The sequence below is a fragment of the Hyperolius riggenbachi genome, chromosome 6, assembly GCF_040937935.1.
Source record: "Hyperolius riggenbachi isolate aHypRig1 chromosome 6, aHypRig1.pri, whole genome shotgun sequence".
NCBI lineage: Eukaryota > Metazoa > Chordata > Amphibia > Anura > Hyperoliidae > Hyperolius > Hyperolius riggenbachi.
Genome location: NC_090651.1, coordinates 244,173,898 through 244,750,613, shown reverse-complemented (window position 1 = coordinate 244,750,613; position 576,716 = coordinate 244,173,898). Strand labels below are relative to the sequence as shown.

Below are 576,716 nucleotides of genomic sequence, written 5' to 3'. Positions count from 1 at the left end.
TTGGCATGGCATCTTTAGCTCTTCGATTTGGTGGATTTCCTGAAATGGACAGGGCTTTTTAGGTCTTTCAACAACATTTCAAATGGATTAAGGCAGAACTTTGACTTGGCCATTCCAGAACATTCATTTTATTGTTCTTTACCCATTATTTGGTAGAATTACTTGTGCGTTAAGGGATGGTGTCTTGCTTCATGACCCACTGTTTTTTTAGATTTTAGTTCTTTGACAGATGTTTTGCCATTTTGCTTTAACATTATCTGGTATAGTTCAGATGCAAGGCAAGCCGTCCAGGCCTAGATGCAACAAGACAGGCCCAAACCAGAACATTTCCACCACCATGTTTCACAGATGGAATAAGGTTTTTCTACTGGAATGCAATTTTTTTTCTTATCCCAGATTTAATGCTCCTCATGTAAGCCAAAAAGTTATTGTCACATGCCCCCTCAATGCCTTTCAATCTATTTCAACACACAGACCATCTTACCTTGTGGATACAATCGATGCGCTGAAACCGCTGGAATTGGGCAGCAGACGGACTAGGAGGGAGCGTGCAAGCAACACAAACACTTTACTACACGATATTTCGGGGACAGGGCTGCCACCACCTCTGTGAAGGACAGAGGACCTACTCTAACTATTATAAAATTGCGAATAAAAATTGTTAAACACTCTGCTCTGGCTAAACAATACAATCCCTCAGGTAGCGAATCATCAGAAAGGCCAGGATTCTTTCTGTAGGCATGCAGCTGAGAAAATGACTTTAAGTTGTTTATTATAAATGCAATATCAATAATAAATATATACAGTAACAATTATGAATACAGTAGCCCAGGCCCCAGACAAAATAAGGGAATAAGGGAAAAACAAAAGACATGGAATACTTAAAGGTTTTGAGGGAAGATATCCTTTTGTGTGGAAGTCCAAGAAAGTTCCTTTATTTCAGAATAAAAGTCAGTCAAAAAAGCAGCTAGCCTGGGTTCACCTGCTAGCTCCTTACAATCCTTATAATATGGTAATTGGAGAACATTCTGCTGAAATTGCTGTGGTTCTTTTATCCAAACCTGCTATGAGGGCGGAGCTCAGAGCCAGCTCCTGGGCTGGGGTTTAGGTGTTCTTTTCTTTTTGGCGGAAATCATAAGTCCAAAATATGTAACATTTCCATATCTCAGACCACGATCATGGCACATAAATAATAATCACAAATCCACAATCCCCAAAGAATATACAGTGATGTGAAAAACTATTTGCCTCCTTCCTCATTTCTTATTCTTGTGCATGTTTGTCACATTTAAATGTTTCTGCTCATCAAAAACCGTTAACTATTAGTCAAAGATAACATAATTGAACACAAAATGCAGTTTTAAATGATGGTTTTTATTATTTAGTGAGAAAAAAAACTCCAAATCTACATGGCCCTGTCATGGGCATCCGCAGAAAATTTTCCAGGGGGGGGGCAAAAAGTGGGGAGCAAAAAGCGAAATTTGCAAATTTGGGCTGCTGTACGCGTGCCAAAAAATGGAGCTACGTCATGCGGCGCGCGTAGTGTGCCGCGCCGAAAAATGGGTGTGGTCATGAACCAGAATGTGGGTGTGGTCGTGGGTGGAGACAAGTTTACATGAACTAAGCAATGGTGGGACATTAGATTAGGACAGTGGTGGCGAACCTTTTGGAGGTCGAGTGTCCAAACTGCAAAGTCACTTTACTATCACAAAGTGCCAACAGCAATTTAAACTAAATACAAACGTTTTAACTCATACATGAACATTATGGAAAATTAAGTTGAAAATAAACTGTGAAGATAAACAATTTCATCCATCGTACTCCTGAAAAAAATTATTCATTTTTTTTAGAACCTTCCAGTTTCATTTACTGTTTTAAAAAGCGGAAAAAGTAGGTTTAATGCTATTGTCTCATATGATGATGATTCAGCTTTTTCCATAGTCTCGCAGTTAGCAATCATGTGACCCCCAACAAGACAAATTCAGCAATCATGAGCCCCCCCCCCTCCCCCCATCAAGACAAATTCAGCAATCATGAGGCCCCCAACATGACCAACTCAGCAATCTTGAGGCCCCCAACAAGACAAATTCAGCAATCTTGAGGCCCCCAACAAATCATGAGGCCCCCAACAAGACAAAGTCAGTAACCATGAGGCCCGCAACAAGACAAATTCAGCAGTCATGAGGCACATAAATAGACAGCTTTTCACATAAATAGGCAGAATGCCCCCTTAATATGTAGACACCTCTCACCTGGCAGCAGTTCCCCAAAATACACTCAATCTGACAGCAGTGGTTCCCCAAAAATAGGTAGCCCCAGGTCTATAGGTGTCCCCAGAATAGGTGGCCAGCGGTATAGATGTCCCGAGAACTGGTAGCCAGGGGTAGAGATGTCCCCAGAACAGGTAGCCAGGGGTATATGTGCCCAGTATATGTAGGCAGGGGGTATATGTCCCAGTATATGTAGGCACGGGGTATATGTCCCAGTATATGTAGGCAGGGGGTATATGTCCCAGTATATGTAGGCAGGGGGTATATGTCCCAGTATATGTAGGCAGGGGTATATGTCCCAGTATATGTAGGCAGGGGTATATGTCCCAGTATATGTAGGCAGGGGGATATGTCCCAGTATATGTAGCCAGGGGGATATGTCCCAGTATATGTAGGCAGGGGTATATGTCCCAGTATATGTAGGCAGGGGGTATATGTCCCAGTATATGTAGCCAGGGGTATATGTCCCAGTATATGTAGGCAGGGGTATATGTCCCAGTATATGTAGGCAGGGGTATATGTCCCAGTATATGTAGGCAGGGGTATATGTCCCAGTATATGTAGGCAGGGGGTATATGTCCCAGTATATGTAGCCAAGGGGATATGTCCCAGTATATGTAGCCAGGGGGATATGTCCCAGTATATGTAGGCAGGTGTATATGTTCCAGTATATGTAGGCAGGGGGTATATGTCTCAGTATATGTAGGCAGGGGTATATGTCCCAGTATATGTAGCCAGGGGTATATGTCCCAGTATATGTAGGCAGGGGGTATATGTCCCAGTATATGTAGGCAGGTGTATATGTCCCAGTATATGTAGGCAAGGGTATATGTCCCAGTATATGTAGGCAGGGGTATATGTCCCAGTATATGTAGGCAGGGGTATATGTCCCAGTATATGTTGGCAGGGGTATATGTCCCAGTATATGTAGGCAGGTGTATATGTCCCAGTATATGTAGCCAGGGGTATATGTCCCAGTATATGTAGGCAGGGGTATATGTCCCAGTATATGTAGGCAGGGGTATATGTCCCAGTATATGTAGGCAGGGGTATATGTCCCAGTATATGTAGGCAGGGGTATATGTCCCAGTATATGTAGGCAGGGGGTATATGTCCCAGTATATGTAGGCAGGTGTATATGTCCCAGTATATGTAGGCAGGGGTATATGTCCCAGTATATGTAGGCAGGGGTATATGTCCCAGTATATGTAGGCAGGGGGATATGTCCCAGTATATGTAGGCAGGGGGGATATGTCCCAGTATATGTAGGCAGGGGTATATGTCCCAGTATATGTAGGCAGGGGTATATGTCCCAGTATATGTAGGCAGGTGTATATGTTCCAGTATATGTAGGCAGGGGGTATATGTCCCAGTATATGTAGGCAGGGGTATATGTCCCAGTATATGTAGGCAGGGGTATATGTCCCAGTATATGTAGCCAGGGGGATATGTCCCCAGAAAAAGTGGCCATGTGTGCAGGAGGAGGGGAGCAGCGGAGAGAAGAGGGAGAGCTATGGGGACTCACCTTAGGGGGCTCTCCCTCCCTCTCTCACTCTCCCCTCCGGAGTCCGGAATGAAGTGTGCAGCGGCTGGCAGCGGGCGGAACTTACCTCCTCTCGTCGCACGCGCCGGATGGATTAGCCGCTACTCTGGCCTGATCCAGACCAGAGTGCGGCACCAGAACTTCCGGCGCAGGAGTGAGAGGAGGTAAGTTCCGCCCGCTGCCAGCCGCTGCACACTTCATTCCGGAGGGGACAGCGAGGGAGAGAGAGCCCCCTTAGGTGAGGGAAGGGGGGGGGGGGAGACGTCCGCCCTTCCCCACTGTGCCAATAGTTCTCTCTCTTCTCTGCGCTGTTCCCCTCCTGCTGGCTGCACGGGCACGCGGGCAGGGGGGGCAGCGGGCGGCCAGGCTCGGGCAGATGCCCGGTTTTGCCATATGTGCGGACGCCCATGGGCCCTGTGTGAAAAAGTGATTGCCCCCCTTGTTAAAAAATAACTTAACTGTGGTTTATCACACCTGACTTCAGTTTCTGTAGTCACCCCCAGGCCTGATTACTGTCACACCTGTTTCAATCAAGAAATCACTTAAATAGGAGCTATCTGACACAGAGAAGTAGACCAAAAGCACCTCAAAAGCTAGACATCATGCCAAGATCCAAAGAAATTCAGGAACAAATGAAAACAAAAGTAATTGAGATCTATCAGTCTGGTAAAGGTTATAAAGCCATTTCTAAAGCTTTGGGACTCCAGCGAACCACAGTGAGAGCCATTATCCACAAATGGCAAAAACACGGAACAGTGATGAACCTTCCCAGGAGTGGCCGGCCGACCAAAATTACCCCAAGAGCGTAGAGAAAACTCATCCGAGAGGCCACAAAAGACCCCAGGACAACATCTAAAGAACTGCAGGCCTTACTTGCCTCAATTAAGATCAGTGTTCATGACTCCACCATAAGAAAGAGACTGGGCAAAAACGGCCTGCATGGCAGATATCCAAGGCGCAAACCACTTTTAAGCAAAAAGAACATTAAGGCTTGTCTCAATTTTGCTTAAAAACATCTCAATGATTGCCAAGACTTTTGGGAAAATACCTTTTGGACCGACAAGACAAAAGTTGAACTGTTTGGAAGGTGCGTGTCCCGTTACATCTGGCGTAGAAGTAACACAGCATTTCAGCAAAAGAACATCATACCAACAGTAAAATATGGTGGTGGTAGTGTGATGGTCTGGGGTAGTTTTGCTGCTTCAGGACCTGGAAGGCTTGCTGTGATAGATGGAACCATGAATTCTTCATCTGTTCGTCAACTCAAGCTGAAGCGATCTTGGGTGCTGCAGCAGGACAATGACCCAAAACACACCAGCAAATCCACCTCTGAATGGCTGAAGAAAAACAAAATGAAGACTTTGGAGCGGCCTAGCCAAAGTCCTGACCTGAATCCTATTGAGATGTTGTGGCATGATCTTAAAAAGGTGGTTCATGCTAGAAAACCCTCAAATAAAGCTGAATTACAACAATTCTGCAAAGATGAGTGGGCCAAAATTCCTCCAGAGCGCTGTAAAAGACTCGTTGCAAGTTATCGCAAACGCTTGATTGCAGTTATTGCTGCTAAGGGTGGCCCAACCAGTTATTAGGTTCAGGTGGCAATTTCTTTTTCACACAGGGCCATGTAGGTTTTGAGGTTTTTTTTCTCACTAAATAATAAAAACCATCATTTAAAACTGCATTTTGTGTTCAATTATGTTATCTTTGACTAATAGTTAACGGTTTTTGATGAGCAGAAACATTTAAGTGTGACAAACATGCAAAAGAATAAGAAATCAGGAAGGAGGCAAATAGTTTTTCACATCACTGTAGATCACATTGATAGCAGACATTGAAATTGTAGGATATTCTGTTACTGAAAAGTGGAATAACGGGGTGCTGGCTTATCACAGCCCCGTACAAGAGGGATGAAAATGACGTCACATTACTAGTGATCAGACGATATAATTTTCATACCTATCATACGTACGGTATCTTTTAAAAAGGCAAAAATTATACCGTGAAGTTATTCTAGATATGCCTACAGTGGTGCCTCTCTGTCCAGACTCTTGATAGGTTGGCTGTGCTCGGGCTTCCTCTGCTATGAAAGGGGACCATTTGGTCCTGTTTGCTGGCAGAGTTCACACTTGACTGCTAGTGGTCTGCTAAAGGGAAGATTCCTTTGTTCCCAGTAAATAAAGAAAAAATGAAGAAATTAATTGAAGAAAAACATTATCCTCCCAGAATGACAGCTGGTTTCCTGAGTAGAAATCTGTTATCTGCTGGACTAACCAGACCCCAGGGCCATTGGCCAGTACACATGCAATCTGAATTACTGTTCTGAATCTGTTTTACTGATGGTGGACTTGTGAACATCAACATTTGTCTCTGTGAGACAGGTCTTCAGTTGCTTAGACATTACCCTGGGTTTCTTTGCAATTTCTCAAACCAGTGATCTGCAAACTTGGCTCTCCAGGTGTTAAGGAACTACAAGTCCCACAATGCATTTGCCTTTATGAATCATGAATGTGGCTGTCAGACTCCCGCAATGCATTGTGAGACTTAAGGTCCGTACACACGCCGGACTTTAGGCAACGACGGGTCCGTCGTTGCCTCCCGCTGGGTGGGCGTGCCAGCGACAGTCCGGCGTGTGTACGCTCTGTCGTCAGACTGATACGGCTGTTTCTGAGCGATCCGCCGGGCGGATCGCTCAGAAACAGCCGTATCAGTCTGACGACAGAGCGTACACACGCCGGACTGTCGCTGGCACGCCCACCCAGCGGGAGGCAACGACGGACTCGTCGTTGCCTAAAGTCCGGCGTGTGTACGCTGCTTTACAGTTCCTTAACAGCTGGAGAGCCAAGTTTGCTCTGTGTAGCTCTGGAGCCCGAAGAGGAGAAGCAGACCAGGGGACTCGCGCCGGCTGGAGCAGGTAATGTATTACCGCTGTATTGCGTCGGTCGTCAGGCATTCGAACGCCGCTAACGACGCACTCCCGACCCGCCGGCGACCGAGAAAAATCTTCCGCACGGATGGGTTGACGGGAACAATTGATTTCGGGCGGAAATCGATTGTTCTTTCAGCGGTGTGCGCGCGGCGATTTCACAGCCGCTTCGATCACTGTGATCGAAACGGCTGTATATCGGCGGGAAAATCGTTAGTTGTATGGGCCCTTAAGACTATTACATACCTTGCAGTTGGAATTATCTGATGGTTGGCCAACTCTGGGTAGGGTGTTTTCCAACGATTCCAGCTTTATGGACATCAATATCTCTTTTGCCACATGAACATTTGTTATTGCCTAATTTTTTCAAAAAATATAATGGACAAATATAATATTTTTTGTGTCTTATTTGCTTAAACATGGTTTCCTAATCTACTTCTTTATCTACTTTCATGATTTGTTTAAAAATTATATGATGTTTCAGGTAATAGTAATATTAAAATATAGAACATTTTAAAGGGCTCACGAACTGCACCGCAACGGACAGCAAAATTTTTTTTTAAAAAAATCAGCCTTCATATGACCCACAGTGAGGCGACAGGGTCATATGCATAGTTCTGCCCTATCGGCTTGTGATGCACTCCCTGTTATGCAGGGAGTAAATCACTGGGATTCCCGTTGGTCTGCACATGTGGCAACATTGAGGCCCATAGGCAATTAACTTTTTCTCTTAGGTGATATTTTTACAACTTGTCATAAAATAGCTTTTAAAGAGAGTCTGAAGTGTTTTTTCTCTTTTTATTAATTGGTCATCTTCAGCACTAAGATACAAGCTGATTCACCACATCCCCATGGCAAAACGAGGTATTTATCCCCCTGTAAGGAGTAGCCTGGTGCTCCTGATGACAGGAAATTTAGAGACCACAACAAAATTTTCAAACAGAATTTAACTCTTACCCACTTTACAAAAAGTTTTATTCTTAGAGTGTTCCCCTTTGCCATACTATACAACATGTTAATAAAGCCTCAAAAAAAACTTTAACTGTAAAAAATGCCAGTTACTTACCTGGGGCTTCTCCAAGCCCCCTTAAAGAGGAACTGTAACGCCAAAACGGCCCCTGGGGGGTACTCACCTCGGGTGGGGGAAGCCTCAGGATCCTAATGAGGCTTCCCACGCCGTCCTGCGTCCCTCGGGGGTCTCGCTGTAGCCCTCCGTGCAGTCCGGGCAGCGGTGACGTCATTATTTACCTTCCTGGCTCCTGCGCAGTCGCTCTGATGCCTCTCGGCGCCGAAGTAGGCGGAAATACCCGATCGCCGTCGGGTCTGCTCTACTGCGCAGGCGCAAGTTTCCGGCGCCTGCGCAGTAGAGCGGACCCGACGGAGATCGGGTATTTCCGTCTATTTCCGTGCAAAAAGTCGCCACAGCGCCCCCGCTGGAGCCAGCAAAGGTAAATATTGAAATGACAGTCGGCACAGTCGCCGGCTGTTCGGAGGGCTGCGGCGAGACCCCCGTGGGACAGAGGACGGCGTGGGAAGCCTCATTAGGATCCGGAGGCTTCCCCCACCCGAGGTGAGTACCCCCCAGGGGAGGTTTTTGTTGTTACAGAGTCTCTTTAAGTCTCGGTCCCTCACCGTCATCGGTTCCCACAGTGTCCTCCTCCAATCACTGGATGTGCGACCCCATGCCGCACGCCCCCTCCAACATGGTCCCATGGCTGGGAGCGCTCTGCACTTGTGTAGTAAGCAAAAATTGCTGCCGTGCATACGCAGAATGCTCCCAGCCATGGGAGTGCGACAGAGAAGGCGCACAGCCAGACATGTGATAGAGGAGGTAGGCAGTTATGGAGTGGGTCAGCGGAGGAACGAGTCTAGTGACACATCTGTACAGAGGCTAGTGACACATCTGTACAGCATCGGCCCTGGACTGTCACCTGTGGGATCAAGTCCCAATCCCTGCCATGGACAAGCCTCATATGTTTGTACAAAGCAAGGGCCGGATTTTCCATTAATTACACTAGGAATGTGCCTACAGGCGCCTGGCATCTGATAGGCAGGGTACAGGCCACCCAAAGTGGCCTTTCTCTCCCGCACATTTAATTGACGCTGCATGAGGAGCGCAGACATGTGTTTGGGGTCAGAGTTTGTAAAGACAAGCGTGTCACAGACCTCCGCCTCTTGTGACAATGTTCTATGGTGTCAGCTCAGCACTGGGAAGAGGTGGACCACTTATAGCGGCAGTGCGGGCTCATCTGCAGTGGCTCCCTCCTTCCAGCCTTGTGTATGTGAGGCTGCAGCCAGTAATCTCGGAAACACGGGGTAGCAGGTAGCAGCAGCCTCACATACACCAGCCTGGAAGCAGGGAGCTGCTGCAGGTGAGCCCGCACTGCAGGTAAACAGGATAAGGCCCGGTTCACATTAGCGTTCGCTGTCCGGATTCGCCAGGTCGGATCCGGACCGTATACTGTACAAACGGAACGGACGTTCGGCATAGCAATGCAAAGTCTATGCGGCCATTCACACGCGTCCGTTCTGTACGGAACGGAGCCGGATCGGATCCGGACTCCGGACACTTTTCCAACATGCTCTATTTTTTGGGTCCGGATCATCCGGCCGACCCACCCGGACCGGAGCCTGACTGCACCATCCGGCAATAGAAACCAATGGGAAATGGAAAGCACAGAACACACTGGCTATAAAAACCGGATGTTCTACCCCACTGCCTATGTGTTTTCTAGCGGCCATTTTGGATGGGGACACATGGGCCCAGCATTTCTGGAGTGGAGCAGTGACTTTTGTGCTGGAGCTGTTTGGCAGTATGTGGGACGTGGAGGTGAGGCCCTACACAGCGGAGGACCTGATTCTACAGGTGCAGCTTCTGCTGACCTCCCAGACCCCAGGAATTTATACAGTGTGTTATCTCTTAAAAAAAACGGATCCGGATCGCAGCCGTATTCATACCTGATGATACGTATGCAAACGGACCGGATCCGGATCGGAACTGTACGGTTCCGATCCGGATCCGGGCATCCGGTCCGTTTTTTTCAAAAACGCAAGTGTAAACGGGGCCTTAAGGAAAAAAAAACACGGCAAGGCCAGCGGCGTCTTCCTCTCCATCTCCTTCACAGGCAACAGTAATTCAGCTCTTGTGTATCCTGACCGGGAGCATTCGTGTCAGTGGACATCAGCTTATACACTTCCTGGAGCAAAGGGAGTGTGAGAGATGAATGGGGGGGGGGGGGGGCTCACCTTCCTCTCTCCTAGCCGCTGCTCTGCTTTGGATGGGTATGTTCAGCTCAGCACTGCAGGTAACATGCTTGCTACTTTACAGAACTTTTTTCAATATTCAGCTGTTGGTTTGAGCTGCATTTTAGCTCCTCTCTGAGACAGTTCCTCCTCACTTCCCCCAAGCATACTTCTAAGGTATGGAACCTGTAGCTGCAGGGCATAAGCATGACTACTTTTTCCCTGCCTATATGCCTTAACTTACTTGGCTGAGAAAGGTCAGGCTTCCTGTTTATAAATTACTTGTGGTCATTCATAATGGATATGCTTTATGATTTTGTTAAAGAGATTTTTGAAACTAAGATGTTGTAGAGTGATCACATGATGGGAGCCCTTTCTGGTGACACTTGAAATGGCTTTAGAGAGGGAGTCCTGGACCTAAGGTCAGTGGGGAGAACTTTTGGTTCCATTGCTGACAGGTGAACTGCGGAGAACCTTCTTCAAGGGGGACACAGCCGATGCTAAGGGCTAATTCACACTTAGCGACTTTTCAGCGCTTTTCTGATCGCTGGCGATCAGCAAAGTGCTGCTGCTAATGTATCCCTATGGATACATTCACACTGCAGCCTTAGCAAACGTGCTGCATGCAGTGTTTCAAGGGCGATTGCGCTGTGATTCTCGTTCTATTGAATAGGAATCACAAGTGCGAATCACGCTGAAATCGCAAGATTTCACTCGCCGAATTGGGATGGCGGACAAGAGCACAAGCGCTGGGAAGTGGCGGACAAGCGCCCAATGTGAACTGGCCCTAAGGATTACGACTGCTTGACAGGGGTATTGATCTAAAAGAGCACACTGTTGCCACAGCTAGCAGCTAATTCAGTGTTTTAGCTATGTAACAATATAATTATCTTTGCAGACCATTTATATTGGAGAACTGGACCTCTAATGATGTCTGGTTTTGAAGAGTTTATTGAAGAATCTTTGGACATTTCTTTGGATAGTAAACCTTGTATTAGCAATTAAGGGCACAACCATTAGCACATTTGGCTATTCCATGTTTTGCAGTCTAAATCTCATTGATCTCTTTTATATTTTTATTTTTTGGCCCAAATAAAAACAAAAAAAAGTAAAACATGATCCCAGGCACTAGTCACTTGTGTGGTTTTATTTAATACGGAAAAGGTTGGTGTGATCTTAGGGGTGTGGCCTATGTTAAGGGGCGGAGTTTAGGGCGCCAGAGCTTATGTCCCTATAGGCTCTTGAGCTGTAAATCCGGCCCTGTACAAAGCTTTAGGCGTTTTTGAGTCACACACCTGCAACACGTGGAGTCAGACCAGAGGCAAGGTATCTGATCTGCGTTTAATCAGGCAGGTCATCAGCACAGAAGTCAGGCAACTGGCATTGTTTATTAGAGAATGAAGATGGCCCTCTCTGTATTACTCTCACGTCAGGTTCCCTTTAGATAAAACAGTTGGTTGAGTACTTTAGTTCTGAGAATGTTGCAAAACATGATCAAACACCATAATAAGAATGAGTCCAGATGACTGATCTCTTCAGAAGATGGGTATTTGTCATTGAATCCAGGAGGCAGAATGATTTATAAATTGGAGGAATCTTACAACAGAGATTGTGCAACAAATAGGACATTTAGTCATTTAGAAACCCACCCCTCAGTTTGTCAGTGATTTCTTGTGTTTGAGATATATAGCAGACTGTATGAGGAAAGCTCTTTCTTCAAGTCTCCTTCCATCGCATTTCTTCACCCTCCTGTGAAGACAGAAAGTGGAAAATAGCAGGGCTGGGTCTCAGCTGCACATTAATGCCAACAAGAGACTCAGTGCGGTCAGAATATTCCCCGAGCTGTTCTCCAAACCACAAAAATGTGCAGCACTGACAATAAGATGCTGGATGGAAGCACAGCGAGAAAAAAACTGTTGATGACTTGAAGCCAACTTATTAACCTTTTCTATCACCGCGGCCACTGTGTTCAGCTGACCTCTGCTGCCGCTGCAAACCGTTCATCTGTAAAAACTAGGTCACCACATCTCTGCTCATTTATTCTGGATATTGTTCCGTATTGAGGAAGTGACCTTACACTAACCACAATAATTGTCAGGGCATGAATCAAAAATACAGTTTTCCCTATTTATATTCCAAATTGCACTGGAACAACCATAATGTGTCCTTTCAGGGCAGAGAGTGGAATAAGCAAAGCATTTCTTTACGTCTTTCAAAGCAACTTACATAGGTGCATAGTTATTTGGGTTGAAAAAAGACGTATGTCCATCCATCGAGTTCATAGAGTGTTACAACTGAAGCCGCTAGTTGAAACCACTTCTGTAGTTTACAGAGGAATGATTTGCATATTACAGTCACAGTCCTGAAGAGGTGCATTATGGGTGTTAATTCTTCTGCATGCCGGAATTAATTTTGCAAATACATTCTGTATGAAATAAGCAGAATTGTTATTTGCAACGCTTTAGAACTAAAGGGCATTGTGGTTCCTTTAGTTCCACAGCATGGAAGCTTGTTGGCTGTGCTTTTCTATAATGTAAATCACCAGTACAAAAATATATTTTATCCATGTATTATGTGTGATTATTTCATAACTTGTAATGCATTTTTCTTATTTAAAATTAGAAGGGTTTTTTTTCAGTAAAAAAAAAAAAAAAGTATCTGGCACAGCAGTTCAGTAGGCATCCGTGTATTATGAGCATTGGAATGCTTGACCTTGCCAGTACAGTGAAATTACTTTTAGAACAAAGCTGTCAGTCTAGCTGCCTGTAGCTGAAATGTTAGCAAAATCTAACAAATACTGTTCCATCATCAAACTTATGATAATTCTCTCCTGAAGCAAAATACTATTTCCAGTCCAAACAGAACTTCACCTCTCCCTCCGCCAAAGGAAAATATCCCCGCCTCCGAATGGGGATCAAGAAAGATTTTTGTTTTGTCAGATCATCAGGAGTGGGGGAGCAGTACACGATTGGCCTTCTCACAGGCGTTGTACTCAGGGCCGGATTTGTACTTTTTTTTACCAAGGCCACTACCACCAGCAGGGCCAGATTACCGACCAGGCAACAAAAGCAGTCGCTTGGGGCCCCATTCAGAGTCAAAGGGGCCCCATTAGCACATAAACCAGCCCTTGCCATCCTGTCAGCGGTGGTTGGATGGTATAATGGTTAAAGGGACTCTGAGCAGTGCAGTAACTATGGAAAGATGCATATCATTTTAAAGCTCTCTTTCTCCTCTTTCCAATGATATCTAAACGGCTGCTCTATGCCTTTTAGTTTTCGATATTTTCGCGATTGAAATCGCGGCCACAGGATGACTTTTCTCCAAAGTCAGCGGTGGCTGGATGGTATAATGTTTAAAGGGACTCTGAGCAGTGCAGTAGCTATGGAAGGATTCATATCATTTTAAAGCTCTCTTTCTCCTCTTTCCAATGATATATAAACAGCTGCTCTATGCCTTTTAGTTTTCGATATTTTCGCGATTGAAATCGCGGCCACAGGACGACTTTTCTCCAAAGTCAGCGGTGGCTGGATGGTATAATGGTTAAAGGGACTCTGAGCAGTGCAGTAACTATGGAAAGATTCATATCATTTTAAAGCTCTCTTTCTCCTCTTTCCAATGATATATAAACAGCTGCTCTATGCCTTTTAGTTTTCGATATTTTCGTGATCGAAATCGATCGCGGCCACAGGACGACTTTTCTCCAAAGTCAGCGGTGGCTGGATGGTATAATGGTTAAAGGGACTCTGAGCAGTGCAGTAACTATGGAAAGATGCATATCATTTTAAAGCTCTTTTTCTCCTCTTTCCAATGATATATAAACGGCTGCTCTATGCCTTTTAGTTTTTGATATTTTCACGATCGAAATCACGGCCACAGGACGACTTTTCTCCAAAGTTGGCAGCTCGATTCAGCACAATGCAATGAAATATAAGGAACCCAGGGGGATAAAATTTACAAACATCATGCTGGTAGGTGTGAGGATGTAATGAATTAGTTGTGGGTATGCTTAAAGGCATATCCACAGGCACTGCTTGGAGTCCCTTTAAGGGCTCTGCCGCTGACACAGGAGACCAGGGTTCGAATCTCAGCTCTGCCTGTTCAGTAAGCCAGCACCTATTCAGTAGGAGACCGTAGGCAAGTCTCTCTAACACTGCTACTGCCTATAGGCCGCGTCCTAGTGGCTGCAGCTCTGGCGCTTTGAGTCCACCAGGAGAAAAGCGCGATATAACTGTTATTTGTCTTGTCTTGTCAAATGATGCCGTGCGCTGCTGATTGTCTTCAGAGCCAGGCTCTCCTCCTAGGTCCCCCTCCTGCTACTGTGCGCTCTGCCGCTGCCCACTCCACCCTCCCTTCCCACAGAGAACCACAGCTGCAGCAAGAATGATAGCAGCAGATGGCAAACACTCACTCACCTATCCATGATCCAAGCAATAGAGATCCCGTCATCTGAAACCCATCTGTCTCTTCTACAGTGCAGCCGCTCGTTCTGAACTTCCTGATTCTCAGATCAGACATGAAGTAGGAAGTAGTAATAGTAGTAGTAACAGAGCGGCAGCACTCTAGAGGAGACAGATGGGCTCCGGATGACGGGACCTCTATTGCTTGGATCGCAATAGGTGAATGTGATTCATCTGGTGCTGTCATTCTCCCCCACTGCGGCTGCCTTCTCTGCTGGACTATCGTATTCACTGGGATGGAGGCTGCATGGTGGCTGTCTAGTTTGGGAGGAAATTGGTTGTTCGGTGGTGGGAGTGGTTATGTAATTCTGTCTGGGGAACGGCTTCCGGTTTGGCGGTGTCCAGAGCTTTCTGCTATTGCCAGGCTGGAGATGCAGGGGGAAAGTGCTGCTGCTGTGATATCTGGCGCCCTCTTCACAGGGGTGCCCCAGCCCCTGAGTGCAAATGTCCCAGCCATTCATCTCTCACTCTGCATTTTGCCGCTGCTTTTCCCTGCATTGTGCACCCACAGAGGAAAGCGTGCTGTTGCCCATAGCAACCAGTAGCTCGGCTTCCCGGTGTGTGCGACATATTGCTGTGCAGCTGCATCTTCTGATTCTATTACGACATGATGGGGGGGCCCAAATCAGTTACTTTGCTTAGGGCCCCATTTAGCCTTAATCCGGCTCTGACCACCAGCCACCTCTTGACAAACAGAAAACCCCCTACACACATATACAGTTTTATTGGTCCCAATAATTAATGTATTTAATGATGCTTATTAATTAATGCCATTTTACTGAACGATCAATCTTTCAATTGATTGGATTGGACAGTGTTGATAGTGCCAATTGAGTGCAAATGATCAATTTGTCAGTCGCTTTATCAAGCTACAGTATTTCAAGGATCGATTACATCTGAAATCATCATTTTTATTCCATTTATGGGCAAAATCAATGCTTTCCGATTGTTTCCTCCCAATCACAATTCATGGATTAAAAGGTTGATCGTTCGGTAAAATTGCATCGTTAATAAGCGATTTTTTAATTACATAGCACACACAATATGTATATCTTCTTGTCTTTCTCCTGCCCTCCTGCAGGTCCAATCCAAGTTTTATTCATCTTCAGGGAGGTCGCTCTCTCTGCGCCTGTGCCTTGGGGTTCCTCTGGCTCCCCAGCCATCACGGAGCCACTTATGATGTGATGTAATGAACTCCCCCCTCCTCCACAGCTCTGATAGGTTGAAGCTCGGTGGAGGGCGAAGTCAGACTCGAAGAGTGAGTGGCAGCTGAGGTCACAGACAATAAACTGCCCATTTGCTGCCCCTTCATCCTCTGAGTTCTAGACACGTGCCCAACTGCTGCATTTTACATGTCTGGCAGCTTTTCTGCATAAATGTGCCGGCTCGCTGCCCGCCCCTTGCTTCCTGGTGCCCTGGACCGTGGCCCATGTGGCCTTGCCTGAAATCCGGCCATGGTTGTACTGCAGCAAGGCTAGAGGTTGCAGCAACCTGATCGATAAATGAAGAAACCATTCCTTCCAGGACAACTATACACATTGCAACTATTTTACTAACCATGACTGAAGCAGCTAACCTCTGTTGCCCAGAAACTGTCCGATTTTTAGTGAACAGTTGTATTTTTGATCAGATTATTCGGATCCTGAAAGATTGCTTCATGAAAGCAAACCTGAACTGGAAATGAAAAGTCAAAATAACCATACATAGGTCATACTAACCTTCTGTGTAGTCTACTCATCAATCTCTTTCTCCTCTCCTGCATCCTGTTTGTTCACTGTGATCAATGGAATTTTCCGTCCTCCATTTTGAAAATGACCATTACCATATAACAGCTTCCTGGTCAGCACATTGTTTAACTGTAATATCACCCACGTGAGCCATAGGGAAACATGGGCATTACCGTACTTATCAGTTGTCCTTTCAGTTATACCTGACAGCAACTGATATATAACTGACAGCAACTGTTGTATTTCAAAAATCTTATCAGAACTGGAAGGAATGGTTGTAAGAAGAAAATGGTGAGCTTCTGAGAGGAACCAACTGCGAGGTAAGTATGTAATATTCATTTCCAGGTACATCATTTGTTTATTTTAAATAATTTTACTCGGTTCATGTTCACTTTAAACAATTGTTCTGCTTAGCAGATTTTTCATAGACATGATCATAACTGGTGGAGATATGTTTGCAAGTTGGATTCTTTAGCGGTGAAAATAGATTGAATACAATATTTTCTTTCAATCTCAATGATCTTATGGAAAATGTGGTCATTCGCTAAAAATTGTACCATTAATGGGCACGTTAAGGACTGGTTCACATGGACGGCTTCCAGTGGCTCATTCCATGGGCCGCACAGAAAAGCGTTTGACATTGTTCATTTTAGAGCTCTGGGGGATACAATGTAGCCAACTCCAGAAACTGCATACAGCATCTGGGAAGACTCAATTGACCATGGCGTTTGAGCAATCAACGATAAACGACATGAGATGAATGCTCCTACTCATCGCAATTACAAACGTGGTGGATCTCTAGCGGTAAACGACGGTAACAATCAATGGCAGTCAACTATCTCAATCAGCCTTAAAGAGGAACTCCAGTGAAAATAATGTCATAAAAAAGTGCTTAATTTTTACAATAATTATGTATAAATGATTTAGTCAGTGTTTGCCTGTTGTAAAATCTTTCCTCTCCCTGATTTACATTCTGACATTTATCACATGGTGACATTTTTACTGCTAGCAGGTGATGTCAGTGGAAGGAGATGCTGCTTACTTTTTTGGCAGTTGGAAACAGCTGTAAACAGCTATTTCCCACAATGCAATGAGGTTCACAGACAGGAAACTGTCAGGACCATGGTCCTAACATAACACTGTGGGAGGGGTTTCACCACAATATTAGCCATACAGACCCCCCCCCCCCCCCCCCTGATGATCCGTTTGAGAAAAGAAAAATATTTCTCATGGGGAAGGGGGTATCAGCTACTGATTGGGATGAAGTTACAATTCTTGGTTACGGTTTCTCTTTAAGTGTGTTAGCAGGGGTGTGTGATCGAAAGAGGGTAACACATATTCTGGCACCAGGATGAAGCAGGTAAGGGACTAGGACCGGCAAAGGAAACAGGGAGCGCACTCTCACAACATTTTGTTGCCAACAAAGTATTTCAGCTGGTTAGGGCTACCATTCCCTCCTTCCGTAACAAATTTGAACTTCCTTTCCTTAGAAAATGCTGCCCCATGCTCCCTTACTACTAACAATAACACCTCCACTAAACAATAACACCCCTCTACCTCAGAATATTTGTTGGCATCAGAGGTGTTCCTAGGCTTTTTGTCTCTCCAGGCAAGAAGTCCTGCCCCCCCAACCCCCTTTCTCCCCTAAAAAACAAACAAACAAAAAAAACACCACAAACTGCAGAATATAAACTATGTACCGTATAGGGTGGAGGCATAAACAGGAAGTCCCTGAAACAAACTGCACATGCTGTCGCATTTCATTGCACCCCCTTAATAAACAGGAAGTCCCTGAAACAAACTGCACATGCTGTCGCATTTCATTGCACCCCCTTAGAGTCCAGTGCTGTGCTTCCACCTGTCCGCTCACCACTCAGCCTAGTGCCTAGCGTCTCCTACCGCATGTAGCGTAAATACATGCTACATGAGGAGAGCCAGCACTAGAGGGACCCAAAAACAGCCAGGATGGTAGCACAGGCATAGCACTGGACTCCAAAGGGAAGGTTAGAGCACAGCTTTTGCTGCGCTATACTCTGCCTTTACACACTGGACTGAGGGAGAGCAGGAGGGGGTGGGAACAGATAAGGGGACAGAGGGAGGCACAAAGGGGGACAGGAGAAGGCACAGTGGGACAGAGGGAAGCACAAAGGGACGCACACACGCAACTTAAGCTGGTACCTAGGGCATAGAGAGAGTCTAGGGGCCTGGTTTATGCTAACCCCAAAAAAGCTAGGTTGCCATAGAGCGTGGGCCTAAAGTTGTTGTTTACCTAGGGCACCATTTCACTTTAATCTATCTCTGGACACACAGGGGGACAGAGGTGGCACAGGGGGATTGAAGGTGGCACAAGGAGACAGGAGTCACAGGGGGACAGAGGGACACACAGGGGGCAGATGTGGCACAGGGGAACTGAAGGTGGCAGAAGGGGACAGAAGGAGGTACAAACACCCATAGGGGCGTGGCTTCATTTGGGAGATGTTGCCTAATTCAGGGTGGGGTTAAGTTTAGGGGTGGGGCTTAATCAGGGGCATGGCACTCCAGGCAGTGGCCTGTAATGCCTATGCCTAAAAACTCTCCTGGTTGGCATAAAACCCCCTTCTCAGCCAGGGCACTATCTGCATGGAGTTTGTATGTTCTCCCCATGTCTGCGTGGGTTTCTCCTGGGAACTCCAGTTTTATCCCACATCCCAAAAACATACAGAAAAATGAATTGGCTTGCCCATAAATTGGCCCTAGACTATGATGGGAATATGACTATGGAAGGGATTAGACTGTGCACAGCACGGTGGTGTAGTGCGATACACTCTCGCCTTGCAGCAGTACTGGGTCCCTGGTTTGAATTCCAGCCAGGGCACTATCTGAACATAGTTTGTATGTTCAACCATTGTCTGCGTGGGTTTGCTCCGAGCACTCCAGTTTCCTCTCATACCCCAATAATATACAGATAAGTTAATTGGCTGGCTTACCCTTAAAATTGGTTCTATACTACAGGTCCTAGATGCACATATAAATATGGAAGGAATTAGATTGTGAGCCTCTCTAAGGCAGTTAATGAAAACACTATATATACACCCTGTACAGTGCTGCGGAAGATGTTGGTGCTATCTAAATACAAAATAATAATTATTCCCTGCATTGCCCCATCCTTCCACTTCATAGTAAGTATGCCCACCATTCCACCCTCCTTATAACAAGTCCAACCACCATTAACATACGATACCCCCATACCAAGTGGAGGCAACATGTCTCTCCCGTGACCCACTCTCTCCCATTCCAATGCTTTTAGCAATATAGTGTACATTTAGCTATGCATAGTCCCTAACTATATAAAAGAGACAATTCAAAAATCTAGTATTTCCCCTGTCACTCAGGCAAAGAAATGAGAAGATAAGAATTGTATGCACACCAAATTGTGTATTGTTCCCATTGCTGCAGTGATATGAATTATCTGTTGTGTTAGGAAAATTAGAGTCTGTCAGCTTGGAATAAAAAGGTTATAATCTTGTTGCTCCTGTGTGCTCTTCAGAGGACAGGAAGTGAGAGAAATCTCTTCAACAAAGATGCAGCACCCACACAAATCCATTTTAGTTGCATAGTGTGTGTGTGTGTGTGTAGCACAGAGAGAATGTAAACAAAGATACTGTTATCTTCCGTTTGGATGCAGATTTTGAAGCTGAATAGCAGGACAAAGGGCTTTGTTTAACCATTTCAGTGATGTTCTGCTAAAAAAAAATTCTGGGATAGTATCTTTCAAGCTGCGAGGAATCTTTTAGAGTAAAGTAGAAATGCTGGCTTTCAGACCACTTTAAGCAGTGATTTTAATGGCATAAACAAATCAAGGAGCTTATTATACACAGTTAAAAAGATTTTCCATTGTCTGTCTATATAGGTCTAGAAAAACATTTACACATCGTTGTGACGCCGGGCGACGCCCAGTCGTCCGAGGATTCGCGGCCGATTGTCCGATCGCAACCGTGATCGGAAAACTGACATTCTTTATTTTTAAAATAGAAGTTTTTCCTTCCTGCCTTCCCCCCCCTTTTGCCATGAGGGCTGAATGGGCCTGCGTTAGCATATGGCTAAAGCAACCTGGTTTAGCAAGAAATCCTGTTAAGGCTCCCGGAAAAGCTCTGGTGACACTAATGTGCTAATTGGGCAGAGCTGAAATACCAACAGAGTCTATTCAACAGGGGAAGCTAGCACAGCATGAGGTCTATTGACACCTACATTCCTCCCAGTCTTGACGGCACCGACTAAACTGAGTATGGAATGCATGGTGTTGATAACTTTGTCGCATTTTGCAAATACCATCCATGGGAGGAATATGAAAATTACATAATTTTGTTTCCCTAATTCTGTAGAATATGGTGATACTAGACATAGCCAGGTAACCCGAGCAGGGGCTGAGATATGAATAATGGGGTCCCCGTGCGCCCCAAATATTGCAAGTTTGATGTCCTATGAACGTGTATTCTCAGCCCAATCTGAATATGAAATCGGTTTGCATGTGCGACAAAACCCCGGCGGGGTATGAAATTGGACATATTTTGTGGATGGCTGGAAGTTCCTCCCCTGAGAACTCACTGCCTGACACGCCCCTGGGCTGAGCTTGAGACTCCGCCCAGAAATGTCAGTGCTCAAAACTGATTGCATGAGGACCCCCAGCCAATTCCCCCCACTTTCCATCATACCGAAAAGACTGCCACTGCTTGGGGAAATAGCAGTGGCCATCTTGCAGGCGGAGCAACGGCCATGTGGTTCGGCCATATTGCGAACTAACTGCAACAAAGGAACTTTGTCTTTTCCCGAACGGACTTTCCACAGAATCATAAGTATTCGTTCTTTTTATCCCTTTTTCTTTTATGTACTGTGTTATCACTGTCTCTCATCGTTTAATTGTTCACGATTGTCTGTATATATTAATTATTTATATTGTAACAAATAAAGGCTTTTTAAAAGGTCTTTACCTCTCAGTAAAACCTTCTATTCAGTATACACAGACGAGACCTAAACTTCCGAAGGGACGCTACTGTTTTGATAGATAGATAGGAATTGCACAGTTTTAACCGGTTGTTTGTTTCACAGGTCTATAGCCAGTTAGCAGTTTTCTCTGGGCTGATAGAAAACAGAGATGGTGGCAAATCTACCCCTGGGTTGGAGTAAAAGTGTATTTTCGTAACCTCACAGGCTCCCTACTGCGTCGTGACGCTCAAACTCCGCCAATTCTACGCAGATTGCGTCCATAGCTCTCAATCTGTGTGCTAGAATCGGATCGGACGGTTTTGCGTGTTCACGGCCAGTGGGGCTCGTGTGACAGTGGTCGGCAGCGTTTGGGATCTGTGTGTGCTGATAGTATCTCAGGTAGGGCTATCGAATTAGCCCTATCGAGAAACGAACTAATTCGTTGGTAGTGACTGAGTGCAATATATTTTTCATATATACATAGAGACTGTGTAACCAGTACCCCTCCCCTAAGTTTTCTTTTATTTGGCATGGAAATGTCCGGGAATTACAAGGTCATGGTCCTATCCGACCTGCAGAGTCTGTGCGAGGCGAGAGGCATGGACATCCGCGGCAAGAAACAGCAGGACCTGATAACGGACTTGTACCGATGGGATAGCCAGAATCTGCGGACGCTGGAGGTGTCCACTGTGGAGGACACCGGCTCATCTAACGCAAGTCGAGGGGAACCAGAGACTGAAGATCCTGTGCGTACCGAGGTTGAGCAACCCGCGGGCAATGCGGCAACAGATACGCAGGAGGCTGTCAGTGTGATCCCCGACCCCAGAACCCCTGAAAGTACTCGCCTGGAACCGGCCAGTACTGGACTGTCCAGTTATGTTGATCCAGTAATGCAGCAGGCATTGCAAAAGCTGATGGAAACTGATGTGGACAAGTACCTGCAGTACATGGCGGAGCAAAAGCGAGAGGAACGCCAATCTGCAGAGGCGCGGGAGAGACGACAGCATGAGCTGAACATGGCGAAAGTGCAGCAAGCCAGCCGGAGTTCAACGCCCAGCCTCCCTGCTGAAGGGACTGCCGCTCCAGTAAGTGCAAAATTTAAATTTGCTATTATCGAAAAAGACACTGACATTGACTTGTTTTTGAGGTCTTTTGAAAAGGCCTGCCGTCAGTATCGTCTGTCCCAAGACCAGTGGGCCAGACATCTGACACCCTTGCTGCGCTACAAAGCGCTTGATGCTTTCTCAGAGCTGCCTGTGGAAAAGGACAATGATTATACCGCTATAAAGGAGGCTATAATCACTAAGTACCAGCTGACGCCAGAAGCCTACCGGAAAAGGTTCAGGTCCTGGCAGAAAAAATCTACTGATTCTTATCAAGATGTGGTCAGCAGTCTGCTCACCACACTCCGCCAGTGGACGCTAGGCCTCACTAAAGGGTCTTACGGTGTCCTGGAGGACTTAATCGTCCTGGAGCAGTTTCTGAACATTTGCCCGGCTGATGTACGCCAGTTTGTGCTGGAGCGCCGACCGGCGTCAGCGACGGTCGCTGCAGACCTCGCTGAGACCTTTGCAACGACCAGGGTGCCGGAGACCCGCAGGACTGCCCCATCTAGCTGGAGAGGAGGTCAGTCCCACAATTTTGCAGACTCTCCTACCTCTGTGAGCCGTGCGCCCCAGAGGCCCTCCAGCGCAGCTGCTGCGTCCAGGCCTGCAGTAACAGAGGGCATCACCTGTCACTTTTGCCGCAAGCCCGGACACATGAAGTTTAACTGCCCGGAGCGGAGGCAGACCGCGCCAGCTCCTGCACCACCTACACCTCGCCCACGGCAACTGCCGCCAGCCAGCGCACCCCAGCCGGGAGCACCCAACAACGTCATGTTCGCAGGTGGGAGAGGGATCCACTCCGCTACGAGCAACCACCAGCTGGTTACAGTGAACGACCAGCTTGTTACCGGTTTCCGCGACACTGGAGCGGATGTCACCCTGGTGCGTGCGCACCTGGTCCCGACGGAAAATATCCTCCCTGACAAATACCTTACCCTCACTGGAGTGGGGGGCACTCTTTCTCGCATTCCCCAGGCTCGGGTGTCCATCGATTGGGGGGTGGGGGTTCAAGAGAAGGTTGTTGGGGTCCTGGACCAACTGCCGGTCCCAGTTTTGTTGGGGACCGACCTGGGCAAGCTTGTGTCCTATTATGAACCTGCCCCAAGCCCCTCAGACTGCCAGGAGGGAGACGGACTCTCTGCCCACACTAAGGTACTTTGCACCAAGGGGCAAGAACAGGGGGGAGGTGGGTTGAATGTGCCCAGTCCAGGGGTACCGAGTCCAATAGTACCTGTGTCACAGGTACCTGTGTTTGATATACCGATTGTTTGTGATGAAAATGTTGTTGTACCTGTCACTGTAATTCATGCATGCAGCCAGGATGTGAGTAATGCCAGTATGTGCCAGTCTGAAGGTGTACCTGTACTGGCAGTAACACGCAGCCGCGCTGCTCAGAACCTGGGCTCAGAGCAGGTGGAAGAGGTTCCGGCCTCCTCCCCCTCCTCTGACCACAGGGATGGTAGCCTTCAGCCACTAACTGCATATGCCACGGGCCAGCTGGCTGAGAGCGAGAGTGCTGCATTTGTGCAAGCACTCCAGACTGACCCTAGCCTCGAGGCACTCAGAAGGCAGGCTTCGGAGCCCCTCACGAATGAAGATACCTTCAAGGTATATTGGGAAGGTGGTAAGCTGTACAGCGAGCCTGTACAGCCCACCGAAGGTGAAACAAGTGTGGGTACCAAGTTGCTTGTGGTACCCAGTGCCTTCCAGGGGCATGTGCTGAAGTCCGCACATGACATTCCCCTGGCAGGGCACTTGGGAATCCACAAGACACTTGACCGTATCCAGGGTCATTTCTACTGGCCCAGGATGCGGATCGATGTGACCAACTATTGCCGCTCATGTACTGTTTGCCAAAAGGTAAAACGGGCTGGGAACCCCCGCAAGGCTCCCTTGTGTCCACTGCCAATCATAGGTGAGCCCTTTCACAGAGTGGCAGTCGACATAATTGGACCATTGCCCACTCCCAGCAGCAGTGGCAAAAGGTACATCCTGACGGTGGTGGATTACGCCACCCGCTATCCTGAGGCCATGGCGCTTTCCTCCCTGAGGGCGGACAAGGTAGCAGACGCGCTACTTAACATTTTCTCCCGAGTCGGGTTCCCTGCGGAGATGCTCTCCGATCAGGGATCCCAGTTTATGTCCGAACTCATGGAGGCCCTGTGCAAAAAGATACACATGACGCACATTGTCTCCAGTCCCTACCACCCGCAGACCAATGGACTGTGTGAACGGTTCAACGGGACGCTGAAGCAAATGCTGACCACGTTTGTTGAGTCGCAAGGTGGGGACTGGGAACGATACCTGCCTCATCTGTTGTTTGCGTACAGGGAGGTGCCGCAGGAGTCAACCGGGTTTTCCCCGTTTGAACTCCTGTATGGGAGGAATGTCCGAGGACCCTTACAATTGATGCGGGAGACATGGGAGGGCAAGGGCGACCCCACTGATGTCTCCGTGGTCGATTACGTCCTCAAGTTCAGGGACAAAATGGAGTCCCTGTCCGCAGTAGTGACCAACAACCTGGCCCAGGCTCAGGCCAAACAAAAAGCATGGTACGACCGCACTGCTGGAGAGCGGTCATTTGATGTGGGTGACAAGGTATATGCCCTTCTTCCCGTGAGGCAGAACAAGCTGCAAGCAGCCTGGGAGGGGCCTTTTACTGTAGTGCAGCGGTTAAACCCTCTGACGTATCTAGTGAACATGGGGGGCAGGAAGCAGAAGAGCTTTCATGTAAACATGCTGAAGGCCCACCATGACAGGACCCAGTATGCGCTGCCAGTGTGCAGCCGGTTAGAGCAGGGAGAGGCAGACCCCCTGTTAGACCTGCTGGCTGACGTACGAGATGTGGACGGCGACCTAAACGTCAATCCACAGCTCGCCTCAGCCCAGCAAGAGCAGTTACAGAAGGTGCTGGGCCAGTACCAGCACACCTTCTCCGGTATCCCGGGGCGGACCAGTATGGCGGTGCATGGGGTAGATACAGGTACCCATCCCCCCATCAGGCAATCCGCTTACCGTGTCTCTCCCGAGGTACAGGCGGACATGCAGAAGGAGGTGAGGGAGATGCTGGAGTTAGGGGTGGTTCAAAAGTCCAGTAGTGCCTGGGCAGCCCCTGTTGTCCTGGTCCCCAAGAAGGACCAGACAACTCGGTTCTGCGTAGACTACAGGAAACTGAACGCCATCACCACTACAGACGCCTACCCCATGCCTCGCATTGATGAGCTGCTAGATACACTGGCATCAGCCAGGTACCTATCAATCATGGATCTGAGCCGGGGGTATTGGCAGATACCACTTGCACCTGACGCGAGGCAAAAGTCGGCCTTCATCACCCCTTTCGGCCTCTTCGAGTTCACGATGATGCCCTTTGGGATGAAGAACGCCCCCGCCACGTTTCAGCGGGCCGTGAACGACCTGCTAGAGGGAATGCAAGGGTTCGCTGTAGCGTATCTGGATGACATTGCGGTGTTCAGCCCCACCTGGGAAGAACACCTCAAACACCTGTCCCAGGAACTAGAGAGGCTGGCCATGGCCAATCTGACGGTTAAACCGAGTAAGTGTCAGATTGGCATGACCGAGGTGCAGTACTTAGGTCACCGGGTGGGGGGTAACACCCTGAAACCTGACACGGGAAAGGTGGACGCCATCCTGGCATGGCCTCGACCTATCACGAAAAAGCAGGTCCAGGCGTTCCTGGGGACCGCCGGCTACTATAGGAAATTTGTTCCCGCCTATAGTACACTGGCGAAGCCCCTGACCGATGCCACTAGCAAGAAGCACCCCAAGGTTGTTAGCTGGACCCCCGCTTGCGAGAATGCCTTCCAGGCCTTGAAGCAGGCCCTCGCAAGCGCCCCTGTGCTTCAGGCCCCAGACTTCAGTCGTCGGTTTGTGGTGCAAACCGATGCCTCTGACTACGGTCTCGGCGCAGTCCTCAGCCAGGTGGATGGAAAGGGGGATGAACACCCTATCCTCTACCTGAGCCGGAAGCTCCTGCCCCGAGAGGTAGCCTACTCCACAACTGAAAAGGAGTGCCTGGCGATCGTGTGGGCCCTACAGAAACTGCAGTCGTATCTGTACGGCCGCTCCTTCACGATCGTCACTGATCACAATCCCCTGAGTTGGCTAAACCGTACTGCTGGAACCAACGGCAAGCTCCTACGGTGGAGCCTGTCATTGCAGCAGTACGACTTTACGATCCAACACAAAGCAGGCAGCCGACACCAAAACGCTGATGGGCTGTCGCGGTGTCAGGGGGAACCCGACCCAACAGCGCCAATAGCTGCTACGGAAGGCGTCCTGTTGACACCTCCCTGAGCAGAGCTCGGGAAGGGGGAGGTGTGACGCCGGGCGACGCCCAGTCGTCCGAGGATTCGCGGCCGATTGTCCGATCGCAACCGTGATCGGAAAACTGACATTCTTTATTTTTAAAATAGAAGTTTTTCCTTCCTGCCTTCCCCCCCCTTTTGCCATGAGGGCTGAATGGGCCTGCGTTAGCATATGGCTAAAGCAACCTGGTTTAGCAAGAAATCCTGTTAAGGCTCCCGGAAAAGCTCTGGTGACACTAATGTGCTAATTGGGCAGAGCTGAAATACCAACAGAGTCTATTCAACAGGGGAAGCTAGCACAGCATGAGGTCTATTGACACCTACATTCCTCCCAGTCTTGACGGCACCGACTAAACTGAGTATGGAATGCATGGTGTTGATAACTTTGTCGCATTTTGCAAATACCATCCATGGGAGGAATATGAAAATTACATAATTTTGTTTCCCTAATTCTGTAGAATATGGTGATACTAGACATAGCCAGGTAACCCGAGCAGGGGCTGAGATATGAATAATGGGGTCCCCGTGCGCCCCAAATATTGCAAGTTTGATGTCCTATGAACGTGTATTCTCAGCCCAATCTGAATATGAAATCGGTTTGCATGTGCGACAAAACCCCGGCGGGGTATGAAATTGGACATATTTTGTGGATGGCTGGAAGTTCCTCCCCTGAGAACTCACTGCCTGACACGCCCCTGGGCTGAGCTTGAGACTCCGCCCAGAAATGTCAGTGCTCAAAACTGATTGCATGAGGACCCCCAGCCAATTCCCCCCACTTTCCATCATACCGAAAAGACTGCCACTGCTTGGGGAAATAGCAGTGGCCATCTTGCAGGCGGAGCAACGGCCATGTGGTTCGGCCATATTGCGAACTAACTGCAACAAAGGAACTTTGTCTTTTCCCGAACGGACTTTCCACAGAATCATAAGTATTCGTTCTTTTTATCCCTTTTTCTTTTATGTACTGTGTTATCACTGTCTCTCATCGTTTAATTGTTCACGATTGTCTGTATATATTAATTATTTATATTGTAACAAATAAAGGCTTTTTAAAAGGTCTTTACCTCTCAGTAAAACCTTCTATTCAGTATACACAGACGAGACCTAAACTTCCGAAGGGACGCTACTGTTTTGATAGATAGATAGGAATTGCACAGTTTTAACCGGTTGTTTGTTTCACAGGTCTATAGCCAGTTAGCAGTTTTCTCTGGGCTGATAGAAAACAGAGATGGTGGCAAATCTACCCCTGGGTTGGAGTAAAAGTGTATTTTCGTAACCTCACAGGCTCCCTACTGCGTCGTGACGCTCAAACTCCGCCAATTCTACGCAGATTGCGTCCATAGCTCTCAATCTGTGTGCTAGAATCGGATCGGACGGTTTTGCGTGTTCACGGCCAGTGGGGCTCGTGTGACAATCGTTTCCAGCTGTTTGAGCGTGGATGATGTAATGATTTTACTGCTGGTGTGTTGTTATTGCTCCTCTGCTTCTCAGTTATTCTTACGCTTCTTTGTAAACTACTTTATAAAGCAGCAGCTTGAGTAGAGATTTTATTCTTATAATGAGTGATCGGTAATGCACATGAGCCCAGATGCTAACCCTCATCTGTCACTTGTTAAAAGTGATCCCAGCCATAATGGAATCCACTTTTGGAAGGGTGTGCATGGTTCACGCTACACCAATTCCTCCATTTTAATGGCTAGCTGCTGGGGCCTCTTTTGACAGCATAACCTCATCATGGTGGAAGGGTCTAGTACGAAATCCTTTGCATGCAAGTTATTTTGGAAGCAAACATTCTCCATTAGGTGTTTAGCACCTGTCACAGCTGTAGCAAGCAGTTTTATCTTGGTACCTTGAGAGATGGGCAAAGATCACAATGGCAAGATGTGGCAAGCTCACAGAGACTTATCCAAAGCAACTAGCAGCAGTAATTGCTACAAAAGGTGGCCTCCACAAAGTACAGGCTTTAAGGGGGTTAATAGTTAAACACGCTGAAGTTTACAGTTATTTTGTCCTATTTTTGGTTTGCTTTACCGCAAACAAAATAATACATCTTTAAAGTTGTAGGCGTGTTCTGACAATGAAATGGTGAAAACTCTCGAACAATCAATTTTTAACAGATGAAGAACAATCCATTTTAATTCCAGGTTGTGGGGCAAGAAAACATGAAAAATGCCGAGGAGGGAAAAAACTTTTGCAAGGCTCTGTATTTACAGAAAAACTAAAAGTGATAAGTTAAACTAACATCTGCTCATTTTTATCTTAGTAAAATCCATATTTAACTTTTGCTAAGAAAATAAAAATCCCTACACATTACGAGGATTAATGGAAAGCAGATCAGCTCATACATATGTTTTTATGCGCATAAAAAACCTAGTTATTTAAAAGGGCCCCTAGCTGTAACTCTGTAACTGCTAAATGATCGTGTCACAGCTTGGAGCCAGTCACCTGATCAGTCCAGGTGTGCAGAGAGTGACAAACGCTCCTGCTCTGCACAGATAATGCAGGACGGTGGGATCTGTTTCTTCAAAACATGCCTTGGTTGTAAAGAAGTGAAATAGAAGCTTATTGTTACTCTTGGAAACTTGTACAGTAGCTAATTACATCTTGCTGAAATTATTTTTAATAACATCAGATTACAAATATAATGGTCCAGCATGGTTCTATGCATATATCAATATTGTACTAAACTGCAATCTCTCTTGAAGCCCGAGAAGAAGAGCACAGCTCTCAAATGTCTCTAAAAATGCTGTATTTGGACTCAATTCCTGCATTCCTCGACAATCTGTGTAGGTCATCATGCCTCTTCATCGCTGTTTCATTTGCCATTATTTAAAATACATGAATGTTGATCCTCTGAGCTACACTGACTATGGCCGTGTATTTAAGCCATTCTTTCTTCCTCCAAGGTACTGCGCTCTCATGCATTTGATCCTCCTGTTGCAGTGATATTGCTCAAAAACAAACAAACAAAAACAAATCCATCGTGTGATACTGTATAAATATCTTTCCCCAGCACACCCAGTGCTGAAAAACAAACTTCCGTGTGTACTTCCACCCAATGAATAGGTATCACAGGTCCTCACCATACATCAAGGCTGCCAGGTCACAGACAGCAATAAAAGCACCTTACACCTCCAAGATTTCCACACTCCTTTCTTGTGCACAATGCCTCCCACATAGACACACTTGGCCTCTCACCTTATGCTCTGCCGTCCAGATTATAAGACAGCAAAACTTGCTTAAATCATTACCAGCAGGTTCCAGCAGCACACCCTCAGCATATGGATCAACAAACGGAGCAATGTCATTCCTTGCTTTGCATGACCTAACAACTGAAGGAACTCCTCATAGTGTAAAACCATTTATTTATTAAAAAGTAGTGCACTCACATGATCCAAAGTAGAAACGAGCATATCATAATACAATCTCTTCCAAGCCGACTCCCCACACCTGTGGCTCCGCCCTATGCGTTTTGTACATGCGTACTCATCAGGTGCGTTCGTACATTCTTTACCTAGACTGTATCAGGGCCCTTTCACACTCAGGCGGTGCGGTACATTTACCACACCACACCCCCAGGCAATCAAAGACTATGAGGGAGTTCACACCCCCCACATTGCGATACGCTGCGCCGTAAGTGCCCTATCTAACGCGAGCGCATACCTACATTACCGTGCGGCTCCTTCAGCGATCTGCAGCGGACCGGGAGTCATGTAAATCTATGGCAACGCAGTGTTTTAAAAAAAAAAAGTTGGCTGCAGCGCGCATGCGCAGAAGAGTATTTTTTAACATATGCATCTGTGAGCTTCCGTATTCCCGAAACAGGAAGTGACCGCAAACGAGCGTCACTTCCTCTTTGGATCTCGGCTAGATGGGAATTATCGCATACTAACTCAATAATACCTGAAGACCTGTTTTTGGCGGTGCACGGGTTGTACCGCTGCCACCAATCTACAGTGTGAAGCTGGCCGCAAGAAAGATTTACAAATAGTCCTGGGGTTACAGCCTACAAGCAGCCTAGTATTTACACATACTAAGGGTTCATTAAAACTACACAATGCATGCACAAACCTAATTTCCTGCATGTGTTTCCGACCCACAGCATGCACAACACAGAGTGTTTACAGTGTTTCAATAGAACCTGACAGGAAAATGGATGCGTCATCCGATTAAAGGTTCCAGGCTGCGTTACATCCCAACGCACAGCTATACTGTGAGCGGTAACATGAAAGTCTACCTTGTGTTGCATAGTATGTTCAATTGTGCCATGACTGACAGCAGTGTACAAAGTGTGAATGGGCCCTACACACAAGAGGCTAAAGATGGTGAATTATCTGCCCCATGTGGCTGGGTGATAGTACTTGGCATGGAGGGTGGCAGGGGCCAACCAAGGATTTTCAAGGGGGGATTCCTAAAAGGTCTCCCTCAGCCACGCACAATACAGTATAATAATACGGTAGGACTTCATGCTGGGTACACATAATGCTATTTCCCATCTGACCGACAAAGGGATCGATCAGGAGCAGTTTGGATACAGATAATATTGAGGACAGCTGATATTGGTAATGAAGGGGAAAGTGAAGCATTCACACAGCAGGGCACAGGGCTGTGCTCATACCTGACTCTGTTAAGTTCCTCAGAGCTGTTCCTCAGAGCTGCTCCACGCTCACATCTGAGCATGGCCATAGCTCTATATAATAAAATGCAGATATATTAGTTGCAAATATCCAGAAAAAAGAAGTTCTGACTTTGCTGACAGCATTCTTGCCCTCTAGTTGGTGAATTAGGAGGTTGATTCATTAATCTCCTGTAATGGTGGAGCTGCCAGATACTGACATATGTACTATTAGAAACCAGAAACTACCTGTCTGTGTACATGGCACACCACCCATGATTACTGTACAAGAAAACATCAACTGAATCCTGGACATTGGCAATGGTGTAGTGCTTGTCTGCTCTGCCAATATATTTGCAGTATGTGTAGATGTATTTTAAACATTTTCCATATTGTGGGCTCCACTCCCCACCACCACCCTTCAGCTTCATTAAAGGGAACCAGAGAGGAACGGGGGGTGAAAAAAGGAAAAGATTTCATACATACCTGGGGCTTCTTCCAGCCCCATAACATAAGCCTGAATCGCTCCCACGCCGCCGTCCTCAGCTTCCTGGATCTGCCGGTACCGGGCCCGTCACTTCCGGCGGACGCGGCCAATTGTCCGCATCACAGGGGCTCCCTCCATACACGTACGCATGCGGCTGCGCAGGAGGCAACCACATGCGTATCTGTATGGAGAGAGCACCCTGTGATGTGGAGAATTGGCCGCGTCTGCCGGCCGACTCGCCGACTCGCGGCAATGACGGGACCCGGTGGTGGCGGATCCAGGCAGCGTGGGACGGCGGCGTGGGAGCGATCCGTGCGTATGGGGCCTGAGGAAGCCCCAGGTATGTATGTGTCATCCTCTCTGGTTCCCTTTAAGAGCTCCACTCCCCATCACCATTATTTAGCTTCATGGTGGTCTCTACTCCCCATTGCCATCCTTCAGCTTCATTGTGGGCTCCACTCCCCACCATCATTCTTCAGCTTCATTGTGGGCTCCACTCCCCACTGTCATCCTTCAGCTTCATTGTGGGTTCCACTCCCCACTGTCATCCTTCAGCTTCATTGTGGGTTCCACTCCCCACCTCCATTCTTCAGCTTCATTGTGGGATCCACTCCCCACCACCATCCTTCAGCTTCATTGTGGGCTCCACTCCCCCACCACCATCCTTCAGCTTCATTGTGGGCTCCACTCCCCCACCACCATCCTTCAGCTTCATTGTGGGCTCCACTTCCCACTGTCATGCTCCTGCTTTATTGTGCACTGCACTGCTCAGTGCCATCATTTAGCTTCATTGTGGGAATTATTGTCCCAAGCGATGATGTCCTTGCTGGACCCTTGATTTATAATGTGGGTTGTCAGTCTTTTTCAAATTTGTGGCGTCATTGTGCACCTTTGTCTTATGAACACCTGGGTGCTTATAGCCTTTTTACCCTGGATTTTGTGATTCTATCATATTTTATGAACATGCAAGGTGAAAGAGAAGCCCACAGGCAAAACAGTCTATTGGGTTCTTTTGTAAAGTTTTTATTAAGTTTCAAGGATTAACATACAAGCATTCATAGCACAGAAATGTCAGTCTGCAAGAGTATAGAAATATGATCAGGTACTGTATACTGTGTACATCTGGCTTACAAGAAACATTCTATACCAGATTCACGCTGCATAACGAATGCGAACAGCTAAGCTTAAGAATCTTGGGGTAAATAGCTAGTTAGATGTATTACCTACTATTATGAATTTGGTGTATGTAGTTTTACACCAACCGCATAATCTAACTATATTATAGTCTGAAGAAATCCACCTAAAAAAAGAAAAGAAATCAAAAGTTTGGAGAATAGAAGCAGTAAATAGAAAAAAGAAACATGGCAAGGGTCTAAGCTCTTACTACTTACTCGGCTCTAGCACAGGCAGGAATGCAAGCCCTTTCCCACCAGGTCTACACAACCAGTGCTATGAGAAAAAATTACCTACACTGTTGTGTATGACTTGAGTCAGAAAGACCCTTTTTGAAGAGTTTTTGCAAGCAGCAAAATTAAAGAGATAAAAAAGCAATAAGTATGTGGAGGCTGCCATATTTATTTCCTTTTAAACAATACCAATGTCTGGCAGCCCTGCTGATCTACTTGGCTGCAGTAGTGAGTGAATCGCACCAGAAACAAACATGCAACTAATCTTGTGAGATCTGACCATAGTGTCAGAAACAATTGATCTGCTGCATGCTTGTTCAGGGTGTATGGCTAAAAGTATTAGAGGCAGATGATCAGCAGGATAGCCAGGCAACAGGTATTTTTTAAAAGAAAATATATATGGCATCCTATATATCCCTCTCACCTCATGTGTCCAATGGAACAGCATGTGGCAGAAGTGCATATTATTATATAGGACAGGTCAGAGCTGGGACAAGGTCCTCCAGCACCCAAGGCTGAGACACCAAAGTGCGCCCCTCCATCCCTCCCACCCAGCCGTCACACACTGATTGCTATTAGACTAAGAGGGCCACAGGGCCCACAACCTCCCCAACACCTTAATATCTAGTTATCTGGCTTGCAGTCACTGCTATGTATCTCCTTTTCTTATTTCTTTCTGCTTCAAACACAATTAGGAATGACAGCTGAATGAATTGTGCGCCCCCTCCTACACTGCGCCCTGAGGCTGGAGCCTCTCCAGCCTATGCCTCGGCCCGGCCCTGGGACAGGTAAACAGGATGGGCAAAAATTCCACTTTAGAGAAGGAGGGGGAAGGGGAAATGGGTGGCTATGGTTGAAACACATAATCAGTTGGGTTCAAGCTAAGGCCAACACAATATCAGTAAAGTGTGCTTCTCTTCGATTATAAACCTGTCCTCACACCTAACCTCCCTCCCAACATAACCTTTTATCTAAAACCTAATCTTAACTGTAATCCTCTTTCCAGTACCTAACCCTAACCTCCAGCCCCCCCCCCTCCCCCCTTTTACAACCTTCTGAACCTGATTCTTAAATATTACCGACCCCTACCATTTTCTCTAACACTAACCCTGATCTTTGTTAGCATCTGTAACGTATGGACAGCAGCCCTCCTTTACTGTGTGGCTAAACCTTTGATATTGGTTTAAATGCATATCTGATATCAGGTAGTTAGTTGTACAATAACGGAGCACAGGTTGCCAAATATTATAGCTGGTGCTAGATAGTGGCTTCTTATCAATCTTTATCACGGAGCCTCTGGTAGTGCCCAACTGAAGTCCAGTTCCAAGGCCTTGCTTTGGAAGGTGAAGCTGGGCAGAATACGTTGGCCATATGTAGAAATTAGAGGAAGAGGTGAGATATTACACTGCAGGGGTGTGAAGGATTAGAGCATTGGGTGTAACAGGCGACGCAGTAGACATTATTATTATTATTTAATACTTATATAGCGCTGACATCTTCCGCATCTCTGTACAGAGTATATAGTCTTGTCACTTAACTGTCCCTCAAAAGAGATGATCAATGAATTCAAAATGTTTCTATGCAGCTCCACTATTCATGCATCAGGGTGACAGTTTAGTTGATTTTCATGTCCCAGTTTGGCATCAAAGTTTTCCTTTATGGTACCCCCCTGTTGGGTACCTAGAAGTACATTCATGCCAATATTTATCACCACTCGGCCTAGGTGAGCACCAGTCCTGGCTTTCATGTAGAGACTTATGAAGTCTTTTGACAGTCTCTACTTGAACATAAGTTAGGACTGTTCTCACTATTCAATAAAGGGACACTTGGTTAATGGATATTTTCTAATACCACTTTATTAACATTAATGACATTTTCATAATTTGTAGTATACTTGGTATACTTCTAAAGTGCGCTGCCCTTGTTATGCTAGGTATATGTTGAGAATCATTAAATTTGGTTTATATGTAGGTTACGATTCCTGTAAGATACAAGTGCTTCCTATCCCTTACATGGAAAATATACAGTATATTGTAATTGAAATTTACTTTCAAAGGCTTTGTCACGGACGGTTGCGGGGCCGCAGGCGCGTCCTGTAACCGCCCGTGAAGAAAAAGCGATCGCACTCGATTCCCTGCATCGATTGCGCTTCAAATCGATACAATCTGGGTTGAGTGTGTAGGGGGAGCTGAAGTCCTTTTCTTAGCAGAGAGAGCACCATCCTAAAGGCTGGATGGCTCTTTTGACTTGCTAATGAAGCCAGAGGGGTAACACTCAGATGTTAATTAACAAACCAGGAGTCTTTTCAGAGCCAAGGAAGCTAATCCCAGCAGGGGGCAGACTTAGCGGAACCATTCAGCCAGGATAGGGAAACATAGAGTTATGATCTTTATGCATGTTTTAGAAGTACCATACATCGGAGAGCTGTGGAAGTTATATCATTCTGCTGGTCCGGATCTTGTGAGTATTTTGATATTAAATTGGGGCCACTGGCAGAATCAGAACTCTGGGAATTCCACCGTTTTTTAACCGGGCATGCAAACATGCCCAAGTTTGATATCATATTAATCGGTAGGTTCTGGGGATCGAGAATATGTAATTATTATTTGTGTGCCGGCCGCGCCGGTCTGCCTAGGGAACATGTCATGATTATGAGGTTGCTAAAGCCCCTGCCCAGATGTGATTACCATAGTCCGGCCTGGGGGCCGACTCTGGAAGCCCGCCTCTGATCTCAGCTCCATTAAAAGTGAATAAGCTGCCTGGGAAAGGAGTCCTCCCATTCCATCCATATGAGAACATCCTGCTGCCAGCTCAGAGGACATAGGGCTGGTGGCCATTTTGCTGAACTTTGAATGAAGCCCTGAGACAAAGGACACATGTGCGGGCGGCCATCTTGATTGGCCATCTCTTCTGTAATCTGGAACCAAGAATTCTGCTGAACTCTGATTGAAACCAAGAACTTTATGATTTTCCCACAAGGACATATTTCCACAAACCATAAGTATTTTCTCCCTTTTTATTTCATACTGGCTATTACTGTCTTAATAATTGTGATTTTAATAATTGTCTGTATATATTAATTATTTATATTGCGTGAATAAACGACTTTCTCCAAGTCATTCACTGTCCGCCAGCCTCGGACAGGCCCACCGAACCACCGATGGTCCCATCGGTGGGCCCCGGCCGTCCCGCCTCCTGGGGGCCCCAGTGCTAAAAAGGAGGGGGGCTAAGCGTAGGAAGGGGGGACATTGTGCACAGATCGGCGGGGAGGGGCGGAAGCCTCCCCCCCTCCCTCACCTAGGGGGCCCCCCTTTCGCGCTCCCCCCCCCCCCCAGAATTGCAGCCAGCGGCAGCAGCGGGGAAGAATCACTTAACGGCATGACGGAGATCCGTAGCTCTGCGTGCCGCTGGCTGGTCTGTCTCCTGAACTGACTGTCCAATCACGTTCTCGCAGGAAGTACTGCGAGAGCGTGATTGGACAGTCAGTTCAGGAAACAGAGACCAGCCAGCGGCACGCAGAGCTACGGATCTTCTCCGTCATGCCGGTAAGAGATTCATCCCCGCTGCTGCCGCTGGCTGCAATTCTGGAGGGGGGGCCCTAGGTGAGGGAGGGGGGTGGCTTCCGCCCCACCCCGACGATCTTTGCCCGCTGCCAACCTGATTGCGTTTTGGGGGGGGGGGGGGGTATTGCTGCCCACATTACGATTTTCAGGTGTCTGCTGCCTACATTGTGATTTTCAGGTGTCTGCTGCCCACATTGCGATTTTCTGGTGTCTGCTGCCCACATTACGATTTTCTGGTGTCTGCTGGCCACATTACGATTTTCTGGTGACTGCTGCCCACATTGCGATTTTCTGGTGTCTGCTGCACACATTGCGATTTTCTGGTGCCTGCTGCCCACATTGGGATTTTCTGGTGACTGCTGCCCACATTGCGATTTTCTGGTGCCTGCTGCCCACATTGCGATTTTCTGGTGTCTGCTGCCCACATTACGATTTTCTGGTCACTGCTGCCCACGTTGCGATTTTCTGGTGTCTGCTGCCCACATTACGATTTTCAGGTGTCTGCTGCCCACATTACGATTTTCTGGTGTCTGCTGCCCACATTACGATTTTCAGGTGTCTGCTGCCCACATTACGATTTTCTGGTGTCTGCTGCCCACATTACGATTTTCAGGTGTCTGCTGCCCACATTACGATTTTCAGGTGTCTGCTGCCCACATTACGATTTTCTGGTGTCTGCTGCCCACATTACGATTTTCTGGTGTCTGCTGCCCACATTACGATTTTCTGGTGTCTGCTGCCCACATTACGATTTTCAGGTGTCTGCTGCCCACATTACGATTTTCAGGTGTCTGCTGCCCACATTACGATTTTCAGGTGTCTGCTGCCCACATTACGATTTTCTGGTGTCTGCTGCCCACATTACGATTTTCTGGTGTCTGCTGCCCACATTACGATTTTCTGGTGTCTGCTGCCCACATTACGATTTTCAGGTGTCTGCTGCCCACATTACGATTTTCTGGTGTCTGCTGCCCACATTACGATTTTCTGGTCACTGCTGCCCACATTGCGATTTTCAGGTGTCTGCTGCCCACATTACGATTTTCTGGTCACTGCTGCCCACTTTTGGGGGGGTATCTGCCACCAACCTGATTGCATTTTGGGGGGTATCTGCCACCAATCTGATTGCATTTTGGGGGGTATCTGCCGCCAACCTGATTGCATTTTGTGGGGGTATCTGCCGCCAACCTGATTGCATGTTGTGGGGGTATCTGCCGCCAACCTGATTGCATTTTGTGGGGGTATCTGCCGCCAACCTGATTGCATGTTGTGGGGGTATCTGCCGCCAACCTGATTGCATTTTGTCGGAAAATCTGCTGCGATTTGACTACTTGATGAATTATCATGAGGCATGTAACTACTTGAATATTTTATCTAAAATGTATCTGGTCGGACCTAATCTCTGTGAATAACACCGCTACTTATGTTGTGTTTTTTTTTTTTTTTTTAAGTCTGCCCATGACGCATCGTGACCACGCCGATGTTCCAGTGCGTGGTGACACCCATTTACTTTCGCTGCGCGCGCCGCATGTGGACATATCCCTATTGGAGACTGTCCTCAGAAGTGCTCACAATCTTTTCCCTACCATAAACTTATGCAAAATTTCTAGAGTACATGTTTATGTGAGCCCAAAATGGGGGGGGGGGGGGGGGGGGGGGCCAGGCTGAAACTTCCTTGGTGGGCCCTTAGTGTCCCAGTCCGACCCTGCTGTCCGCTACCCTGCTTATCAGCACACGCAGAACTGATCCCGGGTCTCTGAAGATACGCTACTGTTTGTTTGTTGTTGGCTAGACAGAATACCGTGTGTTTAACCGTTTTATTCGCAGGACTAGTCAGTCAGTTAGTGGGCTCCACGGTCCCATGGTAACCGCGGTGGTGGCAGTTTACTCTGAACCAGTAGGTGACGTTGTAATTACCCGTGTCTCACAGGCTCCCTTCTGAGTTGTCTGCGGCTAATTCTTAACGGTTCCTGCGCATTGACTGCGACCAGAGTTCGCACGATCTGTGCGCTGGCACCGTTTAGAAGGCTAAGTGCGGTCAGCCACTAGGGCTCCTGTGACAGTGTTAGGCAGCCGTTGGGATCTGTGTTGTGCTGAAAGTATCTAAGATAGCGCTAGCGCTATCAAGAAACGAACTAATTCGTTGGTGTAGCTGGAAGGCAATATATTTTTTATATATACAGAGAGACTGTGTAGCCAGTACCCCTCCCCAAAAGTTTTATTTTATTTGGCATGGAAATGTCCGGGAATTACCAGAACATGTGCCTGTCGGACCTGCAAAATCTTTGCCAAGCGAGAGGCATTGACGTCGGCCGCAGGAAACAACAGGACCTGATAGCAGACTTGTCCAGATGGGATACCCAGCAACTGCAGGAGCCGGGAGTGTCCGCTGAGGTGGATACCAGCCCATCTGACAATCGAGGGGAACCAGAGGCTGAAGATCCTAGGCGTACAGAGGTTGAGCATCCTGCGGGCCCTGTTGCAACAGTTACGCCAGAGACTGTCAATATGGACCCCAATCCCAGAGTTTCTGAAAGTACTCGCCTGGAACCGGCCAGTACTGGACTGTCCGTTTGTACTGATCCGCTAATGCAGCAGGCATTACAAAAGCTGATGGACACTGACCTGGACAAGTACCTGCAGTACATGCATGAGGAGCGCCAATCTGCAGAAGCGCGGACAGAGCGCCAAATGCGGGAGGAACGGGAGCGGCAAGCTGCTGCTGCTGCTGCTGCTGAACGCCACGCGGAGAGGGATGCCGCTGAGCGAGAACGGGAGCGCCAACGACAGCATGAGCTAAACATGGCAAAAGTGCAACAGGCCAGCCGGAGTTCACCGCCCAGTCTCCCTGCTGAAGGAGCTGCCGCACCCGTAAGTGCAAAATTTAAATTTGCTAATATTGAGAAAGACACAGACATTGACTTGTTTTTGCGGTCTTTTGAAAAAGCATGCCGTCAGTATCGTTTGTCCCAAGACCAGTGGGCCAGACATCTGACACCTTTGCTGCGCTACAAAGCGCTTGATGCCTTCGCAGAATTGCCTGCGGAGAAGGATAATGATTATGCTGCTATAAAAGACGCTATCATTACTAAGTACCAGCTGACGCCAGAAGCCTATCGGAAGAAGTTCAGGGCCTGGCAGAAAAAGTCTTCTGATTCGTACCGAGATGTGGTCAGCAGCTTGCTTACCACACTCAGCCAGTGGACTCTGGGCCTCACCAAGGGGTCTTATGGCGTCCTGGAGGACTTGATAGTCCTCGAACAATTTCTGAACATTTGCCCTGCTGATGTACGACAGTTTGTGTTAGAACGCAGGCCGGCTTCAGCCACTGTCGCTGCAGACCTTGCTGAGACTTTTGCAACTACCCGGGTGGCTGATACCCGCAGAACTGTCCCATCCAGCTGGAGAGGAGGTCAGCCCAATACTCTGGCAGACTCTCCTGCCCCTGTGAGCCGTCCGCCACAGAGGCCACCCAGCGCAGCTGCTGCACCCAGACCTGCAGCGCCTGGAGAGGTCACCTGTCACTACTGCCGCCAGCCCGGACACATGAAATTCGACTGTCCGGAGTGGAGACAGACACCACCAGCACCTGGATCATCTGCATCACCTGTACCTCACCCACAGCAGAGGCAACCCGCCAGCGAACCACAGCCTGGATCATCAGATTTGGTCCTGTTTGCACGCGGAAAGGAAATCCGCGACCGAACCGACCAGCAGCAACTTGTTAGAGTGAACGGCAAAGTTGTCACCGGATTTCGAGACACCGGAGCTGACATCACGTTAGTTCACTCACACCTTGTGCCAAAGGAGAGCATCAGCTCCAGCCGATCCCTTGCCCTTACTGGAGTAGAGGGCACCCTTTTTCACATAGCCCACGCGACAGTGAAGCTGGATTGGGGATTAGGGATCCATGAAAGGGTTGTTGGGGTTATGAAGGATCTCCCAGTCCCTGTGTTGCTGGGGACTGATTTGGGCAAGCTTGTGTCCTACTATGAACCTGCCACGACCGCCTTGTCGCTCACGGAAGGAGACGGACTCTCCACCCACCACCAGGTACTTTATACACTTGGGGGAGCACCAGGGGGAGGCGGGTTGAATGTGCCCAGTTCAAGGGTACCAGGTTCAATAGTGCCTGCTTCAAAGGCACCTGAGTTTGATGTACAGACTGTCTGTTGTGATGATGCTGTAACTGTACCTGAGTTTACTGTACAACCTGTCTGTAATGAAAAAATGTCTATACCTGTCAATGTCATTACTGCATGCAATGATGACTTGAGTAATGTCCGTCTGTGCCATTCTGACAGTGTACCTGTGCTAGCAGTACCGCGCCGCTGCACTGCTCAGAACCCGAGCTCAGAACAGGTGGAGGGGGTTCCGGCCTCCTCCCCCTCCTCTGACCGCAGGGATGAGACCTTTCAGCCGCTGGCCTCGTGTGACATGAGCCAATTGGCTGAAACTGACAGCGCCGTATTCTCAGCCGCACTACAAAGTGACCCAAGCCTGGAGGTGCTCAGGCAGCAAGCCGCTGAGCCCCTCGCAGACGGGGCCGCTTTCAAGGTGTACTGGGAAGGTGGGAGACTGTACAGTGAGTCTGTACAGCCCCCTACAGGTAGATCCCACGCGAATACCAAATGGCTTGTGGTCCCGAGTGCGTTCAGGGGACATGTGCTGAAATCCGCACATGGTAATCCTCTGACAGGGCACTCGGGTGTCCGCAAGACACTTGCCGGTATTCGGAACCAGTTTTATTGGCCCCGAATGAACAGGGATGTAGCAAACTACTGCAGGGCATGTGCCGTCTGTCAGGAGCTGGGAAGGTCCAGGGATTCCCGCGGGGTTCCCTTAGGTCCACAGCCACTTAGCAGGGGAACCCCGCGTGGGCTGGCTGTTGACCTAACCAACCCACTGCCCGTTGTCAGCAGTCCCGGCAGACACCACGTCCGACTGCAGTGGCGCAAACGCCCTGTCCAGAACGGTCCATGTCGGGTCAACCCTAAGGGTAGCAGACCGCGACCGGTCCAGGAGAACCGAGCCACAGGCTCCAATAGGTTTTCCCGCCGCACCGGCAACCCGAGACCCGTCAGCCAGGTTGGCCGACACGCAGCGGGCAGCCGACCCCAGAACGCCAACGGGGAACTAGATCAGATCTCGCAGGTTAGCGGCAACGACACACATCTTGCTGATGAATGTCTATCTGCCTTCTCCCCAGGGGGGGCTGTCACGGACGGTTGCGGGGCCGCAGGCGCGTCCTGTAACCGCCCGTGAAGAAAAAGCGATCGCACTCGATTCCCTGCATCGATTGCGCTTCAAATCGATACAATCTGGGTTGAGTGTGTAGGGGGAGCTGAAGTCCTTTTCTTAGCAGAGAGAGCACCATCCTAAAGGCTGGATGGCTCTTTTGACTTGCTAATGAAGCCAGAGGGGTAACACTCAGATGTTAATTAACAAACCAGGAGTCTTTTCCGAGCCAAGGAAGCTAATCCCAGCAGGGGGCAGACTTAGCGGAACCATTCAGCCAGGATAGGGAAACATAGAGTTATGATCTTTATGCATGTTTTAGAAGTACCATACATCGGAGAGCTGTGGAAGTTATATCATTCTGCTGGTCCGGATCTTGTGAGTATTTTGATATTAAATTGGGGCCACTGGCAGAATCAGAACTCTGGGAATTCCACCGTTTTTTAACCGGGCATGCAAACATGCCCAAGTTTGATATCATATTAATCGGTAGGTTCTGGGGATCGAGAATATGTAATTATTATTTGTGTGCCGGCCGCGCCGGTCTGCCTAGGGAACATGTCATGATTATGAGGTTGCTAAAGCCCCTGCCCAGATGTGATTACCATAGTCCGGCCTGGGGGCCGACTCTGGAAGCCCGCCTCTGATCTCAGCTCCATTAAAAGTGAATAAGCTGCCTGGGAAAGGAGTCCTCCCATTCCATCCATATGAGAACATCCTGCTGCCAGCTCAGAGGACATAGGGCTGGTGGCCATTTTGCTGAACTTTGAATGAAGCCCTGAGACAAAGGACACATGTGCGGGCGGCCATCTTGATTGGCCATCTCTTCTGTAATCTGGAACCAAGAATTCTGCTGAACTCTGATTGAAACCAAGAACTTTATGATTTTCCCACAAGGACATATTTCCACAAACCATAAGTATTTTCTCCCTTTTTATTTCATACTGGCTATTACTGTCTTAATAATTGTGATTTTAATAATTGTCTGTATATATTAATTATTTATATTGCGTGAATAAACGACTTTCTCCAAGTCATTCACTGTCCGCTACCCTGCTTATCAGCACACGCAGAACTGATCCCGGGTCTCTGAAGATACGCTACTGTTTGTTTGTTGTTGGCTAGACAGAATACCGTGTGTTTAACCGTTTTATTCGCAGGACTAGTCAGTCAGTTAGTGGGCTCCACGGTCCCATGGTAACCGCGGTGGTGGCAGTTTACTCTGAACCAGTAGGTGACGTTGTAATTACCCGTGTCTCACAGGCTCCCTTCTGAGTTGTCTGCGGCTAATTCTTAACGGTTCCTGCGCATTGACTGCGACCAGAGTTCGCACGATCTGTGCGCTGGCACCGTTTAGAAGGCTAAGTGCGGTCAGCCACTAGGGCTCCTGTGACAGGCTTTCATAAGAATGTTCTATGTTTTACGATAACCCAATAAAAATTATTGAAAACAAAATATTTCCAACTTGATGCAAATTTTGATGCGAAGGGAAATTTTGCGCTTCTGGGCACCGGAGATGAGTGGGCAAACAGTAAATGGTTACACACAGTTGGCAGCTCCTTCATGCCCTGCTGGAAGGCATTCTTGTGAAAAAACAGAAAAAATGGAAAGCGGAGGAGCACTCCATAGTGTGAAACCAATTTTATTTGATTAAAATGTGCATAAAACAATTGCACTTACCAGTGCAGTTTCTAGGTTAAAATGCACCCAGGGCGAGGGTGTAAAAATTGCGCCCCCCCCCCCTCCGAGCAAGGTATGGGTGCCCGCAGTATAGGTTAGCCAGGTCTAGTTGCACTTAGTATAGGTCCCCCCAGTATAGGTAGCCAAGAATAGGTACCCCAGTATAGGTAGCCAGGCATAGGTGAGCCAGTATAGTTGCCCCCGCTATAGGTTAGCCAGGTAGGTGCCTCCAGTATAGGTAGCCAGTATAGTTGCCCCCAGTATAGGTTAAATAGGCAGGCGCCCCCAGTATAAGTTAGATAGGTACCTAGTACAGGCCCCAGTACAGGTTAGCTAGGTGGGTGCCTCTAATATAGGTAGCCAGAATAGTTGCCCCCAGCATAGGTTAGATAGGTAGGTGCTCCCAGTATAGGTTATTTAGGTAGGTGCCTGCAATATAGGTAGCCAGTATAGTTGCCACCTGTATAGGCTAGCTAGGTAGGTGCCCCCAATACAGGTTAGATAAGTGCCCCCAGTATAGGTTAGATAGGTAGCTGCCCCCCAGTGTAGGTTAGATTAGGTAGCTGTCCCCCAGTGTTGGTTAGATAGGTAGCTGCCCCCCAGTGTAGGTTAGTTGGTAGCTGCCCCCCAGTGTAGGTTAGTTGGTAGCTGCCCCCCAATGTAGGTTAGATTAGGTAGGTGCCCCCAGTGTAGGTTAGATAGGTAGCTGCCCCACAGCAAAGGTTAGATTAGGTAGCTGCCCCCCAGTATAGGTTAGATAGGTAGCTGCCCCCCAGTATAGGTTAGATAGGTAGCTGCCCCCCAGTGTAGGTTAGATTAGGTAGGTGCCCCCCAGTATAGGTTAGATAGGGAGTTTCCCCCCAGCGTAAGTTAGATTAGGTAGCTGCCCCCCAGTATAGATTAGATAGGTAGCTGCCCCCCAGTGTAGGTTAGACAGGTAGCTGCCCCCCAGTGTAGGTTAGATAGGTAGCTGCCCCACAGTGTATGTTAGATTAGGTAGGTGCCCCCCAGTATAGGATAGATTAGGTAGCTGCCCCCCAGTGTAGGTTAGATTGGGTAGGTGCCCCCCAGTATAGGTTAGATTAGGTAGGTTGGGCCCCCCCCCAGTATAGGTTAGATAGGTAGCTGCCCCCCAGTGTAGGTTAGATAGGTAGCTGCCCCCCAGTGTAAGTTAGATAGGCAGCTGCCCCCCCCAGTGTAGGTTAGATAGGTTTCTGCCCCCCAGTGTAGGTTAGATAGGTAGCTGCCCCCCAGTGTAGGTTAGATAGGTAGCTGCCCCCCAGTGTAGGTTAGATAGGTAGCTGCCCCCCCAGTGTAGGTTAGATAGGTAGCTGCCCCCCCCCAGTGTAGGTTAGAGTAGGTAGCTGCCCCCCCCAGTGTAGGTTAGAGTAGGTAGCTGCCCCCCAGTGTAGGTTAGATAGGTAGCTGCCCCCCAGTGTAGGTTAGATAGGTAGCTGCCCCCCAGTGTAGGTTAGATTAGGTAGGTGCCCCCCAGTGTAGGTAAGATTAGGTAGGTGCCCCTCAGTATAGGTTAGATAGGTAGCTGCCCCCCTATAATGAAGGGGGGAGCCGGAGCCGCGTGGAGGGCAGCCCGACCTCTCCCTCTCTCTCCTCTCCCGGGCCGCCCTTCCCTGCGTTCCAAGCGCTGCTCTCTCGCCACCGGTCTCTTCCTCTCTGCCGCCTATACGATGATACACACGCTGCTTCCGGCTAACAGGAAGCAGCCTGTGTATGGCAGCGTCACAACACTTTTCAGTGAATCCTCGCCTTCATCAGACCTGATGAAGGCGAAGATTCGCCGAAACGTGTTGTGACACTACCAGCATGCTTACATCCCCAGGGTCAGCCACCCACGTCCCTTCCATCTGGACCACGACCACCGCAGGCCACAGAGGTCGTAGAAGGCGGCTCCCCAGGGTCCCAGGACAGGGCTTCGCCCCTATCGGATATGCTTGTATGCATCTACTATCTAGTAAGTGCAATTGTTTTATGCGCATTTTAATCAAATAAAATTGGTTTCACACTATGAAGCGCTCCTCCGCTTTCCATTTTTGATACAAATTTTGTTGCAATTCATGAAAGAGAATCCCTATCCCTACATCTGCTAACCCTGTGTGTATTTATTATCTTTTGCATATGACAGGTCTCACTAGCTTAAATTGCAGGTGCTTGTCTCTCTGAATAAGCTGCCTGAGGAGAATAATGCACTGAGAGCAGAGGAAATGTATCCGTTATGTGCAGCATAAAATAATCATTTGTTATTGTGTGTGAAACTTGATACCAAGGCAGGATTTTCATACTACAGGTTTTTTTTATTTCAAAGAAAAATACTCTGTAGTCTTTTGAGATATGCAGAGACCAGCACTGGCTGTGTCACATTTCTCACAAGCACAGATTCCCCTTTGCTAACAATTTGTTCCAATGCAACTACAAGCTACACACAACGAATTACAGGTTTTTGCCGCTGATATTTAACATGAAAAGTAGGAAAATGCTTACACAGCTACTTACACATTATTTGTATATTGTAATTTTAGAACACTTGGTTATTGATAGTGTTCCTTTAATTTTGATTGGCCGATTTCAAGCTGCATACAAATTGCACAAAAATGTGCATACTTATAGAAACATTTTAATCGCCTTGATTACCTCTACAACACAGCAGTAATGGTATTACAGGTGAGGGGGTGCTGACAGAGTATGTACATACTGTAATAGCACTCATTTACATTACATTACACTGATCCACTTTAAAGGGATTCTTAAGCCTAGAAAAAAGAATCATTTTTACTCACCTGGGGCTTCTACCAGCCCCCTGCAACCGTCCTGTGCCCTCGCAGTCACTCTCGGTTCCTCCTGACCCCCGCCACCAGCTATTTTAGATTTCGACCGACAGGCTCACTGCTCCTGCGCAGGCCTTGCCACCAATCTCCTTCTTCACTTTTCCATCTGCAATAGCACTATTGTAGACGGGAACGCGAAGAAGACTACTGTTGCCAGGCCTGTCGGACCTGTTGGTGAATCGAAAGTAGAAGGTGACGGGGGACAGGAGGATCCGAGAGTGACTGCGAGGGCACAGGATGGCTGCAGGGGGCTGGTAGAAGCCCCAGGTGAGTAAAACTGATGTTTTTTTCCTAGGCTTAAGTGTCCCTTTAAACTAGGAACCTTAAAAATGGTGCCCTGCTGTATGAATTAAGCATATAATAGAAGTTATTGCTTCCTTATGGCAAAAAGCATGTACGCTGTAAGTTGTTAAATCATCAGGAAGGGAATAGCTTTCACTTTTGCCATATAAAACACTGTATGTACAAAACATACACATCTATAAGCTGTGTAGTCAGAAACGTATAAAGCATTGGTTGGAGTCAGAAGCAGTGTTTGTGGGCCTCAGCCCTTTACTGCTGATGGACTAACCATCTGCTACTTCATGTTCTCCGAGGAGACTGGGAAACAAGTGCTGTAATGCACATTACACTCAGGTAACTGTATGGAGTGATTGAGTTGGAGAACAGATTTCACTGTTTATGTCTGTTATTTTTTCTTAGCTGCCAGGCTAGAGTGGTCCATCAGATCCAATATGCTGCATAGCAGTGAATTGGAAACAGCTGTTTAATCACTACATTCTCATCTGCTTCTTCGTTGCTTTGTGCTGACCTAATAGTACATAGACAGAAAGGACTATTGCTGTTACCTGTCTTGATTGACATTCTTTATGAATGGGGTATTATTATGTCTGAGGGAAGAGGAGGGGGGGTTTCTTATGTTGTTCGAACTAAACACTTAATCATTGTTTATTAGATGGCAGAAAACCTACAATGTAAACTGTGTTTTCTAATAAGAAATCCCTGCATACCGGGAGGTACCTGTGTATGGCAGGGAAGATGAGTCAGCCTGCCTCCTCTACTTGGGGCCAGGAATAGGAATCTGTCGCTGATGTGTAAATCAGACTACAGTGTATGTAATATGATCTCCCCTGCTGTGCATTAAACTGTGGCTTTATGATCCCAAATAAATTCCTGCTCTTGTTTAGAACCTCTTTCTACTGACCGTAAGAGTTAAAGGGAACCTAAGGCGAAAACAATAAAATATACATACCTGGGGCTTCCTCCAGCCCGCTCCGGCCTGATCAATGCCATGCCATCCTCTGGTCCGAGGACAACTGCGTTCCTGCCGCGTTCACTACTACTACTACTACACACTGTGCAGATGCAAAACGCTCCTGGCAACAGGAGCAAGATGGGGGAGCGTGCCGACTGGTCTCGACTAGCGAAATTTCCAGGGCCAGTTGCGGACAAGCGGGGAGTCGTAGAAGGATGGCGTGGAAGTGATCAGCCTGTAGAATGCTCCAGGTATGTATCATTTTTTTAAGTGGCCCCATCTCAGGTACACTTTAACCATTCCTGCCGCCTGGACATGATTGACACATCCAGGTGGCTGCTGCTGTGCTGTTGCATGTGTATGCGCGCTCCTGCGCACGATCATACGTGCCCCGTGTGCACCTGTGTTGCCCCCATTAGCCCGGAGATCAATGAATGGGAACATAGTTTGTGCTGCTCATCCCCTGGTGTGTGTGTGTGTGTGTATATATATATATATATATATATATATATATATATATAAATATATATATATATATATATATATACAGTGGGATGCGGCAACCTTGAGAAGTGAAATGAAGTTTATTGGATTTACAGAAAGCGTGCAATAATTGTTTAAACAAAATTAGGCAGGTGCATAAGCAGGTGTAAAAAAAATGAAATCAATATTTAGTAGATCCTCCTTTAGCAGAAATTACAGCCTCTAAACGCTTCCTGCAGGTTCCAATGAGAGTCTGGATTCTGGTTGAAGGTATCTTGGACCATTCCTCTTTACGAAACATCTCTAGTTTATTCAGGTTTGATGGCTTCCGAGCATGGGCAGCTCTCTTTAACTCAAACCACGGATTTTCAATTATATTGAGGTCTGGGGACAGAGATGGCCATTCCAGAACATTGTACTGGTTCCTCTGCATGAATGCCTTAGTGGATTTTGAGCAGTGTTTAGGGTCGTTGTCTTGTTGAAAGATCCAGCCCTGGCGCAGCTACAGCTTTGTCAGTGATTCCTGGACATTGGTCTCCAGAATCTGCTGATACTGAGTGGAATCCATGTGTCTTTCAACTTTGACAAGATTCCCAGTCCCTGCACCACTGGCCACACAGCCCCACAGCATGATGGAACCACCCCCATATTTTACTGTAGGTAGCAGGTGTTTTTCTTGGAATGCTGTGTTGTTTTTCCTCCATGCATAACGCCCCTTGTTATGCCCAAATAAATACATTTTAGTTTAATCAGTGCACAGCACCTTATTCCAAAATGAAGCTGGCTTGTCCAAATGTGCTTTAGCAGCTTTGTTTGTGCTGTGGGCAGACAAAAAAAAGGCCTCCTCTGCATGACTCTAGCATACAGCATCTTCTTGTGTAAAGTGCGCAGAATAGTTGAACGATGCACAGTGACTCCATCTGCAGCAAGATGATGTTGTAGGTCTTTGGTGCTAGTCTGTGGGTTGACTCTGACTGTTCTCACCATTCATCCCTTCTGTTTGCCACATCGAGCCTTAACTTGAACTAAGCCTGTGGTCTTCCATTTCCTCAATATGTTCCTAACTGTGGAAACAGACAGCTGTAATCTCTGAGACAGCTTTCTGTATCCTTCCCCTAAACCATGATGGTGAACAGTCTTTTTTTGTCTTCAGGTCATTTGAGAGTTCTTTTGAGACCCCCATGTTGCTACACTTCAGAAAAAATTAAAAGAGGAGGGAAACTTACAATTGACCCCCTTAAATACTCTTTATCATTATTGGATTCATCTGTGTATGTAGGTCAGGGGTCACTGAGCTTACCAAGCCAATTTGAGTTCCAATAATTAGTTCTAAAGGTTTTGGAATCAATAAAATGACAACAGTGCCCAAATTTATGCACCGCACTAATTCTATTTAAACAATTATTGCACATTTTCTGTAAATCCAATAAACGTCATTTCACTTCTCAAATATCACTGTATGTGTCTCCTATATGATATGTTGAAATGAAATTTTTTATCGTAACAACTAATGATTCATACAGGAAAATCATGAGGATTAACAAGGTTGCCCAAACTTTTGCATCCCACTGTATATATATATATATATATATATATATATATATATATATATATATATATATATATATATTATATCCTATGTATTAACCACTTGAGGACCATAGGCTTACACCCCTCTAGTGGCCAGGCTACTTTTTACACTTTAGTGCTCTGCAGCTTCAAAAGCTCGCTACAGAGCCATGACATTTGGCACACAAATGATTTCCACCCCTTTTCTGTCCACCAACAGAGCTTTCTGTTGGTGGGCTCTGATCGCTGCTGCAGGGCGTTGGTTTTTTTAATTAATGAATTTCTTTCTTTTTTTTTTAAATAAATTTAATTTTTAAAAAAAAAACATTTCTTAATCCCTCCCTCCCCCCCACAGCCAGTGACAGTGATCGGCTCTCATAGGCATCAGCCTATGAGAGCTGATCGCTCTGTGAGCCTCTCCAGGGGACAACCGAGTGACACAGCTGTTCCCAGTACAGCGCTGCCGTAGATTACAGCGCTGTACAATGTAAATACGTTATAATAAGACATCTAACAGTCTCCTAACGGCGATCACCACTAGTAGACTGATGATGGAGCTCCGTCAATGAAGTGGGGATGCGCGCGCATTGGCGCTCACAATCCCACGCAAAACCCCGCCCCAGGACTTCACAACTTTTGGCGTAAGGCGGTCCTGGGGCTGCCACCTTCCCGACGCCTATTGGCATTAGGCAGTCGGGAAGGGGTTAAACTACAACAAACTTAAAACCTACGGAGGTTTTTTGTATATACGGTATTATCATGTAAATTGTACACTGAACTTGTGAACTAAGTCAACTTCCTTGAGGGGTATCAAAATAAAATCTAAGGTGGCTTCAGCTAAACTCCTTTTTGCTTTCTACAACTTTTTTTTATCTTCTGGAGAAATTTCTCCAATACTAATGCGCTAAAGAGATAGCCAAGCGGTTATAAGCCACTTATTGCAGCTAACAGTCTAGCAAACGCAATACGGCAGTATCACGATTTGCAAGAATGTCCTCAAACTTCAGGTGGGTCCATGAACTTTTGCCAAAACAGGTTTGTGAATTCCATTGAAGTGGAAAAATTTTTTTGCCTGCTCATCCTTAAATAGGTCTTCTGTTGGCTGAAACAATTGGTTTAACTGTACTTACAGCTGCCTGCCTGCCTGCCTATCTTACTGACTCGGAACTGAAGAAAGTGCTCTATGACAGTAATGAAACATCTTGTAGAACGCAAAATGGTGTCCACTTGAAGCTAACTTGTGTTTTTTTTTCTTTAGATGTACAGTGACCTGGATAAATGAGAATTCTTTGAAGAGTTTTGTTGTGTGTTGGTTTCTCAGGCTTGTAACTGTTTTCATTCGCTTCTCTGTAGCTCATTCCTCTGTGAACTCTTTCTGTAATCAGTTTGCTTTTATTGGCAATTCCTCTGAGGATAACTTCTATCTCTTCTCCATCCGGTGTAAATAGAGATTTTCACCACAAAAAGTGGCCGAAGTCCAGGTCAGCAAAAAAAGCATGACTCCTCTTGCAATGTCTTATGGGAAGAGTAGTCTATTTATGCTATGAAGGGAAACAAGTTAGATCTGGCTTGCTGGCTTTTGTCAATGTCTGATACCAATCATGCTGGATACACTTTTTTTCCTTGAGATTGTAAATAGTCACCCTGTTAGAGCCACAGCTGCAGAATTTACAGGCAGTTTTGACACAGATGAAGACTGAGGCATAAATGACTTAAGGTGTTGTTTGCGGATTGCTGAATCAAGTAAAGTCAGGACCTATTAAAGTGGGCTGAGGGCTCCACTTCATTTCAGCACCTGGTACTTCAGTTATGTATGGCTCGGAAGCCATTAAGTATTTAAACATTTGGGGTTGTTGGTGTGAGGGCTTTGGGCTCTGTGAGAGTTAGGTGAGATTTAGGTGAAGGCATCAGGATAGAGTTTTTTTCTAGATCAAGAGAAACATGGATAATTTAAGGTTGAAGTTCAGGGTTAAGCTTAGAAAAACAGAAGTCTGCCTTCTTAAAACAGAAGGTTATTCAGGTTGAAGAGTGCATATGATGTCTCCCACAATGCATCACTGCTGAATATGCAGATTGCCCATTTGTTGTCCCTGTAAGCCAAACACACCTCCAGAACCGCTGAAATACATTGATGTGTTAATTATACAAAGCCACAGTAATCCAACATACATACAGACTGCCTTTCTGGGAACTATGAAGGGTGATTTCCTGCATGCCTTTACAATATAATATACTTATAGCCAGGACAGGGGACAGAGAGTGGGCAACTGCACTGAAGAGAACACCTTACACAGGAGAAAGTGGTTTGGAGGCCCCCCGTTAAAGGACGGTACCCTTGTTAATGGGGAAGTGGGCGGGAAAGGGTGACAACACATATTGGGGAAGGGGGCGCTTTTTATCTAGGATTGATAGCTACATTACCATATAGCAACTTGAGTTTTGCTAATTGCACAGCACGCGCTACTTCCATAGCATTAGTAATGGTAAAAGTGCTGTGCGCATGGCATGGCGACTTTACTGGAAGTTAGTGCATCAGACACTTAGGGCCATATGCAATTCACTTCTTCACCTGAGTTTTCTCCTAGGTGATGTTTTTAAACTTGTCAATAAAATGCCTTTTAAGCCCCCAGAAGGCAAGAACATGCTGAAAATAATTTTGATAGTACTTTTTAAGCAACTTTTTGGTACATTTTTAGTTAAAAAGTACTGGACAGTTATTTAAAATCAAAGATGAAAAATTATCTCCTAGGAGAAAACTCAGGTGAAAAAGAGAATTGCATATGGCCCTGAGTCTCACATAAAGCCATCAGATATACTCAACAGCTTCGAAAAGCAGAGATTTGTTGGTTCCACATATCCACAGACATGCCATAAAACCATAGTAACATAGTTAGTTTGGTTGAAAAAAGACATTTGGCCATCAAGCCCAACCAGAAAAAAGATATAAAATAATAATAAATAAAAAAAATAAATAAAACACCAAACACCATCCTGAACCTGCACATATCCCAGTTGATCCAGGGAGTGGCGAAAAACTTTACAAGGCCTGGGCCAATTAGCCTTAAAAGGGAAAAAATCCTTTCCAACTCCAGATGGCAGTCAGATAAATCCCTGGATCAACTCTTCCGGGAATTACCTGATAATTGTAGCCGTGGATGCCGTTCAATGCAAGGAAAGCATCCAACCATCTTTAACTGCAGGTATAGAGTTTGCCATAACTACTTCCTGAGGTAAGATGTTCCAGATTTTAACCACTCTCACTGTGAAGGACCCCTTTCTAAATAGATGGCAAAAACTATTTTCCTTCACACGCAAATCATGTCCCCTTGCCCTAGGAAAAAAAAAGCTCCTCTGCCAAGCTTTTATATTGCCCTCTGATGTATTTATACATGTTAATCAGGTCACCTCTCAGTCACCTTTTTTCCAAGCTAAATAAGCCCAGTTTGTCCAACCTGTTCCAGAACGTTAATGTCCTTTCTATAGTGTGGTGCCCAAAAGTGTATTCCATACTCCAGATGTGGCCTCACAAGTGATTTATACAGAGGGAATAGTATACTAGCATCTCAAGATATTATTTCCCTTTTTATGCATCCCAGAATTGTATTTGCTTTAGCTACCGATGCTTGCCAACTTGTTATCAACCAATATTCCTAAGTCCTTCTCCAAGTCTGATGTTCCCAGCTGTACGCCATTTATTTTATATGTAGAGATGGCCCGAACGGTTCCCGGCGAACTTCCGGGGTTCGCGATCGCAGAGAACCGCAAAGTTTACCGGAAATTCAATTCGCCCTCTGGTGCATCATGAGGGTCAACTTTGACCCTCTACATCACAGTCAGCAGGCACATTGTAGCCAATCAGGCTAAACTCCCTCCTGGAGGCCCTCCCCCCCCCCCCTTATAAAAGGCAGGCAGCGTCAGGCATTGGACTCTCTCGTGTGCCTGCAGTAATTAGAGAAGGAAAAGCTGCTGCAGACTTTTATAGGGAAAGATTAGTTAGGCTCTTGTAGGCTTCTTAGCTTGCTCCTTGCTGATTCTTATTGCTAAAAAAGCACCCCTCAACAGCTCTTTTGAGAGCTAATCTTGTTCTTGTAATCTATTTTTTTTGTTTTGTGTGTCCCACTGACACTTGTGTTGCATAGACAGCCTTGGTAATTCCTACTGTGTGTGCTACTGCCAGGTCCAGCACATTCAGTGACTGCTACCTGTGTGTGTGACAGGTGCACATTGTAACACCCATCACTGCATATACCTACCTACCTGTTGTTCACTGTGCAGCCACCTACCTACGTGAGCGCACGCAGTGTCACTGTGCCTGCCCGGTACCTGTCTGTGTGTGACAGGTGCACATTGTAATACCCACTGCATATACCTACCTGTTGTTCACTGTGCACCCACCCACCTACAGTTGTGTTCAAAATTATTCAACTGCCACTGACATTTAGTGTTTTGGACAGTTTGACATTGATTTTGATCATTTCAGTCATCTTGTTTACAATTAAATCAAATAGACACTTGTAAGTCAGACAAATATAACATAACATTTATAATAAAAAATAACCACAAATGTCTTTTCTATGCTCACATCATTATCAGTTTTATTCAACCCCCAAGTGACATTCATTATTAGTACTTAGTACAACATCCTTTTCCAGTTATAACAGCTTTTAAACAGGAAGCATAGCTTGACACAAGTGTCTTACAGCCATCTACAGGTATCTTAGCCCATTCTTCATGGGCAAAAGCCTCCAGTTCAGTCACATTCTTAGGCTTGTGCGCTGCAACTGATTTCTTTAAGTCCCACCAAAGGTTCTCAATTGGATTTAAGTCTGGTGACTGCAATGGCCACTCCAAAATGTTCCAGCCTTTAATCTGCAGCCATGCTCTAGTGGACTTGGAGGTATGCTTGGGATCATTGTCCTGTTGAAAGGTCCAACATCTCCCAAACCTCAGGTTTGTGACGGACTGCATCACAGTTTCATCCAATATCGCCTGGTACTGAAGAGAATTCATGGTACCTTGTGCACGCTGAAGCTTCCTTTTACCTGCAGAAGCAAAACAGCCCCAAAGCATGGTTGACCCCCCACCATGCTTCACAGTAGGCAAGGTGTTCTTTTCTTCATAGCCTTGTTCTACCTCCTCCAAACATAGCATTGATCCATGGGCCCAAACAGTTCTAATTTTGTTTCATCAGTCCACAGAACACTACCACAAAAGTTTTGGGATACATGAGCGCACGCAGTGTCACTGTGCCTATCCGGTACCTGTCTGTGTGTGACAGGTGCACATTGTAACACCCACTGCATATACCTATCTGTTGTTCACTGTGCACCCACCTGCTGTCGTACCTGAAGTACCTGCTGTTTGTGCAGTTTTGGAGGTGTCTGAGGCAAGCGAAGCTGGGCAGGATGATTATGATGATGACGATGATACGGTTACCACGTGGGATTCTAAGAGACAAGATGACCAAGGGGACAGTTCAGAGGGGGAGCCAGAGAAGAGTAGGAGACGACGAGTTGCTGAAAGAAGCAGGGGGAGCTCGTCGCCAAAAACAGCTGGTGGCAGTGTCCGGCGCCAGCCAACATGCCCTTCAATGTCAGCTGCTGATGCCACCATAGTGCCATCACCCCAGGAGGGCTCAGCGGTTTGGAAATTTTTTAGTGTGTCGTCCGTAGATGAGAGCAATGCCATTTGTTCTCTCTGCCTCCAAAAATTGAGCCGTGGAAAGGCCAACACCCACGTAGGGACAACTGCCTTACGAAGGCACCTGCAGAAAAGGCACAAACTGAAATGGGAAGAGCACCTGAGCAAATCAGCACACAAAAGCAAAGCCACCCTCCTTCTCCTCTTCCTCCTTCAGGTGCAGCATCTTCAGCCGCTTTCTCCCTTGCACCTTCACAGCCACCTGCCCTTGAGCGGTTCTTGCTTCTCTGCCCACAGCAGCCAGGTGTCTGTGTAGGAAATCTTTGAGCGGAAAAAGCCAATTTCTGCCAGTCTCCCCCTTGCCCGGCGTCTGACAGCTGGCTTGGCGGAGCTGTTAGCTCGCCAGCTGTTAACATACCAGCTGTTACCATACCAGGCCTTCCGTAAATTTGTGGCCATTGGGACACCACAGTGGAAGATACCAGGCCGCAATTATTTTTCTAAAAAGGCGATACCCAAACTGTACCGTGAAGTTGAGAGGCAAGTGGTGTAATCTCTGGCACACAGCGTTGGGTCAAGGGTCCACCTGACCATGGATGCCTGGTCTGCCAAGCACGGTCAGGGCAGGTACATTACTTACACAGCCCATTGGGTCAACCTGTCAACCGATGGCAAGCAGGGAGTACGTGGCTGTGCAGAGGACCAACTTGTGACACCTCCACGGCTTGCAGCCACCTCCTTTCCTTCTCCTCCTACTCCTCCTGCTACATCCTCTTCGCTATCGTCCTCCTCCTCCTCCTTGGCTGAATGGCAGTTCAACTCTACTGGTGCTGCGATCTCCTCTCCAGCTACACAGCCCCATCTCCCCAGGGCCTATGCTGCATGCCAGGTACGACGGTGTCACGCCATCTTAGACATGTCTTCTCTCAAAGTGGAGAGTCACACTGGACCTGCTCTTCTGGCTGCTCTTAAAAAACAGGTGGATCAGTGGCTGACCCCGCACCAGCTGGAGATCGGCAACGTGGTGTGTGATAACAGCAGCAATCTCCTTTCCGCTTTGAATTTGGGAAAGCTGACAGATGTACCCTGCATGGCACATTGTAACGATCGGTGTCGGCACATAGAGAGAATATGATTATTGGTGATCTACAATATCACCAAGAATACAGATATATACCTGATTATTTATGATCTGCAGAATCACCAATAATACAAGTATAACTAACCTCTGGACACCTATTTAATGTGAGTGTTTGGTGCAACAGTAATGACTTTGAGTGGGACCACCCGAGGAACAGATGGTCCTTGGCCGTATGGGAGTTACCTTCCTCTGATAAGTGCAAAGACTTTTCAGCAGCCTGAGACATCCAAAGGGGTGGAGCCCCAGGCTGAATAGCAGGAAGGCCCTGAGGCTTAGTGACACCTAGAAGGTGGGCATCACTAGCAGGTCTGGAGACTAATCTCTCAATGGAGAGGGATAGCTCTCAAGGTCTGGCAGGCCAGGTCGGCAATACACGGGCAGATAAGGTACAGAGACAGAAGGCTGATTCGGTAACCAGGGGCAGGCAGGATTGGCAACAGGATATCAGAAATGCGTAGGTACCGAATCAGAAAGCAGAGGGATAGTCAGAAATGCAATAGGTCATAACAGATATCAAACAATGCCTAGTCTTGGGTGTGAGGTCCGTGGTCTCAACACCCAGGAACTAGTCTGAAGTATAATATGATGGTAACACAGTATCGCTAGTCTTGGGTGTGAGGTCCGTGGTCTCAACACCCTGTAACTAGTCTGAAGTATAACACAATGATAACACAGAATCCCTAGTCTTGGGTGTGAGGTCCGTGGTCTCAACACCCTGGAACTAGTCTGAAGTATAACACAATGATAACACAGAATCCCTAGTCTTGGGTGTGAGGTCCGTGGCCTCAACACCCTGGAACTAGTCTGAAGTATAACACAATAGTAATACAGAAGTAATCTGGCTCAGTGTGAATTCCCAGGTCCTCCTGGTTCAAACACACTGTGGGATCTGACTATGGTCTGAGTGCTTTCACGTAAGTGTTCGCAACGGCAGACAACTTGAGACTGACCAGCAATAGGTATATATAGAGCGGCGCTCTCCGGCGCCACCCACCACTGATCAACCAATGGCCACTAGTTCTGAGATCAGCTGACCAATCTGGTCAGCTGATCCCTCCTCGTTTGACATAAAGGTTCTGCCTCTCAGCGCGCATGCGCGTATTCCTCAGTCTGTGTGCACTAACAGGCCCAGCCACCTCAGACGCACGCTACTGCGTCCAAACCGCCGCGCTGGACGCAGAGTCAGCCGCCTCGCCGCCAGTCTGTGCGGCGGCTTCTCCGCAGTCTATTACAATACCCCCCCCCCCCCCCACCCTGAGGAGTGGACTCCAGACACTTCCCACCAGGCTTTCCAGGATGCGAGTCATGGAATTCCTTTTTCAATTCATCTGCGTGCATGCGACAATCTGGCACCCAAGTTCTCTCCTCTACTCCATATCCCTTCCAGTGAACCAGGTACTGCACGAGTTCTGCACAAGCCTGGAGTCCAGAATCTTTTTTATCTCATACTCAGGTTGGTCATCAATCAACACGGGGGGGCGGGGGGGCTGCGGAATCCACGTGCACCGCCGGCTTGAGCAAGGACACATGGAATGATCTCACACCTCGCATGCTGGTAGGGAGATCAATAGCATAAGTGACATTATTAATCTTTCTGGTCACTTGAAAAGGACCTATGAATCTAGGGCCTAGTTTGGGTGACCATTGTTTCAGAGCCAGATGTCGCGTGGACACCCAGACCAAGTCCCCTGGAGAGAATTTCCATTCTATGGAACGTCTTTTGTCCGCCTGTTTCTTTTGGTTCTGAAAAGCCTTCCCCAAGTTTCTTTTAACCATTCCCCAAATTTCCTTCAAGGCCCTCTGCCAATCCTCCAGGGCTGGAAATGGAGTGGAAGCCACTGGCAATGGGGCAAACCTGGGTGACCTTCCCGACACCACCTGAAATGGGGAAAATCCTGAAGAGGAACTTTTCAGATTGTTGTGTGCAAATTCTGCAAACGGCAAAAACTTTACCCAGTCGGTTTGTGCATCTGCAACATAACATCTCAGAAACTGTTCCAGTGACTGGTTGACTCTTTCGGTCTGGCCATTGGTCTGTGGGTGGTAGCCTGATGAAAAGGATAGATCCATGTCTAACTGATGGCAGAATGCCCTCCAAAACTTAGATACGAATTGGACTCCCCGATCTGACACTACATTTTCCGTAATGCCATGCAGCCGGAAAATGTGCTGGATGAAGAGATCAGCCAATTCCTGGGCCGAGGGGAGTCCTTTCAGGGGGAAAAAATGAGCCATCTTACTGAATCGATCAACTACCACCCAAATGACCGACATGCCCTCAGACCTGGGGAGCTCTCCCACAAAATCCATGGACAAATGGGTCCAAGGTTCACTCGGAACTGGTAGCGGTTGCAACGTTCCAACAGGTGCCTGACGAGAGGGTTTGCTCCTAGCACACACTGCACACTCTCTTACAAACTCCTTACAGTCTGTTGCCAATGACGGCCACCAAGCACATCTAGCAAGCAGATCCTGAGTTCTGGTGGCCCCAGGATGCCCAGCATTCTTGTGGGAATGGAACAGCTGTAACAGTTGTAGACGAAAAGGCAATGGTACAAACAGGACCCCCTCAGGCTTCCCCTCTGGAACGTCCTGTTGGAATGGACTTAGAGTGACCGTCCAGTCTTTCCAGGTCTCAGTGGCCGCCAGCACCACCTTCTGAGGTAGAAAGGTCTCAGGGGCTGAGGGATGTGTTGTCTCGGGCCCAAAACACCGGGATAAGGCATCGGCCTTGATGTTCTTACTCCCAGGGGTATACGTAATTACAAATCTGAATCTCGAAAAGAACAACGACCACCGAGCCTGTCGAGGGCTAAGTCTCTTAGCGCCCTCGATGTACTCTTTTTGTGGTCCGTGTAAACTGTAATGGTGTGTTCCGCCCCTTCTAGCCAATGTCGCCATTCCTCAAAGGCCAACTTGATGGCTAGAAGTTCTCGTAGTTTTTCTCTGCGGTTGAAAACCTACGGGAAAAATAGGCACATGGATGGAGTTTTCCCTGCAACCCAGAACGCTGAGACAACACAGCCCCCACCCCTACCTCTGAGGCATCAACCTCCACGATAAAGGGAAAGGTGACATCTACATGTCTCAACATGGGTGCAGAACAGAACAGTTTCTTCAGAGTGGAAAAAGCAGCATGGGCCTCTGTGGACCAGTGGTTAGTATCTGCCCCTTTTTTGGTGAGACTGGTGAGAGGCGAGATCACCGTAGAGTACCTCTTTATGAACCTCCTGTAGTAGTTGGCGAACCCCAGAAACCTCTGGAGTGCCTTCAAACCCACAGGTTAAGGCCACTCCAAGACAGCAGAAACTTTTCCAGGGTCCATAGAGAGGCCAGAGGTCGAGATAATGTACCCCAAAAAGGTGACAGAGGCCACTTCGAAAATGCATTTTTCCAATTTAGCATACAGCAAATTCTGTCTCAACTTCCGTAGCACAAACCTAACATGTTTCCTATGCTCTGAGAGGTTGGATGAAAAAATCTGAATATCGTCTAGATACACCAAGACGAACCTGCCCAACACCTCCCTGAACACCTCGTTAATCAGCTCCTGGAAGACGGCCGGGGCGTTTCACAACCTGAAGGGCATCACCAGGTACTCGTAATGCCCGTCGGGTGTGTTAAAGGCCGTCTTCCATTCATCACCGTCCCTGATATGTACAAGGTTGTATGCACCCATCAAATCCAGCTTCGAGAAAATTCTTGCGTTAGTGACCTGAGTAAACAAATCGTCAATCAAAGGCAAAGGATAGCGATTTTTTACTGTAATCTTATTTAAGCCCCGATAATCAATGCAGGGACGGAGGCCTCCATCCTTCTTTTTCACGAAAAAGAATCCTGCCCCTGTTGGTGACCGAGAGGGACGAATAAAACCTTTAGCCAAATTTTCTCGGATGTATTCCTGCATAGCCAATTTCTCTGGGCCAGACAAATTAAAGAGATGACCTCTAGGGGGCATACAACCAGACCTGAGATCGATGGGACAGTCAAAGGGACGGTGGGGAGGAAGTTTATCCGCTGATTTGGGACAAAACACGTCAGCAAATTCTGAGTACTGGCTTGGCAAACCTTCCACCTCAATCTTGGTGTTACCCAAGGTTATCTTCGCTAAACAATGATGATGGCAATGGGTAGACCAGCTCGTTAGCTGACCTGAAGCCCATTTGATCTGAGGGGAGTGAAGTTGCAACCATGGCATGCCAAGAATGATCGTGGAAGTTGTCATCCGCAAAACCAGAAATTGTAGACTCTCACTATGTAACACCCCCACTGTGACTCTTAACTTGGGAGTCTGAGACAGAGGGTGTTTACTCTGCAGAGGAGAGTCATCCATTGCGGTGACCAGAATCTGTTGCTTCAAAGGTAAAATAGGAATCCCCAATTTCTTCGCAAATTCGTAATCCATAAAGTTAGCTGCTGAGCCAGAGTCCAGAAAGGCCTCAGTAGCAACTGTTTGATCCTCCAATGATATAGAACAAGGAAGGAGCAAACGTTTATCGTTTAGAGGTAAAGACTGCGTGCCTAGGGTATTACCTCTGACTACACCTAGGCAGCAGCGTTTCCCGACTTCTTAGGACAATTCTGCACTCTGTGACCCTCCTCTGCACAGTATAAACAGAGCTGTTCTGTTTTTCTGCGATTCTGCTCCACCCGAGACAATTCTGACTGACCAATCTGCATTGGTTCCGGCGGAGGTAAAGCGGGTGGAGGAGAGGCATAGGAAACATATCTCACATTGTTCCTACTCCGAGTCTGTCTCTGGTAACGTAGACGACGATCAACCCTGACTGCTAATGAAATGGCCTCATCAATAGACTTTGGCTCAGGATGTCCCAGCATTAGATCAGAGACTGCGTCTGACAACCCTGACAAAAAACAATCCAGAAGTGCAAATGACCCCCATCTAGCAGATACTGCCCATTTCCTGAACTCAGCTGCGTAATTTTCAACCGGGTCCTTGCCCTGCCGCAACGTCCTGAGCTTCCGCTCAGCGGTAGAGGCAATGTTCGGATCATCATAAATTATAGCCATTGCTTTAAAAAATTCCTCAACTGAGGCTAGGGCCTCATGCCCTGTCTGGAGACTATATGCCCAGGTCTGGGAATCCCCTGACAACAGAGTCTTAATAAACGTAATTTTCTGTGACCGTGGTTCCTGATGAATTAGGCCTCAACTCAAAGTATGATAACACTCGATTTCTAAAATTCTAAAAGTCAGATCTATGACCAGAAAACCTTTCGGGCACAGGCATACGTAAGTCTGCACCTGGAGGAGATCGCACTGTATTCACAGCTGTCTGAAGGACTTGTGTAGACCCAGACAAAGCATTGATCTGGGTCTGATGACTGTCCAGCACTCGGATGTAATTTTCCACCGAGGTGGTGAGTGCATCAAGACGGCTGCTAAGTGCGTCCATTTGGTTTTGGTCTGCCGTTCTGTAACGATCGGTGTCAGCACACAGAGAGAATCTGATTATTGGTGATCTGCAATATCACCAAGAATACAGATATATACCTGATTATTGATGATCTGCAGAATCACCAATAATACAAGTATAACTAACCTCTGGACACCTATGTAATGTGAGTGTTTGGTGCAACAGTAATAACTTTGAGTGGGACCACCTAAGGAACAGGGGGTCCTTGGCCGTATGGGAGTTACCTCCCTCTGATAAGTGCAAAGACTTTTCAGCAGCCTGAGACGTCCAAAGTTGTGGAGCCCCAGGCTGAATAGCAGGAAGGCCCTGAGGCTGAGTGACACCTAGAAGGTGGGCGTCACTAGCAGGTCTGGAGACTAATCTCTCAATGGAGAGGGATAGCTCTCAAGGTCGGGCAGGCCAGGTCGGCAACACATGGGCAGATAAGGTACAGAGACAGAAGGCTGATTCGGTAACCAGGGGCAGGCAGGATTGGCAACAGGATTTCAGATATGCGTAGGTACCGAATCAGAAAGCAGAGGGATAGTCAGAAATGCAATAGGTCATAACAGATATCAAACAATGCCTAGTCTTGGGTGTGAGGTTCGTGGTCTCAACACCCTGGAACTAGTCTGAAGTATAATATGATGGTAATACAGTATCGCTAGTCTTGGGTGTGAGGTCCGTGGTCTCAAAACCCTGGAACTAGTCTAAAGTATAACACAATGATAACACAGAATCCCTAGTCTTGGGTGTGAGGTCCGTGGTCTCAACACCCTGGAACTAGTCTGAAGTATAACACAATGATAACACAGAATCCCTAGTCTTGGGTGTGAGGTCCGTGGTCTCAACACCCTGGAACTAGTCTGAAGTATAACACAATGATAACACAGAATCCCTAGTCTTGGGTGTGAGGTCTGTGGTCTCAACACCCTGGAACTAGTCTGAAGTATAACACAATAGTAATACAGAAGTAATCTGGCTCAGTGTGAATTCCCAGGTCCTCCTGGTTGAAACACACTGTGGGATCTGACTATGGTCTGAGTGCTTTCACGTAAGTGTTCGCAACGGCAGACAACTTGAGACTGACCAGCAATAGGTATATATAGAACGGCGCTCTCCGGCGCCACCCACCGCTGATCAACCAATGGCCACTAGTTCTGAGATCAGCTGACCAACCTGGTCAGCTGATCCCTCCTCGTTTGACATAAAGGTTCTGCCTCTCAGCGCGCGCACGCTTATTCCTCAGTCTGTGTGCACTAACAGGCCCAGCCACCTCAGACGCACGCTGCTGTGTGCAAACCGCCACGCTGGACGCGGAGTCAGTCGCCTCGCCGCCAGTCTGCGCGGCGTCTTCTCCGCAATCTATTACACACATGTGCTGAATCTAGTCATTCAAAGATTTGTGTCAAAAATCAGGCTTAGAGGACGTCCTGAAGCAGGCCAGGAAGCAGGCCAGGAAGTTGTGTGGGCATTTCAGGCGGTCTTACACGGCCATGACACGCTTTGCGGACATTCAGCTGAGAAACAACTTGCCGGTGAGACGCTTGATATGTGATAGCCCGACTCACTGGAATTCAACCCTGGTCATGTTCTCTCGCCTGCTAGAACAGGAGAAAGCCGTCTCCCAGTACCTGTACAATTACAGTAAAAAGAGACAATCTGGGGAGATGGGGATGTTCTGGCCCAACAACTGGACACTGATACAAAATGCATGCAGGCTTATGTGGCCGTTTGAGGAGGCCACATTGAGGAGGTAACCAACCTGGTGAGACGCAGTGAAGGCACCATCAGTGACTTGATCCCGTACGCTTAGTTCCTGGAGCGTGCCGTGTGTAGAGTGGTGGATCAAGCTGTGGAGGAGCGTGAACAGGAACAGTTATGGGAGGAACAGTTGTGGGAGCAATTTTCATCAGAACCAGATGTTTCCTCAACACCTGCGGCAGCACAGAGGGGGAGGAGGAGTCAGACTCGGATGATGAGGCGGCGGCAGAACAACAACCGCAGCAGGCGTCGAAGGAGGCTTGTGCTGCTCGACGTTCCCGTGGTATTGTTCGTGGCTGGGGGGAGGAGGAGGAGGACTTACCTGACATCACTGAGTGAGAGCAAGAGGAGATGGATAGTACGTCTGGATCCAACTTTGAGCAGATGGCGTCTTTCATGCTGTCCAGCCTGTTAAGGGACCTCCGTATAAAAAAACCTCAAGGGGAATGAGCTGTACTGGGTGGCCACGCTACTAGACCCTCGGTATAGGCACAAAGTGGCGGACATGTTACCAACTCACCTGAAGGCAGAAAGGATGCAGCACATGCAGAACACACGGGCAACTATGCTTTACAATGCGTTAAAAGGTGATGTCACAGCACAATACAATAAAGGTACCACTGCCAGTAATCCTCCTCCCATGTCCACGCAGGCAAGGACAGGACGCTCCAGCGATCTCATGGTGATGTCGGACATTCTTTAGTCTGCCTCGCCTTAGCCCTTCCGGATCCACCCTCCACCAACGCCTGGACCGGCAGGTAGCCGACTACCTGGCCTTAAGTGTGGATGTAGACTCTGTGAGCAGCGATGAACCCTTGGACTACTGGGTGCGCAGGCTTGACCTGTGGCCAGAGCTGTCCCAATTTGCCATCCAACTTCTGTCTTGCCCTGCCTCAAGCGTCCTGTCAGAAAGGACCTTCAGCTGGAGGCATTGTCACTGAGAAGAGAAGTCGCCTAAGTCACAAAAGTGTTCAGTACCTCACCTTTATCAAAATGAAAGGCATGGATCCTGGAGGGCTACTGCCCACCCGAAGACTTAGTCAGGCCCCACACACAGCATCTCTGCCTGCACGCCGTGTGACTGCCTACCCCAAGACTAAGTCGCTCCCCACACAGCACCTCTGCCCACAGGCTGCTTGACTGCCTTCTCCGCCACCACCAACAGGGTCCAGGACTCCATGCGGATTCCTGAATTTTTAAGGCCGCTATAATAATTTTTGTGGTGCGTGTACATGCCTGCCTAATTTTTCTGGCTGCACTGCAGCTGCAACAACAAAACAAAAGGCATGTACATGTACCCATTCCTCTTCGTGATCATTACCTTGCCGCGGTGAAGGGGCTTGCATATCACAATGAAGCAATGACCGCCGGCTATATGAGTGTCTCGGGGGGTGGCACACCAAAGATAAGATCGTTGCTTCATTGTGGACTGACCAAATTTGATCAGCTGGACAGTTACTGTTCTGTCATTCAGCTACCTCAGCCCGGCGACCATATGGGCTCGAAAGCCGCCATCACCTTCACTCTCGTCATGGTGCGCACCAGGCCGTCACTACACTTAACAGCTGTTTGCAGTCACTGCATACCTTTCACTGCATCTTTGACTGCACATTGTATTATACCTGGCAGTCAGTGCATACCTTTCACTTGAATGGATGGCAGAGTTGCCCTCCATAACAGATTCTCGTTAAAGGTAGTACAGTCTATCAGTGTCATTACAGCAGGGCCTCGAAAGTCCTACTGTATTGTTATTTTTGGTCACTACCTCGGGACGTGCATGCCATGCCTGCTGCCTTCCTTGGATGTGTGGTAGCCATTCCTGTTCCTTTGCCCACAGCATGCCTGCTGCCTTCCTTGGATGTGTGGTGGTGGTAGCCGTTTCTTAGGTTCCCACTCCGGCCCGAAATCGAACCAGGATTCCCGGCCATTACCTGTGGTCACCATGCTACTGAGAAAGTACCATAGAAAGTTTCACACAGTTGAATGAATGGCAGACTTGCCCTACATAACACATTCTTGGCAAATGCCATTACCCGTGGTCACCATGCTACTGAGAAAGTACCATAGAAAGTCTCACACAGTTGAATGAATGGCAGACTTGCCCTCCATAACACATTCTTGGCAAATGCTTTCGATTTGGTTTATCTTGCGCTGGGTCAAGGGTCCATCTGACCACAGATGCCTGGTCTGCAAAGCACTGTCAGGGCAGGTACATTACTTATACAGCAAACGGGTCTTTACGTGGATGTGCGGTGGTGGTAGCCAGTTCTTAGGCTCCCACTCCGGACCAGAATCGAACCCTGATTCCCCGGCCATTACCCGTGGTCACTCACAATGGCAGACTTGCCCTCCATAAAAGATTCTCATTGCAGGTACTGAACAGCGAGCAGAACAAGTATTTAAAAAAATAGATGTAAGCTTTAACAATGGTAGAGAAAGAACCATCGAAAGTTGATAAGGCTGTCAGACATTACCTGACATCACTGAGTGAAGAAGAGAAATCTCGCCATGGTGCGCACCTGTCCAGCACGGCCGTCACTACGCAAACAGCTTTTTGCGGTGCGTTACACCGTGAGTTTGGTGTGTCAGTGTGAAGCAGTACTCTAATTACACTCCCTGATCGATGTATACACATGCAAGATGTTTCAAAGCACTTTAAGCCTGCAATTTAGCATTCAATGTGATTTGTGCCCTTAAAACGCTGCTTTGCGTCAAATCCAGATTTTTCCCCGGGACTTTTGGCATCTATCCCACTTCGCCATGCCTCCCTCCAGGTGTTGGACCCCTTGAAACATCTTTTCCATCACTTTTGTGGCCAACATAAATGTTTCTAGTTTTCAAAGTTCGCCTCTCCATTGAAGTCTACTGCGGTTCGCGAAAGTTTGCGTGAATCGAACGTTTGGCGAAGGTTCACGAACCCGATTTGCTAACCTAAAATCAGAGGTTCGGGCCATCTCTATTTATATGATGATCTACCATTGGTATGTCCAAGGAGCATGACTTTACATTTATCAGCTTTAACTGCTTGCCGACTGCGTCAAGCCCATGGGCGTGTCCGTGGCAGCAGCCCGCATACAAATGGGCGTGAGTTGACTGGCAGCGCTGCTGATCTATGTCTCTTCAGAAGTGTCTGAATCACACCAGAAACAAGCATGCAGCTAATCTTGTAAAATCTGACGTTAATGTCAGAAACACCTGATCTGCATATGCTTGTTCAGGGACTATGGCTAAAAGTATTAGAGGCAGAGGATCAGCACGTTAGCCAGGTAACTGGCATTGCTTAAAAGGAAATAAATATGGCAGCCTCCATATCCCTCTCACTTCAATTATCCTTTAACTGCTATTTTTGCTCACTGTACAGTTGAAATTTGACAGTTGGAAAATGACAGGTTAAAAAAGACATTTAGAAAATGGCAGTTGAAAACAGTATAAAAATGGCAGTTTAAATTTGGCAGTTGAAAAATGACAGTAGAAAAATGGCAGTTGAAAAACCACAGTTGAAATTTGGCAGTTGAAAAAAAGTTGAACTGTCATTTTCCAACTGCCATTTTCCTTCTGCCATTTTCCAACTGTCGTTTTTCAACTGTCATTTTCCAACTGTCATTTTCCAACTGCCATTTTCCAACTGCCATTTTCCAACTGTCATTTTTCAACTACCATTTTCCAACTGCCATTTTGCAACTGCCATTTTTCAACTGTCATTTTTCAACTGCCATTTTCAACTGCCATTTTCCAACTGTCGTTTTTCAACTGCCATTTTCCAACTGTCATTTACCAACTGCCATTTTTCATCCGTCATTTTTCAACTGCCATTTTCCAACTGTCAAATTTCAACTGTTGTTTTTCAATTGCCATTTTCCAACTGTCAAATTTCAACCGTCATTTTCCAACTGCAATTTTCCCACTGTAATTTTCCAACGGCCAATTTTCCAACTGCCATTTTCCAACTGCCATTTTTCAATTGCCAAATTTCAACTGTTGTTGTTAACTGTCATTCTCCAACTGCCAAATGTTAACTGTCATTTTTCAACTGCCATCTTCAAACTGCCACTTTCCAACTGCCACTTCCCAACTGCCATTTTCCAACTGTAATTTTCCAACAGCCAAATTTCAACGGTTGTTTTTAACTGTCATTCTCCAACTGTCATTTTTCAGCTGACATTTTTTAATCTGTCATTTTCCAACTGTCAAATTTCATCTTTTGTTTTTCAAATGCCATTTTCCAACTGTAATTTTTCAGCTATCCTTTTCCAACTGTTTCCTTCTTCCTTTCCTATTTTATTTAATTTGCAAATACAAGCCTTGAGGTCCTCAATGTTAAATTTTGATTTGCCACCACATTTTATGTTTTGGGGGCTAGATTTGCACCACAATTTTCACAATTTAGAGCTGTCAATGTCTAAAATGTCCATAGCCAGATGAAACAGTCAGATATGCAACTGTGAAGTGGGAGTGGAAGAAAAAGCCTATGTTGGCTTTTTATCTTCCTATCTTGCTCCCAGTCTAATGATCCATTTATTGGCTTCTACTTTCATAGTGGTTCTCTTTCCAGGCTAGCACTTGTAGCCACCTTTGAAACCTGTCCACACATTCTCTACCTTAGTGTTTGGTTCCTCCACAATGGTGACCCTCTCTTTCTTGGGCTACTTCAAATGTATTAATGTATTGTGCATTATGGTGGTTTATTGTTGTTGAGTTGTTTTGCAGATGGACTTGCACTGTTTTTTCTTGATAAAAAGGTACTTTGTTGCTTTGAAACGTTGGATTATATTAATTTCAGCATTACTTACAGATCTTTCTGTGCCAATTTTTTAGAGTGCCAACCATTTACTTCTCTTTACAAAAAAGTATGGCACGTGTGTTGCTCTGCTTTGCAGTATTAATTGAAATGTGACAGCACTATGTTGGCACAGAAATGCATGCAGCAGTTCATTGTAGTGTTGTCCGGATCATGAACGATTCGGATCTTTGATCCGGATCTATTTTGTGAGTCGAATCATCCGAATCATCAAAATGAGTGATTCGGATCGCAAAAGCGGCGGGGCCCGGAGCGACACGCCCCCTCTCAGCGGGCAGCGGGGTCCTGTAAGCAGAGCAGAGATGGATCGCTCTGTTGGAGGGCAGCCAGCCTTGCAGCCAGGGACAGGTAGAGAGAGGGGACATGGGTGCCACTGCCAGATATGTGTAGAGCACACATACTGGCTGAAATGTGCTGCACATTATAGGCTGTCTGTTCCGCAGTTGTGCACAGTGATCACATTGGAAGCTTTTGGCTCAGCTCAGGCACTGTAATTGCAGGGATGCTTTGGGAATGCTTTGGGGAAAACTGCGATGTTTGCATTCAGAGTACACAGATGAGCATATAGGTGAAATATATGTAAAGCATATGATTGCAGCATGTGGGTATTGTGTGCAAACAAAACATTTCTGCTCTCTACTCGTCCCTTCTCTGTCCACTCCCTGCCCGTCTGTCCATCTTCTCCCCCTCTCTGTGTGTCCACCCCCCTCCCCTTCTCCTGTCCTGCTAGTCATTTCACCCCCAAATGCTTCAGTAGTAAAATGATTCGAGATTCGGATCAAAGATCCGGATCTCTTCAATGATCCGATTTGAATCATCCGGATCATTGAAAAGATCCGAACTTTCCATCTCTAGTTGATTGTCAGAACCCACTGCTGCACAGCACATGAGAGTCTGAGACACATTACTGAAATAAGCTCAGCAATGCAGCAGTGCATCCTGACCTCCAAGATTGTTATCAAACTACCATTTTTAAAGGACCAGTATAGTGAAAAAGTAAGCAGTTTATATCTTTCAGAACCAACATGTTTTGGACTAGTCTACCTCCTCATTGGGAATTCTCAGGGTTTTCTTTGTTTTTAAAATAATTTCCTAAATGGCAGTTGCTAAGAGGAGCAGTGCTTTTAAGCACTGCTAGATTTGGGCGCAGCCAGCACCGCCATAGACTATAATGGGAATCAGTCTATAGCGGCGCTCAGTGAGTAACGTCAGCTCCGTCAGAAGACGGAGCTGAAGTTGCTTAAAAAACACAATAATTCGGTCTTCAGCAATCGCTGGAAGCCAAATTATATCATTCCCCCACTATCTATGGCGGCCTGAATGAGGAATAGTAATTAACACGGCCCGGGCTTGTGCAGAAGTAGGATCAGCCATATAACAGCTGTATCCTGCACCCAAGTCTACCAGTGTCATTTTCATATGTATGCGTTAAGTCTAACTGTCAAAATAGCAAGATACCAGCCAGCCTCCCTATTTACTTGCACACTATTTTGGCAGTTAGACTTAACCAGTTCGCATTCAGTCGTTTTTCACTTTATGCATCTGAGCAATGTTCACCTCCCATTCAATAGCCTATAACTTTATTGCTACTTATCACAATGAACTCATCTATATCTTGTTTTTTCCGCCACCAATTAGGCTTTCTTTGGGGGGTACATTTTACTAAGAGCCACTTTACTGTAAATGCATTTTAAAAGGAAGAATAAGAAAAAAACGGCAAAAAATCATTATTTCTCACTTTTCGGCAATTATAGTTTTAAAATAAAACATGCCTCCATATTTAAAACTCATGTATTGTATATGCCCATTTGTCCCGGTTATTACACCGTTTAAATTATGTCCCTATCATAATGTATGGCGACAATATTTTATTTGGAAATAACAGTGCATTTTTTCCGTTTTGCATTCATCACTATTTGCAAGCTTATAATAAAAAAAATTGAAATATTTCATCTTTACATAGATATTTAAAAAGTTTAGACCCTTAGGTAAATATTTGTGTTTTTTTTTTTTTTTTAATTGTAATGTTTTTTTGTTTTTTTTAATTAAACATTTTATGTGGGTATTTTTGGGAGGGTGGGATTTAAATTGTATTTTTTTTAGTAAATATGTGTATTTTTATTTTTATTTAACATTTAGCTGTAGTTTACTTTCTGGCCACAAGATGGCAGCCATGAGTTAGTTTACAGTGACGTCACTCTAAGCGTAACACGTACGCTTAGAGTGACGTAGGGGAAATAGGAAGCAGAAAAAGCTAGGCTTCTGAGAGAAGCAGTCGCTTTTTCTGCGGGGGAGAGGAATCAGTGATCGGGCACCGTTGCCCGATTCACTGATTCGCTGGCTAACAAACCGTGGGCCGGGAGCGCGCGTGCACGCGCGCGATCGGCCGCGGGAACGCGCAGAAGCGCACATGGCTTCCTGGACGTGAGTTTCACGTCCAGGAATGTCAAATAGTTAAAGAGACTCTGAAGTCTAATTTTTCACCTCTTTTCTTCATATAATCCTGTTCTGCATGAATGCCCCAATAGATTCGCCGCATCCCCGTGGCAGATGGGTGATTTATTACTGTATTTACAGCCCTGCAAACCTCTGGAGCTTCTCTTCCTGGAGAGGCAGAGCTTTAAGCTGTAGCTCTGCCTCTCTGCAGTCAATCTCTGCTGATCGCCGCCTCTCCCCACCCCTCTCAGTCTTCTTTCACTGAGAGGGGCGGGGCCGGGGAGGAGGCGGAGATCCCCGGAGACTGATTGCGGAGAGGCTGAGCTACAGCTCAAAGCACAGCCTCTCCAGGAAGAGAAGCCCTGCATGTCAGGGCAGCATAATCTACGACCTGCAAAGTCGTAGAACTTTGCAGGTCAATTACACAGCAATAAATCACCCATCTGCCACGGGAATGTGGCGATTCAAGTGGGGCATTCATGCTTAACAGGAATTTATGAAGAAAAGAGGTAAAAAACAAGAGCCTCTTTAACTACAGTGACCAGACATTCCGCTTTAGCCAGGATGTGTCCCGGATTCGGAGTCCCCTGTCCATGCTGCGCTATGTCCCGGGAAACGTCCCGCTTTTAGCCGCGGGACGTCCCGGCCTCGGGACTCTGGCCACCGTCCATTGCATTAACTGGCCGCTGCGTCTATTAGACGCTGCGCCAGTTCATAGCCCGCAGCCCAGCCTGCATAGTTTTCCGGCAGGCAGAGCAGGGCTACGGGAAGATGGTGTCCGAAGCCCTGTGCTGGAGACTATTTGTGTCTCCAGTACAGGGCTTCGGGCGCCATCTTCCCATAGCCCTGCTATTCCATTCAGCGTGGGAGATTAAAGGAGCAAGATCTCCGGGGGAGCTGCGCACCAGAGGTCGGCCAGGAGAGGAGACTTCTGTCAAGTGAGTAAATTATTTTTTTTGCAGGTGAAATTTTCTGCTGAAATATTGCCCAAATTGCGTGTATTTTCTGCTGAAATATTGCCCAAGTTGCATTTGTTTTCTGCTGAAATGTTGTCCAAATTGCGTTTTTTTTCTGCTGAAATGTTGCCCAAATTGCATTTGTTTTCTGCTGAAATGTTGCCCAAATTGCATTTGTTTTCTGCTGAAATGTTGCCCAAATTGCGTTTGTTTTTTGCTGAAATGTTGCCCAAATTTAATTAGTTTTCTGCTGAAATGTTGCCCAAATTGCATTTGTTTTTTGCTGAAATGTTGCCCAAATTGCATTTATTTTCTGCTGAAATGTTGCCCAAATTGCGTTTGTTTTTTGCTGAAATATTGCCCAAATTGCATTTGCTTTCTGCTGAAATGTTGCCCAAATTGCGTTTGTTTTCTGCTGAAATGTTGCCCAAATTGCGTTTGTTTTCTGCTGAAATGTTGCCGAAATTGTGTTTTTTTTCTGCTGAAATGTTGCCCAAATTGCATTTGTTTTCTGCTGAAATGTTACCCAAACTGCGTTTGTTTTTTTGTTGAAATGTTACCCAAACTGCGTTTGTTTTTTTGTTGAAATGTTGCCCAAATTGCATTTGTTTTTTGCTGAAATGTTGCCCAAATTGCATTTGTTTTCTGCTGAAATGTTGCCCAAATTGCGTTTATTTTCTGGTGTCTGGGGTAACTGTTATTTAATGGTCATAGTTGGCTATATTTGCTGCTTTGGGGTTACAGTTACGCTCCGCCCATACAATGTCATGGCCACGCCCATTTTCCATCACGGCACGATATGTGCGCCGCCAACACCCCCCACGGCCATTTTTTCGTCGCGACCCCCCTCCCAGTGCCTCCCCTATCCCCCGTCCCAGGTTGGACCCAGAGAAATCTGGTCACTGTACTTTAACAATGGCCGTTCAGCAAATGCTTTTGAAAACAATCGAAACCCTGAAACTCCATTGTGAGGAGATGGACTAGTCCAAAACTCGTTCTGTCAGATTTTAAAGTGAACGTAAACTCAGAGCGTCCTCTCTGCTCTAAGGAAATAAGTAACAGCATAATAACTTTAAAGAAAAACATTTCTTTGTTACAACTTACAGAAATCTTACAAAAACCTTGCAGTGTTTACTTTCTGGTGTCCTAGGAGCACAAAAGGGTTAACCGCCTGTGTTCACACATCAGCCCAAACTATGCACAGAGTGGCACACCTGACAGCCCTAATTTACACTTGCTGTTTACTTGCTGATAAAGCATTATTAGACAGGCTAATCTCTCTAGACCTGGACTTTGCACTTGTGGTACACGAATCACCGGTGGTACTTTGCTGTTGGCCATGTGGTACACACCAGGTTTGCCTGCCACTTGTCCTGGTCCTGTCCTGCCTCCACAAAGTTTGGCTCCCCCTCCCTCGCTCCTCGCTGTGCTGCTCTGCTGCATATTTCACACCTCAGATCAGTGGAGAAGAGACAGCCAGGCAAACAGTGCACAGTAATGGCGCAGATACAGAAAGTGACATCACTGCTCACTTCCTGTATTTAAAGTATACACGCTGTCATCGTGCACCGTTTGCCTCGCTGTCTCTTCACTGCGGCTGGCTTACAGATGATCTGAGGAGTGAATCATTTTGCAGGGCAGCACAGCATGGAGTAAGCAAGGGGGGAGCCGAACTTTGTGGTGAGTCACTGCCTAGCTCTCAGCTCTCTGGTGGTGGGACCAGGCTACCTATAATTAAGTGGGGGTGGGGGAGGGGGAGGAACTTGCAAGGCTACCTATATTGGCAATCTACCTCCAGATTGTCAATACTGACAATCTGTAGGCTAGCAATCTAATTTTACTCTTTTTTCCTCACCAATGCCTCCTACTTTTCCCATCCCATATGCTCTTTTTTCTTAAAGTGTACCTGTAAGAAAAAAGTGCTCCTGGGGGACACTTACCTCAGGGAGGGGAAGGCCTTTGTATCTTAAAGAGGTTTCCCCTTTCCTTTTCAGTAGATAGGATCCAGCGCTGGGAGCCCAAAGTTCTCTTCATCGGTGTGTGCCCATGTGCAGTAGCTGCTCTCCGTTCAGTCTCCAGCAGAAATAGTTAATCCTGAACGCGTCTAAACTACTACGCAGGACACTAGTGGTTGAAAAACCCTTCACTCTGCAATAGTCATTAAAAATCTGCTTGAAAGTTTGCCATTTACTTTCAGTTTCCTTGCCCTGTAATTTACTCTCCCACTCTACCAGTCCTTAGCAAGTCCCTGAGCTTGATAAAGTTAGCCTTTTTAAAATTCATAGTTTTAGTTGTCCCCTTGTTTACAACCCTGTTGAGTAGTAGGTCAAAAGTTACCATATTATGGTCACTATTTCCCAAATGTTCTCAAACTTGCACATTAGATATATCTTATTTGAAAGGCTGCTAGCATTGGTTAGCATGCATTTTATATTATTACCACAACACTTTTTTGTTACAGAACACACTGAAGCAGTAGAAGGTTTAACCACCTTATGACCACAAAACGCCGATGGGCGGTCGCAAGGTGGCAGCCCCAGGACTGCTTAACGCTGATAGGCATCAGGTCCTGGAGACATGAGACATGCGTGCGATCGTTTCCTGCCGAGACACGGAACGCAGGCTGTTAGTAAACGAAAGGGGGAAAAAAACCTTTGTCTACATTTGAGGACACTCAGCTGTCCCTCAGAGCAGCTTGTATTGAAAGCCCTCTAATAGGCTGATGCCTATGTGCCGCAAGCTGTCAAAGCTGTACAGCTCTAATTTGTGAAAAAATGGCCTGGTCACTAGGGGGGTGTAAGTCTGTAGTCCTGAAGTGGTTAATCACCTCCTTATGGTTCATCCCCTCCTTACTCTTTGAGCTCCCCATATCCCCCTCTCCAGCCTCTATAGTGCCAGAATCCCATTGACTATCTACTATGTTTAACCTCCATGCAGTCTCTGCTCCCACCCCCCTCCCCCAAGTCCTAGTTTATAAATTCCTCCAACCTTCTAACCATCTCCCCAGCACAGCAGCACCCTCCCCGTTTAGTTTCAGGCTGTCCCTACAGTAAAGCCTGTAGACGACTGAAAAGTCTGCCCAGTTCTCCAAGAACCCAAACCCTTCCTTCCTGCACCAACTTCTCAGCCACTTGTTTAAGTCCCTAAGCTCCTGCTTCCTTTCTTATGAAGCACGTGGCACTGGCAGTATTTCAGAAAACACCACTTTGGAGGTCCTTGCCTTAAGTTTGTCTCCTAGTTCCCTGAAATTGTTTTTTAGGACCTTCCATCTTCCACTAACTTTGTTGTTAGTACCAATGTGCACCAAGACAGCTGGGTCCTCCCCAGCTCCACCCATCAATTTGTCTATGTGATCCGCCACATGCCGAACCCGAGCACCCCGGAAACAGCCATGACAAGGACAATCTCATTTCTGGGTCCCCATGCAGTTCATGGATGCAAACACATTTGTGTCATATGCATAGTGTTATTTTCAAAGCAGTACAATAAAGTGAAAAATGGAAATGGGAAAAAACTATCAGGGGAACCAGTAGTCATTCTAATATACAGTGAGGAAGACAAAAGCAGGGGACAGACTTCCTGCACTCCTTTCCCTCAGGAGAGAATGAAGACTTGAATTAGAATGTCTACACTACAGGCTAAAGCCTAATGCTACACTAAATACTCCTACTCAAACTCCCAAATAGTAACAGAAATCCAGTAGAACAGATGGGTTAATCCACAATAGGGTTAAAGGGAACCTAAACTGAGAAGCCTCCTCAGTAACAGTTAAGGCATCTAATTACATTTATGTTTGCTAAAGAATGTTTCTCCTCTGTATGTCAGTGTATATAAGCTGTGTTTTTCAGTTTTGGTCAGGAACCAGTCCGACGAAGGCTTTTTATAAGTCGAAAGTTCACTGTTTATCCATCTCTAAGTTAGCCAATAAATGGTATCATCGTGATTCAAAACTTCTTGCTTTTACTCATGGCTAACACGGTACAACACTTTACTGCTTCTACTAAACTGAGAAGGATATGGATTTTTCATTTTAAAATAATACCAGTTGCCTGACTCTCCTACCGATCTTGTGTCTCTGTAATGGTGGCCACTAATGATCCAACCTTTTTTATCTAATATTACCATTTGTATGTAATATAAGGTAACTGCCTGAAGTATCCATTCACAATATTCACTCAATTTACCCTTATACTACATAGATTTGGTAAGATTGGATGAAAAAGATTGGATCATTAGTGGCCACCATAAGGGTATGGAGCCATGTTCTACAATGTATCTGTATTAATGCACCTGCACTAATCACTTCAGTTAATATATGAAGCAAAGGATAAAGAATAGTTACAATGCAGCGTATAGTAATGAAAATGTATATTCTTTCACCTTTCAAAATGTGATTAAAGCGGAATATAACCCTGCATTTCAACTTTGCTCTAAAACATTATTTACAGCATATTATATGCAAAAAGCATTTTTTTTTTACTAGACCAGCATTGGAAGGGTTAAACACAGAGGTTTTAAGTTCCGTGCAGACATTCAGATGGTTACATTCTATTTAGTTAGTGTGTAACTGTTTATCAATAGATACATCTCTTTGGCTGTCCTCCAAGCTCCTTCTCAGTGAGAGAGATGAGTCATAATAAACACATATTTGTAAACAAAAAGTATCTAACTCAAGTTCGGATTCGGTTGCAGAAATCTCTAGGGACTTTAAAGCCCTGTGTAACCCTTCCAATGCTGGTCTAGTAAAAAAAAATAATGCTGGTTGCCAGTGGCGGCTCCAGGAAATTTTTTTAGGGGGTGCTATGCAGGTGCTGGACCAATTTCCGGGGGAGCTGACGACCTGCGGCGCGCGAAGCGCGCCGCGCCAAAAATGGGTGTGGCCACAACCTGCGGCGCGCGAAGCGCGCCGCGGCGAAAAAATGGGCGTGGTCATGACCGGATGAGGGCGGGGCTAACTGTAATTTAGAGTGAACCCAGGGTGAGAGTGATATGGTGGCTGCCATATTTATTTCCTTTTAAACAATACTAGTTGCCTGGCAGCCCTGCTGATCTATTTGGCTGTAGTAGTGAACTGAATTACACCAGAAACAAGCCATGCAGCTAATCTTGTCAGTTCTGACAATATTGTCAGAAACCCCTGACCTGCTGCATGCTTGTTCAGGGTCTATGGTTGAAAGAATAAGAGGCAGAGGACCAGCACGGCAGCCAGGCAACTGGTATTGCTTAAAGGGAGATAAATATGGCAGCCTCAATATTATTCTCACCTCGGGTTCCCTTTAAAAGTGCAACGCAAAGACAGAGGGCCCAAGTTTTGGTGACCCTTTTCCCAGAAAATTCACATAATTGTGCAGGTTTTCTCAAGAAAATACACGTAATGTGAGCAGATTTTAACAAAAAACACGTCCAATGACCCCAATATGCACAATCGTTATCAGATATGGCCCCAATATGCACAATCGTTATCAGATATGGCCCCAATATGCACAATCGTTATCAGATATGGCCCCAATATGCACAATCGTTATCAGATATAGCCCCAATATGCACAATCGGTAGCAGATATGACCCCAATATGCACAATCGTTAGCAGATATGACCCCAATATGCACAATCGTTATCAGATATGGCCCCAATATGCACAATCGTTATCAGATATGGCCCCAATATGCACAATCGGTAGCAGATATGGTCCCAATATGCACAATCGGTAGCAGATATGGTCCCAATATGCACAATCGGTAGCAGATATGGTCCCAATATGCACAATCGGTGGCAGATATGGTCCCAATATGCACAATCGGTGGCAGATATGGTCCCAATATGCACAATCGGTAGCAGATATGGCCCCAATATGCACAATCGGTAGCAGATATGACCCCAATATGCACAATCGGTAGCAGATATGACCCCAATATGCACAATCGGTAGCAGATATGACCCCAATATGCACAATCGGTAGCAGATATGACCCCAATATGCACAATCGGTAGCAGATATGACCCCAATATGCACAATCGGTAGCAGATATGACCCCAATATGCACAATCGGTAGCAGATATGACCCCAATATGCACAATCGGTAGCAGATATGACCCCAATATGCACAATCGGTAGCAGAAATGACCCCAATATGCACAATCGGTAGCAGAAATGACCCCAATATGCACAATCGGTAGCAGAAATGACCCCAATATGCACAATCGGTAGCAGAAATGACCCCAACATGCACAATCGGTAGCAGATATCGCCCCAATATGCACAATCCGTAGCAGATATGACCCCAATATGCACAATCCGTAGCAGATATGACCCCAATATGCACAATCCGTGGCAGATATGACCCCAATATGCACAATCCGTGGCAGATATGACCCCAATATGCACAATCCGTGGCAGATATGACCCCAATATGCACAATCCGTGGCAGATATGACCCCAATATGCACAATCCGTAGCAGATATGACCCCAATATGCACAATCCGCATCACCTGAAAAAGAAAAGAAAAACCCATTTACTCACCTACAGCCAGAAGACCTTCTTTCCCGACCTCCCGTCCCGAGTCCCGACCTCATTGTGGCGCGCAGCGCCCGCGCGCCCACGATCCTCTTCCTTCCCGACGTCACGACGAGACTTCCTGCCTGCATGCAGAGAGCAGGGCTACGGGAAAATGGCCGCCCGAAGTCTGCAGAACAGGGCTCCGGGCGGCCATCTTACCGTAGCCCTGCCTGCTGCTCCGTGCTGCCGGTGTGTGAACTGACTTGGCGTCTTTTAGACGCCTGAAGTCAGTTCACTCCAGGGGGTGCTTTGGGGGTGCTTGGACAATTCTAGGGGGTGCTCGAGCACCCCCAAGCACCCCCCTGGCGCCGCCACTGCTGGTTGCATATAATATACTGTAAATAATGTTTTAGAGCAAAGTTGAAATGCAGGGTTATATTCCGCTTTAAGGCTAATTTAGGGGAGTAATCTGAACCCCACAGGTGTGCTAGTGAACTGTAATTACAGGTTTGTGGCTGCATGAACAAATTAGATTAGTGCATCACAGATTATTTAAATAGGAGGGGTTGCCACTTGACAGGGGCAACAGGAAGTGAGAGCTGTGTTTTTTGCCAGTGGCTGCTGTGAAGAGCTGGAGAATCTGGTTGCCTGGTGATTGCATAGGATTGCAGAATACATCTCTGAGGAGCCTGATAGGAACTTGTGGTACACGGTGGGGACATTACTACAGCACCTAAGAACATTATTTGCAGTGAATTATCCGGGGGTTTCCTGTCTGTGCGGTTTGGCTGTTGAAAGACCTGTGGATCCAGAAGGAAGCACTGAAAGCCTGCTCAAAGTACTCAAGGAACTGTAAGTGCAGCTTTGCTGCATCATAGTGCATACCTGTGGATTACAAGACGGACATATTACCTGTGGATTACAAATAGTATTGCACAAAACTTAAGGGTGCACCCCGAAGATAAAGACCATGCAGGAACATTCAGGTGCAGCCAGGGGAGGAGATTTAGTAAGAGCTAGTTGTTTTAGGTTAGATAGTATTACTGTCACTGTATGATTTTTTTCTTTTGTTATCTGACAGTTTATAAATGCCCAGCTATTAATTCTTTATTACTATTCAGTAAATTTTACTGCTGAGCAAGAACCGTTGTCTGTGTCTGTGTGGCATCGTGTACCCTCTGTATCTGTGGGCCCACCCCTCGGGTTATCTTACATTTCTAACACTTTTAGCCACAGCCCCTGAACAAGCCTGCAGGTCAGGTTCTCTGACTGAAGTCAGACTGGATTAGCTGCATGCTTGTTTCAGGTGTGTGATTCAATTACTACTGCAGCCAAAGAGATCAGCAGGACTGCCAGGCAACTGGTATTGTTTAAAAGGAAACATCCATATCCATCTCAGTTTAGGTTTCCTTTAACTGTCCCAGATTAAAGAATAGCAGCTAAAGTTTAATCTCTTTTCTGGTGCTCAGTTTGTGTTTTATGCTTTTACTATGTTTCTATTAAAGTTGGACATATGGCCCTTCATACTTACCTAAAATCTTACCATATGTTAGAATATACCATGAAGCAGTTAGAGACAATTAAATATCTTTGCATATTATATGGTACTAGAAATCCTAAGCTACCAATGCTAATGATCCATCTGTATTACCATGTAGTATTGATTTCTTACCAGCACTAATGCTATGTATGTACCTTACCAGCTCTAAATGTTCTTATGCATTCAGTCATATTCTTTACATGGCGAGGAAAGGAACAGCGCTACTTAAAAACAGGTTGCATCCTTATGACTACCTGCTTCAGAGTGCAAGCCCCACTAGTGGGATAAAATACACATCCAGCATTCACATAAAATGCACCTCTCTACCATTGGAGCAGGGGCGCAACTAGGAGCCACCGGGCCCCCCTGCAGAGATTCTGACAGCCCCCCTGCAGAAATTCTGACGGCCCCACCCCCCCGGGGCCCACTAAGGCCCATTTTGGGGGGCTGGAGGGGATGCTGCATGAGGGGAAAGCCATGGCCACACTCGGCGGGGAGGGAGGACGGTCCCCCCCTCCCTCACCTCTGGCTCTCCCCTCTGCGCTCCCCTCCAGCTTAAATTAGTGTCTGGGCAGCGGCGGGCAGCAGGCAGATACATACCTTCCTTGCGTTCCACCGCGGATACTCCATGCTCTAGTATCTGACGCTACTTCCTGTTCATACAGGAAGTGACTTCAGATGCTGGAAAGAGGAACATTCCCAGTGGAACACAAGGAAGGTATGTATCTGCCTGCTGCCCGCCGCTGCCCAGACACTAATTGAAGCTGGAGGGGAGCGCAGAGCCCGAGGTGAGGGGGGGGGGGGCGTCCCCTGTCCCCGACGAGTGTGGCCATGGCTTTCCCCTCATGCAGTGTCCCCTCCAGTCCCCCAAAACAGCCCTGAGCGGGTCCCGGGGGGGGGGGGGGGCAGGCTCCCCCCCCCGGCGGGAGCAGGGGCTGCAGGCCCTATTGTTACACCCATGCACTGGAGGATGTTGGTTTCTGCAATCGCTTTCATGCAACTTATTAAGTACTCGTCCCTCCCACTGCGAAGGAGTCACCCCCCATGGGAGGGGCCCTAACACTAACTAATCCTAAATTATGCATATGCATAGCCTGGGTGTGCTACCAAATCAAAATTCTAAATTGCGCAAAGGTGGATCAGCGAATCACCAGGCCGTCTCCGAATGGCCACCAATCAGAGGTGCGCTGAGCCCCCCCAAGGTTTCAAGGTGTGTTTGTAGTTTCTTGGGGGGGCTCAGCGCACCTCTGATTGGGGGCTATTTGGAGGCGGTCTGGTGATGCGCTGATCCACCTTTGCGCAGTCATATTCTTTAGTTGAATAATTCAATGTCTCTATCTGTAAATCATTCTGTATACAATAAAAACTTAATGTTTAAAAAAAAGAATGTCTACAGGCTGCATATAAGAAAATGGATAGCAGGCAAGTCCTTATTATCACCCATACTCTGTACATGTATTCAACTTATGAAACAGATTTTCGATACACGTTTGCTTTAAATAATTAGCCTCTCCAGCCTATGCCTCGGCCCGGCCCTGTGTGGCGCCATGTTATTCTGTGTAAAATGTGCAATTTTGTTTCTCTGAGCATAAACTCTCTCTCTCCATATGTTCTACTCTATGTAAAAGGAAATGTGTAATATTAATAAATGAGGAACATATTCTCTTCACATTCCTCTCCTTACTCAATAATGCTCATTGTGACAACTTTCCATGGGGTCTGCAAGTTAATGGCATGTTATTAAAATACCATTCTCATTTGTTAATTAAAACCAGCCAACTAAATGTGTGTTTTTTCCACAAACACAGGCAGTTTTTGCCTGTGCAGTATCCCAGGTAAGGCTAATGGCACAACTCTACCCAGAATCCTTTACACTTCTTTTCTTTAGAACCCGGAAGATCGAGTGTAAGCTGTGTCAGGTTTCATGTGACATGTGGAGATGATATGGCTTTGTGTTTCAAGCCACATTACCCAGAACATATCTCCAGCTCTGCTGCAGTAAGCATATCAGTAACAATTCTGTGACCCTACAGGTGAAATCAGGATTTAGTCCATTGAACTCACATGCCTATTATTGGCTGCACTGAATGCTTTCAAAGCTTAGCAGATGTATTTGACTCACTCGGGCTGGCAGTGGAACATCTGTGACACATACTGACTGTACAGTGCTGATTGTAGTTAGAGAGTAGTGAGCCTTATTTTCTATTTAAGACTCTGTGTCATCAATATATATATTAGATCCATATTTTATCTTATAGAGCCTTGGCTGACTCATGAATATATTTTATTATTTCCTGCTTCGCTATTCTTTATAAGTCAATCTGTACCCCAAGAATCGCAAGTGTTTCCCAACAAACTACTACTGGGAATGGATACACCTTCTTTTAGTATAAAATATTTTATTTACAACATAAGCCCTCTTTGACTGTTTAAAAGTTGTGGCTGAAGGTGGGCTTATGCTTGTGCTTGTTGTCTTTGTGAAGCAGAGTTGAATTGGAAAAGGTTCCTTTAAACCCTAGTTCACAAACTCAAATTTGTAATACTTAGTAAAGGGAATAGGTGACAATGCCAGTACTTACAAAATAATGTGTGGTTTAGGTTTAGGTTACGTAGTAAGAGAAGTACAACTTCACCAGAAGTCAAAGGGGGAATGCCTTAAGTTAGAGCATATGCTTGCCAGAAAAAGCGAGTTTTGAGGGACCATTTAAAGATTTCAAAGGTTGGAGAGTAGCGAATGTGTTGTGGAAGGAGATTTTCAGTGGAGGGGTGAAGAATGTGAGAAATCTTGTATACATGAATTCTAGAGGACAAAAGAAGGTTGTGTGCAGATCTGAGATTGCAGCTGAGTTGGTATCCACCTTTTGTGGCAATTACAGCCTCAATTCTCCGAGGTATTGATTCATACAAATTGTGAATTGTTTCCAAAGGAATTTTAGCCCATTTTTCAGTTAAAACACCCTCTAGTTCTTTTCACATTTTTCCAATGCTCGAGGGACCAATTCTGGTGGTTCTACACCACTCTAAACGCTTTGAGTTCAGAGGTTTTCTAATTGCAGTTCTTTCCTGGAATCCAGATTTGAGCAGCTCCCAGTTTTTGTGGAAACTGGGTTCTGTAAGTGTTCACTCAGCTCTGCAGGGATTTTAGGAGCTGTGGTCCTGCGAGCTTTTCTAACAATTCGATTTAGAGTCCCACAGTCTCTCTCAGACAACTTCGACTTTCGGCCACAACTGTGCTTTGCTGAGGACGTTTTTCCTTCTCTTTCAAAGGCAGTCATTACTTTTGAGACAGTACCTCTTGAAATGACAAGCATTCGGGCAGTTTCTGTTACAGTAGTGCCTGCCATACAAGCACCAACAATTTGGCCTCTTTGAAAGTCTGAGAGATCTGCCATTTTTGTAAATTATAACCAACTTTTGTTTAAATATCTGTAAAAAGCTATTATTTTAATTAAACATGAAATAACAAAAATAATAAACAAAAATGTTTTAACAGATGTCAAGTTTTGATTGCTTAAAACATGTTCAAAGATTATGATGCCAAAATGTTAGGTGTTTCCATTATTTTGTCCAACCCCTGTAATATATAATTGTATTTATAAAGCGCCAACATATTACGCTGCGCTGGACAACAAATATATACAATGATACAAGGAGGACAGACATACAGGGAGTGCAGAATTATTAGGCAAGTGGTATTTTTGAGGAATAATTTTATTATTGAACAACAACCATGTTCTCAATGAACCCAAAAAACTCATTAATATCAAAGCTGAATATTTTTTAAAGTAGTTTTTCGTTTGTTTTTAGTTTTAGCTATTTTAGGGGGATATCTGTGTGTGCAGGTGACTATTACTGTGCATAATTATTAGGCAACTTAACAAAAAACAAATATATACCCATTTCAATTATTTATTTTTACCAGTGAAACCAATATAACATCTCAACATTCACAAATATACATTTCTGACATTCAAAAACAAAACAAAAACAAATCAGTGACCAATATAGCCACCTTTCTTTGCAAGGACACTCAAAAGCCTGCCATCCATGGATTCTGTCAGTGTTTTGATCTGTTCACCATCAACATTGCGTGCAGCAGCAACCACAGCCTCCCAGACACTGTTAAGAGAGGTGTACTGTTTTCCCTCCTTGTAAATCTCACATTTTATGATGGACCACAGGTTCTCAATGGGGTTCAGATCAGGTTAACAAGGAGGCCATGTCATTCGTTTTTCTTCTTTTATACCCTTTCTTTCCAGCCACGCTGTGGAGTACTTGGACGCGTGTGATGGAGTATTGTCCTGCATGAAAATCATGTTTTTCTTGAAGGATGCAGACTTCTTCCTGTACCACGCCTTGAAGAAGGTGTCTTCCAGAAACTGGCAGTAGGACTGGGAGTTGAGCTTGACTCCATCCTCAATCCGAAAAGGCCCCACAAGCTCATCTTTGATGATACCAGCCCAAACCAGTACTCCACCTCCACCTTGCTGGCGTCTGAGTCGGACTGGAGCTCTCTGCCCTTTACCAATCCAGCCACGGGCCCATCCATCTGGCCCATCAAGACTCACTCTCATTTCATCAGTCCATGAAACCTTAGAAAAATCAGTCTTGAGATATTTCTTGACCCAGTCTTGACGTTTCAGCTTGTGTGTCTTGTTCAGTGGTGGTCGTCTTTCAGCTTTTCTTACCTTGGCCATGTCTCTGAGTATTGCACACCTTGTGCTTTTGGGCACTCCAGTGATGTTGCAGCTCCGAAATATGGCCAAACCGGTGGCAAGTGGCATCTTGACAGCTGCATGCTTGACTTTTCTCAGTTCATGGGCAGTTATTTTGCGCCTTGGTTTTTCCACATGCTTCTTGCGACCCTGTTGACTATTTTGAATGAAACGTTTGATTGTTCGATGATCACGCTTCAGAAGCTTTGCAATTTTAAGAGTGCTGCATCCTTTTGCAAGATATCTCACTATTTTTGACTTTTCTGAGCCCGTCAAGTCTTTCTTTTGACTCATTTTGCCAAAGGAAAGGAAGCTGCCTAATAATTATGCACACCTGATATAGGGTGTTGAGGTCATTAGACCACACCCCTTCTCATTACAGAGATGCACATCACCTAATATGCTTAATTGGTAGTAGGCTTTCGAGCCTATACAGCTTGGAGTAAGACAACATGCATAAAGAGGATGATGTGGTCAAAATACTCATTTGCCTAATAATTCTGCACTCCCTGTAATGAGGTTATACAACATAGAACAAAGTTATGCAAGGCAAACGGTACAAAATACATGATCATGCGATAATGCACAGCAATACAAGTACAGGCTGTCATAGGAAAGGAGCATACAATCATGTAGACTATACTAGGAAAGGGAGGACCCTGCCAGAGGCTTACAATCTAATATATATATCTGCTAAACATGTACATGTATATGTGACTTTAAAGCTTTTTCTCAACCTCTAAATTGATATAGTGCGTATATGCAAATACTAATATATTGGATTAAGTGTGAAGATAGAAAGATCCAGTGTAGGTTAAACAAAAGTATCTCCTTTGGTCATAGTTTCTTTGTGTCGGGGTAAGCCGGGGTGTAACTGACTGAGAAGCAGGGGCAGGTTGAGGGGTATGTTATAGTATTAGAGTACCCTTCTCCCAGACATACACACATACACCTTATGATGCTTTCTGCTACAGTGTCCTCCCTGTTGATGTCCCCCTGCTACTGCAGAGGTGCCAGTGGATGGAACTAGGTTTATTTACAGGCTTCAGCAGTTCTCTACATCGAGCAGTGACTTTTCTCTGTATCTCCAGTCAGGCAAAAAACAGGAACCAGTGATCCCCAACAGTCTATATAATCGTCTGCCTAAAATAAATATAACAGTGCCACCTACAGGCCAGAAGTATGGCCACCACATACTGGTTTGGTTTTATATTAACCTTTCACCTGATTCTCCCATACCCCATGGCTGACATTCACTAAGTCTACTGGAGAAACATCTCAGTGATTTGCTCACTACCAAGAGGTAAATGAAGAAAGTAATGCCCATTATATCCCTTTGTAACATCTGTTCTTTTTTTTAACTGCTGTTTATCTTAACATCCCCTCCCCCGAAAATAAAATAAAAAATAGAAGTAAATAAAATCACAGGATACTATTTTTCACAGACAGCTAAAGCCAGCTATTGCTTCATACCTAATGAAGTGAGTTATTTCAATGATGGACTCCTGCAGACCAGCCGTATCTGGTTACAATTTTATTTGAAATAGTTTTCCTGAATGCTTTAATCTGCACCTGATCTTAAAAAAGAACAGATATTGTGCAATACCTCATAAACTTACTCATCCTCAGAACTTACAGCTCAACTGACACCACCCTGAGATAGTTTACTACATCTGCTACAGTAACAAGCCAGCCTGAATGAGAGACCTCAGTAATAATCCTTTCCAATCCGTTATCTGGGTCACCCAGGTCACCCTGAGCACTTACTTTGTTGTGGTGTGTGTGTGTGTGTGTGGGGGGGGGGGGATCCAGGAAGTGCTGCAGCAGCAAGGACCAAGAGAGTCCCAACCTCCTCATACTTGATTGAAAAGGGCACCCGGCTTCAGGGGGAGGGAGTGGGACCGAGACCAGCTTGTGTGCTGTTGCTTCGCCCCATAGCACGCATGCCAGCGTAATTCCATATTTATGTGGTGCAGTGTGGTGCCAGAGGGGATAAAAGTCTTGAACTTTGGTCCACATGGGTGATGGTGTCCATGATTTGATCTGGCAACCCCTAGTGACAAGCCCAAATACACCCACAGAATATCTAAATTACATGGTACAGTGGAGGATGGGGCCAGCAGCAATCACAGTGCCCGACACTTTGATTTTTAGGGGATGACGATGTGTGAGATTTTATCTACCAACAGTGCCCCAAGGGCAGCCATATTTTCCTATGTCCTATATTAGAGTATATCTGACCTCTGCTGGAAAAGGCCAAGTTCGGATGTAGTCTGATATAAGATTGGAAAGGGTTAAGTGTTTTTTATGAGAGTTTTTTGCAACATCTTTTTATATCTTACCACTGTTCTTTTGTGCACAGGTTAGCATTTCAGAATCAGAATCAGTTTATTCGCCAAGTGTGACAAACATCACACCCGGAATTTTTTGTGGTACACAACGGCATGGAAAGCTGTTTTTACAGATATGAGGCATTTGGCACAATCAGATGTAAAGAGTAGAAAGGGAGAAATGAGTGTTAGCGGCAGAATACAGGCAGCAGAAACATTGCACTTAACAAACATACTAAAAAGCATTCTTAACAATACATCCTGACAAGCATAAGAGCATACTAAACGCATTACAACATGGCACACAAAAGACATTGTAAAACATGATTTGGGCAGCACATTCTAGAAGCTGAAAGATTACAACATAACGAGTATGCTAAACGATTTCAAGCGTAAGTGGTGATTTGGGCAGCGGAGCAAGGCTAGGGGGTTTTGCAAGGGTGGTGGCTCGAGTTCAGCAGGAGCACAGCTTGGGGAAAGAAGGTGCTTAAATGCCTGGAGGTCTTGGTGGGGATGGATCTGTAGCGGCAGCCCGATGGCAGGCGGACGACCTTGCAGCTGCCGGGGTGAGTGGGGTCGTTCCGTATCCTGTTTGCTCTGGATGTTTGGGCATATAGTATTGAAGGCAGAACTGAAGTCAAGGAAAAGGATCCTGGCGTAGGTATCGGGGTTGTCGAGGTGTTCTGTGATGTGCGCCAGGGTGATGTTGATGGCGTCCTCGATAGACCTGTTTGCCCTGTATGAAAATTGAAGTGGATCCAGGAGAGAGTCGGTGGAGTGCTTCAGATGGGAGAGGACCAGTCTTTCCAGGATCTTCATGATGGTGGGAGTAAGGGCTACGGGCCTATAGTTTCAACAGCTGACTGCAGACCTCTAATCAACACTTCAAAATTTTGGGCAGAATTTTAACATTCTTTACTTAGGGGTCTACACACTTTTGTTGCCAGCGGTTTAGAAATAAATGACTGTGTGTTGAGTGGTTTTGACGGGACTGCAAATTTACACTGTACTTTACTTTATCAAAGTCCCATATTTTCAGAGTTGTCCCATGAAAAGATATAGTAAAATATTTACAGAAATGTGAGAGGTGTACTCATTTTTGTGAGATGCTGTATATACAGTAGTTTTCCTTCAGAATCTACATAGCAAGCAAAATGCAGTGCTTTAAAGTAAACCTAAAAAACATGTTTAACTTACCTGGGGTTTCTACCAGCCCCCTACAGCCACCTTGTGCCCGCGTTGTCACTTAAGTGGTCCTCCAGTCCCCTGCAGTGAACCTCTTCCAGCTGGCCGACTGACGAGTCGACAGCCACTGAGCATGTGCGCGCGTGTCTTCGATCATGCTCCCTTTGCCAGGGGAATGTGATCAGGAGGTGTGCGGACCAGGGCCGTGCATCCAAGTGACAGAAGGTTGTTGCGGGGGACCAGAGGATAAGATTGGCGCGGGCACAGGGTGGCTGCAGGGGGCTGGTAGAAGCCCCAGGCTAAACTTGTTTTTTTTCCGTTCACTTTAGGTTCACTTTGAAGGGAATCTGAAGTGAAAATAAACTTATGACATAATGAATTGTATGTGTAGTACAGCTAAGAAATAGAACATTACAGGGAGTGCAGAATTATTAGGCAAATTAGTATTTTGACCACATCATCCTCTTTATGCATGTTCTCTTACTCCAAGCTGTATACGCTCGAAAGCCTACTACCAATTAAGCATATTAGGTGATGTGCATCTCTGTAATGAGAAGGGGTGTGGTCTAATGACATCAACACCCTATATCAGATGTGCATAATTATTAGGCAACTTCCTTTCCTTTAGCAAAATGGGTCAAAAGAAGGACTTGACAGGCTCAGAAAAGTCAAAAATAGTCAGATATCTTGCAGAGGGATGCAGCACTCTTAAAATTGCAAAGCTTCTGAAGCGTGATCATCGAACAATCAAACGTTTCATTCAAAATAGTCAACAGGGTCGCAAGAAGCGTGTGGAAAAACCAAGGCGCAAAATAACTGCCCATGAACTAAGAAAAGTCAAGCGTGCAGCTGCCAAGATGCCACTTGCCACCAGTTTGGCCATATTTCAGAGCTGCAACATCACTGGAGTGCCCAAAAGCACAAGGTGTGCAATACTCAGAGACATGGCCAAGGTGAGAAAGGCTGAAAGACGACCACCACTGAACAAGACACACAAGCTGAAACGTCAAGATTGGGCCAAGAAATATCTCAAGACTGATTTTTCTAAGGTTTTATGGACTGATGAAATGAGAGTGAGTCTTGATGGGCCAGAGGGATGGGCCCGTGGCTGGATTGGTAAAGGGCAGAGAGCTCCAGTCCGACTCAGACGCCAGCAAGGTGGAGGTGGAGTACTGGTTTGGGCTGGTATCATCAAAGATGAGCTTGTAGGGCCTTTTCGGGTTGAGGATGGAGTCAAACTCAACTCCCAGTCCTACTGCCAGTTTCTGGAAGACACCTTCTTCAAGCAGTGGTACAGGAAGAAGTCTGCATCCTTCAAGAAAAACATGATTTTCATGCAGAACAGTGCTCTATTACACGCGTCCAAGTACTCCACAGCGTGGCTGGCAAGAAAGGGTATAAAAGAAGAAAAACTAATAACATGGCCTCCTTGTTCACCAGATCTGAACCCCATTGAGAACCTGTGGTCCATCATAAAATGTGAGATTTTCAAGGAGGGAAAACAGTACACCTCTCTGAACAGTGTCTGAGAGGCTGTGGTTGCTGTTGCACGCAATGTTAATGGTGAACAGATCAAAACACTGACGGAATCCATGGATGGCTGGCTTTTGAGTGTCCTTGCAAAGAAAGGTGGCTATATTGGTCACTGAATTGTTTTTGTTTTGTTTTTGAATGTAAGAAATTTATATTTGTGAATGTTGAGATGTTATATTGGTTTCACTGGTAAAAATAAATAATTGAAATGGGTATATATTTGTTTTTTGTTAAGTTGCCTAATAATTATGCACAGTAATAGTCACCTGCACACACAGATATACCCCTAAAATAGCTAAAACTAAAAACAAACTAAAAACTACTTTCAACAATATTCAGCTTTGATATTAATGAGTTTTTTGGGTTCATTGAGAACATGGTTGTTGTTCAATAATAAAATTATTCCTCAAAAATACAAGTTGCCTAATAATTCTGCACTCCCTGTAATAGCAAAGAAACAAGTCATATATTGTTTCCAGTACAGGAAGATTTAAGAAACTTCAGTTGTTATCTATGCAAAAGAGCTTCTCTGAGCTCCACGACCCAAATTGGGCGCTGATTTCTGGAGCATTTATACATCAAAGAAACAGTGACAGACAGCTTCAGATAAGGTTTTTACTTCAGAGAAGTTCAAAGGGTCATTAGCTCTGCAAACCACTGTATTTTAAAATATAAACCAGAGCAAACTGCAAAAATGACAATTTGATGCAATGCTATAAAAAACACTGTGTAACTGAAAATAAAAATATGAGACTAATTTCTTTGCTACTAATGTTCTATTCCTTATCTGTACTACACATACAATTCATAATATTATACATTTATTTTCGCTTCAGTGTCACTTTAACAAAGAGCACCAAAAAAGTTTAGCAAAGTGTGACATTTACATGTCCTACTTCCCATTTCTATTTTGGGGACCTCAAAGCAAGTTCATTTTAGTATGAAAAATATGTTTACACTTTTATTGACCCCTCGTTTAATCTGAAGAGGGCTGTAAATCCTCTGTGATCCCCTCTGAGCCCATGATGGCCACATCATTGCTCTGCACTTGGATGGAAATAGCTAAAATGCAAACAAACTACAGGAGACACATCAAAAACAAGCTGATGGAGCTGGAGCCTTGTCAGGAACTGCCTCCTACAGCTGGGTTTTGTACAGACTTCAAGAAAATGAATTCCATGCTAAAAGCAAGATGGGTGGGGGGAAAAGAAAGGAGGTTTCAGAGTTCACAGTTGTTCTTGGGTCTGTGTGTGCTATCCACAAAGGAAGGCTGGATCAGGCAGCGCAGCTGGGAGAGGATAGGTCAGAGCAAGCATAGGGAAAAAAAAAGTTGTGGGCTGAGAGTTATTGGTGAGAGCGAAAGACCAAAACTGTTTATATGCAGATGTTGAGCTGTGCATGAGGACTGATATCACCTCACCACTGAACTGCACAATAACAAGAGCACAGGTCAAACGGACTGAGGCACAGGTGATCAGGGGGCTGATACCAAGCTAAGAAGAAGACATGGGACTGATGCAGGAACTTCTTCTATGCCAGATGTTAATTCTGCACCGTAAGAATACCCTTTATTACTTTGATTCTAATGAGCTTTCTGAACAACATCTGTCCTGTACCATAGTGAAATGATCTGCATCAGGTCAGGTAGCCACATCAATACAAACAGCTGGAATAATGATTGGATTCCTGTCACCAACAGTTAAAGAAAGAATACTTCATTGCTGAAGTAATGTGACAAAAGTTCATTTTTAGAATTTACCTACTTATTGTTTGTCCTTAAAATTTGTAAAGCGTCACCAAATTACTCAGTTGAATCATTGGAGATCTGTGGTCCTCTGCAGTCCTCTCATGATGGGCTTCTTAAGTTGGATATACATATATCTGATCATTGAATTTGTTAAACAAAAAGTTGGATCCCATAATGCTCAGGTAATCAGTGATTTGGTAAAGACCGATGGTCAATACATCAGCAGAAACTGATCAGCAGTGACTCTAAGTGCCTCCAAACAATAATTTATCTGATTGATCATGTAAATAATTGGATTGCTACATGCATGGCTAACTTCATGGTTAGTAAACATTTTTAAAAAGTGTATTCTTAAAACCAGCAGAGTAAGCATAGATATCACGTGCCATGCACCATTTATTAAAAAGATGATCATTTTGTGAGAACCAAAGACTAAAATATCTGAAAACACATATCCAAAACCTGAGCATAAACCTGGAATAAAGCATTGGAGCTACATATAGGTCTACTTCAGGTGATTAGGAAACGGTTAACGTTTCCAGTCCCGAAATTGCTTTGTTGCTTGGACACCGCAATGTTCACCATAGAGCAAAAACATGAACTATTTCAGCTTCTTTCTATTGCACAGTTTATATTGTAGATAGAGATGGTCAGAGGGATGCCAATAGATCCAGCTTGCGTGCAAATTTAGTGCAAATGATATGCAGTTTTGGAATTGAGCCAATCAGATGCATTTAGTGTTGAATATATTATGGCCCAATTTCAGGTTCCATACAATATGCATACAAGCCAGAAGTAGCATCTCAGTGATCATCTACTAATAGTAGGTGTTACAGAGTTGTGGTGTGCGGTGACCCATGGCAACTGATAAGACATTGGCTCTGACCAAGCTGGAGCACCCCGAGGAATGAGGATTACTGACTGACTAACTGACTGACTGACTGACTGACTGACTACTGCACATTGCGCAAGTCTCTTTGTCTTTAAAGACCTGTCCTCATCAAGCAGGATCTTCTCATGATCACATGAAGTATTGCTTGCTGCATGGTAGTTTTATCTTATTTTCAAATAATAGTCTTATTTTCAATGAAAAATTTAAAAAGCAATGTAATTTAATGTTTACAATTTAGTGATGTTATGTGACAAACATTGAGAGTTTGTTAATAAGGAATGGGAAACAATGATTGTGCAACTGTGTAACCAAACCGATACATGGCTTGTTGCCATGGGTTACCACATTTGGCTCAGTGCTTTTAGAGTGTATACATTTTCGTAACATCCTTACTTACTGTGTGTCAGGCCTGATACGATGTACATAATGTATTACTTCTCTTATTTAAAAAATTTGGATAGGCTTTTGAAGTGACCTCATTCCTTGCTGCTAGTGTTTATAGTGTTTATTTTGTTTGTATATTATCCTAACTATAGAGTGTGGAAGTGGATAAAAATGGTCTTAATAATGTTTTACAAAAGTAATTTTATGTCCTCTTTCTTATAATAACGGCTCATAAGAAAGGTGGAAAAGTGGAGTTGAAGTTTATAAATACCGGTTACCCTTTAAATCCTTGATAGAAAGCTCTTGAAAGTGCCATGATTAGTTACTCCAACCTTTTAATCACTAAATATCCCCACCCCTTTCCCGCTTAACAGATTTTGAAGGGAAGTAGAGTGGATATTGTTTAAAAAATAACCCACTGGAATGGCTGATATTACACTGTGACATGAAACTGCACTGATCTGTTAGGAAAAAGCCCTAGTGTTTGGTACCAGCTGCTCTGTGCATTTTGTGTTGTGCTATCCATTGCTGCCATATCCATCCAACAACAGCCAGAACTGCCTGGGCTGAGTTCCATGAGCAACAGGGACATAGTACAGTCAGGTTTCTACTCTGTGAAGTATGGCAAGTACAGCTGTGTTCAGACTGGTGGCTGTTATAGGAGAAGCACATAACGCTTCACTGGATTGGGCATTCAAAATAACATTTATAATTTGTAGAAACATTTTGTGTCCATCACAATTCATCCCTCGCAAAAATTGTAAACACTCTCTCTAGTCCGCGAGTCAAAAGTTAACTAAAAAAACTGGTTCTGTAGCTTCAGTGTCAATAGAGTTATCTTTAAAGAGAATCTGTATTGTTAAAATCGCACAAAAGTAAACATACCAGTGCGTTAGGGGACATCTCCTATTACCCTCTGTCACAATTTCGCCGCTCCTCGCCGCATTAAAAGTGGTTAAAAACAGTTTTTAAAAGTTTGTTTATAAACAAACAAAATGGCCACCAAAACAGGAAGTAGGTTGATGTACAGTATGTCCACACATAGAAAATACATCCATACACAAGCAGGCTGTATACAGCCTTCCTTTTGTATCTCAAGAGATCATTATACACAGGCAGTGTGCATAGAGGGGCCAGGAGGGGGGAGATGCATCACAGAACCACAACACTGAAGAACTTGGCAGCCTTCCAGACACAGGCTGACAAGTCTGACAAGAGAGAGATAAGTTGATTTATTACAGAAATGGTGATAGTAGAACGTGCTGCAGTAAGCCAGAACACATTAGAATAGCTTTTGGAACTTGTAGGATGATAAAAAACAGGATGTAATTTTTGTTACGGAGTCTCTTTAAAGTGTACCTGAGACAAGATAGAAAATGGATACTTACCCGCATGTAAATGTAAAACAACCTATCTGCAATTGAAAACACTGTGTATTATTGAGTGCGTTTAAATGGCATTTCAGAATGGGTTTTTACAGCCTTTGCCATTTTAACAATAGGTAGGTTCTCCTGGGCAGAATCCAGATACAGCATTGTCTCCCTGGCAGGGGCGTAGCAATAGCCATAGCAACTGCCATGGGGCCTTAGAGCAAATGGGGCCCAGGTGGTACTTAATGTGCTCATTATTAACTCTCCTTTATTTCTCCGCCCTCTGACTTTGTCTCAGTGCCCATGGACTATACACAGTTTACATTGCATGGCAATGTAAACTGCCCAATCAACTCATATCCATAGGGTAGCATTGCCCAAGAGTGCCTAGATCTGACGGCCCTATGGAAATTTTGCTATGGGGCCCCATAATCTCTAGCTATGCCACTGCTTCCTGGCTGAACCCTTAATCCTCCACTAGCCGGTTTGGTAAATTCTTTGGTCGCCTTCAGTTGACGCATGCACAGTCTGGTAGTATTGCAATGGGAGTGTGTTGAGGGGCTGGACCGCACATGTGCTATACGCGGCAACTACAGGAATTACCAGGCTGGCTAGTGGAGGATCAAGGCAGCTCGGAAGGAAAGAGCCAACAGCCTGAAGGGGGCTGTAGGAAGCCCCAGGTATGCAGACTTTTTTTTTCTCTCGTCTCAGGTTTCCTTTAAAGACAATACTGTATCTGGGTTCTGCCTAGGAGAAGCTACATTTTGATAAAACATCAATGGATGTTAAAGAAATGTTAAATGCCATTTAACCACTTCACCACTGAGGGGTTTTACCCCCTGAGCACCAGAGCAATTTTCACCTTTCAGCGCTCCTTCCATTCATTCGTCTATAACTTTATCATTACTTATCACAATGAAATGAACTATATCTTGTTTTTTCCGCCACCAATTAGGCTTTCTTTAGGTGGGACATTATGCCAAGAATTATTTTTTTCTAAATGTGTTTTAATGGGAAAATAGGAAAAATGTGGGGAAAAAATAATTATTTTTCAGTTTTCGGCCATTATAGTTTTTAAATAATGCATGCTACTGTAATTAACCCATGAAACGTATTTGCCCTTTTGTCTCGGTTGTAAAACCATTTAAATTATGTCCCTATCACAATGTTTGGCGCCAATATTTTATTTGGAAATAAAGGTGCATTTTTTTCATTTTTGCATCCATCCCTAATTACAAGCCCATAGTTTATAAAGTAACAGTGTTATACCCTCTTGACATAAATATTTAAAAAGTTCAGTCCCTAAGGTAACTATTTATGTATTTTTTTTAATTGTAAATTTTTTAATTTTTTTTTTTTAATTACAAAAAATAAATAAATGGGGAGTGTGGGAGGTAATGAGTTAATTTTATATGTAAAAGTCATTTATTTGTATGTGAAAAATGTGTAGGGTGTAGTTTACTATTTGGCCACAAGATGACCACAGTAACTTTTGGTTTTAATGCGACCTCCAAGCTTCCTTCCGGAAGCTTGGAGGAAGTATAAGGAGGCTGGACACGTGAGTTTTTTCTCACAATGATCGCGCTGCCCATAGGAGAGCAGCTGATCATTGCGGGGCTTAGATCAACGAACGGGAATGGATTTTCCCGTTCATTGATCTCTGGGCGAGCGGGTGGCGGCGTGTTTACTAGCGGCGGGCGGCGTGTTTACGAGCGGGAGCGCGGGCAGTGTCGGGAACGCGGAAAGTACGTGTTTCTCCGTCCCTGGTTGTTAAAGGATGGAAAAAGGGGCGGAGAAATACGTACGCGCGGGGGTAAACTGGTTAAACACACGCAATGATACATGGCGTTTTCAATTGTAGTTAGGTTGTTTTCTGAAATCCTTCAATGCATGTTATTAGTGAGTGCAAGCAGCACTGAAAAATGAAGATGCATTACAGAAACTAATAGAACTAAGAGCTACCTTTATTTGACACTTTCTGCAGTTGTAATATAAAAGACCATGGACCATATGCAATTCCCTTTTTCACCTCCTAGGAGATACATTTTCATCTTTGATTTAAAAAAACTTTCCAGCACTTTTCAACTAAAAAAGTACCAAATAGTAAGTGAAAAAGTAATATCAAAATAAATCTGAGTATTTTCTTGCTTTCTGGTGGCTTAAAGGAGTTATCAGCCAAATTAGGTAAAATGAGCTTTACTCACCTGGGGCTCCCCCCAGTCCCTTGCAGCCGACTGTCCCACGGCGACCGCTCTGCTCCCCGCCGCTGTCCCGGTCTCCGTTCTCGTTCTTCAGGCCGACCGTGGGGCCACGTGGGCCGCAGCGAACTGCGCAGGCACAGAACTACTGCGCAGTTCGCTGCTGACCACATGGCCGTGATTGACAGCGGCGCTTCACGCAGCCGCAGTAAGGCCGACCCCTCAGCCTGCAGAACGAGAAAAGAGACCGGGACAGCGACGGGGAGCAGAGCGGTTGGAGTGGGACAGTCGGCTGCAAGGGGCTGGAGAGCCCTAGGTGAGTAAAGCTCATTTTACCTAATTTGACTGATAACTCCTTTAAAGGCATTTTATTTACAAGTGTAAAAACATCACCTAGGAGAAAACTCAGAAGAAAAAGTTAATTGCATATGGCCTATGGGTCCAAATGTTCAGCCCATTGTGTATTCTTTTCGCTGGGCACCAGCTGCACAGGACATAGGTTCAAAGCTGATAGCTAGCATTCTAGATGAGTATTAGTAAACAGTGTGCTTGCTGCGGAAGCAGGAAATTTGGGCGCATGAGGCAGGTGGACAAAAAGGGCGCCACCATTCACTCCCATTATAAATATCGTTTATGGGCGCCCAACAGGAAAAAAGGGTGCCGGAGAAAAATAACGTTTTAAAAGCGGCGCCCGGAGACTTTTAATGTTTTATAACTGCTTCTCATGATTACACATTATTTAATGATTTATAATTTTTTACACATTATTTTTAAACGAAAAACAGTACAATATTTTTTTAAACATTATTTTTAAACGAAAACTTGTAAAATATTTATTTTTCAAACATTATTTTTAAACGAAAAACCGCACAATATTTTTTAAAACGTTATTAATGCTTATCACAGGGGGTCTTAGGTTTAGGCACCACCAGGAGGGTCTTAGGTTTAGGCACCACCAGGGGGGTCTTAGGTTTAGGCACCACCGGGGGGGTCTTAGGTTTAGGCACCACCAGGGGGGTCTTAGGTTTAGGCACCAACAGGGGGGTCTTAGGTTTAGGCACCACCAGGGGGGTCTTAGGTTTAGGCACCAACAGGGGAGTTTTAGGTGTAGGCACCAACAGGGGGGTCTTAGGTTTAGGCACCAACAGGGGGGTCTTAGGTTTAGGCACCAACAGGGGGGTCTAGGGGTTAGGGGCAGGTACAGGGTGGGTTACTTAGTAATTTTTTTTTTAAACGCTATACGTTTCACTTTTTAAACGGAAGATTAACGTTTTTATAATTGCCGATTTTATACACATTATTTAATGATTTATAACTTTATAAAACATTATTTTTAAACGAAATATAGCACATTTTTTTTTTTTAAACGTTATTCATGCTTAGCGTTTAAAACCGTGCGCCCTTTTTTCCCGGCGCACTTTTTTAACGTACGCGCTTGATGCTGTCCTGTGAAATGTACCAATGAAGAAAGAAATAAACACAGCATATGCACATGAACATGCACATCAACCATCAGAGAGTACTTCTAATGCTGTGATCTATAGAAGGCTTTAAACAGAAAGAATTGTATGTATCAGTATTTTGCAGAGACTATTGATGTGTTTTAAATATCAGTGACAATGTATTTTTAAGCCAGCATGGAAAACCCATGAAAAAAAGACTTCCTTTCGCGATTTGTCATGTGAGTTTGTTGAGCTGAAATGCACTTTTCTCCTGCGGTACCCCTTGCTATTTATATAATTGCCGTCATTGGCTGTGTGATTTTTGTTGCTGTGCCTGTCGTCAAGGATCAAGTCATTTCTAGACTAGGTCATATCATTTTTCTCTTGGTTCTGTAGTGTGTTTGTATAGCCATCAGCATGTATTAGTCTGAGCTGACTTTCTGGAGTTGGAACAGTATGCGGAGCTATGGAACATGCCATGGCAAGCTTGTCATGAAACACAAGCTATTATTTCATGTACAAGACTATTTTCCACAGCATTCAAAAATGCTATTTGTTTATTAAAGAGCTTTTTAATATGAATCGCAAGTTAGTTTAAGTAAGGGGCTTAACAGGCATTCAATTTTAAAAAATGTGCAAGAATTATTGATAAATAGTTACCACTCTGAAATTGTTCTGACAATTAACTTTTACTCACATGTAACATACTTGCCTTTTATGTACATTGACTTTCCAAAGCTCTGTGCACTTCAAGTCTATGTGAGGATTGGAGACCACTTATGGCAGAAGGATTGAGATTTACTGTTTGATTTAACTGCTTTTGTTTCTACCTTTGCCGATATTTCACATGCTAAAAGGTTTTAGGTTTATTTTTAACATGTATTCCAGATAAGCAACTTTCACATAGGAAAGTTTTATGAGTGTCTTTTATTTAAATATTGAATAATAAATTAATGAAATTATTGTTGATCCTGGGAAGTTGATAAGATATATCTCAACCCCACACAATTAGTGCTTTCCCAGTGGAACAGTGGAAAGTAAATTGCTGTGCCTGAGAAAACATTACATAAAGGACACCTTAAGTGAGAGGGATATGGAGGCTGCCATATTTTTTTTCCTTCTAAACAATACCAGTTGCCTGGCAGTCCTGCTGATCTTAAAGTGTACCAGAGCTGAAGAAATAAGAAAAAATTAAAGAGAATCTGTACTGTGAAAATCTTACATAAATAAACGTACCAGCCAGTTTGTTGTCTTCTCCTAGTCCCCTCTGTGACATTTTCACCGCTCCCACTTCTTCCCTGGTGATAAAATCACTGGTTTTATTAATTGTTTTTGTAAACAATGAAGATGGCCACCAAACAGGAAATACATCATCAGAGCAAGTGCCCGTTTGCAGAAGCTCCTCTTAAATGTGACTTGATTGCTGGAATGTTACTCCCACGTGTTGCCTTAGCTGCTTTTCTGAGTGCATTCCTCTATGTCTTGACAAGGCTTGACAAGAAAAGAAGATTAGATCTATTACAGAGACAGTGCAACTAGAAAAGGCTGCAGTAATCCAGACCACATTAGAACAGGTATAGGAACTTATAGAATAGAATAAATAATGCAAAAAAATTTGTTACAGAGTCTCTTTAAAGAAAATCTGTAACGAAAAAACCTTCCCTAGGGGGTACTCACCTCGGGTGGGGGAAGCCTCCAGATCCTATTGAGGTCCCACGGAGGCGATGTAAATATTTACCTTTTGGTTCCAGCACATGCGCAGTATCCGCTCCTTCCCACGGAGATAGGCTGAAATAGCCGATCTCTGTCCGGCCGCTCTACTGCGCATAGAGTTGAGCTGAAATTTTCGTAATTTCGCATTACTAAAATTACGCATGCGAAATTTGCGATTACCATGCGAAATTACAGTAGCGTAATTGCCATTAAAATCGTATTTGAAAATACCGCAAGCGTAATTTCCAACGCGTAATTTCGCGTTTCGTTCATGCCGTAATCTCGCATTAAACGCTACCGTAATTTCGCGTTAAACCGTAACGCTCCGTATAATATAAAAAAGCCGCCGACTTTAAGGGTTAATAGCAAAGCCCCCTTAAATGCTAAGAGCCTCAAATTTGGAGAATATATTAAGGAGATCAGGAGGAATAAGAGGAAAAATTTTTTTTTCAAAAAGACCTTATAGTTTTTGAGAAAATCGATGTTAAAGTTTCAAAGGAAAAATGAAAACATTTAAAAACCCGCCGACTTTAACGGTTAATAGCAAAGCCTGCTTAAAGTTTAGGAACACCAAATTCCCCGGGTATATTAAGGAGATCAGTGGGAATAAGAGGGAAATTTTTTTTTTCAAAAAGACCTTATAGTTTTTGAGAAAATCGATTTTTAAGTTTCAAGGGCGAAAATGTCTTTTAAATGCAGGAAATGTCAGTTTTTTTTGCACAGGTAACAATAGTGTATTATTTTCATAGATTCCCCCAAGTGGGAAGAGTTTTACTTACTTCGTTCTGAGTGTGGGAAATATTAAAAAAAAACGACGTGGGGTCCCCCCTCCCAGACCTCTTTAACCCCTTGTCCCCCATGCAGGCTGGGATAGCCAGAATGCGGAGCACCGGCCGCGTGGGGCTCCGCACCCTGACTATACCAGCCCGCATGGTCCATGGATTGGGGGGTCTCGGATGGGGAGGGGCAGCCAAGCTTTCCCCTCCCCCTCCGAGCCCTTGTCCAATCCAAGGACAAGGGGCTCTTCTCCACCTCCGATGGGCGGTGGAGGTGGAGGCCGTGATTTCCTGGGGGGGAGGTTCATGGTGGAATCTGGGAGTCCCCTTTAAAAAGGGGTCCCCCAGATGCCCACCCCCCCTCCCAGGAGAAATGAGTATAGAGGTACTTGTACCCCTTACCCATTTCCTTTAAGAGTTAAAAGTAAATAAACACACAAACACTTAGAAAAAGTATTTTAATTGAACAAAAAACATAACCACGAAAAAAGTCCTTTAATATTCTTAATTAACCATTAATACTTACCTGTCCCTTTAAATAAATGATCCCTCGAAATAGCCTCGGAAATGTTCTATCAGTTACAATGTAACAAAGTTATTACAATGTAACAACTTTGTTACATTGTAACTACGCCGCACCCGACGTCACTCGCCGCCGCCGCATACGCGTCTGCGCTGCACAGATTCCCGACAGAGCTCTGAGCTATATAGCTCAGAGCTCTGAGAAGCATCTTTGTATTTTGACTCCAAGGAGCCCCATTGGTCCTTAGCAGACCAATGGGGTTCCTTCAAATCAAAAGGAACCCCATTGGTCTGCTAAGGACCAATGGGGCTCCTTGGAGCCCAAATACAAAGGTGCTTCTCAGAGCTCTGAGCTATATAGCTCAGAGCTCTGTCGGGTCCGTGCAGGACGCTAAGTCCCCGCCGGCTCCGCTGCCCTCCCCGCCTCTCCCACATGTCACCCACATGTCACTCACATGTGGGTGACATGTGGGTGACAGATGTGGGCGGGGTGGACAGCGGGAGCTGCGTGGACTTAGCGTCCTGCACGGACGCGTAATTGCTGCGGCGGCTGAGCGGCGAGTGACGTCGGGTGCGGCGTAGTTACAATGTAACAAAGTTGTTACATTGTAATAACTTTGTTACATTGTAACTGATAGAACATTTCCGAGGCTATTTCGAGGGATCATTTATTTAAAGGGACAGGTAAGTATTAATGGTTAATTAAGAATATTAAAGGACTTTTTTCGTGGTTATGTTTTTTGTTCAATTAAAATACTTTTTCTAAGTGTTTGTGTGTTTATTTACTTTTAACTCTTAAAGGAAATGGGTAAGGGGTACAAGTACCTCTATACTCATTTCTCCTGGGAGGGGGGGTGGGCATCTGGGGGACCCCTTTTTAAAGGGGACTCCCAGATTCCACCATGAACCTCCCCCCCAGGAAATCGCGGCCTCCACCTCCACCGCCCATCGGAGGTGGAGAAGAGCCCCTTGTCCTTGGATTGGACAAGGGCTCGGAGGGGGAGGGGAAAGCTTGGCTGCCCCTCCCCTTCCGAGACCCCCCAATCCATGGACCATGCGGGCTGGTATAGTCAGGGTGCGGAGCCCCACGCGGCCGGTGCTCCGCATTCTGGCTATCCCAGCCTGCATGGGGGACAAGGGGTTAAAGAGGTCTGGGAGGGGGGACCCCACGTGGTTTTTTTTTAATATTTCCCACACTCAGAACGAAGTAAGTAAAACTCTTCCCACTTGGGGGAATCTATGAAAATAATACACTATTGTTACCTGTGCAAAAAAAACTGACATTTTCTGCATTTAAAAGACCTTTTCGCCCTTGAAACTTAAAAATCGATTTTCTCAAAAACTATAAGGTCTTTTTGAAAAAAAAATTTTTCCTCTTATTCCCACTGATCCCCTTAATATACCCTGGGAATTTGGTGTTCCTAAACTTTAAGCAGGCTTTGCTATTAACCGTTAAAGTCGGCGGGTTTTTAAATGTTTACATTTTTCCTTTGAAACTTTAACATCGATTTTCTCAAAAACTATAAGGTCTTTTTGAAAAAAAAAAATTTCCTCTTATTCCTCCTGATCTCCTTAATATATTCTCCAAATTTGAGGCTCTTAGCATTTAAGGGGGCTTTGCTATTAACCCTTACAGTCGGCGGCTACCTAACATTGATACATGCGTCAACTTTTCCGCTTCGGGAGCATGACCATACGCATTAATTTCGTAATACCCGTTGCAATGCGAAAATTACGCGAAAATTACGCTTACGCAAAATTTTGCGAAATCCTTCTTCATTACGATTATGTACTTACGGCCATAAACGTAATTACACTAATTACGCGAAATTTCGCGAAATCGTAATTACTCCATTACGCTCATCTCTAACTGCGCAGGCACAAGTCTCCTGTGCCTGCGCAGTAGATCGGACCAGACGGAGATTGGCTATTTCCGCCTATCTCCGTCAGAAGAGCCGCAACAGCGCCCCGCTGGAGCCTGGAAAGGTAAATATTGAACAGGCTGTCGGATCTGTCGGGCCGGCTTTGAAGGGCTGCAGCGAGACCAGGGGACGTTTTTCTTATTACAGTGTCTCTTTAATACTTACATGCTGTTTCCTCCAGCAGCATAAACACGTGCCAGTCCCTTGCCTTCCCCCCGTGGTCTGCTGTTCAGCCATGATCGGCCCCAGCAACTGTCTCAGTCGCGTCCAGTCTGGGTTTTCTGCGCATACGCAGGAGGTCCATGCATGCACAGAAGACCAAGACAGTACACGCCTGAGACAGTTACTGGGTCTGATTGCGGCTGAATGGCAGACCACGGGACGATGGCGAGGGGCTCATGCGTGTTTATGCTGTGGCAGCGAGAGGTGAGCAGCGACGTGATACCAATGCGATCGACGCGCTGACCGGAACGTGCCCTACAGTCTAGATCAGATCCGTGTCAAACAGCTCAGTTTTGCAGAAAAACTGATCCGTTGGACACGGATCCGATCTGGAACCGGACAAGTGTGGACCGGCCCTTAGAGGCAGAGGATCATCAGGACAGTCAGGCAATTTGCATTGTTTAACAGGAAATAATTATGGCAGCCTCCATGTCTCTTTCACTCCAGGTGTCCTTTAAATACAACTTTAAAAAGGTAGCCATAGGTACCCAAAGACATCTGTACATTGTAGACAGGCAAGTACCAATGGCCAGCCTGCAATCTTCAACCTGCAGACTAGCCCATAAACACCGTAGATCAATGACTGCTGAAACAGGGGTTATAGGCCTTGTCCTGTAAGACAAACCTAAGTTGACTGTGTGTCAAAGCAGTAGTGATTGGAGTATCTCCATTCACAAGAAGCAAGGTGCCACAATGCTTGATGCTTTCTGAATGCTTTGCTGAAAGAATCCATCTCCTTGGTTCGGATTTGTAGGTAAAAACAGTTTAATCTGTCATATGTTGAGTCATACAAATGTTATGGTCAAGTTGTACTAGGGTTTTGAATTCTTTCATTTCTAAGCAGGCATGTCACTCATACCTGTTTTCCGTGGAATTCTTGCCTATCATGTATGATATGTATGAGTCTCCTTTTTTAGATCAATATCAATCTATCAATATCCAAGAACCACTTTCTCAGGATTTGGGATTGGGTGGCTCTCCAGTGCCCAGGGTTGAGAAGGCAAGTTGCATTCAATGCAAACGTTGTGAGTGTTTTTTACATTTTGTATGGGTAGTATTAGTTTTACAAAGAAAGACGTAGGGGTTATTACTTGGCTTCTCTCCAGTTACAGTAGTTTACCAATATAAGCTGTCATGGAGTGCTGAAAGTCCCTAAATTTCTCACATCCCCAAGAGATGTTAGAAAAGTTCCATTGCTCTTTTGGAACCTCCAAAAGAGCAATGGAACTTTCACATGAACTTTAGAGCATGTGAAAATGTTGCCAAGTTTAGCCAGTATGTGGTACCATCTAATAAGGATCTTGTGTCTCAGCTCCTGGAACCTGGATGCCAATGATTTATAAGTAAGCATCATTATTGTTTGCCACTATTTAGCAGTGAAAGGCCATGGAAGGTCAGACTCCCACTTTGCATGTAGGGCCTGTATGTAATTACAGGAGTTATTCAGTATGGAGCATACTTGTGTCTGCTGGTTCCGAGCTGAGGCACAGATCCTTGAATTGTGTTGAGGATCTGGAAAATTCCTGATCCATTCCCCAAGAATTAAAAAAATATTTAAAGCAGACAAGCCTCCACTCATAGTAGATTAATTCTACTTTTAATAGATTCCATCCATAATTGTCTATAATGTAGAAGACACATAGAATTGTTTTTTTAAGCCTCGTTCCACAAAGTTAAGGTTGACCTATATGAGGAGCAGGGGCGACTACACCTGTGTTTATTAAGAATGGTTAGGGTGTAGTAGTTTGATAGAACACCTGCTGGATGGGAAAGTGTTCTTTATTTTACTTCAATTTTCTTTTCTTTTTTTGTTTTGTTTTGTTTTGCCACTTGAATTTAAGAAATTGTGATTTAATGTGCTGAAAGAACTCCTGTGTTAAGATACGTAGGGCTTGGAACAGATACAGTAACCCAGGAAGAAGATTTATCTTTGTTATATTAATCCTCTCAAACCAATAAAAATGAGGAGGATTCTAGTTGTCAAGGTCTCTCTTAATCCTGTTGAGGAGAGGTATATAGTTTAAATGTATTATGTGCCTGGGAATGGATGGGATTTTCTCTCCAAGGTAACAGAAGACTGCAGAGGTCCATCTGAACATGAAGTTTGATTGTAAATATGCATTGGCTTTGTCTGTTAACCGAATCCCTATCACCTTACACTTCCCATAATTTATTTTAAAGTTGGACATTTGCCTCTGCTTTTTCAACTCTTACATAAGATTAGGTATAATCTGTATGTGGGTCAGATAGATTAAAGTGGAAATCACAAGCGGCTACTTTATGTTCTGATGTAGGTAATGTACACCTTTTAGGTTTGTGTTATTTTGGAGGATCTGGAGAAGGGACTCCAGGGCTAGAACAAAAATACGTGGTAGTCTTGGCAACCACCATTTTTTTGGTTTATATAGTCTGAAAGTGAGTATAATTTACTTTTACTCTTGCTGAAGTTTGAGGGGGTGAAGCCAGGATTTGTGATTTCAGCTTCACAACTTATTTGGGCTAAAACATTACCTTAAACTGCCTTATTTTGGTATTTTTGGATTTCATCCTCCCCTTCTAAATAAACTTACCCTGACACTTACCTCAAAGCTTGCCTAACACTAACTTCCACACCTGACCCATCTTTTCCACTAACCATCCCTCCTCATCTATGACTAATCCATCATTAACCACAACTTCTTAAGTATCCTAATAACAGCCTTTATCCTAATCTTAAATCTCATTTAACTTCTAGGCAAGAGAATGTATGGCTTTTGAGCATTGTGGCACATACTCACATTTATCCTTCTTCTACACTTGTGTTTCTCAACTTCTTTAAGATAATCTGTACTGTGAAAATCTTACATAAATAAACGTACCAGCCTGTTTGTTGTCTTCTCCTAGCCCCCTCTGTGACATTTTCCCTGCTCCCGCTGCTTTCCTGGTGATAAAATCACAGTTTTATTCATTGTTTTTGTAAACAATAACGATGGCTGCTAAACAGGAAATACATCATCAGAGAAGGTGCCCGTTTGCAGAAGCTCCTCTCAAATGTGACTTGATTGCTGGAATGTTACTCCCACGTGTTACCTTAGCTGCTTGTCTGAGCTCTGCACTGATCTCTCTGCACTCACAGCTGTTTGACATGTCTCAGCTCCACGAGCTTTGCAGAGACGCTGGCTGTGAGCCTGTGACTCATACACACACGGGAGAGCCTGCAGGGGGCGTGCATAACTTCTCCCTATCACAGAAAAGAGAGTGCATTCCTCTTTGTCTTGACAAGGCTTGACAAGAAAAGAAGATTAAATCTATTACAGAGACAGTGCAACTAGAAAAGGCTGCAGGAATCCAGCCCACATTAGAACAGGTATAGGAACTTATAGAATAGAAGAAATAAGGCTAAAAATTGTGTTACAGAGTCACTTTAACCACTTCACCCCTAACGGAGAAGAGCGATTTTCACCTTTCAGTGCTCTTCCCTTTCCTTTGCCAAAAGCTTAATCACTACTAATCACAATGAAATGATCTATATCTTGTTTTTTTTCACCACTTATTAGGCTTTTTGGGGTTGATATTTGTTTTCAGTAATTTCTTTATTTTCTATGCATGTTAGAGGAGAAAACAAGGAAAAAAATGAAAAAATACACTATTTCTACAATTTCATCCCCTATAGTTTTAATATAAACACTGCTACTGTACATAAAACCCACACATTTTATCTGCCTATTTGTCCTGGTTATTACAAGATTTGAATGATGTCTCTAGTACAAAGTATGGTGACAATATATTATTTGGAAATAAAGGTGTATTTTGTCTATGTTGTTTTTTTTTGTTTTACATTTCTTACGTGCACGTGCGTGGGAATGCACACGCGCACAGCAGCGCTGCTTAACTTATAACGTCCTTGAGCCGTTAAGAGTTTTAATACGCCTGCTTGTCTTTAACTGGTTAACGACAACTTTATATAAGTATAACTTCCTCTTCCTGGAGGCATATAAACTTTAGTGCCCCTTGAAAATATTTTATTACCAGTACACCCTAATGGTGTGTTAATGCTTACCAACTATTCAATTATGCTGTTAATTTAAAAAAAAAAACCACTGAGTTTGGTTTATGTGTGTCCTCTTTACCAAGAAAATGTAAATTATTTAACAGTGGCATCAATGAATAACGTAGGATGTGGTTTGTGGTGGAAGAAAGGAACATCATACTGTATATCAAACTCTGCGTTGAAAGCTAGTGTACCAGCTTTCCAGAGAGATGTATTAATTTTAAAATGTTCCACAATTCTAAAGTCAAAACCTAATACAATGGTAAAAAAATAGTAAAAAAATCACAGAAAGCGCTGCTGTTAGGAAATTGCTAATCAAATGATCTGCAAATATTTATTAAGAACAACCTACAAGTCGACAACCTGTGTCCAACTTGCTGATAAAAATGCTAATAGCATAAAAGAACAATTAAAATGGCAAGAAAAAGCAATAAATTTGCTGCAACAGGTGGTTGGACCTGTTTATGCAGTATATGTACATATACTGTGATGTGTGAAAAGCTGTTGCTCTCTAACCTAAGCAGAGGGAATCGTGCACCTGTAGCTGGAAATGATCCAGATGACAACCTAACCAGGAATGTTCCTCTATAGATCTAGTGTGCTTCCATTGATGGCAAGGACGGAAGAATCCAAGTGTAAATAGTATCACTTGCTAAGTGCAGATAGCTCCTTGTTGAGGAAAATTGGTTCGTATAGAGTCCTCAGGGTGAAAGCATACACTTCCTATATTCCGCAGTATTGTTGCTCAAACTTGCATGCATAGTTTAAGTAATTGAAAAGGTCTCACCCGTCTTGTATGGGTTTACAGAGATGCGCAGTCCTGGGATCTTCGTAGGAGCCGCTCAATCTTACTGGCCCCGGCCGGCGGCACAGTAAGAGAGACTAGACGGCTGGTTCACGTCGGGCAAGCGTGCCCGGCTCCCATAAGGATGATGCCGCTGTTGATAGGCATTAGCCGGCAGCCAGACGAACTTCCGTGTATACACTGGATGTGAAGAGCCTCGTAGCTCCAGCTGGCCTGACTTCCCCCTGGTGGTGACGTCACACTGACAGCCTACGCTGACGTTTCGAAGGGAACGCCCTCCTTTCTCAAAGCTTGGCTGTTAGGAGGATCTCAGGCTCGCTTTTTAAAGTCTGTGCATCCCTGTCAATTTTGCTCAAATGCAAATAATTCCAGATCTTTGTTGAGCCCATGTGGAATGAGAGAATTAAGATTAAAAATCCACATTGTTTCTTTGCGGGACATCTCCAGCAGATAATCTCCTCCTCTCCAAGGTTTTTTAACTTGCTCTACCGCACAGAATTTAGTTCCCCTGAATGAACATCCATGTGCCATCTTATAATGTTCAGATAATGGATGTTTTTTGCAGCCTTTTTTAATGTTCGTACAGTGTTCACTTAACCTTTCTTTCAATGTACGTTTAGTCCTTCCCACATAATGCTTAGAGCAGGGACAAATTAGCACATAAATAACCCCCTTAGAGTCACAGTTGGTGACATCCTTAATATTAAATACTTCTCCACTAGACATTGACTCAATTTCATATATCCTTTCAATTGGGGAGTTAGATTCTCTACAGGCTCTACAAAAGCCACACCTCTTGAAATACCCATCTTGTTTGCCCCCTGTTGTGCTTTTAACTGTTGGGGCTAATATGTTGCCCAAATTCTGAGATCTCCTAAAGATCATATTGGGATGTTCTGACAATATAGGCATCAGTAGAGGGTCTTCCCTCAGTATGTTCCAGTACCTGCCCACTATACTCTGTACTTTTGATGATTGTGATGAATACTTCATGATGAGGCTTGGTTGTCGTTCTTCCTGGTTTCCATGTGTCCCCCTCTCACTCAATAAGTTCTGTCTGGCCATAATCTTTGCTCGTTCTCTAGCTTCTGTCAGAGCTTCTATTGGGTACCCCTTTTGTTCAAATCTGTCCTGTAATACATCAGCCTCAACCTCAAAGTCACTAATCTTGGAGCAGTTCCTCCTCAGCCTGAGGAACTGGCCCCCTGGAATATTCATTAACCACTTTAAATGATGTCAACTATCAATGTTGATGAAGCTGTTAGTGTCCACTGGTTTTAGATAAGTTTTGGTCAATATCTCATCTTTTTCTCTATATATTGTAAGATCTAAAAAATTAACTTCCACCTGGCTAAAATCGCCAGTGAATCTCAGATTATAACTGTTGTCATTGATCCACCTTACAAAGGCATCCAGGCTAGCCCTGGTGCCCTGCCAGATAAAAAAGGCATCATCTATGAACCTCCTCCAGAGCACCAGGGCGGCTCCGGGGCCCTCCGGGCCAAAGAGACAAAATTGTTCCCAGTGCCTTTGTAAGGTGGATCAATGACAACAGTTATAATCTGAGATTCACTGGATTTACAGGACAGATTTGAACAAAAGGGGTACCCAATAGAAGCTCTGACAGAAGCTAGAGAACGAGCAAAGATTATGGCCAGACAGAACTTATTGAGTGAGAGGGGGACACATGGAAACCAGGAAGAACGACAACCAAGCCTCATCATGAAGTATTCATCACAATCATCAAAAGTACAGAGTATAGTGGGCAGGTACTGGAACATACTGAGGGAAGACCCTCTACTGATGCCTATATTGTCAGAACATCCCAATATGATCTTTAGGAGATCTCAGAATTTGGGCAACATATTAGCCCCAACAGTTAAAAGCACAACAGGGGGCAAACAAGATGGGTATTTCAAGAGGTGTGGCTTTTGTAGAGCCTGTAGAGAATCTAACTCCCCAATTAAAAGGATATATGAAATTGAGTCAATGTCTAGTGGAGAAGTATTTAATATTAAGGATGTCACCAACTGTGACTCTAAGGGGGTTATTTATGTGCTAATTTGTCCCTGCTCTAAGCATTATGTGGGAAGGACTAAACGTACATTGAAAGAAAGGTTAAGTGAACACTGTACGAACATTAAAAAAGGCTGCAAAAAACATCCATTATCTGAACATTATAAGATGGCACATGGATGTTCATTCAGGGGAACTAAATTCTGTGCGGTAGAGCAAGTTAAAAAACCTTGGAGAGGAGGAGATTATCTGCTGGAGATGTCCCGCAAAGAAACAATGTGGATTTTTAATCTTAATTCTCTCATTCCACATGGGCTCAACAAAGATCTGGAATTATTTGCATTTGAGCAAAATTGACAGGGATGCACAGACTTTAAAAAGCGAGCCTGAGATCCTCCTAACAGCCAAGCTTTGAGAAAGGAGGGCGTTCCCTTCGAAACGTCAGCGTAGGCTGTCAGTGTGACGTCACCACCAGGGGGAAGTCAGGCCAGCTGGAGCTACGAGGCTCTTCACATCCAGTGTATAGACGGAAGTTCGTCTGGCTGCCGGCTAATGCCTATCAACAGCGGCATCATCCTTATGGGAGCCGGGCACGCTTGCCCGACGTGAACCAGCCGTCTAGTCTCTCTTACTGTGCCGCCGGCCGGGGCCAGTAAGATTGAGCGGCTCCTACGAAGATCCCAGGACTGCGCATCTCTGTAAACCCATACAAGACGGGTGAGACCTTTTCAATTACTTAAACTATGCATGCAAGTTTGAGCAACAATACTGCGGAATATAGGAAGTGTATGCTTTCACCCTGAGGACTCTATACGAACCAATTTTCCTCAACAAGGAGCTATCTGCACTTAGCAAGTGATACTATTTACACTTGGATTCTTCCGTCCTTGCCATCAATGGAAGCACACTAGATCTATAGAGGAACATTCCTGGTTAGGTTGTCATCTGGATCATTTCCAGCTACAGGTGCACGATTCCCTCTGCTTAGGTTAGAGAGCAACAGCTTTTCACACATCACAGTATATGTACATATACTGCATAAACAGGTCCAACCACCTGTTGCAGCAAATTTATTGCTTTTTCTTGCCATTTTAATTGTTCTTTTATGCTATTAGCATTTTTATCAGCAAGTTGGACACAGGTTGTCGACTTGTAGGTTGTTCTTAATAAATATTTGCAGATCATTTGATTAGCAATTTCCTAACAGCAGCGCTTTCTGTGATTTTTTTACTATATTTTTTTGAACCAAGGTTTGGGACCCCTGTACAGAGTCTGCAGCTACTGGTGTGGGCGCAGCGCTATCCTTTCACCTAATACAATGGTAGTTTTAGAAAGAAAGATCGCTTAAGGCCTGGCCCAATTTTTTTTTAAATCTGCAAACTGAGCAGTTGAGTACATATACAGTGGGATGTGAAAGTTTGGGCAACCTTGTTAATCGTCGTTTATTTTCCTGTATAAATTGTTGGTTCTTATGATAGAAAATGTCAGTTAAATATATCATATAGGTATAGGAGACACACATAGTGATATATAAGAAGTGAAATGAAGTTTATTGGATTTACAGAAAGTGTTCAATAGTTGTTTAAACAAAATTAGGCAGGAACATACATTTAGGCACCACAAAAAATAAATAAAATCAATATTTAGTAGATCCTCTAAAAACTTTGTGTATGTTCCAATGAGAGTCTGGATTCTGGTTGAGGGTATTTTGGACCATTCCTCTTTAGAAAACATCTTTGTTTAATTCAGGTTTGATGGTGTAATGATCTGCTCAGCTGCCTGTGCAGGCAGGCAGCTTTTTGACCATTGTTTAGGTTTGCATGCTGCAGGACTCTGGAAAGGAGAGCTTCTGTCAGTTTTGCAGCTTGTGCTTGCTGAGGAATTTGCATACGTTGTCATGCAAATTGCCTGGCCACATTCATTGGAGGCGTGTACTTTAAGTACTATGTGTTTCCCACAATGCTTGGCTGGTAATAATAATTCCTTCCTGTGAAACACTCCTGGAGGAGTGTCAGCCTTACTCTTTGTTTGAAGATCAGCTTAGAGTAATTCCTGAAACTGCGCTAGGCAGGTTTCCCTAGTGCAGTTAGGATTGCTTATCTGTTTTGTTTGTTCTGTTGCGATTGTCCTGTCCCAGCGGTGGTCGACAGGAAATCGTTCTGATCTCTGTTCTTGGAGTATAGCTGGTGCAGCGGTTGCTACCAGCTATCTCTTCTGATCTGTCTCACTTGGATCGCACTAGCATCTTGCGCTAGCGCTGTGGATCCTTCTATTCTGCCTCCCTGGATCGCACTAGCATCCTGCGCTAGTGCTGTGGATCCTTCTATTCTGCCTCCCTGGATCGCACTAGCATCCTGCGCTAGTGCTGTGGATCCTTCTGTTCTGCTACTCTGTACCTGGATCGCACTAGCATCCTGCGCTAGTGCTGTGGATCCTTCTGTTCTGTCTCCCTGGATCGCACTGGCCTCTTTTCGCTAGTGCTGTGGATCCTATCTCCCGCCTGTTCCTGTTTTCGTGTGTCTGTCTTGTCTGCTACGAACGCTTGCTGGAGGCTCGGTGAGGTAACCGTTAAGCAAGCGCTCGCGTCCTCTCTTTCATGTTTGTCTGTCAGTGGTTAGTTAGGCGTGCTTGTCTCTATTGTGCTTATCACGTGGAGACCGCGCATGAACGCGTGCACTGTTGCGAATGAGTGCGGTGTTTGCGTTCAGTTAGCGTTTGTTGTTTTCTTTACCTTCTCGTTGTATTATTTTGCTGTGCCTTTGCTACTCTCGTGCTCTGCCTTGCTGTAGCCTTGTGTCACGTCTGGCGATCGCACCTCTCGCGATCGCGTTCCTGCTTCATATCTGCTGTGGTGTGTGCACCGTCGCGGGTTGGCGACTAGGTTGGCGCACACACATACAACCTGTCCCTTTGCTCGTTCTCATTCGCAATCGCTTCTCTTGCGATTGCGTTCTGCGCTTCGTACAATTCCTGTCTGGCATTTGTGAAGGTACAGAGGATTGGTTCCTCTGCACTCCCCAACGCCATCTGCCGACAGGAATTTCCCTCTACGGGTGCGTAGCACCTTTTGCTGGGTTCCTGCAATTATACGCTTGTGGAGGATTTCCGCCGTATCGGCGCACGCGTTGTGCGCTGATCACGGAGAAAGTTCCACAATCGTTACAGATGGCTTCCGAGCATGGACAGCTCTCTTTAACTCACACCACAGATTTTCAATTATATTCAGGTCTAGGGACTGAGATGGCCATTCCAGAACGTTGTACTTGTTCCTCTGCATGAATTCCTTAGTCGATTTTAAGCAGTGTTTAGGGTCGTTGTCTTGTTGATAGATCCAGCCCCGATGCAGCTTCAGCTTTGTCACTGATTCCTGGACATTGGTCTCCAGAATCTGCTGATACTGAGTGGAATCCATGCATCCCTCAACTTCCCAGCCCTTGCACTGGCCACACAGCTCCACAGCATGATGGAACCACCACCATATTTTACTGTAGGTAGCAGGTGTTTTTGTTGGAATGCCGTGTTCTTTTCTCCTCCATGCATAACGCCCCTTGTTATGCCCAAATAACTCCATTTTAGTTTCATCAGTCCACAGCACCTTACTCCAAAATTAAGCTGGCTTGTCCAAATGTGCTTTAGCATACCCCAAGTGGCTCTGTTTGTGCTGTGGGCTCTCGCATACAGCATCTCCTTGTGTAAAGTGTGCCAAATGGTTGAACGATGCATAGTGACTCCATCTGCAGCAAGATGATGTTGTAGGTCTTTGGTGCTGGTCTGTGGGTTGACTTTTACTGTTCTGGACATTAGTTGCTTCTGTCTATCCGAGATTTTTCTTGGTCTGCCACTTGGAGCCTTAACTTGAACTTAGCCTGTGGTATTCCCTTTCCTCAGTATGTTCCTAACTGTGGAAACAGACAGCTGAAATCTCTGAGACAGCTTTCTGTATCCTTCCCCTAAACCATGATGGTTTAGGGGAAGGATACAGGAGAAGGAGAAGGATATTTGTCTTCAGGTCATTTGAGAATTGTTTTCAGACCCTCATGTTGCTACTCTTCAGAGAAAATTAAAAGAGGAGGTAAACTTACAATTGACCCCCTTTAATACTCTTTCGCATAATTGGATTCACCTGTGTATGTAGCTCAGAGGTCACTGAACTTGCCAAGCCAATTTGAGGTCCAATAATTGATTCTAAAGGTTTTGGAATCAATAAAATGACAGCAGTGCCCAAATTTATGCACCTGCTTATTTTATTTAAACAATTATTGCTCACTTTCTGTAAATCCAATAAACTTCATTTCACTTCTCAAATATCACTGTGTGTGTCTCCTATTTGATATATTTAACTGAGATTTTTTATCGTAACAACCAATGATTTATACAGAAAAATCATGACGATTAACGAGATTGCCCAAACTTTTGCATTCCACTGTACTCCAGGTGTCTGTTGATTTGGGCATTTGTGGTGTAGATAAATAAAATATCAGCTTCCGTTATCCTGAACACCAACACCCCTTACCCCTTTACCTTACACTAACCACCCTAACTCCGACATAACATTAAATAAAAATGTGTTTACCTACTTTTTATTACTCATACAGTTATCATATTTGCTTTTGTGCATAAGTAATATTGCAAGTTTAGTTTCCAAAGTGTAAATCTTGCCCTAAAACCTGCCATTGCATTTTATTCAAACTGCTTTTTATTATATATTAACTTCTTTTAATTAGCTATTCTGAACTGTGTGTGTGCTTGAAGCACAGAGAGCTTCACAGAGAGCTCTTTTTCACTTGTTACCCTGTGTTTACACACATGTATCAGCATTGTAATGCAAATAAAGATACTGTTATCTCCAGTTTGGATGCAGATTTGAAGCTGAATAGCAGGACAAAGTGCTTTGTTTAACCATTTCAGCGATGTTCTGCTTAAAAAAAAATTCTGGAATAGTATCTTTTAAGCTGTGTGGAATCTTTTAGAGCAAAGTAGAAATAATGACTTTCAGACCACTTTAATATTAACACCTCTGCATATAAGATGCTTATGTAATGGTACCACACACCAGAAAGACTCCTTAGGTTGTTTCCGAATACTAGTCCCCTCTTTTGAAGATGTTCTTCACAGAGAGGCTCTTTATTGCACGTCTTCTGGAGTTGTCCTGTCCTTGGTACTTTTTGGGACTCATTGAAGACTATCACATCACAAATTAAGGGGGGTGGAAACTTCAGATGACTCTTCATACTAGGGTGGTTAGTGTAAGGTAAAGGGGTAAGGGGTGTTGGTGTTCAGGATAACGGAAGCTGATATTTCATACTATCCCTTAGGGCCCGTTTCCACTTGTGCCACACGCGTCAGTGAGGCGCTTGGCGGTACTTCCGGGTGTGCGGGAACGCAGGCAAATCCCACGGCTAAGGGATTCGCAGCGTCCCGCGCGAAAACTGTGGGCAGTTTCGGCTGAATCACTACGGTAAGCGATTCGGCCGGTGGCGCCATAGTTTACTATGGCAGAGTTTCCCCGCAGGCAAATGGCGTGGGAAAACTCTGCCATAGGAAACTATGCGGATTCAGAGCAGAAACCGCTCCAGTGGAAGCGGGCCCGTACACAATAGAGTTGGGCCGAACCTCCGATTTTAGGTTTGCGAACTTCCGCGGAAGGTTCGGTTCGCGTTAAAGTTCGCGAACCGCAATAGACTTCAATGGGGATGCGAACTTTGAAAAAAAAAAAAGTTATGCTGGCCACAAAAGTGATGGAAAAGATGTTTCAAGGGGTCTAACACCTGGAGGGGGGCATGGCGGAGTGGGATACACGCCAAAAGTCCCCGGGAAAAATCTGGATTTGACGCAAAGCAGCGTTTTAAGGGCAGAAATCAAATTGAATGCTAAATGACAGGCCTAAAGTGCTTTAAAACATCTTGCATGTGTATACATCAATCAGGTAGTGTAATTAAGGTACTGCTTCACACTGACACACCAAACTCACCGTGTAACGCACCGCAAACAGCTGTTTGTGTAGTGACGGCCGTGCTGGACTGGTGCGCACCATGGTGAGAGTGCAGGTTTTGGTGGCTTTACAGCCCATATGGTCGCCTGGCTGATGTAGCTGAATGACAGAACAGTGACTGTCCAGCTGATCAAATTTTGTCTGACCACAATGAAGCAACGACCTTATTATCTTTTGTGTGCCCCCCGAGACACTCATCTAGGCGCCGGTCATTGCTTCATTGTGATACGCAAGCCCCTTCACCACGGCAAGGTAATGATCACGAAGGGGAATGGGCGCATGTTCTTTTGTTGTTGCAGCTGCCCGCAGTGCAGCCAGAAAAATTAGGCAGTCATGTACACGCACCAGAAAAATTATTACAGCGGCCGCTGCTAGCAGCGGCCTAAAAAATTCAGCAATCCGCCTGGAGTCCCGGACCCTGTTGGTGGTGGCGGAGAAGGTAGTCAAGCGGCCTGCAGGCAGACATGCTGTGTGGAGGGACTGGGAGCGACTTAGTCTTCTTGGGGCAGGCCAGGTAGCCAGTCACACGGCGTGCAGGCAGAGATGCTGTGTGTGCGGGGACTGACTTAGTCTTGGGGCGGGCAGCAGCCCTCCGGGATCCATGCCTCATTCATTTTGATAAAGGTGAGGTACTTAACACTTTTGTGACTTAGGCGACTTCTCTTCTCAGTGACAATGCCTCCAGCTGCGCTGAAGGTCCTTTCTGACAGGACGCTTGCGGCAGGGCAGGAGAGAAGTTGGATGGCAAATTGGGACAGCTCTGGCCACAGGTCAAGCCTGCGCACCCAGTAGTTCAAGGGTTCCTCATCGCTGTTCACAGCAGTGTCTACATCCACACTTAAGGCCAGGTAGTCGGCTACTTGCCGTTCCAGGCGTTGGTGGAGGGTGGATCCAGAAGGGCTACGGCGAGGCGTTGGACTAAAGAACGTCCGCATGTCCGACATCACCATGAGATCGCTGGAGCGTCCTGTCTTTGACTGCGTGGACACGGGAGGAGGATTAGTGGCAGTGGTACCTTGCTGGCGTTGTGCTGTCACATCACCCTTAAAGGCATTGTAAAGCATAGTTGACAGCTGGTTCTGCATGTGCTGCATCCTTTCCACCTTCAGGTGAGTTGGTAACAGGTCCGCCACTTTGTGCCTGTACCGAGGGTCTAGTAGTGTGGCCACCCAGTACAGCTCATTCCCCTTGAGGTTTTTTATACGGGGGTCCCTCAACAGGCAGGACAGCATAAAAGACGACATCTGCACAAAGTCGGATCCAGTACCCTCCATCTCCTCTTGCTCTTCCTCGGTGACGTCACGTAAGTCAACCTCCTCCTCCCAGCCGCGAACAATACCACGGGAAGGTTGAGCAGCACAAGCCCCCTGCGACGCCTGCTGCGGTTGTTCTCCTGCTGCCGTCCCCTCCTCCTCCTCCTCCCCCAAAGAAACACCTTGCTCATCATCCTCTGAGTCTGACTCGTCTTCTGCACACGACTTCTTTTCTTCCTCCTCCTCCCCCCTCTGTGCTGCCGCAGGTGTTGAGGAAACAGCTGGGTCTGATGAAAATTGGTCCCATGCCTGTTCCTGCCGTAACGGTTCCTGGTCACGCTCATTCGCAGCTTCATCCGCCACTCTACGCACAGCACGCTCCAAGAAGTAAGCGTAGGGAATTAAGTCACTGATGGTGCCCTCACTGCGGCTCACCAGGTTGGTCACCTCCTCAAACGGCCGCATGAGCCTGCATTTTTCATCAGTGTCCAGTTGTCGGGCCAGAACATCCCCATCTTCCCAGACTGTTTCATTCTACTGTAGTTGTAGAGGTACTGGGTGACGGCTTTCTTCTGTTCTAGCAGGCGGGAGAACATGAGCAGGGTCGAATTCCAGCGAGTCGGGCTATCGCAAATCAGGCGTCTCACCGGCATGTTGTTTTTGCACTGAATTTCCGCAAAGCGTGCCATGGCTGTGTAAGCCCGCCTCAAATGCCCACAGAACTTCCTGGCCTGCTTCAGGACATCCGCTAAGCCAGGGTACTTTGCCACAAAATCTTTGAACAACTAGATTCATGACATGTGCCATGCAGGGTATGTGTGTCAGCTTCCCCATATGCAAAGCGGCAAGCAGATTGCTGCCATTGTCGCACACCACGTTGACTATCTCCAGGTGGTGCGGGGTCAGCCACTCATCCACCTGTTTCTTAAGAGCAGCCAGGAGAGCTGCTCCAGTGTGACTCTCCGCTTTGAGACAAGACATGTCTAAGATGGTGTGACACCGTCGTACCTGGCATGTAGCATAGGCCCTGCGGAGCTGGGGCTGTGTAGCTGGAGAGGAGAACTGCCACTCAGCCAAGGAGGAGGAGGACAGCAAAGAGCATGTAGCATTAAGAGAGGAGGTGGCAGGAGGCCTGCCTGCAAGCCGTGGAGCTGTCACAATTTGGTCCGCTGCGCCCTGCTTGCCATCGTTCACCACCAGGTTGACCCAATGGGCTGTGTACATAATGTAGCGGCCCTGCCCGTGCTTGGCAGACCAGGCATCCGTGGTCCGGTGGACCCTTGACCCAACGCTCTTCGCAAGAGATGACACCACTTGCCTCTCAACTTCACGGTGCAGTTGGGGTATGGCCTTTCTCGAAAAATAAGTGCGGCCTGGCATCTTCCACTGCAGTGTTCCGATGGCCACAAATTTATGGAAGGCCTTAGAGTCCACCAGCCGGTATGGTAACAGCTGGCGAGCTAACAGTTCCGCCACGCCAGCTGTCAGACGCCGGGCAAGGGGGTGACTGGCCGAAATTGGCTTCTTCCGCTCAAACATTTCCTTCACGGACACCTGACTGCTGCTGTGGGCAGAGGAGCAGGAAGCGCTCAAGGGCAGAGGCGGAGTGGAGGAGGGTGCCTGTGAAGGTGGAAGGTGGAAGGGAGAAAGCGGCAGAAGCAGATGATGCACCTGAAGGAGGAAGAGGAGGAGGAGGGTGACTTTTCTTTTGTGTGCTGCTGCTGCTTTTGCTCAGGTGGCCATCCCATTGCTGTTTGTGCCTTTTCTCCAGGTGCCTTCGTAAGGCACTTGTCCCTACGTGAGTGTTGGCCTTTCCACGGCGCAATTTTTGTTGGCAGAGCGAACAGATGGCTTTGGTCCGATCTGAGGCACACACATTAAAAAATGTCCACACCGCTGAGCCACCCTGGGATGTGGGCACTATGGAGACCTCAGCAGCTGATGCTGAAGGGCAAGTTGGCTGGCTGTACATAGGTGGCGATGCATGGTGCCGGACACTGCCACCAGCTGTTTCTGACGAAGAGCTGCCCCAGCTTCTTTCAGCAACTTCTCTCCTCCTACTACTCTCTGACTCCCCCTCTGAACTGTCCCCCTCTTCATCTCCTCTATTGGGAACATACAGAGGATCCCTATCATCGTCATCATCGTAATCATCCTGCCCAGCTTCGCTTGCCTCAGAAAAATCCAAACATGCACCATCAGTAGGTCCTTCATCCTCCTTACACGTTACATCCATAGTGTTGCCGCGTAACTCAGACATATGAGCTGGTGAAAATTCATCTGGCTGTAACAATGGCTGTGCATCAGTGATTTCAACACTAAATAATTCTTGCGAAGTGTCAAATGCAGCGGAAGTGGTGCTAGTAGTAGCGCTGGTGGCTGTGCAAGATGAGGTGTTCTGTGTCGCTAAATACTCAACCACGTCCTGACAATCTTGGGAGGTGATGGGACGTGCCTTCTTCCGAGCACTGTACTGTGGGCCAGGTCCACATGAAATTACATTTACACGACCTTGCGCAGACCTGCCGGGTGGCCTTCCTCTGGCTCTGGCACTACCTCTTCCTCTACCTGTTTTGTCCATATCGGGTATGCACGGAGTGGTATATCACACTGCGTGCACTCACGTAGGTAGGTGGGTTCACTTAACTGCACAGGTATGCGCACTGATGAGGTGGGTTGTAACGATCGGTGGGCGCAGAGAGTATCTGATTACCGGTGATCTGCAGTATCGCCGGAAATACAGATATATACCAGATTATAAGTGATCTGCAGTCTCACCGATAATCCGATATACAAACTAACCTCTGTTCGCCTGAGTAGAGTGTAGTGTTTTGGTGTAACAGTAACACTAGGAGGCCTAGGCCTCAGTGCAGCAAGGAGAACTGCACGTATTCCTTCCGCAGACCTGAGCTCTCCAAGACGGGAGGAGTCAGACTGACAGTAGGAAGGAAAGTCCGGTAGTGACACTCAGGAAGAAGTGTCACTAACAGGACTGGGAACCGCCTCCAATCGTGAGGTCGGTTCTCGAAGTCAGACAAGCCAGGTCGTACACACACGGACAGATAAAGTACAAATACAGTAGGCAAAGGCGGAGTCAAAGTACAGGCAGGGTTCGGCAACGGGGTATCAGATATATCGGGGTACAAAATCAGGAGGCAGAAACAGAGTCTTGGAACGAGCCGAGGTTCGGCAACAGAGTATCAGAAATATCGAGGTACAAGGTCAGAGTTCAGGAGGATAGTCGAGGCAGGCAAAAGTCATAACATATAATCACAATCAAACTAGTACTTTAGCTATCAAATATCTAGCTAAGTGTAGGATTACAGCTCCAGCTGGTCCCGGCACACTTCAGGATCTGACTACGGATCTGGGTGCTCCCACGTATGTGATCGCACGCCAGACAAAGAGCAAGTGAACAACCAGCAGTATATATACTCTAGGACCTTTCCAGGACCTCCCTAATTGCTGGTCCAATGAGAGCAGTGGAATTTGTCAGCTGACCCAGCTGGTCAGCCGACACCCTTCTAACTGCTATTTAAACTCTGCCTTTCTGCTCGCGCGCGTGTAAGTCTGAATCTTGGTGGACTATCAGTCCCAGCCACACCAGTACTGTCATGCAATGTATCTAGTGCGGGGGCCGCCTTTGATGCGGATTCCGCCGTTCCCAATGCGGATTTCGCCGCACTGCCTATGCGGCATGCAGCGTTTTTTCCGCGTTGTGACGCCATGCTGGACGCGGAAACAGCCGCCTCACCTTGAGAGACGGCGGCATTTCCGCGTTTCCTTACAGTACCCCCTCCCCGAGGAGTGGACTCCGGACAACTCCTACCAGGTTTCTCGGGATGTAAGGCATGAAACTCCCTCCTTAACTCGTCTGCATGCATGCGTGAACCCGGTACCCACTGTCTCTCCTCAATCCCGTACCCTTTCCAATGTACGAGGTACTGTACCGAATTCTGTACCATGCGTGAATCCAATATCTTTTCTACCTCGTACTCAGGTTGGTCGTCCACCACCACAGGAGGAGGAGGAGTGGGACCCACATGGACTGCTGGTTTAAGCAGGGATACGTGGAAGGACTTTACCCCACGCATGCTGGCGGGAAGATCAACGGAATACGTAACGTTGTTGATCTTCTTGGCCACTGAAAATGGACCCACAAACCTGGGGCCCAGTTTATCTGAGGGCTGTCTCAGGGTTAAGTGACGTGTGGACACCCAGACCAAGTCTCCTGGCTGGAACTTCCACTCCAATGAGCGTCTTTTGTCAGCCTGACCCTTTTGACTCTGGAATGCCCTTTCCAGATTACTCTTCACCTTCCCCCAGATGACTTTAAATGCCCTGTGCCAGGCTTCCAGGGTTGGAAACGGAGAGGAGGCAACTGGCAAGGGGGAAAACTTGGGCGATCTCCCCGTTACCACCTGAAAAGGCGAAAATCCGGAGGAGGAATTTCTCAAGTTATTTTGAGCAAATTCTGCGAAGGGCAAAAATCTGACCCAGTCGTCTTGTGCCTCCGCAACATAACATCTCAAAAATTGTTCTAGAGACTGATTTATCCTTTCAGTCTGGCCATTAGTCTGTGGGTGGTAGCCGGACGAGAAAGACAGCTTCATGCCCATTTGGTGGCAAAATGCCCTCCAGAATCTAGAAATGAATTGGACTCCCCTATCCGACACTATGTTTTCCGGAATGCCATGCAGCCGGAAAATGTGGATGATGAACAGGTCGGCCAATTCCTGAGCCGAGGGGAGTCCTTTCAAGGGCACGAAATGGGCCATCTTGCTGAAGCGGTCGACTACCACCCAAATGACCGACATGCCTTCAGACCTGGGGAGCTCACCCACGAAATCCATGGACAAGTGGGTCCATGGCTCACTCGGGGTGGGCAAAGGCTGTAAGGTACCGACAGGTGCCAGCCGGGAGGGTTTACTCTTAGCACATACTGCGCATTCCCTAACAAATTCCCTGCAATCAACAGACAGGGAAGGCCACCAGGCACACCTGGCTACAAGATCCTGTGTTCTGGCAACTCCAGGATGTCCAGCATTTTTATGTGCGTGGAACATTTCAAGGATCTGAAGACGAAAGGGCAAGGGAATAAACATGACCCCTTCAGGCTTCCCTTCCGGGATGTCCTGCTGGAAGGGGCTCAACGTCTCCTTCCAGTCTTCCCAAGTATCAATTGCAGCCAGCACCAATTTTCGCGGAACAATCGTCTCAGGGACGGAGGCCTGTGCTGTTTCTGGCTCAAAGCACCTGGATAGCGCATCTGCCTTAGTATTCTTACTGCCCGGGGTGTACGTAATCACGAATGTGAACCTTGAAAAAAACAGGGACCATCGAGCCTGACGAGGGCTTAACCTCTTAGCCCCCTCGATGTATTCCAGATTCTTGTGGTCGGTAAAAACCGTGATAGTATGCTCCGCTCCTTCTAACCAATGACGCCATTCTTCAAAGGCTAGTTTAATGGCTAAGAGTTCCCTGTTGCCTATATCGTAGTTTCTCTCTGCTGGAGAGAATCTCCGAGAAAAATAGGCACATGGGTGCAATCTACCCTGTAAGCCTGAACGTTGAGACAGCACAGCCCCCACCCCGACTTCTGAGGCGTCTACCTCAACAATAAAAGGGAAGGAAGTGTCTACGTGTCTTAGTATGGGTGCTGTGCAGAACAGCTCCTTCAAGGTCGAAAATGCCTGTAGGGCCTCAGGCGACCAGTGAGTAGTATCCGCCCCTTTCCTAGTGAGACTGGTGAGAGGTGCAATAACGGTGGAGTACCCCTTTATGAACCTCCTATAATAGTTTGCAAAACCCAGAAAACGTTGCAACGACTTTAACCCCACCGGCTGAGGCCACTCCAGAACAGCGGATACCTTGGCAGGGTCCATAGACAGGCCCGAGGTGGAGATTATGTACCCCAGAAAGGCGACAGATGTAACTTCAAAAATACATTTTTCCAACTTGGCGTACAGCAGATTTTGTCTCAACTTGTTTAGCACAAATCTGACATGGACCCTGTGCTCGGAGAGGTTGTTGGAGTAAATTAGTATATCGTCAAGGTATACAAGCACAAACCTACCCAACACCTCCCTGAATACCTCGTTAATCAATTCCTGGAAGACGGCTGGCGCATTGCACAACCCGAAGGGCATCACTAAGTACTCGTAATGCCCATCGGGTGTGTTGAAGGCCGTCTTCCATTCATCGCCCTCTCTAATGCGGATCAGGTTGTATGCACCCCTCAGATCCAATTTTGAAAAGATCTTAGCGTCTGTGACCTGCGTGAATAAATCGTCTATTAATGGCAACGGATAACGATTCTTCACCGTGATTTTATTTAGGCCCCGATAATCGATGCAAGGTCGAAGACCTCCGTCTTTTTTCTTAACAAAAAAGAAACCGGCCCCTGCAGGCGAGCGGGAGGGGCGAATGAACCCCTTGGCCAGATTGTCACGGATGTACTCCTGCATAGCCACCTTCTCTGGTCCAGACAAATTATACAGGTGACCCCTAGGGGGCATACAACCGGCACGGAGATCGATGGGGCAATCGAAAGGGCGATGAGGAGGTAACCTATCAGCAGCCCTGGGACAGAATACATCTGAGAACTCGGAGTATTGCTCGGGAACACCCTCCACATGTACCTTGGTCTGACCTAATACCACTTTTCCTAGGCACTGTTGGGAACAGAAGTCTGACCAACTGGTTAATTGTCCTGTCGCCCAATTGATCTGTGGCGAATGAAGCTGCAGCCAAGGCATACCTAGGACAATGGTGGAGGTGGTCATATGTAACACAAAAAAACGTAAACTCTCCCTATGCAGTACCCCAGTAATGACTTCCACCTCTGGTGTCTGGGACAGCGGACGGTCCCTTTGTAACGGGGAGTCGTCCACGGCAGTAACCTGGATAGGTGGTTTTACTGGGGTGAGAGGAATGTCCAACTTCTCTGCAAATTCGGAACTCATGAAGTTAGCCGCGGAGCCTGAATCAATAAAGGCCTCTGTGGCTTCAGATTTGTCCCCCCATGTAATCGTACAGGGGAGGAGCAATCGTCTTTCTTTCAGGGGTGCGAGCTGGGCGCCTAGGGTGTCACCCCTTATCACTCCTAGGCGGTAGCGTTTCCCGGCTTATCCTTATTAGGCTTAATGAGACAGTCTCGTACCCTATGCCCCCCTTCACCACAGTATAAACATAGTTGTTCCGACAATCTCCGTCTTCTCTCCACTTGGGTCAATTTAGACCGACCGATCTGCATCGGCTCAGGTGGAGGCAAGACCGGAGATGATGAGACAGAAGGAGACGGAGTTACTAGGGGTGCAGCGGGAGGCACTGTGTAAGAGGTCGGCCTAAGCCGATGACTGCCCCTAGTCTGTCTCTGATGGCGTAGCCTACGGTCGATTCGAATGGCCGATGAGATGGCCTCGTCGACTGTTTTGGGTTCGGGTTGGCTTAACATTAGGTCGGAGACCTCATCTGACAACCCAGACAGGAAGTAATCTAACAGGGCATAAGTGCCAAACCTGGCCGTAACTGACCACCTACGAAATTCGGCCGCATAATCCTCGACTGGACCCCTGCCTTGCCGTAAAAGTTTGAGCTTCCGCTCAGAGGATGCAGCAAGGTCAGGGTCGTCGTAGATTACGGCCATGGCCTTAAAAAATTCCTCTACCGAGGTCAGAGCAGTATCGGTAGAAGGCAGGTTGTATGCCCATGACTGGGAGTCACCAGACAGCAAAGTTTTAATAAAGGTGACCCGTTGGGTCTCAGTCCCCGAGGATCGGGGTCTCAACTCGAAATACGATAACACTCTACTCCTGAAATTCCGGAAGTCAGACTTGTGGCCGGAAAATTTATCAGGTACAGGCATACGTATGTCAGTACTAGGAGAGGATCGCACTGAATCAACTGACGTCTGGAGGGTTTGCACAGAGCCTGACAGGACATCAATCATAGTCTTGTGGCTACCCAGCACTTGGTTGATGTTTTCCACCGAAGTAGCAAGTGCGCCCAGACGGTCAGTATGTGCGTCCATTTGCATTTTTTTTGGGTCTGGCGTTCTGTAACGATCGGTGGGCGCAGAGAGTATCTGATTACCGGTGATCTGCAGTATCGCCGGAAATACAGATATATACCAGATTATAAGTGATCTGCAGTCTCACCGATAATCCGATATACAAACTAACCTCTGTTCGCCTGAGTAGAGTGTAGTGTTTTGGTGTAACAGTAACACTAGGAGGCCTAGGCCTCAGTGCAGCAAGGAGAACTGCACGTATTCCTTCCGCAGACCTGAGCTCTCCAAGACGGGAGGAGTCAGACTGACAGTAGGAAGGAAAGTCCGAGAGTGACACTCAGGAAGAAGTGTCACTAACAGGACTGGGAACCGCCTCCAATCGTGAGGTCGGTTCTCGAAGTCAGACAAGCCAGGTCGTACACACACGGACAGATAAAGTACAAATACAGTAGGCAAAGGCGGAGTCAAAGTACAGGCAGGGTTCGGCAACGGGGTATCAGATATATCGGGGTACAAAATCAGGAGGCAGAAACAGAGTCTTGGAACGAGCCGAGGTTCGGCAACAGAGTATCAGAAATATCGAGGTACAAGGTCAGAGTTCAGGAGGATAGTCGAGGCAGGCAAAAGTCATAACATATAATCACAATCAAACTAGTACTTTAGCTATCAAATATCTAGCTAAGTGTAGGATTACAGCTCCAGCTGGTCCCGGCACACTTCAGGATCTGACTACGGATCTGGGTGCTCCCACGTATGTGATCGCACGCCAGACAAAGAGCAAGTGAACAACCAGCAGTATATATACTCTAGGACCTTTCCAGGACCTCCCTAATTGCTGGTCCAATGAGAGCAGTGGAATTTGTCAGCTGACCCAGCTGGTCAGCCGACACCCTTCTAACTGCTATTTAAACTCTGCCTTTCTGCTCGCGCGCGTGTAAGTCTGAATCTTGGTGGACTATCAGTCCCAGCCACACCAGTACTGTCATGCAATGTATCTAGTGCGGGGGCCGCCGTTGATGCGGATTCCGCCGTTCCCAATGCGGATTCCGCCGCACTGCCTATGCGGCATGCAGCGTTTTTTCCGCGTTGTGACGCCATGCTGGACGCGGAAACAGCCGCCTCACCTTGAGAGACGGCGGCATTTCCGCGTTTCCTTACATGGGTCCACTGAACAGAACAGGTATACAGTGGCGGGTTCACTGAACAGTACAGGTATACAGTGGCGGGTTCACTGAACACAACAGGTATGCAGTGGCGGGTTCACTGAACAGAACAGGTATACAGTGGCGGGTTCACTGAACAGAACAGGTATGCAGTGGCGGGTTCACAGAACAGGTATGCAGTGGCAGGTTCACTGAACACAACAGGTATGCAGTGGCGGGTTCACTGAACAGAACAGGTATACAGTGGCGGGTTCACTGAACAGAACAGGTATGCAGTGGCGGGTTCACAGAACAGGTATGCAGTGGCAGGTTCACTGAACACAACAGGTATGCAGTGGCGGGTTCACTGAACAGGTATACAGTGGCGGGTCCACTGAACAGAACAGGTATGCAGTGGCAGGTTCACTGAACACAACAGGTATGCAGTGGCGGGTTCACTGAACAGAACAGGTATTCAGTGGCGGGTTCACTGAACAGTACAGGTATACAGTGGCGGGTTCACTGAATACAACAGGTATGCAGTGGCGGGTTCACTGAACAGAACAGGTATACAGTGGCGGGTTCACTGAACACAACAGGTATGCAGTGGCGGGTTCACTGAACAGGTATACAGTGGCGGGTTCACTGAACAGAACAGGTATACAGTGGCGGGTTCACTGAACACAACAGGTATGCAGTGGCGGGTTCACAGAACAGGTATGCAGTGGCAGGTTCACTGAACACAACCGGTATGCAGTGGCGGGTTCACTGAACAGGTATACAGTGGCGGGTCCACTGAACAGAACAGGTATGCAGTGGCAGGTTCACTGAACACAACAGGTATGCAGTGGCGGGTTCACTGAACAGGTATACAGTGGCGGGTCCACTGAACAGAACAGGTATGCAGTGGCGGGTTCACTGAACACAACAGGTATGCAGTGGCGGGTTCACTGAACAGGTATACAGTGGCGGGTCCACTGAACAGAACAGGTATGCAGTGGCAGGTTCACTGAACACAACAGGTATGCAGTGGCGGGTTCACTGAACAGGTATACAGTGGCGGGTCCACTGAACAGAACAGGTATGCAGTGGCGGGTTCACTGAACACAACAGGTATGCAGTGGTGGGTTCACTGAACAGGTATGCAGTGGTGGGTTCACAGAACAGGTATGCAGTGGCAGGTTCACTGAACAGGTATGCAGTGGTGGGTTCACTGAACAGGTATGCAGTGGTGGGTTCACTGAACAGGTATGCAGTGGTGGGTTCACAGTACAGGTATGCAGTGGTGGGTTCACAGAACAGGTATGCAGTGGCGGGTTCACAGAACAGGTATGCAGTGGCAGGTTCACTGAACACAACAGGTATGCAGTGGCGGGTTCACTGAACAGGTATACAGTGGCGGGTCCACTGAACAGAACAGGTATGCAGTGGCGGGTTCACTGAACACAACAGGTATGCAGTGGTGGGTTCACTGAACAGGTATGCAGTGGTGGGTTCACAGAACAGGTATGCAGTGGCGGGTTCACAGAACAGGTATGCAGTGGCAGGTTCACTGAACACAACAGGTATGCAGTGGCGGGTTCACTGAACAGGTATACAGTGGCGGGTCCACTGAACAGAACAGGTATGCAGTGGCGGGTTCACTGAACACAACAGGTATGCAGTGGTGGGTTCACTGAACAGGTATGCAGTGGTGGGTTCACAGAACAGGTATGCAGTGGCGGGTTCACAGAACAGGTATGCAGTGGCAGGTTCACTGAACACAACAGGTATGCAGTGGCGGGTTCACTGAACAGGTATACAGTGGCGGGTCCACTGAACAGAACAGGTATGCAGTGGCGGGTTCACTGAACACAACAGGTATGCAGTGGTGGGTTCACTGAACAGGTATGCAGTGGTGGGTTCACAGAACAGGTATGCAGTGGTGGGTTCACAGAACAGGTATGCAGTGGCAGCCTGGCAGGTTCACTGAACAGGTATGCAGTGGTGGGTTCACAGAACAGGTATGCAGTGGCAGCCTGGCAGGTTCACTGAACAGGTATGCAGTGGTGGGTTCACAGAACAGGTATGCAGTGGCGGGTTCAATGAACAGGTATGCAGTGGTGGGTTCAATGAACAGGTATGCAGTGGTGGGTTCACAGAACAGGTATGCAGCCAGGAACAAGCTAAGCCTAACTAATCTTTCCCTATGAGAGACAGTCTGCAGCAGCTCGCCCTACTCTCACTAATGCCTGCCTTATATAAGGGGGGTGGGGCTCCAGGGGCTAGTGTAGCCTAATTGGCTACACTGGGCCTGCTGACTGTGATGTAGAGGGTCAAAGTTGACCCTCCATGGTGCATTATGGGGCGAACCGAACTTCCGCAAACGTTCGCCTGCGGGACGCGAACCACGGAAGTTCGCATGGAACCGTTCGCAGGCGAACCGTTCGGCCCAACTCTAGTACACAACACTCCTCGAAGGATAGGCAAATATAAGAAGTGTCTCTATAAACATTTGCTTAATGCAGCTAGATTGATCATAATTCGCTATTGGAAATCGACTCAAGCCCCTCTGTTGTGGAATGGTTGTATGAGATTAAGTTTGTAGAGCAGATGATTGATCTGACACATTGGGCTCTATTCACAAAACTTCTCATATTTATCACCTTATTGATAAAAAATAACCTTTAAGTACATTTATAAGCAAAATAACCCCTCAAAGTAAGTTGTTCTTGATTAACTTCATTTCAATATTACTTTTCTTACCTTAATTATATTATATTTTTGCTGTTTGAGAGCTTAAAAATGTAACATAGATAAAGCGAAAACAGGTGAAAAAGCTTTGTGAATAATGCCCATTCTATCTATAACAGGAGCAAACTGTTTAGTCGAGCTTGGAGGCCCTGGTTCGAGTACACAGAGACGGACAATCACAAGCAACGGATGATGTTATAGGCAAAACCAGGAGTAATTTGTCTTGACTTGCACAATATTGTCTTGGGTAGTAGACGTGGAAGGGTGTCCTGCTTCTTCTTCGTGCTAAGTGCTTGTCCCACCTCAGTCTTTTCATAAGCACTCCACAATGTTAAAGATTTTCTTGATATTGTGCAGAAACCGTTAAAGCACACTTGAAGTGAGAGGAATATGGAGGATGCCATATTTATTTCCTTTTAAGCAATGCAAATTGCCCAGCGGTCCTGCTGATCATCTGCCTCTAATACTTTTAAGCATAGTCCCTGAACAAGCATGCAGCAGATCAGATGTTTCTGACTGAAGTCTGACTGGATTAGCCACATGCTTGTTTCAGGTGTGTGATCCAGACACTATTGCAGCCAGAAAGATCACCAGGACAGCCAGTAACTGGTACGGTTTCAAAGGAAATAAATATAGCTCACCCTTCAGGTTCCCTTTAAACCTCTGATAATCATTCAGCCCCTGTTAAGCAGGTTACTTCTTGGTACTCTTCTTTGGTGCAAACTGAGGACAGAGCAGTGATGAGCAACCTTGTCTTATCAAGGTTGAAACTTTACTTTTGTGACCAAAAACACACCATGTTTCTGCTTTACAGATTTTGATGTGTTGATCTACGAATTGTGTAAATGTAAATAGGAGTATTTCATCCTATTAGCCAGAGATCTCTGAAAATGTCTCACTGTTTTTGTCTCTAGATGTTGTTGATGGTTTTATACAAATATAGTTACTTGCAATACTGAGCCTTCCCACATATTCTAGTGTGACTTATTGCTCAGTGGTTCCCCTCAAACATCCCTCTAAGGCAGTGGTCCTCAAACTAAGGCCCGCGGGCCGAATGCGGCCCCTGAGGTTTTTTCCCTGGCCCCCAAAAACAAAATTTATAACTCATAGATGCAGCTCATGGCACCTTTAAATATTGGTGCCCCGCATCTAGAATAGCAGTGTTGGCACCACCCACCCACATACTGTAAAAGCCAGCGAGCAGTCCTTCACTGCCTTCCAATCCAATTCTGCATCAGGTGACACTGCTGTCCAAGTGGACAGCAGGTTATCACCTGGGTATGCTTCACTGTCTGGTGCACAAAGATGTTCTTCGGGTGCCGCATGACTGAATGGCTGCTGCTGGGAGTTCTCCTCCAGGCATGATTGGGAAGAATCAATACCTAGATTCAATGTAATGTTTTTCAACATCAGTTTATGTATGTTCCGGCCCCTCAGCAGTCTGAAGTATGTTGACCTGGCCCTTGAACGAAAAAGTTTGGGGACCCCTGCTCTAAGGGGTTGTATTATAGTTATTGAAATTTAGGGCTGTAGAGATCTAGAAACACACAGTCATATGTATAGACTGAGAATATTATATAATTGGTTGCAATTATATGGACAAGATTACCTTCTTTGAGTTCTTCTTTGAGTTGGATATGGTGATGATGAGATATGGTCAATAAGATGATAATAGTTCCAGCTTGCCTTCAAATTTAATGCAAATTTCTTGCAGCTTGGATTTCTAATGCATTTCCTGATGATTCAATTTTGTCCAATTTGGACTAAATTTGCATGCCAGATGTAATTATTTGCATTTCACTGTAATCTCTAGCGGAGGTTCAGGAAGGTCTGTACAAAGCTAAACGTTCACTCTATCCAAGCTTCAGCTTTAGATTTAGTTGGTGCTGTTTCTTGTATAGTGCAGAAAGATCTCTGCTCTTGGTTGCCCAACTCCACCTGTTGGCTGCAACACAAAATTTATGCGATTTACAGAATTGAAGACGTATGTGGTTTGAGGGCTCTGGAGAGCAGTCCTCACTGATAAAATCCACAAGAGATGAGACCTTCTGCAGGCTAAGCCTACCTGTAACTGAAGTTTGAGATGTAGGTATTACTATCCATAAAATAAGGAAAGAGCTCTGACCACAGTCCACATATTACATATTCCTTATTAGAAGTTCTCAGACCTCTCTGCTCATCCATGTTCCAGCCTAATGATGCCTGTAATAGCCATGCTACAAGTGAGCCAAGGCTTCTGTTCTTTCCTGATGTACATTTCCATCTGCTTCCTGGAGGTGACATTACACAGGACTGCCTTCCCCAGCCATTCCCTTGTTCACAAGTCCACATGGGAAAGCTTAATGGAAACATGGAATTTAGATTTAGGATGAGTGCCACCATCTAAGTGCCAAATGCTGCTATATGAGAAATCTGTTCTGAACAGAAAGATCTACAGCAGGAGCCATTTCATACAAGTTTGTTATCCAAGTTTGGATGACCTGACAATTCACATCCTATGTAAAGGAAGAAATTCAATATTTGGAGTTCCCATCTCCATACCTGCTTATAGGTTACCCAGCTTTGTTGCTTGGCATTGCACTGAGTTTACTCCGCCACCGATGGGCACTTTTTAAAATGTGAATCCACACTCATAAAGTGAGATTACAGTTTTGTAGGAAAATATATTATGGACGTATATTAGTGCTGCACATATCTTTTTTTGTAATTTAATGTTTTTATTTTTCCATTTCAGTTTGCAGCCAGCCCTGAATTAACAAACACTGACTGTAAGCTGTAATTGAACTTCTTTCCAGATATGGAATTTGTGCTCTGTCTGGAGTACAGACTTCCTAAATATTCCCCACTTCCTGCACTGGTATTTAGCTGCACACAGCAAGAAGCATTTCTACCCATTTTCAATACCTGCACTAATCCAATCATTGGTAGACACACCTTGACACTCCAGCCTATTGGGAACAATGTTGAATGGTTAAGAAAAGTTGGTAAAACAGAGGCGTCAGATGAGGATAAAATAGTTAAAAACTGTTTTAAAAAGGAGGTAGTGGTGGACTTACCTCCCGCAAACAGACTAAAAAGCCAATGTAAACTGAAAAACTACATGTCCAAAAGGATGAATTAGGTACGGTAATCAGTAAGGGAATATATTTGTTATGTTCCCCTAGATAACCCAGCGCAGGGAACCTGAGAATATAAATGTACAGGCTACCTTTGCTGAAGTGCAAGTTCCTGGGTTCTCACCCTGATAACACCTTAAAGAGACTCCGTAACAAAAATTGCATTCTGTTTTTTATCATCCTACAAGTTCAAAAAGCTATTCTAATGTGTTCTAGCTTACTGCAGCACGTTCTACTATCACCATCTCTGTAATAAATCAACTTATCTCTCTCTTGTCAGACTTGTCAGCCTGTGTCTGGAAGGCTGCCAAGTTCTTCAGTGTTGTGGTTCTGCTATGAACTCCCCCTTCCAGGCCCCTGTATGCACACTGCCTGTGTGTTATTTAGGATTAGAGCAGCTTCTCTCTTCTCTCTCATCTTTTACAAGCTGGATAAATCGTCCTCTGAGCTGGCTGGGCTTTCACATACTGAAGAATTACAGACAAGGGCAAAGCTGTTTGCAGTAAGAAACGAGCAGCCTGAAACTTCAGTGCATGAGAACAGGGGGAAAGAAACACACAAATAATCTCTTGAGATTCAAAAGGAAGGCTGTATACAGCCTGCTTGTGTATGGATGTATTTTCTATGTGTGGACATACTGTACATTAACCTACTTCCTGTTTTGGTGGCCATTTTGTTTGTTTATAAACAAACTTTTTAAAACTGTTTTTAACCACTTTTAATGCGGCGAGGAGCGGTGAAATTGTGTCAGAGGGTAATAGGAGATGTCCCCTAACGCACTGGTATGTTTACTTTTGTGCGATTTTAACAATACAGATTCTCTTTAATGGTTTTTTAGCCTGGATCAGGCATTTGGGGACTATTCAGGTCAGACTTTTCAGGTTACAATAGCTACAAGTTTGCTCCTGTTTTCACTAGATAGATTTCATATTTAAATAACATTCAGTAATAACAAGCTCCTGCGGTTATCTTCATACAGATTAACTTTAAACTGAGGTGACATTTTTAAATTAAAAAAAAACAAAAAACTAAAACTGGTTTTAGACCCAAAAGAATCTGCTTGTTTAAGAGACTGACTGGTGTCAACTCAGTATTGGTAGTGGACATCCACTTTTTACCCTGGAGACAGTCCACATGTGCAGGACCAGATTTTACACTAATCCAACTTTCTTAGTCGCACATTCTTTCATATGCTTCCCAACCTTCCATTTATACCAAGCACCTTTGCATGTTCAGCAGCCCCCATTTGTAGCAGTTGCCTGTCCAGGAGGGGACTGCTCTGCCATTTTCAGTCTGTATATACAGCAGCCCTTTCTTCCATGTACAGCAGCATCCTAATCAGTGGTGGTCCTCATTCCCAACCCCCTTAGGGCAGCAGTTTATCACTTTCATGTACGAGTAAATTCACAAATTCTGGAGTTTGTGGTTAACAATCTATGGCAAACTAAATAGTTCTAAAGCAGTTGATCAGCACACCAAATATGCTGACTAAGAGATTAAATAATCAAAGCATTACAGATAAGAGCAACAAGCTCTAATGCGTTTCACACTTTGCAGTGTAAGTAAGCACGGAATCGCGTTAGCTTTGCTGCTCTCATGTGTAATGCTTTGATTCTTAATAAATCTCTAAGTCAGCAAGCATTGGTGGAGTGTGGATCAATTGCTTTGGTCTATGGATTGAGCTGACAGCCCCTGATGTATACAACAGTGAGTGGTTGGGTCAGCCTGAGCTGCCTGGGTAATCTGTTACTTTATGTTTGTTAGTGATTTTTTTTGTTTGGAATCCAGCAATGAGAATTCCACACTAGTGTTTCCTGCTCTGTTATTAACTCCTGAAACATTGAAAATTAAACATATATTAGGGATCATTTTAGGGATCATTTTCCAGCTGGTATGTGCTGTCCAGATGATACAACTCAAAGTCTATGCTGAATGTATATATACACATCCAAAAGCAAAACATTCATTTTCATTAGACTAATCTTTGAAAGCAGAGCTGTTTAGTATTAAGACATGAATGGGAGAGGAGTGTTTTATGTCAAAAGGAATGGCAGAGCTCAGCATTGTATCTGTGCTAGCACAAGCATGTTATGCTGATGTGATGCTTTTGCAGTTATTTGTCAGCTGGGGTTTGCTTTGCTCACATATATGCGTTGGCTTTATTATTCTTTCACGCCTGGAGCTATAGTAATAACATATGCAATTCATTCTATTTTTAGCAAGTTCAGCAAAATTTCCAACTTATGTGAAGGGAACATAATAGTAGTTGTCTGCTAAGTCTGATAGAGAGTTAGTCTGATACAACATGTTGATGAAGCTGCTATTCAGCAAATCAGTAAAGAAAGCAGGTCAGCATGGCGTACAGGGCTGTATACTGAGCTGATATTTCCTTAGGCAGGGTGATATCTTACAGCTTGGAGTAACTGTTGTATTGCATGGCCATCCCTTTCTGCCTTGGTGTTTATGCATGGGTTTATTTAGGTGATTTGGAATGGAAAACACACCCTGTATAGGCCCCTTGTGAAAAAATAGATTGGGCTCCATACAGGTCACTTAAAGTGTATGGAAAGTTTCCCAGAATTCCTTTCCTTGCGTAAGGCAAACACAACATATATAAAGTGGTATGAAACTCAAAGGACCACTTCCCTGAAGCTAACTGAAAACATTGTCCTGTAATTGTTTCCTCTGTAAATACTTAATTACAAGACATTGTAATTGTTCCAGCAATAGCAATGTTATCAAACCCGTCCAGTAACTTTATAGCAGTTTTCTATTAGTTTTATTTAATGTTTTAGAGCAGAGATTAAAGGTGGCCATACATCAGCCAACTTCGCAGCCGATCGACCACCGGATTCAATTATTATAATCGGATGAAAATCAGTGCCACCAAGAGCATGACCGATTGAGGATGCGACCAATTCCGGGCTGAATTGGGTCGCTTGTATCGATTGGACATACTGCAAGATGTAGGTCCGTCATGCTTGATCAGGTGCGCAGCAGTAACAGCGTGCAATATCGGGACGAGTGACGAATGAGACAGAAACCCTGACACTGCCCCCCTCCCTAATGTAACATGTACCCACCCCCCTGCCCAGGGCAGTGTACTTCACCTGTCAGGCTCTTCCACACTTACACACGCCCTATGTGGTTTCCGATGTATAGGTGGGCGCGTGTGTGACATCACACATGCCCACATTACGCTGGCAACCACATGGGGGGACATGTACATGCGGAAGAGTCTGACAGGTGATGTACACTGCACGGGGCATGAGGGACACATTTTACATTGGGGGGACAGAGCGGGGGAATGCAAGGCGATGGATGCTGCCTCACCTAGCCAATTCCCGAGAGATTTCATGCTGAAATCGATTGTGAATCAATCTGCGGTGTATGGGCAGGCAACAGATCTCTCTCCAATAAGATTCGATCAGAGAGAGATCTATCTCTTGGTCGATCTGCCCATACATCGTCTGATGTATAGGCACCTTAAATTTTCAGTTTCCTGTTACTAAATACAAAAGATTTGCTGCCCAAAAACATCTGCCACATGTTTACAGCAAAAAGTTTGTCTGGAAGGGTCCTTGGTCACCTCTAGTGCCCCAGGACCTCCTATTCAAGTGCATAGCTCCCAAATGTCCCTCTTTTGGATGGACAGTCCCTCTTTGGGAACCAAATCACCCTGTCCCTCTTTTTTCTTTATTTGTCCCTCTTTCAAGACTGATGTACAGATCTGTGTTAATATATGTAGATTTGTACTGAAAAGGTTTTTAACCTTTTTTTCACCACTACAGTATATCTACATCCTCTGTGACTTCATTCAAGCCACAAGGACGTAGATATAAGTCATGTAGCTGAAGCACAGCTGTGCATGATTGGGCTTGTTCCTGTGCAAAACCTCCAGCACTATCTGCTGCAGCACTAATTGGTGAAAGGGAATGTATGTTCGCTGAGCCAATAACATTGATTTTTAACATTAAAAATACGTTTATTTTCTCAGTTAATAGTAAAAAAAAAAAAACACACTGTAGCATTATGTTAGAATCAAATATCGTCACCATAAATAGCTAAATAAAATTTGTGTTTTTTATCTACAATAGTGCTTTTTATTTTTAAACTAGAAGTGGTGAAATTGAGAAATAATGTGTTTTTTCCTCTTTTTCCTATTAAAATTTATAGAAAACAAAATTGTTTAAGGGCCATGCCATACAATGAATGCCATACAATGAAAGCCTAGTTAGTCTTGAAAAAACAATATACATTATATTTAGGTGTCCTAAGTAGGGATAACGTTATTGCTGATTAAATAGGGACCTAGCTAACATGTGAAAACTGCTCTGGTTCATAAGGGGAAAACGAGATCTGGATGAAAAGTGATTAAATGACTCTAAGCTTTATTCCTATAAATTAAATTAATATATTTCTTATTTTCAAATGTTAAAATGAAGAAAAACTAATGATGATAGAAAGGACCAGTGTGGTTTGAATGTGAAAACTACATAATTTGATTCTGAATTCTTTATGATATGCATGGTGAAGGGTGTGGTTAGAGGTGTGACAGGCAGGGCCAGATTTTTGGCAAGGCCACCTAGGCCACGGCCTAGAGTGCCAGATAAATGCCCCTTGCTTAGGGTGGCTAAGGGGCAGTAAGCCTATAGTGCAGTAGACCGTGAAAAGCCCCGACCGTGCTGCCGTTCATTGCTGCCCGTCTGCCAGCTGCACATTCTCCTATCTCCTCAGAGACAATCCCCCTCTCCCAACAGTAGAGAGGCAGACAGACATGGTACCATAGACAGTAGACGGCCGCCCTGCAAGTGTGCTCACAGCAGCAGGCGGCCGCGCGCAGCCTGAATGGATGGCCGGGTCTGGCACCTGAGTCAGGCGGCGGGTGATAATGAAAGATCCAGTCGGGGCAGAGCCAGAAACCAGCTGGTAACTTACACACATGTTGCCTGGCTGCAGTTTAGCTCACAGTCTCCCCACATGCTCTGCCCGCCTCCTCTACTTCCCTGTTGGGCTGTTTGAGTGACAATTGCACGTTTCCTCACTGCTAGGAGATTCAAACACTATTACTGGGGACAGATTATTTGATCAGGCTGTTAAGTGACCTGGGACGGACAAGTGCATGTTACAAGTAAGGAAACAGTAATGATTGCAGAGATAGTTGCAATTTAGATAAGCTGATTAGTCCCCTGCTCAGGAATGTTCTGTTTCAGCTTTTCTGCTAATTTCCTAATGACTATCTTTTCCTCTCCTCTCTCCCCCACTTAGGCCCCGTTCACACTTGCGGTTTTGCAAAAACCGCACCGGATGTCCGGACCGCACCGGAGCCGGATCGGACCTGAACCCTACGGTTCCTGTCCGGATCCGGTCCGGATCCGGTCCGGTTGCATACGGTTTCCGTGCGGTATGAACACGGTTGCGGTCCGGATCCGGATTCTTAAAGAGATAACAACCTGTATAAATACCTGGGGTTCTGGGAGGTCAGCAGAAGCTCTGGGGTCATTGTTGGAGACAGCTGGACGTGTGGAGACCATCCTTGGATACAGAGACAGCAGTTGGGACCATGGATCCAGTCATTTTTTACGCTTATTACCTGGGAATTCTCTCCTTCCTGTTGTTTACCTACTACTATGTGGGGAGAAGGCGTGCTCCTCGCAGGAGATGGTGGGTGCACCCTCTACTAGCCAGGAGGCAGAGGAAGGGAGAGTTCCAGGCCCTCTACCGGGACCTCAGACGACACCCACAGAAGTTCTACAGCTACACTCGGATGTCTATTCCCCTGTAAGTATATAGGCCTAAATACACCAACCCCCACCATTCCTAAACACCCCACCCTCACCCCCACAACACCTCATCCCTGTATACCTAGCTAAACACACCACCCTGACCCCCACACCCCTGTATACCTAGCTATACACTACACCCCCACCCTCCACAACACTCCCAAACCTCTGTAAACACACCTCCCCCATCCTCCACCCAACACCTTGTCCCACAACATACTTTACAGCTTCTTCCTTTACATCTCCTGACAGGTTTGATACCCTTTTGGAGATGGTGAAGGATGACCTTAGGAAGAAGGATACCACGTTCAGGAGAGCAGTCACACCACAAGAACAACTACTCATCACACTGAGGTATGTAAAAACAAATTTTTTTATTGCAAAAACAACCACTTTCCAACATGGAAACATTCTTCCAACATGGAAGACAAAAAAATAACATATCTATGGTATAGCCCGGTCAGTTTTAAGGAACACCAACCACCAACTTTGTGCTGGAAGAGTTGTAGGGCATAGCTGCCCAAGTGTCTTTCGGGGACACCAGGCCCTAAAATTGAAGTGCTTCAAAAACCTAACCACTGGCACATGACCCTCTGAGCCATGGATGAAGGACACAGGGCAGTGAAAAGGCTAGGCCTCTCACCGACCAGTCAAGGTGTCCTTCATCCATGGCTCCAAGGGTCTTGTGCAAGTGGTTAGGAACAAGAACAAAGTGAGGAGCAAGAGGAACCGATGGCAGAGGTGCATGACTACAGGTGCAGTGCAACAGGCACAAGGTTGTGACCCAGGTAGTGTCTTTCGGGGACACCAGGCCCTAAAATTGAAGTGCTTCAAAAACCTAACCACTGGCACATGACCCTCTGAGCCATGGATGAAGGACACAGGGCAGTGAAAAGGCTAGGCCTCTCACCGACCAGTCAAGGTGTCCTTCATCCATGGCTCCAAGGGTCTTGTGCAAGTGGTTAGGAACAAGAACAAAGTGAGGAGCAAGAGGAACCGATGGCAGAGGTGCATGACTACAGGTGCAGTGCAACAGGCACAAGGTTGTGACCCAGGTAGTGTCTTTCGGGGACACCAGGCCCTAAAGTTGAAGTGCTTCAAAAACCTAACCACTGGCACATGACCCTCTGAGCCATGGATGAAGGACACAGGGCAGTGAAAAGGCTAGGCCTCTCACCGACCAGTCAAGGTGTCCTTCATCCATGGCTCCAAGGGTCTTGTGCAAGTGGTTAGGAACAAGAACAAAGTGAGGAGCAAGAGGAACCGATGGCAGAGGTGCATGACTACAGGTGCAGTGCAACAGGCACAAGGTTGTGACCCAGGTAGTGTCTTTCGGGGACACCAGGCCCTAAAATTGAAGTGCTTCAAAAACCTAACCACTGGCACATGACCCTCTGAGCCATGGATGAAGGACACAGGGCAGTGAAAAGGCTAGGCCTCTCACCGACCAGTCAAGGTGTCCTTCATCCATGGCTCCAAGGGTCTTGTGCAAGTGGTTAGGAACAAGAACAAAGTGAGGAGCAAGAGGAACCGATGGCAGAGGTGCATGACTACAGGTGCAGTGCAACAGGCACAAGGTTGTGACCCAGGTAGTGTCTTTCGGGGACACCAGGCCCTAAAGTTGAAGTGCTTCAAAAACCTAACCACTGGCACATGACCCTCTGAGCCATGGATGAAGGACACAGGGCAGTGAAAAGGCTAGGCCTCTCACCGACCAGTCAAGGTGTCCTTCATCCATGGCTCCAAGGGTCTTGTGCAAGTGGTTAGGAACAAGAACAAAGTGAGGAGCAAGAGGAACCGATGGCAGAGGTGCATGACTACAGGTGCAGTGCAACAGGCACAAGGTTGTGACCCAGGTAGTGTCTTTCGGGGACACCAGGCCCTAAAATTGAAGTGCTTCAAAAACCTAACCACTGGCACATGACCCTCTGAGCCATGGATGAAGGACACAGGGCAGTGAAAAGGCTAGGCCTCTCACCGACCAGTCAAGGTGTCCTTCACCCATGGCTCCAAGGGTCTTGTGCAAGTGATTAGGATCAACAAAGTAAGGAACAAGAGGAATCAAAGGCACAGGTGCAGGACTACAGGTGCTGTGCAACAGGCACAAGGTTGTGACCCAGGTAGTGTCTTTCGGGGACACCAGGCCCTAAATTATTAGTGCTTCTAAAACCTAACGACTGGCACAGGACCCTCTGAGCCATGGATGAAGGACACAGGTCAGTGAAAAGGCTAGGCCTCTCACCGACCAGTGAAGGTGTCCTTCACCCATGGCTCCAAGGGTCTTGTGCAAGTGATTAGGATCAACAAAGTAAGGAACAAGAGGAATCAAAGGCACAGGTGCAGGACTACAGGTGCAGTGCAACAGGCACAAGGTTGTGACCCAGGTAGTGTCTTTCGGGGACACCAGGCCCTAAAGTTCAAGTCCAGCAAAACCAAAAGTTAAAAAGCCCTGTGATGGTATCCTTCCTCCGAGGATCGGAGGTATTCAGAGGAGCATGTCCAGGAACAATTTGACTTTTTTTTTCAAATTGTATCGGCACCACTACTAGAAAAGGTGGGAGTTGCTGCCTGGAAATCTGGACTCTCTTGGGTGCTGGTCGTGGATGAGCTGGACCCTGACAGCGGTGGCCCATATTGACTGCCTCTGTAGCCGGTGTACATCTGTGATGATTGCCAGGTGGGCACCGCTGTTGGTTGTGAGGGTCTAAAAATTGGTGGTTGCAATAATGGCGTGTCCATGTGCTGTTTAATCACCTCCAGCAAATTGGAATGGCACGCCATCAGGTTTTGTGAAGGCACCTTTTCAAGATATGGTATTAGAGACATCACAGTGTGAAAACACGGGTGTGCCTGCAATTTCAGTAGTTCCTTGCTTTGTTGATGCATTTGCTGCATCATGTTCTGCAGCTGGCCCACCGACTGATGATGCTGCGCACGCAGTTGGTCGATTTCTCCTCTGTGCATCTCATGCATCATTTTAAGCTCGTCCCTGTAGTGCCCATGTACAGCGTCGAGCTCACATTGCAGTGTAGTGATGTGGGACTTGTACTGCTCCATGATATGGCCCCTGTCCTCATCTTGCAACTGCCGGGTTATGAGAGTTTGGTGGCTCTGAAGAATCCCGAGAAGTCCGGAGACAGCCCCGGACATCTCGGACTCTGTCTCTCTCCTTGTTGGGGGGAGGGTACCTCGACGCCTCACTGGTGTGGTGGTCCTCACTGGTGGTGTGGCAGCATCTTCCCGTCCTCTGGCCTGTGTCGGGGTTGCCCTGCGCGCTGGTTGTGCTGCAGTCTCTCGGTGCTCCTCACTTTGTTCTTGTTCCCCTGGAGCTTCCATAGCGGTCGATTGTGGAGGTTCAGCTTCTTCCACACTCGGTCCTGCAACCTCAACATCCAAGCTCTCTTCTGCCAAGTCATCATCAAAGGACGGAGTTGTGATTAAGGACTCCCTCCTCCTACTCCTCGCCTCGGGGCAATAGGTTACATCGGCGACGTCATCATCCACCAAGCTCTCCTCACTGCTGAACCGTGCCTCCTGGGTCGGTTCCTCTTGCTCCAAATTGTCTTCAGTCCTGTAGATAAAAAAAATATTTATTGGTGTGCCAAACAGCATGTGGCGTCAATTCACAGAGCTAGCAAACACTAGCAATCACTTTATCACCCGTTTCTACCCAACATTTGATAAAGCTTGTGAGAAAAGTTCGCTAGCCATGGGAATTGAGGCCATAGCAATACATGGCCGAAGTCATGGTAAATGAGCTCTCAGTTCCTGCCCACAGTAGTGGTACTTACAGTCTAGGTTCCAGGCTTGCATTGATGAAAGACAATTGCTTGGCAAATTGGTAGTCTTTTTGTCGCCTTCCCCCGCCACTGCCACTTCGTTCGGCAAGTTTTTTCTTCCGTAGCCATTTCACATATGCATCCCGTATATTGCGCCACCTTGTCTTGTACCTTTCTCCTGTAACGACATGAAAAATTGATTTCGATTATTTCTCTTGTAGGTACATCGCAACTGGACAAACATATACATCGCTACATGTCACATTTCGTATTGGGAAGAGCACGGTGGCAGGCATCGTCGTGAGGACTTCGAGGATCCTTTGGACACGACTGAGGGCCAGATACATGCCTGTGCCGGACACCACGAAATGGGAGGAGATCGCCCAGGGCTTCTGGACCGAGTGCAAGTTTCCTAATTGTGTTGGCGCACTGGATGGGAAACACATCCGGATTCAGAAACCCGTGGGGAGTGGCAGCCATTATTTCAACTATAAAAAATACTTCAGCATTGTTCTAATGGCAGTGGCAGATGCGGACTACAAGTTTGTGTACGTGGATGTGGGGTCGTACGGTAGTTCCAATGACTCTGGAATTTTCCAGCGTACGACCCTTTGCCGGCTGATGGAGGAAGGCAGACTGCGTCTCCCCCGTGACAGACCCTGGCCTGGGACAAGGGCACCGGCCTACCCCTATGTGTTTGTGGGGGACGAGGCCTTCGCCCTGTCCGACCATGTAATGCGTCCGTACCCAGACAGGGGACTTGATGCCAGCCAGCTACACTTCAATGCTCGGTTGAGCCGTGCAAGGAGAATGGTGGAGTGCACATTTGGGATCCTGGTGTCAAAGTGGAGGGTGTTCCACACGCCCATGCTGCTGAAACCGGGCAACGCAGTTGTCGTGGTGAAGGCAGCATGCATCCTCCACAACTTTGTGCGGCAGGAGGAAAGAGAGACTCCGGAACCCCCGAATGTGCTTCCACTAATGCCCCTGCGGAGGTATGCAACCAGGCCAAGGGTAGTGTCACTGCGGAACAGGGACCAACTGAGACTTTATTTTACCACACCACCTGGACGAGGGTGAATGTTTGGTTTTTAATATGTTTTGTTGAAATGTGTTTATTTTGGAGTTTCAAGTTTGAGTGATTTTAAATGTATTAATTTTTTACAATAAATTGATGTATAATAATTGGTCATTGTGTATGTTTTATGTGCACAGGTGGGGTACATCGCAGGTGGGTGGGATACATCACAGGTGGGTGGGATACAGCACAGGTGGGTGGGATACAGCACAGGTGGGGTACAGGTGGGTGGGATACATCACAGGTGGGTGGGATACATCACAGGTGGGATACACCACAGGTGGGATACATCAAAGGTGGGATACATCACAGGTGGGGTACAGGTGGGTGGGATACATCACAGGTGGGTGGGATACATCACAGGTGGGATACACCACAGGTGGGATACATCAAAGGTGGGATACATCACAGGTGGGTGGGATACAGCACAGGTGGGGTACAGGTGGGTGGGATACATCACAGGTGGGATACATCACAGGTGGGGTACAGGTGGGTGGGATACATCACAGGTGGAGTACAGGTGGGTGGGGAACAGGTGGGTGGGCCACGGGATGGGTGGGCAACACGTGGGTGACACAAATCCATAGCAAAAGTTGAATACATCACAAGCTTAAACCACAAGCCCCCCCCCAAAAAAACTTCTAGTCAACATACCCTCTGTGCCTTGCTGTCTCTTGCTCAAGTTCTCAAAGTCCTCCACATACAGCTTGGCAATTTTTTTCCACAGGCCTCTGCATTTTTTGATGTTGCTGTGGTCCGCATCCCCCTTGTCCCACAGGGCTGGTACCTGCTGCACCTGTAGGATGAGGTCTTCTGATGTGTAGGGCCTCACCCCCTTGCTATCAGACAGATCCTGCTCCATATTGCTGCCAAAGAGCTCCAGCATGAAGTCACTGCTGCTCCACTCTGTGAACGCTGGTGCCATGTGGTCCCCATCCAAAATGGCCACCATACCATAGAGTCAGCATAGGAAGTGTGGTACAACATCCGGTTTTTATAGCCAGTGTGTTGTGCGCTCTCCGGTTCTCATTGGTTTCCATTGGCCGGATACGTCAGCCGGACCAGCCGGACCAAAAAATAGCGCATGTTGGAACGGACGCCGGAGTCCGGATCCGGTCCGGCTCCGGTCCGGACGAAACGGACGCATGTGAACGGTCGCATAGACTTTCATTGCTATGCCGTGCGTCCGTTTCGTCTGGTCCGCATGCGGTCCGGCTCCGGCACGGCTCCGGCACGGCGATTCCGGATAGCAGCCGCTAATGTGAACCGGGCCTTAATGTACTTTTTCCTATCCATTGTTCCCTATCTTGTTTTCTCTTCCCATCTCTCATTATGCCTCCCATCCTTTGTTCCCTGCCCCCCCCCAATCCTGTGTTCCCTGCATTCCCCCCCCCCCCATCCTGTGTTCCCTGCTCCCCCCCCCATCCTGTGCTCCCTGCATTTTCCTCCCCGTCTTGTGTTCCCTGCTCCCCCCCATCCTGTGCTTCCTGCTTCTACCCATCCTGTGTTCCCTGCATTTTCCTCCCCATCCTGTGTTACCTGCTCCCCCCCCATCCTGTGCTCCCTGCACTTTCCTCCCCATCCTGTGTTCCCTGCTCCCCCCACCCTGTGTTCCCTGCTCCCCCCCCCCCCCTCCGATCCTGTGCTCCCTGCTTCCCTCCATCCTGTGTTCCTGTATTCACTGCATTTTCCTCCCCATCCTGTGTTCCCTGCTCCCCCATCCTGTGTTCCCTGCATTTTCCTCCCCATCCTGTGTTCCCTGCTTACCCCCATCCTGTGTTCCTGTATTCACTGTGTTTTCCTCCCCATCCTGTGTTCCCTGCTCCAATCTCCCATCCTGTGTTCCCTGCTTCCCCCCATCCTGTGTTCCCTGCGTTTTCCTCCCCATCCCGTGTTCCCTGTCTTTTCCACTCCCATCTCTCCCATCTTGTGCTCTTTCTTTTCCACTCCCCTGTCTTGGTAGTATAGTATTTTGTGTTCGGGCATACACGAGTTGGGGAGAGGTGGCGCTGCCATATTTATTTTCTTTTAAACAATACCAGTTGCCTGGAAGCCCTCCAGATCCTGTGTATCTAATACTTTTAGCCATAGACCCTGAAAAAGCATGCAGCAGATAACGTACCAGAGTGTCTATGGCTTTACTGACTCAGGTTTTACTGGATTAGCCATATGCTTGTTCCAGGGTTGTGCCTCAGACACTACTTATTCCAGAAGATCACCAGGGCTGCCAAGCAACCGGCGTTGTTTACAAGTATATAAGTATATGGCAGCCTTCAGGTTCCCTTTAAATTACATAAGAACATTTAGAGGATAATCTAGATGGTATTCTAACAACTTGCTCCATTAAAAAAAAATCTTATCGGAATTTTTCGTATAGGAATTAGGGTTAGAGGATGGGAATGGTTTTTGTTGGAGCTAATGAAAATGCTTTCCGATTGTAGCTAGTGGCTGGCTTTCAGCCTGGCCAAACTGAAAGCATTTGGGCATGCCTCTCTCCTGTGCCGGAGCTCCCCCCTCCCCCCGCAGAGTCCTGGTCCCCTCAGCAGACCTCAGGTAGCCGCCTCTATCCCTCCGTCTGTCCGGCTCACTGGAGCTGATGTAGACAGACAGGAAGAGGAGGGAAGAGACAGACAGAGAGGAGGAGGGAGGATGAGACAGGCTGAGACCGATTGTCTGCCGCTGCTGCAACTCACCGGGGGCCCCAGCAAAGATCTGCTAGCCGGGCCCCCAGCCCCCATCTTCCGGCCCCCCATCTTTTCCTCAGGGGCCCTGGGCTAAGGTGGCCTGCTTCTGTCAGCAAATGCAGACCAGCGGCAGCTGAATGTTTTAAATTATCTGCTTCTTTGATGGGACAGGTCTTCTTTGCTCTTCTCTCCAAAGTAGCTCTGCACTGTGCAGCCAAACGCCATGCAGCCCCCTCATGTGGCAGGCAGTGTGAGCTGCATGGTGATTTACTGCCAGGTGTGCAGCTAGCTACACAGAAGTGGTATGTGGAGGACCTGTCCCACTGCCAGAAGCAGGTGATGTATAAAGCTCTGCTGCTGCCACTCTGCCGTCTAACGCTACATTTGCCGATAGGAGCAGGCCCTCCCAGCCCATGCTCCCTCCCCTGCTATGGTGATGATGGGGGGGGGGGGGAATTAAGCCCCTGTTCATCTCTCATTGTTAGTACTGTGATGGTTGTTTGTAGTAGCAGAAACAGCACAGCCAAGTCTCCAAGGAGCAGGGCTATGACTTGGGCACTTCTGCACTGACCCCACTTCAGTAAATGGAGTCACTTTAACATGTTGTGAATGCATCTGGAATTTCTATGCTTGCCCTTAGTTTCCTGTTCTCATCCATATCTCACTGCTAGGATAAACAATAACAGCTTAAGAATTCCACTAAGTGCCTTTAGAAGTAATATGATTTTAGAGGGCAGAGTGGATAGTGGACAAAGTGACAGTTCCTATTACACTGCCAGATATGTATTATTATTTATTTATAAAGCACCAACATATTCCACGGCACTGTACAAAGTAAGAAACAAACATGATTGTGTTTTTGTTTTGTTTTTTTCATTCAAATTGTACCTGGTCCCGTATTTTAAAATTTTAGAGAAACTGAGAGCCCAATATCCTGTAGTATGTATTGCAAAAATAAAGTAAGGATAATCAGTAAGAAGAGTATACTCACAAGCGTGGGTTACCACATAGGCAACCACTGTATAGGCAGGTGAGGAGATCAGAACTGTCCTCACTCAGGGATAAGAAGTCGCTCTCTGTAGATAAGAAAAAGGGGTAGATCACCCCTCCACCATGGGTGGACACGGTATAGCAGTAGGAGAACAGAGGCGCCAGCAGGATAAAAATGGATAAAACCTTTAAGGAAGTGGTGGGCTTACCTCCATAAAGCAGACACGAAAGACTGTATAAATAGTAGAAAAATCACATTTATTATATAGTACCCCAAAAAGTGCAGTGCAACGCATTTCGCAGCCCAAGCCCGCTTCATCAGGCAATAAATGTGGGGACACGAGGGGATACTGAGGCGCTACACCTGCTATTGCCGAAAATCTGTTTTGTCCCCACGTTTATTGCCTGATGAAGCGGGCTTGGCCTGCGAAACGTGTTGCACTGCACTGTTTGGGGTACTATATAATAAATGTGATTGCTACTATTCAGACAGTCTTTCATGTCTGCTTTATGGAGGTAAGTCCACCACTTCCTCCAAGCAAATGTTAAAGGTTTTATCCATTTTTATCCTGCTGGCGCCTCTGTTCTCCTACTGCTGGTTCCATATTTTGTTTTTGATATGACAACATGTATTGTTGTGCTTCGGAACCTCTCTAAATCGAAAACTTGAGATTCTTGACATGTTTGTTCTCATGTGTTTGATTTTCTTTCCTTCCCCCCTGCGTGGGGTGTTCTAGTTGTCATGTATAGAATTCTCTTAATAAAACTTTTGAAACTGAAATAAGAAACAAACCTGGGGTACAAAATAGTACAGACAATGGCATACACCAATATACAAAATACGGACTTGGTACAAAATACAGAATCGGCACAAAGTACAGAATTGGTAATAACAGTGACATACTTAATATGAATAAATGCGTAACAAAATCTAGGACACAAAAGGGTGAGAGAGCCCTGCCCTAACAAGCTCACAATCTACAGGAATAGGGGGAAACAAGAGGTGGGGTAGTATTTAATATTCATACCCAGAGGCAGTGGGTTTTAGGTTATCTGGTAGGAAGTACAACTTGGCCAGAGGTCAACAGGTGAACTGTCCTATTACATCAGGTCCTTGTAATAAGGGCCAGTGTTCCAACATTTTAGCATACATTGACAAAATAGCATACATTTAAAGTGATATTCTCCTTTTGAGTAGAATCAGTGTCCTCTTGCCCGCTCGCTTCGATCGCTGGGAAATGTTGGAACACCGGAAGTTAGTGATTTTAATGTTCATTTATGCTTATGAATCTGGCTCACAGGAAGCAAATACATGTTTGGTGTACAGTAAATAGTGTGCACTTAGATCATTTTATTTTGATTCCATATACCAATCTTTGGGAGTCTTGTATGATTGACCATAAGTGGGAGTGACTAGAGCCGTACATTGTCTTGTGATTGGGGCAAGAGAATACATCCAGACCTTATAACATGGTTCTCTGGAAAAAAAAAATAGTCAGCAATACTGACCAAGGTTAGAGGAATAAAGGTAGAATACCAGCACCTTCACGTAGTTGCAATAAAGCTCTTTTATTCCTTGGCTACATAAAGCTTAACAACCACATTTTGAGATGGTGGGCAGTTACATCAGCTGAGTGCACACTTCTGCCCTGCTGACACAAATGTGTGCATCCTCCCCCCCCACCCCCCACCCCACTTGCCCATATCATTAGTGGCAAGTGGTATGGGTGTGGCAGTCAGCCACAACCTGCCCTCCTTGCATTTGCATGCAAGTAATCCAGTTCGCCAACAGGCCATCCAATGCAGGGACCAATGGGGATGTAGCACTTTGATTCCGCTACTGTGATTGGTCCAGTTAACATTCCACTATCAAGATATATAGTAGCTTGTGTCAGTGTGATATTCGTACATGTAAGAATCATACTTGCAACTTGAGCAAGTGATGGTTATCTCAAAATTTCATTGATAAGCTTCAAGTAGCCAATGAATAAAAGAGCTTTATTGCAACTTCTACCTACTAAAGCTGTGATGCACATTCTGAGTGCTGCCAGATGAGACCAGACACCTCAGCCATTCTTATAAGGAGTGAATCTGCCTTACCTATACAAGGCTAAAGGAATGACAGCTGGTCACATTAACCTCCCTGGTGTTCTGATTCTGTGCAGCCGCACGGCCGCGCGTGGTTTTTTAAACCTAATTTTTTTTAAAAATCATGTAGCTAGCCTATCGCTAGCTACATGATACCCCCCTCCCTGCCGATTCCTGCCCACCCTTCCGATCGCCGCCGGCGATCATGCCCATCTTGAAATCTCGTTCTGAACAGGATTTCCTTCAGGGCTTCCCCCATCACTATGGCGACAAATGGAATGACGTCATCGATGTAGTGACGTCATAGGGAGTCCTGATCCACCCCTCAGCGCAAAGTGCTAGCTGCATGTTTCAAAAAAAAAATTCAAATCGGCCCACCAGGCATCACTGGATGAGCTCAGCTCGTCCAGAACGCTAGGGAGGTTAAAATAACCTAATCTAATTAAATCTGAATGTTCCAATACCTTTGATATATACTGTATATATATATATATATATATATATATATATATATATATATATATATATATATATATATATATATATATATTATCATTTTTTGACACCTTCTGCTTTAATTGAACATTGAGTGTAACAATGTGCATTTGCACATCCAGCGTAACCTCATTATACAACACAAACGAAAGCATGAAGACCCTAATTATAAGATGAAGTTGGAAGAGGAACATTATGCAACTTGAATAAAATTGCTTGCAACTGAATGATGGGAGAGAGAGAAAGGAACAATCGAGAGCCCCCAATAGTGTATTATTGTAAAACAGTTAGCGTCAGAATAATAATAATAGTGGAATTATACTCACAAGTGTGGGTTGCCACGTTCAGACAACCACTTTTAGCACAGACGGGGAGATTAGGCCTGTCCCCGCTCAGGCTAAAAAGTCGCTCTCTGTGTAGAAGAAAGAAGGTGTCCACACCTATCCACCAGGTGGATAATCAAGTAATGAAAAAAACAGAGGCGCCAACAGGATAAAAATGATGCCAATTAAAACCAATTAAAATGTGGGCGGCAATGGTGGATATGCCTCCCCTACAAAAAACAAACCACCACTATGTATCCAGGACACATTTACATTTTAATCAATTTTAAGCTCCCAAAAAACAATTGATCTGCAACGCGTTTCACGGGACACAAGCCCGCTTCCTCAGGCAAAACACATAAAAGCAGGAGCAACTAAGTAGTGGTCAATGCTACCGGAGGCGCCACGCTAGCATTGAACACTACTTGGTTGCTCCTGCTTTTATGTGTTTTGCCTGAGGAAGCGGGCTTGTGTCCCGTGAAACGCGTTGCAGATCAATTGTTTTTTTGGGAGCTTAAAATTGATTAAAATTTATATCCTTTACCATACATAGTGGTGGTCTGTTTTTTGTAGGGGAGGCATATCCACCATTGCCGCCCACATTTTAATTGGTTTTAATTGGCATCATTTTTATCCTGTTGGCGCCTCTGTTTTTTTCATTGCAACTGAATGATGTTGGAGAATGGAGACACTTTAGGACCCAGGAGGAGGAAACAGATGGGGAGGAGAAATGCATATAAACTGCCACAATGACGGCTCACTTCAAGTTTGGCTTTGAGAAAGGCAGCCGAGCCTGCTGAAACATGTCAGTCCAGTGATACCCTAAAGTCTTCTGTGCGAATCGGAGGGCCTGCTCCTGTACTAATTGCAGAGCAGCAGCAGGACATTATACATTACCGGCTTCTGGTGGCGGAAAGGTCCTCCTCACTCCTCTTCAGTGTGCAAGTGCCTTACAGCCAATCACCTAGCAGCTTTCGTAGCTTGTACATTGAAGTGGGGTGAGGAGGCCTTTCCCACCGCCAGAAGCAGGTAATGTATAATGATCCATGCTGCTCTGCAATAAGTACAGGAGCAAGCCCCCTCACAACAGCAGGGGTCGCAGGGGCTATAGTTATGCCCCTGATTCTAGTATCTGGTAAGGAAGAGTCAAGATAAGGTAAATTAACAGACCAGCTGTTACACAGTCTGGCTGCTAAGAATAATACCTTCCTAAATCTGCTGTAACAGACTCCTATGAAGCAGCCAGGTACAGCACCAGTTAAGGTGGGCTCCTCATTTCTGATGTTTGAACACCAAGGCAGATGTTGGGGTCTAAGAGGAGAAGCTTTGTCTGTCTGCCGATACATGATTGGGAAGCCCAGGAGCTGTAGCTGGGACCATTTCCTGGAGAACTGCTTTTGCTGCTAGAGTGCACCCTGACCCAATTCCAAGTCTCAAACAGTACAGATGGTGTTGAAGAACCGCATGTTGCAGATAGTATGCATTGGCTCCATAGTGGCACCCAACTGGCTGCTTCATAAGCGCCTGTTTGCCATTTTCAAGCATCTGTTGTATAGTGTCAGGATTAAGCAGTGATTTGGGTGGAGATACTAGAGACATATGGCCCTCCACAGAGCCTCGAATTTTGCCTCTGTAAGCCATAGCCTACTAAACATAATGGGAAATCAAAGCTGAACAATATACTCTTTCTTTAAAATAACATCTAAAATACATCCATTTCTCAAAAGACAGTGAATGTTTGCTACTGTCTTCTCAAGCGACTTTCCATTAAATAACCAGGCCTGTTAGTGTCAGCAACTCAGCATGATTACAAGCATCACTTTTCTCCTTGGACGCTTGAATGGCAGGTGTTTGTCTAATAATTGCTAGGCGGACCCGCTCATTCTTACCCCGTGTAGTCATCCTAAATACTGCCTTTTCTTCTACATGATGAATAAGGGCCTCAAGTGTCTTGTTTTCCCCGTGGGCAGAAATTTGGCAGATTATGAACTGTCTCAGTGCATGAATGGATGCATGAAATGGAAAAGCAGATAAACGTCAGAAACAATCCGCCATAATGGGATCCGACAGTGAAAGTATTTAACCGGATGTACGAGAGTCTGTGGGGTACAAAATAAATAAAGACTGGGGGAAATAATAAGTCAATCTCAGTAGAGTATTGTATGAGTCAATCAGATGCCACTGTAGAGACAGATATTGTCAGGAAAATAACAGGTAGTACGGCAAAGGGGAAAAAAGAGCCACAGGAGTGACAGTGCCATGAATGCCCAATAAGGAGATGTCAGTGTTGTGTATTGTTGCAGAAAACAGAATCCACAATTAAATTGCTGCAAGTCGGCGGAGAGGGGCTGATGTCTGCTGGGTCATATACAGATCTCAAACATAACAGATACTGGAGCTAAACAAAGAAGAACAGAGCTTGTTAGCTATCCTGTTTACATAAAATAATAATAATTATTATTATTATTTAGTATTTATATAGCGCTGACATCTTCTGCAGCGCTGTACATAGTATATTGTCATGTCACTTAACAATCCCTCAGAGAGGCTCACAATCTAATCCATGCAGACACAGGGAGAAAATACAAACTCTGTGCAAGTAGCACCCTTGGAACCGGGGACCCAGCGCTGCAAGGCGAAAGTGCTACCCACTACGCCAACGTGCTGCCCAAGCCTAATTGCAAAACACGCTGCAGAAGACTGATCTTCAGAACAATCTTCAGAACAATGGACACAGATGACTCACAAACACACAATACCTGTTACCATTAACAATTGTGCATTGATCAATAGAATGACAGTTCAAGGCATTAGTGTTATAGAGTAGAAGTGTGTACTGTTCAATGAACAGAGGAGGAGGGACGATAGGGTAGGTAGCTTCTGGCAGGTGGGGTAAATAAGAATACAGTGTGCTTGTTTATCAGTGCCTGGAAGACAGCATATAGTATATTGCTCCAAAACCTGTATATATTGTTTAGCAGGAATTGTGCCTTTACAGATGTGCAAGCTACCTATATCATGCACACTAATGCACCCCCCCCCCCCCCCCCTCCACCAACACCACCATCACAACTGCTGACTTTTGAACTGCTTATTGAAAAGTGAATGTTAAATTGGGATTTGTCATACTACAGGACCTTTAATTACCTCAGCCTATCTTAAATAAACTTGAGCCCAGAGAAGGCGGTGGTGTTTCAGGATCATGCTTATACAGTGTGTATGTTGTTTCTTCTGTGCATCGTAGTCAAGTTTCAGCTTGCCTTATGGATGCAGTGAACAACTTTGTGTATTAACCCTTTCCCAATACCATGGAGGGAAGGGTCCGGTGCAATTAGGTAGAGACCCCACCAGCACCCACTGCATCAGTAATCACAAATCATCCACGCCCCTCCACCCCCACCCCACCCGCACAGAAGCAGTGTGGCCATTGTGATTCCTTTGTCGGATGTCTGAGGCTAGTAGCTCCTTAGCTCTGCAGTTGATGGTCTGTGGATATTCAGCTTCTGTACATAGCAGACACATCTTATTTTTACGGTCAGTGTAAATAGTCTTACAGACCCTTGCATAACACCGATGTTCCCTATAACCTCTGTGGAACTATTAATGACTCATACACTTCGCTTTACATGAAGATAAACAGCTACTGTTGGTAACCAGAATTCATGCAGTCTGTAGGCTGAATTGTGTAATAAACAGTTTTAATTGAAAGCAGATGGCGGTAAAACTGCTGCTAATAAACTGTATTATTACAGCCTGCTTCTTGGTTTTGCAATAGACCTTAAGCACTTCTTGTAACCCCCCCTTTACCATCAACGTTTTTATTTAATAAATTGCAGAAATATGTGAGCTTTTTCAGCCCTTCCTGTTTTGTTCACATTTCTTCATTTTGTCCAGCTGGGTTAGCTTAAAACATGTGCTGTTTCTAATGTATATGCATAGACCAGCAGTACTCTTATGAAAAGTAAAGTAGTCCTGCACAGACAGGACTTACCAGATTGTGTGCGCCAACAATGTGCATGATTTAGCTGCGTGGACTTTCCAGTGGAGAGAGTTTGGGTGGGAGAAAGATAAGACTCCCTGGCCCACATGCAATTACTTTTTTTCTCCTAGTACATCATTTTTTTATCTTCTCTTTAAAACAATTTTTCAACACTTATGTAATTGAAATAGTACCAAAAACTAGGTGGAAAAGTGCTATCAAAATTATTTTGAGTATTTTCTTGCTTGCTGGTGGTTTAAGGCCCCTTCTACACTTGCCCTGTAAGTGTGCGTTGCGTTACCCTGTTTTGTCGCAGGGTAGCGCAACGACAATGCAAGGCATTGAGGACTAGCACACTTACAGCGTCGTGTTGTGCTGGAAGTTCTCGATCGGCTGCCCACCTGCAGAAAGTCAACAGTGCACCGCGGCGAAGCAATGGTGGAAAAATGCATGTAAGTCAATGGGCGATGCAGAAAATGTAAATATGTTGGTGGCAGCGGTGAGTCACGTTGTGCTGGTAGTTCTAGATCAGTCACCCACCTGCAGAAAGTCAACAGTGCATTACCGCGGCGAAGCAGTGGTGGAAAAATGATGTAAGTCAATAGGCGACGCAGAAAATGTAAATACGTTGGTCGCGGAGGTGCGGCACGCACCCACAGAATGACGTGATTACAACGGGAAAGCCAGGAATCCCACGGATGTACTTCCTGTCCAACAGGGAGTATGTCACGCAGCGAGAGGCATGCACTACGCGTATAACCCTGTCGGCGCACTCTGCTGCAGGGTCATATGAGTGATGTTTTCGGTAGTGCAATGCGATGGGGGCGGAGCATCGACCGCAACACTATGGGCAGGTGTAAGACCAGCCTCAAGCAAACCTACGAGAACCATAGCAAAAAAAGGTACATATTCATCTTGGTAGAGGGAAGCCTCTGGATCCTCCATAGGCTTCCCACATCCTACCTTATGACCACAGATCCAGCCCTGAGACCTTTTGGAAGTTCACAGCCGTGCTCCGGTCTGTGAACCAGTGCAGCCACACTTTGCAGATGCAGGACGTTTGCGAATGCGCGTAGCACTGAATCATTTGGTCTCAGCTAAAAAAGCCGAGCCCAAGAGGCTCCATGCTACTGTGCAGGTGCAAGACTTCCTGCATCTGCACATTGCCACCACGCTTGTTCATGGAAGGGAGAGCGGCTCCTTGCACCGCATGACAAAGCCCTTGTCGATGAGGTTACGGTGGTTCCAGTGCTGGATCAGTGGAGGTGAGGGGGACAGGTGAAGCCTCTGGATTATCCGGAGCTGACCTCTACTGAGGTAAGTACCCATTTGGGACACTGTTTTCACTTCAGTTTACTTTAAAAGCCCTTGTATTGACATGGTGTGAACATATCACCTAGGACAGTGTTTCTCAAACCTGTCCTCGTGACTTCCCAACGATGCATGTTTTGCAGGCAACCTCACTGTAATGAGCTTACCTTCCAGCGGCAGGTCCCGCGGCGTCTCCGGCGTGGTCCAGGCGAGCGGTGGGGCTTCTACGCTGGAGTCTTCTGGCGGCATCCCCGGCGTCCCTCTGGCAGTGTCTTCTGACTTGCGCGTGCGTGGTGCGACCTTTAGGTCGCGTGAGAGTTCGAGTGAGCCTTATAGGCTCAGGAGGAAGGTTAAGGATGACTGCAGGTGATGTCACTAGGTGACATCACCAAGTGGGAGTGGCTACTGGTTGAGCATTTGTGTATTGAAGGTCAGAGCATTCAGTGCTCGCTGACCTTGATACTAATCAGTTTGCTGGTTCTTGGTCAAGCTAGTTACTTTGAGCTACATTAATATATTGTGTAGACGCACAATATATATGTACTCCAGTTAGTCAGTCGTTTGTTATTTTCATATATATTCTTGTAATATTATTATTGAACATCTGATTGTATTATTCTGTGTACCGATCTTCTGCTTGTATTTTGACCTCGCTCTTGTCTAGCCCCTCTGTACCGCTGCCATCTGATATACGTTACCGACTCGGCCTGTCCCTGACTTTATTTCTGCCTGATCCTCTCAATACTGACATCTGATTACGTGTATGACGCTGCTCGATTATTGATTACGATTTAGCTTAGTGACTCTGTACCTTGATATCGTTAGCTTGTGCACAAGTTCTGACCGATCTAGACTACGTCTTGTACTATTGTGGTGTATTTATTGTATGTTACCTCGTCACGCACCAGGTGGGACAATTAGTGTTTCAGCTAAATGGAATTCACCTAGCTGAGACACTAATCACCCCAGCTGTTCATAGGTGAGGCTGCCTGCAAAACATGCAATGTTGGGGATTCATAAGGACCGGTTTAAGGCCTCTTTTCCACAGACTGTTGATAGCAGGGCCGGATTTACCCATAGGCACTAAAGGCACAGTCTTCTCATACTTCACTCTCCGCTCGCACTCTGCAGGGAGGGAGGCTGATGGTATACCTGTCGCCGCTGATCTGAGGTCTGCTATCATGGCACCCAGCTGCACCTTACCCACCCTGGTGACCACCCAGCCCCAGCCAGCCTGCACCTTACCCACCCTGCCCCAGCCAACCAGCCTGCACCTGACCCACCCTGCCGCAGCCAACCAGCCTGCACCTTACCTACCCTGCCCCAGTCACCCAGCCCCAGCCAGCCTGCACCTTACCCACCCTGCCCCACTCAGCCTGCACCTTACCCACCCTGCCCTAGCCACCCAGCCTGCACCTTACCCACTCTGCCCCACCCAGCCTGCACCTTACCCACCCTGCCCCAGCCACCCAGCCCCAGCCAGCCTGCACCTTACCCACCCTGCCCCAGCCACCCAGCCAGCCACACCTTACCCACCCTGCCCCAGCCAACCTGTACCTTACCCAGCATGCCTCGGCCAGCCTGTACCTTACTCACTCTGCCCTAGCTACCCAGCCTGCACTTTACCCACCCTACCCCAGCCACCCAAAACCAGCCCCAGCCAGCCTGCACTCAGAACCAGCCCCAGCCAAACTGCACCCATATCCAACCTGCACCGTGCCCCTGCCCCCCTGCCACCCCAGACTCAGCCTGCTCCCAGCCAGCCTGCACCCATACCAAGCCTGCACCCGGCCCCAGCCACCCTGCCACCCAGACCCAGCCTACACCTTGCCCTAGCCACCCTGCACCCAGACCCAGCTCCAGCTAGCCTGCACCCTGAATTAAGGGGTGCGGCCTCTGTTAATGGGCAGGGTTTAGGGCGCCAGAGATTATGTGCCTATAGGATCCTGAGCTGTAAATCAGGCCCTGGTTGATAGGCAGTGAAATGCCTCTCAAACTCTACCAACTGCTTGCTGCTGCCTGGTAACTGCTCATTGCAGCCTAGTAACTACTCACCGCTGCCTGGTAAATGCTTGCTGAGCACACGGTTCAACAATTCACACGGACTGTTGAACTGTGTGCTCAGCAAGCAGTTACCAGGCTTCAGTGAGCAATTATCAGGCAGCAACAAGCATTTAACAGGTAGCAGTGAGCTAGTCTTGATCGAACACCCAGTTATTCGGGCTTGGGTCGGCTTGGCCGGACATGGTCCAGATGTGCGGGATATTGGGCTGAACACCGTGCCTAATTGAAGTCAATGGGGACCCGAGCATGCCTGCTTGGTGTTTAGCCCAATATCACGCACATCTGGACCATGTCCGGCCGAGCCGACCCGAGCCCGAATAACTGGGTGTTCGATCAACACTACAGTGAGCAGTTATGAGAGTTTGTGAGGCATTTCACTGCCTATATCAACAGTCTGTGGAAAAGAGGCCTTAGAAACACTGACCTAGGAGAAAAAGTTAATTGCCAATGGGGCAGGTGTAGCTCTCAGGGACTACTCAGTCAGCTGAAACATATCGCCATGGCTGTTTTGCAAGGTTAGACAGAGAATGCCTATACAGACATCATTCTGATTGCTCAAATGATTACAAAGTATTGTTTTGCCCATTTAAAGTTTAATACTTGTACACAGTTTGACATACACACAGCCACCCCCCCTCCCCCCCCCCCCCCCCCCCCCAATGAAGTTGTTCAATGGCTGCCTTCAAATGCATATACAGATGATGTAAAAAGTGATAACCAACTCGAGTACTGTACTGTCTGCTCTTTTTCTTTGTTGCTTGTGTGGGTTATCCAGTTTTTAAATCTCTGACTGGTGTACATGGGACAAGCGGTCTGTCTATTTGCTTCATGTGAACCACAGAGAAATCTAAAACTGATAGATTAGGATTACTGTATACAGTAAAATAACGCCACACTATTTGCATTGCATTGTGATTGCTATCTAATACAGTGCTATGCAATACCATACAGTGGGGCATACAGTACAAGCAAGGTATGCCTCATTGCCACTGTAGATGTGCATGTTACCCTGTAAAAGCGCTGCATGCAGTGTGTTATCCTGACAGATCCCACCACATCGCACTGCAATCAATAGGAATATCGTTTGAAAAAATCATTTTATTGTATTTTTAAACAAGGTTAAATAGGAATATCATTGCATCTGTGTTATGAGGTGATTATATTTTCCATTGTGAAGCAACGCAACAGATATAGGCGTCCGGTAATATTGCTGTGCGGAGTCAGCAATATAACCACAAGTTATGCTATTATCACTACTTGCAATACATGATTATCACAAGCGTTGCTACAGTGCACATCATGCTAATTGTGTAATGCACGTTACGCTACTTGCATAACGTGCATTACACAATTAGCATGATTTCCATTTGCATTCCCATAGTAAAGCTCTCGTTAATCATGTACCGCAGGTCACACTAATAATGTAACTCATGGGAAACACTGCGGTATTATTGCCTGCGCTGCCTGCATACAGCAATATTACTGGAACTCAGTGCATCAACCAGTCAGTGTGAAAGTAGCCCAAAAGCATTGGTACTTTATCCAGTCAAAAATGACCAGATTGGGCCAATGTTTTCTTGTGTCCTCAGTTGCCTTCACATTGATGTACAACCAAGTACGTCCTCAAATTTAGCTCTCTGCTTTTCAGTTGAAACTTCTCATGGGAGTCCTAAAAATAGGAATTACTAAAGTCGTACTTACTGTGTTATGGAGTTGTAGGAATGACATCAGCAGGGTGGGACCAAGTTGGAATTTAATGTGAAGCCCTTTGGGGATATTGGGGTCCACACTCCAGTCTCTCTCAGTAGCTAATGAATTGACCACAACTGGTCTAAGTCAAAGTATGGAGGTACCCCTGTTAGGAGGAGGTGCATAGGCTAATATACAGCAGTGACACATATGAAGAGGTGACTCTGCTCATACAAGCTAGTTTAAAGGTCACATGACCTTAATCACATCAGGTATGGATAGGTTCTTCTTGCTACAACATAGAGCTATTTTGCATTTATTTTAATACTCTTAACTTTCCCACCTCCCAGTGTTCAGCACGGTGGCATAGTGGTTAGCGCTCTCGCCTTGCAGTTTTGGGTCCCCAGTTGAATCCCAGCCAGGGCATTATCTGCACGGGGGTTTATCACTTCCGGGCACTCTGGTTTCCTCCCACATCCCAAAAACGTACAGATAAGTTACTGTAATTGGATTCTCTCTAAAACTGGCCCCAGACTACTATACATACACTACACAATACAAACCTAGACATAGGACAAAGGTAGGGATTCGATTGGGGAGACCCTCTGAGGGGGACAGTTAAGTGACTCTCTCTCTCTCTCTCTCTCTCTCTCTCTCTCTCTCTCTCTCTCTCTCTATATATATATATATATATATGTCTATATGTATATATACTCTGTATACAGTATATGTATGCTCTGTACGCTGATGAAGATGTTGCCACTATATAAATACTAAAATACTAAAAAATTAATAAGATAATTTTGCACAGCATGGTGGCGTAGTGGTTAGCACACTTGCCTTGCAGCACTGGGTCCCAGGTTAGAATCCCAGCCGGACACTATCTGCCCAGAGTTTGTATGTTCTCCCCGTGTCTCTGTGGGGTTCCTCCGGGCACTCTAGTTTCCTCACACATGGCAAAAAACATACACATAAGTTAATTGGCTTAGCTCTAAAATTGTCCCTACACTACGAAACACACACTTCACGATGCATACATAGACATATGACTATGATAGGGATTAGACTGAAGGACAGTTAAGTAACAAGACAATATAGTCTGTACAGTGCTGCGAAAGATATCAGCGCTATATAAATAATAATTTTTACATTGTATGTTCTTGTAAGATTTTAGAATAGTGTGCATTGTTTCAGCGGAGCTGAGCCCAGGCTGCGTAGCTGTAATAAGCAGTTACTGCTGTGTTATTATACATTGGTGTTCTCAGGGCTTATAATACAGCAGTGTAAGCATTCCACAGGATAATGCCAATGAAATCATAATTATAGGCCAGCTGCTGTAGGAAAGGAGCATACTTTATATACATTCTTCTGCGTTTTTCCACAATATTGTGACCAAATCCAAACATTTCAGTGGAATCCAGCCAAAGCCCTAGGATGGAAACTGGACTTCAAACAGCAAAACTTTTCCATATGAAACACAAAAGTTAACATTATGCAAACCCCCCTGTAAGCCATTCTTCCCGCTGCAGACCAATTACTACTGCTCTATGTGTAATGCATGTTATATAGCTGCTTTTATTGAATGAGGCAGTGTAATGAGGCACTATGGGGAGGGATATTGGGCACAAGAAGCAGTTTACTAAATTAACCAATAAGCTTACATCTTATCGGACAGAATAGAACACTGAATGAGTCTTTGTTTTTTGTTTTTTAATGAAACTAATACTAAAAGAGACATCAAAACAACAATCGTTGATTCTGGCGGTAATACCATTAATGACTAACTATACATTGTTTATTGCAAGCTTTCAAAATCCTAAGTTTTTTCTTCAGGCATTATACAGAACTAGAGCAAAACCACACGGTTCTGATAGGGTACGGTTCTGCTTCCTGTTCTGTGTAAGGCCTGAAGAAGAAACTAAGCATTCCGAAAGCTTGCCATTAACCATGTACAGTTACTCATTAAAGGTATAACCTGAATCAACGTTCATTGGTTTGATGTCAGCATTTCTGCTGCACAACTAACATCAAACCATAGTTCACTTACTAAAAGAGACATATAGTAATACAGCGCATATTAATGTGTTAATTTAAGGCCCAATCACACTAGACATTGAAAAACACAAATGATTTTGCATTGCGATTTTCTACAATTTTGTCGTAATTACATTTTGGAACTTTAACTTCAGTGAATGAGAATCGCATCACAATTGCCTGAAAATGCTGGATGCAGAGTGTTTGCGATCAGTATATATCGCAATTGCGCTGTAAGCGCTGCAGTGTAAGTAATCCCGTAGGATTACATGAGTTACAGCGCTTTGCTGATCGCTGGCGATCAGCAAAACTTAAAACGCTGCTGGAAAGCAGGCCTTAATGTGGTCACACACCATACGATTTTTCCAATTTATTTTCAATTCAAGAGTTACAATCAATTTTTCTGACTAATTGTACCATTTTAAAAAACAGATCACATCACAAGTACCACACACATATGTTACATTTTTCCACAATTATGAAAATAAATGATTGAAAACTCAGAAAAACATTGCTTGGGTTTATACATCAGTTCAAAAGTTGCTGCTGCGCTCTCCAGGGTTTATACATCAATTACACCATTCAATTTTCATAAAAACTGATCAGAAAAATCCAACACTCCTGATCTTATTTTATCATATAAAAACGGAGAAAAAAGCTTTAGATTTTTCGGGACAACTGATCTTTTTATCGAATTGCCGTAAAATGAAATCATATTTTGTGTGGTGTGTGACCACCATGTTTAACCTTTTCCAGCCTGCCCATAGTAAATCCTACACCGCACTTGTGGCTGTCTAAGCCTGATGCGGCGCAGGATTTATGCCGCCTGCCATTTCCGCTCACAGCGCGATCGTGCACACCCGAGAGGGGAGATTAAGCTGTCATATGACTGCTGACATCTCCCCTCAGTGATCAGAAACCATCGTGATTGGCTCCCGATCACGTGATCACTACGATCGCCGGCAGATCGTAGTGATTACTATAGGCAGTGGCGATGGTCATCAAGCCGCGACCCGGAACTTAGTGGCAGTACGAGCAGGGATGCCAGCCAGAGCAGAAGGGGTCCACAGCTGCTCATCACTAGAGCCTGGGAGGTGAGTAAAGGCTGCTGGCTACAGGGGGGACACCTGGCCACAAGAGGGACACCATGCCCAGCTATCTAGAGAGGGGATCAGGCTGCCTGCCCCCCCCCCCCCCCCCCCCAAATGCTCCCCGCCCATGTAAAATAGCCTCGTCCTTAAAGAGGAACTCCAGTGAAAATAATGTAATAAAAAAAAGTGCTTCATTTTTACAATAATTATGTATAAATGATTTAGTCAATGTTTGCCCATTGTAAAATCTTTTAAATCCCGGATTTACATTCTAACATTTATTACATGGTGACATTTTTACTGATGGCAAGTGATGTAGCTGCTGCATGTTTTTTTGGCAGTTGGAAACAGCTGTAAACAGCTATTTCCCACAATGCAGCAAGGTTCACAGACAGGAAACTGCCAAGAGTACGTACTTTTTTGTTTCTTGTGGGAGGGGTTTCACAACAATATCAGCCATACAGCGCCCCCCGATGGTCTGTTTGTGAAAAGGAAAATATTTCTCATGTAAAAAGGGGTATCAGCTACTGATTGGGATAAAGTTCAATTCTTGGTCGGAGTTTTTCTTTAAGGGGGTTAGGCAGCCAGTCCCCAAAGGGTTAAAAGGTCTGTTAACAGAAGTGTGCCTTGGTTTACTGTTGTAGTTAAACTGTCTGTAAACACTCTTACTGAGTGTCATGAACTGGGCCTGGTGTACTAAAGGGCTCTTTCACACCACATCACATTGTGAAACGCAATTGCAAAAGGCAATCACAATCGCATTTTGCGCTTTGTGATTTTCACTATATTGGCATCAATCAAAATGCAGGTAAAATGCACCAGAACTACGAATGCCTTTTTACAAAATCGGAAATGCATTCCGTATGAATGCATTCCCACAATTCCAATTGTAACTTTGCTGTACTTGTGTTTTGAGAATCACAAGCCTTTTCAAAAACAAGACGGAACGCAGGGACCCAGTGTGAAAGCGAGCCTGACCTTTTTATCACTCTGCTTTGCGTAGCCAAAGCTCGGCACAGCCATAGCAGCAATGCTGTAGTCGCTCCCCACACATGGATAATGCAGGGATCCAGCAATTGCCAGACCTCACATTACTTCTCCCTCCAAGCTGCTACGACTCGGAGGCGGAATAGTATTTAGCGCTACGCCGAATTTGTGTGGCAGCAGGGTGAGCCATCATTCGGCTCACCCTGCACCCAAAAGTCATGTGCCAACAACAAATGTGCAGGTGTGAAAGGGTCCTATGTCAGGCTGTAGTGACCAGTGCATCATTTCCCATGCCGTACTGGAGCTTGCATTCTGGCTTTTATTCTCTATAGTAATCACAAAGCTGAAACAAGCATGCAGCCAATCTAGTCAGGTTTCAGTCACATCTGCATGTTTGTTCAGGGTCTATTGCTTCAGGTTTTAGAGGCAGAGGCTCAGCAGCACAGCTAGACAATTAGGATTGTTTAAAAGGAAATATATATGCCAGCCTCTATATTCCTCTGACTTCAGGTGTGTTTTAAAGTGAACCCAAGGGGAAATAAAAAAACAAAAAAAACAGATACTTACCTTATGATAGTCCCACCATTGCTGCACAGGGATCCTCAGAACATATTGACAAGAGCTTGTTGGATATGTTCTAATGGCTGCACTCACCACCATGTACGAGCGTGGCGTGAGTGTACAAGCCATGGACGCACAAGCACATCCGTGAATATGACCACAACTGCACAGTAAGCTGAGGCTGTTCATTTACATGCGACTTTGTGCTTCTGCACACATGCAGTAGCACTGGTGCAGTGCAGTAATACGTGCTTGTGCAAGAAGGGGAGCACGGCGGCAAGAATCTGTTTTTTATTTCACCTATGGCTTGCTTTAAGATCTCTCCATTTTCACTTGGATGGAATTACATATGAGCTTTCCTTTTATGTTTGAAAGGGACTAGCATATTTTTTTTACTCCTCTCTGTCTTTGAACATGTAGGCTATTTACATCTGGTTTACTGACTGGAGCACTGTACCTAACCCGGCAACTAAGAGGAAATCTTTATTTCTTTGCATACATTTGCCACGGTAATAACTACATGCTTCTATGGCTCATTGTCATCCAAAGAACTGTCCTTTTCCTGCTGTTGAAACAATATTTGTAGCTGTGGATACTGGATAGTATGGCGATGTATTTATTGGTGCCCACCGTGCCATTAAATACATACATGTAGTGGACCGCACTCTTACCTTGCAGAATTAGTGTCTCAGGTTCAAATCTAGCCAAGGGCACTCACTGTCTCCCTGGAGTTATGTTCTACCAGTTTTTGCAAGGGTTTCCTCCAGACACTCCGGTTTTCCACCAGATTGTGGTGAGGACAACTGAAGTGAGATGTATATGGAGGCTGCCATATTTATTTCCTTTTAACCCATTCAGGTTCCGTGGTTTTCACGTGAGAAATGTTCACCTCCCATTCATTAGCCTATAACTTTATCACTACTTATAACAATGAACTGATCTATATCTTGTTTTTTCCGCCACCAATTAGGCTTTCTTTGGGGGGTACATTTTGCTAAGAGCCACTTTACTGTAAACGCATTTTAACAGGAAGAATAAGAAAAAAATGGAAAAATTCATTATTTCTCAGTTTTCAGCCATTATAGTTTTAAAATAATACATGCCTCCATAATTAAAACTCACGTATTGTATTTGCCCATATGTCCCGGTTATTACACCATTAAAATTATGTCCCTATCACAATGTATGGCGACAATATTTTATTTGGAAATAAAGGTGCATTTTTTTCCATTTTGCATCTATCACTATTAACAAGTTTAAAATAAAAAAAATATAGAAATATTTCATCTTTACATTGATATTTAAAAAGTTTAGACCCTTAGGTAAATATTTACATGTTTTTTTTTTTTATTGTAATGGTTTTTTTTTTTTATAGTAAACATTTTATTTGGGTAGTTTTGGGAGGGTGGGAGGTAAACAATAGATTTATAATGTAAATGTGTGTTCATTTTAATTTATTTTTATTTTCAGTTGTAGTATTACTTTTTGGCCACAAGATAGCGGCCATGAGTTTGTTTACATGACGTCACTCTAAACGTAACACACGCTTAGAGTGACGCATCGGGGAGGGAACGGCCAGAAAAGGCGCAGCTTCTGAGAGAAGCTGTCGCTTTTTCAGCAGGGGAGAGGAATCAGTGATCGGGCACCATAGCCCGATACATTGATTCCCTGGCTACCGAATCCGCGGCCGGGAGTGCGCGTGCACGCGCGTGATCGGCCGCGGGAGCGCGCGGTAGCGCGCATGGTTCCTGGACGTAGTTTCTACGTCCAGGAACCAAAATAGGTTAAGCAATGCCAGTTGCCTGGCAGCCCTGCTGGTCTATTTGGCTGCAATAGTGTCTATATAACACCAGAAACAAGTATGCAGCTAATCTTGTCAGATCTGACAATAATGTCCGAAACCCCTGATCTGCTGCATGCTTGTTCAGGGTCTATGGCTAAAAGTACTAGAGGAAAAGGATCAGCAGGACTACCAGGCAACTGGTATTGCTTAAAAGTAAATGAATATGGCAGCCTCCATATACTTCTCACTTCAGTTGTCCTTTAGGATTTGCAATCAATCCATTTAGGAGTCAAATGTACTTTCATTCAACGACTTTACATATGCAGCTTAAAAATGGACCAATCAAATGACACCATGTCTGCATTAAATTGCTCAATTTTAGATCTGCAAAATTTGCACAAATTTAGTATAAACATTTGATTATTGACCATCCCTACCTATAGATATCCTAGATGTGACTAAAGGGGGCACTCCTTGACTATCACAAGCACACTCTCCGACATTGAGGGACTCATAAAAAAGAATGGTGACTCTCAAAACATTTTATTCAACCCCCGTCCTCCATCCCCCGTTGGAAGGGTGAACTTGATAATGCAGAAAATTCCTTTCCTGTACAATAACAACTGATCTATTTTAAAAATAACCCTGACATCTACTCTCAGTGTATTAAACAATTTGTTTTTTTTTTTTTATTTCCAGGTTATCTTGTATATTCATACTCAGGTAAGTGCTTTTTATGAAATATTTTGTATGTCTAAATTATATATACTAATTATTGCAAGCTTCTTAACCACCAACATCATGAAAAAGCCTAAGGCCCGGTTCACATTGGCCAATTAAGCCAAAAGGATCCGATAAAACAGAAAGGCTTGGTTCTCACTGGCAAACAGATCCATGAAAATGGTTCTGATCATTGGTGAATCGGACCCGTTTTCACTCCGTTGTCACTCTTGTTGCAGCAGCCGGGCGGTTGAGGGAGGGTTAAAACTTACCCAGGCTTCCGTCTTCAATTGCTGCCGGGCGATTTCATCCAGACTTCTGTCTTCTTCCAGCTGCTGCACCCTCCCTCACCTGCCCGGCTGCTCAATCCACTAGGCTCGGTTTGCGTCCCCACATCCTCTCCAAATCCCCACCTCCAGTGGATTTTGCCCTTAAAGAGAGTCTGAAGCGAGAATAAATCTCGCTTCAGACCTCATTAATAGCAGGAGCACGTGTGCCCCTGCTAAACCGCCGCTATCGCGCCGCTAAACGGGGGTCCCTTCACCCCCAAATCCCCTCGGTGCAGCGGGGGAGCGCTTCCTGGTTGGGGCAGGGCTAACCGCCGCAGCCCTGCCCCACGCGCGTCTGTCAGCGCGTATCTCCGCCTCTCCCCCACCCCTCTCAGTCTTCCTTCACTGAGAGGGGCGGGGGAGAGGCGGCGATGCGCCGCTGATAGACGCGACTGGAGGCAGGGCTGCAGCCGTTAGCCCTGCCTCCAGGAGCGACCAAGTCTGCGACCAAGTGTCGCAGTGGGGGGTTTGGGGGTGAAGGGACCCCCAGTTAGCGGCGCTATAGCGGCGGTTTAGCAGGGGCACACGTGCCCCTGCTAACTATGAGCTGTGAAGCGAGATTTATTCTCGCTTCAGAGTCTCTTTAACAAAATCCACTGGGGGTAACCCACTGGGGTGGGGAAACAAAATCCACTAGTGTGAAGAAACGCTCCATTCTCTCATTGCCCCCAATGTAGGACTTCATCTTCCTTTATCTGGTCCGCAGGGCTCATCGGTCCGGAAAATTTCAGCAAGGGTCAGTGTACAGAGGCGCCAGAGTAGAATAAAAACTTTTAAAAACCGTCTAAAAGAGGGGGATGTTCAGGTGGATTTACCTCCCTCGAAAATATAAAACTCAATTGAGTCACAATATATCAATACAAAAATTTTATTTAACGCCACTTAGTGCAACGCATTTCGCAGGTGTGGTCCTGCTTCATCAGGCAAACAGGAGTATAACTCAATGGGTCTAAATGTAGAAGTGAGCGCCTCCCAGAAGTGAGAGGCACTCACTTCTGCATTTCGGACCAATGAGTTATACTCCTGTTTGCCTAATGAAGCAGGACCACACCTGCGAAACGCGTTGCACTAAGTGGAGTTGAATACAATTTTTGTATTGATATATTGTGACTCAATTGAGTTTTATATTTTCGAGGGAGGTAAGTCCACTTGAACATCCCTCTCTTTTAGACGGTTTTTAAACGTTTTTATTCTACTCTGGCGCCTCTGTACACCAAGCTTTGCTGAAATCTTGATTCCACCCTCGGTGGAGGGGTGCTACCCCGTTTCCTATCTACAGAGAGCGACATCTTAAAAACCTGAGTGGGGTCAGGTTCTAATACTCCCCACCTGCACTTGAAGTGGTTGCCTATGGGTAACCCATGTTTGTGAGTATATCTAAATATTTTGCTTTAAACCACAACCAACTTAACAATACTACACCATATTGAGCTCTTGATTTCTCTTTGTTCTTCCAAGCATGGTCCGGAAAATTTGGTGCTGCAGCAAACTTGCGGTGCGTTCCGCGGATTGTGCGGAACGGATCCGTTTGAATGGATGAATGTGAGCAGATCCATAGGTTAACATTGGATCCATTTGTATCCGTTCCGTTTGTACAGTATCTGTTCCAATCTGCAAACTGAACATTTTTTTAATGCTGGTGTGAATGGGGCCTAAGGCAGGGATCACACTTACTTCCTGTGACTTCTGTAATTAAGTGTTATTAATCAAACCCATTAAGTGTCCAGCAGAGGAAGGTAACTATGGAAGTACAGCACAGCAATAGGTGAGATAAGATACAAGCCAGTGTCACCATCTCACCTCAATTCCACCTCGGCTCCAGCGGCGGGATCAGTGGCTTCTGCGGTTCAATCACTAGAGGCAGGCTATGTGTCCCATTAAAAAAAAAAAAAAAGTCCCATATACTAGCGCTCAATGTCCAAAAAGATGCAACCATCCGCAGACACTTGACTCCTCAGGGCAAGTATACACCTTTAAAAGCAAAAGATATCAGAAAAAAACATCATAGTGCAGGATGTCTATAATTGCTGTTTTCCACCTGTGTGCTCCCAAGAACCGCATACAAAACTAGTGCCAGCAACCACTTCCCCCAGGGATTAGGGCTCACACACACCCTCTAGGTCCCTGCTCACCAGATATTTTCTTTAGATCTGCATATCTCTCAACGTCGTATCTTGCATCAGTAGAGTATACCTCACAAAAATAAAAGCCTTATCATGTGTAAAACCACTTTAATAAAACTTCTCGCCTAAAATATTATGCGTACATTATAAACATCTTGGTAAAAAACCCATCAAATAGTCACCCTTGCCTTCAGGAACCGTTCCGGTCTCGGCTGCGTGTGAGCTTACTTCCTTGTTCGGCACGTCTCTCTTAGCTCCGCCCTACCGGTTTCGTCATCACTGATGACTCATCAGGGGCTAGGGAGCATGTGCCGAGGTTTGTATTATATAGCTAGAAAGTATCCAGCTAACCACTCCCCTCCCGCCCCCCTACTCGTTCCAACCCTTATCTATCATTTTCTATTGCCAAGTCCGGAAAAACGTTTCCTGTAGTTCACATCTTATACCTGTCCGTATATATATATATATATATATATATATATATATATATATATATATATATATATATCTTTGACCCACCAAGTATGAGAAAAATTTCTAACGGGTCTCCACCTATTTATTAACTGTTCCTGCAAAAACATCCACTTACAGCTACAGCGCGTCACCGGCTTGTCACAGCGGTATCGTACAAGCGCCTGCAGCAAAGCTGGATTACCGTTCAGAACCTATTATTGCCGCATTTACCAGTCATTTGCACTGCATTCATACAGATTTTAATGCGGTTATATAGTCACATGTTATTGTCACATTTTATTTCAAAGAAATTTCGAATTCAATCCCCATATTGCATTAATGCATCTCTTGGGGTAATATAACCTTATTCCGTTACACGTCGTTAGTTTAATTATTGGATCCGTATTGCATGTTTTTGCATTATACTATTTTTATTGTGCTTTATATACTATGCAAACCACATTTATATAACACCATTGTGTAATTATTCCTATCCGCACCTATATACATCCCCCCTTTTTTCTTTATTTTAGTTCATATACACCTTCTGTTTCACACTATCTGTTGTGCTTTATATGCATACCAAATTTATGTAACACCATTGTGTAATTATTCCTATCCTCAACTATATAAAACTGTTTATTAAAAGGAAAAATAACCGATTAGAAAGATTAGGGAGAGAAATCGAGGATATAAGGACGAAACTGGAGCCATATAAAAGTAGTGAGGATTATAAAAAGAAATTGGACAAATTACAGGACATTCTAAATAAAAATGAAAAAGAGATAATTGTGGATAAACAAAAGCAATATAATAAAGATATGGATGAATATAAGAACAAAACTGCATATAAATGGCAGAAAAAACAACAAGAACAAAAAGAGGAAATTGCCAAAGCACAAAACATGGGTGCAGGAGTGCCTAATCAAGGCACCACAGATGTAATTGAACAAATAACAAATATAAGACCTCAAGGGAATTACAATAGGGGGGCAATATCTAGACAAGGAAGGGGGCAAAATGTCCCCATTCGAAATCCCCCCATTTATAGCCAGCCCCCAAGAAGAGACCGGCGTTATAATTATGGAACACAAATCCCCGCGCAAAAAGAATATGAGTACCAAATACCAACATATAACAGATACTCGAACTTACAACATGAAAATAATTCTTTTTTAGGGAGGGGCCAGCCTCGTTACAGAGGCAGAGACCCACATATGAATTATCAAGAAATAACACCAAATTATCAAAGAAAGAGAGGCATAGAAGAGGATGTAGGGGAGGTAGATCCAAACAAAAAAAGAAGAGAGTAAATACAGAAGGGATCTATAACCTACATGGTGTAGCCCTGAACACAAAAGAAACAAACATGTTAAGTCAGGGACTAAAATTTGCACCCCAAAAAAATTTGAATAGATTTGGCACATATGTGGATGTGAATAAATTTATACGGAAAATTAATTTGAAAATATACTTTTTAGATAAGGAAGCACCGAATGGACGGGCTAATGTGTGCAATTCTTACATACACACGTAAATGAAAAATAATTCAACCTTTAACCCCCAAACAAATTGCAATGCTATTAATGTATTTAAATCACTGGTTAATAAAGATATTGAAAACATTTATATAGGGAAACAAAAAGGAATGCAAGATCAGGTGCATAGTTTATTACAATCAAAAAATCTAGTAGTACGCCCTGCAGACAAAGGGGGAGGAGTTGTGGTCCTTACAAAAGAACAATATTTCAAAGAATTGGATAAGTTAGTGTATGACCAAAATGCATACAAAACATTGACGGGCAATCCGACCGTCCAATATAAGAAAGAAATCATCCAGGTGCTAAGGAAAGGCCTGGATGAAGGTATCCTTACTGACGCAGAATATATACATTTGATCCCCACGGCCCCGAGGGTTCCGGTGATCTACCAGTTACCTAAGATTCGTAAAAATCTGGAGGAACCCCCGGGGCGACCAATAATTAGTGGAATAGGATCCATAAATCATAGAGTGGGACAATACTTGGATAAATGTTTGCAACCGATTGTGGCAAAGCTACCAAGAATTCTGTATGATACAAAACATACAATACAAATTTTGGAACAAACGGAGATATTACAGACCACGATTTTAGTAACAGCAGATGTGGGGTCGTTGTATACAAACATACCACATGATGGTGGAGTTGAGGTAGTACAATACTATTTAACCCAAGAAGAAAACATACCAGAAAAACAAATAGAGTTCATATTGGATTTATTAAAATTCACATTGACGCACAATTATTTTTGGCATAAGGGAGATTATTTCAATCAACGATATGGATGCGTGATGGGGCATCTTATGCCCCGTCCCTAGCCAATTTGTATATGGCAAGGTGGGAGGAGGTGGCCATAGAGATTGGTGGTACCAATGTGGGGTTATGGAAACGTTATATTGACGACCTGCTGATACTGTGGCAGGGTGATGCAGGGTCGTTGGACAAATTTATATCAGAGGTCGATGGAATTGTACCGAATATACAACTTACAGTAGAATACGATGAGCGAAAGATACATTTTTTGGACTTGGAAATAATGAAAAATACGCCTAAGTTGACCACACAATGTAATTTCAAGAAAACAGACAGGAATGGGTACATACCCACAACAAGCTGTCACCATAGAACATGGATTAAAGGTGTACCGAAGGGACAGTTCACCAGAATTAGAAGGAACTGTTCCAATATAAATGATTATGAAATACAAGCTGAAATAATAAAAAGAAGATTTATGGAAAAGGGATATAGGGAAATAGAATTAAATCAAACTATAAGGGAAGTAGGACAAAGAGAGAGGTTATCTTTATTAGCTGACAATCAGAAACAGGAAGAAACTCCACAGATGGCCTTCATAACAGAATATTCAAAACAACATAAAGAGGTGGAAAAGATTGTCAAAAAATATTGGCCAATTCTAATGAATGATATGGATCTCAGTAGATGCCTTCCCCCTAAACCCAGGTTCATATACCGTCGAGCACCTAATCTGAGAGATGAATTGGTACCAAGTTGTGTAGACCCTCCAAAGAGGATTAATTTACAGGGTTGGCAGGAAAAGGGCTTTTTCCCTTGCAGAACCTGTAAAGCGTGCAGGATGGGTCTAACCCAAAAAAGGACTCAATTTCGGTCTGAAGTAACTAATAAAGAATATAAAATTGACCAATTCATTACGTGTAATAGCAATCATGTAGTCTATCTGCTCACGTGTACCTGTGGGAATCAATATGTAGGCAGGACTACACGCCCACTGAAGGAGAGAATGGGAGAACACATATATAAAGTGGGTAAAGGACATGACAATCATAGTGTCCCTAGACACTTTAAAAATAAACATAATTGTGATCCAAGGAATATGCAAATATGTGGAATAGAGAAATTGGAGCCAAACTGGAGAGGGTGCCACACATTAAGGGAAATTTGTAAGAAAGAAACAAAGTGGATATATATGTTGAAAACACTTGAACCACTAGGTATGAATATTGACATCGATATCAATTGTTTTTTGACTAACGATTGAAATATAAGTGGGGGTATTTGAAATAGGGGAACACTGATATAAGTTCAAAAATGTCATAATTTTTGTAAGTTGGTATGCACGGTGCAGGTTAGGAATAGATAATTAGTATTAATGGTGTTAGTTACACGTAGTACGGTTGACACCCACTAGAGGGTGTATAACACAACAGCAAGTATTTAAGGTGGAAAGTCAGAGATATAAAGTATAACCGGTAGATGATAAGTGATTGTTTATGTAAAATACCATACAGTACATGTTTTTTTAGAACACATGGGATGAAATGTTAATTGCAATTATGAATTGGAATATAAATGTTGTAATATGCACAATATGTCGTTTATACTGTAGAGTAACAGACACTAATTGAGATGGTTTGTTGTTAATTATTTGGCACAATAGTGTATGTAGGTATAATATATGGGCACAATGAACCACTATGGGGATATGGTTTCAAACTGTATTAAACAGAAGGTGTATATGAACTAAAATAAAGAAAAAAGGGGGGATGTATATAGTTGAGGATAGGAATAATTACACAATGGTGTTACATAAATTTGGTATGCACATAAAGCACAACAGATAGTGTGAAACAGAAGGTATATATGAACTAAAATAAAGAAAAAAGGGGGGATGTATTTAGGTGCGGATAGGGATAATTACACAATGGTGTTATATAAATGTGGTTTGCATAGTATATAAAGCACAATAAAAATAGTATAATGCAAAAACATGCAATACGGATCCAATAATTAAACTAACGATGTGTAACGGAATAAGGTTATATTACCCCAAGAGATGCATTAATGCAATATAGGGATTGAATTCGAAATTTCTTTGAAATAAAATGTGACAATAACATGTGACTATATAACCGCATTAAAACCTGTATGAATGCGGTGCAAATGACTGGTAAATGTGGCAATAATAGGTTCTGAACGGTAATCCAGCTTTGCTGCAGGCGCTTGTACGATACCGCTGTGACAAGCCGGTGACGCGCTGTAGCTGTAAGTGGATGTTTTTGCAGGAACAGTTAATAAATAGGTGCAGTCCCGTTAGAAAATTTTCTCATACTTGGTGGGTCAAAGATATATATATATATACGGGCAGGTATAAGATGTGAACTACAGGAAACGTTTTTCCGGACTTGGCAATAGAAAATGATAGATGAGGGTTGGAACGAGTAGGGGGGCGGGAGGGGAGTGGTTAGCTGGATACTTTCTAGCTATATAATACAAACCTCGGCACATGCTCCCTAGCCCCTGATGAGTCATCAGTGATGACGAAACCGGTAGGGCGGAGCTAAGAGAGACGTGCCGAACAAGTAAGTAAGCTCACACGCAGCCGAGACCGGAACGGTTCCTGAAGGCAACGGTGACTATTTGATGGGTTTTTTACCAAGATGTTTATAATGTATGCATAATATTTTAGGCGAGAAGTTTTATTAAAGTGCTTTTACACATGATAAGGCTTTTATTTTTGTGAGGTATACTCTACTGATGCATAGATACTCTAATCTTGCATAGATACGATGTTGAGAGATATGCAGATCTAAAGAAAATATCTGGTGAGCAGGGACCTAGAGGGGGTGTGTGAGCCCTAATCCCTGGTGGAAGTGGTTGCTGGCACTAGTTTTGTATGCGGTTCTTGGGAGCACACAGGTGGAAAATTCTGCACTATGATGTTTTTTTCTGATATCTTTTGCTTTTAAAGGTGTATACATGCCCTGAGGAGTCAAGTGTCTGCGGATGGTTGCATCTTTTTGGACATTGAGCGCTAGTATATGGGACTTTTTATTTTACTATATATAACCAGAGGAGGTTATTTTTACTGAAGCGCCCCACCTACAGAGTTATATTTTAAGGTATAATTGCGAACTAATTTAAGCGCGGCTTGAAAAATTTCTGCTGTATATATGTGTCCCATTAGTTGGCTGCTGTGGTGAGATCTCCTGATTGGTGGACTACAGCATTTAAGTCTTGTTAGTGCAGTTGTTAGTTGCCTGTTATAGTGTTAAGAGCTAGAACTTGCTGCTGAGCATTCCTTGCTTTAAGTTTTTCATTGTCTTATACCTTTTCTGAATCTTTGCCTGAACACCCACTATCCTATTGCCTACTGCCTGGACTGACGCTTGCCTGCTTGACCACTCTCCTGTCTCATCATTGTATCTGTCTGTTCTTACGGTGTATATATAAGCCTTGGTTGTAACCGAAGTCAGGCAGACACTACTTATCTCCTGTTCAAGCGGGGACGTGCCACACAGGGTTAGAACTGTGGAGGTAGATTGGGGCATAGGGACTGATAAGCAGTGGATCTGCTGGTCCATGCAGCCAGTTTCTAAATACTGGATATATCAGATACAGAGGATGCTGAGATTATCTGCTAACATAATAGGGAACTTCTAAACAATCTTTTATTGCAGATATTTTGTTAGTATTGCCACTTTGAACGACTAGACTAGAATAGAATAGATAGCATTAAACAGGATTTGGGGTAAGAATGGTAGCAAGTACTATAAATAGAACTGAGGAGGATCAGATATGTAGATTAAGTAACTTCAAATAGGATACCGTATTTTTCGGAATATAAGACGCTCCGGCATATAAGACGCACCTAGTTTTAGAGGGCAAAAATCTGGAAAATTAAAAAATAAACTACCATAAACCTAGGTGTGTCTATGGTGCAGGAGCGTCTTATCCTGACATATACCTGAACAATAATGCACAAAGAGCCAGTGCAAAATAAATAACAATAAATTTTCAGTTGATAAGTCCAGGAACATGGAAGAACCAAAAGTGCAAAGCGTGCTAATATGCAATTTAGAGCAAAGGTACCAAAAATAAAGTGCATAGAAGAGAAACCGTAAAGAAATGGCAATCCAAACCAACAATAGTGACACTGTGCAATAAAGAAAGCAGCACAAGGCTGCTGAGTGTGAAAAGAACAGACCTCACAGCGTGAGAGAGGAGGAATCAGAAAACGAACGTTACCCACATCAAAGGAATAAACTGTGTGAGCAAAAGAGCAACCCCAGGCTGCCGTGATTAAAGTGAAGGCTCTTACCGAATGAGGGAAAGGAGGAGAGACCGAGCACCACCCGCCCCAAATGACGTCGCAATTTGCAGCAGAAGCGACTTCTTCCGGGCATTAATCTTGTTGCTGATGCGCAGACATCCTCCATGCATCCTCCACTGCAGCTTAGCTGTGTACCCACGCTGCCGATCCGCCGACATCCTCCATAGTTTCGGCGTCTTCTTCCTGGTTACAGTGGCCCCTACTGTGTGACGAGCGGTGCACGTGCGCCTGACGTCATGCGTTACACGTGCGCCGCTCGTCACAGAGTAGAGGGCACTGTAACCAGGAAGAGGACGCCGTAACTATGGAGGATGTCGGTGGATCGGCAGAGCGGGTACACAGAAAGGCTGCAGTCTGCCTACGGGAACTGCAGCGAAGAGGAGCCGGCGGCTGGGATACTAAACAAGCATGATCCTGGATGGCGGCTGGGACCCTCGGATGACAGCTGGGACCCTTGGATTACCGCAGGAGAAGAGGATCGCGGCGGCAGGATCCGGTAAGTATATCATGGGGGCCAAAATACCGCACCTTTAGAATATAAGACGCACCTACTTTTTCCCCCCAGTTTTGGGGAAGAAAAAGTGCGTCTTATATTCCGAAAAATACGGTATTTTATTAACTGACATCCACACAATTTATAGCACTGTGCAATGTATAAGATGAGTAACAATGCATGCATAACAGTTTCAAGCTATGACACTGGTGGAGTAGTGTACCTTACCCAATCCAACTTACCATTTAAGAGTTGGGAGATAAAATACATCTGCTAGGGGAAATGGGGCTGTTTTAAACAGTTTAAGTAGAAAATGTATAGGTGAAGTTGAAGTGGTGGGTTTTGAGGGCATGTTTGCAAGTGGCAAAGGTGGAAACATGTTTAGTAGAATGAGGAACGGATTTGCAGACAGTGGAGGCAGCCCAAGAGAGGCACTGGAACCATACATGGGAAGTGGTTATGAGTTGGATAGGGTCTAGACCAGGCATGGGCAAACTTGGCCTTCCAGCTGTTAAGGAACTACAAGTCCCACAATGCATTTTCCTTTATGAGTCATGACTGTGGCTGTAAGACTCCTACAATGCATTGTAGGACTTGTAGTTCCTTAACAGTTGGAGGGCCAAGTTTGCCCATGCCTGGTCTAAACAATAATACAAGCATAATAATTGGAGATAAGGAGAGGTAATTCAGACTTAGGGATATGTTTTGTATGAGGCCAGAAAGGTGGTTGATACAGGCAAATAATGTTACTTTTAATGTGATCCTTAGGTGAACTGGGATCCAATAAAGAGATTTAGAGAAGAGCAGCAGATGATGAGTGAGGGGTATATATGCTAGCAGTAGCATTTATAATGTACTTGAGAGGTAAAGATGATGAGATGAGAGGCTATTGCAGTCATCTATAACCTAGGTTCTCAACATGCGGTATGCGTACCCCAGGGGGTACTTCTGATGGGTCCAGGGGGTACTCGAGCTTGATATACTTCACCACGAATAACAAATTTAGAGATTTAGAAAATTATAATTCTTATTTAAACAACACCAAATTAGTATTTTAGCTAATTAAAAGCAATAATAAATGCTTGCACATTGTTTACAACCAATTATCATGTACTACGATTAAATATATATAATAAATTAAATATATATTTGTCAAGGGGTACTTGTGATCATGTTTACTATGCTAGGGGGTACTCGATGAGTACAGGGTTTTAAAAGGGGTACATACCAATAAAATGTTGAGAAACACTGATCTATAAGATCATGAGTGCATGTACTAGGTGTTTTGTGGCCTCTTGCATAGAAAGAGACATGTTTTGGAAAATTTGCACAAGTGGATGTGACAGAAGCTAGAGGACTTGGATATGGGGACCGTTCAGTTGATATCAAGGCAAAATCCCTGTGGGGGACAGAAAGTGACTGTGCCAATGAACGAGGTTGTGTATTAGAATACCATGTCTATAGGATCAGGAAACTGGGCGTGATGAAAAGTGCAAGGAAACAGAATTTTGGGTTTGTGAGAAAGACCAACCGGTGAGCACTATTTGTGATTTGGGAATGAAGGAGAGTAGAAGATGCTGGAGCTAAATGTAGCAGAAGCCACACAAGACTGGGGTGCAGTAGGTGAACTCAGTTTGGGTGGTGGTGGGGATGGGGGGTTGATGATAAGTAAAAGGTACACAGGATTGGGAGGGGGGGGGGGTTTGGAGATGATCAGTGGCAGGTATCCACGATTGGGGATAAGGAAGGGGAGGTTGGAGTTTAAGAATAGCTGGTCCACAGGATTGGGGGCTGGGAGCTGGAGGTAGGGTTGCCACCCAGCCGGAATCTGGCCGGCCCGGCCGGAAAAACAGCTAAAAAGCCGGGACCGGAATTTAATTATTTCTGGCACGTCGTTTGCCGGCAAAAATAGCCCCAGACTGATCACCCTCACACAATTCCCTACTCTCTTCACTAGGATTGGCTGGTCAGGTACTGCCAGCCAATCACAGGAGTGGCTGTATTTTCCCCACGCTGCTGAGGACTGTGGGAGGGAGAGGAGGAGCCAGGACTGGGTGTGAGTGAGAGAGAGCTGCCTTGGAGCAGCAGCCAGCAGAGCAGCACATGGCCTGAATAATTGCCACTGGTCTCAGCTTGCCTTGCCTCACACAAGTAGCCAGATTGTTCAGCTGAGTCACAGTCACTGGGGAGCATATGGAGGAGTCACTTGCCAGCTGAGCCTGAGCCACGGACTAAGAAGAGAGAGACAGAGCAACAGTAAGAGCAGCAGAGGACGACAGACAGACAGAGGAGAGGGAGAGAGGCTGGAAATTTCTGCAGAGCCCAACCCCCAGGCAACTCGTGGAAAGCCAGGACTCCAGGAGAAGAGAGAGAACGAAACCCAGCCAGCCAAACTTCAAGAGACACTGTCCCAGCCCCCCAGGCAGCAGTTAGAAGTGTGGGGAGGAGAGGGGTCCAGACGACTTGGCACAGCTTATGCTGTGTGACAGCAAGGAGAGAGGAGCATCCAAATGACCTGACCCTGTCCAGCAGGTAGAGTGGACACACACAGTCACTTTCTCTCTCTTTTCCCTCCCTCTCTCTCTCTCTCTCTCCCCAAACCTCTATCAGCCCCTATCCACCCTTTCAGACTTTTAAAGGGAAACTAATCCGTTTGAATTAAAATTATATTCACTTACCTGGGGCTTCTCTCGGCCCCCTGCAGCCATCCTGTCTCACGCTGGTCCTCAACGATCCTCTGTTCCCCCACCGCGGGTTATTTTAGTTTTTCCTGACTGAGAGTCAGCAGGCCACTGCTCCTGCGCAGCCCTGGCCATGCTTATCCTTATTCGCGTTCCCCTTAAATTGCGGAGGAGAACGCAAAGGATATGCAGGCCAGGGCTGCGCAGGCGTAGTGGCCCACTGACTCCAAGTCGGTAAAAACGAAACTAACCCGCATCGGAGTAATAGAGGACCATTGAGGACCGCCTGCAGGAGGCTGGTGGGAGAAGGTGAGAGAGTCTCATTTTAGTTCAAACGGTTTAGGTACATTTTAAAGTGTACCTGAGATCTCAGAATAGGAAGATTTTATATTCACCCGGGGCTTCCTCCAGCCCCATAAGCACTGATGCGTCCCTCGCTGTCCTTCTGGGTGCCTCCGTTCAGCTGCAATCAGCCCTGGTAACTGGCTCAGTCACGTCAGTCGAGGTCTTCTGCGCATGTGCAGCCCCTCCATGTGTGTGCAGAAGAGCCGACTGAGCCAGATTACCGGGGCTGATTGCGGCCAAGTGGAGGCACTTGGGAGGATGTTAAGGGACGATTCGGTGCTCATGGGGCTAGAGGAAGCCCCGGGTGAGTATAAAATCTTTTTATTCCGAGATCTCAGGTACACTTTAATGTACCAATTAATGATACAATTCTGTGGCTGATCAATCATTTCCACAGTAATCAGTCAGAAACAATTGGTCATGCCCATTAATGGCCAAATTCCTGCTAGCCAATTACATTGGGATCAATCCGAAAAACAGGTCGATTCTATTAATCTGATCGACTTGGCTACCGGTAATTCGGCTGTTAAAAGGGCACAACCGATTGTTTCCGATCGATTATCATTGGAAATGATTGATCAGCTGTGGAATTGTATAGTTAATGGGCATTTTTAAAGTGTGCCTGTAGGGAAAAAAGTGCCCCTGGGGTTATTTACCTCGTAAAGGGAAGCCTCTGGATCCTAATGAGGCTTCCCCTGTCCTCGGCAGGGGCGATCCAGCGCTAGGACCCTCCAAGATCTCCTTGTTGATCGCTTGTTGGCATGTGTGCATGCACACTAGCAGTTTTCCGCTCTGCTTATGCAGTAGAGCAGACCCGATCGGGCTGGGCTATTTTCACCAGAGCCCAAGTGGAAAGCTGCTACTGCTTATGCACACAATGGCAACGTGGATTGTTTTTGTTTTCTTTTGTCCGGGGGTCCCAGCGCAGAATCAGGCAGCCCGAGGAGGATGGAGGAAGCCTTAGGATTCAGAGGCCTTCCCTTCCAGAGGCAAGTACCACCCATGGCCACTTTTTTTTACAGGTGTTCTTTAAACTATTTAAAGGGATCCTAAAGGCAAGGAAAAAAAATTAAGTTTCATTTATCTGGGATTTCTACCTACCCCCTGCAGCCATCCTGTGCCTTTGCCGGTCCTCAACTATCCTCCATTACCCCCCAGGGGTTAGTTTCGTTTTTGCCTGCTCAGGGTCGGCGGGCCACTGCGCCTGCACAGCTCTGTCCACGCGTATCCTTCTTCACATTCCCATCCACAATGGCTTCCTGCGCGGATGCTATAGCAGAAGGGAATGCGAAGGACATGTTTGGACAGAGCTGTGCAGGCGCAGTGGCCCGCCGACTCTGAATTGGCAAACACGAAACTGACCCACGGTGGGAAATCGGAGCATCAGTGAGTGGCTGGGCGGGCACAGGGCAGCTGCAGGGGGCTGGTAGAAGCCCCAGAGATCCTTGCCTTTAGGATCCCTTAAACATTTGTTTCTATTTCTGTAAATATTCAACTTTCTTGTGCTATGTTTGGAAAAAGGTCGTAATAAACCCCTCCCACTTTTAGGCCACACCTCCAGGCCACACCCTAAAACCGATATTTTTTCAGGCAAAAGGTGGCAACCCTAGCTGGAGGTGACCAGTAACAAGTACACAGGGTTGGGGGGAGGAGGGGCTAAAACTGTCCAGCAGCAGGCACATAAGGCTATGGGTTGAAGATGAACTGTATTAGAGGACATTCAATACTGGAGTGCTGGAGCTATTATAGCATGTATTAACAGGCCACTAAAGAAAAGCCCTGCATTGCGTATCATATAAGTTAAGGCAGACCTTGAACCCAAATATAGTTTTTCTCTCCCTTGTTGTGCTGAATTACTGAATTATTAGCAGCTGTCTGGATTGGGTTATTTTGTATTCTATATTATTGATCAAGACTGTTGGATATTCTGAGCAGTGTAAGTTGATAGGTATACGCCTTTTAGCCTAGATGAATGTGTATAATCCAACTATGAAGATGTTAAAGCATTCAGAGGCGTTCATATTTATTTAGGCTTTAACTTCGTTTTTGATCCTTCTCGCCAGTAATGAAGACATTATTTTGGAATTTAGGAGGGTTATGATAATAGAAAGTCCAGCTACTGGCATCTGCAAGGGTTGCATTCCACAGCACTGAAATGTGAAAAGTCTCTGCTTCTAATAGCTACTTCTTCCTTAAAGTGAACCTGTCATGGTGGAAATATGGGTGGCACCATTGCTGACTTTTATTTAGAAGTTTCCCAACTCACTTGTCTGCCTAATGGCTTCACTAGTCATTGAATCTGGAGTTTTATTAATATCTTCTATTTGTAAAGTGCAGTGATACTCTGCAGTGCTGCACAATAAATGAGAGTACAGATGAGTAACCTGCACACTTAGCAAGTGCAAACTATGATCTAGGCAGAGAAGAGAACACTGCCCAGCTAAGGTCACTATATGAAAGGTGGAAGAGCCTTATATATAGTAGACACAGAACATTTATTCTCCTGGCGGACTCAAGGCGCTTTAGGACTGCAGCCAATTAGGGCGTGCTCCACGGTGACCAGGATCATTAGGGAGTCTGGCCCAAATACTCCTTACTGTGCTACGTATTTGGCTTGAGCTGGGATTCAAACCCTGGTCAAAGGCTTAAAGTGAACCAGAGACGAAGCACCCTCATGTATTTTACCTTATATATCAGTGTGAACATTAGAGAAAACACCTATCCTGCTCTCTGTTTCATTCTTCACTGCTCAACCTGCTTCTTAGCAGCCCTGATAAAATCCCCGACTGCGCGTTCAGTCTGGCTTTGCTCAGTAATCATTATAGCTGACTCTGTCTTCTCTGATGTATTTTCAAGCCCAAGCCTGCCCCCTTCTGGCTCTGCTATAATGACTCAGCTATAATAATTCCTGAACAAAGCCAGACTGAATGCTCAGTCGGGGATTTTATCAGGGCTGATAACAAGCAGGCTGAGCAGTGAAGAATGAAACAGAGAGCAGGGTAGGTGTTTTGTTTAATGTTACCACTGATATATATGGTAAAATACATGAGGGTGCTTCATCTCTGGTTCACTTTTAATCCTAAATCAAAGGCAGGAGGGGAGAATGGCACTATAGCTGATTAACAATGGTTATTATAAGTTGGTTTACAAATGCTCCCTTTGATAATATGACACAGCCATAAAATTCCCAAATCACACACGTGATACAGAATACTTGAAATAAAGCTTGTGACTTTCTAAAGTGAAATGACATGTGAGTAGAGCTGAAATCATAAGACAGTGTCTGTCAGCAGCACTAAGTCCAAGCACCTCATTAGAAAGCCATCTTTGGGCTTTCAGTCTCACAATGAGCAGAAAACAATACAAATAAATAATAGGAAAACTCCCATCCCAGGTAGGTAAAAGCTCCCCATAAGGACAATTGCAGAGTGAAGAGCAGGGCCGTTTCTTGGGCAGTGCGGGCAGGGCGACCGCACTGGGCGCGGACCAGCAAGTAGATGAAGGGGGGCGCAGGCAGAAGGACATTACCACTATGGAGCTGGTGACGCGCGGTGCAGCCAAATGGAAGAAGAAAGAAGATTACCAGCGCGATCACCTTCCTTGACTCCTCCTAGGCTGCCTGTGTCATACTCATCATCATGTCACCACCACGTGATGACACCTGATGTCTTGTAGCGGTACTGCAGGCTGTGAGTGCTGTGTACCCATGGAGAAGTCGGCTTTCCAGGCTCTCCTCGCCTGGGTGTTTTCCTGCTTCCTCCTGGATGAGCGGCTGGTCACTAGAAAGTAGGCAGATCTACTTGTGACCTATGGCTGTGTTTCTGTTCCTAAAGAGTAAGGATTCTCGAGTCCACAGGGGTGGGGGGAAGGGGGCGCAATTTTTACACCCTCGCCCTGGGTGCAATTTAGCCTAGAAACTGCCCTGGTGAAGAGTCAGAATATTACACATGCTTGTTTCTGACAGTGGATTAATGAATGTGAACTGAATTATTTATGTTCAGTTTCTCTACTTTTAATTCACAATCTGGAAAGTGAATTGCATAAACAAGCTCACGATGGAACAACAGCATATGAGATTGGTAAAGTAAGTGAAAACTTCTGATATAAATTGGCAGGAACCACTGCAGAATGTCAGGGCTGGCTTCAGAGCTGCCGTTGGATTGCAGCCTGGCTTCATCTGTAGGAACTGAGGTGTTCTCCAGCTCTAGGGCTTTGTTATTAGGAAAATGACAAGTTCTGCTCCTGCTGCAGGGCATAGAACTTCCTCAGTACTCTGGAGGCCGAGCATCGGCATCCTGTCTGCTGAGCGCTCATTAGTTTCAGTAGTTTGCTGTGCCTTACAGCATTGTTATCTTTATAAATAAAAAGCTTGGTGTTTCTGTCTTCCCACAGTGCCTGCCAGCCAGCAGAACCCGGACAGTGTGGTGGTATCTGTGTCTAACATCAGTGCACAGAGCGGCTCCCGCACCCAACTGATATGTCACAGCTATCGCATGGTGTGGACGCAGGATAACCTGCTGGACAGGCAGCGTGTTCTGCACTGGGACCTGTACAGCAGTCAGGGCGTGTACCGCGGAGAGCGTCTGCTGGATATGTTTTCTGCTGGGGAGCAACGGATCTATAGTAGATCTAACGACGGCCGGATCCTGGTACCATCCACTGCCTTCAGAGATGGCAATTTCTCCTTGGTGATAAAAGGTATAACATGTATGACACGTAAACACCACCAAATCATGCTTACTGTCTTATAATGCCACTATAACGTACAAGCTTGTTATAATGGAGACAAAGTAGATGTAAGCTCCATACACATGCTACAGAAAACTTGGGTGAGGTGGCTGATAAAAACGCGTACGTTAAAAAAGGGGCGCTGGGAAAAAAGGGCGCGGGGTTTTAAACGATAAACATGGATAACGTTTAAAAATATAATGTACTATATTTCGTTTAAAAATAATGTTTTATAAAGTTATAAATCATTAAATAATGTGCATGAAATTGGCAATTGTGAAAACGTTAATCTTCCGTTTAAAAAGTGAAACGTATAACGTTTAAAAAAAAATAGTAAGTAACCCTCCCTGTACCTACCCCTAACCCCTAGACCCCCGTGTTGGTGCCTAAACCTAAGACCCCCCTGGTGGTGCCTAAACCTAAGACTCCCCTGATGGTGACTAAACCTAAGACTCCCCTGGTGGTGCCTAAACCTAAGACCCCCCTGTTGGTGCCTAAACCTAAGACCCCCCTGGTGGTGCCTAAACCTAAGACCCCCCTGTTGGTGCCTAAACCTAAGACCCCCCTGTTGGTGCCTAAACCTAAGACCCCCCTGGTGGTGCCTAAACCTAAGACCCCCCTGGTGGTGCCTAAACCTAAGACCCCCCTGTGATAAGCATTAATAACGTGTGAAAAAAATATTGTGCTGTTTTTCGTTTAAAAATAATGTTTTAAAAAAGATTGTACTGTTTTTCGTTTAAAAATAATGTTTAAAAAATTATAAATCATAAAATAATGTGTAATCATGAGAAGCAGTTATAAAACAGTAAAAGTCTCCGGGCGCCGCTTATAAAACGTTATTTTTCTCCGGCGCCCTTTTTTCCTGTCAGGCGCCCATTAAACGATATTTATTATGGGAGTGAATGGCGGCGCCCGATTTGTCCACTTGCCTCAGGCGCCCGAATTTACTGTTACCGATAAAAACTGCTTCTGCCCCTGAGCTCTGTCAGCCTCGTGGGTCACTTCGGCTAAGTGACGGTGGAGTGTATTCTTTTCCCCACTTACCCAGCCCCACACATGATGTCACTCCCACGCCATTATGCCCCCCACCTTACCCCGCATAGGTACAGAACACATCTCTACCTAGAGGCTAGTGACACATCTATACAGCCTCATTCTTGCAATTTCGCCCCAAGCATCGGGTGCCAATCCCCACCAGGCAACATGCCGCCCTTTATGATGGCCATGAGTGCCAGATACACGAGTTTTAAATCAGGCTTAGGGCTGGTTTGCATGGGCTTTTCCAGGCAGCGGATTTAGCTGGTGCTAAACACTTTTCTGCAGTAGAGCAGAAAAGCATTTGTTGGCATCGATTTCACGTTGTTTCAGTTGGGGGGGCATGGAACCATCAAACACAGCCGGGGCAAGTTGATTGAAGTTGATCGAAATTTCTTAGAGGCTGCATGGAGAATTCAGCGTCTGAGAAATTTCAATCAACAGCGATGCTTGCGCAATCTCCCTGCAAACAGAGGCGCCTGACACATTACTGTTTTTATACTCCTTGTTTATTGCCTGATGAATCGGGTTGATGCCCGTGAAATGCGTTGCAATCCTTTTCTGGAGTATGTCAATAAAATTACCGTATGTGTTTTTGAAAGTGACAGTTCTGTGTCTGCTTTGGGGAGGTAAGTCCACCACTGCCTCCTCCGCATATTTTAAAAGTGTTATCTTATTTTTATTCTTTTGGCGCCTCTGTTCATCCTATACAATACCTCTGGGGGAGGGGAACCATACCCCTTTCTTCTGATCTACAGAGAGCGACTTCTTAACCCTGAGTGGGGACAGGTCTAATATCCCCACCTGCTGATACAGTTAGTGCAGGAACATTAACACATACATTTTTACACATTGCTGGTTTATTGCGTAAAGATTTACGCATTAAACCAGTAATGCGCAAAAATGTATGTTTTAATGTTCCTGCACTAGCGGGAATGCGTAAAAATGTATGCAATGCGTCCCGCCGACCTCCGAGGTCGGCAAGCTGCCAGCGGGAGACTGGAGCAGCAGTGAGTGACTACGAGGGCACAGGATGGCTGCATGGGGCTGGGAGAAGCCCCAGGTAAGTGAAACTCATTCTTTTATTTTGCTTGGACATTCCCTTTAAAGTGCAGCAGTGCCCCTCCCATTCCATGAGCAAGCATATCATCCCTGTACTTGTGCAGATCCTTTGGACATCATCTTCCCTTCTCATGTGTTGCTCCCCATTTGTAGCCTTTTCTTTCATATGTAGCAACCCTTATTTCATGTCCAGGTGACACCTAGGGCTGCAGCCGCCCAATGCCTGGGCCTTGGTGGCCTTTCCAGAAATCCGGCCATGACTATAGTAGTATCAGTTGTTAAAGTGGATCCGAGATGAAAAACTAACTATAACAAGTAACTTGTCTATTTATCTTATCTAAAGTTTAAGTAGTTTACACAGCATATCTAGCTGCAAACAGCTTCAAAAGTTTATGATTATTTATTCCTGTGATACAATGAGGGCAGCCATGTTCTGTTTGCCACATTGTCACAGTCTGAGAGCTGGAGATGCTATCAGCTTGCCTGCGTGTAAATTCAGTCCCCTCTCCTCCTCCCTCCTCCCTTCTGTCTCTGAAATCTCTGGCTTGTAACCTCCTCCTCCTCCTGCGCAGACTTAGCTCCCATAAGCCCTTGCTACAGTGCCAACTGCCAAGGCACAAAAGGAGCTGTTGGCGAGGCTTGTTTAGTTTATAGAGTATTAAAACAAAACAAAAAAAAGTATTTGGCTTGAGGAAAGCCATATAAACTATATGAAAGGAACACAATTATGCAATGTGTAAAAGTTTATCTCGCATCCACTTTAAGCCATTAGGCATGTCTGTTCTTGTGTACATAGCTTGAGAGTTTCATTGTAATGAATCATGAATAATGCCCAGTATTAATGATTTGTATTGTTTTTATTTGCTTATGAACCTGTTCTGTGAAGGTGTGTCAATGAGTGACCAAGGCTTGTATTCCTGCAATCTTCACCATCACTACTGCCACCTGGATGAGATGGTCCGGGTCCAGCTTAACATCACTAAGTCAGGTGGGAAAATGTTCCATTATTTTGAAAAAAAAAAAGATTTTTCATTATACATTCTAACCAATCTATATTTCTAATACTATAAATAAATATAATAAAATAAGACTGAACTAGGGCTTTAAGTAAGTATTGAGTTTGACTTTTGTCATGATGGTAAATATTTTTTCCTCTTGTTTAGAACGTAAAGTGAAGATGTATTGGGATGGTGAAAAAGTCATAATTGTGGCTCTAGTTGGCACCGATGTCGTTTTGCCCTGTGAGAACTGGAATCACATATGGACGGACCGGCACCGTGAAGAGGACCAGCAAGTAGTACACTGGGACCGCCAAGCCCCAGGGATCCCTCATGATAGAGCCGATCGCTTGATTGACATGTATGCTTCTGGAGAGCGACGGTCCTATGGTCCTCTCTTCATTCGTAGAAAGATGAACATTACAGACTCAGCATTTGCCGATGGGGACTTCTCCCTTCAAATATCAGATCTGACAAAAGGTGATGAGGGAACATACTCTTGCCATCTTCACCATCATTACTGTGGCCTCCATGAACGTAGGATCTACCACCTGACCATCTATGATCCACCCAGAGAACCTCCTAAAGAACCTCCAAAGGAGCTTCCCAGGGAGGAGGAGCCTAAGAAAACCATCAAAGAGCCTTCACCAGTCCCAGCTAAAGGTGATACAATTACTGCAGCATAGCAGAAAGTATTGATATGCACAATGACTACTAGTGATCTATTAACTGATGCTACTACAGTAAATGGAATTATGATTGGCTGTAAATAAGGATGGTTAATGAGGTGCAAAGATACAGAATAAGGTGCAAAGACAGATTTTTGCTAATTCCTTAATGAGGCTTAGTGTGCCTCGTAGTGCATCTCACCCCACCATGCCTCCTCTGATCTCACCTTTTAATACAAAAAAATTGCAAAAAAACCAGCAAAAAATCACAAACCTGTTACAAATATATTTTCAAATGCATTTTCCCTAAAAGTTAATTCATGCAAAAAGAATATTGTCATTTTCGCTCATCTCTACTCATGAGTCACTTTTGCTACCAGTACCAGTATTGTTTTATGTTATTCTTGCAGGATAATTGATTATCTTTGTGTGCAGACAGATAATTGTATCTGAACATGCACAATCAGATAAGGCAACAGGGGCAAAACTAGAATGCATGGGGCCCCCTCTGTCCATAGGCCCGTCAGCCCCCCCTACCTCCGCAAAAGCAGCCAGCCAATAAAGAGAAGAAAATATATTAAAATACTCCCCTCCCCCCACACAAGCACACACAAATCATCCCCCACCACCTCCTCCTGCCATGCAGAGTAGCGCAGGTAATAGAGTAGCGCTGCGGGTCTCATCCATGCAACACTGCCGCCGTGCCGCGCACTCTCTGCTTCCATCCTAAAGCTCCCAATCACGTGACTCGCATGTGATCGGGAGCCAGCAAATGGCAGCAGAGAGTGTGTGTGTCCATGGAGCATGAAGGAGACCCGCAACACTGGACGTAAATATTACTCCACTACCTGTGCTACTCTACAAGTGGTTAGGGAGAAAGAGGAGGAGCCGACACTGATAGCCCCTGGGACCCCCGGTGGGAGCTATAGTTCTGCCCCTACAAGGTAATGACCATATGCATATTGGGGTAACCTTTCAACTCTTGTTCTATTTGTGGAGGAAAATCAATTAGCTGGGTTAGATTTTCTCAGTCAGTTGCTAGTGTTTTTCACTAGCAACTCCCCCTTTATCTAACATTACAATAAATTTGCACGTTCAACTGGGCCGAGCGTTCGGTTTATAGCTCAGTCATCTACTCCCATAAGTGTTAGTGCCAGCCTTTAGGGAATGTACCAGCCTTTACCAGAGCTGATAAGTTATGCACCATCATTGTAAATATTTCCTGTCTATTCCAGTGGTAGGAGTTTGAAGGCGTTAAACTTTTTTGTTCTGGTGCTTCCCTTGATGTGCTGTCTTTATGCCCCCAGATACCACCATCATCCGGGAAAGCAAAGTAATCAATGTCATAATTCCAGAAAACAGACTGCACTTCTTCCAACAACTCGGATACATCTTGGCAACCCTTCTGCTGTTCCTACTTCTGCTCACAGCTGTCATTCTCATCACCCGCAGACACTGCAGAAGAGGTAAGTGTGACTCACAGTCACAGGCTGTGACCCAGCCGACACCCGGCAATTGTCCTGCAGCTGCTGGGAATGCAATTTCATTGTATGTATGTATGTATGTATATATATATATATATATATATATATATATATATATATATATATATATATATATATATATATATATATATAGATATATATATATATATATATATATATATATATATATATTGGGGTTGGACAAAATCATGGAAACACCTAACATTTTGGCATCATATTCTTTGAACATGTTTTAAGCAATCAAACCTTGACATGTGTCAAATTTTTATTTTTGTTATTTGATATGTTTAATTAAATTGCTTTTTACAGATATTTAAACTAAAGTTGGTTGTAATTTATAAAAATGGGCGATCTCTCACACATTTTCAAAGAGGCCAAATTGTTGGTGCTCGTATGGCAGGAGCTACAGTAACAGAAACTGCCCGAATGCTTGGCATTTCAAGAGGTACTGTCTCAAAAGTAATGACTGCCTTTGAAAGAGAAGGAAAAACGTCCTCAGCAAAGCACAGTTGTGGCCGAAAGTCGAAGTTGTCTGAGAGAGACCGTCGGACTCTAAATCGAATTGTTAAAAAAGCTTGCAAGACCACGGCTCCTAAAATCATTGCAGAGCTTCTACAGAACCCAGTTTCCACAAAAACTGTTCGTCGGGAGCTGCACAAATCTGGATTCCACGGAAGAACTGCAATAAGAAAATCTCTGCTCTCAAAGACAAATGTTTCAAAGCGTTTAGAGTGGTGTAGAAACCACCAGAATTGGTCCCTCGAGCAGTTGAAAAATTAGATTTTCTCTGAAGAATAATTGTTTACCCTATTTCCTACCTCCGGTCAAGTGTACGTTTGGAGACAGCCGAAAGAAGCATTTCATCCAGACTGCCTTCTTCCAACCGTAAAACATGGCGGGGGTTCTGTGATGATTTGGGTTGCTATTTCTTGGAAATCCGCTGGGCCAATGATTTCCCGTCATGGAAGAATTAACAGCCGATACTATTTAGGAATTTTGGGCGACCAAGTTCATCCTATGGTTCAAGAACTGTTTCCGGGGGGAATGCTATCTTTCAAGATGATAATGCCCCAATCCATACAGCTAGAATTGTTAAAGGGAACCTTAACTGAACGGGGGGTATAGAGTTTTACTTACCTGGGGCTATTGCCAGCCCCCTGCAGCAGTCCTGTGCCCTCGGCGCCGCTCTGGAATCCTCTGGTCCCCCGCTGTCACTTAGTTTCGTTTTTGACGACTCACCAGTCGCCGGCCGCCATGCGTATTATTGGACGCATTCACCAATGCAATTAGCGCTATTGCGGACCGCAACGCGTACAAAAATACGCGTTGCCGCATATCTACGCGTGCGGAATGCGGCAACGCGTATTTTTGTACGCGTTGCGGTCCGCAATAGCGCTAATTGCATTGGTGAATGCGTCCAATAATACGCATGGCGGCCGGCGACTGGTGAGTCGTCAAAAACGAAACTAAGTGACAGTGGGGGACCAGAGGATTCCAGAGCGGCGCCGAGGGCACAGGACTGCTGCAGGGGGCTGGTAATAGCCCCAGGTAAGTAAAACTCTATACCCCCCGTTCAGTTAAGGTTCCCTTTAAAGAATGGCACGAGGAACATTCTAATGAGGTTGAGCATCTCATCTGGCCACCACATAGATAGATAGATAGATAGATAGATAGATAGATAGATAGATAGATAGATAGATAGATAGATAGATAGATCAGAAAAGGGTATTCAGCAAAAGCTGCCTTATTATCATCATTACTATTTTTTTTCCTTTGTTTATTCTTAAGCTTTTTTTTTTATTATTATTATTTTCAGGTGGTTATGCTTATCAGATGAATAAAGCTCAATCGTAAGTAATATATCTTTCAGTATTATATTTGCATTATTAAAGGTTTGGTTACAAAAAAGTAGTTACGTTTGTAATGGATGCTTGAGCAGAAAATAACTGAAAGGCTTATATCAGAGAGATACTGGTGGTGAGAGATATTTTCTTTAGTTCTTAGGGCATTTACCAAGGCCATTGCGTAGGGTTTCATGTTATCCATTTGATTTTGTTGTTGTTCTTGTTGTTTTTAATATTAAAGGGATTGCAGCATGAGGAGTCAGAGGATGTCAGGCTTAGCTGTAACACAGACAGGATTAGTTGTGGGGTTTTATTACTGGAGTTCTCAGGAGATACAGAAACAAGAAACTTATTTTCTATCCTTTAAAGGGAACCTGAAGTAAGAGGTACGTGAAGGCTGCCATATTTATTTCCTTTTAATGGAAACCAGGTGCCTGGCAGCCCTGCTGATCTTTGACTGCAGTAATGTCTGACTCATACAAAATGATCCACCTTAGCAGCCACTCACCCAGGACTAGCAGCCTGGTCCGCTGGTGCTCGATCCTCCTGTGAGTCACAAGTTCCACAATCAGTCAACAGAGATATGAAAGAAGGAGGCACTCCAATGGCAAAAATTAAACTTGCGTTTAACCTAACAGGTAGCTAAACACAATATGTTTCTGGGTCTCTCCCTTCCTCAGGTGTACAACCTGAGTTTTAGTAGTGTCTGACTCACACGCCTGAAACAAGCATGCGGATAATCCAGTCAGAAGTTTGTCACAAACATCTGATCTGCATGCTTGTTCAGGGTCTATGGCTAAAAGTATTAGAGACAGAGGATCAGCAGGACAGCCAGGCAACTGTTTAAAAGGAAAAAAAATATGGCAGGGTCCATATCCCTCTCACTTTGGGTTCTCTTTAAAGAGATCACTAAACTATAGATGAACATATAGCTATAACTCTTCATAAATAACTGTGATTACAAATGCTGAGTTTCCCCAAACACTTAAAAAATACCTGAGTTGAATGAAAAATTGCAAAGGGACACTATATTATTGGATGGGGCGGCAGGCAAACTCTTGCCGCACCTCCTGTTAGCCAGCATCCTCCTCTGTTCAGCGATAAAAGCCTCTGTTTTCAGGCCGCAGGTCGGCATGGTCGGTGTCCTTTGACCTAGACATACTTGCCGCACATGTGCAGTATGTCAGACCTGCGCCTTGAAACCATGCTCCCCACTCATGCATATAGAAAGAGATGATATCAGCAAGCAAGGATATCTGGTTTAAAGGACATCGACCAAATGTATTGTTCAGGACATCAGGATACAGTTAACCCCCGTTATCCAGTTAACCAGAAGTCTCAAACAACAAAAAAATAAATTCTGGCCATGCAGAACGTATAAATCTACTTTTACATGTCTTTATACAGTAAAATTACATTAAGTTAAGTCTGTCCTTATTTGTTTTTAATCACTGTATTTTACCATTAATACAGAGTTTATGATAATTAAGCAGTGTGGGCTATAGTTCTGTTTTTTAGCTAGGCCCCTGGACTAGAGGGGCCCTCCTTCAACCGCTTTATTAACCCTTTATTTGTGCTATGCTGGTGATGATCACCTCTATATGTGCTTTGATCAGTTGTAACCATTAATGGACTGCTCTCCTTCCCTGCTTACACCTCTCTAATACTGCAGTTGTCCTCGGCAGGGTTTGGTGTTCATATCAATTGTTATGTATAGAGCGCTTGAGGGGGCCCAATGTAAAATTCACACTGTGGCCCAGATGTCCTAAGCTATGCTACTGGAAAGGCACCTCAGACACATTATTAGTAGGACTATGTACCTATGTTGATCTTATCATGTCACATGTCAGGTATGCTTTAAGTCATGGGAGCAGCTGTCATTACATGATCTTCAATCGGTCAGGGACATGGGAGGAAATAAGTTGGCATGACAAAAGAACATCATTGATTATCCTACTTTTTTTTTGCAGAAAAGATGTGAACATGAAGGAAATTTGCCTGAGACCCCCAGACCTCATTCAGTATAAAAAAGAAGAGCTTCAAATTGGTAAGCAAATGTTTTCTAAAATGTGTCAGGAAATCTGAATACATGTGCTCACTATGTACGCAGTACACAAGCAGCATACTGTAGATAAAAAGGTCAGAAAATGATATAAAGTGTACTAGAGTGGGCACAAGCCAATAAAATAAAGTCAGACGCTAGGTTTGGTAGTCTTACTCTAAAAGGCAGTAAAAAAAAACTGAACAGCAAAGCAAGTTAGACCTCAGTATGTTGAGGTAAGATATGTTATTGACAATTCTGATTGGCTTCTAGGTTTTCTGAAGAGATACTGCACTTCAAAACTAGTAAAGCAAACAAAGCATTCAGCCCTGGAATAATGAACCCCAGATCTAGAATATAAATAATGTGATTTAAAATGCGTAACTATTACTAACCAAGACCCAGTGCCTACTGTAAGAACTGGACAGAGTCACATCCATATTGTTAAATATTATTCACAGTTCTCCATAATACAGATGTACATTGTAGAGGCACCCAAAATGAGTGACACTTTCATGCCAAGACAGAAACTGACTGCAGAGGAGGTTCTCCCTTCAAGGTTCTTAGCAAATTCTGATACTGTCAAGGAGTATTACCGGTACATATGAGCATGTGATATCATCCAACATGAATTATCGCAAATTCTTTCTGTTTTAAGAAAGCAAACTTTTGTTTTCCATAGCATTTTAGTAAGGGGGCTTTTAGGACCATTGTAGCCCCTCACACACTCCAATGACGTCTGGTTCACCATAAGCTTGCTGGTTAGTCTGTACCTCTCGGTGTTTCAAGCCCTACTTCATAGAGCCAAATTAATCCACGGATCAACCAATCCGAAACAGTCTGTATGCATGTTGGATTATTATGGCTCTGTACAAATTAACAAGCTGACACATCATTGCATTCCAGCGGTTCTGGAGGGGTGTTTAGCTTCTAAGGGCAACAATGGTTAATTTGCATATATTAAGCAGTGATGCACTGGGAGACATCTCGGAGCTTAATCCAACCTGAATTATCGCAAATCAAATTCTTTCTGTTTCAAGAAAGCAAGATTTTGTTAAATATAATAGCATAGAAAGATTTTTTTGGGGGACGGAGGAGGCATGTTGGATGTTACATGAAATATGTTGACTTATTTGCTAAGAGACTTACATGAAAATCCAGTGAAAAATTGTGTGTCTTTTGTAGCATTAGGATTAAGGATTAGGATCCTCCATTGGCAAGGTTATCTCCTCTATGTATTTTAATTATCATCTGTATGCAGATGACACCCCTGACATATCCACCACTACCATGGACAAGGTCTCCTCCTGCCTATCAGCCATCTCCTCCTGGATGTCCGCTAGGTTCCTGAAACTAAATCTAGACAAAACGGAATTTATGATCTTCCCACCCTGGCCATCCTTGAATCTCCCAGATGTGCATGTCACTGTTAACCACACTACCATTCGCCCTACCTCTTAAGCCCGCTGTCTAGGAGTCACCCTGGACTCCGCACTCCCCTGCACTCCTCACATCCAAAACGTCACAAAGTCCTGCAACTTCCACCTTTGTAACATCTGCAAGATCCGCCCTTTCCTGACCTCTGCCACCACCAAACTCCTCATCCATGCCCTCATAATTTCCTGCCTTGACTACTGCAATGCCCTTCTGTCTGGTCTCCCTATGACCCGAACAGTCCCACTGCAGTCCATCATGAATGCGGCAGCCAAAATTATCCACTCCTTCCATCACTCCACCACGACAGCTCCCCTCTGTGAATCCCTCCACTGGCTTCCTATCCAGTCCAGAATCAGATTCAAGATACTGTGTCTGACCTACAAATCTGTCCACAAAACCTGTCCAATCCAACCTACATTTCCAACCTTACTCAGAGGTACACACCTAGCCGCCCATTTCGCTCCTCCAATGAACTTCGCCTGACTGCCCCCCGCATCACCCAGTCCCATGCACGCCTCCAGGACTTTTCAAGAGCTGCTCCATCACTATGGAACTCCCTACCTCCAACCATTAGGGCAGCCACCTCCTTCAACATCTTCAAGAAGGCCTTCAAAACTCACCTTTTCAATCTGGCCTACCCCCCCCCCCCCCCCCCCCCACACACACACACACACACGCACACACACACACACACAAATAAGTGCTCTAAACCCGCTGCTGAATTCTGGTCCCCTACCTTTAGTGTCCCTACCTCTTCCTCTAAATTGTAAGCCTTTGGGCAGGGTTCTCCTCCTTTTGTGTCCTACCTGATCATGCACTTCCATTACTGTGCACCCATGCTATGCATTTGAGTGAACCTAACTTGCCTAATCTCCATGCTCCCATCCAGTGACTGACTAAGCATTACCTTGTACTCATACTGTGCGGTGTGATCTGGTTTTTCTTGTATTCTTGTATAGTCATATTGCTGTATGTCACCCCTGAATATTGTCTGTAACCTAAACTAATGTCCAGCACTGCGTAATATGTTGGCGCTTTATAAATACAATAAATAAATAATAAGATGGCATCCTTTCTGTGCACAGGCCAACCTCTAGTGCACAGGTCATATTCAAAGAATGATGTTTCAAGCAGTGTGCAGTGCACAGTATATTTCAGTTTTTGCCATGCCCCTATGATGCCAAACAACTTTCCAGTGTCTGCTGTAGTGTAATCCTTGGCTGGTGCTACACTACTTATCATCTCTTCTTCCCTCTCCAAATCCCCTCCTGTGTTTCAGTGTCATTGGGGTGCAAGGGAGTCACTAGGTAGAGGCTAAGACAAGCAGCACCCTTAAGCCTTGCACACATGACGGCTGATCGACTCAGCTGAGTGTTGGCCAAGAGCATTGTTCTCTGATAATTCCCTATGTATAGATATCAAACAGTATAATGACTAATTTTATTCTTGAAAAATGAAATATTTCATCTCCCACATATGACAGAATTAATAAAACATTGCTAGAATCGATACAATTTTCCTGTGAATCCTATGTTGTACTTTCCTGGGTATTCCATATTCCCCTAGCATCACATACTGTATGTATTAATGGTGCCGAGGTATCTGGGAAAATTATTTGAAACAGTGGTTTCCACTGTTTTGTCACAATGCCTATTTAAGTGTGTGTGAAGCTCTGGAAACTTTAAATTTCTTCCTCGGGCATAATACAGAACTGGATCAGAAAAGTACAAACCATTGTACAGTTCGGATCGAGTTCTGTGCCATGTTTGAAGCTTGCAAAGAAATCTTGTACAGTTAGTCATTAACCACTTGCCGACCGCCCACAGCCCATGGGCGGCGGCAAAGTGGACGCCTAAAGGACCGCAATACACCTTCAGGCGGCGCGTCCTTTAGGCATGCCGGGGGAGCGATCGCGTCATTGATGACGCGCGCTTCCCCCGGCAACTGGCCCCGCCCACCCGCCGTAACATCCCGCCGGCCATACGGAAGCGCCGGCGGGATGTTAACCCCGCGATCGCCGCTACAAAGTGTATAATACACTTTGTAATGTATACAAAGTGTATTATACAGGCTGCCTCCTGCCCTGGTGGTCCCAGTGTCCGAGTGACCACCAGGGCAGGCTGCAGCCACCCTAGTCTGCACCCAAACACACTGATCTGCCCCCCCCCGCCCACTGATCGCCCACAGCACCCCTCAGACCCCCCCCTGCCCACCCCCCAGACCCCTGTTTGCACCCAATCACCCCCCTAATAACCCATCAATCACTCCCTGTCACTATCTGTCAACGCTATTTTTTTTTTACCCCCCCCCCTGCCCCCTCCTGATCACCCCCCCACCCCTCAGATTCTCCCCAGACCCCCCCCCAGACCCCCCCCCCTGTGTACTGTATGCATCTATCTTCCCTGATAACCTGTCAATCACCCGTCAATCACCCATCAATCACCCATCAATCACCCATCAATCACCCCCTGTCACTGCCACCCAACAATCAGCCCCTAACCTGCCCCTTGCGGGCAATCTGATCACCCACCCACACCAATAGATCGCCCGCAGATCCGACATCAGATCACCTCCCAAATCCATTGTTTACATCTATTCTCTCCTCTAAACACCCACTAATTACCCATCAATCACCCATCAATCACCCCCTATCACCACCTGTCACTTTTACCTATCAGATCAGACCCTAATCTGCCCCTTGCGGGCACCCAATCACCCGCCAACACGCTCAGATTGCCCTCTGACCCCCCTTATCAATTCGCCAGTGCATTAATTACATCTGTTCTTCCCTGTAATAACCCACTGATCACCTGTCAATCACCTGCCAATCACCTATCACCCATCAATCACCCCCTGTCACTGCCACCCATCAATCAGCCCCTAACCTGCCCCTTGCGGGCAATCTGATCACCCACCCACACCATTAGATCGCCCGCAAACCCGCCGTCAGATTACCTCCCAAATGTATTGTTTACATCTGTTATCTTCTCTAAACACCCACTAATTACCCATCAATCACCCATCAATCACCCCCTATCACCACCTGTCACTGTTACCTATCAGATCAGACCCTAAGCTGCCCCTTGCGGGCACCCAATCACCCGCCCATACGCTCAGATTGCCCTCAGACCCCCCCCCCCCCCCCCCCCCCTTATCAATTCACCAGTGCATTAATTACATCTGTCCTTCCCTGTAATAACCCACTGATCACCTGTCAATCACCTGCCAATCACCTATCACCCATCAATCACCCCCTGTCACTGCCACCCAACAATCAGCCCCTAACCTGCCCCTTGCGGGCAAACTGATCACCCACCCACACCAATAGATCGCCCGCAGATCCGACATCAGATCACCACCCAAGCGCAGTGTTTCCATCTATTCTCTCCTCTAAACACTCACTAATTACCCATCAATCACCCATCAATCACCCCCTATCACCACCTGTCACTGTTACCCATCAGATCAGACCCTAATCTGCCCCTTGCGGGCACCCAATCACCCGCCTACACGCTCAGATTGCCCTCAGACCCCCCCCTTATCAATTCGCCAGGGCATTATTTACATCTGTCCTTCCCTGTAATAACCCACTGATCACCTGTCAATCACCTGTCAATCACCCATCAATCACCCCCTGTCACTGCCACCCATCAATCACCCCTGTCACTGCCACCCATCAATCAGCCCCTAACCTGCCCCTTGCGGGCAAACTGATCACCCACCCACACCAATAGATCGCCCGCAGATCCGACATCAGATCACCACCCAAGCGCAGTGTTTCCATCTATTCTCTCCTCTAAACACCCACTAATTACCCATCAATCACCCCCTATCACCACCTGTCACTGTTACCCATCAGATCAGACCCTAATCTGCCCCTTGCGGGCACCCAATCACCCGCCTACACGCTCAGATTGCCCTCAGACCCCCCCCTTATCAATTCGCCAGGGCATTATTTACATCTGTCCTTCCCTGTAATAACCCACTGATCACCTGTCAATCACCTATCAATCACCCATCAATCACCCCCTGTCACTGCCACCCATCAATCACCCGCTGTCACTGCCACCCATCAATCAGCCCCTAACCTGCCCCTTGCGGGCAATCTGATCACCCACCCACACCAATAGATCGCCCGCAGATCCGACGTTCGATCACCTCCCAAGTGCAGTGTTCACATCTGTTCTCTACCCTAAACACCCACTAATTACCCATCAATCACCCCCTGTCACTGCTACCTATCAGATTAGACCCCTATCTGCCCCTAGGGCACTCAATCAAGCGCCCACACCCTCAGAATGCACTCAGACCCCAGCCCTGATCACCTCGCCAGTGCATTGCTTGCATCTATTCCCCCCTCTAATCACACTTTGAGACACCCATCAATCACCTCCTGTCACCCCCTAGCACACCTACCCATCAGATCAGGCCCTAATTTGCCCCGTGTGGGCTCCTGATCACTCGGCCAAACCCTCAGATCTCCCTCAGACCCCCTTCCGATCACCTCCCCAGTGCATTGATTGCATCTATTTTCCCCTCTAACCACCCCCTGAGACACCCATCAATCACCTCCTGTCACCCCCCTAGCACTCCTATCCATCAGATCAGGCCCAATACAACCTGTCATCTAAAAGGCCACCCTGCTTATGACCGGTTCCACAAAATTCGCCCCCTCATAGACCACCTGTCATCAAAATTTGCAGATGCTTATACCCCTGAACAGTCATTTTGAGACATTTGGTTTCCAGACTACTCACGGTTTTGGGCCCGTAAAATGCCAGGGCGGTATAGGAACCCCACAAGTGACCCCATTTTAGAAAAAAAGACACCCCAAGGTATTCTGTTAGGTGTATGACGAGTTCATAGAAGATTTTATTTTTTGTCAAAAGTTAGCGGAAATTGATTTTTATTGGGTTTTTTTCACAAAGTGTCATTTTTCACTAACTTGTGACAAAAAATAAAATCTTCTTTGAACTCGCCATACACCTAACGGAATAGCTTGGGGTGTCTTCTTTCTAAAATGGGGTCACTTGTGGGGTTCCTATACTGCCCTGGCATTTTAGGGGCCCTAAACCGCGAGGAGTAGTCTAGAAAACAAATGCCTCAAAATGACCCGTGAATAGGACGTTGGGCCCCTTAGCGCACCTAGGCTGCAAAAAGTGTCACACATGTGGTACCGCCGTACTCAGGAAAAGTAGTATAATGTGTTTTGGGGTGTATTTTTACACATACCCATGCTGGGTGGGAGAAATTTCTATGTAAATGGTCAATTGTGTGTAAAACAAATCAAACAATTGTCATTTACAGAGATATTTCTCCCACTTAGCATGGGTATGTGTAAAAATACACCCCAAAACACATTATACTACTTCTCCTGAGTACGGCGGTACCACATGTGTGGCACTTTTTTACACCCTAAGTACGCTAAGGGGCCCAAAGTCCAATGAGTACCTTTAGGATTTCACAGGTCATTTTGCGACATTTGGTTTCAAGACTACTTCTTACGGTTTAGGGCCCCTAAAATGCCAGGGCAGTATAGTAACCCCACAAATGACCCCATTTTAGAAAGAAGACACCCAAAGGTATTCCGTTAGGAGTATGGTGAGTTCATAGAAGATTTTATTTTTTGTCAAAAGTTAGCGGAAAATTGATTTTTATTGTTTTTTTCACAAAATGTCATTTTCCACTAACTTGTGACAAAAAATAAAATCTTCTATGAACTCACCATACTCCTAACGGAATACCTTGGGGTGTCTTCTTTCTAAAATGGGGTCATTTGTGGGGTTCCTATACTGAACTGGCATTTTAGGGGCCCTAAACCGTGAGGAGTAGTCTGGAAATCAAATTTCGCAAAATGACCTGTGAAATCCTAAAGGTACTCATTGGACTTTGGGCCCTTTAGCGCAGTTAGGGTGCAAAAAAGTGCCACACATGTGGTATTGCCATACTCGGGAGAAGTAGTACAATGTGTTTTGGGGTGTATTTTTACACATACCCATGCTGGGTGGGAGAAATACCTCTGTAAATGACAATCTTTTGATTTTTTTACACACAATTGTCCATTTACAGAGTTATTTCTCCCACCCAGCATGGGTATGTGTAAAAATACACCCCAAAACACATTGTACTACTTCTCCCGAGTACGGCGATACCACATGTGTGGCACGTTTTTGCACCCTAACTGCGCTAAAGGGCCCAAAGTCCAATGAGTACCTTTAGGATTTCACAGGTCATTTTGCGGAATTTGATTTCCAGACTACTCCTCACGGTTTAGGGCCCCTAAAATGCCAGGGCAGTATAGGAACCCCACAAATGACCCCATTTTAGAAAGAAGACACCTCAAGGTATTCCGTTAGGAGTATGGTGAGTTCATAGAAGATTTTATTTTTTGTCACAAGTTAGTGGAAAATGACACTTTGTGAAAAAAACAATAAAAATCAATTTTCCGCTAACTTTTGACAAAAAATAAAATCTTCTATGAACTCACCATACTCCTAACGGAATACCTTGGGGTGTCTTCTTTCTAAAATGGGGTCATTTGTGGGGTTCCTATACTGCCCTGGCATTTTAGGGGCCCTAAACCGTGAGGAGTAGTCTGGAAATCAAATTCCGCAAAATGACTTGTGAAGTCCTAAAGGTACTCATTGGACTTTGGGCCCTTTAGCGCAGTTAGGGTGCAAAAAAGTGGCACACATGTGGTATCGCCGTACTCGGGAGAAGTAGTACAATGTGTTTTGGGGTGTATTTTTACACATACCCATGCTGGGTGGGAGAAATAACTCTGTAAATGGACAATTGTGTGTAAAAAAAATGAAAAAATTGTCATTTACAGAGATATTTCTCCCACCCAGCATGGGTATGTGTAAAAATACACCCCAAAACACATTCTACTACTTCTCTTGAGTACGGCAATACCACATGTGTGGCACTTTTTTGCAGCCTAACTGCGCTAAGGGGCCCAAAGTCCAATGAGCACCTTTAGGCTTTACAGGGGTGCTTACAAATTAGCACCCCCCAAAATGCGAGGACAGTAAACACACCCCACAAATGACCCCATTTTGGAAAGTAGACACTTCAAGGTATTCAGAGAGGGGCATGGTGAGTCCGTGGCAGATTTCAATTTTTTTTGTCGCAAGTTAGAAGAAATGGATTCTTTTTTTTTTTCTTTTTTTTTGTCACAAAGTGTCATTTTCCGCTTACTTGTGACAAAAAATAATATCTTCTTTGAACTCACTATGCCTCTCAGTGAATACTTTGGGATGTCTTCTTTCCAAAATGGGGTCATTTGGGGGGTATTTATACTATCCTGGAATTCTAGCCCCTCATGAAACATGACAGGGGGTCAGAAAAGTCATAGATGCTTGAAAATGGCAAAATTCACTTTTTGCACCATAGTTTGTAAACGCTATAACTTTTACCCAAACCAATAAATATACACTGAATGTTTTTTTTTTTATCAAAAACATGTTTGTCCACATTTTTCGCGCTGCATGTATACAGAAATTTTACTTTATTTGAAAATTGTCAGCACAGAAAGTTAAAAAAATAATTTTTTTGCCAAAATTCATGTCTTTTTTGATGAATATAATAAAAAGTAAAAATCGCAGGAGCAATCAAATAGCACCAAAAGAAAGCTTTATTAGTGACAAGAAAAGGAGCCAAAATTCATTTAGGTGGTAGGTTGTATGAGCGAGCAATAAACCGTGAAAGCTGCAGTGGTCTGAATGGAAAAAAAGTGGCCGGTCCTTAAGGGGTAGAAAGACTGTGGTCCTCAAGTGGTTAAAGGTATCACTCAAACAACTTTTGTTGTTATGTCTTCGGATCCTCTCCATGACTAATACTGGACCATATGCATCAGAAAGCACCTTAAGACATGTAAATTATGTTAAATGAATACATTTTACTTTAAAAAAAACAGACCCAAGACATAAAACTGAACACAGAATTAATATCAGAATCATTTATTTCGTCAAGTACAACGTGAGTTCTACCCGGAATTGATTTTGGCACAAACAGGGTTGGTGGTGTTTGTAATATACGCACATTTCTGTGTTGTTTGCCAGCCCTTACCTTTAACCAATGATTCCACCCTCTTCTCCCAATTTTATTAAAAGTTAAGTCTTAGGACTTAGGGTGAAGGGTTTTACATGAGATATAAAGGAACCCTGTTGTAGATAATGAACAGAATACCCCTAAAATAGACTGTACATGTATTTATATGCTTATGAAAGTGAAAATAATCCATAAAATATATATTTTCTACCCAGAATATAAAAATAACATCTTGAAGGAGCGTGCAGCCATGGACAAAACCTTCACGCCAAAGAACATTGACTTAGACTATGGTAAGACTCTGGCTCTCTCGTTCTCTCTTTTTTCCACTAACCACTAATTGGTAACTTACATTGAGACTGATTCTTATAAGAGAGAATATGAAGCTACATCAACATGACAGATCCAGAGCACAAGCCATTTCAAAGTAAACACACTAGACGCAGCCATGGCAAATAATAGTTAGTGGAGACATCTTGAAAACCTCAGTCTCTGGGGACACTCTTGGCAGAGGGCTAAACATTGGCTAGAGATCAGTGACATGTATAGTCTTTAAGTCACAGAGGTTCTGGTAAGTGGATTCAGCTTGAGCGAAGAGCTTTGTGGTACTTTCCCACATAGATTGATGTTAGTTAATGATAATACAATAAAGAAAACAAGTCTTTAATCTCTTAATGCAGCTGTGAACAAGGATCTGGAGTTCAGGCTAGATATGGATAGACAGTGAATTAGTAAGTGGGTTACAATTATTAACACTTGTGTCCTCTAAATGTCCTTCCCGATTCCTCTCAGTTTTACTCTAACCTTAAAGAGGAACTTTACGGAAATATATTAGTAGGGGGACAAAAAAATCAAGACATTGCAAAGTGAGAAGTTAAAAATTAGACAGATCAATAAATGATTGGTACTCTCTGTGTAATTGGTTCCTGTTGTTTGACTCTGCAGGTCTGAATCTTTACTGCTGGCAGACATTAAAAAAAATCCACACAGGATTGGCCCTATATATAAACACATCTACGAGAGAGAGAGAGAGAGAGAGAGAGAGAGAGAGAGTGAGAGAGAGATAGCTCCACTTTCATTAGAATTTTTTTTTTATCTAATCATCTTTAAACATTTCAAAAATGTTCACCAGCTGTATGATTCAGATATACCAGTGACTGCTTTGATGATATGGGAACAATTGCTACATCTGAGGTATACATATCCCCAACACATCCACAGACATCCATGAATCCATTTTGAACTCACCAATGCGGAAGTAATCAGCACTAGTCCTGCTAGGCATTAATTAAATTAGGGTTTACATGTCATTAGCCTAACTAAATATGTCACTAACCAAAGCCTAACACTAACTTTCTCTGTTCTTGTATTTGGCTTAATCTTCTAGGGCAGGGGTCTCAACTCAATTTACCTGGGGGGCCGCAGGAGGCAAAGTCAGGATGAGGCTGGGCCGCATAAGGATTTTCACAATCGCGGCGCATCGCCGCCTCTGCCCGCCCCTCTCACTCTTCCTTCACAGAGAGGGGCGGGGAGAGGCGGTGATCCGTGCGGCAATTGACGTCAGGAGGGGCAGAGCTGAAGCTGAAAGCTCTGCCCCTTCCAGGAAATGCCGGCGGATTGCCCCCCGGACGATTTGGGGGCTCTTCAGCCCTCGTTTAGCGGCGGGGATGCGGCGGATTACTTGGGAGCACTGAAGCGAACTATAAGGAAGCTTTTGTCAGCGAGGGCCACAAAATATTGTATCGAGGGCCGCAAATGGCCCGCGGGCCGCGAGTTTGAGACACCTGTTCTAGGGAGTGTTCTAATTCATTTGTTAGGGTTTAAGGGTTAAAAATCCTGGTTTGCAGATTCGACCCCCTCACCAGCATTACTCCTGCTCCATATGTCTGTGGAGTTCCTGAATAACCACCCATTGAATTTTTTTACCTCCTATCTTGCTTCTCCCTGCTTACAGAAATGCTTCAGTCACACCAAAATGTTATGATCTCTTATGGGACATAAACAATGAATGAATTAATAGCCTGCAGGACAGACTGGAATTTAGAGCACCTGACTGTTAACCCTCCAAAGTGTACACTAGACAAAAAAAGTAATCATACATACCTGGGGCATCCTCCAACCCCCTTCAGGCAATTTGCTTCCTCGCTGCCCTCCCAGGCCACCTCAATTCTCCGCTGTCTGTGGCAGTAAATCTGTCAGTCGCGGTCAGTTGGCGCATACTGCACATTCGTGGGCTGGCCACACGCACTCTCCCATCACGCTCCTATCGCTAGGAGGATTTTGCGCCTGCCTGAGCGCGATGTTGTGCGCCCATGGCGAGGCCGCGCGTGCACGATACTTTGACTGACACATGTACCTGGCTTGCCAGAGGAGAAATGAGATGGCACAGGAGGACAGCAAGGAAGTGAATGGCCTGAAGGGGGCTGGAGTAGGCCTCAGGTATGTATGAATACTTTTTTTTGGTCATACGTTTCCTTTAAGGAGGGCATACATTAAAAAGGTATCCATGCACTCATTGATTTTCCCATTTGATTCCCTTCAGATTTGTTTAGTCTGCTGGGAATCGATTCCCACAATATATTGAAAAATCAATGGAAAGTAATGATCAGACAGGATAAAAAATTAAGCTAGATGCTTGGGTGCAGTAGCTGTTTGATAGGTCTTGCACTGAATCAAACTGTTCAATTTTGTGGTTTAATCGATTTTTCAATAGATGTGTGGTAGGAATCGATTCCTTTCTGAATCAAATCCAATTAGAGAGTGTAACGATTGGTGTCAGCACGCAGAGAGAATCTGATTATTGGTGATCTGCAGTATCACCAAGAATACAGATATATACCCGATTTATTGATGGTCTGCAGAATCACCGATAATACAGATATATTGCTAACCTCTGGACACCTGAAGCGTGTAAGTGTTTGGTGTAACAGTAGTAATTGGACCACCGGGGTAGCAGGTGGTCCAATGAGTAGAGACAGACTCTACTGCAGTCAAGGACTCTAGGAGAAGGAGACCCTGACTGATTTTGTAGCAGTGCCCCCTCTGAGGAGCAGGGGGCCCCTGCAGGAAGGCTGAGCACCCAAGGGGTGGGTGACAGCCAGAAAGGTCGGGCAGGCCGGGTCGGCAACACACAGACAGATAAAGTACAAAGACAGAAAGCTGATTCGGTATCCAAGGCAAGCAGGGTTTGGCAACAGGTAATCAGAAATGCAAGGTACCGAATCAGAAGGCAGAGGGAACGTCAGGAAAGCAATAAGTCATAACAGATATCAAACAATGCCTAGTCTGGGTGTGAGGTCCGTGGTCTCTACACCTTGGAACTAGTCTGATGTATAACAGAACGATAACACAAGTTCCCTAGTCTGGGTGTGAGGTCCGTGGTCTCTACACCCTGGAACTAGTCTGATGTATAACAGAATGATAACACAGGTTCCCTAGTCTGGGTGTGAGGTCTGTGGTCTCTACACCCTGGAACTGATCTAAGGAATAACACAGATGATACACAGTATTCCTAGTCTGGGGTGTGAGGTCCGTGGTCTCTACACCCTGGAACTGGTCTAAGGAATAACACAGATGATACACAGTAAACTGGCTAAGTGTGGATTCCCAGGTCCACCTGGTTCAACCACATTGAAGGATCTGACTAAGGTCTGAGTGCTAACACATAGGTATTCGCAACCGCAGACAACAGCAACTGAACAGCAAGAGATATATATAGTAAAGCGCTCCACAGCGCCGCCCAGCTCCCATCAACCAATCACCTGCTGAGCTAGGATCAGCTGACCGCCTCGATCAGCTGACCGTTCTCCTATTGGCATAAAGAGCCTGTCTTGCGGCGCGCGCACGTAGCTCTCCATGTGTGTGCACTACTAGGTCCAGACAAACCAGAAGCATGTTGCTGCGGGGAAACCGCCGCTCTGTGCGCGGATTCCGCCGCCTCACCGTCAGAACGCGCGGTGGTTTCTCTGCAATCCGTCACAGTAAACCCCCCCCCCCCGAGGAGTGGACTTAGGACACTTTCCACCAGGCTTCCGAGAATGTAAGTCATGGAACTCTTTCTTTAATTATTCCGCATGCATGCGACAATCTGGCACCCAAGATCTCTCCTCTATGCCATATCCCTTCCAGTGGACCAGATACTGCACAGAATTCTGCACCAGGCGAGAATCCAGAATCTTTTCAATCTCATACTCTGGTTGGTCAACCACCAACACAGGGGGGGGGGGGGGAGAGGAGTCCACCTGTACTGCTGGCTTCAACAGGGACACATGGAACGATCTCACACCTTTCATACTGGGTGGGAGATCAATGGCATACGTGACTTTATTAATTTTCTTGGCCACTGGAAAAGGTCCTATAAACTTAGGACCCAGCTTGGGTGACAATTGTTTTAAGGCCAAGTGACGAGTGGACACCCATACCAAATCTCCTGGAGAGAATCTCCTCTTTACAGACCGATGTTTTTCGGCCTGCTTCTAAAGCTTTCCCTAGGTTCCTCTTAACCATTCCCCAAATCTCTTTCAGAGCTCTTTGCCAATCCTCCAGAGCTGGAAAAGGAGTAGATGCGACCGGCAAAGGAGCAAACTTAGGTGATCTCCCTGACACCACCTGGAATGGGGAGAACCCAGAAGAAGAGCTCTACAGATTGTTGTGCGCAAACTCTGCGAATGGCAAAAACTTTACCCAATCAGTTTGCGCATTAGCAACATAACACCTGAGGAATTGTTCCAGCGATTGGTTAACTCTCTCGGTCTGATCGTTGGTCTGTGGGTGGTAGCCCGATGAGAATGCGAGTTCCATGTCCAATTGATGGCAAAAGGCCCTCCAAAATTTTGAAACAAATTGGACTCCCCGATCTGACACTACATTTTCCGGAATGCCATGCAGCTGGAAGATGTGCAGGGTGAAGAGATCAGCCAATTCCTGAGCCGAGGGGAGTCCTTTCAAAGGGACAAAGTGTGCCATCTTACTGAAACGGTCCACTACCACCCAAATGACTGACTTGCCTTCAGACCGAGGGAGTTCACCCACAAAATCCATGGAAACATGAGTCCAGGGTTCATTGGGGACTGGCAAGGAGTGTAAAGTGCCAACGGGGGCCTGACGAGAGGGTTTACTTCTCGCACATACCGCACACTCTCTTACAAATTCCTTGCAATCTGTAACCAAGGTAGGCCACCAGGCACATCTAGCTACTAGATTCTGGGTTCTGGTGGCTCCAGGATGACCAGCATTCTTGTGAGAATGAAAGAATTGCAGGATTTGTAAGCAGAAAGGCAGTGGCACAAACATGACCCCCTCAGGTTTTCCCTCTGGAACATCCTGTTGGTAGGGACTCAATGTGGCTGTCCAATCTCTCCATGTCTCAGTGGCTGCCAGAACTACCTTTGGGGGTAGGATGGTTTCAGGGGCTGCAGGCTGCACTGACTCGGGCTCAAAACACCTGGAGAGAGCATCGGCCTTGACATTCTTACTTCCAGGAGTATACGTGATTACAAATCTGAATCTTGCAAAAAACAGGGACCACCGGGCCTGGCGAGCGCTAAGTCTCTTAGCCCCCTCAATATACTCCAAATTCTTGTGATCTGTATAAACTGTGATAACGTGTTCTGCACCCTCTAACCAGTGTCACCATTCCTCAAACGCCAATTTGATGGCCAGGAGCACCCGGTTGCCGATGTCATAGTTTTTCTCAGCGGGTGAAAATCTGCGAGAAAAGTAGGCACATGGGTGCAGCTTGCCCTGCAAACCTGACCTCTGAGACAACACAGCTCCCACCCCCACCTCTGAGGCATCAACCTCTACAATGAAGGGAAAGGCGACGTCAACATGCCTCAGTATTGGGGCAGAACAAAACAGTTTCTTTAGGGTTGAAAAGGCCGCATGAGCTTCTGGTGACCAGTGATGAGTGTCAGCCCCTTTCCTGGTGAGACTGGTGAGAGGAGAGATGATGGTAGAGTACCCCTTAATGAACCTTCTGTAGTAATTAGCAAACCCCAGGAATCTCTGAAGTGCCTTCAGCCCCACGGGCTGAGGCCACTCCTGGACAGCAGAAACTTTCCCTGGGTCCATCGAGAGACCAGAAGTGGAGATAATGTACCCCAAGAAGGCTACTGACTCTACCTCGAAGAGGCATTTCTCCAGTTTGGCATAAAGTTGATTCTGTCTTAACTTTTTTAAAACCCATCTAACATGCTGGCGATGTTCAGATAGATTGGACGAAAAGATTAGTATATCGTCTAAGTAGACCAGAACAAACTTCCCCAACACTTCCCTGAACACCTCATTAATTAACTCCTGGAAAACGGCTGGTGCGTTGCACAACCCGAAGGGTATCACTAGGTACTCGTAATGCCCGTCGGGTGTGTTGAAGGCCGTCTTCCATTCGTCACCATCCCTGATGCGGACTAGATTGTATGAACCCCTGAGATCTAGCTTGGAAAAAATCTTGGCGTTGGTCACCTGCGTGAACAAATCATCAATCAATGGCAAAGGGTACCGGTTTTTCACTGTGATCTTATTCAGTCCTCAATAATCAATACAAGGACGGAGGCCTCCGTCTTTTTTCTTTACAAAAAAGAAACCTGCCCCTGCTGGTGAACGAGAGGGACGAATGAACCCTTTCACCAAGTTTTCCCTGATGTATTCCTGCATAGCTAGTTTCTCCGGCCCAGACAGGTTATAACCATGACCTCTGGGCGGCATACAACCAGATCTCAGATCGATGGGACAATCGAAGGCACGATGGAGGGGAAGTTTGTCCGCTGACTTAGGACAGAAGACGTCTAGCAAATTGTCTAGGTAAACCTTCAACCTGAATGTTGGTATTACCCAAGGTTACTTTCGCTAAACAATGATGATAACAATGGGATGACCAGCTCGTTAGCTGACCTGAAACCCAGTCTATCTGAGGTGAGTGAATTTGTAACCAGGGCATGCCAAGAATGATGGTAGAGGTTGCCATATGCAAAACCAGAAATTGCAGATTCTCCCCATGAAATACCCCCACACTGAGTTGCAAACTTGGAGTACGGAATAAGGGGTGTCTACTCTGCAGAGGAGAGTCATCTACAGCAGTGACCAGGATCGGTTGATCCAAGGGGAGCATGGGTATTCCCAATTTTTTAGCAAACTCGTAATCTATAAAATTAGCTGCTGAACCGGAATCAATAAAAGCTTCAGTGGAAACAGTCTGACCCTCCCATGTGACAGAACAGGGAAGTAGCAGACGATTGTCATGTAGAGGTAAAGACTGCGCGCCTAGGGTATTACCTCTGACTACTCCTAGGTGGCAGCGTTTCCCGACTTCCTGGGGCAATTCTGCACTCTATAACCCTCCTCTGCACAGTACAAACAGAGCTGTTCTGTTTTCCTGCGATTCCTCTCTGCCCGCGTTAATTTGGACTGAGAAATTTGCATTGGCTCAGGTGGCGGTGAGGCCGGTGGAGAAGTGGTATTGGAGACATATCTGACTCGGGCCTTACCACGGGTTTGTCTTTGATATCATAACCTACGATCGACCCGCACTGCCAACGAGATTGCTTCCTCAATGGTTTTTGGTTCAGGATATCCCAACATCAATCCAGAGACTGCGTCTGATAACCCTGATAGGAAACAATCCAACAATGCAAAAGCCCCCCACCTGGCCGACACCGACCACTTCCTGAACTCCGCTGCATAAACCTCTACAGGATTCTTGCCCTGGCGCAAGGTTTTCAACTTCCGCTCCGCGGTAGAAGAAATGTCTGGATCATCATAGATTATGACCATGGACTTAAAAAACTCCTCAACTGACCTGAGTGCTTCATGCCCTGACGCTAAATTATACGCCCAGGTCTGAGCATCCCCTGAGAGTAAGGTCTTAATAAAGGTAATTCTCTGTGCCTCTGTTCCTGACAGGTTAGGCCTCAGTTCAAAATATGACATTACACGATTCTTAAAATTCTGAAAGTCAGATCTATGGCCAGAAAACTTTTCAGGTACAGACATTCTCAAGTCTGTAACAGGAGGGGATCGCACTGAATTTAAAGTCGTCTGAAGTACTTGTAGTGACCCAGATAAAGCAGAGATCTGGGCCTGCTGACCGTCCATCACTCTGATGAGGTTTTCCACCGAGGTGGTGAGTGTGTCAAGACGACTGCTAAGTGCGTCCATATTGGTTTGGTCTGGCGTTCTGTAATGATTGGTGTCAACACGCAGAGAGAATCTAATTATTGGTGATCTGCAGTATCACCAAGAATACAGATATATACCCGATTATTGATGGTCTGCAGAATCACCGATAATACAGATATATTGCTAACCTCTGGACACCTGAAGCGTGTAAGTGTTTGGTGTAACAGTAGTAATTGGACCACCGGGGTAGCAGGTGGTCCAATGAGTAGAGACAGACTCTACTGCAGTCAAGGACTCTAGGAGAAGGAGACCCTGACTGATTTTGTAGCAGTGCCCCCTCTGAGGAGCAGGGAGCCCCTGCAGGAAGGCTGAGCACCCAAGGGGTGGGTGACAGCCAGAAAGGTCGGGCAGGCCGGGTCGGCAACACACATACAGATAAAGTACAAAGACAGAAAGCTGATTCGGTATCCAAGGCAAGCAGGGTTTGGCAACAGGTAATCGGAAATGCAAGGTACCGAATCAGAAGGCAGAGGGAACGTCAGGAAAGCAATAAGTCATAACAGATATCAAACAATGCCTAGTCTGGGTGTGAGGTCCGTGGTCTCTACACCCTGGAACTAGTCTGATGTATAACAGAATGATAACACAGGTTCCCTAGTCTGGGTGTGAGGTCCGTGGTCTCTACACCCTGGAACTAGTCTGATGTATAACAGAATGATAACACAGGTTCCCTAGTCTGGGTGTGAGGTCTGTGGTCTCTACACCCTGGAACTAGTCTGATGTATAACAGAATGATAACACAAGTTCCCTAGTCTGGGTGTGAGGTCCGTGGTCTCTACACCCTGGAACTAGTCTGATGTATAACAGAATGATAACACAGGTTCCCTAGTCTGGGTGTGTGGTCCGTGGTCTCTACACCCTGGAACTAGTCTGATGTATAACAGAATGATAACACAGGTTCCCTAGTCTGGGTGTGTGGTCCGTGGTCTCTACACCCTGGAACTAGTCTGATGTATAACAGAATGATAACACAGGTTCCCTAGTCTGGGTGTGAGGTCCGTGGTCTCTACACCCTGGAACTGGTCTAAGGAATAACACAGATGATACACAGTATTCCTAGTCTGGGGTGTGAAGTCCGTGGTCTCTACACCCTGGAACTGGTCTAAGGAATAACACAGATGATACACAGTATTCCTAGTCTGGGGTGTGAGGTCCCTGGTCTCTACACCCTGGAACTGGTCTAAGGAATAACACAGATGATACACAGTAAACTGTGTGGATTCCCAGGTCCACCTGGTTCAACCACACTGAAGGATCTGACTAAGGTCTGAGTGCTAACACATAGGTATTCGCAACGCAAGACAACCAGCAACTGAACAGCAAGAGATATATATAGTAAAGCGCTCCACAGCGCCGCCCAGCTCCCATCAACCAATCACCTGCTGCCCGCCTCGATCAGCTGACCCTTCTCCTATTGGCATAAAGAGCCTGTCTTGCGGCGCGCGCGCAGCTCTCCATCTGTGTGCACTACTAGGTCCAGACAAACCAGAAGCATGTTGCTGCGGGGAAACTGCCGCTCTGTGCGCGGATTCCGCCGCCTCACTGTCAGAACGCGCGGCGGTTTCTCCGCAATCCGTCACAGAGAGGAATTAATTCTTTCGCCACATTGGGAGGCAAGTTATAAGTGTATGGACAGCTTTAAACATTTTTTAATAGATTAGACCTTATATTCAATTTACCCAATTGGCTTCAACTCACTAAGCTTTACCGTATTTGGTAATGTAGAAAACAGCTGATTTTACTGAACATGTTGTCCAATGTCAATTCACTAAAGCTGTCACCGCATTGAAAAGTAAAATGACCAACTAGTTATGAAATTACTGACTTGTGTAGTAAATACATCAATAAATGCCAATTCTCTAAGATTGAAGCATTCGGCTAATCAAGTTAGGTGTTCAATATTGTAAGACCAGCATGGAACTGTCGGTAACCAATAATCAAATATTTGGTAAAATGAACAGGCAAAGGAGACAGCCAATAGGAGGAGCCACCACGTTCTACTTCTCAAGCCACTGGTGCCGATATACTGCTGGACGGGACATCAGAAAGTAAAAAACACGATAGAGGAGCAGGACACATTCATAGAGGCTTTTTTGTATCCCTTTAGAGGAGTTGTGCAGTCTAAAGAGACTTTACTATTGCCTTTTACTAGCTTGCTGCTGAGACCTACTCCACAGCTGCTTAGACTTCTACTTATTACTGAACACATCTCAGTGAATAGTCATGCAGTTTTTGTTAAATTACTGACATACAGTATTACTGCATGTGCAAACATCTTAGTGAATTTGGAAAAAATAAGTCTACAGTACAGAATGCGGTATTTTACCAATTTTAGTGAATTGAAGCCATTGAATCTAAGGAAAATTCATTAAAAATTGAGCCCTCCTTGATTGATGTTTGACTGTGTTGCTGATCAAACATTGATTGTAAAAGGAAGGAGAGCGAAGTTCCATAGCTTTCTGTAGGATCTGATCTCTCCTGAGACCTGATCTACTATATAATGGAAGGTAGATATGAGTTACCGTCTATACTCGCATATAAGGCGACCTGCATATAAGCCGACCCCCCAACTTTTACCTAAAAAACCCAGGGAAAAATGATTGACCCACATATAAGCCGGGGGTAGGAAATGCTGGATTGGTGCAGGCCGCGTGATCCCCCCAGTGTGTCCCAGTATAGCTAGTATAGTGCCCAGTATGGGTAAGTAGTGCCTCAGTATAGCTAGTATAGTGCCCAGTATAGCTAGTATAGTGCCCCGTATAGCTAGTATAGTGCCCCAGTATTGGTAGGTAGTGCCCCAGTAGAGCTAGTAAAGTGCACAGTATAGCTAGTACAGTGCCCAGTATAGCTAGTAAAGTGCCCAGTATAGCCAGTAAAGTGCCCAGTATAGCCAGTAAAGTGCCCAGTATAGCTAGTATAGTGACCCAGTATTGGTAGGTAGTGCCCCAGTAGAGCTAGTAAAGTGCACAGTATAGCTATTATAGTGCCCAGTATAGCTAGTAAAGTGCCCAGTATAGCCAGTATAGTGCCCAGTATAGCCAGTATAGTGCCCAGTATAGCTAGTATAGTGCCCAGTATAGCAAGTATAGTGCCCAGTTTAGCCAGTAAAGTGGCCAGTATAGCCAGTATAATGCCCAGTATAGTGCCCAGTATAGCCAGTATAGTTCCCAGTATAGCGACTATCCTCCCCCCCCCCCCGCGGCCGCCGCTGCTGCTGTTGTTACCTGTTTAGCCGGCGGCCGCTTCCTCTAATCCGGGTGCCCCTCACGCTCTGCTCTTCATCATGCGTATAAGTGTATCACAGCAGCGCGCCTGGCGCTGCTGCTGTGACGAGGCAGAAGAGAGCGGTTCCCCTGGTAACGGCGATGTGTTCTCGCCGTTACCAGGGAAACTGCTCCGGCCGCGGAGGGAGCGGGCGGGGGGGGGGGGGGGGGCACGGACCACCACCCAAGACTCGCATACAAGCCGACCCCCCGGTCAAAAATTTGGCTTGTATGCAAGTATATACGGTATTTACCAAATCTTTATAGTGCATGTCCAACTTTACATTAAAAATAAGAAAGTTCAAGATATGACCCAGGAGAGGGTTGCATAATTTTTGCACCAAGTGACAGAATGTGTTTTTTTTAATCCTGTCCAGGTTGGCCAGATCACTTATGTGTCAACTCCATTGTCTTAGCAGTGATAGTAAAGTTTAACCTTCAAATCTATAGGGAAATCAATGCAGCACTGCTATATGCAATCAGACAGTAGGCAGCTGCTCAGAGCTTCTGCTTGCTCTGGAGACACCTTCCTAAAGCGGTATTAAATGCTGTTATAATATTCAATAAAAATGTATTTTCCTACTTTTTATAACCCATCCAGTTATCATATTTGCTTTTGTGCACAAGTATTATTAAATTAGATATGACAAGTTCCTAAAGTGCATGGGTTTTTTTGCTCTGAAAGCTGCCATTGCATTTCTTTCATCACTACAGCATTTATATATTGTAATGCACCCAGTGAATTTTTCTGAGCTGTCTGCTGATCTAGACAGTTAGAAGGAGTTTCACAACTGCTAGGGAATGTTTACATTCTTCTCTAGAGGACAACTGAAGATAGAGGGATATGGAAGCTGTCATATTTATTTCCTTTTAAAGGGAACCTTAACTGAGATGGATATGAATGTTTCCTTTTAAGCAATACCAGTTGCCTGGCAGTCCTGCTGATCTCTTTGGTTGCAGTAGTGGCTGAATCACACACCTGAAACAAGCATGCAGCTAATCCAGTCTGACTTCAGTCAGAGCACCTGATTTGTATGCTTGTTGAGGGGCTGTGGCTGAAAGTATTAGAGACATAGAATCAGCAGGAGAGTCAGGCAACTGGCATTATTTAAAATCCATATCATTCTCAGTTTAGGTTCCCTTTAAGCAATACCAGTTGCCTGGCTATCTTGCTGATCCCCTGCCTCTAATACAGTTAGCCATAGCCCCTGAACAATCATGCAAACATTATTGTCAGATCTGACAGGATTAGCTTCATGCTTGTTTCTGGTGTGATTCAGACACTGCTGCAGCCAAATAGATCAGCAGAGCTGCCAGGCAACTGGTATTGTGTAAAAGGAAATAAATATGGTAGCGTCCATATCCCTCTCGCTTCAGTTGTCCTTTAAGTAAACACAAGCTAATGTAATCACCAGTTCGGATTCGGCTCTCACTGCAGGGAGCTTTCTATTGAAAAAGTAAGTCCTGTGTTTAACTGTTTGGCTGCTGTTCTGCTTAAAAAAATTGTGGTAGTATATTATATGCTGTAAATAATCTTTTAGACCAAAGAACAAATACTGGGTTTCATACCGCTTAACAAGGAGCCAGAAGCAACAAATAATGTGCTGGCTTTATGGCACATTAGAATCCACAGGGAACAGCAGTGCTGCAAGCTTTGTGACTGCTTGACACATTTTCCCAGTGCATTAGAAAGCAGCTGCAAAGGAACATGTATTATTCAGATGCTTTCCCCTGTACTATGGAAAACTATGGATTGTCAGTTTCCAGAAACACTGCTCTATGTTTATATGTGCAGAACAAAATCCAATCTCAGGTGCTCTGTGGCTGCCTACCTGACCACATCAAACAGAGGCGACTACCATTGCAAAGAGTACAGACTAGCAATAAATTCCACAACAGATTAAAGCCAAATTCCAAGAGAAAACAGCTTGTTTTTGTTCAGCAGAATGTGGAAATGGGTTAGAATCTGTTTTGGTCCATTATTGGCATCTGCTGTATGTCCTCTTCAGGAAGATCTTCTATCTCTTCTAAGCAGTAGAGTATTGCACCGTATTAGCCATCAGCCATCGCTGAGCGATTTATACTGTGAATTTACAGCGCTTTTCTGAGCAATTTTGCTCAGCGATGATTTTTTTCACTTCCTGACGTAAGTCAGAGGGTGAACTCTTTAACCCAGAAATGAATAAATACAATATATTCATTCATAAAAGCGCTTGTGAAATCGCTATACACAGTGCTTTTTCAAGTGCTTTATGATTTCCCTATACCTTTCATTGAGCCAAACGCTCAGAAAATGGTACATGTAGCGCATTTGCGATTTTAATGTAATCGCAACGCTCACATGTGAACACTGCCATAGGATATCGTTACACAAGCGCGATTTGCAAAATCACCAGTGCTTAAAAAAATCAACCAACGCTGATAGGGCTTGATTCACAAAGCGTGATAACTGTTATCATGGTCGCGCTAGCGTTTTGCCTGCGCTTTAATGCGCGTAACGGTTTTCGCTTAAAATGAAAATTCGCGTTTGCACGCAGAAATTCACAATTGCGCACACAAACCGTTATGCACGTTATAGCGCTCAAAACGCTAGCTCTCCCCAGTTCCACCAGCGTTTATATCAAAGAGTAGAGAGTAGTGAGAGTAATAGATAGCAGTCCATCTTTAGCTGCTTTACAAATAAATGATCTTTGCGTGGCTGTCATTCTGATCTTCTGGTTTCAGCAGTGACTCTGACTCACAGACCTGGAAGAAGTATGCAGTCCATGAAGTCAGACTTTGAGTCACATCACCTGACCTGCATGGCCATGTCTAGTTCAGTGACTCTGAGGGCCATTTTACACTTAATGCTTTTTAATGCGTTGCGTTTTAATGTATTTTTTTCTCCATAGAAGTGCATTGTGGAAAAGCTTCAGGCCGGTTTCACACTGGAAACCAGCGTTATAGGTGCGGTACAATCGGATGATCGAATTGCACCGTAATGTTAAATATAGCCTTTAGAGATTTCCGTCGCAATGCACGGTATTCTCTAATCTGGCTGCAAGCCAAACTAAAAGGGATAATCTCTAGCACTCACTTCCCGTGGTGGAAATATGAAGTGCAGAGAAGTGTATTGACAAAATAGGGTTCCGCGACGTGAACGCAAAACAAATTTAAAATATCTGCGGCACTACAGACATACATGACTTCCGGTCGCCGCACGTTGCCACGGGTGGTTGCCAATAATGCACTGTTGTCATTGTGTCAAATCGGTACTTCTGTCGCATTGCACTGCAGAAGGTGCATTGCTTTAAAGTTAACCTTAAGTGAAAAAAAAACGAGTTCTACTCACCTGGGGCTTTCCTCAGCCCCCTGCAGCTGATCGGTGCCCTCGACGTGTCTCTCCGATCCTCCTGGTCCCGGCGGCGACCACTTCCGGTTTCGCCGTCAGGACCCGACAGGCTGGGAATGCGAGTGATTCTTCGCATTCCCAGCAACAATAGCTCCCTCTATGTTGCTATAGCGGCTATAGCAACATAGAGGGCACCGATCAGCTGCAGGGGGCTGAGGAAAGCCCCAGGTGAGTAGAACTCATTTTTTTCTTTTCACTTAAGTGCCTCTTTAACGTTACCCTGCGGTAAAAAAAGAGTAACACAATGCAATGAAAAAATCCCAATGTGAAAGGGGCCTACGTTTTTCAGCCTATAATGTGAAAGAGGCCATAGGGAAACATGGACACTGGACTGCACATTAGTTGTCCTTTCAGTTACAACTGACAGTAACTCATATAGTGTAAAAGGACCCTGTCAGTGTTAAAAGTACTATCAGCGAGGCAAACAGCATTTTTGTACAGAAATAAAGATGGCAGCCTCCATATCCTTCTGGCAGGTTTCCTTTAAAGGGAAGGTCCAAGCAAAATAAAAAAATGAGTTTCACTTACCTGGGGCTTCTATTAGCCCCATGCAGCCATCCTGTGCCCTCGTAGTCACTTACTGCTGCTCCAGTCCCCCGCTGCCAGCTTGCCGACCTCGGAGGTCGGCGGGACGCATTGCGTACATTTTTACGCATTCCCGCTAGTGCAGGAACATTAACAAATACATTTTTACGCATTACTGGTTTAATACGTAAAAATGTACGCATTGAACCAGTAACGCGTAAAAATGTATGTGTTAATGTTCCTGGACTAGCGGGAATGCGTAAAAATGTACGCAATGCGTCCCGCCGACCTCCGAGGTCAGCAAGCTGCCAGCGGGGGACTGGAGCAGCAGTGAGTGACTACGAGGGCACAGGATGGCTGCATGGGGCTGGGAGAAGCCCCAGGTAAGTGAAACTCATTTTTTTATTTTGCTTGGACCTTCCCTTTAAAGCCATGGAAGTCTCAGTGGAAGGAAGTGAAATTCTCTCCAATATGGACAGAGACAATATTAAAAACTTAAAGTGTGTTATAACATCTTTTAGACTTTTCAAAACTAAAATAGATATTCTTCCTGGGCTAATTAGTGTGATTGGAAATAACTCTTTACAATATCAATAGTGGAAAGGATTTTTTTCAGTAACAGATACAAACCGTGTGTGCGATTTGCCTGCTTGTGCTTGTGTGTGTGTGTGTGTTAAATATGTAATTGTGTGTTCCTCTCCCCCAACAGAGCTACGCAAGGAGTATTGTAAATAGGACTGAATTCTTGCTCCTGGCTGGCCCAGAAGCAGTTCTTTCAACTAAGAGGAGGACCTCACCGGTTCAGCAGTGTTTTTATTCAAGATGTGTCTTATGTGTGTCTTCATGTTCTATCCGCGGAGATCTCTGCTTTTGGCAGCATTGACTTATTTTACTGGAACATTAAAAATGATACATAAAGACATTTAGGATGCCTCTGTGGACTGTATATGGTACTTTGTTCTGCCTACTATTTCTGTCTATGCTATGTATCTATCAAGGATATAGATAACTTTGCAGATACCTTGTTGCCATAGTGATAGTATCATAAGTGCTTACTGCAATAGCTTCTGCTAGAAAAGCCAGGGCTCAAATAGATAGCAGCAATATACTGTGTGCAGCAGTTTACATTGCTGGTTTATGGATGGGCAGTATACAAATATATGTGTATAAATCATAATCACAAACCAAAAAAATGGCTGTAAATTAATTGGCTGGCCTAGTTTATTCTGGCAAATCTGGCATTTGTCACAAGGGCTGATGCATTAGTGTTTGTATATTAATATGACTCTAACAGTGACACAGGAACAGGGTCTGCAGTGGATGCTTCCTGTGTTCCCATTCTCATGTAACCACTGCTAGTTGCTGGCAGCCTTGTGATTTGCTCCCTGCCATGGCCACCCTACCCTGCAGCTCTCACTTACCACTGTAGCATAGAGTGCTTGTGCTATTCCAGTCCTGGAGAGCAGAGGACGGAAGCACAAGTCTTCAGCTAGCCATACACAAGTCAATAACAGCCGCTGGATTTATACTTTTTCCACCCCTAGGCCAAGAGTGTTGGGACTCCTCTTCTGTGCAGCAGCACCCCTCCCATGCCATGTGCAGCCCCCTCTTCCATGTGTAACATCCATGTACTGTACTGCAGCAGTTCTCTTTAATGAACAGCTTCTATGGACATTCGCTTCCTTTTCTCATGTGTTGCTCCGCATATGCAGCCTCCTCTTTCATATGTATCAACCTCTTTTCATGACCCGGAGGCCCCTTAGGCTGCAGCCGCCCAAGGTATGGGCCTTTGTGGTTGTTCCAGAAATCTGTTTGAGTTGGAAATCTGTTAACTGCTCATGATGGATTTACCACCATTGTTCAGCAGGAATCTGATCAAGAATTATCCCTACAGTGCTGCCCTCCGTAGCACTGTACAGTTTTATACCATTGGCCATTGATTTCCCTCTCCTCCCAACTGTTGTTTCTGATTTCAATCACTGATTCCAACCACCGATATAAACCATTGAAATCATTTGATCTGAAATAATTGGGTCACAATAAATAATTGGCAGATCAAAATAAGGCCCATTTTGTTCCTTGAGAAATCTCAACCCATCCTTTGGTCAGTACAGCAATGTGCACACTTGTGGGGTGTAATGCTTTACATGCTAGACTAGCACTAGGGCTTCACTTCATTGTAAGTGAAAAAACAAGGGAGAACAGGAAGTGCACATAGCCTGGGTAAATGTACAGTTATTGCTGGATTTATGCACAGACCAGAGCAGCCAGCTTTGATCTCAGCAGTTGCACATTATTTACTTTTTGTTTAGCAGTTGTCTTTATTGACCTGTTTGTATGTGCCCTCTGTTACATGGGGTCCATAGCTAGAACCGAACAGCTAGCAAGCAGATTAGAGTAACAAGGGTGACTGGGTTTAATTCTGAGTTTACACTCTCAGCCCAGTTCTAATTGTGGAACGTATCTCTAGTCAGGGGAGTTGCTAGGATCCTAAGAAATCCGGGGCACTTTTTGGCACTCCAGCCAGAAAATGGGTGTGGCCATGCACCAGAATGTGGGTGTGGCCATGGGTGGAGCCAAATTTATATGAACTTAACAACAGTCTAAGCAGGCCTGCCCAGCAAAATGTTGGATGAAGCCCCCTCTTCAAAAAAAAACCCAAAATGCAGCATATCACATAAATAGGCAGTGTCACTTAAACATAACTAGGCAGAGTTAACTGCCCTCTGTGCTGGGTGGTCTGGCTTTCTACTGAGCAAGCTGGCATGCCACCAGGTTATTTGGCAGTTCCCTAAAGCATTCCCTGACCTTTGCTCCCACGGGCCTCCCATTGAGGCACCACAACTCCCAGCATGCCCCCATAGAAGAACCGCAGCTCCCTATATGCCCCCATGAAGGCATCACAGTGCCCAGCATGGCTCCACAGCACCCAGTATGCCCACATAGAGGCACTACAGCTCCCAGCATGACTCCGATTGATGCACCACAGCTCCCAGCATGCCCGCCATTGAGGTACCACAGCTGACTGCCTGAGGGACATCCAGGGCACCCAAGAATAGATCCGGGGCACGTGCCACTGATCTTTGGGGCTAGCAACGCCCCTGTCTCTGGTGGTTTCTGTCATCACAACATTCATCAGTTACACACTGCAAGGGAAGAAGGAATCAGACAGTAAGCATAGAATTGTATATGGGACTGGTACTCTTTTTATGGGGAATGTTGCTAGCTGAATTCTCTGTGCACAGTGTGAGTGGATGAGCTGAAGACAAAAACAGCACATGAAAATACACCAGTCTACACAGATCAGCTACAGAACCTGAACAACCAACATCTGAAGTCAATTACATTGATTATCATATTGTAATAGCACCTGTCAAGGGGAGGGATCAGGGGCATAACAATAGCCCCTGCGATCCCTGCCATCCCAGGGGCCCCAGGAGATAAGGGGGCCAGCTCCTGTGCTGCCTTACATGAAGAGCAGCGGCAGCAGAGCATGGGAGAACTGGCCAGTGGGGAAGGGGGGAGATTTCCCCCCAGGCTGCCTCTCATTTAATTATTTAGGGCTGGTACAGTGCCTGGTGCATTCATGTTTTTGTATAAGGCAAAGTGAACCACTAGGCTGGCTGAGGGAAATAAACGCCCAATTACAGAGTACTTAGAGGGCGGGCAAGCTAGTAAATATATACAGCATGATGCAGAGCAGAGGCTTGCCTGCAGGGTCCATGGGAAAAAAATCTGTCTAGTCTCTCACCCCTGTTAAAATGATTGCATGTGCACAGCTACATAAGGTATTGTCTAGGTTGAAAAGTTTTCGACTCCAGAAGGGCTGCTTGCACGTGGGGCACGTGTGTGATGTTATTTGGGCTGGGGCTGCTGTGAAAACGGGCCTCTCTAGTTTATGTTTTCCCTCCAGGCCAAAAGGTCCCAGTCCTCCCCTGCAGCAGAGCGTCATATTTTACCTGCTTCCGGCAGCAGGACTGGTCTTCATCTCTACTTGCCTATCACCTTTCACCCCCTGAAGAGAGGAGCAAAGAGAATGTGTCCTGCCACCATAAGCAGTTTAATTATCATGCTCTGCTGCTGCTCTGCTATAGTTTTGTTGAGGGGGGGGGGAGTGCCTGGCTATAAATACGCCGCTGGGAGGGATATAATAGACAGCAAGTGAACAGCCAGTACTTGAAGGTGATGTGTTGGTAGCAGGAAAATAGGCTAGCACAAGGACCTGAGGGGCTTTGATAAGGGCCATTTTGTTATGGTTAGATGAGTGGGTCTTTTGAGGTGGTCCTTGTATTCAGTGTCCAGTACCTACTGAAAGTGTGCCAGCAGGGTCATGGGCGCCCCAGGCTCTGATGCATGTAAACAGTAAGGCTTGCCTGCCTGGTTCAGTCCCACAGAAGAGATACTGTAGCACAAATTGCTGAAATACATAATAACAGAACATTTTCACAATACACAATGAGTTACAGCTTGCTGCAAATAGGCTTACTTCAGGCTAGTGTGACAACACTGACCCCTGTCTAGATAAGACAGAACATTTATATCGTGCTTTTCTCCTGGTGGACTCAAATTTCTTCAGGGCTGCAGCCACGTAGGACATGCTCCACAACCAGGATCATTTGCCCAAAAACTCCTTACTGTTCTTACATAACGGCTTGTGACAGGATTTGAGCTCTGGTCAAAGGCTCAAATCTTACATCAAAGGCAAGCATAATTAACCAGTATGCTATCCAGCTGTCTACTGCCTCAACCACTTACAAAAAGCATGTCAGTGTCAGAACTGGTCCATAGAACAATGGAAGGAGATGGCCAGGTATGATAAATCACATCTTCTTTAGGTAATGAGGATGTTGCTTTACCATAAACTAACTACCTAAAGATCATTCCAGAAGACTCACATCCCTTCCTGGCAATGGTATCCCTGATGGCAGAAGACTTGCTACAGACAGCTTGTTGCCAGATACCACGGGACACCTTCAGAGATCTTGTGGAGTCCATTCTTTAGTGGGGCAGAACTGTTTTAGTGACACAACCCCATATGCTATTCACTTTTTCACCCGAGTTATCTCCTAGGAGATCATTTTCATCTTCTCTTTAAATTACATTTTCTGCATTTTACAATTGAAAAAGTATTCAAAAGATAAGGAAAAAGTACCATCAAATTCATTTTGAGCATTTTCTTGCTTGCTGGTGGCTTAAAAGGCATTTTATGACAAGCTGTGAAAATATCACCTAGGAGAAAACTCAGGAGAAAAACTAAACTGCATATGGGCCATGGGCCAGGGTTTTCACCTTGGAGATAATGTTTCATCTTCTATTTAAAATAACTTTCCAGCACTTTTCAACTAAAAAAGTACCAAAACGTAAATGAAAAAGTACTATCAAAATTATTTTGAGTATTTTTTTTATTTCTGGTGGCTTAAAATTTATATTATCAACAATTTTAAAAATATCACCTAGGAGAAAACTGAGGTGAAAAAGTGAATTGCATATGGGCCAGGGAGGTTTGATTCGTTTGTCTAGTGTTACATACAGTGGCCCATATGCAATTCACTTTTTCTCCTGAGTTTTCTCCTAGGAGATAATTTTTCATCTTCAATTTAAAGTAACTTTTTAGCACTTTGCAATGGAAAAGTACCAAAAAATAGGTGAAAAAGTACTGTAACAATTATATTGAATATTAGTTTGCTTACTGGTGGTGTAAAAAGCATTTTATATACAAGTTGGGAAAATATCGCCTAGAAGAAAACTCAGGTGAAAAAGTGAATTGCATATGGCCCAGTACCTCTAATTTTAAACTCTAGTCTAGATCCATCTCAATACTGCAAGCATTTGAATTATTTTCTCAGATGTCAATACCTGTGCCTTAAATTTTTGAAAACTGTGTTTTTATAAGATGTTGAGCAGTTCATAAAGTAATGTTGCAGTTAGCATTCCATAAAGGAGTTATATTGTTGTATTTGACTAAGAACCACATAACAATGTTTTGAAAAGAATAGTTAGTCTAATCAGTGTAATCTTAACTGGCCACTATGTAGAAGTATGTCCCGTTTATTTTAATAGTGGAAATACTTAAAAAAAAGTAATATATGTTTTTGATTGGTGAGCAATGTTACTCTGTGCCCATGCCCAGCCCATCTCTTTTAACCATACCTGAGAATAGGTTGGAAATGTAATTGTACAATGTTATCTTATACGTTATAGAATATGTACATCATTTTACATTCCCCTTATTGAAGCCAGACAAATTCTGAACTGCTGTATCCAAGAAAAAGATTTCTGCTCACCAAGGGTTTGGTGACAAGTTTGCAGAGCAATAAACCTGTTTGCTAAGGAAAAAGTTGAATGTTGCCACTTTTTTACCTTCCTTGAGACACCCAACACTGAAGTGATCATCAATAAAAATAATTTTATAAATGAAGTTCTTATGACAAAGATACCCTGAGATGTGCCGATACTGACAGAGGAGATTGCTTGTCCTTCTCTCCAGTCTCTTGTCTGGTCATTATCTACAGCAGCAATCCTTTTCAAGACCTTTGACGAGGCTCTGGCACAAATGGGCACATGTAATTATCTTAATCTCCACTCTTCAGCTCAATGATCAGTGAGGCATAGTTGTTCTTTTGTTTATTTACATTTTCTTGCCTCTTTAAAACATTGTGTGTCATGTTTCGCATTCATATATTTGTCACGTTTCAATGTTGCCCTCCAGCTATAAACAGAAAACACATGAAAGGCTTACTGAAAGAGACTATGATGTCTAAAATAAACATTGCATGTGTGGTGTTCTCCTAAAAAAATTATAGTTTATTTTCTAACTCATCCTCCAAGCCCATGTGCACTGATTTCCGGCACATATCCCTAACCCCCTACAGAGATGTGCTGTGGGGCTTCCATGGCATTCTTTATTAGGGATGGTTAATGAGATACAAATAATTCTGAGTTGATGCAGGATTATGCAAATGTTGTATGCAAATGTAGGCAGCTTGAAAATGACATTTTACTTCAGCAGGATTTAATTGGTTAATTTTCAAGCTGCATAAATTTGCATACAAAACTTGCATAATGCTGCATCAACTCAAAATTATTTGCATCTCATTGACCGCCCTATTCTCCATCTTGAGTAGAGAGAAGGCCATGGTGTTTGGCTGTGAGGGGGCTACGCGCCAGAAGTGGACGCACATGGGGCTTGGAGGATGAGTTAGAGAAAAACTCCGGTAAGTCTTATATCTTTTTACGAGAACACTACACATGTTTTTTTACACTACATAGTCTCTTTGATGTTATTGAACTGAGGACAATTTACTTGGAAGCACTGGGTCCTGGCAGTACAGTAGACAGCCTTATTGTGGCCCTCCCAGACTGACAGAAGCTGAAGATTGGATTATAAAATGTTTAATGGTATGAGGTCACTACATATGTAGATTGTTGCAGGCCAGTTTCATACCCCTGAGAAGAGTGACATACAGTGATTATATGTTGAACGTCATCATACAGTATATTATGCTGGTTGCGCTGATTCTGTTGATTAAGTAGCCCAAACAAGTTTTTTTAAAACAGATTTTATGATGTAATTGGTAACATCAAAGGCATTAGTCAAAATAACAGACAAAGATTGTACTGTAATGTGTATTAAATATGTCATTTGTAAAAAAAAATTCTACTGAAATAAATTTAGTTAAACTGGAATTGGCATGATGTTGATTATCATTATTTTACACATTTATTTAGTGCTGACACAATCTGCAATCTAATCCATTTCAAGGCAAGAATTCTACCCCCTTAGCCACAGTGATAGCTGTTTAATGTACATAACTGTATGCATGCTTGTTATAGTGTTTTGTATGTTTTCAGCATGGTGTTTAGAGCAATGTACATAACTGAACAGATCCTGAATCTTTTCTTGGGCAATCAAACCTTGGACTTCGGTCAATTTTGATTGAAATATTGGTTATTATAAGCGAATTAGGAAAGACCCTTCTTTTTATTGCTTGCAAACAGCTAGGAAACAAGGGGGGGATCACTGTTTGCACATCTTTGTCCTGTTTCTTCCAGGAAAAGCTAGCAGTGGTGGCATTTTGATACACATTTCTACTACAAGCTGCTTGAAAGCGTTCTGTGTAATGCTGGGCATACACGGCTGCTGGGAGGATTATCAATTGAGCCTGATGGCTCGATTGATAATATCCAACGTGTCCAATACCCCGCCGGGTTGATAGTGTGCTCGATACCAGCGGGGAGAACAATAGAAGAAATGAGCGGCTGATTAGCAGCCGCCCACGGGGACGAGCAGGGATCGATCTGCGCAGAGATCGGGGATGCGCCGGCATCGAGCCAGCGGCTCGATCCGGCGCATAATCGCAGCCGTGTATGCCCGGCATAAGAAAGTAAAATGATCAATACTCTCTGATTGATTCAGTATTGGAGAGATATTGATCGTGTGCTGGATCTCATACAAATCTTAATAGTGTGTGCCTGGCTAAACACACCTCTGAAGATTCAAAAATAAAAAAAAGTAGGAAACCACAGAGAGATCGAGCATTGGCTACAGATCCCAGCATGTCTAGCTAAAAACAGTAAAAACACATATTTAAGTCATCGTAGTACATACAGTGGGTTGCAAAAGTATTCGCCCCCCTTGAAGTTTTCCACATTTTGTGACATTACTGCCACAAACATGCATCAATTTTATTGGAATTCCATGTGAAAGACCAACACAAAGTGGTGTACATGTGAGAAGTGGTTCGAAAATCATACATCATTCCAAACATGTTTTACAAATAAATAACTGCAAAGTGGGGTGTGAGTAATTATTCGGCCCCCTGAGTCAATATACTTTGTAGAACCACCTTTTGCTGCAATTACAGCTGCCAGTCTTTTAGGGTATGTCTCTACCAGCTTTGCACATCTAGAGACTGAAATCCTTGCCCATTCTTCTTTGCAAAACAGCTCCAGCTCAGTCAGATTAGATGGACCGCGCTTGTGAACAGCAGTTCTTGCCACAGAATCTCGATTGGATTTAGATCGGGACTTTGACTGGGCCATTGTAACACATAGATATGTTTTGTTTTAAACCATTCCATTGTTGCCCTGGCTTTATGTTTAGGGTCATTGTCCTGTTGGACTCTTAGACAACCTCTGAGGCCCTCACAGAGCAGCTGTATTTGTACTGACATTATATTACACACAGGTGCACTCTATTTAGTCATTAGCACTTATCAGGCAATGTCTATAGGCAACTAACTGCACTCAGATCAAAGGGGGTTGAATAATTATGCACACACCACTTTGCAGTTATTTATTTGTAAACAATGTTTGGAATCATGTATGATTTTCGTTCCACTTCTCATGTGCACACCACTTTGTGTTCGTCTTTTATGTGGAATTCCAATAAAATTGATTCATGTTTGTGGCAGTAATATGACAAAATGTGGAAAACTTCAAGGGGGCCGAATACTTTTGCAACCCACTGTATAAAGAATGGGTGTCCTTTCCTGAAGTTGCACATAACGTGCTGAGTTAACTGTGGTGCTTCCTTAAAAAGGTGTAGCTGCGAAACAACATTGCTGATAGGCCCCAGCAACTAAGTGTCACATGGTAAGGATTTGGATAATGGATAACAGTCCTCCAAATGTTGTTTTATCGCTGCAACATGTAATTACTCATATTAATTAGATATGCTGACATCTGTGATCATTGCATCACCTTGTTTTTTTGTTTTTGTTTTTTTTTACATTTTTAATTATTAAAACTGTACAACTTCAGAGATGTGTAAGTGCTGAGCTTGCACTGAAAGCACTTTCAGTGTGTCAGTTTTATGGATTTTCTCTGTTGCCACTTTGATCCGCATTCATACTCTAGTGTGCATTTGAGGGGAAAAAACAATTTAAAAGTGGGTTTGGGTTAAAGTTTGGTGGGTCGGTTGCCAATATGGAACTCACCAGCATGGGACTCACCTGCATGTAAAATGTATTGGTCTTGCAATGCAACACTTACATTGCCTGTCACATAATGAATGTAGAAGCAGTAAAGTGTTGTACCGTGTTAGCCATGAGTAAAAGCAAGAAGTTTTGAATCAGGATGATACCATTTATTGGCTAACTTAGAGATGGATAAACAGTGAGCTTTCGACTTATAAAAAGCCTTCGTCGGACTGGTTCCTGACCAGAACTGAAAAACACAGCTTATATACACTGACATACAGAGGAGAAACATTCTTTAGCAAACATAAATGTAATTAGATGCCTTAACTGTTACTGAGGAGGCTTTCCCAGGCATCCTATCTAAATTGATAAGATCAATAGAATCCTCAACATGACATAAAGCAGACTCTGGTGATGAAGAGACATCGTAAATTCCGAATTCAAATTGTAACTGGCCTGGTTACATGCACCATTAATTCTAAGCTTAAGAGAATTGTGGCATTTAAAGCCAGCACCTGAAAGCAAATAAAATGAATAGTGACAGTGAATTCCATCTTACACAGCATATGGCACAAAAATGAATGAAAAGATAGAAAAATTAAAATTAAAAGAACTGTGGCATTTAAAACCCATCGTACCAGCACAAGAAGTTGGAGTCCTTGTTTAAACCATCTTGTACAGTTTTGAACCAATGTATAAACTTAGTTTCTTGTGTTAGTCTCATGTTTCCCGATTTGAAGCCACCCATTAATACAGTGACGCGAAAATCGCTTAAACTGTGTCCAGGTAAACAAAAGTGTGTTGGTATTGGGAGATCAGTATAATTTGTAATATCCTTTTTCCTGCTGTTAATAGTGGATCTGTGGTGTGTCATGCGATCCCGCAGTGGTTGACTTGTTTCTCCCACATAAATTCCTTTGGGGCATTTTGCACACATGATTAGGTATACCACATTAGATGAGTCGCAGGAAAAGGTGCCTTGTACTTTGTATTCCTGTTGTGTACCCGGTATTAGTATCCTGTCAGTGGAATGGATGTATTCACAGGTCCCACATGTTTTCCCTCGGCAGGGGAATGTTCCATTCTGTTCTTGCCTATTTAAGGCACTCCTCACTATCATCTGCTTAAGATTGGGTGGCTGTCGGAACGCAAGGAGGGGAGGTTCAGGGAATATCTTTTTCAGTCTCTGATCCTTGTGTAGAACAGGATGAAGTTCTTTTGCAATCAAGGAAGATTGCAAAAGAACTTCATCCTGTTCTACACAAGGATCAGAGACTGAAAAAGATATTCCCTGAACCTCCCCTCCTTGCGTTCCGACAGCCACCCAATCTTAAGCAGATGATAGTGAGGAGTGCCTTAAATAGGCAAGAACAGAATGGAACATTCCCCTGCCGAGGGAAAACATGTGGGACCTGTGAATACATCCATTCCACTGACAGGATACTAATACCGGGTACACAACAGGAATACAAAGTACAAGGCACCTTTTCCTGCGACTCATCTAATGTGGTATACCTGATCATGTGTGCAAAATGCCCCAAAGGAATTTATGTGGGAGAAACAAGTCAACCACTGCGGGATCGCATGACACACCACAGATCCACTATTAACAGCAGGAAAAAGGATATTGCAAAATATACTGATCTCCCAATACCAACACACTTTTGTTTACCTGGACACAGTTTAAGCGATTTTCGCGTCACTGTATTAATGGGTGGCTTCAAATCGGGAAACATGAGACTAACACAAGAAACTAAGTTTATACATTGGTTCAAAACTGTACAAGATGGTTTAAACAAGGACTCCAACTTCTTGTGCTGGTACGATGGGTTTTAAATGCCACAGTTCTTTTAATTTTAATTTTTCTATCTTTTCATTCATTTTTGTGCCATATGCTGTGTAAGATGGAATTCACTGTCACTATTCATTTTATTTGCTTTCAGGTGCTGGCTTTAAATGCCACAATTCTCTTAAGCTTAGAATTAATGGTGCATGTAACCAGGCCAGTTACAATTTGAATTCGGAATTTACGATGTCTCTTCATCACCAGAGTCTGCTTTATGTCATGTTGAGGATTCTATTGATCTTATCAATTTAAATAGGATGCCTGGGAAAGCCTCCTCAGTAACAGTTAAAGCATCTAATTACATTTATGTTTGCTAAAGAATGTTTCTCCTCTGTATGTCAGTGTATATAAGCTGTGTTTTTCAGTTCTGGTCAGGAACCAGTCCGACGAAGGCTTTTTATAAGTCGAAAGCTCACTGTTTATCCATCTCTAAGTTAGCCAATAAATGGTATCATCCTGATTCAAAACTTCTTACATAATGAATGTGTTAGACAAATTATGTAATTCGTACAGTTAATTTAGCATTGCCTGTGCTGATTGTACAAGTAAGGCCTCTTTCACACTGGTGCCATGGGCGTCCGCAGAAAATTTTCCAGGGGGGGGGCAAAAAGTGGGGAGTTAAAAATTTGGGCTGGTGTAAAAATGGAGCTACGTCATGCGGCGCGCGTAGCGCGCCGCGCCGAAAAATGGGTGTGGTCATGAACCAGAATGTGGGTGTGGTCGTGGGTGGAGACAAGTTTACATGAACTAAGCAATGGTGGGACATTAGATTAGGACAGTGGTGGCGAACCTTTTGGAGGTCGAGTGTCCAAACTGCAAAGTCACTTTACTATCACAAAGTGCCAACAGCAATTTAAACTAAATACAAACGTTTTAACTCATACATGAACATTATGGAAAATTAAGTTGAAAATAAACTGTGAAGATAAACAATTTCATCCATCGTACTCCTGAAAAAAATTATTCATTTTTTTTTAGAACCTCCCAGTTTCATTTTCTGTTTTAAAAAGCAGAAAAAGTAGGTTTAATGCTATTGTCTCATATGATGATGATTCAGCTTTTTCCATAGTCTCGCAGTTAGCAATCATGTGACCCCCAACAAGACAAATTCAGCAATCATGAGGCCCCCCCCATCAAGACAAATTCAGCAATCATGAGGCCCCCAACATGACCAACTCAGCAATCATGAGGCCCCCAACAAGACAAATTCAGCAATCATGAGGCCCCCAACAAGACAAATTCAGCAATCATGAGGCCCCCAACAAGACAAATTCAGCAATCTTGAGGCCCCCAACAAATCATGAGGCCCCCAACAAGACAAAGTCAGTAACCATGAGGCCCGCAACAAGACAAATTCAGCAGTCATGAGGCACATAAATAGACAGCTTTTCACATAAATAGGCAGAATGCCCCCTTAATATGTAGACACCTCTCACCTGGCAGCAGTTCCCCAAAATACACTCAATCTGACAGCAGTGGTTCCCCAAAAATAGGTAGCCCCAGGTCTATAGGTGTCCCCAGAATAGGTGGCCAGCGGTATAGATGTCCCCAGAACTGGTAGCCAGGGGTAGAGATGTCCCCAGAACAGGTAGCCAGGGGTATATGTGCCCAGTATATGTAGGCAAGGGTATATGTCCCAGTATATGTAGGCAGGGGGTATATGTCCCAGTATATGTAGCCAGGGGGATATGTCCCAGTATATGTAGGCAGGGGTATATGTCCCAGTATATGTAGCCAGGGGTATATGTCCCAGTATATGTAGGCGGGGGTATATGTCCCAGTATATGTAGGCAGGGGTATATGTCCCAGTATATGTTGGCAAGGGGTATATGTCCCAGTATATGTAGGCAGGTGTATATGTCCCAGTATATGTAGGCAGGGGTATATGTCCCAGTATATGTAGGCAGGGGTATATGTCCCAGTATATGTAGGCAGGGGTATATGTCCCAGACAGTATATGTAGGCAGGGGTATATGTAGGCAGGGGTATATGTCCCAGACAGTATATGTAGGCAGGGGTATATGTCCCAGACAGTATATGTAGGCAGGGGTATATGTCCCAGACAGTATATGTAGGCAGGGGTATATGTCCCAGACAGTATATGTAGGCAGGGGTATATGTCCCAGTATATGTAGGCAGGGGTATATGTCCCAGTATATGTAGGCAGGGGTATATGTCCCAGCAGGGCTGCCATCAGAAATTTTGGGGCCCCTCACACAACATCAAGCCTGGGCCCCCCTACAGACTGCTGTGCAGTGCACGCCCTCTAGCCACCCCAGTATAGCCAGTACAGTGCCCCAGTATAGCCAGTATAGTGCCCCAGTATAGCTAGTGCCCCAGTATAGCCAGTATAGTGCCCCAGTACAGTGCTCCAGTATAGCGCGCTAGTATAGTGCCCCAGTATAGCTAGTACCCCAGTATAGCCACATACCTGGCAACTTTTTGAGATGAGAAAGAGGGACACTTAAGCCACAACCCTAACCGCGCCCCCACCATACCCCTAGTCACGCATATCATGACTTTTGTAAGAAAAATGTTGTTTTATAAATCAAACCACACTTGTCCTTTCTATCCTGGTTCATTTTTTCACTACACCTGTGGCATCCTTCTGAATTGTAAGGGTTCTGACTAGATCCTCATCAATCCAGACACAAACAATACAGAAGAATGCCACCAATGTAGTGCAGCGCCGAGCCCTTGCAGCTGAAAATCATTGTACAGTGTGTGGCTGAAATATATCCCTCTCTGATCAGACGTCAGTCAGAGAGGGATCGATCTTGTGCTGGGTGAAAGTCTTCCAGTGCATAGCAGGGTTTGGATGGACACTGTCTCTGACTGGCAGGAATGCACATTTGAAAGCAAAATAAGCATATTGCTCTGCACTTTTGGTGTGGGTGCTGCTGCTGTGTGCTAAGGGTGTGTGCTCTGCTTCACCCTGCGCCTCACCTTGTGTTGTGCCTAGTGCTCGTCTTTCCTCCATAAACTGTGCAGCCAGGGTGTTTAGCTGAAGAGGGGGTGTGAAGGTCAGAGTGCACTGGACAGATTGTGCGTGACAGCCAGGCAGGAGAGAGCAGACTTGCAGTGTGTAGGAGACGTGATCCTCTCAGGATTGGGAACAGACACACTTGTAAACAGCGGCTGAGGTGAGAAGGGGAATGTTTGGAGAGCAGAGCAGTCACTGTGACATTCTAAACAATGTAATTAGTAAGCGGTGGCATTGCTTACTTCTGAATAGGAAGTGCTCTTCTCTCCTCTGTCATCTCTCTGCCGCTCTCCTCTGCATCCTGAGTTCTGCCGTTGCTGATTCTACTCGTGGGTTTGTGAGTCTGCCGTGTTCCAACTCCCACGTGCCGTGCTCTAGCATCAGAGGGATTGAGGAGTGGAGGGTGTGCCAGAGTAGCAGTCTGCCCGTGCCTGCCTGCAGCAATAGCACACTGCACGCAGACAGGAGAATGATGCGGTCGGCGGGTAAATAGCCTATTACTCCTCCTCGTGGGGTGCCAAAACCCGGGATTAGGCCATCAGTGGGCGGGATCCGGGACAGAACGTCCAAAAACGGTATTAACAGCGGCGGCCGTTGGGGGAGGGGCGGCGGGAAGAGGACAGTCAGGAGGTTAATGCCTGGGGGGGGGCCCGAGGCTGCGGGCCCTGGGCCAGCCCCGGGCCCGTGACGGAAGTCACGGCTGTACCCCCCTGATGGCGGGCCTGTGTCCCAGACAGTATATGTAGGCAGGGGTATATGTCCCAGACAGTATATGTAGGCAGGGGTATATGTAGGCAGGGGTATATGTCCCAGTATATGTAGGCAGGGGTATATGTCCCAGACAGTATATGTAGGCAGGGGTATATGTCCCAGACAGTATATGTAGGCAGGGGTATATGTCCCAGACAGTATATGTAGGCAGGGGTATATGTCCCAGTATATGTAGGCAGGGGTATATGTCCCAGTATATGTAGGCAGGGGTATATGTCCCGGTATATGTAGCCAGGGGGATATGTCCCCAGAAAAAGTGGCCATGTGTGCAGGAGGAGGGGAGCAGCGGAGAGAAGAGGGAGAGCTATGGGCACTCACCTTAGGGGGCTCTCCCTCCCTCTCTCGCTCTCCCCTCCGGAGTCCGGAATGAAGTGTGCAGCGGCTGGCAGCGGTGGGCGGAACTTACCTCCTCTCGTCGCACGCGCCGGATGGATTAGCCGCTACTCTGGCCTGATCCAGACCAGAGTGCGGCACCAGAACTTCCGGCGCAGGAGCGAGAGGAGGTAAGTTCCGCCCACCGCTGCCAGCTGCTGCACACTTCATTCCGGAGGGGACAGCGAGGGAGAGAGAGACCCCTAAGGTGAGGGAAGGGGGGGGAGACGTCCGCCCTTCCCCACTGTGCCCATAGCGCTCTCTCTCTTCTCTGCGTGTTCCCCTCCTGCTGGCTGCACGGGCACGCGGCCAGGGGGGGGCAGCGGGCGGCCAGGCTCGGGCAGATGCCCGGTTTTGCCGTATGTGCGGACGCCCATGACTGGTGCATTTTAATTGCGTTGCATTACCCATTTTTAACGTAGGGTAACGCTAAAGCAATGAAAGTCTATGGGACATCTCATCCCTGATGTGGTGCGATGCGCTGAAAGTATCTCATCTGATGCAAAAGCATCGGCCCGTTATGGGTCAACATGCGAGGCAACGTGTGTTGATCGGAAGTCATGTAAGTCAATAGCGCCCTGATATTTTTGAATTTTTTGCATTGTGGTGAACATGCGCGGAGCATGTTTTACCAGTACACTTGCTTGCAATGCGTATTTTCGCAACAGGAAGTGAGTGCTTGAGAGCCTCACTTATAGTTTGGCTTGCTCCCAAGAGTTACATTAACGCGCATTACTGCATTCCCTTTAAGTGGTCCTTCAAGCAAGGATGTTAGTTATAATTACTAATTAGGTGAGAAGAGTTTGCAACCAGACCAGGTCTGTAAGATCACACAAGTTCTCTAGTGTTCTTTCCAGCCCTGGGGAACTGAAGTGAATCGGGTCTATAGTGCACTTTGTTTAATTCACCCTGGTACCTTAAAGAAAACCTGAACTGAAAATTAAAAGTCAAAATAAACATACACAAGTCATACTTACCTTCCATGTAGTCTACTCCTCAGTGTCTTTCTCCTGTCCCGCGTCCTGTTTGTTCACTGTGATCAAGGGAATTTTCCGTCCTCCATTTTGAAAATGGCCATTACCCATAACAGCTTTCTGGTCAGCACACAGTTAAACTGTAACATCGCCCACTTGAGCCATAGGGAAACATGGACATTACCTGGTACATCAGTTTTCCTCTCAGCTGTAACTGACAGCAACTGATATTTTACTGACAGCAACTGATATATTTCAGATCTGACAAAATATTGTCAGAACTGGAAGGGATTATTGTCAGAAGAAAATGGTGAGCTTCTGAGAGGAACTGATGGCAAGGTAACTATGCAATGTTTATTTGAAGTTACCTCATGTGTTTATTTTAAATATTTTTACTCAGTACAGGTTCTCTTTAAAGTCTGTGGCCATGCTTACCTCTGTAACTTTACTTAAAAGATTCCCTTATTGAATAGAATCAATAAAAAGTGCCATTCCAATCCAGTGACATCATCCGGATAAAAATACAAAGCTGATATAGCAGTGAAAACCTGTTTCAGGCATACACTCTTCTTCATGCTTCGATGGAATGAAAATACTGCTACACCCAAATTCTTGCCACTTCTTCATGCTGCCTAGCTATATAAATGCCTCATGCATGTTTCACCTTATATATCCTATAATACTATTATCCAACAAACCGCATGAACAAAAAAATAACCCATCAGCAGTGATGGAGTGCATGTGGATAAGTGATTATTATTGGTATATACTATACTACATGTGACAATTGGATATATTTTCTGCTGCTAACGGGCTTGTTCTTAGTGCATGATGATTGGTGGATAATGGCAATATAGGATTAAGGCATAAGGAAGCATACGATACAGAGAGGACTGAGATGAACGAAAGCATGGAGGACCAATATATGAGGCATAAATTACAGATAAAACTGAAATATAATGAAGCATGAGCTTCAATGTGGATGTGGATATTAGGAGGTTTTATTTGCAGTAGTATTCTAAGGATTTTAATATTATTGGATGGTAATATTATATGAGTAATGTTGTTGAAGGATACCTGACCCAAGGCAAAGCTGCCTAAGGTTATTACAGAGGTATATTCATGCTGACAAGCTTGTGGATACATTCACTTCTATCATCATCCCACTCAGTGGCATAACTATAAGAAAGCAGCCATCATGTTCAGGGCCGGATTTCTGGGAAGGCCAGAAAGGCCATGGCCTAGGGCGACAAAATCAGATAAGATAAGAAGGTCGGCAGGACTTGGAGAGAGAATAGGTCATATGTCAATGTAAATCATCTCGTCTGGTCCCGCAGCGCAGCTATCCAGTGCCCTGCTCTGCACTAATGACTGAATTCCACAGGTCCCCAATCCCTGCTTCTTTCTCTCACTTCCTGATGTGCTATGACAAATTCAATCAGCATCTGCCATCACCTGATGATCCATTGATGGACATGCAGTACAAATGGATGTGAGAAATACCATGGATTTACCTTACAAAGCAGATAGAACTAAGTTCATCTGAGTTTTAATGCAGGCATTTACAAACATCAGTGAGCGCTGCTAGTTTCTTCACATCTTTTACAGCTGTGACACTGACCCCAGCAGTTGTTAATTACTTTCTAACCCTAATTTATGACTGTCTTTTTTTTCCGAGCTAGCAGTGATCTCTTCCTTGCTGTCCATCAGCTCCTACCATCTATGAAAACTGCCAGAATAAAAATGTAGTTTGCTTCCCTTTCATTGCTAAACTTTCACCTGAGCTGTTACTACCTCTATGCTAGTGTGTATGGTTAGTGACAGCAGGCCTAGGGCACTGGAAAGTCCAAATCCGGCCCTGATCATGTTCAACGTGCAAAAAAAACTCACTGAGAGGAAGGCAGAGACCAGAAAACACCTTGTGGCTGCAGCGGGAGCACCAGAGGACCTGACAGTGGAAGAGGTAACACCTGATCTGAAGGATGGGCCCATATATTGGAGGGAGTGAAGTAGCAGTTTGGGTCCCCTTACACCTTGGGCACCTCTGCGGTTGCAGGGGCTGCTCCCCTCTAGTTACGCCCCTGAGATGAGAGAAACCATTTGTTGATGATGCCACTATTTAATGCACATATAGAAGTGATCATTATCAGCAAAGAATCAATGAAAAGCTATAAGGATAGATGAAGGAGGGCCCTTAGCTGGCCCCTCTGGTACAGAGTGCCCTGATGCAGTTGCAACCTCAGCACCCCCTATTGCTTTGCCACTGGCGCATATATTAGATTTATACAGTATTTTGACAGGTAAAATCCAATTAGCAGGAGAAGCTGTTCCTTCCATTCTGTAATTGCTTGGCCACTGCTGCTTGGATTTTAGCACTTGAATGCACAGGAGCAGACTATTCTTGCCTTTGCCTTATACATTCCTAAATATGTACAAAGGCCAAACCACTTTCACCAAGGAAAAAAAGAAAAAGAATGTTTATGAGATCTTTATTGAAATTCCTGAATAAGTCCTCCGTGTTTCAGCTATAGCAGAGCCGTGTGACATTCCTGGTTATCTGGCACTGGAATACAGTATGTGGGATACATATGGATGAAGCAGTTTTTCCATTTCCGACCTGCTAGACAAGATCTTTTGGCAATGGACCTTTGGAAACAATATAAAATGAATATAAAATGAAAAGGGGATCTGGTATATTTTCTTAGGGTGAGAAGCTGCCGTGCTCAGATTTAAAGTTGAAATGCCGGCAATTAAAGAGACACTGAAGCGAGACTAAATCTCGCTTCAGGTCTTATATATAGCAGGGGCACGTGTGCCCCTGCTAAAACGCCGCTATCCCGCGGCTCAACGGGGGTCCCTTCACCCCCAACCCACCCCCCGCAAACCTGGGTCGGAAAAAAGGTCGCTGGACCTGATCTTCCTGGAGGCAGGGCTAACGGCTGCAGCCCTGCCTCCAGTCGCGTCTATCAGACGCGCATCGCCGCCTCTCCCCCGCCCCTCTCAGTGAAGGAAGACTGAGAGGGGCGGGGGAGAGGCGGAGGTACGCGTCTGACAGACGCGCATGGGGCAGGGCTGCGGCGGTTAGCCCTGCCCCAACCAGGAAGCGCTCCCCCGCTGCTCGGAGGGGGTTTGGGGGGACAGGGACCCCCGTTAAGCCGCGCTATGGCGGCGTTTTAGCAGGGGCACGCATGCCCCTGCTAGCTATGAGGTCTGAAGCGAGATCTATTCTCGCTTCAGACTCTCTTTAAGGTTGGTTTTATAATTTTATAAGTGCTTTTAAAAGTAGCAGCATTTTACTAATATGCATGGAAAAGTACCAAATAGTGAGTACTTAATTCCTGTCCCTTCCGCTGTGGGAAAGCAATGTCTGACCTGGGCTGTGTTTCCAGCACGCCCACTACTCTGTGTGACTGTCCAATCACAAAGAAGAATCATTCAACTTAGTCATTTAGTCTATTTGTGCAGCAAAGTGACAAGACTCTGCACAGCGGTGCAGAAGATGATGGCACTATATATAGTTGTTGGATAGTGTAATGGTTAAAGGGAACCTAAATTGAAATAAAAAAAAATGAGTCTACCTTACCTGGGGCTTCTACCAGCCCCTGTGCCTGCGCCATCACTGAGCGATCCTCCAGTCTCCCGCAGTGCTCCTCTTTCGGCCGGGTGACTCAGTAAGTCGACAGCCACTGCACATGCGCGGCATAAGCAGTAGAGATTTCCCCGCCGTTCTGTGCATGTGCAGAGTGCTCTCATCCACGGAAGGGCGATTAGGAATTTTGGGCATCCAAGTTCATCCTCTGGTTCAAGAACTGTTTCTGGAGGGGAATGCCATCTTTCAAGATGATAATGCCCCAATCCGAGGAACATCCGAATGAAGTTGAGCATCTCATCTAGCCACCACAATCCCCAGATCTCAACATTATTGAGCATTTATGGTCGTTTTTAGAGATTCAAGTAAGAATTCGATCTCCGCCGCCATCGTCTCTAAAAGAACTGGAGGGTGTTTTAACTGAAGAATGGGCTAAAATTCCTTTGGAAACAATTCACAATTTGTATGAATCAATACCTCTGAGAATTGAGGCTGTAATTGCCGCAAAAGGTGGACCTACACCATATTCAAATATATTTTGTTGATTTTCACGGTGTTTACACTATTTTGCCCAACCCCTGTATGTATATACATGTATATATGTATGTATATATATATATATATATATATATATATATATGTATAGACATGTATGTATATATACTGTACATATATAAATATACACAGATGGGCGATCAGTGGAAAAAAAGAGCGTCACATTCATTTCCCCCCCCCCCCCAATGACGTCATGCTGCACCGCCAGAAACCGTCGCTTGGACGTCATAATTAGCCGCCGGGGATCCCGGTTGCTGGGGGAAGATGCCTGGGTCCTGCTGGCATTGCCGATCACACGCGGGACCCAGGAAATGGCAGCGTGCAGCGTCTGAAGACTCTGGGAGGAGGGCAGGTAATGAATACACAATTAGCAAGAGGAGAAAAAAGAGTAAGGGAGGAAATGATGTCAGGAAATCAAAGGTAACCAAAATGGACACTGTCTAGAATAGGATTCTCTGCTTTTCCTTTATAAAATTCACAGGAATCAAAACGTGGACAGTGCAATACATCTGTTAGGTAAGTAGAACTGGTATTTATCTACTTATATATATGTTTTTTATTTCTAGGTTAGCATGGGTGTCACTTTAGTTCATAGAGCAGAGTAAAAGTTAAGTGTAAAGTTTAATAGCTAGGTGCAAAGTGCACTGGACACAGAACAGGGAAAGGGCTAGGTACAGGTATAGCCTCAAGACCAATGGAGTTTGTTAAGTTGAACAGGAGATGTAACACAGGGCTGCCACTTTTTGTTAAATATAAGAGTTGAAAGGTTGTTACACCTTCACTGACCTGTATTGTGGTGGAACAGTGATGTCATAACTATATGTAGGCAAAAGAAACATGTAAAGTATATCAACAATGTTGTATTGCTGCCTGTTGGACAGGCAGCTTCCCGCTGCCTTTACTGCACCTTACAAGTTTTTTTGAAGGGCTCAACTGACATGAACATGGAGGCTGCTATCTTTATTCTTTTTCTAAAAAAGTTCAGTGATATGCCTGTGTGTCCTCTCTGCATCTCCCTCTGTAGCTGTTGAGGGGTGTAATGGGCTGGATACACCAATTTCAGTAGCAGATAATAGTCAGTAGCAGAGATAAGTACTCCACTTATTCTGTCTAGGACATCAGCCCACTCCTCATCTGATAGAGAGCCCAGGTCCCCCACACACTTCCTGCCTGGCTCCAACCAGTCTAGGGGTAGATTGTGTGATGAATCTGCTGTACACTTTAGCCAGAGGTAGTGCCAAGGATTTTTTTAAAAGTAAACTCTCAATTTCATCTGATCCCCTTGTCCACGTGCCAGGGAAATGGGCATGCCACACATCATGCAACATGGTATTTTGTAGCTGGTATTTTGTCTTTAATTGGTTAAAGGTAGGGAGCTTAACCTCAGGGGTAATATACACCAGTTGCTTAATAACCCTGACAAGCCCACAGTTGAGGATCTACAATAATTGCAAAGTGTACCAATCTAGGATTACCCCATAGGGTAAGGAATGGGAAGAGAGTGTTCAATTTCCACACACCCCACCCTGCTGACCTCCAGGGCTTTAATTGTCATCTTCCTGGGCACAATGAGAGTGGAATACTGATTCACCCCCCCAATGGGAAGGTTAACGAGTGACTCGTATGAGCCAAATGCAGCAGCCTCAGATTAACAAGCAGCCACATTCTGGGTATTCTAGGCAAACCACAACTGTAAGTCACCAAAATGGAAACCCAAAAGTATTTTTGCAACTTCTGGAGAGCCAACCCTTCTACTTCCAGATAACTGTAGGGTGGTGAAAACAATCTATGAGTCTATTTTCTTAAATAGTTTCTGTGGGATCCAGACTGGGGAGTTTTGAAAGACATTAGTGATCCTGGGTAGGAAGAGCTTCTTAAAGAGGTTAATCCGTCCCATAACTGACAGCGGAAGCTTCATCCAGGCCGTGCACCTCCGAGCATAATGGTCAATCAGCTTAGGTTCTCTTTATCCCTCTACCATATCTGTGTCGTTTGGTTATGTTTTCAGCTTTTTGTAAACTAATAAAGCTTTTGCATTTTCTTAAGAGATTGTTGGTTCCCCACATCTATCGATGGATCCTACACAAACAATGAACACATCTATGATGGGACTCATATCTGAATGGACAAAAAAACTTGAAAGTTAACTTTCTTGAGGTCACACATTGAGCCAGAGGCAATCTATGTCACAGGATCCAAGCAGGGGGCACCAATATGAGATTCGTCCAGCATTACGGCATACACAAATCAATTAAGTAAAATAGTGGTTCAAGCTGACAATCTGCATGGGAGAAGCTCAGGGGGCAGGCAGGGCAATTAGTCCCACACAGCAAAAAATAAAACAGCCCTGACCTCAACTTATATAAAGCCAGCAGCCATAACAATTCCTATAACTTATGGGCAGCACAGTGGCGTAGTGGTTAGCGCTCTTGCCTTGCAGCGCTGGGTCCCTGTTTCGAATCCCAGCCAGGGCACTATCTGCAAAGAGTTTGTATGTTCTCTCCATGTCTGCGTGGGTTTCCTCCGGGCACTCCGGTTTCCTCCCACATTCCAAAAACATACGGATAAGTTAATTGGCTCCCCTAAAAATTGCCCCTAGACTACAGTACTTACACTACATAATATAGACATATGGCAATGGTAGGGATTAGATTGTGAGCTCCTTTGAGGGACAGTTAGTGACAAGATGTATATATATACACTGTACAGCGCTGCGTAATATGTCGGCGCTATATAAATACTAAATAATAATAAATAATAATAATATATATATATATATATATATATATATATATATATATATATATATACACACTGTACAGCGCTGCGTAATATGTCGGCGCTATATAAATACTAAATAATAATAATAACTCTTAGAGTATACTGGTTCTACTGTACATATCCATTGCAATGGGAGAAAGTCCCAGAACAGGCTTCAAGGCTAAACCCATTCTGGAATCCTACATAGATGAGCACATCTGTGATGGAACAGGTGTCTAAATGGACAGAGCTTGAGAGTAAATCCACCTGAAGTTGACCATTGGGCAGGTGAGGTTAATAGCAGGAAGCCAGGGAAAGGCTTGGAGGCATTGCAGTACTCTCCCAACCTGTAGAATGCATTGTTATGTTTTAAGTTTTCCACAGTAAATAGGATGCTCCAATGTGTCACTGCAGGTCCTTCAGCAAACAAAAAGTTCCCAGATGTCAAGCATCCCTTACTCCCCCAACTATCTAACCCGGGGGCTTTAATTTATAAGAAGAAACAACAATTAGCCAAAAGAAGAGCATGTGGTCCTTCTCATTTGTAACCCATTGTACCCCATACAGACTCCACCCCCTGCACAAAATAATTGTACTTCTCCAAAGTCCTGCCATGGGACAAAAACTATACGGGAAGATTTTTATTTTTTTTGAGTCATGTCTGTTTTAAAGTGTACAAGTAGGAGACAAAAGTGCCCCTGAGGGGTATTCACCTCATGCCCATTCCAGCGCATAAGACCCCTGAAAATCCGCTTGTCAACGTCTCACACATGGGCAGTAGCATGGACCCTCTTGGCTTTCTTTAGTAAAAGCCAAGCCCATTGCTATAGTAACGTGCATTACTAACAAGCATTACCGTTAGTATTGTGTGTTACCTTACTGATGGTCAAGCTAGTTGAGTAGCGCGGGTCACACTTATAGCGTTACCAGTGGTACACAGTACTGGTAGTAACAGTAATATTGCCATGTGATGTCTGTGCATTGCAGTATTACTGTACTGTGCTTTCATGCACCAGGCTTATAGTTGCTTAAAGAGACTCCGTAACAAAAATTGCATCCTGTTTTTTATCATCCTACAAGTTCCAAAAGCTATTCTAATGTGTTCTGGCTTACTGCAGCACTTTCTACTATCATCATCTCTGTAATAAATCAACTTATCTCTCTCTTGTCAGACTTGTCAGGCCTGTGTCTGGAAGGCTGCCAAGTTCTTCAGTGTTGTGGTTCTGTGATGCATCTCCCCCATCCAGGCCCCTCTCTGCACACTGCCTGTGTATTATTTAGATTAGGGCAGCTTCTCTCTTCTCTCTTCTCTTTTACAAGCTGGATAAATCCTCCTCTGAGCTGGCTGGGCTTTCACATACTGAGGAATTACATACAGGCAGAACTGTCTGCACTCTGCAGTAAGAAACAGCCGGACACTTCAGTGGAAGATAGCTGCAGGGGGAAAGAAACACAAATGATCTCTTGAGATTCAAAAGGAAGGCTGTATACAGCCTGCTTGTGTATGGATGTATTTTCTATGTGTGGACATATTGTACATCAATCTACTTCCTGTTTTGGTGGCCATTTTGTTTGTTTATAAACAAACTTTTTAAAACTGTTTTTAACCACTTTTAATGCGGCGAGGAGCAGCGAAATTGTGTCAGATGGTAATAGGAGATGTCCCCTAACGCACTGGTATGTTTACTTTTGTGCGATTTTAACAATACAGATTCTCTTTAATAAATTTACTGGTCTGTGTTTAGACTGATCAAATTTTATAATATCTTATCAGCAGCTGTTAATAGACTGCAGGAGCTCTGCCCAGGCAGCTCTCTCCATACAGTAAACACTGAGGCTTAACCCTTTCATTGCTAGCTGCGAAGTGAAATTTCAGGTTTTTATAGGATTTCCATTAATGGTAATGAAGATTTTTTTTTCCCCCATAAAGGATATCTGTAACGATCTTACCTGCCAGCAGCTCCAGCAAAACTGCAGCCAGCTCCATAGACAGAGCTCTGCAGAGAAATGCTTCTAGCAGCATCCCCGGCGCCCCTGCAGTGGTGGCTGATCCTGCATGTTCCTCCACTCTCCCCAGCCGGACACGCGCGACTCAGAGAAGCTTTTATGCTCTGAGACGTCCTCTGAGAGATTAGTGTCAGCTGACACGCTGTCAGCTGACACTTCCTGGCTATGGGAATTATTGGTCAGCTGCTCTCTGTTCATTACTGTTATTGGCTGGTTTTCTTGAGGGCTGGCTTTTGATCCTTCCCTTACTGTATTTAAGCCCCTGGGCTGCAGTGTGTCCTCGCCCGTGATAGCGATCAGTTAGCTGGTTGTTGCAGGTCTTGCTAATTGTTATTACTTGTGCTTTAGTTGGTTTCTTGATAAATATATATGCAGTTCTGCGAATATAAATTTATCCGTTAGTTGAGCCATTTGTTATTTTTCTGAATCACTGTGTATGACCTCTTGCTTCTCCTTGACCTCGTTTCTCCCTCAGCCCCTTGTACTTTCAGTCATCTGATCTCCTCTGTATGACCCTTGCTAGTTCTCGACCTTGTCTCTGTCTCTGCCCTTCTGTACTTTTAGACATCAGCCTTCCTGTGTATGACCCTTGCTAGTTCTCGACCTTGTCTCTGTCTCTGCCCTTCTGTACTTTCAGACATCTGCCTTACTGTGCATGACCCAGTCCTGTTACCGACTTACCGTATCTTATTGTCACGTAATCCAGCGTGATAATATCATGCTGTGGCTAATCTTTTACAGCATAGAGTAAGTTCTGAGTTTAGTTCCACTTTAAAATTTGTTGATTGCACTGCTGGAATGCGGCAGATAGTTTATTTGCTGTGGAACAAGTACTCCTGCTGTTAAGTGAGTCCCTCTAAGCTGTTTCCTCTCCTTAGACAGAACTATGGGAGAATTCAGCAACTTCCAGCTGGGCTGTACCATGAGGAATTTTTTAGAGACTCTGCAATCCCCACCCAGCTGCTGGAGTGAAAATGTTCCTGGATTCCAATAATGAATATTAATTCACTTGTTCCTCCAGCAAATATAGGTCACAGCTTAGGTTTCATTTGGAAATGAATTCTAGATTTAAAAAAATGAAATAACACAACTGAACAACTCGTCCTAAAAAGAACAAAACAGCAATGAAATCAATCATTTTAACACATACGTAACAATATACAGGATCTACATGACCCAGCACCAGCCAATAAGAAGTGATTTTTTAGAAGAGATGAAGGCTGCCATATTTATCCACTTTTAGACAATTCAGTTTGGATGGGTCACACTTGCTATGGGAATGGGAAGGGAGTTATGTTGGTCTCACTTGTTATGAGGGGACAAAGTGTTGGCAACACTTGTTAGGGGAGACGTTAATGATAGCCACACTTGCTGGTTATGGACATATTTATAATTTTCCACCGCTAGGCCAATGTTTTAGTAGCTTCCCTTATGTGTGTAACATCCACCCAACCATTACACGTACAGCCCCCTTTTCCATTGGTATCACTTAGGTAAAGCAGTCTTTCTCTATGATTACTTTTCTTGCCTTAACCTCTAGGCGACCGCGTCATGACGATGGGCATGACCGCGGTGGCAGCACCAGGACCGCCTAACGGTGATTGGCGTAAAGTCCTGGGGCAGGGATTTGCAGGAGATTGCGTGCGCATCTGCGTGCATCTCTGCTTGGATGACAGAGCTCCACTCTGCTATCAGTCTCCCAACGGCGATCGCCGCTAGGAGATTGTTAGATGGCGAAATGGCATCTATTTACATAGCACAGCGCTGCCATATACAGAAGCGCTGTACTGGGGACAGCTGTGTGACACGGGTGTCCCCCTTGGGGACACAAGATATCCGCTGTGATAGACTGGAGCCTATGACAGCCGATCGCTGTCATTGACTGAGTGTGGGAGGGAGGGAGAGCAGGGGAAAATATATATATATATATATATATACTGTATATATATATATAGTATATATAAGTAGGGAAATATATTGTGGAAATAAAAACAAAAATATTTGTAAAAAAATAAATAAACACTGTAGGAGCAATCAGAGCCCACCAACAGAGATCTCTGTTGGTGGGCAGAAAAGGGGGGGGGGGAATCACTTGTGTGCTGAGTTGTACAGCCCTGCAGCAAGGCCTTAAAGCTGCAGTGGCCTATTTTGTAAAAAAATGACCTGGTCACTAGGGGGTTTGAGCCCTGGTCCTTAAGTGGTTAATTATAGAATATTTTGCTCTTTGGGAGCTAAAAAATGTAACATATATTAGGTGAAAACAAAGAAAAAGTGAGTGTTTAGTGAGAGTAGAAAGTGTTCAGTGCAAAGCTAGTCATGTACCGGTTCATAAAGGAAATTGATGGGGAGGTAGTGACCGATGTACCACTATTCCCTTCTTAATCAGATTTCAGTCAATCGCTCACCTCCCCCTCCTCCTCCCACAACAATCCAGTTCCATCAAGTATGCGATTGGCTGCATACATAGTGTGGTGCTACTGGCGTATGGCAGAAATGCCTACTGCAGTGAAATGCACCACACCATTACCTGTATTGGGTTCACTGCACCGACAGGGAACTTGCCATAAACCCACCCTCTGAACGTCTATGCTAGTGACATCAGACGTCATAATCATCTGAACCGCTCATCATGTACACACTTCTGGACAGGAAGTGTGTCACATGGTTTTTATGATATGCACATGCACGCTTCACTGATACCGCAGAAATCTATAAAGATTGTTTGCTATGCCGTTGACTGCCATGGAGTCGTACGCCACACGGTACCGTGCTCACCGCACAGTAATGGGCTGCAGCCTCTGCGTTGGATAGACTAAACATTTCCAGAGATCTTTTAACTGAGGCAAAGGCATAGCAAATATAAAAATTGGTTTGGTCCTGAAATTTTTTTTTTTACTTAAAATTGTTTACATTATTATTTAAAAAAAAAAAAAAGCCTGAAACTACTATATGCAGTTTAACCAATCATGTCGTTTAAGACGGTAAATCTGCATCTCGCAGGACATCAGTTCCTGCACAGGGACGTAGATATTCATGTATTGTGGCATATGACTGCCGCTCGCTGCCACGTGGGTACTCAACACCACCCATTAGAGGGGAGATTACTTCCTGTCAGCTTAATTATAGTACATCTTGTGGCCAAATAGTAAAATTACACCTACATTAATTTATTTTAATAAAAAGACGTACATATACTTTTAAAATTAACCCCTTACTTCCCACCCCTCCCATATTTACCTCAATAAATTAGATGCATATAAAAAAAACTAAGGAAAAAAAATACATAGTTACTTTAGGGACTGAACTTTTTTAATATGTATGACAAAAGGGTATATTAATGTCATTTATGAAATCACTAGTTGACCTAAGCCCATTTAAAAACGGGCTCTAGGTCTCTTCACGCTGCACACACGTCCGCCCGCTCGGCTGGCCGGCCCGCCCTGTTCCAACGGCTGCCAGTGCTTGACATGCGCAGTAGCGCAAAGCACTGACACAGGGACAGACGCATCGACACTTGTATTTTATTAAATAGGATGGGTTGTAATTAGTGATGGTCGCAAAATTGAAAAAATGCACCTTTATTTCCAAATAAAATATTGGCGCCATACATTGTACTAGGGAAATATTTTAAAAGTTTTAGTAACTGGGGCAAATGGTCAAATAAAATGTTTAGGTTTTAATTATGGTAGCATGCATTATTTAAAAAATATAATGGCCATTTTGTTTCTTAATTTTCCGGTTAAAATGCATTTAGAATAAAATAATTCTTAGCAAAATGTACCACCCAAAGAAAGCCCAATTGATGGTGAAAAAAATGTGAATGATAAGCAGTAATAAAGTTATAGATGAATGAATGGAAGGAGTGCTGAAAGTTGAAAATTGCTCTGGTACAGAAGGGAAAAAAACCCTCAGTACTGAAATGGTTGAATAAAAAAAATAGCCACAAACTAGGCTTTAAGAAAATCTGGAAACAGAAGTTTTTGTTTCAACTAAAGTTTAATTAAAATAAAAAAGGACTTTTGTAACAGCTGTGTGAATAGTCACCTTTCAGCTGCAGTAAACAAACAGCACGTCACTGGGCAATCTATATCTGACAGCTGCGAATGAAGCAAGCAGAAAGATGACTTTAGGTTGCCTCCCTGCAAACTCATTACTACAAAGACCGAATGGACGCTGTCTTCTTATCCTCTAGTCTACACTCTACAGTAAAAGCACCTCAACTGTCAATGACAACACTCTCATTGGTTTAAGACAAGTCGCCTTCACTGTCAATAGTGACATTCAAGGGTATGCATCCAAACAGCTTGCATCCAAACAGCTCAGCTTCTGCTAATAATCATATGCAACTACTATGAAATCACTGCCCTCACAAAACATCGCTTCCTGGTGGAAATGGCTGAAAAAAGTCTGTAAGTTTCCCTCGCATTTTATATCAAACATATATATATATATATATATATATATATATATATATATATATATATATATATATATATATATATATATGTATATATAGTCAAGATTGAAACACAGAAATCCAACTGGAACGTAAAGCGCCATTGACCTGAATTGTGAAATGTTGGCTGTGTCCCTATGACTTGGCTGTTATCAGCACACACTAAAACTAATGGTCTTATTTTGACATTGCATTGGAGAGCAGTGATGGTGCAGAAAGTGCAGCAACCCAGAACAGCCAATTTCATATTCCACCTCTTTACAGTAGTTAAAAAATGTCTTCTATGTTGTATATTGTAGCTTACAAGACAGAGGAGCTGACGTATGAAACTGTCACAGAGAATAACTTACACCTCACAAAACTGAATTTGATTGACTGCTGTTATATGTCTGGGACAGATTGATGCAGAGTTCTATGGAACAAAAGAAGCAGATATGTAGCAAGCAGCTACCCCTTGACACCTAGGGGTAGCAGGAAATTTGGGCTAGTGGCGGAAGTTTGGGCGCTGCCGAAGTCACCCATTGAAATGGCGATATTGAGAGGGCCCCCAAATTACTCCTCAATGCGGCTATGGCAACTGTTAGGGTTAGGTGGAGGGTTCTGTGTGAGAGTAGAGTTAGGTTTAACTATAGTAATATATCAGTATTTAATACCGATATTTTATGACCCTTCTTTACAATTTACTAGTAGAATATCTGTAAATTTACTGATATTTTACTATCGGCTCTCCTGGGTGCCCAAATCTGCAATTTTTTTCTAAATCTGCCTCAGGCGGCAAAAAGTCTAGGGCCGGCCCTGGTTGTGATCATACAGTACAAAAAATTATTAACAACCTGTCCCCTCCCCTCTTATACTTATCTCACAATACACATTCCTTTGTAAGTCAGGTTCTGGTGCTCCATATTATACATCTGCTATGTACCGGTATATAGATCTGGAGGCCTAGTGTAACATTTGCATTGCAGTCCATGGTTCTTTAGCTACAAGCACATGGGGCCATGCCTAGCCATTTTTATGACGCCGGCAATGCCATCTTTTGCACAATCTTTTTGTGAATAGCCTACATTAACACGTTTTCCAAAGTTAAAATATCTCACGCAAGTGATTACTCCTCTCACATTTTTATAAATATTTTATTATATCCTAACTCAACACACAGCCTTTATGCCCAGTTCACATTGGCATGGATGGAAAACTGATCCGTGTAAAAATACTATACAATATTATACACCTGGAGGGGGGAGACCTTGAGGTCTGCTAGATGGTTCTGAGGAAGGGGGGAAGGGCAGAAACTAAGGGGCCTTGGTACCAGGACCAGGTGGGGGTTATGGACACGGCAGGAAAGAGGTGGCCACATGCAATACAATAAAAAGATTCCATTTTATTTCAATTTGATAAAAACAATTGAATGTACGGAAAAATCTAACATTTTTTATCCAAATTAAAAAAAATCTGACTGAATTCTTAATTTTTATAGATATACGTTGAATGGGAGTGGCTGATTTCCCTCTTATGATACATATTGACTGGTGTATAGTAAATTGTCGATTTCTTGATTTATAGAGCCAAGCAATTTTTTTTCAGATTTTTCAATATTTGTTTTCATAACTGAGAAAAAAATTGAACACTTGCGTATGATACATTGGTTAGATTTGTCAAATGTTACATTAATCAGGAAAATTGATTGTAATTCTTGAATAGAAAATACATTTTAAAGAATTGTATTGTGTGTGTGGCCACCTTGGACCTAAGTTTACAGTGAGAGATGCTTTGCGTTTCCTGTAAAAACAGAAACAATGCAGCGGAGTGGAAATTCGCATCAAACATTATGTGAGCATTGAGTCGCATGCTGTGAAGCATACAGTCAATGAAAAGTATGCTTCAGTGCCACTGTTAATGCACACGTGATGTAGTAACGTGCTGCATGCTCTGAGTTGGGATGAAGTCCATTGGATTGCTTTGCTTGGAATGCACTCTGAACATCGCATAGACTTATTATTGCAGTGTGATTCTGTGCATTGGGCAGCACGGTGGCATAGTGGTTAGTACTCTTGCCTTGCAGTGCTGGGTCCCAGCCAGGTCAACATCTGCAGGGAGTTTGTATGTTCTTCCCGTGTCGGTGTGGGTTTCCTCCGGGCACTCCTGTGTCCTCCCATATCCCAAAAACATACAGATAAGCTAATTGGCTTCCCCTTAAATTGGCCCTAGACTATGATACATTCACTACACAATACAATCATAGACATACGACTATGGTAGGGACTAGATTGTGAGCCCCTCTGATGGCCAGTTAGTGACAAGACAATATACTCTGTATAGTGCTGCGTAATATGTCAGCGCTATATAAATACTTAAAATAAATAAGTAACCTTTTAGCAGCCCTCTGCAGCTGGCTAAAATCGTTTTGCTGCCTAAGGCAGCTATGCAGAACGGCGCAGGGAGTGTTTTTATATTTACCTGTCCTGAGGGTTGGATCGGCTTCTTCTCTTCCTCCATCCGCAGCAATGCAATCCCGATATGGTCTTCTGATCAAACCCCTCTTCCACCACGGGGTGGCGTTCACACTTCTGAGCCACAATCACATGTAATATCATATGCACGGAAGCCAGAAGACGATGTCGGGATTGCATTTCTGCGGGTGGAGAAAGAAAAGAAGCCAATCCGACTGTCCGGACAGGTAAATATAAAAACACTTGCATAGCCCACTAAGCTGGGGGAGGCACACTTCCCCCACAGCAGATAAAAATTGGGCCTGCAGCCACATAAAGTTTTACTTAAAGTTTTTTTTATAAAGAAAACACATACACATAAAGTATTACATAAATACACACAAAGTATTACTTTATGTGGCTGCCAGTGGCGTAGCTAAGGAGCTGCGGGCCCCCGATGCAAGTTTTACATTGGGGCCCCCCAAACACTCTGTATATAACAATTGATACGGTGCACCAAAACCTGCCATTGGCAACTACAGTGTCAGAGGTGTAAGAAGGGGATGGGGAACAGTTTGTTAGTGATTACCACTATTCGAAGGAGGCTGCCATATTTATTTCCTTTTATGCACTACCAGTGGCCTGGCTATCCTGCTGATCTTCTGCCTTAGCCATAGACCCTGAACAAGCATATGCAGATCAGGTGTATCTGACAAGATTAGCCACATGCTTGTTTCTGGTGTTATTCAGACACTACTGCAATCAAATAGATCAGCCGGTCTGCCGGGAAACTGGTATTGTTTAAAAGGAAATAAATATGGCAGCCTCCATATTCTTCTTACTACAGTTGTCCTTTATCCTTGCTTTAACCACTTCCCGACCGCCGCATGTACAAATGGCGGCCGGGAAGTGGACCCCGCAAGGACCGCCGCATGTACAAATGGCGGCGGTCCTTGTACGGGCATGGGCAGAGCGATCGCGTCAAGTGTATAATACACTTTGTAATGTATACAAAGTGTATTATACAGGCTGCCTCCTGCCCTGGTGGTCCCAGTGTCCGAGGGACCACCAGGGCAGGCAGCAGCCACCCTAGTCTGCACCCAAGCACACTAATTTCCCCCCCCTGCCCCCTGATCGCCCACAGCACCCCTCAGACCCCCCCCCCCTGCCCACCCCCCAGACCACTGTTTGCACCCAATCACCCCCCTAATCACCCATCAATCACTCCCTGTCACTATCTGTCAATGCTATTTTTTTTATGCCCTAAACTGCCCCCTGCTCCCTCCTGATCACCCCCCCACCCCTCAGATTCTCCCCAGCCCCCCCCCCCCCCCTGTGTACTGTATGCATCTATCCCCCTGATCACCTGTCAATCACCCGTCAATCACCTGTCAATCACCCATCAATCACCCATCAATCACCCTCTGTCACTGCCACCCATCAATCAGCCCCTAACCTGCCCCTTGCGGGCAATCTGATCACCCACCCACACCAATAGATCGCCCGCAGATCTGACGTCAGATCACCTCCCAAGTGCAGTGTTTACATCTGTTCTCTACCCTAAACACCCACTAATTACCCATCAATCACCCCCTATCACCACCTGTCACTGTTAACCATCAGATCAGACCCTAATCTGCCCCTTGCGGGCACCCAATCACCCGCCTACACGCTCAGATTGCCCTCAGACCCCCTCTTATCAATTCGCCAGTGCAATATTTACATCTGTTCTTCCCTGTAATAACCCACTGATCACCTGTCAATCACCTGCCAATCACCCATCAATCACCCCCTGTCACTGCCACCCATCAATCAACCCCTGTCACTGCCACCCATTAATCAGCCCCTAACCTGCCCCTTGCGGGCAATCTGATCACCCACCCACACCAATAGATCGCCCGCAGATCCGACGTCAGATCACCTCCCAAGTGCATTGTTTACATCTGTTCTCTACCCTAAACACTCACTAATTACCCATCAATCACCCCCTGTCACTGCTACCTATCAGATTAGACCCCTATCTGCCCCTAGGGCACTCAATCACCCGCCCACACCCTCAGAACGCCCTCAGACCCCAGATCTGATCACCTCGCCAGTGCATTGCTTGCATCTATTCCCCCCTCTAATCACACCTTGAGACACCCATCAATCACCTCCTGTCACCCCCTAGCACACCTACCCATCAGATCAGGCCCTAATTTGCCCCGTGTGGGCTCCTGATAACTCGGCCAATCCCTCAGATCCCCCTCAGACCGCCTTCCGATCACCTCCCCAGTGCATTGATTGCATCTATTTTCCCCTCTAACCACCCCCTGAGACACCCATCAATCACCTCCTGTCACCCCCCTAGCACTCCTATCCATCAGATCAGGCCCAATACAACCTGTCATCTAAAAGGCCACCCTGCTTATGACCGGTTCCACAAAATTCGCCCCCTCATAGACCACCTGTCATCAAAATTTGCAGATGCTTATACCCCTGAACAGTGATTTTGAGACATTTGGTTTCCAGACTACTCACGGTTTTGGGCCCGTAAAATGCCAGGGCGGTATAGGAACACCACAAGTGACCCCATTTGAGAAAAAAGACACCCCAAGGTATTCTGTTAGGTGTATGACGAGTTCATAGAAGATTTTATTTTTTGTCAAAAGTTAGCGGAAATTGATTTTTATTGTTTTTTTTTCACAAAGTGTCATTTTTCACTAACTTGTGACTAAAAATAAATCTTCCATGAACTCGCCATACACCTAGCGGAATACCTTGGGGTGTCTTCTTTCTAAAATGGGGTCACTTGTGGGGTTCCTATACTGCCCTGGCATTTTAGGGGCCCTAAACCGTGAGGAGTAGTCTAGAAAACAAATGCCTCAAAATGACCTGTGAATAGGACGTTGGGCCCCTTAGCGCACCTAGGCTGCAAAAAAGTGCCACACATGTGGTATCGCCGTACTCAGGAAAAGTAGTATAATGTGTTTTGGGGTGTATTTTTACACATACCCATGCTGGGTGGGAGAAATCTCTCTGTAAATGGACAATTGTGTGTAAAAAAAATCAAACAATTGTCATTTACAGAGATATTTCTCCCACCCAGCATGGGTATGTGTAAAAATACACCCCAAAACACATTATACTACTTCTCTTGAGTATGGCGGTACCACATGTGTGGCACTTTTTTACACCCTAAGTGCACTAAGGGGCCAGAAGTCCAATGAGTACCTTTAGGATTTCACAGGTCATTTTGCGACATTTGGTTTCAAGACTACTCCTCACGGTTTAGGGCCCCTAAAATGCCAGGGCAGTATAGGAACCCCACAAATGACCCCATTCTAGAAAGAAGACACCCAAAGGTATTCCGTTAGGAGTATGGTGAGTTCATAGAAGATTTTATTTTTTGTCACAAGTTAGCGGAAAATGACACTTTGTGAAAAAAAACAATTAAAATCAATTTCCGCTAACTTGTGATAAAAAATAAAATCTTCTATGAACTCACCATACTCCTAACGGAATACCTTGGGGTGTCTTCATTCTAAAATGGGGTCACTTGTGGGGTTCCTATACTGCCCTGGCATTTTAGGGGCCCTAAACCGTGAGGAGTAGTCTAGAAAACAAATGCCTCAAAATGACCTGTGAATAGGACTTTGGGCCCCTTAGCGCAGTTAGGGTGCAAAAAAGTGCCACACATGTGGTATCGCCGTACTCAGGAGAAGTAGTATAATGTGTTTTGGGGTGTATTTTTACGCATACCCATGCTGAGTGGGAGAAATATCTCTGTAAATGGACAATTGTGTGTAAAAAAAAATCAAACAATTGTCATTTACAGAGATATTTCTCCCACCCAGCATGGGTATGTGTAAAAATACACCCCAAACACATTATACTACTTCTCCTGAGTACGGCAATACCACATGTGTGGCACTTTTTTGCAGCCTAACTGCGCTAAGGGGCCCAAAGTCCAATGAGCACCTTTAGGCTTTACAGGGGTGCTTACAATTAGGCACCCCCCAAAATGCCAGGACAGTAAACACACCCCACAAATTACCCCATTTTGGAAAGTAGACACTTCAAGGTATTCAGAGAGGAGCATAGTGAACTCACCATGCCTCTCAGTGAATACTTTGGGATGTCTTCTTTCCAAAATGGGGTCATTTGGGGGGTATTTATACTATCCTGGAATTCTAGCCCCTCATGAAACATGACAGGTGGTCAGAAAAGTCATAGATGCTTCAAAATGGGAAAAATCACTTTTTGCACCATAGTTTGTAAACGCTATAACTTTTACCCAAACCAATCAATATAGGCTGAATGTTTTTTTTTTATTAAAAACATGTTTGTCCACATTTTCCGTGCTGCATCTATACAGAAATTTTACTTTATTTGAAAAATGTCAGCACAGAAAGTTAAAAAAATCATTTTTTTGACAAAATTCATGTCTTTTTTGATGAATATAATAAAAAGTAAAAATCGCAGCAGCAATCAAATAGCACCAAAAGAAAGCTTTATTAGTGACAAGAAAAGGAGCCAAAATTCATTTAGATGGTAGGTTGTATGAGCGAGCAATAAACCGTGAAATCTGCAGTGGTCTGAATGGAAAAAAAAGGTCTGGTCCTTAAAGAGAACCCGAGGTGTGTTTAAAGAATGTTATCTGCATACAGAGGCTGGATCTGCCTATACAGCCCAGCTTCTGTTGCTATCCCAAAACCCACTAAGGTCCCCCTGCACTCTGCAATCCCTCATAAATCACAGCCGTGCTGTGAGGCTGTATTTACATCTGTAATGTCAGTCTCAGCTGCTCCCCCGCCTCCTGCATAGCTCCGGTCCCTGCCCCTGTCCCTTCCCTCCAATCAGCAGGGAGGGAAGGAATGCAGGCGGGGACCGGAGTTCTGCAGGAGGCGGGGAGAGCAGCAAACTGACACTATAGGGATAAACACAGCCAGCTCTGACAAGCTGTTTGTCAGCAGCGTGGCTGTGATTTATGAGGGATTGCAGAGTGCAGGGGGACCTTAGGGGGGTTTGGGATAGCAACAGAGGCTGGGCTGTATAGGCAGATCCAGCAGCTGTATGCAGATAATATTCTTCAAACCCACCTCGGGTTCTCTTTAAGGGGGGTAAAGCCCACGGTCCTCAAGTGGTTAAACTGCATGTTAGTAATCTGTGATCACATGACCAATACAGAAGGTATCTATAAAGCACTTCCTCTTAGTCTTGGCCAAATTATTAGTCAGAGCAAAGGCAACTGAGAGGAACTTGTAATGAACTGGAGATAATTGGCAGAGGAGAAGGCAGGAGTCATTTATTTTGGCATTAAGAAAAAGCACCATTACTTCAGCTTCCTAGCTGATTCACAGATACAATCAGATGATGACTCGCAACTGTGCAAGTAATCTCATGATTCCCATGCTGGATGACTCCTAGGAAGGCGGCAAACGTTTATATGAAGGTCTGGTAAACCCCTAGTGTAGACAATTACAATAAGGACTGAGAGCTATACCCAGCATTGAAAGTTACATTACACTTCTCTGTCACACTCAGGCTGTTGAAAATGATACAGTGGTGTGAAAAACTATTTGCCCCCTTCCTGATTTCTTATTCTTTTGCATGTTTGACACACTTAAATGTTTCTGCTCATCAAAAACCGTTAACTATTAGTCAAAGATAACATTATTAAACACAAAATGCAGTTTTAAATGATGGTTTTTATTATTTAGTGAGAAAAAAAAACTCAAAATCTACATGGCCCTGTGTGAAAAAGAAATTGCCCCCTGAACCTAATAACTGGTTGGGCCACCCTTAGCAGCAATAACTGCAATCAAGCGTTTGCGATAACTTGCAACGAGTCTTTTACAGCGCTCTGGAGGAATTTTGGCCCACTCATCTTTGCAGAATTGTTGTAATTCAGCTTTATTTGAGGGTTTTCTAGCATGAACTGCCTTTTAAGGTAATGCCACAACATCTCAGTAGGATTCAGGTCAGGACTTTGACTAGGCCACTCCAATGTCTTCATTTTGTTTTTCTTCAGCCATTCAGAGGTGGATTTGCTGGTGTCTTTTGGGTCATTCTCCTGCTGCAGCACCCAAGATCGCTTCAGCTTGAGTTGACGAACAGATGGCCGGACATTCTCCTTCAGGATTTTTTGGTAGACAGTAGAATTCATGGTTCCATCTATCACAGCAAGTCTTCCAGGTCCTGAAGCAGCAAAACAACCCCAGACCATCACACTACCACCACCATATTTTACTGTTGGTATGATGTTCTTTTGCTGAAATGCTGTGTTACTTCTACGACAGATTTAACAGGACACGCACCTTCCAAAAAGTTCAACTTTTGTCTCGGCGGTCCACAAGGTATTTTCCCACAAGTCTTGGCAATCATTGAGATGTCAAAGATAACATTATTAAACACAAAATGCAGTTTTAAATGATGGTTTTTATTATTTAGTGAGAAAAAAAAAAACTCAAAATCTACATGGCCCTGTGTGAAAAAGAAATTGCCCCCTGAACCTAATAACTGGTTGGGCCACCCTTAGCAGCAATAACTGCAATCAAGCGTTTGCGATAACTTGCAACGAGTCTTTTACAGCGCTCTGGAGGAATTTTGGCCCACTCATCTTTGCAGAATTGTTGTAATTCAGCTTTATTTGAGGGTTTTCTAGCATGAACTGCCTTTTAAGGTAATGCCACAACATCTCAGTAGGATTCAGGTCAGGACTTTGACTAGGCCACTCCAATGTCTTCATTTTGTTTTTCTTCAGCCATTCAGAGGTGGATTTGCTGGTGTCTTTTGGGTCATTCTCCTGCTGCAGCACCCAAGATCGCTTCAGCTTGAGTTGACGAACAGATGGCCGGACATTCTCCTTCAGGATTTTTTGGTAGACAGTAGAATTCATGGTTCCATCTATCACAGCAAGTCTTCCAGGTCCTGAAGCAGCAAAACAACCCCAGACCATCACACTACCACCACCATATTTTACTGTTGGTATGATGTTCTTTTGCTGAAATGCTGTGTTACTTCTACGACAGATTTAACAGGACACGCACCTTCCAAAAAGTTCAACTTTTGTATTTTCCCACAAGTCTTGGCAATCATTGAGATGTTTTTTTAGCAAAATTGAGACGAGCCTTAAAGTTCTTTTTGCTTAAAAGTGGTTTGCGCCTTAAATATCTGCCATGCAGGCTGTTTTTGCCCAGTCTCTTTCTTATGGTGGAGTTGTGAACACTGACTGACCTTAATTGAGGCAAGTGAGGCCTGCAGTTCTTTAGATGTTGTCCTGGGGTCTTTTGTGGCCCCTCGGATGAGTTTTCTCTGCGCTCTTGGGGTAATTTTGGTTGGCCAGCCACTGCTGGGAAGGTTCATCACTGTTCCATGTTTTTGCCATTTGTGGATAATGGCTCTCACAGTGGTTCACTGGAGTCCCAAAGCTTTAGAAATGGCTTTATAACCTTTACCAGACTGATAGATCTCAATTACAGTACTTTTGTTCTCATTTGTTCCTGAATTTCTTTGGATCTTGGCATGATGTCTATCTTTTGAGGGGCTTTTGGTCTACTTTTCTGTGTCAGATAGCTCCTATTTAAGTGATTTCTTGATTGAAACAGGTGTGGCAGTAATCAGGCCTGGGGGTGACTACAGAAATTGAACTCAGTTGTGATAAACCACAGTTAAGTTATTTTTTAACAAGGGGGGGCAATCACTTTTTCACACAGGGTCATGTAGGTTTTGAGTTTTTTTTCCTTACTAAATAATAAAAACCATAATTTAAAACTGCATTTTGTGTTCAATTATGTTATCTTTGACTAATAGTTAACGTTTTTTGATGAGCAGGATCATTTAAGTGTGACAAACATGCAAAAGAATAAGAAATCAGGAAGGGGGCAAATAGTTTTTTACACCACTGTACTTAATGTTCAGCAGGTAGTTTGAATGACCTAGGCCAAAATCCACCACAGATTTAAAGAGAACCAGTCACAAACAGGCATTTGTAGTAATCTGACTTTTCACCCCCTTTGCTTATAGTATGCTTGTTTGATAAGCTTTCAATCATTTTCTGAGAGTTTATTGACCAGAGATAATTGAGCATGTCAAAAAGTCTCTGCTGAGCTTGTGGGGGAGGAACAGTGGGGGACAAATTGTCATATAGCTTGTAATGGATCAAAGGGTACAGTGCTAGCGGTTAAATGGAATCTTAAAGGACATCTGTAACCTGTGCAGCGCATATGAATAAACATAAGTATCTATTCAGTGAGACCCCCAGACCTTATTGGTTTGATTGGCAATAATGCCAATAATAAAATATTAGTATTTGATACCAATATTTTACTATTAAAGTGTAAAATATTGGTATTAAGTACTGATATTTTACTATGGCAAAACCTAACCCTATTCTCACACAGAACCCTCCCCCCTGATGCCTAACCCTAATCCCTCCCCCCGCAACACCCTAACTGATGCCTAACCCAAACCCCAAACACCCCCAACCCCAAAAGTCCTACCTTACGCCTAACCCTAACCCTAGCACATACTTCCTCCTACCTGACACCTAACCCTAAATACCTCCTCCCGCACAAACTTTCTACCTTACACTTAACCCTAAGCCCCCTGCACAAACTTCCTACCTGACCCCTAAGCCTAAGCCCCCCGCACGAACTTCCTACCTGACCCCTAAGCTTACCCCCCCCCCCCTCGCACAAACTTTCTACCTTACACCTAACCCTAACCACCACCCCACAAACTCCCTGCCTGATGCCTAACTCTAACCCCTTCCCCCACTCACATACATGAACTTCCTACCTGACACCTAACCCTATATCCCTCCTCCCGCACAAACTTCCTACCTGACACCTAACCTTAACCCCCCTGCAAAAACGTCCTACCTTACACCTAACTTTAATCCCCCCGCACAAACTTCCTACCTGACCCCTAAGCCTAAACTCCCCCCCCCCCCCCCCCGCACAAACTTTCTACCTGACACCTAACCCTAACCACCACCCTACAAACTCCCTACCTGGTGCCAAACCCTAACCCCCCCTCCCACACACACACACATACACACAAACTCCCTACTAGAGATAGCCCGAATGGTTCGCCGGCGAACGGTTCCCGGCGAACTTCCGTGGTTTGCTTTTCTGGAAATTCGGTTCGCCCCCATAGTGCATCATGAGGGTCAACTTTGACCCTCTTTATCACAGTCAGCAGGCACATTGTAGCCAATTAGGCTACACTCCCTCCTGGAGCCCCACCCTCCTTATTAAAGGCAGGCAATGTCAAGCTTTTCACTCACTCGTGTGCCTGCAGTAATTAGTGAAGGGATAGCTGGTGCAGACTCTCATAGGGAAAGCTTAGTTACACTCTTCTAGGCTTCTTAGCTTGCTCCTTGCTGATTCTTATTGCTAAAAAAGCAACCCACAACAGCTCTTTTGAGAGCTAATCTTGTTCTTGTGATCTATTTTATTCTTTTGTGTGTGTGTGGGTCCCACTGACATTTGTGTTGCATAGACAGCCTTGGTAATTCCTACTGTGTGTGCCACTGCCGGGCCCAGCACATTCAGTGACTACTACCTGTGTGTGAGACAGGTGCACATTGTAATACCCACTGCATATACCTACCTGTTGTTCACTGTGCACCCACCCACCTACGTAAGCGCACGCAGTGTCACTGTGCCTGTCTGTGTGTGACAGGTGCACATTGTAATACCCACCTGTTGTTCACTGTGCACCCACCCACCTACGTGAGCGCACGCAGTGTCACTGTGCCTGTCCGGTACCTGTCTGTGTGTGACAGGTGCACATTGTAATACCCACTGCATATACCTACCTGTTGTTCACTGTGCACCCACCCACCTACGTGAGCGCACGCAGTGTCACTGTGCCTGTCCGGTACCTGTCTGTGTGTGACAGGTGCACATTGTAATACCCACTGCATATACCTACCTGTTGTTCACTGTGCACCCACCCACCTACATGAGCGCACGCAGTGTCACTGTGCCTGTCCGGTACCTGTCTATGTGTGACAGGTGCACAATGTAATACCCATCACTGCATATACCTACCTGTTGTTCACTTCAGTGCACCCACCTACCTATGTAAGCGCACGCAGTGTGATATACCACCCCGTGCATACCTGTTAACTGCACCTGTGTGACTGCACATTGTATTACTCAAGTCAGTGCATACTTTGGGAAAGCTGACACATGTACCCTGCATGGCATATGTGCTGAATCTAGTAATTCAAAGATTTGTGTCAAAGTACCCAGGCTTAGAGGACATCCTGAAGCAGGCCAGGAAGTTGTGTGGGCATTTCAGGCGGTCTTACATGGCCATGGCACACTTTGCCGAGATTCAGCGGAGAAACAAGTTGCTTGTGAGACGCCTCATTTGCGATAGCCCGACTCGCTGGAATTCTACCCTCCTTATGTTCTCTCGCCTGCTAGAACAGTAGAAAGCCGTCACCCAGTACCTCTACAATTTCAGTAGAAGGACACAATCTGGGGAGATGGGGATGTTCTGGCCCAACAACTGGACGCTGATGCGAAATGCATGCAGGCTCATGCGGCCGTTTGAGGAGGTGACCAACCTAGTGAGTCGCAGTGAAGGCACCATCACCGACTTGATCCCGTACGCTTACTTCCTGAAGCGTGCCGTGCGTAGAGTGGTGCATCAAGCTGTGGAGGAGCATGAAGAGGAACAGTTAAGGGAGGAAGCGTTGTGGGATAAATTCTTATCAGAACCAGATGTTTCCTCAACACCTGCGGCAGAGGGGGAGGAGGAGGAAGAGTCGTGTGGGGAAGAGGAGTCAGACTCGGATGATAAGGAAGGTGTTTCTTTGGAGGAGGAGGAGGAGGTGGTGGCAGAAGAACAACCGCAGCAGGTGTCGCAGGGGGCTTGTGCTGCTCAATGTTCAATGGTATTGGTCGTGGCTAGGGGAGGAGGAGGACTTACCTGACGTCACGGAGGAAGAGCAAGAGGAGATGAATAGTATGTCTGGATCCAACTTTGTGCAGATGGCATCTTTCATGCTGTCCAGCCTGTTGAGGGACCCCCGTATAAAAAAACTCAAGGGGAATGAGATGTACTGGGTGGCAACGCTACTAGACCCTCGGTATATATTTATATATATTGTGGACAGGCCAAATTTGATCAGCTGGACAGTCACTGTTCTGTCATTCAGCTACCTCAGCCCGGCGACCATATGGGCTTGAAAACCGACACGGCCTGCATTCTCGCCATGGTGCGCACCACTCCAGCATGGCCGTCACTACACAAACAGCTGTTTGCGGTGTGTTACACAGTTAGTTTGGTGTGTCAGTGTGAAGCAGTACTCTAATTACACTCCCTGATTGATGTATACACATGCAAGATGTTTTAAAGCACTATAGGCCTGCAATTTAGCTTTCAATGTGATTTCTGCCCTTAAAACGCTGCTTTGCGTCAAATCCAGATTTTTCCCCGGGACTTTTGGCGTTTATCTTACTCTGCCATGCCCCCTCCAGGTGTTAGACCCCTTGAAACATCTTTTCCATCACTTTTGTGGCCAGCATAAGTGTTTCTAGTTTTCAAAGTTCAACTCCCCATTGAAGTCTATTGCGGTTCGGGGAAAGTTCGCGCGAACCGAACTTTTGCTGAAGTTCGCGAACTGAAAATCGGAGGTTTGGGCCATCTCTACTCCCTACCTGATGCCTAACCCTAACACCCCCCCCCCCCCCCCCCCACACACACACACACACACACACACACACACACACACACAAACTCCCTACCTGATGAGAACAGAAAAGGGTGGGGGGAATCATTTGTGTGCTGAGATGTGCACCCCTGCAGCGAGGCCTTAAAGCTGCAGTGGCCTATTTTGTTAAAAATGGCCTGGTCACTAGGGAGGTTTAACACCGCGGTCCTCAAGAGGTTAAAGGAAAATGTTTTGGGGTTTTGTTTTTTTTATTATTTGTATTCTGAACCTTTTTTGTTTATTTTTGTTTTTCTAAATTGCAATGAGGAAATATGGTTGGAAACATTATATTTGTATCTTCATTTTAAGCTGCAAAGCAACAAAATGTGAATATTTTCAAGGGGGTGATTATTGTATATTTCCATTGTGTGAACACACAAAGAAATTACTATTTTTCAACTACCAAGATGAAACGGTAGACTGTCTTTTTAAGCTAGAAGTGATTATGCTTCCACAGTAGACATTTTGAGTTTATCTTGCACATTTATCCCTATAATTTTATAATTATTTTAGCCACAGCGATCCTTAGCATAATGACGTATTTTAGTCGATTGCTCTCATATGTAACAGGCAGCTCTTAAAAAGACTGCAGGGGAAAAAATGATGTTTACGTGGTAGGAATAGTGTACCAAGTCCTATGAAACAGCTCCCCCTGCTGGGCATTTACCTTATCCATAAACGGCAAACCTAATAGGAATGTAAAGATGCCGTAATAGGTGGTTGTGTTACATCTGACCACAGTATATGGTCTGAGAGTGAAAGCAGAAGACCGCAGGCACTCTTCTCTTCCTGTGAGTCAGAATGACTTATTAAATGGTAGGGTTTGGCCCTGCTGTATTTCTACAGCTGCACCATCCTTTCTGATGCTAATAATTTATGAGGCCAAAGCCTTCCACCATTAAGGAACATATATTATACAGTGACAGTATGTCACGTACATGCAGGATGTGTATTATAGACTAGTGCAAAGAAACCTTTTATCAGCACTAAGCAGAGCCGGGACAAGGTCCTCCAGCACCCAAGGCTGAGACACCAAAGTGCGCCCCCCATCCCTCCCACCCCAGCCATCACACACTGATTGCTATAGACTAAGAGGCGCCACAGGGCCCACAACCTCCCCAACACCTTAATATCTAGTTATCTGGCTTGCAGTCACTGCCATGTATCCCCTTTTCTTATTTATTTCTGCTTCAAACACAATTAGGAATGACAGCTGAATGAATTCTGCGCCCCCTCCTACACTGCGCCCTGAGGCTGGAGCCTCTCCAGCCTATGCCTCGGCCCGGCCCTGGCACTAAGCACTTGTTAAAGAGGAACTGAATTAAAAAAGTGGTTTGAACGCATTGCACCTACAGCATTCTAAAAAGAAAATACAACAATCCTAGCTAAACCTCACCCACTGTTGCAGGGCCGAGCCAAGGCAGAGGTGAGAGAGGCTCCAGCCTCAGGGCGCAGTGTGAGTGGGGGGGGGGGGGGTGCACAACTCTCTCAGCTATTATTCCCCTATTGTGTTTGTAGCAGAGAGAAATAAGAAAAGGGAATACATGGCAGTGACTGCAAGCCAGATAACTGGAGATTAACCACTTAAGGACTTATTTTTTACAATTCAGGCCACTGCAGCTTTAAGGCCTTGCTGCAGGGCCATACAACTCAGCATAGAAGTGATCCCCCCTTTTCTGCCCACCAACAGAGCTTTCTGTTGGTGGGCTCTGATCGCTTCTCCTGTGTTTGTTTCTTTTTTTTTTCTTTTTTTTTTAATATACATTTTTGCCTTTTTTTTATTAATTTAATTTCCCACCCTCCCTCCCCCCCCACCGGCAGCCATCTGCATGTCTATGATGAGAATCTTCTGTTTTGCCACATAATATGGGAAATGCTGCTTTCTTACATGCTTTTTTTTTCTTCTTTTTTTTTGAGGGTGGTGGGGTGTCTGGAAGTGTGTGTGGCTTTTATTTAGGAAACTCAGGCCCACAACCTTTGATTTACTCAGCCAATCAGTGAGGAGCAGGAATCTGGGAGGGGAGATAACAAGCTTCCATCTCTCCAGCAATGTACCAGAAAGGAGCCAGGCTGACTGAGCTAAGATTCATTGCCGCACAGACATTTATGATTACATTGGAATGCTTGCAATGCAGGGTCAGGATATAGACTAGTTAATAAACATAGAGCAATAGGTAAATGGAATTTGATTTTATGGCTGACAATCCTGCTTCAATGTTATACAATCAGGCTATAGTTAGATTTTTTTTTGTAAACAACAGCAAGTTATAGCAATTGCAGAATGAAATACAAAGGTATTCTATTAACTACCTGCGGACCGCCGGAGTATAAATCTACGGCGGCCAGGGGGCGCTGCGGTTCTGACCAGATGTAAACTCTACGTCCCATTCACCGCGCGCCCCCGCCCGTCCCCGCCGCTGTTGCCGCTCGATCTTCGCTGCAATGTGCTGCCCTGCCGCCTCTGTGACAGCAGAGCACTGTGAGCCGGGCAGGAGCCGTTTTCATTGGCTCCTGGCCCTGTCATTCCTGTAAGCCGTTCCCATTGGCTTACATTGAGTGACAGGGTCAGGAGCCAATGAAAGCGGCTCCTGACCGGCGCACAGCGATCTGCCGTCATACTTATGGCAGAGAGAGCAGCCTGCAGCGGGGACAGAGTGACGTGACCGGCGGGAGCGGCGGTTTACTGGACCAGCACCCTCTGGTCCTTAAGGGGGCAGAGGGTGCTGGTCCCGAAGTGGTTAAGTAACATTACATTTCAAAATGATTTATATATTACAGTGTTTACATATTTTATTTCATATTTTAGTGGAGTTTAGTAAAGGTTCTTTTTAACATGTTATGTCATGTGTATGACTGTAAGTTCAATGTAAAGGAGCCCATTATTGGTTACATTTTAAATGAACTATTGTATTTTCAATCAGATCATTCTGATTGTGTTGTATTAACCAGCTGAGCGGTCTGGACGAGCTCAGCTCGTCCAACACCGCCAGCGGCTGCCGCTCAGGCCCTGCTGGGCCGATTTTAATGAAATAAAAAGCAGCACACGCAGCCGGCACTTTGCCAGCCGCGTGTGCTACCTGATCGCCGCCGCTCTGCGGCGATTCGCCGCGAGCAGCGGCGAAAGAGGGTCCCCCCAGCCGCCTGAGCCCAGCGTAGCCGGAACAAAAAGTTCCGGCCAGCGCTAAGGGCTGGATCGGAGGCGGCTGACGTCAGGACGTCGGCTGACGTCGATGACGTCACTCCGCTCGTCGCTATGGCGACGATATAAGCAAAACAAGGAAGGCCGCTCATTGCGGCCTTCCTTGTTTATTCTGGGCGCCGGAGGCGATCGGAAGATCGCCTCCGGAGCGCCCTCTAGTGGGCTTTCATGCAGCCAACTTTCAGTTGGCTGCATGAAATAGTTTTTTTTTTATTTAAAAAAAACCCTCCCGCAGCCACCCTGGCGATTTAATCAGAACGCCAGGGTGGTTAAGGCCGAGAAGCTGGTGGGCCCAATCAATCCAGAATGATCGCATTATTGATGTTTCCTTAAAGAGAATCTGTATTGTTAAAATCGCACAAAAGTAAACATACCAGTGCGTTAGGGGACATCTCCTATTCCCCTCTGTCACAATTTTGCCGCTCCCCGCCGCATTAAAAGTGGTTAAAAACAGTTTTAAAAAGTTTGTTTATAAACAAACAAAATGGCCACCAAAACAGGAAGTAGGTTGATGTACAGTATGTCCACACATAGAAAATACATCCATACACAAGCAGGCTGTATACAGCATTCCTTTTGAATCTCAAGAGATCATTTGTGTGTTTCTTTCCCCCCTGAGGGGGGAGTGCAAAGCAGAACCACAACACTGAAGAACTTGGCAGCCTTCCAGACACAGGCTGACAAGTCTGACAAGGGAAAGATACATTGATTTATTACAGAGACTGTGATAGTACAAAGTGCTGCAGTAAGCCAGAACACCTTAGAATAGCTTTTAGAACTTGTAGGATGATAAAAAACAGGATGCAATTTTTAGTACGGAGTCTCTTTAAAGAGATGGCTGAATGGTGTGGAAGATTTTTCTCAGATACGACTGCAATTACAAACGTAATTTGGATCCATTAATTTTGTGGATTAACTACAATTAATTAAGATCTTTGCCATTACATCCAAATGATCTTATAGAAAATATGATCGCCCGCTAGAAATAGCACCATTAATGCGCACCTTTATACAATATTGACTTTCCTTTAACCTCCCTGGCGGTCTATTAAAAACCGCCGGGGGGGCAGCAAAGCACTTTTTACATTTTTTTTTTTTTTAAATCTGTGCAGCGGCATCCCCCGCCCTCTTCGATCACCTCCAGCGATCTCCGATCAGGAAATCCCATTCAAACAACGGGATTTCCTGGAGGGCTTCCCCCATGGCGACGGTTGGCAAAAAGTCATCGACGTCGTGACGTCATTGGGAGTCCCGAGCTACCCCTCAGCGCTGCCTGGCACTGATTGGCCAGACAGCACACGGGGTCGGGGGGGGGGGGCAACGCGGCGAGCGGCGGACAATCGGCGGGTAGCGGCGGCGATCGGAGTGCAAAGTGCTAGCTGCAGGTTGCAAAAAAAAAAATTAGGCAAATCGGCCGAGCATGAAAAATCCTCCTGCGCGGCATAGCCCGAGCTCAGTTCGGGCTTACCGCCAGGGAGGTTAAAGGAAACCAGAGACCTAATAAAAACATTTTTATACTTACCTGGGGCTTCCTCCAGCACCATGCCCACGGATCGCTCCCACACCGCCACGATCGCTCCGTTGGCCGTCAGAGATATACGTAGAGGGCGCACTTCTCTTGCGCAGACTGGCTGCAACTGGCAGAACTAACGGGACCCGATACCGGAGCTGCAAGCAGCAGAGGAAGGTCGCGTGGGAGCGATCCGTGGGCATGGTGCAGGAGGAAGCCCCAGGTAAGTATACTTTAAGTCTAATACATAATTCTGTTCTTTTTAGTTAGATGCAACGAAGGCTATGCTGTAGCATACAGGCGGTGCTCCAAGGTGTCTTTCTCAGCGTGATTTTATAGCAATGCTGCCATTATGTCACCTCATTGCATATGAAGCATTCAAGAGCCAGGAAGCTGTGCTTAAAGCATCATTGCCTGTAAATGATACAATCCCAGTTCCCTCCTTGCTTATTAGTCAGGGAGGTAATGTGTTAGATCATAAATAAGAAAGTAATCCTAAGCAACATCAGACTCCGCTATTTATTTTAGCGTACATAAATGTTAGCCTGGGGGACATCAGTGTAAGACAGTCTCATTGCACTCAACATTTTTAGATGAGAAAGAGGGGCAGCTTTAAGCATTATAGCATCTGTGTAAGGCCCGGTTCACATTAGCATTCACTATCCGGATTTTCCGGAACTGATCCGGACCGCATACTGTACAAACGGAACGTATGTTCCGCATAGCAATGTAAAGTCTATGCGGACGTTCACATACGTACGTTCCGTACAGTACGGAGCCGGACCGGATCCGGACTCCGGACACTTTTCCAACATGCGCTATTTTTTGGGTCCGGATCTCCGGCCCACGCACCCGGACTGGAGCCTGACTGCACCATCAGGAACACAGAAACCAATGGGGAACGGAAGGCACAGAACACACTGCCTACAAAAACCTGACGTTCTACCCAACTTCCTATGAGTATCCAAGCGGCCATTTCGGATGGGGAAACATGGGCCAAGCATGTCTGGAGTGAAGCAGCCGTGACAGACATGCTGGAGCTGTTTGGCAGAATGTCGAAGGTGGAGGTGAGGCCTACAGCGGAGGAACCTGATTCTACAGGTGCACCAGGTGCACCTCCTGCTGACCCTAACCTTTTTTTCTTAAAATTTCGCTATTTTTTGCCCACGGATCCGGATGGCAGCCTGATGCATGCCTGATGCAAACGGACCGGAACCGGACCGGAACCGGATCGGAACCGTACGGTTCTGATCAGGATCAGGTCAGGATCAGGTCAGGATCCGATCAGGATCCGGTCCGTTTACTTGCCAAAACGCAAGTGTGAATGGGGCCTAAAGCTCAGTTCACATGGACAGGTTGGAGGACAGTAAACAACAGACCTGCATTAACAATATGCAATATATCATCTTTTTGTTGCTAATAAGAAGACGTTGTGGAGGTTGTTAAAATGTCTGCAATACATACACTTTAAAACACCCGTGTGAGCACTGACTAAGATAAAAGCATCTTAAACATCTCCAGCCATGGCCCCACCATACCACTGGTTACCTTCACACTACATCTCCATTAAAGCCTGCATCACACCACTAGTCACATCCATGTGACATCTCCTGCCATACTGACACCTCATGTACCTATGAGGTTATAGAATGGTTCATTTCTTGAGAAGTGATACATTTTGCTCTTGTGCCAGTTTTTTTTATCTGTCCTATCTGATCTATTTAGCCCCAATACATTTCTTAAAGGACATCCGAGGTGAAAATAAACTGATGAGAAAAACAATTGTACCTATCCTCCTTCTCCTAAAAATGACTTTTTAGATATCCCACAGTTTTATTTTATATTTAAATCTAGTTTTTTCATTGTCTCTGCTCAATGACACCTTCATTAAAGTATACCAGAGCTCAAATCTATGAATTATTGACCCTTTTTATCTCTTTCCTGCTCCAGGAAGCCATTTACTGACAGGAAAGTGTTTTATGGCTGTAATTACTTATCAGTGACAGTTATGCTATAGTCTGACCCAGTCCGACCCGGTCCCGACCCAGACAGAAACTGTCACTTGCATACCTGATGATTAACTCTTTCAGGCAGAGAAATAAAAAAGGAACACATCCTAGTTATTTGTGTGCTTGGCACTGTACATACACATGTCTATCTCATCATGTCACATGTCACCTTGGTTGTCCTTTAAACCCTGTATATAGTACTGAACAAGTTTCAAATAAGTCCTAAGCTTGTTAGCTGTATTTTTTAAGGAATAAGTAATTACACACTGAAGTGCTTCCATGACTGTCCATCTTAAAAGCTAGAGAACAAGAAGCAATAGGTAGAAACAGCATTGCTTATGTGAATGTTTTCCTGCAATTACAGAACTCAACCTCTAAAATACAGATTTTTGTACACCCTTCCATTAGATTCTATGCTTTTAAGTAAGGTCAACTCAATGAAAAAATAATTTTTGACAGACCACTCTTCTGGTTGAACTCAATGTTTTCTGGTTGAACTCAATGGAGGTATGTCTTTTTTCAACCCAAATAACTATGTAACTGCATAACAATAACAATCTAGACAGAAAGCTTATCTTAGGGCTGAAAATGCACAGCCCAGTAAAACACAAACAGAGTCTTATGGTAATGCACCATTTAAATATAAATATGAATAAATGTCTATAAATCTCACTAATATAAATTTCACCAAGTTATATTATAAATGCGAAAATGTGGATGTTTGGATGTTTGTTACTCAATCATGCAACAATGGCTAAACAGATTTGAATGACATTTGGCCCACACATAGTACATTACCTGGAATAACATATAGGATACTTTTTATCCCCTTAACCAAAAAGTGGGCAGAGACAAAAACAAATACAATGTCAACTGCAGCCATTGTAATGGCCCATACTCACGGGCTACAAATGTCGCCGCAACACGCGGCGGGCGTGTGTTGCAGCGACAGGTCGCCCGTGAGTATGCGGCGTTGCACGGGCGCGCACCCCGAACTGTCGCTCGTCGCTGATGTCGCCGGGCGATTGAACCGCTCAATTGCCTGGCGACAGTCGCCGCCGCAATTGTTGCTAGACTAGTGACAGCAACAAGATAAGTAATACATTGGGCTTCCGGCGGGGGGAGGCGCAACAGCGACAGCTTCCGCCGCATCAGTTGCCAGGTCCCTCCGCCGTGTGTATGCGGAGGGACCTGGCGACGAGCTGTCGCCGGCCTGTCGCGCACACGCTCACGTGTGCTGGCGACAGGCCAAAAAGTTGCCCGTGAGTATGGGCCATTACACTGTTAATGGTGGGGTTCTCAATCTTTGCACAGTTGGTCACTGGGTGACTGGGATTAATATTCAGAAAAGTGGGTGGAGCCTACACAAGCCAATCAAAATTCACCTATTGAATTTCAAGGGGAATATTTAATTGCTGCAATTCTTGCACTGTTAATAACACAAGCCTCAAACCTGGTACAGTTAGTCATTGGGTGACTGGGGTTCAAATTCAGAAAAGGGGGTGGAGCCACAAACAGCCAATTAGATGTGTTTCATTTCAATGCAAATTATTAATACCAAAGACCGCAAAACTCACAAACTAGGTTATTGAGTAATTGAGTAATTGTGTGTTAGGGTTAGAAAAAGTGGATGGAGCCAACACCAGCCAAATATATACCCAGGCAACACCGGGCCATCAGCTAGTGTATATTAAAAGTGGATAAGAGATCTAGGTAAGTGAAACTCTAAGATTCATTTTTCAAGAACATTCTTCCAAATCTTCACGAAAATATAGGCAAATAATAAACGGGATGGGAACTGAATAGAGCTGTATATGTAAGTGGTGGAAGGGACTGGACTATTGCCTTTTTCTTCCCTTTTCAGATCCTGTATTTGTAAAGAAGGTCAGCGCATTGGTAAATACCCTTTGACTGAATACTGTTGTGCACCATTTGGAAATTTAGTTGCAGCGTGGAAACAAACAACTTGTACTCGGCGAATTCTTCCATTGGGGTAATTTACATTATTATGTCAATATGTAGAGCCTTGAAGTGGCCAAAAAAAGAATTTTTATAGTGTGTAAGTGAATATCAGTAGGAGTGAGTAGTGTGTCAGTGAAGTATCTGAGATAAAAGTAGGAATGAATGAAAATGTTCTAGTAAATCAAGAAATATGGCTGATGTAAATAAATAGGGCATGGGAACTTATTAGAGTTGTATATATTAGAGGTGGGGACTGGGGATGTGTCAGTATTATTTCCTTTTTCTTCTGTTTTAAGATCCCACTTTTTTAAGGAAAGCCAGCATGTTGAGCAAAAGATAGTTGGCAAACACCACTTGACTGAATACCATGGTGCGCCTTTTGAAAATTCAGCGGCAGTGTGGAAGCAATTAATCTGTACTCTGCAAATTCTTCTTTTGAGGTAACATACTGTTTTTAAGTCAATATGTAAAACTCTGAAGTGGTCACAAATTGAATTTAAAGTGTGTAAGTGAATATTAGTAGGAGTGAGTGTGTCAGTGACGTATTGGAGTGAAAGGAAGGAATGAATGGTAATGTTCTAGTAGATCCAAAAATATGACTGTTTTAAGTATATATAGAGAAAGGCAATTTCATTTTTATTTCTACTGTACTTCACTGTATATATGTTAGACTTATAGAAGTGTTGGAGTGAAAGGTAGGAATAAATGAATTATAGAAGTGTTGGAATGAAAGGTAGGAATACATGAAAAAGTTCTGGCAGATAAAAACTGGATAAAACTAGTTCCGGTATGAAACTGAAGGCTGGGAAAGAGGGGGGGGGGGGGGCAGTCAGTATTAGGTCCTTTTTTCTCTTTTTAGATCCCATCTTTGTAAAGAAAGTCAGCTCATTAAGCAGAAAATAGATCCCTTAATTGATTGCCATTGATTGTATGCCTTTTGGAAATGAGAAATTAAGTGCCATTGTGCGAGCAAACAATTTGTACTTAGCAAGGAAATGAACAGCGCTACTTAAAAACAGATGAGTGCCTACCTGCAAAAGAGTGCAAGCCCCACTTATGGGATAAAATACACACTGAGCATACACATGACCTGTCTACCACTGGAGGATGTTGGTTTCCTGTAACAGCTTGCATGCAACTTGTTAAGTACTCGTCCCTCCCACTGCGAAGAAGTCAATCCTCCATGGGAGGGGACCTAACACTAACTAAATCCTACCTATGCATATGCGTGTTTACAAAAAAAAATTCAAGTGTAAAAGTGAATATCAGTAGGAGTGAGGAGTGTGTCAGTGAAGTATTGGAGTGAAAAGTAGGAATGAATGAAAATGTTCTAGTAAATCAAGAAATATGACTGTTGTAAATACATAGTGTATGGAAACTTATTGGAGCTGTACATGTTGGGGGATGGGGGGTGTCAGTATTATTTCTTTTTTCTTCTGTTTATAGATCCCAATTTTTGTAAAGAAGGCCAGCATGTTGAGCAGAAGATAGTTGACAAACACCCCTTGCCTGAATACTGTTGTGCGCCTTTTGAAAATTCAGTGGCAGTGTGGAAGCAAACAATCTGCTCTCTGCAAACTCTTCTACTGGTGTAATTTACTGTTTTAATCTCAATATGTCGGGACCAAGTTCGACGAAGGCTTTTTATAAGCCGAAAGCTTACTTACTGTTTATTCATCCCTAAGTTAGCCAAAAAATGGTATCATTCTGATTCAAATTTCCTTGCTTTTACTGATGGCTAAAACGGTACATCACTCTATTGCTTCTACTATGTCAATATGTAAAACTCTGAAGTGGTCACAAATAGAATTTAAGGTGTGTAAGTGAATATAAATAGGTGTGAGTGTGTCAGTGAAGAATTGGAGTGAAAGGTAGGATTGAATGAAAATTTTCTATTAGATCAAGAAATATGACTGTTTTAAGTGTATGTATAGAGATGGGCAATGGTTGTTTTTTTATTTCTGCTGTACTTCTCTGTATAGAATGCACTTGAAACAAAAAGAAAAACCGAGAGCCCAATATAGTGCAGTAAGTCTAACAATTGTTGGCAAAATAATTAACAGATGTCGATATACTCACAAACACGGGTTACCACATAGGCAACCACTTGAAATGCAGGTGGGGAGCATTAGAACCTGACCCCACTCAGGTTTAAGAAGTCGCTCTCTGTAGATAGAAAGAAGGGGAAAGTCCCCTCCACCCAAGGTGGACCATATACTGTGCAAATTTGGACAGAGGCGCCAGGCAGGTTAAAATGATCTAAAAACAACTAAAAAGGAGGAGTACAGGTGGACTTACCGCCTGAAATGATGGACAATCGAGATTGTTAAAATCGCAAATAACAATTTATTTTGGCACTCCGCAACACGTTTCGCAGGTATAACCCGCTTCATCAGGCAAGGAGTGCAAGCTCAAAAAGGTCCAATAGTGGCAATGCGCCTCTGTGAGGCTTGCCTCTCCTTGCCTGATGAAGCGGGTTATACCTGCGAAACGCGTTGCGGAGTGCCAAAATAAATTGTTATTTGTGATTTGAACAATCTCGATTGTCCATCATTTCAGGAGGTAAGTCCACCTGTACTCCTCCTTTTTAGTTGTTTTTAGATCATTTTAACCTGCCTGGCGCCTCTGTCTCTGTATAGAATATTAACTTTGGTTTGGGCTTCAAACTAAATCCAATTTGAAAGTGAAGGCTATGATGTCTGAGAGTGGAAGCGTGATTGTGAAAAAAAATAGTGGATGGGAACTTATTAATGTTGTAAATATGTTGGGGGGCAATATTTTTCCTTTTTCTTCTATTTTTAGATCCTATCTTTGTAAAGGTCACCATATTGAGCATACGTTAGATGGCAAACATCCGTTGACTGAATACTGTTGTGCGCCTTTTGGAAAGTTTGTAGCACTGTGGAACCAAACAATTTGTACTTTGCAAATTTTTTTGCTGGGGTAATATACTGTGTTTTATGTCAACATGTAGAAGCCTGACATGGTCACAAACTGAATTTAAAGTGTGTAAGTGATCATTTGTAAAAGAGTCAGTGTGTCAGTGAAAAATTGTTGTTGAAAAGAAAGAGAAAATGAAAACATTCTAGTAGATTAAGAAATATAACTGTTGAGAATAAATTGGAAATGGGAAATTATAAGAGGGCTGTGTGTGTGTGTTAGTTCCTTTTTCTTCTGTTTTTAGACTCCATTTTTGGAAAGACATCCAGCATGTTGAGCACAAGATAGCAAACACCACTTGACTGAATACTGTTGTGCACCTTTTGGAAATTTTGTGGCAGTGTGGAAGCAAACAATTGGTACTCTGTGAATTCTTCTATTGGAGTAATGTACTGTTTTTATGTCAATATGTACAACCTGCTGTCTAAGTTGGGGGGGGGGGAGCAGTATTTTTTTTTCTTCTATTTTTAGATCCTATCTTTGAAAAGGTCAGCATGTTGAGAAGAAGATAGATGGCAAACACCCCTTGACTGAATACTGTTGTTTGACTTTTGATAATTCAATGGCAGTTTGAAAGCAAACAATTTGCACTCAGCAAATTCTTCTATTGGGGTAATGTACAGTTTTTATGTCGATATGTAAAACCCTAAAATAGTAAGAAACAGAATCTGAAGTGTGTAAGTGAATATTAGTAGGCGTGAGTGTGTTAGTAAAGAATTGGAATGAAAGGTAGGAATGAATCATGGGCGTCCGCACGTCTGGCAAAATAGGGCATTGGCCCTCCCCTAGCCAGCTGCGCCCCCCCCCCCCCCCCCTAGAATGCCGAACCCGGAAGTATGAGGCCACGGCCGCCAGCCGCCAAGCTGACAGTCTGGCTGCTGCTGCTGCGCTGCCTTGAGTCTCTCTCTCCCTCTCTGACTCAGGCTGGGCTTCAGCTGGGAACCGGGCGGGCGGCTGGCTGATTATCGGCGATAGCCGATTGCGGGGGACGGGCGGGAGGCATGGCAACAGTGTGGAGTCACGTGGTGGAGCCTGGAGGAGGTGGTCATGGTGTCAGGGCAGCAGCCGCCTGCATCTGCAGCACGATCTGAAGCTAGGCTGGCCGCTCTGCTCTTCCTCCTCCTGCCTGCTCCAGCGAGTCCCGACCGAGTGACTGAGTCTGACATGACGTCAGCCAAACATAAACACTACTCTCTCGGGGAGGGGGATCATGCGTCCAGAGCCCAGCCCACAGACAGATGTCAGCAAGGAGCCGGGCATGGCCAGGGAGCTGAGGGAGGAGGGAATTTCTGCAGACTGAAAAATGAGTCGGGCCACCTGCAACTGTGTGTCTGTGTGTATGGTGTACCTACTGCTGTGGTAAGTTCTGCCCAGACTCCCCACCATTTGTGCAGTCAGTGATCTAGAAATCTAGAAATTTCCAGACCAGTCTTATCCAGTTTTAGCTGGTCTGGTCAAGCTGCACACACATGCTGGCACTGGAGAGTGAGCGACTGGCTGTTCCTGAGGCTGATAATGTGAGTGGTTTTCTTTGCCTGTTATTTGTGTTATTTGTGTGAGTGACCCTCATAGTGTGACACCCCACTGGGGTGTCAGTCAGTGTCACTGTCCCCACCATTTGGTAGTGCCAGACCCCACTAGGCCTGAGCTCAGTCCACACCATTGCCCTCTCCTACCTGGCAAGTTGTGTCTGTTGCAGTTTCTGGAAGTGTGAGAGAGACTGCCGCAGTACGATTGCTTAATGGTGACACGATGCTGCAGTACGATTGCTTAATGGTGACACGCTGCCGCAGTACGATTGCTTAATGGTGACACGCTGCCGCAGTATGATTGCTTAATAGTGACACGCTGCCGCAGTACGAATGCTTAATGGTGACACTCTGCCGCAGTACGATTGCTTAATGGTGACACTCTGCCGCAGTACGATTGCTTAATGGTGACACTCTGCCGCAGTACGATTGCTTAATGGTGACACGCTGCCGCAGTACGATTGCTTAATGGTGACACGCTGCCGCAGTACGACTGCTTAATGGTGACACGCTGCTGGCTGCCGCAGTACGATTGCTTAATGGTGACACGCTGCCGCAGTACGATTGCTTAATGGTGACACTCTGCCGCAGTACGATTGCTTAATGGTGACACTCTGCCGCAGTACGATTGCTTAATGGTGACACTCTGCCGCAGTATGATTGCTTAATGGTGACAACGCTGCTGGCTGCCGCAGTACGATTGCTTAATGGTGACACGCTGCCGCAGTACGATTGCTTAATTGTGACACTCTGCCGCAGTACGATTGCTTAATGGTGACACTCTGCCGCAGTACGATTGCTTAATGGTGACACTCTGCTGCAGTACGATTGCTTAATGGTGACACTCTGCCACAGTACGACTGCTTAATGGTGACACTCTGCAGCAGTACGACTGCTTAATGGTGACACGCTGCTGGCTGCCGCAGTACGATTGCTTAATGGTGACACTCTGCCGCAGTACGATTGCTTAATGGTGACACTCTGCCGCAGTACGGTTGCTTAATGGTGACACTCTGCCACAGTACGATTGCTTAATGGTGACACTCTGCCGCAGTACGGTTGCTTAATGGTGACACTCTGCCGCAGTACGAATGCTTAATGGTGACACTCTGCCGCAGTACGATTGCTTAATGGTGACACTCTGCCGCAGTACGATTGCTTAATGGTGACACTATGCCGCAGTACGATTGCTTAATAGTGACACGCTGCCGCAGTACGACTGCTTAATGGTGACACGCCGCTGGCTGCCGCAGTACGATTGCTTAATGGTGCTTAATTAGACTGAATATGGTAGGATTAGATAGTTAGCGCCTCTTGACTATGTACTCTATTTAGCACTGACATCTTCTGCAGCACTTTACAGAGTACATACTCAAGATGAGCTAACAATCTAATCCTACCATATTTAGTCTAATGTCCTACCTTATTGGGCTCTATTCACAAAACCATGTGCGGTAACTCTTTTTTGGGTGAAAAATTACCTCCAGTTATAATTCACTGAAGATAGTGAGTATTCACAAAAAATGTACCAAGTGTGATAAATGTTTGATAAAAGTGCGGTAAAACAGGTGATAAAACGGTCAGTAATATGTACGGAAATAAAGCTTTTTTGACCACTGTAGGGCAGCCCATATGCTTGCCACCCATTACACAGAGACGACCCAGGATAGCCTGTCACATTACCAGTGGGACCTCAACTCTTGCACAGGACAGAATGAAAACATATATAAATGCGCCTTGTATGTATATAATTTAGCCTGTCTAATTCCCCCTCATCTGTGAATAATCACAACTGTAATTTGAGCTCTCAGCTGTGCCAGTTGGCTGCCTCAGCAGAACAGCTAATGTGTAAACACAGGATGTTAACCCTATGTCTGCTTCCATGAAAGCAGGAAGTACATACACTGGAGATTTTTTTGTTAGATTTGTATCAGCTGTAACAAAAAAATGTTTTTCTTTAAAGGTTATTATGCTGTTGCTTATCTTTTAGAGCATCGGCATCTATAAAATCATCTAAAAGACTGTACGAGGTCTGAAAGTGCGCTTTGCGATTAGACACACTCGTCTTTGCTGCCTTCTATGTAAATTTGACATGAACTCAAGCAAACAAAGCTCAAAAGGCTCCATCCTGAAGGCCAAAAGCAGAGAAGTGTTAATTATCACCTACCATTTGTAGGTGATAAAAAAATCCTTAATTAACACCAACTTTTCAATTGAGAATCTCAAATTGGAGATACATTTTGAGGTAATTACCACACTTTTATCTCACTTTTACCGCATGAGGTAATTTAGGGAGAAAAAAATTTGTGAATTTCAAAATGGAGATATTTTTGTCGGTGTTTATCACTACCTAATTTAACTCATGCGGTAACTCATTGAGAATAGAGCCCATTGTGTATTTATATAGCACTGACCAATTCTACAGCACCTTAAAGTTCATAGTCAGATTACTGAACTGGGGGGGGGGGGGGGGGTTGTAAGCGTGTTGAGCAGAAGATAGTTGGCAAACACGAATTAACTGCATTCAGTTGTGTGCCTTTTCGAAATTTCTTGGCAGTGTAGAAGCAAATGATTTTTACAGTGCAAATTCTTTTATTGAGGTAATTTGCTGTTATTTATGTCAATATAAAGAACCTTTATTTTAATTTTAATTTCAAAGTGTGTAAGTAAATATTAGTAGGAGTGAGTGTGTCAGTGAAGAATTGGAGTGAAGGGAAGGAATGAATGGAAATGTTCTAGTAGATAAAGAAATATGACTGTTGAGAATGAATTGAGGATAGGAAATTATTAAAGCTGTATATGTTGGGGGGGGTGCAGGCAGTATTTTATTCCTTATTTATCCCTCTTTAGGTTTCATTTTTGGAAAGATGTCCAGCATGTAGTTGTACAAGGCATTGTTGCTCCTCTTCCTGCATCATGGCCGCGCAGTAGGCGTGTGAGTCCACCACGCATGCGCAGTAAGTGGGAGCCGCGGGCCCCATGCTACCACGCATATGGGTTCACGTGGCTTCTGTGTGGCCATGATGCAGCAAGTGGAGCTGCATGGCCGCGATTTGAAAGGGGGGTTTCAGACCGCCGAGAGATGCCTTGATGGGATCCTGATACTTTCCTCCCTTCAGGGTAATGTCTTATTTTGAACCCAAGCTGCGGCTCAGTATTACTTTAATCAGTTTTTTGTAATCCATGTACTCACATTTTCTCCTAGTCCCTGCATCCTCATATTCTGCACTAGGCTATTATTGGGGAACCCTGGCAAAAGTATTTTGCAGTATACAGTGACATTGTATTATTGAACAGGCGATGATTTTGAGCACTTGTACAAAATGACATTTATGATTGCACTTACACTTTAATCTGGATTGCAATGCAGCCAAGCTGAAGAACCATATTACTGTAATCTCACAAGTCTGGTGTGCAGAGGGTTAACAGAGTATGTCTGATAAATGTAAGTTGCAGAGTTGCAAAACATGGTCCACAAACAGCATTTTATCGGTGAAATCACAACACGGGCTTGAAGCGAATGCGTGATGTGAATATCAGCCACGCGTTTGTCATAATTGGCAAAACTGATCATATCGCAGCCAGCTACGCCTTCATCCATCTCGTATTGTTGGATCTGCAGCGAGTAGATCATGCTAGGCTCTGCCTGTTGATTCTGGGTGCCAATTAATGCATCAAAGTCCTTTGGCACAGCAGGGGTTCAGTACAATAGGATGGGAAGGGTAGAGTGGAGCGTGCCTGTGATCTCGCCATCTCCCTCACATCTGCAACTTATACATTATGTCTCTGGATAGAAGCACATCCATTGAAGTGGTATCCGCAGTGACAGTGGCACCTGCGCACTACTGACGAAGGATAAGAGCATGCAGATTTTCCCATCCCTGGCTCCCTGGCCTTGAATTGTTTTGTTCTGTTCTATCCTTGCTTGAAAACCTCACAATGAAAGCTACAGGTGATGTCTGTCTCCGTTTGTGTTTCCATGCTGTTACAATATTCCAGCGATGACAATAAAAATCATGAAAACAGACCTGCCAGTTCTCTGCAGTGAAGCTCTAAAGCACAGAACAGTGGCAGAAGAAAAATGTACTCTGTGTGTATGAGACAGGTGTGCATTACATATATCAGCAGGTATGAATTGTGCCTTTGGTTTGCCATTTGTTCCCCCTAGCTAAAACTGTAACGTCAGCAAAAAGTATTATTTTGTGTTGTGCTGATCCTCTGCTTTCCATAGATTGTGCTAATGATCCTCTGTCTTCAAGAGTTTCTGAGTCACTGGCCAAAAAGAAGTGTACAAATCCTGCACTAAACAGGTTAAAAGAGGCTCCCTGGTTGTATATAAAAGCGTTTAAAAACAGTGTAAAAGCGAAAAAGATCCTCTTCACACCCCCATACGTCCACCCGCTTGGGTGGAGACAGAACGCACGTGGTGCACGTCTGTCTCCCTCTTTTTCCAAAGGAGAGCGACCGCATCCAGGTCCCTAGCGACCTCCCCGAGTGGAGTCGGGTTTGTTGTCTCCACCTGCTTCCTGTGGTCGGTTGCCCCTCTGCAACCCAACTTTGTGAGTAGTTTCTTACTTTCTACATCCACCATTTTGTTTTGACGTACGGTACCATTGGGCTCCCGCTTTTGTCTCCTGTGTCTCTTCCTAGAAGGTGTTTTGACACCAACCACCCATGTACAGATCCTGATTCTACTGGCTGCATGCTTGTTTCAGGTGTGACTTAGGCCCGGTTGCCGGGCGGTAAACAACGGACGTTCATAAGGTTAAGCAGCATTAAAGCACAACTGAATCAAGAGGGATATGGAGGCTGCCATATTTATTTCCTTTTAAGCAATGCCAGTTGCCTGGCTAGCATAATGAGATTCTGCCTCTAATCCTTTTAGCCATAGACCCTGAACAAACAAGCAGCAGATGAGATGATTCTGACATTATTGTCAGATCTGACAAGATTAGCTGCATGCTTGTTTTTGGTATTATGCAGACACTACTGCAGCCAAATAGATCAGCAGTCCTGCCAGGCAATGTGTATTGTTTAAATGGAAATAAATATGGCAGCCTCTGTATTCTTCTCACTTCAGTTGTCCATTTGCCATTTATGGGCAGCACCAGTAATGTCATTCACTGCTGTTTACCATCATTTGCGCAAATGCTGCGTTTTGACCCCAGTGATTTCCATTGTCGGAGGCATCCTGTTGCTTCCAGGGCTGTTTAGCACCACACCTCCATCTCCCCCTGCAGGAGTGAAAAACAGCAATCATAAGGATGCGCTGCCAAAAGCTTTATTGCACGTTGCAGAGAAGCATTTGAGCGAGACGCCACAGGACTGCTATGTGAACTGGGCCTTAGGAGACTCAGACTCCAAAAGATCAGTTTGACAGCCAAGCAACATTTAAAGAGGAACTTTAACCAAGGATTGAACTTCATCCCAATCAGTAGCTGATACCCCCTTTTCCACTGGAATGTTTACCATTTCTTAAATAGATCATCAGGGGAGTCTGTATGTCTTATACTGTGGTAATACCCCTCCCACAGTGTGATGTCATGACCATGGCCCTGACATTTTCCTGTCTGTGAACCTCATTGCATTGTAAGGAATAAAGGCTTTTTCCAACTGCCAAGCAAGCAGAATCTCCCTCTGTGCATAGAACCAGGGCAGTTTCTAGGGTAAATTGCACCCAGGGCGAGAGTGTAAAAATTGTGGGGAGCTCTTGCTCTTTAGGGACAGTCACACAGCCACAGGTCACAAGTAGATCTGCCTACTTACTAGTGACCAGCCGCTCATCCAGGAGGAAGCAGGGACCAGGAAAACACACAGGCGAAAAGAGCCCGGAAAGCCGACTAGTCCATGGGCGCCGCGCACTGACAGCCTGCAATACCGCTACAGGACATCAGGTGATGTGATAATGACTAGACGTCCGAAGCAGGCAGCCCAGGAGGAGTCAAGTAAGGTGATCTTCTTTCTTCTTCCATTTGGCTGCATAACGCGTGACCAGCTCCCTAGCGGTTATGTCCTGCTGCCTGCGCCCCCCTTCTTCTACTTGCTGGTCTGCGCCCCTAGCGGTAGCCCTGCCCACACTGCCCAAGAAATTGCTCTGCACAGAACTCACAGCAAACGAACGTTCTGAACAGATCACTTGGCAGGACTAAAGATGTCACTACCAGTGATACATTTCAGAATTTAACTCAGGGAGAGCAAAGATTTTACAATGAGAAAACACTGACCAAATACTTTATAAATACTGTAAATATTGTAAACAATAAGCAATTTTATTTATTATGTCATTATCACTACTTTTTAAGTATCACTTTGATGAAAAAATAGTATGGAGTTAAAACACATACCTGTATGTACACATTCATATAAGTCAATTTGCCCCAGAGCAATAAATAACCTTCTATGTAGCTGTCACTTGCAGTCATTATGTCTCTGACCTGTTACTAATGTGTTTTTGTCCATCTCCCAATGGGAGATTCTTCCCTGGGGTTTTTCAAAAGCACTTATGGAACGGCATTTGTTCAGTCTAACTGTTAGAATAGAGTGCGAGTGAGAAGGCTGAATTACTGGTACTTCTCTGTATGAACCACTGCAAAGAAATGCTTTTAATAGAATAAAGGAAACTGTAAAATTCGCCCATCAGTAGATGGACTAGTCCAAGAGGTGTCGGTAGGTATAGTCAATGGAATTTAAATACATCTGCACTGATGCAGATTTTTATGCATCTTTTATATGCGCATACAAAGCACTTTGGGTAAGCACTCCCTTCTTAACAACCGCTCCATGGGATGTAATCACTCAGCTTCAAGCATATGCAGAAAACACTGCAGTATAGGTATATCTGTGTTATACAGCTTGTTAAAACACTTAAACAATATATAGAGATGATTTGATAAGGATTGCTATTTAAGTGGAGATGTGGTTTAATTGCACATTATCAATAGTCTATATAACATACATCTGATGGCCCGCCTTCAGTGCAAGGCATGGATTTGCAAGACTTTGCATGGGGTACACAGTATGTGGGATAGCCATTTACCTTTTGGACACCCCGACCCACTAGGAATTAGTGATGTTGGCGAACACGCTTCGTGACATCACGCTCATGCACAGAGTTTGCCTGGCCACAGGCGCGCAATCAAGGACGCGCACCGCAGGGCTAGGGCATGCGTACTAATGAACGCATTTGGCCTGGGGCATGCATACTACTGCGGGTCATGGCAACCTGGAAGTAGTACAGGGGTCAGGCTTCCCATAGCTTTGCGGCGAGCAGTTATGCAAACTGCTCGCTACATCTCTACTGGGAATGTATGTAGCGGACTATCAGATATTAGAATTGTGCCAATAACTGGATCTTCAATGTCAAAATATTTATTTTAGGCTTTAAAGGGAGTCTGAAGCGTTTAAAAAACAAATTAAAACAAAAACAGATACTCACCTAAGGAGAGGGAAGGCTCTGGGTCCTATAGAGCCTTACTGTTCCACCTGCGGTCCCCACGTTCCACCTCTGGCTCCCCCATTAGCAGACTCTGACCGATGGGAGACTGCTAATGCATGTATGGAGTGGCCCGTCTTCAGGAGCACTCTGACTTTCGAAGCCTCCCTATGCAGGAGATTTGAACGGAGAATCCTGCGGTGGAACGAGGGGTATCTGGGTTTTTTTTTGTTTAAAAGCTTTAGACTCACTTTAAGGCATAGAAGAACAAATAACAATGTCACAGGAGATCGGTGTATCGCATAAGTGACAGCTACAATCATATACAGTATTAGTATTACATGTCACCTGGTTTTACTTGCATTGTTCCTCTTGTCATTGTCAAGACTAGTTTAACAGTGGCAGGTAAAGCATTAGGATTAATGAGATTGGGCTGTAACTTTCAGAACAATCATATAGAACCCAGACTCCACAGAGTCTGAAGAAAAACTGGGGAAAAGAGTGGAAAAGAAGGAAACAGAGAGGAAAGGCGCAGTAAAAAGAGTAAAAGAAGATGATTGCTAGAACACCCAAATCCGCCTTAGCACATTTCCCATCTCGTTCCACCAGCCCTGAGCCCACATTACTGGTCAATCAATTGTTGCCATGAGTCCAGGCCCCGGATTTACCCCAGAGGAGCCTATAGGCACAGATTTCCTGGCACCTTACACTTTTCCCTCTAGGAATCTATAAACACCCGCTGAACTGCAGCACAAGTGTGCTGGCTGTCCCAGCTGTCACTTCTCCCTTACTGAGATAGGGTACAAGTGGTGCCCTCAGTATAGGTATCGAGCTATAGGTGCTGCAGTATAGCTAGACAGGTACAGGTGGTGCCCTCAGTATAGGTTGCAAACTATAGGTGCTGTAGTATAGCTAGACAGGTACATGTGGTGCCCCAGTATAGGTAGCGAGCTATAGGTGCTGCAGTATAGCTATCGAGGTACATGTGGTGCCCCAGTATCATACCTCCCAACTTTTTGAGATGAGAAAAAGGGACACTCAAGCCACGCCCATGCCACACCCCTGATCACGCCCCCACCACGCCCCTAGTCACGCATACCATAAAGATTTTATTAAAAAAATATGTTGTATTATAATTAAAACCACACTGGTCCTTTCTATCCTGGTTCATTTTCCTTCATACTAACTCTTTACAATTAGTAATATATCAATTTAAAGGATGGGAATAAAGTTTAGAGTCAAACAAACACATTTTTAGTATATAAATATATATATATTTACATAGAAAGAGGGACAAAGTCCTGAAAGAGGGACAAATGAGGAAAGAGGGACAGAGGGACAGGGCTCCCAAAGAGGGACTGTCCCTCCGAAAGAGGGACAGTTGGGAGCTATGCAGTATAGGTAGCAAGCTATAAGTGCTGCAATATAGTTAGCCAGGTACATGTGGTGCCCCAGTATAGGTAGTGAGCTATAGGTGCTGCAGTATAGGTAGCCAGATATATATTCTCTGTACAGCGCTGCGGAAGATGTTGGTGCTATATAAATACTAAATAATAATAATAATAATAATAAAGATATATTTGGTGCCCCAGTATAGGTAGCGAGCTATAGGTGCTGCAGTATACAGGTAGCCAGGTACATGTGGTGCCCTCAGTATAGGTAGTGAGCTATAGGTGCTGCAGTATAGGTAGCCAGGTACATGTGGTACCCCAGTATAGGTAGCCAGGAATAGGTGCAGCCAGTATAGATTCGATATCAACAAACACACAATAGGGGTTTTCTTGGAAACAAATGTTCTCTTATTTATTCTTCATTCATAAATTCTTCAAATTGCAGACATGTCGTATAAACGCAGGTTCAGAGTTCCAAGTCACAAATAAGACTGCCTGAGACGTGTTTCACAGCCAAAAGCCGCTTCCTCAGAGGCACACTGTATATAAACATCCATTGAGCCAAAGTCAAACGACACTGCAATCTGTATATTGTAGAGAAAAGGCTATCAGCGTCGGTCCTATGTATACATGGACTAGACGCTGAGAGCCTTTTCTCTACAATATACAGATTGCGTTGTCCTTTGACTTTGGCTCATTGGATGTTTATATACAGTGTGCCTGTAACGATCGGTGTAACACAGAGAGGGTCTGATTATCGGTGAACTGCAGTATCACCGAGAATACAGAATATACCCGATTATCGATGATCTGCAGTATCACCGATAATCAGATATATCTACTAACCTCTGGACACCTGAGATAGCAAGTGAGTGTTAAGTGCAATAGTAATACTTTGAGAATAGCTCAGTAGTAGTTCCTTCCGTAGGCCTAGACTCTCCCGGGGGAGGAGCTAGGCAGAGAGTAGGAAGGACAGAGCGTGAGTGACACCAGAGAGAAAGTGTCACTAACAGGTCTGGGAACTGCCTCTAACAGTAAGGCCAGTTCTCGAGGTCGGGCAATCCAGGTCATTAACACACAGACAGATACGGTACAGATTCAGGAGACAGATACGGAATCCAGTAAACAGGCAGGGTTTGGCAACGGAGTATCAGAATAGCGGGGTACAGAATCAGAATGCAAATACAGAGTCCAGGAACGAGCAGAGTTTGGCAACAGGATATCAGAAATAGCAAGGTACAGAATCAGAGTACAGGAGGATAGTCAGGCAGGCAGAAGGTCATAACAAATAATACAGTTCAATATTCCTAGCGCTAAGGTGTGAGGTCCGTGATCGTCAACACCTTTGGAAACTATGCTAGAACACAGATACAGACAAGGTCTGAGTGCTACCACGTAGTGATCGCAACCCCAGACACCAGAGGAATGCCCAGCACCCAGTATATATACACCAGTGCTCTCCAGCACCTCCCTTAAGTGTTGGACCAATGAAAGTTGTTGCAATTGTCAGCTGACCGGCCTGGTCAGCTGACCCTCCTCTGACTGCCATAAAGGCCCTGCCTCTCTGCGCGCGCACGCGTCCTCCTAAACCAGTGTGGACTATCAGTCCCAGCCACACCAGTCATGTGTTGTAATGTTGTTGCTGTATGGGATGCGGAATCCGCCGCCATGCTGTCTGAGCGTGCAGCGTTTCCTCCGCATCCCGCCTTACTGAGAGAAGCAGGCCTATGCGTACAAACCGCCGCGTCAGACGCGGCGGTTTCTCCGCGTTCCGCTATGCCAGCCGTGAAAACAGCCGCCTCATCTTGCGTCCATGCGGCGGCTTTTCCGCGTTTCTTCACAGTGCCTCTGAGGAAGCGGCTTTTGGCTGTGAAACATGTGTCAGGCAGTCTTATTTGTGACTTGGAACTGTGAACCTGCGTTTATACGACATGTCCGCAATTTGAAGACTTTATGAATGAAGAATAAATAAGAGAACATTCATTTCCAAGAAAACCCCTATTGTGTGTTTGTTGATATCGATTGCTACTAAGGGGCGGAACAATACCATTCTATTGTGGTGATAGAGCCAGTACAGATTGCTAGGAATAGGTAGCCAGGAATAGTTGTAGCCAGGAATAATAGGTAGTCAGGAATAGGTGTAGCCAGGAATAGGTAGTCAGGAATAGGTGTAGCCAGTATAGTCAGGAATAGGTGCAGCCAGGAATAGGTAGCTAGGAATAGTTGTAGCCAGGAATAATAGGTAGTCAGGAATAGGTGTAGCCAGGAATAGGTAGTCAGGAATAGGTGTAGCCAGTATAGTCAGGAATAGGTGCAGCCAGGAATAGGTAGTCTGGAATAGGTGTAGCTAGAAATAGAAAGTGAGGAATAGATGTAGCCAGCATAGATAGTCATAGATAGATGCAGCCAGGATTTTCTTTGTTCTCAACAAAAAAGTAAAAGTCACTTCCTGTATAACAGCAGCACTGTTACTGGGCATTGCCTCCCTGCCAGCTGCTTGCATGTCACCGCTGTTAGCTGCCAGACAGGAGGGGGATCCAGGATTTCACAAGGAGGGGACAAGGCGGCAGATTAGTAAAGTAGCGTGGTGGTGGGGGGGGGGGGCAGGGGTTGGGGCCGCCAGCAGCAGAGCAAGCCGCCCCTGCTTCTTCCAAGACCTAGTTATTGTTTGTTTTGTAGCTACAACAATAAAATAAACTAATATTTATTCAATAACTGGGTTTTAAAGTGGGATTACACTCAGAATTACATTTTTGTCCTAATGCATTAAACAGTAAAAAATTACTATGAAACACTATGAGACTCCTCTGATGTAATTACAATGCATATTTACACCTCACTGAAGCTAACTGATTTCAATGCTGGCTGCAGGACAAATTATCAGATTGCTCCTATAGATTGGCTCCTAATTAAAGAGAACCTGAGATGAAGAACACTTAGCTGCGGCTTCCTCCAAACCCCTGTAGTCCATCTTGGATTCCATCTGGTCCCAACTTTTGCGTTGCTGTGAGGCCATGCATTATCCTAGCTGTGCCCACCATCCTTTTGTGCTTCCATAGGCAGGAGCATTCTGCACAAGCACAGTTACAATCTTTGTGAAATGCACATGCACAAAACATTCCAGGCCAGGAGAGTGAGATTGGAGGTGCATGCGGCTGGTTGACTGGGCCAGTCAGGGAATTTGTTACGCCAGACTGCAGGAGAATGGTGGGGACCGGACAGAATACAAGGGACAAGACAGACAACTGGGGGGTGGAGGATGTCCCAGGTAAATCCTGAGGTGTTCTTCATCTCAAGTTCCCTTTAAAGTGTAACTGTCGGGCATAAAATCAAAAATCAATTCTTTATTTTTATCTGGTAAACAAGTAATACGGATGCTAACCAGGCAATCCAAAAGTTAAAATCACTATTACTTTTCTTGTTGATGAATAATCATTCCCCAGTTTACCTGACTCTTATTTGGTACACACAAAATTTGGTACGCAAAAAGGTAGTTGCAGGGCATGCTGGGTTGTCCTTTTTTGCTTCTCCATTAGAGAAGTAGAAGTAGAGAAGCAAAAGATGACAAGTTCAACCCAATATGCCCTGCAACTACCTTTTTGCGTACCAAATTTTGTGTGTACCAAATAAGAATCAGGTAAACTGGGGAATGATCATTCATCAACAAGAAAAGTAATAGTGATTTTAACTTTTGGATTGCCTGGTTAGCATCCTTATTACTTGTTTACCAGATAAAAATAACAAATAGAATTTTGATTTTATGCCCGACAGTTACACTTTAAGTAATTAGTGAGCAAATAAAGGAGAGAAAGTTATCTGCTTCTCCTCAGATTTAACTGCCTACTTTTTTTGCAATAGTGGTCCTTCAAAGGATCACTCCAGTGAAAAAAGTAATCAGTTAAAATCAGTCAGAACCGACAGGTTTTGGACTAGTCAATCTCCTCATGGGGGATTCTCAGGGTCTTCTTTGTTTTCAAAAGCATTTCCTGAACAGCAGTTGCTAAGGCTAACTGACAAAATAGTGTAGGGAGGCTGGCAGATATCATACTATTTTGGCAGTTAAACTGGTATTCAGAAAAAAATTTTAAGAACAAAGAAAATCCTGAGATTCTCCCCATGAGGAGATGGACTAGTCCAACACCTGTCGGTTCTGTCAGTTTTTAACTGTTTACTTTTTTCGCTGGAATGGTCCTTTAAGTGACATGTGACATCATGAGATAGACGTGCATGCACAGTGCCTAGCAGACAAATAAAAATGTGGTGTTGCTTTTCTTATTTCTCTGCCTGAAAGAGTTAACCTCCCTAGCGGTATGGATGGATATTCACATCAATACAAAACCTGCTGTGAACAGTATTGACATGCATACACGTTAATACTCTCCTGGACTGTACACTGGTCTTCTGAATGCAGGGGATAGATTAAAAAAGTCAATAGTTCATATATTTTATCACTCCGAGACAGGAGATAGACTGTTCCACTGAGCTGAGACAAAACAATAAATCTACTTTTTACGTTTTTAAATATAACATAAAACAGTTGTAGATATAAAAGTCAATTTTAACAAGGGTTTATCTCATCAGTTAATTTTCACTTAAAGAAAACCTGTACTGAAAATTAAAAGTCAAAATAAACATACACAAGTCATACTTACCTCCTGTGTAGTCTACTCCTCAATCTATTTTTCCTCTCCTGCGTCCTGTTTGTCCACTGTGATCAATGGAATTCTCCGTCCTCCATTTTGAAAATAGCCATTACCCCATAACAGCTTTCTGGTCAGCACACAGTTAAACTGTAACATCACCCACTTGAGCCATAGGGAAACATGGACACATCAGTTCTCCTCTCAGCTGTAACTGACAGCAACTGATATATAACTGACAGCAACTGATATATTTCAGTTCTGACAAAATGTTGTCAGAACTGGAAGGGATCTCTGTAAGAAGAAAATGGTGAGCTTCTGAGAGGAACTGATGGCAAGGTAACTATGTAATGTTCATTTGAAGTTACCTCATGTGTTTATTTTAAATAATTTTACTCAGTACAGGTTCTCTTTAAGTTTCACTTTAATGCTTTAAACCATAGATGAAATGTAAGTATAATACCATTACTAATCAAGATTTACTGCAACAGCATGGATTTGCTGCGGACGTTAAAGAGGAACTTCAGACTAAACAAACATACTGTGATTAAGTTACATGAGTTATGTTAATTAAAATAGATAGGTAATATAATCTCTTAACCCACACTGTTTTAAAAGAACAGGCAAATGTTTGATTTCATGATGGCAGACATCTTTTTGGTTGAAAGGAGGTGACAGGGAGCATGAGACACAGTTCCAACTGTCCTGTGTCCTGAGCACCTTTCCCAGTTGCTAGGCAACGTGAATAACAACATAGGAAATCCCATCATGCTCTGCACAGCATCAGGGAAAAAAGCCCGGGCTTTTTTTCTTTGATGGGTGGAGCTTAGTTAAAAATGCAGCTAAAAATGATGCTTTGGTAAGAAAAACAAAGTTCTGATGCTGTGAAACTGTTAAAGAAACACCAAGCCTTTTCAGTTATGCTGAGTAGATTTTTAGTCCGGAGGTTCACTTTAAGGATTTCCTGTTTGTGTGTCAAAGCATTTGTCAGTGCTTGTCTTACGATGTGGGATATCAGAGCATGTGATTCAATAAGCAGCAGCCTGCTAGTCTGTGTCTGTGACATGCAGAGCTACCTGTGTCAGGCAAACAGCCAGGCCTCAATGACCTTCAGCCCGTTTTCACTGTTCTGGAAAGGAATTTTATCTCACAACCATCATCTATTTCTTTCCCCATGTACACACAGGTCACCTGATTATGTGTCATTTTGTGCCTGCTGCAATTGCAATGCATGGCAAGTGCATTCCTTACTATTCCACCCACCTGTCTGATATAGCAAGAATGCAGAGCTTGTACTCACAACACCTTACCTGAAATTTCTCATCCAGGGGCAAACCCAGGATTTTCATGGGGGAGCTGCTTAGCATCCCGTCACCATGGTAACTTCCGGTCTGCGTCTCTCATGTCATCAGCGCGGATGGAAGTAACTGGTGACTGGAGCTGAGTGGCCTACAGGAGATCTGTGAGGTTCCACGCTGGATCGATGTGCCATGAGTATTGCAGAAAGCGGGCCACGGAGGCAGAGCACAGGGAAGGGGACAGGGTGGCACAGGAGGTGGAAAGGGGTTTACTGAGGGGACTCAGGGGGACAAGAGATGGCACAGGGGAACATAGGGACAAGAGGTGGCGCACGGGGAATGGAATACCTCCCAACTTTTTGAGATGAGAAAGAGGGACACTTAAGCCACGCCCTGCCACACCCCTAATCACACCCCAGGCACACCTCTAGTCACACATACCATAAAGATTTAATAAGTAAAATATGTTGTTTTATAATTCAAACCACACTGGTCCTTTCTATCTTGGTGTATTTTCATTAATATTAACATTTGAAAATAAGAAATATATCAATGTAAAAGATGGGGATAACGTTTAGAGGCAATTAAACACATTTTTCAGTAGAGAAATACTTATATTTAACTAGAAAGAGGGACAAAGTCCTGAAAGAGGGACAAATTAGGAGGAAAAAGGGACAGAGGGGCAGAGCTTCCAAAGAGGGACTGTCCCTCCGAAAGAGGGACAGTTGGGAGCTATGGAAAGGAGCACAAGAGGTGGCACAGAAGGACAAGAGGTGGCACAAAAGGAGGCACAGGGGGAAAAGAGGGTACACGGGGACAAGAGGTGGCACAGGGGGAACAGAGGGGACACAGGGGATGAGATGGCACATGGGGAACAGAGGCGCACAAGAGGTGGCACAGAGGGACAAGAAGTGGCACGGGGGACATAGGGGATACATTGGGACAAGAGGTGGCACAGGAGGAGGCACAGGGAAACACAGGGGGCAAGAGGTGGCTTGGGACACACAGCGAGATGAGGTGGCACAGGGGGAACATACAGGACACAGTGACAAGAGGTGGCACAGGGGGAACAGAAGAGCACAAGAGGTAGCACAGTGGGACAATAGGTGGCAAAGTGGGTGCACAGGGGACACATAAGGACAAGAGGTGGCACAGGGGGGACAGAGTGTACACGGGCCAAGAGGTGGCACAGTGGGAACAGAGGAGACACAGGGGGACGAGGTGGCACAGGGGGAACATAGGGGACACAGAGTGACAAGAGGCAGCACAGGGGGAACACAGGAGCACAAGAGGTGGCACAGGGGGAACATAGGGGACACAGGGGACAAGAGTGGCACAGGGGAAACAGAGGAGCACAACAGATGGCACAGGGGGCACATGAGGAGGAACAGGGGACACAGAGACAAGAGGTGGCACAAGGAGTACAGTTGGGACACAGGGGTACAAGAGGTGGCACAGGGGTAACAGAGGGGCACAGGGGGAATAGAGGGGCACTGGGGGAACAGAGGAGACGTAGGGGACAAGAGGTGGAACAAGGGAACCAGCTAATTGCCTCTTGTGGGAAACTGCTGCCAATCAAATCGTATTCTGTGGAAGACTGCTGCCAGATTCTGTTGTTTTTTTCTGGGGGGGGGGGGGGGGGGCGGGCGCAAGAACACTATTCATTGAAGTTGCCTCTCCACCATGTACTTAGTAAAAAAAATGCCTGTGTTTTGAGAGGAAGAGTGGGGCGGGGGGGTGTCTTCAAATAATTAGCACAATTAGCACCGGGTGTCAAATACCCTGGGTACGCCACTGACCATAACTGCTTTGGACAGGAGCTGATGCAAGACAACATGTTCGCAATGAGTAGATCAGACACAAACAACGCAGCATTTTCTGTCTTGTTAAAGCTAATGGTAAATAAAGATGAATGTTCCACTGTGGGACTGCACATCTGCACACTCACACTTTTTTCCCGGACTGGACGGGAAAATGTGTCCAATGCAAGCCTATGAAAATAGACACTGTCCGCTCTCACTAGGCTAGTCGCCATATCCGCGTCACGCGTTTCAGGCCTCATCCCGTCGCCGTTGTGACGTCACGCTCACACGCCCCGCCGTCCATCACCGCCGCTCGGTCCATTCTGAAGAGCCCGGAGGCCCACAGACGCATGGGGATTCTGCATTGGGCTGCAATAGACCAATGGGAATCCTCAGCAAGAGAGAATTCTCATTGGGTCATGTTGAACCAATGAAAATTCTCCCTGTTGCTAGGCAGAATTGCTCTGTTGCAGCCTATGGAGAGCCATGCTTCTGCTGGCCTCCAAGCTGTGGAAGGGACCTGATTGGCGGGACGAGCAGCGGCGGCGAGACAGGTGAGCGGCGATGCGCACGTACCAATGCGATCAACGTGCGGATGCGGACTGTGCCCTACCATTCAGATCAGATCCATGTCAAATGGATCCGTTTTTCAGAAAAACTGATCCATTTGACACGGATCCAATCTGGAACTGGACAAAATTGGACCGGCCCTACTTATGGTCTATTTGGTAATCTGAAATGGAAAGGGGTCAGAGAGGGAAACTATGAATTGCCATTCCTGAAAATACAGAGGTTCATGCCTGGCCTAGCAGATTGCATTCAGGTGGCTTGGGCAATGATGGTAAGTGTACGGGTGCAGTAGTCAATAGCTGGCTGACGGCTTTTATGGGAATGCAGGGACGGCACTAGAGGCAAAAGGGGCAACTTCCCCATGTCCCCAGAGCCTGTAAGGTGTCTCCCTCATCGTAACTGTTGTTCCCCAAGGCCTAAGCAGAGTCTTTTGCAGAGTAGCATCTCGCCTGTACTTGCAGGCAGGTGAAACACTACACTGCCAAAGAATCTGCAGGGGCCCAAGGAGCACAATTCAGTTGGGAGGTGATTTGGAGGGAAGGTCAGCAGCCGGCTCAGGGGCCCAGGAGGGAAATTTGGCTGCAACAAAGGGCCCCTAATGCCACTTTTTGGTCGGTGGGTGTCTGTTGAGGGGCCTCTGGGTTATTTTGCCCTAGGGATCCATTGTTACTAGAACCAGCCCTGTGGGAAAGGACTGAACAGGTTGGTCATACATGCTGTCCGGAATGTTCCTGAACAGTTCCCCAATGATAACAAACACTGGTAGAGTTTAATGCCAATTCCACCTTCTCAATACAAATAAACACAGCAGAAACATGCAATCATACTTATGTGTCAGACAGTGGTATATCCTGAGGCCAGTCAGAGTGTGCCTCTACATCTAACCACCCTTGGCAACCTATTGTGACAAGTGGAATAAAAGCAGCAGACGCTCCAAGGGGCAGTCGAAATAACCATGGTAAATGGACTAGCGTACTATTTAAAATGCCAGCGTCACGTTTCTTTTTACATCTTTCCTAGCTCTATAGGCTTATTCTCATCCCTCGCCCTAACCTTTTCAGCTTCCTCCATCTCTGCAGGTGCTATAGCCTCCTCGCTCCTCTCTGGCAGAGAGAAAGGCTGCTATGGCGTCCTGCTGTTACAATACACAGTGTCTGCTCAGCAGGAGGTCCCCGCCGCCCGCCTGGCGATTACATAGGCAGGAGATCAACGCTTTTGAAAATAAGGCACATCAGAGGCATTAAACGAATCCTGTCAAAGAACTCCATCCCTTTGTAGCAGCTGAATCTGTGCAGCTAGAAATCAGACTGTTTCCAACGCATCCGCGGCATGGATAAACACTCCACGCATATTCATAATTCCCATTTAACCCCTCTGCAGCTACAAGGGCTTTGTATGTATAACTTTGGGTGAATTGTGCTATATAAGAAATGTGCACTAATACGATAAAAGAGGTTTAAAGGAATTTTTAAGAGCACCTGTCTCCCAATTACAGCCAGGGGCGTAGCAATAGGGGGTGCAGAGGTTGCGACCGCATCGGGGCCTTTGGGCCAGAGGGGCCCTGAAGGGCCCTCCCTCAACTACAGTATTAGCTCTCTATTGGTCCTGTGCTCATAATAATCACTTCTATAGATACTTTGAATAGTGGTAATCATTAACAAACTGTTTCCCATCCTTTTCTTGTACCTCTGACACTGTAGTTGCCTTTGGCAAGTTTTGGTTCTCCATATCAATTATTATGTGTAGAGTATTTGGGGGGCCCGATTGTAAAACTTGCATCGGGGCCCACAGCTCCTTAGCTACGCCACTGATTACAGCAATGCTTTAAATGCCGTGGATTCAAATATGGATGGAAACATCATTGCAATCCATCTTCCAATATTTAGTGAGAACCCTAAAAACAAAAATGTAATGCTCCCCTTACATCATAAAGAATGCAAAATTATTATATCAGTTAAAGGGGCACTATGGCGAAACATTTTAAAATTTAAAATATGTGCAAACATAGACAATTAAGAAGTATGTTTTCTCCTGAGTAAAATGAGCCATAATTTACTTTTCTCCTATGTTGCTGTCACTTACAGTAGGTAGTAGAAATCTGACAGAAGCGACAGGTTTTGGACTAGTCCATCTCTTCATAGGGGATTATCAGGGATTTTTTTTATTTTCAAAAGCACTTAGTGAATGGCAGTTGCTCTGTCCAACTGCCAAAAAACTGTGGAGCGAGCAGGAAAGCTGGCCAGCATCATTGTTAAAATCCTTTTTGGGGAATATCTTTATAAAGAATAAAAGCCTTGCTGAGAATCCCCTATGAAGAGATGGACTAGTCCAAAACCTGTCACTTCTGTCAGAGATTTACTACCTACTGTAAGTGACAGCAACATAGGAGAAAAGTAATTTATGGCTCATTTTACTCTGGAGAAAACGTACTTCTTATTTCTCTATGTTTGCACATATTTAAAATTTTAAAATTTTTCGCCATAGTGCCCCTCCTGCTGAGCAGACACTGTGTATTGTAACAGAAGACAGAAGAAGAAGACAGAAAGAGAGAGATGGCCTTGTATTGATGAGGGCAGGTGGAAGAAACTAAGAAACCATGTCGATTTCATTCCCTCCAGAGTTCCCAAGAGATGGAAGCAGTGGTTATAATGTTCATATCCAAATGTCAGTTGAAATGTTACTGTTCAGATTTGTTAGATTCCTTACATACAACAGTGCTGCTTATGGGAAAATTTGGCAGGCTCAGTCTATACCATAATGCCCTGGTCTACAGCAACACCCAATCAGTGGCCAGAATTGAGCAGGGCACTCTGTAAACCATTCACGTTGCTTCTTGGCTTCAGATGCAAGGACAAATTGTCAAATTGTCCAGGAGTCAGATTCAGGGGGCTTGGTGGGCTATACCAAGCCATAGGACTACAGTAAACAGCATTCACTGTCTTGGAAGTGGCAGGCATTGTACAGGGGCAAACCCAGGATTTTCAAAGGGGGGATTCCTGAAAGGTCTCTCTCAGCTATGCACAACAATACAGTACAATAATATGGTAGGACATCATGCTTGGTACACATAATGCAATTTCCCATCCAACCGCCTGACGGACAACGGGATCGATCAGTAGCAGTTTGGATACAGACAATAATGAGGACAGTGGACATTGCTAATGAAGGGGAAAGTAAAGCATTCACACAGCAGGGCACAGAGCTGTGCTCATACATGACCCTGTTAAAGTTCCCCAGGGCTGCTCCATGCTCTGCACAAACGCTACTGCTCCATGCTCTGCACACACGCTGCTGTTCCATGCTCTGCACACACACTGCTGCTCCATGCTCTGCACAAACGCTACTGCTCCATGCTCTGTACACACACTGCTGCTCCATGCTCTGCACAAATGCTACTGCTCCATGCTCTGCACACACACTGTGCCGACATCTTCACAGCGATGTACAGAGTGTATTGTCTTGTCACTTAACTGTCACTCAAAGGGGCTCACAATCTAATCCCTACCATAATCAGATGTCTGTGTACATATCGTGTAGTATATGTATTGAAGTATAGGGACAATTTAGAGGGAAGCCAATTAACTTATCTGTATGTTTTTTGGGATGTGGGAGGAAACTAGAGTGCCTGGAGGAAATCCCATGCAGACACGGGGAGAACATAAAAAACTCAATGCAGATAGTGCCCTGGCATTGATTCAAACCAGGGACCAAGTGCTGCAAGGGGAGAGTGCGAACCACTATGCTATGCTGCATACCTCTGGCTCCATGTCACATGATCTGGAAAAGGAGGTATGCAGCATATATACACTGTACAGCGCTGCGTAATATGTCGGCGCTATATATATATATAAATACTAAATAATAATAATAATAATAAAAATAATAGAGCGTGTGACTTCCAGGAGGAATGAAAGAGACACAATGCATCGCTGTAGCAGGTTAATATTATACCGCTCTGCTGTATTATTCTGTTTTGTGGGGAGATGGTGTTGGGGGGGAATTGTGTGTGTGTGCTTTACCAGCCACATGGAGGGTTGAGAGGTTTGTTTCCCCAAAGCGGGCATCATGCTAATTTTGTTGGAGGGAGGGTGTCTCATTGGTTATTGCTGAACCCCAGCTCAAACTGACAATGTTTCAGCCAGAAACACTGCCACCGGTGTGCTCCTCTGGATGGGAAGCATCGGATTTTTCCAAACGACCAGTTGTTTGGACGTTTGAACGTCCGGTCGTTTGGACGTCAAATGGGGCATGTGTACAAACGGTCGTTCAGCTGATAAGACTGAATTTCACCGATCCGCCAAGCTGATCCGTCAAAACCAGTCTTATCAGCTGAACGACCAGTCGTTGGAAAAATCCGATGTGTGTACGCAACTTTACGCGACCTATTCAAGGTCACATAAAATGGCAATGGCGTGAGCCTTGTGTTTGACACCTGTGCACTAGACTAATGAATAAAAGCCTGATTTACTATTAACTATAGAATGGACATAAGAAGATGATTGATATGAGCTATGTAATCATCTTATGACTGTAATGCCTTATCATAGCATATACTGTATACAAAGGTCTAGTTCTTGTTATACTGTTAAAGAGAACCCGAGGTGGGTTTGAAGAATATTATCTGCATACAGAGGCTGGATCTGCCTATACAGCCCAGCCTCTGTTGCTATCCCAAACCCCCCTAAGGTCCCCCTGCACTCTGCAATCCCTCATAAATCACAGCCACGCTGCTGACAAACAACTTGTCAGAGCTGGCTGTGTTTATCTCTATAGTGTCAGTCTGCTGCTCTCCCCGCCTCCTGCAGAACTCCAGTACCCGCCTGCATCCCTTCCCTCCCTGCTGATTGGAGGGAAGGGACAGGGGCAGGGACCGGAGCTATGCAGGAGGCGGGGGAGCAGCTGAGACTGACACTACAGATGTAAACACAGCCTCACAGCACGACTGTGATTTATGAGGGATTGCAGAGTGCAGGGGGACCTTAGTGGGGTTTGGGATAGCAACAGAGGCTGGGCTGTATAGGCAGATCCAGCCTCTGTATGCAGATAACATTCTTTAAACACACCTCGGGTTCTCTTTAAGAGTGTATTTCTCTGTTTCTTTTTAATGTCTTTTTCTTTTCTCTTTCCTTTCAGGAGGTGACAATGTTTCGATTTGTGTATATTACACTGCATTTTAACTGCAGAATTGTGCATGTTCCTTGTAAAATCAGTGGTATGTTTAACCAACTTGTATTTAGTTTATTAATTGTATTTATAAAGCGCCGACATATCATGCAGCCAGTGGTGTAGCGAAGGAGCTATGGGCCCCGGTGCAAGTTTTACATTGGGCCCCCAAGCACTCTATAAGTAACAATTGATACAGCTCACCAAAACCTGCCAAGAACAACCACAGTGTCAGAGGTGCAAGATGGGGATTGGGAACAAATTGTTAATGATTGCTACCATTCAAAGCATCTATAGAAGTGATTATTACCAGCACAGGACCAATAGAGAGCTAATACTGTGGTTAAGGGTGGGCCTTTTGGGGTCCCGTTGCAGTCGCAACCTCTGCACCCTCTATTGCTACACCACTGTTACCAGTGCTGGCAACATATTACTCAGCTCTTATATTTACACCACTTAATAAAATGTTTTGAGAAGAAAAAAATGTTTGTTTCATTCCAGGCAGTACAGATACTTCTGTTGTATCTAAAGCCTACTGCTAAAGCCTGCCCAATGATACAGTACAGTACAGTGATATACAGTGCTTTGGATTTGCTATATAGGCCTATATAGGCTTTTAAACAGGTATACCTTATATGTTAACTAATTATTTTCAATCCTTACAAACTGCATTTAGGACTTTGTCTTGACAACCTGCCTTTGGAAACTACAACATTATGTGCTGATAGGGTCATTTTACACTAAAATCAGTTACTGTCAGTGATGTGCAAGGGAATGCCCATGTTTTATATGGCTCAGTTCCCACATATTTTAACTGAAAGTTTTTCACAATGCACTGCTGTGAAACATTAAAATGCATCAGTTTTTTTAGTGAATTGTGTAAAAGAGGCCTAAGTTTGTTTGAGAATTAATATTAATGAGATGTGTGGCAACAGAATGCAGTTGACAGCCAGCATAAATGTAAAGAAATATTAAGGGCATCCGAGACATAAATATTAAACTGATATTTTATTTATTATTTTTTTATAGAGCTGACACCTTCCATATCACTCAGGGCCAGCGCTACCATAGAGGCAAAGGGGGCAATTGCCCCAGGGCCCCAGAGCTAGTCGGGGCCCCCAGTGGCTACAAGAGGAAAAAAAATTCAAATCGACCTTATAGTTTTTGAGAAAATCGATTTTAAAGTTTCAAAGGAAAAAAAAATACACATTTAAAAACCTGCCGACTTTTATGGTTAATAGCAAATCCACCTTAAATGCTAGAAACCCTAAATTTACAGGATATGTTAAGGAGATCATTGGGAATAAGAGGAAAAACAATTTTTCAAAAAGACCTTATAGTTTTTGAGAAAATCGATTTTAAAGTTTCGAAGGAAAAAAGTATACTTTTAAATGCGGTAAATGTCACTTTTAGTAGCAAACCTAACGGTAGTGTAATTTTACATGCATCAAAAGAAAGAGCAATAAATTTCTTGACGGGGTTTCCTGGTGGTCCATACGCAGCCGCAGCGCTTTGGCCAGGGATCGCTATACAGCCGCAATATGCCTGCCTAAAGATCACTGGCATTTTTTCCTATTTCCCATTTTTTTTTTATGTTTAGAGTGTGGGAATTTAAAAAAAAAAAAAATTATGTGGGGTCCCCCCTCCTGAAACTTTTTAACCCCTTGTCCCCCATGCAGGCTGGGGTAGCCAGAATGTGGAGCTCCGACCGATTGAGGCTTCACACCCTGACTATACCAGCTGCAAAAAAGGTCCCTTAATGCTGATTTTTGTTCCCGGGTATCTGTTGGGGGGGGGGCCCAGGTTTATTTTGCCCTGGGGCCCCATTGTTGCTTAAACCGGCCCTGATATCACTTTACAAAGTATATAGTCTTGTTACTTTTATGCTTAAAGTCATTGGGAACCTGGTATAAAAAAAAAGCCAGCTACTTACCTAAGGAGAGGGAAGGTTCTGGGTCCTATAGAGCCTCCCCTCTCCTCTCCCGGTCCCCGTTCCAGCACTGGCTCACCCGCAGCAGTAATAAACCAATTTGGTCAAATACTGCTGTCTATGCCGCCAAAGGGAGGCTTCGGAAATTCTCTCGAAGACCGCCCGCTTCATGCTGTGCACGCGCGAGCACCCTCTCTCGTGCTTCTTCGGGAGGGCTCGGCTCACGAAGACTTCCGAAGTCCCCTGCGGCGGGGGATTCAAATGGGGAAACAACGCTGCACTGAGGGCACTGGGAGAGGAGTGGGAAAGCTCTAGGACCCAGCGCCTTCCCTCTCCTAAGGTAAGTATCTGGCTTTTTTTTCTTTCTCATTTTGCATTTCTCACATCTCTGGCCCACGGAGCACTGAATTGTTTGTTTCTTTTGTCCAAATCCAGAATCCCCTTTTTTTTTCTGTTCCAAGAATTATTCTAGAGAAAGTTGACTGACAGTTATGGACAAAAGGAAAGTTATTCTCTTGCACACTTTTCACACATCAGGCTAATTGTTCTTCAGCTGATAAGAAGGCGCCAGCGAGAGTTACAGAAGAAAAGATTAATACAAATGAGTCAGCGCAGTGAGTCACAAAATATTTCATGTTGACTATACACTTACTGCGACATATTGGTGATTGGGAGTGTCACGGGCCAGTTTATAGAAAGATGGCCAATGTAAATGTTTCACTGTAGAATCTCTGAATCATTCAGCATTGTAACAGCAATGGGTCATTGTTGTGATACATACACACTCCATAGTGTACCAGGTTACCAGGGCCGGGCCGAGGCAGAGGCTGGAGAGGCTCCAGCCTCAGGCCGCAGTGTAGGAGGGGGTGCACAATTCATTCAGCTGTCATTCCCAATTGTGTTTGAAGCAGAAAGAAATAATAAAAGGGGATACATGACAGTGACTGCAAGCCAGATAACTGGAGATTAAGGTGTTGGGGGCCTTGGGGCACCTATTAGTCTAATAGCAAGCAGTGAGTGATGGCTGGGGTGGGAGGGATGGAGGGGCGCACTTTGCTGTCTCAGCCTTGGGTGCTGAAGGACCTTGTCCCGGCTCTGCAGGTTACAAAAACATTTTATTCATCTTCAGTTCTGATTTGTGGGAGATGAAGATTTTCAGTTAATTTTTGTATGATTCCAAATCTGGCTGGGGAATCAATTCAGCATGTTCTGAGCAGAATGGTGCAAGAACAGCCCACATGCTGCCTGTAGGGTTCAATCCTACAGACCAGTCAGTGGCATAACGGCAAACCATGGGGCCCTATAGCAGAAATACAATGGGGTTACTGGTTGTGGGCTCACATGATATTCTACATAAGTCTTAATCTTGGGCTGTTCTAAAGATACTTAAAGGAAACCTTAAAGAGGAACTCCGGAGAAAATATTGTAATTAAAAAGTGCTCCATTTTTACAATAATTATGTATAAATGATTTAGTCAGTGTTTGCCCATTGTAAAATCTTTCCTTCCCTCATTTACATTCTGACATTTATCACAGTGACATTTTTACTGCTGGCAGGTGATGTCAGTGGAAGTTTTTTTGTCAGTTGGAAACAGCTGTAAACAGCTGTTATTTCCCACAAAGCAACAAGGCTTCCACAGTGTGATTTCAGAACCATGGTCCTGACATCACACTGTGGGAGTGGTTTCACCACAATATCAGCCATACACAGCCCCCTGATGATCCTTTTGTGAAAAGGAAAAGATTTCTCATGGTAAAGGGGGTATCAGCTACTGATTAGGATGAAGTTCAATTCTTGGTTACTGTTTCTCTTTAAGTGAACCAAAGGCATTCAGTTTAACTTCCCAATTTACCTGGGGCTTCTTCCAGCACCCTGTAGTCCATTAGGCCCCTCAATGTCCTCCTGATCTGCTGTGTTCCTCTGCTTTTCCCTTCTGAAAGCTCTCCGACTGAGCCCTTTTGCTGGCCACTAACAGGTCACTTATATTGTTTCATAAGTGTCCTGTTAAAAAGAGGGTAATGCAACACAGGTTTTCAATGCAAGTGTAAAAGGGGCCTCAGCCGCCTCAAAGAGAACCCAATGCCAAAATGAATTAAAAAACCCCAGACACTTAACTGCAGAGAGGGAAGCCTCTGTATCCTAATGAGGCTTCCCTGGTTGTCCTCTGGTCCCCCGTTGCTGCTCGCAGACCCTCCAGCTGATCAGGGCCACATTCCTCTTCTAGCATGATCAGGGCCGAGCCTGCACAGTAGCACAGAGCGTCTCAAAATGCTATGACCAAGAACAATACAGTATAATAATATGGTAGGATGTCATGCTGGGTACACATAATGCAATTTACCGTCCGACCGACAAGTAGATCGATCAGGAGCAGTTTGGATACTGATAATAATGAGGACAGCTAACATTGCTAATGAAGGGGAAAGTAAAGCAATCGCACAGCAGGGCACCAGCCTGTGCTCCTACCTTAACTTTCCTGGCAGTAAGCCCGAGCTGAGCTCGGGCTATGCCGCGCAGGAGGATTTCTCAGGCCCTGCTGGGCCGATTTGCATAAATTTTTTTTGCAACACGCAGCTAGCACTTTGCTAGCTGCGTGTGCACTCCGATCACTGCCGCTCCGCGCCGATTAACTGCCGCTCGCCGCGCCGCCCCCTTCCCCCCCCCAGACCCCATGCGCTGCCTGGCCAATCAGTGCCAGGCAGCGCTGAGGGGTGGATCGGGACTCCCAATGACGTCACGATGTCGATGACGTTGGTGACGTCATGCCACCCATCGCCATGGAGACGGGGGAAGCCCTCCAGGAAATCCCGTTCTTTGAACAGGATTTCCTGATCGGAGATCGCCGGAGGTGATCGAAGCGGGAGGGGGGATGCCGCTGCACAGCCGCTATCATGTAGCGAGCCCTGGGCTCGCTACATGATTTAAAAAATAAAAAAAAATAAAAAAACACTGCTAACTTGTGTTATCATTCTGTTATACTTCAGACTAATTCCAGGGTGTAGAGACCACGGACCTCACACCCGAGACTAGGCATTGTTTGATATTTGTTATGACCTATTGCTTTCCTGACTATCCCTCTGCTTTCTGATTCGGTACCACGCATATCTGATATCTCGTTGCCAAACCCTGCCTGACTTGGATACCAAATCAGCCTTCTGTCTTTGTACTTTATCTGTCTGTGTGTTGCCGACCTAGCTTGCCCTACCTCGAGAGCTATCTCTCTCCACCTAAGAGATAGTCTCCTAGATCAGTCAGTGACATCCACCTTCAGGTGTTACTCACTCTCGTCCTTCCTACCTTCAGCCTGACTCCACCCCTTGGAGAGTCTCAGGCTGCTGGAAGGCTTCTGTACCCTCCATAGCAGTCTCTTATGTACTGCTTAGGGTCACCTGTTCATCAGGAGGGTTGCTCAAAGTCATACTGTTACACCAAACACTCACCATATATATATCTAGAGGTGTCCAGAGGTTAGCACTATATCTGTATTATTGGTGATTCTGCAGATCATCCATAATCAGGTATAGATCTGTATTCTTGGTGATACTGCAGATCACCAATAATCAGATTCTCTCTGCGTGCTGACACCGATCGTTACAACTTCTATGAGAAATCAACCCAAAAAACGATCAGAAGGAATATCGGACATGTCGGAACTATCGAACCCATCTATCGAGCGGAAAAACGTACGGTGTATTCCCAGCATAACACTAGTCTTCACCCTGTCCCATGGCTGATACTAAGGGCTAGTTTATACTACAGCGCTTTTATTTTATTTTACAGATTTTCAGCGCTTTGCTAGCTAGCAGGGATCTGGAAAGCGCTGTGACAATGCAATACTATAGAAATGTTCTCACTGCAGCATCGTGATCTGTATAAAACCGCAATCGCAACACATGCAGCATTTTCTAAACTATTGATCTGTAGGTGAAATCAGCACAGAAATGTGTGCTCAGGCACTAATAGCCGCCCCACTGCCAGTTATGCAACAGTGTCCACAGTAGTACCTACCTACCTGTCCCCAGCGGTACCTACCTACCTTTGTGACCTTTCTAGAAATCCAGACCAGATGGTAGGGATGGGATTGTGAGCTCTCAGACGAATAGAAAGAGACATGACTATAGACTGCTGAGGAAGATTTCAATTCCATGTACATACACAATAATAATAATAATAATAATAATAATAAACTGATTTTTAAAACTGGTGAGTCCACACATAATGTCCTCTGCATTGTGAAGTTGTTGACAAATAACAAAGTGGCCATAATATGAAAGAGCCCTTAAAGGGATACTTCAGGCAAAAAACAGCTTTACTTACCTGGGGCTACTTGCAACCCCTGGATTCATCCTGTGCCAGTACCGTCCTTTCACAACCCTCCAGGAAGCAGCAGCGACCCCCTTAAAGTAGCGGCCAGTCGGCGGCTACTGCGCATGTGCGGCTCCACATGCGCAGTAGCATGTGACTTTAGATTTCCTTTAAAGCATACTTCCCAACTTTTTGAGATGAGAAAGAGGAACACTTAAGCCACACCCCTGCCACACCCCTAATCCCGCCCCATTACACCCCTAGTCATGCATACCATAAAGATTTCATAAGAAAAGTATGTTGTTTTATAATTCAAGCCACACTGGTCATTTCTATCCTGGTTCATTTTTCTTCATATTAACATTTTAAAATTAGTAATATATCAATTTAAATGATGGGAATAAAATTTAGAGTCAATCAAGCACAAGTTTTAGTTGAGAAATATATATATTTACATAGAAAGAGGGACAAAGTCCTGAAAAAGGGACAAATGAGGAGAAAAGAGGAACAAAGGGACAGGGCTCCCAAAGAGGGACTGTCCCTCCAAAAGGACAGTTGTGAGCAGTGGTTTTAATGTTCTGGCTGACCAGTGTACATCTTTACAGTCATTTTTGCTTATAGCAGTGGATTTTTACCTTTAAATCAGTTATTCTACCAGGAGTGCAAATGGGGAATCTGCAAAAGCAGGAGCTGTCCAAGGACATTTGCCAGATGTGGCTTGCCCATTTCAGTTCCCTATGCTACTGAAATCCTGCTAAATAAATTCACTGCACAGTGTGGATGCCCTGTAATAATAAGAACACCGCACAGTGGATTCATCAGTATTAAGAATAAATAAATAAAAAATAAACATGGTTATTATAGGAGTGCAAAAAATAAGATGACTTAGGGAATATGAAACAAGTGGTATTTATTTTGGACCGAGTGTACACTTCAAGAAAAGTAAATGGCTGCAGTTCTCCGGCGCGTGGCTAGAGGGCGGTGCAGGGAACAGAATGTCCTATTCGCAGCCATTGCACACAGCTCATTTTCCAGATCAGGATTCTGCATCTGCCTTCCTGTTTGGAGAAATCCAGGAACAGTGTATTGTGGAAGCCTACTGAGAGATTGGCAGGGAGAAAGCCTGACTGGTGCCTGATCCTGGGAGCCTTCTGCGCCTGAGCCTGTCCTGACAGCAGGGGAGCCTGGGGATTTGGGGGGGTGCACCCCCCTCTGACATCTCCATGGCTGAGACTAAAATCATCTACCATATAGATGAAGAAGAAACCCCTTATCTGGTCAAGCTACCCGTCTCTCCGGAAAAAGTCACCCTTGCAGATTTCAAAAATGTGCTCAGCAACAGACCTGTCCACAGCTACAAATTCTTCTTCAAATCCATGGACCAGGATTTTGGGTGAGCTGTGCACATAGCACACAGCTGGCAGATGACAGCCCAGCATGTGTGTCTTTCTGTCTGTCTGTGTGTGAGTGAGTGTGTGTGTGCAGTGCGCTGCAAGCTGACATTTCCTTGCAGTGACTGATATACTTTCTGTTTTCCATTTGCAGAACACTGTAAATGTAAATATGTTTGCATTGCATTGTTTGCAGCACCTGTCACGCTGTTAGAAATCTATCTATACAGATCCATGACTTTGCTAGTTCTCTATGTGTATATATATATATATATATATATATATATATATATATATATATATATATATATATATATATATATATATATATATATATATTTATATATTGATATCTATTACCTTTCTATATCTCTATTAAAGTGATGCAATAATGTATGTCCTTAATCGATCTATCTGAATTAGATATTTTACAACTAAACTGTATTTTGCTAGTGTTATGTTTACTGTTGAAAGCTGCTTACAGATGCTGGTTGAACGTGTGTGGCACAATTTGGCTTGATGGTTTTGCGCTGCTTGGCTTCTCTGCGAACTGGAATGCACAAGTCGGATGTGTGTACCCATTTGCGCTATTGGGTGGGGAGGCGTTCAGGGACACCGCTGTGCGCACTTATCAATGGAGAATCCATAGCAAATAGGGTTTTTTTAATTTAATTTTATTTACTTGTCTGACCACTATGCCCATCCCAACAGCACCTGACAGGTGGTGTCTGCTGGCAACTTACTCGCCCATTCTGGATGTTTTTGGATCATCACGTCATCTCGTGCCTGTGGGTATCTTAAGGGTTCTTGTGCAAGAGAGAGATTGTCATCTGATATGGTCAGTCTTTTGCCAGTCTCTATACTGTATGGCGTAGGAGCAGTTGCATTGGAAGACCACTGAGAGCCATGGCAAATTACGCATGACATTCTGGCCGTAGTTATAAAAAAAGGTGTAATAAAGTGTGTGTGTGTGTGTGCGTATATATATATATAATATTTATATATATATATACACACACACATAATATAATATTTTTTTTTTCTCGTACATACACACACACACAGTGTAGCCAGAGTGATATCTGCACAATATTATATTTCCAGTGGTGTGACACTTAAATAGTGAAAAATCCTATTTCTGGTTATTTCTGCTGATAAAACGGCAATGGGTAGCGACAACTTGCTTGTGCGCCATACTATGCAATAGGTTGTTACAAAGACGTTATCTTTTCAGTACTGAATAGCTGCTGGTCATACTGGATGAGGGGGGGGGGGGGGGGGGGCTGAAGGGGATCAGACATTTGTCCACTAGGATGAGAGATAATATACAGTTGCTATGGGTTACTTCACACTTCTACCCTTTTTTTAAATAAGCCCTTATGTCTGTATACATTTCATTTATTTATTTTTTTGCAGTATTAGTGGGTGGGCTAGAACTGAATTTCTGCAGTGCATTAGCAGGTGATTCACACTAATACAACAGGAATGGGGACTTTTTATCTTTTGCAATGTCTCTGCTTCAAAGGCTGTTTCTTGACTGTCATTTTCTATCAAGAATAATTATTAAATGGGAGGGGGAGAAAGACATTGAAGAAGCAAGCAGCATTTCCTAAGCACTGGGATTCAAAGGCTTCCAGGAACATAGCAGGGAGATGGTGAACTGGGCATGAAAGGTGTATTCCAGGGCATAGGGAGCTGTCACATAGGAATGGGAGGGACCTGGGAAGTTTTCCACCTCCCCAGACCCCTCTGATTGCTGTTTGCAGACGCGGTCTGACTCTGACCTTCACGCTTGGAAATTGATTTTGTGCCTTTGAGATCCCATCTGTTTTTAATCCTGAATTGTGACCCCTGTGTTATATATTATGCTTACTTACTATGATGCTAGCAGATGTGTGGGTACAGTGCATTCACACATAGCAACCTATCAGAGCTCAGCATTTGTGAGCCTTCAGGAGTCAAGACAATGAAAGGTTATTGACTGGTCACCAGGGTTACTGCACTGTGCACCTCTCTCTGCAATATAAAATATCTCAATCTTTGTGATTATTTGACCTCTTACCAAGCTGTGTTTCTTTTGTAGTGCTGAGTGATTGTGTGCTCACTGCTTGCTAGTGATTACTGGGGTTATGTTGTTGTTGATGCTGTTAGTGGGTTATATAGATGCCCGTGGGTGTGCTGTCTGATGTCAATGTACCCATCTGGCACACAGCAGGTATTTCCTAGATTCTCAACTTTGGGCATTCCCTGGCCCTGTCAGCTTGGCAGTGCCCGTGCATGAGGGCATGGAGGGCGATGCAGTCTCATCTTGGTGTCTGCATTGGAGGCCCCACAGTTAACATGGAGGAAAGGGGGGGAGGGCACGTCTTCCCTGACACAAGCATGGAGCAAGCGTCAGTGACACAGCCTAGCTGATATTGCAGATGTGTAATGTATACACTGCCCTATGGGCACCTGTACAGTGCTGCATAGACAGGAGACAATGTGACAGAACCTGGGGGCAGAGCAGAATGGGGAGGCGGGCACAGATCTGGAGACACAGGCAGGTGACTGATTGCTGCTCTCATGTATGGAAACGGCTGAGGCTGCTGCCAGAGTCTTGGTGCATCCAATTCAGCAAAGATGGTCTGTGCTAGTGAGAGCATTCCTGCAAACACTGTAACTCCAGTGGTGCTTCTGCAGAACATCAAAATCCAGCATGTCTTCCTCTGTAATAGAATCTGTATCTGTGTCTGTATCTATAGATATTGCCTTGCTGGATATGAGGTTACAGTTATTTCCTGATTGAATGAGTGTATTTATGTACTAAGTTCCATTAACCTTGCCCTATCCTCTTTTAACACTAACCTTCCTCTCTCCACCCTTGACACTATCCTCCCCCCTCTATTGCGGCTGTATTCTGGTGTGGCCAAACTCATCACTGAACATTTTGCCCATATCGCAGCTATCTGAGTTTGGCTATGCAGTACCAATCAGTGCGCCATCCCCTGCCAAACGTTACCTGGGTTGTTGCTGGCACCACTTCCCCGACCCACTCTCTGCACTAAGTGATCTTGGCTATATCAAGATTAAACTCCCTGGCACTTCATAGATGCAGTTGAAGGCACCATGTAACACCAGTTGCAGGTGCGCAGAAATGAACGGCTTCGTCTCTAACCAGTCGCCCTTGATTGCTCTAACCTTTTCCTGGTGAATTGCTAACATTAAGGGTACGATCACACTATGCGCGTTGCGGAATAATGCAAGCCTTAACCACATTTTAATGCACTGCAATGGCTCCTCAGTCGGGGCATTCACATTGTTGTGTTGGTTCCACGATGCGTTGGTTTACAATGTACTAATGCACGCCGAGCTTTGCGCTACTAGACACGGCATACGGTCTGCGCATATTATAAATGACTGGCAACGAGGTACCATGCACTGCGACATTCATGTCACTGCTAGCTGCCAACTTGGAAATCTGTTGCGGTGCTTTGCATGGGCAACGCAATGTATTTGGTCTGAACTTAGTGTAACCCTGACCTCTCACTTTAGCTTGATTGTAACCTTGTTTATGGAGAATATTTTGGCCAAAATGTCTATGTTGCTCTTAACCGATGCTGATTCCTTCGCCTAACCCTACCTACCCAATCTCTACATTAAACTCATCATGGTAATCTCAGGTCTGTTGGTTCATTTGATACCTAGCAGGTAGCTGAGTTTAAACATTGTTATATCAGACAGGTTAGAAAAACAGTTCCAGTCACTCTTACTGACATGGTGAATGGCGTTGCCAAGATGTAGTGCCAGCTCTCAGCTCTTAGGGGCCCAAAGCTCATGGAGAGCAAAAGCTAGTCTATCTGTTCCAATTCCACTGAAGTAGAAATCGGTGAAAAATGTAATAGTGGTAGTGGGAAAAGGTGTCTGAACTTACAGAACAGTGACAGTCAGTTTCCCCCTGAAAGAGCCTTCAGAGTGAGTGTCAGAACTGGACCATGGACCAATGGAAGAACGTGGTCTGGTCTGATGTATCAAGTTTCTTAGATCTTCAGAATTTCTAAATCTCTGTCCAGATGAGCATCTATGGGTTGTGCTAGAAAAAAAAGTCTGATACATGAAAACTTTACCTTGCAACTTCAGAGGGCATGTGAGTAGCAGAGCTGGACTATGGACCAATTGAAGAATGTGGTCTGGTCTAGTCTAATGAATCTTCAATCTTCAGAATTTCCATATCTCAGTCCAGGTGAGCACCTGTGTTATTTGCTCCTACATGGAAGCTCTACCTTCAAACTTTCAGCACTTCCAGAGGAACTGAACTACAACACAGCTTTGAACATTTTGCATCCCCAGCATTATAAATAGAAGATACAAAAATAGTACCTAGCTAAACATCATCCACTGTTGAAAATTTCTGATAAGTGAGTTGCTGCATCAAATTCAGGCTACCGCCATCCTACATAGTTGGGTTGAAAAAAGACATCCATCCATCAAGTTCAACCAGAAAATAAGGTATAACACTAACCTGGACCCTCACATATCCCTGTTGAAGGCGTAAAAACTCCTTACAAAGCATCATCCAGTTAGCCCCAAAAGGGAAAAAAATCCTTCCCGACTCCAGATGGCAATCAGATAAAATCCCTGGATGAACACTACCAGGTATTACCTATTAATTATAGCTATGGATGTCTTTCAACACAAGGAAAGTATCTTAAAAAACACAGATGCAAAACAATTTCATACATTTCATTCTGGGAGCCTCCTGAACAGGTGCTGCCAGGAGCACTTGCGATTGTGGATCCCAGAACGCCACAGTGGTTGGAGAGATGGAGACTAATGATGGTCATGTCTAGGAGAGCTCATGGAGAAGCATGTGATTTATTCGATCAGCTAATTTGCAAAGCTCTTGTTTGCTGTGATCACAATCTGCTTTAGCACATGGTCATGACTTAGAAAATCAGAGACTTACATATCTATCACCTGACCAAACTGATCACCTGCTTCTCCATGAGTTCTCCTGATATGACCATCACTAATGGAGACACTAACAAAGTAATAGAACACTTAGGGGAAAAAATACATTTTGGGGGGGAGATGGTGCTACATATTGTATGTAAAGAGGCCATTAATAATCTCCCCATATTTAATCTCACATCCTCTTTACAGAATATACTACTAACATCCTGGTGACTGATTCTCACAGGACGTTTTCAGAGGTCTTGTGGAATCTGTGCCTGGATGGATCAGAACTTTTTTGACCTCACAAGGGCTTACTCAGTAATGGGCATGAATTGGTTTTAATATTTTGACGCGTCGGTGTGTATCGCTTTTCTCCGTGATGCTTCTCTTTTTTAGCTCACTTGCTTCCGGCTTTTTGCCCCTCTCATCACTCTGCAATTTGTTGGACTCGTCTTGCTCTCTGCTCTTTCTCCTTTTGTTCTCTCCCGCCAGCTTGTTATGCAATGCTTGTCTCTAGGGTGGTGTCATTTCTTTTGATACACAGATTCCCAGTGCACTGGCTGCTCTATAGTGTTGGGATGCTTCTAATACACTCCTTGTGCTGCAGTGGGCAATGGCTGAAAACGAATTAGGCGAGTGTTTCTAACCCTAGGCACTTAATCCTTCAAAATCAGAAATATGCCCTATTTGCACATCATTGCACACTGTAGCACTTCACAAAATTTCCATCCAAGAGGAATGGAAGTTTCTTCTTTTGCAGACTTTTCCATTTTGTGGTGTTTAACAATTTGTATCACCTATCCCAACGTTTAATGAGCGTAAATATAGCCATAGCAACTTGTTATAGGGCTCAGGGTACAGGAAATCCCGTGCATCACTTCTGTGTCTCCTAATTTTTGGTAACTGAACAATTGTACCAAATTATCAGAGGATCTGATGGAGCAGAGCAAGAGAGGTGTGCAGACTGGGAAATGACAGGAGAGATACCAGTAATTTCATTAGTATTTAACACACTATACAGTACGAGACAACTCCCTTCATTGAAGACTGCATCTATGAGCACGGGGTAGAGGGGTGACCACCTGTCTGTGTCCATGTTTTCTATGCTTGAGGTGTCACTGAGCATTGCACCATGTCCTTTCTTACCAAAAAGGTGGGAGGGAGGGCATTGTCATAAAATAAGGAGAGACATCATAAAAAAAAATCCTATGTGGCCCCATAATGTGAGAGTTGAGCTTTCACCCTTATTATTAGCTACTGATGAAGTTTATTTTCTGGAAAAATCTCCTTGAGGACTGTGAATGGACAAGCATGTGATAGATTTGATCGGGTTATGGACTTTGTCTGGTCTCAGTCACAGGCTTATGTCTCAGTTTGGTTTACTGTGTAAGTTATAACTGGAAGCATAAGTGAGTAGTGGTCACATGATTTTAGCCAGCCAGTCAGAAGCGTATAAAACGAGCTCCAGAGGAAATAATCATGCTGCTTCATAGTGCCTAGCTCAGTTATTATGTTAAAGCAGTACCACCAGAATTTTGTAGGATACTAAAATGAACCTAGAATACCCATTGATAAGTATGCTAAATATAAATTTGCCTTCTTAAAAACAGAAGGTGTTTCCTGTTGTTCAGTTGTATGTGACCAAGGCGGTACTCCAGTGATGTATCACTTCTGCTCAGTGAATGAATATGCAAGCCCTTCTTTATGTCCCTGAAACGCCAAATGCACACCTAGAGCTACTGGTTTACAGTGTGCCTATAGCCTAGTATAGTGTGCCTATAATAAGCCTAGTGTAGTGTGTCTTTAGACTATTATTGTGCCTATAGCCTATTAAAGTGTGCCTATAGTATATTATAGTGGGCCTATTACCTATTATATTATGCCTATAGCCTATTATATTGTGCCTATAGCCTAGTATGATATTTCTATAGACTTTTATTTTTATTTTTACAGAGCCTTAAAGAAATGATTTGCATTTTCACTCACTAAAAAGAAGTGATGCTTCATGGGAATTCATTCTCTGTTGCTTGCATAAAGCTGAATAATTGCCTCATAAATACCTTTGCTTTTTAAGAAGAGATATTTATATTTAGCATAACTTCTCCATAATTCCTTAAAAAGAATTTCTGTAATATATATTGTTTGTAATTACATGCTGGGACATTTCACACACTATTTATTTGCTCTCCGTGTCATTTTACGTCATGTGATGCAAAGTGACCATTAGATGGGTGGGGAGTCCCTTCCCCTGTCCTCATAAAAAAGATTTGCAGTAAGAGGACATAGCTAAAGTTAAATGGATCATGTGCTGAGTGTATGGGCTTAAATGAGCTGCATAGCGAAAATGGTAAGTGGTTCTTTGACCTCCTGTTCCAAGTCACAGTGCAAGGAAAACAGTACTAATATTGTTCCATAAGTAAAACCAGCAAACAAAAACACACCGAATAGATATCAGATATTCTTGCACAATAGCAAATGGTGTTCCCCTTTATATAGTAGCATCTATAGGGGTTTGGTTGGATACAGAGTGGTGAAGACCGATTATAGGCACAACAAATGTATCAACCCAACTTCTTACCTCTTTGTACTTACAGCAATTAATCATAAATATGATTTTTAAAAAAATCTTCATACTTGCCTGAATCCAGTCTATAACTATTCCACAGCATCTTCATATTGGCAAGACTGTATTCTCAATGTGAAGTCTTTCAGTTCCAGACCTATCGAAGATAACGGATGCTGCCTCATTTCTTGTGGAGAAATTGAAGTGAAATGTGATTGCAGGATTATGCAAATTTTATTTGCATCTCATTTACTATGCCTATTGGTCATTAGCCTTCTAAATCTAATAAGTCCTGTTAGTTCTGGTTCAGCCTGGGGGAATTCTACTTCCTGTGGCACAAAATAGTGTCCTAGGGTTGTAATTGGCGCTTATCAGTAATCAACAATGTGCCATGTTCTTAGTATGGCAGATAACAGCTCATGCGGGTCACTTCAGTTCTGCTGTTCAGAGGCAATCTGGAGAAGTACAAAATATTTTTCTCTCTATAATAAATAATTGCTGCAAGTCTTTGGCTTGGTTCACAGAGGGCGTTGTGTTGGCACTGCACACTTCTGCGTGTTGCATATAGTGAAGTATACAATCAGTAGGATTCACTGTCACTGTGAACACACACGGTTTGCAGTAACACACTGCATGCGCCAAAGGCGCTATGGGTAGTGCATTGTAGTGTGATGTCCCATGTTACAATGTGCTGGTACGTCGCACCACAACTCCCCTACTGCTTTTGGCTGAGTAGTTGGGAATGCTGAAGTAATAATGTAAAGAATGGCTATAGTGTAAGAAATCTGAGGAGGGAGGAGTATTAAAAGTGCAATAGCAAATTTTATTTAAATGCTACCTGCTGGCTATTGTAGTTTTCCTGTCTCATGCCTTGCTACCATCAGGTTCTTTTGTATATTTTTTGTGCAATTGTGCACAGTTGTGTATCCTCAGGTGCACATGGTCCTCCGCTGGAACTCATTTTCATCAGAGCATTTTTGCTAAACCACAAATGCACACATTTCCGTGAAAAAAAAAGCATGCGGTTCAATGCAAATTACAAGTACGGTAATTTGCATGGAACTGCACAAATGCGTCAGATTTTCACTTTTCAGTGATATTTTACTTGGATTGAGTGCGTAGATCAGGTGTGATGCATTTTCGTTCCAGTAGCTTGCAAACTTGTTGCAGCAGTGTGCCTCACATAGAAACTGCAGCCAAACAATTTGCAGCCACGAAAACAGCAACATTTTAAAATCAGATAGCAGTTTGGTAGTGCCCACATTCCTACCACTACTGGTTCTTCTGAATAGGTGGCAAGTCTGCATAGAATACCCTCAGAACAAATAGGCATGGCATGGGCAGTAGGGGGCATGGCTTAATTTCCATACCAGAAAGCCCAACCAAATGGCATGCAGTAGCCTGTTATCTGTAATAGGCCTCTTTCCTCTAGCAGCTGAAGGCAGTGAATTCACTACAGGGTTGTTTCAAAAGTTTTATTTTTCTTATTCGTGCATTATATTAAAATGATACTTTGTAGAAACTTTGAAAATAACTTAGTTTTGCTTTCTCTGATTGATCTACAGTAGCTTTGCTCTCCACAGACACAAGGCAGCTGTATTGCAAGTACATGTGTATGTCATGTGACACAAGGCCTGTGCTACACATAAAAGAGCCTTGTGATGACAATATGTTTAGTGCTGCTTTATGGAACACTGTACTCACTGACCCTCAGCAGTGTCAACCAATCTTTGTGACCTTACTAAAACAGTATGATTCCCCTGCTCTGAATAAGCAATACATCCAGAATATGCACATTAGTGCTATCAATCTCACTCGTCTATATATAGCTGGTAATGGACATACTAATGTTTTTCTTCCAGCCCATCAATAACTAATTTATCAATCTGCTGATGACAAGGGCACAGGCCCGGCAATAAAAGGACATTTGAAAAATGAATTTAGAAGTAATTTCCTTGCAGACTGAATGGCCCTCTGGGGATATGGGAATATGTATTATTATTTCCAGCTTTCAGCAACAGCACAAAGCCTAGCTATAATGGTGAGGGAGTCACACAGGATAAAGCACTAGTGAGGCAGATCTCTCAAAACTAATGCAAAAGTGGATCAGATGCCCAGATAGAGGATTCTGATTGGTTTCTCTGAGCAGCTGCTGTACATTTCCACAGTTCTGCTCCAGTGTTCCTTGCAGAGGAGGGACAAGGTCCTCCAGCACCCAAGGCTGAGACACCAAAGTGCGCCCCTCCACCCCTCCCACCCCAGCTGTCACTCACTGATTGCTGTTAGACTAAGAGGGCCACAGGGCCCACAACCTCCCCAACACCTTAATATCTAGTTATCTGGCTTGCAGTCACTGCTATGTATCCCCTTTTCTTATTTCTTTCTGCTTCATACACAATTAGGAATGACAGCTGAATGAATTGTGCGCCCCCTCTTACACTGCGCCCTGAGGCTGGAGCCTCTCCAGCCTATGCCTCGGCCCGGCCCTGGTTCCTTGCTGTGGTTTTGATAAGTCTGCCCCAGTGTATGGCTCTGAGCACAAGTGTCTGTCATTTTCTCAGTTGATTTTGGCTGTTCTCGTGGGAATGCTGCACATGAACATGCTGGAGTCCAACACATCACAGATTACCAGAGACTGTCAGGAGAAACACACCCCCAACCCAGGTGTAATCAAAGTAAAAAGTGTCAGCAGTAGGGATGGCCCTGCTTAGGAGAAGTCATAAAGAAGCAGGTGATCAATTTGATCAGCTGATAGATTTGTAAGGTCCCGATTTGCTGTGATGACTTCCTGATTTAACACATGATCAGGACCAGCAAATCAGAACCTTATAAATCTATCAGCTGATCAAACTGATCACATGCTTCTTCATGAGTTCTCCTAAGCAGGGCCATCTCTAGTCAGCAGTACTACAGCACTTATAGTTACTAACTGCAAAACTGAAAAAAAAAAAGTTAGGGAAAGGAGAGCCTCCTGTCATGAAAAACTGGGTCATGCCTGAGTTTTATCCATGGATCGTAGGCCCAACAAGTGGTCCTCAACCAACTTTGAAAGTAGAAGTAGGCTACCCTCTAGGCAACTTTGCATTCATTGATATTTAAATGTTCTTCTTGAGCCTCAGCAGTTCCTGTGCATTGAAGGCAGTTAGGCCTTGTTCACATCATTTAGCGCAGTTGGCCGTGTGATCTTAACGCAATGAGTATGATTGCACGCTATCTGCGCCGCTATGCGCTGCACTGCTGATTCCATTCACTACAGTGAATGGGTCAGCAAATCGCTTCTCGAAAAATGCATGCAGCAGTGCAATAGTGCATTGCACTGCTGTGCAGCGCATTAGATCAGAACGGCAGAAGTGCTGTCTATGCCATTCTTGCTTGTCACACATCATACGTGCTGCTGTAATGCGCACGGCAGCACATATGATGTGAATGAGACTTTAGTCTCCCCCCACACTGCATTTGTTGTGTTTCATTGCAATGGACAGTATAATTGAATAGAAAAACGATGCAGTTATATTTCTATGGTACATTTACATCTGCGCATCAGCAGTGTGGTGCAGCGGTTTCAGTTGAAATAATTACCAGACAACATGCTCATTTACAGTGGCAATGCGACTTTTCACCATCATTTCCATTTGTGTATAGTAATGTGGCTAATGTGAAAGTAGCCATAAAGAATACCCAAGGCTGGGGGGGGGGAATTCAGATTTACTTACCTGAGATTTCTTATATATCAGGTCCTTTACTGCACATTCAATCCCCTCCAATTTACTGCTGCCCCCTCTGAAAAATCCGGATACTGCAAATGTGTGGCCCATTTATGCATCTCACTTGATTGAGCTCCCGTCATGAACTCCCGAACACTCCATTTCCGCACATGTGCAGTTTAAGTCTTTGTAAATTGTGCAGAATACTCCCGAATGTGTGATCAAGGAGGCTCATAGACCTGATCTATTGCGGGAGGCTGAAAGAATCCTCAGGTATGTAAATCTGAACTTTATCCCCCTGTATCGGGGATCCTTAAAGAGACCCAGAGACGAAGATGATACTAAATTTATACATAACTGGGGCTTCCTCCAGCCCCATAAGCCTGGATCGCTCCCACGCCGCCGTCCTCCGCTGCCTCTGTCCGCCGGTACCGGGTCCTGTAATTTTGGCCAGTTGAGCCAGTCGAGGCAAGCACAGTGCGCTCCCTCCGTACTGTGCAGGCGCATGTGTACAAAGCCGGAGGGAGCCCCTGTGCATGCGTACAACTGGTCACGTCCGGCGGAAGTAACGGGACCCGGTACCGGCGATAGAGGCAGCGGAGGATGGCGGCGTGGGAGCCATCCAGGCTTATGGGGCTGGAGGAAGCCCCAGGAATGTATAAACTCTTTTTTCATTTTTCAACTACCCTTCGCCTCTGGTTCCCTTTAAGGCTATCTTAAACACACATAAAATATGTACAGTATATATTTGTAAGTGTATTTCTGGATGTCCTGATTGTACAGTGTGTTGAACATCTCATCTATCTATGCTCCCCACTATTTTGTTTTTTTACTACCGTATGTACAGCACTATGGAAGACATTGGCACTATATAAAAAAAATTATAAAAAATAATAACAAGGGTTTGTTTAGCACCCTGTTGTGCATGACTGGGCTCTAGTAATGCCTGCTTTTCCTGAAAGTAGAAAGTATTCTGGGGGACCCACAGAATAGATTTTAGTGAAGCAGCATTGCGACTCGGTTAGTAAGGTTGGCTAAACATGGAGAGAATTTAATGTGATCATTTAAATGAGTATTTATATATTATAGTTACATAGTTATTTTGGTTGAAAAAAGACATACGTCGATCGAGTTCAACCATATCAGTTGCAAGAGGTTAAAAAAATTAATAATTCAGATTTGTTTCAGTCTGATCACGTTTTGGAGGTTTTAAAATTGCTTTGTTTCTCAAATTATACTTCTCCTCACTGTTGTGGAATGGAATATAATTGCATCTTAATGTGTGTGACCAGCATAAATCTACTTGGAAGTCATTGTTTTTTGGTGGAAGTCTGTCTCTTCCGCTGAAGGATGCCACAAATAGATATGACGTCTTAATGTTCCGTAATGTGAAGCGTATCTCTCAGTATGTGAAATCATGCATCCACAGGAAGTGGGAATCACTTCTAATTCCTGTTATGTGAAAAAAGTACACTGTAGTACACAATGAAAGCACTCTAAAAAGTACACTGTAGTACACAATGAAAGCACTTTAAGCACAGATGTTTTTCTAATCCGGTGTATGCACTCAGGCATGATTTTCACTGGTTTTCAAATTCTCAGAACAAACATTCCACAGAGCTGCACCTGACTGGACTGATGCTACGTACACACATGCGACAACGATCGTTCGTTAAGAACGACGAACGAACTTTTAATTGATGAAAGAACGACCTAAGTAAAGGTAGTTTTAAAATGTGTGTAACGATCTGATCGTTAGAACGAACGTTACATCACAGAAAGCAACTATTGCGCCTGCGCATAAAAATGAGAAGTTCCATGGAGAAATAGTGAAATGCGCATGTCAAGCCTAGTACGAACGATCGTTTCCAATGATGTACTACTTTTGCAAACGATCGTCGTTGGTTAAAATCCGCCGAGACAGAACTTTCTTTTGTAGCGATTTGGCTCGTTCGTCGTTTGCCTTAATAGTCGGTGGTTCGTTTTTTGTAACGATCGTCGTTGGTAAAGATCGGGGAACGATCGTTACAAACGACTATAGTCGCATGTGTGTACGCACCTTAAGGATGTTGCCAACTGTGATACATTTCGGAATGTAAATCAGGGCAAACACTCACTAAATAATTTATAAATAACTATAGTGTAAAAAATAAGCAATTTGATTTTTTTTTTCACTACAGTTCCTCTTTAAAGAAATGACCAGAATGTTTGCCTGTAATGGGGAGAGAGTGTGGCAGCTCTGTGTGTTCCAAGCGTAGCTATTTGCTGTTTGTAGGTCTTGTAGACCTCGCTGTCAGCACTTACAATGACATGTGTGAGAACGGAGCTATCAGATTTAGGGCCCATTCACACTAGAACGGTTTGCAGCGATTTTGGCAAAATGCTCAAGCGCTAGCGCTTTTTAAAGCACTAGTGCAATGATACCCTATGGGCCCGATCTCACTTGGGCAATTTGTGTTAATCGCCGGCGATTAACGCAAATCGCCAAACGCAAATGTGTAGCCTGCACCATTTTCAGGCGATTTCCCGGCGATCGTGTTTCAGTGCGATAGAAGCACTAAGCGCGATTACGTAAAAATCGCTGCAGTGTCCAGTGATTTTTTTTGGCGTTAAATCGTGGATAAATCACTCCCGCAAGTTTTGCACTTTTAAGTGTGAATGGGGCCTGACACATGACAGGAATCGGCATCCATCCGCAGTCTGATAATGCACATACATTGTACATATTGTGAAATAAACATTGCACTGTGAATTTTAGGTGGCACTTTTATTCGGAAATTGTATTGTTTCTAAACAGTAGCCGCTGTTGAGAGGCAGAACGCTTATCCATGCAAGCAAGTTGTAAATGTAGCAGATGGTGAGCTGGCTCTCATTTGTGCAGTCGGTATCCATTTTGTTTTATTCATGCTCCAATCCATCTGTCCTTACCTGGATCTTGAGAAACAATAAAAAACATATGAATGTTGTTACTGGCTTGCTTATTTGTGCTTGTAATGACTGAGATTTACTGTGGACCTGAAGTCTATTCATTTCCACTATTAATACTAAAATGACTTCTGTCTTCTGCACTTTCTTCTGTGGTTGGAAAGCATCTCTTTTGCATTGTCTTTAGTTGTCCCCGTAAGCGGGAACCAAACTGAATTGATATGGTAGGCAACGTTGCATAAAATTGGCCATCCTAAGCATGCCTCGTGATGCGCATTTGTCTTCCTCTCCCCAAAGCTATACACATCACAACAAAAGTATGAAGCTCAAGAACGCTGCTCTCTGCTACTCTGCTGTTGTGAGGCTTAATAAAATAGGAGTTGCACTAGAGAAAGCTACTGCTTCGTACTCAAATGATTTTAATGTAGTAATTCCAATGCAACTTTAGAAAATGAGGCATGAAAAAGAAAAATTAGAAGACTGGGCCTGATTCACAAAGCTTTTCTGTTAAATTATCTCACCTTATTTATTAACTCACAATTTATCTCTCCTTAAATATCTTAACTATCCTTATTTGATATAACTCATGGTTTAGCTCTCCTTATTTGATATAATTCGTGGTTTAGCTCTCCTTATTTGATATAAATCATGGTTTAGCTCTCCTTATTTGACATAACTCATGGTTTAGCTCTCCTTATTTGATATAAATCATGGTTTAGCTCTCCTTATTTGACATAACTCATGGTTTAGCTCTCCTTATTTGACATAACTCATGGTTTAGCTCTCCTTATTTGATATAAATCATGGTTTAGCTCTCCTTATTTCACATAACTCATGGTTTAGCTCTCCTTATTTCACATAACTCATGGTTTAGCTCTCCTTCTCTATTTATTTAACAAATTATCTCTCCTTTTTTGTTTATCTCATGCTTTAGCACTCCTTACAGTTAAGGTGAAAAATAAGTAACCTTTGTGAATCAACCCCAATGTGCATGATGACTGCTTGTCGGCAGACTAAGGCCCCGTTCACACTTGCGTTTTGCCATGCAAACGGACCGGATCCTGATCGGATCAGGACCTGATCCGGATCGGAACCGTATGGTTCCGATCCGGATCCGGTCCGTTTGCATCAGGCATGCATCAGGCTGCCATCCGGATCCGTAGGCAAAAAATAGCGAAATTTAAATAAAAAAATGTTGGGGTCAGCAGAAGGTGCACCTGGTGCACCTGTAGAATCAGGTTCCTCCGCTGTAGGCCTCACCTCCACCTCCGACATTCTGCCAAACAGCTCCAGCACGTCTGTCACTGCTGCTCCACTCCAGACATGCTTGGCCCATGTGTCCCCATCCGAAATGGCCGCTTGGATACGCATAGGAAGTGGGGTAGAACGTCAGGTGTTTGTAGGCAGTGTGTTCTGTGCCTTCCGTTTCCCATTGGTTTCTGTGTTCCGGATGGTGCTGAGGTCCGGCTCCGGTCCGGGTGTGTGGGCCGGAGATCCGGACCCAAAAAATAGTGCATGTTGGAAAAGTGTCCGGAGTCCGGATCCGGTCCGGCTCCGTACTGTACAGAACGGACACGTGTGAACGTCCGCATAGCCTTTGCATTGCTATGCGGAACATACGCTCCATTTGTACAGTATACGGTCCGGATCCGGCCCGGCGAATCCGGACAGGGAGCGCTAATGTGCACCGGGCCTAACCGAATGGGCCAAATTTTTTAATTAAATTTACAGAGGCTGGAAACAACTTTACTGCATAAATTGGGATGCATGTTACAAAGTAGGGGAGGGTGGTATGGGTGGTATTGCCTTGAGAATAAACTTCACAGACCAATTTAGCATTCTAGGCTGACTGAAGCATGAACTATTTTTGGTACGTGGGAGGAAACCAGAGTTCCAGGAGGAAACCCACACAGACACGGGAAGAACATAAAAACCCCATGCAGATAGTGCCCTGGCTAGGATGTGAACCGAAAAACTTTATCACTGCAAGAGTGAGAATGTTTTTTACATGTGTTTTTTTCTTTTTTTGCAATCGTATTCAGTCATTTGCGTTTTTTCGCATGCGCTTTTTTCAGAGCAGCTAATGAAAAATAATGAGAATTTGTGTGGGAATTGCAACAGACGTGTGATTCTCCATTGACTTTCATTGCATGTGCGGTGAATGCTTTAGCGCAAATTTACATGCGATTTTTACTGAAAGTGAACTCTGCCTTACTATTCAGCAGTTTGCTAGTGACCCTACCAGGAGGTGTATGGGCCTGGGGAGTTTTCTGACATCTCTGAATCATGCACTGTATGTGGCTTCTCTCTGGCTGTGCTCTCACCCTTGGCTTGATACTTTATTGCTTTGTTCAGTTTGGCAAGTTCACGTGTGTCATTCAATGGAACACTTAATATCTTTTATTACATACCTACTGCAAATGTTGTTTATTCCGCCACTCCCACTGTCCTTTATGGCCTTTCTCTTCCTACTCCTTACACTTAAAGGGAACCTGTCATCCAAGAAATATGCAACCAGATCATTTTTTTACAAGGTTTAGATCCCCAGTGTTTCATGTTTGTCCTCGACCTAAACAGTTAAGGTGGCCACACACGATACAATAAAATAATCCGATTTTACAGTATTTCGATTAAAACGATCGTATCGCTCGAAAAAATCGAAAGCTTTTTTTTCATTTGACTGAAAAATCCGATCGGATTTCCCGTTTTTTTCGATTTAAATCGATCCAAAATGCCAAATATTTCTCTTCAATTTCTACTATAGATTGTATGGTGTGTGTTAGATTAATATACACAACCTAGCAATTTTCTCTGAGTTTCCAATCAGATTTATCATAATTGAGGAAAAAATTGAACATAGGTGTGTGGTACATTGGTCATATTTTTGAAATGTTACAATCAGTCAGAAAAATTGATTGGATTCTTAAATTGAACAGATATTTAAAAAATTGTATGGTGTGTGGTCACCTTTATGCAGATGTTTTTCCATGGTGCCCTGGTGATGTACTTGTCCCAGGTATGTCACTCACAAAGTAGTTAAAGTGGACCTGAACTCTTGCACAGGCCAGAAGGCAAACAGAGAGAAAAGCACCCTGAATGTATTTAGAGAGTTTAGCCTGTCTTAATACCCCTCATTTGTGTCTAATCACAAGTTGTAATCTGATCTCTCCCCTGTGTCACATTTGAAAGCACTGAATGTTAACATTATGTCTGCTTCCATGAGTCAGGAAGTATAAACAGTACAGATTTATTTTAGGATTTGTATCAGCTGTAACAAAGACATTTTTTTTCCTTAAAGGTTATTATGCTGTTGTGTAGCTTTTAGAGCAGAGAAGAGTTCTGAGTTCAGGTCCGCTTTAAGCTGGAAGGTGAGGACAATATGGGAGCTTAGTTTACACTTCCTGTATTTTAATTTGTGTACATTTTGCATTGTTGCAAAATCACTTTAATCACATATCTATTGTATTCCAATAACTGCATTTTTTCTGGATCTTATTATGTTTTCTCCATTTTATGATTTTTTTTGCATCTTAAGATTATGCTTTCGTGCATGATGTGTGGTTTGCATTAAATGCAAATCAATGGCAATGCAGAAAAATCATGTTTTGTGCAAAATGTTGCATGCAATTTTTTAAAGTCAAATGTAAATACATTTACATCTAATTTAACCAAGCACCAAAAATGAAAGAAAATCATAAACCACAGATTTGTGCATGTGTGAAATTGCATGCAGAATTGGCAGGGGTAAGTATGTACAGCCCGTATTGATCTGTGTGTGGCCTGCAGATAGCTATGCACATGATAAGTGCCAAGGCATCGGTCACATGGTCTGTGCTGAAGAGAAGAATTGATTCATGAGATGCCCAAACACCTTTGGCATAAATCACAAGTAATTGTTTTGCCTTTGGTCATGTGGCAGTCAGTGAAAAGGAACACAAATATAGGTGCTCATAGGTCAACTTTTATTGGTGTTCTATTCACATTAATAATTCATGTATATGTTTTTATTTATTTGCCTTGCGGATCCTTTGCTTCTGCTATGCCAGGTTCCCTTTCAATAGGATCCCTGTGGAAGTATTAAAGGGAACAGAAGGTGAAAATAAACAGATAAGATAAACAATTGTATCTATCCTCCTCTTAAAAATGACTTTTTTTTTACATATCCCAGTTTTATTTTATATTTATATCTACTTTTTTGTGTTTTTTTCTTAAACTGTAATTCCTTATTAGTGAGGGTTATAGTCCCGACCTGGACAAAAGCTGTCTCTTGCAGATGCGATGTTTAACTCTTTCAGGCAAGGAAAGGAAAAAAAGGAACACCACAAAGTTAACTATGTGCTTGGCACTGTACATACACATGTCTATCTCAACATGCCATATGCCACCTCGTGTCATGGCCATGGCCTAAAGCTGGCCACTAACGGTCCAATTTCTAGCGAAAAATCGTTTGAGCGATCAGAAATTCTGATCGGACGAAAAATCGTTCACTGCACCATCAACGAACCAATCATTGCTTCTGATCTATCATGACCACCAAGAAAATCCAAATTTTCGTTCGACGAAAATTCATTTGGGCGACATTTTTTTCACTCGTTCATAATCGATTGTGTCCACCAATGGAGATTATTTAAAACCAATCCGATCAGAATTTCTGATCGCTCGAACGATTTTTCGCTAGAAATTGGACCATTAGTGGCCAGCTTTACAGTTTCCTGCATGTGAACCTGATTGTGGGAAATATTGTCTCTTTCCAACTGCCAAGCAAGCAGTATCTCCTAGTGATGGTCAAGTAGATGCAAATAACTTCGATTTGATGCAAATTCATGCACATTTTTATGCAAATTTATGCAGCTTTAAAATGAACCAATCGAATTTTACCTCAGCATTATTTGATTGGTTCATTATCAAGCTGCATCAATTTGCATAAAAATTTGCATCAACTTGCATCAACTCGAAGTTATTTGCATCTACTTGACCATCACTAGTATCTCTGTCTGCTCATAGAACACTCAGGCCCATATGCAATTCCCCCTTTCTCCTGAGTTTTCTCCTAGGAGATAATTTTTCATCTTCTATTTATAATAACTTTCCAGCACTTTTCAACTGAAAAAGTACTGAGAAGTAAGTGCAAAAATACTATCGAAATTATTTTGAGTATTTTCATGCTTGCTGGTGGCTTTAAAGGCGTTTTATTGACAAATTTAAAAATATCACCTAGGAGAAAACTCAGGTGAAAAAGTGAATTGCATATGGTCCCCAGTAGCAAACCTTCCACAGAGATCACCTGACAGGACTAAAGATGTTACCACCTGCAATAAATTTCAGAATGCAAATCAGGGAGAGGAAAGATTTTACAGTGGGCAAACACTCACTGAGTAAATAATTTAATTCAATATTGTAAAAAAAATAAAAATAAAAATGTATTCATTACTTTATTTTCACTACAGTTCCTTTTTAAGGTGGTATCTTTAGTATGCACCTTTTAGGTTGACACACAGACATCAATACATTGCACAAGGGTACTGTCACGTAGTGAACTTTGTGCTACTGTTTCTAAAAAATAAACCCTGTTCCATTACTATGTACATATACATAGTTGTATTGTATATGTACATAGTTGTATATGTACATAGTTGTATTGTATATGTACATAGTTGTATATGTACATAGTTGTATTGTATATGTACATAGTTGTATATGTACATAGTTGTATTGTATATGTACATAGTTGTATATGTACATAGTTGTATTGTATATGTACATAGTTGTATTGTATATGTACATAGTTGTATATGTACATAGTTGTATTGTATATGTACATAGTTGTATATGTACATAGTTGTATTGTATATGTACATAGTTGTATATGTACATAGTTGAACTCTGATCAAGTGACAGCGCAGAATTAACTCATGCAGCCATAGGGTGCCGTGACTTTTCTTTGTGTGCATGTATAATTGTACTCTCCAGCCCCATATATAGGGGTCTAATTGCAGCTCCTGTGCTTCTGTCACCTGGCAGTGCACCATGCCTGTACAGCCAATCAATATGCCTGGTCATGTAATGGTGTCTATGCAAATACCAACTTTAAAAGAGAGTTGGTATTTGCATAGACTGGTCCATTGGTGTGGAAGTGCAGTGCAGTCCCATTCATGACGGATTGAAAACCTTATATGAGGAGTCATGCAATTTATGACTGACTTTGCCTGTCGCTGCTGTAGAGATAGCGCCCATCAAAGAAAGACACCACTAAAACCATACAGAAATGTTACCCTGCTCATGGTTCTTGTACAACAAAAGTGATGGAGCTCTACTTTAACCACTTCAGCCTAACTGGACGAGTATATTCGTCCAGTGTAATTGTGGAGAGTGCACCACCAGTTTGTTACTAAATGAGGCACATGTGGTATAATTATATCCGGAACAAGTTGTAGAATACATTTTGGTGTGTTTTAAAGCTTGAACCCACAACACATGAGAAATGGGTAGTGACAAACTCAATCCAACATAAAAAATACTTTTCAAAATTATAATCAAACTTGGGAAAGTATTACTGTAGTATAGCTACACAAGACATATGGGGTAAAATTTTAAACATAAGTAGTAGAATAGATTTTAGGGTGTTTTCGGGTTAAGGGCTATGTCTTGTTCTTTTTAGTAACAAACTGAATCAAAAACAATAAAAATGTTGTATATTTTGTGTCAAAACCAAAACCAAGAGTATAAAAGAAAATAACTATATTGTTACCTTAGGAACTTGGCTTTTTAAATATGTATGCCATGAGGGTTATTTTTGCAAATAAGGTTTTGTAATCATTAATAGTGTACAACGAGAAAGCAAAAAACACAAAACAGAAAAAAAGACACCTTTATTTCCAAATACAATATTGTCACCATACATTGTACTAGCAACATAATCTATGTTGTAATAACCAGGATGGATAAGCAAATACAATTTGTGGGTTTAACTTATAGTTAGCGCTGTTTATTGTAAAGCTATAATGGATGTAAATGGAGAAATAGTTTTTCAATTTTTACCCTTATTTTCCCTTTAAAATGCATAGAAGATAAAGTAACTACTAAACAAAGATATTACTAACTAAAAACTTAAGTTGTTCTGAAAAAAAACAATACATAGATCATTTAGGTGTGATAAATAGTAATAAAGTTATTGGCAAATGAATGGGAGCCGCGCTGATATGTGGAAACTGCTCTTGTCCTGAAGTGGTTAACCTCGTAGCGCTATAACATGCATGTTAGAGGCATTGTGGTTTCATGGCATGGGAGGCTGAGCCAGTTACCACCTTTTATAAAGTACAGAAAAATCTGTCAGTCTTGCTGAGAACGTGGCCAGCCTGATGCATTTCCATTCCACTTTTTATTCTCAGGTAGCGCTCAGCAAAGATACATATTTACATTGTGCTGTCTGAATCCATCCGCGTCATCAGCTCTCAGCTTGTCCTCCAGGACGCCTTCAACGCTTTTATTTTATCATGTTTATACAACAGTATTTCGGGTATGAGTAAATGAATAAACTGCATGATCTGACCTGCCGCCTGGATCACGGCAAGTATAAAGGAAGAGATATAATAAAAGACATCAAAAGAAAGAAAGGCAAAATGCTTAGAAGAGAGAGGCCTCTGCTTCTCTGGCCTTGTGGCCTTTTGCTGAACAAAGCTAGGCACTGCACCACGCTTTCTGCACATGAATGTTCTCCCTTGCTCTAAACTCTCCTCTATTTTTCTGGAACAATAAAGGAGCCATCCTCGCATACACAAGTTCATTGTACCATCCCAAATCCAGGCACAAATCTATTCATTGGAAGAGCTTGTTTGCATCTGTGCATAAGCACCTTCTTTAACTTATATCAGTAAATGCTTTTTATTTACTATTTGGTCAGGAGCCCCTTTAACCCTTTAGCCGCCAATTTATTTAGAGGCTTGCAAGTGCTCCAGGCCAATTTATTTTGCACATTTTCTTTTAAATTTCTTATTTGTTACATTTCCCTGCTTCTAATTAGTACTGCTGTAATGTTTATTTAGGGCCACTTTTCACTGGGGACAATGTGTGACAATAACAGAGGACTTCTGCTTTCAGTTTCTATATTTTCTGCTAGTAGAGAGAGATCAAAGCATTCCAAGAATTTACAGCACGAGTTCTGCCGATTGAAGTCAAAAGCAGTGCACTTACCTCAAATGAGATAACGCTATTGAAGTTGCTAATGGGTTATGAGTAATTTCTTGAAGTATGGACTTCTGTATGTGCAGTCATCTCAGAGAGCTCTGCCTGTACCTTGCCCCATGTTGATGTAGAGTCAAGCAGTCTCACCCACAAGGCAGTTTAGCTGGTCATGTGATAAAAAGAGTAACATCTGGGCAATATGCTTACTAAACTATGATCTGGTATGTTTGAATCTGTGCCTGGAGTTAAAGGGAATTTGAAGTGAGAGGTATATAAAGGCTGACATTTATTTAATTTTAAATAAGGTGTACGGCAACTATTGTACTTAATGACCTTGCATCGATAATTAGGGCTATACAGACACACTGCTTGACTTCAGCCATGCAGCTTGTACTGTTCATTAATGAGAAAAGACAGGATGACGGGAGCTGGCCCCCTTACAATCAGCACAAATAAAAATTCCATCATGTTTGGTTAGTGCTATGTTTGTGCCCATTTGTGCCGCAAAAATTAAGATTTGTGCTGCTTTCATATTGAAGATAATCGATTATTTATTATTTCCAAAACAATACCATTACCCAGTCCCCATACCACAACCTACAGACATGAAACCGTATCGGTGGGTAGTGCTGTGCATGCGCTCGTTTGTGCTGCAAAAATCATCTTTCTATTTTTTATAGTTTTTGAGATATTCATGTTTTTATGAAGGTCAAACGTTCACTCAACCCCCCTACATCATCGCAAAGCACAAATGAGCACATACACAGCATGATGGAATTTTTATTTGTGCTGATTGTGTGTGTGGGGGGGGGGGGGGTCAGCTTCACGGAGCTGATGCAGCGTGGTACGTGATGGTACGGCTTCTAGTGAGTGGGATTAGTGCAGAAATGATTTGCTCCTTCATTCATTGAGATCATTTAGTGACCGGGCATGCCAAATTGCTAAATGATGTTGTGGGACACCCGTACACACACTAGATTCTCTGCTGATTCTTGGACAAGTTTAAGGGAACTTACACTGTCATGTGTGCTTATCCTCATGGAATACGTAAAGAATTGACACTACTGTTGATTTGAACACTGAGCTGTATGTATACTAATTCTAGCTTCTCACTTCACTAACTACTAGCTAACCTTTAATACCTTATTAGCCTAGCAGTAACAAACAGTACCATTTATTCCAACAGAGCCAACAGAAGTGGTTTTAGCCACTATTGCTGATGCTGCAGGAAAAGGAGGGTCATAAAATTTGGGGATTGGACTGGATCAGTCATGGGACAGGGCTTTCAGGCCGGAGAGCATTTACTATTTAATCTGTTGATTAGCTATGGTGAGAGGTAACCAAGGCTTCAGGCCGGAGTTCAGTCTGTAGCTGTGGCCCAATGGTGTATTTCCAGATGGATTTGCTGTTAACTTTACTCTGCCTACTGTCAGCCTTATCAAAAATGCAGAAGAAATAATTAAAACATCCAGAACGCTCCTGTCACAGAGCATATAATTCCCCGAGAGCTCTGTACTCCTTCGAGAGGCCTAGCCAGCTTACAAATCTCTGAACTGTGAGAAAAATGTTAATTTGCCATATTTACATAATACAGTCGATCTGTGCTGTGCGGTAATAATGGCGCAGCAGTTTCACCATTAATCCCCTGAACAGTTGGCAGGTCTTTTTACCGGGGCTTGGAAATGGCGTATCTTTTACATTCTTGAATGGTCTTATCTTATTATGCTTTAAAAGGTAACCCCACCCAAAAGTAATATTTCAGCTATAACTGGAGTCTAGTAGTCTCAGGCACCCATTAGCTCCTCTCCTCTCCTCTGCCTTCTGCTGCAGCCAATGCAAATTCACGCTGGGAAGTCTCCCTCGTCTTGTTGTATTCTTGCTGCACACAACCGGGAAGCGACGTGGCACAATCCACAGCATCACAGCTGTGGGAAACAGAGTATTAGGTAAGCAGCAGTCGCTGCCCTCCGCACAGTGGCGACCGTGCATTTTTATTTGTTGTTTTATGATTACAAATAGTCTCTGATTAATGAATAAAATAGGGACTGTAGGTTCGTTCTTAACCTGAGTCTGTCCATAAGTTGGAACACTGTGCCATCTCTGTCCCCTGTACTCCCCTCCCCCCCCCCGCCTCTGGTGTCTTCCTCTGTGCCACCTCTGTACCCCTGTTCCATCAGTGTTTCCTCTGGGCCAACTCTGCCTCCAATGGCTATCATTCATAGACTTGCTGGCGGTAAGGAGAACCCGTGCGGGAGAATACCGCCGTCTGTAGTTTAGCCTTCTGGGTGGTCATTCATAAAAATTGTGCCTGGTGCGATAGCAGTGTGGAGGTTTTCTGGAGAATAGTGTCGGTAGGCGGGCGGTAGGCATGCGGAAACATGTCAGCTCCGCATGCGGAAAGAGCCTTTATGAATGGACATTTTGCAATGTGGTCGGTAAAGTCAGCGGTATTAAGCATTTCCGCATGCGGGAATGCTTTATGAATGATAGCCAATGTGTCCCTCTGTACCACCTCTGTCTACCCTGCCCCCCTTTGTGCCTTCTTCTCTAGTCCTGATCAGAATGTTTTAATTTTGCTTATGGAAAGTTTCATGTAAAATTTGTAATTATGATTATGCATAATTGCGATTTTTGAAATTGACTTGATTTCATGTAATTCACGCAAACTTCCAGCGGATCTCAGTGCTGGATCACAGGTTTGAATGTATAAAATATGTATGAAGAACTTGGAACTCGCCATATAGTACAGTGTACTGCAGCAAAATTGAATTTTACCGAACTAAAAAAACATTTTTTTTCTTTGAATTTTTGAATATTGATTTTCTCAAAAACCACAAGGTTCCTATTTCACATTTGTGGGCCATTTGTAAGTCAGGGACTACCTGTATTATTATTATTATTATTATTATTATTCTAGATCAGGCTTGCTTTAAATTGGTTTATTTAACAGGAAGTGAGGTATGCATTGGACAATATATGCAATTGTGTTTTTCACACCTATCCTATAGCAATGTTTTCCAAGATGCTGGTGGGGGGAGTTAATGTCTTGGTAACTATAGTTATTCTGTTCTGACAAATCAAAGCATCAACATTGGTATTTTTTGCTTTGATCATAACCATAAGTTGCACTATAACCAAGATTGACGTTCTTATTGAAATTGGAAAAGGGAACGTTGTCTCCATGGCAATCCCAGTTGCTAGAGTGGTAACAAGAGATGTCTGTGAAGAAGAACAGATACATCCAGTTTTATCTGCAGCATGGTAAATAATGGGCAAAAAGCATTCAGTTTACAAAACAATGTGTTTTCTTTGACCCAAAGGTTAATTTCAGTGATTGGGAAGACATCCCCCTTTAAATAGCTGTCAATAATACACCGTCTACTCCTTTTAATTAATTAGCAAGGCTATAGCCATTTGGGCATCCACAGTACGTTTCACCCCAGTGACATTGACTGCTGTTGCTGGGTGACAGGTTTGTCAGCCTAGATTACAAGTGAACCTTTTAGCATTGCGTGTTGTGCCTAATTCTGGGTTAACGAGCACAGTGTCATTTATAAGAGTGCCAGAGGAGGAGGCTATATGTTTAATAAGGTAGAGCAAACCTGTGACAGCAAGCCCAATATACCGCATGACTCATCTTCATTAGCATCTATATAATGTTGACATTTGCATGACAATACCGCCAGCATATGTTGTTTGAAGGTAGCTGGTCATCTGTAGTGCAAATTCATGTTCTTAATCATCAGACTGTCCATTAGGCGCAAGAGAGGAAGAAAGCTAATAAATTAACCATTACAATCGCTAATTGACACGGCAGTTCAAACAGGCCTCACATCACACGTTGCTCGCTCCATATGGATTTGTTTGGCGGTGTCAGGATGGATTGTTTGAATCCACATTAAAATTCAGATTCCCTCTTGGCTGTGGCATGGAGATTAAGCAGGTAGCGGGTCTCCTGGTTATGCCTTGTTGCGCAGGATGGAGCTGTGATGGGGACAGAGCAAGCAACCTTTTATAGGGAGGCAGGCAGACAAATGAAGCCTGTACTGATGAGACAACAGACTGTGCCGTTCGCAAACTGCAGGGATGCATACTTCATTAATTTATAGATAGCATAGCTCCAGGCAAAATAATATGCAAAACAAATGATCCTCTTCTATCTACTTTTTGATTTTGGAAGCAGAATAATTTCTCAGTTGATGAATAGTCCCCTAGTAATAAATGGACATTTTTCCTAACATGTTAATCTTCAGTGGCCCAGGAAAGGGAAGCCATGCTAGAAAATGAAAGCCACTTGTTGCCAATCAATTATCTATCATGTGTGTTAATTATCTGCTGCCCGTTAACCGATCAGCAGCTAGTGTGTTTTAGTTTCTAGAATGGCTTTTGTTTCCGTAGTGACCGGAAATGAGGGGAAGAACATGGATTTTTGGTGCCCTTGCGGAAGAGAACTGGCGTAGCCTCAAGCTGACCAAAGGCCTTTTATTGCAGGATAATAATAAAAAGAGAAGGATTGGAGCTGTATTTCTCCTATACCATTATCTGCTAGATTTAAGCCGTGCCATTTTTGTGGCATACTCCAAATAAAGGCACCTGGACAAAAGGGTGCGGGGATTGCTGCTAGTAAAACATCGCCAAGGTTACCGAGGTTATTGTACTAGTGAACTTTTCACCAATATTTTACTATAGCTAAACCTATCCCTACTCTCATACAGAATCCTTTTGTGGTGGTGCTTAACACTGAGACCCCCCCCCCTTCGGTGGGTGGTGCATAACCATAAGATACCCCCCCCGATGGTGCCTAACCCTAAACCCCCCTCCTTAAAGTGAACCTCCAGACTAAAAATCTACTCAGAAGCACTGAAAAGGATTGGTGTTTCTTTAACAGTTTTACAGCATCAGAACTTTGTTTTTCTTATCCAAGCCTCATTTTTGGCTGCACAGAAGCTAAGCTCCGCCCCATCAAAAAAATCTGCCCAGGCCTTTTTCCCCTGATGTTGTGCAAAGTATGATGAGATTTCTGATGTTGTTCTCATTGCCTAGCAACTGGGAGACGTGATCAGGACATAGGACAGTTGGAACTGTGTCTCATGCTCCCTGTCACCTCTTTTCAACCAAAAAGATGGCTGCCCCTATGAAATCACAAACATTTTCCTGCTCTTATAAAACGGGGTGGGTAAGAGATTATGGGCCATATTCTATTGCTGAACTCGCCAGCGCTAAGCACTGGCGAGTTCTTAACTTAGGCGATGGGGGCATCGCCTAATCTAATAAAACTTTAGACCCCCCCAGGCGGAAAAGAACTCGCTTGGGCGATATAATCGCCCAGCGAGTTCTTAACACCGAATCCAATTACCCTTATCATGTCTCCGGGAAGCGATGCTTCCCGGCAGACATGAGCGTTAGCTTAGACCTGCAAAAAGCAGGTCTAAACTAGCTAACGCACGTCGTCGCCGCTGCATCTGGGGGTCTCCTTCAATAAGGAGACCCCCAGAGCTCCCCGTCGGGTCGCCGCACAGTTTAGAATCCCCCGCGCAGCTCTGCACCGGCACCCCTGCTGGCATACATACCGCCGCAGATCACCCGCCGCCTCTCGCCGCAAAATCCGTCGCGTAATTACAGTGTATCTAACACTGTAATTACTGTGCGCATAGAAGGAGCCCGGGCAAAGCATCTTTGAATCTGCAGCCTGGGCTCCCCATTGGTCCGCTGTCTGAGACATTTTCAGACAGCGGACCAATGGGGAGCCCAGGCTGCAGATTCAAAGATGCTTTGCCCGGGCTCCTTCTATGCGGACAGTAATTACAGTGTTAGATACACTGTAATTACGCGACGGATTTTGCGGCGAGAGGCGGTGGGTGATCTGCGGCGGTATGTATGCAGGGGTGCCGGTGCAGAGCTGCGCGGGGGCTTCTAAACTGTGCGGCGACCCGACGGAGAGCTCTGGGGGTCTCCTTATTAAAGGAGACCCCCAGATGCAGCGGCGGAAGATGGCGGCGGGCGAGTGCGCATGTGTGGGGAGTGAGGCGTGGTGCTGATGGACAGCACCACAGCGTAAACCTCACTCCCCATCGCTCGGTAAAAGGGAGCATTGCTCAGGCTTTCGCCTGAGTAATGCTCCCTAACGATCGGCCATCGCGCGAAGGATATGGGCAATAGGATTTGCCGGTAATCCTCGCGCGATGGCAAGGTGATAAGTAGCTCGCATCTGCAAGCTACTTATCACCTTGAATAGGATATGGCCCTATATTACCTATCTATTTTAATTAGCATTACTAATGTAACTTAATGACAGTATGTTTGTTTAGGCTGAAGTTCCTCTTTAAGCTAACACCCCTCTTCCGCAAAGCTGCAATATCCTCTATGCTATGCTGCAATGTAGTTATCTGCAAGCCATTTTTTTCTTCCGCAAGCCTGACTGCAAAAAATGTCCCCTCTTTCCGCAAATTGGGCATCTCCAGCCGCCGAAAATTATCTTCATAGCCGCATATCATGGCATTATGGAAGTCGCCATTTACGCTAAAAAAATGGGCGCCCTGAGGTGCTTGCTAGTGGGTGCCGCCATGCGCCCAAATTTCCATGTTAGGCTGCTAAATGCGGCTTTAATCATAGGCGCCTGTGGCGACGCCATTTTGTCCGTAAGGGCTCCTGCGTAATTTTTTCCTGCTTCGATTTTGGTGGCCCAAACATGGCACAATAAAGAAGACAAAACAAAACGGGGGATCCCTCCCTGGCTTACGCTGTGCTTGAGAAGGATGCCAAAGTTGTAATGTGGATTTCCCACACACTCATTGTGCCCTAAGTTTATGTAAAATTCTGAGGTTTTTTTTTAACATTTCTTTTGAATTAATTAAAATAAAGACAAATAAATACATTACAATGAAATGTGCTATATTTTTTTCTGTCAAGGTGTACTGAGCCTGTAGAGCACTCTTTAAAACAGAAATGCCCATCAAACTGTGGGTCCAAAGAAGGTACAATGGTAGCCTGCATGTTAATATGGCACCTTCCAATGTTGGAGAGCTTGCTAGTAATGAGGCAACGTTGCTAGTGAGGCCGTGGCCTTGTGTAAAGACATGTAGAAGATACTCCAGTAGAATATGTGTTGGGACGTCCATGTGCCATAATGCCAACTCTAATGCTAGGACTACACGGTTAGTTTTTTAGGTGATTAGACGGTTCGATAGATAATTTCCGACATGTCCGATCTCCCTTTCGATACTTTCGCCGCTCGCTTTCTGATAGAAGTGAATGGAAAAAGATAAGAAAAACGAGCAGAAGATAAGAGAATCGACTGCAGAATCAAGCGGAAAAAACAATCGAGAGGAGAATCGAGCGCCAGAAACGAACCGTGATGACGCAATGACGACGTGTAAGTCGGGAGCTCTTTAATCGCGCTTGCGCCATACTGTCACGCCGCCCGCTGTGATGACGCGAGGCTGCCGGCGTGGTGATGACAGCCGTCATGTATGAGGAAGAAGGAGCCCGACACTCGGGCCCAGTGTTGCAGGGAGCCGCCGGCAGTCATTTCTGAGCGGGGCCTAGGAGAAGAGCCAGGATGCCGCCGTGGGACCTCCCGACCTACACTGGGCTGCAGAAAGCCCCAGGCGAGTAGCAATTTTGTTTTTATTTAGAGCTCGGAGTACCTTTAATATAGTACCTATGTACAGTTAATACAGAACCATCACATTGGTCAAAATTAACCCAGGAGTTGTATGTGCTATACAGAGTCCTATCTCCGGGAGTCCATTTTTCATCTCATGAAGTTGACAATGGGCTACATAAAATGAAATGAAGGGAAACAGTTCTGCACTGCTTCAATGTTTACTGCAAGAGTTTATTGTTCATAAATTGTCAGTACAGAGAGAATACCCATCATCTCCTTGACCAGAAATTATTTGGTTGGTTAGAAAGAAAGAAAGCCCGTTTTTTCAGCTTTAAAGAATTTCCCCAGAAGTGCATGGTTTATGAAAGAAAGGAGCTTCTTTGTTGGTATGAAGAATGCTGAGCGTCTGGGCTAGGTTGCCATGGGATTTTCCTAGGGAATGCTGGGAAGTGTGGATAAACTATAGAATTTACTCTAGCGTGGTAATCAGAGAAAATAGTATGTCCTACGGTCCAGCTTTAAAAAAAAAAATGACATTGCTGTGAGTTGGAGCATCGTTTGGAATGGATGCAGTTTTCAGAGGGCTGGTGTTTGCATCCTTGGTCAATCAGTTGCTTTGAGGCTCTAGATCATAGCAGAGATTTTCATTGACAATCTCTGCTGAGTCTGCTGATGATTCCTTTGGGGGGAGATGAACAAGTAATCATTGATTAGGGAGCCACATGTTGTTTGCCTACTAGAATCTAACATTTCTAAGCAGTGATGGACTTATTATGAAAACCTGTACTAGATAATGCATACATGTAAAAAAAAAGTGCCTGGATAAAAGTGCACGGGTTTGCCGCTAGTAGAATATTGCTAAGATTACCGATATTGTACTATTGAATTCCTATAGTAAAATATCAGTAATGTTTACCAATATTTTACTATCGTTAAACCTAACCCTACTCTCACACAGAACCCTCCCTAATGAGCCCTAACCCTAAGACCCCCCCCTCCCATGGTGCCTAACCCTAAGACCCCCCCTGGCGATGCTTAACCCCCTGACCCCCCTGGTGTTCCTAAATCTAACCCCCTCGTGGTGCCTAACCTTAAGACCCCCCAGTGGTGCCTAACTTTAAGATGCTCCCTGGTGGGTTCCACACCACAGCCTCCCCGGTGGCGCCTAAACCCCCCTACACCTTTCCTCCCCACTCTAGTGGAAAGCTGCAATGTGCGACAAAGAAGGTAGATTTTGGTGCCTGAATAATCACTGGCAGCGCCGTTTTTTCCGAAAGGGCTCCTGCGCCTTTTTTACCTGCTTCGCCAGATGATACCCTATAAAGTCCCGAGCAAATCACACCTTTTTTAGCTGGAGTACTTGGATCAATCTTTTTTCCGGTCTCTAGGATAATAAACAGATCTCAAGGATTTTCTTTGTAAATTTTGGTTAGGGACAAAAGACTTAGAGGTGTCATAAAAGTAAATAGCATGACCAGCTCTGATATAAAAATGCAGAGTTAAAAATTATTAAGTCTGGTAGACAGAAATATAGAATAGGATGCTATTTACACAAGGCTTCAAAGGTTATTCGCTTCCCTGGTGTCTACTAATATGTGGACTCTTTGCAGTGACAATACGCAGGACTTTTATCAAAGACCCAAGCCTAGAGAACAGCTGTACACCAAAATACTGCATGTAAATAATGGAAATGTCAATACAAGTTACATAAATTAGCGTTTGCAGCATAGAAAGCAAAGGAAAACGGAAGTACCATATTTTTTTGGACCATAAGACGCTCCGGACCATTAGACGCACCTAGGTTTAGAGTACAAAATCCAGGGAAAAAATAAAATATATTAAACCTCATGCATACATAGTGCAGGAGTGTCTTGTGGAGCTTCTCCCCAAGTTGTCTGTCTATGTTACACTGCGCCACTCTGCCCTCACCTTCTACACTAACCCCTGCTGCACCCACCATCTACATTAATCCCTGCTGCACCCACCTTCTGCCTTAACCCCTCATTACCCACCATTTACACTAACCACTCATTACCCACCATCTCCACTAACCCCTGCTGCGCCTACCATCTACAGTAACCCCTGCTTAACCCACCATCTATACTAACCCGATCATCCACCATCTACAGTAACCTCTGCTTCATCTACCATTTACACTAACCAGATTGTAAAAGCAGGCAGCTTGTTAGCAGCTATCACAGCTGGTAGGTTACCATAGTGACTCATTGATGCAAGTGTCGAGATCGGCAACTGCTCAACTCGTCTGCAGTCCCAATTGTCACGCAGGTTCCCCCAGCAGGGTGCGACCTCCCACAGTGAGCATCCTGTGCTGCACGCTCTCCTGGTACTCAGTCGCAGCACAATAATGAGCCATGGTGCAGTGTGGTTTCGGGGAGCCTGTGTCCGGGCACGAGATAAGCAGGAAGTTTGCTGACACTCAGATCGCCATTCCACTTCCTGCTCTCGCCCGCCGCGATCTCCAAGCATACAATGGTGACTCCTGAAACTGGCTGCTTCACTCGTCTGCCGTGCGCAGCCTGGAGTCCGCAGTTGTCATGCAGGATCCCCCAGCAGGGTGCGACCTCCCACAGTTAGCTTCCTGTGCTGCATGTTCTTTTGATTCACACTCGGCAGCACAATACTGGTACGTTGTGGTGACGGGGAGCCTGTGTCAAACAACTAAAACGTGGGGAGCACCATCCCCAAAAATCATTGTACCACCCTATAAATATCAAAACAAGGGGGGTGGATCTGTACTGTGCAGAACGGTCAAAAAATCAGAATAGCATACCAAAAACAAAAGCAATGACCTCAAAATAACCGCACCAGAACAGCAATAATCAAAATATAGAATATCATCCTTTATTGAAATTACAAACATTAAAAACTATTAAAACTAGGTGGGGGAATATATAAACCCACAGTATAGGAGAACTGGTGGAATTATAAAGTGCTAGTGACAAACATGTTCATCCTCAAACATCATATACATAGCTCTAAACGTGCATAATACTGTAGTGACACATACAATGGCATGAGATCATAATATATATATATATATATATATATATATATATATATATATATATATATATATATATACATGTGCAATTAGTATCCAAAGTCGATACAAATACAAAAACAAGAACAAGAAAAATTGAATGACCACAGAGAGGAGAATAGACCCCTGAAAAGGGAAAGACCTATATAAAGAAAACAGCCAGAGGTAATCACATAGTGACCATATAGGAAAGTGGAACAGTAGTGAGGAATAGGACCAGTGAATAAAAATAGTGAGAGAGGCAGAAACGTGTAATGAGGTCAGCAAGTAGTGAATCAGATCCTACCAGTGTGATGTCTCCACGGGTCCCCACAGGAGCCTGTGTCCGGATGCGGCATGAGCAGGAGGGTTACTGACATACTGTACAGATCCCCATTACCACTTCCTGCTCTCGCCTGCCGCGATCTGAAGGCCCGACATGCCTTTCCTGTTGCAGGAAGTCCCCCGCATGATGTGCAGCGCTGGGTCACCCAGTGAGAGGACACCAGAAGGACAGAGAGCTCGGAGGACTCACAGAATCGCTGATTGATAACTGTTTCCTTGGCACATTCAGACCATAAGATGCAGGGACTCCCCCCCCCCCGCCATTTTTGACGGAGAAAATGTGCATCTTAATGTCCGAAAAATACGGTAGATATCTTCCTTGAAGAAAACAAATCCTCCACTTGCTTTGTGCCACAATATAGTGCAACACTGAAAATGTAGTGCATGGGTCCCACAGATTTGATACAGAATGCAGTATGCAGGAATGTAAGGGTTAGCTATGGGGGAGCTGTGTGGCTTTAGGGAAGCTGTGGAAATGGCTATTGGAATAACTGTGTGGTTTTATGAAGGGGAACTTTGGAAACAGTGTGCACCTTCAGTGGCTGGATAGTGTACTGGTTAAGGGCTCTGCATCTGACACTGGAGACCAGGGCTCGATTCTCAGCTTTTCCTGTTCAGTAAACCTGTACCTGCTCAGTGAGGAGACCTTGGGCAATATTCACTAACACTGCTACTGCCTATAAAGCGCGCCCTAGTGGCTGCAGCTCTGGCACTTTTAGTCCATTAGGAGAAGAGCGTAATATAAATGTTCTGTGCCTTGTCTTCTTGGAAGGAGTATGGAGATAATTTGGCTGTGGTAGACAATCATACTTTCACAGAGGAATGTAATCTGTGTGTGTGGGAAGTGACTTCTGGGCAAAGCAAGGGCTTGCAATAGAACACAGTAACTGGGAGCATATTTGAGGTCTCCTGGTGATGTGCAATAGCCTGAATGGTAAGATTATTGTTTATTGGTCATTTTAGATCAGTTAGCAGAAGAATTCACTTCTTATCGGTGGACAAATTATAATTTTAATGTGGATGTCTATGGTGTGTAGAGCCACTGGGACTTGGTTTGCTTTGTGGCTGATCATGCCCTGCTCAGTGGATCCAAGGGTGGATGGGGAGGACTGAGCCCCAGACCACTTACAGCCTATTTCTTGTAAGGGTAATTATGTGTTTGGAGGGGTCCCTCTCAGTTGGGGTGTGAGAAAAGGGGGCCTTAAAAAAAAAAGTATGAAAAAGGGGTTGAAACTGATTTGTTATTGATGCCTTAAAAGACAACTATCGCAAAAACATTTTAAATACATGTGTACACAGTTATATGAAATACATTTCTCCCTGATTAAAATGCTCTAAAAATTGCTTTTCTCCTATGTTGCTGTTGCTTACAGTAGGCAGTACAAGTCTGTCAGATTTTGAACTAGACCATCTCTTGATGAGGAATTCTCAGTATTTCCTTTATTCTGTAGTCCATGGAAAGGATCTGTGGTGTACAAAGATAGTGAGGCTGAAAAAGAAAGGCCTGCGGTCACCCATCCCAGCCATTCTGCTTGTTAATGTCTGCTCCTTCCCGAACAAGCTTGAAGAAATTCTCGTACTACTTGGCAGCAATCGATCAATGGGCGCAAACACCCCAGTCCTTTGCTTTACTGAAATGTGGCTGAACAACACCATCCCGGACAACTCCCTTCAACTACCAGGTTTCAACTTCTTCCGAGCAGACTGGGACATCGCTGTCTCCGGTAAACAGAGGGGTGGTGGCATCTGCTTCTATATTAAGGCCTCTTGGTGCACAAACACATCCATCATAGACAATTGCTGTTCTCCAGACATTGAGCTCCTAGTCATTAATTGCAGACCACAGTACTCTCCAAGAGAGTTCTCCTCCTATGTTCTTGTGGATGTATATATCTCCCTAGGGCCAACACCAAGATCGCACTGCGTATGTTCAGCGACACCATCTCACGGTGGGAGACATCCCTCCCAGACTCCCCCTTCATCATCTGCGGGGACTTCAACAGCACGAACCTCCGCATGGAGATGCCTCGCTACAAACAGCACATCACTTGCCCCACCAAGGATCAAAACACCCTGGGCCATTGCTACACGGTCCTCAAAGACGCATACAAGCCCACTCATCGGGCACCCATAGGTAACTTCGAACACTATTTAATCCACCTTATCCCCACCTACAGGAGACACCTTGAGTCTTCCAAGCCAGTCCTCAAGACCATAAGAAAGTGGACAGAGGAAGCTAGACTGCAGCTACAGACCTGCTTTGATTGCACCGACTGGGAGGCCCTGGAAGAATGGACAGAGAACGTCATCTCCTACATCAGCTTCTTCGAGGAGTTGTGCATCCCCACAAAGACATTCAGGGTCTACCCTAACAACAAACCTTGGTTTAGCGGCAAGCTACGCCGGCTCCGGAAAATCAAGGAAGTAGCGCACAAGTCCGGCACACCGGAGGAGTTCAAGACAGCCAGGTAACACCCTTAAGCACGAACTTAGCGCTGCGAAGAAGGACTACTCCTGCAAGTTAGGCCTTAGCCTTCGATCCAACAACGCACGGGAGGTCTGGCAAGGCCTTAGGGCAGCCACAAACTTCAAACCCCCTCCTCAACATGCTCCCCCGAGCCTTGCACTAGCTGAAAAACTAAACGAACTCTACTGCACGTTTGAAAACCAATCCACCCACATCGGAGACCATGGGGCCTCCCCCAGGGAACCCCCCTCATCCACTTCCCCTAGCGCAGACAGGGCCCTCCCAGTTCCGTTAGAAGTCCAGGCGACCGACGTCCTCAGGCACCTCCGGAAATTGAATCCCAGGAAAGCCTCTGGCCCAGACGGCATGACATCTATGTGCCTGAGAACATGCGCTAACCAGCTAGCCCCTATACTGACTGCCAAATTTCAGAAATCCCTGACAAGGGGCAAAGTACCCTCCTGCCTTACAAGGTCCACCATCATCCCTGTACCCAAAAAAACAGGTGTTACGGACCTCAACAACTACAGGCTCGTTGCCCTTACCCCAACTGTCATGAAGATCTTCAATTTGCATACAAAGCAAACAGGTCCATAGAGGATGCCATCAACATCAGTCTGGAATTCATCATGGAACATCTGGACAGACCCAACACCTATGCTAGGATCCTCTTCCTAGACTTCAGCTCTGCTTTTAATACAATCAGTCTGGACATCCTGCATAACAACTTAGCACAACTCAGGCTTGATCAAACTCTCTGCACTTGGATCAAAGACTTCCTCACGAATAGGACGCAACGAGTTAAACTTGGCAGCTGCCTCTCCCGAGTGAGAACCACAAACACTGGTGCCCCCAAGGCTGTGTACTGTCCCCAATTATTTTTCCCTGTATACGAACAGATGTACCTCAACTGCTGACTGCATTAAGGTCATTAAATTTGCGGACGACACCACCAACCTTGGCCTCATCAGTGGTGAGGATGAACGCTCCTACCACAGTGAGATTGAGCGTATTTGCAACTGGTGTAACATGCTCGTCCTAAACGCTGCAAAGACTATCAAGCTGGTTGTGGACTTCAGAAAGCGCCCTCTCCCACTTAACCCGGTCCTCATCGAAGGCACAGAGGTCACCAGAGTATCAAGTGTTCGGTTCTCGGGCACTACCATCACCAATGACTTGAGATGGAGTGAAAACACCACTAAATGCCAAAAGAAGGCTCAGCAACGGCTGTTCTTCCTTAGACAACTAAGGAAGTTTGGTATGCCGCAGGAGCTGATGTCAAGCTTCTACACTGCCACCATCGAGTCTATCCTGTGCTCCTCCATCATCGTCTGGTATGGCGGCGCCACCACAGGCGACAAGTACAGACTACAAAGAGTAATCAATGCTGCAGAAGGAACCATAAAACCCACCCCTGCCAACACTGGACTTCCTCCATGCATCCAGGCTTAGGACAAAGGCAAATAGGGTCATACAACACCCTCTACACCCCGGCGGTCGCTTTTTCAACCGCATGCGCTACGACCACCGCTACAGAGCTATTTCCACCAAAACCTCCAGACACAGGAACTCCTTTTCCCCCCAAGCAGTGTGCCTTCTGAACTCGAGCCCCGCACACAGCAAAGCTAAATAGCAGGACTATCACCCAGGCCTAAATAGCCTGTATGTACTTAACCTGGGGCGATTCTTCATTCCATGTGTATTTGCACCTAGGACTAGTTAACTAAATAGCAGGACTAGCTGCTATGTACCTGTTCTACGTCTGTTCATCATTGCACGTGTACTTGCACTACTATGTTTCAATGCCTATATCTGTTCTTCAATGCATTTTTGTATTGCACGTTATGTTTTGATGTTGTTCTTGCACTATGCCCTATGCCGATGTGTACCACAAACAATTCTGGGTGTGGCAACTGCCGCACTTGTCGAAATAAATATGATTCTGATAAAGGCCAGCCTCCCTGCTCACTTGCACCTATTTTGACAGTTGGACTGAGCAACTGCTGTTCAGTTGTGCTTTTGTAAATAAAGAAAATCCTGAAAATCCCCCATGAGGACATGGATTAGACGGACTAAAATCTGTTACATCTGTCAGATTTCCACTGACTATTGTACAAATCAGGAACACTAGAGAAAAGTAATTTGTGGTGCATTTAATCTGTGAGAAATGTACTTCTCACAGGTATTGTATACACTTTGTATTTTAAATTTAATTTTTTTTTTGCGATAGTGGTCCTTTAAGAGTTGCCATACAGCACATTGACAAATGGAAAGTAAACTGTCTTATGGCCAGATGAATCTGATATCTGAAATAATTTAAAATGTCTTATTTTAAAACAAACATAATTATACATCTCTGCTGCTGATGTAACCATTTTTAAGTAAAAGATCAATTAGAACACGTATGTAAGGTATCTTGGGAGCTTATTAATGTGAGTAATTTAAATTTCAATTCTTAGAGAGAGAGCTTCTTTCACACATAATATGCTCCAGTGATTTCAATAAAGAGTGCTGTAGAAATCCTCAGATGACTGTGGAAGGCTAGGCTGTCCTTCGTTTCACATCTGAGAAATCTATAGTTTCAACCAGCTCAAGCTTTTACATATATATGCAGTTTTGCTGGTATATTACTTCATTAACTGTGGATGTTGTACATTAAAGACATTTTTGGTGGCGGGGATGATGATGATACAGGAACATTGCAAAGGCTTTCTACACAAGTAAGCTGAGAATGCCTGAAATCAAAAGTATTATACAGTGGTGTCAGGCTGTGCTGTTCAGTGGTTTAATTAAATGACACTTTCTCTTTCTCATGCTTTATTAAGGTTATACATAGTTTTCTGTAACAAGACATACAGCTTATACACAGTGGCCCATATGCAATACATTTTTTTCACCTGAGTTATCTCTTGAGAGATAAATTTAATCTTCTCTGTAAACTATATTTTCAGCATTTTACAATTGAAAAAGTACCAAAAAGTTGGTGAAGCGGTACTATAAAAATTACTTTGAGCATTTTCTTGCTTGCTGGTGGTTTAAATAGCATTTTATGACAGTGTATGGAAATATCACCTAGGAGAAAACTCAGGTTAAAAAGTAAATTGCATATGGACCCGTGTGTATGTTCTTTTTCTGTCAAAAGCGCAGTGCGCCAGTACTTAACCTCCTTAGCGGTAACCCCGTGTGTGACACGAGGTAAGCCGCCGGAGGGTGCCGCTCAGGCCCTGCTGGGCCGATTTACATAATTTTTTTTTTGCTGGACGCAGCTAGCACTTTGCTAGCTGCGCCAGCACCCCGATCGCCGCCGCCGCGCGCCCGATCGCCGCTATCCGGTGCGGCGCGCGGCCCCCCCCCCCAGACCCCTGCGCTGCCTGGCCAATCAGTGCCAGGCAGCGCCAAGGGGTGGATCGGGTCTCCCAATGACGTCCCGACGTCGCTGACGACGGTGACGTCATCCCGCCCCGTCGCCATGGCGACGGGGGAAGCCCTCCAGGAAATCCTGTTCTTTGAACGGGATTTCCTGATTGCCTATCGCCGGAGGCGATCGGCGGGGCTGGGGGGATGCCGCTGAGCAGCGGCTATCATGTAGCGAGCCCTGGGCTCGCTACATGATTTAAAAAAAAAAAAAAAAAAAAAACTGCTGCGCTGCCCCCTGGCGGTATTTTTCAACACCGCCAAGGGGGTTAAGGGCACTCCCACTGCTGTAACTGATATTCTTGTTAAAGAGACACTGAAGCGGAAAAAAAAAATATGATATAATGAATTGGTTGTGTACTATGAATAATTACTAGAAGATTAGCAGCAAAGAAAATATTCTCATACTTTTATTTTCAGGTATATAGTGTTTTTTCTAACATTGCATCATTCTATAATATGTGCAGATTACACAACACTCAGCATTCAAAATGAGTCTTTCACAGCAGTCTGTGAAGTAATGACCTCTCCTCTAGCAGAGAAAAAGTAAACAGTTCACTTACAGTTGAGATAATAAAAGTCAGATAACAGCCCTCTCCACCACTAAGTCGGAGAGTTAATGGCTTGTTTGCATAGAGATAACAACTGGAGTTTCTTAACTCTTCCTGTACTGGAAACAATTAGACTGATGCATCTGATCTTAATGTTTTATTTCTGTACTACACATACAAATCATAATATCATAATTTTTTTTCGCTTCAGTGTCTCTTTAAGGTAAAATAAAACAAACACTTGAAAATAAATGTGATCGCAAAGAGTGTATCGAACAAATATTTTACTATAATCGACTAAAAATATTCCAAAAGTAGAAATATATGGACATGAGTAATGATCTTATCACTCGACCAACTAACTGATTCAGTTGAGTGTCTTTTAATTGGAATGTAGCCAGGCATATAAACGTACAATATAGTATTATTGACACCCATACTATCAGGGCACAAAATAATATATAAAACAATATGCTAATATATAGATAACACCTATGCAGAAAGGATAGAACTCACAAACCCTATAGCTTGTAAGCTATAGCCCCTGTGTAAATACTGTCACACTGCCACTGTTTGTGGGTGTGGATAGTAGTGTGCCTGTTTTGAGGAATGTCTATGTGTTACAGGGCTTGTGAGTGCTGCTTTTCCTACATTTGTGTTATCGTAGTATCAGCATTTCTCTTGTATTAGGTGTTTATATAGATTTATATATCGATTTGCGCCCTGATGGCACACCCTTATAACTTTTGTACGTTTGTATATTAACCTATTTGTTAGGTAGGACACTTATCACTGATGGTGGGAATGGAAGTGGTACAGCACTCTCCTAAATCAATTACCGGTAGTTGATCCAGTGCTGGGCTTACTATAAATTAACACTTGTGGACTATTGTCAGCATTGGCAGTACAACGCTTGCAGCAACAAGATCAATATTATACAAGATCTCTGCTGAAGTCTTGTTTAATATTGAGTGGTTCCAAGTGGTAGAACAGGTAAAAGTTCAATATCTGCCGGCGGGACATGTAACCAGAGACAGGAGTGCCAGGAAACCATGGAGATGACCAATGTTGATTGGAGACAGAAGGAGGATTGCCTCACTGGAGCCTGGACAGGTGAGCCCTCCAGTATGCAACACTGCTTGTACTTTACATTTTAGGGCCTACCATGGGTCTCCAAGAGGCATTTAGTGCCCCCCCTTGCCTCAGTTCCCTTGTGGGTAATCTGACCTTGGCTGAGTGTCTTAATGAAATAATAACAATAAAGCTCCATATACACATAAAGACTAGAGGTTCCCCCTCCCTCCCCATACAATGTTACCTTATGTCTTGTTGTATGGTGGAGAAAGGTGGGACCACGAGACACCAATTACACTGTATGGGGGAGAAAGGTGGGACCACGGGAAACCAGGAATGCTGTATGGGAGAGGGAAGTGGGACCACAAGACACCAGGTATGATGTATGGGGGCTGTAGGGGGACCACAAGATACTAGGTATGCTGTTGGGAACAGTATGGGGGACCAATAGGCACCAAGTACACTGTATGGGGGGAAGGGGTCCACTGGACACCAGGTATGCTCTAAGGGGGAGGTAGGAAGGACCATTAGACACCAGCTAACTCTGTATCTGTTGGGACCCACTTACCTCTGGAAGCTAGTTTCTTGTTCCCCACCATAAACTACTGTATGAGTACTAAAGCAGATTTTAGCTCCTAAATAATGCTCTTGGGTAGAAATAACTCTCACTGCAGAGCTTGGCGTTGTGTAAGCCTGTCTGGAACAATTGGTTTACTGCACCAGCATTCACCTGTTACATGCAGGAGCGGACAATCCATGATGTCACCTGAACGACTTGCATCAGGTGGTGTCTTCCAAGGGATCTGAGGTCTAGCGAGGGGGATTGGGGACTGTGGTGGAGGAGGGGGCCGCCGACCAGAGAAGGTGAACTAGCGGTGGCCGGGGGATGGGGGAGGGGTCGGTAGGGTGACAGCCTGGCTACCTATAATGGGGGAACCTACCTGGCTAATTTGTACTGTAGGCAGCTATACCTGTGAATGACAGTAAATGGGAGGAAAATCCAATGTATAGCCTAATGGTGTTCCACTGCATCATACAGAATCACTTCAATAAATAACAACAACAAATAACATTTGTAAAGCGCTTTTCTCCCGTGGGACTCAAAGCGCATAAGCATGGTTCCGACCATCGTGGTACAGGGGAAGAATTTTGTAAGTCTGGAAATGCCAGGCTAAACAGGTGGCTTTTCAGTCTGGATTTGAATAGCTCCAGGGATAAATACAAGAATATGTAGCGAAAAAGAGTTATTTTATTGTCCAGAGACCAATTATTTTTCTTTTCATATGCAAATACATGCAAAAGACACAATAAGTGAAAAAAATCTTATATGGTGAACACACTAGAGGCAACAATGTTGACTTGTTTCGGATTGTAGTGACCCCTCTTCAGGCCTTTTTATACATAGTGAACATCTGAACAGCATAAGCTGATAATATACAATATAATGCATCCAGACGTGGTCCAGACGCATCCAGGTGGTGGACCTGGCTACCTATACTGGTGGCACCTATACCTGGCTACCTATACAGGGGGCAACTATACCTGGGTATCTATACTGGGGGCACCTGTACCTGACTACCTATACTGGCGGCACCTATACTTTGGGTACCTATACCTGGCTATCTACTGGGGGCACTTATACCTAGCTAAACTACACTGGGGGCACCTATACCTGGCTACCTATACTGGAGGCACCTATATCTGGCAACATATATTGGGGGCACCTATACAGGGGTCACCTATACATGGCCACCTACCTACCTACCTATACTGAGGGCGTTTTTTTGTTTTCTTGGTTGCACCGCAGCTATACCCTGCGGTACAAATTGTTGTGTGCTGTGCAATCATTCCAAATCGGGGATGGTGGTGGGGGTGGCTGGAGACACATCCTCACAAGTTTGCCTCAGGCAGCAAAAAGTCTAGAACCGGCCCTGGCTACATGGGGCTGTTATCGTCTTGTTTATCAATAGCATCGTTTCTCTTTAATACTAAGACACTAGGATGGAGATATAGCACCTTGACACTGCGCAGCCAACAATATTGGACTAGGAGGAAAAGGGGCAGTATATTGCGCCATCTAGCTGCCACAACAGAGAAAAGCTAGCATTGCATATTTTCCCCTCCCCTTTCTCAAAACTTAATATAGAATCTTGACTATCCCTAGGCCATGTACCCCCTAGGCTCTACTAAACTTTACCTCAAGTGGTATGCATACCAGTGTTGAGAACCTAGGAGCTTGTGAATCATAGAACAGGAAGAAGATTACAAATGTGACCATTACATGTATAGTCAAAGAAAAAAATGTATAAAAGAAATGCATGAGGTAAGGCCCAGTTTCCACTGGCTGTGTTTGCGTTGTGTTTCCGGCGCGTTTACATTTGAAAAAACGCTTTCTCATTCACTTGAATGAGAATCCTGGCGAAATCGTGTCAATATTGCAGCACTAAGTTTTATCATGATTTTGCCAGAATTCTCATTTAACACTGCGGAAGACGCAGTTCAAAATGGACTGGGGAAAGGTCCTCTGTACATCTAGACAGCATCAATCCAATTGGAAATTGCAAATGCAGAGAATTAGTTGGACATGATTATGCGCGAGTATATCCTGTTTTGTATACAAATTGGTATTTTTAGAAGAGGCTTGTCAAGGCATACGCTTATTGCTTTGTGTCAGTCAAAGTACACTAGATAAATAATCATGGGGTAGACTGTGTATACGATGTATTATCAAATGTCAGTGCCTGGACCCAGCACCTAACAATATAGTAGCATTTGCTGTCCTGAGCAGCAGTGACATCCTTTTTACAGAGTAAAAGGAGCCATTTCTCCTATGTTGCTCTCACAGTAGGTTGTAGAAATCTGACAGAAGTGACAGGTTTTGGACTAGTCCATTTCTTCATAGGGGATTCTTAGCAAGGCTTTTATTCTTTATAAAGATATTCCCTAAAAAGGATTTAATCAATGATGCTGGCCAGCTTTCCTGCTCCCTACATAGTTTTTTGGCAGTTGGATGGAGCAACTGCCATTCACGGCAGCTTTTGAAAATAAATATATCCCTGAGAATCCCCTATAAAGAGATGGACTAGTCCAAAACCAGTCTCTTCTGTCAGATTTCTACTACCTACTGTAGTTGACAGCAACATAGGAGAAAAGTAATTTATGGCTCAATTTATTCTGGAAAAAGTGTACTTCTTATTTGTATATGTTTGCACATATTTTAAATTTTACAATTTTTCGCTGTAGTGCCCCTTATAGCACATGTCTTTTTTTCAGCAGTGGGACTTTGCGGAGGCTTCTTGCAGATAGCTTGGCTTCACATAGGGGTCTTCTAATTGTAACAGTACTCACAGGCAGGGCCGGCCCTAGACTTTTTGCCGCCTGAGGCAAAATTAGAAAAAATCGCGCCGCGCTGGAGGGGTAGCTGGCAGAAAGGGGGTATTGGGCCTAGCGGTGGGGAGGGGGGTCGAACCCCCCTCCCTCGCCTGGGTCCCCCGATCTGCGCTCCTCCTCCAGCGTTAACTACCAGCCTGCATATGATGAAAAGGCAACGGGCGGGGGAATCACTCACCTCTTCCGCGTTCCATCGTGCGCTCCACTGACGTCACTTCCTGCAAGGCCGTCCACTTACAATACAGTGGGCGGCGTTGCGGGAAGTGACGTCAGTGGAGCACACGATGGAACGCGGAAGAGGTGAGTGATTCCCCCGCCCGTTGCCTCTTCATCATATGCAGGCTGGTAGTTAACGCTGGAGGAGGAGCGCAGATCAGGGGACCCAGGCGAGGGAGGGGGGGGTCCTCCCCACCGCTAGGCCCAATACCCCCTTTCTGCCAGCTACCCCTCCAGCTTGGCGGGCGGCCCCCAGCAGCGGGTGCCGCCCCCCCAGATCTGCCGCCTGAGGCAAATGTTTCACCCCGCCTCATGAGCGGGCCGGCCCTGCTCACAGGTAACTTTGGACCTACTTTGATCTTCCTGGAGCTGATTGTTGGCTGAGTCCTTGCCATTTTGGCTATTCTTCTATCAATTTGAATGGTAGTTTTTCACTTTCTAATGCTGGGCATACACAGGTCGATCCGGCGGCCGATTAGCTGCCGGATCGATCCCCGCTCGTCCGCGCGTGCGCGCGGATCGATTCCTGCTCGTCCCCGCTCCTTATCAGTCGCTCGATTCCCCTCTATTGTCCGCCGGCGGGGATCGAGCGGGGAATCTATCTGGCAGGTCATCGGACCTGTCGGATATTATCAATCGAGCCTTCAGTGGCTCGATTGATAAGAGGAATCTGGGCCGTGTATGCCCAGCATTAGACGTCTTTCAGGTTTTGGTTGCCATTTTAAAGCATTTGCGATCATTTAAGCTGAGCAGACTATTATTTTCTGCACTTCTTTATATGTTTTCCCCTCTCCAGTCAACTTTTTAATCAAGGTACACTGTTCAAATCTCAGCTCTTCCTGTTTAGTAAGCCAGAACCTATACAGGAGACCTTGGGCTAGACTCCCTAACACTGCTACTGCCTATAGAGCGCGTCCTAGTGGCTTTGAGTCCACCAGGAGAAAAGCGCAATGTAGATGTTTTGTTTTTCTGAACAATGTCTGGAACAACCCATCTTCCTCAGAATTTCATAGAGAAATGACAACCAGCATGTACAATGGCTGCCTTCCTTTCTTAAATAGCAAAAACAATTAGGAAGGAAAAAATTAACAGTGGATGATACATACCAATAAACCTCAAAAAGACAATAATTATGAAAAAAACTGTATAAATTGTATTTATCAAAAATACATTAAAAATGCATGGACCATATTCCTAATCACCACTAGAGATGGCCCAGCCTTGGAGAACTCATGGAGAAGCACATGATCAGTTTGATCAGCTGATAGATTTGTAAGCCTCTGATTTGCTGTGATGACTTCCTGGTTTAACACTTGATCATGACCAGCAAATCAGAGCCTTACAAATCTATCAGCTGATCAAACTGATCATGTGCTTCTCCATGAGTTCTCCAAGGCTGGGCCATCCCTAATCACCACCCCTGCAGCACGCAACCTCAGCTACCCCCTATGACCAAGAGAATCTCCCCCATTCATATCAACCAGCACACCATACATCACACAATAAATGTTGGATTGCCTAGGCCATATAGCACCCATAATTTGCCAATGGCAGTTGTTTTTCAAGATATAGATCTGTATTTGAACCAACAACTGCTCATAAGTTGTTATCGAGTCCATATAGCCAGACCCTTGTAGTACTGCTTAGGTGTTTGATCACAGGTGATGCAGTTCAAGCTGTCCAAAAGATCAAGATAGGGCAGAAATAAAGCATAATCCTTGCTCACAGGATTGGCATATATATGAGCAAAACAGTTCAGCAACACTTGCTTGGTGTCCTGGCGGACTCACAGGGCATGCAACAACCCCAATGTCAGCAAAGCAAAAGGCAATTTAGCCGGTCATAGAAACAGATCTGTCCTGTAAAAACATATAGCAGGTATTGGCAAGCAAAAAGGCAATCTAGGCAGATGCTCCTGATAAGGTAGTAAAGCCGGTATCAGCAAAGCAAAGATGATGGGTCAGTCATAGGAGAGATAGGCGCATAGCTGGCAATCACAGACTTGATACTGCAGTTCATGTATACGTGCTCACCCGCAGGCCCTCACGCTGATCATGTGTGGTAAAATTCAGCCGGGCATTGCATTAGTGTATGCAGGTCAGAGAGTCCACATAAGAGATGACAAAGCCGGGGGCCATACTAAAAGGCAGGCAGTGCTGGATCCTCAGTGCAGCGGGTGTGATCAGGCGGCCAGGCAAGCACGCGGTGACGCCACTCTCAGCCTCAACATGTTTCACGAGTGTCTGCTCGTTTCCTCAGGAGGCGTGGCTCACCCGGGTATCATCCTCTGTATGCTTAAGATTAAAACGTAAAAGTAAAGGAAAAAGGGGGTTTGGGGAGCATAAGTCATAAATCAACACCAACTAAATTAAGTGAAAAAATACAAAATGTATTAATGTCATTTGAACAAGTTTTAAAAAAAGCACCGGTACACACTGTCAAAGGGCCTCACTCCACATGCATCCAGCCATACAAACATACCACTGCCTAGGATCACCTAATGTGATCAGGGATCTCAAAAACTAACAGATGTAGGCCTGGGAAAGCTCCTATACAGAGTGTCCTCCAGACAGCTATGCCAAACAGCAAACTGTCAATGTTCCAAAAGTGAATGAAAAATCCAGATGAAGCAGCACACAAAAACAGACAGTCCAGTTAGAGCGATTAGCAAGCGAAGCCCAGATAAATTAGAGAAAGGAGGTTGCATCAGAAGCATATAAGCATATGAGCACAGAATAGATATGCTTAAGATTAGTCTTGCGCCCAATCAGAGCGCACGGAGATAGCCCCGCCCATCCGCCATCACCGTCCATTAACTGCAGTGCGCGCCACCTCCCCGAACATTCCAACTCCGCCCACATCATTCCGGCAGGCAAGGGGAAGGAGAGGAGACTCGCGCAACCCCTACAGATGCCCGCCCACCCCCGAAACTCCCAGGCAACCAAACGCCATGGAAGAAAATGGGGAGGAACGGACGCCTAAGACGGGCAATGAGGCGGACAGGCAAGGGGTGACTCCTGGTATACATCTTAAACTATAAATATTTTAATATAATCTCAACTCTACTTTTCTTTTAACTATCAAAAAATAGAATCTAGTCAATAATAACTGGCCTGCATCTATCAAAGCAGCGCCTTGTTAGTGGCAAACTTGCCTTAGTCTGGGCACAAAAATTATGGTCAAGTCTGTGAAGCATGCAACAGTAGGACACTAGGAAACCCAGGCGGACACATTGTAGGTGCACAAGGCACGCAGCAAAGCAGAACTAACCAAAAAGGAAAAAATATAAACATATACAGTAATTAAACAAAAATAGAAAATTACAAAAATGTGGAAAAAGGACCAGAAAGTAAAAAAAAATCACAGATTAGACTGGCAAAAATGCAGCAAATCCCTCTATCTCATTTAAACTTAGGGGAGAGGTAGCTCTCAGATCAAATATACAGTGGCATTCCTTTTGTAACAATAATCTATGTGGATTCCCACCTCTTATCGATCCGTGGATATGATCTATACCAGTGTTTCTCAACACTTTATTAGTGTGTACCCCTTTTAAAACCCTGTACTCATCGAGTACCCCCTAGCATAGTAATCATTATCACAAGTACCCCCTGACAAATATATATTTAATCATAGTACATGATAATTGGTTGTAAACAATTTGCAAGCATTTATTATTGCTTTTAATTAGCTAAAATACTAATTTGGTGTTGTAAATAAGAATTATAATTTTCTAAATCTCTAAATTTGTTATTCTTGGTTAAGTATATCAAGCTCGAGTACCCCCTGGACCCATCAGAAGTACCCCCTTGGGTACGCGTACCGCATGTTGAGAACCTAGGATCTATACCAATGAATTTGAGTCCCCTGGGATCTCCATTGTGGTATCGTCTGAAGTGCACCCCAACTGGGGCAGTGGAGTTCACACTTTTTATACTCTTAACATGTTCAGAGACACGTTCCCTTAGTTCCTTAAATAAGGACAGTGATTATCTGCATAGCAGGTTACATTTTGAAGTGTTCCTTTTGGTAGTACTACAGAAATGTGGGATAATGGTTAAAGAAATACATACACAAGCTTCAACCTTACTGTAAGACTGTAATGGGTTAGACTATTTTTGCAAAGGTAAAGCCCTAGATCACCATTAAAGCAATATGGCGAGGCAGGGGGAAAGCATTAGACACCAGGGAACTGAATATGGGAGAGGGGTGGGGCTCTAGACACCAGGCAACAGTATAGAGGAGGGAGAAGCACTAAACACCAGAGAACTGTATAGGGGAGGGAGGTGGCATTTGACACCAGGGAACTGTGTAGGGGATGGAGGAGGGCCACTAGACACCATACTTTATACCCGTAGGGGGCCGTAGTATGTCCAGCCCTGGTCCAGTTCCATACTGTATGTATGCATAGGAAGCTTTTTTTCTCCATAGAGGTAAATGAATGCTCTCTTGTATTCACCCAACCATAACTCTGGATGTTGCGTGCTATAGCTAAGCCATTGTGAATTGACTGATCCAGCGTACAGTCTCAGTCCTGGAGTCAGGTAGCATGGCGGCAGAGGAAATGAAGGAATGTGACCTGGCTACGGAACAGGATGTCTTGGTAGATGAACTTCATATTTTTCATAGCTTACATGGAGATAAGACAAGTTAATAATATACTAACCCTGCCCATTCCCTCATAGTATCATGTTTTCATCTCATAACATTTGCATTGTATTTTCTAAGGTTAATTGCTACATTTTTATGATATTGTAATATCAGGCCTCATGCATGATATGCCTGATTGTAGAACCATTTTATGACTCTCCTAGTGACCTTTCAGCTTCTTCCTTTCCAGTTACTAGGGCAAGTTTAAGCACACAGTATAAGGGGGTAACTAATTGGTTGCAACAAGTGGAACAGAAACCGTTCTATGCTCAGACACTTCACTCGTATTCAGAGTCCTACAATTCTTTGTGAACGCAGTCTAACAAACAGAAGACGACAATGCATAGTATAGATATGTAAGAGCTAAAACGAGGAAAGGAGTCGGCAGCTGAGATATAGAAGTAAAATCCAGACTTTATTGAGGTCAATACAACAAGGACTTGAAAGACAACTAGCGCGTGTCAGGCACAAGGTCAGCCTTTAGTCATAGCTAACTTACAACTGACAAACAGGTCATATTTAAACAAAACTGTGACCACCCACTTGATGGATTATCAGTGATTAAAATACACAGTGCATAATAAAAAGCAATGTAGAAAATGCCATCCATGGACTCTGATGTTCTTGCAGAATACTTTACGCTGCTGAATAATAAGTGTAGATGTCGCTAATTTTGTGGGGGGATGCTGGTTAGTTTTGTGGGGACAGAGGTCCTTTAGGTTTGCGTAGTATGGGGGCCAGGAATTTCTGATGGTGGCCCTGGGTACAAGGAAAGAGGATTGGGGGATGGTTGTGTACAGGACAGAGCATGAGATGGATGGCTGTACAGGACAAAGAATCAGAGCATGAGAGGGATGGCTGTACAGGACAGAGCATTGGCAGATGGCTGTGTACAGGACACAGCATTAGAGGATGGTTGTGTACAGATCAGAGCATGAGAGGGATGGCTGTACAGGGCAAAGCATCAGAGGAATGACTGTACAGGACACAGCACTGGTGGATGGCTGTGTACAGAACAGAGCATTGGCACATGGCTGCGTACAAGACAGAGCATTGGTGGGTGGCTGTGTATAGGATAGAGCATTGGAGGATGGCTGTGTACATAACAGAGCTTTTGGGGATGGCTGCGTACAAGACAGAGCATTGGTGGGTGGCTGTGTATAGGATAGAGCATTGGAGAATGGCTGTGTACATAACAGAGCTTTGGGGGATGGCTGTACAGTACAAAGCATTGGGATGGCTGTACAAGACAGAGCATTGGGGAATGGCTGTACAGGGAAGAATGTTGGGGGAGGGCTTTGTACAGGATAGAGCATTAGGAGATGGCTGTACAGGACAGTAAATTGGGGATGACTGTGTACAGGACAGGGCACCAACAGATGGCTGTGTACAGGGCAGAGCATCAGAGGGATGGCTGTACAAGACAGAGCATTGGGGGATGGGTGTAAAAGGACCAGAGCCATCCTGTGCCCTGTAATAACTGTGATTGGCTCACAGTAATTATGTGGTCAGGAGCCAATGAAATTGGCTCCTGACTGAGACGAGGAAGCTCTGCCGTCACTGAGACAGCAGAGCAAGTGGGTGCAGTGACAGAACAGCGGCAAAGAAGGCACGAGTGCGTGGCTGTGAATAGTTGAAATCTAAATCCTGTCAGAGCCTCACAGCCACCAGCAGGGCATAGATTTCAACTACGTTGGTCTGGAAGCATCTAAAGGAAACATCCGAGCAGCAAGAAAAATCTAAATGAATCGGCCCAGGCAAGATGAAGATCATGGTGAGAGTACCTGAATTAGTGGCACAAGACGTCCAGTTGCATCCTTTCTACACTGAGCCCTTGGTAGTGTGTGGATGGGTGGTAATAGGTACCTTCTGGAGAATAATAGGGGGGCTGATAGGGTCACTTAGGATTTGTGCACTGGTACTTTGTAAGTACAATGCAGTAAAGTTTGCTACGATACTCACTGTGTTATTTTGAGAAGGAATTTTCCCCAATAAAACTAAAGTAACACTTTAAATATATATAGTAATAGATGTGAAGCCAGTTACAGAGGTTAACCTGCCATGCCTGTTAATGTTCTTTGAAGTAATCATCTAGAGTCATAGTTTACATGTGGTGTTTAGAGGTGTTGGTAATTGTGATTTAGAGGATTACTTGTTATTTGATGTTTGCTACCATAACTACATTTATTACAGCTTGGAAACCAGTTCCACAACTTTGTTAATTCCAATGCATGCATTTTTTTGTGTTGTAATAACACCCATATAACTTCCAGAAGCCGCATACCCCTAGCTGTCATTAAAAATGGGAGCTATATTCAGCTTTGGCGTGAACAGAGCTTAAGCTATAATTGCCCTAGCCGTTATAGATAATGATGACAGTATGATAATGGCCAGAAATGCTGAAGTAGATTAACGCCGTTCACTATGAACATGAAAGCCATTATGTATGTAGTGTAATCCATTGGCATTTATATCAAGCCTGTTACGTAAAAGCAGACATAGAGACAGGTACCTCTGAGGCTCAGCACACCTCTAAGAATCATCTATAGGGAGAAAAGCAATTACCCATCTCCCCAGGAAAGTATCTGAGGGATCACAAGTCTTCAGTTTGAGGATTCTCCCCCTCAGTGCAGCTGTGAGGTGCATGGGGGGGGGGGGGGGGGCAGTTGGCTAATGGTGGAATCCAAGTTTCCTGATTTCTATCCACTCCACAGCTTCTAATAGTGAAGTTAAGTGAATTGCAGTTGTGGCAGCCAAGGCTTCTCTTACCTTCCTCTCCCCCACGGTACCTATTACTGAAGTGGCCATCTTGAAACACATAGCTAATTTTTATTGTATCTGTTACCAACTCCCTTCACCTTCACTTCCTGTAGCAGAAGCCTAGCATGATGATAATGAACAAAGCAGTGATGCCAGCCCAGTTCACAGTTCACAGAGTTTGAAATGTCCTCCTTCACCTAGGCTGTTTTTTTTTAAAGGGAAACTTCATCCTAAACAAATATACTGTCATTAAGTTACATTAGTTATGTTACCGTATTTCACGCCGTATAAGACGCTCCGGAATATAAGACGCACCTAGGTTTAGAGGGCAAGAACCAGGGAAAAAAAATATAAACTAAACCTGGTCCGTCCATATTTCAGGAGCGTCTTGTACATGACCTCCCCCAAATGGTGCCCTCCTGTGTCCCCATGTCTCCCCCAGGTGTCCTCCTGTCACCCCCATGTGTCAGTGCTGTACCCCCATGTGTCAGTGCTGTACCCCCCAAGTGTCCTCCTGTCCCCCCAAGTGTCCACCTGTCCCCCCAAGTGTCCTCCTGTCCCCCCCAAGTGTCCTCCTGTCCCCCCAAGTGTCCACCTGTCCCCCCAAGTGTCCTGTCCTCCCAAGTGTCCGCCTGTCCCCCCAAGTGTCCTCCCCAATGTCCTCCTGTCCCCCCCAAGTGTCCTCCCAAGGTTCCTCCTGTCCCCCCAAGTGTGCTCCCGAGTGTCCTCCTGTCCCCCCCAAGTGTCCTCTCCACTCTGTGTCCCGCTGTAAGTCCTCCCCTGCTTGTCTCTACCCCCCTGTCGCCGGGTCCCCCCCTGTGTTGCCGGATCCCCCCCTGTGAGAAGCGGCAGAAGCTTACCTCCTCCATCTTGCCCGCGGCGATTGAAGACATCCGGCTTCTGTGTGCGGCTTCCTCTAGTGCTGGCTTGTAATGACGCATCATCAATTACGCGTCATTAGAAGCCGGCACTAGAGGAAGCTGCCCACACGAGCCGGATGTCTTCAATCCCCGCGGGTAAGATGGAGGAAGTAAGCTTCTGCCGCTGCAGCTTTTCTCAGGGGGGTGACTCGGGGACACGGGGGGGGGGGGGGGACACTCGGCGACACAGTAGTGGGTGGAGACAAGCGGGGGGGGGACTCACAGCGGGACAAAGGCAAGGCAGGGAATCCCTGATGGCGTCGGGTCGGCGGTTTGTATCGGCGGGCGTCCGTAAGTCGGGGATTCCCTGCCTTTGCCGTATAAGACGCAGGGACTTTTTCTCCCCATTTTGGGGGAGAAAAAGTGCGTCTTGTACGGCGGAAAATACGGTAATTAAAATAGATAGGTAATATAATCTCTTACCCAGCCTGTTTTAAAAGAACAGGCAAATGTTTGTGATTTCATGGGGGCAGCCATGTATTTGGTTGAAAGGATGTGACAGGGAGCATGAGACACAATTCCAACTGTCCTGTGTCCTGATCACCCCTCCCAGCTGCGCGATAGGCTTCAAATCTCAAATTCAAAAAAAAAAAAAACTGCACTAAAACAGCAGAATGAGAACAACATCAGAAATCCCATCCCTTTGCACAGCATCAGGGGAAAAAATGCCCCGGCAGTTTTCTTCTGTGCAGCTAAAAATGAGGCTTGGACAAGAAAAACAAAGTTCTGATATATATATACAGTGGCTTGCAAAAGTATTCGGCCCCCTTGAAGTTTTCCACATTTTGTCACATTACTGCCACAAACATGAATCAATTTTATTGGAATTCCACGTGAAAGACCAATACAAAGTGCTGTACACGTGAGAAGTGGAACGGAAATCATACATGATTCCAAAACATTTTTTTACAAATAAATAACTGCAAAGTGGGGTGTGCGTAATTATTCAGCCCCCTTTGGTCTGAGTGCAGTCAGTTGCCCATAGTCATTGCCTGATGAGTGCTAATGACTAAATAGAGTGCACTTGTGTGTAATCTAATGTCAGTACAAATACAGCTGCTCTGTGACGCCTCAGAGGTTGTCTAAGAGAATCTTGGGAGCAACAACACCATGAAGTTCAAAGAACACACCAGACAGGTCAGGGATAAAGTTGTTGAGAAATTTAAAGCAGGCTTAGGCTACAAAAAGATTGCCAAAGCCTTGAACATCTCACAGAGCACTGTTCAAGCGATCATTCAGAAATGGAAGGAGTATGGCACAACTGTAAACCTACCAAGACAAGGCCGTCCACTTAAACTCACAGGCCGAACGAGGAGAGCGCTGATCAGAATTGCAGTCAAGAGGCCCATGTTGACTCTGGACGAGCTGCAGAGATTTACAGCTCAGGTGGGGGAATCTGTCCATAGGACAACTATTAGTTGTGCACAGCACAAAGTTGGCCTTTATGGAAGAGTGGCAAGAAGAAAGCCATTATTAACAGAAAAGCATAAGAAGTCCCATTTGCAGTTTGCAACAAGCCATGTGGGGGACACAGCAAACATGTGGAAGAAGGTGCTCTGGTCAGATGAGACCAAAATGGAACTTTTTGGCCAAAATGCAAAACGCTATCTGTGGCAGAAAACTAACACTGCACATCACTCTGAACACACCATCCCCACTGTCAAATATGGTGGTGGCAGCATCATGCTCTGGGGGTGCTTCTCTTCAGCAGGGATAGGGAAGCTGGTCAGAGTTGATAGGAAGATGGATGGAGCCAAATACAGGGCAACCTTGGAAGAAAAACTCTTGGAGTCTGCAAAAGACTTGAGACTGGGGCGGAGGTTCACCTTCCAGCAGGACAACCACCCTAAACATAAAGCCAGGGCAACAGTGGAATGGTTTAAAACAAAACATATCCATGTGTTAGAATGGCCCAGTCAAAGTCCAGATCTAAATCCAATCGAGAATCTGTGGCAAGATCTGAAAACTGCTGTTCACAAACGCTGAGATTTCAACTTACCTATCGATGAGCCTATCTTCACTGCTGACAAGCAGCTACTCTCCCTCACCAAATCCCTTGGTCTCTCTCAGCACACAAATTCCGCCACCCACCGCGCTGGTCATACTCTTGACCTCATATTCTCAAAGTCCACCTCCCTCAGCAACCTGGACATTGCACCTTTTCCTATCTCCAACCATCACCTCCTCACCTTCACCATCTCCCCACCAACAACTTCTCTCCCCACCCCTCAGCCTGGTCGATGGCAGAGAGACCTACGTAATCTCAGCCCAAATTTCCTAGCAAATCCCCTTCTCTCCCTCTCCTCCCACCTACCCACCCTCACATGCCCCAATGAAGCGGCTGCACAATATAACCTTGCCCTCTCATCTGCTTTAGATCAAGCTGCCCCCTCAATCTTCCGCCCTAACAAGCCCCCCAACCTTGGCACAACACCCACATACGTAACCTCGGGAAAGAAACTCGAGCAGCCGAACGGAAATGGCGGAAATCACGTCTCAATTCTGACTTCCTAGATTACAAGGCCAAACTGCTACGCTTCCACACTGCCCTATCTGTGGCTAAACAAAGGTACTTTGCAGCACTGATTGGAACCCAAGCTTCCAACCCTCGACAGCTTTTTGCTACCTTTAATCCCCTTCTCAACCCCACTCCTCCCCCTCCCAGCTCCTCCCTCTCAGCCAACGACTTTGCCAACCACTTCACTACTAAAATTGCAACAATACACAATGAAATTTCCCTCCTCCATCCCTCCCTTCCCAACACCTCTCAGGTTGTCCCCTTGCCTTCCCTCCCAGCTGCTCCCCGGTCTCATCCACCCCTCGCCTCTTTTGCTCCTGCCACCATTGATGAAGTCAGCCTGCTGCTAGCGGCTCCCCCCCCCCCCCCCCCCCCACGTCCTCTCCCTGTGATTCGGTACCCGCAAATACTCTTTGTCCCCACTTCCCTGACCTGGCCCCAGTCCTCACCTCCTTGTTCAATCTTTCCCTTTCCACAGGCACCTTCCCCAAAGCATTCAAACAGGCCACTGTACTTCCCCTGCTGAAAAAACCCTCACTCGACCCATCCCTACCCTCAAACTACCGCCCAATCTCCCTCCTTCCATATGCTTCTAAACTCCTCGAACGCCTAGTCCACCAACGCATTACCCAATACATCAACACCAATACCCTACTTGACCCCCTACAGTCTGGATTCTGACCTGCATACTCAACTGAAACAGCCCTCGCCAAGGTGGTCAACGACCTTACCCTTGCCAGGGCCAAAGGCAGTTATTCCATCCTGCTCCTCCTTGACCTCTCCGCAGCATTTGACACTGTTGACCACCCCCTCCTCCTCCAATCACTACAGTCCATGGGCATCCATGGTCTTGCCTTGGCCTGGATCTCCTTCCACCTATCCAATCGCTCCTTCACCACTTCCTTCAATGGCTCCTCCTCAACCCCTGCCTCCCTCTCAGTTGGGGTCCCCCAGGGCACTGTTCTAGGCCCCCTTCTTTTCTCCATATACACTTCCTCAATTGGCAAGCTTATCTCCTCCCTGGGCTTCAAATACCACCTTTATGCAGATGACACTCAGATTTACCTCCATACCACCAATCTCTCATCCACCACCATAAACAAGGTCTCCTCGTGTCTCTCAGCAATTTCCTCCTGGATGTCTGCTAGGTTCCTGAAGCTTAACCTAGACAAAACTGAGCTCCTAATCTTTCCACCCCATGCTGCTGCACCCCTCCCAGATTTCCACCTCACAATCGACAACACAACCATTCACCCTACCTCCCAGGCCCGCTGTCTTTGTGTCACCTTGGACTCTGACCTCTCCTTCATCCCACACATCCAAAGCATCACCAGAGCCTGCAATTTCCACCTCCGTAATATCTCCAAGATCCGCCCCTTCGTAACCCCGGACACGACCAAACTGCTCATCCATGCCCTCATCATCTCCCGCCTTGATTACTGCAACTCCCTCCTTTCTGGCCACCCCTTGAAACGCACTGCCCCCCTTCAATCAGTGATGAACGCGGCTGCAAGACTCATCCATTCTTCGCACCGCTCCGCATCCACATCTTCCCTTTGTGAATCCCTGCACTGGCTCCCTATCCGTTTCAGGATAAATTTCAAGATTCTATGCCTGGCGTATAAATCTGTGCACAAATCCTGCCCTACCTACATCTCGGAGCTTGTTCACAGGTATACACCAGGTCGTCCCCTCCGATCCTCCAACGACCTTCGCCTCACCTCCCCACGCATTTCACACTCCCATGCCCGCCTGCAGGATTTCTCAAGAGCTGCCCCCACCCTCTGGAATGCCCTTCCACCACCCATCAGACTTGCTCCCTCTTTCAACACATTCAAGCAAGCCCTCAAAACCCACCTCTTTATGATGGCCTACCCATCTCCTACCACACAGTAACTCTACTAAATATTTAACAGCCCCACCTAGTGTTTCCACCCCACCCTTTAAATTGTAAGCCTTTGGCAGGGTCCTCCATTCCCTAGTGTAATCTACAGTATCATATGCTCCTGTCCTATGACAACCTGTACTTGTATTACTGGGCCTACCTAACCAGCCCATATCACACGATCATGTATTTTAAACAATTTGCATGTATAACTTTGTTCTATGTTGTATAACCTTGTTATGTCTGTCATCCTTGTATCATTGTATATATTTATTGTCCAGCGCTGCGTAATATGTTGGCACTTTATAAATACAATAAATTATAATAATAATAATCTGACTGAGCTGGAGCTGTTTTGCAAAGGAGAATGGGCAAGGATTTCAGTCTCTAGATGTGCAAAGCTGGTAGAGACATACCCTAAAAGACTGGCAGCTGTAATTGCAGCAAAAGGTGGTTCTACAAAGTATTGACTCAGGGGGCTGAATAATTACGCACACCCCACTTTGCAGTTATTGATTTGTAAAAAATGTTTGGAATCATGTATGATTTCCGTTCCACTTCTCACATGTACACCACTTTGTATTGGTCTTTCACGTGGAATTCCAATAAAATTGATTCATGTTTGTGGCAGTAATATGACAAAATGTGGAAAATGGCAAGGGGGCCGAATACTTTTGCAAGCCACTGTATATCTCAAGGGTCAATAGCTTATTTAGAATTGTGCCTGTAATAACACTTTAAAACTCTATATTCGGGGGAAAACATGGTAGCAAAGTATACATTATGGAAACCCCTTTTATTAACCTCCTTAGCGGTAACCCCGTGCTGGACACAGGGTAAGCTGCTGTGGAGGGTTTTTCAGGCCCCGCTGGGCTGATTTGTGTAATTTTTTTTTATACACGCATTTTTATACACTCCGCGCCGATTCGTCGCTACCCGCCACGTTAGAGGCCCCCCCCCCCCCCGCGACCCCATGTTTTACCTGCTGGCTCTGGGCTCCAGGTCCGTCTGTGGCTGCTGTGAGTATTAGCTCCGCCCCCTGGTGCCGTTGAGGGTGATGGGGACGAAGACTCCAGGAACCTGCAGCTGCCACTTGCTGAGTCTGTGTGAGCCGTACATGCCAGTAGCGCCTCCCCCCCCCCCCTCGCTCACAGGCAGTGTCTGCGCTGCGCACTAATCAGGTCTGCCTATATACACTAAAGGGGGGAATCTGCCTATATACATAAAAGGGTGTCTTGCATATGGGCGTGTGTGTGTGCGCGTGTGCGCGCAAAGAGGATGAATGGGGGGGGGGGGCACCAAAATCTGGTTACGCTCAGGGCGCTGTGAAACCTAAGGCCGGCCCTGGCTGGCTGGACAACATTTAATTAATTTTCATTTACTCAGAAGCAGCAGAATGCGGGCAAAATAACATACAAATGAATATGTGGAACATTAAACAAAGTACATGTCTGCTGGTTTCAAGCCTCCATTATATAGTACCTGTATAACAATACTGTACTGTGCATTTGATTTCAGACATTTCATTGTCATTATTGAACCTTGTAAATTCCCGATGATATGTTCCTAATAAGACATTGCTGTCTATTTTGAATCTAGCGTCATCTTGTAAGCAAAGGTGATTCTCAGTTCACACCAGGGTTGTTTGTGTGCAGAGAAGAGCTTGTGGAAATATAATTCCCATAGAAAATCTAAGCTATTGCTGTAGTTCTATGTGCATAGTTTGACACCTGTAATCTCACACACACCTTAGTTCTTGAAACTGAATGCTAGGAAAGCATTGTGGACATGTAATCTGCCTTAACGTGCAACATTCAAAGGATGTTCGGGGATGTCGACTTGAAGTTCAGCAAATATGCCCCTTTCCAGCTTAATTAAAGCTCAATTAAACTTTGGCAGCAAGATCACTGCTAGGCATGGCAATCTGGAGCTGAGGAATTTGTCCTCCTCATGTGAGGTCAGTGTGTCTGTGGCTGGGTGCACAGTGAGTTGCAAGCCTTTGTAAGCAGTGAAACATTTGTCCAGTAAGGCAGCATACCATTGTTGCCTTAAAATAATGTTTAAAGGATACCTTAGCGCTAAATTAAATTAAAAAGAGACTCAATGTGTGTATGGGGAGCTGTGCGGATCCTTACCGCACCTCCCGTGCCCTGGTGTCTTCTTCCGTTCTACCGTAATAATAAAATTCTTCCTGGTCGGCACGGTTTGCTGACCTCTGACCCGGACATACTGTGCTGCGCCTGCACAGTATGTCTGCTAGGGCACCTTGCAACCACGCAAACACACTGACGTCATATGGCATAGCCAGGGGGTGCAGTCACAAGGTGCCCTAGCGGACATAGTGTGCAGGCATAGCCTGTCCTGGTCGGAGATCGCTAAGCACGCTGACCAGAAACTAACAGGATATAAGCCAGACGAAGGCTGCAAGGCCAAAAGCTTGCTTATTTTTATTCATTTTTAGTTAGCCAATAAATGGTATCATCCTGGTTTAAAACTTCTTGCTTTTACTGATGGCTAACACGGTACAATACCCTACTGCTGACCAGAAATAGGAATTGAATTATTACCTGACAGCGGAGGGAAACGCCTGTGCATGGGAGGTGCCATAAGGATCTGCACAGCTCCCCATACACACATTTAGCGTTCTTTTAAAATTTTATTTAGCGCTAAGGTATTCTTTAAGTATACCTGGCACAAAGCAAAGCTGTCTAAGGTAAGCATAGAGGTTTGTTCATGCTGGGTTCCCATACCTGTGCGTTATTCAGTCTTCTCCTTCAGCTACAGACACATTTTCAGACAGGAAGAGGCAGGCTTCAGAAGTATTATTATTTAGGATTTATATAACGCCGACATCTTCCGTAGCGCTGTACAGAGTATATATAGTCTTCTCACTAACTGTCCATCAAAGGAGCTGACAATCTAGTCCCTACCATAGTCATATGTCTATGTATGTATTGTGTAGTGCATGTATATTTTAGTCTAGGGCAAATTTAGGGAGAAGCCAATTAACTTATATGTACTGTATGTTTTTGGAATGTGGGAAGAAATCTGAGTGCATACACGATCAATCGATTCCGGACTCAACCCTTGCACGAATAATCTTCAGAATTTATTGTAATAATGTATGCGGTCATACAGCAGACAAAAAAGCACAACGTTTCGGGCTACATGCCCTTACTCAAGTGACAAAAAAAGCACAACTTTTCGGGCTACATGCTCTTTCTCAAGAAATCTGAGTGCCCAGAGGAAACCCACGCAGACACGGGGAGAACATACAAACTCCTTTCAGATGTTGACCTGGCTGGGATTCGAACCAGGAACCCAGCAATGCAAGGCGATAGCACTGATCACTGCGCTACCGTGCTGCCCACAACGCCACCGTGCTGCCGGAAGGAGTATGTGGAGTCAAGCATGAACACACCTGTGACTAGTTAAAATAAAAATCACGAGACTTCCGGTTCTGGCGCCGCGATGAGAGGAGGCTAAGCACGGAGCTCCGTCTCACAATCCCACTGTAGCTGTGTCCGTACCCAGAGAAAGTGCCCGCTTCAACCAGGGAACGACGGAGAGACAGGGGAACGCAAAGAGCACCTCCGAGAGCTGTCCGGAAGAGCCATGGACAAATTTATAACACACCCTAGCCGCAAGCGCGGAGACGATGAGCGCGAGGCCAAGATGGCGCCCAAAGCTAAAGCTGCAGCAGGAGCAAGAGACAACTCTCCCACGCCATCCCAAACCTCAGAGGGGGCTGAAGAAGAGCAGCAACGGCAGAACTGGGACTCTGACAACGAAGAAGGAGACAATGGGGGTGAGTCCAACATAAATTACAATAAGATTGCTATGGCGGTGGTGAGACAGCTAAGGCCCGACCTCGAGTCGATGATTAAAGGGGCAGTGCAACAAACACTAAAGAAGGTGCATAAAGAAATGCAGGCCCATACACACCGCATAACACAAGCAGAAAAGCGAATCTCAGACTTAGAAGATGGCTATACCGAGCGGAACACAAAACTAGAACAAGTTCTTAAGGAGAACAAAGAACTACATGCTAAAGTACAAGATCTAGAGAACAGATCAAGACGCAGCAACTTAAGGCTGGTAGGCCTGCCCGAATCATTCGCAGCAGACTCGCTCCATAACCTGTGCTCCAAGGAAATACCACAAATCCTGGGACTCCCCTCTCCCTGCAAAGTGGAAAGAGCACACAGAGTGGGTCCCCCCAGTGACGCAGACCATAAAACCAAACCGCGAGTAATAATGGTTAAGTACCTGGACTACATGGACAAAACAAACATCTTAAGAGCATATAGACAGAACAAGCTAAATCTGGAATATAAAGGAGCAAAACTTAGATTGTTCAACGACTACTCGCTAGAAGTATCAAAACTCAGACAAAAATTCAACGCAGCCTGCAGCGAGTGCATAGAGCGAAATTGGAAATTCACCTTACTATACCCGGCTATCCTGAAAGCCACTGATGACAAAGGAATCACACACATACTGAAAACCCCACAAGAAGCAGAGACCCTGTTCCTGGGAAAAGATACAGCCACCATAGCAGCTACCCTGTCACCTACAAGATCCACAGATACAGGCTAAATGACAAGAACCTTAGAAGCGGGCACTGAACACCCAAATCAAGATGAAAGCCCTAACAAAAAGAAACGTACACATTGAAACCAACATCTTTGGGAACAAATGGACCTATCTGATACTGGATAAGCACTAAATAAAGACCCGGCTGGAAATAAAAATCAAACAAGTTAAACACAAAGATGGTGACTCTGTGAGTAGCCCTCCTCCACGAGGGAAGAAGTGGAGTCAAGTTATAGGTTTGCAAAAGACAGGATGGCTGAAGTGAGTATGCCAGATTATATCTGGCTCAGCCATGAGTTAATAAGACTGTTAGATAATGTGTTGAGGGGTTACATGGGGGGAATTTACTGTTGGGGGGAGGGAAATGTCACTGTCTCTCTATTAGCTAGGAAATGTGTAATAATGGAAGCTGGCTTTGATCGACTCGCATATTACCCTAAGTCATCATGGTAGTTAAACTATGTACGTGGAACGTGAAGGGACTTAGAACTCCACGAAAGAGATCTATGGTGCTACGACACCTCAGAAAATTAAAAACAGAGGTCGCCCTCTTACAGGAGACCCACCTAGCAAAAGAGCACTTTAAATTCCTGAAACGCAATTGGGTAGGACAAATCTTCGGCTCTCCAGCACTAGGCAGAAGAGCGGGGGTAATAATCCTGATACACAAAAATCTAAAGTGTGAAATAGAAGAAATTGAACATGATGACGAAGGGAGATGGGTGTCGATCAGGGGCAAAATACATGGCGAATATATCCAAATAGTAAATGTATATGGCCCCAATGATGATAATAATAAATGCCTGGGAGAAATTCGAGACAAGCTAGTGAGCTCCCCCATCTCCAGCTGGATTGTAGGGGGAGATTTTAACACAATAATGGATGCCAAAGAAGACAGAACCTCACATACAAATATAACCACCTCATACCAAAAGAAAATAGATAATTTGGGCATATTTGCGCAAGAGTCTCACCTAACAGACATTTGGAGGGTGTATCACCCATACGACAGACAATTCTCATTCTACTCTACTCCACATGACATGTGGGCACGATTAGATTTTTTGCTGGTATCAGCCCCACTAATTACCAAAATAATCTCCGTAGAAATATTAGACATGGTAATCTCAGACCATAGCCCGGTCCAGCTGGAGATGAGGGAATCTATACCACGGGGATCAGATATTATCTGGCGCTTCCCCACATACTTATATGGGGATGAGAGCTTTGCCGCAATGTTACACCAATGGTGGTTAGAATATAGCAAGGACAATAAGGAACATATCTCAAATCCAATTTTATATTGGGAGGCAGCGAAACCAGTAATGAGAGGGAAAATCATGTCATATGTGGGAGGGAAAAAAAAACACACACAAGAGCAATACATGGGAGCCGTGGGGAAGGTCAGGAAAGCCTTGAAACAATATCAACAAGACCCATCACCCAGTAACCGACAACAGTGGCTTAAGACTAAATCTGAGGTAGATAGATGGTTAAAAATCAGAGATGAAATGACAAAATCCTACACTGAACTAAAGTATCGCAGACATGGCAATAAAATGAGCAGACTACTCAGTAATATATTGAGGGGAGAAAGACCGCAGACAAACATATCAGCAATAAAAGACACACAAGGGAACGTACTGACTGACCCCAAAAATATAAATACCTGCCTACAACAATTTTATGCCAAACTATACATAGATAATGACCCCAAGAATAACAACAAGGAAACTGACGATCTACTAAAAAACATAACACTACCTAAACTAACAGAGGAAGACCTAGAAATGCTCAATGCAGATATCTCAACTGCTGAAATTAGCGACACAATTAAACAACTAGCTAATCACAAATCCCCAGGCCCTGATGGCCTCTCGGCAGAATTTTTCAAATTACTAAACCCAGATATAACCCAATCTCTGCAGTCTCTATTCAATTTGATTATTAGAAAAGGAATTATGCCTCCCACATCCCAACTAGCCTACATAAAACTGCTACCCAAACCAGGAAAAGATCCTCTACTTCCTGAATCATATAGGCCCATCTCCCTGATGAACCAAGATATCAAGATCCTCAACAAAATTATAGCAGGAAGATTAGCAGAGTTAATGTATAAGCTAGTAAGTCCTGCCCAATCAGGGTTTATCCGACACAGGTCGGCCACTATGAATATCAGAAAAGTACTCACAGTTTTGGACTACACCAGGGCCTACCCAGCCACATGTCGCAATCAGGCTATTCTACTTTTAGATGCTGAAAAAGCATTCGACAATGTTCGCTGGGTGTGGCTCTGGAAGGTCCTAGAAAGGATGGGATTCTCTGGAACATTTATGAACCTGATAAAAGCCATGCATACAAGCCCCAGAGCCCACATATATACACCGGGCTTTATTTCACCTAGCTTTCCCCTGACAAAAGGAACGCGCCAAGGGTGCCCCCTTTCACCCCTTTTATTCGATCTGGCACTGGAACCGCTCCTGAGGGAACTAGACAAACATATAACAGGGATACCAGTGGGAAATGCAAGAGTCAGCCAAGCAGCTTTTGCAGATGATATCCTGCTCTTTTTAGCTAAACCAAAGGAGGCTCTCCCTAAAATTTTCTGCATAATTCAAAATATAGGAAAACAGAGTGGTTTCTGTATAAATAAGACAAAGAGTGAACTACTATATCTTACTAGTGGGACAGACTCTATGGCAGTGGCACAAGAGCAGGGCATCTCAATAAAATCACAAGTCAGGTATCTAGGTATTAACATAAGTAAAGACCCCAACTCGTTATATACCTTAAACTATAATCCTCTCATCCTCAGCATTGAGCAACAGCTGCAAAGGTGGGCAAACCTACCGTTAAATCTCATGGGAAGGGCAGCAGTTCTAAAAAGTGTGATTTTTGGGAGGCTGCTTTACCCACTACAAACTATACCCCTCCTGTTGACACACAAAGACAACCAAACACTAGATAGATTATTCACAAAATTCCTATGGGCAGGGCGCAAGCCACGGATAGCACTAGCAAAATTGAAATTACCCAAAGATTGGGCAGGGCTCAATATACCAAACGTACGCCTATATAACTTAGCCTGTATATTTCGCCACATAAGAGACTGGGTGATGAAAACAAGCATCTATTCAAACACACAACTTGAGGAAGCTTTCCTAGAACCGTGGACCACCTTGGCAGTACTACACACACCTTATAGAAATCTACCGACACGAGTCAAAAGCAGTAAAATGATAATAGACACATGGGCGACATGGAAGGCAACCAGAAAATTACTCAATAGGCCATACCACCTATCAAAGTACATGCCACTATGGGGCAACCCAGCCTTCCCAGCAAGCATAGAACATGGAGGGTTCTTAGAGTGGGAAAAGAAGGGAATCAGCAAAATAGGAAACATGTGGTCATTCAAGAAAAACCGGTGGTACACATTCCAAGAAATAAAGAGTATGTATGGAGTACCTAAACAACACTTCCTTTACTATGCACAACTTAAATCATTTGTACAAGCCCAAACCAATTATATAAAATCAATCATGGACGCAGACTCGTTTGACCGACTAATACAACCACAAGGGGGGATTAGAACACTAGCAGACATACACCATATATTACAAAATTTAGACATCGAACGTATAGCGAGAAATAATTTTAAGGGATGGCAAAAAGATATAGACTCCACAAATATAGGAAAAGATATCATAGAGGGAAACAGATTATTCCGATCGCTTATTCTGAGCGAAACATGGAGGGAATCACATTATAAACTAATGCACCAAGCAAAATACGCATTCAATATAAAGTACAAGCAGCCCCCAGCACACTACAAACCAATGTGCCCTAAATGCTCCACGCCAAATGCGAATCTATACCATTGTATGTGGTCATGCAAAGAAATAAAAATTTACTGGGAAAAGGTTAAAAAGTACATTAGACATATTTGTAACATGGACATTGAAATGCTACCCCAGATATGCCTATTCAACCATAAGCCAGAAATACAAGAGCCATCCAGCAGAGACCAAACCAAGCCTATTTCAAGACTTGCTCATCTCATGATTATTGCAGCCAGGAAAGTCATCTACAACAAATGGATATACCCCAGCCTACCCACCACATGGGACCTCAAAGAGGAGCTCCTGCACCTATTCAATCTCGACTACCAGGAAACTAAACTACATAAGGAAAGATCCTCAAAAAAATTCTTTGACATATGGGGAAAATTCATTACAGCCACCTTCACAAGTCAAGAAATAAGTAACATTATGGACCCCTTCAAATATACGACGTGGTATGCAACCAGAGATCTACAAGGCAGCTTGGGAAAACTTAAAACCTAAAATATAACTCAAGAACTTGTACATGTAAGCAGAAAAGATGACAGAGTCGAATAGCAAAAAGGACCAGCAAAACTTTTCATTTAAACAGATATAGAGAGACGGTGACAAGGGAGGGGGGGAGGAAAGAAGTTCTGTTATATAGTTTCATATGTTAGAGGGGGGGGGGGGGGGGAGCAGGAAACTTTGTCAAACCGCACAAATCTAATGTATGGAGGTAGTAGGAGAAACATGAAAAAAGTGTGAAACTGTTTTAAATGTAACCCTCTGTGCATGATAAAGATGTAACCTGCTTGGGAGGAAAAACATGAAAACCTTTTAAATAAAACATTGTTATAAAAAAAAAAAAAAATCAGATACTTGACTTGGGAGGGGGAAGCCTCTGAATCCTAATGAGGCTTCCCCGTCCCTCCTTCCGTTCCAGTGCCCCAAGAAAACAATAACAATTCCCTATGCCACTGTGTGCATGTCCAATCGGGTCCGCTCTACTACTATAGGCATCTGCACCTGCACCCAATCGGGCTTGGCAATCTCCAATGGAGCCCAATGGGAAGCTTATACTGCGTCTGCGCGAAACCTCCTGACAAGCAGTGACAAGTGGATCTTTAGGTGTCCCAGCGCTGAATTCCCTCTGCTGTAGAGGACGGGGAAGCCTCTTCAGGAACCAGATGCTTCCCCCCTCCTGAGTTACGTACCCCCTACCCCTAGGGACTTTTTTTGTCCCTGCAGGCACTTTTTTATGGAAGAGGGAGATCAGAAGGCACAGTAGACTGACTCAGGCCCCCTGCACACTGCATGCGATTCAGAGTTTTAATCGTTTTTTACATGTGATTCCGATTTTTAATCGTTACTGCATGCTGCGTTTTTCTGCATTTTTCTGTTGATAGCATTCAGGGAAAATTGGAGTCGCAAATCGGAATCGCAAATCGAAATCGGAATCGCAAATTGGATGTGCAGTGTGCAGGGAGCCTCACACAGGAGGAAAATGCCCTTCCCCCACCTCTCAGTTGGTTGATTCACCTACCTGCTCTGTGTTATTGTCGATGAGCATTCAGGGCAAGACTTGATGCTATTAATTAGATTTCATATTCTTGACAAACTGAGAATTGTGGATGCAACCAGCTTAAAAGAATGTTGTTTTTGCCCTTTTTGTTTTTGGTTAATTGAAGTTTGGACAATTCAGAAGCTTGTTAACCTACAAGAAATGTTCCAATATTTTGTTTTTAAAGGGATACTGTAGGGGGGTCAGGGGAAAATGAGTTGAACTTACCCGGGGCTTCTAACGGTCCCCCGCAGACATCCTGTGTTGGCGCAGCCACTCACCGATGCTCCGGCCCCGCCTCCGGTTCACTTCTGGAATTTCAGACTTTAAAGTCTGAAAACCACTGCGCCTGCGTTGCTGTGTCCTCGATCCCGCTGATGTCATCAAGAGCGCACAGCGCAGGCCCAGTATGGTCTGTGTCTGCGCAGTACACTCCTGGTGACATCAGCGGGAGCGAGGACACGGGCGTGCAGGCGCAGTGGTTTTCTGACTTTAAAGTCAGAAATTCCAGAAGTGAACTGGAGGCGGGGCCGGAGCATCGGTGAGTGGCTGCACCAACACACGATGTCTGTGGGGGACCATTAGAAGCCCCGGGTAAGTTCAGCTCATTTTCCCCCGACCCCCCTTACATTATCCCTTTAAGGTACGTAAATTAACATTTCTTCCAGCAAGAGACCCATAGTGCAGTGTTCTCCCCAGTCTCTTTTAGCTGGGTGCTCCACCCAATTAACTTTGGTGAGCCCCGGCTGTCATTGGCTTGCCTCCTCATCCTACTGTGCTGTAAGCAGAGTTGTGCTGGCCCTCCATTCACCCATCATGCCCCACTTGATCACTTTTTAATGCCACCTGGCTGGAAAGCAATTCTGGGGAGAACACTGTAGTGTCATAGTTCTCTGTAGCTCTTCTTTCATCATTAAATGAAACTGTCATAAAATACCAGTAAGCAGTCCGGTAGCTCGCTAGATCCTGACAAATATACTTCATCCCATCATCCTAAGAGGTGATTATTCCAGTAAAGAGTTCTGGCACTCTGGTACTCTCTCTCCATGCTTGGCTAGTAAAACATGTCTTGGCCAAGCTGTGTCGTATTTGTCATTCCCTCTGCACCACTTTTTAATACACTTTATTGTACACTTAATCCCTTAACAGGTCTTTTTATGCTCTGTGGATTCTGCCCATTGATTTTTAAAGTGTGAGCGTTGATTGAGAATCTCGCTTGACCACTTTATTATCTTGTGCATGGGTTAAAATCTGTAGAGCTTCCGTTCTTTCTCCCAGTGTTTGCATAGTGAAGAATACTATGTGAAAGACAATGTTTGCCATTTGCCAACATCAAAATCTTCTGACATATTAGCTATGTGTAGTCTAAAAGCCATCTATCTTTTCACTTCTCCATTCTGGAATGTTGCTGCTCTCACAACAATAAAACAAATGTTCTTCCTATTAGGCTTTCTACTATCAAAGTGATCATCTCTGCGACTCTTTATAAAAATGGGTCGCAAATAATGCTGCGACAGTATAGCTCCCAGGTGCCTACAAGCATTGTTTCATTGTGAAAGCTGTCTTGCTTTTGCTCTCAGTTGTTAGAGAGATGGGAATGATTACTGTACTCCAGATCTTTTATACATTTATGCATTCAGCCAGCATCCTTACCGATGAGCAGCATCCCTCTCACCTTTGGAATAAATATGTCATTGTAGTAAACTCAGCATGGCAGTCACAATACTAAGCTGCAGTGATGGTCATATCGAAGAGAACTCATAGTATGTGATTTGTTTGATCAGCTGATAGATTTGCAATGCTCTGATTTACTGTGTTCACATCCTGCTTTAGCACATGACCATGACAAGCAAATCAGAGACTTACATATCTATCACCTGACCAAATTGATCACATGCTTCTCCATGAGTCCTCCAAGACAAGGCCATGACTACTAAGCTGCAGTACATTTTTTACTTCCTGCTTTTTGCAGATGTCAAGCAGAGAGTGGAGAATTATGGGTACCTGCTACACCAAGCTGTCTACTGTTGCCATGGTATCCATGAAGTTTCCAAGAAAACTTAAATAGTACTTGAGGTTAAAATGGCAGAGCCTGTCATGACAGGCTCTGTCTAAATAATGGAGGGGGCCGCGGGGTTAAATACGTGCGTGTCTTGGTGTCATCCCTTCAGGAAGGTGATTGCTCCACCCACCCCGGACATGGGCCTTGGCAGTTTTTTTTATCAGGCTGCTGAGGTTCTGGCCACGCCCACCTGCCTAGCTGTGGCCTTCTCCCAGCTCGGCAGCCGTGGCATGACAAGGGCCAACAGGCAGAGAGTCCCTGAAGTGCTTTCGGCAGTCTTTGGAAACATGGTGACTGCCGCGCATCTGAGGACAGGGGTGGAGCAATTACCTGTGTCCTGAAGAAATTTGCACAGGTATGTATTTAACCCCATGACACCTCCCACCCATCCGTCGTAATTAAGACAGAGCCTGTCATTTTCCCCTTAGGTTCTGTTTAGCCTGTTTTTTTTACACCTGGCCTGTGCGCTTGCAGTGCAATGCCCCACCCCAGTCAGATCCTACTGCAACGCACAAATGTCAATCATATGCGGCAGAGTACGCCAACAGGACGATATGCATAGCACCCCCAACCCCCCCCCCCCCCCCTCAACCAGTGACTTGGACAGGAAGTATGTCACTGCCATACCCACATTTCTCTGTCATATTCCCGTCGTTCCAGGCATGCGCGCCACACTGCTGCTGCCAACATGTTTAAAATTCATGTGCTGCCCATGACTTACATTACTGTCACAGATGAAGTCTGACTGTAACGTGCTTTTGACTTTGCGGTGGCTAGGATTGGGCACTTCCAGCACAACGCAACACTGTAAGTATCCTAGGCCCCATTGTTTTGCTTTGCTGTTGCGTTACCCTGCGGTAAAACAGGGTAATGCAACAAAGGTTTCCAATGCAAGTATAAAAGGACTTAAAGGGAAGGTCCAAGCAAAAAAAAAAAATGAGTTTCACTTACCTGGGCCTTCTACCAGCCCCATGTAGCCATCCTGTGCCCTCATAGTCACTCACTGCTGCTCCAGTCCCCCGCTGGCAGCTTTCTGACCTCGGAGGTCAGGGCCGCATTGCGTACATTTTTACGCATTCCCGCTAGTGCAGGAACATTAACATACACATTTTTACGCGTTAGTGGTGCAACGCATACATTTTTGTTCCTGCACTAGCTGGAATGCGTAAAAATGTATGCAATGCGGCCCTGACCTCCGAGGTCGGCAAGCTGCCAGCGGGGGACTGGAGCAGCAGTGAGTGACTACGAGGGCACAGGATGGCTGCATGGGGCTGGTAGAAGCCCCAGGTAAGTGAAACTCATTTTTTTTTTTTTGCTTGGACCTTCCCTTTAAAGCAACTGCTGACTTGCACTGTAACAAAAGATGGTAGAATGCAGTGAATTATTCAGGATACCCACTTTTATGGTAACTTTCCTGGTTTCAGCAGAAACACTTATATATTAAGCATCAGAAAGACACACATATATATATATATATACACATACACAGTGGGTTGCAAAAGTATTCAGCCCCCTTGAAGTTTTCCACATTTTGTCATATTACTGCCACAAACATGAATCAATTTTATTGGAATTCCACATGAAAGACCAACACAAAGTGGTGTACATATGAGAAGTGGAATGAAAATGATACATGATTCTAAACATTTTTTACAAATAAATAACTGCAAAGTGGTGTGTGCATAATTATTCGGCCCCCTTTGATCTGAGTGCAGTCAGTTGCCTATAGACATTGCCTGATGAGTGCTAATGACTAAATAGAGTGCACCTGTGTGTAATCTAATGTCAGTACAAATACAGCTGCTCTGTGAGGGCCTCAGAGGTTGTCTAAGAGAATATTGGGAGCAACAACACCATGAAGTCCAAAGAACACACAAGACAGGTCAGGGATCAAGTTATTGAGAAATTTAAAGCAGGCTTAGGCTACAAAAAGATTTCCAAAGCCTTGAACATCCCACGGAGCACTGTTTAAGCGATCATTCAGAAATGGAAGGAGTATGGCACAACTGTACACCTACCAAGACAAAGCCATCCACCTAAACTCACAGGCCGAACAAGGAGATCGCTGATCAGAAATGCAGTCAAGAGGCCCATGGTGACTCTGGACGAGCTGCAGAGATCTACAGCTCAGGTGGGAGACTCTGTCCATAGGACAACTATTAGTCATGCACTGTACAAAGTTGGCCTTTATGGAAGAGTGGCAAGAAGAAAGGCATTGTTAAAGGAATACTGTAGGGGTCGGGGGAAAACGAGTTGAACTTACCCGGGGCTTCTAATGGTCCCCTGCAGACATCCTGTTCCTGCGCAGCCACTCACCGATGCTCTGGCCCCGCCTCCGGTTCACTTCTGGAATTTCAGACTTTAAAGTCTGAAAACCACTGTGCCTGCGTTGCAGTGTCCTCGTTCCCGCTGATGTCACCAGGAGCGTACTGCGCAAGCACAGACCATACTGGGCCTGCACAGTACGCTCCTGGTGACATCAGCGGGAGCGAGGACACGGCAACGCAGGCACAGTGGTTTTCAGACTGTAAAGTCTGAAATTCCAGAAGTGAACCGGAGGCGGGGCCAGAGCATCGGTGAGTGGCTGCACAGGCACAGGATGTCTGCGGAGGACCATTAGAAGCCCCAGGTAAGTTCAACTAATTTTCCCCCGACCCCCCTACAGTAGTCCTTTAACAGAAAGCATAAGAAGTCCCGTTTGCAGTTTGCCACAAGCCATGTGGGGGACACAGCAACCATGTGGAAGAAGGTGCTCTGGTCAGATGATGCCAAAATGCAAAACGCTATGTGTGGCAGAAAACTAACACTGCACATCACTCTGAACACACCATCCCCACTGTCAAATATGGTGGTGGCAGCATCATGCTCGGGGGGTGCATCTCTTCAGCAGGGACAGGGAAGCTGGTCAGAGTTTATGGGAAGATGGATGGAGCCAAATACAGGGCAAACTTGGAAGAAAACCTCTTGGAGACTGCAAAAGACTTGAGACTGGGACGGAGGTTCACCTTCCAGCAGGACAATGACCCTAAACATAAAGCCAGGGCAACAATGGAATGGTTTAAAACAAAACATATCTATGTGTTAGAATGGCCCAGTCAAAGTCCAGATCTAAATCCAATTGAGAATCTGTGGCAAGATCTGAAAACTGCTGTTCACAAACGCTGTCCATCTAATCTGACTGAGCTGGAGCTGTTTTGCAAAGAAAAATGGGCAAGAATTTCAGTCTCTACATGTGCAAAGCTGGTAGAGACATACCGTAAAAGAATGGCAGCTGTAATTGCAGCAAAAGATGGTTCTACAAAGTATTGACTCAGGGGGCCGAATAACTACGCACACCCCTCTTTGCAGTTAATTTATTTGTAAAGAATGTTTGGAATGATGTATGATGTTCGATCCACTTCTCACATGTACACCACATAGTATTGGTCTTTCACGTGGAATTCCAATAAAATTGATGCATGTTTGTTGCAGTAATGTGACAAAATGTGGAAAACTTCAAGGGGGCTGAATACTTTTGCAACCCACTGTATATACAGTGGCTTTATTCTGCCCCCTTGAAGTTTTCCACATTTTGTCACATTACCACTACAAACATGAATCAATTTTATAGGAATTTCACGTGAAAGACCAATACAAAGTGGTGTACACGTGAGAAGTGGAACGAAAATCATACATGATTCCAAACATTTTTTTACAAATCAATAACTGCAAAGTGGGGTGTGCGTAATTATTCAGCCCCCTTTTGGTCTGAGTGCAGTCAGCTGCCCATAGACATTGCCTGATGAGTGCTAATGACTAAATAGAGTGCACCTGTGTGTAATCTAATGTCAGTACAAATACAGCTGCTCTGTGACGGCCTCAGAGGTTGTCTAAGAGAATTTTGGGAGCAACAACACCGTGAAGTCCAAAGAACACACCAGACAGGTCAGGGATAAAGTTATTGAGACATTTAAAGCAGGCTTAGGCTACAAGAAGATTTCCAAAGCCTTGAACATCCCACAGAGCACTGTTCAAGCGATCATTCAGAAATGGAAAGAGTATGGCACAACTGTAAACCTACCAAGACAAGGTCGTCCACCTAAACTCACAGGCCGAACAAGGAGAGCGCTAATCAGAATTGCAGTCAAGAGGCCCATGGGGACTCTGGACAAGCTGCAGAGATCTACAGCTCAGGTGGGGGAATCTGTCCATAGGATAACTATTAGTCGTGCACTGCATAAAGTTGGCTCTTATGGAAGAGTGACAAGAAGAAAGTCATTGTTAACAGAAAAGCATAAGAAGTCCCGTTTGCAGTTTGCCACAAGCCATGTGGGGGACACAGGAAACATGTGGAAGAAGGTGCTCTGGTCGGATGAGACCCAAATGGAACTTTTTGGCCAAAATGCAAAACGCTATGTGTGGCAGAAAACTAACACTGCACATCACGCAGAACATCCCATCCCGACTGTCAAATATGGTGGTGGCAGCATCATGCTCTGGGGTTGCTTCTCTTCAGCAGGGACAGGGAAGCTGGTCAAAGTTGATAGGAAGATGGATGGAGCCAAATACAGGGCAATCTTGGAAGAAAACCTCTTGGAGTCTGCAAAAGACTTGAGACTGGGGCGGAGGTTCACCTTCCAGCAGGACAACGACCCTAAACATAAACCAGGGCAACAATGGAATGGTTTATAACAAAACATATCCATGTGTTAGAACGGCCCAGTCAAAGTCCAGATCTAAATCCAATTTGAGAATCTGTGGCAAGATCTGAAAACTGATGTTCACAAATGCTGTCGATATAATCTGACTGAGCTGAGGCTGTTTTGCAAAGAAGAATGGGCAAGGATTTCAGTCTCTAGATGTGCAAAGCTGGTAGAGACATACCCTAAAAGACTGGCAGTTGTAATTGCAGCAAAAGGTGGTTCTACAAAGTATTGACTCAGGGGGCTGAATAATTATGCACACCCCACTTTGCAGTTATTGATTTGTAAAAAATGTTTGGAATCGTGTATGATTTTCGTTCCACTTCTCACATGTACACCACTTTGTAGTGGTCTGTCACGTGGAATTCCAATAAAATTAATTCATGTTTGTGGCAGTAATGTGACAGAATGTGGAAAACTTCAAGAGGGCCGAATACTTTTGCAAGCCACTGTGTATATATATGTATGTATATATATATATATATGTATATATATATATATATATATATATATATATATATATATCTATATTGGTGAATTGCGCCTGCGCAGTAGAGCGGCCCAACAGTGATCGGCTATTTCCGCCTATCCCCACGTGGAGAGCCGATACTGCGTCTGTGCTGGAGACGGGAAGGTAAATATTTACATCCCCGCTGTTTGGGGAGCTTTATCGCCGCCGCCGGGGGACCGAGGAGGACGGAGGAAGCCTCAATAGGATCCGAGGTGAGTAGCCCCCAGGGGAGGTTTTTCCATTACAGGTTTTCTTTAACATACGTAGCACATTGATGATTCTAGCAAGTATGGGGGCTCTGCTATTAACCCCTAAAGTTGGCGCCAATGACTTTAATATAATTTGCGAGGAAGTTTCTGCAAAAATTCACGGAATGATGGTAAATTCAACAAAATTGTTTGCGATAATGTCAGCCATTTTCGCTCGTCCCTAATGGAGACTACATTTTCCAAGGTACAAGTCATTGTTTATCATGATCTCAATAATTACGGTAAATAAGGACAGTTATTACAGTGCTTCCTACCCTTGCATCACCGTCTTAAACGTTGGTGATGACAACACACATGATGAGTTAATCAGCTAGATGACAGAGGCCACATTACAATCTGTCAACGTTAAAATGACAGTATATCATAATCCTATTTTAGATTTTACAAAGGTCCATGAAAAAAGCTTTAAATTGCCATAAATGAGAGATGACTGGAACCAAAACAGGAAATAATTTAAAGGATAGTTGCACCTTCGACGAAAACTAGACTACAAAATTTAGGCTGTCAGTGGAATTGCAGTAAATCTGTGCAGTAAATCTGTCCATCACACTAATATTAAAAATGGTACAATTCCATTGCTTTTGTTGTTGTGCTTTTGGGTGCTGATTTGTCTTCCCTACTCACCCCCAAATGTATCTACATCACACTTCTATATATAGGATATAGGAAAGTGTCTGCTTAAAAAAAAATGTAAAATAAGTCAGTACTGTGATGCAGAGCAAATTGAGGGTGTGTTGGTAGGACAAATCAGCGACCAAAAATGCAAAAAAACAAAACAAACAATGTAGAAGTATACCGTTTTTTTAAACTGCAGCAATATAAATGTTACTACCGGCAGCAGTGTACCCTGCTTTAGGATATTACTAGAGTAGCGCAAACGTTGCTAAGGTAATGGTATCGCTTGTCAGTAAAGTGCGTTGCACTATAGCATAACTTATGGTACTTACTGTTGGTAGTTATGTGCACAGAATGCGCACAACAGTATTACTGCAGTTTAGTGCTTCAACCCCAAAGAAGGTAGGAGTTGTATATATTTTAAAATTAATTTCCACTATTTTGGTAAAAAAAAATATTTTGCCACCAGGCTCACCCATAGGGCTTGATTCACAAAACGGTGCCGTTAGCACGGGCGTGCTAAACAGTTAGCACGCGAAGTGCCGCTCGCGGACTTTTGCACGCGCAAGGCCCCAGACATTTGCGCGCGATAACACGGACTTTTTCGTGCGATTGGGCGCCCGGCCACAAGCAAAAGTTCGTGTTATTGCGCGCAAGTGGCTTTCCACGTGCAAAAGTCTGCGAGCGGCACTTCGCGTGCTAACTGTTTAGTCCGCCCGTGCTAATAGTTAGCACCGTTTTGTGAATCAAGCCCATAGTGTATTAGTGAAACAGTGTTATATTTTTCCTATCTGCCACTTGCGGAGTATCACTCTGTATGTTCGCTATTTCTGGTCCCCGGCTTTAGAAGAAGGACTTTTGTGATATTTTGCTGTGCACCCAGAATTTCCATGTATTCTGCACACACATGGCTCTGTGCATAGATGTGAACGTTGGAAAGGAGTACACTTGTTCACTGCTCCCCACATGTATCCCATCCCACTCTGCTATAATCATTTCTCCAGTTTTGTTTGTTACATATGGTGTGAGGGAATTAACAATTGGGGATGCTACTGTATATTTCTGTTGACGTGTTGTGTGAAGTAACAGGCAGCAGACTGCTGTGAGGATAAAGCAAAACACTGCTGACATTTTGCTGACTTTCACATTTCAGGGTGGTCAAGGAAGAGATATCAGATGACAATGCCAAGCTGCCCTGTTTCAATGGAAGAGTTGTGTCTTGGGTAAGTAGTAATAGCCCCATGATCCGCAATGATTTTGTGCTGTGAGATTTACTAAGCTTGTAAGCAAATGGTTTGAATCTCTGTTTAGTTTAAAATTGCTGGACCCAATTTCTCCTCACACAATAGCCCATATGCAATTCATTTTTCTCCTGAGTTTTCTCCTAGGTGATATTATCACAGCTTGCCATAAAATGCCTTTTAAAACACCAGCAAGTAAGGAAATACTCTTAAAGGGACTCCGAGCTCTAAATAAAAACAAAATTGGTACTCACCTGGGGCTTTCTGCAGCCCAGTGTAGGTCGGTAGGTCCCACGGCATCCATCTGGCTCTTCTCCCATGGCCTGGCCAGAAATGGCTCACTGGCGGCTCCCAGCGACACTGGGCCCGAGTGTTGGGCTCCTTCTTCCTGAAACGTCTGTCGTCACCACGCCGGCCGCCTCACGTCATCATGGCGGCCGGCGTGACAGTACTGCGCATGCGCGATTAAACCTCGCATGTGCAATACTGTCACGCCGGCCGCCGTGATGACGCGAGGCGGCCGGCGTGGTGACAACAGATGTGACGTTCCAGGAAGAAGGAGCCCGACACTCGGGCCCAGTGTCGCCGGGAGCTGCCGGGGAGCCATTTCTGGCCAGGCCCTGGGAGAAGAGCCAGATGTACGCGGTGGGACCTCCCAACCTACGGTGGGCTGCAGAAAGCCCCAGGTGAGTACCAATTTCATTTTTATTTCTCGGAGTCCCTTTAACAATTTTGATACTTTTCACCAACTTGTAGGCACTTTTTCAATTGTAAAATAATAAGTTATTTTAAAGCACAACTATCGCAAAAAGAAGTACATTTCTTCCAGATTCAATTGAGCTATAAATGACTTATGACCTATGTTGTGGTCACCTACAGTAGGTAGTAGAAATCTGACAGAACTGACAGGTTTTGAAATAGCCCATCTTCTCATGGGGATTCTCTTGGTTTTCTTTGTTTTCAAAAGCATTTAGTGAATGGCAGTTGCTCTGTCCAACTGCCAAAATAGTGTGTAGCGAGCAGGAAAGCTGGCCAGCATTATTGTAAAAAATCCTTTTCAGGGAATGTCTTTATAAAGAATAAAAGCCTTGCTGAGAATCCTCCATGAAGAAATGGACTAGTCCAAAACCTTTTGGTTCTTTCATATTTTTACTACCTACTGTAAGTGACAGAAACATAGGGGAAAATTAGTTAATGGCTCAATTTGCTCTGGAAAGTGATAGTGGTCCTTTAAAGAGAATATGAAAATATTTCCCCAGGAGATTACTCAGGAGAAAAAGGTAATTGCATATGGGTCAATGGGTTGTTTTAGTGAGGTTGGAGACCTGGGGCAAACCCTGGAGAACACAAAGGGTCCAATAAACCTGGACTGATTTTTTTTTTTTTTACATGGTCTTTATTTGGTGGCAAAAGTTGGCACCCCATATCAGATCATACCGGGCCTGCTACAGGGTTAGTAAATTAGCAGTTATTTGTCTGTTGTATGCACACACCTGTAGGGAGAACTTAAAGAAAAATAAATCCTGATTTGTTCTGATATAGTGCCCACTAATGATACACTCTTTGTTGTCCAACCTCACCAAATCTGTGTAGTAGAAGAGTAAACTGAGTAAATATACTTTCAATAGATATTTTAGGTAGTCCCTCATATGGTAAGATAGCTTATGTCAATGGTTCCTGTGATTATAACAACCTCAGGTTCATCTGAAAGACAAAAGGAGACCAGGAGCCCAATGGTGCAGAATCGTGTAAGATTCAGGAAAGCAAATTGCTAAGGATGTATATACTCACAAAGGTGGGTTGCAACCACCGTTAGAGCGGGCAGGAAATTAATTATCCCCGCTCGGTTTCCCAGGTCTGTTGACAGGAACTGGGTGGTCGCACTCTGGAAGTTTTTTAGGACAACAGAAAAACTGACAAGACACTTAAAACGGGTGGAGGCACCCAATGCATAAAAGATAGGCTAATAAGCTATTAATTTTATAAACAGAGAGGGAATCTTTCCTCTCTTGAAGAATTTGGACCAGTTTATTAAAAAAAGGTCTTTTATTCAAGCACATAAAATTGACAACGCATTTTGCGGGTACTTGCCCGCTTCCTCAGGTCAGTGAAAATAACAGGTGTCTTAACTGTTATGGCTGTGCAGCAAGCATGAGCAGCACCTCTCTGTTTATAAGATGAATAGCTTATTAGCCTATCTTTAGTCATTGGGCGCCTCCACCCTTGTTTTAAGTGCCTCATATGGTAAGATTGGACAAAATGTATTGTATAATTTGTGGGCACCGTTATAGTTCTTCCCCAGTACTGCAAACACTTCACTGGTTGCCAGTGAAATGGAAAATCCATTTTAAGATCTGCCTGCTGACATTTAAGGCTCTAAACCACATGGGATCCAAGTACATAGCGGATCTGTTGTAGCTATACGCCCCTCCACGCACCCTCCGCTCCGCCAATATGACAAATTTGGTGATTCCCAGAATCAACTTAAAAACATTTGGTGCTCAGACCTTTTCCTATGCAGCCCCTACTGTATGGAACTCACTTCCACAATCAGTGCGAGAGGCTCCCTCTCTAAACAGCTTTAAGAAAAGGCTTAAAACCTTCCTCTTTTCCTGAGCCTTTGAGACTGCATAACGCAGGGTCACAGCGCTCTGAGTCCCCAGGGAGAAAAGCACTATAAAGATTTTATTATAAAACAAAAATCCCAACTTTGAGTTTTATTTAAAGATGTGGATAGATGTGGAAAGTTAACCTCTGCCAGTTGTTACATATGTCACAGGGCCTGAGTCACATATGTCCAGTGAAACTGCGTTACTCACTCTGACCACAATCCACAGTACCTGAGAAATGTGCATGTTGCTGTAGTAACATGTGTCACCACGGCCACAAACGCATTACCCTGGTAACTTGGGATACTGTAATGTAACGTGTATATAAAACTTGGAACTTGGTATATAGTCAAGTGTACCTCAGCAAAATGTAATTTTTTCCGAGTTTAACCACTTCAGCCCACGGGTTATTTTCACCTTATGGACAAGAGCAATTTTCACATTTCAACGCTTCTCCCATGAATTTGCCAATAACATTATCACTACTTATCGTACCTAAATGATCTATATCTTTTTTTTCTTCACCACAAATTAGGCTTTTTATAGGAGATTTTTTGTTGTTGTAATTACTGTATTTCCTATGCATTTTAAAGGGAAAATAGGGAGAAAAATACACTCTGTCTTCATTTTCAACCCCTATAGTTTTAAAATAAACAACTACTGTAGATAAAACCTACACATTTAATTTGTCTATTTGTCCTGGTTATTGCAACATTGAAATTATGTTCCCAGTACAATATACAGTATTTGGAAATAAAGGTGTATTTTTTTTCTATATTGTGATTTCTGTTTTTTCATTGTACCCTATCAATAATTGCAAGCCTTTATTTGCAAAAAAAATAACAGTAATATACCTTTATGTTGCCCAAATTACTGCACCCTTATGTTGCCCAAATTACGGCTTTTTACATGTATGTGTGCCAGACACCCCGCCACTCCCCCAACCCTTGCCAGGTAGCCCTGCCATCACCGCTCCCCACTCAGACTTGGGTTTCGAGGTAGTGTTGAGGTGTCCAGTACTGTAGCGGCAGCAGAAGTATTACCGACGGAGAGCGCTGGCCAGGGGACAGATGTTCAAGCAAGATAAACAAAGGTGAAGGAGTACGAGAGACAATAATTCTGTTGCCTATAGGGACACCAGGATCACACTCGTGTTGAGTTTTGCTGAAACTTTCCCAAGTTTGACCATCATTTGCAAAATTACATTTGTTTTGAATGGATTGACTTTGTCCATACCTAATTTTTATGTGATGGTGATCCAAGCTATAAGACACATCAAAATGTTTTCTACAACTCATTATGATTACAATGAGGTCACATATACATCATTTAGTAAAAAACTGGATGCACAGCAATGCATTATTCTCAAGGTGCTTTTTTGGAGTTCATTAAGAAAGGGGCTAGTTAATGTTAGGAGTAGGTGGTGGGTGGTTTGGGTAAGGAGTTGTTGTCTTAGTATTATGTTGTTCTATAACAGAACTCATCACACATAATGTCACCTCTAACTGCCACTTGTGCTTTCTTACTATTTCCACAGCTGGTTTTGGCAGAAAGCTCTCATTCAGATGGTGGCTCTCAGAGCACAGAAAGTCGCACAGATCTTCCTCCTCCAATCGAAAGAACGGGCGGAATTGGAGACTCCCGCCCACCGTCTTTTCAGTAAGAACTGTCTTTTATTGCACATTTTCGAAATGTAATACATTTAAAACTACACATTACTAAAGCAGGGTTATAGAATTGTTAGATGAAAATTGCATTCACATCTGAAATAATAGCCCGTGGCTGAGCACCAGACCCTTTCTTTTCTTCTGCTGTAAGTGGCAGTGGGCTTGACTGTGTAGGTTGTAGCGGTGAGAAATTTGAATAGTATTCCTGCAGATACTTTGTTACTATGACAACAAATGAAGTTATTCTCTGACATTAAAGGGAATGTCCAAGCAAAATAAAAAAATGTGTTTCACTTACCTGGGGCTTCTACCAGCCCCATGCAGCCATCCTGTACCCTCGTAGTCCCTCACTGCTGCTCCAGTCCCCCGCTGGCAGCTTTCTGACCTCGGAGGTCGGCGGGACGCATTGCGTACATTTTTACGCATTCCCGCTAATGCAGGAACATTAACACATACATTTTTACGCATTACTGGTTTAATGCGTAAAAATGTACGCATTAAACCAGTAATGCGTAAAAATGTATGTGTTAATGTTCCTGCACTAGCGGGAATGCGTAAAAATGTACGCAATGCGTCCCGCCGACCTCCGAGGTCAGAAAGCTGCCAGCGGGGGACTGGAGCAGCAGTGAGAGACTACGAGGGCACAGGATGGCTGCATGGGGCTGGCAGAAGCCCCAGGTAAGTGAAACACATTTTTTTTTATTTTGCTTGAACCTTCCCTTTAAAGCAATCCTGAAGTCATCTAAAAAGAAAAAAAGATGAATTATTTCCTCAGTAGTGGGGAGCCTCTGGATAGTCCACAATCTTTGCATATCTTTTTACCGTGCCATGGCTGGATCCCTCTCTAGTGTGCGAGCGCCGCTGTGGACGAGTGTGTCCTTACTACACATATGCCAGTGGTCCATGCATGCCCAGTATGCACTCATCCATGGAGGAAAAAGCCATATATAAGCACCTTTGTCCTACTGGGCATGCCCGGACGTTACTCACACTTGCCCAGTACATACATGCTTGTACACGCCGGTGCTTGTACACTGATTAGCCGAAAGACCCAGTGCTGGAATGGTGGGGTGTAAATAGATATGGGAATCCTCTGGACTTTTCTACTACTGACTTATCAATCTTGTTTTTTTCCAGTTGTCTTCAGAATTGCTTTAACCCTCCTGGCGGTAACCCGAGCTACACTCGGGGAAGCCGCCACAGAGAATCACATGGCCCCGGGAGGAATTTTTTGTTATAAAATCTGTTGTATATGCTTAAGCTAGTACTTGGCTAGCTAACTATGTCCCCCAATTTCGACGCTCTCCACCGATTCCCCCACCCCCCCCCCGATCGCCGCCGTAATCAGTACCTCCCAGGGATCCCATGATGGCGCCGCCTCCCAATCAGCTCCAGGCTTCGCAATGGGGAGGATCGGGACTGTGCATGACGTCGATGACGTCAGACGTCATGTCCGGTCGTCGCTATAGCGACGAGTGAAGCTGAATGGATCACGGAGGGGTAAATATTGCCGGCGGCAATCGGGGGGTTTAGTTAGGTGCGTCGGGGCTTGGGGGACATAGTTAGCTAGCGAAGTGCTAGATAAAACATAAAAACCGCATTTTATTGAAAAAAATCCTCCCGCGGACGTAGCCTCTGAAACTGCGTTACGCCAGGAGGGTTAAGAAATGATGATGAAAACTGCTTCTATTGTTGATACATCCTATTGGTTATTATTCAGTTACAAGTTGAGACCCATTGGGCATAGAGAAGTTCCAGTGTAAGAAGAAGTAAAGCTATGTATAGACCTTTAATATCTGTCATCTGAAATGATCTTTAAAGATCATTTCTGGCAACAGTGTTGTATTTGCTGTACAGACTCCCTTCCCTGGGAGTGCTGTAAAAACAGTGCAGAAGATGTAGGCACAGCCGGCGCCACCATAGGCCATAATCGGCTTTACGGCTATAGCGGTGCTTAGTGAGTAATTTGGTTGCTGTCAAAAAATGAAGCACAAATTAATACTAAAAGAACTGCAATTCGGCTGCCAGCAATAGCTGGAAGCAGAAATACAACTTTCCCCCACTATCCATGGCAGCCTGGAGCAGGATTAGTGTTTAACACCGCTGGGACTTGTGCACGAGCATAGTAAGCCATTTATTGGCTTTACCCTGCGCCCAAATCTCCCGGGGGCTGTATAATAGGAACGCCTTCCCTGAGTAGTATGTATTACACTGTGGGGACTGGGGAAGACATGAGCAATACCACACTGCAAGAACCCCCCACCCCCAAAGATCATCCAGGAACAACTAAAAAATCAGTGACAGGAATCTGACTGCAGATGGTTAAGTAGAGGAGATCAACTAGTCATAGGTCACCTGTGCACTGTTTAGATTTCCAGGCAAAGCAATCGAAATTTTTAAATTCGGCTGAGGAAAATCTGATGTGTGTGTGTGTAGCTTTAGCTGCGTTGAGCACAGAATGATGTCTAAATATTTATGAGCCACGTCAAAGTTTTCTTTGTCGAAATCTGCAATATTTTTGGAGAAAACAGACCAAGACTGTGTGAGAAACTGTCGTGGAAGGATTGATTACCTGGCAAATTGGCGTGTTGTCTACTCCTGCATTACTACTTGTGTACCAGCATCCAATTCCTGTGCGCGCTCTCACACACACACAGGTCGTATGTTTAGTGGACTGCTGTTGCCTCTCCTTTTTAATGTTCCTCACTTAGGTTCCCTATTTTTCTGCTGCTTGGGGTCCCTTCCAACATCTAGCCCTGCTCCATCTCCAGAAGCTCCTCATTTACCAGTGGTTCTCCCCACTGCAGAGCTACAGGTAGTATGCAAGCTGCATGCATAGTCATTACCTACTTAGCTGTTAGCCTCCAGTCAAGATTGACATGACAGTTCTGTAACCCCATCCAAAAGTGCGGGAGTAGAACGTCACTCAGAGTCCAGTGGATGAAGAGTCAGGGGGCTTGTGAGCGAGTCACTTACCTCTTGAAAGCTTTGCATGATGGAGATGGTGCAGCAGAAGGAAAAGGCCAGAGAGGGAGCACAGGAGGGGGTCAGCAATACACATAGCAGCCCTGACATGCACAGGATCACATGGTAGAGGAGGAGTCTGCTACATGATGGAATGGGACAGCAGGACAGTTAGCGAAATGAGTTGGGCTGGAGGGGGTGCTGTGCAGTACAAATGAGGGCTGAATATATGTGGGACAGGCCACTTGAAATGAGAATGACCATGGGTTGGCTGGAGGCGTACATGGAATAAGGGCATGTGGAAATTTGGGTGCCAGATATCCCCGATAGTAAAATATCAGTAATTCTACCCATATTCTACTACGCTTCTATACCCCAATTCTCACAGTAACCCTCTCCTATCTATGCCTAACATTGACCACCCCTACCTATCCCTTATACTAATGTAGCCAAACTCTGGTGTTCTACTGCTCTCTGTACAGCTGCTCAACCCCACAGATGCAGCACGGTAATTGAGAGTACAGATGCACTGTAGCTAAACTCCAGTGTACTACTGGTTTCAGTGTTGGGCTATATAGCCACTCACAATATTATGCTCGCCACCGTACACCTCTGCTTTCCTTTCACTGTCCACAGCTGCTATCTGTAGCCGGGGAAGCTTGGATGCCACCAGAAGCACCCATGGAAAGCCATGATGTAACACCCGTGTAAAGAAGTGATGCCAGCTGTAGAACAACATCTGTAGTCAGGTGTGGATATAAATGCAATTGCTGGATGGCACTGCATATATATTCTGCAGCTGGTCTTTTAAGGTGCCCATTAATGCAATTTTAGCGAACGATTGTCCTAATCCAATAATTGTGATCCAAAGGAAACTATCAATCGGCCCATAAATGGGATAAAAATAAAATCAACAGGATTTCAAACAGAATCGGTCTGCAAAATAGGTTGATGAAACTATCAATAATTTGATTGCTGTAGCTTGGCACCATCAACACTATCCAATTGGAAGTAGTTCACTAAATTGGATCCTTAATGTGCACCTTTACTGTTGTCCTCAATTACTGTCTGCCACAGTGAAATTAATGACCTTATATGTTCACTCAGCTTTTGGGAAAGCTGATTGGACTTAAAGCACACCTGAACTGAGAGGCATATGGACTGGAGGCTGACATATTTATTTCCTATTGAAAGGACTACTGAAGTGAGAAGAATACAGAGGCTGCCATATTTATTTCCTGTTAAACAATAACAGTTGTCTGGCAGCCCTGCTGAGCTATTTGGATGCAGTAGTGTCTGAATAACACCAGAAACAAGCATGCAGCTAATCTTGTCAGATCTGACAATAATGTCAGAAACACCTGGGGCTTGATTCACAAAGCGGTGCTAACCTACTTAGCACGTCTAAAGTCTTTAGACGTGCTAACCAGGGTGCTAAGTAGGTTAGCACTGGATTTCTCAATTGAGAAAACCGGTGCTAACCTACTTAGCACCCTGGTTAGCGCGCCTAAAGATTTTAGACGTGCTAAGTAGGTTAGCACCGCTTTGTGAATCAAGCCCCTGATCTGCTGCATGCTTGTTCAGGGTCTATGGCTAAAAGTATTAGAGGCAGAGGTTCAGCAGGGCTGCCAGGCAACTGGTATTATTTACAAGGAAATAAATATGGCAGCCTCCATATACCTCTCACTTCAGATGTCCTTTAACAATGAAAATTGCCTCGCTGTCCTGACGATCTGATAGTTAGATGATGTGCTCTGACTGAATTCTGACTGGGTTAGCCAAATGTTTGTTTCAGGTGTGTGATGCAGACACTACTGCATCCAAAGAGATCAGCTGTACTGCCAGGCAACAAAAGGAAATAAATATGGCAGCCTCCATATCCCCTGGCTTCAGGTGTACATTAAACACTTTCACTTTCTGTATGAACAGAAATGTTCCTTCCTCAAACAGAAGTTGTTTTGCGAATAATCAGGTTGGAGTCAGCATATTAGGTGTTCCACAATGCATCACTGTTCAATATGCGAATTGTCCTATGGTTGTCCCTGAAAGTTAAACATGCCTCCAGACAGGGGCGTAGCTAGAAATCACTGGGCCCCATAGCAAAATTTTTTTCATGACCCCCCCCCCCCTTCCAGTAAGTTACAACACACACACGCACGCACGCACGCACGCACGCACGCACGCACACACACACACACACACACACACACACACACACACACATTGTAAATATTATTGTGGCCAGTTACTTACCTGAGGATTCTTCCTGCCCCCTGAAGTCTACCTGGTCCCTCACTGTCATACTGTGCTGCTCTGTTCCCCCGCAGTCTCCCTCTGACTGCCGTATGCGTGGCCCCCTGCCGCACACCTCCTCTATCATGCTCCCTTGGCCAGGAGCATTCTGCTCTTACGCAAGTAGAAAATTGCTACTGCACATGTGCAGTACGCTCCTGGCAACAGGAGGAGGATCACAGAGGTGTGTGGGTACGCAGCCGATGACTGGCTGAGTCACCCAGCTTTCAGAGGGGGACAGCAGAGGAACGGAGCAGAGTGGAATGATGGCGAGGGAGCAGGAAGACTTCAGGGGCTGAAAGACGCCCCAGGTAAGTAATTGGACACATTAATATTTACTTCAAGCAATACTTAAAGACAACCCGAGGTGGCATATTGAAATCCTAAAAGGACCCAGAGGCATGTCGTGTGGACAAGGACATGCCTCTAGGCAGGGGTCTAGTCCTGGGAAAAGAAGTGAGTGGACTCACTCGGAGAATTCGCCAAAAATGGGCGTGGTCAAGCACACTGTGGGCGTGGTCATGGGTGGGGCCAAATATACATGACCTTAGCAGTGATGTAAAAGGTCTGCCGAGGAAGTTTGCCGTAGTGTATCCCCCAAAAATAGATGTAATCTGACAGCATTTCACCAAAAAGACACATAATCTGGTAGAAGTTCCTCCAAAATACAGATAATATGGAAGTGGTTCCCCCAAAATAGACAATGTGGCAGCAGCAGTTCCACCAACATACACATAATTTGGAAGCAGTTCCCCAAAATACGCGAAACCTGGCAGCGGATCACCCAAAATACACGTAACACCCAAAGGACATATAATCTGGCAGTAGTGGTCCCCCAAACATACACAATCTGACAGCAGTTCCCCAAAATACACGTAATCTGGCAGCAGCCGTTCCCCTAACATACACATAATTTGGCAGCTGTTCCCCAAAATACATAACAGCGGTTCCACAAAAATGCAGATAATCTGACAGCAGTTCCCCCAAAATAGGTACCCCCAGGTAGCCAGGTCTATAGGTGTCCCCAGTATAAGTAGCCATGAGTATAGTAGTCCCCAGTATATGTAGCCAGAGGTATAGTTGCCTAGTATATGTAGCCAGGGGCATATGTGCCCAGTATATGTAGCCAGTGGGATATGTCCCCAGTATATGTAGTCAGGGGTATATGTGCCCAGTATATATAGCCAGGGGTATATGTGCCCAGTATATGTAGCCAGGGGTATATATGCCCAGTATATGTAGGCAGGGGTATATGTGCCCAGTATATGTCGCCAGGGGTATATATGCCCAGTACATGTAGCCAGGGTATATATGCCCAGTATATGTTGCCAGGGGTATATATGCCCAGTATATGTAGCCAGGGGTATATATGCCCAGTATATGTAGGCAGGGGTATATGTGCCCAGTATATGTAGGCAGGGGTATATGTCCCCAGTATATGTAGGCAGGGGTATATGTCCCCAGTATATGTAGGCAGGGGTATATGTCCCCAGTATATGTAGGCAGGTGTATATGTCCGCAGTATATGTAGGCAGGTGTATATGTGCCCAGGTTACCCAGGTGTGCCCCCACCCGGAGGGAGCAGAGCAGAGAAGGCGAGCTATGGGGATGGGCGGACATCTCCCCCCCCCCCCCCTTCCCTCACCTTTGTGCTCCCCTTCCTGCCTCTCCCCTCCAGCGTTGTTAAGTGTCGGGCCCGGCGGCGAAAGTGGGCGGAGACTTACCTCGTTCCAGCCGCAAGGGACGCTCCGCTCTGTGTGCGGCTAGTCTGGTCTTCTAGCCGCACACAGAGCGGAGCGTCTCTTGCGGCTGGAAGAAGGCGGAAAGTCTCCGCCCACTTTCGCCACCGGGCCCGACACTTAACAACGCTGGAGGGGAGGGGCAGGAAGGGGAGCACAAAGGTGAGGGATGGGGGGGAGATGTCCGCCCATCCCCACTGTCCCCATAGCTCGCCTTCTTTGCGCTGCTCCCCTCCACACAAGCCAGGGTCGATTTCAGTGTCAGCGGTGTGCGCGGCGATTTCACAGCCGTTTTGATCACTGTGATCGAAACCGCTGTATATCGGCGGGAAAATCGTTAGGTGTATGGGCCCCTTAAGTTACAAAACACACACACCTTCCCCACCAACCCCTCCCACAAACTCACACAAGGTTACACACACACCTCCCCCCCCACACACACACACAGCAAGTTACAAAACGCACACCGCTTGCACTCTGCTGCCCCCCCCATTAAAAGAACGCCAGGCTAGCAACAATCTGCTTGTCACTAGCCTGCTTTTTTTATGTTGGGCTGTCAATCAGCCTTCTCCGCATCGCCCCCTCGATAGATGCTCCTACCGCCGCTCTCCGCCTCTTTCAGCTTCCTCCAAAAGGAAGCCAAGCCGCGAACCAGGAAGTACTATCCCCCTCCCAGCCACGCTCTCTGCCTCTGTTAGCTTCCTCCAATAGGAAGCCAAGCCGCGGCCCAGGAAGTACTTCCTGGGTCACGGCTTGGCTTCCTATTGGAGGAAGCTAACAGAGGCGGAGAGAGGCGGGTGGAGCATCTTATCGAGGGGGCGATGTGGAGGAGGCTGATTGAGAGCCTCACATAAACAAAGCAGGCTAGCGACAAGCAGATTGTCGCTAGCCTGGCGATCTTTTAAGGTGGGGGAGGAAGCAGAGGGCGGGGGGGGGGGGGGGCTGGCAGCGGGGATAGAATGACCCAGAGGCATGTTATTGTACACACGACATGCCTCTGGGTCCTATTAGGATTTTAATATGCCACCTCGCGTTCTCTTCAAGTGAATAGAAAAACAGATACTTACCTATGGCGAAGGAAAGCTCTGGGACCTATAGAGCCTTCCCTTTCCTCTCTCAGTCCCCTCGTTGCAGCGCTGTCACCCCCATTAGAGGCCATAGAAGTCTTCGGGGGCCCGATTGCTCCTTAAGACGGGCGGCTCCATACTGCGTATGCGTGAGCACACTTTCTTCGGCAGATTGAAACAGGAGTGACGGCGCTGGAACACAGGGACTTTGAAAGAAATGGGAAGGTTCTATAGGTCCCAGAGCCTTCCCTCCCCATAGGTAAGTATCCTTTTTTTATTTTAAAATTCACTTCAGTATTGCTTTGACATTACACTGCGCACGCGCACACACACACACACACACACACACTTACACCCCTTCTCCCCACGCAGTAAGTTACACTCCTCCCCTACTCCCACACAGCAAGAAAAAAAAACACACATACACCTTCCCCTACATCACATACGTATTGTACGGGCCCCGGGAAGTTGGGCGCAGGGAGAGCTGAATGTCGGCTCTCCCTGCTGCCGCTAAACTCCCTGGTGGGGTTAAATACTATTCCCCCTCTGAGTTGTAGCAACTCAGAGGCAGGTTTAATTTGGGGTATAAAGCACATAAAGAGATGCCTGTGCACCTGTCTCTTTAAAGAGACTCCGTAACAAAAATTGCATCCTGTTTTTTATCATCCTACAAGTTCCAAAAGCTATTCTAATGTGTTCTGGCTTACTGCAACACTTTCTGCTATCACAGTCTCTGTAATAAATCAATGTATCTTTCCCCTGTCAGACTTGTCGGCCAGTGTCTGGAAGGCTGCCAAGTTCTTCAGTGTTGTGGTTCTGCTATGAACTCCCCCTTTCAGGCCCCTCTCTGCACACTGCCTGTGTGATATTTAGATTAGTGAAGCTTCTCTCTGCTCTCGTATCTTTTACAAGCTGGATAAAGTGTCCTCTGAGCTGGCTGGGCTTTCACATACTGAGGAAATTCAGACAAGGGCAAAGCTGTTTGCAGGAAGAAAAGAGCAGCCTGAAACTTCAGTGCATGAGAGCAGAAGGGGGAAAGAAACACACAAATGATCTCTTGAGATTCAAAAGGAAGGGTGTATACAGCCTGCTTGAGTATGGATGTATTTTCTATGTGTGGACATACTGTACATCAACCTACTTCCTGTTTTGGTGGCCATTTTGTTTGTTTATAAACAAACTTTTTAAAACTGTTTTTAACCACTTTTAATGCGGCGAGGAGCGGCGAAATTGTGACAGAGGGTAATAGGAGATGTCCCCTAACGCACTGGTATGTTTACTTTTGTGCGATTTTAACAATACAGATTCTCTTTAAGACCTTTTATTCAGTAAACAGCATACAGCCACGAATGCAACAGTTTGATAAATAGTAAAGATGCATCAAACCTGGGTGGTGGAGGGTGTCTGGTGAGCTGAGAAGGGTGACCAGGGGGTGAACAGGACGGCACTACAGCCGTTTCACGCCAGAACCGGCGCTTGCTCACGTGCAATGTCCTTAGAGAGACAGCGCCGTGCGGTCATATTACGTGCTGAGGCCATGGGGCCCTTGGGCCTGAATGATAGATTAGAATTGTCATGCTTCCTTGACCCCTAGTGATCGTCCTTCTTCCTATATTTATAAACTGCATCCACTGGACCCTCCTGGTCTGATGTACTTCCCTTCTCCCATTGAGGAACTGTCCGCCTGCGCGGTGATCCTTTTCTTTGACCTCCTTTTCACCTGGGTATCTACGGCTGGGTAAGTCGGCCTAATTTTCTCCTTGTTCCTCAATGAGCAACGGTGTAATAAACATTGTCAGTCCCTCTTTTTGTTTGTAGGGACCGTGACCCCTTGATGGGGCAATTTGGAGGAGAGGGTATTATACCGAATCCTCCTTGCTCGATCCACAGTACTTTGGATGTCGTGGAACAGGGACAGCGGAGCTAAAAAACTTCGGCCATAGTCGATTTTTTATGCTTAGCATGGCCAATATGGCTTGCTGTGACTAAAGTTGGATCTGACAACCAGCCATAGACCCCAGCATTCTCCATCGGTATAGATCTAGGTCCTTGGGGGCCATTTTTTCTCTCCCTAGGTTCCTATCCCACTAACTTAGGGTACTCTCGACCTTTAGGGGTTGTTCTCCTTTTCTGGGGCTCCTCTATCTCTTTAATGGTGTAAGATTGCTATTTTGCACTGTCTCGGTGAGGCTCCTGCTCTCTGCCTGATCTGTTGACCCTATGAGCAGTATGTAAATAGGGATGTCGTATACCCGCTGATCCTTCGTTTATTAAAACGAGGAATTTTATTAACCTTCCTAAGTATTTTAGGTTATTTTCATTCCCCGCAGTAGGAGGTGATATGGTGGTGTCCAATAGGGTGACAGCACTCTGATAGGTTATCGGACTCGCTCTGTCACCCCTAACCTCCCCCTTTCTTTTAATGGGGCAGGCTTGAGGGTGGTGTTAAGGGGGCTTCTTTGTTTTTTAATATGCGAGAATAAAAGCATGATTTTATACAGGATTAAGTATTAACAATAGCTGCGTTATGCAATAATGCTGATGTTTAGGGGTGCACTTTATTATGCACAATGTTTATGTATGCACTAAGTCACGTGTCATGAAAGACGTCTATCACTTTAAGCCCTTTATGGGCTCTTTTGTAAGTTTTCAAAGGTTCATAGTTCATGTTTTTTATTTTTGTATGCATTGCACCTATGCCACAATTTTGTACGCATTAATCACTTTTCCCAAATTTATGTACGCATTAAGCACGCATCCCAGCAATGTTATTTAATATGCCATGCGGATTTTCAGCCGAATGATAGCGGATTCCCGCCCCTTCACATTCGACCTCTTCCTGTACACACTCCAGCCAATGAGACAGCGCCGGAGGCGCGGCCTGAAGGTCCTATGAAGGGAGCCGCACGGCGCTGTCTCTCTAAGGACATTGCACGTGAGCAAGCGCCGGTTCTGGCATGAAACGGCTGTAGTGCCGTCCTGTTCACCCCCTGGTCTCCCTTCCCAGCTCACCAGACACCATCCACCACCCAGGTTTGATGCATCTTTACTATTTATCAAACTGTTGCATTCGTAGCTGTATGCTGTTTACTGAATAAAAGGTCTTAAAGAGACAGGTGCACAGTCATCTCTTTATGTGCTTTATGTCCTTTAGGGCCCTTTTCCACCAGCGCGTTTGCACTGGCTGAATCGCAAAAACGCAAACCGCTAGCGATTTTACAATCGCTACGGTTTGCTTTTTAACATAGGAATCACGGTAGGTAATTTCCACTACCGCGATTCGTTTTTTACTTGATCGCGATCGCGCCGCGGAGCGACTTTTGCCGCGATTTTGCTATGCAGTGCATAGCATAGCAAAATCGCGGCCGCGAACGTCGGGGAATCGCCGCTAATTGCGATTCAGCAATCGCTAGCGTTCAGCGTGAACGCTAGCGATTGCTAGTGGAAAAGGGCCCTTAGTTGTGCTCTGCACTACTGTACTTGTTGCACGCCTCATGCTATGACCTTTACAGCTTATGGAGGAGTGTGTGGATTAAGTGAAGCATTGTCATTACGTGTACAAGCTCCTGCAGAGAGGCCAACCCTCAAGATAACCAGCCGGGTGCCGGGTGCAATTTCTTACTCCAGTGTACCAATTAATTTGGGGTATGGCGATTGCCGGATCCCTGAATTACTCTGCGCGGGGCGCACATCATAGCACTGGTGCCATGATGGCTCCCAGCTTCAAAGTTAACTGCTTTGCCTACCCCACCTCCTCCGCCACACACACACAGAGTAAAGGTGGCCATACACTGGTCGATTTGCCATCAGATTTGACCAACAGATAGATCCCTCTCTGATCGAATCTGATCAGAGAGGGATCGTATGGCCACCTTCACTGCAAACAGATTGTGAACCGATTTCAGCCTGAAACCGTTCACAATCTGTGGTGGTGGTGCTGCTGCCGCCGCCGTTCCCCCCCCCCCCCCCCCCCCGCATACATTACCTGCTCCGCCAGAGCGAGTCTTCTCCGCTCTGGTCTGGTCTCCGGCATGCTTCACTTCTTCCTGCCCGGCAGGAAGTTTTAACAGTAGAGTGCCCTCTACTGTTTAAACTTCCTGCCGGGCAGGAAGAAGTGGAGCATGCCGGAGACCAGAGCAGAGAAGACAGCAGTGACAGCGGGACTCGCGCCGGCAGGGCAAGTAATGTATACCCGCTGCATTGCGTCGGTCGTCGGGCACTCGAACGCCGCTATCGACGCACTCCCAACCCGCCTGCGACCAAGAAAAATCTTCCGCACGGATGGGTCGACGGGAATCGACGGGAACGATCGTTTTCGAACGGAAATCGATCGTTCTGTCAGCGGTGTGCGCGTCGATTTCACAGCCGTTTCGATCACTGTGATCGAAACGGCTGTATATCGGCGGGAAAATCGTTAGGTATATGGGCCCCTTAAGTTACAAAACACACACACCTTCCCTCCAACCCCTCCCACAAACTCACACAAGGTTACACACACACCTCCCCCCCCCCACACACACAGCAAGTTACAAACGCACACCGCTTCCCCCCAAACACCCCCCCCCCACACACACACACACACGCAGCAAGTTACAAAACGCACACCGCTCCCCCCCATACACACACACACACCTCCCCCTCCCCCCCCCCACACACACACACGGCAAGTTACAAAACGCACACCCTTCCCCCCCCCCATACACACACACACACAGCAAGTTACGAAACGCACACCCCTCCCCCCCCCCCCACACACACACCTCTCCCCCCCCCCACACACACACACAGCAAGTTACGAAACGCACACCCCTCCCCCCCATACACACACACACACACACAGCAAGTTTCAAAACGCACACCCCTCCCCCCCATACACCCCCCCCCCCACACACACACACAGCAAGTTACGAAACGCACACCCCTCCCCCCCATACACACACACAAAGCAAGTTTCAAAACGCACACACCTCCCTCCTCCCACACACACAGCAAGTTACAAAATGCACACTCCTCACCCCCCCCCCCCCCCCAACACACAGCAAGTTACAAAACTCCCCCCCCCCCCACACACACACACACAGACACATACAGCAAGTTACAAAATGCACGCACCTCCCCCCAACACACACACACAGTGCAAGTTACAAAATGCCCCCCAAAATAATTTTGATAGTACTTTTTCACCTACTTTTGGTACTTTTTCAATTGCAAAGTGCTGAAATTTGTTTTAAAGAGAAGATGAAAAATTATTTCCCTGGAGAAAACTCAGGAGGCAGCCTGGTGGCGTAGTGGTTAGCGCTCTCGCCTTGCAAGAGCTGAGTCCCCGGTTCGAATCCCAGCCAGGTCAACATCTGTTGAGTTTGTATGCTCTCCCCGTGTCTGTGTAGGTTTCCTCCGGGCATTCTGGTTTCCTCCCACATTCCAAAAACATACAGATAAGTTAATTGGCTTCCTCCTAAAATTGGCCCTATACATGCACTACATGATAAACACATAGACATATGACTATGGTAGGGACTAGATTGTGAGCCATTCTGAGAGACCGCTAGTGACAAGGCAATATACTCTGTGCAGCGCTGTGTAATATGTTGGCGCTATATAAATACTTAAATATAGGCCAAGGTGTTTTTGGGTATGAAACTGCAGTCATTGTGATGTGGCAGTGCTTCACCACTAGGTGCTGCTCTTGCAAGTGAAATCTCTTTGACTGGGCAAACCAGAGCGATAACATTTGTTTCCATGTAGAATGTACTTTCAGCATGAGAAAAGTACAGCTGGAAATGTTACTTGCTTGTAAATAAACAAAACAAATATTTTTAGAAGTAGGCTATTTCTGCTTTGTTTAAATGGCAGGTGGCTTGCTGCACCAGTAAGACAATTACATTATACTCATAAGGACAGTCAAAACACTAATCTGGAGCAAGGAATCGACAACACTACAGCTATTCTGGGCAGGAGCACCCTTAGATCACAGCACATACGGTAGTACATCCAAGACAAATAACACACGGGCTTAGCTGCTATGCTGGGAACATCACATTTATTCCGTGGTGGAGAGCAATCACAGCCATGGAGCAGGCAAACGCTTTAGGCAATAGTAGTGGGTAGTGGTGTTAGGACACCTTCCTAGGAAAAGACACAGGAAACAAAAACGGGAGCCCAATGGTGTAGTATGTCAAGACAAAATGGTAAATATATAAAGTAAGAATCTACTCACAAAGGTGGGTTACAGAGGAGCAACCAACCGCAGGAAGCAGGTGGAGACAATTAACCCGACTCCACTCGGGATGGTTGCTGGGGACCTGTATGTGGTCGCTCTCCTTGGGAAAAAAGGAGAAGCGGGCTCAGACCCGCGAAACGCGTTGCCTGTCTACCAATAAAATCTTTTGTCTTTTTACAAAGATTTTTCGTCATTGAGGTAAGCAAGCTCAAATCTTTTTCGCTTTTAAACTGCTTTTAAACGCTTTCAACCATATAGTGCGTTTCAGGCAATAGCCCTTCCTTAAGTGCCCATCTGAGGAAGTAAGCGTTTGTCTGTTCCCCTGGCTTGGAGTGTTCTCAATCACAGAATTAAGTTAGGTGCCCATCAGTGATACAATCTTGATTATATAGTTTTGCCCCTTATATTTAATATGGGGGACTACTTAACCACTTCAGGACCACAGTCTTTTCGCCCCTTAAGGACCAGAGCCTTTTTCTCCATTCAGACCACTGCAGCTTTCACGGTTTAATGCTCGGTCATACAACCTACCACCTAAATGAATTTTACCTCCTTTTCTTGTCACTAATACAGCTTTCTTTTGATGCTATTTGATTGCTCCTGCGAGTTTTACTTTTTATTATATTCATCAAAAAAGACATGAATTTTGGCAAAAAAATGATTTTTTTAACTTTCTGTGCTGACATTTTTCAAATAAAGTAAAATTTCTGTATACATGCAGCGCGAAAAATGTGGACAAACATGTTTTTGATAAAAAAAAAACCCATTCAGTGTATATTTATTGGTTTGGGTAAAAGTTATAGCGTTTACAAACTATGGTGCCAAAAGTGAATTTTCCCATTTTCAAGCATCTCTGACTTTTCTGCGCACCTGTCAGGTTTCATGAGGGGCTAAAATTCCAGGATAGTACAAATACCCCCCAAATGACCCCATTTTGGAAAGAAGACATCCCAAAGTATTCAGTGAGAGGCATGGTGAGTTCATAGAAGATTTTATTTTTTGTCACAAGTTAGCGGAAAATGACACTTTCTGACAAAAAAAAGAAAAAAAAAAAGTTTCCATTTCTTCTAACTTGCAACAAAAAAAAATGAAATCTGCCACGGACTCACTATGCTCCTCTCTGAATACCTTGAAGTGTCTACTTTCCAAAATGGGGCCATTTGTGGGGTGTGTTCACTGTCCTGGCATTTTGGGGGGTGCCTAATTGTAAGCACCCCTGTAAAGCCTAAAGATGCTCATTGGACTTTTGGCCCCTTAGCGCAGTTAGGCTGCAAAAAAGTGCCACACATGTGGTATTGCCGTACTCAGGAGAAGTAGTATAATGTGTTTTGGGGTGTATTTTTACACATACCCATGCTGGGTGGGAGAAATATCTCCATAAATGACAATTGTTTTATTTTTTTTACACCCCAAAACACATTATACTACTTCTCCTGAGTACGGCGGTACCACATGTGTGGCACTTTTTTGCACCCTAAGTGCGCTAAGAGGCCCAAAGTCCAATGAGTACCTTTAGGATTTCACAGGTCATTTTGCGACATTTGGTTTCAAGACTACTCCTCGCGGTTTAGGGCCCCTAAAATGCCAGGACAGTATAGGAACCCCACAAATTACCCCATTTTAGAAAGAAGACACCCCAAGGTATTCCGTTAGGAGGATGGTGAGTTCATAGAAGATTTTTTTTTTTTTGTCACAAGTTAGCGGAAATTGATTTTAATTGTTTTTTTTCACAAAGTGTCATTTTCCGCTAACTTATGACAAAAAATAAAATCTTCTATGAACTCACCATATTCCTAACGGAATACCTTGGGGTGTCTTCTTTCTAAAATGGGGTCATTTGTGGGGTTCCTATACTGCCCTGGCATTTTAGGGGCCCTAAACCGTGAGGAGTAGTCTTGAAACCAAATGTCGCAAAATGACCTGTGAAATCCTAAAGGTACTCATTGGACTTTGGGCCTCTTAGCGCACTTAGGGTGCAAAAAAGTGCCACACATGTGGTACCGCCGTACTCAGGAGAAGTAGTATAATGTGTTTTGGGGTGTATTTTTACACATACCCATGCTGGGTGGGAGAAATATCTCTGTAAATGACAATTGTTTGATTTTTTTTTACACACAATTGTCCTTTTACAGAGAGATTTCTCCCACCCAGCATGGGTATGTGTAAAAATACACCCCAAAACACAATATACTACTTCTTCTGAGTACGGCGATACCACATGTGTGACACTTTTTTGCAACCTAGGTGCGCTAAGGGGCCTAACGTCCTATTCACAGGTCATTTTGAGGCCTTTGGATTCTAGACTACTGCTCACGGTTTAGGGCCCCTTAAATGCCAGGGCAGTATAGGAACCCCACAAGTGACCCCATTTTAGAAAGAAGACACACCAAGGTATTCTGTTAGGAGTATGGTGAGTTCATAGAAGATTTTTTTTTTGTCACAAGTTAGCGGAAAATGACACTTTGTGAAAAAAAAAACAATACATATCAATTTCCGCTAACTTGTGACAAAAAATAAAATCTTCTATGAACTCATCATACACCTAACAGAATACCTTGGGGTGTCTTCTTTCTAAAATGGGGTCACTTGTGGGGTTCCTATACTGCCCTGGCATTTTACGGGCCCAAAACTGTGAGTAGTCTGGAAACCAAATTTCTCAAAATGACTGATCAGGGGTATAAGCATCTGCAAATTTTGATGACAGGTGGTCTATGAGGGGGCAAATTTTGTGGAACCGGTCATAAGCAGGGTGGCCTCTTAGATGACAGGATGTTTTGGGCCGGATCTGATGGATAGGAGTGCTAGGGGGTGACAGGAGGTGATTGATGGGTGTCTCAGGGGGCGGTTAGAGGGGAAAATAGATGCAATCAATGCACTGGGGAGGTGATCGGAAGGGGGTCTGAGGGGGACCTGAGGGTTTGGCCGAGTGATCAGGAGCCCACACGGGGCAAATTAGGGCCTGATCTGATGGGTAGGTGTGCTAGGGGGTGACAGGAGGTGATTGATGGGTGTCTCAAGGTGTGATTAGAGGGGGGAAATAGATGCAAGCAATGCACTAGCGAGGTGATCAGGGCTGGGGTCTGAGGACGTTCTGAGGTGTGGGCGGGTGATTGGGTGCCCGCAAGGGGCAGATTAGGGTCTAATCTGATGGGTAACCGTGACAGGTGGTGATAGGGGGTGATTGATGGGTAATTAGTGGGTGTTTAGAGGAGAGAAGAGATGTAAACACTGCACTTGGGAGGTGATCTGATGTCGGATCTGCGGGCGATCTATTGGTGTGGGTGGGTGATCAGATTGCCCGCAAGGGGCAGGTTAGGGGCTGATTGATGGGTGGCAGTGACAGGGGGTGATTGATGGGTGGCAGTGACAGGGGGTGATTGATAGGTGATTGACAGGTGATCAGTGGGTTATTACAGGGAATAACAGATGTAAATATTGCACTGGCGAATTGATAAAGGGGGGTCTGAGGGCAATCTGAGCGTGTGGGCGGGTGATTGGGTGCCCGCAAGGGGTAGATTAGGGTCTAATCTGATGGGTAACAGTGACAGGTGGTGATAGGGGGTAATTGATAGGTGATTGATGGGTAATTAGTGGGTGTTTAGAGGAGAGAATAGATGTAAACAATGGATTTGGGAGGTGATCTGATGTCGGATCTGCGGGCGATCTATTGGTGTGGGTGGGTGATCAGATTGCCCGCAAGGGGCAGGTTAGGGGCTGATTGATGGGTGGCAGTGACAGGGGGTGATTGATGGGTGGCAGTGACAGGGGGTGATTGATAGGTGATTGACAGGAGATCAGTGGGTTATTACAGGGAATAACAGATGTAAATATTGCACTGGCGAATTGATAAAGGGGGGTCTGAGGGCAATCTGAGCGTGTGGACGGGTGATTGGGTGCCCGCAAGGGGTAGATTAGGGTCTAATCTGATGGGTAACAGTGACAGGTGGTGATAGGGGGTGATTGATAGGTGATTGATGGGTAATTAGTGGGTGTTTAGAGGAGAGAATAGATGTAAACAATGGATTTGGGAGGTGATCTGATGTCGGATCTGCGGGCGATCTATTGGTGTGGGTGGGTGATCAGATTGCCCGCAAGGGGCAGGTTAGGGGCTGATTGATGGGTAGCAGAGACAGGGGGTGATTGACTGGTGATTGACGGGTGATTGACAGGTGATTGACAGGTGATCAGGGGGGATAGATGCATACAGTACACGGGGGGAGGGGTCTGGGGGGGGGGTCTGGGGAGAATCTGAGGGGTGGGGGGGTGATCAGGAGGGGGCAGTGGGCAGGGGGGGGGTTAAAAAAAAAATAGCGTTGACAGATAGTGACAGGGAGTGATTGATGGGTGATTAGGGGGGTGACTGGGTGCAAACAGTGGTCTGGGGGGTGGGCAGGGGGGGGTCTGAGGGGTGCTGTGGGCGATCAGGGGGCAGGGGGGGGGAAATCAGTGTGCTTGGGTGCAGACTAGGGTGGCTGCAGCCTGCCCTGGTGGTCCCTCGGACACTGGGACCACCAGGGCAGGAGGCAGCCAGTATAATAGGCTTTGTATACATTACAAAGCCTATTATACTATTTCCATGCGGCGATCCGGGTGCTAGTAACCCGCCGGCGCTTCCGAACGGCCGGCGGGTTACTACGAGCGGTGGGCGGAGCCAGTCCCCGGCGGCTGATCGCGTCACGAATGACGCGATCGCCGCATAGCCACCCACGCAGCCGCCCCCCGCCGATGGGCGTATTGCGGTCGTTTGGGCCCGGACTTTGCCGCCGCCCATCGGCTGGGGGCGGTCCTCAAGTGGTTAAAGGACTGGTGTGAGGCATAAAAAAAAATAAGATCTTCTTATCTGGGGCTTCTTCCAGCCCCTGGAAGCATATCTGTCCCTCGGCGCAGCTCCAGTGTCCGAGTATCCCCTCCGTTGGAGATGCCGACCTCGCCAGGTCGACATCTTCTGCACCTGCGTAAGCGCGCGGCTGTGCCGCTTGCGATCGTGCTCACGTGGCGTGGAATGTTCTGTGCAGGTGCAAAAGTACTGCATCTGCGCAGAACGCTCCAGGACACGTGAGCGTGATCGCGAGAGGGCACGGCCGCAAGATCTTATTTTTATTTACTCCTTGCACCTGTCCTTCAAAGTGACTGTACAGCCTGAAATGACATTTTCATTTAATGGGGTGAGTGTCATGTCATTCAAAAGTTGTAACTACCTGTTGGCTCTGTTCCTCCTGAAAGCCTCCCGGAACCCCGTGGCCTTCACCTTCCTTCGTGTAGCCCCTCCCCTGCTGAAAAAAACGCCAAGGTGTTTCCCATCTTGAGTAGAGAAAACACCATGGTGTTCTTACAGCAGGAAAGGGGGGCTACATGCCAGAAGCTGGCGGGTAAATATAACTTTTAAATGTCATGACGATCACACCATTAAATAAAAATGCCATTATAGTCACTTTAAAAGTACCTGTTCATACTATATTAACTCGAATTACCCTTCTTCAACATGGATTTGGTAAGATTGTACAATTAGGATTTTATCATTAATAAGCACCTGGCAGTGACAGAGGATATGGGACACTTGTAGAGACAGACATCTGTAACAATCTCCATTGCAGGCAACATTTATCTACTGTCTGTATGTAGGTTTAGAGCTATCACCAGCTGACCTGCATATTATTATTATTTAGTATTTATATAGCGCCAACATCTCCTGCGGCTCTGTACAGAGTACATTGGGCTCACAATCAAATCCTAACCATCGTAGTCTAGGGCCAATTTAAGGGGAAGCCAATTAACTTACCTGTATGTTTTTGGGATATTGGAGGAAACCGGAGTGCCTGGAGCAAACCTACACAGACACGGGGAGAACATACAAACTCCACACAGATAGTGCCCTGGCTGGGATTCAAACCGGGGACCCAGCACTGCATGGCAAGTGTGCTATCCACTATGCCACTGTGCTGCACACATCTGGATATGTGTCGTTTCTGTTAAATTTTGATTGATGAGCATGAACTATGTGTTTCATATAGAATGAATGATATAAAATGAAGCAAACACAACCCAGTAGCAAAGATAAGAGCCACTGCCTGTAGTAGCCTATGACATGTTCTCTTTATTTTTCTAGAATACTATACAAGTAATTTGATTCACTGGAGCAATCTGATACTTTATTTTTACTCTCATCGATCACCATTGTATTCAGCTGTTTTTAACGATCACTCTTTTCGCTTATTGCAGTCCGAATGCTGGTAGCAGTCGAGACGGCCTAGACAACGAGACAGGGACAGATTCGCTGGTGAGCCACAGGAGAGAGCGTCACAGGCGGAAGACCAGAGAGGCTCATGATGACGGTACAGAGATCCACCATCTTGTTTCATCTTTCACTCTCCATTATCCGTGTCCTGTGTCTATTGATAAGTGTAGTGGCACTTAGCCGACAGAGGTATCGATTACGTCCTGACACGGGATGCTGTCCAGATCTCATAAATTACTAGTATTGATTTTGGTTTCTTAACGGCAGATGTCAGCTGCAGTAAATAGCACAAGCCAGAAGTATTTATTTATTATAAGAAAGCAAAAGAAAATTGCCTGCATCTTGAAAGATGTTTTTATTCCTAATGGTTACAACGTATTGAATGGGGAGTATTTACTGAAGGAGTAAGGCTTTGTTTACTTTAAACAGGCAATTACTGTATGCGCAGGATATGTGAAAGCATCAAACGTCTCTGTGTGGGATTTAACATTTGATCTGAACGTATCTTAACTTCACCTTACTTTAAGTTACTTTGCTTTACGCTTTAGTTAATTAGCACAGATCAGACCAATCAGAATTTACCTCTCAGTGTTCTGATTTCAGAAACTGATGAAAAAATTGCCCAATATCTCCAAAACACCCCAAGATTGTGTATGTTCAACAGAAACCAATTTTGTTACATCAGTTCTTCTCCAGCACAAATCATGGAAAACGATGTTATTAGTTTGATAACGTGATTGATTTGTAAAGCTTCACACACATGCTAGACGAAACTTGGCTGAGGTGGCCGATAATGATGCTAAGAATATAGCAAGTGTACAGCACAGCTGATGCCTCCGCCAGTGATCAGCAAGATGGATCGATTCGCCATGAGAGAGCTCTGTTCTTCACTCTCACCCCACCCACCGCGTGACATCACAACCGCGTCGCTCCATTGGCCCTCGTCGCTCCAGTGGTAGTTGGCATTAGGCAGTAACGAATAGCTGCCAATTATATTCTACTTCTCTGAAAGGAAACCTAATTTCTGACTGGACACCATGACCTTTTATGCTTTACAATTTTTCCTTTGCCTTGTTCTCCAGGCACTGATTATAAATTGCAAACCAAGGTCAGTAAAACTGAGCAGTTACTGTATATATAAGCAGATGTACTATAATAGCCAAATAGCCAGATATGCCCCCAGTAGTAGGTAGCCCCTTTTCCCAGTATAGATAGCCAGATCTCCACTATTAGGCAGTGTAGATAGCCAGATATGCCCCCAGTATTAGATAGCCCCCTTGCCCAGTATATGTAGCCAGAGGTGCCACCGGTATTAGGTAGTGTCCTTCCCCAGTATAGATGTGCCCCGAGTATTAGGCAGCCCCCGTCCCCAGCATAGATAACCAGATGTGCCCCCAGTATTAGGTAGTGTCCTTCCCCAGTATAGATGTGCCCCCAATATTAGGCAGCCCCTGTCCCCAGCATAGATAACCAGATGTGCCCCCAGTATTAGGCAGCCCCCGTCCCCAGCATAGATAACCAGATGTGCCCCCAGTATTAGGCAGCCCCTGTCCCCAGCATATATAGCCAGATGTGCCCCAGTATTAGGTAGCCCCCTTGCCCAGTATATGTAGCCAGAGTTGTCCCCAGTATTAGGCAGCCCCCGTTTCCAACATAGATAACCAGATGTGCCCCCAGTATTAGGCAGCCCCTGTCTCAGCATAGATAGCCAGATGTGCCCCCAGTATTAGGTAACCCCCTCCCATATGTAGAGTCGTGAGAGTGGAGTGTGCTTGCAGCTGTTACTCAGCACCACTGAGATCTCTCTTCAGCCTGTCGCGGTGTCTCATATCTATTATTCCCTCTAGTGACTCCTTTCCAGCGGCACTGACAGCTACCACCACGCTGCACCCTCAAATGCTCTGCAATGGTAGGGCAAGGTGGGCACAATAACGTCCTCAGGGTTCTGTGCCCAGAGGCTGGTGACACCCGAACCTCTGCCTCATCCCGACCCTGAATTTATGTGCATATTATGTCTAACAGGTAGACTATGTCTTATTATTGCACATCCATAACATAAGCAATAAAAGGCTAGAGGAGTCACTTTAATTACTTTTAGCTTTTATACATCTGTTCAGGACTGGAACAGCAGAAATGCAATGCAATTAGCTAATGGAGTAATTGTCTCTTTATTAGACTCCCCAGACTACATCACAGCAGCGCAGACTACTATTGTGATGACACATTTTGTGAAGAGGTAGTCGCTTTCTTTTTGGCCTTTAAAAGCCATGCCCCATAGCATGAGAAGGATTCTGATTGGCTGCAGCATGCTGTTAGGTAGAAAAGCTGGCAAATAAGAGTACCTATCCTGCAAGGCATATTCTGTTCTTTCTGCAAACAGATGATTTCCTGGCCATGTATCAAGAGGGAAGTGACAAGCTGAGCACATTACTCAGAAGGCAGCCTGTAATTTAGCTCTTCTGTGCGCTGCGGTTGAGTAAAGTGGCAGAAGAATAACATGCTGAGAAGGTTTGCCTATCATTGAGTGCAGAAACAGCAAGGAGTAGCTTGATCGCCGCATAGCCAGCGCTCCCCCTGTGCTCACTCTTACTGTAAGGGGACCTAATTTACAGGCTGCCTAAAGAGCACCTGTCATGACAGAAACTGGGAAGAAGCCATATTTAGCCTTCTACAAAATCCTAGTTAATTACTATTATGTGTTTATATAGCATCAGCATCTTCAACAGCACTTTACATGCTACATAGTTAGGTCACTAACTTTCCTCAAAGGAATATGAAGACAGATGCTATTGGAAACACATAACAAATGGATAACATTCTTGTTCCTGGCTGCTAAAATGACAATGGCAGAAAACTGGAAAAAACAAACTACAATAAAAAAATCTAGGATGCAAGATTGTATGATTAATAAGAAATGAACCAGCATTCTGAGGGCCGGTTCACAGTTAGGCGATTCCAATTTTGCATTTGTTCACACTTGTACTTGTACGGCGACTGCAATTTGCGGTTTTCATTCATTGAATGAAAACCACAATGAATAAAGTTGAGATTGCTCCAAAAATGCAGCACGTTTGGGATTTCCGGAAATTGAAAGCGCTGCAGTGTAAATGATCTCACAGGCCTACATTGTTTACATCGCTTTGTTGATCGTTGGCGATCAGCAAAGCGCTGAAAAACACTGAAAGGTGCCCCAGTTTTGATGGACTTTTTTTTCTTCACCTTCTTCTCTCTCTTGCCTTTAATTTCTCCCCTCTTCTTTGCATACTGACAGGCTTTTGGAGCTGACACAAGTTTAGTTTGTTTGTTTGCTTAATTTTGTGTTTATTTGGATGATATACATTTATACCAATCTGCAGGGGTGTTCAAGGCCCCAAACCCTGTCCTTATTGGTTTATTGAATATTCAATAGAACTTTTGGAATACGAATGTGCTGTGACCATTGGGCACATATTTGCTAGTGAATATTCATAAGTAGAGAGAGAGAGAGGAAAAAAAAACATTTTGTGTGTGTGAGTGTATACATATATATATATATATTTTTTTCAAACTCAACGCACCATGTATAGGCCCGGCTTTTTAACTTGGGTTCATCTCCACGCTCTTTTGTTGGGTGTCATTTGCATCATCGTTTGTTCCTTTATTTATCTGTATTCATCTTATCTATTCTCGTTTCACTAATTTTTATTTTAGTATGGGTAAAAGTCAAACAAATCTCTATACATACAGATATTAAAGCAGGTACATACAGTATATAAAATATCAGTTATCATAGACAAGCAATTATGTAGTTTCTGGGTTATAGTATCTGGACTTAGCTCTTTTGTATCATCCGTCTGCGTAGTCCAGATTATACTATCATGAGAGTAAAAGTGGGCAATAGTAGGGATATCTTGGTCCTGCTGCGTAAGTTGTTTTGAGGATGTAAAGAATATTCTAGTAACTAAATAGCCATAACAGTAGTAACAGTAAGATAAAGTGATAAAGAACGATTTAGACATAAGGGTCATAGTATGGTATAGGGAAATGGGTCACAATGGTTTAGGCCAGGTTAATTCAGAAATTTTGTATGGTTAAGAATAATTATAGTTATAATTACAAGGGTCTATCCCATGACTATTTTTTACGTGTAAGTGTAAGGGTATCCTCTGGGGTCGGTGGGGGAATATTTTATATATATTCGCCCTTCATGGAGGATCGTAGTCTAAGGTGGCATATGCCCATGGATCCCAAACCCTATGGAAGTTAGTTTCCGTATCTCTAAGATTGGCAGTCATCTGTTCCATGGTTTTAGTCCATGTTATTTTGTTTTTAATTTCGGATATAGTAGGCGGGGCTATATTCTTCCATGCTGTAGCTATTGCAAGCCTTGTGGCAGTTAAAATGTGGGTTATGAGTCTGGAGGTATATCGGTTGACATTTAGAGGGGGCTTGCCTAATATCATTAATAAGGGGTCCATAGGAATTGTAGTTCCCGTGGTGCGGGAGATTAAGTCTTGAACCTGTTGCCAAAGGGGTTGTATCAGTGGGCAGTGCCAGAAAATGTGTTCTAGGGTTCCTTTCTCGCCACACCCTCTCCAGCACAGATCAGAGGTGCCCGGGTATATTTTTGCAAGTATAGAGGGAGTTAGATACCATCTGTAAAGAATTTTATAGATATTTTCTTTAATTTGTACACAGATTGAGGAATGTTTTGCATTCTCCCAAATATCTTCCCAGTCTTCTAAAGGGATAATTATGGATAATGCTTTCTCCCACTTTTGCATATATGGGTGGGAGGGAATTGCTGTGCCTGATTTGTTGTGAAGCGTGTTATATATTTGTGATATAAGATTTTTTTGATGTCCTCTATGTAGGCAGATGGTCTCAAAGAGGGTTGGTGAAGTGCTATGAGTGGGTTTACAGGCCCTGGATTGGTGCTGGAGGTAGTGGGTGATTTGGTTAAATTCTAATAGGGTTTGGGAGTTGAATTGTATCTTATCTTCTAATGTGGGTCTAGCCAATAGTTTCTTGGTCTTCGGGTCTGTCCAATCAGAGAGGTTGAAGTAGCCTAGATTAAACCATTTTTTCATAAAGGTTTTTGAGGTACCTGGGGGAAAAGATGAATTACCTAGAATTGGGAGGAGTGGTGATGGGCTTGATTTTAGATGGGTTGCATGTGCAATAGATTTCCAGATGCGTACTGTGAAGGTAATAGTGGGTAGGAGATCAGATTGGGTCAGTTTGGGGGGGACGTCTGACCATATTAGCGAAGCCAGTGATAGGGGAAGTATACTAGTAGCTTCCAGGAGGCCCCATTTAGTAAATACTCTGAAGTTGGTCCATTCCTTTATTTGTCTAAGGTGTGAAGCTAAGTAGTAATATTTAATGTGTGGAAGACTAAGCCCACCCATCTCCCTTGGGGAGAGAAGAACCGATTTAAGGACCCTGGGGCGTTGGTGGTTCCATACAAATTTGAGAAATTCTGATTGTAGCCTCTTTAATTGTATCGTGGGCACCTGGACAGGTAAGGTTTCAAAAAGGTATAAAAGGCGAGGTAGGATGTTCATTTTTAATGAGTATAATCGGCCTAGCCATGAAATTTTATAAGCGGTCCACTTATGAAGATCTTGGAGGATTTTTTGAAATAGGGGAGGAAAGTTCTGTTTATATAGTGTGGAGTATGAAGAGGTGATGTGTACACCTAGGTATTTGAGGGCTTGAGTTTTCCATTTGTAGGGATATGAAGCTTTTAGAGTAGCCAGTAGGTTTGTGGGAATCTGGATTGGGAGAGCTTCCGTCTTATCACGGTTTAGTTTGAAATTTGAGAGGGATTCAAACTCAGATATGGTGGCGTGTATGGCAGGGAGTGATGTAATAGGTTGTGTGATGGATAAGAGGATGTCATCTGCGAATAGGGAGATTTTATGTTCAAAATTATTTTGTTTAACTCCTTGGATGTTTGGATTTAGTCTGATCGCTGAGGCTAGGGGTTCAATACTGATGGCAAATAGAAGGGGGGAGAGGGGGCACCCCTGCCTTGTGCCATTGTTTATAGCGAAGGGTGATGGGGAGGCAAAGGGGAGTTTAACTGTAGAGGTGGGGAAGGAATAAAGGAATTGTATTAAAGACATAAATGGGCCTTTGTATCCTTGAAAATCCAGTAGTTTGAAGAGGAAGGGCCAGGAAAGTCTGTCAAAAGCCTTCTCTGCATCCAAACTTAGGAGCAGAGAAGGCTTTCTAGATTTGTTCATAAGTGAGACAAGGTTTATGGCCTTCCTTGTGTTGTCGCCTGCTTGACGAATGACGACCTATAATAAAGCCAACTTGGTCGTTATTAATGAGAGTGGTTAAAATGTGGTTGAGGCGATTAGCCATTGTTTTAGTGATGATCTTAAGATCTGAATTTAACAGAGAGATTGGGCGGTAACTTTGGGGCAGTTGGGGGTCTTTTCCCTCTTTGGGGATCATTGTAATAAGAGATGAAAGAATAGAGGTTGGGGGCTTCTCGCCTTGCATGATTTTATTTGCCAATGTGGTTAGGTAGGGTAGGAGTATCTCTTTAAATTTCTTGTAATAGGAGTAGGGTAATCCGTCAGGGCCTGGGCTTTTCATTGATGGGAGAGATTTTAATACTTCCTCAATCTCAGAGTGTGTAAAAGGGGCGTTAAGTTGGGAACATTGTTCGTCTGTGAGTTTAGGTAAATTAAGGGGGGTGAGGAAGGAATCTAGTTTAGTGGGGAAAGAAGGGTCGGAATTTTGATCGGGTAGGTTATATAGTTGTTCGTAGTATTCAGAGAATATCTGGGATATTTTTTGGGGGTCATAATGAATAGTTCCTTCAGAATCTTTCATGGAGTATATTGCCTGTTGAGATAGTTTAGGGTTCAATTTACGCGCGAGTATTGTGTGTGGCTTATTGCCTCTTTCAAAAAAGAGTTGCCTAGACCACCTCAGGCTTTTCTCTAGTTGGATTGTTTGTAGGGAGCGGATCTCTTGCTTAAGTTGTTGGATGTGCGAAAAATGAGCTTGTGTGGATGAAGTTTTGTATAACGATTGTGCTTTAGCCAGGGAGTTTTGGAGTGTTAAGAGTTTTTGGGAGGTTTTCTGCTTGCGTCTGGTACCCTCAGCAATAAAGAGGCCACGTACAAATGCTTTATGTGATTCCCATACCATTCCGTATGAGGTTATTGAGTCAATGTTAGTGTTGAAAAATGACTGTAGTTCTGTGGTAAAAGTAGAGATCAGAGATTTATCCTGGAGAAGGGATTCATTCAATCTCCAGTGCATTGGTTTATGCGGCCTATGTAACCAGTTAATATTTATCATGACGCTTTGGTGGTCAGACCACGCCGTAGGTGAAATTTCTGATGAGTCTAAAAGAGGTAGCAGTGGGGCATTAGCAAAGAAATAGTCTATGCGTGAGTGGGAAGCATGGGGGGGCGAGAAAAAGGTGTATTCAATTGACCTAGGATTCGCTATTCTCCATAAATCTAGGAGATTATATTTTCTCATCAGTAATCTAAATTTGCGGGAGTTACGTTCATGTGTGGGTCTTGATGAGAGAGATGAAAGAATGCTTCTATCTTTAGTGGATGAAAATGCGAGGTTGAAATCTCCCCCTAGTATCAGGGTGCCATGGATGTTTTTGTGGAGTTTGGATAGGAAGGAAGTGAGAAAAGGGATTTGTTGGTTATTGGGGATGTAAACATTAGCAAGAGTGATGGGTTTACCGGTTAGGGTGCCATTCAGGATGATGAAGTGGCCTTTAGGATCTTGAATTGTTTTGGTAATCTGTAAGGGTAGATTAGCCTTGTGGATAATCGCTACTCCAGCTCTCTTGGACAGACCCGAGGAAAGATACACCCCTGAATAGTGTCTGTCTCCCAGGCGAATAGTATCTTGTTGCCTGAGGTGCGTTTCCTGAAGCATGGCTATGTCAATGTCCATGCGGCGGAGGTCTCTTAGGAGAGAGGACCTTTTCTGAGGGATATTGAGGCCCTTGGTATTAAGTGTTAGGAGCTTAACCATAATCAGTGTTATAAGGGGATTTGGAGTAAGACTGGGTTAGCCATTGTGACGGGGTAGTAGATAAGGAGGGGGAGGTATATGACCTATCTGTAGGAAATCTGGTAGGTAATGATACTAATGACAACAATATCAGTGATAGGATACACCAACAAAAACAACAATAAAAACAACAAAAACAAAAACATATATCTGAGCAAACAGCTAGGTTCATAAACTGTATTCTCAAAGCTGAGCGATAAGATAAGCCACTGTGGGTGTTGTGGCCACAAAAAGGGACAACCAAACTGCGTTGTCCTAGAGAGAATGTTTCGGAAGTGCCTGGTCCCCGAGGGGGCCCGGCAGTACCGAGAACCAATCTCTTGAGGGGCATGTGGTATCACCAAGAGAGGGGAGGCCCGTGATCCAGAGGATCCAACATTAATAATAGATTATAACCGAGATTTGATTAAGTACATATGCGAATATGGCAGCATAACAATTTAGGATTATGATGAAGTATGAAGTCTCGGAGACAGTTATGTATTAGAATTATTAAGTGGGTAATAAATCATGGGAAAGTTATATTCAGGTTGAGAGAGCTTCCATGTCTTCTGACTCTTGTGTGTAGGTAAGGGCTCGGACTGGGTTCCTCGTTCCATTGGAGGTGTGGCGAAACTTCCTGGGTGGTGAGGAGGTAGAGGGAGACCTCACGTTTTGAAGAGAGATGGGGGGTGGTGGTCGTATTCCCATTTGCTTCAGGAACATAGGGGCATTGTCAATGTCCGTGAGTGTAAATAGGGCTCCTTGTCTCCTTACTCTAAGGCAGAAGGGGAATCCCCAGTTGTAGGGAATGTTCGCATCTTTCAAAAGCTGGGTGATAGGCTTAAAAGCTCTGCGTTTAGCAAGCGTTATGAGGGAGAGGTCATTGTATATGTGCAGCTCATCTCCTTTAAAAGTTATGGATGGCATTTTGCGGGTTGCTTGCAAGAGGGCTTCTTTGGCTTCATAATAATGTAATCTGATGATGACATCTTTGGGCTTTTGTGTGGTTACCCTCTCCCCGAGTGATCTGTGGGCCCTGTCCATTCGCCATAGTTCCTCTGTAATGTTAGGGGCAAGTGATTGGAACAGTTCTAGCAAATGGGGTCTGATTTGATCAGGAGTAATAGACATGGAGATTCCCTTTATCCGTAGATTTTGTCTCCTCTCCCTGTTTTCAAGATCTTCATGGGAGACCCGGAGGAATTTTATATCAGAGTGGAAAAGCTGGTGATCCTCCTCTATCTCAGCCTGTTTCTGTGCTATGCCTGTCATCTTATCCTCTAAGGCACACGTGCGCTCCCCCAGCCCTGTAATTTCAGTCTTTAGCTCCCTCACTGCTGAGAGCAGGAGCTGCTGAAACGAGCTATTAATAGCTTGGAGCTGTCTTTCTAAGGCCATCTCTAGAATGGCTGCTGTGATGGGGGGGGAGTCAGGGGAGATACAGGCCTGTATAGGTGGGAGCTCCGCTTGCTCCGAGCGGTCGGCGCCATCTTGGTTTTCGGCTGGGCGGAGGAAGCGATCGATTGTGCCCGCTTGCTGTGTCATCTTTGTGGCTCCTCTCCTGGACATCAGCTGCCAGGGGTTCTTGGGGTGCTATCCCGGCAGAAACCGCGCGGTAAGGCTGCGTCTAGGAGCTGTGTGCGGCTCTGATAGCGGACGGTGGGGCCGGAGCTCTGGGTCTAAGCCGCCATCTTGATGACGTCGCGCATGCGCCCTCATCTTATCTATTCATATAATTAGGTAGAGTGTTTCCCTACACAACAAATATAATGAAAACCAAAAGAATTCTTAGCCACATTGTGTGTTTCCCAATCTCAAACCAATGGTGCATGTTTTGTGAACAGCACACAGGTAATTAATTTATGTGGAATGTTATGTGTGCATCAAACACCAAGTTTAAACTTGACAAATCTGGCTTTGCTAATTTGGCCTAATTGGCTTATCACAAGACATTGCTCATGCAAATATGCATTTGCTTTTGTATGCCAAATTATGCAGGGTCTAAAACTAATACCGCAAAGTGGTTGCCCTGCGGGGATTAGTTCATGCTGCATTAGCACTATCCAGGAGTGCCACGGGGAGGCTCCCTAATGCCATAATACAACCGAGGAGTGGGGTTCCAAGCCCTCTCACTGCTCGGAAACCACACAGCAGCACCCGGAGGGGAAGGCTGGGAGGTGCAGTCGACCCCTTCAAGCATGGCCAGCGCTGGGAAGAGCCACTCGCACCCACCACCCAAAATTTTAAAACAGGCACTTACCTTTATGTCCATTGCATTCTGCTACATGAGCACGACTTGGGAGCAACACATGAGAAAGGAGTGAAGCAAGGGCCACCCCAAGCTTTGGAGCTCAGGGCTGGCTTACACACAGCACACTCGGGGGAGGGGGGAGAGAGAGGACAGGCGCAGGCAGCTTGCTCCAGGGCTCTCACCACCTAGAATAAGTCATCCACCACCTGCCTCCAAAGAGGAAAGATGTGGAAACACTACCGCAGAGAATTTTAAATGTGCATCAAACACCAAGATAAAACCTGGCAAATCTGGCTTTGTAAATTTGGTCTAATTTATGTTACAGCAACACTGATTACTGTATGTGGCTAGGTACAAACATGCACTGTTGGTAGGACTTCAGACAGGTTTAATACTCATACAGTTGTTGCCTCCTTCCTGTCACCCCCACAGCCCCCCTTGCTTCCCGAAGGAGCCTTTGTCCTGCCTACCTCTTATGCTGGATACACACGTTGAGATTTCCCATGCGATTTGAGGGATCGAACAGATCGATTCGATTATTTCCAACATGCTTGATTCGGATTTCGATAGTTTCTGCTGTCGATTTGCATGTTTAGTATGCCAAATCAACGGCAGAAATGTTTGAAATCCGAATCGAGCATGTTGGAAATAATCGAATCGATCCGTTCGATCCCGCAAATCGCACAGAAAATCTCAACGTGTGTATCCAGCATTAGTGTGTGACATTGGCCATGCCCACTTGTAGGATGTACTGCAGTCATGCGGAGCTCAGTCCCCACAAAATCCAGAGCCCAGCCATGGTCATGCGATCACCCTTGTCATATGATCTTACATTCTGATGAATGTAAGAACTGTAGATTATTTTGAACCCTGTCATTCATTTTTTTAAGTGTTGGTGAGGTGAAGGGCTGGGATAGAGAGAGTTTTTTATGTTGGATATAGATTTTAGATGATGCAATGCTAAAACAAACTTGAGCAAACAAGGAAGGATCCGCAAACCAGACAATGGATGATGAAATAAAGCTGGTATTATTTATTTGGAACTCCACGTGACAAAGTGCAATAAAACCACAGGATCAATTACTGTGTTGATTAAAAAATAAATTCTGGTTGGTTTATTTACCTTCCTGAGTTTAGCTTGCCTTTCAACCATGTCTAAAATGATGTTTTCACCAGCATTACAGACTGATAAAATGGTGAAATTTGATTGGTTGACAAGGATTACTGGAAATGGTGAAATCTGATTGGTTGACAGGGATTACTGCACATATACATAATTTCCCTTTCCAGTGCCCTGTTTAATAAGTCTGCTTGCGAGCAGTGTTTTGTATCCGTCTAATTACCAGCTACAATATACAGAAACACACCAGCATTCTCTCTCCTCTGAAAGAGCAAGTTTGATGCCAACCTCCAATTTAATGCTAATTAGATCTTTTAAAAGCAAACAACAGACTGCAGATTCCAGACAATAATGACACACTGTTTCTAAGTAATAGTTATTTTGTCCTGCTATATTTCCCTCTGCCAGTAATCTGGTAGCATCTGCGCTGGTCAGTGTCTTTGCACAAATCTCTCATGTGTCCTGCAGGTTTATTTCTTAGCTAGACTGTAGAGAATTCTCCATACATGAAAATCTCTATTTACCAAGGGAAGGAATTCAATTGAACCAATCAAATTTACTAGCCAGTTTAACTGATCAGCAGCTACTGACTTTGACTGGCTCAACTTCCTTATTTTTCCTAGGTGGAGTAAATTGCATGATAGAGTTTTCATTCATTACCTTGAAATTCAAAGGAAGGAAGTATGTAGCTTTGACATTTAAATTTGTAAGTAAAATGGCAACCATCTGAACATCAGGAACATGGTATCACCTGCAGTCTGGTCAGCCCAGTACCAGGACAGTTATTACACTCCTATTTCCTATAGAGAAGGAAGCTGGAGGGCTGGGCTAACAGTGGCATGTAGTGGGAAAAGTAGATGGGGACAATGAAAAGGTGGCGCTTGCTTAGAATAATAACAACATTCACCTAGTTCACACTGAAGGTGGGACCATGAGGTTAACACACAGTTCAGCCGCCATTCAAACAGGGTCCCATCACCATTCAGTTGCTGTATAAAGCAGCTAATTGGTAGCATTGGTAAATGCTGTATACACCCACATTTTAGACATGCAGCAGGAATCTTCTGGTAGGTATTTGCCAACGGCTTAGATGTACATGTATGGGTACAGCACTATACCATCACCAACCACAGGGGCCAACAGTGACTCATAAACACCTGGCAGTTCTGCGAGAGTAGATGGCAGGTGAATCCACTACTGTCAGCAGTTAAAGTGACACTGAAGCGGTAAAAAAACTCATATAATGAATTGGTTGTGTAGTACGGATAATTATTAGAACATTAGTAGCAAAGAAAATAGTGTCATATTTTTATTTTCAGGTATACAGCTTTTTTTATAACATTGCATCATTCTCTAATAATTGAACTGTAGTTTCCACAATACACTCAGCGTTTTAAATGATTTCACAGAGCAGGCAGTAGCCTGAGTGTATTAAACGCTGAGACCCTTTGAACTTTTCTCTATAGAAAAACCATAAACGAAGAAGAAACAATGAGAGACAGTTGAGATAAGTGCTGATCGCCAGGCTAGCGACAATCTGCTTGTCACTAGCCTGCTTTATTTTTGTGAGGCTGTCAATCAGCCTTCTCCTTACCGCCGCCTCCATGACAGGCTCCCCCGCTGCTCTCCGCCTCTGTTAGCTTCCTCCAATAGGAAGCCAAGCTGCGACCCAGATTGTCGTTAGCCTGGCAATCTTTTAAGGGGGGACAGCAGAGCGCAGGGGGGACTGGCAGCGGCGATTTGGCTGAATAATGAGTTACATGATGTTGTATATCAAAGGACAGAGATAGAAGATCAGAAAGTTAAGTATCTCATGACCAAAGTAAATTTAACGAGAGCTCAGTAGAGAAAAGTGAGGACAGGGAACTGACTACTTAAAGAGGATCTCCATCCTAATTAACACTATCCTCCAGCCTTGCTGTAAAGAAAAGTTATATTCACCTGCGGTGTCTTGTCCCACAAGCCGCCCGGAAGTCCTTACATCACTCCATTTTTGGCGCCTGGCCACGCTTCCCCTCTATCCTCAAAGAAAAAAATGCCCGGCAGTAAGTAGCCAGACATTTTTCTCCGAGGAGAGGGGGAGGCGCGGCCAGGCGCTGGAAGTTATTGTTAATTAGGATTGGGTTCCTCTTTAACTTCAGGACTGGCCTGACAAATTTCCAAAATTCACACATGAACTATCTTACATGTTTCATATAGTTTGACTTTAAAGGACAACTGTAGTGAGCGGTATATGGAGGCTGCCATATTTATTTCCTTTTTAGCAATACCAGTTACCTGGCTGCCCTGCGGATCCTCTGCCTCTAATACTTTTAGGCATAGACCCTGAACAAGCATGGAGCAGATTAGGCGGTTCTTACATTCTTGTCAGATCTGATGAGATTAGCTGCATGCTTGTTTCGGGTGTGATTCAAACACTTCTGCAGCCAAGTAGACCAGCAGGACTGCCAGGCAGCAGGTATTGCTTAAAGGGAAATAAAGATGTCAGCCTCCATATACCTCTCACTACAGTTGCCCTTTAAATACGCTCCTGGAAAGTTGTACAAATGTATAGGTTTTCATGTATGTTTGCTTAAAATATGGATGGCTTATGACAGCTGTGGGGATTGAGTAATAGATAAGTGTTTCTTAAAGTTAAAAGATTAAAAAAAAAAACTTTAAATCACACAAATTGCCCCAGGACTCCTTGTGTGACAGCAAGTTGTTTTAACTGCTAGGAATTCCTGGCGTTTTGAGGCAGTAATATTTCAAGTGGACATCACCTGAGTAACTGTTTAAGCTGTTACAAGTTTTTTTATTTCACAAAACTCCAGGCAAGTGAGAACTTAATTTCTTCCGTAGTTGATGATTGAAACATTGTTGAGTTTCCTTACATTTAAAGTACACCTGTTACAAATGTATACAATTCAGACTCTATGTATACTGTGTATATATACTGGTGTAAATATACTGGGTGCTAATCTAGTTTAGGCGACCCACTGCCAATCCCCAAAGACTAGTGCCACACAGTTCAAAACGAAATGAATCGCCAGCGGTAGAAACAATTAAACTGCGCAAAAGTTAAATGCCAATGTAGATAAGTAATAACGCTAAAGAATTCTGCATAAATTGTCCAGAAAAAGCTTAAAGGAAACCTGTACTGAGTAAAATTCTTTAAAATAAACACATGAGGTAACTTCAATTGAACATTACATAGTTATCTTGCCATCAGTTCCTCTCAGAAGCTCACCATTTTCTTCTGACAATGGGGGAGATTTATCAACACATTACCGACAGTTTTTTCTTCGTAATCTGTTCTAACCAGCAGGGAGAACAGTTCTGCATGATAATAAGAACGTTCTTAAATCCTAGTAATAGTGGCAGTTTAACGTGGATTTCTAGAGCTGCACTACAGTTAAGAGAAGTGGAGATCCATCCCTAAACTGGCGCAGATTAAGAAGTGCTTGAAAGCAGTTCTACAGCTGTAGAATTTCAGACTAGACATGATTGCAGAGTGCAGGCTATACATGATTTGTGATGTGCCCCTCCCACCTGCTGAATTCCTCCTCAGAGCCTGCTGCTATCAATACAGCAGGTGTGTTGGTTACCTCAGCAACAGCAATTCCCCTCACACACTGCACTGTCTGAGAGACCTTCCTAGCTCATCCTATTATACAACAGTTTTAGAAGGAATCTGCACTATCTAATGATTTCTTAAGATGCCTGAGACAGTTCTGCACGGATTTCTAAAAACCTACTAATATTTTGTCTCATACACTCTTGATAAATCTGGCCCATAGATCCCTTCCAGTTCTGACAACATTTTGTCAGAACTGAAATATATCAGTTGCAGTCAGTTACAGCTGAGAGGAGAGCTGATGTGTCCATGTTTCCCTATGGCTCAAGTGGGCGATGTTACAGTTTAACTGTGTGCTGACCAGGAAGCTGTTATTTTCACTTTTAATTTTCAGTTCAGGTTTTCTTTAAATTCACATTATAGGAACCGCCGGAGTGCTGCACTTCTGTCTCCATCAGCCATCTTAGCTCTGCACTGTCATTTTTTCCTGCCTCCTCATTGGAGGATTTTTAGCTGGGGGCGTTACAGGTTTTGTGAGGGGGGTGGGGAATTGTGTATTGACGCCACCAACTGGCAGTAGGGACAGCTGATTTGGACATACAGTTTACAAGGAACATACAGTAACTCTTTGTTATGTATTTTGCTACTGTGATGATTTTCTTTTCCCATTTTCTAGCCAAAGATTGTGTGAGGTTCTATTTACAGTAAGTGCATAGTCAATATACAAAAGGAACATTGTGTGACCACAGGGTAGGCAGCTTCACACACTGTACTGCTCTGCAGTTTTGGTAGAACAGGCTCTGAACTATGAACTGCAGACAAATCCTGAATTTGATGTCTTTCTGAAGGTGGTGGTTCAGCCTACTCTCCTCTACATCCTAGAGCAGTCATACCTGTTTGGAACGAGGATACTTGTAGTATAACTATTCTTCTGAGCCCGCTGAGGAGCCACATTTAAAAATAAAATGGTGTGCAAATGGTGTGCATTACACATAATCATTTTTAGACAGAAAAATACACACCATCCACCATCAACAACTAAAAATCACTGGCCCACACAACAGTGGTCATGACACCACTGCAATAATCATCCCCTTTAGCTTTGGCACTGATTGTAATTTGCTTTAATGGTCAGTGTATCTTCACAGTACAGCCACGCTTGTCTTACGGCCCCCCTGATGTTCTTTAGGCGGGCAGCACTCGGCAGCAGTAACTGGGGAGTGGTGTAAAGCGTTTCTATATGATCTAGAGGCCTTCTTCTTCTTAGGTAAGTATTTACTTTTTGTGCTTTTTTGATTCCGCAGGTACACTTTAAGCACTTAAGAGTGAGAGTGCTAATGAGCAGGCTGCCCATTATAAACCATTTTGTAATTAGTGTAGTCATTTAGAAGGATCTACACATCTGTCTATGAATACACCTGCTCCGATACACGTGAGCTTTTTTGACGTACTGCTGTCCATTGTGTGACTAATATAGATTGGACATTTTAAGCTTTTTCTGGTGAAGCGGAGCCTTTCTTTCAATATACTTAATCTGTACATCCATTAGAAAACTGAGTGAGTTGTGGAGGAACGTAACACAGTATTTTGAGTCTAAACAGAGGGACAGATGCTGTGGTTTTTGTGTGCTGCATCATAATGGACATTTCAGAGAAGACAGCTGGGATGGTTCCATTCCTGTAATTCTGCTGCTGTCATTCTTGTGGTCACCTGTAAACCTATAAAATATAGTTGCACAGTAGCTTGCTGAGAATTAGAGTATAGTTGCATTATAATGGCCGGTGGTTTTCAGAAGATAATAGACTAAAGCTTCCATCCTTAGAAATTATTACATTCCACTTTATAACTCTTGTTTTATCCCTGCAAGAAGATTGCAGCTCTGTCTCATCCATACATCCAAACATCTGGTAATGCATGATGGAGCATATGGGCAGTCATGTGTAGTCCTAGGCTAGTGTATCGGCTATCCTCCTTTGGTGTCAGGTTCCTGTTTCCTGATCTCTTGGGAAAAATTACCTTCTGCTAGGCTTTGTGCAGAGGAAAAAGGGAACCTCAAACATCACCTTCACTGTTTGTCCCATAAAGTGGCAAACTGGATTTTCCAACGGTTAGAAGTTTCTCTTTTCTGAAGTAAAAGTGCCCTTCGGCGGTATTGGAAATGGTACATGGATTTTTTTCCCATTTGAAAACATTATAAGCTGCTAGTAATCTGAATTTCTTGGGTATTTTGAGTGAAAACATGTTAAATGTATTTTTATCTCTGTTTAAGATGTGAGTGTGTCCTTACACTGCAAAAAGCAAAGGAGAGGGGAACCTGGAGGAGTTAACATAATTGAAACTGTTAGAGAGTAGATTCACCACCTATAGCTTGGTGAGGCGTTAAGCAATGGTAGGAGTGGTAGGAGTACAGTGCTTGAACAGGGCTGTAGCCATTAACATCTAAGCAGCCCAAGAGATGTTACATGTGAAGGTTTTCAGCTGCACAATTGTTAGCTGGCAGTCTACACCAGTCACATGTAAGGACGCCCACTTTTGGTTGTATTAAGGCTCGTACACACGTGAACCTTTTCCGCATGACCAACCCAACAACATGACCTACTGCACGACCAAACAATTTCACAACTTTTATTTTCCGTGCACCAACCAACTGGACAACCAACTCATTTGCATACTGCGCACGCAACTTAACGGACTGCACAATATGCCCATATTTAAAACAAATACAAGTAGTTTAAACGACTTTTACACACATGGCCAACTGCACAATATCAGCCCACCAGTTGTTTGAGTTGAACCGCCTGTTGGATCCGGCAAACCGCCTGTTATCAGTCACTCATCTAGTCATTTGTCACACATTCACATGCCCAACTATCGTCCAACAGACCGAGTTTGGATGATAGCTGGGCGCACGTGTGTATGAGCCTTTATATAGCAAACAAGTGGTGGTTTCTATCTCATGGCTGACCGAACTGATCTGTAACTGTGGTTCAGCCAAATGTGTTGACTAGGTCTGAGGTATCAGAAATCACAGCTTATATATTTTGCATATCCATTAACATAAAAACCAATCGGTTACCAAATACATATAGTGCTATACTTCCTATCAAAAATCGGAGTCTTAAGTGAACAAAAAGGCCTCCGTACTAAACAATAAATTATATATGCGAGCAATCAATAAATACTCAGCAAAATGTAGTTCCTTGTGCAAAATTATAATTCAATGAAATAAAGCCTTAAAGAGAATCTGTAGTGTTAAAATCGCACAAAAGTAAACATACCAGTGCGCTAGGGGACATCTCCTATTACCCTCTGTCACAATTTCGCCGCTCCTCGCCGCATTAAAAGTGCTTAAAAACAGTTTTAAAAAGTTTGTTTATAAACAAACAAAATGGCCACCAAAACAGGAAGTAGGTTGATGTACAGTATGTCCACACATAGAAAATACATTCATACACAAGCAGGCTGTATACACCCTTCCTTTTGAATCTCAAGAGATCATTTGTGTGTTTCTTTCCCCCTGCAGCTATCTTCCACTGAAGTGTCAGGCTATTTCTTCCTGCAGAGTGCAGACAGCTCTGCCTGTATGTAATTCCTCAGTATGTGAAAGCCCAGCCAGTTCAGAGGAGGATTTATCCAGCTTGTAAAAGAGAAGAGAGAAGCTGCCCTAATCTAAATAATACACAGGCAGTGTGCAGAGAGGGGCCTGGAGGGGGGAGATGCATCACAGAACCACAACACTGAAGAACTTGGCAGCCTTCCAGACACAGGCTGACAAGTCTGACAAGAGAGAGATAAGTTGATTTATTACAGAGATGGTGATAGTAGAACCTGCTGCAGTAAGCCAGAACACATTAGAATAGCTTTTGAAACGTGTAGGATGAATAAAAACAGGATGCAATTTTTGTTACGGAGTCTCTTTAAGATGCAATGAATTTGCAATATATTTGCAACAAGTCTCTTGTTTATTTTGCTTGTAGTGGTGGATACTCTTTATAAAAGTATGTTCTCTATCACCGCCTGTGAACAATCTGTCACCCTTTACCCCCAACACTTGTTTCTCAAGGCATGTTTATTCAGAGCACAGTGACAGTCCAGAGTATACAGTACTTAATTAATGCAACTCATCCTTCACTGAAACTATGTAATTAAATTCAATTCTTCTCCTCTTTCAACATTTGTTGGCTTTGGGAAGTTAAAAATTCCAGCTCTGAGGTAATATTTGTTCTGTTTTGACAGCGTATAGTGATATTTCAACCTTGTGAAAAAAGTCAGGTGAAAAAATTTCCTTGGTCACATTATCCTGTGTAAGGTATTACTTCCTGTTACACTACAGGTCAATTCATCAAAGTGACTGCCAGGAGGAATCCAAGCTGACAGCAAGAAATGATATTATCTCACGTTAAAGAACATTACTCATTTGATGTATGGGCCTTATGAGTGCAAATAGAAACACATTTGGTTATTCATCATGGTTAGAACATTAAAAATCAAGTCCTTGCCTGCTTTTTACTTCCATCCTTTTGCTTAATTATTCATGCTGGTTTTATATGATTTGAAGTTATTTTGTTACCATTGAGGAGGTTGTTCTGTTTCTGTGAATCACATGGGTTGCTGCTGGTGTCCAGAAGTTGGCATGATTTGCAGGACTGATCTGCTACCAGATATGGAATTATTACCATGGTGTAAGCAAGCAAAGCTTTTATTTTTAACTCCGTTCAGTTCATTGCATGTCACAATAGCCAAGCAGAGACAAAACTTGAAGCAGTGTTGGATGGACTCTTCAGTCATTTACTGCAGTGAGAGTGGTGGCTGTGTCATTTTTCACATCTTTCTTTGTTAGACCCTATCACTTAGTTATGTGACTTAACCCAACGACAAGTTTGCTTTAATATTTTAATGCGAGTGTACTTAAAGTGTACCTGAGACGCTTCTTGTCTCAGGTTTCCTTTAAATATGCTTAAAGCTGTAGTTCAGCTGCTCATTTGGTTAATACATATTGTGATAGATTTGCATTGATTAGCAATCCACAAAGCATTACAGATTTGTACTTTCTGCAGTAAATTCATTGAAAATACCTGATTGGCTGGTCCTGTAGTTCCTTTACCTGTTAGGATGACATGCACTTTTATTGGACAGATCAGGTCTCTGCTTGATGTCCAAAATTCCTCCATTAACCTATCATTACTTACTGGAAGCAGTCACAGCAGAGCCGGGAGGGGGCATCAGCACAGATTACCTGAGACTGCCCACCCCCTCCCTCCCTTTACTGGTGAAAGATGAATTCTTTGTGGCTATCACTGTAGCACTAATAACAACAACAATAACAATAATATTTATATAGCGCTTTTCTCCCTGAGGACTCAAAGCGCTGTGACCCTGCATTATGCAGTCTCAAAGGCTAGGGAAAAGAGGTGAGTTTTTAGCCTTTTTTTAAAGCTGTCCAGAGAGGGAGCCTCTCGTACTGATTGTGGAAGTGAGTTCCATAGAGTAGGGGCTGCGTAGGAAAAGGCCCGAGCACCAAATGTTAAGTGTATCCTGGGAATAATCAGCTTCATCTTGTTGGCAGAGCGGAGGGTGCGTGGAGGGGCATAAAGTTCCAATAGATCAGCTATGTATTTGTGTCCCATGTGGTGTAGAGCCTTGAATGTCAGCAGGCAGATCTTAAAATTGATTCTCCATTTTACTGGCAACCAGTGAAGAGTTTGCAGTACTGGGGTGATGTGTGAGCTGCGGGGGGCATTGGCTAGGAGTCTGGCTGCAGCATTCTGTACTAGCTGTAAGGGGCGCAGAACCTTTTCTGTAGATCCGATGAACAGGGCGTTGCAGTAGTCTAGGCGGGAGGATACAAATGCATGAACCAGGGCAGGTAGGTCTTCAGCTGGGATAAGGTGTTTGATTTTCGCTATATTTCTTAGATGGAAGAAGGAAGACTTGACGACAGCTGATATCTGCTGTTTGAGTTTTAGATTTCCATCCAGGATCACCCCAAGGTTTCGCACAGAGTCTTTATACTGTACAGTATCTCCCCCAATTGCTAGTTTGAGGTGGTGAGCGTTTTGAACTTTATCCATCATGTGTGGACCACCTACCACCAACACCTCTGTTTTGTCAGAGTTCAGCCTCAGCCAGCTGGTGTTCATCCAATTTTGTAAATCCACTAGACACGCATTTATGGATGCTGATGGGTCTTACAGTTCAGCAGAGTCTTATCTCCCTGTCTTTGTTTCAATGTTTAACAGTGAGATGGTTTCTTCTTGCAGGCAAGGCAGGATGATGAGAAATACACACAGCCCCAGGCCGCCCATGAGGTGGGGTGAGACAGGTTCCTCAGGCGGCACTTGTAAGGGGGGCGGCGCCCGGCTGGCCGTGGGTGGGAAGTGTGTGACCGCCGAGCTGGAGGGAGTAGCAGCCAGGAAGTGAGGCAGCGTCCACAGAGGCGGGGAGGGAGGTCGGAGCCCCTCACCTGGGTCCCCCCATCTGCTCTTCCCCTCCAGCTATTAGCTCTGTGTAACAGTATCAGGCAGTGGGCGGGGAAGCGATGACTCACCCTTCTTACATTCCAGCGATTCGTTCACCGCTCGTCACTTCAGGAAGTGACAAGTGTTGGAACGCAACGCTGGAACAAATGTAAGAAGGTGAGCTATCGTTTCCCGCCTGATGCTTTTACACAGAGCTAATAGCTGGAGGGGGAGAGCGGATGGGGCAGCGGCAAAAAGTCACTGTATACACATGGCATTCATAAACATACTGGGGAGGCTGTGGAGTGCCATGACTACTATCCTTGAAATGCTTTATCACACACTGAGCAGGAAGAAAATAGGCAAGAAGGTGAGTCTGCAGAGCTGCTGAGTAGCAGGTGGGTGTGGTCATGGGAGCGGCTCTGCACTGAGAACTGAGAGGTGTTCATTGGCTAGGAAACAGGAAACACCCACTCTCTTGGCAACTGACATATTCTGGGACATGTGGTTCACTTCTGTTGGGGACACAACAATAACCACTTTCTGAGTTGAATTGTATTGAGTCTTCACAGTTTCCAACTTAAGAAGTTCAGAAGTTAAGATTGAGGTACGATCACTCTGTCCACGTGCTCTTTTCAGGTTTTGTGACTCAGAAACTACTGAAGCCAAAGGGATCTACAGGATGTCTTTTTGTGACATTGATATTGCTGTCTCTGTCCTTGTTTAAAAGGAAATAAATATGGCAGCTCAATATCTCTCTAGAAGGTTTTTTTTTTCAAGCGAAACAAAACTAATTTGCAAGTTTCAATTCCACACCTGCTACAAGTGGCACCTAAATCCATCACTTCAGTAGAGTGGGGAAGGCATGCAGATCTGTACCCCCAGTGGCGTTAGGTCACCCCGAGCTCCTTGGGTATTCTGTTGTTACATTATACAAGATATGCTTGGTATTGTCCTTGTACTTACTTTGGTGGTGAACGGATATGGTACAGTTTGCTAAATGCCCCTTTCATTGTTTGGGCAGCATATGGGCTGCCATGTACTTGGAGTGCACCCAATATGGAAATCTCACCCAGCCAGAATACTGTCGCTGCCAATGGATTCTAGTAGTGCTGTAGTCTTTCCAAAAAATGCCACAGATGATCCTCTGCACATGACAAGCAAGCAGAAGTAACAAGGGTCAAGGCTCAAAGTTGAAGTGCTCATCTGTCTCCTAATGCCCCACTGAACTTTTGTCTGTGAACTAAGCACACCATTAACTTGTTAAAAATACAATTGTGTTTACCCCTTAAAGTCTTAGGTGCTTCTAGAGGATGAAAAGCCATAAGGCATTTCTTGCTAATTGGAGCTTATCTAGTGTCTCCATAGGGCTAGGGAGTGAGGCCTAGAAGTTGTGATGAAGTGGGCTGGTCCCAGCTGTTCTTTCACTGAATGGGGCTAGCAAAGCGGCTTTGTTTATAAGTTATCTGATTTTATATCTGTGCTGCTGACATGTGAATTGTGAAGAGGAGGAGGCTCCAGATAAAGCTGCCCAAATTTGCACTTAATGACAGCAGTCTTTTAAAAACCCAAAACACATTGTTAGGCCCAACCTCTAACAGGACAAGTTCTTATCTGACCAAAAGGCTTTTTCTGCTGGCCCTTGTAGACCCTCATTAATCTCTACTAATGTGCTTCACTCCCTGTCTACAACAATGCTTTTAAACATTTAATGCAACTCCATCTGTCTTCATTAGATCCACACAGTAGATTGTTATCTGCCTATTCATACTTTAAAGCACACCTGAAGCGTGTCAAAGCTTAAAATTTAAAATCATGATGACCTGGAGTATCCACTAGTGACATCGCTTCTCGGCCTTTTGGCTAAGATCAAGTGTAGTATCTGTTCTTATCAGTCTCAGAGAGGCAGCGATCAGGGGAGACAGGAACCTCTGATCCTCTGATAAAAGGTGTCCGTCCTGGTTCATAATTCCCCAGAGGCTGACTGAATGGATCTACCATGATTGAAGCTGAAGGGCTGAGGGCTTTGCTTAGGTGTACAGCCCTTGCAAGTGGCGCTCCAGGAGTACCTGAAAAACCTGGGGCCGGGAAAACCCCATGGCAGAGTAAGGTGCTTAGGTCTGTACTGCCCATATGCATAGCCTACTAACGCAGCTCCCCAGCCTTTTGGCTAGGGAGAGTGTGGAATTTTTATAACGCCAGCCGCAAGGTCGGGGCCAGCTTGCTGGCACTGGGGACTTGTCCCCTGGGGACTTCGGTCCCCGTGCCGGCTCTCTCTTTGGGGAGCCACCCGGGCCATGTGGGAGGCCACATGACCAGGCCCTGTGGGTAACCACAGGGCAGGTTGGGGTCCTCCAATCCTTCAACCCAAAAGCCCCCTGCGCCGAAAGGGTCCTGCTTCGGCGGGGCCTGGGGCTGCCCATGCACGTTTTTGTGGGGTGTTTATGCACCTTTACTTTTTCCGTGCATGGGCAACAGGGGCTAAGAAAACTAAAAAAAAAATACAAAAAAAAATCCACTAGTGACCACCCTTTTGCTTCCCTTTGTCTATGAGGACTCGCCTGTTCCCTGTTCCTAAACATTTTCCCCTCACAGACTCCCTGATGTTCACCAGCCAGTGAACAAGGGATTCTGAACTGGGCTTGCATCAGTTCCAAACCAAAAGGGCACTTTTTTTTTTCTTTTGTGCTTGAGCGCTTCCTTTTACTGGGCATGTACGGTTTGGAAATAGTGCATACCCAGTTCAAAAGCGTTTGTGCACAGCCACAGACTGAGGGCCTAATTCAGTCATTCTCAACCTTTTTGCCCTGGAGCAGGGATAGGGAACCTATGGCTCGGAAGCCAGATGTGGCTCTTTTGATGGTTACATCTGGCTCACAGACAAATTAGCAGGGGTTGATTCACTAAGCTGCATTGCTCAAGCAGCGCAGCTTAGTGTGGCAGCCAAAGGAAACTTTTCAAAGTAAGCACGCTACTGCTGTAGCATGCACTACTAACTTACTCACGCTACCCCCAAAATGAACAGCTGCTCCAATTGTCCCAATCTGGATCCTATCACTTGACAGGCACCCTACTGGGCCAAAATGCGGGAATCTCATCCTACAAAGTGAATCAACCCCAAAGTCAGCTAGCTAATTGTATAAGCTGTTAGTCGGTATTTCTCCTGTCTGGCTCTTGGGGGAATTTGCTGATGTTGCTAAAACCCAAGAGAAGCTGAAGACGCATCTGACACTTCCGCTGCCCGGAGGATCAACTGTATACACATTACCATGGCAACAGGGACATGAGCCCTCTGCTGCTCATGTGCACTGTGCCAGTTTGAAACATATTATATGGCTCTCACGGAATTACATTTTAAAATAAGTTTCGTTTATGGCTCTCTCAGCCAAAAAGGTTCCTGACCCCTGCCCTGGAGGAACCCCTGCAAATAATTTTTGGATCTCAAGGAACCTCTGCAAATAATTTTTGGATCTTAAGACCCTGTATTTATTTTACAGGGGGAATGGTCTTTAAAAGTAGGTGTGGCTTTCAGGGATCTAGTCCTGGAAAAAGAAGTGAGTGGACTCACCCTAAAAATCTCTGCACCGCGGCACGCCAAAAATGGGCGTGGTTAAGCACAGTGTGGGTGTTGTCATGGGTGGGGCCAAATATACATGGCCTTAGCAGTGGTATAAAAGGTCTGCCAGGGGAAGTTTGAGCTCTGTCGTAGTGTATCCCCAAAAAGTAGATGTAATCTGACAGCATTTCACCAAACATACACATAGGCAGAGGTTCCTCCAAAATACAGATAATATGACAGTGGTTCCCCCTAAATAGACAATCTGGCAGCAACAGTTCCCCCAACATACAAATAATCTGGAAGCAGTTCCCCAAAATACGTGAAACCTGGTAGTGGATCACGCAAAATACACATAACACCCAAAATACATGTAATCTGGCAGCAGTGGTCCCCCAACATACACAATCTGGCAGCGGCTCCCCAAAATACACGTAATCTGGCATCAGCGGTTCCCCAAAAATACAGATCTGACAGCAGTTCCCCCAAAATAGGTACCCCCAGTATAGCTAGCCAGGTCTATAGGTGTCCCCAGTATAAGTAGCCATGTGTATAGTTGTTCCCAGAATAGGTGGCCAGATGTAGAGATGTCACCAGAATAGGTAGCCAGGTGTATAGATGTCCTCAGAATAGGTGGTCAGGTGTATAGATATTCCCAGAATCGGTGGCCAGGTGTATAGATGTCCCCAGAATAGGTAGCCAGGTCTATAGGTGTCCCCAGTATAGCCAGGTGTCCCCAGTATATGTAACCAGGTGTTCAGGTGTCCCCAGTATAGCCAGGTGTATAGGTGTCCGCAGTATATGTAGCGAGGTGTATAGGTGTACCCAGTATATGTAGCCAGGTGTATAGGTGCCCCCAGTATAGCCAGGTGTATAGGTGTCCGCAGTATATGTAGCCAGGTGTATATGTGCCCAGTATATGTAGCCAGGTGTATAGGTGTCCCCAGTATATGTAGCCAGGTGTATAGGTGCCCCCAGTATATGTAGCCAGGTGTATAGGTGCCCCCAGTATATGTAGCCAGGTGTATAGGTGCCCCCAGTATATGTAGCCAGGTGTATAGGTGTCCCCAGTATATGTAGCCAGGTGTATAGTGTCCCCAGTATATGTAGCCAGGTGTATATGTGCCCAGTATATGTAGCCAGGTGTATAGGTGTCCCCAGTATATGTAGCCAGGTGTATAGGTGCCCCCAGTATATGTAGCCAGGTGTATAGGTGCCCCCAGTATATGTAGCCAGGTGTATAGGTGCCCCCAGTATATGTAGCCAGGTGTATAGGTGTCCCCAGTATATGTAGCCAGGTGTATAGTGTCCCCAGTATATGTAGCCAGGTGTATAGGTGCCCCCAGTATATGTAGCCAGGTGTATAGGTGTCCCCAGTATATGTAGCCAGGTGTATAGGTGCCCCCAGTATATGTAGCCAGGTGTATAGGTGCCCCCAGTATATGTAGCCAGGTGTATAGGTGTCCGCAGTATATGTAGCCAGGTGTATATGTGCCCAGTATATGTAGCCAGGTGTATAGGTGCCCCCAGTATATGTAGCCAGGTGTATAGGTGTCCCCAGTATATGTAGCCAGGTGTATAGGTGCCCCCAGTATATGTAGCCAGGTGTATAGGTGCCCCCAGTATATGTAGCCAGGTGTATAGGTGTCCGCAGTATATGTAGCCAGGTGTATATGTGCCCAGTATATGTAGCCAGGTGTATAGGTGTCCCCAGTATATGTAGCCAGGTGTATAGGTGTCCCCAGTATATGTAGCCAGGTGTATAGGTGTGAAACATATACAAAAAGGGAGCGCTCCGTAGTGCATTAGCGTTATTTATTCCTCAGACACGCAAAGTATAAAAAACACTTACTAGAACACAATAGAATATAGACATATCAAGGGCAAAGCCCGATCAGACTCAGTGGAGTCACTGCACACGGGCATCAGAGGGAAAGCACCATTGTCCATTACCATCTGGGACACCCATCCACTGCAGGCCACAGAGGAGGAACAGGTTGCCACCTATGATTGTCTGATCAGGCTTTTTTTTCAGTTTATAGCTATCCCTTCAGCCAGGACTAAGGAGCTGCTAGTGTTTGCAACATATTCCCAGTCAAGTCTGGTGTGATTAGCGCAAGATTGCACATCAATTTTCTTCTAGGTGTATAGGTGTCCCCAGTATAAAGTAGCCAGGTGTAAATGTGCCCAGTATATGTAGCCAGGTGTATAGGTGTGCCCAGTATATGTATCCAGGTGTATAGGTGTCCCCAGTATATTTAGCCAGGTTTATATGTGCTCAGTATATGTAGCCAGGTGTATAGGTGTCCCCAGTATATGTAGCCAGGTGTATAGTGTCCCCAGTATATGTAGCCAGGTGTATAGTGTCCCCAGTATATGTAGCCAGGTGTATAGGTGTCCCCAGTATATTTAGCCAGGTTTATATGTGCCCAGTATATGTAGCCAGGTGTATAGGTGTCCCCAGTATATGTAGCCAGGTGCATAGGTATCCCCAGTATATGTAGCCAGGTGTATAAGTGCCCAGTATATGTAGCCAGGTGTATAGGTGTCCCCAGTATATGTAGCCAGGTGTATAGGTGTCCAGTATATGTAGCCAGGTGTATAAGTGCCCAGTATATGTAGCCAGGTGTCCCCAGTATATGTAGCCAGGTGTATATGTGCCCAGTATATGTAGCCAGGTGTATAGGTGTCCCCAGTATATGTGGCCAGGTGTATAGGTGTCCCCAGTATATGTAGCCAGGTGTATAGGTGTCCCCAGTATATGTAGCCAGGTGTATAAGTGCCCAGTATAGCCAGGTGTATAGGTGTCCGCAGTATATGTAGCCAGGTGTATATGTGCCCAGTATATGTAGCCAGGTGTATAGGTGTCCCCAGTATATGTAGCCAGGTGTATAGTGTCCCCAGTATAGCCAGTCTATAGGCGTCCCCAGAATCAGTAGCCAGGTGTCCCCCCAGCTGGAGGGGAGCAGCGCAGTGGAGAGGAGCTTTGTGCACAGCGTGGGGAAGGGCGGACGTCTCCCCCCCTTCCCTCACCTTGGGGCTCCTCTTCCTGGCTCTCCCCTCCAGAACGATTGCGGCGGTGGCTGGCAGCGGGCATCAGTGGACGGGACTTACCTCCTCCTCGTTCCGGCGAGTTGACGCTGTGCGTGCAGCTAATCTGGTCTAGTGAGTGGACGTCGTCCCCCCGCGTTCACGCAAGACTCGACCCCTCCTTATTTTGGTGTTTCTTACTAATGTGCTCATTAATATTCTAACCCACAATTTAGTGCTTCTTTTTACAGTACCCACTTTTATAATGTGCTGTATTGTATTTCCCCCACCACCATGATGGGGGAAAATGCCAAGGAACCCCTGCAGAGTATTTAAAGGTGCCCATACACTCGTCAGATTGGCAGCAGATAGATAAGAAATGCATCTGATGATCTATCTGATGCGTTTTTAGAACATTTTTTACCAGGATAGAATTCCAATAGATTTCAGTTTGAAATCTATTGAAATTCGATCTGATGGCATTTTTTTGCCATCAGATTTCCATTAAGGCCAATGCAAACTGATAAGCAATCTCATCAGATCGACCTAAATTTTCCAACCAGCCAGTTCGATGGAAATCCATCGAAATCGATAGAAATCGGCCATCGATCGGTCGATTGGCCAACCGATTTGCAAACGATATATCGATCGATCGATCGGGATCGATCGGTCGGCCAGAAAATCGGCTGAGTGTATGGGCCCCTTAAGGAACCCTGGTTGAGAACGCCTGGTCTAATCGAATATTAAAGAGGATGGGAATGGGGAATGGGAAGGAACCGAAGACAATGAGCTTCAGGAACAGTATCTGCAGCAGTCTAGCCCACCATGGGCTTAACACACAATGTACTTTAAAGAAAGAACAGCAAATGGACTACTATTGTTAATCCTTTCACCTTAAAGTGGACCCAAACTCTTGCACAGCATGCAATGAAAACACATATGGTTGCTAAGAAAGTCACTCTGTGTGTGTTTAGAGATCAGTCTGTCTAATAAGCACTTATCAGCAAGTAATCAGGAAGTTTTAATTAGGGCTGTTAGCTCTGCCTTGGGTTCTTTGATAATACACAAACACTGAAGGTTAACCTTTTCTGTGCTCCCCACCGACAAGGGATATTTTGCTGAGGTTAACTGAAGCGGCTACTATAGATTAGCCCATTTACAAGACGCGTACCTCAAAAGTATATTCGTTAGCTGCCTAGAGACATCCAATCTGTCTGTTAGTATTATCTGTCTCATACAAAAACCTTCCCATCTAAAGGACTAATTCAACAACACCCACATATGTTACATTAAAATCCAACATGTTTCACCCATAAATAAAGGGCTTCGTCAAGGAAAATGTATAAAGTGCAGTACTATCAAAGTGCATGCATTGTGCAAATAATCATAGTGACATAATATAGCATCTAGCCCAAGATAGAGCAAGTGTGCTGCGGATCCTTATACATAACAAAACTTTCATGCATTTTGGAATAGTCTCCAACAGCTTTTCACATTGCTGTTGCGTAACTTCACACAACCTTTTCTGCAAAAAAATCTACCATCCATCTTCCTCTTGGTGTCATTCCAGCGACAGGGAGGGAGGGATCATTATTTCTAAGGTACATAGACAAAAATAAGACCACCTATGTTTTTTTACTGATATCCACACAATTTAAAATGTAAAAAAAAAATCCTGAAGTCCAGATTCCAGTAACTATAGTACCACTGTTTAAAATATGTAAGTTATTTGTCATTTAATTTACAACCGTAAAATTGTGTTTTTTAGTATTGACTGGGAGACAGAAGTTCTTATGTAATGCTGGGGATACACAATGAGATATTTCAGTTGATTTACTGTCCAATCTTATTTTCGATCGATTTTCTTATATTTTCTCATCAATTTCCATTCACTTCTATGAGAAATCGATCATAAAAACGATCGAAAAATAAGATCGGACGTGTCAGAAATTAGCTATCGAACCATCTATCTACTGAAAAAACTTATGGTGTATTCCTAGCACTATGCTAGGCATACACGGGTCGATGCGCCCTTATAAATCGAGCCGTTGATGGCTCGATTGATAATTTCCGACAGGTCTGATGACCCGCCGGATCGATTCCCCGCTCAATCCCCGCGGGCAGACAATAGCGGGAAATCAAGAGGAAGATAAGGAAGCACCCGTGGGGGCGAGCGGAAATCGATCCGGACGGCGTCGGGGACGAGCGGGGACGTGGCGGGAGTCGATCCGGCGGCTAATCGAGCCGCCGGATCAACTTGTGTATTCCCAGCATTAGACTGGGAGCACAGAAGTTCTCATGTAAGGCTGTAGTAAGGTATACACTTAAATTGTATGAAATCCATTACTTTTATGTATATCTATTACTGTAATAACTTATGACTTATCAGTCTATTGCTTTTCTGCCCTGATAAGTCTTTCCCATGTCCCTAGATAGAGAAGCTCATCCCTCCCTGTAATTCAGCTGTTGAATTCCATTATCAGCACTTAATGCTTTTAGAGGTGAGGGAGTCTACAGAACTATAAAGAGAGAGATAAAGGAATGTCAAAGACAAATAGTGCCAGTGAGCTTGTGTGATTCCTTCAGAACATGTAAAGTAACTTCTCACTTGTAATGGATGCGTTAAATCAATAACAAATCCCAAGAGGATCCCTGGAACCAGCCAGAGACATCACAGGCATTTTTCTGTCCTACTGCCTGGATTCTCACTGAAGCTTAGCTCCATAGCACATATTGGGACTGCTCAGGGTCTGATTTCAGAATTAAAGACAATCCTCTAAATACACAGGTAAGATGTAGAACACACTAATTGTCATGCCTGCCAAAAGGTTTTCATTCTGTCCATCCTGTCCTGTGATTCAGATAGTACAACCAACAGCCTGGCCAGACTTTTCTAGAAGTGCACTCAAGGCAAAGGCAAGCCTGGTCATGGATACAAACACCCTACATGTTCACCCTAAACACTTTCCTGTTTACCATCCAAAGTCTTCAGCTTTGGTGTCACATGACACATGTCCCTGAACCAGTGCTGGCTTCTAGTGCTGTCCACATGGTACCATATAAATGCTAAATAATATGAATAATAATAACCCTACAAATATCCCTTAAAGAGACTCTGTAACATCAAAAACCTCCCCTGTGGGGTACTCACCTCGGGTGGGGGAAGCCTCCGGATCCTAATGAGGCTTCCCACGCCGTCCTCTGTCCCACGGGGGTCTCGCTGCAGCCCTCCGAACAGCCGGCGACAGAGCCGACTGTAGCTTCAATATTTACCTTTGCTGGCTCCAGCGGGGGCGCTGTGGCTGCTTTCGGCACGGAAATACCCAATCTCCGTCGGGTCCGCTCTACTGCGCAGGCGCCGGAAACTTGCGCCTGCACAGTAGAGCAGACCCGACGGCGATCGGGTATTTCCGCCTACTTCGGAGCCGACAGCCGTCAGAGCGCCTGCGCAGGAGCCGGGAAGGTAAATATTGACGTCACCGCTGCACGGAGGGCTGCAGCGAGACCCCTGAGGGATGGAGGACGACGATATTCAATCCTACTTAAGGGGTCCTAAACTAGGTTCAACCCGACCCAATTACCTGAGCAGGCTGTTTACCCCCTACTGGCACCAATGTTGGGATCAAGCTGAACTGATGCGGTGCCCAACCAGAGCCACAACTCCATCTGATGCGGAGGAAAGTGAGTTAAAGAGGAACTTCAGTGAAAATAATGTAGTAAAAAAAGTGCTTCATTTTTTACCATAATTATGTATAAATGATTTAGTCAGTGTTTGCTCATTGTAAAATCTTTCCTCTCCCCAATTTACTTTCTGATATTTATTACATGGTGACATTTTTACTGTGGGCAGGTTATGTAGCCGCTCCTGGCTGTTTTGGCTGTTAGAGACAGCTGTAAACAGCTATTGCCTGTCTGTGAACATTGTTACATTGTGGCAGTTTGCCCAGAGTACCGCGGTCCTCAGAGCTTCTTGTGGGAGGGGTTTCAGCACAAAATCAGTCATACAGCGCCCCCTGATGGTCTGTTTGTGAAAAGCATTATATTTCTCATGTAAAAGGGGGTATCAGCTACTGATTGGGATAAAGTTCAATTCTAGGTTGGAGTTTCTCTTTAAGGTGAGCAGTAAACTGCATGCACCAACTACCTCAACCCCTTGCAGTCCAGAATGCCCCGCCCCGTGTCAATGCCATAATGGCAGTTACCAACCCTTCTCCCCCTGCATCATTATTGCTGTAGCTACACCTACAGGGGAAATTAGTTTCAGTGACAGCCATACCCTCCACCACTAGTGGTCCGTGGAAAGGGTTGTTGGCATATACACCATGCCCACTCCTAGACCAAACAAGTGGCTGTGGGAGGCCAGGCCAATGCAACGATACAGCATCTTTTTGCTAGAAGATATTCTGACCGTAGCCAGAAACACCAGTGTGATGCTTTTGTTGGAACATGGATGGAATCTAGTATCTAGCGCCAGTTTTGTAATTCGGGAGGGAGTGTTGGTGCTGCACATAAGTGTGGAAGGGGGTAGGAGCAAAAAAATAAAAATAAATCATGCAGGTGGTCTTTAAAGCAAGCCTATCACCAAAATAGGCACCTGCACTTAAGCAATCTAATGAAATGCCCACTCCAGTTTTTCCATCTGCTGCCCAACTGATCCTCTGACTATTCGAACACCAGTCGTCTGCAAGTAGCTCGTACATTTTGTTTGCAGTGTAGTTATGCTTGTTGAATGGGTTACAGCACACAGCACTGGCTACAATTAAATGTGAACAGCTGAATGGGATCATGTTCACCACACGTAACTACATCACCTTTTCATAACCCTTATTTGACTGCATACTAGATGTTTCTATTTCTTTATTTTGTAATCTGAAGTTTCCCTGCCAGTTCTCCTGAAGCTCACTCATCAGAAATCAGGAGTCTTCTAACCTTTCTCTTGAGCTGTGCGTTTTATTTGCTTAACCTCCGTGATTTATATGGACATATTTTGACAGAAGAAACAGACATTTTTCAGACCTTGTTCAAACAGGTGGAGACTGGGGGAAGTCTACTGAACCTCACTATGTATTTGACTGCAGTTTTAAGTAAATCATCGGCTAAAAATGACATTTGTAATGTCAAAGTTTTATTCATCTCTACACAGTTCTGCTACATAAGCATACATACTTATGGAGATCTTTATCCTGTCACAAAACGGCTTTGGGTTTGAACACTTTCTACTTAGTCCTTAAATCCTGTGCCACAAATGGGAACTTTTAAGAATAAGAATCTTAACTTTCAAGGTATACAGTCCAAAAGAAGGAAATAATAACAATTGTGTGTGTGGCAGGGCTGCAGTCATTTGTAACTACAGTATGGGCAGCACAGATGGTAAAATAATTGTAACATGTTTAAAAAGTAAATACAGTACTCCTATTTATAATCTAGAAAGTTATAGAAGATGAAAAATTATCTCCTAGGAGAATACTCAGGAGAAAAATGTAATTGCATATACACCAGTGTTTCCCTGGATATTAGATATACATATACAGTATATGCATTTTAAACCACCAACAACCAAGAAAACACTAAAAATAATGTTGATAGTTAGTTTTTAACTACTTTTTGGTACTTTTTCAATTGCAAAGTGCTGAAAAGTTATTTTAAATAGAAGAGGAAAAATTATCTCCTGGGAGAAAACTCAGGAGAAAAGGTGAATTGCATATGGCCCCCCCTTATTCAATTCACTTTCCCCCATATGCAATTAACTTTTTCACCTGAGTTTTCTCCTAGGAAATAATTTTCATCTTCTGTTTAAAGGGTCTCCGAGCAGTAAATAAATACAAAATCGGAACTTCCTGTAATGATCCGCTCAGCTGGATGCACTGGCAGACAGCTGTTTGACCATTCCTCTAGTCTGTGGGCTGCAGGTCTCTGCAAGAGAGACCTGTCTTTCCATTACAAGTTTCTGGTCTGTTCTGCTGCTGAGGAATTTGCATACACTCGGTATGCAAATCCCCTACCTGCCTCCTTTGATGACTGGCAGTATAAAGAGCTATGTTTCCCAGAGTCCTTTGCTGGTCATAAGGGTTAGTTCTTGTGTAACACTCCTGGAGTATCAGCCTTGCTCATGGTTTGAAGATTAGCTTAGAGTAATTCCTGGAACTGCACTAGGCAGATTCCCTAGTGCAGTTAGGATTGCATATCTGTTTTGTTTGTCTGTTGCGATTGTTCTGTCCCAGCGGTGGTCGACAGGAAGTCGTTCTGATCTTTGTTCTTGGAGTATAGCTGGAGCAGCGGTTGCTACCAGCTATCTCCTCTAATCTGTCTTGCCTGGATCGCACTCGCCTAGCGCTAGTGCTGTGGATCCGTCTCTCTCACTTATTCCTGTTTTCGTGTATCTGTCTTGTCTGTTACGAACGCTTGCTGGAGGCTCGGTGAGGTAACCGTTAAACAAGTGCTCTCGTCCTCTGTTTCATGTTTGTCTGTCGGTGGTTAGTTAGGCATGCTTGTCTCTGTTGTGCTTAACACGCGGAGACCGCGCATAAACGCGTGCACTGTTGCGAATGAGTACGGTGTTCGCGTTTAGCTAGCATTTGTTATTTTCCTTATCTTCTCATTGTATGATTTGCTGTGCCTTTGCTACTCTCGTGCTCTGCCTTGCTGTAGTCTTGTGTCACCTCTGGCAATCGCCTCTCTCGCGATTGCGTTCCTACTTCATATCTGCTGTTGTGTATGCACCGTCGTGGGTTGGCGACTAGTTTGGTGAACACACATACAATCTGTCCCTGTGCTCATTCTCTTCCGCAATCGCTTCTCTTGCGATTGCGTTCTCACTTGGTTTCTTCTGTTGTGTGTCCACCGTCGCAGGTTGGCGGCTAGATTGGTGGACATATATACATTCCTCATCTGTGCTTATTCGGTCTTGTGTTGCTGTTAGCAATCGCCATCTCTGGCGATTGCCTTCTCACTTTGTCTTCCTGGTTGTGTGTTCATCGTCGCAGGGTGGCAACTAGTTTGGTGGACACACATACCCTCTGTCGCTTTGATCTCTCTCTTTCAGGGCTATCTTGCCCTGCGTTTCTTCCCTTCGTACAATTCCTGTCTGGCGTGTGTGGCAGGGCAGAGGAGCTGTTCCTCTGTACTCCACAGCTCCACCTGTTAACAGGAATTTCCCTCTACAGGTGCATTGCACCTTTTGCTGGGTTCCTTCAAATTACAAGCTTGTGGAGGATTTCCGCAGTGTCAGCGCACGTCTTGTGCGCTGATCACGGAGAGAATTCCACAATCGTTACACTTCCCTGGGGCTTTCTCCACCCCATCGTAGGTCAGGAGGTCCCTCGGCATCCCTCTGGCCGGCGTGACAGTATTGCGCATGCGCCATTAAACCGCGCATGCGCGGACCTGTCACGCCGGCCGCCATGATGTGAAGCGGCCGTCGTAATGACGCGGTGCATCATTAACCAGGAAGAGCCGGCCCGACACCCGGCCTGGGTGTCGCCGGTAACGGGGGGCCGGCGGACGCACACGGAGAGGAGCTAGGAGGACGCCGGGGGACCTCACCGCCTACGGTGGGCTGGAGAAGGCCCAAGGTAAGTGAAACTTTTTATTTTTAGTAGAGGTCAGACTCCCTTTAAGCCACCAGTAAGCAAAAACATGCCAAAAACAAATTTGATATTACTTTTTCACAGAATTTTGGGTATTTTTCAATTGTAAAATGCTGAAAAGTTAGTTTAAAGGGACTCCGAGCTATAAATAAATACAAAATCAGAACTTACCTGGGGCTTTCTCCACCCCATCGTAGGTTGGGAAGTCCCTCGGCATCCCTCTGGCTCCTCTCCCAGGGCCTGGCCAGAAATGGCTCCCTTCAGCTCCCGGCGACAGCCGGCGTGAAAGTACTGCACATGCGTGGTTTAATCGCGCATGCGCAGTACTGTCATTTTTCATCTTTTATAACTTTTTAGTACTCTGCAATTGAAAAACTACCAAAGAGTAGATCAAAAAGTACTTTCAAAATTATTTCCTTGTTTGTTTTTGCTGGTGACTTAAAGAGACTCTTAAGTCTCCAAAAAATGAGGTTTTTACTTTAAAAACCTCATTAACATTATTGCCAGTATTAAAACACAGCATCCTGTGGCTGAAAACATCCTAAATCACCCCAAACTCTCTGGGGTACATCACAGGCTTCTTCCGCATAGAGGCAGAGCATTTGGCCACAGCTCTGCCTCTATGCGCGTCAATCAGCGCAGATTGCCACCTCTCCTCGCCCCTCTCAGTCTTCCTTCACTGAGAGGGGCGGGGAGAGGCGGAGATCAGCGCTGATTGACGCGCATAGAGGCGGCAGTAAAATCCACGACCAAGAAAGTAGTGGATTTCGACGGGCGAGTTAGGGTGTTTTCAGCTGCGGGGATGCGGCGATTTAACCACTTCGGGACCACAGTCTTTTCGCCCCTTAAGGACCAGAGCCTTTTTCTCCATTCAGACCACTGCAGCTTTCACGGTTTATTGCTCGGTCATAAAACCTACCACCTAAATGAATTTTACCTCCTTTTCTTGTCACTAATACAGCTTTCTTTTGATGCTATTTGATTGCTGCTGCGAGTTTTACTTTTTATTATATTCATCAAAAAAGACATGAATTTTGTCAAAAAAATGACTTTTTTAACTTTCTGTGCTGACATTTTTCAAATAAAGTAAAATTTCCTATACATTTGAGCGCGAAAGTTATTCTGCTACATGTCTTTGATAAAAAAAAAAACATTCAGTGTATATTTATTGGATTGGGTAAAAGTTATAGCGTTTACAAACTATGGTGCCAAAAGTGAATTTTCCCATTTTCAAGCATCTCTGACTTTTCTGCGCACCTGTCATGTTTCATGAGGGGCTAAAATTCCAGGATAGTACAAATACCCCCCAAATGACCCCATTTTGGAAAGAAGACATCCCAAAGTATTCAGTGAGAGGCATGGTGAGTTCATAGAAGATTTTATTTTTTGTCACAAGTTAGCGGAAAATGACAGTTTGTGACAAAAAAAAAAAAAAAAAAAAGTTTCCATTTCTTCTAACTTGCGACAAAAAAAAATGAAATCTGCCACGGACTCACTATGCTCCTCTCTGAATACCTTGAAGTGTCTACTTTCCAGAATGGGGTCATTTGTGGGGTGTGTTTACTGTCCTGGCATTTGGGGGGTGCCTAATTGTAAGCACCCCTGTAAAGCCTAAAGATGCTCATTGGACTTTGGGCCCCTTAGCGCAGTTAGGCCGCAAAAAAGTGCCACACATGTGGTATTGCCGTACTCAGGAAAAGTAGTATAATGTGTTTTGGGGTGTATTTTTACACATACACATGCTGGGTGGGAGAAATATCTCCGTAAATGACAATTTTTTTATTTTTTTTACACACAATTGTCTATTTATAGAGATATTTCTCCCACTCAGCATGGGTATGTGGAAAAATACACCCCAAAACACATTATACTACTTCTCCTGAGTACGGCGATACCACATGTGTGGCACTTTTTTGCACCCTAACTGCGCTAAGGGGCCCAAAGTCCAATGAGTACCTTTAGGATTTCACAGGTCATTTTGAGAAATTTCGTTTCAAGACTACTCCTCACGGTTTAGGGCCCCTAAAATGCCAGGACAGTATAGGAACCCCACAAATTACCCCATTTTAGAAAGAAGACACCCCAAGGTATTCCGTTAGATGTATGGTGAGTTCATAGAAGATTTTTTTTTTTTGTCACAAGTTAGCGGAAATTGATTGTAATTGTTTTTTTTCACAAAGTGTCATTTTCCGCTAACTTGTGACAAAAAATAAAATCTTCTATGAACTCGCCATTCTCCTAACGGAATACCTTGGGGTGTCTTCTTTCTAAAATGGAGTCATTTGTGGGGTTCCTATACTGCCCTGGCATTTTAGGGGCCCTAAACCGTGAGGAGTAGTCTTGAAACCAAATGTGGCAAAATGACCTGTGAAATCCTAAAGGTACTCATTGGACTTTGGGCCCCTTAGCGCACTTAGGGTGCAAAAAAGTGCCACACATGTGGTACCGCCGTACTCAGGAGAAGTAGTATAATGTGTTTTGGGGTGTATTTTTACACATACCCATGCTGGGTGGGAGAAATATCTCTGTAAATGACAATTATTTGATTTTTTTTACACACAATTGTCCATTTACAGAGAGATTTCTCCCACCCAGCATGGGTATGTATAAAAATACACCCCAAAACACATTATACTACTTCTTCTGAGTACGGCGATACCACATGTGTGACACTTTTTTGCAACCTAGGTGCGCTAAGGGGCCTAACGTCCTATTCACAGGTCATTTTGAGGCATTTGGATTCTAGACTACTCCTCACGGTTTAGGGCCCCTAAAATGCCAGGGCAGTATAGGAACCCCACAAGTGACCCCATTTTAGAAAGAAGACACCCCAAGGTATTCTGTTAGGAGTATGGTGAGTTCATAGAAGATTTTTTTTTTGTCACAAGTTAGCGGAAAATGACACTTTGTGAAAAAAAAAACAATACATATCAATTTCCGCTAACTTGTGACAAAAAATAAAATCTTCTATGAACTCATCATACACCTAAAAGAATACCTTGGGGTGTCTTCTTTCTAAAATGGGGTCACTTGTGGGGTTCCTATACTGCCCTGGCATTTTAGGGGCCCTAAACCGTGAGGAGTAGTCTTGAACCCAAATGTCTCAAAATGACCTGTGAAATCCTAAAGGTACTCATTGGACTTTGGGCCCCTTAGCACAGTTAGGCTGCAAAAAAGTGTCACACATGTGGTATCGCCGTACTCAGAAGAAGTAGTATAATGTGTTTTGTGGTGTATTTTTACATATAACCATGCTGGGTGGGAGAAATATCTCTGTAAATGACACATTTTTGATTTTTTTTACACACAATTGTCCATTTACAGAGAGATTTCTCCCACCCAGCATGGGTATGTGTAAAAATACACCACAAAACACATTATACTACTTCTCCTGAGTATGGCGATACCACATGTGTGACACTTTTTTGCAGCCTAGGTGCGCTAAGGGGCCCAACGTCCTATTCACAGGTCATTTTGAGGCATTTGTTTTCTAGACTACTCCTCACGGTTTAGGGCCCCTAAAATGCCAGGGCAGTATAGGAACCCCACAAGTGACCCCATTTTAGAAAGAAGACACCCCAAGGTATTCCGTTAGGGGTATGGTGAGTTCATAGAAGATTTTATTTTTTCTCACAAGTTAGTGAAAAATGACACTTTGTGAAAAAAACAATAACAATCCAATTTCCGCTAACTTTTGACAAAAAATAAAATATTCTATGAACTCATCATACACCTAACAGAATACCTTGGGGTGTCTTCTTTCTAAAATGGGGTCACTTGTGGGGTTCCTATACTGCCCTGGCATTTTACGGGCCCAAAACTGTGAGTAGTCTGGAAACCAAATTTCTCAAAATGACTGTTCAGGGGTATAAGCATCTGCAAATTTTGATGACAGGTGGTCTATGAGGGGGCAAATTTTGTGGAATCGGTCATAAGCAGGGTGGCCTCTTAGATGACAGGATGTATTGGGCCTGATCTGATGGATAGGAGTGCTAGGGGGGTGACAGGAGGTGATTGATGGGTGTCTCAGGGGGCGGTTAGAGGGGAAAATAGATGCAATCAATGCACTGGGGAGGTGATCGGAAGGGGGTCTGAGGGGGATCTGAGGGTTTGGCCGAGTGATCAGGAGCCCACACGGGGCAAATTAGGGCCTGATCTGATGGGTAGGTGTGCTAGGGGGTGACAGGAGGTGATTGATGGGTGTCTCAAGGTGTGATTAGAGGGGGGAAATAGATGCAAGCAATGCACTGGCGAGGTGATCAGGGCTGGGGTCTGAGGGCGTTCTGAGGTGTGGGCGGGTGATTGGGTGCCCGCAAGGGGCAGATTAGGGTCTAATCTGATGGGTAACAGTGACAGGTGGTGATAGGGGGTGATTGATGGGTAATTAGTGGGTGTTTAGAGGAGAGAATAGATGTAAACAATGGATTTGGGAGGTGATCTGATGTCGGATCTGCGGGCGATCTATTGGTGTGGGTGGGTGATCAGATTGCCCGCAAGGGGCAGGTTAGGGGCTGATTGATGGGTGGCAGTGACAGGGGGTGATTGATGGGTGGCAGTGACAGGGGGTGATTGATGGGTGATTGACAGGTAATCAGTGGGTTATTACAGGGGAGAACAGATGTAAATATTGCACGGGCGAATTGATAAGGGGGGGGTCTGAGGGCAATCTGAGCGTGTGGGCAGGTGATTGGGTGCCCGCAAGGGGCAGATTAGGGTCTAATCTGATGGGTAACAGTGACAGGTGGTGATAGGGGGTGATTGATGGGTAATTAGTGGGTGTTTAGAGGAGAGAATAGATGTAAACAATGGATTTGGGAGGTGATCTGATGTCGGATCTGCGGGCGATCTATTGGTGTGGGTGGGTGATCAGATTGCCCGCAAGGGGCAGGTTAGGGGCTGATTGATGGGTGGCAGTGACAGGGGGTGATTGATGGGTGGCAGTGACAGGGGGTGATTGATGGGTGATTGACAGGTAATCAGTGGGTTATTACAGGGGAGAACAGATGTAAATATTGCACGGGCGAATTGATAAGGGGGGGGTCTGAGGGCAATCTGAGCGTGTGGGCAGGTGATTGGGTGCCCGCAAGGGGCAGATTAGGGTCTAATCTGATGGGTAACAGTGACAGGTGGTGATAGGGGGTGATTGATGGGTAATTAGTGGGTGTTTAGAGGAGAGAATAGATGTAAACAATGGATTTGGGAGGTGATCTGATGTCGGATCTGCGGGCGATCTATTGGTGTGGGGGGGTGATCAGATTGCCCGCAAGGGGCAGATCAGGGGCTGATTGATGGGTGGCAGTGACAGGGGGTGATTGACGGGTGATTGACAGGTGATTGACAGGTGATTGACAGGTGATTGACAGGTGATCAGGGGGGATAGATGCATACAGTACACGGGGGGGGGGGGTCTGGGGGGGGTCTGGGGAGAATCTGAGGGGTGGGGGGGTGATCAGGAGGGAGTAGGGGGCAGATTAGGGACTTAAAAAAAAAATAGCGTTGACAGATAGTGACAGGGAGTGATTGATGGGTGATTAGGAGGGTGACTGGGTGCAAACAGTGGTCTGGGGGGTGGGCAGGGGGGGGTCTGAGGGGTGCTGTGGGCGATCAGGGGGCAGGGGGGGGGGAAATCAGTGTGCTTGGGTGCAGACTAGGGTGGCTGCAGCCTGCCCTGGTGGTCCCTCGGACACTGGGACCACCAGGGCAGGAGGCAGCCAGTATAATAGGCTTTGTATACATTACAAAGCCTATTATACACTGTTGCAGCGGCGATCCGGATGCCAGTAACCCGCCGGCGCTTCCGAACGGCCGGCGGGTTACGGCGAACGGGGGGCGGAGCCAGTCCCCGGCGGCTGATCGCGTCACGAATGACGCGATCGCCGCATAGCCACTCCCGCAGCCGCCCCCGCCGATGGGCGTATTGCGGTCGTTTGGGCCCAGACTTTGCCGCCGCCCATCGGCTGGGGGCGGTCGTTATGTGGTTAAGAGGGGAAATAATGTTAATGAGGATTTTAAATATAAACCTCATTTTTTTGGAGACTTCAGAGTCTCTTTAAGGGCCCTTTTCTACTAGCAGTCGCTAGCGTTCACGCTGAACGCTAGCGATTGGGATTCAGCAAATGTACAAAATTTCGCGGTGATTTCCCGACGTTTGCGATCGCGATTTTGCTATGCTATGCACTGCATAGCAAAATCGTGGCAAAAATCATTCCGCGGCGCGATTGAGTAAAAAACGAATCGCGGTAGTGGAAATTACCTACCACGATTCCTATGTTAAAAAGCAAACTGTAGCGATTTTAAAATCACTAGCAGTTTGCGGTTTTGCGATTAAGCATTCGCAAACGCTCTAGTGGAAAAGGGCCCTAAAGCCTTTTACTTGATAAGGAGTGAAAATATCAACTAGGAGAAAACTCTGGAGAAAATGTTCATTGAATAAGGGCCAGGGGTCCATAGCCAGTTCACTTTCATTCATTAAAGGGGAACTTCAGCCTAAACAAACACACTGTCATCAAGTTACATTAGTTATGTTAATTAGAATAGATAGGTAATATTTTTTACCCACCCTGTTTTAAAAGAACAGGCAAATGTTTGTGATTCATGGGGGCTGCCATCTTTGTCATGGGGGCAGCCATCTTATTGGTTGAAAGGAGGTGACAAGGAGCAGGAGACACAGTTCCAACTGTCCTGTGTCCTGATAACCCCTCCCAGCTGCACACGCTAGGCTTCAAATGTCAAATTCAAAATGTAAAAAAAAAAAATGTGCACCAAAACAGCAGAACGAGAGCAACAACATCAGAAATCCCATCATGCTTTGCACAGCATCAGGGGAAAAAAGCCCGGGCAGTTTTCTTCTGTGCAGCTAAATATGAGGCTTGGATAAGAGAAACAAAGTTCTGATGCTGTGATACTGTTAAAGAAACACCAGGCCTTTTCAGTGCTGCTGAGTCGATTTTTAGTCCGAAGGTTCACTTTAAGTTATATTCAGTAAAGTTCCTCTATAAACTTCATAAATAAATGCACATATTTACACCCACTACACAATATAGATATATGACTGATAGGAACTAGATTGTGAGCAGTGCTGCTCATCAGGATACCGGATATCCGAATAGACTCGGATATCCGAACTTTTTAGGCCTATCCGATCGGATCCGGATTCCGGATAGCTGGACGGAAATCCGGATAGCTCTATGCGGATAGTTGGTCGCATAACCCGGATATCCGCGGATACCGATCGGATATCCGAATCCGGGTACTGTAACCATGGACATGATGTCCATGACGTCATTCAGCCAATCAGAGCGCTCCCAGCCTAAGCCCAAGCACCCAATCACAGAGGGGAACCTTGGCCAGTCCCTCCTGTATATAAGGAGGGGGGCATGTTAAGAATCTCGTCCTTGCTTTGTGACTGCCACTGAGATAGTTTGTCCAGTGTGTTTGGCTGAAGCAAGTACATTATCCCAGTGATAACCCAGCGTTTTAACACTAAAACACCTTCTGGTTTTACTGTTTTACTGTGTTGTAGTTAGCTTAGCTAGTCTGTGTAATTTGTTAGTGTCAGTCAGTCTTGTCAGTCAGTCTTTCAGCTGCAGCAGCTGCCTGTGCCTGCTACTAGGTCCTGTGTCTTTGTGTGTGCTGTGTCTGTGTGCACACACTCCAGGCTCCTTGCTGCTGGCTGGGCTGCTATTACTACTGCTACTAGGTCCTGTGTCTTTGTGTGTGCTGTGTCTGTGTGCACACACTCCAGGCTCCTTGCTGCTGGCTGGGCTGCTATTACTACTGCTACTGTGGTTTTATATTGTGTAGTTGCAGACAGTGCTAGTACTACAGATTATTGCTGCTGTGCTGCTGCTGAGTGAGCAGTGTCAGTGTGTTTAGTTGTTGTACTCCTGTCTGTCAATCTGCTGATCATTTCCAAGCCCGCCGCCAATAATAAAAGTGCACCAAGTACCCCACACACATCATCTGTGACGTCGACTCATCAGTGACAGTGAGTCTTGTACTATGTCTGGCACTGGCAGTGTGAGACGGGGGAGGGGCAAGGCCAGAAGGAGAGTGAGCAACATTGCGGCCTCTGGCAGCAGTTCTGCCGCATCAGTCATTCCGCCGCTACCCACTGGCAGTCACGCTGCAGAGACGCAGCAGCGTGTTGCGTCAATTTTCAAGCAGGGTCAGCGGCGCAGATTGGAGGAGAAGGACGCCGCGTCTGTGATGCAGCAGATGGCGCATGACGAGGAGCAAGCCAGTGACAGTGAGGCCACCACCACCAGCCCTAGCCCTAGAGAAAATATTCTCAGCAAAATTGGCTTTACAGAAGAGTCTGAGATGCTGACAGTAATTGTTGGGGGGGAGCCCGTCCATGATGTGTCAGCAGAAGAGGAGTTTGAGGCGGGCTCATCATCCCAGCAGTTTTACGAAGGGGAGTTTGATGATGAGGTGAAGGACCCGGACTACCAGCGACCGGAGGGGCATGTCAGCTCTGACTCTGAGGAGGAGGAGTCAGTGTGTATGGCACGCAGGTTGAGCATTGCAGGGATTGGCAGGAGCAGCAGTGGGCATGGAGTACGTGACCCGCAGGCTGCTGCTCCATCTGTCAGTGGCACGACTACCACCAGCCGCACCACTCAACCCCAGGCCCCAACCACCACCGGGAGAAAATCCACAGCAGCATCCCGTTCTGAGCCACGTAAGGGAAAACTCCAATCCCCAATATGGCAGTTTTTCCATCTGCCCTCACTGGATAGCAAATTTGTAACGTGCAAATTATGCCATGTGAAGCTGAGCAGAGGGTCTCACCCCTCCAGTTATGGCACCTCCAGCTTCATCAACCATCTGGGCAATAAGCACAAACCTGAGCATCAGGAATTCAAGCTGCTGAAGGAAGCTGGCGCTGGCCCTTGCAGAGGTCAGAGCACTATAACCAGCTTTGCCACTCCTGCTGACACTGAGGCCTGTTCAGGCAGCCAGTCCTCCTCAGTGGTCTCCTCTGTTCCCTCCTCAGCTTCCCGTGCAAGCCTAAAACGCCCCCACCACCAGACCCTGCTGAGTGACTCTTTTGTGGTCAGGGCTCAGCCTCCCGGCAGCCGTCGCATACGCCAGCTGAACGGCTTGCTTACACGGGCCATGTCCTCCCAGCTCCTCCCGTACTCGTTTGTGCAGGAGGGGAGCCGGATGCGTGCGCTCCTGCAGTGCGCAGCGCCGGATTGGCCAATCCCCAGCCGGCACTACTTCGCACGCAAGGCCATCCCAGCACTGCACTGCTTTGTAAAGGCCAACGTGGAGCGTGGGCTGGATCATGCGCTTGGTGCGCGCGTCCATGTGACAATGGACTCATGGAGCAGCCGGTTCGGGACAGGCCGCTATTTGTCCTTCACCGCGCACTGGGTCAGTTTGGTGGAAGGGGGTGAAGAGGAGACAGCAGCATCATCACCACGGTGGGTGGTGCCACCCCGCAGCAGGGTCAGGGGAAGTGCAGCAGCTTCCAGCTCTGATCCGGTTCCATCCGCCGCCAAACAACCCCGCCTCAGCAGCAGCGTGAAGGCCCACCACTGCCAAGCGCTGCTGCAGATGGTCACGGTGGGCAAGAACAAGCTGACGGCAGACCACGTCTTGGCCAAGCTCCGAGAGCAAGAGAGGAGTTGGCTGACCCCCAGAGGCCTCAGAGTCGGAGAGGTGGTGGCCGACAATGGTGCAAACTTGGTTGCCGCCATCCAGCGGGGAAACCTCACCCACATCCCCTGTCTGGCCCACGTCCTGAACCTAGTGGTGCAGAAATTCCTGCACACCTACCAGGGGATGGACACTCTTTTGGGAGCGGCAAGGAAAACGGTGGGTCATTTTCGCCGCTCGGGTGGTGCCACAGCGACCCTTACAGCCGTGCAGATGGAGCTGAACCTCCCACAGCACCGCCTCATTATAGACGTTCCAACACGCTGGAATTCCACCCTGGCGATGTTGGAACGTCTGGTTGAACAGAGGCGGGCTGTCAACCTGTACCTGGCCAGAGCCACCATGGATGCCAACTTGTTGGGGACCGGCACCACCCACCTCCCAGACATCATCCGCCCTGCTGAGTGGGGAAAAATGCAGCTGGTGTGCTTTGTGCTGGCACCCTTCCTGGAGGCCACCAACATGGTCAGCCGGGACCATGCGTCGCTGTGTGAGTGGTTGACCATTGTGTGCATGCTGGACAAGGCCCTCGATGCTCTGCTGGAAGTGGGAGAGGAAGCCTTGATCCAGCAGCAGGAGCAGCAGCAGCACACTTCACAGTCCACCTCTGTGCAGCAGGAGGAGGATTCGGAGGAGTTGGAGGAGGACTTGGAGGAGTTGGAGGTCCCTGACCTTGAAGAGGAGGGGGCACAGCGGAGTGCAGCTGCAGTAGTGCGGGGGTGGAGAGAGCAAGATGAGGCTCCGGAATCAGAGGAGGACGACAGCACTGTCAGCGGTGCAGAAGATGATAGGTCAGCAGAGATGGCAGCCCTCTTCCCCATGGCAGTGCACATGCTGCAGTGCCTGCGCAAAGACCCAAGGGTGAAGGAGATGAGTGCTCGGGAGGACATCTGGATCACCCTGATGCTGGACCCACGGCTGAAGGGGAAGCTGGCTCAGTTCCTGCCTGTAGGAGGAGACCCTGTGCGCCGAATCAGGGACTTGCAGCGGATTCTGGTTCGGCGCTTGGAGGAAGCCTTCCCCCGGACTCCCACCCCCCCTGCTGTCTCAGTCCAGCCAGCACAGCAGCAGGTGCCTGCATCCAGCATCAGCAGGCGCCCAACAAACCTGCTGTCTCTGACAAAGGCGCTCTATGCCACACCAGTACCGCTGCCTACAGAGGAGGTGCCTGCAGCAGCATCCGGCTCTCAAAGCCAGAACCAGCACCTGACCCGGATGGTGGCCGACTATATGGGGTCCTATAGCGGGCTTGACACCGACACCCCTGTGGACCCCTTGGAGTACTGGGTGAAGCACCTGGATATCTGGGGCGAGCTGGCGCAATACGCCCTGGAAGTGCTGTCCTGCCCGCCTTCCAGCGTTATGTCGGAAAGGTGCTTCAGTGCGGCCGGTGGCGTGGTCACTGAGAAGCGCTCTTGTCTGTCAGGCCAGTCTGTGGACAGACTGACTTTTTTAAAGATGAACGAGGCTTGGGCAATTGGTGAGTTCCTGGCCCCTGTTGTTGGCAAGAGGGGGAAATGAAGTGGCTGAGTGGTTATCACTATGCCTGCTTGCTGCTTAACCACCCTTTACCACCACAACCTCCTGACTCCATCTTCATGAAGCCAGGTTCTTATTTTTTGAACTGTGCCGTGGTACCTGCCATGGTCAACTATGTAAACACAATAGCTGTGTAATTTTTTTGGAGGTGTCTGTGCTGTGCGAGTTGTGGGGAGGCCCCAACTGCGTCAGTACGACCGCTTCCTGGAACCTCTCCTAATTTTTTACTGTGCCGTGGTACCTACAACAGTGCCATGGTCAACTATGTAAACACAATAGCTGTGTAATTTTTTTGGAGGTGTCTGTGCTGTCCGAGTTGTGGGGCCCCAACTGCGGCAGTACGACCGACCGCTTCCTGGAACCTCTCCTAATTTTTTACTGTGCCGTGGTACCTACAACAGTGCCATGGTCAACTATGTAAACACAATAGCTGTGTAATTTTTTTGGAGGTGTCTGTGCTGTCCGAGTTGTGGGGCCCCAACTGCGGCAGTACGACCGACCGCTTCCTGGAACCTCTCCTAATTTTTTACTGTGCCGTGGTACCTACAACAGTGCCATGGTCAACTATCTAAACACAATAGCTGTGTAATTTTTTTTGGAGGTGTCTGCTGTCCGAGTTGTGGGGAGGCCCCAACTGCGTCAGTACGACTGCTTCCTGATACCACTCTGATGTTGATTGACAGCCATTTTTTTTAGGGGGGGGGGATTTTAAGTCCACTCCCCACATCATCAGTGTTTCCATTTTCAAAATTATGATGCTACATGCCTCATATACCCTAAAAAACCTTTTTAAAGCAATTTAAAGGCCACTTCCGGGATTAAACACGGATATCCGAATCCGATCGGATACTAGGGTCGGATATCCGAATCGGATTCGGATCGGAAAATTTTGAATTCGGATATCCGACCCGGATCGGATAGCGGGGTATCTGGATCCGAATCGGATCCGGATTTTGAAAAGGGGTATCCGAGCAGCACTGATTGTGAGTCCCTCTGAGGGACAGTTAGTGACAAGACAATATACTCTGTACAGCGCTGCGTAATATGTTACCGCTATATAAATACCTAAATAAGTAAATAAAATAAATAAATATTTATTTGGGATTAAGTGAACATCTCAGCTGCAGTTCTTTTGTGACACTTGTGGATATATTTTCTTATTACCTTTAAAATTGAGTGTTCTGTTAAGGGTTGGGGCAGTTTTAGAGACATTAGGACACAGCAAAGACTCATTCATCACCTTCATAGCCATGAATTGCTCATTAATCACCCTATGCAGGCACAATGCCTCTTATAATGCAGTATTAACATCAGTGTTTTCATGTTTTCTCTTTACCTCCACGCATAGAGGTGTGAAAGTGGCAGCTTAGCTATGGCCATAGGGTGTACAGAGCATGCTTCTCACGTTATATTGGCTACACACTTTGACATTGTCGCTGCAGGCAGCAGAGTGTGAGAAAGGTTGTCCAAAATTATGAGAAAAAATAAATTTCTGAATTCATATTTTTTTTTCTTCACACATTTTGGACTTTTTTTCTTCTTATAGGCCTGCAGGCAGTTTGAATACTGTACACTGACCCTACAGCTTGACCCCTCCCAGCCACCAGCGGCATAGTGTTCTTATCCTGGCGTTCCCACATCATTCACTGTGCATATAACTGCTGACTCGGTAAAGGTCTAGTAAACCTAAAGTTCAACTTTACTATAAAATCTGAGTTAATCGCTTGGCTCAGCAATAAAGATATGATGACAACCAGTGGCGTAGCTAGAGATCATAGGGCCCCATAGCAAAACTTTCATGGGGCCCTTGGATATAGCAATGCCACCTGCCCCTACCCTACGGATATGACGTTGTTGGTCAATTCACATCCGTATGCAATCACTGCACATAGTTCACGGGCACTGAGAAAAAGTCAGAGGGTGGAGAAACACAAGAAAGTTAATTGTGAATACATTAAGTACCCACTGGGCCCCCTCTGCTGCAGGGCCCCATAGCAGCTGCTATGGCTGCTATGACTATTGCTACGCCCTTGATGACAACCCCCAACCCTTGACTGAAAATCAACATACACACTTTATATTTCTGCAAAATGCTTGTTGGTGATGTGATAAGTGCTGTGAAGACACACTTTTTGACCATCTGCCGAGAAGCATGTTGTGTGGTATCTTTTAATACAGATTCCCAAAGCAAGAGTTAACTTCCTTCCTTCCCCTTAACCACCTTAGCGGTATGGACGAGCTCAGCTCGTCCATTACCGCCAGAGGGTGCCGCTCAGGCCCTGCTGGGCCGATTTACATGAAATAAAGAGCAGCACACGCAGCCGGCACTTTGCCAGCCGCGTGTGCTGCCCGATCGCCGCCGCTCTGCGGCGATCCGCCGCGAGCAGCGGCGAAAGAGGGTCCCCCCAGCCGCCTGAGCCCTGCGCAGCCGGAACAAATAGTTCCGGCCAGCGCTAAGGGCTGGATCGGAGGCGGCAGACGTCAGGACGTCGGCTGACGTCCATGACGTCACTCCGCTCGTCGCTATGGCGACGATCTAAGCAAAACAAGGAAGGCCGCTCATTGCGGCCTTCCTTGTTTATTCCGGGCGCCGGAGGCGATCAGAAGAACGCCTCCGGAGCGCCATCTAGTGGGCTTTCATGCAGCCAACTTTCAGTTGGCTGCATGAAATATTTTTTTTTTTATTTAAAAAAAACCCTAATGCAGCTGCCCTGGCGATCTTAATAGAACGCCAGGGTGGTTAAAAACCACAGCAATTTTCACATTTAACTCTCTCATTCATTTGCCAATAACTTTACCGCTACTTATCATACCTAAAGTAATCTGTATCATGTTTTTTTTGTTTTTTTTAGGACAAACTAGGCTTTCTTTGGGTTGTACTTTTTGCTAAGAATTATTTTATTTTGTGCACATTTTAAAAGGAATATGAAGAAAAAAAATGAGAAAAGTCTTTATTTCTCAGTTTCAGCCGTTATAGTTTGAAAATAAAAAGTGCTACTGTAGATAAAACCCACAAATTTTATTTGCCCATTTGTCTTGCTTATTACAACATTTAAATTATTTTCATAGAACACTGCATGGCAACAATATATTATTTAGAAATAAAGGTGTTTTTTGTTTTCTCTCAGTAACTACAGGCCCTAATTTGTAAAACTAACAATAATGCACACTCATCGCATACATATTTAAGAACCTGGATCCCTAAAGTAGAAACATTTGTATTCTCTTTCAATTCTGTCTTTTTTTTTTTTTTACTAGTATTTTATTTTGGTACAGAGTATATGAAAATAACATTTTTATTGCTTTTGATTCAGTTTGGTCACTAAAAAGAATTCATATGACGCAGGCCTTAACCCAAAAACACCCCAAATTACATTTTCTTGGTTGTCACAGTTAAAGAGACACTTAAGCGGAAAAAAAATTATGATATTATGATTTGTATGTGTAGTACAGCTAAGAAATAAAACATTAAGATCAGATACATCAGTCTAATTGTTTCCAGTACAGGAAGAGTTGAGAAACTCCAGTTGTTATCTCTATGCAAACAAGCCATTAAGCTCTCCGACTAAGTTAGTGGTTGAGGCGCTTGATCCAGAACTGGACCTTTCACTGTGTTTCTCCTATCCGATTTGCCTGATGAAGCGGGAACTTTGCCCGTGAAACGCGTTGCATGCCTGGAGAAATCCCCAATAAATATCACTGTTATTAATTAACAGCCTATTGGTTGGTCTATTTTGTACCTGAGCGGTGTTTCCACCTACACCACTCCTTTTAAGCGGATTTTAACTATTTTACACTTGCTGGCGCCTCTGTTATTATTGTTTTTATTGCTGAATAGTCCACCCATGGTGGAGGGGTGTTTTCCCCGTTTTCCTGTCTACAGAGAGCGACATCTTAAATACCTGAGTGGGGTCAGGTTCTAATTGTCCCCACCTGCATTTACAGTGGTTGCCTTTGCGGTAACCCAGACTTGTGAGTACATCTACCTTTACTTTTTCATTCATCCCCATTCTGACTACTAACATACTACACCATATTGGGCTCTCGGTTTCTTTGTCTCACTTTTAAGCCATCTGCTAGAGGAGAGGTCATTATTTCACAGACTGCTCTGAAAGAATCATTTTGAATGCTGAGTGTTGTGTAATCTGCACATATTATAGAATAATGCAATGTTAGAAAAAACACTATATACCTGAAAATAAAAGTATGAGAATATTTTCTTTGCTGCTAATCTTCTAGAAATTATTCATAGTAGACAACCAGTTCATTATATCATTTTTTTTTTTCGCTTCAGTGTCTCTTTAACATGATACCCTATATACATAATCAGATAGGTTTTTGGGCACACAGCAGACTGTTGTGCCCAAAAACCTGTGGAGCTTGTGGAGCATCAGAACATTTGATAAAAAAGAACTTTGATTGGCTTTGGGAACACGTTTCCATTCACCAATCACAGACTGGAGGAACGGGGCGTTCGTGGAGCAGGCAAACAGTCAGAAACACAAATATATGTCCCTTATCCCCAAGTGAAGTTTTTAGGGGCAAATATATGTGTAGCAGGGATCTGCAAGTGGTTAAAGGACCACCTCTGTTTTTAACACTTCGTTAAAAAGTACCAAGCTTTCCAATGAGCATCTCTTTAAAATCAGCAGTTTTTTGGCTACAAAGGACCACTTAAAGAGGAACTGTAACGACAAAACGTCCCCTGGGGGGTACTCACCTCGGGTAAGGGAAGCCTCCGGATCCTAATGAGGCTTCCAACGCCGTCCTCCATCCGTCAGGGGTCTCGCTGCAGCCCTCCATGCAGCGGTGACGTAATATTTACCTTCTTGGCTCCTGCGCAGGCGCTCTGACGGCTGTCGGCTCTGAAGTAGGCAGAAATACCCGATCGCCATCGGGTCTGCTCTACTGCGCAGGCGCAAGTTTCCGGCGCCTGCGCAGTAGAGCGGACCCGACGGAGATCGGGTATTTCCGTCTATTTCCGTGCCGAAAGCAGCCACAGCGCCTTCGCTGGAGCCAGCAAAGGTAAATATTGAAGCTACAGTCGGCTCTGTCGCCGGCTGTTCGGAGGGCTGCAGCGAGACCCCCGTGGGACAGAGGACGGCGTGGGAAGCCTCATTAGGATCCGGAGGCTTCCCCCACCCGAGGTGAGTACTCCCCAGGGGAGGTTTTTGTTGTTACAGAGTCTCTTTAAGCCCTCTTACTAAACTATGAACTAGATGACACATCATTGCATTCCAGCAGTTCTGAAGGTTTGGTTAGCTTACAGGGACATTAAAGGATCATTTGCATATTCAGCAGTGATGCATCGTGGGAGACATCAAATGCTCACTCCAACCTGAATTATCGCAAATACCTTCTGTTTTAAGAAGACAAACTTATGTTTTGCATAAATAAAAGAGAAGCTGTTCACTGGCATTTTTGCAATTAGCAAAGAACAGACATAAAAATGTCTTCTTAAAACATAAGGTATTTGCGATAATTCAGCGGTAAGTGAGGAACTGTGGTTTCCTATGATGCATCATTATCGAATATGCAAAACTGCTGGTGTATAATGAGCATGCAGCTAATACATTTTACAGAGCAACACATGCTGTAAATAATCTTTTAAAGCCAAGAAGAAATGCTGAGCTTCATACCACTTAAAATTGGCAGTTTGAGTTTGGGAAGAGGTTACAATTTGTATTTATTTATTTTTTATTAAAATGCCATCAACTGATCACATTTAAAATGTGTGTGGTGAAGATTAGGCTTTGACTTCTCAAGATAGCTGAGCTTGAGCAAAAGTGGAGAAGTTGTTCAGGGTAACCAATCAGATTTCAGCTGATAAATTAAATAAGCATTCTGATATGTTTTCGTGTTGCTCAGCACCACCCCTGCTCCAGTAGTTTCTTGTCTGGTACGCAGAGAGTTATGGGAAATATATCTTACCTAGAGAAAGAAAGGTTTCCCTGCCTGCCTCATTCCAGATGTAATAACTGTCCTCAGGACCATTAGCATTGCAGTATCTGTACTAATGATGATCATTGCCATGTTCTGGCAGCTACATAATCCCATAGAAAACATATTTCTATCTTACTTGATGTCTGTTTCCACTTGTTATTCAATTACAGCCCATTTGTTGCTCAATACCCATAAGGCACTGCATCCAACTCCGTTTTGTGGTCTGCTGATCGATTGTAATGTGGTTATAACATGTAACCCTTTCATTACCCGTTCTGATAAAAGCACACATACCCAGTAACTCTGGAGAACTTAAAGTTCGCCATTTAAGTGTATTTTAAAGTGAAATTACATCATTTCAGTACAGAAAATGTGTAACATTTACAGATGATTATGTATTTTTCTTAAATCAGTGGTACAGTTTAGTCAAAAAACAAGGAGTCTATGAAGTTCAATTGATATAATTGATTATTTTAATAATAGTAAAAAACTATTCCTGACATTTCTTTGTATGATAAATCAATCAGTGTTCTGTACTGGTCTATGGAGCTTGGACATAGGGTTGGGACCCACAAGAGCTGTTTCAGCGAAACTTTGGAATTGCCAGCATTTCCAAATGGGCAAGGCTATTGAAAGACAGTTGGGGTTATTCCACAGGAGCGATTACGATGTCCTCAAATAGCAATTGCGGGTCCTGCAGCATTTTTAGAGTAATTGTGCTTTAGTACAAAGTAAAGGATTACTGCAAAATTGCTTTTTAATTATTGTACAAAAGCAATTTTACTACTCAGAGTCAGAACCACTATCAAAAAATGTGCAATCCCTGCAAAATTTGCTAGCATTAAATTCAAAAGTCCTTTAAAATCACCATAAAATTGCTCTGGAAAATGCTGCTAAAATTGTTAGAAAAAGCACTTAGCGATTGCGTTTTGCGATTTCTAGTGGAACCCATAAAAGCAGATGGAACTTTGTCTAGCTGTTTGCACAGGGCTTGCAGAATCTGACATGCCCCTTCAGCTTCTGCTGACTGAGAGATTAGGGCAAACAAGCCTTAAAGAGAACCAGAGCTAAAGTAAAGAAAAGATTCTATACATACCTAGAGCTTCCTCCAGCCCCATATGCGTTGATCGATCCCACGCTGCCATCCACCGCTGCCCGCATCTATAAGAACCGGCTCCCCGCTCTGCCGTCAGTCGGAGCTAGTCTAGCGTAGCAGAAGTGCGGTCTTTGCGTATCTCTGCAGCAGCCACTGGAGAGATACGTAGAGGATGCACTTCACCAGCGTAGCCCGGCTCAGATGACGTCAGTGACGGGAGGCGGTTCTCGTAGATGCGGGCAGCGGTGGATGGCGGTGTGGGATCGATCAGCGCGTATGGGGCTGGAGGAAGCCCCAGGTATGTATAGAATATTTTCTTTACTTTAGCTCTGGTTCCCTTTAAAGTGAACCCGAGGAGTGAGACCTATGAAGGCTGCCATATTTATTTCCTTTTAAACAATACCAGTTGCCTGGCAGTCCTGCTGATCTTTCTGGTCAGTAGAATCAGACTCAAACACCTGAAACAAGCATGCAGCTAGTCTTGTCAGATTTGTCATAGACAATCTAATCTGTATACTTGTTCAGAGTCTATGGCTTCAAGATTCAAGCACTTTATAGTCATTGTGTAACACAATGAAATTACTTTTTTATGACAGCCCTACGGTGCATATAAGGAACATAGTGATAAAAACAAAGCTAGAAATAGAAAAATTATACAAGTATGCCAGGTATTTCAAATATTTAAACAATTTGTACACAATGTTAATTATTTCATAGAGGAATCAGAGTTTATCAAGTTTATGGCAGATGGGAAAAAGCTGGTTTTCAGTCTGTTCGTTTATATGCGGATTGATCTAAAACGTTTACCTGATGGAAGGAGCTCAAACAAGGCATTTTCAGGATGAGTGTTGTCCTTGATGATGTTTTTATCCCTTCTCTTATATAAGAGTTCCAGTGATGGTAGTTTAGTGCCAATAATGATTGTTGTACCAGGCCATCATGCAATTGGTCAAAACATTTTCTATTGTGCATGTGCAGAAATTAACCAGCAGCTTCTGTGAAAGGTTAGCGCTTCTTAGTTTTGCAGACTGGTATGTACAGGATGCATCTGTACATTGGTTAGGAGTGTGGGAGAGATTCATTTAAATTACTAGCTTTATTTTTTTATATAAAATGTCATGTTTGGCACCTTAATATAAACGAAACTGTGACTAGAAGTCAATATTATCACTTCAGAGTGATTCCGGCAGCCATTTATCTTATAAACGGTCATATGGGCTCTCCCTGTACAAATCACTGGGAACTGTGATTAAATAAACTTAAAAACATAATGAAATGTAATGAAGATATAAAAGGTAATAAATCTGAGATGTTCTGCTAACACACAGCGTATGAGGCTGTACATTATATGCTCTAGATACATTCTTTACAGCTCTGACAGTGCAGTGAATGTGTCTATTAAAAACACCTCTATTGTAGCACCAAGACCTGACAAAGTGGAAGATAGATTTGTAGGTAGGTCAAAGCCTAGAGGCGCCCTGGGCCACATAGGTCAAGCCATCCATATCGATTCTATACAATTTGTCATTAGTTTCACTCAATTTGTTCAAGTTTATGAAAAAGAGTCATCCGTAGAGAGCTTTGTAGTAGTTGGTGTTCCTGGTCAGTGGCTGAGGAACAGCTGGGCTGCTGGTGGGTCTTTTTCTGCAGGCAATCTGAAAAGTAAAAGCTGTATTCTTCTCTCAGTATTGCTACTGGCCATATAAGTATTCAAATAGAAAAATGAATGCCTTTCACTGTAGAACAATGCTGTTAGTAAAAAAAAAATATGTGTGTACAGTATGTATTTTGTTTCTTTTAAAAAGTTATGAAAACATTAGCTACATGTCTGAAGTGTATAGAAGGACATGGCATTAGCAAAATAAGGAAATACCTGAACTGGTTAGAAAAAATAATCCAGTCAGTTATTCTAAATTACACACATCTGTGTTCGAAGTGTCTTTCCTCGGCACACAGCGCTGACCACATGACGTCTGAGTTGGGCGTCGATATAGCAGAAATGTTATAGTCCCTGGCCAGTGCATGGGTAATTCAGGGGTTTCGGCGATTGCCAGACCCCGTATTACTTCTCCCTTCAGGTTGCTATGATTCGGAGGGGGAATAGTATTTAACGCCACCAGGAACTTCAGCGGCAGAAGGGTGAGCCGTCATTCGTTTCACCCAGGGTCAAGCTGACCAGCGGCGTACTGACATGTGCGTATCTGTTTTGGGGTATTGTCCCTTCATCAGTTTGTAGCATTGAAATTTGGCCACCCACTATCGGTAGAAGTTTGGGAGCTGCCATAAACGGCCATTCAAATATTGGGATTAAAAGAAAGTTTGAGTGCCCAAAAATTACAGTTTTTTACCCAATTTTTCAGCGGATTGGTGTGGAGGGAACGATGGTTAAGGTTAGCCGTGGGGGGTGGGGGTTAAGTTTAGGCATCGTTGGAGGATGGGTTAAGTGTAAGAATAGGGTTAAAAAACTTGTTTTGGCTTCACCGGTCGCCCATTTTTCCTCGGCGCCCTTTTTGCATAGATGTGTTTGTGGGAGTACAGGGCACCTTAGTTACCGTAAGTCATGAAGAAGCGCAAGTATCAGCAGAATGGAATTAACTCAGCTCATTTCTAATCCAGCCTGTTGGCCCTGCCCAAACTCACCAACCTTTCATAAATAAATCCTTGAAGGCTGCTGAAGTCACGCCATTATGTGTCATTCATGTGAACTGCGTTATCACACAGTGACCAGACAGGAATGAGAGTTTCAGAGTGAAAAGCTGGAAGTTGGTTGTTGTGGCGCATCACAAACAGCTCTCACACACTCTGATAAAAGAGCTTCTGCATAATTACCACGCTTCGGAATTTATTGAATATTCTGGATGAGTAGCATTGCATAATATCTCCATTCTAACACAACAAACCGACTGCAGGTAAAATCAAAACATAATAAAAAGGTCGTAAAAGGGGAGCGTATCTAACCGAAGCTCATGATTAATGAGGCAGAAGACAGCTGCTTTTTATGTGCTGTGTGGAAGCGGCTGGCTCGCAGGGAACGTGCTGTAAGCAGCATTCTTAATAAATGAGCCGTAAGGGGAATGGGGGAATATGATTTCAGATAAATACATTTTTCTTGTTTATGTTGTTCTAACGCGTGCAAATCAAAGACGTGTCCTACATAATGTTCTCTCTAAGGACTGGCATTCTGCACTCAAATATACTAGCGTTTGCCGGTTTTCCAAAATCACTCTTAAACAGTCCTAAACATAGAATATATAAAGTAAATGTACAAAGTATTAATTATAAAGGGAAATTTAGTTCTTTAAAAAAAATAATAAAAAAAATAAAATAAATATATATATATATATATATATATATATATATATATATATATATATAGACACACAAGGGTTGGACAAAATAATGGAAACACCTTGAAAAGCAACAAAATATATTTTAATATGGTGTAAGCCCACCTTTTGCGGCAATTACAGCCTCAATTCTCAGAGGTATTGATTCATACAAATTGTGAATTGTTTCCAAAGGAATTTTAGCCCATTCTTCAGTTAAAACATCCTCCAGTTCTTTTAGAGACGATGGCGGTGGAAATCAACTTCTTACTTGAATCTCTAATAACGACCATAAATGCTCAATAATGTTGAGGTCTGGGGGTTGTGGTGGCCAGATGAGATGCTCAACTTCATTAGAATGTTCCTCCTGCCATTCTTTAACAATTCTATCTGTATGGATTGGGGCATTATCATCTTGAAAGATGGCATTCCCCTCCGGAAACAGTTGTGAACCATAGGATGAACTTGGTTGCCCAAAATTCCTAAATAGTCTCGGCTGTTAATTTTTCCATGAAGGAAAATCATTGGCCCGGCAGATTTCCAAGAAATAGCACCCCAGATCATCACAGAACCCTCGCCATGTTTTAGGGTTGGGAGAAGGCAGTCTGGATGAAATGCTTCTTTCGACTGTCTCCAAATGTACACTCGGCCAGAGGTCGGAAATAAGGTAAACGATGATTCGTCAGAGAAAATCAAATTTTTTTTACTGCTCGAGGGACCAATTCTGGTGGTTTCTACACCACTCTAAATGCTTTGAAACATTTGTCTTTGAGAGCAGAGGTTTTCTAATTGCAGTTCTTCCGTGGAATCCAGATTTTTGCAGCTCCCGGCAAACAGTTTTTGTGGAACTGGCCACTAGAGCTCCAGGCTTACTACAGTCACATGACAGTGAGATTGGAGCTCTAGTGGCTAGTTCAGAAGCTGCATGGGATACTAAAGGATGTAAGCTCATTGGGGGTCAGCCAATCAGTGCGTCATAGCTTTTGGCCTGTACTCCTGGCCAAAAGTGTGGGAGGAGGCGTATGCGTAGAGGAGCTTATCCATGGATCTATAGACGGGTACCATCCACAAAGTTTGTTTCACAGAATAAGTTCTGTAGAGACAATGTACACTAAGGGAAAGGACCCTGCCTATTTTAAGGTTACAATCTATGGGGGAGTAGGTTGGAGATACTAGGTAATGTTACAAAGGAGTTGGTGGAGAGGCAGCAAGTCCTTACATTTGGTGCAGTTGTGGATATGTCTCTGAAATGTTCAAAGGGCAACTGAAGTGAGAAAAACATGGAGGCTGCCATATTTATTTCCTTTTTAACAATACCAGTTCCCTGGCAGCCCTGCTAATCTATTTGGCTGCATAAGTGTCTGAATCACACCAGAAACAAGCATGCAGCTAATCTTGCCAGATCTGACAATAATGTCAGAAACACCTGATCTGCATGTGCTTGTTCAGGTAAAAGTTTTAGAGGCAGAGGATCAGCAGGATAGCCAAGCAACTGTTAATGTTTAAAAGGAAATGAATATGGCAGCCTCCAAATACCTCTCGTTACAGTTGTTCTTTAAATAAGGGTGTCAGTTCATAACTGTCATGGCAGAGTTGGATGTGTTTCTCAGAAATTGTGTAAAAAAAGGTATCAGCTTCAGCTAAGCAGGGCTACTACCAAAGATCAGAGCAGTTGTAAATAGTTTGTGTGCACTGGTCTGTAACAAAGGGGATTCTCAAACACATTTTTAACAAGATGGAGATGAGCTGATAAGCAGAGTGTATATAATATCTTACATAAATAAAGTGCTGGGTATGAATCATGCTCATACTATTGACTTGCAGATTTCAGTGAGGTTGTACGCATTATATACAGTGGGTTGCAAAAGTATTCGGCCCCCTTGAAGTTTTCCACATTTTGTCACATTACTGCCACAAACATGCATCAATTTTATTGGAATTCCATGTGAAAGACCAATACAAAGTGCTGTACACATGAGAAGTGGATCGAAAATCATACATCATTCCAAACATGTTTTACAAATCAATAACTGCAAAGTGGGGTGTGCGTAATTATTCGGCCCCCTGAGTCAATATTTTGTAGAACCACCTTTTGCTGCAATTACAGCTGTCAGTCTTTTAGGGTATGTCTCTACCAGCTTTGCACATCTAGAGACTGAAATCCTTGCCCATTCTTCTTTGCAAAACAGCTTCAGCTCAGTCAGATTAGATGGACAGCGTTTGTGAACAGCAATTTTCAGATCTTGCCACAGATTCTCGATTGGATTTAGATCTGGACTTTGGCTGGGCCATTCTAACACATGGATATGTTTTGTTTTAAACCATTCCATTGTTGCCCTGGCTTTATGTTTAGGGTCATTGTCCTGCTGGAACGTGAACCTCCACCCCAGTCTCAAGTATTTTGCAGACTCCAAGAGGTCTTCTTCCAAGATTGCCCTGTATTTGGCTCCATCCATCTTCCCATCAACTCTGACCAGCTTCCCTGTCCCTGCTGAAGAGAAGCAACCCCAGAGCATGATGCTGCCACCACCATATTTGATTTGACAGTGGGGATGGTGTGTTCAGAGTGATGTGCAGTGTTAGTTTTCCGCCACACATAGGGCCTTATTCACAAAGCGGTGCAAACACTTTGCACGCCTGTGAAAAGCCTTTTATCACGCCTAAACTTAGTTTAGGCGTGATCTGAAGAAACTCGCGCGAAGCTCCCGCGCTCAACGCACCGCGCTTCACGCGGAGCGCCCATTAAGCCCTATGGGACTTTGCGCGTACGCGTTTCTGCGCGCAAAACTTTGCGCGAGTTAGAGCACAAAGCGGTGATAACTTTGCTAGTGCAAAGGTTATCACGCCTAAAGTCTTTTAGGCGTGATAACTGAGTTATCACCGCTTTGTGAATCAGGCCCATAGCGTTTTGCATTTTGGCCATCTCATCTGACCAGAGCACCTTCTTCCACATGTTGCTGTGTCCCCCACATGGCTTATGGCAAACTACAAACGGGACTTCTTATGCTTTTCTGTTAACAATGCCTTTCTTCTTGCCACTCTTCCATAAAGGCCAACTTTGTGCAGTGCACGACTAATAGTTGTCCTATGGACAGATTCCCCCACCTGAGCTGTAGATCTCTGCAGCTCGTCTAGAGTCACCATGGGCCTCTTGACTTCATTTCTGATCAGCGCTCTCCTTGTTTGGCCTGTGAGTTTAGGTGGATGGCCTTGTCTTGGTAGGTTTACAGTTGTGCCATACTCCTTCCATTTCTGAATGATCGCTTGAACAGTGCTCCGTGGGATGTTCAAGGCTTTGGAAATCTTTTTGTAGCCTAAGCCTGCTTTAAATTTCTCAATAACCTTATCCCTGACCTGTCTGGTGTGATCTTTGGACTTCATGGTGTTGTTGCTCCCAATATACCTGTACCTGATTGTATGTGTTGGATTGCATGCATGTGTTTGTACCATCTCCAACCCTGTATGAGCCAAAAATAATTCCGGGTACAACCCCCATTGTACTTGGCGAAATAAAATGATTCTGATTCTGATTCTGATATTCTCTTAGACAACCTCTGAGGCTGTCACAGAGCAGCTGCATTTGTACTGACATTAGATTACACACAGGTGCACTATATTTAGTCATTAACACTCATCAGGCAATGTCTATGGGCAACTGACTGCACTCAGACCAAAAGGGGCTGAATAATTACGCACACCCCACAGTTATTTATTTGTAAAAAATGTTTGGAATCATGTATGATTTTCATTTCACTTCTCACGTGTACAGCACTTTGTATTGGTCTTTCATGTGAAATTCCAATAAAATTGATTCATGTTTGTGGTAGTAATGTGACAAAATGTGGAAAACTTCAAGGGAGCCGAATACTTTTGCAAGCCACTGTATATTTACATTTCTGGAAAGAGTCTGTAATAGTGATAACGATAACTTTATATTGTAAGCTCGCAAGGGTAGGACCAAGACCCTATTGTGTCTTGGAATTTGTAACTCTGTATTTCATATATTGGTGTACACCATTGTCTGCATTATTTTAAACCCCATGTTTGTTTGTAAGGCTGCCTTAAGGTGGCCATACACTGGTCGATTTTGCGATCAGATTCGACCAACATATAGATCCCTCTCTGATCGAATCTGATCAGAGAGGGATCGTATGGCCACCTTTACTGCAAACAGATTGTGAATCGATTTCATCCTGAAACCGATCACAATCTGTGCAGCTGCCTCTGCTGCTGCCCCCCCCCCCCCCCCTTCATACATTACCTGTTCCGGCCGGCGCGAGTCCCCTGGTCCCCGCAGCTTCTTCTCCGCTCCGGGCTCCAGACCGTTCCTGCAGCTACTGAACTTCCTGTCCAGGGGAAGTTTAAACCATAGAGGGCGCTCTACTGTTTAAACTTCCTGCCGGGACAGGAAGTTCAGTAGCTGCAGCCGGTCCGGAACCCAGCGCGGAAAGAAGACAGCGGGGACTAGGGGACTCGCGCCGGCCGGAACAGGTAATGTATACCCGCTGTATTGCGTCGGTCGTCGGGCATTCGAACGCCGCTAGCGACGCACTCTGGACCCGCCGGCGATCGAGAAAAATCTTCCGCAAGGATGGATTGACTGGAATCGATGAGAACGATCGATTTCGGATGGAAATCCATCGTTCTGTCAGCGGTGTGCGCGGCGATTTCACAGCCGATTCTATCACTGTGATCGAAACGGCCGTATATCGGTGGGAAAATCGTTAGGTGTATGGGCCCCTATACACTGGTCGATAGCCACCAGATCGACCAGCAGATAGATCCCTCTGTGATCGAATGTGATCAAAGAGGGATCTATTGACTGCCTATACTGCAAACAGATTTTGAATCGATTTCACTGTGAAACCGATTTACAATCTGTGGAGCTGCCGCTGCCCCCCGGTCTCCACTGTCTCGTCTCCGCTCTGGGTTCCAGCTTCACTTTACTTCCTGTCGCGGGAAGTTTAAACAGTAGAGGGTGCTCTACTGTTTAAAGGTACTGTTGGGACAGGAAGTAAGTGAAGCCAGCCGGAGCCCAGTGCAGAGAAGGAATCATGGTGACAGCGGGGACACGCGTCAGGGGTACAGGTAATGTATTGCTGCTAGCGTCGGTCGTCCGACATTCAAACACTGCTATCGACGCACTCCCGACCCGCCCGCTATCGAGCGAAATCTTCCGCACGGTCAAATCGACTGGATCGATTTCAGACGGAAATCGATCGTTCGGTCAGCGTTTGCGCAACGATTTCACAGCAGATTCGATCACAGTGATCGAATCTGCTGTATATTGGCGGGAAATCACTGTGTATTGGTCCCTTTACTTTGTACAGCGCCACAGAATTATAAATCAATAATAATAATAATATTAATAACTAGTGACCTTAGCCCGTTTAAAAACGGGCTAGGTCTGTCTCTGCGCGCCCGCCCGCCCGCCCCTTCCTCCCCTTCAGTGTCTCTGCGTCCCTCCCTGCACATGCACAGTGCTACAAAACACACACACACAGGGACATGGGACGCAGAGACACTTGGGTTTTATTATAGAGGATAATAACTATAATCGTTCATCATAGATTCAGCACTAGGTACCTAAGCTACTGATAAGGGCTCACATTTTGCTAGGCATGACTTACATATAACATTAAATCTGTGAATTGCTAGTATCTCACCTCCCAGTATTGAATTTTTGGGGCAGTGTATTAAGAATTACTTACTGCCCTCTGTTCGGCAGCAGACAGCTAAAGGCAAATTGCTTAATGAGCAGAATATAGGTGGAGGAGGCAAGGGGTCCGATTACATGCTTGTTAATAAGAATCTGTACGGCCCTTTGTCAGTACGGACTGCAGGTCATGTTATACCAGCATCAAAGGGAATGTTAAATCACCTCCTTAAAAAATGAAATTGCAAGAGGGGCCAGCTTCTATGAGACAATCGGTTTTCTCTATCCACACACAGCCGCAGGGCAGCCACTTCTGAAGTATTCTCAGAAATCCTGAGCCTCAGGCTGTATCTGAATGCAGCGCAGGGGGGATTTGCATACGCGGTTGTGATTGGCTGCTGGGGATGTGAGCTCACTGGCAGCAAGAGGTAGGAGAGCTGACATGGGAGGAGGTGTCAGTGCCACTCTGCAGGTAGCTCTGGTTGGGGGTCTCTGGAATGCATGCTGCAAATGTTGTGATCATGAATGCTAACTGAACTGTTCACCCAAACCATGTAAGTAGAGGGTATTACTGATCGCATGTAGCAAACTGAGCAAGGAAATCTCAATATTTTGGCTTTTCTGAGCAGAATCCTCATGTCTCTGGACGTGTTTGACAATATCGTACAGCTGTGCACAGTGTTGTGCTGTTTGATATTATTGTAGTTTTTTCTTCTGTTAGTTTTTTATGGCTAAGTCTCTCGTCAGGCAGTAGTGTTATTATTGAATTAACTTGCTCCAAGGCAATACACTTGAATCTAGTTATTAATCAAAGTTAAAGCAGTTCTAGCAATTATCTTAACAACCAGTCAGTATGCAGACTACCTACTCAAATCTAAACAACTGATTGGCTTACAACTGCTAAGATTCTGCACTTTCTGTTCATAAACAATGTCCCATGTATACGCTTGTTAGTAATGATATCTTTACAGTATTGTAAAGTTTCTCTTGAATACACTGTTAGATGCCAGGATATTCAAGAATCAAATTTTAACTGCAAGCAGCAAATATTGTAATGTTAAGAAAAACATTAAATAACAATGCAAGCATTGCTAAGTGTGAGCCCTACTTACAAAGACAAATATTTATATACTTTTCAAATAGATGCCATCCTAGATTTAGTAAAACAGTCTAGTATTTGCTTTAGAATTTTTTCATGAAGCTCAAAAGGCCTGGTTAGCACCTTGTGTACAGTATTAACAAATAAAATAAAACATTTAGTGACCTGGTGCTCTGTAGTAGTGCCAAATGTACTGTGTTCTGATCGGATACATAAATCGGAATATGGAGCTTAAATGCTGCAGATTCATCACGTTTACATGTGCATTATTGTTCTTGAGCACTGCCATATATATGGCACAATTATATTGTACTGCAGCTGATTTCAGTGATATTGACATGTCAAATCATGTGCAGACTCAAAAGTGTTTGTTTTGGACCCTAAGCTCGCCACAGGTGCTCATAGTCATTTGATGTGGTCTTTTCCATCTGGGTCAGGTTATGACCTTTTGTTTATGAATTAAGCAACCAACCATTGTCCACTTGTTTTCAAAGGGGGATTTTGATTGGATGTGAGATAAGCAACACCAGCTGCCCCGCTTATCTCCTTCATCCATCCACAACCCACAAGTACTTCAATGCAAGCACTCAGCCAAACTAAGTGTTTGTGACTTATGAAGCAGTTTTCTCATGTCTGTAGCTACCATGCTGACATGACACCATTTAGGAGAGAAGCAATTGCTGTGACACTTTTGCCTTCTTCTTGATCACTAAAACCGTTGATATTAGCTGCTCAGTGTCCCTTGTTTGTCCCATAGAAAGAACAGTGTCTTAATGTTACTGCAGATAAAGCCACTTTTCTGTGTTAGTAGGCAACTTTGGAATTTACAATAAAGTTTGCATTAGAGATAAACGTACGAGAGTAGATGAGTAAAAATGAGGGTGCTATAAAAATACTGCCATTAGAGTGCCCTGGGGCTGATTAGGCTAAATCACTGGCCACAGATATATTAATTTTCTTTCTAACAAACTAGAGATCCCAACATATTACTGTAAGGCCTCATGTACACAAAATGTGAGCACATAGGAATTATCATTTTAGTGGGGTAGGGCCAGTGTGCTAGGGATAGATAGAATATACAAAAACAGGTAAGATATAATGCAGTAAAATCTACATGCTGATATTATTTGAGTGTAGTTGGGTTGTGTAAGTAGGGTTTCTCAACTTAGTCCTCAAGTACCTCCAACAGTGCTTGTTTTGTTAAAATCCACTGATGTTGCTTTTCTGAGACACTAATTACCTCATCTGTGAAAGTTTGTGGTTTTCACTGTTGTGGGTTCTGAGTTGAGAAACCATCTTGTAGAGAGTACAGAGCCAAATCATTGGTGTAATGGCCAGTTGGAAAACAGTTGACCAGATGATGGTTCTTATGAAGTATCTTGCAATGTTCAGACATTATAATTAACTAGGTATGATAGCCACGTATGGGTCTGTTGAAATCTCTGGTGCCAGTGCTCATTTTCTCCTGTTTCACCACCATTACAGATTATGTGACATCTGATGGACAGAGTACCGGTGGAAAAGTGTCATACCTAAATTCCTGATCAGATCTGTGATGTGCAGCCATCGCTTGTCATGGTTCCTGCATGATAAGCACACCTCACCGCGTTCATAAGTGACTATTTGGATTTATATGCGTCTGCCTAAAGGGCCATCATGGTTACCTCTTCATTCTTGGAATGCTTTGGGAGGAGTCCTCCACAGCGTCAACGATCGCATTTTTCTTATCATGCATCAGTACATGGAAGGAGATCCATGCAAAGAGGTCCTTTCTGTCTGCGGTGGCCTCTAGAACCTGTTCGTTGTCACCCAGAAGCCCAACCACGTGTTTGTCACTGTAGGTATTACATACCAAATAAACCTGATATCCTATATTAAAGTGAGGCCATACGTGGAACAGGAACCAAATATTCGCTGACCTGCTTTAGCTTCTACTGAAAACAATTTCCTTACACCTTATAGACTGGCTTATTTAACCTCATCAATTTCATCTTGGATGATCGTATTTTTTGTGTGTGTGTCACTGCGTAATGGTATCCACTGGACTGAATGCTTCTCACAGGCCTGCTAGCATTGAGAGCACAGTGGCAAACTTGTTGCAGTCATTCTGGGAACAGAGCAGGGGCCACACCACGTAATAACCAAGGTGGTGTGACAACTTCAGTTGACAGTTTCACCCAACTGAAAGCTCACTGTTAGCAACCCCATTTGTCAATTGTATGAGCTGCATGAATCAAATAGTATGTTAATCTCACAAGCACAGCTTGGTTATTTCTTGCTATAGAAGAGGGGAAAAAAAGATATAAAGACTTTCCTACGTTCATGTATTCTCTAGCACGGTTGGGTTATTTCTCATGCCCAGTTTTGCTGAATATATGGTAAAGGGTATAAAAATGTAAGCAAAAATTGTAACTGCAGTCACTGATATGGCACAGTGCAATCTGCAATGTCTCCCTGCCAAAATACCATAGCCTGCTTGTTACATGTAATTATTTTTAGATTATGCAGTTGTTGCCCAAACGCTGTCACACAAGTCATGTATTATGCTGACCCAAAATAGGGCCTGGAAAGGGAGTTGGTCAGTGGAACACCGCTCTAACTTAGATCCCATCTGGGTGCATTTACATTGTCACTTTTGAAGTGGGTGACGTGAGAGGTGCTACACCTTCCTTGACACACGCAGGGACATCCATGTAGTTGACTTTACCCTGTTGCCTGGTGTGTAATAGCTGAATAGCGTGAGCGCAGGCTATTTTATCTCAAATTTACCCAGCATGTAAACTAAAGATCTGTCATAGTGAATCTAAGTCACTAACTAGTCAGCTGCCCACCTGTAGCTTCTATGCAACCTGGCAATGTATCAGACAAAGTATTACTATGACCGCTACGTTCTATTATATAGGCCAGCAATAGCTGCCTCCATGCTTTCTCACTTTGGTACTTTTAGGGCATAATTAAAAGGTGTAAGACTGTACCTTTTGTAAGCTCTGGTACTTGTTTGGATCCATAGGGTCCATTTGGAGCCTGGCTGTGAGCAGTTTCTCCTAGTAACCTTTATGGCCATCAGAGGGAACTGTATACTCCCAGTCCTCAATTTTTGATGCGTATTCCAGGATATTCCTGTACTCTCTCAGGGGGTTTCCCTGTCTTGCCTGTGTACAAGTGGCACCCGATGTTTGCTGAGGCCACGTAATGATCTGGTACTCTAGATCATTCAGCAACAAACAGTAGCAGAGTATATTGTTCTTCTCCTTACCTGCTCATAGAAGCTGCACCGTCATTGCAAGTGTTGTTGCCCTTTCTCCTATTTTTATAGAAGCAGAATGTGTCATCCAACCTTTGCCTAGTGGCGTTTGTACAGCTTTGGGGCCCTGCATTGTCACCTGCAAGATAATGTTCGATCCTTGCGGGTTACACAAAATCAATGCAAATTGTGCATGTGGATGCCCCTTTAGGGGACAAAATGATGTCAGTGCCAGAGGGGGAGGAGACATGGGTGGACTTCTGAATCAGAAAGTCCAGACAGATCCGGGAAGTCCCTGACACTCAGGAAATATGCTTAGTGAATCTTATTTGGGTATAGCTTTAAAGGGAACCTGAAGTGAGATATTGAAGCTAACATGTTTATTACCATTTAAAACATGTAAATTGCCTGGCATCCTGCTGATACTCTGCCTCTAATACTTTTAGCAATAGACCCTGAACAAGCATGCAGATCAGGTGTTCTGACTGAAGTCTGACTGGATTAGATACATGCTTGTTTCAGGTGTGTGATTCAGACACTACTGATGCCACAAAGATCAGAAGGATGCCCCACAGCTAGTATTGTTTAAAAGGAAATAAATATGGCAGCCTCCGTATGCCTCTCACTTCAGCTTTTGTTAAGCCTTGAACACGCAAGGACTGTCGCCCACAGGGATTGGTAATTGATCCCTTGTGTGACATTTTGCGGCCAAGTTCTGTATAGACTTGTTGCTAGCCTGTAGGCTAGCAACCTATTATGTAGCAGAGAAGTAGGTAAGGGGGTCGTCAGGGCGGTGCACAAACGAGGGGCACTGAGCGGGGAGGAGGGCGTAGGGGGTTGGTGAGTAGAACAATGCCCTTGGCCTTCCCTCCACCAAAACAATGTGCCAGCCTGATTGCACGCTGACACAGCGAGGCAGAGCGGGGGCTGCTGTACTTGTGTTAGACTCTTGGCAGAGGCGGCCCTGACCAGCCTACTCTGCTGAGCACCATAGCATGTGTGCAAGACTGTACTTACCAGTCTGCACTGCTGTACATTAACATTTCTCTGCTTTGAGCTTGGGGAGTCTCCATTAATGTCATGGAGTCTTCAGGAATAGGAAGTGAGGGAATGTCACCACTTTTAGTCACAGACTGTATTAACAGAGTAACCAAGCAGCTCGGGGTGACCCAAACCACTAGGAATGTATGGGGGATAAAAGAGACAGAAAAGCGCTCCTACTAATAAGCAATGCTTGGGGAAATTTGCCTTCTTAAAACAGAAGGAAACTTGCAATAATTTAGCTATAAGTGAGCATTTATGGTTACCCACAATGCACCACTATTGAATATGCAAATGATCTCTTTACGCCCCTGTAAGCCAAGCAAGCATCCAGAACCGCTAGTGTATAGCAAGCATATAGCATTTAATATTACACAGCCACATCAACCCCACATGTAGACAGCCTGTTTCGGAGTTTTGGCCCTCATCAGCACATGACAGGGATTGATATGGATGTATGGGATAGGGCTTGGACCAGTACAACAGAGTAACCAAGAAGCTCGGGGTGACCCAAACCACTAGGAATGTATAGGGGAATAAAATATACCAAAAAGCCCTCCTACTAATAAGCAATGCTTGGTGAAGACTGTATTAAAAAAAAACCCTCTTTTTACACTCTCTACATCTAAAATATTTTTCCCTGGGCTTGGTTTGTAAGTTTTTTTCTTGGACTTTGCCTAAATAATAACCTGATCTGACTTCTAAAGCAACCCACAGGCTTGCCTGGCAAGAGGCCTTACTGTAACGCCATATTGTACCATGGAAGATAGGCCTGGAGTCAGTGGAAGATTAATTGCCTCCACTGACCACATGTATGCTGCTTCTCGGTAGAAGCGTAGCAATCAGTGCTGCAGTATCAGTTACCTACAGGAAGTTTTGCAGTCTGGTTTTATCTATGTCTGCTATAAGTATTTATTCTGCATGAACTTGTCTTGTGTTCAGTTTGGCCCCACACTGATGGCTTGTGATATGTGAAGTAACTAAATCTGGGTGTGAAGATAAAGTGCTGGAAAAGTAGATTAGAAGGTGTTTTGTCTTGTGACTGTGATGATTCCAGTCCGTGGAGGAGGCTGAGGTCTGCCCCAGCTCTGGAGGAAGATCACACACAAAATCTCCTCTATAAGCCTGTTACATGCTCAGCTTAGCCCAAGTTCACTATAAGGTTTCTTCTCTGAAGAGTATATAGAGCACATTGCTGCCTTGTTCACACTTCAAAGTGTAATTCTGGCTTTCTGGCTTTTTTTGACAAATCTGATATTGTTAGGCAGTGCAGCGAGATAATACAGTCTGTAAACAGTATTAATAATATTCACTAGCTGTCTCTTTCTGTTGTGTCTTCTCCAATGTTTATTGAACCCAGATGGAAATGTTTCTCAGCATCATTTGTTGGCAGCGGTTTTGTCTTCCTGCAGTTATCTGCAGTTACACTTATGGGACCCTGAGTAAATGTAAATCTGTTTTCACTGGTGAAAAATAAATCCGTCAATCCCATTAGCTGCACTGGATATTACATGTTTATGTTCTAGAGGGGGCAGCACGTGCCAAAGCATTTAAGTGAACCTGAACTTTTGCACAGGACAGAAGGAAACCTAGAGAAATGCACCCAGTATGTATTTAGAGAGTTTAGCCTGTCTAATTTCCCCTCATCAGTGACTAATCACCAGTGTAATTTGATCTCTCAGCTGTGTCAGCTGGCTGCTAGGGCAGAGCAGCCAATTTCTTAACACAGGATATCAACCCTTTCAGCCATAGACCGAGAACAAGCATGCAGCAGATCAGGAGTTTCTGACATTATTGTCAGATCTGACAAGATTAGCTGCATGCTTGTTTCTGGTGTTATTCAGACACTTACTGCAGCCAAATACTTTAACAGGGCTAAAAGGCAACTGGTATTGTTTAAAAGGAAATAAATATGGCAGCCTCCAAATACCTCTCACTACAGTTGCCCTTTAGGCTGCTTACAAACGCTCCCCCAACGCACAGAAATGTAACACAAGTGGGCTGTTCACACAGCCCACGTTGCGTTACATGTAACGCTGCACGTTCTTAAGAAGGTGCAGCATGCTACGGCGTTAGAGCGGCTTAAGCCGCGTTAGACTGTCTGCACATGCGCATTCATGTTGGGGAGGAGCGGAGAGCGGCCAGGCACATGGCTAATTAATATTCACTGCACGTTGTGACATGCAGTGTTTACTTCCTGGAGCGGCCGCTCTGTGCGGTGATTGGCCGGCGGGACCACGTGATGCCACATGCATCCAAGAGTGCGCATCACGGACGCCAGAGTGAGCTGCACAACGCGGCTCACTCTGACGTCCACATCGAAGAGCACCAGGCCTTGCGTTAGGCGCACGTTATGCGACCTTAACGTAGCACCTAACGCAACGTCTTGGTGTGCAAGTAGCCTAAAATTACATTTCTCCCGAGGTAAAATGCTTTTTAAATTATTTTTTTCCTTTGTTGCTGTTACTTACAACAGGTATTAAAAAGCTGACAGGACTGACTAGTGTAAAGGAAATGGACTAGTATAATATTAGATCTCCCATCTCCTCATGGGAATTTCTTAGTAATAACTTTATTCTTTACAAAAGTACTCTCTGGAAAGGATTCTATACAAAGCTGTTGGCCAATCTCACTGCTCATTTGCACGCTATTTTGTCAGCTGTGCTGAGCAACTGCCATTCAGTAAGTTTCTGTAAATAAAGAAATACTTAAAGCGGACCCAAACCAAACATTTTTTTTTATTCAAAATATTTAGTTGCACCACTCTGACACATACACAGATAAATAAACACTCCTTCAAGCCTATGAGCATTTCACTGCATGCTTTTCGCTTTTCTCTTTTCATAACTAGGGTTATACAGGTGGCAGCCATTAGCAATTCCTCCTTTGCCGGACACCACCTACTCCACCAGTTTGCCGGATTCTGTCCCGGCAATATGAAAGGAAGGGAGGGGCTCCTCCAATAAATGTAAAATATTTTATATTTGTCATCAAGCAGCTAAAAAAAGGCTGCGATTAATGATTATAATTTAGAAAATAGATTTTATTTCTGAAATCTTGTATTTTTAATTTGGGTCCACTTTAAGAATCCCTCCATGAGATAGACTAATCCAAAACTGGCAGATTTTCACAACCCACTGTAACAAACCTACTTACAGCAGCATAGAAAAAAGTAATTTATAATGCATTTTACGCATGTATGTATTTAACATTTTACATTTTTATTTGCATTAGTTGTCCTTTAAGTAATCCTGTGGGCAATCTGGAGGCATATTGGATAATTTATTGCTCTCGCCTTATAGCTCTTTCTTCCCCGATTCAAATCTGAGCCTGAACACCATCTGCATGGAGTTTGCAGGTTTTTCCTCTGGTCATTCCAGCTTCCTCCCACAGTATAAAAACACACTGATAAGTTACGGTAATTGTTTTAATGGTACAAAATAAAGGTTCTGGCACTCCTCTTCACTCCCTTTAAACAAAGCTCACCCTGGCCAGCCCAGACCCCACCAGTATAGAAACTGCGCAGTCTCCATCAGCAACCGCTGTTTTGCCCAGAGCAGATTCTTATCACTCAACGTGGCTACTTCCTCCAGGTGGTACCATTGACATGAGGTTCCTATGTGCACTGAGTATAACGCTGCGATCTCACCAATCATATTGTGGCTCAAGCCGCCAGCTCATACCATTGCTTGCAGTTTCATCCTGGCTTTACTTCCCTTACACTTCCTGCTCTCCGCTGACATGTGACTCTGCAGCTTCTAGGAAGGAAGCCTGTCTGGGACAAAAGACAAAGAGCTTGATTCACTAAAGCATGCAAAGTGTTAGCACGCCAGTGAAAAGCCACTTTGCACGTGCTAACTAGGGTGCTAACTACAGTGCTAAGTAGTTTGCACGTGCTAACTACTTAGCACCCTAGTCAGCACGTGCAAAGCTTTTAGGCGTGATAACTGAGTTATCACGCTTTTGTGAGTCAAGCCCAAAAGAGCAGTGCGCTCTGTGTAGAATCTTTATTATACACGTATGTGCCCTGCTACAGCTGCACTTACAAAATCTTTCAGCTTGTACACTGCATATCACAGGATACTCTGTTATGATGCGTCCTCTCGGCAGATATATATGCTTTTACAAATACTCAATAAAAACGAATGAAAGTTCAGTCCTTTCACATGGGCGGTTGAACTGCACGTTTTCTGAGCAGTTTAGCCTCCTGTCTGCCACCTGCAAGTGCAATGCGGGTGCATTTTTAATTGCAGCTGAATTGCAGCAATTGGAACACCACGCGTGTTAAGCGTTGACACGCGGTGGTGCTACTGGGTGGCAGAGAACCTATGCCAAGTCTGAGCGTGGTTACGGCCATGCTCAGTTCTCACTACCTGAGGAGGTCGTCTGTACAGCGCCTGTATCGGGCCCTAACAAGCTGCAGGAGAGCAGCTGACAGGCGGTGACTTCACTGCTTTTCAGCTGCCCGTTTCAGAGAAAAAACACACATATACCAGTAGCTAAATATTGGCTGTACTTACATTACATTACATATGCATTTCACTGTCCACGTTTGGATTTCACAGAATTTTTATATAGTATTTGCAGAGAATGATGCTCCTGACAGCTCATGGCAGGTTCCTTGTTTGTCTGTCTTGCATGAAGCCAATTGTGATGTAATATCCTTCCTTACCCTGCTTCCTGATGATTCGACTCACAAAAAAGATCAGGATCAAAGATCCTAATGGTTCATGATCCGGACAACACTACTGTGCAGTGAATATTAATTAGCCATGTGGCTAGGAACAATAGCGGAATCCTGCAGTATACTCTAACGGAACATGTACCCTGTGAACAGCACATTGATTTTTCGGTGTTGTGAGCTGGGCTGCAAGATACAAGCTGCTGTAACATGAGCCTGTAACTTCTCACTCTGAAAGCAGCCTTAGGGCGGGATAGGGAAATGAAGGGGAGGACCAAAGGAGTGCAGTGGGGAGAAGAAGCAGACCCAGAATGCTTTGCAGTATCTGTTATGCGGCCTGCCGGCCTCCTTAGGAGCTTGGGAATAAAGAGCCTTGTTGTTCAGCAAACATCAAAGTAAGAGAGATTTTTAACTTCAGTATTGCCTTTTTGGCTTCCTTCTAAACTGTTTAACACAGGAGAATAGAGGTTTAAATTAGCTTTTGCAGCCTGACAGTTACTCTTTAAAAATGAATTTGTTGCAACAAACTTAAAACAAAAAAGGTGGATTTCCACCAACTAGTTTGGACCTGGTATGCTGGTCCTTCCAGCCTGGGAAACTCTCCAGTAACCCAGCCTGGGAACCCCTCCAGTAGCCCACTCACTGCATTTTCCACAGATTCATTGTACACATCCACATCAAAAGAGTGACAAGCACATCTACACATGCAAAAATGCATTACATGTGAACAAGACAATTGATTAAAAAGAGCTTTGAATTCTAATGTATTTTTGCATGCATATTGTGACAGCAACGTGCTAGTGTGAACGGTGTTTCATAATTTTATTTACAAGTTAGTAGTATTTTTCTTTGAGGCCCCTTTTATATTTGCCGTGCAAGTGTGCATTGCATTACCCTGTTTTGCAGCAGGGTAACATAATGACAATACAAGACAAAGGGTGCATAGCAAACTTACTGAGTTGCGTTGTGCGGGAAGTTCCTGATCAGCCATCAGCCCGCCTCAAAGTCAACAGCCCGTTACCACGACGATGCAGCGGCGGAATGCATGCAAGGCAATGGCTGTTGCAGGGAATGTAAATTTGCTAGTGGCAACGGTGTGGCATGCATGCGTGGAATGACGCAAAAACAATGAGGAACCCAAAATCCCTGTGAGGTACTTCCTGTTCAGCAGGGAGTAGGTTACGTGGCAACGGGTGGCGACGGGCTGTGAAGGCTGTGCGGGGGAGGGGGGGCTTTGGGGGGTGGGGAGTGTTATGCATATGACCCTGTTGGTGCACTCTGCTGCAGGATCATATGAATGAAGTGTTTGCGGTGCGATGGGGGAGGACCGTAGCACCCCAACGCATTGGCCAGCTTTAAAACCGGCCTGATGCAAAACTTCATTTTAATGAAAGTAAGTTAGTATATCATGTATTGTTATTACACAAGCCATTTATAAATATATGTTTGAAAGTGAGGTTGTCAAGTTTGTTAACTGCAACTAAAACAGTCCACTGATTAATGTTAAACAAAAGAAAAGTCTGACTCTTGATAATGACTAAGCCTGGAAATAATGTGGAATGTTACTATCAAGATGGAAGCCTGCCTGACATTCCTACATTGTTTCTGCCTCTGCAGAAGAAGAGACCAGCTGAGAACTACAAAGCATAATCCCTGCATTAAACGGGGATAGCAGGAGGCTGGATACACTCTGAAATATATTATACATGGTTGGCAATCAAAATGGGATGCTCTTCGAGATCATGAGCATTTATTGAATAGCCATTTTCAGACTCCTTTAGATGTATTGGTGCATGAGACCCCTATAGAGGATGATGTAAGGTGCTGAGTTACAGGTATTGAATAAGGCAGGTATGGTATCCATGAAGTAATGATAATACATCAGCCAGGACACCTCACATCAAACAGTCTGCAGATGACAGAGCCTATTACTCTGATTAAAGGCACGACCTGTTCTCAGCTTTGTTGTCTGGTCCCGTCAGCGTCATCCATTTATCATTCTGATTAAAGGAAGACGTGCAGCGGGATGGATGGTGATATTTCGGCTTTTTTTCATTTGTATCCTCATGTCACTTGTCGTTGTTCCGCTTCATGTACTGTACTTCACAACACGTTGTCCGTTGTATGTTACTAACACCTACTTTGATCATATCCGCTTTTTACTGGTGATAACGGCTTGCTAGGCCTCAGCTCATTACATCCTTTGTCTCTGCTGCTAGTTCCGAGGATCAATGGACACCCTAAAGTGGAGCGTATGCGTGACCCTGGAGGATATGACAGCGCGTCCACCGTGATGAGCAGCGAGCTGGAATCCAGCAGTTTTGTGGACTCTGATGAAGACAACACTAGCAGGTATGGATAGCAGAGAAATGGATTGGTTGGGAAGCAAGAAAACTGTATTTCTCTTGCTATGGATGGAGAGTTTTCTGGTTCTAAACAGAGAATAGAGAATCTTATCACAATAAGCATTCCAAAATGACCCTCTGCACTCTGTTTTAGCTGACAGCTGCTACTCCATAAAAATAGAGAATTGTTAAAGAGAACCCAAGGTATGAGACCTATGGAAGCTTACATATTTGTATCCTTTTAAACAATACCAGTTGCCTGGCAGTCCTGCTGATCTTTCTGGTCAGTAGGGTCTAAATCACACCCCTGAAACAAGCATGCAGCTAATCTTGTCAGATTTGTCATAGACATCTGATCGGCATGCTTGTTCAGGGTCTATGGCTTAAAGTATTAGAGGCAGATGATCAGCACGACAGCCAATGTGCATTATTTAAAAGGAAATAAACCTGTCAGTCTCCATATCTTTCTTATTTTGGGTTCCATTTGAAGTGAGTACATGCATACAATTTTGATTGGCCGATTTTATCACTTCCATGTAGCATGAGGGGTAAAATGTTGTGAATACTGTGAACAGATTGTTTAGGTAAGTTTCCATACTACATGGGAGTGGTAGAATTGGTCATTCAACATTGGATGTGTGTAAAGTATTAGCTATATAGCAAGTTCTGCATAAAAACAGGGACAGTGTACACATTTTGTTAAGCTACATTTATGCTGGCCATACACGGTTCGTTTCTTCTTATCAATCAAGCCGCTGATGGCTCGATTGATAATATCCGACGTGTCCGATCACCGCGGCAGATCCATTCTGCGCTTGATCCCCATGGGCGGACAATAGAAAAAAACGAGCAGCAGATAAGAAGCGCCCGCGGGGACGAGCGGGAATCGATCCACGCACCCGCGCGGACGAGCTGGGACGCGCCGGCATCGAGCCAGTGGCTCGATTCCGGCGCATAAACACACCGTGTATGCCCGGCATTACTATAGAAACTGTGCAAACTGGCCAAAGATTTATCAACATGATCTCTTATCTGATGAGTCCCATTCAACCAGAATAAATCAACAAAAGAATGGCTTAAACAGTAGAAAATACACCTTCTGGAGTGGCCCAGTTAGAGTCCTGGCCTCATCCCGATAGAGATGTTGTGGCATGACCTCAGTAAGCGGTTTACACCAGACATCCCAAGAATAATGCTGAATTTGAAGTTGATTGAAGTTATTGCTGCCAAAGGAGGTTCAACCAGATAGTAAGTCCAAGGGTTCACATACTTTTTCCATCTGCACTGTGAATGTTTACATGGTGTGTTCAATAAGAACATAGAAACATGTAATTATTTGTGTGGTGTTAGTGTAAGCAGACTGTGATTGTCTATTATTGTGACTAAGATGAAGATCAGATCACATGATATGACCAATTTGTGCAGAAATCCATGTAATTTCAAGTAATTTCAAGGGGTTCACATACATCTTACTGCTACTGTATATTACACACACACACACACACACACACACACACACACACACACACACACACACACACACACACACACACACACACACACACACACACACACACACACACACACACACACACACACACCTATATATGTACAACCTTTTAGCCTGCCACATTGTTGGGGGTGTGGTTATAAATCATGGCAGTTGGTGCTGTCTGTTTTTTTCATGTCTGCCAGTAGTAAAGATGATTATGTGCAGGCTGAATATGGATCAAACTATATGAACAAATTACATGGCGAATATCAATCATTTCTTGATTTCTCTTTTATATTTTAACTTCTTTTTTCCTCCTTTCCCTAAAGTTCCTCTTAAAGTTCCAAATGAAGTACATCAGTGGTGCTTTTATTGTTATTTTTGTATTTGCAGAAAAATAACATTTCCAATATACTTTATGTGGGAAACAAATGCTTAGAAATGGCACTTTTTAGTATTTGACAGCTCCTCATCATTAGATCTGCTGACAGGCACATGGGATCCCCCTCTTTACTTGTTCTCTTCCACCTGACAAGATTTGCAAGGGATTGTACTTGTAAAAGGATGAGCAACAGTTGAATTACATTTTTCCACACGTAGCATGTTCTAACCTGCTGCATTTGGAAAACTGTACAGTGCTACATGTACTCAGGCCCTACAGCCTCCTACACACGCGAGACGGTTCTCAGTTGAGGTGGCCAGTCGGGGATGCCTCTGCTGAGAATTTAGCATGTGTACAGTGGCCTCCAGCCTCCCTCTGTGCCATGGCCACTGATCAGCCTAATGAGGCTGAATGCCGACCAAGGGCATTTTTCTTCCAGCTCACCCTGCACATACTCTGTGCTGCTCCATTGTGCACAGCTCTATCGGACCTCTTCCCCCCCCTCCCCCCACCCCGCATAGCAACAAAATGCGTCAGTAACCTAGAGGCCTCAATCCCACAATGTCCCCCAAGGGATTGAGTTCTGATGCTCACGGGCAACAGTCCTTGTATGCAGTGGTATAAGTAGCCCTGGATGAAGTAGCTTGGATGAAGCTCCCCTCTCCATTAAGACAAAACAAAAATCCAGTATATCCCATTAATGGGCAATGTCAACATAAATAGGCAGAGTTACATAACTAGGCAGCATTCCATGACTTTCAAGTGGACCCCCTCTTGTGATCCTATTGAGGCAACACAACTCCCAGCATGTCCCCATAGAAGAACCACAGCTCCCTGCATGCCCCCATAAAGGCATCACATTATCTAGCATGGCATCACAGCACCCAATATACTCACATAGAGGTACCACAGCACCCAGCATACACCCCATTGCTGTGTGCTGTGGTGCCATGCTGGGTGCTATGGTATCATTCTGGGTGCTATGGTGCCTCTTTGAGGCACGCTGGGTGCTGTTATGTCATGCTGGGTGTTTTGGTGCCATGCTGGGTGCTGTGGTGCTTCTGTGGGACATGCGGGGTACTGTGTGGTGCCATTCTGGGTGCTGTGGTGGCTCTACTCTGCCTGGAGGACATCCGGGGCACCCCAGAATAAATCCGGGGCATGATCTTTGGGGCTAGCAACGCCCCTGCTTGTATGTGTATACAAGGCTTAAAGGGAAGGTCCAAGCAAAAAAAAAAAAAATGAGTTTCACTTACCTGGGGCTTCTACCAGCCCCATGTAGCCATCCTGTGCCCTCCTAGTCACTCGCTGCTGCTCCAGTCCCCCGCTGGCAGCTTTCTGACCTCAGAGGTCAGGGCCACATTGCATACATTTTTACGCATTCCAGCTAGTGCAGGAACAAAAATGTACGCGTTGCACCACTAACGCACCACTAACGCGTAAAAATGTATGTGTTAATGTTTCTGCACTAGCGGGAATGTGTAAAAATGTACGCAATTCGGCCCTGACCTCCGAGGTCAGAAAGCTGCCAGCGGGGGACTGGAGCAGCAGTGAGTGACTACGAGGGCACAGGATGGCTACATGGGGCTGGTAGAAGCCCCAGGTAAGTGAAACTCATTTTTTTTTCTGCTTGGACCTTCCCTTTAAGAGCCATTACTTGTCTGTACACTGCAGCTGATGTTTCAGTTACTGCAGTGATGTAATGGCTGTGAAACACGTTGTCAGGTGGAAGAGACCAAGTGAAGACAGGAATTCCTGATAAGCTTTTAGGTGGTTAAAAGAGTGATTTTTTTTAAGTAATTATCTACACAATGGCCTCAATTCACTGAGCAGTTTAGACTAGTGTACATATGGTTTTTAGTCTACTGATGGTTTGGTGTAATGTTTTAGACCTGTTTTTAGACCTGGTCTAACATTCAGTAACTACACAATTCACAAAGGCAAACAAGGAGTAACCACGCCCACTTTTTCTGACAGAGATTAGACCAGCTGATTTCTGTTGGTAAAGTAATTCTGTGAGGTATTTTAGATGTGAGGATGGAACCTTTTTGCATTAATTCTGCAGGAGTTTAATTGTATGCAGAGGAGAGCTCATCAAAGGAGAAGGATGTCAGTCATGGCTACTCGTTTGTGAATTGCATCTTTTGATCATTTCCCCTGCTTTACCCACCTAATTACCAAATGTTTTACACCAGGGGCGTAACTAGAAATCACTGGGCCCCCCTGCGAATATTTGGATGGGCCCCCCCTTCCCATAGGTGCCAAATAATCGTAATGGGGCAGCGTTTCACTGTAAATTAATTGTAAAGTGGGCAGCATTTTACCAGACAATCGTAATGTGGGCCAGAAAATCGTAATGTGGGCAGAGTTCACCAGAAAATCGTAATGTGGGCATTTAGAAAATCATAATGTGGGCAGAGTTCACCAGAAAATCGTAATGTGGGCAGAGTTCACCAGAAAATCGTAATGTGGGCACCAGTCACCAGAAAATCGTAACGTGAGCAGCAGTCACCAGAAAATTGTAACGTGGACAGCATTCACCAGACAATCGTAATGTGGGCAGCGTTCACCAGAATATCGTAATGTGGGACAGAAAATCGCAATGTGGGCAGCAGACACCTGAAAATCGTAATGTGGGCAGCAGACACCTGAAAATCGCAATGTGGGCAGCAGACACCTGAAAATCGCAATGTGGGCAGCAGACACCTGAAAATCGTAATGTGGGCAGCAGACACCTGAAAATCGTAATGTGGGACAGAAAATCGCAATGTGGGCAGCAGACACCTGAAAATCGTAATGTGGGCAGCAGACACCTGAAAATCGCAATGTGGGCAGCAGACACCTGAAAATCGCAATGTGGGCAGCAGACACCTGAAAATCGTAATGTGGGCAGCAGACACCTGAAAATCGTAATGTGGGCAGCAGACACCTGAAAATCGTAATGTGGGCAGCAGACACCTGAAAATCGCAATGTGGGCAGCAGTGACCAGAAAATCGCAATGTGGGCAGCAGTGACCAGAAAATCGTAATGTGGGCAGCAGACACCTGAAAATCGCAATGTGGGCAGCAGACACCAGAAAATCGTAATGTGGGCAGCAGACACCAGAAAATCGCAATGTGGGCAGCAGACACCAGAAAATCATAATGTGGGCAGCAGACACCTGAAAATTGTAATGTGGGCAGCAGGCACCTGAAAATCGTAATGTTGGCAGCAGACACCAGAAAATCATAATATGGGCAGCAGACACCTGAAAATCGTAATGTGGGCAGCAGACACCAGAAAATCGCAATGTGGGCAGCAGTGACCAGAAAATCGCAATGAGGGCAGCAGTGACCAGAAAATCGTAATGTGGGCAGCAGACACCTGAAAATCGTAATGTGGACAGCAGACACCAGAAAATCGCAATGTGGGCAGCAGACACCAGAAAATCGCAATGTGGGCAGCAGTGACCAGAAAATCACAATGTGGGCAGCAGACACCTGAAAATCGTAATGTGGGCAGCAGACACCAGAAAATCACAATGTGTGCAGCAGACACCTGAAAATCATAATGTAGGCAGCAGACACTAGAAAAAAAATGCACCTGTGAAAAAAAAACAATTCACTTACCTGACAGAAGTCTTCTCCTCTCCCGGCATCTGGCACACAGCTCCCCGAGTCGTCCAGCAGCACATCTCCCGCGCTGACAGGCAGAGTGCAGGGCTACGGCAAGATGGCTACCGAAGCCCTGTACTAGAGACACAAATAGTCTCCAGTGTAGGGCTTCTTCGGCAGCCATCTTGCCGTAGCCCTGCTCTGCCTGCCGGAGACTATGCAGGCTGCTGGAGCGGGGCTGCGGGGAATGAACTGGCGCAGCGTCTATTAGACGCTGCGGCCAGTTGAGCACCTTGCTGGGGGTCCAGAGCAGCGCTCCCCCCACGCACAGTGAACGGGCCCCAGAGCAGCCCCGGGCCCCCCTGCGGCTGAGGGGGTCGCATCCCCGGTAGGTACGCCGGTGTTTTAGACCAGGTCTAAAAACAGGTCTAAAACATTTGGTAATAGTGAATTCCCCTTTGATGCAACTGACCAAACCATCAACTGACTAAACCTTAGTGAATTGAGGCCAAAGTGTGTTCAGGAATTTGTTCTGCTGCTGTTACATGAATGATTATAAGTGTAAAAGAATGTCAGAAATGTTGCTATTTATGTCAGTGTGTCTTTTGTGTAAATTACAGTGGAGCCACTTGGTACACACGTAGTGCTTAGTGTAAGTGTTGTGTGTAATGGCAGTGCTAGGACTAGCGACTCCCTGCGTGTTTGTACTGCTGCATTTGTTAGACAAGCCAGAACCTGAGCTGATTGTACAGGTAGATTCAGTCTTGCTGGATGTGGTCAAGGTGTGTCGCTTCCCCAGCAGTAGCTTGTCATCACCTCTTTCCCCGCTGCTTCTCATCTGACTTCCTTGGAGCCCAAAGATTAAGCCATTACCCCCCAGGCTGCTGAACTCTAGGCTCTGACAAGGAGGAGAAGTGTGCAAGATGAGAGCAAAGTTGTTTTGGAGGCGAGAGCCGAGAGACAAGTCACAATGAACTGTCATGTGTGGATAAAGTTACCAAATAAGAACTTGTAGGGATGGAAAATAACAAGCAAAGCATTATATCATTCTTGCTTTCTTAGAGGCTTTTGTTTTAGATGACTTTATGCAACAGATTTTTGATGTTTTGAAATATTTCAAGCACTTCCTTTCCAGATTCAGCTGTACTGAAGATTAGGTAATAGTCAGTCATGTACAGCATGAATATGTATGCCCAGGGATCCCCGTACAGACATGTCTGCTGGGCTCAGCCAAATACCATGTGCTGTGCTATGGGAGGCCTCCCACTATGAAGATCTACAGTAGAATTAGCTGAAGACAGCTGACTGCTCTTCCTCCAAGCTGAGTCCTGTGGATGGAGAAGGCATGTGCACATGTCAGACAGTATGATTATAAATTGGCCTTTTAGTAACTCATTTCATTCGGAGAATATTTAAGTGGCCATTGGTGATGAAGCAGGTCACCTCATCGCCATGTTCTGGCCACGTAGTGCCTGAATTGGGCGCCGCTATAGCAGCAATGCTATAGTTCACGGTCCATCATTGGTTCCAGTACCCCGAATTACTTTTCTCTCTGAGTTTCTATGGAAGGGCAATAGTATTTAACGGTGCTGGGAATTTCAGCAGCAGCAGGGTGTCTCACTCTGGGAGACAGCTGGACAGATTCTATCCTGGGTAAATACAGTGGGATGTGAAAGTTTGGGCAACCTTGTTAATCATCATGATTTTCCTGTATACATAATTGGTTGCTACAATAAAAAAATGTCAGTTAAATATATCATATAGGAGACATACACAGTGATATTTGATAAGTGAAATGAAGTTTATTGGATTTACAGAAAGTATGCAATAATTGTTTAAACAAAATTAGGCAGGTGCATACATTTGGGCACTGTTGACATTTTATTGATTCCAAAACTTTTAGAACTAATTATTGGAACTCAAATTGACTTGGTAAGCTCAGTGACCAGTGACCTACATACACAGGTGAATCCTATTATGAGAAAGAGTATTTAAGGGTGTCAGTTGTAAGTGTTCCTCTTCTTTTAATTTTCTCTGAAGAGTAGCAACATGGGGGTCTCAAAACAACTCTCAAATGACCTGAAGATAAAGATTGTTCACCATCATGGTTTAGGGGAAGGATACAGAAAGCTGTCTCAGAGATTTCAGCTGTCTGTTTCCACAGTTAGGACCATATTGAGGAAATGGAAGAACTCAGGCTAAGTTCAAGTTAAGGTTCGAAGTGGCAGACCAAGAAAAATCTTGGATAAACAGAAGTGACGAATGGTCAGAACAGTCAGAGTCAACCCACAGACCAGCATCAAATACCTACAACATCATCTTGCTGCAGATGGGAGTCACTGTGCATCGTTTAATCATTCGGCGCACTTTACATAAGGAGATGCTGTATGTGAGAGTGATGCAGAGGAAGCCTTTTCTCTGCCCACAGCACAAACAGAGCCGCTTGAGGTATGATAAAGCACATTTGGACAAGCCAGCTTTATTTTGGAATAAGGTGCTGTGGACTGATGAAACTAAAATGAGTTATTTGGGCATAACAAGGGAAGTTATGCATGGAGGAAAAAGAACACAGCAATCCAAGAAAAACACCTGCTACCTACAGTAAAACGTGGTGGTTCCATCATGTTGTGGGGCTGTTTGGCCAGTGCAGGGACTGGGAATCATGGATTCCACTCAGTATCAGCAGATTCTTGAAACCAATGTCCAGGAATACATGACAAAGCTGAAGCTGCGCCAGGGCTGGATCTTTCAACAAGACAACAACTCTAAACACTGCTCAAAATCCACTAAGGCATTCATGCAGAGGAACAAGTACAACGTTCTGGAATGGCCATCTCAGTCCCCAGACCTGAATATAATTGAAAATCTGTGGTGTGGGTTAAAGAGAGCTGTCCTTGCTTGGAAGCCATCAAACCTGAATGAACTAGAGATGTTTTGTAAAGAGGAATGGTCCAAAATATCTTCAACCAGAATCCAGACTCTCATTGGAACCTACAAGAAGTGTTTAGAGACTGTAATTTCTGCAAAAGGAGGATCTACTAAATATTGATTTCATTTATTTTTTGTGGTGCCCAAATGTATGCACCTGCCTAATTTTGTTTAAACAATTATTGCACACTTTCTGTAAATCCAATAAACTTAATTTCACTTCTCAAATATCACTGTGTGTGTCTCTTATATGATATACTTAAATTAAATTTTTTTATTGTAGAAACCAACAATTTATACAGGAAAATCATGACGATTAACAAGGTTGCCCAAACTTTTGCATCCCACTGTAAATTGTGAATGTCAACCCACCATAAAAGCACAGCTACTCTAAGACAGTCTGAGCCTCACTCACACCATTGTGGTGTAAACATTTTAAGGGAAGATTCTGGGAGGCATTCAATTTGTGTAGCTCACACTGTGTAGCTCCTAATCCATTGGGTCATCAGTGAAGCAGTTACATAGAATATGGGCACTTTATTTTAATAAGCATATGGATAATTACTAGATAGCCTTTATGTTAATAGACATATGGATAATTGCTAGATGTCCTTAACATACATTATTTATGTCTCTTAAAAAGAGTGGTAACTTACAGGTATCCCAGGTCACATCCACCCTTGTTAATAGTTGAAACTATGTCCTGTGGAGATTTGCATTCTGGTCAAGAGCTGACTTAGATTCAAAATCGCCCTCCTTCCCAGTCCCCTCAAGTGAGATTCTGCCCATCTTCCCCTCACTGGTCCATAAAGTTGCATGGCAGCTTGAAGGTGGGTGGGGTTATATCACTCAGGATAAGTAGACTGATTTGGCCAGGTCATCTCTTTTTCAATCTGCCACACAGTTGACAAGAATGCAGATGACTGGAGGGGATACTGGCACTGTTCTAATAAGGGTGTTGGCATGGTCTCACAGATTGTAAATACATCCCCCTCTACTTTATTAGATTTCCATTTGATTCCATCTTAAAATTTCCAATTTTTTAGTCACTGTAGAGTCCCTTTTAAGCAAAGTATGTAAACCTCTCTTCCTTCTCATATGGAGAACAATAATTGCTATATCTCACAGAACATCAGCAAAGTACAGCTAACACAGCTCATGGGGGTCTAACCCCTGCTTTTGATCATATTTTTACATTTCACCATCACTTCTTAGATGCTGCCCGCAGCAGTCATGAGAAATAGCAATCAGCCAAATGTTTGTTTTAAGTATGACATTAAGTATCTGTCTTTCACCATTACTGAGGTGGCTCTCATGGATGAAAAGTAATGGCTGCTGGCAACGTGAGAGAGCTGTCATCCTGAGAGCATATTAAGTACCACAGGAATTTCGCAGTTACACTACCTGGACATGCAGGTCTGGAGATGAAAGGATTCAAAGGCATATTCTTGGTGCAAAGCACACTTCCATTGCCCAGTACATGGCTTGGCAACAAAACTCATGGACCTAGGCTGAGAGGTATAACGTGGACTCTTTAGTCTTTTACTAAATAATAGCTCTTACCAGGGATATCTCTATACAGTATTGATATATTTATATTATATATAATGATATTTCTTTGCAAGCTTTCAAAACATCAAGTTTCTTCTTCAGGCAAGGTTCTGATCCAGTTCTGTTTCTTGCCTGAAGAAGAAACTTAAAGTTTCCAAGGCTTGGAAATAAATATTTATGTAAGAGTAAACAGAGGCGCCAAAAGTATAAAAGGAACTAACATTTTTAAAACATGGAAGTGGTGGAGGTGGACTCTTACCCACTCCAAAGGACTTGATAAAAGAAGCATGTTAAAGTATAACACAAGGGGCTTGATTCACAAAGCGGTGCTAACTGTTAGCACGCCTGTGAAAACCCCCTTAGCACGTCTAAAAAAGCTTTTCGCGCATAAAACTTTACGCGCGCAAAACTTTATGCGCGTAAAACTTTACGCGCGTACTGCACAGAGCACAGGGCGCTCCGCGCAAAGTGCCCATTAAAGCCTATGGGACTTAGCGCACGTAAAACTTTGCGCGCATAAAACTTTGCGCGCGCAAAGTTAGCGCACGATCTGATTGAGAAATCCAGTGCTAACCTACTTAGCACCCTGGTTAGCGCGTCTAAAGACTTTAGACGTGCTAAGTATGTTAGCACCGCTTTGTGAATCAAGCCCAAGGTTTTTTTAATACACTCCACAATTTTTGCAACCCGTTTCATGGGCGTGACCCCGCTTCATCAGGCAGTAAGACAGGAGTATAAAGCAATAGTCATCCAGGTCTATGCCCAGCGCCTCTGATTGTTACATTGTTGTAAAAGCAAATTTCATTGGCTTCTCGTTGAAAGGTGGCAGAGGGGAGGGTCTGTTGGCCTGTTAACAGGGACCAATAGGATGTTTTAAAACAGCGGGTGGGCGGCTAGTGATTAAATAACTTTCGTTGTTATGTCTATGGATAAATAAAATGGTTGTCCTAAATGTGACATTTCTGGTAGTTGGAATTTCTGAATAGCACTCATAGGCCATGGCCTATAGTGGCAGGTGTACAGAGAGTGGCATTTATTGGCAAGACATTAACTTAATAACTTCCTCTACTGGTCAACCATGGCAGAGGGGCATCTCTGTTAAGTTACATTCAGTAACATTTGTGTAAAACCCAGTAAAATTAAGGCTCATCTCATGTGACTATTAAAATCTCTAATGCAGTCAAGTTATAATTGACTGGCAAATTTCATATGCTGCTCCACCAAAGAAGCCGTTGGTCTTGGTGCCACTATAGGACTAATTATACAGTGTGCACCCTGCTTAAGGGTAATTTGGGATTCCGGCAATCACAGGACCCTGAATTACTTCTCCCTCTGAGTTGCTACAACTCGGAGGGGGAATAGTATTTTATGCTGCAGTAATTTGATCGGCAGCAGGATGAGCCGTCATTCGGTTCACCCTGCGCCCAACTCACCGGCGGCGGAATGATACTAATGCTCATCCCGTATCAGCCAGGTTCCTACCCCTTGAAGAAAATTACCCCATCATTTCTTTATCTCAAGCACTGGAAGTACAGAAGGGTGGTGGTCCTTTTCTTTGAGGGGGCGGGGCTATGTGCTGGTCCGGGGCTTTAGTAACTCTCAGGGCCTGAGCCCACTAACACAGTTGTGTCCACTTTACAGTTACACATCAATATTACATATGCTGAAAAGTGGACCGAAGTGGACACAACTGTGTTAGTGGGCTCAGGCCCTTACAGCAAATGTAATGTGTTGGTCAGTTGTAACTTAACCTCAAATAATTAGTTTTTAGTAGTCATCAGAGGATCGGTTTAGGGCTCTTTTTTTGCTGTATAAGAACCCTAAGGAGGCAAAACTCTTATGGGATATATCCACTAAACCCCAGTACAGCGTATATAAAAGACATAAATACCAAACCATGCCTCTCTCTCTTTCAAATGTTTTGCTTTTGAATGGGAATCTGGGATGGGTGGTCATGTGGAAAATAAACATAGATTTATGTGGAAAATTAACACAGATGAAACTTATGTAGAGGTTAACTTAAGTTTGAAAACTAAAATTAAATAAAATGCACAAGCCCTAATAAAGTTCAATTGTTTATTATAAAAAAATGGATTTTTGTTTTTTTACTAATACTGTTTTCTCCATTTTTAAATATTGACTAGTGAATAAGAGGTGTGGCAATGTAATAATACTGGACTGTTTTTGACATTTCATATGGAATTTTTTAAACATTTGAGTATGTTTAATCATGCAGTATTGTATGAGAAAGATGTATAATGTAATGATTTTTCCTGATTGGACAGGTTAAGCAGTTCTACAGAACAGAGCACATCCTCACGACTTATACGCAAGCACAAACGGAGGCGACGGAAGCAGAAAATGCGACAGATTGATAGAGTAAGTCCTTAAAACACGAAGGGATGTCATGTACATTTTAAATAAATTGTGGGGGGACCTAATGCCTAGTGACATTTCACCAAAGGGTGGCAAAGCTTGTGTTGTTTGCTTGTTTTACATTTGATGTGAAGTGTGCACTTTAAATTGCCCTGAGTCTGATTTTATTCCTAACACTGGCCTTTTTTCTTACTTTCAGTCATCATCCTTCAGCAGCATCACAGATTCTACCATGTCCTTAAACATCATCACAGTCACCTTGAATATGGGTACGTTGCTACTGAGTCCCGACTGTGCTGAGGTCTATCTCAAAGCCAAATGGAAACACCCTATTTGATAAGTTGACCAGGATGCCCAGATACTCAATGGATGTTGGTCCATACTATACAAAGCTAGATGAATCATACATTATTTCCGTCAAAATGACCTTTGTCAGTGATTTGACCAAAATGTGTGTAATTTACTTATGGTATTTGTCAATAAAATAGGGGATTAGTTCAATTTGCATCCAGGTAGAGTCCCAGCTCATTTGATTCTTTAGTTTGTCTGAAAAGATGTGGCCTTACACAGGGGCGTTTCTAGGGTCCTTGGAGATCGGGGGCACCTGTGGGCACTAGGTGGGGAGGGGCGTGGTCATGAGGTGAGTGGGCATGGCCATGGGTGGGGCCAAATGTACATGAACTTAGCAGCGGTATAAGCTACAGATAACGGACCTGCTCATCGAAATATTGGATGGAGCCCCCTGTCCTTTATTTAGATAATTTACAATCATTTTAGGCATAGATCAAAGATGTATACGCACATACAATTTTGATTGGTCAATCACTGACCACCAATTTTACCACCCCCGTGCAGTAAGTGGGCCAACAGACAATGAATTTTATGAACAGAGCTAAAATTGGCTAATCAAAATTGTATGTGTGTACCAGGCTTTACAGCTAATACTGTACATACTGAAAGTAGCAGGGATCAGCATACAATACAGCTGGTTTACAATCAGTAAAGGCACAGAGTAACACCTTACACTGTACACACTGGAGGTAGATCAGCACACAGTGCAGGCACTAGAGAACAGCGTATACTGTACATACTGTAGGCAGCAGAATTCAGCACATTGCAGCTAGCGTGCCAAAAATATGAGGATCACGTTGTGCGGCGCGCTTATTGCGCCGCACCGAAAAATGGGTGGGCCATGGACCAGAATGTAGGTGTGGTAATGGGTGGAGACAAATTTACATGAACCTAGCAATGGTGGGACATTAGATTAGGACAGTGGTGGCGAACCTTTTGGAGGCCGAGTGCCCAAACTGCAACCCAAAAGTCACTTATCTATCGCAAAGTGGCAACAGCAATTTAAACTAAATCCTGTACAAATGTTTTAACTCATGCATAAACATTATGGAAAATCCAAGTTGAAAATAAACTGTTAAGATAAACAATTTCATCCATCCTACTCCTGAAAAATGTATTCAATTTTTTTTGAACCTCCCAGTTTTATTTTCTGTTTTAAAAAGCTAAAAAAGTAGGTTTAATGCTATTGTCTCATAAGATAAGGATTCAGCTTTTCCCATAGTCTCGCAGTTAGCAATCATGTGACCCCCAACAAGACAAATTCAGAAATCATGAGGCCCCAGACAAGACAAATTCAGCAATCGTGAGGCCCCCGACATGACAAATTCAGCAATCGTGAGGCCCCCGACATGACAAATTCAGCAATCATGAGGCCCCCCGACATGACAAATTCAGCAATCATGAGGCCCCCCGACATGACAAATTCAGCAATCGTGAGGCCCCCAACATGACAAATTCAGCAATCGTGAGGCCCCCAACATGACAAATTCAGCAATCATGAGGCCCCCAACAATTCATGAGGCCCCCAAAAAGACAAATTCAGCAATCATGAGGCCTCCAACAAATCATGAGGGCCCCAACAAGACAAATTCAGCAATCCTGAGGCCCCCAACAAATCATAAGGCTCCCTATAAGACAAATTCAGCAGTCATGAGGCACATAAATAGACAGCATTTCACATAAATAGGCAGAATGCCCCCTTAATATGATAGCCCCCCAAGTTAGGTAGTGAGTGACAGGGACCCCCAGGTTAGCTAGTGAGTGACAGGCGCTTCCAGGAAGGTAGTGAGTGACAGGGACCCCCGTTAGATAGTGAGTGACAGGGACCCCCGATAGTGAGTGACAGGGACCCCCGATAGTGAATGACAGGGACCCCCGATAGTGAGTGACAGGGACCCCCGATAGTGAGTGACAGGGACCCCCGATAGTGAGTGAGTGACAGGGACCCCCGTTAGCTAGTGTGTGACAGGGACCCCCGATAGATAGTGAGTGACAGGGATCCCCGTTAGGTAGTGAGTGACAGACATGACCCCTCCCTTGCCTCGCAGCCAGCAGACCTCGATCAGTGCCGCGGGCGACCCGACCAGATAGAGCGGGCGCCGGACGCACCACGCTGTATATGCAGAAGTGATGTCACTTCCGCATATCAGCGGTGTACGCTAGGTCCTAACGCCCGCTGTATCTGGTCGCCCGCTGATCGAGGTCTAAAGCTCTGGCCGAGGGGTCAGCCGGGGGGGCAGCGGAGGCCAGGGGGGGCAGCGGAGGCCGGAGGGCAGCGGCGGCCAGGAGGGGACAGCGGCGGCCAGGAGGGGACAGCGGCGGCCAGGAGGGGACCTCTGGCAGTGCCGGGCACCCCTGGGGAAGAGATCCGTGGCACCCCAGGACAGATTCGGGGCACGTGCCCCCCAAAATAGGGCTAGCAACGCCCCTGGCCTTACACCAGAGACTCCAAGGTCGGCTAACACACCAAAAATTATTTGCAGGAGTGTTTATTCCTTAATACATGTGTCAACATGAGATTTGACAATTGTTTCGAGGCCACGGAGGGTCCCCTTCATCAGAAACTGCAGATATACCTTTCACTGATGATGCACTTTCTGGTGAAGTGGACCCTCCGTGGCCCCGAAACAATTGTCAAATTTCGTGTTGACACATGTATTAAGGAATAAACACTCCTGCAAACAATTTTTGGTGTGCTAGCCAACCTTGGACTCTTTGTACTGTGCTGTATGTGGCTTTTCATCTTATACTATTACTATATTATTTATGGTAAGGTGTGCCTCTCCCAACCTCTCTACTGCAGTGGCCTTACATCATGTGCACTGTCAATATCTGATGTATTTTGATCACTTACCCATACACCGGCATTATTACTTAATATTCCGTTGCATGCCAGAAGACATCTGCTGCAGTATAGATCTGATTACTGATGCCAGTAGCTTTCAATTGCCAGATGCAATGGAAGTGTTGGAGTCTTTGGGAAATGCCAATCTTGTACTGCTCCTGCCCGATAATATGACTGAACATTGATCTGACTGTAATGCTTTTGTCGCTGGATTAAAGACCAGCACATGTGTACTTTACATTATGAGTTCAAGCTCAATTTTGTATTTTGTATATTATTATATACTTTATTTTGCCAAAATAGCCATAACAGGACTTTTAATGTGGACCAAAATGAACAACTGATCTTATTTTAGCTTAATATAGTCTGAATGATGCATAATGACATCTAGTTGCTATAGTATGCAATGCTATGCGGTAATATGCACGGCTGCAGACAGACAGGGTCATACAGGACAGTGATGCTTTAAATTGTTCCCAGCATGGTTAAAGACAATTAAATAGGAACAGAATAAAATCGACATGTTCTTTATATCTGTCATTTTGTTGGTGCTGAAAGTAACCGAGCTGTTTTTGTTTGTGCTTCCTCCACCAGAGAAGTACAACTTCCTAGGCATCAGTATTGTGGGGCAGAGCAACGACCGTGGAGATGGGGGAATATACATTGGCTCTATCATGAAAGGTGGAGCTGTGGCTGCAGATGGCAGGATTGAGCCCGGAGATATGCTTCTGCAGGTATATTGTGTGTGCTGCTGGCTTTGACTGTTCTTTTTCTATCTGGCATTCTGCCATTTGAATAGACATGAAAAAACCAGCCACTTTCACATTGCTTTTAGTTTTCTGCCCAGCTCCTTTGTCGTAGCCACCCTGCTGTGCCAGTCAATACAATTAATATGGATTGCGGGGACTGCATGTGCCAACAGGTTTGCAAGAAAGTCCTAGATTGCCAGCCCTGCCCATCTGAAAACACGGGCACAGCAAAATGTGTGCTGATAGAAAAAATGATGCCACTGTTCCAGGTGCAAAGCTGATGCTTTCACATTAGTAATGCTTGAATCATTGACCAGGAGCAAGATGCAGTCAGTGATATCACAGTGAAGTCAGAACAGCTGATCTGCATACTGACTCAGAAAGTATTAAATCCACAGGATCGGCACTGCTGACAAGAAACCAACATTTTTTTATTAGCAACAGCTACCCCTTTACCAGCAGGTGTGTCCTTTATGAAAGTCTGTTATGCAATATTTATTATGTACAGTATGTCAGTATGTGTTTGTGTATCCCATGAACTGGATTTGCTATATAAGTCTAGATTTATTTTAAATGTTTCTTCTGAAACTACTCAACGCTTTGACATCAGTGTTAAATGAAGACATCTTTGTATTATGTTTTTTTTTCAGCTGATCTTTACATTATTAAGGTGGCCACACATGATATAATAAAATGATCCACTTTTACAGTGGTTCGATAAAAATGCTTGTTTCTACAGAAAATTTGAAAGCTTTTTTTATTTGAGTGAAAATTCCAACCGGCCTCCCGATTTTTTTCAATTTTTCTTGATCGGGAGTGGCAGAAATTTCTGATAATTTTTTTTTTGAAGCTTGTATGGCGCGTTATAGATTGACAATTTCTTCATGTACAGACGCAAGCAATTTTTCTAGTTTTCAATCATTTTTTTTTCATAATTGGGGAAAGATTGAGCACACATTTGTGGTACACTGGTTTTGAAATGTTGCAAAATTCAGTCAGAAAAATTGATTGTAAATTTTGAATTGGAAAGAAATGAAAAAAAAAATTGTATGGGGTGTGGCCACCTTAACATGTATACTTGAATCACTTCTGCTGTAGACCAAGAGCTCTGATGTACCGCAGCAGTTCCTCAATGAGACCCAACAGCTACACACACCTCTAACCTGTGCAGTGATGCACAGATGGAGTTTGACTTGGGCAAGGACATGTTTCTGCCTTCCTATTTGCCAGAAGTGCAGAAGAAGAAAAGAACCCTGTAGTGCAGCAGGCATATTGCAAACAAGATTATCAAGGCTGTACCCACCTCACAATTTTCCCGACGACCGGCGATTCTTTGCGCGATGAACGATCTTACGACGTGGGTACAGGCACACAATCACACGAATTTCACTTAATGTTGTGTGGTGATAACGACCTTCATGGCAGACCGGATCTTTAAGATCCCCAATGACTCCTGCGCAAAGTACCATGATCGCGTGAAATCTCATTCGCTCCCATGGTGTAGCATTGCGCCGTCCGGAAGATGAAGGAAGATGGATCGGGGGAGTGCTGGTTGTCAAGGAGACGTCACTGGATCCATCTTCCTGCATTGTGAGGTGAGTATATACGGTAGCTTTAGGCTTACTGTTAAGTATTACACTTTATTTTATTACTGACATATGCTGTAGTTGCATTTGACTTGGAGCTAATCAGACTCAGAGCTCGTTATAGAATGAATTAACCTAAATCACAACCTACAGAAATTGACAGTAAATATCCCAGATGACCAATGTGTAGTAAACTGGTCGGGGTTTGTGATTGGTTGCTGGGAGCTGGCCTAGCCTTGCTATGTATGCACTGTGCTGCTCCTGGAGTGTGTCTCCTAACATTACACTGGGCTGGAAGACAAAAGTACAGCATTGCTACTGAAACAGCGGCTGACATGTGGCTGATTATCAGGCAGCCTCAGGAGTCATTTACAAGATTACTTGTGTTTCTTTGACTTTGCAGAGATTACACAGGGGACGGTTTAATGCCATCACAGACTTGTGTCAGCTGCCTTTGATATTACTAAGCCTCACATATACTGGGAATTGTTCCCCCTTTCTCCAGCCTCCCCATCTACAAGGAGAGTGCCAGATAAAAGTCCTGCATATTAATATGGAAAGCAATGCAGCGAGTATAGTTTTGTAAAGATTTGTTTTTGCAATGACAAACTGAAGAAGAGAAGGACATAAAAGGTAGAGAGTTTATAGAAGGGTGGTCCAGAGCCACAGTGTAACTGTATCATGCTATTATACAGACAAGGATATGAAACAGCATAAAGTATATACAAATAAAAGGGCAGTATTAATTATCAGAAGATGGGACACAATCCACACATTTAGTAGACTGCTCCCACATGAAGCAATGTCTGCCTCATTATGTAAATTACTGCAGACTGAGAAAAGGCAGGAGTAGAGAATTCCAGTATGTCTATGGATTGTTATTGCCACAATCTCAGTTTTTAATATATCGTTTTTGATTAATGTAGATGTAAAAAGTACATCCAATACCCCTTATGATATAATGAATTGGTTGTGTAGTACGGATAATTACTAGAACATTAGTAGCAAAGAAAATATTCTCATATTTTTATATATATATATATATATATATATTATTATTATTATTATTATTATTTATTTTTTTTTTTTTTTTTTTTATAACATTGCATCATTCTCTAATATTTGCAGTTTACACACTACTCAGCACTCTAAATGATTTTACAGAGCAGGCCAGTGAACATTTGAACTGTTCTCTGCAGAAGAAAAAAACAAAACAGTGACAGACAGTTGAGATAACAAGCTTCATAAGACAGAGCTCTCTGTGACTTTGAAAGTTGTGGAGCTCAGTGGCTCTTTTGCATAGATAACAACTGGAGTTTATTAACTCTTCTTGTACTGGAAACTTATGTCTCTGCTCCTAATGTTTTATTTCTTAGCTGTACTACACAACCAATTCATTATATCATTTTCTCTTTAACCTCTTGTCCTCTGTACAAGCTTTTGTAACCCAGTGTATGTGCAGCCCACCAAAATCATGTGGGACTCTGCTTCCTGAGCTATGCTAATCCACATAGTCCATAACATTGGGGTACTGTGCAGATGGGGAGCTACAAAGCAACAGCCCCATAGCTCCTAACTGTCCCTCTTTTGGTGGCTGGATGGTGTAATGGATAAGGGCTCTGCCTCTGACACAGGAGCCCAGGGTTCGAATCTCGGCTCTGCCTGTTCAGTAAGCCAGCACCTATTCAGTAGGAGACCTTTGGCAAGTCTCCCTAACACTGCTACTGCCTATAGAGCGCGCCCTAGTGGCTGCTGCTCTGGCGCTTTGAGTCCGCCAGGAGAAAAGCGCGATATTAATGTTATTTGTCTTGTCTTGTCTTGTCTTGGAGTGACAGTCCCTATTTGGGAACCCTGTCCCTCTTTCTTCCTTATTCGTCCCTCTTTTAGGACTGATGTACAGATCTGTGTAAATATATGTATTTTTCTACTGAAAAATGTGTTTAATTGACTCTAAATTTTATTCACATCCTTTAAATTGATATCAAGTATTTGTTATTTTTATATGTTGATGGAAAATTAACCAGGATAAAAAGGATCCGTGTGGTTTGACTTATAGAACAACATATTTTTCTCATGAAATCTTCATAGTATGCGTGACTAGGGGTGTGGCAGGGGCGTGCCTGATCGCGCGCACCACACGGCTGCAGCACCACTGCCTATCTGGACGGATATATGCGTCCAGATATGGCGAAGTGGTTAAAGAGAACCCGAGGTGGGTTTGAAGAATATTATCTGCATACAGAGGCTGGATCTGCCTATACAGCATAGCCTCTGTTGCTATCCCAAACCGCCCTAAGGTCCCCCTGCACTCTGCAATCCCTCATAAATCACAGCCACGCTGCTGACAAACAGCTTGTCAGAGCTGGCTGTGTTTATCTCTATAGTGTCAGTCTGCTGCTCTCCCCGCCTCCTGCAGAACTCCAGTCCCCGCCTGCATCCCTTCCCTCCCTGCTGATTGGAGGGAAGGGATGGGGGCAGGGACCGGAGCTATGCAGGAGGCGGGGGAGCAGCTGAGACTGACACTACAAATGTAAACACAGCCTCACAGCACGGCTGTGATTTATGAGGGATTGCAGAGTGCAGGGGGACCTTAGTGGGGTTTGGGATAGCAACAGAGGCTGGGCTGTATAGGCAGATCCAGCCTCTGTATGCAGATAACATTCTTTAAACACACCTCGGGTTCTCTTTAAAAGAAAAACATTTCTTTGTTACAGCTGATACAAATCCTGCAATACATCTGCAGAGTGTCTATTTTTCCCGCTTTTATGGAAGCAGACATAAGGTTAACGTCCTGTGTTTACAAATTAGCTGCTCTTCCGAGGCAGCCAGCTGACACAGCTGAGAGATCAAATTACAGTTGTTATTGGTCACAGATGAGGGGGGATTAGACAGGCTAATCTCTATAAATACATACAAGGTGCATTTTTCTCTGTTTTCCTTCTGTCCTGTGCAGGAGCTCAGGGACCCTTTAAGTAAACAACAGTTGCTCACTTAAAGCTGAATTATCTCAAAAGTCTTCTGTTTTAAGAAGGCAACATTATATTCAGTGTTGCTTTTTAGTAAGATGGCTTTTTGCTTTCTTTTAGCCCCTTATACTTTCCTAGTGGTTTTGGGTCACCATCAGTTATCTGGGTAGTCTGTAAATTCTGGTCCACGCCCTATCCCATAGAGCCATATACGGTAAATCTAAACCATTTCACACTATGGGCCTGATTCACAAAGCGGTGATAACTCAGTTATCATGCCTAAAAGACTTTAGGCGTGATAAGCTTTGCACCGCTGAGTTAGCACCGATTTGCGCTCTTTATCGCGCACAAAGTCCCGCGCTCAAAGTTTTGCTCGTGCAATCACGCAACTCTGCGCGCAGCGCCCATAGGGTATAATGGGCGCATCGCGCACACTGCACCGTGCGCCGCGCGATTGCGCGTGGAAAATTCACGCGAGTTTCTTCTTATCATGCCTAAACTGAGTTTAGGCGTGATTAAGGGCTTTTCACTGGCGTGCAAACACTTTGCACCGCTTTGTGAGTCAGGCCCCATGTACTGATGAGGACCAGAAAGTCTGAAGCAGGCTGTATACATGTTGAATTGATGTTACTCTGTAAAATGTAAAAGCTATATGCTCTCTATACACCAGCAAAACTAGATGTGTGCCTGGCTTTCAAAGCCATTACGAGATCATTATTATTATTTAGTATTTATATAGCGCCGACATCTTCTGCAGCGCTGCACAGGGTATACTGTCTTGTCACTTAATCTCCCTGGCGGTCTATTAAAACCGCCAGGGGGCAGCGCAGCACTTAATTTTTTATTTTTTTTTAAGTCATGTAGCTAGCCTGGCACTAGCTGCATGATAGCCGCTGTGCAGCGGCATCCCCCCTCCCCTTCCGATCGCCTCCGGCGATCAGAGCAAACAGGAAATCCCGTTCAGAATGGGATTTCCTGTTTGGCTTCCCCCGTCATCCACGACATGGCGTCGGAGGGAGTCCCAATCCACCCCTTAGAGCTGCCTGGCGGTGATTGGCCAGGCTACACAAGGGGTCTGGGGGGATGGGGGCGGCGCGGTGGGTAGCGACGAATCGGCGTGGATCAGCGGCGATCGTGTAGTACACGCAGCTAGCAAAGTGCTAGCTACGTGTAACTAAAAAAAATGTACAAATCGGCCCACCAGGGCCTGAGAAATCCTCCGCGGCGGCTTAGCCCGAGCTCAGCTCGGGCTTACCGCCAGGGAGGTTAAAGGGGTTCTGTGGAGGGTTTAAAAAACAAAAAACTGTGGAGGGTTTAAAAAACAAAAAACTGACACCTTCTATTGGCCCTCTGCAGCTGTCATGTCCCTCACCGTCCTCCTACGATTCTCCATTCCCAGCCGCCGGTCCCGGTCTAATTATTCATCTAACTAGACAAATATTAGTCAGCTGGAATTTCCTTGCTGCTAGAGACCATCTTATGAAGACACTGGGGCAGATTTATCAAAACCAGTGCAAGGAAAAATAAAGGAAGAGAACTGATGGAAATGTGGATTGACCAGGGGCATAACTGCAGGGGAGCAGCCCCTGCAACTGTAGGGGGTCCAGAGCTGTGAGGGGGCCTAACTACTAACCTTCCCTTCCTCCAATTAAGGGTTCCATCAGATCAGGTGTTTTTGTGGCTTCACTTAATGGGTGTGAAGATTAAAATGGCCATTGGCACCAATTCTTTTATGAACCTTGCAAGATGGGCCTCCAGTTTGTGAGAGTCACCAAGGGGAGGCAAGGGAAAGAGTGTCAACATTGGGGGCTCCATCAAAATTTTGCAGGGGGGCCATATGATTTGTAATTACGCCTCTGGGAGTGACCAATCAGAATCCTTAATGTGGACATTTGCTTTGCTGCAGTTTTCCTTGCATCAGAGTTCTTAAAGTGAACCTCCAGACTAAAAATCAACTCAGCAGCACTTAAAAGGCTTGGTGTTTCTTTAACAGTTTCACAGCATCAGAACTTTGTTTTTCTTACCCAAGCCTCATTTTTAGCTGAACATAAACTAAGCTCCGCCCCATCCAAGAAATCTGCCCAGGCATTTTCCCCCTGATGCTGTGCAAAGCATGATTTCTGATGTTGTGGTTCACGTTGCCTAGCGCATGCAGCTGGGAGGGGTGATCAAGACACAGGGCAGTTGGAACTGTGTCTTATGCTCCCCGTCACCTCCTTTCAACCAAAAAGATGGCTGCCCTTACGAAATCACAAACATTTGCCTGTTCTTTTAAAACAGTTTGGGTAAGAGATTATATTACCTATCTATTTTAATTAACATAACTAATATAACTTAATGACAGTATGTTTGTTTAGGCTGAAGTTCCTCTTTAAATCTGTGTGGACCCCTGCGGTACACACCAAGTTGGTTTTGTCCAGTAAAAGTAATGGGAGGTTCTTTCTTTGGTCTGGTGGTGGACGGCTGGTATGCCAGTGTCATGCCATGTATTGTATTTTTGGTCTTTTGGAAGAGGAATTGTTAAATCTTGTGATAAGTCCAAAGGAGTCGTCATGCTTTTTTCTATGAACATGATATTTGCACTTGCACCAATATGATAACTGCAATCTGTGTCATTAATAGATCTTTTGTACACAATTTTACAGGTAAATGATGTGAATTTTGAGAACATGAGCAATGATGATGCAGTCAGAGTCTTGAGGGAAATTGTATCTAAACCTGGGTAAGTATAGGAGCATCCTTATACAGAAGTCATGTTGCTGTAGCAGTGGCTCAATTTACGTTTACAAGCGGATATAAAATACAATTTTTTATGTAAATAAATAAAGGCAAGTTTTCTCCTTTTATCTCCAGTATCACAGCCATTACATAATCAGTATAGGAGCTCTCTTATTATGGCGTTCCACCATAGTGATACATTTATCAGAGATGTGTGACAGGGTGAGAGCAGAGCCATGCTAAGTTTTGATATGAAAATTATGCCTTAAAGGGGCACTATGGTGAAACATTTTAAAATTTAAAACATATACAAATAAGTACATTTTTTTCTAAAGTAAAATGAGCCATAAATTATTTTTCTCCTATGTTGCTGTCACTTACAGTAGGTAGTAGAAATCTGACAGAAGCCACAGGTTTTAGACTAGTCCATCTCTTCATGGGGATTCTCAGGGATTTTTTTATTTTCAAAAGCGCTTAGTGAATGGCAGTTTCTCTGTTCAACTGCCAAAAAACTGTGTAGCGAGCAGGGAAGCTGGCCAGCATTATTGCTTAAATCCTTTTTAGAGAATATTTTTATAAAGAATAAAGAATAAAGGCCATGCTGAGAATCCTCTATGAAGAGATGGGCTAGTCCAAAACCTTTTGCTTCTGTCAGATTTCTACTGCCTACTGTAAGTGACAGCAACATAGGAGAAAAGTAATTTATGGCTCATTTTACTCTGGAAAAAATGTACTGTTTGCACATATTTTAAATTTTACAATTTTTCGCCATAGTGCCCCTTTACAAACTGAGGACCCCCAGTTACATTGTTGCAAAAGGTAATTTAAAAAAAAAAAAGGTTAAGTACATCTTCATATCTCTAGGCATTTACTTTACATTTAGATGCTAGTGGCATGGTAGAAATACACGTTAAAGTAAATCTGAGAGTGTGATGCTAAGGGAGAACTTGCTTTCTTCTGCAGAGCTGGATAGAGTCACATGACCAGTGACCTGGAAACATTGCCAGGAAAGATATAGGAATTTTACCTCAGAGAAGAGCACTTGATTGGTTAGTCAATTGTCAGAAATAACATGATGGATAGATAATGAATTGTGCAAAATAAAAATCACATCTACAGTCTGACAATATGCAAAGCAGAGCTTTGCTTATTTTGGTAAAGGAAGTATCAAAAAATATTCAATAGGATAATTGGTATGTTTCAGGGTGATTGCCACACCATATCAATAATAAAAAAATAATGTGGGTAAACCCAACATTTTTATTGTTGGTGAAGGAAGTGAAGGTTTACTTTAATGGATGAAAGAAAAAAAACAACGTAGTCTTCAGTTGCTCAAGATAAAAAGCCCAGGGCCAGCGAGTCTATTGTATTTTCTGCAGTTTCCATGCCCTTCAAATGTATGAAATTGCTTTGGTGTGAAGGAGCCATTAGTGAGGGCTGATACAAATACGTTTTAAATTAAATGCATGAGTCATTAGGACTCCATTCATAGTCTCTATGGCAACAGTTCCCAGTGTGTATGGCATCACATCATCCCATAAGTGACATAGGTAACTTGAATTACAGGCCAAATGGTCATTCAGGTCCTTCCGACAGGCAGGAAAAATAATTTAACAGCGTTGTTCACAAGCAAATGTATTAACAAAGACAGATCTCTCTCATTTAAATTGCAGCAACAGCAGGCAGGCCTGAGAGCTCTAGGGAGCACACTGTAATAGGGCTAAACTGAAGTGGACAGATAGCGCTTGCCTGGCAAATGAGCGTGGGCGGGTGCATTGTTGCTCACAGTTCAGTTTTACCTGCATCGTTTCCAAATGTAGGTCCTTTGTGACTAGTAAGCATCAGAAAAACTGTTATGCTACATGCACACGATGCAATTTTCTGACAGATTTACTGTTAGATCGATTATTTCCAACATGGCCAATCTGATTTCCAAATCAATTTTTTAATCGATTTTCCATTCACTTCTATGAAAAATCATTCAAAAATTCGATCGCAACTCGCATTGGACTTGTAAACAATCTATCTGACAGTTAATCTGTCAGAAAACTGCATCACGTGTACCTAGCATTAAAAAAGCCACATTGTACCGAAAATGTGTAAAGTTATCTTTGTATCTGTCGTGTTCCCCATGTAAGTTGCTGAAAAAAATAGTATGGCTACATTTACTGTAAGGATGACAATGGGAGTTAGTTACTATGGGGTTTATTTAATAATCTTTAGGGCCGGTAGTGTACTGACAGAGCACATAATTTAATTGACTTTATGCAAATAGCGTAACTTGCGGTCTACACAGTATGTATACAATGTTGGTTTAGCGTTCAGTGGACTAGATCAGCCAGTCATGTATATTATAAAAACAACAATATTCTGTGTGTACTGCAGACGTGTGTGTGTGTGTGGGGGGGGGGCAAGGCACCCCCTTCTTTTTTATTATCAATAAAGAGGCCCCTATGGCTGCGGGATTCCCGCCTTTCAACCGCTGGAAGCCCTGCCCTCAATTGGAACAGTTTGCAGTGAAGAGGTGGTGTCCTATAAGTTTTTGCTCCCCCTCAGATTCATGTGCTGCTCTAAGGTGGGGGCATGCTATCAGTTGTAGCTACTATTTGCAATATTTTCTGTGTAGCCCGCCAATTATAAAGAGTGTTTGCTGCTCTATATGCTCCGCCTGTCAGCTGCTGAAGTGAGCTATAGATTTATGACTGCATGACACAGGGAGGACATGTGTGACTGCATAGAGTGGCGGCTCTGTGAGAGAGGGATCGCAATTGCATCTGCGGGAATCACAGACGTTTTGCTGCACAATCGTGCGTTTTGCAAAGCATTTTAATTTAATTTGATTTCCATGTAAAACCGCACGCGTTGTGCAGGAAAGTAGTGCAGGTTGCATTTTTTTTTACGCAATGCGGAATCACATATGACTCCAGAAAACAAACATTTTGCTGCATACAAAAAAGCGTTTTTTTATATGCAGCAAAACTCTGCAGTTTTGCTCAAGTGTGACACTTGCTTGACTCACACTGGAGACGAGAGGCTTACACAGAGGCTCTGCACATTGTACAACACTCCTGGGAGATCCCCTGAGGAGAGCATGGACCTCTTATGCTAGGAATACACGGTACGTTTTGTACCGTGTAATCGAGCTGCTGGATCGATTCTGACGCGTGCCCGCGGGCACCTAGATCGATTCCGCTCGTCCCCGTGGGCTCTTCCTATCTTCTCCTCGTTTTCTTCCATTGTCCTGCTCGTGGTATAGAGCGTGGAATTGATCCGGTGGGTGATCGGACACGTTGGATTTTATCAATCGAGCCATTAGCGGCTCGATTACACGGTACAAAAACGTACCGTGTATTCCTAGCATTAGCCAGGAAAAACCGAACAGACGTCGCACAGGTTTGGATACTTATACAATAGGTGTGAAAGTCTCCATAGAAATGTATTGCTTTTGCAGCCCCTTGATGTAAAATAGGTTTAACCTGCAAGTGTAAGGCTACCCATACATCGCAGGCCGATTCCCGATCAGTTTCATGCTGAAATCGATCCGACACTGTCCCCCTAATTTTCAATGTGTCGGCCGCTGCATCCGGGCTCCATCCTTCATCCACACAATCGCCCTTACGGGGTTGCCGGAGTAATGTGGGTGTGTGTGGGACGTCACACATTCGCCCAAGTGAATGCCGGCAACCATGTGGGGTGCGTGTGTGGACAGAGCCTGCAGTCAGTGGTGGACACGGACAGGTAATGTATAGTGCACTGGTATGTGGGGGGCACGTTGAACATTAGGGGATACAGCGTCAGGGGTTTTGTCACGTTCTGATATCGCTCACCGTTACCCCCGCGTACCTGACTGACCATGATTGCCCAACATCTTGCAGCATGTCAAATCGACATACTCGGCCGTAAATCGGTCGCATCGTTGATCGGGCATGCACTTGGCGCCACTGATTTTCATCCAATTCGATAATTATCAAATCAGATGGTCGGTCACCTGCCAAGTTGCTAGATGTATGGGTACCTTAAAAGGGGCATAAATTATCTTTTTTTTGGCTAACTTGGTAGATTAAAATAGCACAATTTCTTCACCACTCTTATGCTTTTATTAGACATAGTACCATACAGAACCTGATATTTCTCATGTCATCTGTACAAACATAAATGACTTATAAAGTATTACCTGGTCACTGTTCAAAATTTGATAGCATCATCATTATGGATACTCTAATGTTACTTAATGTGTAGTCTGTACACCTTTTCCTATATATTTTGGGTGGCATTGATTCATGAACAGCAAATTTTGGGCCGATATTCTTGCCCTGATGAGCTACTTTAGGTCACATAGCATATTATGCCAGGTTTAGAGTATGTGACTCGGTGGCCTGAGCTCTAGATACCCAACATCTGCATCTGGACTCCTAGATTGGCGATGGTAATGTCTTATTCCCAGACGTCTTTCAGCTATTGAGGTATCTATATCTTGTGCTGTCAATTACAGATTCAGATACATGTATATGGGTTTTAATGTTGTCCTTTTTCTTTACAGGCCGATTAGCCTGACCGTGGCAAAATGCTGGGATCCCACGCCAAGGAGCTACTTTACCATCCCACGAGGTGAGCGACATGTTCCAGCGGGAGGAGTTATACCTTTAACACAAAAGTGGGAGAACTTAAACTTATTGGTATAAAAGCAAAATAAAAATATAGTAACACAAAGCAAACAGTCATCTTTTGTCATTGAACTAAAAAAAGGTGAAATGTGGTTGTTGGTCTCAGCACAGTAGTTGATGCTTCATTCTGCAATTACGCTCATCACTACCTTATGCCATTGACATATGCAGAGTAGTATCTTGCTACATGATGAGATGGTAGAAACTTTCCTGGTATAGCCACATCAGGAACAATTTCCTGATAAGCCATGCTTTGCCTCAAAGGTCTCTCCACACCCTTGCCAAACCCGGCAGTTGTAAATGAGAAAGCAGCATTACACTGGCTACAAATTATGCATTTATAAGCAGATAAACTACATGTTACATGATACACTACATGTTATGGACCTAACAAACCCTTCATCTGGTGTTTAGAAATACCCCTTGTGCCTTAACATTAAATTGAAAGGACTTGCGGGGGGGGGAGTGTTTTTGCTCTATTGCTGGGTGATACACCACCACCAGCACTTTTAGTTCCTGCCAGTTTTAAACTCAGTCACTTGAATGGTCTTCTATTCGGGGTATTCCTTGCAAATGAGAAATTGTCTTGTGTGAAACACAGGAAGTGCAAGTAGACAGGCCCCAAAACAGCACCTGTGTTCAACCTAAGCTGACCAGGAACAAGGTGCCACCATTCATGCTGCTGTTAAGGTGAACCTGTGTCAAAAGCAAGTCTGTTTAACCATTATATGTGCCTTATGTTGCTATTTAATGATTGCTCCATGTGTGGCTTCAATGTTTTTTTTGCTCTGAAATTGCCTGTTTTTATTTGTGTATGGAGTGAGCTTAAATCATAAGTTGTACCCATCCGTTCCTCACTAAGCTGCTCCCATTGGCTCTGTCACCATCTCTAGTCATGTGGTTTGGGTGACAGAATTAGGATTAACTGTCCTAGTATAGCTCTTCTTGTGAGGGAAAGGGAACGGTGGCCCTGGGACTTAGGTGTGGGAAGGGTTTGAGATTATTCTCAATAGCAACCACATATTTTTAATTTTGTTGACTAAACGGCACTGAAACATGACAGCTGGAAGCAAGACAAATAATTCAAGGGAGTTAAGTTTGGAATTGTTTTGTAAAAACTGTGAAACTGCAGTATATCATACAAGATAGCTGCTCCATTCGGTTCATTAAACCCAGAAGTAGATTAAGATGAAATAGGGCCCTAGGCAAGTTAGCAGTTTTTGCCCACCCCTGATGATCACCTTGCTTTTTTAGTAAGATTTGGTGGGGGTTAGCATCCGCCAGGCCCCTAGACTCTCCCCAAGCCATAGGCTACTGCCTAAAATTGCCTTGTGGATGATCCGGCGCTGATTAAACCCTACAAGCAGCATGTAGGGAACTGGGGCTGCACTGAGCAAGATGCAAGTAGGGCTTGGTATGTGTGTATGCCCCTATCTACCCACTGCCCCAGGGAAACTTCATCTTTAGTCATATCTGCTAACTTGCATTTTTCACCAAAATGCCTTAAGCAGACACTAACCTCTGAACTACATAGAATACAGTTTGTCACTTATTATATACTGTAGATATGCTTCTTAGCTTAATGTGAGCTGCTAGATCCCAGGTATTAAGAGGAACTGTAGTAAAAAGAACATGAATAAAATTGTTAATTTTTTTTACAATATTAATTTATAAACTTTTAAGTCAGTTTTTGCCCATTGTAAAATCTTTCCTCTCCCTGATTTACATTCTGACATGTCACTGATGGTGAAATTTCCTGCCAGGTAACCTGTATGGAATGTTAATTTACTGAGAGTTCTATGCACAGAGAGAGAAGCTGCTTGTTTGAAAGTTGGAAAAAGCTGTTGTTTCCCACACTGCAATGAGATTCAAAGACAGGAAACTGTCAGGACCATGGTCATGGCATCAAACGGGAAGGGGGAGGGGGGTGGATGGGATTTGGGGGGTTTCGCCACACCATCTGCCTCACATACCCTCCTGATGATCTATAGAGGTTACTAATTGGAATTGGAAGTTCAGCCCTGATATAAAATTCCTTTTAGCAGATACGTAATATAGCCATCCTGTCATCTCTGAAAATGACTAACCAGACAATATCTTTTTTGTGAGGTAAATGGTTTCCCTTCTCCCAAGGTCACCTGCACATTTTTCTCAGTGCAGTTTGGTGTCGCCTTTAAATGACAGAAGACAAATTCCCTTGCCTAACTAAGGAAGCCACAGGCTGCACGATTTTGCTGTGAGGAGAGTTTTGGTCACCAAGGTTTGGCCCTACTCTTTTGAGACCCCAGAGAAAATTAACTGGTGGAATAATGTCTTTGGTTAATTCAGAAAACAGAATCCCTGCCTAAAAAGAATGCTTATTTACATAAAAATGGGACAGGTAAAAACCTCAGAAATTGAGAAATAAGGGCTATATAAATAAGGAAAATACTGATATTGTTATGTATTTATACTGCATTTATCACTGAATTCTCACTGACTGGATATATGCTTTAAGCTTGAATGAGAACCTGTCACAAAGCAAAACAACCTTGTACTTTGGCTCTAGTGGAAGCAAATTGCTCACTGACCCCTGTGGTACATACTAGTTTCAGCAGGTTTTTTTTTTCCATTTTCCTTTATAGAAGTACCCTCAGTCATAATCAAAATATGCTGCATTAGTGTTTTCGTTCTGCAGAGATTTTTTTTTTATGAGGCAGCAAGCAGATGGCTGTTTTTTCTTTTTTGCCTGCAGACTGTCTGCACAGAACCCCGCCTCAGTCCCTCGCCTGATGCCTAAAATTCTCTCATAACACTGCACTACTCTACATTCTCTACATTATATAAGATCAGGGATCGCATACTTACAGGTCACAGAGCTGGTCCTGAAACTCTCCTCCATACTCCAGTGTCTGAGCTGCTGAAATCTAGGCAAGATGCAGGCAAAGCAGAAGAGCCTCTGGAACAGCTGAGCTTTATGTGTGTTACAAATCAAGGCTGCAGGATTTATATCAGCAAATGGCATCTGCTGGCTTGTGAAATCTCTCTATAAGGAACAAAATCAATAATGTGGCATGTTTACATTGCTGATCAGTGCCTTTCTGCAATGAAGACCTGAGGTAAAGTTTAAGGTGTAAGCCCCTCCCTGTTGGCCTTTCACTTTATTAATCCTTACTTATATAGACCTGACTCCATGGAAATTTAATAGTGCAGATTTTGCTCAAGGTAATCACTTATTATGTACTTCAGGGTCACTTAAAAATGCATTTATCCCTCAAAGCAATGAATTGAATGCCTGCCCTGGAACTAGTATGCACCCCTGGATTTAGGGTATGGCTCCTTCCACGAGAGTCTCATTCAACAGGTGTCTTGTTCTGATACAGAGTTTCCTTAACGTGTGTCTTCCTGTCCCTCTTTTGGTAACATTTTTGTCTTCTTTATTCTGGTTGTAGCGGAACCTGTGAGACCGATAGACCCGGCAGCCTGGATCACTCATACCTCAGCCCTGACGGGAACATACCCCCGTTACGGTATGAGCCCCTCCATGAGTATCATCACATGCACCAGCTCCTCATTAACAAGCTCTATCCCTGAGTCGGAAAGTAAGTCACACTGCAGCCCCCTCACACTGTGCTCAGGATTGATCCTGCACTGGGGCAGCAGTGTAACCCAATACTAAAATTCTGCTAGCTAGACAAGCAGACATGCCTGCCGTTCTGTCTTCTGCTTGCAGCTCCCAACTAGATCTATCCATCTAATGCATACTAATGCTTGAAATAGAGTAGACACTAACAAAATGGCTTGGGGTTCCGGTACATGGATTGTGGCTCTTTAGCAGCCAAGTACCCCCAAGAAATCCTGCACATATCAAGTTTAGCTCTCTGTACATTTATGAAAGGGAGTGAACCTTCTCGGTATAAATCTGACCGCATCTCCTGTGAGTTTTGTGCACTTGGCCATAAAGTACTTTCTAGCATCAAACCCTTGATTTGTACGCCTTGATTTGGCACCCATTTGTGTTTTACATTACTTGGGATACAGCTTCGATATTCGGCTGGTGTGTTCCTTTGACTCCCCAGGAAATCCTGACACAAAGCCAACAGTGCATTGCCGCATGATCCATGCCTAATGCATACATTATGCAGTAATGCACGTCTATAACAACGTAGTAAGTGTAAACGACGAGCTGGAATCCCGGTGATGTACTTCCTGTCCAGCAGGGAATACATCACTGAGCGGGGAGTGGGCCTATGCACAGTACCCTGTCAGCACTGTCTGTTGTGAAAGAGGCTTTGTTGTAGTGCGATTCTCCTGCTCACAAGTGTAAAACCAGCCTAAAGGTAATACTGACAATCTACCATGATCTGTCAGATCTTTACTACCTACTGTAAGTGACAGCAACTAGAAGAAAAGTAATTCATAGTGCATCTTCTCTGGGAGCAATGTACATACATATTTTACATTTTTTTTGCAATACTGACCCTTTAACCTTTTTTCTTCCATTGATAATGCCCTGATAGTAAACTTGATAGTCCACCTCTGCCTAAAGGTGCCCATACACTAACGCAATTTCCCGCCGATGGACAGCAGATTTGATCACTGTGATAGAATCTGCTGTGAAATCAATAACGCAAACGCGGACCGATCGTCCGATTTCCATCCAAAAATGATTCAGTCGATCTGCCCAGGCGGAAAATTTTGCTCGATCGCCGGCGGGTCGGGAGTGCATCATTAGCAGTGTTTGATATGGCAACGACCGACGCAGTAATACATCACCTGTCCGGTCAGCGTGAGTCCCCAGGTCCCTGCAGTATCTCACTTCTTCCGGCGTCTTCTTTTCACTTCCTGTCCGGTCCTGTGAGATAGTGAAGTTCACTCTACTGTTTGAACTTTCTGCTTGTGACAGGACAGGAAGTGAAGTGAAGATAGAGGAGTACGCTGGAAGAAATGAGACTCCGGGGACTCGCGCCGGCGGACAGGTAATGTATTGCGGCTGGCCAGGGAAGCAGGGGTGGCGCGCAGGCGGCAGCGACAGTTCCACAGGTTGTGAATTGATTTCATGCTGAAATCGATTCAAAAACTGTGTGCAGTGTATGGGCAGACATTAGATCCTTCTCTGATCAGATTCGATCAGAGAGGGATTTATCTGTTGGTCAATCTGGTGGCAATCGACCAGTGTATGGCCGCCTTAACCCCAACCTTTCCACTAATGATGCCGATACTTAACCCGACAGTGCACCTATGCCTTAAAGGAAACCTAAACTGAGAAGGATATGGATTTTTCCTTATAAAATAATACCAGTTGCCTGACTCTCCTGCTGATTCTTTGTCTCTAATACTTTTAGCCACAGCCCCTGAATAAGCATGCAGATCAGGTGCTCTGACTGAAGTCAGACTGGATTAACGGTATGCATGTTTCAGGTGTGTGATTCAGCCACTGCTTGTAGTCAAAGAAAGCAGCAGGACTGCCAAGCAACTGGTGTTGATTAAAAAGAACGCCCATATCCCTCTCAGTTTAGATTCCCTTTAAGATGGCCATACACTTACAGATTTACAGCACATTCGACCATCAGATAGATTTCTGTCAAGCCGAATCTGACAGGAATCTATCTGAAGTGTGCAACCCACTAGGAACAGATTTCCAATAGATTTCAGGATGAAATCTATTGGAAATATTTTTAAAGTCTATCTAAATGCATTATTGGACCATTAGATTCCATGCAACTGTATGGGCCATCGATCTGCTGCCAGCAGCAGATCGACCTAGATTTTTCATCCTGTTAGATAGATCAAATCGATCGAAATTGGCTGCAAATCGATCGGCTGATTTCATAGAATTAATTTCTGATCTATCGATTCCATAGATTCCAGTGTATGGGCCCCTTAATACTAATACTAAACTTAACCCTTGGATTATTCCTATGTGAACATGAACTAAGCAGTTTCTTTTATCCTACAAGAAGTCTGAACTCCCGCAGGCTGAACAGAAACTTTCCCCAGGACTAAGCAGATTTGGATAGCTAATAATTGATTAACCACTTGAGGACCACAGTGTTTTTCTGTTAATTGGCCACTGCAGCTTTAAGGCCAAGCTGCAGGGCCGCACAACACAGCACACAAGTGATTCCCCCCCCTCCTTTCTCCCCACCAACAGAGCTCTCTGTTGGTGGGGTCTGATCGCCCCTCCCCCCGCGTTTATTATTTTTTTTTATATTTATGTTGTGTGTTTTTTATATTTTTTACTATTCCTTTTATTACCGGTATATATTTTTAACTCCCTCCCTTCCTCCAGCTGGCCAGTCCTAGCGATCGGCTGTCATAGGCTTCTGCCTATGATTGTTTAATTAGGTAATTAATCAATAGCTTCTGAGCCTGATTAGCCCTGTGAAAGTTTCAGTTCTGCGCGCAGGAATTCCACTTCCAGTGGACTGAAAAAAAGAATAATTAAGTTGAACTTTCAGCCCATTTCTATACCCAAACAATCATTAATCCTAGGGCCGGTTCAGACAGCGGCTTGTTTCGTCACGCTGCTGCCCTAAAAAAGCGTTTGACATAATTTGTCGTCATGTCCTACGAGAGTACAATGTATTTGCGAAAGCAGCTGACATGTAGTATCCGAGAAAACTCAATCAACCACGGTGCTTGACTAAATGACAGCAAATGCTGTGAGATGAATGCTCCTATTCATTTCAGTTACGTCGCGGTGTATCCCTGGCGTCACTGGTAGCCGTCCATCTGAATTAGCCCTAACATGATGTTCACAAACAATCATTAAATCTATCTTAATCTTATACTTTTTATCCACCCTAGATGGGTACCCAAACCTGGTCCTGATGCTAAGCTTCCCAACCATACCCTGCCCATCTTAACTCGATCCATGATATACAGGACTATATTTTGCAGCGCCACCTGCTGCTCGATCTGGTTTTACATAGGCCCATCTAGAGAGAGCACAAGGTTAGAGCACTGTAAGAGCCAAGGCACAAAATGCACAGGAGGACAGATGATTTTTGGTATCCCATGTTATTAAAATTGACAAGGTTCAAAACATATTGCAGTAAGATTTCTTATATGTGGATGGTATAGCAATTTTGAATGGCTTGCTGCTCGCATCTGCTTCCTGCAGTACAGAGCTGGAGCAGCACATTCAAGGCATGTTTATCATAACTGTTTCGATCAGCCATCATATATTCAATCCCAGCATGCATTTCCACACTACTAGGCAAATCTATAGTTGTGGACTGCCTAAGCAAGGCCAAGGGCCTAATTCATAAAGATCCCACCCCTTGATCTACCCAAACATGATCATATATAAACCAGCAATAGCAATACACATTTACAGTCTTTTTGTATGAAATGTGGAATGATACTTCATTGCTTCTAATCATTGGCCCATAGTCTCATGCATTAATTACACTTATCTCCCTTGACAATATGCAGAGGTTGGTTTCCCAGCTTTAATATTCCGTTAAACAGACATCTGCTATTTCCATTGTTGCATTCTCCATGCAAAGCTTTGATTATGTTGTATTTGTGAAATTGTTGTCATGTCTGTTATTACGTGTATTTATAAGCGTTTTTGACATATCTTCTTAATCCATATTTTTGTGGTAAAGCTGGCTAGAAATGTATTCCTGTGCCTGCCAGCTCTTGTAATGGAATTGTCATGAACACAGCATGATGGTGCCATCTGCTGGCGGCAGTGGGCTCATTGCAAATGCAAACAAGCCTCTGTGCATCCTTCCAGCAGATATCCTCGGGTGAGGAACATTCACAAGCTCTACAGTCAGGAGAGCAGCAGACCACAGGTCCACTGCAGTGGTGGCTCAGAGTTTTCACAATTCAGGCTTAACACAGTCTTTGGGCTCACGTGTTGTAATATCACATGCAACCTCTGTACCTATATGCCAAATGTGCTTTGCAGTTGCAAAGAAAAAAAAATTAGTAAGGATCTAGTATTAGGATCAGTTTAGTGTCATACTTGTTTGAACATCTCACTAACATAATAAAATGTTTCGTGTTTTGGGATTTGTCCTGCAAGGCATCTGTTTAGAGGGATCCTGTAGTGAGAAGGTTATTGAAAATGTGTACACAGCTCTACACATCAAGCACTTCCACCATCTCCCTTCTCAGCCAGGGAAAGAAGCAAAAGTGATACTGATCCAGCTGTATGTAAACAATTGACTTCCTGCTTCCCTGACATATCTCTTAGGACTATAATTAATAATGCAGTGTGTTCCATTGCTAAGCAGGGACCATTTAAGCTTTGCAATAATATTTTACGGTAAATACTGTTAAAAGCAGAGCCGTTTTAAGGAATTGGCTACATAGGCCTGTTCTTTAAGCGCCTCCTAGTGGATCTGGACATGCATTTCAATTTTTCATCATGGTTTCCTACACAGAAAGTATATCACACAGGCATTATCAGCCTGGGGCAGTCTTTATCGGCCTTTATCACCTTAGTCTTGCGACACAACACCTAACAAAAAACATCTTTTGTTATGTGTGAAGCATTGTATTGTAAAACAAAAGTTTGCTTTCTTAAAACAGAAAGAATTTGCGATAATTCAGGTTGCAAATTGTTTCTGTTTTAAAGAGAACCCAATGTGGGTTTGAAGAATATCATCTGCATACAGAGGCTGGATCTGCGATTTCACTTCGCCTGATTAGATATCTGATCAGTAAAATTGTGTTGGATAACCACAAAGTGGGAGTCAAGTAACAGACCTGCAGTTTATCCCTTCACTCTCCTGCCCAGAGAAGACCCCACTGTCCATCGTGACAGGGCATCCACTCAACCATTTACAGGCAGGTGATGCTGTATTGTATTTCCTATCAGCAGCAGGATATTTGTGTGAATGATCTGATATCTTATGTCAGGTCACAATTTTAATCTACCTTCGTCATTGTCCACACTAGTTGTAGCTTTGGCCTCACACGCTTTATTAACAATGGATTTTTTTTTGTTAAAAAAAAAAGCTGTAAAATGAGGATTCTACTAAAACAATGTAGGGAAGTGCGTAAAAATTTTGTTTCGTACAAATTCTAAGATAAGAAAAAAGTAAATGAGTAAATTGCTCCACATTCAAATTGATTTTTTTTTAGTAACATCTTGTTTAATTTCTTAGCATTTCCCTATGACCTCAACAATATCCATTTTTTTTATTGTTGGAAGGTCTACACACCTTTTCATGGCATCATTAGGCATACCCCCTCTGTTCACGTCACTGAAGGATGACCAAAAAACAGCTCCGTCTGCAGTCAGACCTCAGGATCCTCTCGGAAGTGTTGCTTCCTATGTTCTCTTCAAGCCCAACTAACCCAAAAGAAGTTTCTGGGATGTTACTGGGCAGTCAGTCAGTATTTGTTACAGAGCACTAAACAGTACTGATTTTATACTTGGAAATAAAATTATTATTCAAGTTTGTAGGCCCTTTCATCTTCTAGGTTAAAAATCGTTTTATTTATAGCTTTGCTTGCCTGCAGCTGTACAGGTTAGACCTCTACAATAGAGATTAGGTGAATCACGGTTGAGTCAGCTGTTCAGAGAAATCTCAGCCGGTAATCTAGAATATGCACCGGTGTCTTCTGAGGTCACTCCAGATCTCTAAACAACACCAACAAGCAAGCACACTGTCCATCAGAAGCTGCTGCAGCATGGTGGCCCTCCCATCGTCCCTCCTTCTCTTTCAGTAGAAACAGTCCATGCCGCTTGGCTATACCAAAGCAGTGTGTTGCCTGCAGTATCACCCCAAGGTTTAAGCTCAAACCTTATGGAAGGCACTAAAACTGCATGTGTGCGCACCCTTAAAATTTTTAACTAGGTCCCTCAGGGGTGATCCCAGGACATACGCCTGGTATATTATAACTATTTATCAGTTATTATATACTGGGCGCCTACATCAGTGTTCTTGTGCAGTCCCACACCCCTGAAAAGGGTTGATAGTTTTTTTTAGGAAAAGCGACCTACCAGCACCTGCACAGCAGACCTGGAAAACCGAGCGTAGATGGTTATCTCCCACAGGCTCTGACGGTGGTTGCAACTAATTGCAGCCATCTTTGTGACTATACAGTACTATTCTTACATTATATCATCCTAAAATTTAGGATACTGCACTATTGGGCTCCCGATCTTTCTCTAGACTCTCTGAGGTTATTGTTAACCACCCAGAAGAAGAAACTCCGCTAATCTGTGATGTTAGAAGTGGTGTATGCAGAAAAACGGTTATCATTGATTGAGCTTTGATGAGGGCACACTTAGTTTTACATAACGCTTTTTTTTAAGTTAAGTGATTAGTGTCTTTTGCAATATCACTTTCTTGGTACTTTTGTTAGTGTAAATGTATCTTTTATCTATCAATAATCTATCTGTTGCTTAAGATGTTTGTTAAAGGGTGTTTTCCTACCCTAAATGGTAGCTGGAATCAGACTAGTTAGCACAACTACAGAATTTTGCAAACCCTCCTTTCATCACCTACAGCTAAAGCTAGCTCTGGTATTAAGACTTTTTCATCCTTGATGGTTGCAGAACTGGAAGACTCTCCTCTCTCTGTAAAGAGTGACATGGCCACTATTGTGAAGGTGATGCAACTTGCGGACTCCGGCCTGGAAATAAGAGACCGAATGTGGCTAAAAATTACAATATCTAATGCTGTCATTGGTAAGTCTGTCATTTAGCCATGTTTACTGTATAAAATGTTCTTATTGAAGAGCGCACAGCGTACTCTACATGAAAGACTTGAGTGCTAGGGGGATTTCAGATGGTTACTTTAACCTCCCTGGCATTCAGTTTCTGCTGGATTTCTGTGCAGAAAGTGGTTCTGTTATTTTTCATGACATTTTTGCCTGTCATTTACCAAAATGTGGTATACATTTTCAGTATAATAAAACTTTCAAACACAAAATTATGTCAAAAAATAAATTTCATGTTTACTGTTCTCTTTCTGCCAGGCCACAATTTCCCCACTCGTCTTCTTTTTGGCAGAAAACGTGCAGTTTCTCAAATACATTTTTTCTCTTTTTTTTTTGGAGTGCGAATTTTAGAAATTCAGGTTTCCAGACCATATGAAAATTTGCATACAAACTTTTTTTTTTTTTTTAAATCAGAATGTATTTCAGTAGAACTCGTTCTATTATTTGAAACTTGAGGCTGTGTTGAAGGCAAAGGGAAGCCCAACCAAACATTTGCAAAGGTTTCCTAATTAAAGTGTAACTGTTAGGCATAAAATAAAAAAATAATTTCTTTATTTTTATCTGGTAAACAAGTAACAAACAAGTAATAAGGATGCTAACCATGCAATCAAAAAGTTAACACTCACTCTTACTTTTCTCCTCCATAAAACATCATTCCCGTTTCTGCGGCTCTTATTTGGTACATCTGCTGCACAAAGGAAGTTGCAGGGCATTCTGGGTTTTCTTTTTTTCTTATTTCCCCCCCCCCCCCCCCCCCCGGGATGTAACTAATGCAGCCTGATTGGCTGAAGCCTCTTTCCCTTCTGTTTTCCCCTCCTACATCTCTGTTCCTCTCTGATTGGTCAATATTTCTCATGCTGAGACAATGCACTTTCTACTGCAGAGCTGGGAGGGAGTGTCTGAAGCCTGGGATAGGGGCGGGCAATGATACACAGACAGAGTAAGGGAGGAAATGATGTCAGGATTGGCTTCAAGATAGATCCTAAGAAGGATTTTCTCTTCTTTTACTCTAGAAAAATAAATAAAATTAAAAGGTGGACAGTGCAATACATATGTTATGTAAGTAGAGCAAGTATTTATCTACTTATATATGTGTTTTTTTCTGAGATAGTATGGCTGACAGCTGACACATGGACGGTTCTTGGCGGCTTGTTTTGTCGTAGCCAAACTACCACGCAGAACAGCAATTTCTATAGTTTGCCATTGTAAGGCTTTTAGAGCCCTAGCGGGATATAATACACTCACCTATGTAGAGGGAAGGCTCTGCACCCATAGAAACTTCCCAGTCCTCTCTCGGCACCCTCGTTTCATCATTGTCCTCCCCATTGAAATGATTCAACCAGTACAGATATGATGATGCAAGTGCTTCCACAGTGTTCCAGGAGTCCTGAAGTAAGTTGAACAGGGTGCAGTGGTGGAATGAGGGGATGGAGAGGGGACTGGGAAGGCTCTTTGGGATCCAAAGCCTTCTCCCTACATAGGTGATTATCTTACCGGAAGCGGGTATCCCCACTTCAGGTTTGCTATAAGGCATTAATTTCTTGATGTAGACTGGTTTTATATACTGTATTTTTTTTTATACTTGTAATTTTACTTTAGCTTGAGTTTAAAGTCAATGGGAACCGTCGCCTAGAAAAAAGTCAGGTACTTGCCTAAGGAGAGGGAAGGCTCTGGGTCCTAATGATCTTTCCCTCTCCTCTCCTGGTGCAGCTCAGGATCCCCCGTTTGAATCCCCCGCCACGGGGGACTTCAGAAGTCTTCGGGAGCCTGAAGGCAGACGGCTACATACTGCGCACACGCAGTTGCACGATAGAGGGTGCTCACTCGTGCGCAGTATGGAGTGGCCCGTCTTCGGCAGCACTTGGGCTCCCAAAGATTTCATGGGAGAGGAGAGAGGAGGCTCTATAGGACCCAGAGCCTTGCCTCTCCTTACATAAGTATCTGACTTTTTTTTTTAGGCGGCGGTTCCCATTGACTTTAAGGGTTGAATGGCACTTGATTCCCATGTCTATGACTGCAGAAGCCTTGAAGTATTGATAGTCTGAGTCGGAAGACCCTTGCAGGCTGATTCTTTGTTCCCATCAAAGTCCAGTGCATCAGATTGCTCATTTGCGATCATCCTTCCAATGACCTTGATATATTAATATATTCCGTTTTACTGGTCTGGGTAGAGATGAATGTCACTTCTACGTACCTTATTGACTGTTCTATAAAACCATTGTCCCGGGGGTCACAGGTTAAACAAGTGTGAGATGCAGTAATTAAAGTCAATCTCCGGAAAGTGAATAGAGGCTGAAGGGTGGACTGTATCAGTTACATACACAGATCTTTTTTCTCTGGCATACAATGAGTGACAGAGCCGTACAAGTGTGCCTATTTATCACTGTGTGAGGTCTCTGCTGTCTCTGAATTACAGAGCCAGCCTCAAATCACAATTCCCTATAGACTATCTCCTTGTACATTTATTGCAATGTCTGTTAATTGGGGATTATTGTTCTGCACACAGGAGATCACTAATGAAACGGTTTGTGAATTGTCACCAGCTTGCTGTGTCACACACCAGTTGTGGAGATTTGTCACTATTTGTAGATCTTTCATCTCTGGATATCCAACATTCACATTGCAAACAGACACCTCTTTACTGAGACCAAAAATGTCATTGACATGCTATTGCTTTCAGTGCTAGACTATTTTTAGCATTATATAGATGCAGAGAGCTTGAGAGGTGTCTGTGTAAAGCAGGTCAGAGGGTACATCATGGTGAAACAATGATTGATTGGATGCTTGGAGATGGGAGACAGGAGTCAAAGCAACATCTTTCAACTGTTAGCTTTATGTCTACTGTCCTAAATGGCCTTTGCACCAACAACTTGTAAATTTATTAAAAGGTGGATATTCACTTATCAATTTTTACCATCGATATCTGGAAGATTCATTCACTCTGATCACTCCAAACACTAAGATCAAACTGATCCAATTTTCTAAATGATTTTTGGCTGGAATCAGTCAATTGCACCAAATGGAAGATATCAGTTGGCGGCAGGTCAGTAGTGGCTGCAGATCGACTTAATAGAACAGTGCAATGCTGCGGTTAGATAGATTTTTAATAGATTTCATGTTGAGATCTATTAAAATCTATGCCTAGTGTGTGGCTGTAATAGATCCCTCTCAACTCAGATTTGACCTGACAGGGATCTATCTGATTGTCGAATCTGGTCGCCATCTATAAGTGTGTGTCCACCTTTACTTATAATTGGAGTCCAGACATAGCAAGTCTGTTACTCTCAACAGGTACCTTGCAGCAATGTTTTTTCTTTTGATTTCATATATATAAGTATTTCTACTGCCTTCAATGCAGAATCGCCTGTATGCTTCACAAGGCTAGCCATACACATATCAATTGTTCTGATAGATTGCCTTGCAATTTGATTACTTTGATAGATGCTCAGCATATTTAGTCAATTCATTTTCAGTTGATTTTAGGTAGTTTATCAATTGAAAGTCAGATTGTACATTTTGGAAAATCTGTGTGGGGGTTGGCAGTAGAGCAGGAGCGACGGGTGATAGATGGCCCAATTGGGCTGGATTGCATCAAGCAGTACAATGCTCAACAGAGCTCTGCTGAAAAAAAAGCAGTTTACTCTGTGGTGTAGGAATTAATCAGCATACCATTGATTTCCAGTTAGATGGGGGTTGATCAGCTGAGCATATCGATCCATAGTCGACCCATCTATGGCTAGCTGAAATTTCCAAAATCTATAAGGTCTAAGGAACCCTGCACCCTTTGCTTCAACAGTGATTTTACCAATATGTATTTTCATTATTGTGACCTCTTGTGCCCGAATTAGGAAAAAAAGGACGCCGCATTGGCTACGATTAGCATCAGAAAAGGGAAATTTGGGTGCCTGGGTTCGCCTACTATCATGCACCTCCTGGCACCAAAATGTACCCTCTTCTGCCACTAATCGTGGCTTTTACTTTTCCACAAAGCAGCTAATTTTTTGCACTGGGAGGGCAATTATCAATTAGCGCCAGTCATTAAAGATTTCCGCATCCGCAGGTGCCTGATACAATCATAGGCCCAGGGGTTTGTGGAAATGCAAATTGCTTAGCCACAGTATGGCGGCTTTACCTTGGGGGGGGGCTTAGGTATGGGGTCAGGGTTAGGCATCACGGGGGAGGGGGGGTGTTAGGGTTAGGCACCACCGAGGGGTCTTAGGATTAGGCACCATGGGGGGAGGGATGTCTTAGAGTTAAGCACCACCAGGGTAGGGTTCTGTGTGAGAGTAGCGTTGTTTAGCTGTAGTAAAATATTGGTAAATATTACCGATATTTTACTATGAAATGCAGCAGTAAAATATTGCTAATTGTAGCTATATTCTACTAGCGACAATCTCGTGCGCCCTTTTTTCCAGGCACCTTCATTTCATGTATGCCTCATGCCTGGTACACACCATGCAATTTCCCAACAGATGGGTTGAATCGATTATTTCTGATAGGTCCTATCTTATATCTGATCGATTTTGAATAGAAGTGATCGGAAAATTGATCAGAAAAACGATTGGAAATCAGATCGGACCTGTCTGAAATAATTTGACCTGTCTTTCTGATGGCAAATTGCATGGTGCGTACCAGGCATAAGAGAAATAAGTTGTGTATGTAACATTTTTTGCTGTCCACTCGGAATCCTTCCTGTTGGATGTTTTTGGTTTGCTGGGTGTAAATGTATAAAAACTTATTAGTGTGTTCCACAGAATCTCTTTCTCTGGTGTGTTTGTAACATTTAATTTACTCGAGCCATTTCCCTTTGTTGTTTGATTTTACAGTTTGCAATGTAAGCAGATAACTTTAAGTTTGCCCTTCCAGAATCATTTACTGTATCCTTTGAAAGTTTGCTTTGGCTGTCCCTGCAGGAGCTGATGTTGTGGACTGGCTCTACACACATGTGGAGGGTTTTAAAGAGCGTCGGGAAGCCAGGAAATATGCCAGCAGCATGCTAAAGCATGGCTACCTCAGACACACAGTGAACAAGATTACCTTCTCAGAGCAGTGCTACTATGTCTTCGGAGACCTTTGTGGTAGTGAGTATCAAATGTACTGCATTGCAACTTGTCATTCCAAACCATACATAGAGAAATACCATGCTGTGTACTGAAAACCGCTCTTGTAGGCCCGATAGGAATGTGAGGAGGGAAGCAGCAATTAGCAGACAGAATGAAAATGTGGCAGTTTCAGTCTAGCAGTAATGTGTGTTGACTATATGAAATGGTTGTCCTGTGTCATGTACTCCAAACCACGGACCTGAAACAATGAAGCTTTTGCCACCTACATCGGACAAATAATTATTAAATGTGCAAAAGGAAAAATAAGTTCTGACGTTGCTAGAGGAGTAATTCTGCTCTTGCTTCTCGAGTAGTTATAGATCAGTACACTGTAGATGTATGTCTTCTGAGGGGGATTGGAACCCGACCCCACAGGCATGTCGTCTGAGGGGGATTGGAACCCGACCCCACAGGCATGTCGTCTGAGGGGGATTGGAACCCGACCCCACAGGCATGTCGTCTGAGGGGGATTGGAACCTGACCTCACAGACAACATCGCTGTGGCGGGGCTGTACAGACACGTAGTTAGCCTGCAGGGCCAAGGACACATGGCACAGCTGTAATGTCACACGACGTACAGGGCAAGCAGCGAGAACCAAGCTATAGTACATTGCTTGGCCGATTTGATCCACCTGGCGGATTTCTGGCCAGGGGCGGTCAAGAGCTGCTGTACAGATTATCAGCAAAATGGTCTTTATTGGCTGCCTCAGCCGACTTTAATCTAGCGTGTGTGCGGGCCTTAAAGTGGACCTGAACTCTTGCACAGGACAGAAGGAAAACATAGATCTGTTGCCTGCCCATACACCACATGCTGATTTCTGATTGATTTCAGCATGAAATCTCTCTAGAATCGGCTGTCTCCCCTAATGTAAAATGTACCAGCACCCTGGTGCCCGGTGCAGTATACTTTACTTGTTGGTGTCCACCGCTAGCTCCATCTCTGGATTCATCCGCAATTACACGCTTTTCACATGGTTTATGTCACACATGCCCACGTATACACTGGCAACCATGTGGGGCGCGTGTATATGTGGAAAAGTCTGGAGATGGAGCCAGCAGTGGACACCAACAAATAAAGTATACTGCACGGGGGGAGGGGTACATTTCACACTGGGAGGATGGAACCAGGGGTTCCGTCTTGTTCGTCCCGATACTGCATGCCATTACCGCCCCGCACCCAGTTGAGCATGTTGGCCCTACATCTTGCAGCATGTCCGATCAATACAAGGGACCAGTTCTGGCCCAAAATTGGTGGCATCGTAGATCGGGCATGCTTTTAGCAGCACCGATTTTCATCTGATTATAATAATCGAACCGAGTGGTCGATCAGCTGCCGAGTCTCCTGATCTGTGGTCCTTAAGAGCCATCATCTTTGACAACAACAGAAGTTAAATCTGTGCTATACCAGCCATTTCGTGATTTGGTTATGCACCTAACTGCTCTTTGCCATCTGCATGCCTTTTGGAGTGGCATTCCATTAGTTATCAGGTTTAGTTTACAAATGTTGGCCATCCTTATAGGTGCACATTTGCTGATGATCACACAAGGACTAAATGTCATAGGACTTCAATTTCATATTGGCTACATATGATTTTGTCCATTTTCCACCTCATTGTGTTACCCATTATTACCAGTTTATGTAAGGTTTCTGTATGCATTGTTTAATTTTTGTTGCATCTCAGTCATTCATCCTCAGCCTGCTGTGTATCCTGTATCATGGGGTCCACATTATCTTTAGGGTTTCTGTAATTGTTTTATACAGCCTTTCTGTGCTCTAAAGCATTCATCTGCTGCTTCTGCTGTGTTGTTATGATGATGATGATGATAATAATAATAATAGGAAGAAGTCCAAAAACACGTACTTACTAAAGAAAAAGGGAGGATGAAAAGGACACATTTAATGACTGAAGTGCCCATTTCATTTGGCATAAATAAAGTGCACATTTTCTAAACAATCTCATTAACTGCTTTTATTTTTCATCTTTTCAAATATTACTACCTGGGACAGGCAGCCATTTTGTAGAGTTAGCAGAAACTTGTTGTTCCTAAACTATGTTTTATGTTTACTCAATGAACATTATTTATTTGTGTATTGTTCTGGCAAACAAAATGGCTGCCACGAACTTGGCAACAAGTGCACCTTGAATGGTAACTGTAACATAGTTCATTTTACACTCTATATATCTGACGCAAGACATTTGTATCTACTTATCAGATGTGGCGGCACTGAATCTTAACGATGGATCCAGTGGGGCATCTGATCAGGACACACTCGCTCCTCTCCCTCATTCAGCTGCTCCCTGGCCACTAAGCCAGGGATATCCGTACCAGTACCCTCTAGCGCCACCTTGTTATCCTACAACTTACCAAGAGCCAGGATTCAGCTACGGCAGTGGCAGTGCAGGAAGCCAACACAGTGAAGGTAAGACATGAGGGCCTCTTCAGTACCGTCTTGTCATTGCCTGTGTTTCATGTTTTATGTTGTCCTATGTGCTTGCATGACTGCCATTCCTAAAGCATACATAAGCTTAGCCATCATCCATCAGCCTGTGTTTGAATAACATGAACCATTCAGATCATGAAGTGTTTGTTGTTGCCCTCTACTGATGTGGAATTATAACTGCATTCAATGTTGTATTTGGGAATTTAGTGATAGATTATTTACAGGTCACCAACACTGGATGCTGCTCCGATGAACATCAAACCAATATATTTAAACAATGGTAGACCAGCAGACAGTGCATACAGTACTTCTACAGGGACATTTATTACAATATAAGGAACTAGGTTTGTATGTGCAAAGGGCATTAACTCATGACATTTACTCAGATTTTGTATTTCTCAAATACGTCAAACAGGATTGCTTATTGATTTCCATGAGTGACTGCACTTTAAGCATTGCCCTTTGACCAAATACACATGTAAATTGGTGTACTGTAAGTCTACATTCTATGGGTAGTTGAGGTCTATGGAAATATGGAGGAAGCGTCTGATTTGCAATTATGTGTTCTTCTATAATTCAGTAACATGCTCCTTTATTCCGTGCTGTATGCCTTGCTGTCAGTAACTGTGTTATTCCCTTGTTTTGTGCTGAGCAAGCATTAGACTGAAGGAAGCATGGAAGGAATGGAGGAATCTGGGTCTTTCGGTAAGCTTAAAACTCTGGCCTTGAGACCAGAGGCCAAGCATGTCCATTTGGATCCGTGTGGCCCGTCCTTCACCCACCTAGACCATTCCCTGCCTTTTTCCAACAGTCCACTGGATAGTAATGCTACAAAAGTAATATCTGTTCTCATTGCTGACTGCAGTGCCCATGGTCAAGTCCATCACAGTCAGATATTGTACCTGATTTTGTGAGTAAAAGTTGTAGAGTTAGTAGATGTTGATGACACTACAGTTGGCACATGAATGAGCCATCTTGTTCATGTGGGAAATTTTATTAGATCTGTTAAAGGCTATCACCAGACACAGATTAAAGTACAGTTGTGCTAAAATATAAGTACACCCCATGTCATTTTTTTTACATATATGGGCAGATCAATGGGTATAATGATAAAGGTGATGTAGCTGAACAAAAAAAAAAAAGAAATATTGGTGTAATTATTTATCTATTTCAAGGTAACCTAAAGCGAGAGGCATATGTAGGCTGCCATATTCATTTCTCTGTAAATAATACCAGTTGCCTGGCTGTCCTGCTGATCATTCTGACACCAGTAGAGGCTGAATCATACACCTGAAACAAGCATGCAGATAATCACTCAGATTTTTGTCAGAAACATCTGATCGACATGCTTGTTCAGGGTATAGACTGTAAAACAGGCAGAGGATCAAAAGGACTGCTGGGCAACTGGAATTAATACCAAGTATTGGGCATTAGCCCAATGTGAGCACAACCCCTGGAGGTGGGGAGCACTTGCCGTGGCCCCCTAAGATACAGTGGGATGCGAAAGTTTGGGCAACCTTGTTAATCGTCATTATTTTCCTGTATAAATCGTTGGTTGTTACAATAAAAAATGTCAGTTAAATATATCATATAGGAGACACACACAGTGATATTTGAGAAGTGAAATGAAGTTTATTGGATTTGCAAAAAGTGTGCAATAACTGTTTAAACAAAATTAGGCAGGTGCATACATTTGGGCACCACAAAAAAGAAATGAAATCAATATTTGGTAGATCTTCCTTCTGCAGAAATTACAGCCTCTAAACGCTTCCTGTAGGTTCCAATGACAGTCTGGATTCTGGTTAAAGGTGTTTTGGACCATTCCTCTTTACAAAACATCTCTAGTTCACACAGGTTTGATGGCTTCTGAGCATGGACAGCTCTTTTTAACTCACACCACAGATTTTCATTTATATCCAGGTCTGGGGACTGAGATGGCCATTCCAGAACGTTGTACTTGTTCCTCTGCATGAATGCCTTAGTGGATTTTGAGCAGTGTTTAGGGTCGTTGTCTTGTTGAAAGATCCAGCCCCGGTGCAGCTTCAGTTTTGTCACTGATTCCTGAACATTGGTCTCCAGAATCTGCTGATACTGAGTGGAATCCATGCATCCCTCAACTTTGACAAGATTCCCAGTCCTTCACTGGCCACACCCCCCACAGCATGATGGAACAACCACCATATTTTACTGTAGGTTGCAGGTGTTTTTCTTGGAATGCTGTGTTGTTTTTCCTCCATGCATAGCACCCCTTGTTATGCCCAAATAACTCAATTTTAGTTTCATTAGTCCACAGCACCTTACTCCAAAATGGCTTGTCCAAATATGCTTTAGCATGCCTCAAGCTGCTCTGTTTTTGCTGTGGGCGGATAAAAGGCTTCCTCTGAACCCCTTCCGCATACAGCATCTCCTTGTGTAAAATGTGCCTAATGGTTGAATGATGCACAGTGACTCCATCTGCAGCAAGATGATGTAGGTCTTTGGTGCTGGTCTGTGGGTTGACTCTGACTGTTCTCACCATTCGTCGCTTCTGTTTATCTGAGATTTTTCTTGGTCTGCTACTTTGAACCTTAACTTGAACTAAGGCTGTGGTCTTCCATTTCCTCAATATGTTCCTAACTGTGGAAACAAACAGCTGAAATCTCTGAGACCGCTTTCTGTACCCTTCCCCTAAACCATGATGGTGAACAATCTTTTGGCTACTCTTCAGAGCAAATTAAAAGAGGAGGGAAACTTACAATCGACCCCCTTAAATGCTCTTTCTCATAATTGGATTCACCTGTGTATGTAGGTCAGGGGTCACTGAGCTTACCAAGCCAATTTGAGTTCCAATAATTAGTTCTAAAGGTTTTGGAATCAATAAAATGACAACAGTGCCCAAATTTATTTTAATTTTATTTAAACAATTATTGTGCACTTTCTGTAAATCCAATAAACTTCATTGCACTTCTGAAATATCACTGTGTGTGTCTCCTATATGATATATTTAACTGGCATTTTTTATCGTAACAACCAACAATTTATACAGGAAAATCGTGACGATTAACAAGGTTGCCCAAACTTTTGCATTCCACTGTGTACCATCATGTAGCATAGAATTAATTTTAATGATACCTGGAAACCTTATCATATGATGCAGTCTGTGCTATGAGATAGTATCTCTTTGTCTTTTATATGAATACAATGTGGATGAAGGACCATTATTACCAGTGAGGAACAGTGTGGCTGAAGCTGTGGTTATTATATCTGCTTGTGGTGCTGTCTCTGGGTCTGGGCAGCGACCACGCAAGGTGAGCTCAATAGAGGTAGAGGGTCCACGGTTGAAAGTGGTGCAACTTCTTAACTACATAAGGACCACGATAATTGAAATCTACGCCCTGTTTTGATAGCTATTCACCGCCGCAGCGCACATCTTCCGTTTTCGTCGCTCCCGCCGATCTCGCCGCTTTCCTCCTCCGCTGTCTCCCGCTCCAGCTCACTCGCCCTGTCAGTCTCTGACTACAGAGACCTGTGAGCCGACCGGGGAGCCGATTTCATTGACTCCTGGCCGTGTCTATCAAGGTAAGCAACTCCCATTGGCTTACATTGATTTACACGGTCAGGAGCCAATGAAAGCGGCTCCTGACTGGCTCACATTACTCTGCCGTCATTGAGACAGCAGAGTCGGTGTCCTGAGGATTCCAGCGTGTGGCATGGACGGCGGTTGTGGCGGGTATGCACAGCGATTCATCGGTATTCTGTCATTATATCAGCGGTCTCTGGTCCTTAAAGAGACTCTGAAGTCTCTTAAAAATCCTTTTTTTATTAAACAATCCTGCGTAATACATTAGTCCTACCTAAACCACCGCATCCCCGCGGCTGTAAACTATCTAAATCCCCCTAAATCCCCAGGGGGCGATCTGGGCAGTGCTTCCGTGTGAGGCAGGGCTATGAGCCGCAGCCCTGCCTCACACGCATCTGCCAGCAGTGCATCGTCGCCTCTCCTCCGCCCCTCTCAGTCTTCCTTCGCTGAGAGGGGCGGGGGAGAGGCGGAGATCCGCCGCTGACAGACGCGTGTGAGGCAGGGCTGCGGCTCATAGCCCTGCCTCACACGAAAGCGCACAGGGGCGGCAAAATCCACGACCAAGAAAGTTGTGGATTTTGCTGGGGAGAGGGAGGGCGAGTTAGAGGGGTTTTAGATAGTTTACAGCCGCGGGAATGCGGCAGTTTAGGTAGGATTAAGGTATTCAACAGGATTGTTTAGTAAAATAAGGATTTTTAAGAGGCTTTAGAGTCTCTTTACAGGACTTACGATGTAAGAATGCTAAAAAAAAAAGTTAAATACCTGGCTGCAAGTTTTATCTACAGAGGACATCATCCACGCCCTCTGTTTCTTTCCTCCGTGGTCTCTTTCTGATTTTTCACCCTGAGGTCGGGACCTAACCTCGTCTGCATTTGCCCCATAAAATATGGCCGCCAGGTCCTGCTGCGCCTGCGCAGTTCTCATAGCCGCGAGAGCGGCTGTGCAGCTCTGAGTCCTCCAGCCCCTTCATGGCTCCTGGCAGTCTCGTGGACGTAATGACGGCACTGGAGGAGGAGGAGGAGCTGCACAGCCGCACTCGCGGCTATGAGAACTGTGCAGGCATGGCAGGACCTGGCCGCCATATTTAATGGGGCAAATGCAGACAACCCAAGGGATCAGATCAGGTCCCGACCTCAGGGTGAAAATAAGAAAGAGACCATGGCAGAATGAAACAGAGGGCGCAGATGGCGTCCTCTGTGATAAAACTTGCAGCCAGGTATTTAAAATTTTTAGCATCCTTGCATCGTAAGTCCTTTAAGAGGGCAGAGACCACTGGTACTTAAGTAGTTAAACAGCCGGCGTTGTGTTATCAGAGCACTGATGTGGTGGTGAAATCTTGAGTCTATTCAGTCTGTGTGATGTTTTTTATGTTTCCATTTTCACCGAAGTATTACTGAAAGTCTGCGAAGTGGATTTTGGAGCCTTAAGGAATTGGAAGAAATTAACTTTTTGACTTTTTATGCATTTTATGGGGGGGAGGGTTATTAATATGTTGGCCTTCATATCCCTCTCACCTCAAGTTTCCTTTAACAAAAAGTTAGCAAATATGCCATTTTAAGCAGGAGTCTCACTTGTCTTTCAGTTTTTTGTGCGCTTTTTTGTACACACATTTTCTGCACACCACGTGTTTTTGTATGCAGAAGAATGTACACAGAAAAACGCATATGTTTTTTCACAGCATCTAATGTAACTGATAGAAAAAAAACACACAATGTGCAGAATTATGCTGCAGGATGTCAATTTTTTCCTGCACGTAAAAAACGCATTCAAGTGTGAACCAGCTCATTAATTAACACGAGTTCTAAGTTTAAATGCCCTTTTCTGTGCAGAAAACATGCACAAGGCAGACAAGTGTGACCCTTGCCTAACGCTGTAGAAAAGGTGGGTTTAGCCTTGGCTCAAATACCTGCTTTTGCTTCTTTTTGGAAAAATCATCTTCAAATTGTCTTCTTTTTCTTATTGGCCACCAGTTTGACATCGACATCGAATTTTTCCAGCTCCTTCATAGAGTATTTGCTTTTCACACACAGAACCCATTACGAATCACAGTGTCTAAGTGGGATTAGATCCAGCTTTGTCTAGTTCATTCCTGTCTCCTTTATTAATATAATTATATTATTTATTATATTAACCCTTTCCACTCTCAGTTTTTTTCTAAAGGGAGTCGTTTCTACTCAGAGTTTTTTTTTACAGAAATGCACTCTCCCTCTTACTCTCTCTCCCATTCTTACATGGAATGTAACACAGTAACATGGTATATCTTATTTTAAAGAACACAATATAACGTTTAATTTCATACCTTATTTGGACAGTTTGGTGTCTTCTATTGGCTGGTAGCAGAGAAGTTGGCCAAAGTATGGTACACTTTAAAGCAATTTCCTGCGTGTAATCCTGGCCTGCGTGAGCAAGTTTTGCAATAATAGGTGGTTTTTCACCTGCCACCTGGTGTCTTCCTGTCACTGCACACTCACTGTGCAATCTTTGGTGTTTCGATTGGGCATATTAGCAATAAAATGCTGGATACCATTTAGACGCTCCTCCATGTCCAATCAAGAAGGGCGGCCATAACTCCGCTGAGGCCTAGAGGCTCATTGTTCGCGAACCAACTCAAGAATTAGGTTCTTGCGGTAGCTGATATGATCCTTTGGTTCATGTGGATGCAACTGGTTGTAAATTATGAAGCTATTCACTACTGCCAGCTTCAACAACCAAAAAATGGTCCTCCTCCACCACTTCAGTGACTTCCTGTTAAAAGAGTAACTGCTGGTATAATGATCAAATCAGTCAACCGCTCCCATGTGTTTAGTATATTCTACGACTGCTGTGGGCTTCTCCAATTTTCAGTCACTCTACCTTTCATTCTTCTCTGCTTTGTTGTTGTAGTAGTAGGGTAGAAAGTGCTAAGCATGTGTATAATACGCTTATCCTTCCATGCCAATACCATCTCTTCACTGTCAAGTTTACAAGCACGAACTTCACAACTCTTCAGTTTCAATTTTTTTATTTCACTTGGTAGGCCTTTACAATTGGGCATGACCGTTTCAGTTATGTGATTTTTTTCTTTTAGTAACTCTTGTGCCAATATGTGACTGGTATAAAATCGATCTGTAAATAAATGGTATCCATGTCCAGGAGTGGCTTGTTTCAGATTTGTACAAAGATGAAGGACAATGCGGGCTGAAAATGGCAAGTCTGGCCTTGGCAAGCTTTCCGTAGTTGCAGATCCATAATACGGTTCAAACGCAAAGAGGTATCCAGTCTCACAATCAGCCATAGAAAACACTCGTAGCCCCCACTTGCTTGGTTTCTGAAGATTGTACATCTTGTACTTTGATCTTCCTTTGAAACTAATTGTGCTTTCATCAATCACTACATTCCTATGGGGTACAAACAGACTTCTGCATCTTTCTTTCATATGCTCAGTCAAGTTCCTGACCTACCAACCCCTAGTTTGAGGGCCTTCAGGACCACTGATGGGTGGAGAAACATGTAGCATCCAATGGATCACGAGTAAAAATATCTCCAAAAAAAGGGTTGTAATTGATCCACGGAGTTGAGAAAAAATCCTGGATAGATCCCCTTTCTTGCAGTGCCATCCTAAGAATTACGCAAAAGTATGCCTTTATTTCCTGCATAGTAACATCAGTCCAGCTCCTCCAGATGGATCTGGGTGAAGGAGTTTTATTTTCTAACTTCCTTTTTTGATAATCATTTGTTTCATTAATAATTTCTTGCAATAGGGCAGATGTAAAAAAAAGCTAAAAAACAAAACAAAACACTGACAGTTTCTGGAACATTAGCTGCAGGCAGTTGTACCCCTGCATTACACACAGTAAAGGGAACATTATGCAGCAAGCAGTCACTGGTAGGAGAGAAGCTTGCCCATTTTCTGTGATCACCATCACCCTCCCCACTTTCAGCAGTTTCCCCACCTTCATCAGCCTCATCAATATCAGTGTCATCACTGTAGCAATAATCATCATCATTATCAGTGACAGTATAGTCACGGTCATCACCAGAATCCTGCACATCTGATTCTGTGCTGCTGTCCTCCATAATCCGCTGTGCCACCTCAGCTGCTGTCATTTTTCTTTTACCTGCTGCAGAGGATGCCATTGCTCCGCTCTGTAAGGAATCTGCAAAGAATGTTCAATAAATAACCTGGAACCTGCAAGGGATCTGCCAGGAATTTGCAAGAAAGAACCTGCAAGGGATCAGCAAGAAATCTGCAAGAAAGAACCTGCAAGGGATCAGCAAGGATTGTGGAAGAAGTAATCTGCCAGGAATCTGCCAGGAAACTGCAAAAAACACCCCTACAGAGAAGCAGCTATAGTTAATAACAAAAATGCAGAATTGATTCTGCCACTTCCTGCCAGCACTGATCGCGCACTTCCGGTTTAGGGGGGTACCACCTGTGTGGGCATGTAGTCTTACATGCCCACTAAACATGGGGACAGAGATCGGGCTTTACTGGGGGCCAGATTGTAATAAATCTTTGTTGGTTGGTATGGGCAACAACACTACACCTTCGTTCAGCACCATATCACAGGAAGTGTGATAACTTGACTCTCATCACAGCAACAGCATAGGAGATAGAACTTCTTAGACGTCTTCAAAGTTTCAGGAGTTTATTCAGTAAACAGATATACAGATGTTCGTTACACCTCAGCGAAGCAATTGGTCTGTAGTAAGTCCTCTTTGCGTTCCTTGTATACTTGATCTATCTCTAATAGCTAGATCAGGCCTCTCTTATGTTACATCTATACTACATTGCACTTAGGCCTATATACAGCATACAGTTAGATAAGATGACAAGACATTACAAAAAGAGTAGAAAGTGGAAGTCATCAGCCAGAAGTCAGAAGAAGCAGCAGTAGCTCCCCGGGAGCCACGTTAGCTCTTCTTATACTAACCTCTGAAGAGTTAAATGTGACATCATCTGAGCAGGGACGGATCAATAACTCATCGCCTGCTATTGGCTGATAAGACCCTGTGATATCATGACAAGCACAGTCTTTACTGCGCATCCTCTGTCACCTTGTTCTGAGGAGGCCATTGTTTTAATGTACTTGTGAGATTATTTTCATAACAATGGCTGATATTTATGTTGTTCGTCGCCAGCTGGTCTGGCCTCTGCACTGGATATCTCTGATACAGCCTTGGGAGTTCTAGTACAATGTTCTACTGAAAATCAGAACTGCCTTTATTTATCTCTAAGAGAAATTCTCCTTAAAGGGCGATTCTGCACATCAAGAATTTTAAAGTAACTGAGGCCTACAAATTCAAGCATATAATACTTAAATTCTAACACAGATCTGCCTGCAAACCGCCGCTGAAATAATGTCCCGCATAGCGGGCCATACGACAGGAATGGGAAATTTGCGATGTCCCGCTATGCGCTAGCAGCACCCCACACTCGTTGAATAGAAGCACCGCAACTGCGCAGTGGGTGGGGGCAGAGAAATGCTGGCAGCACCTCCGAATGTGGCCACCATCCTGGGAGAGTGCCCACGATAGCCCCCCAGAGAAAAGATTCCCTACATTATTGCAAATTTCATTTAACTGCAAAAGTATGCAAACTACATGACTTGGGAGTGACAACACCAAAAGGAAGGGGCATGGACACAGGTAGCCCTCCATCCACACCCCCCACCACACAAGAAGGAAGAACTCGTTCCTCTATTTCACAAGAGACACAGAGGTGTGTGCTCAAACCAAGCAGCAACTGTCTTAAAATGGCTGCAGAAATGTCTATTGACAATTAAAATTCCATATCACACTCTATACTGAGCCATGCAGCAAAGCAGCCGGAAATCATTGTGTTTTCAGCACTATGCTTTACAGTTGATATCTGGTTCTTCTGGTAAGATGCTGTCTTTGTTTTTAACCAACACACTCTGAGAATAGAAGCAGCACCATACACGTAGGCTGACCGCCTTTAAAAAGGAAACCGAAAGAAATGGCTGGCTATTTCCACGGTACCAGCTGATCTATTACCTTGATATGCAAAAGAGTGTTTTGATGGTCACCAAGCCTGTAAGGATTTATTCCCATGTGAAATTGTTGAAATATGAGGCATTAGAAATAAAGAGCTGATTTACGTAGTATTAAATAAAAAGAAGTACATTTCAGTTCTTGGAGTGTATTGTTGCTTAACCCATGGAATGCTGGTGGGGTAGAAAAGTAATCACATTTTATTATGGGTATCCAGTAGTGCTGTCTTGATGATTAAAGAGAACAAGAGACGAAGCACCCTCATGTATTTTACTACATTTATCAGTGGGAACATGACAGTAAACACTTACCTTGCTTTTAGTTTCATTCTTCTCTGCTCAATCTGCCTGTTATCAGCTGTGATAAGAATTCCCGACTCAGCATTCAGTCTAGGTTTGACCTGAAATCATTATAGCTGAGTCAGTCTTCTGTGAAGTCTTTTCAAGCCCAAGCCTGCCCCCTCCTGGCTCAGCTTTCCTGCTTTGCATACTCAGAGCTCTGATAACATGGGAGGGGCTGCTCTGCTGAGAAAGAAGCTATGAAACAGACGAGTGTGGCTGCCTGTGTGATCTGTGTGCACTGTGCAGTTTCATTCCTATGAGAGACACTTCCTACAGGCAGCCACACAGCATACCAAAATAATCAAGTTGAATGCACACAGTTGAAAACACACAGATGTGCTTGTCTAGAGCCTAGACAGTACATCCAGAACAACTCATAACCCGGAAGCAGAAGGGATATGAGAAGGCGGCCATATTGGATTTTTCCTGCAGCAATAATGGATAAAAAACACTCAAAAAGGCACACCAGAGCGGCAAAATTATCAGGTAGAGTATTTATTCTTTACAAGCCATCGACTGATATGTTTATTTAGTGTGAAACGTTCATCTCTGATTCCCTTTAAAGGATACCACAACCGAATGGTTGTGGTAAAATTGATTGCTGGACTGTGTAGGGGGTGATGAGAGCATACCTGCATTTCCTTCCGCCCCCCTCCGTCTGCCGCCGTTCATACTCTATACACTCCGGTGTGCTGCGACTTGCTTGACCTCTGCCCCGGACATACTGCGCCCTGTGTGCGCAGTATGTCCTTCCCCCTTCGCTTCTGGCCGGCGCATAGTGCCAGGCTCAGAAGCACGCTGTCCCCTTTTTGCTGCGTGTGCGCTCCATTACACCGAGCGTCACATGATTAGCATGTGACGCTCGGTGTAATGGAGCGCACACGCAGCAAAAAGGGGACAGCGTGCTTCTGAGCCTGGCACTATGCGCCGGCCAGAAGCGAAGGGGGAAGGACATACTGCGCACACAGGGCGCAGTATGTCCGGGGCAGAGGTCAAGCAAGTCGCCGCACACCGGAGTGTATAGAGTATGAACGGCGGCAGACGGAGGGGGGCGGGAGGAAATGCAGGTATGCTCTCATCACCCCCTACACAGTCCAGCAATCAATTTTACCTTTAAGGACCCTGTTTTTCACCAAACGTATCTTCTGCTCATTAAATAAACCTGAAGTGAGACAAGTTTAAAAAGTTAAGAATACCTCAATAATCTGTAAGGTCCACCAGACAATGCGTGACCATTTATTGTGCCCAGCTTTCCCTCCGTGCTGCCGCTGTATCCCCTGTTCTAAGCTTCTAAGCTTTAGTGGGAGCTTAAAGGTGCATGCTCAGGGGAGCTAACTAGAAATCACTGTGCCCCCCTGCGAAACTTTGGATGGGGCCCCCCTCAGCTGTTGTTGCTGGAGGGGGGAGCACTGATGGTAGCGCGAGGTGGAGGGGGAGTCGGGCCCTCCTCCCCACTGGGTTTTTTTTTCCTGCTGCTTCCCCTTCTTACGCTGCACCCTCTCCTGCCCCTAAACATATCCCTGGAGAGCCCCAGAGCCAGGGGCCCCCCTCCGGCTTCTTCCCCTAAGGGCCCTCCTGCAACTGCATGCCTTGAAGGGGCTATTGTTACGCCCCTGTGCATGCTCTGTCAACTTTACTATGCCCTCTTTGTGTGTGCACTCTTACATGGCTGTGTATAGGAGCCGCCATTGGGAGTATCCTGAGAATGTAGGGTTCCAACTGAGCAATGCATGCCCAGGAAGATCTCTGCCATGGTTGCTCTGCCTAGCCATTTGGTAGCGTGATCCACGAGGGCTCTCAGGATGGCGAGAGTATGTGCCCCTCTCCAACTGCAATCAGTTGGAGCTTTGAACACGTCCTACAGCAGCAGCACGGTGAAGAGAGCGTTGCAGGTATGCATAAGTGTAAGTCTCGGGCTTGGAGCTATCTCATGTAATAACCTTGCTTCCTGTGACAAAACTATTGCCATTCATCACTTGCAATTTTACTGGCAGATCCCATTACGAATTCCTGTGCAAACCCTAACTGACATGGTGCATCAAACATATTAGCTTGAATATTAAAGAACACCTGAAATGAAACAAGTCTAGATTCTGCCATATTAATTTCCTTTTAAAGGACAACCGAGGCGACATGTGACATGATGAGATAGACAAGTGTATGTATAGTGCCTAGGACACAAATAACTAGGCTGTGTTCTTTTTTCTTTCTCTGCCTGAAAGAGTTAAACATCAGGTATGCAAGTGACAGTTTCTGTCCGGGTCGGACTGGGTCAGACTATAGCATAACCCTCGCTGATAAGTAGTTACAGCCATACAATACTTTCCTGTCAGTAAATGGCTTCTGAGAGCAGGAAACAGATAAAGAGTGAATAAATCATAGATTTGATCTCTAGCATACTTCAAGGTGTCATTGAGCAGCGACAATGAAACACTAAAAACTAAATAAAATAAAACTGTGGGATGTCTAAATAAATCAATATTAGGAGAAGGCGGATAGATACAATTGATTTTCTCATCAGTGTATTTTCACCTCGGATGTCCTTTAAACAATGCAGATTACCTTGCAGCACCGCTGATCCTCTGCCCTTAATACTTTTAGCCATAGACCCTGTCACACGGCTGTCCCCAGTACAGCAGTGCAGTAGATCGCAGCGCTGTAGAGCAATAAAAGACGGCGGTTTCGCAGGCTAACAGTCTCCCAGCGGCTATGAAGGAGGAGCGGAGCTCCGTCATCAGAGCGGTGATGCGCCTGCGATTGCTCACAAACTACGCCCCAAGGACCCTACGCGTTAGGCGGTCCTGGGGCTGCCGCCGCATCCACGCCAATCAGTGTGACGCGGTCGATGTGGTGCGGTCGGCAAGTGGTTAAAAGGGAAAAAATATGGCAGCCTCTATATCCCTCTCAGCTCAGGTGTACTTTAAGTTGCATTTTCTACTGCTTTTGAGGTGCTTTCTTCAGCACCAAACATCACTTAATGCTTTTTTTTTTTAAGGAAATGTTTATACACAATCCCAGTGAGGTAGTGAGGTAAGGAAGATATCTGGGAGCCCCATTATTAAAGGGGGTCTCCAGGTTCACCCATGAGTCACCTTCAGGGTGTACGACAAATTATTTAACAAAATAGATCAATTTGCCCAGTTTTTCGATAAAAGCGATCGATTGTGTGTAAAAACCGAAAATCATTTTTATTTGATAAAGCAGAAAAATCAACCATATTTTTCTGGTTGAAAAAAAAAAAAAAAAAAACAAGCAAAAGGATTTAATTGTCTATGGCCACCTTTATTTGTTAATTACACAATGGACTACATTAGGTGCCTGGTATCTGTAATATCATATCTCTGTTTTTCTGTCATTGTTGAAATGAAGATCTGTATGCTGAATGATGTTGACAAAGTCCATGGGGTATACTTATTTTTTTACATAACTGCTTACAATCTGATAGTTTGGCCACAATGTTACCGTTTCATCAGATGACACTTCTGCCTGAAAAATGTATATACCGGCTCATGTCCTTGCAAAGCAAGTAAACGAGTTGGAGTTTAATAGCAGGCCCTGTGGGTCAGTCTGCTTCTTGGCTTTCACAGTGGGACGTTACAGGCGCACGTTAGAACAGCCTGTAACGCAGCCCACCGCACAGTAATAAAAAAATCAATAGGCTGTTCACAGTGCTCACGTTGCGTTACATTGTAACGCTGCACCTCAAGATAACGTACTGCATGCAGTACTTTATACGAGGCTAAGCCGCGTTAGACTGCTTGCACATGCTCAGTAATGTTGGGGAGGAGGGGAGAGCGGCCAGGCACATGGCTAATTAATATTCACTGCACGGTGTGACGTGCAGTGTTTACTTCCTGGAGCGGCCGCTCTGTGCGGCGATTGGCTGTCGGCACCACGTGATGCCGCATGCATCCAAGAGTACGCATCACGGACACCAGAGTGAGCTGCACAACGCGGCTCAGTCTGACGTCCACGTCCTATGCGACCATAACGTCCCCTAAAACGCAACGTCCTGGTGGGAAAGAAGCCATACTCTATCAGGCAGGTCAGTAAAACGAGAGTAACCTTTACTATAACAAAGCTCCCTGGTACTGAGGGCTTCTGCAGGGTGTAACAAAGTACTGGTGGTTCACACCAAAACTCGTTCGGTGTAATCGCAAACGCTTAGCAATTTTTGTAGTGATTCAGGGCACGTGCTGATCAATTTTCTATTTATGCCTAGCGAGATTTTGGCGCCTTTGGATTTTGTAGTTCTTGTACACTTTGATCTGGAAGTGAACGGGCTGTGAACATGTCCTACAGCATCAGCATGGTGGGGAGGGCTTTGCAGGTATGCAAGGCTGGTCATACACCATGAAATGCAGTCTGAGGGCTGGATCCCATTAGAGAAATTTTTTAAACATTTAGGGAGCAATTCAAAACGCTAGCAAAATCGTAAACGCAGGACATGCAGCATCTTTGAGCGTTAGCGTTTCTGCAATGTAAAGAGCCGGCTTTACTCTCTGCAACCAATTGATTGATCTGGAGTGCTGCTAGATCATAGCCCAGGCACATCGATCGCTGGCAACAGGAGGGGTGCTCCTCAACATTTTTCTTTCCGCAATGTAAAGTATATAAACGCTGGCGTAATCGTTCATGAATCGCTATACAGAGCGATTTTGTTAGCGCTTTTAAATTACTGCTGTAAAAAAAAAAAATTAATTGAAAGGCCCAATCAGAATTAAAACCGCTAATCGCAAATCGCTACACAATCGCTGGCAAAATGCTTACACTTTTTAAAATCTCTATCAAAATCGCCAGAAAACGCTCATGAAATCACTTACAAAACGCTCATTAAAAACGCTTGCGATTAGCGATAGCGCTTTGTAATGGGTTCCAGGCCTAAGGCTTTGTTCACATCTAAAATTGAAATTGTTGATGCTTACCTGCGCACTGCAATTTTTTATAAAGCGCTTTCTGTTTTTTCACTTCCTGACATCAGGAAATGAATAAATGAGATTGCTATACAAAGTATTTTTTTCAAGCGCTTTGCAATTTCCCTATACCTTCCAAAAAGGCAAATCGCCCCCAAAATGATGCACACGCGCTTTTAGGGCGATTTTGAAAATCGCGGGCATTTAAAAAAAGGCGAAAACGCCCTAGGTGGGAACAAGCCCTAAGGGTTAATGACTGCTATACTTCAAAGGGTAGGGAGGAGGTACAGCAACCCAGTACAACAGTGTTTTATGTGCAGAAAAGCCTCAAATTTGCATGAAGGCCCACAAAATGCTGAGGTTTTTATGCATGTGTCTGACATTTGGTCTGTGTTTATTGTTCGTAACCACCATAAGCTTCTCCCATTCATGCTGTCATTGCAAATTAAAATGATGATGTTGCTATGGACAACATCGACTGTATTGTCTTGCCATTTTTATAGGCGTGTTCCTGCAAAGTGCAGTACAATATATTCAGAGCTTGTAGAATGGATGGTGCCATAATAGTAACAGTAAAATGTCAATAACTGTCAAGCGCACACAGTATAGATTCAGTTAATGTACAGCATCCAATGCTTCCATCTGGTGGTTGTAAGTGATACTGCATCTTTGTTAAAATAAAGACAGTCAAGTGTAGGTAAAAAGCAGCCTTCAGCATTCCTGAAGGAAAATTAAATTGTTGTGGTAATGAGTGATTAATCACAGCATTACAATTCCAATCAAGTGCGGACCGTTTCTGGCTGCAGGGATGGAAATTTCCTGTGTAGTTTGGACATTTAGCCAATTACAGTAACATGGGTAAGGAGCTCAGTAGTAACCATAGCTTGGAATGCCTGAATACACTCTCCCACCATGGGCCTGATTCAGTAAATGGTGCTAACCCAGTTAGCACGCCTAAAGGCTTTGGGCGTGCTAACTAGGGTGCTAAGTAGTTAGCACATGCAAACTTAGCACCATAGTTAGCACATGCAAACTACTACTTTTTAAGATCTGCCTGCTGACATTCAAGGCTCTACACCACATGGGACCCAAATACATAGCGGATCTATTGGAACTTTATGCCCCTCCACGCACCCTCCGCTCTGCCAACAAGATGAAGCTGGTTATTCCCAGGATACACTTAACATTTGGTGCTCGGGCCTTTTCCTATGCAGCCCCTACTCTATGGAACTCACTTCCACAATCAGTACGAGAGGCTCCTTCTCTGGACAGCTTTAAAAAAAGGCTAAAAACTCACCTCTTTTCCCTAGCCTTTGAGACTGCATAATGCAGGGTCACAGCGCTTTGAGTCCCCAGGGAGAAAAGCGCTATATAAATATTATTGTTATTGTTATTGTTACTTAGCACCGTGCTAACTAGGGTGCTAAGTAGTTTGCACGTGCTAACTAGGATGCTAAGTAGTTTGCATGTGCTAACTACGGTGCTAAGTAGTTTACATGTGCTAACTACGGTGCTAAGTAGTTTACATGTGCTAACTACTTAGCACCCTAGTTAGCACGTGCAAAGCATGTTAGCACATGCAAAGTGGCTTTTCACTGGCGTGCTAACACTTAGCACCCTTTTCTGAACCAAGCCCCATGTATTGTACATACCCTATTCTCCATATACATGTGACAGCACAGACTTTATCTTTGACCATGCCTTACATTAGTTAATAACAGAGCAGTGTAGTGGGCACTTACCAGAGTATGTTATAGTCCAGGTGGGCCTGGGGCAGTTGCATGATCACGCATGTCCTGCTTCCCATCTGCTTTATTTGTCTGTTTTGCATGTGCCTCTTGCAATAAGTGTTTGCTTTATTGATGGTTATACGCTGCGTATGACAACAATATGGATATGAACGTTTCTCTGTGTTTTACTCTGATTTATAAAGCACACCTGAACTGAGAGGGATATGGAGGCTGACATATGTATTTCCTTATTGGTCACAGTCAGAACACTGTGGCTTTACCAGCAGTGTATTACATCAGGCAGCTTTTATTTTTTTCTTTCAAAATAAGTTTTTATTTAAGAATTTTATAAAAGATACAAACACTTAGAAATATAAAGAACATATATGGGTTGAATAGTATAAAAACGGATTTCAAGATACATATGAAGCAGGCACTTCAGTGCATATAACTGTTCCCGAAAAGTCCAACGGCTATGCCTATAGGCCCATACACACGTCGGATTTCCGCGAACGGCGGATCGCTCAAACTCGCCCTTATCAAGCGAACGACAGCCTGTAGACACGCCCGATTTAGCGGGCGTACGACGGGACGCTCAAACGACCCGTCGTTCGCGGAAATCCGACGTGTGTATGGGCCTTATGTGTAGTCCGGGGTATTGTAGTCTGATGGTAGATTAAATAAATCCATTACCGATGATCCGAATTGACTACTTAGGAACTAATAATTGGCATTGTCCAAAATAGTAATATGCTCAGGGCAGAGTATAGAATGTATCTTGGGTGGTTGTATAAACATAAGTTTAGCAACAATGAGAAAGGAGGAGGGGGGGGGGGAGGGGATTAGGGTGGAAGCAGCTTTTATTTTTAAGGGGTTTTGTAGTGAGAGCAATAAGAAGGTTGCCGTATTTGTTCCCTTAAAGAAAATGCCTGTTTCCCAGTTGTCATGCTGATAATGATGACGGGCATGTAATGCCTTCTGCTTTACTAAGACCAATGTTACAGATGTTGTAAACCCATATCAGACTCCACATGCTTGCTCCAGACATGTGACTCAGCCAAAAGGTCAGCATGATGGCCAGGCAACTGGCACTTTTAAACGAGAATACATATGTCAGTGTCCATATACCTCTTGTGTCACATTGGTGACAACGGAAGGAAAAGGTATCAAGAATGTACGCAGACTGCTGTAAAATGCTCACCTAAGAAGATGGAAGGCTCTGGATCCCTTAGAGCCTTCCTGTCCCTCCCTGTGTCCCCTCTTTCCACTACCAGGCCCCTATTCAAATCTTCCGCTCCCGCTTTGGGTCTCCAAGTACTTCTGAAGGCAAGAAACTTCACACTGCACATGCACGAGTCTATGCTTGCGCAGTACAGAGCCGCTCGTCTTTGGAAGTACTCAGAGACCTAAGTACTTCCGTAACATTTCGAGGAGACCCGAAGGCTTCCTCAACAATAAAGTCTAAACGCCACAACGGGGTTTCCGGTGCTGGAACGAGGGAACACAGAGAGGAATGGGATGGCTCTAAGGGATCCAGAGCCATCCCTCCTCTTAGGTGAGTATCTAACTTTTTCTGGGGGTTGGGTGGGGGGGTGGCTACATTTGTCCTTTAAGAAACTAAAAAGAGCAGCAGATGAGCACAGCAGCCAGAGAAGTAGTCAGCAATGACTCCCTTCATGTCAGTTCAGTTCAGATTTCATTATAATGTTTACTGGCTGATGGTAAGTAACATAGAATACTGCATTGCCAACTGAAACTGATGATAAATTACATTGACTAGATTTGCAATGTTTACTGAAGTCATTGTTTTCTATCCCAGGCAGCAAAAGCAGTGGTTCCAGCCGCAGTAATCGAGAGGGGAAGAGATCGTCATCTGGCCGGGAGAAGGACCGCAAGTCCACTGGGAGCGGCAGTGGGTCAGACCGCGCTGCCAGCAGTGGAGGAAAAAGAAGTGAAAGGCCATTGAGCCAGCACAGTCACCGGAGCCACAGCTCAGCAGCACGTAGTGAGCGTAGCCACCGCAGCCACCACTCTCATGGTCCCCCTGGTCTACCCCCGCTGTACAGCTTGCCAAAGATTGGAAGCAAGGTGTACAACAACAGTGGCCCACCAGGCGGTCCACCTGTTCGTGAGCTTGGCAACATTCCCCCAGAACTGACCGGAAGCCGGCAGTCCTTCCAGAAGGCCATGGGAAACCCCTGTGAATTTTTTGTGGACATCATGTGACAGCCAACGTGCCTTCTGCGTCAGCCACTAGATAACCTAAAGAATTGTAGAACTCACTACAATGGATGACCACTGCCATAGTCAGACTTCAAGCCATAGGAAGTGGGAGTACAAGGATGGCTTTTTCTAGAATGCTAAGCTCTGGCCAATATCAAAGAACATTTTCTAAATGTAGGTTTCTGAAGCACTACAGATTCTGGGCAGATCTGCGCTTAATAAAAAAAATTAAGCTAAAGGCACAATCCTATTGATGTAACATGATCTGTGGGCAATGTCAGACAGGCTTTGCAGCGATGTAACCTTAGACGTGCAGAGCAGCCATGGCACGGAGCTAAAACATCTGTTATGGTCCCAGCAGAATGAACGGAATAGGTGCATTTAAAATAAGAGGCAGTGCAGCCTTATTAGTTCAATTGACAGTAGTGTGCACCATGTCTAGCAAGGTGATGCCGGTTTGGTGGGAATGGCCAGCTTCTGTGGAGCTACACATCAGTATAAGCTCATTCTCACACACCCTAGCAGTGACCGTAGATGCAGCGCACCTTCATAGAAATAGAGAGCCCGTTTTCCTTTTTTCAGATTTGTAGCTCAAGCCAGGACTTTTTTTTAAAAGTGTGGGATAGACTGTTACTGCTGTTTCCTTTTTAAGAATTCCCCTCATTCCCTCCCTGCAGTGTAGTGTCCGCTCCAATGGTCCGCCGTGGTCTGACTGGAGCCTGGGGCAGATGCGCTCCTCCTTAGGCTTTATGGGAGAACACATTTGCCTGCCCAGGATTATTGCGGACTGCACAGAAGTGTGGTCAGCTCACTGCAACGGATCCCGCAGATATTTATAAAATGGGAGCCATTCACTGTCCGTTTAGCGATGAGCGGAGCACAGATAAAGAATTACCGTTCTCTGCTCTAGTGGGAACACTGCCTGAGAGATGCCTGCAGATATTTTGTCCACGCTCCATACCCTTTCATGTACTCCCAGGAAGCCCCACTCTCAGGTAGAGACTGAACAGAAGTCTTTACTTTACTGATGTGTAGCTCTGTGCCATCCAAACATTTTGGGCTCAAACCAGTGACAACACCTGCAGCCCCCCTTCTTTCCTGAACTACAAGAAAAGGAATTCTATTTAGACCCATGATTGTGAGGGTTTGGAACCATAAGAAAAGGTTTGGATTGATTCAAAGATAATCATAGACGTCTTGTACCTGCCAAGCAGCAGTATCAGTTTACAAAAGATTGAAAATCTTGGCAGATCCATTTGTGAACTTATCATTTTAAAGCCTAAAGCCTTAAACACATGCTAGATAAATGTTGTTTGAAATGAATAACCTGTGACAGGTGGCCAGACAATTATTTGTAGAAATACAGTCCAACAGCATGAAAAGGTCATGAAAAAAGCAACCTTGTCCATTTTGTTTAAAGTAAACCTGAGACAGGAAGAACAAGTTTCATTTTCATACCTGGGGCTTCTTCCAGCACTCTGTAGCCATACAGGTCCCCCGGTTTCCTTCCGGTCCCCTCCCACTGTGCCCCTCCGAAAGACTTCCAACTAACATGCATAAACCTAGGTTGAGCTCCTGTGGCCGGGATCGTTCTGCACATGCGCAGTCTAAGTCTTGTGAACCAGTCAGAACTAGTGGGTGCCGGGACAAGGCTAGGCATGTGCAGTAGCCCACAACTGATCTGGTTGGTGGTTTTTGGAGTGGCACAGAGGCTCAATGTAGAGACCCTGAAGGAAACCGAGGGACCTTTAAAGGAGTACTGTAAAGCTGGCCATACACTAGGCCGATTACCCGCCGATCGACAGCAGATTCGATCACTGGGATCGAATCTGCTGTCACATCGTTCACGCTAAACGCTAAATTTCGATCTCTTTCGTCCCGAAATAGATCGGTCCCGTCGATCGGTCCGTGCGGGAAATTAGTCGATCGCCCGCAGGTAGGGAGCGCATCGCTAGCGGCATACGATCAACGCAGGTATACATTACCTGAAGCTGGCTCCCGGCATCTTCTCCGCATCACCTCCCGGCTGGCATCTTCTCCACATCACCTCCCATATCACGGCATCCGTGTATAACTTCCTGTGTCACTGCAGTGACAGCGGAAGTACAAATAGAGGGCGCTCTATTTGAACTTCCGCTGTCACTGGAGTGACAGAAAGTTATACGTGGATGCCGTGATGCGGAGAAGATGCCCGGGACCAGGCTTCAGGTAATGTATGCGGGGGGGGGGGGGGGGGGACAGGCGACAGCGGCAGCTCAGCAGATGGTGAATCGGTTTCAGGCTGAGATCGATTCACAATCTGTTTGCAGTAAAGGCAGCCATATGATCCCTCTCTGATCAGATTCGATCAGAGGGATCTATCTGTTGGTCGAGTCTGATGGCAAATCGTTCAGTGTATGGCTACCTTAAGGGTAATTTAAAAAAGTGTTTAAATTACCTGGGGCTTTTAACGGCCCCCCACAGACGTTCTGTGCCCGCGCCGGGACAAAATTATTTTCCAGTCCAACTCCCTCCCCCCCCCCCCCCATTTCTGAAATGTGTGACTTTGCGATGCAGTAGCACCTGCGCACAGTAGGCTCCAGGTGACGTCAGTGGGAGAGAGAACACGCATAACAAGGGCCGCGCAGGCACAGTGGCTCGCAAATTCTAGAAGTGAGCCACGGCAGGGGACTGGAGAATCGTTTTGTCCCGGTGCGGGTACAGGACAACTGTGGGGGGCGTTAGAAGCCCCAGGTAAGTTAAACGCTTTTTTATATTACCCTTATAGTGCTCCTTTAAGACTACGGGGTCTGGAAGAAACCCCAAGTAATTGATTATTAAAACTAAAGTATAAGAAAAATAGAACACATGCAGCATCACTTTCATTACTAATGCTGCAGGCATGCTTCTTTCTCTAAAATCTGTACATTGTTACGAATAACCATGCTGGTGCAGTGTGTACAGAATAATGGCATGTCATGTCATTACCAGATGGCACTTGTTCAATATGAATCATTCCTAAGCAACAACTTTTACATAGCATGTGTACTTGACTCCAGCCACAGATCTAAATATCATAGATTTGTGAGTTACGAAATATGTTTTTTTTTTTTTTTTTGTGTGGAAACCAAAGCTTCTATTTTAAGCAAACCTGAACTGAAATTAAACTGATGAGATAAAAAATGTATCTACAGTCTACTCCTAAATATTTTGTGTTTTAAGCTTGTGTTGTGCTTTTAAACTACCGTATTTATTGTCTTAGCTGAATGATGGGCTATTTACTTTTTTAATCTATTCCCTTCACTCAGAATTCTCTCTCTGTCATCCAAAATTTTTATAGACAGTAATTAGTTATCAGAGAGTGAAATTTATGAAAAACTGCGCCCACTGTATCTCACATCAACCCACCAGTTTTTCAATGTCCGCATAAACACATAGAGTCTTCGCTATCAAAAAAATCCACAGTCTAAGTCAATCAATATTATGTATGACAGCGCTCCTCTTCTACCTTCCATATACCTGCAAGATCAAAAGCTGAACATAGTGCATTACTGTCATAAGATTAAACAACTCGTGTGCTCCCAGTGTTCAAACGTGCATTAGGCGGAGCCAGGAGCGTCTGACGTCACAAGGAGCAGGCAATCACATCGCCGGAACTATCTAAACTTAACAGAGACGCGGAGAAGCCATAGCGGGTACGGGACGCCGAATCCGCGGAGAGGGCATATACCGCTGGACCAGTGAGCCTGAGATGCATGTTATTCTACGGAATTACGTGAGTGCGCATTGAGCGCAAGTTATTGCTGTTTTAAAAAGGTTTTATGCCATGTTTGTTTTTATACATTTTTTATGAGGATTGGATTAAAACTGAATGAAGTTGGAAGTTAAACGACAAGTGGCTGGTTCTTTATTGAGATCGTGTTGGCTCATAAACAACATATATCTGGTGAGCGTATACCCCAGAGGGGTGGTGTGGAAGATCTACAAAATTGCAGTGCAGCACGGGTGAATGCACGTTTGAACACTGGGAGCACACGAGTTGTTTAATCTTATGACAGTAATGCACTATGTTCAGCTTTTGATCTTGCAGGTATATGGAAGGTAGAAGAGGAGCGCTGTCATACATAATATTGATAGTTATCAGAGAGGGTTGTTGCAGTCTAACACTGCAGAGCCCGGTTATTTTAACCCTTACAGTAAGAAAACAATATAGGCTTGGCACTGTACATACAAGTTTATCTCATCATGTCATGTGTGTCAGTTCAGGTACCCCTCAAAGCTAAATAAAAACAAAACAAAAAACAGTTAACAGCAAGCTCTGTAGAGATTGTGCGGCTAGCTCAGAACCATAAAGGTGGCGGGACACAAGCAGAGCTTTGTGAGAAAATAACGGCCTGCAGCTCTGTAAGTTTGTGCTGGAGCAAAGAGCTACTTTGTGTGACATCCTTTTAATCGACTATCTTCTCAGAAACAAAGAAGCAGTGCCTATACCAGTTTTAGTGTCATTTCCCATTTTAAAACAGAAGGGGCCTGATTCACAAAGCGGTGCAAACTTTTTCGCGGACTTTAGCGCGCGCAATTTGCCGCGAGTCGCGCGATCGCGGACTTTTGCGCACGCAATTTGCCGCGAGTCGCGCAAATCGCGGCAAATTGCGCGCGCAAAAGTCCGCAATCGCGCCAATCGCGGCAAATTGCGCGCGCAAAAGTCCGCGAAAAAGTTTGCACCGCTTTGTGAATCAGGCCCAAGGTATTTGCGATAACTCAGCTTTAAGTAAGCAACTATGGTTTCCCATGATGCATCACTCCTAAATATGCAAATTATCTCTATATGGCCCTGAAAGCCAGGCTCACATCCAGAACCGCTGGTGTATAGCAAGCCTCTAGCTTATAAAATTTAGAGAGCCACATTAACCCAACATGTCTGTTTCTGACTTTCTGGTCCTCATCAGTGCATGACAGGAATTGATACGACTCTGCAGTGTTCCCCAACCCTGTCCTCAAGGCCCATTAACACTGCATGTTTTGTGGAAATCCACAGATGTTGTTAATCAGCACTGCTGAGACACTAATTACCTCAAATTGTGGTTTTCTGCAAAACATGTACTGTTGGTGGGTCTTGAGGACAGGGTTGGGGAACTGTGCTCTATAGCAGGGGTCCCCAACCTTTTTGAGCCCGGGGCCCACTATTCCGACCAAACTTTTCTCCGGGGCCCCCCGGGGGAGGGAGGAGGGTTGTTGGGGGGCGTGGCTAGTGGCGGTGGCAGCCCCCCTTTTTTTCCCCGAATTTGAGTGTAGTATATAGGTAAGTAGGTATCTAGGTATAATTGCCGCAGATCCGCCGCGGCCCCTCAGAAAACTGCCCACGGACCACCAGGGTTGGGGACCTCTGCTCTATAGGATAGCGCTTGGACCAACATCATGGAACACCACAGTTGCTCACTTAAAGCCAAATTATTGCAAATACCTTCTAATTTAAAAAGGCAAATTACAATGAGCATTGCTTTTTAGTAGGAGCATACCTTCCTAGTGGTTCTGGGTCACCATGAGCTATCTGCGTATTCTGTTGTACACCAAGATAGGAAACCTGAGCGCCTTGGGCTTTAAATCGCTGCAACTCTGTTTTTTTATGGCAGAGCAGATTTGATTAATCGTAACGGAGGTGTTTTTTCCCCCTGTATTCTATATACACACTGGAGTCCATCACAAGCACCAATATCCCCGTTGCCCTGTCTGACATTGCCCTATCTCTGGCCACATACTTATATTTATCTTACACCTATCCAAACTACCAACTGGAATGTCTTACATACAAGCAAGACATGTGTTACTACTGCATTGTCATAGTGGAAGTTCAGCCAACTTGTTTTTAAACCTGGATGAAGTGGGAAAGTGTTAGAACCTTTGTTGTAATTTTAATGCTGTTTTTTTGCCAGTGTCTGGGAGAATTCCCATTACGTCCTGTATCAGCATGAGAGGAAGTGTAGGGAAATCTATCCAACAAGACACAGGCAGCATTAAAATCCATTTCCATCACAGAGTGAAGAGAGAACTTCCGTTAGATTTTATTGCTGTCTCTGTCCCTGCAAAGAGGTTCCTTTACTTCTTGTCTACAACTGATATTTCAGATTCTAGTAGATGGAATTTGGTTGAAAAGCTGGATTCTTATCTCTTTGGGAGATAAGCCACATTTGACAGAAAGAAAAATTCACTTCATTAAATGTGCAGCTAGATGGTCAGGTTCCAGGGGCGTAACTAGAGGAGAGCAGCCCCAGTGATCGCAGTGGGGCTCCAACTACTAATCTTCCTTTCCCCGATATTGGGGCCTATACTTCAGATCAGGTGTTTTTGTGGCTACATGTGTTATGGGGGTGAAGATCATGATGGCCACAATTGTTTTATCACCCTTGTGAGATAGGCCTCAAGGTTGTGAAGGGCACCAAAGGGAGGCAAGAGGAGGTAAACATTTGAGGGGCATCAAAGTTTCACTGGGGGGCTCCATGAATTGTAGTTACGCCCTGTCAGGTTCTGGAAGGTTAATAATTGTGGACTGCTCACAGGTTTGCTTTTAACTTGAAAATGTTGACTGTAAATTGAAGCGTTGCTGGAGGGGTTGAGAGACCTTGCAGTAACTTGCTATATGTCTCTACAGTGCAAGAGTTTAGGCACAGTAAGAGCTTCCTATTCTGATAGGACGCCACTTCCATTGGCCCCACCACCAAGCTAAGTGGGATTGGCTACTGTTGGTTAATATAAGCAAGGGAGTTTATTCTGTTTGTGCTGCACCCACTATTCTGCACAGTAGTATAGCACAGTTTTTCTAATCCATTTGTTTTTGGAATGTGGGAGAATATCTACGCAAACAGCAAGAAAAAATACAAACTCCATGCAGATAATATCAATATTTAAGGCAATTAACTTCCGGTACCTGGTCACATGACTCTATATTTTTGCTGATGCTTTCAATTAAAAGTCACCTCATCTCTGCTTTACATTATGGGGACTGCAGCAAAATGTTTTAGATGACCCATATGGGGGTAATAGGAACAAGTCTCAAAGCCAGATGTTGAATCCAATGCATGATTTAGCTCATGAGCTTACACATGTAGCTGAAATATCAGTTGTAGATGGACTCATCATTTAACCCTGACTGCCATCTGGTTGGAATAAGCACTTAATATTTGTCCTAAGCTTGCTTCTGCTGCTTCCGCTTACGGACCTGGCTAAGACTCTCCCCCTGACAATCGACCAACTCTGCAAGCTAAGAATGTACAGAGAATCTATGTATAGATAACAAGATGTAATTTAATGTTTTTTGTTTTTTTTAAATATTTGTGTATATCTGTGTAAATAATACTTACTACAGAGTCCATTGATCTTCTTCATTAAAATCCAACTAGGATGAACTAAGCTGGTGTACATGGAGGTGTTACTGAGCTACGGATCCTACAAGAGACGGGTTTGTCAGACATTGGCTACAATTCACCAAGTTTATCTCCCGTCTTTAATAACAATTCTGAGCTTTTTTTACTTGTATCACCATGGCGATAAATCATTAAAGAGAACCAGAGATGAAGCACCCTCTCCTATTTTACCTTATAAATCAGTGGGAACATGACAGTAAACACCTAATCTGCCCTTTGTTTCATTGTTCTCTGTGTAATCTGACTGTTATCACGTCTGATAAGAATCCCCGACTGAGAAGTCAGGCTGCTCCGTCTAGCTTTGCTACAGAAATATTATAGCTAAGTCTGTCTTCTGTGGTGTTATTTCAAGCCCAAGCCTGCCCCCTTGTGGCTTTGCTATAATGACTCAGCAATAATCATTCCCAGCAAAGCCAGATTTAATTGCTCAGTCTGGGATTCTTGTGACTGCTGCTAACAGACACTTTTAGCAGTGAGGGTGAAACAGACAGCATGGTAAGTGTTTTCTCTAATGTTCTTACTGATATACATGGTAAAATACACAAGGGTGCTTCGTCTCTGGTTCCCTTTAAGCATTTATTAAGCAATCTACCCAATGCAGTCTTTAAAATATGGATTCTGTCCTTCAGTTAAAGTGTACCAGAGCTGAGCAACTATAAAAGTTTTATACATACCTGAGGCTTCCTCCAGTCCCATGCGCACGGATCACTCCCATGCCGCCGTCCTCAGTCTTCTCCCTCTTCAGTATAAGGTCCCTCCAGCCTGTGCAAAAAAAGTGTGCCCTCTACGTATCTCTCCGGTGTGGGAGTGATCCGTGCGCATGGGGCTGGAGGAAACCCCAGGTATGTATAAAACTTTTATAGTTACTCAGCTCTGGTTTCCTTTAAAGGACCTACGAGGCCAACTAAAAAAAAAAAAAAAAAAAAGTTAAGTACCTGCATGAAATTGAAACGCCCGGAGGATGCCATCCGCGCCCTCCGTGCAGTTCCGCCGGGTCCCCACAGTTCAATCACCCCCCCCCCCCCCCCCCAGCTCTAGGGCCTCCCCCCGATCCACGCTACAGGAGACAGCCTGTGGCGTGGATCGGGAAGGCCTAGAAATGCGCAGCCGCACTCGCGTCTATGCGGACCGCACGGCCGGCTCAGGCGGCTATTTTACTAGAGGCAGGAGAACCCAACCCGGGGGGGGGGGGGGGCGATTAAACTGCAGGGACCCAGCAGAACTGCACGGAGGGCGCAAATTTCATGCAGGTACTTAATTATTTTTTTTGTTGGCCTCGTAAGTCCTTTAAGGAGTGATTCCTAATTAGTGAATCCTTAAATTAATGACTGAATCCTAAACTTAAATACAGGATGTTAATTCACAGAGAGGAATACAAGTGATAAAATCACTGAGGGCCCATTCACACTTCAGTGTTTTGCCGGTGATTTTGGCAAAACGCTCAAACGCTAGCGCTTTTGAAAGCGCTAGTGTAATGAAACCCTATGGGCCCATTCTTACTTGGGCGATTTAATCTAATCGCCGCAAATCGCCCAAAACCGCAAAAAGCAAACGCGCTGTCTGCACCATTTTCAGGCGATTTCCCAGTGATTGCGTTTCAGCGCTGTAGAAACGCTAAACGCGATCGCGGAAAAATCACCGCAGTGTTCAGTGGTTTTTCCACTGAAAGATCACTCCCACAAAACGCCGGCGGTTAGCCCTTTCAAGTGTAAATGGGCCCTAAGTGTGTGAGGGAACCATCACCTGGCCTGAGCTGTTGTTAAAGGATACCCCAACTAAAATGTGACATAATGAGATAGACATGTGTATGTACAGTGCCTAGCACACACATAACTATGCTGTGTTCCTTTTTTTCTTTCTCTGCCTGAAAGAGATAAACAACAGGTATGTAAGTGGCTGACTCAGTCCTGACTCAGACAGGAAGTGACTACAGTGTGACCCTCACTGATAAGAAATTGCAACTATAAAACACTTTCCTAGCAGAAAATGGCTTCTGACAGCAAGAAAGAGGTAAAAAAGGGGAATTTGTTATCAGTGAGGGTCACACTGTTGTCACTTCCTGTCTGAGTCAGGACTGAGTCAGCCACTTACATACCTGATATTTAACTCTTTCAGGCAGAGAAAGAAAAAAAGGAACACAGCATAGTTATCTGTGTGCTAGGCACTGTGCATACACATGTCTATCTCATCATGTCACATTTCAGTTGTGGTATCCTTTAGGCCTCTTGCACACTGCAAGCAAATCAGATTCAGATTCAGATTTTTAATCTGTTTTTACATCCGATTCCGATTCAGATTTTTAATCTTAACTGCATGCTGCGTTTTTTGATCCGTTTTTCTGTTGAATGTATTCAAGGAAAATCGGAAACGGAATCGGAAACGGAATCGGAATCGGAAAACGGATTTGCAGTGTGCAGAGAGCCTTAAAGGGAACCTAAACTGAGAAAGATATGGATTTTTCCTTTTAAAATAATACCAGTTGCCTGACTCTCCTGCTGATCCTGTGTCTCTAATACTTTCAGCCACAGCCCCTCAACAAGCATACAGATCAGGTGCTCTGACTGAAGTCAGACTGGATTAGCTGCATGCTTGTTTCAGGTGTGTGATTCAGCCACTACTGCAACCGCAGAGATCAGCAGAGTAGTCAGGCAACTGGTATTGCTTAAAAGGAAACATCCATATCCCACTCAGTTAAGGTTTCCTTTAAGTGGAGTGCTATTTAAGACTGCAATGTAAAATGGAGGATTCTGAGCTGTCTGTTTTATTTTTTACAAAAAGGGAGAAAAATACACAGCAGGAATACAGAGTGGGGGTGGGGTGGGGGGGGTAACGGGGGAGACATTAAGTTTATGTACACACAGCCGCACAAACACACAGAGTCACAGCCGCTCTCTCCTCCCCAGCTGCCATACACAAGCAGCGGGAGGGGTGGAGCTACATCCTGCCTGCGTGTGCTCTTCCTTTCCCTATCTACTACATGTGAGAACAACTACAGAAGTGATAACTTTAGGATTGGGAAGATAAAATACCACTCTCACTGTGAAAGCTTATTACTACACATTAATAAGACAAGCTTCTTTAGTGAATTAACACTTAAAATAGCGATCAATGTGTGTTGAAAAGTTTTCAATTGCCTTATTATCACCAGCATTATCTTAGGGCTCGTTTCCACTATTGCGGTGTGGAATCTCCTGGATTCCACCGCTGATGAAATCGCATGCAGGTGCGTTTTTGTAAGCGATTACGCATGCGGTTAGGCTATATGCGTTTTTAACCATGTCACTGCCTGTGTTAATTTACATTGGTTCCTATGCGGAATCGCACGCGTAATCGCATAAAAAAAACGCATGCGATTTCCCTATTAATACATTGCCTGCGATTCGCATGCATTCCACTCGCAGGCGAATTCTGTGGCTCTTTTGTGTGTTTTTTCACCGCTGAAAAAAACGCACCTCAACAACGCTACAGTGGAAACAGGCCCAACCACTTGTATTACATGTGCGAATCCGCATGCGTTGGACGCATGCGGATTCGCGATAGTGGAAACGAGTCCTTAGTGAATTGTGACCCTTTTTTTTTCAACAGCTCGCATTAAGATTGCATTTAAAGAGAGCCCGAGGTGGGCATCTAAAATAAAAAAAAATAGGCTACCTGATCCGGGGGGCTGTGCAGATCAGGTAGCCGCCATCTCCGCTGCTCCGTTGGACTGCACTGGCTTACTTTCTGTTATTCGTGGCCTCTGGGGTGACAACCCTGGAAGGAGGGATTCTCTCTACGAGTGCAGGGAGGTGGGGGAGCGGCGCGGGATGTCTCCAGGGAGAGACAGCTGCCCAATGGCAGCAGGGGAAAGCCTGCAAGAACGCCCCTGGTAGACGTTTTGAGCAGGGAATCCCTCTCCTCCCATTGCCCTCTGAATTATTGTTGCTAATTTCAGGGGGCTATAAAGCGCAGAGGTGTGTGTGTGTGTGGGGGGGGGGGGCAGATACAGAGGCATGTCATGAAGCAGAGAACATGCAGAGAGCAGCAACACCGCCTCGGGTTCTTTTTAAGTTATTGTTTAAGAATTTGTAAATAGCGCTGTAACTGTAGTGCAAGCACTGCCAAAAATCAAAATGTGCATTTGGTGTATTACAAATCCTTTGTAAATTGGGAAATCCCTTATCTAGGAGCACACTGAATAGAGGTCTTCATGCCTGTGGCTTAGAACATGGACTTACCCCTTTCTCTCATCCACTGGCCAGTGGCAGGTCTTCTGGTTGGTGTGTCTTCTGATTGGATCTTTAAAGGACAGGTGCGAAGAAAAATAAAAAGCAGGTTCTACTTACCCGCCAGTGCTCTGGTGTCCCGGGATCCCCTCCTGTTTTCTTTTTTCTCCTCACACTTGTCCTTTAAAGAAAACCAGAGAGAAACCATAGGCGCTTACACTTTATCCCCTACGCTATCAAGGCATTTTGTATTGACCTGAGGAAGCTGACCATGACCCGTGAAATGCATCGTCAGATTGCTTTTTGAATACAAAAACGTTTTTTCCAGTTGAACTGGTGTCTATATCTTCTGGAGAGGCAAGCGATTACCTCTCTTTTTATTATATTTTTAATTTGTATTTTAAAATACTAAAATAGAACACACATTGAGCGCCTCCATCTTAGCCATTACCGGTCAGACCTCATTTTTTCTGAAAAGTCTATCGTAGTACAGGAGAGTGACTATCCAGTATACAGCAGGTCCTGGAGTACCGAGCAGGAACGGTAAAATTAACTGCAGGCCTATACGGTGGTTGCAGGAACTGCAACCCACCTTTGTGAGTATATATCTACATAATTTTATCCTCCCTATACCTGACGATACTGCACTATTGGTCTCCTGGTCTATCCCTACCTCTCACCTAGGTATTCTTGGCCCCTACGAGAATCACCAAAGAAAAAAAAAGCTATATTGTGGCCCATATGCAATTCACCTTTTCTCCAAAGTTTTCTCCTAGGTGATATTTTCACAACTGGTCATAAAATGCACTTTAAGCCACCAGCAAGAAATAAAATACTCAAAATTAAATTTATAGTACTTTTTCAGCAACTTTTGGGTACTTTGTCAATTGTAAAATGCTGAAGATTTCATTTAAAGAGTAACTGTCAGACTGCAAAAGCTAATTTAAACCTCTATTCTCCTGTGTTAAACAGTTTAGAAGGAAGCCAAAAAGGCAATAAGTTAAAAATCTCTCTTACTTTTGTTGTGTGCTGACAGCAAGGCTCTGTATTCCCAAGCCCTTAAAAAGGACGAGAGGCCGCATACCATACAGCAAAGCATTCTGGGGCCCTCCCCTCGGCTGCTAGTGAGAAGTTACAGGCTCAAGTTACAACAGCATGTAATGCTGGGCTGCTCACAGCACTGATAAATCTCCGGGCAGAGTACACTGCAGGAGTCCGCTATTGTTCCTAGCCACATGGCTAATTAATATTCACTGCACAGTAGTGTTATTCATTACGAGGTTTTTTTGTGAGTGGACTCATCAGGAAGCAGGGAGGATATGACATCACAATTGGCTTTATAGGAGACAGACAAACATGGAACCTGCCATGAGCTGTCAGGAGCATCATTCTCTGCAAATACTATATACAAATTCTGTGAAGTACAAACGTGGACAGTGAAATGCATATGTAATGTAAGTACAGCCAATATTTAGCTACTGATATATGTGTTTATTTTCTCTGAGACCTTATACCTAACAGCTCCTCTTTAAAGAGAAGATGAAAATTATCTCCTTGGAGAGAACTCAAGTGAAAAAGTTAATTGCATATGTGCCAGTATGTCCAATACTGGAAAGGAAAGTCACAAGGATTCAGACTGTAGCACAGCTATTGGAAGGCAGGTGAGGGAGAGGTGCAGCCACTTGCCCCCTCTAGCATTGCTGGCAGTGATACCGTGGAGGGAACTCTGAGAGTCAGTTGCCTCTTTCTTAAAACGTATTGTACTATGGGGCACAAGGTGTTGTGAGTTGGGAGCCTGAGTTCAGTGTTAGCATAAGGTGAAAAGTGTGTCATGGGGGCGGCAACACACTGACAACCTGGTATATGGACATGGTTAGAAGCTGATACACAACACAATGGACACTAAAAGAACTGATACACTGTTAGTGCACTGAAAAATGGTACACACTTTGGAGATACTAGAAAACCAAGCCATGGTAAGGGGATACAAGAGTAATGGAGGGGGCAGAACAATTGAGGCCAAAAACCCACTAGGAGCGATTTCTAACCGCTAGTGATTTGAAAAAGCTAATGCAATGCTATGGGGGATTTTTATAAAATCACATCACTCAAGTGAGATCACTCCCATAGCATTACATTAGCAAGAGTTTTCAAATCACAAAGCGCTCAGAAAATTGCTCCTAGTGGGTTTCTGGCCTTACAGAGCATGGGGCCCAGTAAGAGCTGTTGGTGGTCCTGACTGAATGGATGTATTTTCCAGGCACACTCCTTATAGCATTATTTTTCTAAGAGCTCAGTGATGTATATACTCACAATGCTTCTCTGACATGCTGGTACTGTAGCTGCTGCCTACAGAGTGACATACAGTTCCAAGTGGAGCCACTGCAGTTCATCGAGGCCCCCTTTACATTTGCATTAAAAACCTGCGTTGCGTTACTGTCTTACTGCAGGGTAATGCAACGGCAATGGGGCCTAGCATACCTAACAGGTCGGGTTGCGTTGGAAGTGCAGATCTGCCGATGCAGGGGAATTACTGCCGGACTTCCAACATACTATTATGTATTATGTTCCATGCACAGTAGTCAACCAAGAGGGGGTTACTGGTTTATTAATGCTTTTAATGTTCAATCATGGTTTGCTGCTTTTTGAATTAAATGGGGAATGTAATTAATAATTACCTCTGAGTGGTGCTGGGATTGATTGACAGCTGTTCCACCAAAAGAAGAATATCTGGGAACCACATAACTCATCTCTCCATTATTGCTGCATATGCATACAGAAAGCTTTAGTAATGGTAAGTGAACTGAACTAGCAGGTGCTGGTGTGTGAAGCAGATATGGGTGAGTGGCAGGCAGCATACAGCAATATGTAGAGGGGACTCATAGAAACATAATATACTGTAGCTCTAGCATGGGCCTCTGTACCCAACTATATTATTTTCTGTGGAACTTCCATACAATGCAGAACACCATGTTAAACCCATCCCCAGGAATTGTACAATCAATTACTTTTCCCATTGTAAAAAAAAAGCAAAACATAAAAGCACTAACATTGCTAAATACCTGTTTTAGTAAGTTTTGTTCATAGTCACATGACTACAGGTATGTTGAGGCTGCTTTCACACTAGAACGACAACCTCAAAAACAGCCTTCTGAGATTACCGCAGCAATGTATGCTCACTTCCTGTGGCGGAAATGTATTGTCAAAATAAAAACAAGGAACACCAAGAGCCCCAATAGTGTAATATGTACTGGTAAATGGTTACTAGATAGAGTAAATATTAATACTCACAAACCAGGGTTACCATTAGGCAACCACTGTAAAGGCAGGTGGGGAGATTTTCCTGACCCCACTCAGGAATAAGAAGTTGCTCTCTGTAGATGAGAAAAAGGGGGTTCAACCCTCCACCCAGGGTGGACTCAATATTATGCAGGAGAACAGAGGCGCCAAAAGGATAAAAGGAAGCTAAATGAGCTTAAAAAAACAAATTCTTGGTCAATAGAGGAGGTAGTGGTGGACCACCACTACCTCCTCTATTTACCAAGAATTTGGTTTTTAACCACTTGATGACCCACCCTTTACCCCCCCTTAAGGACCAGCGCTGGTTTGATTGATCTGTGCTGGGTGGGCTCTGCAGCCCCCAGCACAGATCAGGGTGCAGGCAGGGAGATCAGATTGCCCCCCTTTTTTCCCCCCTATGGGGATGATGTGCTGGGGGGGGTCTGATCTCTCCTGCCTGCTGTGGGTGGCGGGGGGGGGGGCACCTCAAAGCCCCCCTCCGCGGCGAAATTCCCCCTCCCTCTCCTACCTGCTGCCTCCCCCTGGTGTTCCGGGCTGCACAGGACGCTATCCGTCCTGTGCAGCCAGTGACAGGATGTGGTCTGTCACATGGCGGCAATCCCCGGCCGCTGATTGGCCGGGGATCGCCGATCTGCCTTACGGCGCTGCTGCGCAGCAGCGCCGTACAAATGTAAACAAAGCGGATTATTTCCGCTTGTGTTTACATCTAGCCTGCGAGCCGCCATCGGCGGCCCGCAGGCTATTCACGGAGCCCCCCGCCGTGATTTGACAGGAAGCAGCCGCTCGTACGAGCGGCTGCTTCCTGATTAATTAGGCTGCAGCTGGCGACGCAGTACTGCGTCGCTGGTCCTGCAGCTGCCACTTTGCCGACGCACGTTATGAGTGTGCGGTCGGCAAGTGGTTAAAGCTCATTTAGCTTCCTTTTATCCTTTTGGCGCCTCTGTTCTCCTGCATGTATTGTCAAAATGTTTCCACACACGCGTGACACAAATGGCGAACAGTTTAAAATATCTGTGGCGCCTTAGGCTTACATGACTTCCATTTGTCGCATGTCACCATGCATGCTGGCCATTAACACGCAAATGCTCTAGCATTACCCGCATGTCAGATTGAGGCCTTCTGGCACATCCCACAAGTAATGCCCCTTGGAATTGGTGTAGCATTACCTTGCAGCATAACAGGGTACCGCTACGCAGCAGTGTGAAAAAGGCCGAGTGCTCCTTCCTCTAAGCTTGTTGGCACACACTCTATAGCACATTTTCTCCTGAGTTTTCTCCTTGGAGATACATTTTCAACTTTTAAATAACTTCAGCACTCTGCAATTGAAAAAGTACTTAAAAATTAAAAGTAGATGAAAAAGCACTTTATTTTGAGTGTTTTCTTGTTTGCTGGTGGCTTAAAGGGCATTTTATTGACAAGATGTGAAAATATCACCTAGGAGAAAAAAGTTAATTGCACATGAGCCCATGGCCCTTAATTCAATTCATTTTTTTTTTTAATCTCCTGGGAGATCATTCTTCACTTCTGTTTTAAAAAAATACCTTTTCAGCACTCTACAATCAGAAAATTACCAAAAAGTAGGTGAAAAGGAATTGTCAAAATTATTCTAGTATTCCCCCCCCCCTTATATTTCAAATAAGTTCAATCACTGCACTTCATGCCCATACCATGATTTCAGAAATGCTGAGACCGAAGTGTCCATCCAATCCGTGTTCACAATCAGAACATCATCATGGGCAGACACTACATGTAGAGAGATAAAGAAGCCCCAATAGGGTAGTATTGTAGCATATCAATGAATCAGCACCTTTTATTCTAGAAGCACTTCCACCCTTCACGAAAACTGATCCACCAGTGAAGTGACAGGCACCCCCCACTCAGCCTGCACTCACCCTTGTGCCCTTTTCCTGTGGTTCAGTATGTCCCAGATTATTATTATTATTTATTGTATTTATAAAGCGCCAAAAAATTACACAGCACTGCACAATAGATAAATGGGTTAACATACAAGGTAGAACATACAGGAAACTCACAACAAAACAAGATCATGCAAATGATTTGATAACAATACAGTGTCATAGGTCAGAATAGAGACTGTTCTATTCCACGAGAGCGGTGATTGTCAGTAAGATTGCATAATCAAGCTGGAAACATTAGGGAGGAGGGCCCTGCCAGAGGCTTACAATCTAACGGGTGGGGGTGGAGACAATAGGTGCATTTTTTGAGAGTGTGTCTAACAGAACATATTATAGTGCTGGTGTAGGGGGGTATGCGAGCATGAAAAGGTGAGTCTTGAGAGCTTGTTTGAAGGTATTAAAGGTGGGGGCTTTACAGAGCGGAGTTGTAGATGCGCTGCGCTGAGAAGAATGTATCAGTCTGGCTGCCGCATTCATTACCAAACTGAAGTGGGGCAGTGCGGTTAGAGGGGAGGCCAGACAAAAGAGAATTGCAGTAGTCTAGGCGGGAGATGACAAGGGCGTGGATAAGGAGTTTAGTGGTGTCAGGGGACAGGTAGGAGCGGATCTTGGAGAAGTTGCAGGATCTGGCAATACCTTGGATGTGGAGTGTAAAGGAAAGTTCAGAGTCCAGGGTAACGCCTAGAAAGCGGGCTTGGGAGGTAGGGCGGATGGTAGTATTTTCAATAGTGACGTGCAGATCTGGGAGGGGTGCAGCTGTGCGGGGTGGGAATATTAGAAGCTCAGTCTTGTCCAAATTAAGCTTCAGGTACCTGGCAGCCATCCAGGAGGAAATGGATGTGAGGCAGGCAGAGACTTTGTCCATGGTAGAGGAGGAGAGATCTGGGGTGTGGAGGTATATCTGGGTGTCATCGGCATACAGGTGGTAATTGAAACCCATGGAGCAGATGATTTTGCCAATTGAGGCAGTATAGAGTGAGAAGAGTAGTGGTCCTAGGACGGAACCTTGAGGAACACCAACTGAGAGGGATGTAGGAGTGGATGAGGAGCCATTGCAAAATGTTGTGAAGAAGCGGTTGGAGAGGTAGGAGGAGATCCAGATGAGGACTGAGGGCTCGTTTCCACTGTTGCGACGCGATTTCGCCGGCATTCCGACGCTTGTAAAAACGCATGCGGCTGCGTTTCCGCATGCGTTTTTACCCGCGATTTCGCGTGCGATTTCGCATGGCAGGGTGCCATGCGAAATTAACCATGACACTGCCAGGGCAAAATAAAATTGAAAAAGGTGCGAAATCGCACGCAAAATCGCGGGTAAAAACGCATGTAACAAACGCATGCGTTTTTACTATTAAATACATTAGCGGCGATTCGCATGAATTCCACTCACAGGCGAATTCGTTGGCTCTTTTGTGCGTTTTTTTACCGCTGAAAAAAACGCACCTCAACAACGCTACAGTGGAAACAGGCCCATCCACTTGCATTACATGTGCGAATCTGCATGCGTTGGACGCATGCAGATTCGCGATAGTGGAAACGAGCCCTAAAGCTTCTCTCTCTCTCTCTCTCTCTCTCTCTCTCTCTCTCTCTCTCCATGGTGTGAATCCAGCATGCCAGATCTCTAGCGATTCCCTAAGTGGCCTCCAAGACTAGTTTCCCTCAGGGCGTTGTGAAGCCTATGCTAGGTACACACCATACAAATTTTCTGTAAGATTTACCAACCAGATAGATTTTTTTTTTTTTCCAACATGTTGGAAAAAAAAAAATCTATCTGGCAGGTAAATTTAACAGAAAATTATATGTTGTGTACCTGACCACAGGTCTCTTGCATGCACAACTTTGCAATGTGTGGGGTACTGACCTGTAGCATATTCCAATTTTCAACTGTGCTATTTCCCCCAACCTTCCACCTTCCCAACAATTACCACACACTCCATCCCCAATCATACATAGTGAAATATACATTTAAATTATTACTATAAAAAGAAGATGGAGAAACAGTCAGGCAAGAATCTTTATTCCGATAAGACATGCAGTCTACAGAATAAACACATCACTAATAGAAACAAAATCTTTGTGTAAAATCATCGTTTTGGTAATGTCAGTTTTCTTCTTATGAAGCCAATTCTGTGTAAAAATCAGCCCCACCGTCACAAGTTTTAAATGCTTCATCCTGCTACTTTACAGTAACCTGTATAGAGGCTTATAGACTACCTATGATGAATTTGCTTATCGGTCAGTGATGTATCATGGGAGTACCCTTTTCTGCTTGCACAGAGCTGAATCATCTTCTATTTTAAGAAAGGAAATTTCTTTAGCATGGCGTTTGATCAGTTAAGGGGTAATTAGGTCTGTTACAAAATCCTAGTACCTCTGGTTCTCCATGATACTCTGGTTCTCCATAATGCAAGTCAATAGAATCACAGACAAATCATATTTTGTATGAAAATTCACATAGGAGTTTGGAGGTTAATGAGATACATTTTCATATAACAATGTCATTGGAATGCGCAAAAGAATTGCTATCTGAAAAATTGCATACAAACAAAAATTGCACACAAAAAAAAAAAAAAATCACAAGAAATGCAAAGGAAAAATAAAAGGAAACTAACGGAAAAAATAAAAAAAATAATGCAGTTTTGCGCGTGTGGAAAAACACAGGAAATCGCATGCAGAATTTAACTGGATAATTGAAAAGCCCCACAGACATTTATAGAGAAAAATAAATCCTTGCGTGACAGGACCATTACAGTAGATGATGCTGTAGGAGCAGTTTTTGAGGTGCAGCCATTAGGAAATGTGTTGTATTGGGTGGGGAGTGGCCCTTATATCTTACAGCAAAAGTGTCTAGCAGTGGCTATTTAGAGTCAATTTCCTTTAGCTGAAGGAAGTATTAAAAAGGAGTACTGTAAGGGGGAGTAGGGGGAAAAGAGAGTTGAGCTTACCTGGGGCTTCTAATGGTCCCCCGCAGACATCCTGTGCCTTTCAGCCACTCACCGATGCTCTGGTCCTCGCCGCCGGTTCACTTCCGGAATTTGCTACTTTGTCGCAAACCGCTGCGCACCCACGTCCTCCCTACTGCTGATGTCACTGGGAGCGTACTGCGCAGGCACAGACCGTACTGCGCCTGCGCAGTATGCTCTCGGTAACGTCAGCAGGAGGGAGGACATGGCCACGCAAGCATAGTGGTTTGCGACAATAAAGTAGCAAATTGCGAAAGAGAACCGGTGGCGAGGACCGGAGCATCGGTGGGAGGCTGCGCAGGCACAGGATGTCTGCGGGGGACCATTAGAAGCCCAGGTAAGTTGAACAGTCTTTCCCCCTACCCCCCATACAGTACTCCTTTTAAGGCCGCTTTTACACTAGGGCACTTTCTTTGCGTTGCATTACCCTTTCTGCATGCAGGGTAACACGACAGCAAAGAAAGTGTATGGGGCGCAGTACAACAACTGCATCGCATTGCACCGGCAGTACTCTATTGGCCATCTACCCACTGCAAAGTCAACAGTGCATTACCATTGGACTTCGCGGTGAACAAATACACGCAAGTCAACAGGCGATGAGGAAACTCTAAATACATTGGCGGTGGCGCACATGCATGGAATGACACAAATATAACGGGGAAGCCAGAGATCCCAATACCTGCAGGGAGGGTCACTGGACAAGAGTCGGCGAAGGGCGTCGCTATGCCTATGACCATGTCGGCACACTCTGCTGCAGGGTTATATGAATCTATTTTGGGTGTTGTGGTGCAAGGGGGCAGAGCATCGCAACACTCTGGCTAGGTGTAAAACTGGCCTTTATTTTTTTCAAAGGGTTCCTTCACCCTGTTGCCAGGATAGCAAGGAAAAATTGAGAAGAGGAAGAGCAGCCTGTAATGTGACAGAAATGGAGAAAAACTGGTTATACACTCTTGCAGAGGCTGAACAGCACGACACGCTTGTCATAGAGTTTAGCCCCCTGGCAGCAAGACATGATAGTCTTTCATGTGAGATTAAAATGCAGCTGAATGTCAGCATTTAACACCACTGCATGCCTAATGCTGACAGGAGTGATGTTACACTCAGCAAAAAACGGCAACATGTTGCATCTGTGCACATGCTGCTGGCTGCTATAGGTCTCGTTCACATCATGCACGCTTCCGTGTGCATTTGGAAGCACGTATGCTGTGCAACACACAAGAAGGGCATAGACAGCCCTTCTGCTGTTCACATCATATACACTGCACAGCAGTACAATGCGCTATAATGCGCTTAAGTACTGCTGCATGCATTCTGCCCCCAAGAGCAGAGCTGACTCATTAACTGTAATGAATGGGATCATCAGCGCAGCAGGTAGCGGCACAGATAGCGTGCGGTCATACGCTTTGCGTTCCGATCGCATGGCTGTCTGCACTACATACAGTAGATGTGAATGAGGCCTTAGATTTGACTCCATACGAGGACTGCCTTTCTACCAACCATGCTGAGCATTAGCAAGCACCTGGCCACTGCATGGGGGCAGCAGATAGGTGGTGAATGGACCTCTTCCAGCTGCGTACGAGAGAGAACGGCGCCGGAGACTTGGGCGCAGGACACAGCCAGTATATGACTGATCCTGCTGCCGCACAAGTCCGGGCCGTGTTAATTACTATTCCCCCTCCAGGCCGACATGGATAGTGGGGGAATGAAATAATTCGGCTTCCAGCAATTGCTGGAAGCCGAATTATTGTTTTAAAAGCAACTTCAGGTCCGTCTTCTGACGGCGCTGAAGTTACTCCCTGTGCCTGCGATAGCCGTAGTTCCTATTACGGCCTATGGTGGCGCCAGCTGCGCCCAAGTCTCCTGCGCTGCTGCGCCCAAGTGTCCAGCGCTGGATTTACCGTGTTCGTTCCAGCTTCCCGAGTGAAAGAGCAATAGTTACAGATCTTCTGGCACAAGAAAACCACCCATAACACTTTTGAGCAAAAAGATGATATGGAAAGCCCCAGTAAAGTGGTGCTATGATACATACAACAGTCTTGCTGATGTCCACAAGTAGAGACCCTACAGGTCTGAGATACTGAGGCAATTTTTTTTTTTTTTTTTATAAAACACTACAGTGTTCTCCCCAGAATTTTTTTTCCAGCAGGGTGGCATGGAAAAGTAGCCGGGTGGGGCGAGATGAGAGAATGTAGGGCCGGTGCTTTTCTGCACAACTCTGCTTACAGCAGAGGAGGTGGTGAGCCGATGACAGCCGGGTGCTCACAAAAACTAGCCGGGTGGAGCACCCGGCTTAAAGAGCCTGGGGAGAACACTGAATACAGCAAAAGTGGTGGAAATGTGGAGCCGTTCCTCAGAGCTACTAGTCTGGTGATATGTTCCATTTCTGCCTCAGTTATCCTTGCATTAGCTTTCATAAATCTGTCCTTTTGTTGCGTGGCTCTCCTGAAAATTGGATATGCTTCCTACACTAAATTGCTCTCTAAACAGTCATGACCACAGAGGGAATGGTATGGACACCAATAGGTGAGGGAGCACGTTACCCAAAGTGCATGATGACTCTTAGTAATCTTTATGGTAAGAATGTGGTCCCTAATGTATGTCAGTCAGTCAGTGTATTCACCTCTGTGCCAGGGAGTGCTGGAGGATCCAATCAGGAGAGGCGTTTCTAAGGATTAGGTAGGATAGTTTTGAAGATATGGAACTGGTGCACAATTAACATAAAACATTAGAAGTTACATCATTTGAAAAAAAAAAGTGTTAGAAATCTGAATGTTTGTATTGGCACGTTAGTAGTCAATATTAGATCTCACAAGATTTGGGAAAAACTCAATCAGTAGTCTGGCCTGGCTGTAGCCTGTCTTACATCCATGGCCACATAGATCCAGTAACGACACACTTACACAACTACACCCTCCTTCTCCCTTTATTTACAATCATTTCTTATACAGTACAGTGAGTGTGACATAGATAAAACAATACCAATTTGAGAAATGGTCCCCATAAGAAATATATGATCCCTTACAGACAGCTCCATCACCCGGGTTGTACTTTACCATCAGTCTAATGGTCCTCTACAGAAAACACAATCAAAACATCTACATAGCACATTATTGCAATTATTAGCGACAATACTATGCAGCCCTTATACGGACTACATAAAATTATTCATGTCATTATCTGTCCCTCAGAGGCACTCACCATCTAATTCCTGCCATAGTCTTAAGCTGGCCATACATCTACCGATATTGCAGCCCATTCGAACATCCAATTCAATAATTTTATCAAATCTAATGAAAATCGGTGCAACAAACATGCCTTGATCGAGCAAGCTGGAAAATCTTGTCTCAATATGGTCACTCTATTGGAGTGGACAGTGTGCAATATCGTGACAATCGATAACCCCTGCCCACTGTCCCCCAAATGTAAATCACCCCCCCCCCCACCATGCACTGTAAATATCTCACGTGTCCCGGTCTCCCCTGAGCGCCGCCAGGTGCGTATGTGCCACCACATGGTGATGCTCGGTGCTGAGGGAGACAGCGGAAGAGACTGGAGCCTGTGCAACTGGACAGGTGAGATCACAATGTGTCTGGGGGGACATTAACATATGGTAAGAGACCAGGTGGATGGAATCAGCGGCTTCATGCTGAAATCGATCAGGAATTGGCCTGAGGTCTATGACCAGTCAACAGATCTCTTCAAACTAGAGAGAGATTGCCTTCTCTTGGTCGATTTGCCCATACATCTATGGGCACATACAGTACAGACCAGAAGTTTGGACACACCTTCTCATTCAAAGAGTTTTCTTGTCATATTCTAGGTTCTTCAAAGTAGCCACCTTTTGCTTTGATTACTGCTTTGCACACTCTTGGCATTCTCTTGATGAGATTCAAGAGATAGTCACCTGAAATGGTTTTCACTTCACAGGTGTGTCCCGTCAGGTATAATAAGTGAGATTTCTTGCCTTATAAATGGGGTTGGGACCATCAGTTGCGTTGTGGAGAAGTCAGGGGGATACACAGCTGATAGTCCTACTGAATAGACTGTTAGAATTTGTATTATGGCAAGAAAAAAGCAGCTAAGTAAAGAAAAAACAAGTGGCCATCATTACTTTAAGAAATGAAGGTCAGTCAGTCCGAAAAATTGGGAAAACTTTGAAAGTGTCCCCAAGTGCAGTCTCAAAAACCATCAAACGTTACAAAGAAACTGGCTCACATGCGGACCGCCCCAGGAAAGGAAGACCAAGAGTCACCTCTGCTGCAGAGGATAAGTTCATCCGAGTCACCAGCCTCAGAAATCGCAGGTTAACAGCAGCTCAGATTAGAGACCAGGTCAATGCCACAGGAGTTCTAGCAGCAGACACATCTCTAGAACAATTGTTAAGAGGAGACTGTGTGAATCAGGCCTTCATGGTAGAATATCTGCTAGGAAACCACTGCTAAGGACAGGCAACAAGCAGAAGAGACTTGTTTGGGATAAAGAACACAAGGAATGGACATTAGACCAGTGGAAATCTGTGCTTGAGTCCAAAATTGAGATCTTTGGTTCCAACCACCGTCTTTATGCGACGCAGAAAAGGTGAGCGGATGGACTCTACATGCCTGGTTCTAATTGTGAAGCATGGAGGAAGAGGTGTGATGGTGTGGGGGTGCTTTGCTGGTGACGCGGTTTGTGATTTATTCAAAATTGAAGGCATACTGAACCAGCATGGCTACCACAGCATCTTGCAGCGGCATGCTATTCCATCCAGTTTGCGTTTAGTTGGAACATCATTTATTTTTCAACAGGACAATGGCCTCAAACACCTCCAGGCTGTGTAAAAGCTATTTGACCAGGAAGGAGAGTGATAGGGTGCTGCGCCAGATGATCTGGCCTCCACAGTCACCAGACCTGAACCCAATCGAGATGGCTTGGGGTGAGCTGGACCGCAGAGTGAAGGCAAAAGGGCCAACAAGTGCTAAGCATCTCTGGGAACTCCTTCAAGACTGCTGGAAGACCATTTCAGGTGACTACCTCTTGAATCTCATCAAGAGAATGCCAAGAGTGTGCAAAGCAGTAATCAAAGCAAAAGGTGGCTACTTTGAAGAACCTAGAATATGACACATTTTCAGTTTCCCACTTTTTGGTTATGTACTATACTTTCACGTGTTAATTCATAGTTTGGATGCCTTCAGCGTGAATCTACAATGTTCATAGTCATGAAAATAAAGAAAACTCTTTGAATGAGAAGGTGTGTCCAAACTTTTGGTCTGTACTGTATATGGGCACCTTTAGGCTGCATACACATCCAATTTTGGTGGCCAATTATTGACCAATTTTACCACCTCTGTGTAGTACTAGTGCTTACTTTCACAAGTATTCACTACATATAGTATTCTGTTGCCTTCATACTAAATGGTAAACTTGAATGTGTGTACACATCCTATATCTGTGCACTACCTTGCATTGTATCGTATTGCAATACAGTCATTTCCGGTGCAGTGTGGATGCCGCTCATATTAATAAATGGCAAAGTGTCTGCTGTCTGGAAAAATATGTGCAGCAGCTTTACCAGGCATAGTCTGATAGGAGCCTAAATCTAGGTATACACTTGCTTACCTTTTGCTGCAGTTTAGGAACAAACTTTAGACACTAAGCGACCTAAGCCTGTTAAACGGGCTCTAGGTCTGTCACCACCGCATGTCAGTGGTGTCAGCGCACATGCGCTCAGCCGCATGCGCACACACACGCTCGCCCCTCCTGTCCCCGTCCTCCCGACAGCCACGCGTCATTCCCCGTGTCTCTGCGTCCCTACACATGCACACTACGAATAAAACCACACACACACACACACACACACACACACACACACACACACACACACACACACACACACACTTCGGTAGGATACTGTCCCAATTGCTAGGCTGTTAAAATATAACTGGTCCTTATGACATACTAAAATGACAGCTTGATGAAATACAGTAGAGGTAGTTTACTTGTACAATATATAAGCATTTATCTTGTAAATTGTCTTACCAATAAACAAAAGACAAAAAAAAATAAAAAGCCACGACAACACTTCATGTAAATGTCCAGCAGCTAAGAATGAGGGGAGAAGTTCCTCACATAATTAAAATCTACTGGTACAAAATAAGGAAATAAAACCTGGTTCCCATAAACCCTGCCATAGAAACTTTTAGGCTACTTTCACACATGGGCCCATATGCAATTAACTTTTTCTCCTGAGGTAACGCAACGTGCCAGTGTGAAAACGGCCTGCGTGGTCCTTCCTCCAGGTTTGTTGGCACACACTCTATAGCACTTTTCTCCTTGGAGATAATTTTTCATCTTCTTTTAAAGACCGCCTCACGCCAATGGGCGTGACCGCGGCAGCAGCCCCAGGACCGCCTAACGCCAATTGGCATCAAGTCCTGGGGCTGAAGTTTCACAGGGAACGGCCGCGCGCATGCACGATCGTTCCCTGCCACTTCACGGAGCAGAGTTCCATGAATAGCCTGCTAGCCACCGATCGCGGCTAGCAGGCTGTTTGTAAACGAAAGGGGAAAGAAATCCCCTTTGTTTACAACTGTACAGCGCTGCGGTCCCTGACAGCGCTGTACGAGATCGGCGATCCCCGGCCTCTGATTGGCCGGGGAGTGCCGTCCTCTCATAGGCTGATGCCTATGAGAGGCGGAACAGGACGGATCGCCGTCCTGTTCCAATTCTAATGACGGAGGGGAGGAGGGAAGGGGAGGGAGAGAGCCTCAGGCTGGGAAAAAAAATAAAAATAAACGGCCGCAGCGATCGGACCCCTCTAGCGGCATGTCCCCTAAGGGAAAAAAAAAAAAGAAAAAAAAAAAAAAGGGGAGGAGAGTCCGATCGCTGGACATCATAGCTGAGCTGTGCAGGAGGCTGAAAAGCCTGCACAGCAGAAAATGGCCTGGTCTTTGGGGGGGGGGGGGGGGGTCAAGTGGTTAAAATAATTTTTCAGCACTTTCCAACTGAAAAGTACCAAAAAAAAAGTAGGTTAAAAAGTATCATCAAATTTATTTTGAGCACTTTCTTGCTCGCTGGTGGGTTAAAAGGCATTTTTTTTTTGTCAATTGTGAAAATATCACCTAGAAGAAAACTAAGAAGAAAAATGTAATTGCATATGGGCCATGGTGCGGTGTGATCTGTGAATGGCAGAACAGCCTACCGCATCGCAACGCTGCATGCAGTTATGTCCCTGCAGCAGAAAGCACCGACAGGGAAATCTGCATTCCCCAAACATGCGTGCAATTGATGTCAGAAGTCATAGATGTCTAACAAATAAGTCACATGCACACTTCCAGACAGCAAGTGCATCATGCGACTTCACCAGAATGCACACTAATTCTGTTGTAGCTTAATTTACTCCAATGCAATCATGTGCCGAGTGCTTCGACTCAACGCACTGCAGAGTCTGCACTGCCAGAAGCACTTCCATTGCACCACGAGTACTGTGGCCAATCTCATGGAGATTAATGGCCACTGGGACCAGGAAGCAGCAGGGGAGAGCACCGCGGCGAGACGCCATAGTGTGAGTTGAGTAACTCCAATCTCAAGAAAAAAGCAAAATAGGAGCTTGGAATGGAGAGGTACGGAAATCAGGGCTGTGGAGTTGGAGTCGAGGAGTCGGAGCAATTTTGGGTACCCGGAGTCAGTGATTTCATAAACTGAGTCGTCAAAAGATATTTGTACCGACTCCACAGCTATGGCGGAAATCAATAAATAGATGTAAGGGAATGATATTTTATCCTATATCCCACTCAGTATAAATCAATACTGCAGTAGATAACATGCACATACATACCAGTAAATGACACCCTAAAAAAAGTCTATGCTAACCTTCTACTAAACCACACAGATAGCAGTACCACTATAAAGTGGCCATGCACGATACAAGGAAAATGCAATAGATGTTCCTGTTTTCACCATAAAAACAAAATAGATTTAAAAAAAAAATAAAAAACACAACACCCCAAACAAAATGTTTTTTCAACTTCTTATACGAATTGAAATAAACACCCCGCACACAAAATTTAGTTGGATGTGTTTGAATAATCCTATTTGATTATTTTTCCTGATCTTTTGAAATTTTCAGGGAAAAAAAAAATATGTTCATATGTGTGGGATATTGGTTTGATTTTCCTAAATTATTAGACCAAAATGAAATCAGATTTCACGGTTTAAAAAAACGGAAAAAAAAATTGAATCGTGTCTGGCGACCTTTATAAAAGGATCCAAGATTACTTTTTTTCTAGTGCGCATCAGCCTTGCTTCAGATTGGGTACTTGCGCATTAACTGAGGTTAGATTTCTGTGGAGTACAAACCTCGGGGCACAAGTGAACTACAAGCAAGCTTGCCTTGGGACAGGTTTCTTGGTACAGGATCACAGTGCTCAAATTATGTAATGCTGAGAAACTGATACCCAAAGCAAGCACTCTAAGCTCTGTCATGCCACATGAGGAAGTGCCCACTTTCAGGAGTGGTATTTAAAAATCTGCATTCATGTATATATCGACTACAGGTCTGGAAACAAAATCAGCAGTAAACACATTTTCAGAATTAGGGTTATACTGGTCATTTTCAAATGCAAATAGGGCTTACTGGCTTTGTGGCTATAGCTAATCAAGTAAAGCTATGACACCATCCAAATGGAGAAAGTCAATACATAATACATAGAATATATATTAAAATCCACTTGACAACCGTCACCATTAAAACCTACTGTAGGATGATAAATCATAATATTGGGTATGCCACAGTAGGACTAATGTATCATTCATGGTAAATCGAGTAGGTTATGCTGACTGTAGAGTTCTTGAGTGAAGTCATAGACATTAGAGACATATGGCATGGCTTCTCCAAGCATATTCACTACATCTTCTGTAGTCCCAACATTCATCACCTCAAAGAATGTGTTCCTTGTTGGTAGAGCCAAAAACGCAACTGTTGCAGTTTTACGGATTAACCAAGGGTGGAAGTTGGCCAAAGAGTCATTGTAAGCCTCCGAGCACAAGGTAGAAGTCTTGCTTTCCTCTGTGCTTGTTCGTAGCTTTTCTAGAAAAAGTTGGAGCCAGCGTAAGGCTCGGTGTAGGCGCAGGATGGTGCGGGAGCCAGATTCGGGGTGACTGCCACGTTTTTTAAGGTCCACTGAATTAGAGCTGAGCTCATACTCCACCATAGACTGGAGAGTCCGGTAACGCTCTCCCTTTTCGCCATGTAAATAGTTTTCCATAATCTGAATTTTGCTTACGGCATCTTTTGATACAAAGGAGAAAACAGTCCCCAGGCTGTTCATAAACCTAATAAACATAGCAAAAAGTTACACATACAGTCAGCAGAAATGTTTAGGTCTGGTCCAACACCCATCAGTGAGACACTTCTATAACATGAAAGGAAGAGATAAGTAGGGAACATTTACAGCAGTACTTAGAAACACCTAGATAAGCTATTCCCATCCCAGGTTAAAAAAAAAAAATATGTTTATTAATAGTTGTCCTTTAAAGCGGAATATAACCCTGCATTTCAACTTTGCTCTAAAACATTATTTACAGCATATATGCAACCAGCAATTTTTTTTTTTACTAGACCAGCATTGGAAGGGTTAAACACAGAGGTTTAAAGTTCCGTGGAGAGATATGCAGAAGTTCAGAAAGATACATTTAACTAAATAGAATGTAACAAGTGATAAATGTTACACACTCTTTGGCTGTCCTCCAGCTCCTCAGTCAGAGAGAGTGAGTCACATGCCACACTTAGATACATTTTGTTTACATAAATGTATCTATAAGCTTCGGATGCGTCTGCAGTTCTGTCCAGGAACTTTAAGCTCTGTGTAACCCTTCCAATGCTGGTCTAGTAAATGCTGGTTGCATATAATATACTGTAAATAATGTTTTAGAGCAAAGTTGAAATGCAGGGTTATATTCCGCTTTAAATGTGATAAAAGTAGGAGAAAGCCTAAAGGGAATACATAGAAGACATGACTGCATATGTATGAAAATACCCAAACCTTATTCCAAAGCCAGCTGTCACCTCATTTTGAGTAGAACACAAATTTTGTCAGGGAGCTAAAGATGAGAGTTTCTTACCTCACCAATCCCTTCCATCCATTCAGATAATGTTCCACCAAAACATCTTGATCTTCATTCACCAAGCAGGCCTTGAAGCTTACAAGGACTTCCCGGAGGGAGAACTTCTCTTCTGTGGTGTACATGTTAGATCTACGGGACAATAAATCCAGCAAATGGCTATCTTGTTCAGTCGACCTGTATAAGAGGAGTTAAGGTATAAGTGCTCTTAAGCCATACTTTGTTTTGCAACAGCTCTAAAAAAAAATAAATAAAAAAAAAAAAAAAAAAAGAAATAAAATTCTGTAATTTGGATGAAATTATTTGCGACTTTCACTCAATGGAGCCACTTTGTTCAGAAATATACTTGAATAAGGATCTTGCTTGTAATCCTACAACAGTACCTCTAGTGGTTTAAGGGCATGAGTGTAGACTTCATCCAAGAACCATCTTGACATCTGCTGGACGTGCTAAGTGCAAACCACAAAATCCTATAACGCTTATAAAATTTAAACTACTTTTAACTACAGTTAAAGTTATCAACAGTAATATTAGTGAACAG

The 576,716-nt window shown here is 44.6% G+C and overlaps 3 protein-coding genes and 1 pseudogene across 12 annotated transcripts in view; 3 read left to right on the top strand and 1 right to left on the bottom strand.

The window, feature by feature from the left end:
• Positions 1-78,928: 78,928 nt before the first annotated feature.
• Positions 78,929-224,835, top strand: MXRA8 (matrix remodeling associated 8). 3 transcript variants are annotated; one of them, XM_068240618.1, is made up of 10 exons: positions 78,929-79,329; positions 165,351-165,374; positions 182,818-183,123; positions 186,137-186,238; positions 186,414-186,911; positions 188,224-188,382; positions 190,238-190,271; positions 192,236-192,312; positions 202,011-202,088; positions 217,859-224,835. In XM_068240618.1, the coding sequence occupies exons 1-10, from the start codon at positions 79,314-79,316 to the stop codon at positions 217,882-217,884; spliced, it is 1,320 nt and encodes a 439-aa protein (XP_068096719.1). In that variant the 5' UTR covers positions 78,929-79,313; the 3' UTR covers positions 217,885-224,835. The 3 variants fall into 3 exon arrangements, with proteins under 3 accessions (XP_068096719.1, XP_068096718.1, XP_068096720.1); XM_068240617.1 differs by lacking the exon at positions 78,929-79,329 and adding an exon at positions 91,004-91,201; XM_068240619.1 differs by lacking the exon at positions 78,929-79,329 and adding an exon at positions 161,232-161,323.
• Positions 224,836-304,210: 79,375 nt separating this feature from the next.
• DVL1 (dishevelled segment polarity protein 1) lies at positions 304,211-548,397 on the top strand. Of its 4 annotated transcripts, XM_068240616.1 has the most exons (16): positions 304,212-304,598; positions 381,014-381,083; positions 385,248-385,369; positions 405,879-405,991; positions 480,990-481,122; positions 493,348-493,441; positions 493,638-493,707; positions 497,229-497,368; positions 504,581-504,657; positions 509,194-509,261; positions 512,749-512,898; positions 519,825-519,956; positions 524,902-525,069; positions 527,306-527,512; positions 528,190-528,238; positions 545,890-545,977. In XM_068240616.1, the coding sequence occupies exons 1-15, from the start codon at positions 304,429-304,431 to the stop codon at positions 528,198-528,200; spliced, it is 1,725 nt and encodes a 574-aa protein (XP_068096717.1). In that variant the 5' UTR covers positions 304,212-304,428; the 3' UTR covers positions 528,201-528,238; positions 545,890-545,977. The 4 variants fall into 4 exon arrangements, with proteins under 4 accessions (XP_068096714.1, XP_068096717.1, XP_068096715.1 ...); XM_068240613.1 differs by lacking the exon at positions 528,190-528,238 and having other exon boundaries at positions 304,211-304,598; positions 545,890-548,395; XM_068240614.1 differs by lacking the exon at positions 528,190-528,238 and having other exon boundaries at positions 512,749-512,826; positions 545,890-548,395.
• On the top strand, positions 429,151-429,297 carry LOC137523206 (U2 spliceosomal RNA; annotated as a pseudogene).
• Positions 548,398-569,913: 21,516 nt separating the features above from the next.
• Positions 569,914-576,716, bottom strand: part of CPTP (ceramide-1-phosphate transfer protein) — a 25,474-nt gene continuing 18,671 nt past the window's right edge. For all 5 annotated transcript variants that reach the window (XM_068240608.1, XM_068240610.1, XM_068240607.1 and 2 more), the window contains 2 exons: positions 576,176-576,352; positions 569,914-575,386 (listed from right to left, as the gene is read on the bottom strand). In XM_068240608.1, coding sequence (XP_068096709.1) covers positions 574,864-575,386; positions 576,176-576,300 — 648 coding nt within the window. In that variant the 5' untranslated portion in view covers positions 576,301-576,352 and the 3' untranslated portion in view covers positions 569,914-574,863. The remainder of the gene's footprint in view (positions 575,387-576,175; positions 576,353-576,716) is intronic.

Coding starts and splice junctions, on each gene's coding strand:
- MXRA8 (XM_068240617.1), top strand. CDS start 91,153: ATGGGACTGATGCAGGAACTTCTTCTATGCCAGATGTTAATTCTGCAC. Junction 91,202..165,350: donor CCAGATGTTAATTCTGCACC/GTAAGAATACCC, acceptor TTTTATTTCCAG/GTTATCTTGTATATTCATAC. Junction 186,239..186,413: donor GCTTAACATCACTAAGTCAG/GTGGGAAAATGT, acceptor CCTCTTGTTTAG/AACGTAAAGTGAAGATGTAT.
- DVL1 (XM_068240613.1), top strand. CDS start 304,429: ATGGCTGAGACTAAAATCATCTACCATATAGATGAAGAAGAAACCCCT. Junction 493,708..497,228: donor CACAGTCACCTTGAATATGG/GTACGTTGCTAC, acceptor TTCCTCCACCAG/AGAAGTACAACTTCCTAGGC. Junction 497,369..504,580: donor CCGGAGATATGCTTCTGCAG/GTATATTGTGTG, acceptor ACAATTTTACAG/GTAAATGATGTGAATTTTGA.